The 421,847-nt window shown below is 42.1% G+C and overlaps 3 protein-coding genes and 2 pseudogenes across 5 annotated transcripts; 3 read left to right on the forward strand and 2 right to left on the reverse strand.

The window, feature by feature from the left end:
• On the forward strand, positions 36,535-239,109 carry POU2F1 (POU class 2 homeobox 1). 2 transcript variants are annotated; one of them, XM_018046442.1, is made up of 16 exons: positions 36,535-36,623; positions 151,397-151,462; positions 179,410-179,510; positions 183,134-183,187; positions 185,029-185,148; positions 187,951-188,139; positions 189,549-189,675; positions 190,810-190,904; positions 195,935-196,108; positions 202,765-202,906; positions 204,652-204,797; positions 205,262-205,441; positions 206,877-206,982; positions 225,097-225,442; positions 226,292-226,380; positions 228,168-239,109. In XM_018046442.1, the coding sequence occupies exons 1-16, from the start codon at positions 36,563-36,565 to the stop codon at positions 228,476-228,478; spliced, it is 2,307 nt and encodes a 768-aa protein (XP_017901931.1). In that variant the 5' UTR covers positions 36,535-36,562; the 3' UTR covers positions 228,479-239,109. The 2 variants fall into 2 exon arrangements, with proteins under 2 accessions (XP_017901931.1, XP_017901932.1); XM_018046443.1 differs by lacking the exon at positions 36,535-36,623 and adding an exon at positions 148,027-148,258.
• On the forward strand, positions 158,685-159,378 carry LOC102171673 (annotated as a pseudogene).
• Positions 241,906-327,227, reverse strand: CD247 (CD247 molecule). 2 transcript variants are annotated; one of them, XM_018046444.1, is made up of 8 exons: positions 327,001-327,227; positions 248,493-248,596; positions 247,365-247,421; positions 246,745-246,825; positions 246,163-246,195; positions 245,374-245,430; positions 243,768-243,809; positions 241,906-243,068 (listed from the first exon to the last, which is right to left on the reverse strand). In XM_018046444.1, exons 1-8 carry the CDS (start codon positions 327,056-327,058, stop codon positions 243,003-243,005), a joined length of 498 nt encoding a protein of 165 aa, XP_017901933.1. In that variant the 5' UTR covers positions 327,059-327,227; the 3' UTR covers positions 241,906-243,002. The 2 variants fall into 2 exon arrangements, with proteins under 2 accessions (XP_017901933.1, XP_013830654.2); XM_013975200.2 differs by having other exon boundaries at positions 246,163-246,198; positions 327,001-327,224.
• On the reverse strand, positions 347,508-362,209 carry CREG1 (cellular repressor of E1A stimulated genes 1). The gene is made up of 4 exons (XM_005677108.3): positions 361,797-362,209; positions 358,453-358,572; positions 351,899-352,083; positions 347,508-348,802 (listed from the first exon to the last, which is right to left on the reverse strand). The coding sequence occupies exons 1-4, from the start codon at positions 362,148-362,150 to the stop codon at positions 348,799-348,801; spliced, it is 663 nt and encodes a 220-aa protein (XP_005677165.3). The 5' UTR covers positions 362,151-362,209; the 3' UTR covers positions 347,508-348,798.
• On the forward strand, positions 357,620-358,275 carry LOC102171393 (annotated as a pseudogene).

A 421,847-nucleotide genomic window follows, 5' to 3' on the forward strand; every position in this document is an offset into this window, starting at 1 on the left:
GTGAAAAAAGGAAAGGTTTAAAGAATTATGAATTGTATTCCTCAGAAGCAATAACAGACGCTAGAAGACATTGGGACAATGCTTTCAAAAATCTGAGAAAACATTATTTCCACTAAATATTCCCAGCTAAATATTCAGTTAAGTTAGAGGGTGGAATAAGACTGACTGAGGGCTCAAAAATGTAAAAGTATTTTGAATGTACTCTTTCTCAGGAAGCTACTCCCCCTTCCCTTGCCCAAATTGAAGGGATAAGCCAAGGAAGAGGAAAATGTGGGCTCAAGGAAGGAGGGGATATTTCACAGGAGTGGAGTGAAAGGGATTTTTGGGCTGCTGGCAAAGACAAGCCCAAGAATAAGTGAGCTTCGGGAGCACCCAGTGCAGGTCAGGCAGGATGGTGACGGCCAGGAGGGATGGCTTCACAAAACCATTAAGTTTACTGATGCTGATCATACTTAGAAGAGTACCATATTCCTCTTAAAAAGTTTAGGGATTAATTAGTAATAATCACGTGGAAAACTAAGCAAACAACAAATAAGATAATTATTTACTTTAGGAGAAAAAGGAAAGTAGTACTTGATAATAAATATAATCAAAGCAGACTGAGCGGTTTAGCTGTGACCTGGGTCTGGGCTGTGCTCAGTCACTCGGTCATGCCTGACCCTTTGCGACCCCATGGACTGCAGCCCACCACGCTCCTCTGTCCATGGGTTTATCCAGGCAAGAACACTGGAGTGGGTTGCCATGCCCTTCTCCAGGGGATCTTCATGGTAGGCAGATGGGGTTTTTACTGACTGAGCCACCAGAGAAGCCCACCCAGCAATAAAAATGTCAATTCTGATTTTATATTTTTTACTATAATTTTGAATGTTGATTTAGTTAAAAATAACACTGTCATAGCTCTAAGTGAGGTGGTATAAGGATGTGAAAGTGAAAGTGAAGCTGCTCAGTTGTGTCCGAGTCTTTGTGACCCCATGGACAGTAGCCTACCAGGCTCTTCCGTCCATGGGATTTTCCAGGCAAGAATACTGGAGTGGGTTGCCATTTCCTTCTCCAGGAGATCTTCCCAACCCAGGGACTGAACCTGGGTCTCCCGCATTGTAGGCAGACACTTTACCATCTGAGCCACTAGGGAAGATCAGTATAAGGATAAAGGAAACTAACTCCTCATCAATCCAAACTAAATCCTATCTACATCTACAATTAGAAGTAAATAAATAATCTCCAAAATATAAAATTTTGAAAAAATTGGCAGTATAAGCATATTTAGAAAGTAAAAATCAGAAGAAACAGCTAAAAGATTCTAGGAACGGTCATTGGAATGGGAAGAATGAGGCTTATGGATATACTTTTAACTTCTCAAATTTGCAGTAGTATTGAGTATACATACACACATGTTTTACTTTAATACACATGAAAAGGTTTTCAGTGACTGGAGAACAGAAGGAAAGTGTTTTTATTTGTGATAGGAAGCAAGGCTCTCATTAATTTAATAGACGAGACAAAGATAAAAATCGTTATGTGGTCAATCTTTGGCCTAAGACAGATGTCAGACTTATTTAACATAGTCAATGTAAACAAATATACTGACTTATAAAGAAAGAGAAAAAAGCAGCAGAATAAAATGCTTAAAATAGATCATTAAGATTCTATCTAAAAGGGGGGAGGGTAAAATGATGGTCTTTAGGATGCATTTAATCCTCTGAAAATGTGTGTATAACTCTCATTTTACACATAAGTCCATTTATTCTGTAGTACATGTCTAATTTTCCAGGCAGATTTTTAGGAATATACTATATAGGAGTGGGGGAAAAGCATATATTAAAGTTTAAAAGCCTGTTTAAAATAACCAGATCATCCTAATTCTCCTCTTCAATGAGAGACAGTTCATTTCTTTTCCCGTTCTCAAAGACATTCCGTGAAGGCATTGTTTTGGCACATTTTCTCTGCATAGAGGTTCTTATGGTGACTCAGACGGTAAAGAATCTGCCTGCAATGCAGAAGATCTGGGTTTGATCCCTGGGTCGGGAAGATCCCCTGGAGAAGGGAATGCAACCCATTCCAATATTCTTGTCTAGAGAATTCCATGGACAGAGGAGCCTGGCCAGCTGTAGTCCATAGGGTCACAAAGAGTTGGGCACAGCTGAGAGACTAACACTTTCACTTTCACTTGGGTTTATACAGCAGAAGACTCTCTTTTTGGTCAGGAGGCCTTGTTGTATGCTTCCCACACAGAAGAAACTTTCTCCAAGCTTTCAGACTCTCTTTTACATTTCAGATCACGACCAGCTAGTGGACTATGGGATTCCTGCAAACTCCAAATTATGTTCTAATTATTCCCTCTCCCTCTGACCCTTTTAACATAGTGGGCAGACTTTTTTTTTTTTTTTTTCCTTTTCAGAAAAAGTTTAAGAGTAAATAGCAGGTGCATCAAGCATCCTGTAACAGAAAATGTGGGTGTGATTTTACAAAGCTGTGATTTCCATCCAGCCAAGCTGTCCCTTTTAGGTTTGTCTTGACCGAACCAGCAGGTAGTTTTCAGTTCAGTTCAGAAGCCACACATGGCATTCATTGCATGGCATGAAAACCGACTGGCTTGTGTTCAGGCTCTAAAAATATCCCAGCTAAGAGGTGAAATGAAGTGAAAGGTAGCAGGCAGTGAAATGGGCTGAGAGGAGACTCGGGCTTCCAGAAGATGGAAAGGGGGGAAAAGGAAACGCGGCCAATAATTGGACAATTTTTTCTTGAGTTCTTTTGTAGCCGTGTTGCGTTGGGGCAGCTTTCTAGGAGGCTCTCACAGAGAGACAGGAGTTTGTTGTCCTTCCTGCAGAGTGAGTGAGCACCTGCTGGTGCTGCGTCTGCCTTTTCCTCCCCGTCGTGTCAGAAGGAGCAGAGCTGAGAAGCTTTTCAAGACCTTCGGAGATCTCCAAACAGCTGCCTACAAATGTTTTTCGGTTCATCTCATGAAATGTGGAAGATCCAGATCATCTCTCCCAGGGCATCCCTCCTTTCTTCTGGATAAGAAATTCCTCAAGGACAAGAAAATGTAGCATAAATGTCACATAAAACCTAGCATTTGACCCCCCCAAAAAAAGCCCAACAAGCATTTTGCTCATGGTGGCTATCCAGTGTATGCATGCTATATGAGTAACTGAAGATGCCTGAGAGATGTCTTCTTTGAATGGTTAAATGTGATTATTTTCCAGGATGCATGGTTTCTTTTAATAACTAGAAAATGTGATCTTTCTTGTTCATCATCAGCAAATGAACATCGAAGACGTGGTTTTTACATAGTTTTAAAATAAATGTAATAATAAATAATAAATTTTCTTGCCAAATGACACTAACTAGAGAATATTTTAAGCCAAAATTAAAACCCAGAAATATTTCTGAAGTACAATAAATATCATTAGGCTAATAGCTCACTTTTAGACTTTTGGTTCTTTTGGCTACAGGTTGATCCTAATTTCCTAAACAAGGGTATACATAGGCTATTCTTCTGCTTGGAATGGCAGGGCTCATCCCCTGATACATAATGAATTCCTATTCATCCTTCAAAACCCAGCCAAGGAGTCACTTCTTTCAGGAGGCCTACCCTGCCACTGCCTACCTTCAGACTAAATAGAGCTGTATGTTTCCTTGTGATTGGAATACTTTTTGATTGCTATACACAAATAAACAAATTGTAATTTATTGTTTTCTTTGTAAGATCCTATAATGACAAGGTTTATGTCGTATTTACCTCTCGTTCCCTTTGACCTAACTCAAGGACTGGCATAGCATGGAGTAGTCAGTATACACTGGTTGAATTGAATTGAATGGTAATTGAGAGTCTTTTCTTACTTGTGAATTTAACTATTTTGAAGTCTTACAGCTATATAAAATATCTTTATATTTAGTTACATATTTAACAAATTGTCTTTATTAAAAAGATTTAAGTCACACGAAATTGGAGTGTCCTAGAATGTCCTAGACATATGACCATATGGCTTCAAGGTCACATGATCCTGGCAGCTTGGATTTATCTAATTTGACAAAATGAGGTGTTCAATGACATTTGAAAGAAATGTCAGAAAAAAGCATGGTGCAGGGCAGTGGGGCGGGGCAAGAAACTGGATGTGGGGGGAAGTTGCTTCAATCAATTTCAGTTACCAAAGGGAAGTGACTCATTTCCAAGTGATTTGTTCTGACTCTGGTATTAATTTCCTAGCACAGATCTGGTAGTTTATCTCTTAGTAATTGATGTAATACCTTTGGGTGTTTTTTGGCCCTTTTTCACACATGCACCAAACAACTCAATGTTAAAAAAAAAAAAAAAAAAACAAACACTTGTTACAAGTACTTGCTAATTAAAGAACTAGATTCTTCTAGTCTTTAGGTTCTCAGGGAAATTAGAAGGACGATTAGGTTCTCAGGGAAATTAGAAGGACGATTAGTACAGAATTACTTCAAAAGCAGTGACAATTACAGGGGTTAAACCAATTTGGATTATGAAAGAATCGGGTATAGTGGTGGGAACTTAATCTTCCTATGCTGGAGAAATAGCACCTGCAGTATTAAAGCATTTCATTAATTCACTTGTTGTTTCAACAAACTTATTTTGAGGCTCATGAAAAACACTGCTGTGGCTATGGCATACAGCTGCTGCTGCTGCTGCTGCGTCGCTTCAGGCGTGTCCGACTCTGCGACCCCAGAGACGGCAGCCCACCAGGCTCCCCCGTCCCTGGGATTCTCCAGGCAAGAGCACTGGAGTGGGTTGCCATTTCCTTCTCCAATGCATGAAAGTGAAAAGTGAAATGAAGTCGCTGAGTCGTGTCCGACTCTTCGTGACCCCATGGACTGCAGCCCACCAGGCTCCACAGCAGGACTCCTAAAAAAGCACTTGAAAGGATGTGCCAGCAGGTTGAAAAGTTATTATCCTTCTTTAAGTACTCAACGAACGTTGTAACTTACTTTGGTCGTTGAGGCATGAGATGCAAGAGGGGTCTTATAAGAATGGTCAGCATAAAGTGTAACTCAATCCCAGGTGAACTGGATTAATGCTGATATTCAGTCCCTAATGATATGTATATCAGAGCAGAGAGATCTTACTCTACAAAGAAATCTAGGTATTAACAAGATTGTGTGTACAGCATTGTGTGTGACTTGCTTGTTTGTTAATGAGCTAATGACATTGTTTAATGTGAAGAAAGTAGGAAAGTGTTCAGAATCTGACTCTTTCCAGGCTTCATCGTTTATATTCAAGAATCTTGAAGGAGATCATCGACAGTGGGTGTTCATCTCAACCAACAGACTATCAGCACAAAACCATTAATTTTGTATCTATTAAGTCTGTAAGGCACTAAGGATGCCAAAATATACAAGCTATGGTCTCTGTCTTCATTGGGCTTCAGTTCAGTTCAGTCACTCAGTCGTGTCCAGCTCTTTGCAACCCTGTGAACCTCAGCACGCCAGGCCTCCCTGTCCATCACCAACTCCCAGAGTTTACCCAAACTCATGTCCATCGGGTCATTGATACCATCCAGCCATCTCATCCTCTGTTGTCCCCTTCTCCTCCTGCCCCCAATCCCTCCCAGCATCAGGATCTTTTCCAATGAGTCAGCTCTTTGCATCAGATGGCCAAAGTATTGGAGTTTCAGCTTCAACATCAGTCCTTCCAATGAACACTGAGGACTGATCTCCTTTAGGATGGAGTGGTTGGATCTCCTTGTAGTCCAACGGACTTTCAAGAGTCTTCTCCAACACCACAGTTCAAAAGCATCAATTCTTTGGCGCTCAGCCTTCTTCACAGTCTCACATCCATACATGACCACAGGAAAAACCATAGCCTTGACTAGATGGACCTTTGTTGACAAAGTAACATCTATGCTTTTTAATATGCTGTCTAGGTTGATCATAACTTTTCTTCCAAGGAGTAAGCTTCTTTTAATTTCATGGCTGCAGTCACCATCTGCAGTGATTTTGGAGTCCCCCAAAAAACTGTTTCCATTGTTCCCATCTATTCGCCATGAAGTGATGGGACCAGATGCCATGATCTTTGTTTGCTGAATGTTGAGCTTTAAGCCAACTTTTTCACTCTCCTCTTTCACTTTCATTGAGAGGCTCTTTAGTTCTTCACTTTCTGCCATAACGGTGGTGTTATCTGCATATCTGAGGTTATTGATATTTCTCCCAGAAATCTTGATTCCAGCTTGTGTTTCTTCCAGCCCAGCGTTTCTCATGATGTACTCTGCATAGAAGTTAAATAAGCAGGGTGACAATTTACAGCCTTGACATACTCCTTTTCCTGTTTGGAACCAGTCTGTTGTTCCATGTCCAGTTCTAACTGTGGCTTCCTGACCTGCAGGTAGGTTTCTCAAGAGGCTGAGGGGCTCACAAATACAACATTTTCTTTCTCACTCTTATTACACGCAAGCTGTGATTAGTTGTGGCAGCGCTCTGTGTGTCTCCTTTGTTCTGGGATCTAGGCTGAAGGAGAGCCCCCAGCTGGATACCTCAGTACCTTTCCCAAGGCAGAGGGGAAAAAACAGCAATGGCAGAGTTACGAGATGGCTCTTAAAACTTTACTCAGTCACAGCACACATCACTTCCTCTGAGAGCACATTTAGCCAAAGAATGTCACAGGCCAAGCCTGGGTCAGTGGTTTGGGAAAGTGTCATCTCACAGGGAGGTTGGTTCAGTGACTAACTGGAAATATATCATAGCAATCCTCAACAGTGTTTGATTGTATTCCTCCCCTACGGAGATATTTTGGAATGAAGTAGGAGTGAGAATCTGAGGGCTTTGGATGACAGCTACAAGGCTTCATGTCTCGCAGCAAAGTTCCACATGGACATAAAACAAAGAGACAGCAGTAACAGCGAGAAAGCCCCAGGAACGCCTGAGACAGGGCTTTTACGTCCCCCTCGTAAGAAACGTTCAGCTGAACTCGACAGAAGCTAACAGAGGAGGAAGAATGGGTGGGATCCCTTCGCTCCTGTCTTTATTTATCGCAAAGGACAGAATGCTTTGTCACCTTGGAAACCACCAACAAAGGCAGTGTGTAAAGCTATAAGGAATCCCTGTCGGCTCTCTCAGAGGTGGCTTGGGCTAAGTGGTGGGGTGGGGTATTCTGCTACTCAACTGCCCTGAGTCTTGGATCTTAAGTAGTCAGGCTGGTAACCCCAGCTAGAAGGAAAAGCTGTTTGGTCTTTGATGGCCAGAGCTGACTACATATGTGCCTCCTTGTCTTCGTATTCCAAGATATCACTGCTGAGAGAGGAGAGTGCGGCCATAGTGTAACCTGTGACCTCACTAGGGACAGTTCAGTCTCTCTGCTGTAAAGTTATTCTTTACAAGTCTTGCAGTCAGTGATTTTACAGGCTGTGCCACTTTTACTCTGAAGAAGCCATAATAACCTGGGAAATTTTGCCGAGATTCCCAAAGGTTATATATGTGTTCCTGCTTGCATATGTATAATTACTAATTTTCTCTTCTCTTTTTATGCTAAACTGTGTTAATACTACATTAGTAAAATTCTTCGAGAAGCTGGAAGTGCTTTTGTCTAAGCCAGAGGGAGATGTTAATTTTTTTTATTGAAGAACACAGTTGGTTTCTGCTTTTACTTCCACAGTCACACACTAATTAAATTTTTAAAATTATTATCATTATCAACAGCATTTACTAGAGCATCTTCTATGTGAGTGTAGGCAGATTCTTTACCAGTATGTCTGTAGCCTCCCCTGTGTAGTATGTACCCTCCACAGCATTTGCATACTTGAGGCCATTCCTTGGTGAGTATTCACAAATGACATCATTTTTTTTTTTTTTGCATTTTGCTAGAGAAACCATCTAGATTAGACATTATTGAGCTCAAAACTATATATGGTCTTCACATACAGTATGTTTTAATTGCAATGACAACAGATTGAGGGGAACCTGAACTTTGGTTTCAGCTTTACCACTTATTCAGGCTTCCCTGGTGGCTCAGATGGTAAAGAATCTGCCTGCAGTGAAGGAGACCTGGGTACGATCCATGAGTTGGGAAGACCCCCTGGAGGAGGTCATGGCAGCCCACTCCAGTATTCTTGCCTGAAAAATCCCCCATGGACAGAGGTGCCTGGCAGGCTACAGTCCATGGGGTCGCAGAGAGTCGGACACAACTGAGAGACTAAGCACAGCACAGCAAAGCACTACCACTTATTATGTGACCATAAAGAAGTCATTTATTCCTGTGTAAAAACAGTGGACTAGAACAGATAAGAGACAGCAAACATATGCCTAATGTGCCTTTAACAATTAAACAAGGTTGCTCACTGGTGGCCCTGATTCCCACAGATCCTGGAATGATCCTCAGGATCCTTTCCAACACAGAATTCAAGGCAGATACTCCCAGTCATTAGGACTGACACAAGGTGAAATCGTTGTGAAAGTCTAGGTCCAGACAATCTACAATATATGGAGATAATGTGTGAAAGTGTTGCAAGAATGGGGACCCCTTCCAGGCCCTGAGAGTGGGTTCTTGTCTAACACTCAGAAATAAATTGCCTGAGGAGACACACATGCTGATAAAGCAAGAGACTTTATTCGGAGGGGGTAAGGGAACCCAGGAGAACTGCTCTGCTGCGTGGCTCACAGGCTCCAGTTTTATGGTGATAGGATTCATTTCCGGGTTGCCTTTGGCCAGTCATTCTGACTCAGCGTCCTTCCTGGTGGTGCATGCATCGCTCAACCAAGATGGATGCCGGCGAGAAGGATCCTGGGAGGTGGTAGGACACGTGGCTTCTCCTTTTGACCTTTCCTGAACTCTTTCGGTTAGTGGTGGTTTGTTAGTTCCGTGTTCCTTACTAGTACCTCCTGTAGTGAAATAACCCACTCAAAGGACTACTGTGGTGGCTGGCCAGGGTGGGAGGTTTCAGTATGTTTCCCCAGACAGAAATGCTTTGTAAACTCTTCTTTGTTGTACATATTTAAGGTGCTATTTATTGTTATCACTGTTCGTTACTTTTGTTACAGAAAATTTGTACAGATTTTGTTCAGGATATAGGAGGTGCTGACAATAGTTTGTATCTTGTCAACAAGGCCTACAGCTGTTGTTCTAATGATATACGCTAAATGCTCTTGGCATTTTTAAAGTGAGAGTAGACAATGAAAGCGGTTCCAAAATGCAGAGCAAGGATGACCTTGGACTGCGTGGGAAACTACTGGGGAGACATACTGACTTGGGTTTGCAGACTGGGTTCATCATTTAAGGTGTAAATGCTGGTTTTGCCATTCACTCTCAGCCTCAGTTCGGAGAAGGCTCTAGCACTCTTGCCTGGAAAATCCCATGGACGGAGGAGCCTGGTAGGCTGCAGTCCATGGGGTCGCGAAGAGTCAGACACGACTGAGCGACTTCTCTTTCACTTTTCACTTTCCTGCATTGGAGAAGGAAATGGCAGCCCACTCCAGTGTTCTTGCCTGGAGAATCCCAGGGATAGGGGAGCTGCCGTCTACGGGGTCGCACAGAGTTGGACACAACTGAAGCGACTTAGCAGGAGAGCCTCAGTTTCCTCATCTACGATGTGGGCTCCATCAATCTCCTCTCAAGGTTGTGGAAAATTTAAATGAGTTAACAAGTATAAAATAAAAAGTAAAAACCATGATTCATAGATTGTACTCTATAAATGTTAGTTCCTAAGGGTGGAAAACTGGTTTATAATGAGCACTTTGGGACTTTTGACTCACTTTCTATTTTAGCAAAAGTTTGGTAAGCTTTAAGAGTCAGAAAACATTTTCAGTCAGAAACATTATTATTTTAGGGCAAGAGATAAAACCTGTACTCCCTTGGATCACCATTTTCCTTTGAAACAAAGGTAAGAGCTGGAATATAAGCCCTCTTTCTTTAAGATTTGCCTCCTTTACCAATGAGCTCTTACAATTTCTTCTTTACATAAAACAATTAGAAATGTTCAAGGGAATGATAACTCAATAGCTGCTAATGCTTTGTGGATGACATTCAATAAGGAGAAAATGTTATGACTCAAAATAACATACTTCTAACTCGGTGCTAAGATTTGAAGCATCCACAGTGCTCGATGATGTACATGAGAATAATGCAAATCCCTCTGGGAATGTATATGTGACACTTCTCCGAATGATCTGTGTCAGAGTTCCAAGCACCCCAAATAGAAGGCTTCTAATGCTCAAAATCCAGATAAGTCTCCTATTTCCACCATAAAGATTAGATTTCTTTTGAAACTGTAACCTTAGCACCTTTCTTTTGCCTCCACCACTATGCCTCTTCCTTCCACCTGCTGCTTTGCCAAGTTCATTGTCAGTACATATTTTTCCACCTATTTGGAGTGCAAAGACATTTAATTATCCTAGAAGGAAAATCTGAGAGTACAAGCTGTACACAGCAGGTTAAGATTGCTAATATATAACTTAGCTAAAAATATGTTTATTTAGAGTAGCTTGTTTCACAAGTCTTGCTTTTGTGGTAGCCCATTTTGGGACCAAAACTTATCATCTCCAAAAGCAATGATCTGCTGTAAATCAACATTGATGAAGAGTCTTAAGGTCCAGAAGTATCTGTTCAATTTGTGGGGTTTCCTAAGGATTAAGGGGAAACATTCTTGAGCATTTTGTTGAGTACATTTTTTAAAAATGCCTCTAAATGGATACAATCAATCCCTGAATTCTAAGCCTGTGGTAAGCAATCTTTTTGTGGAAGAACCAATGTAAGTGAAAGTGAAAGTCACTCAGTAGTGTCTGATTTTGCAACACCATATAGTCCATGGAATTCTGCAGGTTAGAATACTGGAGTGGGTAGCCATTCCCTTCTCCAGGGGAAGAACCATTATAAAAACATAAAAAGTTTATAGCCCCCACTTCTTATTTTTTCTACATGAAAATGTCTTTTTTTCTCTTTCCTCAAAAAATGGTATAAACTCAGAAAAAATTAGGACTGCTTTGCAGTTAATAACTATGAATATCTAGACCCATTAAAGAAGCAGCCAAGTGGGGATCTTTTTCAGTCTTTTTATTAAATTAAATAAAAGTGTAAGGCATGCAGCTTTAAGTTAGAAAGAGCTCATCACTTTTCTAAGGGTATATAGTTTTTTCTATATACCCTTCTATAATATACCCAATTATTATGGTGGGCCAATAACATGATTGTATACCTGAGAGTCATAGGAGAATCACTTTTAAAATGACTGTAACTGAATTCAATATGAAGTTTAAAATACACACATATACATATATATGCATATATGCATTAATGTAAACACATTGATCTATATGTATGTGTTGTGTAAACATGAATATAAGAAGCCTTTACCTCTGAAAGTTGGGATAATTATAAAATAATTTTTACATATGGGGAAATAATTACCTCCAATTAGTCCCTTCTACTTAGAAAGACTTATGGAAGCAGGCGTGGTAAAAGAAAAATAGAAACTTTAAATCCTCACTACTCTTTGTTGCTAAAATGTGAGACACAGAATAGATGGCTTTTGTTCTATCAGAGCTTGTAAGTGTATCTTTGGATGTGCAAAGGTGGGTCAGAGATATGCAGAGGGTATAGAGTGAAGCTATTCAAAATACATGATAAAGAAAGCGAGTAGGCAAAGGGGTTCAGTTCCCCCATGGGGTCCATGAATTGTTTAAATTGTGAAGAAGAGAAGAAGAGACAGTAACAGTGGGATAAAAGTGAGATCCAGAGATCAAGTGTCAGAAGAGACCATGAGAACAGAGGCCCCAGGAATCTGTCATACTCTATTGAGGGAAGCAGGACAACAGGCATTGCAGTTAGCACCAACTGTGAGTCAGGAGCATTAAGGTAATTGCACCTCAATCTCAAGGGAATAGATACCCATTTATATGCGTTTCATGAATCAAGTCTGAAGAATATGTACCAAGCTCATAACAACAACTCATTCCTAGGGATTTTAATTTGTTAGGTTTGGAATGGGGGCCCCAAATGTGTTTATTTAAAAGGTTATTCATGAAAAGTATCAGGCTTTGATGAGAGAAATAAAAGACCTAAATATATATTGGTATATAAAATTTTCACTAACTGAAATGTTGAGTTTTATGAAGACGTCTCTCAAAGTTATTGAGAGATCTGATGTAACCTCAGTCAAAATCCTGACACATTTTTTTCAGGAGGTCAATGGTCTGGTGCCTAAATTTTTATGAAAATGCAAAGGACCAAGAACAGCCAAGCCAATCTTAATGAAAAAGAAGACAGTCAGAGGACTTTATGCTATCAAATACCATGATATTACTATTAATATTAAGAATATCACAGAGACATAAATAGAAAAATGGAACGCAATAAGATGTCCAGAAACAAAGCCACACAACTGATTTATGACATGTGACTTACAACAAAGGTATCACCACAAAAGAATGGAAAAAGTGGGTTTTTTTCCATAAATAATGCTGGGTTGATCGGTATGTATCCGTAGGGGATTAAAGGAAGGTTGATCTCTGCCTTATATCACACACAAAAAGTCAGTTCTAGATTGATGATTGACTTAAATGTGAAAGATAAAATAATAAACTTTCTGGAAGGTAACATTGGAAAATACAGTTGTGACCTGACAGGATCCTCCCTGCCTCAAAACAATATAAGCCACCCAGCCTAGGGTAACCAAGCGCTCTGGCCTGTCTTGGTTTTCTCCTGTTTTAGCATTGACATCCTATGTACTGGCAAACCCCTAAGTTCCAGCCAAACAGGGATGGTTGGTCACTCATAAGGGAAAAAATGATTGACAAAGTGGACTACGTCAAAACTTAGAACTTCTTCTGTTCATCAGAGATGTCACTGAGAGAGTGAAAATACAAGGGTGGAAGGAGATATTTACCCCACATCTAGCCAACAAAAAGTTCATATATAATGCCCCCCACTCAGACAGTAAAGCGTCTGCCTACAATGTGGGAGACCCGGGTTCTATCCCTGGGTCGGAAAGATCTGCTGGAGAAGGAAATGGCACCCCACTCCGGTACTCATGCCTGGAAAATCCCATGAGGAGCCTGGTAGGCTACAGTCCATGGGGTCGCAAAGAGTCAGACATGACTGAGTGACTTCGCTTTCACAGATCAATAAGAAGTTTTCCCAGGTGACTCGGGGGTCAAGAATCCACCTGCCATAGAAATGAGTAGACCGTGTGAGGATCTTCAACTTTTATCTAGCTTGTGTCACTTTTTCTATTTTACATTCGGTGCTCTCATTTAATTTAGTTATGTTTTCCAGTTTCTCTCTTTTTTGTTGTTCTTTCTCAAGCCTTTATCAAGCATAGCAGAAAAGCTTGTGTATACATATATATAAGTGGTATGTATGACATAATATACATATTTTAGAAAACTTACAAATTTTTGCCTAGCTAAAAAATTTATAACATTTTGAGTCTACCTGTCTGACTTAGAAGAATGCTAGATTTTTAATTTATATCACTCAAAAATTTGATGTATTTCCGTGTATTTTGGTATTCAGTATTACTGCTTAAAGCCTAGAAAGTTTATTATCTTAATGATGTTTAAAATTTTTGAATGAGGCTTGAAACTGCTAATCCAATTCTGAGAATATAAAGAAATGCTATGTTGTAGAAAAAAAAAACAGGAAATTAACATGTGATAGTTATTATTAACTAAAGTACCTATTCAAGATTTCACACTGCGTTTAGTTGCATTGAGTAGCTTCAGTTGCATGCAAAAAATTCTGATAAATTCTCTTTTCATTTTTATTCTATTAAAAATATTCTCTAATTTCCCTTGTTATGGTTTCTTAGATACACCCGTCATTTAAAAGTGGACATTCAATTTCCAAATACATGGGGCTTTTACAGTATCTTTGATATTAATTTATTATTTAAATGCTTTCTTCTCTGCAGTTACCTTCTGCGCTTTTTTAGTCTTTGTTGAGCCTTTCAATGGCCAAGTGAAAAAGCTCTCTTAGTAAATGTCACATTGCACTTGAAAATATGTGGGTTATTTTCAAATATCTTTTGATATGGATTTCTAACTTAATTCCACAGAGATAAGAGAACAGACTCTGTATGATTTCAATACCTTTAGACCATGAAATTTTTGCACCTTGTTTTATGTCCCTGGATATGATCCAGTTTCTCCTAGTTTACAGTCTATGCATACTTGAATAGAATTTGTATCCTACTGTTGTGTGAAAATTGTCACATATAGTCAGATTTTACCAAAGCATAAATCTTAATTACGTTGAATTGGTTCATGGTCTGCTTTTCAGGTCTACTATATCCTTCTACTTTTCTATATATATCCATTCTATTAATATTTGAGAGTTTGATATTAAAACTCCACCTAAAAAAATCGTAATTTATCTACTTAAAAAATAATTGTAATATATAGGGGAACTATGTGTAACTTCTTTCTGTATTTTCCAAGTCTCCTGTAAATTATTATCATACTTTCATAATTTAAATTTTTAAAAATATTTTTAAAATTAAAGAATCTGCCTGGCAATGCAGGAGATGCAGGAGAAGCAGGTTTGATCCCTGGGTCAAGAAGATCCGCTGGAGGCAGAAATGGCAACCCATAGCAGTATTCTTGCCTGGAGAATTCCATGGACAGAGGAGCCTAGCAGGCTGCAGCCCATGCGGTGGCAAAGAGTCAGACACAGCTGAGCAATTGAGCCCACATGCACAGGTCAGTAAGACAATCTAATAGTAAAACGAGCATATCTTGAAAAAGCATTTCTCAAAATAACCAACAAAGAGATTGAAAGTTACTCAAATATTTAAGTCCTGAGTTACATGGTTATGATTAATACATGCTCTCCAGGAGATCAAACATGGGTCTGTCAGACTATAAGGAAGATCCAGATAGAATCAGGATATTAATATTAATACATGCTGCTCCTTTTACATATTACACATCATGAGGAATTTCCAAAGAGTTAGCAATGGACTCATTTTATACTAGTTCAACTGTATCTCTAATCAGTATAAATAATTAAGCAAAAGTTACTTAGAAAACTATCTAGAGTTTATGTCATGATGCAAGTTTTGTTATTCTCAATTAATCTGTCTGGCTGTCTTCATCAAGTCCTGATGCAAAAGAACTCAACATGAGGGTTTTTAGAGGGAGATTCCTGCATAGGATGGATTCTCCAAACACAGAGTCAGTATTTCCACGCCCAGTGAGCACATGGGGAGTGAGTTCCCGTCACCAAATCATGTCCAAGTTCTGCATTCCTGAGTTGCATGCACTCCTGAACTAGTTTGGAGTCCTGCTGGGTGGAGATAAAATGTGGTCTGCCAGCAATGGTGGGAAAGGTTGGAGCCCAGGGGTGTGCTCTTTTTAAAAATGTAACTATTTTTTAATAGTGGTTTAAAATATTTCCATGAAGTGATGAATAGTGAAACAGTGAAGAATGAATTGAGAATCCAACTGGCGAATGAAATAACAATGGGGGAGGAGGTCAGATTTTACCAAAGCACAGCCCTCAGCCTAAGGAGGCTACTATGTGGCTTGAACAAATACAGCAGCTCCCAGGAAAGGGGAAAATGGGGATGGGAACAGAATTTCTGAGTAAGATTTGGCTTCAGGGAAAGTTTTTAAATTTTTAAAAAATATTGTTTCATTTAACACCCTTTAAAAAAACAGAATTAAAAAATTTCAAACAGGATCCCAAAGCCATCTTCCACAGTGTGTCTGTCAAACCCATCAGGTGGCAGTCCCAGGAACCTGTGATCATTACTATGAGTGTTGGGGAGAAGCATTCGAGGAGGTTTAGGGTAGATACTGTGCTAGAGAAGAGAGGGGAAAGTGAATTAAGAATGGTGCCTGTTCCCCAGCCAGGGCTCAAGAGAGAGAAGGAATAATTCAAGCTGAAAGAGCAGTTTTCTTAAGTCATTCGGTAGGACTTGGAGCACAAGCAGGGATGATTCTGGGCTGGGTGACAGATTTCAACACAATGGTACAATGCACACTAGCGTTCAAGATCACAGGGGGTCCAGAAGCTGTGTGGTGTGCCCAGAGGCTTGGGGCTGTGACAGCCCTGGGCAGCTGCCTGCTCCTCACCAGCAAGAATGGCAGGGGGACTCGGCACAGAGAGGAACATGAAAGGCCAACTTCGAATAGCATGTGCTGTCTTACAGTAATGGGAACTGGTGCTGTGAATAGAAACTTCGGGGTTATTGTGCATAATTTAACTTCCTTTATACCCATAGGACAGTAGGGTCTTGAGGCATCTAAGGTTATATGATATCAACACGGTTTATGTAGTTTTCTTTAAACAAATGAAAGAGGATTCAATTGTAATGTATAATAAGATGCTCGTTTATTTCATTTGTTAGGGAACATGATATTCCAAGTGAGCCAATTTTTTTCCAAATGATTGACACAGCTCTTTAAGATTTGTAACATTTTAATCTTTCTGATGGAAAGCCTGCCAAAATATACTGTACACTGCTACTCTCTGAAGCAGAAACAAATAATAATTTAACCATTTCTTGGTATGTCTGAGTCATGATGAACATTGATTACATTTTGCACATAGTATTTTAAGGTCTTAGGGCTTCCCAGGTAGCACAGTATAAAGAATCCACCTGACAAGGCAGGAGATGCAAGAGAAAGTGAAAGTGAAGGCGCTCAGTCGTGTCTGACTCTGCGACCCCGTGGACTGTAGCCCACCAGGTTCCTCTGTCCATGGGATTCTCCAGGCAAGAATACTGGAGTGGGTTGCCATTTCCTTCTCCAGGGGATCTTCCCGACCCAGGGATCGAACCCAGGTCTCCTGCACTGCAGGCAGACGCTTCAACCTCTGAGCCACCAGGGAAGCCCATGTCTGAGTCATGATGAACACTGATTACATTTTGCACATAGTAGTTTAAGGTCTTGGGGCTCCCCAGGTAGCACAGTGTAAAGAAGCCACCTAGCAATGCCGGAGGTGCAAGAGACTCAGGTTCAATCCCTGGGTTGAGAACCCCAGGAGTAGGAAATGGCAACCCACTCCAGGATTCTCGCCTGGAAAATCACATGGGCAGAGGAACCCGGTGGGCCCAGTCCATAGGGTCTCAAAGAGTTGAGAGCACACACACACACAGGATAAGGTCCTGAGGTATGTAGGGCCATACTTCCCTAAAATACATTGCACCCAGACTGCCATGTTTTCTGAATTTCTGTATCCACTTTTGGTAGTCCTTTTCTCTTCCACAGTTATTAGGTTGTTAACAGACACTTCCTGCTTTTCTCAGGGAGACAGTGTCTAAGAATCTTCTTTACCCCCATCATTTTAATTTGATATTTAGTCTGCTTTGGATCTAAAATTTAGATGACGCTTCTAAAAATTCTGCCTAAAAAAGCATAAACAATTGGGTTCTCATTTCTGACAGAGGGTCAGAAAGTTTTGCCTATGAATGAAGTGCAAGTCTTTAAGAAATTAATTTATTTGAGGCATTTTAGATGAACTTTGGGTCTTGGCTGTATTCCTCCAAATTGAAGTTACTGGATGAAGGACTTCAGAGAAATGGGTTTTAGTGAACTTGTAATTGACATCCTGAGGAGAGGGGAAGAGTTGGTTTTAGCCCTCCATCTCACCCTGATCAACATTACCCTATTTATTTTATGGAAACTGTAGTTAATATTCTGAATTAATTATATTGTACAATCAGTTTCTAAAGCATAATGCAGTAGTGTATAAAACATAATAATGCATAAAACTTATTATGGAAATTTAAAATTTTAAGACCTAGATGAAATTCGAACATGAATTTTGCATGAAGAAATGAAACAAAACAATTTTGTTTGAGTAATTTGCTTTATTACAAGGGAGAACATCCACAGCATCATTTAAATACTATACCATTCATCATATGCAAGGCTTCCTAGTAAACTAATTTTAGATAGACTCAGACTCAATAAATATCAAAAGGGTATATCATTGTCCCACCTCTGCTCATTTTCCTTTTGAGGATCAAAGGCTTAGTAAAAACAGATTTCCTAAAATAAGCATTATCATATACAGAGAAGACTGGAAATCATAAATGATGTGAGCAACTTCCCTTGATTATGACAGGAAGTCTACATATGTAATCTTTGTAGTGAATAAACATCTTCAATTCCTAGTACTATATCATCCAATTCCAAGAAAACATTATCATAATATGAAATAGATTAGAAAGTAAATAGCAGTCAGAACTATCTGGCAAGGAGAAACACTAGGCTTTGCCTCCTGAGCTGGGGCAGTCTGGCTTCGTGGGAAAAGCAGCTATAAGGTGGTCCTGGGCTCAGCTTGAGGTGCCTGTCACTCTGAGCAAGTTACTAAACCTCTCTGAACCTCACTCCTTTGGAGTTTCAGCTTTAGCATTATTCCTTCCAAAGAAATCCCAGGGCTGATCTCCTTCAGAATGGATTGGTTGGATCTCCTTACAGTCCAAGGGACTCTCAAGAGTCTTCTCCAACACCACAGTTCAAAACGATCAATTCTTCAGCGCTCAGCCTTCTTCACAGTCCAAATCTCACATCCATACATGACCACAGAAAAAACCATAGCCTTGACTAGACGGACCTTATTCGGCAAAGTAATGTCTATGCTTTTCAATATGCTATCTAGGTTGGTCATAACTTTTCTTCCAAGGAGGAAGCGTCTTTTAATTTCATGGCTGCAATCACCATCTGCAGTGATTTTGGAGCCCCCCCCCAAATAAAGTCTGACACTGTTTCCACTGTTTCCCCATCTATTTCCCATGAAGTGATGGGACCAGATGCCAGGATCTTCGTTTTCTGAATGTTGAGCTTTAAGCGAATTTTTTCACTTTCCTCTTTCACTTTCAAGAGGCTTTTTAATTCCTCTTCACTTTCTGCCTTAAGGGTGGTGTCATCTGTATATCTGAGGTTATTGATATTTCTCCGGCAATCTTGATTCCAGCTTGTGTTTCTTCCAGCCCAGCATTTCTCATGATGTACTCTGCATAGAAGTTAAATAAGCAGGGTGACAATATACAGCCTTGAGGTACTCCTTTTCCTATTTGAAACCAGTCTGTTCTTCCATGTCCGGTTCTAACCGTTGCTTCCTGACCTGCATACAGATTTCTCAAGAGACAGGTCAGGTGGTCTGGTATTCCCATCTCTTTCAGAATTTTCCACAGATGATTGTGATCCACACAGTCAAAGGCTTTGGCATAGTCAATAAAGCAGAAATAGATGTTTTTCTGGAACTCTCTTGCTTTTTCCATGATCCAGCAGACGTTGACAATTTGATCTCTGGTTCCTCTGCCTTTTCTAAAACCAGCTTGAACAACAGGGAGTTCACGGTTCATGTATTGCTGAAGCCTGTCTTGGAGAACTTTGAGCATTACTTTACTAGTGTGTGAGATAAGTGCAATTGTGCAGTAGTTTGAGCATTCTTTGGCATTGCCCTTCTTTGTGAGTGGAATGAAAACTGCCCATTTCCAGTCCTGTGGAGTTTTCCAAATGTGCTGGCATATTGAGTGCAGCACTTTCACAGCATCATCTTTCAGGATTTTAAAGAGCTCCAGTAGAATTCCATCACCGCCACTAGCTTTGTTCGTAGTGATGCTTTCTAAGGCCCACTTGACTTCACATTCCAGGATGTCTGGCTCTAGGTGAGTGATCACACCATCATGATTATCTGGGTCATGAAGATCTTTTTTGTACAGTTCTTCTGTGTATTCTTGCCTCCTCTTCTTAATATCTTCTGCTTCTGTTAGGTCCATACCATTTCTGTCCTTTATCGAGCCCATCTTTGCATGAAATGTTCCCTTGGTATCTCTAATTTTCTTGAAGAGATCTCTATCTTTCCCATTCTGTTCTCTTCCTCTATTTCTTTGCATTGATCACTGAGGAAGGCTTTCTTATCTCTTCTTGCTATTCTTTGGAACTCTACATTCAGATGCTCATATCTTTCCTTTTCTCCTTTGCTTTTCACCTCTCTTCTTTTCACAGCTATTTGTAAGGCCTCCCCAGACAGCCATTTTGCTTTTTTGCATTTCTTTTCCATGGGGATGGTCTTGATCCCTGTCTCCTGTACAATGTCACAAACCTCCGTCCATCGTTCATCAGGCACTCTATCTATCAGATCTAGGCCCTTAAATCTATTTCTCACTTCCACTGTATAATCATAGGGGATTTGATTTAGGTCATACATGAATGGTCTAGCGGTTTTCCCTACTGTCTTCAATTTAAGTCTGAATTTGGCAATAAGGAGCTCATGATCTGAGCCACAGTCAGCTCCTGGTCTTGTTTTTGTTGACTGTATAGAGCTTCTCCATCTTTGGCTGCAAAGAATATAATCAATCTGATTTCAGTGTTGACCATCTGGTGATGTCCATGTGTAGAGTCTTCTCTTGTGTTGTTGGAAGAGGGTGTTTGCTATGACCAGTGCGTTAGTCTTTGCCTTGCTTCATTCCGCATTCCAAGGCCAAATTTGCCTGTTACTCCAGGTGTTTCTTGACTTCCTACTTTTGCATTCCAGTCCCCTATAATGAAAAGGACACCTTTTTTGAGTGTTAGTTCTAACAGGTCTTGTAGGTCTTCATAGAACCGTTCAACTTCAGCTTCTTCAGCGTTACTGGTTGGGGCATAGACTAGGATAACTGTGATATTGAATGGTTTGCCTTGGAGACGAACAGAGATCATTCTGTCATTTTTGAGATTGCATCCTGATATCTCAGTGTCCTATAAAAAGTTTCATGCGATGGGCTTTACAGACAGGGTGGAAACTCATTAGGTGAGGCATAGCTGGCATCTACTCCGATGGGCTAGTTGTCTGTTCTGTTCCATCAATGCTTGTACCATACCAAGTGTTTAATATTTTGACTATCACTTTTACTTCCAGAGCTACTGAAAGTGAAAGTGTTAGTCACTCAGTCATGTCTGTCTCTGTGTGACCCCATGGACCGCAGCTGGCCAGGCTCCTCTGTCCTTGGAATCCTCCAGGTAAAAGTACCGGAGTGGGTTGCCATTTCCTTCTCCAGGGGATCTTCCTGACCCAGGCATCAAACCCGGGTCTCCTGCATTGCAGGCAGATTCTTTAGCATCTGAGTGACCAGGAAGCCCTTTGAGATATAGATCCAATTTTTAAAAGTGGATAAATTGCTTTAATATAAGCTAAATGCAATTTTAAATAAATTAACATATTTTTAATTTTATTTAATATTAACAATTTGAAATATATTATATATACTAATACACACAGTTTGGTTTTTGATATATACATTTATATGCATACATATGTGCATATTTGTTTTGAAGTCTCTTTCTTTGGCTGTTTAGTAGTTTTATAGTCAACACCATACCACCTCCTAAAATTTTCGTCCATAACTAAATGTACTGATGGTGCTTAGAGGCTCCTGCCACACTAGAACAATCCAGGGAGCAATTCAAATAACTTCTTGGTAGCAAGACTGTGCCTTGGTCTTCCTACTTGACTGACTTCTCAACTTCCTATAAAGCTATAGTTCCAGGCAGCAGTCAAGCAGCAATTTTGCTCAGCTTCCATCTATAAAGGTGTGTGAGTATAAAACAGAGTATAAAAAGGAACATAAAATGCCATAGGCAGAAGGTTGTGAGTAACATGAAGTGTTTGTAAATAGCCTGTGTTCAGCAAGAGAGGAACAGGTGAGTAAACCACAGTTTGTGCACACAGTGAAGTGCACACAGCCACAAAAATGGTAAGTAAAATCCCCAAATACTGATACGACACAATTTTCTGGATATACAGATATATGAAGAAAGCAAGGTATGGAACAGTACACATGGTATCTATGTTTTGTATAAGAAAGAGAGGGAAATAAGAATTTATGTGGTTGTTAAGAAGAGATTTCAGAGGGATAAGCAACAAATAAATAAAAATGATTTCCTAAAGAGAAGAGGATGTGGGAAATGGTGTAACCAGAAGAATTCCTTGTATTATATCATAAAATGCTGTAGTTTTTTATTTATGTAAAATCTATCTATATAAAATGATTTATATAAGATTTATGGAAGATAAAATTGCAACAAAACACCACCAATTACAAAAAGTGTGTGTGTGGTGGGGGGAGGGGGAGGGCAAAGATGCTTCAAGTCATGAACCTGATTCTAGTCCTTTCTCTTTGCGGCACTAAAGTCCCAGCACCACTGCCTTCCTCCTGGCTTGCAGCTCAACAGGCCCGCAGTGGCAGACCCACTTATGTGCTATTCCTGATTCAGGGAAAGGATAACTGCTTTGGGGCCCATTCCTTTTTGGTTCTCTGTCCTTTTGTTTTAATCCTTAGTATTGAAAATTCCTTTAAAATATTTCCTTTCCTGCCTTAGAAACTCTAGCATACTCAGGATAATTAAATATTTTTTGGATGATTAAACATTTAGAACAAAGTTTCTAAACCTTTGTATTCTATACACAGTCTCATATTTCGTCAATTTAATATGTCATTGCTTGTAAAATGTACTATAATATACCATTAAGAAGTGCTGCGAATTAAACTGACACAAAGGCAATGCAAAAGAATGCTCAAACTACCTCACAATTGCACTCATCTCACATGCTAGAAAAGTAATGCTCCAAATTCTCCAAGCCAGACTTCAGCAATATGTGAACCGTGAACTCTCTGATGCTCAAGCTGGTTTTAGAAAAGGCAGAGGAACCAGAGATCAAATTGCAAACATCCGCTGGATCATCGAAAAAGCAAGAGAGTTCCAGAGAAACATCTATTTCTGTTTTATTGACTATGCCAAAGTCTTTGACTGTGTGGATCACAATCATCTGTGGAAAATTCTGAAAGAGATGAGAATACCAGACCACCTAACCTGTCTCTTGAGAAATCTGTATGCAGGTCAGGAAGCAACAGTTAGAACTGGACATGGAACAACAGACTGGTTTCAAATAGGAAAAGGAGTACATCAAGGCTGTATATTGTCACCCTGCTTATTTAACTTCTATGCAGAGTACATCGTGAGAAACGCTGGACTGGAAGAAACACAAGCTGGAATCAAGATTGCTGGGAGAAATATCAATAACCTCAGATATGCAGATGACACCACCCTTATGGCAGAAAGTGAAGAGGAGCTAAAAAGCCTTTTGATGAAAGTGAAAGAGGAGAGTGAAAAAGTTGGCTTAAAGCTCAACATTCAGAAAACGAAGATCATGGCATCTGGTCCCATCACTTCATGGGAAATAGATGGGGAAACAGTGGAAACAGTGTCAGACTTTATTTTGGGGGGCTCCAAAATCACTGCAGATGGTGACTGCAGCCATGAAATTAAAAGACGCTTCCTCCTTGGAAGAAAAGTTATGACCAACCTAGATAGTATATTCAAAAGCGGAGACATTACTTTGGCGAATAAGGTCCGTCTAGTCAAGGCTATGGTTTTTCCAGTAGTCATGTATGGATGTGAGAGTTGGACTGTGAAGAAGGCTGAGCACCGAAGAATTGAGGCATTTGAACTGTGGTGTTGGAGAAGACTCTTGAGGGTCCCTTGGACTGCAAGGAGATCCAACCAGTCCATTCTGAAGGAGATCAGCCCTGGGATTTCTTTGGAAGGAATGATGCTAAAGCTGAAGCTCCAGTACTTTGGCCACCTCATGAGAAGAGTTGACTCATTGGAAAAGACTCTGATGCTGGGAGAGATTGGGGGCAGGAGGAGAAGGGGATGACCCAGGATGAGATGGCTGGATGGCATCACGGACTTGATAGACGTGAGTCTGAGTGAACTCCGGGAGATGGTGATGTACAGGGAGGCCTGGAGTGCTGCGATTCATGGGGTTGCAAAGAGTCGGACACGACTGAGCAACTGAACTGAACTGAACTGATTTTCTTATATACTTTGTAACATGCATCTTGATTTAAAAGATCTTAAAATGTGAAAAAAAATGTGCATTTTGGAGTAGATAAGATATACAGTTATACAGGCAGATTTGGGTGTTGCAAAAATGAATTAAATGTGTACTCCCCAAGGCGTTCCAAGAAACTAAAGGAAATGTTTGCCTAGAGTAATGCCGAGTGCCCAGTAGGTACTTGATGAATGCTTGTGAGAGAACAAAGTCTTCTCAGCTGCACTGGATGGCCACTAAAATATAAGAGGAAGTATGTAAAATTGTTTTTTAAAAATTGCTAAGCATAGACTATATCTAGGCTTGTGCTATAACATAAAGCATAAAAAGAGAACAAAAATGATGAGGACAATATAGTCCAGCACTTGAATATTTTATACTCTGATGAAAGAAAGAAATGTTAACATAGTTTGACATTGGAGTGAGGTCAGGACTGGAGTGACCCAGCCAGGAAAACCAAGATGTATTTAGAGAGATAAGAGGAAACAATGGAAAGCGAGTTTGTCACTGAAGCTAGATTTAGATGGATGGTTTTAAGAAGGAAGGAACCATCACTGTTGTCCAACTGCTGAGAGATGGAACAAGATGAAAACTGCAAGTGTTACCAAATTTGGCAGTTGGGAGGTCATGAGTAACTTCTAATAAAGTAATTTCAGGAAAACGATTGGAGCAGATATCAGACGATAATAAGTAGATGAGTAAATGCAAGAGCTTATTTAGAAATAGCTTATGAGAAAGGATAGGAAGAGACAGGGAAAAAATAGAAAGGGCAGAAATGGAATCAATTAATGCAGGAGGGGAAATAGAGAGAGAAACATGGAAACAAAGCAAAAGCCTGGATGTCTAGATGCAGTAGAAGGCAGCTTGGGGAGGCAGAGGGCAGCCACGGCGCAGAGCAGATCTGATGTCCTAGAGACAGTATGGAATCAGGCAGTCTTTCATTCAACTCCTAGTTCCTTACTGTATGAACTTGGGCAAGTTACTTCACCTTGGCCCTTCAGATACCAAGGAAAAATCCTAAGAAAGGAAACAGACACGCCAAAAACACTCAACAGTAAATATGATACATTCCTTGTTTTTTTCCCTCCTTATAATTTTAATGTAGGCTGATGACACAAGTCCAAGCATAATTCTAGGAAAGAATCTTACAAGGGAACAAAATGACTGTTTTTAAGTGCATTGCTCTCTGACAGTTTGGCTTTTAATACCTAGAGATGGAATTAGAAGCGGATTTCATCCTGAATGCCAAGACTGTTGAAATGCCAATGATTGCCTGAGGCACAGGTTGGAAAAAACACAGCAACAGTCAAGGCTTGGCTTAAGAAACGATTAAAGAAGGTGTCTAGGGGCTTGGAATAGACAGTACAAGAGTTCAGTTCAGTTCAATCGTTCAGTTGTGTCCTACTCTTTGCGACCCCATGGACTGCAGCACGCCAAGCCTCCCTGTCCATCACCAAGTCCTGGAGTTTACTCAAACTCATGTCCATTGAGTCAGTAATGTCATCCAAGCATCTCATCCTCTGTCGTCTCCTTCTCCTCCTGCCTTCAATCTTTCCCAGCATCAGGGTCTTTTCTAATGAGTCAGCTCTTCACATCAGTATTGGAGTTTCAGCTTCAACATGAGTCCTTCCAATGAATATTCAGGACTGATTTCCCTTAGAATGGACTGGTTGGATCTCCTTGCAGTCCAAGGGACTCTCAAGAGTCTTCTCCAACACCACAGTTCCAAGGCATCAATTCTTAGGTGCTCAGCTTTCTTTATAGTCCAACTCTCACATCCACACATGACTACTGGAAAAACCATGGCTGTGACTAGATGGACCTTTGTTGGCAAAGTTTCATGTCTCTGCTTTTCAAAAAGCTGTCTAGGTTGGTCATAACTTTTCTTCCAAGGAGCAAGCATCTTTTAATTTCATGGCTGCAGTCACCATCTGCAGTGATTTTGGAGCCCAGAAAAAATGCAGTCTGTCATTGTCTCCATTGTTTCCCCATCTATTTGCCATGAAGTGATGGGACCAGATGCCATGATTTTAGTTTTCTGAATGTTGAGTTTTAAGCCAACTTTTTCACTCTCCACTTTCACTTTCAACAAGAGGCTCTTTAGTTCTTCGCTTTCTGCCATAAGTGCGGTGTCACCTGCATATCTGAGATTATTGATATTTCTCCCAGCAATCTTGATTCCAGCTTGTGTTTCATCCAGTTCAGCATTGCACATGATGTACTCTGTATATAAGTTAAATAAGCAGGGTGACAATATACAGCCTTGACGTACTCCTTTCCTGATCTGCAACCAGTCTGTTGTTCCATGTCCAGTTCTAACTGCTGTTTCTTACCCTGCATACAGATTTCTCAGGAGTCAGGTCAGGTGGTCTGGTATTCCCATCTCTTAAAGAATCTTCCAGTTTGTTGTGATCCACACAGTCAAAGGCTTTGGCATAGTCAATACAGCAGATTTATTTTGGAACTCTCATGCTTTTTTGATGATCCAGAGGATGCTGGCAATTTGATCTCTGGTTCCTCTGCCTTTTTTAAATCCAGCTTGAACATCTGGAAGTTCACGGTTCATGTACTGTTGAAGTCTGGCTTGGAGAATTTTAAGCATTACTTAGCTAGCATGTGAGATGAGTGCAATTGTGTGGTAGTTTGAGCATTCTTTGGCATTGCCTTTCTTTGGGATTGGAATGAAATCTGACCTTTTCCAGTCCTGTGGCCACTGCTGAGTTTTCCAATTTTGCTGGCATATTGAGTGCAGCACTTTCACGGCATCATCTTTCAGGATTTGAAATAGCTCAATGTGAACTCCATCACCTCCTCTAGCTTTGTTCGTAGTGATGCTTTCTAAGGCCCACTTAACTTCACATTCAAGGATGTCTGGCTCTAGGTGAGTGATCACACCATCATGATTATCTGGGTCGTGAAAATCTTTTTTGTATAGTTCTTCTGTGTATTCTTGCCACCTCTTCTTAATATCAGTATAAAATATTATATCAATATAAGAGTAGTGACACGAATTTGCTGACCCTGACCCAGAGGGGACCGTGGGCTATATATCTATCAGTTCTCCATCAATGATATTGAGCTTTCTGATAAGCACTGACTTTTAAAGATTTCAGTGTACATTCTCTAAGAAGTACACATACTCTACATTGTACATTAAGGGTAGAAACAAATTGCAGCAGATAGCTACAGTAAGTAGGTTTGACATCCCTTTATGAAAGTTAAGATATGTGATCAGGATACAGTTACTGATTTAATAGAGGCCATCTCCACCTGCTTGTAGAGGAGGATCATGGAAATATCTGAGGCAAAATCAAAATCTTCCTTGGGAAATATTCTGGGCACACTGTAAGACATGGAGAAAAAGGAGATCAAGGTCCCAATGCTACTTATACAAAGGTCATGATCATTTTATCATGAAAACTTTTTAAACTCACTGTTGCTAATCTTGCTCTACTCCAAAGAAGTACTTATAGTATATGCACCTTTAAGCAATGAAACATCTTGGCTGAATCTTCCAGGATAGTAAATTTCATATATATGAATTTCATATATATATATATATATATATATATATATATGTGTGTGTGTGTGTGTGTGTGTATGTATATATATGAGGGCTTCCCAGGTGGTGCTAGTGATATAGAATCCGCCTACCAGTGCAGGAGACATGGGTTCAATCCCTGGTTTGGGAAGATCCCCTGGAGGAGGGCATGGCAACCCACTCCAGTATTCTTGCCTAGAGAATTCCATAGACAGAGGAGCTTGGTGGGCTACAAGTCCATAGGGTTGGAAAGATTTGGACACAACTGAAGCAACTTAGCACACACATACATACATATATATATATATATATATATGAATTATATATAATGTTTTAAAATAGTGATACCATGTTTTCAAACAAATCTTGATTTCCAATATAGGTAAAAGTAAAATCATTTCAGCTAAAGAGGAGGTGGATTGAACCATGTGGATGTATGGCAAAACCAATACAGTATTGTAAAGTAAAATAAAGTAAAAAATAAATAAAATCAAATAAAAAAAATTTTTAAAAGGAAAAAAAATTAAAAATAAAATAAAAAAAAAAAAAGAGGAGGTGGAGGGGTTGAGCTTTCTGGAGCTCACCTTCTCTTAAGGCCAGGCCTAAGATCTTCAAGAAACATGGCTTGAAAGCCCTGCTATAAGAGTAACTAGCTATGAAATACACCTTAGGTCACTAGAGAAATTAATTTGCTATATTATAATGATAATCTTTATGAATAGCTAAAATGTTGGAGATGTTTATAAAAATACGATTGTTTTTAATTCATTCAACTAAGGTAATAACAATAATTAAAATACATTTCCCAGAATCTGGATTCCTCAGTCTTTAACAAAACTATGTAGCAGCATGGAGAGTTAACTTCAGTACAAGGAATTCTGTGTCCGGACCAGTCCCAGTCCCAGGCTTCCCTTCAGCTAATTGGCTTGCTGTTTCTAACATGTTCTCTCTTGAGAATGGTACTCCATGGTCCAGGAAAGCTGCAGGAATTTCAGTCTTCACATCTGCATTCCAGGCAGCAGGAAGGGAAAAAGGAAGAACAAAGTAACTCTTCTTTTACAAGCTTCCTAGAAAGCCAACCCAGTTCAGTTCAGTTGCTCAGTCATGTCCGACTTTGCGACCCCATGAATTGCAGCACGCCAGGCCTCCCTGTCCGTCAGCAACTCCCGGAGTTCACTCAAACTCATGTCCATCGCGTCAGTGATGCCATCCAGCCATCTCATCCTCTGTCGTCCTCTTCTCCTCCTGCCTTCAATCCCTCCCAGCATCAGAGTCTTTTCCAATGAAAAGTAACTCTTCTTTTAGAAGTTTCCTAGAAAGCCAACCCAACAATTCCTTAAAACCCAAAAGCCAAAATTTAATTTAATCATGTGGCCACAGCTAGGTAGAAAGGCTTGTGTGTTACCCTTTAGTAGGATAGATTTATACATTCACATCCACACATTATCGCTGTCAACTGAAGAACATCCAGTAACAGTAACTTCTAGGCCGACTCACCATACCTTTGTACTACTTCTGTGCCTTATATGTATATGGTGTGTGAATATATATATATATACACATACGCACCTTCTTCCACCATTACCTCCAGGCAACTACTGATCAGTGTTACTTCAAGGATGTCATGCAAAGGGAATCATACAGCATGATTTGAGATTTTCTGCTTTCACTTAGTGTAATGCCTCTGAGAGATTCACTGAAGTTGTTACATTTGTCAGTAATTCATTTTTTTAAACTGCAAAATAGTATCCCACATTATGAATGTACTCCAGTTTCTTTTTTCCATTCACTTGTTTAAGAGCCTTTGAATTGTTTCTAGATTTGGCCGTTATAACAGAGCTGCTATTTGTATGTATGTTTTTGAGTGACATAAGTTTGCATCCATGCCTGTATTTTAATTATGAGATTACATACAAGGACATTATGTGTTAATATGTTCTCTTACCACATGAACTTTAGGCACCTCCAGGATTTTGCCTGATCCAAAGCAAGCATCACAGTGTTAACAGAGTACAATCCCTGACCTGTGTTTGAATCTCAGCTCTACTGTTTAATAACGGGGAGACATAGGGCAAGTTACTTACTACCTCTATGCCTCAATTTCCCCCACCCTGGAAAATGGAAGCAGCTGTCAAAACCTGCACATTGGTTCCGTGACCTGGGGAGTCAGGCTATTACGTGGGAAAGGCCAAGTGGAAACCACTAGACCTACTTCTATTCAGGAAAATAGTAAACCAAAAGGAATGCTGCATTACTGGAGGGATTGTAGAGATTAGTTCCACCATCAAGGATCTGAAAGATGTAGGGGTGGTTATTCCTACCACATCCCCATTTAACTCTCCTATCTGGCCTATACAGAAGACAGATGGATCTTGGAAAATGACAGAGGATTACCATAAGCTTAACTGGGTGGTGACCTCACTGACAGCTGCTGTACCAGATGTGGTTTCAATGCTTGAACAAATTAACACATCCTCTGGTATATAGCTATTAATCTAGCAAATGCCTTTTTCTCTATCCCTGTTAATAAGACCCACAAGAAGCAGTTTGTTTGCAGCAAATACACCTTCACTATCCCACCTCAGAAGTATGTCAATTCACCAGCTGGGAATCACAGCTGAGTTTGCATGATCTTGCTCTTTTCTCTTTCACAAGCTATTACACTAGTTCATTACATTGATGACATCATGCTGATTGGACCTAGTAAGCAAGAAGTAGTAACTACTTCATACTTAAAATGGTAAGGCATTTACGTGTCAAAGTGTGAGAAATAAGTCTGACACAAATTCAGGGGATTTCTACCTCAGTGAAATTTCTAGGGACCCAGTGGTGTGGTGCATATTAAGATATCCTTTCTAAAAGTGAAGAAGTGACGTCGCTCAGTCGTGTCCGACTCTTTGCGACCCCGTGGACTGTAGCCTGCCAGGCTCCTCTGTCCATGGGATTCTCCAGGCAAGAATACTGGAGTGGGTTCTCCAGGATGTCGTCCCAACCCAGGGATCGAAACCGGGTCTCCTACATTGGAGGCAGACGCTTTAACCTCTGAGCCACAAGGATAAATTGGTGCATCTGGCTCCTCCTACAACTAAAAAAAGAGGCACAGTGCCTAGTGGGCTTTGGATTTTAGAGGAAACAGCCCACATTTGGGTTATTTCAACCTAGTTACCAAGTGACTCAAAAAGTCATTAGTTTTGAATGAGACCCAGCATAAGGGAAAGCTGCACAGCAAATCCAGACAGCTGTGCGAGCTACTCCACCACACAGGCCTCAGGGTCCGGCAGACCCAGAGATGCTCGACATGTCAGTCACAGGTGGGGATGCACTAGGCTCTGACTGAACCACAGCTCAAACCCTCAGGATTTTAGAGCAAAGCCCTGACATCGTCTATAGATTACTACTCTCCTTTTGGGAAATAGCTCTTGGCCTGCCACTGGACTTTACAATAGAGACTGGATGCTTACCAATGGGCCACCAAATTACCATGAGACTTGAACTGCCCATCACGAACTGGAAATTACCTGATTTATGAGGAGGTACACAGCACTTCAAAAGAACTCCTTGAGTCTTCTAATTGTCACAGACAGAAATCTTGGGAACAAGTATGGAGATGGTATTAGGATAATGATGGAAAGAACACGAAGTTGAATCAGGCCTTTGCACTTGGGCTGCAACACGACATTGCTTCTTGGGCCTTCAAACTGCAGATCTGGAGATGCCTCAGCCTCCATAACTGTATAAACTCATTCTTTATAACACATATCTTTCATATACATAAATTTATATATATATATATATATCTCCAATTGGTTTTGTTCCTCTGCAGAACACTGACTAATACAAGCAAGTTACATAATACCTATATGACTCAACTTCCCCATCCTGGAAAACTGGGGTAATCAGAGCTCTATCTTCCAGAGTTGTAAGGATTTTAAAAAGTTGATACACAAAGTTTGCTGGGGTCAAAGCAGTATCTTACACATTTTCGTATCCTTTACACCTAGTAAAGTTAATGGCAGAATGAAGATTTCAAAACTGTTTGTCGAATTGATGATTTATCAATTTTTAAAATAATCCTAATGTATATAACTGTATCATTTATTATTTTTTACTCAACAAATATTTATGACTATCTACTGTGTTCAGGTATTGTGCTAGGCCCTGGGCTCAGATCATGAACTCCTTATTGCCAAATTCAGACTTAAATTAAAGAAAGTAGGCAAAACCACTAGACCATTCAGGTATGACCTACATAAAATCCCTTATGATTACACAGTGAAAGTAACAAATAGATTTAAGGGACTAGACCTGATAGACAGAGTCCCTGAAGAACTATGGACAGAGGTTCCTGATTTTGTACAGAAGGAAGTGATAAAGACCATCCCCAAGAAAAAGAAATGAAAAAAGGCAAAATGGTTGTCTGAGGGGCCTTACAAATAGCTGAGAAAAGAAGAGATGCTAAAGGCAAAGAAGAAAAGGAAAGATACACCCACTTGAATGCAGTTTCAAAGAATAGCAAGGATGTCAATGTATGGCAAAACCAATACAGTATTGTAAAGTAAAATAAAGTAAAAAAAAAAAAGAATGGCAAGGAGAGATAAGAAAGCCTTCCTCAGTGATCAATACAAAGAAATAGAGGAAAATAACAGAATGGGAAAGACTATAGAGATCTCCAAGAAAATTAGAGATACCAAGGGAACATTTCATGCAAAGATAGGCACAATTAAGGACAGAAATGGTTGGATCTAAGAGAAGCAGAAGATGCTAAGAAGAGTTGGCAAGAATACACAGAAGAACGGTACAAAAAAGATCTTCATGACCCAGATAACCATGATGGTGTGATGACTCACCTAGAGCCAGACATCCTGGAATGCAAAGTCAAGTGCGCCTTTGGAAGCATCACTATGAACAAAGCTAGTGGAGGTGATGGAATTCACGTTGAGCTATTTCAAATCCTGAAACATGATGCTGTGAAAGCGAGGCACTCAATATGCTAACAAATTTGGAAAACTGCAGTGGCCACAGGATTGGAAAAGGTCAGTATTCATGCCAATCCCAAAGAAAGGCAATGCCAAAGAATGCTCAAACTACCACACAAATGCACTCATCTCACACGCTAGCAAGGAGAAGGCAATGGCACCCCACTCCAGTACTCTTGCCTGGAAAATCCCATGGGCAGAGGAGCCTGGTAGGCTGCAATCTTTGAAGTCGCTAAGAGTTGGGCACGACTGAGCAACTTCACTTTCACTTTTCACTTTCATGCATTGGAGAAGGAAATGGCAACCCACTCCAGTATTCTTGCCTGGAGAATCCCAGGGACAGAGGAGCCTAGTGGGCTGCCGTCTGTGGGGTCGCAGAGAGTCGGACACGACTGAAGCGACTTAGCAGCAGCAGCATACACTAGCAAAGCAATGCTTAAAATTCTCCAAGCCAGACTTCATGAACTTCCAGATGTTCAAGCTGGATTTAGAAAAGGCAGAGACACCAGAGATCAAATTGCCAACATCCACTGGATCAAAAAAGCATGAGAGTTCCAAAAAACCATCTGCTTTATTGAGTATGCCAAAGCCTTTGACTGTGTGGATCACAACAAACTGGAAGATTCTTCAAGAGATGGGAATACCAGACCACCTGACCTGACTCCTGAGAAATCTGTATACAGGATAAGAAGCAACAGTTAGAACTGGACATGGAACAACAGACTAGTACCAAATCAGGAAAGGAGTACATCAAGACTGTATACTGTCACTCTGCTTATTTAACTTATATGCAGAGTACATCATGCACAATACCAGGCTGGATGAAGTACAAGCTGGAATCAAGATTGCTGGGAGAAATATCAATAACTTCAGATATGCAGATGACACCACCCTTATGGCAGAAAGTGAAGAAAAACTAAAGAGCCTCTTGATGAAAGTGAAAGAGGAGAATGAAAAAGTTGGTTTAAAACTCAACATTCAGGAATCTAAGATCGTGGCATCATGGCAAATATATGGGGAAATAATGCCAACAGTGACAGACTTTGGTTTTTTTGGCTCCAATATCACTGCAGATGGTGACTGTAGCCATGAAATTAAGACACTTGCTCCTTGGAAGAAAAGTTATGACCAACCTAGACAGCATCTTAAAAAGCAGAGACATTACTTTGCCAACAAAAAAGTCTGTCTCATGAAAGCTATGGTTTTTCCAGTAGTCATGTATGGATGTGAGAGCTGGATTACAAAGAAAGCTGAGTGCCTAAGAATTGATGCTTTTGAACTGCAGTGTTGGAGAAGATTCTTGAGAATCCCTTGGACTTCAAGGAGATGCAACCTGTCCATCCTAAAGGAAATCAGTCCTGAGTACTCATTGGAAGGACTGATGCTGAAGCTGAAACTCCAATACTTTGGCCACCTGATGTGAAGAGCTGACTCACTGGAAAAGACCCTGATTTGGGGAAAGACTGAAGGCCAGAAGAGAAGGGGACAACCGAGGATGAGGTGGCTGGATGGCATCACCAACTCAATGGACATGAGTTTGAGTAAGCTCTGAGAGTTGGTGATGGACAGGGAAGCCTGGAGTGCTGCAGTCTATGGGGTTGCAAAGAGATGGACATGACTGAGTGACTGAACTGAACTGGGTACACATTTGGAAACATAAATATCACGATCAAGAGGAAGATGAATCATTAACACACAGTATTTTAAACTTTCTGTTCCTCACAGAGCTATTTTTCTTTATGTAAAAATTCATTCCATAAAAATTTCCTTTTACATAAATAAAATAATAATGAATAGCAGATGCACTGGCTTCAGTTCCTTTCTGAAAGTCATACTAATTTACTTTTTGAAACAAAGAGGAAAACAAAGATTAAATAGAAGATAAGAATTTAAATAAGGGTATTTGATTTCTTTTTCTTAGTGGAGATGACTTCAAATTTGTTGCCCTTAAAGCAGGGTCATGTACTTAACTTTGTCCCTTGTGGCTCAGCTGATAAAGAATCCACCTGCAACACGGGAGACCTGGGTTCAATCTCTGGTTTGGGAAGATCCCCTGAAGAAGTGAAAGGCTACCCACTCCAGTATCCTGGCCCAGAGAATTCCATGAACTGTACAGTCTACCAGTCAGGAAGAGTCTGACTGATGAGCAACTTTCAGTTTCACATAGATTGAGGGTTCTGAGACTTTCTATTAATAGCAATGCTGGTGAATATGCTATATTTACAGATTAATTGTAATGATTAAATTTTGCATTTCCTTAACTGTGTGTTGGTCGGCCATTGTCTGATATAGATTATAGGGCAGGCCAATTATTTGGCTTAAACAGTCATGCATACACCCTAGGCCTTAATTGCCATGAATAAATCAATACCACCTGGAAAATTCATTGGCTGACATTGACAATAGCTTTAACTGTACTTGCACAGTGTAAGAAATTCAATGAGCAGGCTAAGAACAATGATTAAAACTTTAGCTATTAAACAATGGCTGGCTATCTCCTAGAGACCAGTTTTTTTCCTTAGTGCAGAAATTGTGCTTGCGTGCTCAGTCGTGTTCTAGCCTTTGCGACTCCCTGGACTGCAGCCCAACTGGCTCCTCGGTCCATCGGGTTATCCCGGCAGGAATGGCAGGAACACCAGAGCGGGTTGCCATTTCCTCCTCACAGGGATCTTCACCACCCAGAGATGGAGCCCCAGTCTCCTTCAGTTCCTGCACTGGCCAGCGGATTCTTCACCTGAGCCACCTGGGAAGACCAGAATTTGTAATCCTACTCAATTTAAATCTTACACTCGTTTTTTTCTCCTCTGCTGCTGCTGCTGCTAAGTCGCTTCAGTCGTGTTCGGCTCTGTGCGACCCCATAGACGGCAGCCTACCAGGCTCCTCCCGTCCCTGGGATTCTCCAGGCAAGAATTCAAGACTACCTAAAACTAATTTTTTTAAAAAAGTTTTCTTTGGTAACCATGAAATACAGTACACTCCTCTTAAAAAAAAACAAAAAACAAAAAAACAAAAAAACAAAAACAGGAAAAACCGTGTCTTAATAATTCGTAAAATAATTAGACCTGGGTCTTGTCCAGGAAAATCTATTACATTTAGATAAAGAAATCTTAGAATATTATGACTAGTTACAAGCAAAGATATCTACCTCGGAAAACGCCTATTTTTCATATTTACCTTGAGAAGCAATATAGTACAATTCTTGATGAAGCTACCGTTGATTTCGACATGTTTTTATTTACTAGGTCGTGGGTTTTCAGTTTATGCTAGGTTTCAAAAGATGTTCCTAACCAAAAGGAAGGGAAGAATGCCTATCTGTAGACCAGAGGTCGGCTATTTGCTTCCATCCGGTGAGCGGCGATTGAGGCACCTGAAAGGGTAGGGGCGGGAATTGGCGACTTAATAAAAACTCCCAGCTAACGTGGAAGCCAGCCGGGTGTTGGAAACAAGTAGAGCAGAAGATCTGGGGCTAACTAAAAGAATCACAGGACCCTCCCCTTCGCATTGGCCCGGGTCAGGTCTCCAGCATTCGCAAGCTTGAGGGCGGGGACTAATTCGGATTCAAACTTAAAGCGGGAGGCCCGCGCCAGGCCCGGCAGGTGCCTCCAGCCCGGTTCCCCGAGGCTGGTTTCCGCCCCTACCTGCCCGCAGGGCCGGAAATTACCTAGCAGGGGAGCGGCCCGTCCTTTGTTGTCGGTGTTTAAACAGCGCGGAAAGCCTTAAAAAGTGCGCAGCGAAGAGGGAGCGGGCCAGCCGCCACTTCACGCGTCTCCACCCTGTCGGCCACTGTGTCCCCTGTCCTTCTTGTAGTATGCCACTGGGGGAAGCCAGAGTAAAATCGGGAGAGTAAAGCGGGAAGAGAAGGGAGGATATTAAGATGCCACAATCGCGCTCCGTACTACACTTCACAGGTCACATATCAGGACGGAGCCAAGGGGAAATGGCGCAAGCGCAGGCAGCCTTTTAGGCGCGTGGGGAAATTCGCGCATGTGCAGAGCCCAGACGGGAAAAAATAAAGCGGAGGAGTGACTCGCAGGTTGAGGGCGCTTTAGCTACTGAGGAGCCACAGCTGCCAGGGGCGCGTGCGCAGAGAGCCCGGTGGAGGTGGGCCTCTTCCAGGGGGACAGCCTCGCGCGCCCCCTGGCGCGCGCCCGAGGAGAGGCGGGAGCTGGAGGGGGCGGAGAGCAGGGAGGAGGTCTGGAGGGCGGGCGGGGGGAGGGGAGCCGGAGCGAGGGAGGGTTTATCGACCGGGCGATTTTGGTTAAAATATTCAAAATGGCGGACGGAGGAGCAGCGAGTCAAGATGAGAGTTCAGCCGCGGCGGCAGCAGCAGCAGGTAATCATTACAGCATTTTACATATTCATATTCATACTCAACCCCGGCTCCCGCTGCCCCCCCCGCGACTTAGCATAATTTATTAGTACTCAGGATTATTATAATTAACGGCGGGGAGATGGGGGGCCAGGGAGCCCGGAGCCCCCGCCGGGCGCCGAGCGGAGGGGGAAAGAGGCTCGGAGCGCCCAGGCGGAGGGGGAAGACGAGGGGCAAAGGGGGCTGCGATCCGCCGCTCTCCTCCTGCCCCTAGCCCACCCCGCCGCGGGCTCGCCCGCCCGCCGGCACCGGCCCTCCTCCTCCGCCGGCCGCCGGCCGCCTCCGCCTCCTCGCCGCCGAGCCCCAACCCGAGCGGGTCCGCGGCGGGGCCGCGGGGCCGGGGCAGAGGGAGAGGACAATAAAGACGTTTTACATATTCATAGCTGCTGGGCCGGCGGGGCGCGGCGGGGCGCGGGCGGGCGACCCGGGCCGGGCGGGCGCGGGGTTGCGGGGGGGGGCGTGGAGGGCGAGACGGAGGTGGCGGCGAGCACAATGCCGGGGAGGCGGCGGGGCCGGAGCGGACCCCGGCGGCCGGACCGCCGCACGTGTCCTGCCCCCGGCGCGGCCGGGGCGCCCCCTCCCCCGCGCTGCTGGCCGCGGGGCGGCCGGAGGCGGCCCGGGTGCGCCCGCACACAGCGCCCGGCCCGCGCCCGCGCCCCGCCGCCGCACCGGGGTCCGAGCGGGGCCGAGCCCGCGGGTCACGGCCCCGGCCGCCCCGGCCGCGCCCCGCTCATCCCCCGAACGGTGGCCTGACCCGAGGCGGGCCTGCGCTGTAGATGGGCAGGGGTGAGCGGTCCTGGGCGCTGCGAGGGGGCCTCCGGGCGGAGGGGCTGGGGAGTCCGCGCCGGCATGCGCTTCGCCCCCTTGGGGGGCGGACTGGGTTGAAAGCGGCCCTCGGGGAAAGTTCCCCTTCAAGGAGCGGGTCCTCTGAGGCCATCCCATGTGCTCCAGGCCACCGGTCAGGGGTCCCAGCAGGTCCTGGGAAGCCCCTTGTTTCCCGGCGCCGTGGATTCTCGGGAGAGTTGAGCCGAATGAAGGTGCCCGGCGCGGTCCGAGCTCTGGGTCCGCTGCCCCACCCTGTCCGCCCCCCGCCTCTGCGCTTGACCCAGACCCGCGCGGCCGGGGACCCTCGGGGGCCTCGCTCCCCCTCAGGCCCCAGCGGCGCCCGGAGGCCTCTCGGGAACTCGGACGTGAAGCGCTGCCCTCCTGCCCGGCCCCAGAACCGGCTGGGCTGACAAGTTGATAATATTCTCGGTTTCCCCCCACCGGTTGGGAGTTGGGTAGGGGCGGGGATCCCCCTTCCTGGTTCTCTGCCCCTGTTTTCTTGCTGGGTGCTGGGTCCTCTTATGCTCTGGTTAGCTGAACCTCTCTCATTTGAATAATGTCTAATTCGGGGAGGTTTATATTATTGAAATGGCCGCCTGGCTTTCCCCGCCTCTCATGTTTAGTAATTCAGACCTTTAATAACAGCCACTCACAGCCCAACGCCGTGTTTATATTTTACATTCGCCCCATGTGCTTTTGTGGTTCGATATGATTCTTTTTTTTTTCCTTGGCAATCCACAGGGCTCTGAGATCAAACCCAGACTGTGCTGGGAAGAGAGGGAGAGAGCTAGGCCTTGGCTCCTGTAGCAGTGGCCTAGGCCTCATGTTCTCTGCCGCTTGATTTATTTACTAATAACCAAAATGACTCCCCCTACCCCCCCAACTAACTTCCGTACGCTTACCTCTACTCCACGGCAGAAGAAACCCTCTTGGGCGTTAGCAACTTTCAAACAGCTCCTAGCTAAGCATCAACTCTGTCGTGTTCTGTTTTGTCTTAAAAAAGACTTTCTTATAGTTTGTCATAATATTGGGCCTAAGGAAAAAAAAAAATCTATGCTTTCTCATTTTCAGAGGCGAATGAAACCTATTTTGGTTTAATAAAATAAATCACTTTGTTTTCGGGCTAGTTCACCCCTGCCCCTTGACTTCTACCCCCAAGTTAAACACTTTCAGGCTTTGCAAAGATCTTCAGTATTTGTTAAAAAAAAAAAAAAAAAAAGCAGTAGTTTTTTCCAGGAGTTGTAGAATAGCTAGTTATTAACAGCATGCTGTATTCTCCTTTCAGCCTCTTCATTCTAATTTAAAATGGAGCTGATATTAATTTTGTGCTACCACTGTTATAGACTTGCTTATTTTAATTGTAGCACTCCTGAAAACAGAAATGGGGTTATATTTTCTTTGAGTGTTTGTGTCAAGGTTAAATGAGTGAAAATAGAAGAATAAACTGAGGCATTGTGTCTACTCTGATCTTGAAACGTATTCCCTTCCCAAGCACACCCACCCCTCATCTTTAAGTTGTCAGAATTGATTTTATGTTTTGTGTCGGCTTAGAACATTTGGTCTGTGAAAGGCAGATTAACTTTTGCTATTTAAAAGAAATAATTTTGATTTGGGGGCTTTCCCTTAGTAGAGTTGTTTGTATAGTTATTACCTGTCTCTTAAAAGCATGGTGTGGCTTCTCCTTGGTGTTTTTTTAACCCCTGCTAGTAAAGTATCGGAGAAGAGTTTTTGAACAGTGACCTGTTTAACCTTTGAAATTATGTTAATGCACTTGATGGTCAGGATACATATTTTGTGAGACATTAGTCTTCAGTTTAATTGGAAACAAGATTCTACATTTGATGGGCTAAAAACAAGCCAATTTCAAATACCAGTTCTCACTTTTTCTTTTTTCTTTTACTGCCAATAGGCAGGGCCTGAATGTAGCAGGAAAAAAGAATCTGCAGCTTTCATGAGAATGTTCAGGTGAATAACTGCTCAGAGACCTGAAGCATGAGGTTGGATGGACAGAAAACAGTAACATGATTTCATGCCTTAAATAGCATATGTTTTTGCACCCGATTCTGAAGATGTGGTCAAACTGATGATGTCACTGGACTGAGGACAAGGTGCAGTTAATTTGATTTATTGTCCTGAGGTGAAGTGTAGCAATGAAACCTTCTCATAGGGAAACCATTTATCTCAGGACAATTTCCTTTATAGCTGCAATTTAACCACTACCGAGGCTGCAAATATTTTATCCACGATGATAAAATGCACGTTGCGTTTTACAAACAAAATTTCTTTCTTACAATTATTATGATACAGGAAAGGGTGAGTATTGTTAACTGGCCTTATATTTTGGTTGGCTTCCCATGCTGTTGTAAAAATTCATTTCCTAAAATTCATAATTGGGGACCATGGTTTTAAATAAGTATAATCATAGAAATAATCCATAAGCATGCCTGTTTTAAATAGGTTTTTATAATCCCCCAAACTCTGGTAAGAGCTATATTTCTTGATATAGTTTCTTCAAAGCATTGCTCAGGATAAAGGAGAGATCATATTTGGCTTAGAACCTGTTACAATGAGTAGAGTGAACTTGAAGAGGATGATGTTGAAATTATAGTGTTTAAAATAAGGTAAAATACTTAACAGTAAATCATGTGCTTTGCAAACTTTTTTTTTTGTAATTTCAGAATTCCTTTTGGGTTGTCTCAATTTAGTCTGGACAAGTTTGTGCATTTTATTTTGATTGATTAGTGATTTTTAAAATTGTTTCACTGTGAGGTATGAATGCACAAATGATTTTTGACCTATTAAATTTTCCTGTCAGACATTTTCCGTCTTATTTTTAACTAGCTCATCTTAAAGTGATGATTAAAATATCGTGGGAATGTAGTGGAGTTGTTGTGACGTGTTCCTGCCTCTGTCTGTGTGAGAGGAGAGTCATGGAGTCTTTTAGGGTTAGGGTTAGGCCTGCATAAGTCTATGGCCTGCTTCTCTCCTTCTGCACCCGTCAGGTGGCTTCCCACAAGTGTTCAGAAAAGCCATTGTGACTTCCTTCTTTCTTGCCTGTCTAGTAATTACAATGGTACTTTTGAATTTAGGTCCTGAAAATTTACCTGACAGCTGATCAAATATTTTAATTTGTAAGAGGACTGTTCTTCCAAGGCATTACAGTTCAAGTAATTTTTAACCTTGACCCCCAAACTAATTTCCGATTCCTTTCATTCTGTAATTGTCAAAAATCCCAGTCATCAAGGAAAAAAAGTGCCTGTTATTCAGGGTTGAGTGGTATAGTGTTCTGGCATGTTTTAGATTTATTATTCTCTGCTTTGATAAGCAGTATAAAGAAGAAGAAATAAAGTGTGTCTCACTACTACATAGGCTGAGGTAATTGTTAATCTGTTATTCACCTGGTCAGTGGATCTTGGAATAAGTTTAGGGTTCAGAATGTTAAACTGCTCTTATAAAGCCACCAGAGATGTTTAAAGGAGCCTTGTAAGCAGGTGGTTCTAAAATGACATAACTGGAAATTTAAATGTTGCCTCTCACAAGTATTTTCCATTAAGAATAAAACAAAGTTTCTTGAATTTGTATTGCTTGATGTTGAATTTAGGTGTGTGGGTTTGTATGTTTAAGTTGTGTTTTTAAAATTGGCCTCTCACTTTGATGAATGTCTGTCCCTTTGTACTATGAGGACTGTAATGTAGTAGTAATTACCTTAATGTTATCAGTTATTTTTTTAATCTTGAAAGCCGACAGCTTTAGTCTTCTTTCAAGCCCTATTAAAATTAATTTTCTTTTTAAAATACTGGTGTGTGACTGTCCGTGTTGGTTCAGTTACAGTTTTTGTAATTAGTGAAGACTTACTAGGAAGCCTAATTTTAAGCAGGAATGTGTTTTCCTAGTGGCAGTGATTGTGTTTGGGAATATTCAAACAATCATTGTCTACAGAACAGAGCCAGTCACAGGCAAAACCTGTCCCTTTCTGGTCACCCGTGTATCTGTTGTCCCCTTTAATGTCACATGCCTGAGCGAGCATGCTTATTACTTATTTCGTCAAGGAAATCCAATATTAGGCATTCGAGTGTAGATTTGATTGTTATGCATTTGCCTTATTTGAGTTTCTGTATCCCTCCTGAATGAGTTCTTTCCTCGTTTTCCTCTTTATAGAAAACTCTTTGGGCCAGAATTTTGCTTAATTCTAATCTTGATTGTGTTGCTTAAAAATGTCTTTTTGAGTGGAATCAATACTGAAAGAGGTAATACTTATGGTTCACAGATTACTTATCCATCTTCTTTTGCCAAATATTTTTGCACATTGTTGGCGTTTTGTAAAGATAGTTGGAGACCTTAGATTTATATTTCTTCTTAGGAATTAATTGATTTTATTTTGTACTGAAATACTTCTGACTATGCTCTAAACTGGCAATGCGCCCTTATAAACTCTTTTAGCAGTAATAGCAATGGAAACAAAAACAGCGCGAGTGGAGCCAATGCTTGACTTACTGATCCATGTGCAGTATGTTTAGAATTTGGGATATGAGAATTGTCTTGAGTTTCAGAACCTCTGATTTGAGGAAGCTCTTGATGTATAATACACGTAGTTTTTACTGTGGGATATTAATTTACTGAGCATTGAGATAAGCTATCTTATTTGTATTTAGTGACTGATAAAACGCTTTTGTTTTTAAATTTTTTTTTCCAAGTTAAGCAAATACTCAAGTTTTCAGTGCTGCCTAGATTTTATAGACAGACCTAGCAATCAGCAAAAGAAGAATCAGCAAGCCTCTAGATTTATCAGCTTCTTTTTTTTTTTTTTTAAGTACTATATAGGAAACTAGATACTCATCCAGAAGAGGATACGTAATCATTAATGTTTAGAGTGACAGTGTGAAGCTCAAAACTTAGCTCACTCTGAGTGTTGGTAGTAGCTTCACTCAGCCTGTGATATTGAAAATCATTGCAAGTACAATTTTTAATTTGTCACCTGTTCTATTTCATGATTCTCTGTGTAACTTTATTGGTTTTTATGTTGGAATCATAGCTCTAGCATGTAAAGTTAATCATTAGATCAGTAAAGTAATAAAATTTATGATAGCCTTTTTTTTTGGACTGGTGAGCCTTTGTTTACAAGATGCAAACGGGAATGGCTAGGGAGTGAACATTATGTTGTGTGTGTTAAGCAGCTCAATTACTTTTAACATGTGGTCACCTCAAGTTGTACTGACTAACTTTGTACTCTGCAGAATGAATATATATTTTAGAGAAAAGTAACTTAACTATTTTCTTGCTTTAGTATACTATTTCAAGTAGTCTGCTTAGTGCTAAAAATGCTTTTTTTTTTTTTTGCTGATCAATGCTGCAGTAGGCAAGTATATTTTAATCAATCTTTTAAAAATAATTATTTAAACATTTCTAAGCTTACAGAAATGTATGCTGCTTTGTACCTGCTCCCTATGCCACTTGTCTTTGAGGCTAACAAGGGAATGTAAGACTCTGCTGTGGAGTTTATACTTAGCAGGGAAAATTTTAAAGCAATGTATCTACCATCAACCCTCTATATTGGTGAGTTTGGCATCTGTTAATTCAGCCAACTGCAGATCGAAAATAATGGAAAGAAATATTCTAGCAAGCTCCAAAAAGCAGAACTTAAATTTGTTGCATGCTGGCAACTATTTACTTAGCATTTACGTTGTATTAGGCACTGTAAGTAATCTAAAGATGATTTAAAGTATATGAGGATGTGCATAAGTCACATACAGATGTCGCACACCCCTGGGTTTTGGTATCTGTGAAGATTCTGGACCCAATCACCTGTGGATATCAGGGGATGGTTGCAGCTACATATTAAAATATATAATAGATAATAATGGTCAGAGTAGAGATCAGGTCTGTCCAAGTTTGTAGGAACCAAAGCATCCTAGAATGGTTAAAGCTGGACGGTAATTTAGGTACAGTCTATCTTGAAACCTTTACAGATGAGACAGTATTCTCACAGAGGGTGGTGGTTTAGTGACTTGCCCACAGTCTCCTAACTTGAGTAAAGAAGACTTCAGACTTTTAGTCTCCTCCCCCTGCCCCATCTCTCCCTCTGCCACATTGCTGCTAGCCAGAGAAGACTTTCAGTAGGAGGTGAGATTTTTAAGCCACATTTAAAAGGATAAAAAGAATTTAGAGGAGTGCGAAGACAGGGGAGACACTGCAGGGGAGGTTGTGTTCCAGATGTAAAGAATGAGGTTGCTCTGTGTGCAGGGAGGCTGTTAGAGATTTTTGAAGTAAGGAATTCTGTGATAAAAGCAGCGTTCTGGGATTAACACGGTGGTGTACAGGACGGTTTGAAATAGGAAGGGAGGGATTTGGGTCCATGGAAACCAGTATATAAAAGTCAGGGTATGTGGTTTTTGACTAATTAAGCTATGGAGATTGTTGTTGTGTAGTTGCTAAGTCGTGTCTGACTCTTTTGCGACCCCATGGACTATAGCTCACCAGGCTTCTCTGTTCATGGGGTTTCCCTGGCAAGAATACTGGAGTGGGTTGCCATTTCCTTCTCCAAGAGATCCTCCCCACCCAGGGATCGAACCTGGGTCTCCTGCATTGGCAGGCAGATTCTTTACTGCTGAGCCACCAGGGAGATACAAACATTATATAATGCAATTACCGTACGTCAAAAGGCTTTCAGTCTAATAGTGATGTAATGAAAACAGATAATTCACGGGATGTTGAGAATGTTGTTCAGTTACTCTGCACAGAATAAGGACCTTTGGGAGAAATTCTTACTGGGGTCTTTACAGTAAGAACTTTCTTTATTTCTGACCAATGATTTTGTTTTTAGTCTTTGGGACACTGAACTAATTGAGTTTATTTCCTTTTCAAATCAAACTACATTGTTTAGACCACATTATCAACCTGAAAACTTAGATAAGCAATTACAGTATCCATTTTTCTTAGCCTCATTCCCAGTTCCATTTTAGGTCCTTACCTTTTGTTTTGCATTTCTTTTATTGCATCCACCTTTAAACTCTTGTTATTTTGTGTTTTATATGGTCTATCTTATATCCTTTCTGGAGCAGAGCAGGTATAGATAAAATAGAATTACCGGTAATCATAGCATAATGATACTGTCTGTATTTTTATAGTGCCTTACAATTTATGGTGGTACTCTTATTTTCGTTAACTTGTTTGCTCCTTTCAGGCAAGAATTATTATACCCATTTTACAGTTGAGTAAAATAAAGCTCAGTTTAAATGACTCTCCTGAGGTCATGTGCTTAATCCGCACTCCGCGTGTTTGGGGGCTGGCAGGACTTCCAGGCTGGCTGTTACTGAGGCTGCACACTGCAAAGTGGTAGAAGGCAGGCTGGGATTCTATTCTGGAGAGCTCTGCATGTCAGGCATTGATGGTGTAGGACTTTGGGTTTCACTTGCCTGGCAGTAGGAGTCACTGAATTTTTTTGTTCTGTACTGAGCCATAATCAAAGTTCTTAATTTAAAGTGTTTAAAAGCAGGTAATTAGAGTCAAAGGGGATACTAGGGTTTTGAGCTTAGAGTATCAAAAGCAGTGCTGTGAACAGAAGTAGGGAAGTTGGAAGAGAGAGCCATTTGGGGACTAGGCAATGAATTCAGTTTTAGGCATGTCATTTGAGACATGATTGGGTGGTTTTCATGGGGTTACACGTTTATTGTGAAAATCAACAAAGTGTTACTGAGTTAAATTGTGTGTGTGTGAGTTGCTCAGTCGTGTCCAACCCTTGCAACCCTATGAACTGGGGCTTCTCTGTCCATGGGATTTCCAGGGAAGAAGACTGGAGTGGATTGTCATTTCCTTCTCCAAGGATATCTTCCTGATCAAAGGATCGAACCCTCGTCTCCCGCATTTCAGGCAGACTCTTTACTATCTGAGCCACCAGGGAACTCATACAAATAATAGGATTTGAGATTTATGTTCATGCCACTGTGTGTGGACTGAGTATTAAGTCTCAACGTGGTAAATTCTAGGCGTCTCATTTTGCCTTTGCCACTGGCTTCTGTAGTGGTTTCAATAATAAGATGGTTATAATACCAATGTTACAGGGATGCTGTGGGGAGTTACAAATTGATGGCAGAAGCATTTTTGAAGTTCTGTAATAGTTTTTCTTACATGAGCACAAGAGTAAATTTAGCAATTTTTATTATTTGTGCTGCTGTAGAGAGGGAGCTTTTAAATTGATTCTGTGGGACACCATACTTCGGGTTGTACATTTCCATGTGTAACCTGCACCTTGGAAGAAGGAAGTACTCCCCTAATACTCTTTCAAAAGCTATATAGTGAGGTATTGCATTGTAGCAAACATAAACTTGTCCTTGATTTCAAGGCATTCTGTTATCTTGCCCCTACCCCTGCCTATACGTTCTCATCTTTTACTGCTTCCTTAAAGAGCATGACTCAATAATTCTAATAGAAAGTACCCTTTATAGTCAGTTCAGTTGCTCAGTCCTGTCCGACTCTTTGTGACCCCATGGACTGCAGCGCGCCAGGCTTCCCTGTCCATCAGCAACTCGGGAGCTTGCTCAGACTCATGCCCATCGCCCTTTATGTCCCTTTATAGGCCCACCACAGTGTTTCTTTTAACAGGTTTTAATTTTTAAAAAGTCACCTTAAAACTTTGTCTTGAAGAGCTATTCTGGGAAGGTGGCTTTATTTATTTTGAAGTGTCGACTCCTCTCCCCGGTCACAGTTCTGTCACATGACCTGAAAGTAAGCCCGCTGTCTTGGTCAGTCTTGTATTTGGGATACGCTGAGAACTTTTGCTCACAGGCTCACACTGCCCCCTCCCTTGGAATGTTGTGGTGTGTTGAGTGGTACAGAGAAAACAGCATGGAAGGTTGGGAGACCTGGGCTTTATATCACTAATGAGCTTTGTGACTGGGACAAATTACTTCACCACTGATTTTTTTTTTTCCCCTTTATTTGCATTTGTAAAAGAGTTTTCCAACAAAGGCCATTGGAATCATTTTCAAAATGAAGTTTAGACAGAAGCTTAATGTTAAAAAGTAAGAGTGGAGCTCTTCTGATTGAGGAAGGCTCAGGGGCAGGGAAAACATCTCCCTCTGCTCTCCACAGTGACCCTGTAGACCCCTTCATAGGATCTTAGAACTCCTGCTGGTTCACCGTTTGAAACTGGTTATCCTTATTTATCATACAGACCTGTCTATTTGTTATTCTGTTTCTACGCCTATGCTTCTGTCCTACTTTGTCTGAACCTGTCACTTAATTTGTGTTCATTTAGCTAATTTAGCACTTCATTATACACAGTCTTCTTTTCTTCACTAATTGAGTTATATAAGTAAATCCTGTCTCTTCCTAAGAGCCTTGAGAGAGGGAAGACACTGCTGGAGACAGAGTGGACAGTTAGCAAACAATGCTTGGTTGATTAAACTAAGAGGGTCTCAACCTTTTGCAATACTTTGATCACCTGGTGTGGAGAACTGACCCGTTTGAAAAGACCCCGATGCTGGGAAAAGATTGAAGGCAGGGGGAGAAGGGGATGAGAGAGGATAAGATGGTTGGATGACATCACTGACTGGATAGATAGCAGTTTGAGCAAGCTCCAGGAGTTGGTGATGAACAGGGAAGCCTGGTGTGCTGCAGTCCCTGTGGTCAAAAAGAGACAGACTGAGCGACTGAACTGAGTCTTTGCTGGGATGAGACTTGCCCATGGAACTTTTTCTGGAGAAGGCAATGGCACCCCACTCCAGTGCTCTTGCCTGGAAAATCCCATGGACGGAGGAGCCTGGTGGGCTGCAGTCCATGGGGTCGCGAAGTCAGACACGATTGAGCGACTTCACTTTCACTTTTCACTTTCATGCATTGGAGAAGGAAATGGCGACCCACTCCAGTGTTCTTGCCTGGAGAATCCCAGGGACTGGGGAGCCTGGTGGGCTGCCGTCTATGGGGTCGCACGGAGTCGGACACGACTGAAGCGACTTAGCAGCAGCAGCAGCATGGAACTTTTTCAGCATGCAGAGGCCCAGACGTTACCTTCTGAGTTTCTAATAAAGTAGAGGTCTGGCAAGCCATAGTTTTGAAAAGTTTGTAAAAAATAATTCAGTTACTTTGAATTTGTTGCATTTCAAGATTATTGCTAGAATATTTTGAATTGTGGTTCTCAGTGGACCGTAAAGTCTTCATAGTGAAGAGACAGAGAACTAGGAAACTTGGATCCTTACCCTGTAGCACTATCTGGCTTTATGATACTGAACAAATCTCTTAACTTTTCTGGCCCATAGGGTTCTAAATTGACAAATTGTGTTTTATTTTCATATATATTTTTTTTTTTAAGCTGTGGAATTCTTCAAAAGCATCTTTTTTGGTGAAGACCAGTAAACACAGCAGATACTTTGGCTTTCATCTGAATACCATTTTAATAAACATATAAAGAATATAGAACATGGTATGCTTAATCCTGTCTTGGCAGCAGAGCTAAAATATATGGGGAGTCTGAAAATGTAATATTTAGATTTGTTGAAACATCTTTCTAGAATGTGATGAATGAACAAGGACAGTAAGCTTATCAGGAACTGTAATAATTCATGTGAGCATAAAGTGGATTATAATTAACCAATCAGACTGGTCCTTCTGCATTCATTTAACTCAGTAAATATAGAGTTTTCTTCTGTTCCTTGCCATGCACACCACACTGGAGAAAGAGTAGTGAATAAGACACATACGCCCCTGTCCTCTGAAATCTTATAGTCTGTTGGGCAAGTCATACATTAAATAACACTGTTTATAGTTAATTGAGTAAAATACAAGAGATTCAGAATACTCTGAATAAGGTAAGGACAGCTAATCAGGACGAGAGGATTTAGGAAGGGCTTCCTGAGGAAGCAGTGTTTACACTTGAGACATGAAGGGTGACTGCAAGTTATCAGTTCAAGTCTGGGAGTAGGAAGTGGGGTTGAAAATGTTACAAGCAAAGGAAGCAATATATATGTAATGTTTGAAACCAGTACTAGTTACTCAGCTTTACATGCATTTTCCCATTAATCTTAACAATGACCCCGTGGAGTGTGTTCATTTGTCATTCATCCTCGTCATCTTTCAGGTAAGAAAGCTGTAAAGAGGCTAAGTGGTACACCTAGGTCTCTGACCTATTTTGGATGCAATTAAGAGCATTATTATGCTCTTAACCATTAATTTCTGCTTCCAGTCAAACTGAATGATGAACTGTTCAGCAGTTATTGTTTTTGAGTTTATCCTTAGTGCTCTTATGCAGTTCCTGGTTCCAGTTGTGTGGTCTAGAATCAATGGTGCATTTATCTCTATCTTGCAGTCTGGGGAGATGGACGGTTGATCACCACATTTAATGTTAACCTAGCTTTCAGGCATCTCCAGTTGTTGATTATAAAAATATTTTGAAGCTGTCCGTATGTAGATTGTTGATTCTGGTGATCCATAAAGGTTGAACATTTTGAAATTTACTTTAAAACTGAAGCTACTCGCAGATGTTAGCATCTGGATAATTTTCATTTATAGTCTTCTGTTGGCTAGATTAGAAAATCAGGACATGTATTTAAAATATTTGAATGTTTCTCCAGTGAGCTGTGATTTAAAATTGATATGCTGGCAAGTGCCGGGAATTTGTTTATCACTCCCCTTCCCCCACCAAGCTGTAACTAAGCCAGCTTTCAGTTGAAGAAACATGAGAGTTGATTATTTTTTCTGATGAGAAGTTAGTCATTTAATAGTACTGATATTCCCTATCATATAGACCATGTTTAATCCTTCCCCACATCACCCTGTTTATTGTTACAGTGTTTGTGTGTGAAACATTTTTTCTTGACAGTGCATAGTTGTTGCCCTCTGTATGCTTCTTCATGTAGTCAGCCAAGAAGGCCGTTTTAGCAGACTGTAGTATATATTAATTCATATGTCAATCACTGTTAGTTAGAAAGGAATTGGTGAAAATCCTCTGGTGTCATGAGAGACATTGCAAACATCACTAAAGCCTGAGAAGACAAATTAACAATTCAATGAGTGTTACTGGAAGAAATCATGGTGTAACTTCAGAGAATTAGAGGGTAGTGTCAGCACCATCGCGGGTTCTCGGTGCTGGAATCACGTCTGAAGAGTGCTGTCCTGCTGTAGGACCCGGTGGGGGCTGAGTGGCTGAGTGCCTTTCCTGGAATGTTCTCAGCGCGTGCGCACACCCACGCTCATGCCTCAGGTGTGCCTGCTCCCCTCCTGTACGTGTGGCTGCTGTCCAGTTGCTGCGTGGTGCCCAGCTCTTTTGCAGTCCTGGGGACTGTAGCCCGCCGGGGTCCTCTCCAAGGGATTTGCCATGTGAGAATACAGGAGTGGTTTGCCATTTCCTTCCCTACCTACATGTGTGTACATAGTTCAGAAAGGAGCCAGTGTGCATCCTGCTTCTTTTTCTTTTGAACATGTTGTCCTGTTTTAGGTTTACCCAGGTAAATAAAGCTTTTTTTCTGTTAAGTACAACCTCGGGGTAATTTCAGGGCTTCTCTGATATCTCAGATGGTAAAGAATCTGCCTGCCATGCAGGAGACCTGGGTTTGATCCCTGGGTTGGGAAGTTCCTGTGGAGAAGGAAATGGCAGCCTACTCCAGTATTCTTGCCTGGAGAATCCCATGGACAGAAAAGTCTGATAGGTTGTAGTTCATGGGGTCACAAAGAGTCGGACACAACTGAGCAACTGAACTGAACTGAGCAACTAAGCACTGGGTAATTTCAAGGCTCAGCCCCCCACCCTTTTCTTTAAAGATCTTTGAACTTCATTCAGTTGAGTAACTTCTAGTGGCATAAATAACAAACAATAAACTGTTGAATTGTCATTAGGGCAGCTGTAACTGAATCACAGGTGAGTGATCTTAGGTTAGTCAGAGGCCCAGTGAAGCCAGCAGCGGGGCGCTTTTCACCGAGCCTCGCGAGGCTGGGAGCACGGCCGTGTCTGCAGCTGTCGGCCCTCCAGACACTGCCTAACCTGCCCCGCTCCCTGGTGGTGTTCTCACAACGCCCTTCCACACCTTGCCTGATCCTTTTCAATGGGTGTGTTTCACTGTATTGATGCATCAGCTTATTTACTTGCTTCTTTTGGATGTATGTTAAATTTTTTCTGCAGTTATGTTATAAGCATCCATCTACAGTGTTTTATTTTTTTAAGATAAATTCTTAGGAATAGAGTTAGCATTAAAAAAATTATATGTTAAAAATTTTTGTGCGTGTTGTCAGATTGCTCTTGAGAGAGGTACCATTCTGTGTTTTTTATCTATAGTACATATTTTATCTATGGTATTTACTAGTATCAATTCCCCACAGTGTCTTTTTACACTTTTGGATGTATTGATAGATGAAACATTGTTTTAATTTTCATATTTTTGCTATAAGTCAAAATCTTATTACATTTAAATTTCTTTTTCTGTATATTTTTCAAATGTAATGTAAAACAGTGACTTCTTATTCTTGTATTGCTGTAGTTCTGACCCTTTCATGAAAATTTATAACTTCTTAAATATTCTCTTTTCATGAGTAGCCCCCTCACTACACACACAATTAACTCCTGCACCTCTTTTGAATAGCGTAAGTTTAGGGATGGGAGGAGAGCTGGGGTCCTGCCTTGGGAAGACTTAAGCATCCTTCCTCAGCCTGCCTAGTCACCCCCATAACATGAGTTAGCTGTATTTCCCTGTTTCTACAGATCCTGTTCTGGCATCTCAGTTGCCACTTTTAATTACCGGGTGACTTGTTTCTCCGTTTTGTAGTAACTGGAGCTCTGTGCTCTTGGGCACTCTACCCCAGGCATTTAGCGGGTTTGTTGCTGCTGTTCAGCTTGTGTCTGACCCCTCGTGACCCCGTGGAGTGCGGCATGCCCGCTCCTCTGTTGTGCACCGTCTCCTGCATTTGCTTCGGCTCGTGTGAATCAGTGTTTCGACTGAGCCATGCCTTGCCTTGTGCGGCACAAAAATGTTTCTTTTAGTAGAGGGGAATTAGAATGAGCCTAATTTTTTACTCTGCCTGTTCTGAAGAAATTTTGACATTTAATCAAATGTTTAGGATGAAGAAGAATTGGAAAGAAATTCAAGTTGAAAAGTCTAGGAATTTATTTACTCCCACCTCATCCTCTGCCGCCGCCTTCTCCTTTTGCCCTCAGTCTTTCCCAGCATCAGGGTCTTTTCCAATGAGTCAGGCGGCCAAAGTATTGAAGCTTTAGCATCAGTCCTTCCAATGAATATTCAGGGTCAATTTCCTTTAGGATTGACTGTTTTAACACATGCTTGCTATGTATTTGGTGCTCAACAAATACTTATTGAATGAATTTTTTTTTTTTAATTCTCAGATTTTCTTTTAGCAATGTATCTCTAATAGCAGAGGAGAATGAACTTGTATCCTGAGAGAGCCTGGGGCAATATCACACAAAGGAAAACACTGTGGTGGCCTCTAATACTTTAAAATTTTTATCTATGAATACTTTATTTTCTTTCATAATATGTTGATAATTTGTTTTATATATCAAATATTTTAAATTATTGAACTTTTGAGTAAAATTTCCTTTCTAGGAGGAGAAGCATATCTGTGGTTTTGAGTACTCTGCCAGAGATGCTTGCCAAATCAGTCTCCTTACCAAGGGAGCATGTGAAGTGAAAAGAGCTTCAATTCTGGAACCAAACAGATGTGGATTTGAATCCTGGCTTTGCCACCTACTGACTGTGGGTCAGTGGGCCGGTGGGCTAGCTTTTCAGCCTCCTTGTAGCACTTTACAGAATTATCTGTTTAACAAGTTTATTCCCAGCAGATATTTATTGAATGCCTGCAGTTGGTGGCATTGTGCCCTTTGCCAGGTTTGTAATTGTAATAATCATGTGTTTGCCTTCATGGAGCATCAGGTGTGTCCAGGTTCTCTTCCTTGTGACTATTGGCATTTACCCTCCTTCCCCTGGATCTGTTGCTGATTTCCCGTCCACTTAGGAGTGATTCAGCAACAACCAAGTCTTATTTATCTGGAATCAACTGGTGTGCAGATTAACCATAGTTTAAAAGAAATAGTGCGTTTTTGAAAGAATAAGAAATGACCAGCAAAAGCATCTGCATATATTCTGTGTGAGCTCTCATTGACCCTGCCTGGTAACCTTAAGTTCTGCATGTATGTACCCACTTGGTACTCATATCCTTTATTGGCAGCCGTCTGTGAGCTGTTCATTCATAAACGGGATAGTGGCAGGTCAGCTGTGGCACTGTGGTCCTGGAGAGCAGGGCCACGCCTTGTGCTGCACAAAAATGTTTCTTTTAGTAGAGGGGAATTAGGGTGAGCCTAATTTTTTACTCTGCTTGTTCTGAAGAAATTTTGATTTTTAATCAGATGTTCAGGATGAAGAAGAATTGGAAAGAAATTCAAGTTGGAAAGTCTATGAATTTATTTACTCCCTATGAACTTGGTCCCACATGGTGCTAGTGGTAAAGAACCTGCCTGCCAATGTAGGTTAGACGTAAGAGATGCTGGTTCGATCCCTGGGTGGGGAAGATCCTCTGGAGAAGCAAATGGCAATCCACTCCAGTACTCTTGCCTGGAGAGTCCCATGGAGGGAGGAGCCTGATGGGCTGCAGTCCACAGGGTTGCACCGTCAGACACAGCTGAAGCGACTTAGCACGCAGTGTGAACTTGGTGCTGACAGGACTTAAAATCATTCCAGTGCTAGACTGAACTGGGATCCAGCCTCCCAGCAAGCTTGGTGTTTCCTGGGTGTGAGGAACAGGGAATTTCAGGAAGCTGACGATGGGAGGAGGGTAATTTAACTTCTGAATGGTAATGACTTAACAATATTATGTGTGAACCCTGGTTGACATACAGAAGTGATATCATTGTAGAGTCACTAGGTGGCTAGGAAAGATGACAGTGACCTTGAAGAAGGAGGCTGCCTAGCAAAATCATGATCATGCCTCTTGTGGAGTTTAGACACCTGCCTTCATTATGGCAAGTAATTGGAAAGCTGAGGGGTCAGTAGACTGAGATTGTTGCAGTGCATAGCATTTTTCCTCGTATTTGGGGGTAGTGAGAAGAGCTCAGATAAGACACAGGTTATAATAACAGTCTGTTTGTTTTTCCCTTTTGGTCATTTTATCAAGTAATTTTTATGTTTTCTTTGTCAATTATGACTTTTGTTTTTACTGTTTTGAGTGATACCTGTGAAATATTTCTAAATATTATAAAGTAACTTTATATTTACAATAAGTTCAAGTTTACACAACCATTTTTAACTACCATTGTTCTAATTTCCCTTTTCTGATTTCCCCAGTTAACTGAGCGTTGTCTGGTTTTTATTTTTTTAATCTGTGTATCATACTCTTGAGATCCTTCCACTCCCTTTACTTCTCATGTGATTTTGTTTTCTCTGGCACTAAATTTAAAAAGAACATTTTCCATATGATGCATTCATTACTGCAAGCTTCATCCATTTGTTGCTTTTTTGTTCACCCCGAAATTTAGGGTGGTTTGTAGAGGTTTATGAACTGTAGCAAGAAATGCAAAATAAAAATATAAAATGTAGGTTATAAATATATAAATATATATATATAAATATATATTATATATTCTTATTTTATAAATATAAAAATCTAATATTTGCTTTCACCGATATTTCTCTAAGCTTCATTGTAGACGGTGCAAAAAAAAACAAACCCTCAATCTATGCTCATAATATTTGAAAGCAAACAAACTTTTGGTTTAAAAAAGTGGTTTCTGACACTTAAGATCAGAAGGAAGTTGCTCCTCACAGGCCTTGTAAACAGGACCCCATGTAATGAAATGAGCAGTGTCCTCACAGTGGTCCTACTGTGCACGCGCCAAGAAACTTCACAAGGCCCCTCTGTAGGCCAAGATGCATGATCGTTTGTGGTGGGCAGATGAAAATGATTCCAAACAGTGTGGCAGAGATTTTATAATAATTAGAAGGATGGAAATGTTGCATATCCTTTAGGCAATCTTCCACAAGTATGCTTTCTCTCAGTTTTGTATAGAGTATAAGCTCTGTGAGGACAGGAGATCTGTTTTGTTCACATTAGTACAGTTATGGGCACAGTGTTGGTTATTGAGTCTTTTCAGAATACATATGCACTGAGTTTGAAATTGAAGGTAGAGTTTTGTTCAGGGAGACCTTGGCTGCTCAGGCAGCACCTCAAAGGTTAATACCACATGGCAGGCTCATTGGAGGGCTGGTTCTCAGAAACGTGATTTCGTTACCATTCTTATGGGTAATTGAGTTCAAAACAACTGATTCTTGATGAGCAAATACAGGATAGACAGAAACGGAAGCGATGCCTGTTTGTGTTACCCTATGAACCTGTTAATGAGAAATACAATTGCAGAGTGTGCCAGAACTCTTGATCATTCAGCAGTGCATTGCCTCACTTTACCAGAAGCCAAGTTGCAGTCGGAAGAGTTGCCTAATGACTTTTTTTTTTTGTCAAGGCTAAGAAAATAATTACACTAATGGTTAGGACGTACTTTCTCTGCTGGTAAGGATGTATTTTGCCCTGAACAGTGCTGGGCACATCCTGAAAATTTTTGTTCTCTAGGCTTCCCATTCCTGTTTTTAATTGTTTGCCACTGATAGAAAGAGGCACTAGGTTAAATGGTCTATTTAAAAGCTGTTTTTAAATAAGGAAGAAAGTTGAAGTTTGATATTTGTATTGTTTGTGGATCTCAACTCCCTATGGTATTCTTGTTTACCATGCTGTTAAGGCATAGTTAACTCTCAGTTGCAATAAATGATGTTTATCTTATATAGTTTCCATTGCTTTGACAGAATAAAGGCATGCATGTTCAGTCACTCAGTTTTGTCCCACTGTGCAACCTCACGGACTGTAGCCTGCCAGGCTCCTCTGTCCATGGGGTTTTCCTGGCAGGAATACTGGAGTGGGTTGGCATTTCCTCCTCCAGGGGACCTTTCTCACCCAGGGGCTGAACCCACGTCTCCTGCATTGGTAGGCGGACTCTTTACCGCTGAGCCAACTGGGAAACCAGACTAAACGAGATGATCTAATAAAGTGCCCTCCATAGATGGCAGTTCAGGTGTAATGTATGAGTGCAGTTGTGCATAGACAGAGAAGGGTGAGGTGCCTTTATGGCGATACATTGGTGTTGTAGTCACAGTTGAGACTCTCATCTCTGCATACCCCCTTTTTTTTAATTCTAGCAGGTGCTGGGAATGCTCAAAGCAGAATACATAGCCCCTTGAACAACAGTAAGCTTTGAAAAATGATCACTTTAATGCAGATATGAAAGTTTCCTGTCAGTTTGTTTAATTTTAGGCATGGAAAAGGTTTTTGACATGACACACAACTCAGATGCCATACAAGGAAAAGATTGGTACGTTTAACTACGTAAAGTATTCTAAGTTTCTTCCTGCCAAAAGATTCTGTAGAAAGTTATATTTACATAACTTAATATACAAATATTTGTAGCATATAGGAATGACAGTTGATTTTTCTTAATAAGTATTGTTGAAAAGTGAAAGTGAAAGTCACTCAGTCGTGTCCGACTCTGTGTGACCCCATGCGCTGTACACTCCCTGGAATTCTCCAGGTCAGAATACTGGAGTGGGTAGCTGTTCCCTTCTCCAGGGGATCTTCCCAACCCAGGGATGGAATCCAGGTCTCCCGCACTGCAGGCGGATGCTTTACCAGCTGAGCCCCCAAGGAGACCCATTGAGTACTGTTAGATGTCAACAGTAAACGGCAGACATCCCGAAAAGCGGTCAAAGACTGCGAGCCGGCCGTTGGCTTGAGAATAAAAGTATAAACATATGAACCCTGATTAAGAGCCTCAGCTATAAAGACAGGACATTCCTCAAGGCAGAAATACAAAGCATGGAAGGATGAATTAGAAAAGTTGTGCTTTAGGTAGAATAGTGGAGAAATTAATGTGTTAGGGAAAGGGGTCGAGTTGAATACTGGCCATCGTTTAGAAGAAACATAGGAGTGTTTGTATACATATATACTAAAGAGCTTCTTGATGAAGGTGAAAGAGGAGAGTGAAAAAACCGGCTTAAAATTCAACATTCAAAAAACTACATGCAGTCCCATCACTTCATGGCAAATAGATGGGGAGACAATGAAAACCGTAAGCAGATTTTATTTGGGGGGGGCTCCAGAATCACTGCGGGCAACGACTGCAGCTGTGAAATTAAAAGACACTTGCTCCTTGGAAGGAAAAATATGACAAACCTAGACAGTGTATTAAAAAGCAGAGACATCACTTTACCAACCAGGGTCCACATAGTCAAAGCTATGGTTTTTCCAGTAAATGTACAGATGTGAGAGTTGGACCAGAATTGATGCCTTCAAATTGGGGTGTGGTGAAGACTTTTGAGAGTCCCTGGGCTGCAAGGAAATCAAACCAATCAACCCTAAAAGAAAATCAACCCTGAATATTCTTTGAAACGACTGATGCTGAAGCTCCAATACTTTGGCCACCTGATGTGACGAGCTGACTCACTGGAAAGACCCTGATGCTGACGAAGATTGAGGGCAGAGGAGAAGGGGCAACAGGGTGAGATGGTTGGATGGCATCACTGATTCAATGGATATGAGTCTGAGCAAACTTGGGGAGATGGCGAAGGACAGGGAACCGTGGTGTGCTGCAGTCCGTGGGGTTGTGAAGAGTCAGACACAACTTAGTGACTGAACAACAGAAACCGTACACGCACACATATGTATATTGGGCTGACCGAAAAATTCATTCAGGTTTTCCATTACGTGGTTTGAAAAACCCAAATGATTTTTTTGGCCAACCCAATATGTATATATGCCATTTCCTCCTTTAAAGCAATAAAATTACCAAATAGTCTATATTGGGTTGGCCAAAAAGTTTGATTGGATTTTTGAAAACTGTAATAAAAACGCTGAATGAACTTTTTTTGTCAACCCAATATATATGTGTTTGTGTGTACTGCTTCCAATATATATGCCATTTGGTAATTTTATTGCTTTAAAGGAGGAAAGGGCTTCTCCGGTAGCTCAGATGGTAAAGAATACACCTGCAGTGTGGGAGACCTGGGTCCGACCTCTGGGTTGGGAAGATCCGATGGAGGAGGGCACTGCCACCCACTCTCGTATTTTTCCCTGGAGAATCCCCATGGACAGAGAGAGGGTCCTGGCGGGCTACACTCCATGGGGCTGTACTCCATGAGGCGAGTACGACGGAGTGACTAAGCATACGTCAAGGAGGAACATCTATTTAAAATCTGAAGTAGTTAAGTAGAGGAGGGACTCCTGCCGTTCCTGACTTAATACGCAAGACAGCAGATCAATGATTTGTTTATGCCTTGCCTAAGCTTGTGTTCATGTGTGTGCATAGACGCTCAGTTGTGTCCAACTCTTTGCAACCCTATGAACTGTAGTGATTGTTAATTTGTTCCTAGATAAATGTCTCATAGATAATTGAAAGTCAACTATTAACTCACTTTTTCTTGTACTCCTGCACAGACATCTTTAATACATGCTCCCACTGTCCTGATGAAGGTCCTTTTTGCAATAGTTTGAAGCCCTTCCCCCAGGATTCTTCAGCTTTACGTTTATGGGAATATCCATTCTGATTCAGAACTCAACTTCTGGAACTTTTGCATTAGGGGTTCCTTGTTTTGTAATGAAATTGTCACCCAGGAGATAACAGTTAATCTCTCCTCCTCCTTTCCTGTTTTAATCATTTACCTTGTTGGCCACTGTAAAGCAATAACCTTAGCAGAACTGTCTCTTCCATTATAACTCACTTTTCTTATAGGTGTGTCTCCAAGTGCTCTACAGATGCCTCCTTCTAGTGCCAAGTGAAATAATTATTTTACTTAAAAAGAAGGAATCAGAAATCTAGCTACTGCTGGGCAGTAGACATATTACCGCTGCTGCTGCTGCTGTTGCTAAGTCACTTCAGTCATGTCTGACTCTGTGCGACCCCATAGACGGCAGCCCACCATGCTCCCCCATCCCTGGGATTCTCCAAGCAAGAACACAAGTGGGTTGCCAGTTCCTTCTCCAATGCATGAAAGTGAAAAGTGAAAGTGAAGTCGCTCAGTCGAGTCTGACTCTTAGCGACCCCGTGAACTGCAGCCCACCAGGCTCCCCCGTCCCTGGGATTCTCCAGGCAAGAGACTGGAGTGGGTTGCCATTTCCTTCTCCAGAGCATGCATGCACGCTAAGTTGCTTCAGTCATGTCCGACTCTGTGCCACCCCATGGACAGCAGCCCACCAGGCTCCTCCGTCCATGGAATTCTCTAGGAAAGATTACTGGAGTGGGTTGCCGTAGTGAGGTCAGCAAAAAGTTAACTTCGGCATATGAAGTGATGCTGTTACAAGAATTTGAAAGCATGGATAAATAAGTGGACAGCTAATTTTTTTGGTGTGAGCTGAAAAATTAATAGACAACCTCAGTTGTCAGTATTAGCTTAAGATGGAATGGTTCTGGGTAGTATAAAATAACAAGTTATCAAGTTTGTTTTTGGCCCATCTGCCAGGTACTGTGCTAAGTGTTCTACATGAATTAATCTCATTTAATCCTCATATCAGCTATGATACTATGATACAGATTCTGTTATAACTCTGTTTTGTAGATGTGGAAACTAAGGTATAAGAAAGTCATAATTTTCCAAAGTTAACACCTAGAAAGTGGTAGACTTAGTTTATAAAAATTTTAAGGTATTGATTCCAGTTTTTAGCTAACATTAATTGACTTCTCTATTTGACTGATTAAGGATGGTATTTTTTAGCAAAAATTCTTTATTATTGTCAGTCACCTTTTTTTTCCATGTTTTTACAAACAAGTTATCTGTTGGGTGGCAAAGTAACTTTAGAGATAATTACACGTTTAAGTGTTGCTTGCTTCTGTCATACAGTATTATAGATATTAATTTTGGATCAATTGAGAAGCTTAAATTTAATGCTTTTTGAAGTTGACTTATCAGTTTTGAGTTGCAACAGTCAACATAAAGTCCATGGGTGAAACTTCCAGCACTATGAACAGTGATATAAAAGAAAAAGAGAATGTGGAGACCTTTGGAAGGTGTGTGTTTGTGTGTATGTCTATCTGCCTGTCTGTGGCCAGTTTTCTGTTCTGGACCTCACGGAAGAGCTGCTTGCCCTTTTGATGGTGCTGAAAGACTGCTAAAGCTGGTATTTGCAAAAGAGATGAAAAGTTGTTGGCTTAAGAACTCAAATCACAGAAGACTCCCAAGACCAGCTTTCTTACAATGGTGACATGTTGAAGCAGAAAATGAGCATGTCTCATAAGATGGTCTAGCTATAGAATTTGCTAGGTTTTGTCTTGAGATAGAGAAGCAAATATGTACTTTTTTCCAAGCTTAACTTTTACTTAGTTATTTAGTTACCCTGTATGTAAAATCAACCCAAACCAGAAGCCACAACTTAATCAATTTATATGGACCCAAGTTTTCATATTTGCAATTGTTACTTGTTTTTACTAGCAAAGTATTGGGTTGGCTAAAAAGTGTGTTTGAGGAGCTTCCCTAGTGGCTCAGTGTTAAAGAATCCACCTGCCATCGCAGGAGACACAGGTTTGATTGCTGATCTGGGCAGATGTCACGTGCCTCGGGGCAGCTGAGCCCGTACGCTGTGACTGCTGAGCCTGTGCTCTGGCGGTGGAGAGTCACAAGCACTGAGCCCCGTGCTGCGGCCCCTGCGGCCCGAGCACTTGGAGCCCAGGCTCCGCAGCCAGAGAAGCCGCCTCACTAGGGAAGGCCCGTGCAACAGCAGAGACCCAGCACAGCCAACAGTAAACACAGCAACTAAAATTGCTTATTTTTATTTTTGAGTTTTTCTGTAAGATAAGTTTGAAAGACTCGAATGAACTTTTTGGCCAGTCCAGTAACAAAAAGTTCAAAACTTCTGGGAGTTTTTGTGCTAACTGTAATTGTTCTGCTGCGAAACAGTGCTTCACATGTAGTAATAGATTTATGGTGCCTGCTTTTGCATAGGATAAATATTATATTTGTACATGATAGACAAGATTCAGAAAACTGTATCAATTACACATATCCATATGCAAACATATGGGCACATTCTCTTTTTTTGTCTTACTTCTTCGTCTCTCAAAATGAATTCTGTGTTTATTTGACTCAGAATTTTGAGGACGTGTCACTTAGTTGAAGCCGGATCTCTGTTCTTTAGTGCCGCTGTGTAACTGATGTTCACCTGTATCTATTTCCAGCTCTGTTTTACATTTTAACTGGATCGCTATCACATGGTGATTAAGAATAGTAGCCCAGAAACATGGCAGATTGGTCTGAATACATGACCAATAACTTTCTTCCTTCGGCAGATTTCATTGCTCAACTATATTCGAGGCATTATTTTAGGCACTGAAGAAAACCTAGATTCTGAGAAATTATCTGTAAATATTCTTCCTTACATAGCTGTGTTCAGAATTAAATGAGATAATGTACATAGATTGCTGAGCGCTTTGCCTGGAAAATGAAACCCATAATTTTTTTTCTTATCTTGGAATCTGTAAAAATGTATATGTTATTTAAATCTTTTGATGACTTTGAACTCTCATAGTAGAAAAGCAAGTATGAATGAGTGCTAACATTTTTAATGCGTCATGCAAAATTACGAATACAGAAAGCGAATTATCCACATTTTAAGACTCCTTTAATTTTTAAAATATTGTCAGTAGATATGCCATAAATTGTGGAAGACTAAATAATTTATTCATATTAAAGAAAACAGTAAAGTGAACATGATGTTCACTGTTACATGTAATTTTTATTCTTTGCAAAGTAGATTTTTGCTTAATTTTTCTCTTGGTAATCCTTAGACTTTGGGCTCCTTGAGGGTTTTGAAAGATTCCAAGTTTTGTTAATTTTAGTACCTCATTTTAGCACAGTATTTAGCTCATAGCAGATACTGAGTATATATTTATTGAAGTATTTTTGTAAATTTAATTCAGAATTGGCAGTTTTCATTTTAATGTGTCCCATGTAATTAGCATCTTGCTCGCTACCACAGGCATACTAGTAGGCCTAATAAAAGATGAAGATCTGAGCCGCTGTCACGCAGAAACATTACTTCTTTTGCTCTCTGCTGTATCTGTCCTTAATAACTGACCCAGGGTAGAGTCTTTCTGTGTCTGCCCATGTTCTGCTCATCCTGGCTCTGAGAATCCTAAGCACTGGACACTGTGAGGCTTGCTGAATTGAAGGGCTGGGCCAGTGTGAGAATATGGGCTCTGGAGATTTGGGATTGGGAACACATCTTAGGTTAGACGATAGCATGTAAAGGAAAAGGAAGAATTTTTGTGAGTCAGAAATTTGAGTGTGGCTTAGCTGGATCCTCTGCTTCAGTCTCTCAAAAGGTCAAGGTTTTGGTCAGAGCTGTGATCTCATCTGAAGGCCCAGTGGGGGGATGAGCCGCTTCCAGGATCACACACAGGGCATTTGGCTAGACTCAGGTCCTTACTGTCAGACAGATGAGGCGAGGGCCTTGGTTCCTTCTAGGCTGGAGGCTCCCCTCAGTTCTTACCATGCGAGCTTCTCTGCTTGCTTTATCGGCTCAAAAACACAAGAAGGGCTAGAGTGCTAGCAGGACAGCAGCTGTTAGACAGAACTCACGGCCTTTGTGACCTAATCACAGAAGCAGTCTCATCCTTTTGTAATACTCTGTTTGTTACAAGCAAGTCACTTGGTTCAGCCCGCACGCACGAGGAGGAAGGAGTCTACACAGGCATGAATACCAAGAGTTGGGAATTCTTGGGGGCCATCTCAAAAGTGTGACCACAGGATCTTCAGTAATTTTTAAGTATATAAAGGGGCCCTGAGACTTAAAAAAAAAGAGAAAACTCCTAATCTACACACCTGTTAAATCGGTGGCATAGGCGTGTGGGAAGTAATAGCATCCTTTGAAAAGGCTTTCTTTAGAGTAATACCTTGGGCCTGGGAAGTGAAAATGAAATGAGAAGAGCTTCTCCTTTCTGTGGACCTCATTTTTTGAAGAAGAGGGTCTTAATATTATTTATTACATAGCTGTTTGGGTGTTTTTTAGCAACATCTTTTAGGAAGTAGCACAAACATGATAGAATGAAACAGCAGATGTTAGAAAAATTAAAAAGTCTGTGGAGCATGTCATAGCTGTCGTGAGAGCACAGCGCATTGTCGTGTCGTGGTGATTGCAGCTCTGTGAGTAGAAAGAGAGAACACACTCGGCGTCAGATACATGGGGCGCTTGCTCGACTGAGAGACGTTTAAGAGTTCAGTTCAGTTCAGTTCAGTCGCTCAGTCGTGTCCGACTCCTTGCGACCCCATGAATCGCAGCACGCCAGGCCTCCCTGTCCATCAGGAACTCCCAGAGTTCACTCAGACTCACGTCCATCGAGTCGGTGATGCCATCCAGCCATCTCATCCTCTGTCGTCCCCTTCTCCTCCTGCCCCCAGTCTCTCCCAGCATCAGAGTCTTTTCCAATGAGTCAACTCTTCGCATGAGGTGGCTGGAGTTTCAGCTTCAGCATCATTCCTTCCAAAGAAATCCTAGGGTTTATCTCCTTCAGAATGGACTGTTTGGATCTCCTTGAACTCCAAAGGACTCTCAAGAGTCTTCTCCAACACCACAGTTCAAAAGCATCAATTCTTCGACGCTCAGCCTTCTTCACAGACCAACTCTCCCATCTGTACATGACCACAGGAAAAACCATAGCCTTGACTAGACGGACCTTAGTCGGGAAAGTAATGTCTCTGCTTTTGAATATGCTATCTAGGTTGATCACAACTTTCCTTCCAAGGAGTAAGCATCTTTTAATTTCATGGCTGCAGTCACCATCTGCTGTGATTTTGGAGCCCAAAAAACCCTGATGTTCAAGCTGGTTTTAGAAAAGGCAGAAGAACCAGAGATCAAATTGCCAACATCTGCTGGATCATGGAAAAAGCAAGAGAGTTCCAGAAAAACATCTATTTCTGCTTTATTGACTATGCCAAAGCCTTTGACTGCGTGGATCACAGTAAACTGTGCAAAATTCTGAGAGAGATGGAAGAGTAGCATCTGACTAAATATGTGCACGATTCTTTGTGATATGAGAAGCCAGGATGCTCGATTTCTTGGTGAGAATTTTGAAGTTTCCACTACACTTTTGCCACTGTCCACTTCTGTGATGTTACTCTTTTGGAGCTAAAATTTCTTCATCTGTAGAGTGGAGCCATGGATTAGGTGAAGGTTCTATTTGTTTTCAGTTTTTTAAGATGGTCTGGGTTCGGGTGAGAAGAAAATGAATGACCAGATCTGTGATTAGTGATGACTTATAGGCAGAATTTCAGAAGTAAGTATATAAGGTTTCTTAATGTCTTTTCTGCCATCCCTTTATCTTTTACTGCTTACTTCTCTTTCCTCTTATTAAGAACTCACTCATATAAAGATACTGAGGTTATTAACTTTACTACAGTATTTATTTAAGCATTTTATATTGTAACATAGGATTATCAGATGTTGATCACAGGTCCTTGTGTCCAGATATCTTTAGCTTTAATGTTTATAGTTTAGAGAGGTCTGGGAAAGAAGAAAAATAGGAACATATTCTTAGAAAGCAGAACTTTTCTTTGGGGAATCTTTGTATATATGTTACCCTTTAGGAAGCTCTGAGAACTTGACTGTAAAAGTGAAAGAATTTGCAGTGATAATTTTTTTTTTAATGGTTGTTAAAATGTTTCAGATCAATTCCAATATTTCTTAAAGGCCATTAAATGACCCAAATATTTTCTGAAGAAATGATGATTTTATTGTAAAATTGTTTATATCACATCATTTGATCCGAACAAAAAGTTTTGTCTTTCAGACTCATTTAGGGAAAGACAAAATAATTTTTGTGAGTCTAATTTTATTTCTTCTTGCAAGTATAAAAGCATACAAGGTGACTGAGAAGAATGTTGATGTCAGATCAGCCATTTTTGATATCAGAGTAGCCTGAATATTGTTACTGTCCCAAGATTCACGTATAAATATAAAGGAAGCTGAAAAATTGTAAATAAGCTTATCTCAGTTTGATCAAGCCTTCAATGCTAGAAATTTGTCAAGATGAAAATGGATGGCTAGAAGAAGCAGGAATTGCAGATCCCAGTATAGTAGTAACTTGGGAAATGACTGTAATACTAATACTAAGTGTCATGTGCCAAAACTATGTTTAGTGAATTATTCTGTTTCCTTATATTTTTGAAATTTAAGGTAAGAAACACAATTGCAGCAAAGAAGTCCTTCTGTCAGATTTATTGTTGATGAGATTGTTGTCCTTCAGTCAATTTGTGTCCTTTTTATGAAGATCCATCTAAGAAATAACTTTTAGATATTAAATATTTGAAAAAGTTTTGCTTTTCTTGAGGAATTGAATGCTGCTGTCCCCTTACCTCTACCCTCCCAAAGCAAAGTTCAGAACATTCTCTTCTTTGCTTTTAGCAGCTAGGAATTTTAGTGCCAAATTATTCCTCAGTTTAAGAACTTTATATATTTACATTCTAAATTCATGCTTCTTTTATTCTTTTCTTCTTAATTTCCTTTTTTTCTATGTGTCTTGTACTTTTTTCTTCCTCAGAAAAAACTTAGAGATTGTTCTTATAAAATTTTTAATAATAAACTGAAAAAATTCTCAGCTTTACTAATTATCAAAGAAATGCAAATCATAGCAACATTGAGAAATCTTTTAAATCAAACTGTAAGAAGTGAAAATATGGTTTTCAGTGCTGATTGACATTGTTGTTGAGTCCTATCTGACCCTTTTGGGACCCACTAGGGTCCTCTGTGGATTTCCCAGGCAAGGATGCTGGAGTAGGTTGTCATTTCCTTCTCCAGGGGATCTTCCTGACCCAGGGATTGAACTCATGCCTCTTCAGTCTTCTGCATTGGAGAATTCTTTACACTGTGCCACTTGGAAGCCCACGGATCGACATGGGTGCGGTGAATAGGGCACTGTCATACCTATTCAGTTCAGTTCAGTGCAGCTCAGTCGTGTCTGACTCCTTGCAGCCCCGTTGTGTGCTACGGGGAGGCCTGCAGCACTCCACGCCTCCCTGTCCATCACCAACTCCCGGAGTTCACTCAAACTCATGTCCATTGAGTCGGTGATGCCATCCAGCCATCTCATCCTCTGTCGTCCCCTTCTCCTCCTGCCCTCAATCTTTCCCAGCATCAGGGTCTTTTCCAGTGAGTCAGCTCTTCGCATCAGGTGGCCAAAGTATTGGAGATTCAGCTTCAACATTAGTCCTTCCAATGAACACCCAGGACCTATTTCCTTTAGGATGGACTGGTTGGATCTCCTTGCAGTCCAAGGGACTCTCAAGAGTCTTCTCCAACACCACAGTTCAAAAGCATCAATTCTTCGGCACTCAGCTTTCTTTATAGTCCAGCTCTTACATCCATATGTGACTGCTGGAAAAACCAAGCTTTGAGTAGACGGACCTTTGTTGGCAAAGTAATGTCTCTGCTTTTTAATATGCTATCTAGGTTGGTCATAACTTTTCTTCCAAGGAGCAGCATCTTTTTATTTCATGGCTGCAATCACCATCTGCAGTGATTTTAGAGCCCAGAAAAATGCAGTCTGCCACTGTTTCCCCATGTTTGCTGTGAAGTGATGGGACCGGATACCATGACCTTAGTTTTCTGAATGTTGAGTTTTAAGCCAACTTTTTCACTCTCTTCTTTCGCTTTCATCAAGAGGCTTTTTAGTTCTTCTTCACTTTCTGCCATAAGTGTGGTGTCATCTGCATATCTGAGGTTATTGATATTTCTCCCAGCAATCTTGATTCCAGCTTGTGCTTCCTCCAGCCCAGCATTTCTCATGATGGACTCTGTAGGTGGAAGTATAAATCTATACTGCCTTTCTGGAGAGCCCTAAAACATCCATATCTTTTGATCTAATGATTTAAGTTCTTGAATATCTCCTAAGGAAATTCCCTAAATTTGGAAAAAGCTTAATGCCCAAGATGTTTATATCCCTTATTTTTAAAAAGGTAAAATTTAAAAACAACCTAAATAGGTTGTTTGAGTGAGCATGCAAACTGTTGTGTATCTGTCCATGTGATGGAAGGAGTGATAACATTTCTAAAAGTCTTCAAAATAAAATAAAAATGTAGCTAGCTTTAATTGAATGTCTTACCTATGTGCCAGGACTGTACTAAGCGCTTTCTCTTTTAATCTTCACAACAACTTTATGAGGGTAGATGTGTGTATTAACTACTGCTTTATAGACAAGGAAACAGGCTTGGGGAGCTGAAATATCTTGTTGGAAATCATCCAACTCCTAACTAAGTGGTAGAGCCTGGGTACAAACCCTAGTCTGACTTTCGTAACCTGGTACTTAGAACCACTTCCTGTGCTACCTCTTTAATGAGAAAAGCTGTGGGGGAAACGTTGGAGTGCATGTATCTTTTTGAATTATGGTTTACTGAAAACGTAGAATGTGTGTGATGAACAGTGAAAGAAGCATAGAAGATAATTTCTGTGATTGTTAAGATCTGGAAGGGATTTAAAATCCTGAGAGTCTCCTTCAATAACTTAAAGTGGAGTTAAGTTATTTGACCCAAGGTCTTACAATTGAAAAAAGACTCCATACTTTAGATTTCCAAGTAAATTGTGTTTGCTTTTGTATGGTGGTTTTTTAAAAATTAAAATGTAATGATTTCTGTATCTCCTAGCAGTATATGGAACACAGGAAGACCATATGTTTAATTTTTCCTTTGCTTTTTTTGTTGATAATTTCTTCTGTCAGTTTTTTTTCTGTTTCTCATAGGCTAATAAAAAGGAGGTGTTATAGATTTAATTTAATTAGTTTATAGCTATATAAGGAAATGATGACTGTGTGAGCAAATGATACTTCAGTTTAATGCTAAATGTAATTTTGTAAGTAAATCAGGTTATATACATTCAATTTTCATTTCTCCCAGTTCATTAAAAAAAATTTGTTCCAACTGAAAACAAATTACTGGGGTATAACTGACTTACAGAGTTGTGTCAGCTTCAGGTGTACAGCAGTGAATCTGTTGTGCACGTATCCTTGCTTTTTTAATGTCTTTGTCCATATAGGTCTTTACAGAGGACTGCGTCGAGCTCCCTGTGCGCCATAGTGGGTCCTTACTAGTTTCTTATATGTGTGTCAATCCCAGTCTTCCAGTTTATCTCCTCCCCTTACGTGCCGGTAACCGTAAGCTTACTTTTTTACCATCTGTGACTCTATTTCTGTTTTGTAGATGAGTTAATTTATAGCCTTTGTTTTTAAGGTTCCACGTGTAAGCAATATCATGTGCTTGTCTTCTGTCTGACTCACTTCACTCAGTATGACAGTCCCTTGGCTCACTCATGTTGCTGCAAATGGCAGCATAGTATTTTGGGGGCCAAGTAACATTCCATTGAGTATTTTTAGCGTATCCTTATATGTTCTTCTGTTGATGGACATTTAGGTTGCTTCCATGTCCTGGCTATTGTAAATAGTGCTACAGTGAACGTTCGGGTGTATCATGTTGAATTATGGTTTTCTCCAGATATATGCCCAGGAGTGGCATTTCTGGATCATATGGTGGCTCTATTTTCAGTTTTTTAAGGAACCTCCTTACTCTTCTCCATAGTGCTGAACCAATTTACATTCCCATCAACAGTTTAGAAGGGTTCTCTTTTCTCCACAGCCTCTCTAGCATTTGTTTGTAAATTTTTTTTGATGATGGCCATTCTGGCCATAGTAAGGTGATATCTTTTTGTAGTTTTTGATTTGTATTTCTCTAATAATCAGTGATGTAGAGAATCTTTTCATGTGCTTTTTGCCATCTGTATGTTGCTGGAGAAATGTCTGTTTAGATCTCCCACCCGTATTTTGATTGGGTTGTTTGTTTCTTTTTAATTGAGCTGTATGAGCTGTTGGTATTATTTTTGAGGTTAATCCCTTGTCAGTTTGCAGATGTTTTCTCCCATTCTGAGGGTTGTCTTCGTTTTGTGTATGGTTTCTTTTAATTTTTCCCCAATTTTAACACAAGTTTAAATTGGTAAAGGACTGTTAAAAACAGTGCATGTATTTTAATCTTTACCCAAATTTCCTCTCCGACCCTGGCCGCGCCACCAACTTTCCTCTCTACCAAATCTCTTCCTTTTTCCTTTTTGTTTAAAAATTTCTGAAAATCTTTCATCTCCAGTTGAATTTCAATTTTGAGCTATCTAAGACATATTAGCTTCTATCTTCTTAGCAGTTGGAACATTAAATTGTTTATAAGTTCTTTTTTTGGCTTTGATACATGTTTTATATACATATAGTTCAAAAGATGTGCTTCAGAAAGTTAGCTTAAACAAAAAATACAGGTAGAATAATCACCAGTAAGGGGGAAGTGTCAATTTCTGGTAGTAGAATGACCTGTGGTTTATGGAAAGACCTGTAGTTGCGTCACATGTTCTGCTTTACAGAGTACATAGCAAACAGGTTCACTTCTTTTAACGCATTATCAGGTTTCTTTTGGAAAGGCGTAGTTGTATAATGTGTGCATATACTGAATTCAGAAAACATTCCAAAAAATTGTGTGTGATAATTTCTTTGATGTGTGGTAATTCCTTTGTGTACAGTGCTTTTTAAGAACTCAGGGTAGGGTAGTTAGATTTTTTAACTTAAGTATTTAACTGCAGCAGATTTATAAATGATAGGCTTTTAGTAGATGAACTTGTATGAAACAGTCATTGAAGGCTAATGTTAAATGTTATTTAACATTTATTCTCTCATATACATCAGGCACCATGTCTTATTGATTTACATATATCGCTTTTTCTTTACTCTGAACTTCAGTCAGAAAAGATAGCCACCCTCCTGCAAGAATTCACACTTCAGTGGAGGTTGTGAGGGGAGGGCAGTATGGGGATAGATGATGAATCAGTTGAAAATGGTAATATCCTGTGATAAATCTGTGAAGGATGTAAACCACCTGGTATGCAGTAGAGAAGAGATTTACTTAAACTCATTGTTTAGGGAGAGTGCATGTGTGTTCGTCGCTCAGTCGTGTCCAACTTTGCAACCCCATGAACTGTAGCCCACCAGGCTCCTCTGTCCAAGAAATTCTCCAGGCACGAATACTGGAATGGGTTGCCATTCCCTTCTCCAGGGGATCTTCCCAACCCAGGGACTGAACCCTGGTCTCTTGCATTGCAACAGATTCTTTACTGTCTGAGCCACCAAGGAGAGGGAGAGAAAGTCAGGGAAGACTACCAAAAGAAGACCAGAGCTGAAAGATAAGGAGTTAAGCTGAGGATATGGGGGTGGGCAAGGGGAGTCTAGCATGAACACAAGAGCATCTAAGTAGCATTTTAAGTTTTTAGCCAAAATAATAGCTGATATTTAGTACATGCTTGTATATGTGCCAGTCACTCCAAGAGCTTTGTGTATTCTGTGTATTAAGTCCTTTAATTCTCACACCCTATTATGTAGGTATTGTGATTATTCCCATTTTACAGATGAGGCACAGGAAGATGAAATAACTTACCTGGAAAATATCATAACTAGGAAGTGTAAGAGCTTGAATATAAACCCAGGCTGACTAACTTCAGAGTTTGGGCTTTTATTAGTACAAGAAGTTAAACTCTGGGTTGTTTTGGAGGTAAACCCTTTTAACATATCAACCTTTTCTTTCACCTTGCCCCAAGCTTCTTTGAACGTGATGTAAACTGCTGAACTCCCTTCCTTTGCTATGCACCTTTAACTCCCTCCTCAACCCATTGAAATCTGGGTTCTAAAGAGATACTCATAAGGAAACTTACTGGGTTGTGGAGGACTAGCCTGTAGGGTTGTGCCTCCTATTGCTTTTATTTTTCCAGTAGTGCTTGGCAGCCCAAGGTGTATGAGTGGAGAAGGCAGTCAGATGTAATCCTCCAGTATTGGGGGCTTTGTGGGGATGTACAGTGGAAGAACAAGGAAGCAAGGCAGTGGAGAGTATTGACAAAAGAGTCAATAATGGAACCCATGGTCTCAGTGGAATTAAGAGAAGATAGAAGTGAATTGATGGCCTAGGGGAAAATGGACACATAAGGGTCTGAATAAGGGGTCTGACAGAGTGCCTGAAGAACTATGGATGGAAGTTTGTGACTTTGCACAGGAGGCAGTGGTCAAGAAAATCCCCAAGCAAAGAAATGCAAAAAGGCAAAATGGTTGTCTGAGGAGGCCTTAAAATAGCTGCAAAAAGAAGAGAAGATAAAGGCAAAAGAGAAAAGGAAAGATATACCCATTTGAATGCAGAGTTCCAAAGAATAGCAAGAAGAGATAAGAAAGCCTTCCTCAGCGATCAATGCAAAGAAATAGAGGGAAACAATAGAATGGGAAAGACTAGAGATCTCTTCAAGAAGAGTAGAGATACCAAGGGAACATTTCATGCAAAGATGGGCACAATAAAGGACAGAAATGGTATGGACCTAACAGAAGCAGAAGGTATTAAGAAGAGGTGGCAAGAATACACAGAAGAACTGTACAAAAAAAAAGACCTTCATGACCCAGATAACCATGATGGTGTGATCACTCACCTAGAGCCAGACATCCTGGAATGTGAAATCAAATGGGCCTTAGGAAGCATCACTACAAACAAAGCTAGTGGAGGTGATAGAAGCCCAGTTGAGCTATTTTAGATCCTAAAAGATGATGCTGTAAAAGTGCTACACTCAATATGCCAGCAAATTGGGAAAACTCAGCAGTGACCACAGGACTAGAAAAGGTCAGTTTTCATTCCAATCCCAAAGAAAGGCAATGCCAAAGAATGTTCAAACTTCCGCACAATTGCACTCATTTCACACGCTAGCAAGGTTATATTCAAATCCTTCAAGCTAGGCTTCAACAGTACATGAACTGAGAACTTCCAGATGTACAAGCTGGATTTAGAAAAGGCTGAGGAACCAGAGATCAAGTTGTCAACATCCGTTGGATCATCAAAAAAGCAAGAGAGTTCAGAAAAACAACCCTTTTTGCTTTATTGACTATGCCAAAGCCTTTGACTGTGTGGATCACAACAAACTGTGGAAAATTCTTCATGAGATGGAAATGCCAGACCACCTTACCTGTCTTCTGAGAAATCTGGATGCAGGTCAAGAAGCAATAGTTAGAACCGGACATGGAACAACAGACTGGTTTCAAATTGGGAAAGGAATGTGTCAAGGCTGTGTATTGTCACCTTGCTTACTTAACTTATATGCAGAGTACATCATGCAAAATGCCAGGCTGGATGAAGCACAAGCTGGGATCAAGATTGCCAGGAAAAATATCAGTAACCTCAGATATGCAGATGACACCACCCTTATGGCAGAAAGTGAAGAAGAACTAAAGAGCTTCTTGATGAAAGTGAAAGAGGAGAGTGAAAAAGTTGGCTTAAAACTCAACATTTAGAAAATGAAGATCATGGCATCCACTCCCATCAATTCATGGCAAATAGATGGGGAAATAATGAAAACAGTGAGAGACTTTATTTTGCAGGGCTCCAAAATCACTGCAGATGATGAATGCAGCCATGAAATTAAAAGATGTCTGCTCCTTGGAAGAAAAGCTGTGACCAACCTAGACAGCATATTAAAAAGCAAAGACATTATTTTGCTGACAGAGGTCCATCTAGTCAAAGCTATGGTTTTTGCAGTAGTCATGTATGGATGTGGGAGTTGGACTATAAAGAAAGCTGAATGCAGAAAAATTGATGCTTTTGAACTGTGGCGTTGGAGAAGACTCCTGAGAGTTCCTTGAGATCAAATCCATCAATCCTAAAGGAAATCAACCTCGAATATTCATTGGAAGGACTGATGCTGAAGCAGAAACTCCAATAAATACTTTGTCAACCTGATGCAAAGACCTGACTCTCTGGAAAAGACGCTGATGCTGGGAAAGACTGAAGGCAGGAGAATAAGGGGATGAGAGAGGATGAGATGGTGGAAGGCATCACCAACTTGATGGACATGAGTTTGAGCTAGCTCCGGGAGTTGGTGATGGACAGGGAGGCCTGGTGTGCTGCTGTCCATGAGGTTGCAAAGAGTCAGACAGGACTGAGCAACTGAATTGAACTAAAGGGGTCTGAATGAGTTGGAGAAAATAGGTCTTTAATGAGAGTAAGAGAGTGAGCGAACCCAAAAGAGTGGGGTTGTGTTGAGAGAGTTTGAAATGTTAGAGGAGTCATAGTTCTGGGTGATGATGGGATTCCAGATATGACCTTTGCTGTGAGCGACTGAAAAGCGAAAGTGTTAGTCTCTCAGTTGTGTCCAACTCTTTGCGACCCCATGGACTATAGACCACTAGGCTTACTGAAATAAGGATCATTTTATTAATGTTGGGAAAGCCGATTAATCCAGGGTGAGGTATAATTGACTCAGGGTGAGGATGGGCCTGTGTATTCAGTGGAGCAATGTGATGAGCTGTGAGAAAGAATGAAAGCCTAATTTGTAAGGTGCTCTTTGTTATCGTCTTTGCCCCTCGCTGCCAAATATTCATTAAGCACTGGGAGGGTATGTTTACCCTTGTAATTGACTTATGATTCTTGTTTGCGTAGAATAATGCAAAGGCTTCTGTGAAAAGAAGCATTGTTTGTATGATCAGATTCTTCTATGTGTCCTCTTTTTGTCCATTGGCAGATAAATGGATAAGGAAGCTATGGTACATACACGCAGTGGAATATTACTCAGTATTTTATTCTTGAAGCTGTTACCAAGGAACATAAGGGGAAGAAATGTCATGTAATCTTATTTGAGAGAATTAGTTTTTGTTGGCATTGCCCTGAGCAGATGCTACTTTGGGGCTGAACATTGATGCATACAAGTAACAAAGGTACAGCCTGCTGGTTTTCTATGAATTTGGACGTAGCTATTTACTTAGTGGCCTCTGGAAGCCTTCTTTGTATCAACAGAGTGGCTCACTGACTCTAAAAACTGGTCTCCAGTAACCTCATCTATGTGCTTCCCAGGTGACCCAGTGGCAAAGAATCCGCCTGACAGTGCAGGAGACACAGGAGACATGGGTTCGATACCTGGGTCAGGAAGATCCCCTGGAGAGGGAAGCGATTCCAGTATTTTTTGCCTGGGAAATCCCATGGATAGAGTGGTCTGGTGGGCTACAGCGCATGGGGTCGCAAGTAGTCTGACATGACTTTGCCAGTAAACAACAACAACAAATCTCATCAACAGGGGAAATTTAAGGGCCTAGATCTATGTACTGCATAACTCAGTATTGTGGAATATACAGTAGTGCAGTATTTTTAAAATATGTCATAATATCACTGGGTCTTCATTGCAAGTTATTTTATTTCTTCAAATTTTCATGATTATGTTCAGATTAGGCTAGACTGAAAATGAATACACATACACAAACTTTATTTTGCTAAGGTTCTAAAAGCAAATTATTGTGTTATTTTAGTAACTTCCAGATTGTGTTCCTCAAGAAATCAGTGAAAATTTAACAACATTTCAGGTAATAATAGGTTTGTGTGTGTGCACATTTTAGAGGTATTATAAGAAAATCTCATGAGCAGACTATGAGGTTTTTAGTTTTAAAACTAATCTTGGTAAAAACAAAAAACTAATCTTGAGTTCATTTGTACCTAAGTAAATTGGGGCCAGTATTTATCAATATTTTGCTAAGTATGGAGAGAAATAGAGTTTGGAGACATAGTTTACAATATATTAGTAGAGAATTCTTGTTTTGATTTGCTTTCATGTTTTCTCTATATTGGATATTAGGAAAATGGTATTTTTCCACTGAAAGTTTGTACTTCTTGGAAATTCTCCTGGTTTGACATCCAGAGCTTATTGATCAAACCTTAGGGTAAATTTCCTGCCTGACACAGTAGGTTTTGTAGGATGGATAAAAACACCACATCATTTTTATCCTTAGTCAGTATATTGGTGTTGTAGACTTAACAGTGGATAATGTAAACAATACCCAGCTGTGGATGTGACTGGTGATAGAAGCAAGATCCAATGCAGTAAAGAGCAATATTGCATAGGAACCTGGAATGTCAGGTCCATGAATCAAGGCAAATTGGAAGTGGTCAAACAAGAGATGGCAAGGGTGAACGTCAACATTCTAGGAATCAACGAACTAAAATGGACTGGAATGGGTGAATTTAACTCAGATGACCATTATATCTACTACTGCAGGCAGGAATCCGAAATGCAGAGTCCGAAATGCAGTACTTGGATGCAATCTCAAAAACGACAGAATGATCTCTTTTCGTCTCCAAGGCAAACCATTCAATATCACAGTAATCCAAGTCTATGCCCCAACCAGTAACGCTGAAGAAACTGAAGTTGAACGGTTTTATGAAGACCTACAAGACCTTTTAGAACTAACACCCCCAAAAGATGTTCTTTTCATTATAGGGGACTGGAATGCAAAAGTAGGAAGAAACACCTGGAGTAACAGGCAAAATTGGCCTTGGAATGCAGAATAAAGCAGGGCAAAGACTAATAGAGTTTTGCCAAAACAATGCACTGGTCATAACAAACACCCTCTTCCAACAACACAAGAGAAGACTCTATACATGGACATCACCAGATGGTCAACACCGAAATCAGATTGATTATATTCTTTCCAGCCAATGATGGAGAAGCTCTATACAGTCAGCAAAAACAAGACCAGGAGCTGACTGGCTCAGATCATGAACTCCTTATTACCAAATTCAGACTCAAATTGAAGACAGTAGGGAAAACCGCTAGACCATTCAACTATGACCTAAATCAAATCCCTTATGATTACACAGTGGAAGTTGAGAAATAGATTTAAGGGCCTAGATCTGATAGAGTGCCTGAAGAACTATGGAATGACGTTCGTGACATAGTACAGGAGACAGGGATCAAGACCATCCCCATGGAAAAGAAATGCAAAAAAGCAAAATGGCTGTCTGGGGAGGCCTTACAAATAGCTGTGAAAAGAAGGAGGTGAAAAACAGTGGAGAAAAGGAAAGATATAAGCATCTGAATGCAGAGTTCCAAAGAATAGCAAGAAGAGATAAGAAAGCCTTCTTCAGCGATCAATGCAAAGAAATAGAGGAAAAGAACAGAATGAGAAAGACTAGAGATCTTGTCAAGAAAATTAGAGATACCAGGGGAACATTTCATGCAAAGATGGGCTCGATAAAGGACAGAAATGGTCTGGACCTAACAGAAGCAGAAGATATTAAGAAGAGGTGGCAAAAATACACGGAAGAACTGTACAAAAAAGATCTTCATGACCCAGATAATCATGATGATGTGACCACTAATCTAGAGCCAGACATCCCGGAATGTGAAGTCAAGTGGGCCTTAGAAAGCATCACTACGAACAAAGCTAGTGGAGGTGATGGAGCTCTTTCAAATCCTGAAAGATGATGCTGTGAAAGTGTTGCACTCAATATGCCAGCAAATTTGGAAAACTCATCAGTGGCCACAGGACTGGAAAAGGTCAGTTTTCATTCCAATCCCAAAGAAAGGCAATGCCAAAGAATGCTCAAACTACCGCGCAATTGCACTCATCTCACACGCTAGTAAAGTAATGCTCAAAATTCTCCAAGCTAGGCTTCAGCAATACGTGAACCGTGAACTCCCTGATATTCAAGCTGGTTTTAGAAAATGCAGAGGAACAGGAGATCAAATTGCCAACATCCGCTGGATCATGGAAAAAGCAAGAGAGTTCCAGAAAAACATCTATTTCTGCTTTATTGACTATGCCAAAGCCTTTGACTGTGTGGATCACAATAAACTGTGGAAAATTCTGAAAGAGATGGGAATACCAGACCACCTAACCTGCCTCTTGAGAAATCTGTCAGGAAGCAACAGTTAGAACTGGACATGGAACAACAGACTGGTTCCAAATAGGAAAAGGAGTACGTCAAGGCTGTATATTGTCACCCTGCTTATTTAAATTCTATGCAGAGTACATCATGCGAAACGCTGGACTGGAAGAAACACAAGCTGAAATCAAGATTGCCGGGAGAAATATCAATAACCTCAGATATGCAGATGACACCACCTTTTATGGCAGAAAGTGAAGAGGAGCTAAACAGCCTCTTGATGAAAGTGAAAGAGGCGAGTGAAAAAGTTGGCTTAAAGCTCAACATTCAGAAAACGAAGATCATGGCATCTGGTTCCATCACTTCAAGGGAAATAGATGGGGAAACAGTGGAAACAGTGTCACACTTTATTTTTTGGGCTTCAAAATCACTGCAGATGGTGACTGCAGCCATGAAATTAAAAGACGCTTACTCCTTGGAAGAAAGGTTATAATCAACCTAGATAGTATATTCAAAAGCATAGACATTACTTTGCTGACTAAGGTCCATCTAGTCAAGGCTATGGTTTTTCCAGTGGTCATGTATGGATGTGAGAGTTGGACTGTGAAGAAGGCTGAGCGTCGAAGAATTGATGCTTTTGAACTGTGGTGTTGGAGAAGACTCTTGAGAGTCCCTTGGACAGCAAGGAGATCCACCCAGTCCATTCTGAAGGAGATCAGCCCTGGGATTTCTTTGGAAGGAATGATGCTGAAGCTGAAACTCCAGTACTTTCACCACCTCATGCGAAGAGTTGACTCATTGGAAAAGACTCTGATGCTGGGAGGGATTGGGGGCAGGAGGAGAAGGGGACGACCGAGGATGCGATGGCTGGATGGCATCACGGACTCGATGGGCATGAGTCTGAGTGAACTCCGGGAGATGGTGATGGACAGGGAGGCCTGGCGTGCTGCGATTCACGGGGTCGCAAAGAGTCGGACACGACTGAGCGACTGAACTGAACTGAACTGAACTGAATGTAAACTAAATTATCTGTTTTATTAGGAATTGAGAAAATAGACATGGTATTTGTTATTCAGTCGCTTAGTCATGTCCGACTCTTTGGGACCCCATGCACTGCAGCATGCCAGGCTTCCCTGTCCTTTACCATCTTCTTGAGCTTGCTCAAACTCTTGCCCATTGAGTCACAGATGCCATCCAGCCATCTCATCCTCTGTCGTCCCCTTCTCCTCTTGCCCTCATTTTTTCCCAGCATCAGGGTCTTTTCCAGTGAGTCAGCTCTTTGCATCAGGTTGACAAAGTATTGGAGCTTCAGTTTCAACATCAGTCCTTCCAGTGAATATTCAGGGTTGGTTTCCTTTAGAATCAACTGGTTTGTTCTCGTTGCTATCCAAGGGACTCGCGAGAGTCTTCTCCAGCACCGCGGTCCGAAAGGATAAGTTCTTGGCACTCAGCCTTCCTTATGGTCCGACTCTCACATCTGCACATGACTGCTGGGAAACCCAGGGCTTTGACCGTGCAGACTTTTGTTGGCTAGGTTTGTCAGAGCTTTTCTTTCAAGAAGCAAGTGTCTTTTATTCTCATAGCTACAGTCACCATCCTCAGTGATTTTGGAGCCTAATAAAATAAAGTGTGTCACTGTTTCCGTTGTTTTTCCCTCTATTTGCCAGGAAGTGTTGGGACAGGGTACCATGACCTTTGTTCTTTTAATGTTTGACCTTCATCAAGAGGCTTTTTATTTCTTTCCTTTCTGCCACAAGGGTGGTGTCATCTGCATATCTGAGGTTATTGATATTTTCCCAGGCAATCTTGATTCCAACTTGTGCTTCATCCACCCAGCGTTTCTCATGATGTACTCTGCATAGAAGTTAAATAAGCAGGGTGACAACATACAGCCATGGTGTGCTCCTTTCCCAGTTTGGAAGCAGTCTGTTGTTCCATGCCCAATTCTAACTGTTCCTTCTTGACCTGCATACAGATTTCTCAGGAGGCAGGTAAGGTGGTCTGGTGTAGTCAAACAGAAGTAGATGGATTTCTGAACTCTCTAGCTTTTTTGATGATCCAACAGATGTTGACAATCTGATCTCTAGTTCCTCTGCCTTTTCTAAATCCTTGTACATCTGGAAGTTCTTGTACATCTTGAAAATCTTTGTAAATTTTCTAAATCCAGCTTGTACATCTGGAAGTTCTCGGTTCACGTACTGTTGAAGCCTAGCTTGACAGATTTGAATATCACCTTGCTAGTGTGCGAAATGAGTGCAGTTGTGTGGTACTTTGAGCATTCTTTGGCATTGCCTTTCTTTGGGATTGGAATGAAAACTGACCTTTTCCAGTCCTGTGGCCACTGCTGAGTTTTCCAAATTTGCTGGCATATCGAGTGCAGCACTTTCACAGCATCATCTTTCAGGATTTGAAACAGCTCAACTGGAATTCTGTCACCTCTACTAGCTTTGTTCATAGTGATGCTTCCTAAGGCCCACTTGACTTCGCATTCCAGGATGTCTGGCTGTGGGTGAGAGATGATACCATCATGGTTGTCCAGGTCATTAAGACCTTTTTGTGTAGTTCTTCTGTGTATTCTTGCCATGTCTTCTTAATCTTTTCTTCTGTTAGGTCCATACCATTTCTGTCCTTTATTGAGCCCATCTTTGCATGAAATGTTCCCTTAATATCTCTAATTTTCTTGAGCAGATGTCTAGTCTTTCTCATTCTATCCTTTTTTCTATTTCTTCTTTATGTGTTAATTATTTGAATCAAATGTATTTCTTTTCTTAGGGTTGGCAGTTTTCTCTGTGTTCTTGAACACTTCCTTATCTTTCATCTCATAAGACATGATGCTTCTCCAAATGAATGCCATCCTATTTACTGTTAGGATGATCTGAAGAGATCTCTGTGGAGAGTATATTTAGAACCAACAATCTAGGGTTCATTTCCTATATCTTTGCAGATGAAACACAGATGTTTGCAGTTTCTTTGTCGACCACATCTGCTAAACAATATGCATACGTGTTCAGTTGCTAAGTCATGTCTGACTCTTTGCTGCCCCATGGACTGTAGCCTGCCAGGCTCTTATATCCATGGGGTTTCCTGGGTGAGAATATGGGAGTGACTTGCCAGTACCCTTTCCAGAGAATCTTCCCCACCCAGGGGTCGAACTGGAGTCTCCTACGTCGGAGGTGGACTCTTTACCCCTGAGCCACCAGGGAAGCCCTGCAAATCAGCAGTCCTGACTGATCCCCCTGGAGAGACTTGTTTGGGGGATTCAAGTGTGCTTTTCTAAAGTGGTGTTTAAAGTTATTCCTGCATAGTCTTCTGTGTAGAAGCTCATGCAAGAATCACTAATATGAAGTGTTCAGGGGGCCATAAGTTTCCAAAGTCTGTTTTCAGTGTTAATTAATTTTTGCTGTGAAGGGAAATCAGCACCATAATGAAATCCATAGTTGATCATTTGAGAGGACAAACCAGATGATTATCTATATTCTGTATAGTTGTGTAATTAAGTTACAGCTTTTATTAAATGTGGGTTTTTACTTTTTCACAAATTCCAAACCAAAAGATGTTCATAAGTGAGCCACAAGTGGCAAAATTAATTAAAATATTTCTGCCTATTAGAAAAGCTTTTAAAAATTCTTTTAAAATAGAACTATATTTGATAGTTTTGCTTATAGAAGAGTTAACTTGGATGATTAGTTTGTAGCTTTTCATGTGATACATTATGTATCTGTCAAGGATGTCATTTCTAATATTTCACAGCCCAAGACTGTGCTGCCTGGCATTTTGCTGGGATTTTTGGGTATTGGCTGATTTATGTATACATTTAATTCAAATTTACATAATCTTTTTGAGCCTTTGGGTTAGTAAAAATGGCCTTGTTTTATTACAGTACAGTGTCCTTTGCAATGCATATTTTAAAATAGGATGGCCCAAAGTGCATGTTATGATGAATTTATTAATAAAATACTTCTGAAACTTGAACAGACTCTGTTATCAAGGGACAAGTTCAGTTAATGAGGCCAAAAGAGCTTCATTTCAAAGAAATGCCCACAGTCCTTTAAGTCATTTGAGTTACTGTTTTTCTGTCTCTTTTCAGCCCAAGAGGTTGTACTTAAAGGTCAGAAACAAAACTTTTACCCTCTGTGAATTCTATGATAATTTACTAACTCTGTTGTACAACAGGATGTCATTTTTTTCCATCATTATGTTTCATCTTTTATTTTTCTAGAGTTTCTTCTTAAGAGTGAAACTGGGAACTAGATTTGGTTAAGGGTTTTTTAAATTTTAAATAAGTAGTGTTCTTTCTCTTAGATTTTTTTTTTCCCCCTTTTAAAGTTTGTGCTAGGTTTGTCTGTCTGAGTATGGAAAAGAATAGAAAATGTTCACTGAGGGAAAGTTTTTGTCTTTTCTGTATTATTTAATTTTTTCTGTTTGCTCCTTTTATAATACAAGTAAGAAAAAAAAAGGCAACTTCAGTGACACTTATACTGTAGTTGGCATATAGTAAGTTTTATTAGTTTGAGTTTTGATGAGAATGAATGGACTCTGTTCTTGCTTGGTTGAGTCCTGTGGCAAAATATTTCAGATTCCTGTATAATATGATGAGTTAAATTGCTTCAGTGGGATTTCCAATTTTTTTTAACAAGCCTGTTCACACATTGTTCAGGTTTTGAACAGGAAACCTTTTTTATAATGCTGCACAAATCTAGAAGACGTCTTGGTATTCTTTTTGTAAAATCTTATAAGAGTATTGGTCTGACTTAAAGGTTATGATGACATACAAATAAACATTTGGCAGCCTCAATTTTATTTAATGTGAATTTGAGCAATATTACTAATGTGCTTTCAGTGAGATCAACCACTGTGCCTCTTTTTCACCTCACTAGTACAAATGAACTAGCATGTGGCCCTGCAAGGAGGCAGAAAATATTTTTTAAGTGCGATTTGATGCGCAGGGGTAATTCTTTTTCTGTTGCCTAACTTTAATTCATACCAGAGCTATGTTCCACGTGTATATTGTTTCTTGTTGCATAGGAAGCTATGAAGAAGGCAGTATTAGTTTTATTCATTGTTAAAAAGCAGCAAGTACTAGCTAGAGGCTCACTTATAACCGTAGAGAACCTTGAACCTCATTTATCCTTTGATTCAGCAATTGAATGTATGGGATAATGTTTCATTCTTGATTATCAGAGAAGATGTTGGTTTGGGTAATATCTTCATCTGTTTCTTTCCCCATTCCCCGGCCCTCCCCACCCAGTGTGTAAAGCATTATTTAATTGGAATGCCCCGAAATGATACTATGATTCATTTTCTCCCATTGGGTGGTTTTTGGTGACTAATTCACAGCAAAGTATAAGACTAAACTTACATTCCATAGCATTTACTGCTTCCCTACTGCCAGCAATTTGAAGAACTGGATGTATTTAATAAGAATTGTTTTCCTTAAGCGGATTTTCAGCAGTCAGTGGTTTTTTTAACGCTAGAGGTAGGGGCAGGTAACATTACTCACCTTGAAGCTTTTTCACAGTGTGCATGGCTGGGCCCTAATTTATTAATAGGCTTAGTAGGTCCAGGCATCTTTGTTTTTACAAAGTCTTTCAAAGGCTCCTAAATCATGTTTGCTTTTAAAATGTATAGGAATGAGACAAGTCTGTGAATAGGTAAGTGCAATGAAATGCTGTAGGTATTGTGAGAGAGACCTGCATTTGGTATGTTGAGGGCTCAAAGAAGTCCTAATGGGGACCTAAAAGAAAGGTTTTGTGCTAGAACAAACACCTCAGCTGAATCTTGTCCACCCAGGTGTTTTAGAGTAGGGAGACCTCTTGAATCCATGGCGTAGCACAGGAAAATTCCAGCTGAGAGCGGTGTCAACAAGTGAAAGTCACTCAGTCGAGTCCGACTCCTTGCGACCCCATGGACTATAGTCCATGGAATTCTCTAGACCAGGGTACTGGAGTGGGTAGCCTTTCCCTTCTCCAGGGGATCTTCCCAGCCCAGGGATTGAACCCAGGTCTCCTGTATTGCAGGTGGATTCTTTACCAGCTGAGCCCCCAGGGAAGCCCAGTGTGAACAAAGGACAAATGAAAAACAGCTTACTAAATTTTGGAGATTGAAAGAGCATGATTATGTGGTGAAGATGGTCAGAATTAAGATGGCTTTTATGCTGTAGGAAACAAGGAGATATTAAAAAGTATGATGAAAGAAAAATAAGATTAGACTTGAACTTTAGAAAGATCATAGGTGACAGTATGGAATATGGATTGGAGTGGTATGAAACTGGACGCAGGGAGGCCAGTTGGATACAGTCTCAGTAATCCGGCAGGAGTGATGAAGAGGCCTAGACTAGGGGAATTATACACAGCTGGGGAGGGAAGAGGATCAGGAAACAGCTAGGGAGGTGAAATCTTTGAGAACTGGTGACTGATTGGGTTTCGAAAATGAAGAAGAGAAAATGATACCTCGTTTGTATTAAGAGTTTGGATAATGTGCCAAACATCGCAGTAAAGGTTTTCAGGACATAATTTGGTTTTTGAAGAAGATAATGGGGGTGGAGGCTATAGCTGGTGGGAGAGGGAAATGGGAATGAGCCTCAGTGGAAGAATTTACTTTGGGTGAGAAGGAGTAAAGAACATCTGTGTTTTTCCTTGGGGGGCTCACTCCTTTGCCACTCTGAGTCCATGCGTAATGAGTGATTGCGCTGACATTCGCCAGGCAAGTGGTTTGTTCAAGGTGGGCAGTTTCTTGGGTGAAGCCAGTCGCAGCTTCTGCCTTAGAGCTAGGAGGAATCCTCCTGCCACTTAAACCCAGGCTAATGAAATGCAGGAGTGGCTGCACTTCTTGGCCCATCAAGTGAAGCCTAAGAAGGATGTCTGAGAGACAGAGAAGAGAGAAAAGTCAGGTCTTGAAGATTTTGGTTAAGTGTCTGTAATGTGTTCTACCTCTGGCTATTCCAGTTATTTGAGCCCGTTAACTATACCCCCCACCACCACTTTTCTTTTAATTTATATCAATTTGTATTAGGTTTCCTGTCCCTCAAACTAGATGTAGTCTTGAAAGGGAAATTTGGAAAAAAAAAAAAAAAAACCACAAATTTTTTTTTTTTTTTTTTGCTGAGTCAGTAGAACAGATGGCAGAAAGAACTTGAATTTTTAGATGAAGAATCGGTCAGGATATTCACCCAGATAACTTTGAGTTCCTTTGTTGTTGTCCAGTCACTAAGTCATGTCCAACTCGTTGTGACCCCATAAACTGCAGTATGCCAGGCCCCCATGTCCTTCACAGTCTCCCAGAGTTTGCTCAGATTCATGTCCATTGAGTCAGTGATGCTATCTAACCATCTCATCCTCTGTTGCCCCATCTGCTTTTGCCTCAGTCTTTCCTAGCATCAGGGTCTTTTCCAGTGAGTCAGGTCTTTGCATCAGGTCGCCAAAGTATTGGAGCTTTAACTTCAGCATCAGTCCTTCCAATGAATATTCAGGACTGATCTCCTTTAGGATGGACTGGTTGGATCTCCTTGCAGTCCAAGGGACTCTCAAGAGTCTTCTCCAGCACTGCAGTTAGAAAGCACCAATTCTTTGGCACTCAGCCTTCTTTTTGGTCCAACTCTCACATCTGTACAATAACTACTGGAAAAACCATAGCTTTGACTATATGGACCTTTTGGCAAAGTGATGTCTCTGGTGGCTCAAATGGTAAATAAAGCGTCTGCCTACAGTGCTGGAGACCTGTGTCCCATCCCTGGGATGGGGAGATCCCCTGGAGAAGAAGATGGCAGCCCATTCCGGATTCTTGCCTGAAGAATTCCGTGGACAGAGGAGCCTGTGGGCTACAGCCCCTAGGAGTCGAGCACAACTGAGCAACTTCCGCACATAGCGAGGCCTGTCTTAGCTCTCCTTCCAAGGGGCAAGTGTCTTCTAACTTCATGGCTTCAGTCACTGTCCACAGTGGCTTTGGAGCCCAAGAACATGACATCTGTCGCTGCTTCCACTTTTTCCTCTCCTGTTTGCCATACCATGATTGGACTGGATTCCATGTTCTTAGATTTTTGAATGTTGAGTTTTCAGTCAGCTTTTTCACACTCCTCTTTCACCCTCATCAAGAGGCTCTTTAGTTCCTCTTGACTTTCCGTCATTAAGATGGTATCATCTGCATATCTGAAGTTGCTGGTATTTCTTCGGCAATCTTGATTCCACTTTGTAATTCATCCAGCCTGGCATTCCCCATGATGTACTCTGCATTGAGTTCCTAACTAAGTTGAAAACAGCAGAATTAAGTGACTTACTGAAGGTGAGCGTCTGATAAGTGAGAGCTGAGATTGAAATTTTGGTAGTGTACTTCCAGTTCAGTGCTTTTAATACCATAGTATCTAACTTACGCAGACAGAAGAGAAATGGTGGTCTCTGGGTGACCTGCTGTTGAGTCAGTCGTGTCTGACTCTTGCGACCCTACGGACTGCAGCTCGCCTGGCTCCTGTCTCCATGGGATGTCCCAGGCAAGAAGTAGATTGTTATTTACTTTTCCAGGGGATCTTCCTGACTCAGGGATCAAACCTATGTCTCTTGCATCTCCTGTATTGGCATGTGGATTCTTTACCATTGAGCCACGAGGGACACCCTCTTGGTTGAGCTGCCTGTGGATAAAAAGAAAGATGATTTTTATCTATCTTTTTGCTGTATTTGAAGAACTCTTTGGGATAGAACAGTACAGTGACTCTTTCCTGAAGACCCTCAGTGAATATCTATTGATAAATAGAGTTTGGGTATCACTGCAGATGGTGACTGCAGCCATGAAATTAAAAGACGCTTACTCCTTGGAAGAAAAGTTATGACCAACCTAGGTAGCATATTCAAAAGCAGAGACATTACTTTCCCGACTAAGGTCCGTCTAGTCAAGGCTATGGTGTTTCCTGTGGTCGTGTATGGATGTGAGAGTTGGACTGTGAAGAAGGCTGAGCACAGAAGAATTGATGCTTTTGACCTGTGGTGTTGGAGAAGACTCTTGAGAGTCCCTTGGACTGCGAGGAGATCCAACCAGTCCATTCTGAAGGAGATCAGCCCTGGGATTTCTTTGGAGGGAATAATGCTGAAGCTAAAACTCCAGTACCTTGGCCACCTCATGCAAAGAGTTGACTCATTGGGAAAGACTCTGATGGTGGGAGGGATTGGGGGCAGGAGGAGAAGGGGACGACCCAGGATGAGATGGCCGGATGGCATCATGGACTCAATGGCTGGATGGCATCACTGACTCGATGGCCGCGAGTCTGAATGAACTCCGGGAGTTGGTGATGGACAGGGAGGCCTGGCATGCTGCGATTCATGGGGTCGCAAAGAGTCGGACACGACTGAGCGACTGAACTGACTGATGCTGGTTACAGCTACAGGACCTTTACTTTAAGGCAGTCGTAATTTTGAGTTCTTAAGGCAGAGAGATGCCTAGACAGCAGACAAATCCTATTTGAATGTGGCAGTCCCTTTTCACTGTCTGGATGTGTGTGGCAGGAAGGGGGACCCCTTCCAGGGTCAGAAACTGGGCTCTTGTGTAAAACTCGGAAATGAATTGTCCAAGGAGATGCATATGCTGACAAAGCAAGAGGTTTTAGTGGGAAAGGGCACCCGGGTAGAGAACAGTAGGGTAAGGGAACCCAGGAGAACTTCTCTGCCATGTGGCTCACAGTCTTGGGTTTTAGGGTGATGGGGCTAGTCTCACCTAGTGGGTTGTCTTCAGCCAGTCCTTCTGACCCAGGGGTCGAACCCCAGTCTCCTGCACTGGCGGGCAGAGTCCTCCCTGCTGAGCCGCCTGGACGCCCGGCTGGCTGCAGTGCAGGCGCTCACGCATGCTGCTTTCTTTCAGTGCTGCCTCAATGAGTAAGACCTGAGTAATAAGGACAAATTTTATATTCAACCTAAAATTTATAACTATTTTATTCAGCAAAGTTTTTTTAAGTACAACCTTTGCTCAAAGAATTACAGGAAACAAAACATGAATCAGAAACAGTTCCTGCCCTCAAAAGGCTCTTAGAACAGTTGTTACGAATTATGAATACAGTTGTTCTTATGTGCAAATGTATCCATCTTAACTTCACAAAAGGAGGGGGTAGAAGTTGTTTATAATTTAATTGGGCAGATCAAACACACAAGGAGAAAGTCATCAAGATAGTATAGAGTAAGTTACAAAGCCCTGGAAGTATGGGTGGCTGTAGAAGTGGAAGAAAGAGTTTTGTACTCGAGGTATGCTGGGGACCAAGAGTGGCGCTAACGTGAGCTGGGTCCTGCACAAGGAAGGCAGGACTGAGACAGGTGGATTAGGAGCGGAGGGTGGCATTGCGTTTCAGAAAGACAGAACTATGTGAACCAAAATCTGGTGGAGACAGAAAGAAACTCGTGTTTGGAGCAAAAGTAGTTCAGTTTGGCTAGAATACAGAGAAGTAAAAGTAAATAAGCTTGCCAGTTAGTGTAGGGTCTTAAATATCAGGCTAAGGTGTTTGGACTTAATTCAGTAGACAGTGAGGAGCCACTAAAGTTTTTTGAGTAATATGATCTGGGCCATGGTTTTGAAAGATTAATTGTGACTAATGAATGAATGGGGAAATGAAGGTATTTTCCATTGTTCGCTCACTTCTTTTTCCTTTCTATCTAAACATAACTAAAACCAAGCATGAGCTTAATTTAGTTATTAAATAATACTGCTAAGAATCTTTTGTAATACATATATTTATGTTTTCATATTCAACTACCTTTTAAAACTAGTTGAGGCCTTATTCACCTGATGGATTCTAATTAGATTTTTGCGTTTAGACTCTTCTTTGGGCAGTTACATACCACAGATAGATTAACCTTCCAATATATTGTTCTGATTGTACCACTGTACTCAAGAAGCCTTCACCACTTGGCTGCTGAAGAGAGTCTGAAAGTCATAACCCAGTAATCCAGGCCCTCCCTCCTTTCTCCCACCCCCACCATTACCTGGCTGCTTCAGAAAAAGTGTTCTTACGACTACTTGTGATTTCCTGTTTCTTTGTCTCAGTTGCTCTAGTTTCTATGATCTTCTTAGAGTCGTAACATTAAGAAAGGGGAAAGGACATTGTGGTCCTGAGAACTTAAGTGACTAGATCATATCTGGCAGAGCTGGGATGAAAGCTCTATCATTTGTTCAAAAAGTATTCTTTGTCCTTGTCAGGTACCAGGTATTGTGCCATACCCTGAGGATATGATGGGAGGTGGAACAGAAATGGTTCCTATTCTTCATAGCCTGCAGTCTCAGGAGACAAACTAACTATTAGGTACAATTAAGCCGATATTATAATCACTGATTGAGGTGAGTCCTGTCGAGGACAAGTTCTTCTTTGGGGTACTTTGAGAGAATATAGTGAGGGAAGGCCATGAAGCTAATTCAGACTGGCATGTCAGGGAAGGTCTCTTTAAGGAAGTGAATTTTAAGCTAAGAACTGAAATGTGAGCGTGAGAGCCAAGAGGCAAAGCAAAAGGTGAGAAGGGCATTTCTTCCAAGCAGAGAGAACAGCCTGCCCCAATCTCCCACCCCCACCGAGTGGAGAGGAATTTGGGGTCACAGAGGAGCTGAAAGGTCAGTGTGGCCAGGACATTTTGGTTACTGAGGGGTAAGGTGAGGCCAGAGCTAGATCATGTAGAGCCTTGGGGCCATATTTAGGATTTTTCATTTTATATCCAATACAGTGAGAAGAAAGTGGTCATTGAAAGGCTTTTGAAGAATGGTACAATTCAGTTTTTGTTTTTACAAATCACTGTAACTTATAATATATCCTAAATCTAGCCTCTTCTTTTCTCTGCTTACCCTGCCCTGGTCTAAAACTCATATGAATTACCTGGTCTCTGCTTCCGCTCTTGCAGTCCTACAGCCTATTCTTGACATAGTTGCTAGTGTTTTCCTCTAAAATGTTACAGCATGGCTCTCCTCTGCTCCAGCTCCTCTAGTGTTTTCCTGTTTCATACGGAGTAGAAGGCAGAGGCAAGCTCCCACCTCAGAACCTTTATCTTTGTTCTCTTTGCCTGGGTACTCTTCCAGATATAGCCTTGTGGTTCACTGCCTAACCTTTAGGTCTTTGTACAGTTGGTGGATCCGTCCCTGGCCGCATATATTTAATACCAGACTGCACCCTGTCTGTCCTTTCCTACTTTCTTTTTCTCCAGAGCACTTAACTGCCTTCAGATGGGTTTTATTCGAGAATTTAAGTTTCTTAGATAAAGGATTTTGTAAGAGAGTTTTGTGCATGGTACTCAATACTCATTACTTATTCTGCCTGGCAGATAGCAGACATTTAGTAATTATTAGTTGAAGGATGAATGAATGGATAGAGATTGAATTGGAGGAGTCTAGAGTAGAAGCTGAGGGAACGGTTATCCTTGTCTAGATGAGAGATGATCTTGGCCTTGTTGAAGATTGTGGAAGATGCAAAAAATGATGGGTTTAAGATATGGTTTGGAAGAGACTTCCCTGGTGGTTCAGTGGCCATGACTCTCTGCTCCCAGGGCAGGGGGCCTGGGTTCAGTCCTCGGTCAGGGAACTAGACCCCCTCACGCCAACAGCTAAGACCCAGTGCAGCTGAATAAATAATTTTTTTTTTAAAGCTATATCTTGGAGATAAGAATCAGCAGGATAGTTCACATGATTAAAATAACTTAAGCCATTACCTTACAAATTTAATTTTTTTTCATTAAATCACCATGAAGCATAATTGTTAGCTAGTAATATGTTAGTAATTAGATTTTTTAAAAGTCTGTCTACTGGTGCTGCCATAGTCACTGCTAGGAGCAGAGTGTGGTGAAGAGTAATTGAATTTTATAAGTATTTTAAATATTTAAAATATTAATTCTTAGTTATTTTAAATATTTTTAGACTTTCAAAATCACACTGGTGGGACAATGCATGCAGAAGTGGTATATATGGGATAGTTCTTTTAGTTAGCCTAGGGTGGTGGTTCTTAACTTGGGATGATTTTGCTCTCCAGGGAACATTTGGCAGTGTCTGGAGACATTTTTGGTTGTAGGTGCCACTAGCAACTTGTAGGATATTGCTAGTAGCACTAGTTATTAGAGGCCAGGTTTTGCTGCTAAACTCTCTGCAGTACCCAAGTCAGCCCTCCTCCCCCAGTGAAATTTGGTCCAGGATGTCAGTAATGCTGGGGATGAGAAACCCTGCCTCAGGGATTGAAACTCAGATTTCACCTTATTTTAGTGGTCAGTCTACAGTTATGCTGTAACATCCACAGACCTGTATAATTTCTTGTCTATGCAAGGTGTGACTAGAGTGGTTCTTACTTTTAAACAGATATACAATAAGCAACATATATATATATATATATATGCTCAGGTACATGAATCCAGTTGAAAGCTCTATCTTCAAAGTAGTTCCGTTGAAAAGATTATTCGTTTATGTGATCCTGCCTTTTTTTACAGTTGCCTTTGAGCCTGCAGCACATTCTTGAAATCTCCTTATTGGTACCACATTTTCTTCTGAGGGTGAGTTAGGAAATATCCAGTGCTTTCTGAATGTACTGTGATGAGTAACGAGGTTGGGGAGTAATTCTGTTGAAAGATGAAATTGAGATATGACTTATAAAGCAATAATTGGCTCTGAAGATAGTTTAAAAGAGTTATGCTTCTTATGCAGATATTTTCATCAGTAAATATTGGGAATAAATTACTGAATTCTCAACTTGAAGGAGCATGTTTATGTGTGAAAGTTCTAAAATGATTTAAAACAAATGCAGTGTTTCTCAGAATGTCAAAATATTAAAAAGGTTGTTGTCTAGGATCAGGGGAAATAGGCACTCTCAAATAATTTGGGGAAACTTTGACACAACTTTTGGAGAGCAATTTCGTAATATTAAAATTTTAAATATTTGAAATTCTACTTCTAGTCACTAATTTACAGAAATATTTATACCGGTAAGCAAAGGCACATATAAATTCTCTATTTCATAGTCTGTATACATACAAGCTGTTTCTTAAAGCATGGTCTGTAAAGTGGAAAAAACGGAACAATCCAAGTACCTATCGACAGCATCTCGGTCACTAATCTTTAGTACTTCTCTGTAGTGGATTATTGTACACCACCAAAAAGAATTGCTATGTGTGGACTGAAAGGAGATATAAAATATATTAACTTGGAGAGGGAATTGTAAAAACAAAGCAAAACCCGAACAAGCACATACGGCGTACTATAGAAAGTTATACGTGTAGGAGCTGGAAGAAAGAATACTAAATCTAACGATTGGGACTAGGTAAGTGAAAGTCACTCAGTCATATCCAACTCTTTGTGACCCCATGGACTGTAACCTGCCAGGCTCCTCTGTCCATAGAATTCGCTGGGCAAGAATACTGAAGTGAGTAGCCGTTCTCTTCTCCAGGGGATCTCCCGAACCCAGGAATTGGACCCAGGTCTCCTGCATTGCAGGTGAATTCTTTACTGACTGAGCCAGCAGCGAAGCCCAAGAATACTGGAGTGGGTAGCCTGTCCGTTCTCCGGGGGATCTTCCCGGCCCAGGAATCGAATTGGGATCTCCCGCATTGCAGGTGGATTCTTTACCAGCTGAGCCAGCAGGGAAGCCCTGCTCAGATAGCTTTCTGTATTTCAGACATGTTTGACAATTTTATAATGAATATATGTTTTACAATCGGAAAGAAGAATAGTAAATATTTTAAAGTGAAGGAACAGTCATCGTACTTTATAGCCAGATATTTTACTGTTTTGAAGTAGCCGTTTGTTTTGATATGAAACTTTTTAGTAGTTTTGTATTTATATTCACGAATACCTAAAATTGGCTAAAGGTTCATAAGGGTCTTGCTCTTCATCTGAAGTTATTCACTGCTTTAAAAAATTTTTTAAATTATTTACTTGAAAGTGAAAATGTCAAAGGATTAGTTATGGAATGGTTTGTTTTAAAAAATCTTAGGCCTTAAAATATATTATAGAAGTCTCATCTGTATTTATCCTGCAGGTGGCGCTGGTGGTTTTGTGTTCTTTTGTTGTGTTGATTACTCAAGTATAATTCACCTAAACTTCAGAATCGTTTAATTACTAGTCCTGTTTGAGGAATGCTGTCTTTCATGTAACTGTTGAAAATCAGATGTTTTTCAAACTATTATTTCAAGGAATACAGTGTAGCAGAAGTTCTTTAGAAACTTCATTTTGTTCTGTATCTACTTTATTACTCATGACAATCTCTGGGAAAATTGTTTGTTTTAATGCTGGTGATACTCTCTAACACCTTTAAAGTTCCAAAACTTCATGAAAACTGGCAGTAGAACTAATTTTTTCTAATGAATTCTCTTTGAAGTCCTCCCTTTTCCCCCTCTCTTTGTGTGTCTGACTCCCCCTCTCTTTTCCCTTTCTTTCTCTCAGTCTGTCAAGTTCAAGAGCAGCTCAGATGCCATGAATTAAATGAAGCACAAAAGGGGGAAAGGAGACCCTTTTGAAGAACAAAGGCCTCCCATTAGGCTGCCATGTTCTTTTCTGACAAAACGTGCACCCTACACAGTCCCTATTGTTGTCCCCATGCCCCGCACATAAGGTAAATACAGGAGAGCCTCATTACCTCACGTTTCCTTCTCTTCCTCCAGTGCCACACGCAGCCAGTGAAGCTTTAGGTCTTTGAGGCCTTTAAGCATTCTTATACAGTTGCTTTATCTCCTTTTAAAAAACTACATGGGTAGAAAAGGAAGTGGAGAGAGATGCACATCAAAACCCCGCAAGGGGAGAAGCTTGGCTGGTAAAGCAGCTGCAGCTCCAGAATCCAGGGCGGGTGGCAGGAGCGGAAGTCTCTGCTGCTTCCACTCCATGCCTTTGCATACCCTGCATTGTAAAGTGACTGTGATTCACATTCAGTGTAGGCTGCTGAGCTAGTTTCTCCTCTCTTTGGCTAACATAACACAACAGGCAAATAGGAATAAATTTAATTGCTGAGAACAGATCTTGTAGTACTGAGAAACTTACTAATTTGCTGCTGGTTTTCCTTAGATGTTTGCTTTTTGGTGTTGTGTAGATAGCTTAACCATAGGCTTGTTGTCTTCTGTTACTTTTTGTAGAGATGGAACTGAGGAATGATGACAACAAACAGCTTACAGTGGCAAATAATAAAGGGAATTATTTATGTACAAACAGACTTAAAATTTCAGAGAAAAAATACTGAAATTTCAAATTTTACACACTTGAAACTTAGCTTGAAATTTAGCTTGCTTTACTGTTGCTGACAAAGGTCAGTTGCTTTTGCAGAGGAATGTGTGATTAATTCAAGATATTTGCCTACTTGTTCATCATTGAGAAAAATACCAGATTAGCAAGTCTAGTGAAATAGCCAGAGACCTCCTTAGTTCACTGCAAAGATGCAGTATCTGATAATTGGAGGTTTGAACTATGGTTTTATTTATTCTTTCAAAGAAATTGGCAAGTCATTCTGATTTGTGGTAGGGTATGGGGACGTGGTGAAAGAGATGGAAGAAGGAAGAATCTGGTGGACAGTTTGTGACTTGTCATATAGAGAGTGAATCTACCGTTTTAGGTTTACAGAAGTGATTCAGTGGAGTTAGAAAGAACCTTTGTAAGAATTAAAGAAATATATCCTTTGTAGGAACAGTAGTAACATGTTATTTTGAAAATTTCATGAGATTTTTAGTATTTCTATTTTTTCTCCCATACAACATTCAAATAAAAGTCCATAGTGTACCCCGCTTTTTGATCCTAAGCATTTCTTTTAATACTAAAACCTGGCTAGTGCTCTTGAAGTAAATAAATAAATAAATGTGTTAACTGTGTGAGGAAATGTTTTGACCTTTAGTGGACCCTTATTATTGCTTTTCAGGAACCATATGGCTTGATTTCTTGTTTTTTTGGGGTTACAGGAGTTTGCAGGAAATCCTTTGGTTTATATATTTGGCAGCAAAAGAAAAGGCAAAGAGCTTCTTGCTTTGGATTGTGTAGGAAATTACCATTTTGGTTGTCTGTGCAGGATGTTCTAAAGATGTAGCAAAGGAGTTGGTGGCGGGGAGGGGGAGGAAAGAGGCTTGCAGTTCTAATCTTTTCTTGCTTTTGCCTCTCGTCATACATTGGATTGTTTTTCTGCTTTGGTTCCTTGGGGTGGCATCTGTCTTCAGGAAAAATGACTTCACAGTCAAATACAAACTGCTGAACTGTGGCAATTTTTATTTCTACATTGATGGAAACAGGGATAGGCATAAGGTTGGGCTTCCCTGGAGGCTCAGACGGTAAAGAATTCACCTGCAATGCGGGAGACCTGAGTTTGATCCTTGGGTTGGGAAGATCCCCTAGATGAGGGCATGGCAACCCACTCCAGTATTCTTGTCTGGAGAATCCCCATGGAGCCTGGCAGGCTACAGTCCATGGGGTCACGAAGAGTCGGACACGACTGAGCGACTAAGCACAGCACAGCACAGCACAGGTTGTCCTCTGGCCAAATCCAGCGTGCTTTCAGTTTTTGTATGGCCCATGGGCTAAGATTGGAGAAGGAAATGGCAACCCACTCCAGTACTCTTGCCTAGAAAATCCCAGACGGAGGAGCCTGGTGTCCATGGGGTCGCAAAGAGTTGGACACGACTGAGCGACTTCACTTTGACTTTGACGAGCTAAGATGAAATTTTTTATTTTTAAGTAGAAGAACACTAAAAGCGTAGTATTCCATGACACATGAAAATTAAATGGGAATTTCTGTATCCGTAAAGAAAGTTCTGCTGGGACCCCACCACACCCGTTTGTTCTTATGTTCATGTAGAATCTGTGGCTGCACTTGTGCTGCGGCAGCCAGCTGAGTGGCTGGGGCAGGACAGAACGGTTCATAAAGACGAAAACGTTTACCTTCTGGCCCTTTGCAGAACAAGTTTGTAGTAAAGGGTTGCCTGCAGTTTGTTAGAATGAACAGTATAGAGGTTTTCTAAGACTAGACGTGTTTGCCATTAATATGTTTGTTTTCTGTGTTCTTGTATTTGTTCATCAGGAAGACTTTTCCCAGTCCTTTCTTGTCTTTTCTTTCCTCCTCCTCCTCTTCTCTGTCTTTCTTTTGTTCGTTTGAGATTGCTCTCTTTAGGGGGTGGGGGAGGGCTGGGGGGAGATGCTCTTACTCTGGCTCCTTAAGTATATTTTCTACTCACTAAGATTTCGAAAAAATCAAACTGTATTCAGAACTCAGTCTACTTTCCAAGTCTGCTGAGAGCTGTGTTGCTTTTTCTTCTTTAAAGCATGGGAGATTACATTGCTTGACCATCAGAGAGCTGTGTATACTGTTGTTTAGGAAAATTTGAGAACTTAGATTCACACAGGCAAATATTGCCCCATTTTAGCCAGACGTTGAAATGGGCAGTTAATCTTTCTTGAAAGCATTAGACCTTCCAGAATTTATAAATCAGTCATTTTAAGCTTCATTAAGGATTGCATTTAGACTTGTTCTTTAAAACATTGATTTTTCTTTCTCTTGGCTTCAGGGTTGGTAGCTTCTGTCCTTCCCTTCTATCCAATGAAGTGTGGCAGTTGTTGGGAAAGTAATTGGGAGCCCTCATAGGCTTTGTAGAAAAAGCTAGGGTGACCCATGTTATAGTTTACTGGATGGAGATTTGCCTGGGTGGAGAATTTGAATTTGTAGACTGTATTCTGTGATTCTTCCTGTTTTTCTCTCTCCTGTCAGTCACATGCTTAGGACAGTAAAATTAGGGATTTAGAAATATCATCATAGAATAAATTATTGGGTTTGACAAAGGTATAAAAGTCATAGTTAAAAATAGGTATTTAATTTTTAGTCTTACTAACATCTCTTAACAGAATCAGAAGCAGATTGTTCATGACTTATCTCTATATAAAATAAGGAAGGTAGTAATCATAAATCAAACTCCTGATTTATTCTGAATGACCGCCAGCTGCAAACTAAGAATGATTTTTCACTCTGGCTAAGATTTCTTGTTCCTAGTCATAGCCAAGCAGTAATAAACCTGATATTTTCCTTTATTTCATTATTCACATTATATTAGTCTATGCAGATTTTTTTTTCCCCAAGTCATTGCAGGCTTGTGGGATCTTAGTTCTCCAGCCAGACAAGGGATCTAACCTGGGCCCCCACAGTGAAAGGGCTGAGTTGTAACCACTGGACCACAAGGAAATTCCTCACTCAGGATTTTTTTAAATATGCTTGGGTAGAGAATGAAGCTATCAAAAATCCATGTGGCTGTAAAAATAATGGTAATACTCAGTTTGATTATTTTCGATGATTGCTTAGTTTCTTTCCTTTCCATTTAGATCTTTGCATATTGCCTAAATTTCCCCTTTTTGGTTAATTTCTGTAGGAGTCACAGGAATATTAAAGAAGCAGTGTTGATTTGAAATAAGAAGTTACCTGTTCCTATTGTTTTGTTCAGTTCAGTTCAGTCTCTGAGTCGCGGCCGACTCTATGCGTTTAGATACGTTGCTATTTGGTGCTATATGCTCGACCTTAGAAACCATGTCTACCCACCGCTGCTACCGCTTTGCCACTCAGTTGCATCCAGCTCTTTGCAACCGCACAGACTGTAGCCTGCCAGGCTTCTCTGTCCATGGGATTTTCCAGGCAAGAACACTGGAGTGGGCTGTCATTTCCTACTCCAGGGGATCTTCCCAACCAGGGATCGAACCCACGTCTTTTGTGTCTCCTGCATTGGCAGGAGGATTCTTTACCACTGTGCCACCTGGGAAGCCCCATAACATAATTTAATATATTTGCTAATTAGTAGGCTTACTTCCGGAGAAGGCAATGGCACCCCACTCCAGTACTCTTGCCTGGAAAATCCCATGGACGGAGGAGCCTGGTGGGCTGCAGTGCATGGGGTCGCTAGGAGTCGGACACGACTGAGCGACTTCACTTTGACTTTTCACTTTCATGCATTGGAGTAGGAAATGGCAGCCCACTCCAGTGTTCTTGCCTGGAGAATCCCAGGGACAAGGGAGCCTGGTGGGCTGCTGTCTCTGGGGTCGCACAGAGTCGGGCACGACTGAAGCGACTTAGCAGCAGCAGCAGCAGGCTTACTTCTCTGTGGACTCAAATGTGTTACCAAAACAGTTAGGAAGTGAATTAGGTTCTTAATTGTTCCTAAGTTCCGTTGTCTGTCTAAACTATGAATTTGGTAAAATTATGCTTTCTTATAAATTATTTTCTTGCAAGAAGTCATGTTCAGTCACTCAGTCGTGTCCGACTCTTTGCGATCCCATGGACTACAGCATGTCAGGCCTCCCTGTCCATCACCAACTCCCGGAGTTTACTCAGACTCATGCCCTTTGAGTCAGTGATGCCATCCAACCATCTCGTGCTCTGTTGTCCCCTTCTCCTCCCACCTTCAATCATTCCCAGCATCAGGGTCTTTTCAAATAAGTCAGTTCTTCACATCAGGTGGCCAAAGTATTGGAGTTTCAGCTTCAGCATCGGTCCTTCCAATGAACACCCAGGACTGATCTCCTTTAGGATGGACTGGTTGGATCTCCTTGCAGTCCAGGAAATTCTCAAGAGTCTTCTCCAACACCGGAGTTCAAAAGCATCAATTCTTCAGCACTCAGCTTTCTTTATAGTCCAACTCTCACATCCATACATGACCACTGGAAAAACTATAGCCTTGACTAGATGGACCTTTGTTGGCAGAGTAATGTCCCTAAAGTCATGTTACTTTTCACTAGTTGCTAACATCTTCATCTAAGAAGAATATTAATAATCTTGTCACTTTCCTTTACAGTTCTTTCTTGTTTTCCATCTTTTTCTTTGCCTTTTAGAAGATACTAGTTTTCTGGAATATGCTGTTTTTAGTCCCGAGATTCCAGGGCTAACCTTAGCCAAAAGAATATAATGATTATTGATGGTGGAAGAATTAATGATGAGATCAATAGTGTGTTTTCCTTCCCCTCCCCTCCCCTGTCCCTCCCTTTCTCTCCCTCCCCTCCCCACTTCCCCCCTCCCCTCTCCTTCCCTTTCCTCCCCTTCCCTCTCCTTTTCTTTTCTTGTACTTGTACATATTCTAAAAGGACAGTAAGTTAGGTGGAATCTACCTAACAGAGAGGTGAAATTATTTTTGTAGTGAGCACAGAGGTATGATTTAATGATATTTTATTTTGTCATTCTCTCAATGATTATCTTATTTTTTTCCCCACAAATTAGAGATTAAATTTTACTGTTTAGTAACTTTCCTTGATAATGTCTGTAATAGTTGGACAGATTAAATCACACAAAAAATCTGGTCTCATTGTTTTAAAGCTTCTGTTTCTTCTAGTCTGATTAATTTTTCTCTTTAGCATTTATTTTTATTTGTATTTAAAAAGCATTGTGGTTTTCCCCATTGGAGTGTATGCTGCACAAGGGCGCAGATGTTGACTTGTTCTCTTTCTATCCCACCACCCAAGTAGTGAGCAGAGCACATAGCAGGAGCTCAGAAACTTGGTGAGTAAATGTTTTCACATATGTAACTGTGTGTACACATCAGAAGCCATTGGGATTAGTTGTGCCTTTGTCTTGGACCTCATTTCAGATAATCACAAAAAGCTTCATCCAGAAATAAGTAGAATACACCCACATAAACTTGTAACTCTTCTAAAGAATGCGTGTGTTCCACTGACACGCTCTTAATAGCAGATGGACATTATGAAAGAAGCAAAGGGATAGGATATTGGACAAGTGAACTGTGTGAGGAAACATCATTAAATATTAGCCAGTAAAACTGAACCTGTAAATCGTGGTGCAGAGGAAACTGGCACATAGGGTGCATTAAGCTCAGGAAAACAGGGACTGGCCCCGTGAACAGTGTTCAGGTCGCGGGGAGAGGCTCTGAGGAAGCCAGCGCCACAGCCGGACAGACAGTGGCCTGAGGGCCAGGCCCGCGGGGAAGACTGCCTCGTGACCTTAGCATCCTAAACCCTGTTTGCCCCTGTGGGGACTGAATGAGATATTGTGGGTAGGGGTGTTATTATTGTTTTAACCAGCAGCCTCCAGCAACCTCAACTGCAGCTGTTCTTCCCTGGCAAGCAGGGAGCAGCTTGGTGAGGACAGATCATCTCTTACCAAGAGTGTTTTCTTATATCAGATACTTATTTTGCAGCTTACTTTGAAACTCTATCGTAGAAGTGAGGGTACATCATTCTGCCGTAATATTACAGTAGGCCACAGTGGCCATGAAATCTCTCTACTCATTCTTTCTAAAATTGGAAGATGGGACTAAATGTTCTCATTCAGCTGTTCAGGTTCTCCATTCTTATTTTTTAAAGTATTAGTATATGCTTGAGCTACCCTGGAGAAGGAAACGGCAACCCACTCCAGTATTCCTGCCTGGGAAATCCCTTGGACAGAGGATCCTAGGGGACTACAGTCCATGGGGTCACAAAGAGTCAAACATGACTGAACACAGCCTAACTCTGCAGGCAGAGTTCCAGAATCTTTACATTTGAAGACTGCCTGGAAGAGTTTAGGTTAAGAAGCAGAGACATTTTAAAATATGAGCTTAGTGGCACTCTGTCCTAGTAATGGTGAATTTTAGATTCTGTCATTCTTCATCCCCCCATCCCCAACGGTGATGATTGATTAAACGATAAATGAAAACTGTGAAACCCTGGTAATGACTGATTGATGGTTCTATGAAATAGCATTTATGCCTTAACTACTTTCCTTTCAGAGTTCCTGTATAAGAATACCTTTGTGTCCTGGAAGTGTTCAGGAAAAACTACTTTATATGAATCCTACTTAATATTAATCATTTGCTTATCTTAAAATTTTTAAGAGAGATGGCGGTTTGACTACATTATGCCCCAAAATAAGTAATACAGGAGCAAAATATTTAACTTTCATTAGAAGACTATTCTTATATAGGAAGAACTCATTTCTTTTTTTTCTTTTACGAAATCTTTTCCTATTGAAGCTATTGATGTACCTTGTGAGAGAAATTGTTCTGAAAATTGTAATTAAAAGCAGCTAAGTTTTACCATCAGCCTCCCTGCCCACATGAGTCTGAACGGTGAAATGTTTTTTAAAAGGACAGGAAGAATAGAAAGTGTTCAGTTAAAAAATGAAATATTTTCAGTTCCATATTGTAATCAAGTGAAGGAGGGAACACAGTATAGAAAAAAAAAAAAAGAAATGAAAAAGAAAGCTGTATTGATGGCAGGGAGACAGTACAAAGCAAGAAAGGATGGTTAGAAATAAGGAAGGGAAAACAAGAGAGGTTTTATTAAAGGGGTGAGCAGAAAATCGTCTTGTCATGTTCTGCTGCTAAGAGCCTTGAAATAATTCACCAATCTTTGAAATGTTCTTATTTGATCATCAGTAATCTCTAGATTATGAAATCCAGTGGGCATTTTTTCAGACCATTTCTTAATTGAGCTTTCAACAGCATTTGACATTCTTGTCCACTGTCTCTCTCTAACCCCTCTGGAAGCTGTGAAATCATGTTATTTTGATTTTCCTCTCATTTCTCTAGTAGCTTCTGTTTTGTTGCATTTTTGTCCTTAGACATTGAAGCTCATGAAGGCTCAGTCCTAGACACCTAGATGTGTTTTCTGCAGCCTAGCAAATGTGTCCATCCCTGTGGCTTCAGTCACCACTAACTAATGCTACCTGCCATTCTCTAGTGTCCGGCATATCAGTGGACAGCATTACCTTACTCATTTAGATGTCCAGGTCAGAGACTTAGGAGTCATTCCCACCAACCCCCCTCAGCCGCACATCCCAAACCCCGAAACTACCATGGCCTATTTCACACTATTCAGTGGCTTCCAAGTCTGCCCGTTTCTCAGTCCCTATTCTCAGCTGCCCTAGTCTTGTAGTCATCATAGTCTCCCATAATCTTCCTCCATTCATTCTCCACACTGAAACTAAGAAGATCTTTTGAAAATATAAGTCCAGTCATATCATTCTGCTTAAAGTTCTTTCCCACTGCTTTTAGAATAAAGACTAGCATCCCACATGCCTGCTTCTCCAGCCTTTCTCTTTCCTCCTCTTCGCAGGAGCCACCCAGCCCCTCAGTTCCGATTCTCTCAGGCATCAACCTCTGACCGTCCCCATTTCCCTTTGCCTGGTCGATTCCCAGTTCATTCTCCAGATATCAGCACGAAGACAGTTTCCATAGAAAATATGGTCTTACGGTAGTTCTCTTCTCTAGCATTTGTCGTTAATTTGTCATTGTGTGTCTCTGTGACGAGACAGAAAAATCCCAAGAGAGATGAAACCTTGTCTGTTTCTCTCACCGCTGAACACCCAGAATCCCCAGCACCTGGGGGTTGCACGCGTTGAGTCTCTCTTTTCTGTAGACTCAAGGTATGCATCACTGGTCCATACATTATACTTTCAAGAAATCTTAGGACACTGTGTAATCTGTTTAGGACTCAAAGATGAGGATAATTGTGTTTTCTATAATGTTTATCTATTTTGTTTTCTATAATGTTTATCATCCAACACAGTATGGAAATAAAAGATCCAGTAAAAATCAGTTGTTTTCTGAAATGGAAATGAGTCTTTTAAGATTGTCTGGAAACACCATTTTTACCTGTCCCTGAATATGTTTCTTCAAAGAAGACATGCTGACTTAGGGGTTTTGCTTTAATTCAGCAAACATTCGAGGGCATATAATATGCCAGACACTTTGTAGACTTTAATTGACTACTCCCCCCTGCATTTATCTTTCTGTGATAATGGAAGTTAAAGTAATTTTAAACCTAGATTTGCTTTCCATGACCTCTGTTGCACATGGGTACATATTTGTGTCTTTGAGCCTTTCTTTAAACAAATCACTTTATAAATGAAGTGTTCACGTGAAAGATATCTTTTCAGTTGACTGTGATTAGTTAGGCAAACTCTAATTTTTACATAATTATGCCTGTTATAGTTATTCAGATGCCATTGGAAATAGATTTGTTCCTCTAAGTTCTGTTTCTTCCTGACAATACCAGTAGAATACTTTCCCAGATATTTGGTAGAGGGTTGTGGCGTGTAGCAGATGTCATTCATGGATGAGACTTAGGATGTTTAGAAAGAAATTCAGTTGTTTTAAAAATACAATACAATTAATTTCTGCCCCAGGATGTAGACCAAGAACTGTTATAATTTTCAAATTTAGGTTTATGCTGAGCCATTTTTTCCCCGCTTAGAGATCTTTCCACCATGATAGACTATGTATCAGAGTTAAGGGACTAACTTATGGCCTACCTTGCAAACCAGATATTGGTTTATTGGATTATTTGAAATAGAAATATTGTATTAAAGAGCTTAACAGGTAGGGGAGAAATGTGGTTCTTGGTAGAGGGAACTACAGCATAAATGTTCCTAAGGAGACAGATGTTGATGAGAGTCAGGGGATGATGAATGGGATTATGTGGAAGATTAGCTTGCAGGCTTACTTGTCTAGAGTGACGAAAAGGTGGTGATTAGTGGAAACTACGTTTGGAAATATAAGCTAAGAATTTTGAGTTGATAAGATGATTTGTATTTTAAAATATAGTATAAAAGTTTACAATGTGATAAAAAATAAAAGTTTGCTCTGGTATTGTGAAAGTAAAAGTAGATGGTATAGGTAGCAAAGATGATGGTGTCAGAGCTTGATTTTTTTTTTTAATGGCTTAATTTTGTTGCTTACAGCTGTTTTTTAAGTTTTCTAACTAGTCTTCATCCAGAGAATTTAGAAAAATAACTGTGGACACTTTCTGTTTATTAGACATGTTGCTATGTTTCGAAACAGCCTCTCCTGTCAGCCGTCTTTGCGCCAGTGTCAGCCCAGATCGCCTAAAGGTATGGGCAGTGCCATGACGGTCACTTCTAAACAGGCTAGTTGGCATTAGGTTTTTGCATGACCCTGTTGTAAGCGTGAGGGTCAAGGTGGGCCACCAGCCAATTTTGCTTTTCTTTTAGGCTTTTGTGTTCCCTCTTCATTGAGATGGTTTCCTTTGCTTGTTCTTTCCAGTCCTAAATAAGCATGAAAGGGAAAATCTTCCTTCTTTCTACCCCTTTTCCAGAAATTAATTGTGCTAAAATATTTGCGTCTTAGATTTCAAGCCAGTCCTCATGCCAAAGGCATGTGCTTGCTACAGTGGTAAGTGTTACAGTAATAAAATAGGAGCACATGGGACTGCCAGCTATTAAGTGCTTTTAGAGCACCAGGTAACACTAATGCAAATCACACTATCGAAAGCATTCATATAAATAGTGTCCCTACTCCACCCTGCGAAGCTAAGTGCCCTAAATGCTTTAAGATAGCATCCCCAGAGGAGGAGGGTGAAGTGTCTAGTTTTCATTTGGGTCTGGTTTAGATGAAGAAATATAAATTATACAGTTCTCTGGAGGTCCATTGATAGACTGGTCTTATTCAAAATGTACGTCAAGTATTGTATTTGGGAGTGTTGTCCCGGTAGCAGAATGCCTAAGACTCTGATTGTCTACATAAAGAAAAGTGTACAAATTTAAAATAATGTATTTGGGAGAAAATATTCCAGTTTATACATGTAGGACGGCAAGCTATTACTTTCAAGCTATTACTAGGAGAGAGAATTTTAAAATTACTGTTTTTTATTATTTGAAGATAGCAGACTGATGTGCTGCACCCAAAAGACTAGTTCTGAGTTTTACAAGATGGATTGTTAAAAACATAGAAAATATTTTTCTTCTCTTGTGCCAAAATATCTGTATATATTGTATGTAGGTTTGGACATGTTGCTTTAGGAAAGAAGAAGGTTCCAGAAGCACTTAAAAACCAAAAAGACAAAATAATCAGAGCACTTCAGTCTGGGTTATTATAAAAATTTAGGATGTTTTAGGCATCCAGTCAACCAGGTAGTTACTGAGAAACCAGTATATTCTAGGCCATGTACTCGGCTCATAGAATGTTCTTTGATACTTCCGTGAGACTCGTCAGTGCAGACTGTATGTCTCTCTGGTTTGTTTTTCTTACTGCTCTAATAGGAAAAACAAAAGAACAAGAAATTTAAAAAAACCCTTGAGATTGTATATGATCTGAGATCATAAAACCTTGAATAGGCAGAGTAGGTGCAGAGTTACTGATGAACATTTGGGGGCCGGGCCTCAGGGGATGATGGTGGGGTTCTAAAGCCAGACTGCCTGTGTTTGAGTCCCGGGCTGTTTTGAGGATAATGTATCAAAGTGGTTAGAACAGTATTTAGCCGCAGTAAAGGTAACTATTAAGTTGAAGAATACTAGAACTTTGTAAAAACATAGAGAACTAGATATTGGACAAATGAAAAATATTAAAGCACCCTCACAATTGACCAGCCTGTCGTTAGGCAAATTCCTGGCAAACTAAAGATCAGATCCAGTGGAGAATGCCTTTTAGTAGCCTGTAAATATTCATGCTTTTTAGAATTCTGGGACATAATTGTGCTTGAAGCTTATAAAAGGCGGATTTTAAGAGTTGTTTGAATAACAAAAGATTGGTCTGCTGAATGTGGAAGAGCATTCCAGGAATCAGGATTAGTTCCAGAGGACAGTTCACAAAAAAATAGAGTGGTAAGTAAATGTGTGTGGGTCTAAAGCAGGTGTTCTCAAATGTGGGCGATTTTGCCTCTCAGGAGGCGTTTGACTGCGTCTGGGAGAAGGGTGCTACTGGGATCTTGTTAGAGACTTGGGACACTGCTAAACACCCCATAATGCACAGAATTACCCGATCCCAAACATCAGTAGAGTGGGAGTTGAGAAACAAGGGTCTAGTATGAGGTATAGTGAAGTGCCACTGGGTAATAGAAGCCTGCATTTTTAATATTATCTCCACCCCAACCCCCAAGAAACAAATATGAATACAGATTTAGCTCAGGTTAACCTAGCTCACCATAATGCATGCTGCTGCTGCTAAGTCGCTTCAGTCGTGTCCGGCTCTGTGCGACCCCATAGACGGAAGCCCACCAGGCTCCCCCGTCCCCGGGATTCTCCAGGCAAGAACACTGGGGTGGGTCGCCATTTCCTTCTCCAGTGCGTGAAAGTGAAAAGTGAAAGGGAAGTCACTCAGTCGTGTCCTACTCTTAGCGACCCCATGGACTGCAGCCCACCAGGCTCCTCCATCCATGGGATTTTGCAGGCAGGAGTGCTGGAGTGGGGTGCCGTCGCCTTCTCCGATGATAATGCATACAAATATCTTTAACAGACCACACTGCTTGTGCAGTGTTACCTTGTACCGTGTGATCAGGAGTGTAAAATGATGCCCTCTTTACTGTAACATCCACACTGTACATCTTACTCCCCTATCCTTTAGAGGACAAATGTGATGCATATTTGCTCAGATTAGAAATTGTGATGACAACTATTATCAAGAATCTTCTTTTCTAGGTGTCTTTCTTGTTGCCATCCTCCCGCCCCTGCAGGTGCACTTTTGTACACCAGGCAAGGTGATCGGTTAACAAAGCAGCAAATAAGGAAGATTTATTTTGCTGGTTGAATAAAGAAGAGTTGAAGCTTGAAGATGTGGAGATCCATGCCATTCGTCTGTAGTGCAGTCTCTGTCATCACTGTGGGGTTTTATAGAATGTGATGTGGTTAGAAAGAGGGACAGCAGTGACGGTGTGTAAGTGGCGTGGAGGGCTGCCTGGCGTGTGCCGTCATTCTGGAGTGAGGCAGTGTGTTGAAGAATACTGTGATCTGGAAGGAGATAGGGACCTTTCCTTTTTGTTTCAGACCTATAAATTCAGCTCCTTGCTGAGCCTCTTGGATCCCATAGGCATGTCAGATTAAACGTACCCAAACTCACTCCCTCTTCACGCCCACATTGCCCCTTCTTGTACTCATCTTTTCCTCCTCAGTGCCATCACCTACGTACTCAGTCACTCGGCCCAGAAGCTGGCAGTCATCCTGCTCATCTCCTTCACTGAGCTGAGCGTGTAAACTGGTGCCGAGGCTGCCCGTAGTGTTCACGCTGTGTCTTCTCCATTCTCAGCCGACCACTTTAGTTTTAACCCCATTCGTGCCTTGCGTTCATGCAGTGGTTCAATTTTCAGACTTGACACCCTGTTAACTTGTAGTCATATAGCTTCCAAAAAACTATCCAAAAAAATAGTTTAAAAAATCCTTAAAACTTTAAGGTCAAAATTTAAGCTTTTAAGTTATTTTAAGTTGAAGCTGTCAATTTAAATGTGAGGAGCTTGATGTCCTTGCTTGCCTCTCTTGACTTTACCTCCCAGCACTCCCTCACCTCCTCACACACACCATTTGCTGTTTCCTGAACTTGTGACTATCACACCACTTTCCCTTCTCATGTTCTCTTTTTTCTATACGTTTCCACCCCAGTACTCATCGTTTCACTTGGTCTACTCAGCAAATCCTGCTCTGACCTTCTTGTCTGATTTATAAGTTGTAGCTCTTCTTGGCCCCTTTAGCGTCTCAGGTAAGAGTTAAAATGCAGGACTTGGTCCAGAGATAAACTAGATAGTAAACTTAAGCTCCGCTCTGCTGGCTAGGTCTCCTTGGGCAACGGTTAATGTCTTTATATCACTCAATTTTCTCATTCGTTAAATGGGAGCAATAATAGAACTTACCTAATAGGCTTGCAAATACTTGGAATAGTCCTTGGCACATGTTAACACTTCCTGAGCATTAACCTGTTATTATGGTAATGTGCTCCTCATTCACAGCACATAGTATCAGGTACTGAATCACTACTTAACTCCCTCTTCCACTGTTTTTGCTTTCTGTTAGACCAAGTTGTATCTCTGGGTTTCCATTGTTACTTGACAGAATAATAATGATCAGGATTTAAAATATGTTTCTTGTTTACTTTTCAGGTATTTGAAAATACCATGGTATACTCACTTTGCGATTCCCACTGTCCAAAACCTTAAAAACTTCTTCACGAGACTGAGATCTTACACGTTGTCCTGGAGGCAGTCCTTACCTCTCCATATTCTGATTTGGAGGCAAAAGTGGGAAACTCTGCTCCTATAGAACATTGCTTGTGAAGGAGAGCATCTGTCAATATGAGCTTATTTTTCTCTCTTAAAATAAACATTTTAATGAAAAAAAAATGGAAAATAATGTGATGTTTCATCTTTAGCATTAAGCTATAGAATCTTCTTCCATGCTACCATGAACTTCAATACATACGATGATAGGCTCTAATGTTATTCTTAGCATATTACTTTCAGAATTTTGTTAATGCCTTTCACAATAAATAAATGGTTGTCAAATTGAATTGAGCCCACTGAGTAGATGAGTTGCTTTGTTTTGCTTTATTTAGAAGTGGAAATTAAATTCTAAATTGATTGGCATCTGTGATGTTGGCTTAAGGGCAGAAGGCTTAAACTCAAAGTTTGTGCCTTTATTCTGCCATTTTTATAGCATCTGAATTAGGACAGTTTGCTTAAATTTCCTTTTTCTCATCTATAAAATAAAGCAAAAAATAACTGCTTCAGAGAATTTTGTTAGGTTTAAATCAGATCACATTGAAGCCTACCTAACATGGTATCTGGTACAAGAAACCTGTTCAGTGAGTGTTCAACACACTGAAAGCGAATAGTGCCTCGGTGTGTCTTAAGGCTACTTTAATAGAGGCCTTGTAGAATCACAGAATCCTAAAAAGTAGAGGGGAGATGAGAGTGCAAGCTCAGCCTCCCTTTAGGAATTTAGTATTTTGTCGAGCATCCCCATCAAGTATTCATTTCTCAGTGCCCACAGATAAGGCACTTGGCGGATTTTAAGAAAGTTCCGGAGTTGACGGAGGCACAGATGCCCTTCTCAGGGGAGGAGCAGGGAGTCCTGGCATGCTGCAGTCCATGGGGTCGCAGAGTCGGACACAGCTGGACTGGGCAGCAGCAGCTCTCTCCTCAGGAAGGCTGCTTATGGCGGCTCCATTGAAGAGGAGGCAGTGGGGCTGGGTTGTGAAGCATGAGTAGAATGTGGACACTCACAGGAGCTTCTGACTGCAGGAGCACATGGAGCAAAGGAGAGAAAATACAGAGCCGTCTCAGAAAATGGGGAGTGTGAGTAACTCCATTTTACTGGAGTTCAGGGAAGGTAAAGGAACAGGTGAAGGCCAGGTTGGAAGAGAGAGTTAGAGCCAGACAGGAGGGGTCCTGGACGCGCTGCTGCAGTTGACTTCCTGGTACACGTCGGATGGAATGTAGTGCAAAAGTTTCACCTGTGAATGCTGTAATTGGAATCATTCCTTTTTTTTTTAAAGTATATAATAATTTTAAGATAGTTCTTAATATTAACTTGAAATATGTCTCCTTGTTGTAACTTTTATCTCTCTTCTAGTTCATTTTCTGTAGCCTAATAGAGGCAATCCCTTTCTTTTCCCTCACATCAAATCAGACACCTGTCAGTTTTACCTCTAAAAAACATGTTGAATTTATCCCTGTATTTTCTATCCGAGTTTAAGCTACCACCATCTAGATTACTGTGACACGTGGCTCAGAATCAGCCAATAAATTTCCATTCTTGCTGTCCTGTTAAGAGTATTTTTCAAAACCTTTCGCAGATCTCCATTCTTAAAAAATACAGATAGTATCTTGTAAACCATGTCGCTGTGCTTGACCCTTATCGTCTTAGTGAAGCTAAGGAAGCAGTCTGCTGATTCTTCCTTTCCTGTTCTAGCCAAGGCAAGAATCACTCAGGTAATGTCATTGTTGAGGCGTTGCCTTGAGGCAGTGAGCACTAGGAATGTCTGGTAAAGTCCAGGCAGAGGAGGACACCTTAAACCACCGCGACAGGAGTGTGGAGTAAAGGGAGGGCTGTGGTGGAGGACACACTGTGCTGTGGCAACGCAAGGGCAGCAGTTGCTCTAAGCAAATCAGCTTGGAGCATTGTGTTTTGTGGGTTTTTTTCTAATTTAGATGTATTAATTTTTTGGCTGTGCTGGGGCTTCGTTGCTGCACACAGGCTTTCTCTAGTTGCAGCAAGTTGGGCTACTCCTCTTTGTGGCGGACTGGCTTTGGGGGCTTCTCTTGTCGTGGAACACGGGCTGCGGTGGTTGCAGCTCGTGGACTCTGGAGCTCAGCCTCAGCAGTTGTGGCTCGTGGGCTTAGCTGCTCTGTGGCACGTGGCATTCTTGCCGGACCAGAAACCAAATCCATGTCGCCCCGCAGTGGCAGGTGGAGTTCTTACCCACTGTACCACCAAGGACATCCTAGACCTTGTTTTTGAGGATTGAAATTGTTTATTTTAAAACTTACTCTCAAAGACTTCTGACACTATAATGGATTATTCAGAGAAATTCTACAAAAATCCTACAAATGCCTATAACATTCCTTTACATGTTTTCTGTGCAAGCCAAAGGATATGTGAGGGATTTCCACAAAATCCATTAAGAAGAAAATGTATAGTCACCAAGCTCACCCTGGCGCTGCCTTAAGGGCCTTTGTCCAAACCATCCTCCAGACCCTTGTGATTTAATGTCTATTCTAGACAGAAGACTAGACTTTTCAGGGCGGAGAAACGGAGCTGAGATCCCTGCATAAAGCTTGGAACTCTTACGAAAGGCCTACACCCTAAGCAACATTCAAACAACTAAGACCATGGCATCTGGTCCCATCTCTTCAGGGCAAATAGAAGGGGAAAGGTGGAGGCAGGGACAGACTTTATTTTCTGGGCTCCCAAATCACTGCAGACAGTGACGGCAGCCTTGAAATTAAAAGACACTTGCTCCTGGGAAGGAAAGTTATGACAAACCTAGACAATGTATTAAAAAGCAGAGACCTTAATTTGCTGACAAAGGTCTGTATAGTCAAAGCTATGGTTTTCTCAGTAGTCATGTACAGATGTGAGAATTGGATCATAAAACAGGCTGAGCACTAGAAAATCAATGCTTTCAAATTGTGGTGCTGGAGAAGATTCTTGAGAGTCCCTTGGACTGCATGGAAATCAAGCCAATCAATCAGTCCTAAAGGAAATCAACCCTGAGTATTCATCGAAAGGTGAAGCTCCAATACTTTGGCCACCTGATGCGAAGAGCCAACTCATTGGAAAAGACCCTGATGCTGGGAAAGATTAAAGACAAAAGGAGAAGGGGACTGCAGAGAAGGAGATGGTTAGATCACATCACCGACTAAATGAATGTGAGTTTGAGCAAACTCCGGGAGATAGTGGAGGACAGAGGAGTCTGGCATGCTACAGTTCATGAGGTCACAAAAGGTCAGACACAACTTAGCGACTGAACAGCAACAGCAGTAACAACCCATACATGGCAAAGGGTAGGCCAGGAAAAGTTCACCCACCAGCAGAGCTCTGCAGTGAAGGCTTGTCTCTCTTTACATCTATGTACAAATCTTCCTGAGAATTTATAACCTTAGCTCTTTTTAAATACAAATTTGAAGTTCAAATTTATACTACCTGTGTGATCTGGGAAACCCAAAGCCGAGAAATAAAAGTGCTCCCAAGGTATAAATGCCTCAGGTTGGGCAGAAGCAAATGTATGACATTTCTGAGGGAACATACATTCAACCCATGCTTTCGAGACTTCTCCAGATTAGTTTTCTTAATAGGAGTGTATACCCCAAAATCACAGAACATAGGAAGAGACAAGGCAGCGTCAGAGCTGAGGCAAAACAACCAGCAATAGAAGTAGATTCCCTGCTGCCTGCAACAGACTTGAAGGAAGTTGGCTGATTAAACTCAGGTTTCCTATTTAAATTAGTTTTTAAATGTTTCAGTAATAAAAGGGGATTGAATGATGAGCAGGTAACCAGCTGTGAAAATCACTAAGCAGATTTGGCAAAGAGATAATCTCTAGAAAAAAAAAAAAAAGAAATGCAATGAACAAGTTAAATCGTAGATAAGGTACTTCTTGAAGAGTGAGTTAATGACAGATGTAGAGAAATTAAGCAGCTGAAGTAATGAAAGATATGAAAGAAGTTAAGAGATACGGAGAACAGAATGAGAACGTTTAAATTGAATCGAATTGTAGTGAGGAAGCAACTCTTAGAACTGGACATGGAACAACAGGCTAGTTCCGAATAGGAAAAGGAGTACATCAAGGCTGCATATTGTCACCCTGCTTATTTAACTTCTGTGCAGAGTACATCATGAGAAACGCTGGGCTGGAAGAAACACAAGCTGGAATCAAGATTGCCAGGAGAAATATCAATAACCTCAGATATGCAGATGACACCACCCTTATGGCAGAAAGTGAAGAAGAACTAAAGAGCCTCTTGATGAAAGTGGAAGAGCAGAGTGAAAAAGTTGGCTTAAAGCTCAACATTCAGAAAACGAAGATCATGGCATCTGGTCCCATCACTTCATGGGAAATAGATGGGGAAACAGTGGCTGACATTATTTTGGGGGGGCTCCAAACTCACTGCAGATGGTGATTGCAGCCATGAAATTAAAAGACGCTTACTCCTTGGAAGGAAAGTTATGACCAGCCTGCTGCTGCTGCTGCCGCCACTAAGTCGCTTCAGTCGTGTCTGACTCTCTGCGACCCCATAGCCGGCAGCCCACCAGGCTCCCCCATCCCTGAGATTCTCCAGGCAAGAACATGAGTGGATTGCCATTTCCTTCTCCAGTGCGTGAAACTGAAGTCTCTCAGTTGTGTCCGACTTAGCAACCCCATGGACTGTAGCTCACCAGGCTCCTCCATCCACGGGATTTTCCAGGCAAGAGTACTGGAGATGACCAACCTAGACAGCATATTAAAAAGCAGAGACATTACTTTGTCAACAAAGATCATCTAGTCAAGGCTATAGTTTATCCAGTAGTCGCATATGGATGTGGGAGTTGGACTATAAGAAAGCTGAGCACTGAAGAATTGATGCTTTTGAACTGTGGCGTTGGAGAAGACTCTTGAGAGTCCCTTGGACTGTAAGGAGATCCAACCAGTCCATCCTAAAGGACATCAGGCCTGGGTGTTCAATGGAAGGACTCATGTTGATGCTGAAACTCCAATACTTTGGCCACCTGATATAAAGAGCTGACTCATTGGAAAAGACTCTGATGCTGGGAAAGATTGAAGGTGTGAAGAGAAGGGGACGACAAAGGATGAGATGGTTGGATGGCATCAGCGACTCAATGCACATGAGTTTGGGTAAACTCCAGAAGTGGTGATGGGCAGGGAGGCCTGGCGTGCTGCAGTCCATGGGGTCGCAGAGTCAGACATGACTGAGTGACTGAACTGAATTGAACTGAGTCTCCTCTATGGCCCTGACTTTAAAAAGAAATATTTGGTGCTGTTGTATTTCAGATTTGCTATCAGGAGTATACTTTCAGTAGGGTTTTGTTAGGAGGGCTGCTTTTATTCAAAATCACTAAATGACTTCTCTGAACACATATTTCTGTCTTTTTCGGAAATAATTCTTTCAAGGAGTTTCTTTATCATGGACTTAAGCTGCTATCCCTGATCTGATACATACTGACTTCCTTGTTTCCTTTCATTCACTTAAGAAATACTTCTGAGTAGCGTTCACACTCTACTATGCGCTAAGGTTGCTGTTGTGAATAAGACAGACTGAAAAAATACCTGTGCCCAGAAAGCTTGCCTTTTTTGTTTTGTTCAGTTGCTCAGTTGTGTCCAACTCTTTGTCAACCCACGGACTGCAGCACGCCAAGCTTCCCTGTCCATCACTAACTCGCCGAACTTGCTCAAACTCATGTCCATTGAGTCGGTGATGCTATCTAACCGTCTCATCATCTGTTGCCCCCTACTCCTTTTGCTTTCAATCTTTCCCAGCATTGGGGTGTTTTGAGATGAATCAGCTCTTCACATCAGGTGGCCAAAGTATTGGAGCTTCAGCATCAGTCCTTTTGAAAGGATTATTCAGGGTTGATTTCTTTTAGGGTTGATTGGTTTGATCTCCTTGCAGCCCAGTGGACTCTCAAGAGTCTTCACCAGCACCCTGATTTGAAAGCATCAGTTCTTCACCACTCAGCCTTCTCTATGGTCCAACTCTCACATCTGTACATGACTACTGGAAAAACCATAGCTTTGATTATACTGACTTTTGTCAGCAAAGTGAGGTCTCTGCTTTTTATACATTGTCTAGGTTTGTCATAGCTTTTCTTCCAAGGAGCAGGCATCTTTTAATTTCATTCTGGCAGGCACTGTCCACAGTGATTTTGAAACCCAGAAAAATAAAATCTGCCACTGTTTCCACTTCTTCTCCATCCATTAGCCATGAAGTGATGGGGCTGGACGCCATGATCTTCATTTTTTGAATGTTGGTTTTTTAAGCCAGCTTTTAGTTCCTCTTCACTCTATGCCATTAGAGTGGTATCATCTGCATATCTGAGGAATCTTGATTTTAGCTTTTGATTTATCCAGTCCACATTTTGCATGATGTGCTCTGCTTGTAAGTTAAATAAGCAGGGTGACAATATGCAGCCTTGTTGTGCTCCTTTCCTGATTTGGAACCAGTCCGTTGTTCCATGCCCAGTTCTAACTGTTGCTTCCTGACCTACATGCAAGTTTCCCAGGAGACAGATAAGGTGGTCTGGTATTCCCATCTCTGTAAGTATTTTCCACAGTTTGTTCTTATCCCTACAGTCAAAGGCTTTAGCATAGTCAGTGAAACAGAAGTAGACATTTTTTTTGGAATTCCCTTGCTGTCTCTATGATCTAACGAATGTTGGCAGTTTGGTCTCTGGTTCCTCTCCCTTTTCTCAGCCCAGCCTGTACATCTGGAAGTTCTTGGTTCATGTATTCCTGAAGCCTAGGTGGAAGGATTTTGAGTATTACCTTTCTAGCATGTGAAATGAGTGCAGTTGTATGGTAGTTTGCACATTCTTTGACATTGCCCTTCTTTGGAATGAAAACTGACCTTTTCCAGTCCTTTGGCGACTATTGAATTTGCCAAATTTGCTGGCATTCGAGTGCAGCACTTTAACAGCATCATCCTATTTTAGAATTTTAAATAGCTCATCTGGAATTCCATCACCCCCACCAGCTTTGTTCCTGCTAATGCTTCCTAAGGCTTACTTGGCTTCACACTCCAGGATGTCTGGCCTCCGGTGAGTGATCACACCATGTGGTTATCCAGTTCATTAACACCTTTTTTTTTTTCGTTCTTCTGTGTATTCTTGCCATTTCTTCCTAATCACTTCTGTTTCTGTTAGGTCCTTACCATTTCTGCCCTTTATTGTGGCCATCTTTGCATGAAACATGCCCTTGTCTTTTAATGGAGTAAGTTAAAATTATGAGAACATAGAACAAAATGGCATGACATGATAGTCATGGATTGGTACAGGGAGGGAGAAATATTCTTTAGATTGCATGGTCAGGGAAGGCTTCTTTGAGGATATGACTTTCAGTCCAGGACTGGAATAGCAAAGAAAAAGAAGCTACCTGAGCAGAAGCATCCTATATTGAAGGAAAAGAAATCACAAAGGCTGTAAGGCTGATGACCTTGGTATATATCCCTGTGGTGGTATGTGCACTTTTTTATTTTAATTTCTTTCTAGCCATGACACATTGCAAGACCTTAATTCCTATCAGGGCTTGAACCTATGCTCTCGGTTGTGAAAGTGCCAAGTCCTAACCGTTAGACTGTCATGGGATTCCCAGTATATGCACTTCCTCAGTTATGAATGTGCCAAGTCCTAACCATGAGACTCACTGAATTCACAGTGTACACACTTCAGTTCAGTTCAGTCATTCAGCTGTGTCCAACTCTTTGTGACCTCATGGACTGCAGCACACCAGGCTTCCCTGTCCATCGCCAACTCCCAGAGCTTGCTCAAACTCACGTCCATCAAGTCAGTGATGCCATCCAACCATTTCATCCTCTGTCGTCCTCTTCTCCTCCTGCCCTCAATCTTTCCCAGCATCAGGGTCTTTTCCAATGGGTCAGTTCTTTGCATCAGATGGCCAGAGTATTGGAGTTTCAGCTTCAACGTCAGTCCTTCCAGTGAACATTCAGGACTGATTTCCTTTACAATTGACTGGTTTGATCTTGCAGTCCCAAGGACTCTCAAGAGTCTTCTCCAACACCACAGTTCAAATGCATCAATTCTTCGGCACTCAGCTTTCTTTATAGTCCAACTCTCACATCCATGCATGACTCCTGGAAGAACCATAGCTTTGACTAGACAGACCTTTGTAGGCAAAGTAATGTCTCTGCTTTTTAATAAGCTGTCTAGATTGGTCATAAGTTTTCTTTGAAGGAGCAAGCGTCTTTTAATTTCATGGCTGAGTCACTATCTTCAATGATTTTGGAGCTCAAGAAAATAAAGTCCCTCACCGTTTCCATTGTTTCCTCATCTATTTACCATGAAGTGATGAGACCAGATGCCATGATCTTTGTTTTTTGAATGTTGAGTTTTACGGCAACTTTTTCTCTCTGCTCTTTCACTTTCATCAAGAGGCTCTTTAGTTCCTTTTCACTTTCTGCTCTTTAGTTCCTCTTCACTAAGGGTGGTATCATCTGCCTATCTGAGGTTATTGATATTTGTCCCGGCAGTCTTCAGTCCATCTTGTGCTTCATACAGCCAGACAGGTCGCATGATGCACTCTTCATGTCAGTTAAATAAGTAGGGTGATGCTGTACATCCTTGACGTACTCCTTTCCCAGTTGGGAACCAGTCCGTTGTTCCATGTATGGTTCTAACTATTGCTTCTTGACCTGCATACAGATTTCTCAGGAGGCAAGTAAAGTGGTCTGCTAGTCCTATGTCTTGAAGAATTTTCCAGTTTGTCGTGATCTATATAGTCAAAGGCTTTGGCATAGTCAGTAAAGCAGAAGTAGATCCTTTTCTGGAATTCTCTTACTTTTTCTATGATCCACCGGATATTGGCAATTTGATCTCTGGTTCCTCTGCCTTTTCTAAATCCAGCTTGAGCATCTGGAAGTTCACGGTTCACATACTACTGAAGCTTGGAAGATTTTGAGCATTACTTTACTAGCATGTGAGATGAGTGCAATTGTGTGGTAGTTTGAGCATTCTTTGGCATTGCCTTTCTTTGGGACTGGAATGAAAACGGACCTTTTCCAGTCCTCTGGACGCTGCTGAGTTTTCCAAATTTGCTGACATATTGAGTGTAGCACTTCCACAGCATCATCTTTTAGGATTTGAAATAGTTCAACTGGAATTCCATCACCTCCAGTAGCTTTGTTCATAGTGATGCTTCCTAAGGCCTACTTGACTTTGCATTCCAGAATGTCTGGCTCTAGGTGAGTGATCACACCATCATGGTTATCTGGGTCGTGAAGATCTTTTTTGTGTCGTTCTTCTGTGTATTCTTGCCACCTCTTAATAACTTCTGCTTCTGTTAGGTCCATACCATTCTGTCATTTATCGTGCCCATCTTTGCATGAAATATTCCCTTAGTATCTGTATGATTTTCTTGAAGAGATCTCTAGTCTTTTCCATTCTGTTGTTTTCTTCTATTTCTTTGCAGTGGTCACTGAGGAAGGCTTTCTTATCTCTCCTTACTATTCTTTAGAACTCTACATTCAAAGGGGTATTTCTTTCCTTTTCTCCTTTGCCTTTTGCTTCTCTCCTTTTCTCAAATATCTGTAAGGCCTCCTCAGACAACCAGTTTGCCTATTTGCATTTCTTTTTCTTGGGGATGGTTTAGATCACTGCCTCCTGTATTATGTTACAAACCTCAGTCCATAGTTCTTCAGGCACTCTGTCTATCAGATCTAATCCCTTAAATCTGCTTGTCACTTCCTCTGTATAATCATAAGGGGTTTGATTTAGGTCGTACCTGAATGGTCTAGTGGTTTTCCCTACTTTCTTCAATTTTAGTCTGAATTTGGCAATATGGAGTTCATGATCTGAGCCACAGTCAGCTTCTGGTCTTATTTTTGCTGACTTTATAGAGGTTCTGCATCTTTAGCTGCAAAGAATATAAACAGTCTGATTTCGGTATTGACCAACTGGTGATGTCCATATGTAGAGTAGTCTCTTGTGTTGTTGGAAAAGGGTATTTGCTATAACCAGTGCATTCTCTTGGCAAAACTCTGTTAGCCTAGTTCATTTTGTACTCCAACGCCAAATTTGCCTGTTACTCCAGGTAGCTCTTGACTTCCTACTTTTGCATTCCAGTCCCCTATGATGAAAAGACATCTTTTTTGGGTGTTAGTTCCTGAAAGTCTTGTAGGTCTTCATAGAGCCGTTCAGTTTCAGCGTCTTCAGCTTTACTGGTTGGGGCATAGACATGGATTACTGTGATATTGAATGGTTTGCCTTGAAAACAAACAGAGATCATTCTTTCATTTTTGAGATTGCACCCAGGTACTGCATATCAGAGTGTTTTGTTGACTGTGAGGGCTACTCCATTTCTTCTAAGGGATTCTTGCTAACAGTAGATACAATGGTCATTTGAATTAAATTCACTGATTCCAGTCCATTTTAGTTCACTGATTCCTAAAATATCGGTTTACTCTTGCCATCTTTTGTTTGACCGCTTCTGATTTAGCTTGATTCATGGACCTAACATTCCAGGTTCCTATGCAGTATCGCCCTTTACAGAATCAGACTTTACTTCCATCACCAGTCACATCCACAGCTGGGTGTTGTGTTCACTTTGGCTCTGTCTCTTCATTCTTTCTGGAGTTATTTCTCCACTCTTCCCCAGTAGCATATTGGGCATCTCCAGACCTGGGGAGTTCATCTTTCAGTGTCCTATCTTTTTGCCTTTTCATACTGTTCATGGGGTTCTCCAGGCAGGAATACTGAGGTATTACTGAAGAATACTGAGCCAGACCTATGCTTGAGTCTCCTGCAGAGATAACGAGCGGCCTGCCACAGGGGCAGGGGCTCTGGGTGCAGTTCCCTAGTCACACAGCCTGTGGCATAAGCCCTGTTGGAGCAGGTCGCCGTTAACCCCCCCATAGAGCTGCTGAGCAGATGACCCACAAACTGCAGAGGCATGCATTTAGAGAGTGTATTTATGTGGTGGCTTAACATGGCCTTACATTTTGTGGAAATTTATTTTAATGTTATGATGGTGTGAAAAGCACACCAGATTGTCGTAACTTAAGCTTCTTTCACTGACTTGGGTAAGGTAAATTACCCTGATTTTTGCCCTATCCGGTATTCAGCCTGTGAAACTGAAACATTGTTGACCTATGAAGCTAGATGTTTCATATAGGAGACAAGCGATTGGTGGTGGTGGCTCTGTCGCTCAGTTGTGTTCGACTCTCTGTGACCCCATGGACTACAGCATGCCCGCTTTCCCTACCCTTCAGCATCTCCTGGAGCTTGCTCAGGCTCATGTCTGTTGAGTCAGGGATGCCATCCAACCAACCGTTTCATCCTCAGTCGTCCCCTTCTCCTCCTGCCTTCTATCTTTCCCAGCATCAGGGTCTTTTGTAATGAGTAAGCTCTTCGCATCGGGTGGCCAAAGTAATGGAGTTTTAGCTTCATTGTCAGTCCTTCCAATGAATATTCAGGGTTGATTTCCTTTAGGATTGACTGATCTCATCTCCTTGTAGTCCAAGGGACTCTCAAGAGTCTTCTTCAACACCACAGTTGAGAAGCATCAATTGTTTGGTGCTCAACTTTCTTTGTAGTCCAGCTCTCACATTCATACATGACTACTGGAACAACCATAGCTTTGACTATATGGATCTTGGTTGGCAAAGTGATGTCTCTGCTTTCTAATACACTCTCTAGATTTGTCATAACTTTCCTTCCAAGGAGAAAGCGTCTTTTCATTTCATGGCTGTAGTCACCATCAGCAGTGATTTTGAAGCCCCCCAAAATAAAGCCTGACACTTTTTATGCTGTTTCTTCATCTGTTTGCCAAGAAGTGATGGGACCAGATGCCATTATCTTAGTTTTTTGAATGTTGAGTTTTCAGCCAGCTTTTTCACTTTCCACTTTCACCTTCAAGAGGCTTTTTAGTTCCTCTTTGCTTTCTGCCATAAGGGTGGTATCATCTGCATATCTGAGATATTGATATTTCTCCTGGCAATCTTGATTCCAGCTTGTGCTTCATCCAGCATGGGATTTCGCATAATATACTCTGTGCATAAGTTAAATAGGCAGGAGGCAAGAGAAAATGGCAAAGGATCATAGTGTCTTAGATATGAAACCTGAAAGGTAATATTAAGAATCCCAAATGATGTTACAGAATTTAAACATTTTATCTATTTTTTAGAATAAATGTTTTACATAAATATCTAGTTATTTATAAGTTTTCAACATTAGTAAAGAATCTTAAAATTTTATGAAAATTACCTTTTCTCTTTGTATTAAAATATGTGTTTGATGCCTTTTAAAAGTAAAAACATTTCTTAGCCTTTACTTAAATTATAGATTTCTAATGTCCTAGAATCCCAGGGACTGTGGAGCCTGATGGGCTGCCGTCTATGGGGTCGCACAGAGTCGGACACAACTGAAGCGACTTAGCAGCAGGAGCAGCAGCTTTTCATTCTGATTGTTTTCAGTCTGGTAGCTTTTCATGTCTGATCTTTCTGGCTTCATGGAGCAGAGTACAGAACCCTGTACATAATGATCACTTTTTTTATCATTATTGTTTTTGACTGTGCTGGGTTTTGTTGCTTTGCTCAGGCTTTTCTCTTGCTAGGCAGATGGAGGCTATTCTCTAGCTGTTTAGTGCAGACTTTGTCATTGTGATGGCTTGTCTTGTTCTGGAGTACAGGCTGTAGGTTTGCAGGCTTCAGTACTTCCAGCACATAGGGTTGGTAGTTGAAGCGCCCTTGCTCAGTAAGGGAGGTGCACAGACTTAGTTACTCCGAGACTTGTGGAATCTTCCTGGACTAGGGGTCAAACAGTGTCCCCCGCATTGGCAGATGGATTCTCATCCACTGCACCACCAAGGAAGTCCATAATTTCTTAGTTTTTTTTTTTTTTTTGAGTGGACAAATTAGATGAATATGTATGAACATTATTTTAAAGTGATCTTTAGAGAATAATGATCAGTAGCCAGTATACTTAAAATGATTAACATGATATTGATTACTTTTTAAAAAGTGATTTTGTAAAATTCTTGTGAGAAAATATTTTTGCATTTCTAAAAGAGAAGGTGGTCAATGTGAAGAACACTTATATGTACCAAAAATCAGAAAATGGATCTGAATTTCAGCTGTGCCATCATTCACAAGAGTATTCCAAAATAAATCATGCAGCCTTGCACACCGTTTCCTAGTATGTACAGTGAAGGCATTAGACTGATTATTGTCAACATTTCTCTTGTTCTAAAACTCTGCAGGTTTCATCCTTTGTTGTTTGTAAGAACCATGAGAGAGAAAGGTTACCTTTATGTTAGACTCAATTCTATATCTAGTGATAGAGGATAGTAGTACTTAAACTATTCTTGTTAAATGATAAAGGAAAACCTTGAAAATGTTCAATGGTAGTATGTACAAGCTGATTACGTTAAGATCAGTTGTGCCACTTTTATTTTCTTTAATGGCCTGTACTTTTTATATTCCTAATTTTTCTCTAAGTATTAAGATTTTACTACAAAAGAATGGTTTGTTTATAAGGGGCTCAACCCAAATGGTGAAATGTTTGGAGGTTTATGGCCTCTTTAAGTGTAAGGAGATTTTATGAAGTGGTCTACAATATAATACTGTTTTTTTCCAAGTTTCATTTTTTTCAGGGTGGGAGGAGGTGCTCAGGGCTTCTCTCTTTTACATTGAGCATATTCCATTGCATATTAGCTTATTATTGGGGAGTTCTTCCAAAGTAAAAAATGAAATCTGTTCAATGGTAAATTCAAGCTTAGAATGGAGAGTTTTAATAGCCCCATTTGTCACCCAGATGGTCTCGGATAGTAGAAGATTATCTGAGCGATATTACTTTAGGGGCTTTTGTCCCTTCACGTTGGGCAGAATGAAGCCCAGCCACCCTGTAGAAGTGTTGCTGGCTTGGAGCTCCTGAGCCGCGGCATGCCTTTTCCACAGTCCTGCTTGTTTTCTCTCACGTTCGTGTTAGAGAATTGTGTGTGTGTATACACACACCTGCAGGCACACACTCCCAAATATCTCTTGTGACTTGGCTCACATAATTAAGAGATCAGATGCTTTAGAGACAGTAGAACTGGACTCTGGGTTGCTGTGCCCTCAAGGTCTTTTATTTACGGTTGCAAAACAACTTCCAGCAGCAACCAGTAAAATATGCTTTGTTGTTCGTGTCCAGAGAAAGGAGAGTCACCACTTACTGTCTATATTCGAAGTGAGAATAACTATCCCATAAAAGTTAAGGAGCGCTTTCCTGGATTTCGTCAGCCATATTTGAGTAAAGTTCTTGAATACGTACAGTTCATTCCTGAACAAGTCATTAGCTTGGGGGATTAGTTAATCTTTCAGATCTTGCCCTTATCCAAGTGGGAGAGTAGGAATGGCAGCCAGCGTGGACCATTAGTATGTAGCCTGCTGTCAGACGTCAAGGTCAGTGAAACTGATATTACTGGATCAGCTCTGGCCCACTAGCGGCACTTTGGCAGTCACTGGTACAGTCCAAAGTGGACCAAGGATGGGCCCTAAGGAACACCAATATTTAAGAGAGGAGAAGAGGAGCCTGTGAATCAGTTTCCTGTTTACATTTATTCTGTATTGCCGCTTTGATGGAGAATTGTTTTAAAAATTTAAGACAATAATGATGACCCTAGGGTATGTTTTCTTTATATTTCTTTTTCCAAGAGAATGGATTGCTGGAAATATGGTAAGCTTAGAAATTGAGATTTGAATTTATCCCTCAAGTTAAACTTTTCCCTTGAATATTTGAGTAAAAATGTTCTTATAATCCAAGTGCTTCCTAATTTGAGAAACAGAAATAACAAGCAGGAGAAAACAAGTCAAACGCATGTTCTTTTCTGCTTCTTGCCTTGTTTGCAAAGTCAAGAATCTGCCTTTGAGTAAGTTACATCATGCTTCTTATCATAAAACAGATTATAAAATAATTCTTGGTGTAGGTAAACATTCTGCTTTGAATTGCCTAGGTTTTTTCTTTGTAAATTGAGACTGACCATCGACTCACTTAAAACATGATTTTAAAAGTACATTTTGCAGATATAATGCTGATAGTATTACAGTAATACTGATAGTATTACAGCCCAGTACTGAAGGTATTTGGGGTTTCCCTGGTGGTCCAGTAGTTAAGAATCCTTACACAGTGTGGGAGACACTGGTTCAGTCCTTGGTCTGGGAAGCTCCCACATGCCTGGGAGCAGTTAAGCCAGTGTGCCACAGCCGCTGAGCCCACGGGCAGTGGCTCACGAAGCCGGCACGCCCATGCTCTGCAGCGAGAGAAGCCACCACCACCAGAAGCCCACGCATGAGTAGCCCCTGCTCTCCGCAACCAGAGAAAACGCACTCACAGCAGCAGAGGCCCGGCACAGCCAGAAATAAAGCTGTTCCAAAAATACTGAAGGCATTTAGCAATTCATTTTAAGTTACGACCTTCAGGAAACTTCAGCTGGCTTGAATTCGTTGATTTTAATGGTATATGGCATATTTGATTTACCCAGTAGTTTTTTTTCCATTATATCTCTCTGGTTGCTTTAAAAACTATCTGGGTTTTTTTTTTTGTTTGTTTGTTTTTTAGTGGTGTTTGTTGTCTTAAAGGAAATAGGGAAGGAATTACAAATATATGTACAGAAGTTAATGGAAAACGAAAAGAATATTTGTAGTGTATAAACTCTAATGTGTTAGATACTAAGGAAGCACTGCACCCGTGTATGTTTCTTTTTTCTTTTTTTTGGCTGTGCTGGGTCTTCTTTGCTGTGTGAGGACTTTCTCTAGTTGCAGCGAGTGGGGGCTACTCTCTTGCTGGACTTCTCATTGAGGTGGCTTGTCCCCTGTATTGGCAGGCAGATTCTGAACCACTGGATCACCAGTGGATACATAGCGCCAGTGGATATATACATGGATATCTCTCCATGTATGTTTCTTAAAAAAAAATTCTTTTTTTCTTAAACAAGTACAGCCATCCCTTAGCACTGGGGAAATTGATTTCATGACCCTCGTGGATACCAAAACCCCTATACCTTCCTTGTATAGGAAGTCCATCCTAAAGGAGATCAGTCCTGGGTGTTCATTGGAAGGACTGATGCTAAAGCTGAAACTCCAATACTTTCACCACCTCATGCGAAGAGTTGACTCATTGGAAAAGACTGTGATGCTGGGAGGGATTAGGGGCAGGAGGAGAAGGGGACGACAGAGGATGAGATGGCTGGATGGCATCACCGACTCAATGGACGTGAGTTTGAGTGAACTCCGGGAGTTGGTGATGGACAGGGAGGCCTGGTGTGCTGCAATTCATGGGGTCCCAAAGAGTCGGACACGACTGAGCAACTGAACTGGACTGAAAGGTCTGTTTATTTTGTGTGTTTGGTTTCTGTTTCGTATTAGTATGTTTCTGTTTCATTTTGTGTTTTCTTTTAGGTATATCCTCTTACAACTTAACAGTTTTAAAAATATAGATACATAGTTAAATATAGATCATACTTTTTAAGAGGGAAAAATTCAGGTGTTTTTTTTTTCAGTTTTAAAACAATAGTAAAATGTCGTAATAAATTTTTAATCATTATTGGAGAATTGTGACAGAATTTCAGTGATGATCTCTGTTTTCAATATTATGAGCTAAGATGAGCCTCTTCTCTCACAAAAGTAACTCCTTTTTAAGAAGATAGTTTGAACTGTTTACATATTTGATTTTGTTTGCACTTTGAACTTAGGCTCTTGGTTCAGTGTTTCCTGAGGTAGTTAAGAACATCATAGACTGTATAGAAAAAAATCTATTGTCTATCACATGAGCACTGAGCACAGTTATATAAAACTCAGACAATTCTCATTAATGTTGTCCTACTCAGTTGTACTAATTTATAACGATTGCACTAATTAGTCATGTCATACAAATTCAGACAAAGCTACGAAGTAGAGGTATGTGGCAAATAAGAGTCAGTGTGTGTACCAGCTCCTCATCCATTAAGGCTGCTTGAACCTACTGTTCAGGGTCCTGAGCCCTTGTGGCAAAGAATGTGATGGTCAGTCGGTGACAGTAAATGTGCGCACCTGGGCGCGCCAAATACTGACCCTTCTCATTTTCCGAAGACAAAATGTGACCTTGCGCCTTTTCCCAGAATTCACTGATGACAGTCTGTATTGATGTATGCCTGTCATCCGTGTGAGTGTTTTCAGCCAATTGAAGTAAATGCTTATAAATTTGGAAGGAGGTTAATGTCAGATTTGGGGGTCTTTTTTAAAGTTAATGAAATATACCCTTAAAAGAAAATATGAAGTAGGCTATCAAGCTTCATGAAGGACCACCCCCTTATAATACATAGTCCAAGAATTTTCTGATTTACCTCCATGTTTCTGAAGTAACTGCAGGTGCTAGTATCCGTATTCCGTAGATGAGGAAGTGGGCACAAGAGAGAGAGCTGTTTGCAATCACTTTATGTTTAGGCAGCTATCCATTCTAGTGTTGCCCACTGTTTGTAATCGTTCCCCCTTAAAGTCTTAGGTTATTTTATACAACTTACTCAGTCTTGCCTTTTTCTCTTTTTGTATTCATAGACTGGAAAAGTAAGAAGAGCTTTCCTGCCTTTATAATTACCAAACCACTCTCAGGTTTCAGTGAATCAGTTCAGAGAAAGAATGCAGTCTTTCTGTACCTGGTAAATATTTCATGCTAATAAGAGCTGTTACTTTAGTGGCCTCTGATAAATCCAGGTGTTATGATGATTACCTTTGAGTTTGTGGAATGATTATAAAAATGACTCAATATATTCATTATATATATGACTCAATAGTTCATTTTTAACTCTGAAATTTGTTTGATATTTATTGATACGATAGTTACGCTTAGAATGCCTGTGTCCTACCCAGCAATGGAAAACAGTTTAGGATTGGCCCTACTACTTAGATTTGGCTCTAATTTCTTTTGAAAAAGTTGTGAAATTAATGTAAATAAGGTACATGTTAAATCTCATTTTTATTGTGACAATATAACATTAGTAATAACCCCTATGTGGTAGTGTAATAGAAGTGCTTTGTAGTTTTATAAAATTAATCTAGTAATCAAAATATTATAACCTGGATTTTACCAGTTTACAAATGACCTAAGTGAATATTAGATTGGTGAAGTAACTTGTTTAAGGAAGTTCAGTTAGCCAGTGTAGAGCTACGATTAGAATCTAGACTCCTAGTCAAGTGCCTTTTAAAAATTCCTATTTTTTAAGTACCTTAAATATAAATTAACTTGCTTAAGGGAATAGAAAACCATAATGACATTTCATGTGGATTTCCCTTTTGTATAACTTAATATAGCAACAGAGAAGAAAAATAGTTTTATTTATTCTACATGAAGTATTTTGTCTATTAGCAATATTAGAACAATTAATTAACTACTAGGTGCCATTGAAGCTTTTAGATATGTTTTGTTCAAATCTGAGGAGAACCCTTGGGAGGAGTATTGTACCTGTTTTACAGATGAGGGAACTGAGGCTTAGAAAGAGTCATAGCAGTTCTAGAACTGGAGTTTAAACACACTTTCCTCTACTTTCAAAGCCATTACTAAAGCCTGTTTATTTTTTAAATTAAAATTTAATCATAAATCCAACCCATTCCTTGTTAACTGATACTGATTATGGAATTATTTCCTCTTAACTCATCCATCCCAAAATTTGACCAGTTTAAAGACATGTTGAAGTAGTGTGGAGAAGCCATAAAATTGTATCTGTAGGCCTTATACCCCCTCAAAAACTATATAATGTGCTCAGTCTCTCGGTCATGTCCGACTCTTTGCCAACCCTTGGACTGTAGCGGGCCAGGCTCCTCTGCCAGTGGTATTCTCCAGGCAGGAATACTGGAGTGGGTAGCCATTTCCTCCTCCAATTTATATAATATTTGTATGTTTAAACTAATTTGAGCAAGTCCATATGTATATTTAGTGTGATTGAAAGTTTGTCTCCATGTTGCTACTTATTATAGTTGATCATCAAGCAATGATTATTTTCCTAAAATATTTTTAAAGTGGATCTTTCAAAATTAGTTAAGAGGGGAACAAGATGGCGGAGGAGTAGGTGGACGTGGAGTACGTCTCTCTCCACGGATACATCAGAATACACCTTCAGACACAGAAGTGCATGCAGGACACCAGCTGAGAGCAGGCAGGAGTACCTGAGCAGAGAAAAAGAATACATAGACCCCTGCAAAACTCAGTAGGACGAAGGAACTAGGGAGAAAAACAGGAGTGTTGGAAGGAGTGGACCTGCCTTCAGTGGGTGGGGAAACACACTGGGCAGTTGTCTGAGTCAGAGGAGAAACAGTTAAGACTGAGAGGGAAACAGCTAATCTGTGGCAGTGTGAATGGAATGAGAATCAGACAGTCGTTGCCGCAGCCACACGTACCCCGGACAGGAGCCGGCCCTCTGGAAGGCACAGTGGCTGGGAGCTGGAGTTTGGGGAGTGTGGAGTAATCCCAGGGCGAGGGCTGCTGTTGACTGCAGAGAGACGGATGGAGGGGATGTGAGGGAGGAGACTGTGGTGGGAAATGCCTATGGAGGAAAGCCAGAAAGCCATGGAAGCAAGGCGATACAGCTGAATATTGTAGCGGGTGAGCTGTCACCCTAGCCTCTCTCCCCCCACATGCCAGCATCTGCAGCTGAAGAATAGAGAGGCTGGCCCATCAAATGCCTGACACACTGAACTACAGATAGGACCCCACCCAGGGGGCCCCTCTAAGTGCCTGATGCTCCGATCTACAGAGTAGGACCCCAGGCAAGGGAGCCCTCTAAGTGCCTGAATGGGCGGAGCTACAGAGAAAGACTGGCCAAAGAGGCCTTCTGATTGCCAGCTACAACAGGCTCAGAAAAAAGACTCTGATAGGGCCATAACTCCTGCAGCAGAGGCAGTCTGTGTCCCTGCACATTTCGAGCTGCCAGGCACTAAGAAATCCAATTAAGCTTTTGAGGGTTTTTTTTTTCTTCCCCCTCAGTCACATTTTTTATTGTTGTTATATACCTCTGCCTCTACATTGGGCTTTCGCAGTTCAGCGGAGTTTTCCTCCTTTCTTTTTCCTTCTTTTCTTTTTTTTTTATTTTTTAAACCTATTATTATTTTTTCTACACTTATTCCTTTGTTTGCTTTTCCTACTGTTCTTTCCCCCTTGCAGTTATCTGTAATACATATAAATCTTTATCTACCTCTATTTAACTTTGCATATCTATTCTTTCTTTCTTTCCTTTCCTCTCAACATATTTGTTAGCTTTGTTTTCATTGTTTTATTCCCCACTTGGCACCTTGCTTCAGTTAGTTTTGTTCTTAACTGATAAATATGATTTTTGATTTGCTTTGTTCACCAGGTCCATCTACTGTACTTGATTTTTGTTAGACTGTTTTCACTTTGCTCATGTGTGTATATGTATATGTGTATATTCCATTATTTTAATTATTATTTGCCTGATTTTGTAACTGCCATTTTCTGGGGTTCATCTTTGGTTTCCCATTTTTGGATATTTGTTTTGATCTCACTTCGTGCTGTAACAAACCCACTTGTGGGTCAAGCCCTGAGCCTTTGGAGTGGGAGCACTGACTCCAAGACCCTAGGCTACCAGAGAACTAACCCTAGGGAGTATCAGATAGTGAGAACTCACACAAAGCAAACCGAACCACCAGTAGCACCCTCTGCAGGATGCCTCATCTAAACAACAAACAAAATAAAAATATAAACCCAGTCATCAGTAGATAGGATTAACACCGCACTCAGCCTTGCCCATCAGAGGAAAAACAAGCAAAAACCAGCACAAATCTCATCCTATATGAAGCTCACACAAACCACTGGAGAATTCAACTTTCCTTGAAGCCTGGGAAAAGGAGACCTCAAACACAAAAACTGTTTAAAAAAATAATAATGAAAAGACAGAGAAACGCTAAACCAAATGAAGGAACAAACTAGAAACACAGAAGTCCAAATAAATGAAGAGGAAATAGGCAAACTACCTGAAAAAGAATTAAGAATAATGAAAGTAAAGATGATCAAAACCCTTGAAAACAGAGAAAATGCAAGAATCGATTAACAAAGACACAGAAGAATTAAAGAGTAAACATACAGAGACAGCACAGTTACTGAAATTAAAAATACTGTAGAAGGAATCCATAGCAGAATATCTGAAGCAGAAGAATGAATCAATGAGCTGGAAGATAAAGTGGTGGAAATAACTTCTGAAGAGGAGGATAAAGTAAAAAGAATGAAGAGAACTGAGGACAGTCTCAGAGACCTCTGGGACCATATCAGAGCTGCCAACTTTTGAATTATAGGGGTCCTAGAAGAACAAGAGGAAAAGAAAGGGTATGAGAAAATTTTTGAAGAGATTAGAGTTGAAAATTTCCCCAACATGGAAAAGAAAATAGTCAATCAAGTCCAGGAGGCGCAGAGAGACCCATACAGGATAAACCCATGGAGAAACATGCCACAATACATACTAATCAAACTATTAAAGGCTAAACACAAAGAAAGAACATTAAAAGCAGCAAGGGAGACACAACAAGTAACATACAAGGGAAACCGCATACACTTAACGGCTGATCTTTCAGCAGAAACTCTTCAGGCCAGAAGGGAATGGCAGGAAATCCTGAAAGTACTGAAAGGTAAAAATCTACAATCAAGATTACTGTACCCAGTAAGGATCTCATTCAGAACTGATGGAGAAATAAAAAGCTTTTCAGACAAGCAAAAGTTGAGAGAATTCAGTACCACAAAACCAGCTTTATGACAAATGTTAAAGGGACTTATATAGTCAAGAAATACAAGACAAGAAAAAAGTTCTACAAAATCAACCCCAAACAATTAAGAAAATGGCATTAGGAACATATATGCCAATAATTACTTAAATGTAAATGGATTAAATGATTACTTAAATGTAAATGCAACCAAAAGACACAGACTGGCTGAATGGATACAAAAACAAGACCCATATATATGCTTTCTACAAGAAACCCACTTCGGACCTCAAGACACATATAAACTGAAAGTGAGAGGATGGAAAAATATATTCCATGCAAATGGGAAGCAAAAGAAAGCTGGAGTAGCAATCCTTGTATCAGACAAAATAGACCTTAACATAAAGAAGATAATAAGAGATAAGGAAGGACACTACATAATGATCAAGGGATCAATCTAAGAGGAAGACATAACAATTGTAAATATCTATGCACCCAACATAGGAGCACCTCAATACATAAGACAAACACTAACAGACATAAAAGGAGAAATTGACCTTAACACAGTAGTAGTAGGAGACTTTAACACCCCACTCACACCAATGGACAGATCATCAAAACAGAAAATGAATAAAGAAACACAAGTCTTAAATGAAACATTAGATGAGATGGATCTCATTGATACCTTCAGGACATGCCGTCCAAATGCAGAAGAATACACCTTCTTCTCAAGTGCACGTGGAACATTCTTCAGGATAGGCTGCATCCTGAGTTACAAATCAAACCTCAGTAAATTTAAGAAAATTGAAGTTATATCTCGCATCTTCTCTGACCACAGTGCTATGAGACTAGATATCAATTACAAGGGAAAAAACTGTAAGAAACACAAACACATGGAGAGTGAGCAACAAGTTTCTAAATAACCACCAGGTTACTGAAGAAATCAAAAGGAAACTCAAAAATTTTCTAGGAACAAATGACAATGAAAACATGACAACTCAAAACCTACAGGATGCAGCAAAAGCAGTTCCAAGAGGGAAGTTTATAGCAATACAATCCTACCTCAAGAAAGAAGAAAAACATCAAATACACCACCTAACTTTACACCGGAAACAACTGGAAACAACAACAACAACAACAAAAAACCCACAATTAGTAGAAGGAAAGAAATCATAAAGATCCAAGCAGAAATAAATGAATAAATGAAAGAAACAATAGTTAAGATCAATAAAACTAAAAGCTGCTTCTTTGAAAAGGTAAGCCAAACTGACAGGCCTTTAGCCAGACTCATCAAGAACAAAAGAGAGAAGAATCAAACCAACAAATCAGAAATGAAAAAGGAGAGGTTACAACAGACAGTGCAGAAATACAAATGTTTATAAGAGACTATTATGAACAACTATATGACAATAAAATCTAAAATCTGGAAGAAATGGACAGAGTCTTAGAAAAGTTCAATCTTCCAAGACTGAACCAGGAAGAAATAGAAATTATGAACAACCCAGTTACAAGCACTGAAGTTGAAGCTGTGATCAAAAATCTCCCAAAAAACAAGAGCCCAGGACCAGATGGCTTCACAGGAGGATTCTGTCAAGCATTTAGAGAAGAGCTAATGCCTATCCTAAGAATCTTCAAAAAATTGCAGAGGAAGGAACACTTCCAAACTCATTCTACAAGGCCACCATCACCCTGATACCAAAACTAGACAAAGACAACACAAAAAAAGAAAACGACAGGCCAATATCACTGATGAACATAGATGCAAAAATCCTCAACAAAATTTTAGCAAACAGAGTTCAGCAACACATCAGAAAGCTCATAAACTATGATCAAGTTGGGTTTATTCCAGGGATGCAAGGATTCTTCAATATATGCAAATCAATCAATGTGATACACCATATTAACAAATCAAAAGATAAAAACCATATGATCTTATCAATAAATGCGGGAAAAGCCTTTAACAAAATTCAGCACGTATTTATGATTAAAACTTTTCAAAAAAATGGGCATAAAAGGAACCAACTTCAACATAGTAAAGGCCATATATGATAAGCCTATGGCAAACATTATCCTCAATGGTGAAAAACTGAAAGCATTCCCCCTAAGATCAGGAACAAGACAAGGGTGTCCACTTTCACCACTATTATTCAACATAGTTCTGAAAAGTCCTACCTATAGCAATGAGAGAAGGAAAAGAAATGAAAAGAATCCAGATTGGAAAAGAAGAAGTAAGCTCTCACTGTTTGCAGATGACATGATACTGTTCATAGAAAACCCTAAAGATAGTATCAGAAAATTACTAGAGCTAATCAGTGAATTTAGCAAAGTTGCAGGATACAAAATCAATACACAGAAATCTCTTGCATTTCTATATATTAACAATGAAAAATCAGAGAAATTAAGGAGTCAATCCCATTCACCATTGCAACAAAAAGAATTAAATATCTAGGAATAAACTTACCTAAGGAGACAGAAGAACTGTACAGAGAAAATTATAAGATACTAATAAAAAAAATCAAAGATGACATAAACAGAAGGAGAGCTATTCCATGTTCCTGGGTAGGAAGAATCGATCTTGTGAAAATGACTGTACTACCAAATGCAGTCTACAGATTCAGTGTGATCCCTATCAAATTACCAATGGCATTCGTCACAGAACTAGAACAAAAAATTTCACAGTTCTTCTGGAAAGTGAAAAGACCCCGAATAGCCAAAGCCGTCTTGAGAATGAAGAATGGAGCTGGAGGAATCAACCTTCCTGACTTCAGATTATAGTACAAAGCTACAGTCATCAAGACAGTATGGTACTGGCACAAAAACAGAAATATAGACCAATAGAACAAGATAGAAAGCCTAGAAATATACCCATGCACCTATGGGTACCTTATTTTTGATAAAGGAGGCAGGAACATACAATCGGGCAAAGACAGCCTCTTCAATAAATGATGCTGGGGAAAGTGGACAATTACATGTAAAAGAATGAAATTAGAACACTTCCTAACAACATACACAAAGATAAACTCAAAATGGATTAAAGACCTAAATGTAAGACCAGAAACTATAAAACACTTAGAGAAAACATAGGCAGAACACTTGATGACGTAAATCAAAGCAAGATCCTCTGTAACCCACCTACTAGAGTAATGGAAATAAAGCCAAAAGAAAACAAGTTGGACCTGATTAAACTCAAAGGCTTTTTCACAGCAAAGGAACCTATAAGCAAAGTGAAAAGACAACCCTCAGAATGAGAGAAAATAATAGCAAATGAAACAACTGACAAAGGATTAATTTCCAACATATACAAGCAACTCATACAACTCAATATCAGAAAAACAAACAACCCAATCAAAAAGTGGGAAAAAGAACTAAACAGACATTTCACCAAAGAAGATATACAGATGGCTAACAAACACATGAAAAGATGCTCAACATCGCTCATTATTAGAGAAATGCAAATCAAAACTACAATGAGGTATCACCTCACACCGGTCAGGATGGCCATCATCAAAAAGTGTACAAACAATAAATGCTGGAGAGGGTGGGGAGAAAAGGGAACGCTCTTGCACTGTTGGTGGGAATGTAAATTGATACAGCCACTATGGAAGACAGCATGGAGATTCCTTAAAAACCTAGGAATAAAACCACCATATAACACAGCAATCCCACTCCTAGGCATCTACCTTAAAGAAGCCAAAATTGTAAGACACATGTATCCCGCTATTCATTGCAGCACTATTCACAATAGCTAGAGCGCAGAAGCCACCTAGATGTCCATCAGCAGATGAATGGATAGAGAAGTTTGGGCGCATACACACAGTGGAATATTACTCAGCCATAAAGACAAACATCTTTGAGTCAGTTCTAATCAGGCAGATGAACCTAGAACCTATTATACAGAGTGAAGTGAGTCAGAAAGAGAAAGATAAATACCGTATTCTGATGCCTGTATCTGGAATCTAGAATAATGTTACTGAAGAATTTATTTACAGGGCAGCAGTCGAGAAACAGACATAGAGAATAGACTTATAGAGGGTGAGATGTATGGAAAGAGTAACATGGAGACTTATATTACCATATGGAAAATAGACAGCCAACGGGAACTTGCTGGATGGCTCAGGAAACTCAAAGAGGGGCTCTGTATCAACCTAGAGGGGTGGGGTGGGGTGGGAGATGGGAGGGAGGGTCAAGAGGGAGGGGATATATGTATATCTATGGCTGATTTCATGTTGAAGTTTGACAGAAAGCAGAAAATTCTGTAAAGCAATTATCCTTCAATTAAAAAATAAATAGAATATTAACCTAAAAATAAAGCTAAGATACCATTAATGAAAAAATATCAATATTATAGCAGAGTATTAGTCAGAAATTAAGACATTTCAGGTGTCTGACTGGCTTTCAGTTCTGTTCAGTCGCTCAGTCGTGTCCGACTCTTTGCGACCCCATGAATCACAGCACGCCAGGCCTCCCTGTCCATCACCAATTCCCGGAGTTCACTCAGACTCACGTCCATCGAGTCAGTGATGCCATCCAGCCATCTCATCCTCGGTCGTCCCCTTCTCCTCCTGCCCCCAACCCAGCATCAGAGTCTTTTCCAATGAGTCAACTCTTCACATGAGGTGACCAAAGTACTGGAGTTTCAGCTTTAGCATCATTCCTTCCAAAGAAATCACTGGCTTTGGAATAAGCAAAAGCTTATAATCTTAAATGAAGCTGTAATGATAAAAGTTTAAAGAAAATACTTCTTTAGTAAAATACCTAGAATGCCTGAGTTTCTCAAACTAGGAGAGTCTTTGTCCTATCTCACCTGACTTATCCTTTGAAATTCACTTTTCCTCAGGAATCTTTCACGAAATTACTGCCACAACCTGCCTGTCCAAAAGAGAGTGGGGCTGCACAATGTAGACAATGAGATATAAAGAAATACTTTTTTTTTTTTTTTTTAGCCCATGTCACATAATTGGAGCTTCCCAGGTGGCTCAGTGGTAAAGAATTCACCTGCCCGTGCAGGAGACATGGGTTCTACCACTGGATCGGGAATATCCCCAGGAACACGAAAGGGCAACCCATTCCAGTATTCTTGCCTGCAGAATTTCATGGACAGAGGAGGCTGGCAGGCTGCAGTCCATGGGGTCACAAAGAGTCAGACACAGTGGAGTGACTGAGCACACGGACACACATAACTGTTGCATTCCTGGTAGTGTGGAGATCTCATAGCATAGAATTGTAATTCATGTGCATTTTAACCTCTACTATTCAAAATGAGAAATGGCATTAATTAAATTAGTACCTTTCTGTTCTAACTGGAACTTGTGAAGGTGGAAGAAATTTATTGATGCAGTGACATTATGATGAGATTACAAAGTTATGTAACTACCCTAAATATTACTTGCAGCTACTCATCATCCTCTGAGGAAAGGGAAAGGAGGTGAGGTAGGGCTGGGGCAGCTGACATTTATTAAATTCCTACTCTGTTGGGCATGTGCTAGACACATCTACATGTATGCTTTCACTTATAAAGGAAGTAGAGCAAAGACAAGAAGCAGTATTTACAAATATATATATATATTTTTTGTATAGATGGTCAGCTTTTTAAACTTTTTATATTCTTTTGTCATCCACTTTTGGCCAGCCAAATCCTTTGATTGTTTCCAGCTCTCTGAGTCACAGCTACCTGGGATTGCTGTATAGTGCTTATGTGGCCAGACAGCCATTTAGTGGGTTTGGGTTTTTTTTGCGGGGAGGTGGGGGATGTGTTGGGAAATTAGATGTTAAGTTCTCAGACAATAGTTAACAGTAGTATATTATTATATACTTTAAATTTTGCCATGAGGGTAGATCTTAGTTACATGCTCTTGCCACAAAAACGTTTTTAATTAAAAACAAAATGGGGTGGGAAACACAAAAGGAAATGTGAATAAGTTATAGGTGATGAATAAGTTTATGGCTTTAATTGTCGTCTCACAGATGTATATTTATCTCCAAACTTACTGAGTTTGTATACCTTAAATATATACAGCCTTTTGTATGTCAATCATATCTCACTAAAGTGGTTTTTAAGAAACTTTTAAAAGAGAAAATTTATACTTTTAAGAAATGTTATTTAAAGATTAAAATAGAAAAATCTTGAGTAGTAAATATTGAATATTTGTTAGATATTAAAATAATCCTGTTATTTTTATAATTCCTGATTATTGTCAAAATAACTAACATTCTTGTTTTAATTTTAAGAACAGCCTTGGGAGACAGCATGATTATTCCCACTTTTCAGATGAGACGATTAAGGTTCACATGTTGTGTTAAGTTTCCTAGGGATGCTATAACAAAGTACCATACATCAGGTGCCTCAAACAAGAGCAATTTATCTTCTCATAGTCTTGGAGGCTAAAAATTCAGGATTTAGGTTTTGCCACTGTTGGTTCCTTCTGAAGGTTGTGAGGGAGAATCTGTCCCATGCCTTCTTCTTGTCTTCCCTTTGTGTGTGTCTGCCTCTGTATTTAAATTTTCCTCTTTTTTAAAGACAGCAATAGTATTGGACTGGAGCTCACCCTGATGACGTCATCTTAACTTGATCATCTCCAAAGACCCTATTTCCACATAAGGTCACATTCACATATCCTGGGATTAGGCCTTTAGCATCTTTGGGGAAGACACAATTCAACCCGTAAAGGATATGAAGTCATTTGATTAGAGTCTTTTAAGTAGGAAAAGTTGGACATAGTGCATTGTACAGCCACTGAAATAGTAATTTTAAAAGAATATGAAATATATCTATAATACCATGTTGAAAATTCAACTATACTTCAATTTTAATAAAGTAAAATTCACTTTATAATATTTTCTTATGCCTTTAGTTAAAATTAACTGAGTTTCTAAAATATCTAATAGCATTTTTGGTTGTGCTGGGTTTCAAATTATTTTTCTTTCCTTGGATAATAAGTAAGTGATACAACACAAGCTATGGAAAGTTGTCCAATACTTTGTGCTTAGATCTGAGTTTAAATCCAAACTACCATCAATTCAGTGTAAAGCTTTAAAATGTCAACTCCTCCACCATATTTTGAGATGCCCATCAGAATACTGTTCAATTTATTTCAAGTGCACTCTGATACTAGATTATCTGTACATTTCATGCTCTGGAAGAATTATAGTCTAACCTGTGTTAATATGCATCTTGTGATCAGAGATTGCTGAAGACTCGAGAGAGCAAGAGTCTACTGGGATAATGAAGCAGTGTACGGTAGTTTGTTGACCCCTTCCTCTCCTCCCCCTCAAATCTTAGCTATATCTTCCTTTTTCTTGTAAAATGACTTTAGACTTACAGAAATGTTGAAAAATAGTACAGATAACTTTTCCCTGAACCTTTGGAGAGTAAGCTGCTGACTTGATGCTCTGTCGCTCCCAGATACTTCAGTATATATAATTGCTGCAAATAGGGACGTTCTTCTGCATAGCTTTGATGCAAACATAAAACTCAGGAAATTCACAATAATTCATTGCTACCAACTAATCTGTAGACCATATTCAAATTTTTTTAGCTGTCTTAGATATGCTCTTCATAGCAAAAGAATGCAATCCAAGATCCTGCTTTGCATTTAGTTGTTATTTCTCTTCAGTATTCTTCCATCGGGACTGATTCCTTAGTCTTTCCTTGATTTCTCAGCACTGTGACACTTTAGAAGAATATGTTTTGTGGAATGTGTTTAAATTAGAGCTTGTGTGCTAGTTCCTCATGGTTAGATTCAGGCTTATGTGTCTATGGCAGGAATCTCGCAGGAGTGACGTGTTCTCATTTTTTAGAGGCTAGAGGCTTGATCTGTCTCTTGACTAGTGATACTCCCTTTGATCGCTCAGTTATGGTGGTGTTTACCAAGCTTCCTTCCTGCAAGGCACACTTCTTCCCTTTGTAATCAGCACATATTTTGTGGGCTCTTAGCAGCCTCATGGACTGTAGCCCACCAGGTCCTTGTCCATGGGATTCCCCAGGCAAGAATACTGGAGTGGGTTGCCATGCCCTCCTGCAGGGGGTCTTCCCAACCCAGCGATCCAACCTGTCTCTTAAGTCTCTTGCATTGACGGGAAGGTTCCTTACCACTAGCGCTACCTGGGAAGTCTTATATTTTGTGTGCAAACTGTAAATTTTTCTCATCAAATTTTCACCCACTAAATTTAGCATTGGTTGTTTCTTGACTGAATTTACTACTGTTAGGTTGGTGCAAAAGTAACTTTGGTTTTACATTGTTGAACTTTGCCATTTCATATTGGAATGCATTCTTAAATAAATGAGATTATATTATACATTATTTTAATGCACATTTCCTGCTTTGTTTTTTTACTCCTATAACTTATTACTTGCTGTTTATTTTATATTTATTTTAGACTATAGAAATGATGTTAGACAAAAGGCAAATTTGAGTGATTTTTTAATTTGAGTTCAAAATGGGTCATAAAGCGATAGAGAAAACTCACAACATCAACAATGCATTTGGCTCAAGAACTGCTAACAAACATACAGTGCAATGGTTCTTCAAGAAGTTTTGCAAAGGAGACAAGAGCCTTGAAGATAAGGAGCATAGTGGCCGGGCATCAAAAGTGGACAATGGACAGCTGAGAGCAGTCATCGAAGCTGATCCTCTTATGACTGTAGAAGCTGCCGAAGATTCCACGTCGACCATTTTATGGTCATTTGGTATTTCAAGCAAATTGGAAAGGTGAAAAAGTTTGATATCTCATGAGCTGACTGAAAATCCAAAAAAATTGTCATTTTGAAGTGTCTTCTCTTATTCTATGCAACAACAGCGAACCATTTCCCAATTGGATTGTGATGTGTGATGAAAAGTGGATTTTATACCAAATTGGTGACGGCCAGCTCAGTGGTTGGGCCAGGAAAAGCTCCAAAGCACTTCCCCAAACCGAACTTGCACCAAAAAAAGGTCAAGGTCACTGTTTGGTGGTCTTCCTGCCAGTGTGATCTTTCTGAATCCTGGTGAAACCATTACATCTGCGAAGTAGGCTCAGCAAATTGATGAGATGCACCAGAAACTGCAAGGCCTCCAGCCAGCATTGGTCAGCAGAATTGGTTACCAGTTCTTCTCCATGACAGCATCCTACCGCACATTGCACCAGCAACGCTTCAGAGAACAAATTGGACTGTGAAATTTTGCCCCACCTGCTGCATTCATCTGACCTCTCACCAACCAACCTCGGCTTCTTCAAGCATCTCGACAGCTTTTCGCAGGCAAAACACTTCCACAACCAGTAGGAGACAGAAAATGCTTGCCAAGAGTTGAGAATCCTGAAGAAAGGATTTTTTTTGCTACAGGAGTAAACAAACTTATTTCTCATTGGCAAAAATGTGTCGATTGAAATCGTTCCTATTTTGTTAATGAAGATGTGTTTGAGCCAAGTTTTAATGATATAAAATTCACAGCCCTAAACTGCAATTGCTTTTGTATCAACCTAATATAATGGTTTCCAAATGTTGCTTTTCCTGACATTCTACTGTAAGGAAGAACTTTTTCTTCTCCCTGTTCATTTATTTTTATATAAATGAACTCATGGCTTTCTGTGAGTAATGGTTATAATGCATCTTTTTTTTTTTCACTTTGTCCAAATTGTCCAAAAGTTGGTCAATGGGAGACGTTTCAAGCCAGCTTCTATTTTTTTTTTTACATGTTCCCATAATTTTTTATTCATGTCAATGTATGGCAAAACCAATACAGTATTGTAAAGTAAAATAAAGTAAAAATTATAAATAAATAAATAATAAAAAATAAAGCATTTCCACTAGTAATTTCTTCACCAAAACAGTAAAAGAAGTAAAAAATAAAGGCTTAGTGAAAAAACAGAAAACCTCAATAAAGAAATAGTGAATATAAAGAGCTAAATGGAAGTTTCAGCATTGAAACCCATAATAACTGAAAGAAAAATCTCACTGGCTAGGTTTATAGTAGAATATGGAGGGGACAAAGGGACCCTAAAGATAAGACAGTAGACATTAGCAGGACAGATAAATGAACAGAGCCTCAGGTACCTGTAGGATTATGACTGCAAAAGACTCCAACAAGAGAAAGAGAAGAGTGGAAAGGATGCAGCGTTGAGAAGCAATTAAACAGTGGATGCAAACTTGCCATCCTGGGCAGAAGACACAACCTACACCTCCAAGAAACTGAGCAAACTCCAAACAAGATAGACCCAAATAAATGTGCAAGACACATCATAATAAAACTTATGTAAAATTAGAGACAGAGGAAAAATCTTGAAAATACAAGGAGACAAGTGGCAGCTTATGTATGGGGAGAAACAGTTCCAACAACAGTGGATTAATCATCAGAAACCGTGGAGGCTACGAAGCATTTGCAAAATATTTTTCAAGTACAGAAAGAGCTCGAAAATTCTATATTCAGGAAAAATATCCTTCAGGAATGAAGGAAGAAGTCAAGATATTCTTAGATGGAAGAAAACAAATAGAATTTGTTTCTAGCAGCCCTACCCAAAAAGAATATTTAAAGTCCAGCAGGACATATTCAGGACTTCTTTGCTGAAAACTTAAAGATACTAATGGGAGAAATTAAGGGAAATGGAGAGATGTGCTGTGTTCATGGATTAGAAGATTCAACATAGGAAAGACGAATTCTTCCCCAATTGATAAACAGGTTTAATGTAATTCCTATTAAAATTCCTTTAAGATTTTTTTTGTCTTTGCTTTTTTGTTGAAGCATGGTGGATTTACAGCGTTGTCAGCTTCTGATATGCAGCAAAGTGATACATGAAATCAGAGTCTTTTCCATCGCTGCTGCGCTGCTCAGTCCCTTCGTTGTGTGCAGCTGTTTGCGACCTCTGCCCATGGGATTCTCCAGGCAAGAATAATGGAGCGGGTAGCCATTCCTTTATCCAGTGCATCTTCCTGACCCAGGGATCCAACCCCGACTTCTGCTTGACAGAAGGGTTCTTTACCACAGAGCCACTTGGGAAGCCCTCTTTTCCTTTATAGTTTATTATAAAATAGTACAATTTCTTGTGCTACTCAGTAGGTCCTTGTACTTAACCTATTTTATATAGTAGTGTGTATCCATTAACTCTGTTAAGATTGTTAATAGGTATTGTTATCCTAAAATTAATACAGAAATGCAAAAGAATTAGAAAAGTTAATAAAGTTTTGAAAAGAAGAAAATGTGAAGAATCCATCTTTAATTTCAAGAGTTTTTATAAGAATCAAGGCTCAATATTAGGGACATTGACACATTGATTAGTAGAATAGAATAGAAAACTCAGAAATATCTATACAAGTACAGCCAATGAATTTGTGACTAAAGTACAAAAACAGTGAAGAAAGTGTCTTTTCAACAAATGAGGGGGGGGGGGAACTTTTACCCTAAACCTCACACTAGGATTAAAAACAGAAGAAAAAATTTAAGACGTAGGCCTCAGTAAAAACTGCTTAATCATGACACCAAAAGCACATTCTGTAAAAGAAAAAAATTGATAAGCTGGACTTTATCAAAATTAAAAAGTTTTTCTGTGTGCAAAACTCTGTTAAATGGATAGAAAGTCAGACTACACAGTAAGGAAGAATAGTGGCAAAACACATACCTGATAAAGGATTGTTATCGACAATGTATAAAGAACTCTCAGAACTGGACCAGAAAAAAACAAATCCTTAGAAAAAAGGAGATTTAGAGGGAATTTCCTGGTCGATGGTTAGAACTCCATGCTTTCATGGCCAAGGGTCCCCGTCCAATCCCTGGTCGGGGAACTAAGATCCCACAAGTTGTGGGAAATGGCCAAAAGAAGCAAAGCGACAGATTTTTGCATTTTTTAAAAAATTTAGGAAAAAAATGGACATGTCACTGAAGGTGATATGAAGGCAAATAAGCACAGTCCCTTCATAGATAAGCCCTTCATGGGCTTCCCTAGCGGCTCAGACAGTAAAGCCTCGGCCTGCAGTGTGGGAGACCCGGGTTTGATCACTGGGTCGGGAAGATCCCCTGGAGAAGGAAATAGCAACCCACTCCAGCACTCTTGCCTGGAAAATCCCATGGACGGAGGAGCCTGGTAGGTTATGGTCCATGGGGCCGCAAAGAGTCGGACACGACTGAGCGACTTCACTTTTACTTTTTTTTCACTTCATAGATCACCCTTCACATTGTTGTGATGAAGGGCTTACATAATGAAGCTATGAGCCATGCTATGCAGAGCCACCCAAGACAGACAGGACTGTGGGTCACAATAAACTATATGGATCACAACAAAAATTGCTCAAAGAGATGGGAATACCAGACCTCCTTACCTGTCTCCTGAGAAGCTTTTATGCAGGTTAAGAGGCAGCAATTAGAGCTGGACATGGAACAATAGACTGGTTAAAAATTTGGAAAGGACCACAGCAAGGCTGTATATTGTCATCCTGCTTACTTAACTTTCATATTCAACTTAGCCATAGTGGGGTGGCAGTGGGGAAATTCTTGGTGATGAAATAGTTCTGTATTTCGATTGCAGTGGTGATTGCATGAATCTACACATGTGACAGTGAAGTTGGTGTAGAGCAACATGACGAAGGAGCACGTCAGAGCTGTATATTGTTACCCTGCTTATTTAACCTGCTTGCAAACTGCGTGAGTGAGTCAGCTCTTCGCATCAGGTGGCCGAAGTATTGGAGCTTCCGCTTCAGTATCAGTCCTTCCAGAGAAAACTCAGAGTTGATTTCCTTTAGGATTGCCTGGTTTAATCTCCTTGCTGTCCAGGGGACTTTCAAGAGTCTTCTCCAATACCACAGTTTGAAAGCATCAATTCTTCAGCGCTTAGCCTTCTTTATTATCCAACTCTCATGTCCATACATGACTACTGGAAAAACCATAGCTTTGACTAGATGGACCTTTGTTGACGAAGTGATGTCTCTGCTTTTTAATATGCTATCTAGGTCTGTCTTAGCTCTTCTAAGAAACAGGCATCTTTTAATTTCATGGCAGCAGTCACCATCTGCAGTGATTTTAGAGCCCAAAACATAAAGTCTCTCGCTGTTTCCATTGTTTCCCCATCTATTTGCCATGAAGTGATGGGACCAGTGGAGAAGGCAGTGGCACCCCACTCCAGTGCTCTTGCCTGGAAAATCCCATGGGCAGAGGAGCCTGGTGGGCTGCAGTCCATGGGGTCGCGAAGAGTCGGACACGACTGAAGTGACTTAGCAGCAGCAGTGGGACCAGATGCCATGATCTTTGTTTTTTGAATGTTGAATTTTAAGCCAGCCTTTTCACTCTCCTCTTTCACCTTCATCAGGAGCCACCTGGGAAGCCTAGTTCAAAGGATGGATGGGAATAACCAAAGCAGCACGTGGTTTTAAATAGAACAAAGTCTGTTTTTCATGGATTTAAGAAATGTAATCAGAGAAAAAGTCACATTCCTGTTCTTAAGGTTGGAGACCTCTAAGATTAGCCAAGGATGAATGAATTACAAATGTGCCATGTTCTGTATTTAGATGATTGGTTAATATTTTGTCTACTGTGGAATTGTAAGCATTCTGTGACTCAGCATTGTAGTCTCAATTCCTATTCTAGTGTCTGACAGCACTTAGTAAATACTTATTGAATGTGTTCATACATGAGATGAATGACTGCAAAACTGTTTAAAACAAAAGACAGTTATAGAAATAAAAACCAGGATGATAAAATAGAAAAGTTTAGTGTAATGGTAAAAGTTGAGTAGAACTACACAAGATTTAAGCTTTTACAGCTAAGCAATCCAGGGTTGGATTTTGTAATGATGCTATGTTTCCCAAAGAATGCCAGAGTGTTGGATTGAGCAGTAAATGAGCTGTGGCGTGGTTGTAGAAGGTAGCACAGGTTAAGGAAGAGACCAAAGCATGAGCCTCTTAAATACTGGCTGTGTTCTAGTGTGGCAGCTTTCTCAACAAACCACCACCTGAATGACAGATCTGTTTAACTGATGCCCTCAGAATTCCTGCTTGAAACATCCTGATGATACCCTCAGCATGCTAAGTGCTTACTCCTTAGGATGCCAGCGCATAGCTGCTGCTGGTGCAGGAGGTGTATGGGTATCAGGGTTCATTTACTGGCTTGTGCTGTCAGGCCTTTTCATACTGGTTTATACTTCTTATTTAATTAGACAATTTAAATAATTGTTGAATAAATCAAGGAAAAAGTTAAGTTTCTGGAAAAACTTAAGTTTCCTGTGAAAACCCAAGTTGAATGCTTTGTAAAGATTTGATAAAAGGTAATTACTAAAAATAAATACTGCTTGGTATTTGGTAATCTAAATTTTTAGTAAATGATAGACATTCCATTTGGGGTTTGGGGGTTTATTGTGTTTTTTTGTTTGTTTGTTTGTTTGTTTGTTCTTGTGTGTGTGTGTACTGAAATCCCTGTACTGCAACCTTAGGAGGCATCATTCACATATGCCAGTCAAAATGGCTATTGTTTATAGTCCACAAATAATAAATGCTGGAGAGGATGTGGAGAAAAAGGAACCCTCCTACACTGTTGGTGGCAATGTAAATTGGTGCAGCCACTATGAAGAAAAGTAGGAATATTCCTTTAAAAACTAAAAATAGGGTTACCATATGATCCTGCAATCCTATTCCTGGGCATATATCTGAAAACTTCAACTCAAAAAGATACATGCACCTCAGTATTCATATCAGCACTGTTTACAATAGCCAGGACATGGAAGCAACCTAAGAAGCCAGAGACAGATGAATAGATAAGATGTAACATACATACACACACAGTGGAATGTTACTCAGCCATAGAAGAGTGAAATAACGCCATTTGCAGCAATGTGGATGGGCCTAGATATTACCATGTTTAAGAAAAATAAGTCAGAGAAAGACAAATAAGTGAAATTCTATAGATGAACTTATTTACAAAACAGAAATAGACTCACAGACATACAGTACAAACTTATGATTACTAAGGGACATGATAAGAAAGAGATAAATTGGAAATTTGGGATTAACATATACACACTAAAACTACTACTGTATAAAGCAGATTACAACAGGGACCTACTATATAATACAGGGAACTATATTCAATATCTTTTAATAGCCTTTAATGGAAAACAGTTCATGTTCGTGATCTGAGCCACAATCTGCTCCCGGTCTTGTTTTTGCTGACTGTATAGAGTTTCTCCATCTTTGAGATATTTCAAACCCTAAAAGATGATGGTGTGAAAGTGCTGCACTCAATATGTCAGCAAATTTGGAAAGCTCAGCAGTGGCCACAGGACTAGAAAAGGTCAGTTTTCATTCCAATCCCAAAGAACTGTAATGCCAAAGAATGCTCAAACTATCGCACAACTGCATTCATCTCACACGCTAGTAAGGTAATGCTCAAAATTCTCCAAGTTAGGTTTCAGCAATATGTGAACCGTGAACTCCCTCATGTTCAAGCTGGTTTTAGAAAAGGCAGAGGAACCAGATATCAAATTGCCAACATCTGCTAGATCATTGAAAAAGCAAGGGAGTTCCAGAAAAACATCTATTTCTGCTTTACTGACTATGCCAAGGCCTTTGACTGTGTGGATCACAATAAACTGTGGAAAATTCTGAAAGAGATGGGAATACCAGACCACCTGACCTGCCTCTTGAGAAACCTGTATACAAGTCAGGAAGCAACAGTTAGAACTGGACATGGAACAACTGACTGGTTCCAAATAGGAAAAGGAGTACATCAAGGCTGTATATTGTCACCCTGCTTATTTAACATATGCAGAGTACATCATGAGAAACGCTGGGCTGGAGGAAGCACAAGCTGGAATCAAGACTGCTGTGAGAAATATCAATAACCTCAGATATGCAGATGATACCACCCTTATGGCAGAAAGTGAAGAAGAACTAAAGAGCCTCTTGATGAAAGTGAAAGAGGAGAGTGAAAAAAAGTTGGCTTAAAGCTCAACATTCAGAAAACAAAGATCATGGCATCCGGTCCCATCACTTCATGGCAAATAGATGGGGAAACAGGGGAAACTGGCTGACTTTATTTTGGGGGGCTCCAAAGTCACTGCAGATGGTGACTACGGCCATGAAATTAAAAGACGCTTACTCCCTAGACAGCATATTAAAAAGCAGAGACATTACTTTGTCAACAGAGGTCTGTCTAGTCAGGGCTATGGTTTTAACACTGATCATGTATGAATGTGAGAGTTGGACTGTGAAGAAGGCTGAGCGCTGAAGAATTGATGCTTTTGAACTGTGGTGTTGGAGGGGACTGTTGAGAGTCCCTTGGACTGCAAGGAGATCCAACCAGTCCATCCTAAAGGAGATCAGTCCTGGGTGTTCATTGGAGGGCCTGATGCTGAAGCTGAAACTCCAATACTTGGGCCACCTGATGCCGAGAGCTGACTCATTTGAAAAGACCCTGATGCTAGGAAAGATTGAGGGCAAGAGAAGCGGACGACAGAGGATGAGATGGTTGGATGGGATCACCGACACAGTGGACAGGGTTTGGGTGGACGCCAGGAGTTGTTGATGGAGGCCTGGCGTGCTGCGGTTCCTGGGGTTGCAAAGAGTCAGACGCGACTGAACTGAACTGAACTGAATGGAAAAGAATCTGAAGATATGTCTCTGAATTACTCTGCTGTACATCTGAATCACTATAAATCAACTATACTTAATAAAAGTATTTATTTTAAAAAAGAGTATTTATTGACCTCTTCCAATGGAAATAATTGTTACCTTACTAATCAACTCCTAAACCATGTCTTGGTGGTGGTTTGGTCGAGAAGTTTTGTCCAACTCTTTGGGATACCATGGACTGCAGCCTGCTAGGCTCCTCTGTCCATGGGATTTTCCAGGCATGAATACTGGAGTGGGTTGCCATTTCCTTCTCCAGGGGAATCTTCTCAACTCACGAATCGAACCGGGTCTCCTTCATTGCAGGCAGATTCTTTACTGATTGAGCCACCAGGAAAGCCAAACTAGGTCTTAAAAGGAAAGCAGTTTATAATTGATTTAATTCATGCTGAAGTGTGAATAGCAATCCCACAAACCTCCCAGAAATGGTTCTTCTCTTTAAAAAGGATATTCTTTTTAGGTTAAGCTTTAATGTGCTATTACAGACAGAGGACCAAATGAACATTTGAAGTGGAAGTAGCTCAGTCGTGTCCAACTCTTTGTGACCCCATGGACTGTATAGAATACTGGAGTGGGTAGCCTTTCCCTTCTCCAGGGGATCTTCCCAACCTAGGGATCGAACCTAGGTCTCCCGCATTGCAGATGGATTCTTTACCAACTGAGCCACCAGGACCATTTGAGACTTTGTGGAAAAAGCTCTCTGTCTGTTCCCCTCTTTGATATCTAAGTATTCCATGGTTAGGGGACTCTAATGGAGAAATGGTGGCCATCCCTCCCCCGATCCATCTATGAAAGGCTTGACCAGCCTTCCCAAATTTAAGCCTTCCGTCTAGAATGCAGAGTACCTAGATCAAGAGTGACAGAAAGGGAGTTTTCTTCACCCTTACCGCTGTGACAGAGTCAGTAGCCTGGATAAGGTGAGGCTTCGTGTCATCCTGGATAGTTGCATCTCACGCTGCCTTCTCTCTCCCTCATCCTGGGGTGAAGATGGTGAGTTGTGCAGTAGAGGGGAAGGAGGTCTCACATTTCATAGTAGTCTATGTGAGTTAGAGGCTTCCCTGGTGGCTCAGAGGGTAAAGTGTCTATCTGCAGTGTGGGAGACCTGGGTTCGATCCTTGGCTCAGGAAAATCCCCTGGAGAAGGAAATAGCAACCCACTCCAGTATTCTTGTCTGGAGAATCCCGTGGACGGAGGAGCCTGGTGCAGGTTACAGGCCATGGGGTCACAGAGTCGGACAGGACTGAGCGACTTCACTTATGTGAGTTGGTGAGGTATAGGCCTGCTGTGCAGAAAGACCCTGTGGAACTCTCTTGACCTGAGGGGGAGGAGGGTTGTTATACTGCCCTGCAGGTATCTTCCAGTAAACACTCCTTAGTTGCCTATGATCGTCTCTCTGTAGCTATAAGTCATCCTTGGCTGATGTATGAAAGACCTAGTTGGCATCAGAAATACAGTTGAGTGGTATTTACCGCATACGGTAGAAAAAGGTACATTGTGAGGTTCAAAGAGATTCCGTGATAAATGCAGGCAGTAAATGTAAAATTTTATGAAGGCAGAAGAAGGAAAAAAAGCATTTATTGACTGACATCCACTAAATTCTAATCACAGTCATCGCTACTTCTCATGTTTTCCTGCCAATAGAAGTTGTACATTCTACCTTAAAAATTCACTTGTTTCATTTTCTGTTCCATAATATATTGATTGTTTTAATACAAAGTATTGTGAATTATTATTGAATAAAATCGCTGTTCTTAGAAGATACACCATGTTTGTCCTGTGTCTTCATGTCTTCTCTGGCACAGCAACCTCCTGCTCCAGTGCAGGGTCTAGTCTGAGAAGCACAGGTACATTTGTCCTCACAGCAGCCTCATGAAAAAGATAGCATTTTACAGATGAGGAAAGGAAGGTTCAAAGAGGGAAAGTCTCACAGGCACTACATGTCAGTGTTAAATTCTCCCCCAAACTCCCTCTCTTACAGATTTTGTGGTTCTATAAAACAGAAAAACTAGCAATATAAATAGAGTGCTGCTCTAAAAGGTAAGAGAGCTTTTTGGTTCTGTTCCTAGCAAAGTTGTTGACTTGCAGGGAAATCTTTTGAACATCCCTTAGAGAAATCTTATGTTTCATTTCCTCATATGCATATTGTTTCATTCCATCCTTACTGTTAGGAAAAGGTATATACATGCTTTTAAGAATCAGACAATTGGCATGCTTGAGGATAAGTTCTGAATAAAAGCAAGTATTAATGAAATGATACCGTTAAGAGCTCTCAAGTCCAGTGCACTCTTCTGTGTGTCCACACTCACTTGACTGTTAAACGCAAAGTCACTGTCACCGATTGCTGGTTTCCTTACTGCGCTGAAAATAAACTGCTTCAGTCTGCTGCTTGGTTCAGCCCTCCATGTGTGCTGGTTCCCTAGATGTATCATTTGTACACAGGTATTGTAGTGGCCAGGGGCTCAAGTTTTAATGTCCACAAAATCTGGTTTTAAATTCTGACTCCAAGTCATTCGTGTAACAGTAGGTAAAATACTTCAGCTCTAAAGCTGTCCCTCAGTTTCCTCATTTTTAAAAAGGAGTAGTGATGCCTGTTTCATGGGATTTTAGAACTGTCTCAAACTGTCTGTCTAATGATTACATTAGAATGTTGTCATATGGTAATACCTAAAATTTTGGGATTGATGTTTTACTTTGTAAATTCATTTTAAATTGAATAAATATATTTTTTGTAAGTATTTTAAGTTTATAGATTCATATCCATTAGTGAAATTTACTGGAAAATACTAAGTAATCCCACAATTTAATGACCCATTTTTTGATGATTGATATTGTAAATAACAAATTGTCATACACTTTAGGTTGATTTTGATGGGGGAAGGATATTTTGTGATATGTGGCATTCAGGTAATCTATTTGGTTAACTTGATAGCATCAAAGAATTTGTAGCTAATGAGCTTCCATCCTCTTGAAGATAATTTCATAGATGCTGCATTGCTCCCAGACGTTTGTTGGCTCCTCGTCTTAAGGTGGGACTTCCCCCTGGCAGTGCATGTCAATATCTGGAAATTCTCTATCAGGAGGCTAGCACCGTCTTGACAGCCCTGTGTTCTGCTTCTGCCTTGCTAACTGTCTCCTTGGGATTATTTGGATTGTGTCGAAAGCTTTTTGCAAATCCTCTTATTACTGAAGTCATTGTTGCCAGCAGGAATGAGATTAAAGGTGCTTAAGTCTGTAGAGTCGTTTCTAATTTGTACGTGTCATTTCAGTGGCATTTAACACAGCACTGTCTCCTGTCCCTCCCCTCTCCCTCAGTACTGTCTTAAGTTAGGTCCAAGAAGCCAGACCATTGGAAGAAATCTCATTTTATCCTCCTAATTATTATGCTGGCACTCAGGAGATAATTTTTCCCTTCATGCACTGCCAATTAATATGCAAATAGACTGATAAATATTTATGCAATGATTTAAATTATGCAGGGGGTGCTTTCAGTGTATTCTGTAAATGAATTGTTCGTGGACTTCAAAGTGCTGGCTGCTGTGCTAACGAGGAGAGATTTGCATAAGGCCCTAATCACGCGCATACTGATTAAGCTTCATTATGGAAACTGCCAGCTGCAATCTTTGTTTCTATTTTATTACAAAAAGGGGAACTTTTCATGCTTCAGTTGCCTTGACAATGTCAGTCCTAGCTGGTAAGAGAGACTAAAACTACTCTGAGCAACTGAAGTTTCCTTATTCAGTTGAAGATTGCTATGGTGTAACTGAAGTTGTATTTTGCTTCTCCCCCTAATCCACTTTCCACCTCCCACCCTTGTTCTGTAAAGAATTTAGTGTAGATTTGTTAGAAATAGTAGTACCTTCTTTCTCCCACACCAAACCGCTACCTGTTTCTTCCTTGCTTTGGACTGTCTGAACCTCTAGAAGATTTCACAGCAATGCTGGACTGCAGTGACTATGTCCTAGGTGGGTACCAGCACAGTTCTTTCTTGTAAGCTTTAATATGGAAATAGTGTGTGTAGGGTTGACTATGCATAAATACTTAATCGCATATGCAACCAACTTGTGGGAGGGGGGAGAAGTGGACTGAGCTGGGAAGGAGGAGAGCATTTGCAAAGCATAAGCCTGCTTGAATTTACAGTAAGTTCCTCCCTACCACTAGCTCTTCTGGTTCAGAGGATATTTTCAATAAATAGTGTGGATTTAGAGTTCTACTTGAATGGAGGACATTTTTGCTTTTTGGGAATTTCTGTTGAGAGCATTTCATATTGTTCTAAAAAAACAGTCTAAATCTGAAACAAGATATAAAGTGTACCTTGATAATATGTACGTATTAGTAAAAATGTTTTGCATACTGAATATGAATATCTTATCTAAAAACCAAAAGCGCCTGGTGAAAAGTAAGATGGAGCCACAGTACATAGTTGTTGCCATAAATCCTAATGTAGAAGGTAGTTGGGATGGTTAACTGCAGTAGGACTGTTGATCAATTTCCAGATTTCAGAAACTGTTACCTGTTTTCAAATTTTGATTAATACTAGCCTTTTTTATTTTTAAAAATCAACTCTCTCTTCTTCAGGAAACAATTTTTAAATGCAGGAAAGCGTGTTTTTAGAGTTTTTTTCCTAAAGAACAATAAGATTTGGGGAGAGAAATGTGTGGCTTGAATATATAAACTGTCTTTGATTAAGGTTTAAAATAGACTGAGGCACTTTGGTTTTTAGATATGCTGTGACTATAGTGACCATATTTTGTGCTGAGTTTTTCCTGTTTATATGAAGGATTGTTGAAACCTCTTTGGGTTACTCTGGTCACATCTCCAAGTGATGTTATGAACCCCGGATTATTTTTTTTTCCTATATGTAATTTTTCCCACTTGAAAAATGAAGGCTGTCCCCAACACTGTTGCAGTTGTTCATAATAAAATAATAGATCTGAAAATGTTTGAATTTTTAGGCAGAAGGCATGGTCTAAACCCAAGATAGTAGTGATACTTATACAACATGATAGAAACCACTATGAAAAAGGGTGAGTGACTAAAATAACAAACTGATGTCAAGAACTGAGTCCAAGAGCAACCTGTAGACTGTGTTTTAGACTCAACAGTCAGTTTATTGTGCCTAGAGAGAAGAAAAAAAAGCTTCAAACATAAATAAAACTTCCTTGTATTTACTCTTTTACGTCTACTAAGTTGGGAACTCAAGAAAGGAAAGTACCTTTTTTAATATTTTTGGCATTATATTTTAGAATTTGAAATTCTGTTGTTTTCAGTTCACAGTTAATATCATTTAAACATTTTTCCATTCCATTCCAGTGTACAGCATTCATACTTGTATAGTTAGTCAGAATTTGATTTTATTTATTTTTGTGTATGTGTATTAAACTCTTGAGAGTTTAATAGAAAATGCATAGAGGATTCATATAGAATATCTGTGACATAATTATTAATTTATACATGTGGAAACCAAGATATGAATTATACAAGACCATGACTTGTTAAGAACTATGCCTACAGCTTTGTTTTTATGGTTTGTGGGAAAAAAATTGTTACCCTTCTGATGAATGTAAGCTAGTTCATCATTTTTTTCCCATTTTGTTTTAAAATACATTATAAAGGAAGCATTGAGCAGCACGTATGCTTTATTAGTATATTCTATTAGATTTATTGTGACTTTTGTTGACATTCATAAGATTTTGGTTAAGTCATTCAGAAAGCTGATATTTACTAAGCTGTACACCTGTTGCTTTCAAAACTTGGTATGCTTTCAGATGATATTTAAATTTTTCTGGATGGGTCTGGGAAGGAAGTTATAGAACTGCCTTCATTAATGACTGCAGATTTAACAAATTTGAACTCTGAACATGTGAAGAACAGAACAAAGATATGTTAGAACTGCTTAAGCCCATAAGGCAAGCATTTGTTTCAAAAACTGTATTAGAAAAGCCATTGCACGGCTTCCAGATTGGATGAAATCTGTGGGAGGTTTCTTGATTCTTAGAGTTATGCCTGTGGATGAAATAACTAGGGGCAACATGATTGGGACTACTAACGCTTATTTTGATTTTCTAGTTAAACATTTAAGCAGATGACAAAATGAGCTCTTGAGCCAAAAATCTGAATAAATTCAGTTTAAGTATTATTCTTTACTAATGATTATAGTTAAATGGTTCTTAACCTGATGGGCAGAAAAGTTAGAACTTCCTTGACAGTAAACTTATTTGATTATAAATATGCTAAGTTTCAGCTCGCAAGAGAAATAGAATAAGATATATAATATATAAAAGTATAGTTTAGAGGTAGAAATAAAGTACACATGTTCTTGTTTTCCCTCTTGCATATCTTCTAAGATAATTAATATCCTTGATGAAAATTATTACTATGAAAGTGTCCATTTAGGATATCGAGGCAGTATCATTTTTAAGTGAGTATGATTGTGACTTAGTTTTGTAATTATTAGATGTATCTGTTATGCCTTGTAGTCCAGCTTCTTGTACTAGTTTATAATTGTATGAATTTGGTATATTTTCACTTTGATGCATGTTTAGTTTGTTTTGGGGGGCATGGAGAGTAAATATGGAGTTATTTTTCTTAGACATGTTTTCTTTTTATTCTGTTGAGTTATTGTCCAGTCTGTTATCAAGATTACCAGTAGCTTATTTAGGTTATAATTAATGAATATCTTTACTTAGGAAAAAAGAAACTATTTGGGAATAACATATTTTACATTGTGAGGTATACTTCTCCCCCACCCACCCCAATTTTGTTTCTGTAATATGCTCTATGCTTCATATTATAAATCATTTTCCTCTTTTTTATATTATACTCATAGTTTTTCAGGTTAGATTTCTGTTATCTCTGTTGGAAGAATCTTATATTTCTTTAAAAGATGATTTATTTGTGGATCATTTCAGAGTTATGAAAATCTTAAATTTCTTTCAGATGAAATTTTATTATAGTTTGCAATGTTTTAGTTTTGACACCATCTCTCCTTGAACTTTAGGGCTGTAACATTAGTCAGTATTCTTAACCTTTTTGTTTGCCACAATTTTTGCCTACCCAACCACATCCCCAAGTTTTAAGAAATCTCCTCTAATTTATTGCAGACTCAAGAATGAACAATCCATCGGAAACCGGTAAACCATCTATGGAGAGTGGAGATAGCAGCACAGGTAAGAGATGGTTCTCAGATCCAGCCTTTTAAGTAAATGTAATAGGGCTAAAACAAAAAACTTCCCATTCAACTCATTTTCGGTGAACAAAAACCAATGTGAGTATTGAGTTTTCAAATATAAGTTAGTATTTGCAGGAACTGGGATTGTATTTACTTAAGATTATGTAACTTCTGCAGATTGTTTAATCTTTTTCAGAGAAACTGTAGAGTAGTTGAGAGAATAATCCTGTGTGTCAGTTAGTTCTGAGTATGAAGTATTAGTAGCTTACTGGCTTTGTGACTTTAGGAAGGTTCCCCAGTCTTTTTGAGACTTAATTTGTTCGCCTATAAAATGGGGATAATGAATTTCACAGGCCATTGTGAGTACTACGAGAAATGCATTAACCATTTTGGCACCTATACAGTAGCCGTTCAGTAAAAAGTGTTCCTGTCATGGGTATTAATCAAGATGGGAAATCTTATCCACATTTAGTATAAATTGTATTGAAGTAATATTATTAATATAAGTAGATAAAAATATATCCGTTCTTAATACATCCTTTTAATTGGTAATTTTTTAGAAAAAAATTATGCTTGATTAAACCCTTTATTAGGAGATAATTAGTATCATAAAAATGAGGAAACTGAGACCCCCCCCCGCCTTGGGAGGAGGTGAGACTGTAAAGGATAGATTGTCTCCACAGCCCATACACTTGACTCCTGATACCTGACTGTGTATCTTTATCTGCCAGAGATGGTACAGGGACTTCCCCTCTAGTAAAGGCATGAATTATAAATATACAACCATTTAAGAAGGGATGCCCAGAAAGTAATAGTTTCACTAGGTTTTTTACTAGCAAAGAGGACTGCCTCTTTGACTTGTCATTTTTAAAATGCCTAACTATTTTTTTAAAAGCCTAGCTATGAATAAAAAACTAAAGAAAAAAAAAAAAAAAAGCCTAGCTATGGGAGGTAGTAGGACTTCCCAGGCGGCACTAGTGGTTAAGAAGTGGCGTGAAGCCACTCAGTCATGTCCGACTCTGTGCGACCCCATGGACTGTAGCCTGCCAGGCTTCTTCATCCATGGGATTTTCCAGGCAAGAGTACTGCAGTGGGCTGCCATTTCTTTCTCCAGGGATCTTCCTGACCCAGGGATTGAACTGGGGTCTCCCGCGTTGCAGGCAGACTCCTTAATGTCTGAGCCACCAGGGAAGTCCACTGCCTGCCAATGTAGGGGACTCAGGTTCAATCCCTAGATCAGGAAGATCCCCTGGAGGAGGGCATGACAACCCTCTCCAGCATTTTTCCCTGGATAATCCCATGGACAGAGAAGCCTGGTGGGTCACAGAGTCGGACACGACTGAAGCAGCTTAGCACACACCCACACATAGGAGACAGCAAAAATGAGAGTCCCTCTTGGAAAGTGTCTTTGTTTTCCACCTCTCCTAGCTACAGCACCTTTTAATTTGAAGTAGATGAGTTGAACCAGTATAGGAGCTTCCTGCCTATATTTCTTTCATTTAAAATTTTTCTGTACCTGGAGATACTTGTTAATCTTTTAATCTTTAAAACATACCTGCTTCTTTGTATGAAACTGAGCAGTGAGGTTTCCTATTGTATTGAATGTGTTGCTCAAGTTACTCTGAGGCTAGCCAGATAGACTGCAGTAAATACATCCCGAGAAGGGAAGGGCAGCGTTCTGCTCTGTCTGAAGTGTCAGCCAGTTTCCTTTATATCTCCTGTTTGGGTTCCATCTTGCCTTTTTTTTTTTTTTTTTTTGTAGCTGCAGTCCCTCTGCCAGTATTTGGCCATCTCACTTAGGTGTGGGACTTGTTTGCAGAGAGAAATAAGGCAATTGATAGCATTAAGATGCTAGAAGAGAATGAGCAGGACACCTATGCCGAAAGAACAGATTCAAAGATGAGTCGTGTATTTCTTAAAGAAGGGAAACAGACCCAGAATGATTGGACAACCCCGTGAATGCGGACTGTATCGGATTCCTTGGGAATCCATCACTGTAATAGAAGTTACAGTAGCTACCATTTATTGAGTACCACACTCAATAAAACCCTGATGACACGTTTTTAGAAATCTTAAGTACTATATGCATTACCTGGTTTAACTTGAGTTCTTATGAGAGCCCTGCAAGTTAGGTATTATTTCAAGGGGTAGGAAATTGAGGCACAAAGCCAGCCAGGAAATAAAGGCAGGGTCAGGGTTTATACCTGACATATGTTTCATGCCCTACATATGGTTCCTCCCATAAAATAAAACTGAAAACTTAAGCAACACTTTGTGTGTATATTTCAGGTCTAAAACCATTTATAGAGCCGTGTAAGATAAATTCTAGCTGAAACATTTGCTGAAACAGTCTCATGAATTTCTTGCCCTGTTTTAAGATGGAGTGCTTGGTAGACTCATTCCTACCATAGAGCTGAGCGGTATGAATTTAGATATTTTACTTTTTAATGTCTCTAAAACTGATTCTGTGGGTGGTGCTTTCTTAGGCTTTTTTTTATTTCCATCACCAGCAATAATGGTTGATTTTACAAAATAGGGGAAATTTGTATTCTTTTTTCTCAAGAATTACTGCTAATGCAGTAATAATAGAAGCTGGATCAAACATGAGACGGTCTTAACTCTGAAGCTTGATGACTCACACTTTCTGTATGTTGACTGAAGCATTTGTCGCCTTTATAAAACTACAAATTACTTCCATGTTACAGGCTTTTGTATTCACTTGAGGGTGACCTAGAAAGTCAGTTTTTTAAATGGTAAAGGTCTGTCACTGTGTTGTTAGCGTCCCCCACTGATGTCAGGTGGTTAGCTCAGGAACATAAAAATACATTTGAGTTCCAGCTTGCATAGTAAATTACCATGTCTGATCCATTGAGTGTAAAATTACAGTTTATTGGTACTTCACTGGTGGTCCAGTGGTTAAGACTGCATGCTTCCACTGTAGGGCATGTGGGTTCAGTCCCTGGTTGCAGAACTAAGATCCTACATGCTGTGCGGCACAGCCAAAAAGTAAAAAATAATAAAATAAAATTATACTTTATTCCAATAATTACATGCTTATAAATTGATTTGTATCTAAAAATATAACAAACAAGCCTGGAGATTAATTGTAAAGAATATATGGATTCTTGGATTTTGTTAATTTGTGAATAACAAGTAAAATTTTCAGTGGAAGAGAACTCAGCATTATAATAAAACTGAAATTTCACATTTTCTGGATTCAGAATACTTTTGTGTAGATTACTACAATTTTAAACATTTCAGGAAAAAATAATTTTTGACATTTTAAAAGAATGTATTATAAGAGTATTTAAGATTATGTTGAGACGGTACTTCTTTGCCTTTCTCCAGCCAGAGTGACTTACTTAGGTTGAGCAGCTAAGTCTGACAATGCACTTTTGTCAGATAGCCCTTACATGTTCACAGAAAATCTGTTGTTTAGGTTTATTAATTTACTATAAAGTATGTGCCTATCCTATATGTATAATAATAATAATATTATACTTGGTGTTATTAAAAGGTGTCAGTACAAATAAATGAGAGCCCTTCAGTCTTTGAAGAGTTAGCAGTCCCTTAGAGATGAGGCAGATGTGCAGGTGACAGATTCAGGGTAGATTATGGTAATTCAAGAGGAGGTGTAGAAAGGTGCCGTGGTGATGTCTCATAGGCCAGGTGGAGTGAGCCGCCAGAGAGAAAGAAGTTAAAGAAAAACAGCTGAGAGAACTGAGGGAGGAGGAGGTGGGATCAGAAGTACAGAATAGAGGGCTAACTTTGAAAATAGAAAAAGATACACCCTCCTTTAATATTGAGGAGAAGAAGGTAAAATCAGACAGTGACAGAATATTGAGGTGGAAGGGAGATGGAAAACTAGGAATAATTTACATTAGATTTCTCCATTTTTCTCATTTTTCATCTGAGAGGATGAAAACATTTCATTTTCATGTGAGAGGAAGACAGAGATAAGAGTAATAATAATGGCAGCATTTACCATTGGTTGAATTCTTACTATATGTGCATGGCTAGCTGCTTTATTGTATATACTTTATATCATAATTGATAAAAGTAAGTAGCATTATGCCTATTTTACAGATAAGGGAAATAAATTCAGAACTATTTAGTAATTTTTGATTGCAAAGATCTTGAGCCTTTTATTATCTCATACTGCCTCAAAGATTTTGAATGAGATAGATTTGAGGATTTAAGTCGAGTTAGTGAATTTTGACATAGTTACCTTTAAGAGATTGATTAAAAGAAAAAAAAATATTAATAAGCCTCTTGAGGTAAAATTAAAGAGAGTAGATGTATGGCTTAATCTAGCCAACAGGAATATATGGCCTTTCCATAGCCTAGCTCAAGAAGTCCAAGATCACAAGTGAAGAAAATGTAAGATTGTATTATTTTTCCAAATAATATCGTTTCAATATAGTACCCATCTGGATAAGAGGGAGTAGTCATGATATTTCTTATAACACAGCTTTCTGCACAAGGATGCTGGAAAGGATGCTTCCCCTAGGGGAAACAGTAACTCTGCTTCTTTCTCCAAGCCTTTGGTAACCTCTGATCTGTTTTCTGTCTCTGAATTTGCCTATTCTAGATACTTTACTTAAGTGGAATTATGCAGTATGTTCTTTTGTGCCTGATTTATTACAGTTAGCATATTTTCAAGTTCATCTGTGTTGTATAGTATATAGCTGTATGTTTACATCACATGTTGTTTATCCATTCATCTGTTTATGGACACTTGGGTTGTTTCCATTGTGAATTGTGCACCAGTGTACATAGTTCTTTGGAATATATAACTAATTGTGAAATTGCTGGGTAAAACAGCACAGTTTTATTATGGCTTTGGAGGTCAGAAGCCCTAAGCTGCATTCCTTCCAGAAGCTCTGTGGAGAGAATTCGTTTCCTTCTCTCTTCTAGCAGCTTCTATAGGCCACCTGTGTTCCTTGGTTTATGGCCTCTTCCTCCATCTCCCAAGCCGGAAGTAAAGTGTCTTTAGGTCTGTCTGCCTGTCTTCCTCTCTCACGGCTGCTCCTCTTAGCACATCTTCTCTGACTCTCCCGCCTTCCTCTCACTCTTACAAAGACCATTTTGTGGTTACACTGGGTCCACCCAGATAATCGAGCATAACACCCCCATCTAAAGACCCTTGACCTAATCCAATCTGCAAAATCTTTTTTACCATGTAAGGTAACTATTCACAGCTTCTGGGATTAAAATGTAGACATCTTTGAGTGGCCATTCTGCCTGCCAGAGTACTTTATCCTAAATTAAATCTGATTAACTGTATTTTAGATGACAGTTGGAGACCAGAAGTTGTATAACGTTTTATAAACTTCGGTAAGAAAAACCAAGGCATTTTCTTTAAAGTAAAAATTATTAGACAAATGTTAAGCCTTGCTCACTGTTTAATCAGAGAGCAGATTTCTTTCATCAGTATTCCTGACAAATGTTCATCTACCCTGAGCTTGGACTCATGCTTTGACAGAGAACAATTTTTAATGCATCCTATTCTGCTGTTATGTAACTGTGTTATCTATACTCTTGAATTCTGCCCTTAGCAATAACATAGATTAAAATGATTTTTCTTATTTTTCAAAAATGAAAGCTTTCCTAGAAGTCATTGCCCTAGTCTAAGTTTTCATCGTTTTAACATTTATTATAAAGTGATTTATTATAAAGGGCTTCCCTCATAGCTCAGTTGGTAAAAAATCTGCCTGTAATGCAGGAGACCCCGCTTGGATTCCTGGGTTGGGAAGATCCACTGGAGAAAGGATAGGCTACCCACTCCAGTATTCTAGCCTGGAGAATTCTAGGACTGTATAGTTTTTTTTTTTTAATTTATCTATTGTAAAGTATTTATTATATTAGTACATATATTATAAAGTATATAGATTTATTATGAAGTATTATAAATATGATAATTTATTATAAAGTAATATAACAGTGGCTGTCATTCATTAAGTATTACGCTCATTAAGTATGTTAAACACTTGTATAGATTACCTCATTTAATCCTTATAACAACCATCTGAGGCATTATTTTTTCTTTCTGTAGATCAGGGATTGAGGCTTCGATGTTTAGTTACTTGACAAGAGTCAGGCATATCAATAAACACACGTCTGTAACAGTAAGCAGACAGCCTCCTGTCTTCTGTACTATGTTCCTTTTGTTTTGTCTCCTGTGTGTAAGACTATACTGTTCTCAGTAGAATCACTAAAATTGAATAAAATATTAATTTGTTCTCAAGAAATTTCTCTTATAGAGATCATATGTGAAAATGTGATAGAATAATCGTAAGTATTACAAGAGTCCATGGGAATTCAGTGTAGGGAGATATCATTTCTAGCTGGGAAGATCAGGGAAGGCTTTGAAGAAAGTGGAGCTTAAACTGGGCCTTGAAGCTGGGTAGGATCTAAATGTGATGGTAATAGGCAGTGTGTGTTCAGTGTGGAGAAAGCGTGAAAGCTAAGATGGCAGGAAGAAATCTGCACTGAAGGTTTCTAAATTCTTTCGCGTTTCCCCGTCACGTCATGTGCTTTCTAAATCCTTTATCGTTTAGTCATCCTCCGAATTAGCATTAGAGTTCTGCAGACTTTAGTGCAGCCACTTCCATTACCATTGGCTTATTTTTGTTATTTTTGAAAATTTATTGTTGGCTTTTTGTAACTTTTATAATTAATAAAGAAAAATGACATCAGATTAAATTTTTAAAATATAAGATATTATTTTTCTGATAATATTTAACTGTTTTGAAAGATTAAAAGTTATTTTATTTTAAAGCAACCAACTCATCTTTTAACCAGACAAGAGCTCAGTTTTAGGAGGATTCGGTTTTAACCTGTTGATTGACTGAGTTTGTGGTCAGTTTAACTATCTTCTTTTTACCTGAATTATGTTCACTTGATTTTTTCATTCAGATGATTTTTCTCCAGGATAATAAATATCAAGATCTTTTTGGCAACTGAAAAAGCCAAATAAATTTATTAATTCAGCCTAATCTACAGTTATGGAATGGCATTCCAAAAATACTATCAGAAATTCTTAGTGACAAATGTTTTTTATCTGTTCTGTGAGACTTATTCCTGCCATGGTTGATATTAGAAAGTTGTATTCTTAAGAGATTATGATCAGGCATCATTTTCTTTGAGATGAGGGCAAAAGATTTTGAAAGACCAGGGCACCAGTGAATATATCTGCTATTTTTGTAATAATTGAAGAATCTTGATGTCTTGAAACAGTGCTAGTTTGGGAAAGCATTTCCAGATGAACTACCAGTAGTTTTAGGAGAAGCCTCAGAAATTCACTGAGGGACAGGCTCACATAAAGTTATCACCAAAACATGGTAGAGCTTTCGGCTTGGAGGAAGCAAAGATGCGCCTTTTTTCAGTTGTCCCAAATGCAGGTTCATCTGACACCAGCCGACCTCACCATGCCACCTAACTTAGACCCCAGCGAGATCAGAGCTGTGTATCTGAGGTGCACCAGTGGGGAAGTAGGTGCCACGTATGCCCTGGCTCCCAAGATCAGTCCTCTGGCTCTTGTCTCCAAAAAAGATTGGTGATGACATCACCAAGGCAGCTGGTGATAGGAAGGGCCTGAGGATGACAGTGAAACTGGCCGTTCAGAACAGATAGGTCCAGATTGAGGCGGTGCCTTCTGCTTCTGCCCTGATCATCAGAGCCCTCAAGTACAAAGACAGAAGCAGAAAAACTTTGAGCGCAGTGGAAATAACACTTTTGATGAGCTTGTCAACATTGCCTGACAGATGTGGCATCAGTCTTTAATAGCTAGAGTATTCTCTGGAACCATTAAAGAAATCCTGGAGACCGCCCAGTCTGTGGGCCGCAGTGTTGATGGCCACGACTTTCATGACATCAAACAACAGTGGTGCAGTGTAGTGCCCAGCTAGGTAGGAACTGCAAAGAAAAAAGGAAAATAAAAGATTATTTGGCAACCAAAAAAAAAAAAAAAATCGTGGAACAGTTACGCATTTCAGACTCCACAAGGCCATTTTCCTTTTGAACTTATGTTTATCGTAGAATTATTACTAGCATTCTTATCGTTATTATTATTATTGTTTTAAATTTATTGTGTATTTTACTATGTGGACTGCATTATGCACTGGCCAGTGTTCTTTTATAAGCATCAGAGTGGAAATACCAACACTGAACTGATTTTCCTTGGTCTTCCTTCATAGGATGTTTTAAATAGTTCCACAGATCATTGAAACTGCCTGGAGCACTTCTAGAGCCTCAGGAGCATGGTAGAGGATATATTACTCTGTTCTTGGTGGTCTAGAAGCAAAAAGTCAAACACTTAGTAGGAAAGATGGCTTTCCTCTAGTGTTTGGTTTGACAGATGTCAAAGTACATAGCTTTTAAGAGATTCTGACTATTCCATATTGAGACACTTTTCCTGGCCCTGCCTTTTGGTGCCTGTGGGGAGTTTTTAATTGCTGTCGTTTTGGTGTATGGGGCAGAGAACCATGCATGATTAGTGAGCCTGTGAGAATACTAAGTGACATTTGAATTAAAATTTCACTTTTGTTAAAAGAGTGAATGAGCAATTGATCTTTTCACCAAGTGGTAACCCAGTAACAAAAATTAAGATTTTTAAAGGCAGTATCCACTTTATTTTCATTCATTACAAATATAATTTAGAATATTAATATATTGTGTTTGTTTCTAAAAGGCTGCTTTAAACACAAATTATGAAATTGTAATTTTCTCCCTTCTTCCTTACAAGGCAGGTTAGTTTCCTATCGTGTCACTTTTTTGTGTTCTTTTTTTCTAACAAATATAAAAGATTTTCCCAGTTATCTTATATTCTACATCTTGCTTGAAGCAAAAAACTAGACTCCATTACTCTTTCAATTAAATCCACTATGTAGCATTTTTGGCTTAGAGCAGTGGCAGTAGAAGCCAGGGGTCAGATTTAATGAGCACTTGTGAGAGGTGGAGAGGAGAATGAGAAGGTGTTTTTTAGAAAAAAGGGAGGAAGAAAAGGGAATAATCTAAAATAAATGGCTGTGTTTGTCTTGGGACCACGATAGACATAGCACCGTTACCTGAGTAGGGACGGCCTGAGCTGGGAATAGACTGCCTGAGGTGATACATTCAGTTCTGAAGATGTTGCATTTGGGTGCCTTATAGTACTTGTAGGTGAAAAAGTGAGTAATTGAAGATAGAGATATGTTCCGGTGGGGGGGGGGGGGCAGGAATTGGCTGCTTATATAGGTGTGGAAGCACTTAGCAGGGAGGTACTACTGAGAAGAGAATGGAATAAGCTGAGAAGAGGACCACAGGCAAAGTTCTTCTATAACATAAAAAGGGCGGATAGAGAAAGAGGAGCCCTGCGCTGTAGTAGGGTGGCCACAGGCTGCACATCGCTGTTTAAATTAAATTAAATTTAAAATGCAGTCATGTTAGCTACCCTTCTTCTGCTCAGTAGCCATATGTCATTAGTGGCTACTATCCACTATGTTAGTGAAACATTTCCATCATCACATAAATTTCCTTTCAGTTCAGTCCAGTTCAGTCGCTCAGTCGTGTCCAACTCTCTGCGACCCCATGAATCGCAGCACGCCAGGCCTCCCTGTCCATCACCAGCTCCCGGAGTTCACTCAGACTCATGTCCATCGAGTCTGTGATGCCACCCAGCCATCTCATCCTCTGTCATCCCCTTCTCCTGCCCCCAATCCTTCCCAGCATCGGGGTCTTTTCCAATGAGTCAGCTCTTCACATGAGGTGGCCAAAGTATTGGAGTTTGAGCTTCACCATCAGTTCTTCCAATGAACACCCAGGGCTGATCTCCTTTAGGATGGACTGGTTGGATCTCCTTGCAGTCCAAGGGACTCTCAAGAATCTTCTCCAACACCACAGTTCAAAAGCATCAATTCTTCGGTGCTCAGCTTTCTTCACAGTCCAACTCTCACATCCATACACGACCACAGGAAAAACCATAGCCTTGACTAAACGGACCTTTGTTGGCAAAGTAATGTCTCTGCTTTTGAATATGCTATCTAGGTTGATCATAACTTTCCTTCCAAGGAGTAAGCGTCTTTTAATTTCATGGCTACAGTCACCATCTGCAGTGATTTTGGAGCCCCCCAAAATACAGTCTGACACAGTTTCCCCTGTTTCCCCATCTATTTCCCATGAAGTGATGGGACTAGATGCCGCAATCTTCGTTTTCTGAATGTTGAGCTTTAAGCCAACTTTTTCACTCTCCTCTCACTTTGGACACTGCTTTAAGTAGACTAAGAAAGAGCAACTGCAGAGATCAGAAGTGAACTGGACAGCAGATTTCATGGAGTTAGTATTCACTGTAATAAAGTCTTGCAAAGAGGTAGAGACATATAGGGATTTTAAAATGTGATCTTTGGGTTTGACAGTAGTTACTAGGGAATTTTTAAGAAATTTATCTTATTGAAGTATAGTTGATTTACAATGTTGTGTTAATTTCTGCTATACAACAAAGTGATTTAGTTATATGTATATATTTTTGTTTCATTATGGTTTATTACAAGATACTGAATATAGTTCCCTGTGCTATACAGTAATACCGTGTTTATTTATTCATATACTAGGGACTTAAAGATTTTAAGTAAGTGATATAAGGAAAGAAATTGCTATGGATAGAGTTGGCAGGGGAAGGATAAATGTAGGCAACTTTTTAAATAGAAGCTCTATAAGAAGGTGTGTGATTAAAAGCTTAGGCCCTGGAACCAGACCATCTGGATTCAGATCCTGGTTTCTTTTTCAGTTATGTTGCTTTGGGCACATTATTTCCTTTTGTGCCACAGGGTTTTTTAGCTATAATATGGAGATAAATAATAATAAGCCATTGCATAAAATTTGATGTTGAAAGCAAATAGATGTATAATTCAGTAAAAGCTCTGTAACAGTAAACAGTGTTTGTTATGAGTATGAGCGTGATGATGGTGTGATATTAAATAAAAGGAAGGATGGATGGGAGAGGAGTTCAAGTCCATATATGTGCTAAGAGAGAACCAGTAGGAGGCGGGTGGTAAAGTTCCTAAGGGGAAGGTGGATGTCGGCTTTCAGAGCACTGATCAGTGCAGCAGCTTAGACAGAAGCCCTCTCCTCCTCCACCATCACTTTTCTTTTTTTTTTAAATGTTAAAGAAATGGGAGCCTGAAGAAGTTAAAGATAAGTTATAGATAATGAATATAGATAGTAAGTTTTTAGGTAGAAGGGAAGGTAAGAAAGCACTCTAGATAGGATTAGGAACAGAGATAATTAGGAATATCCTTGTGATATTGGGGCAAATGAAAGCAGGGCAGTAAGTCTGGGATAGGTAGTTCATCCAGATGAATAAACAGTATAAGAAGAATTGGTAGCAAAGAGTCATAATTCAAGCTAGGAACCCTGACATCAGATAAAATCAGGATAATAAGTTTTACTGCAGCTTTTCAGGGACCTTTTGTGTTTCCCAAGAAAGCAGAAAACTGCTGCCATTTACCTGACTCGCTAAAGGGTGAATAAGGAGCATTTGACTAGATTATGAGGCAGAAGAAAGATGGAACAGAGCAAGTGTGCAGATTTCTGTAAAAAAAAAAAAAAAAGAATAAGGGTTTTTTGGTTTTCTTGGTCTTCAGAGTATTCCTGTTATATGATATTTGCAGAAGACTTGATCTCAGTATTAGGTAGCTCACAAGTCATTTTTCTACAATTAAAAAGAAAGCTAAATTATTTTAATAGAACTTTCATCCTGATAGAGTTAATTCAACAAATGTCAACCATTTATAGAAATCTTATCATGTATCACTGATGTACAGTTATCTACATAAAAACAACCAAAAAAAATAAAACATGTACCATTTCTTGGTACATGAATATACAGTAGCAGTGGATATTTTTCAGTTCAGCTCAGTTCAGTCGTGTCCAACTCTTTGCGACCCCATGGACCACAGCACACCAGGCCTCCCTGTTCATCACCAACTCCCAGAGTTTACTCAAACTCATGTCCATTGAGTTGGTGATGCCATCCAACCATCTCATCCTCTGTTGTCCCCTTCTCCTCCTGTCATCAATCTTTCCCAGCATCAGGGTCTTTTCAAATGAGTCAGCTCTTCGCATGAGGTGGCCAAAGTATTGGAGTTTCAGCTTCAGCAACAGTCCTTCCAATGAACACCCAGGACTAATCTCCTTTAGGATTGACTGGTTGGATCTCCTTGCAGTCCAAGGGACTCTCAAGAGTCTTCTCCAGCACCACAGTTCAAAAGCATCAATTCTTCGGCACTCGGTTTTCTTCACAGTCCAACTGTCACATCCATACATGACCATTGGAAAAACCATAGCCTTGACTAGATGGACCTTTGTTGGCAAAGTAATGTCTCTGCTTTTCAATATGCTGTCTAGGCTGGTCATAACTTTAATTCCAAGGAGTAAGCGTCTTTTAATTTCATGGCTGCAATGACCATCTGCAGTGATTTTGGAGCCCCCCAGAATAAAGTCTGACACAGTTTCCCCTGTTTCCCCATCTATTTGCCATGAAGTGATGGGACCAGATGCCATGATCTTCGTTTTCTGAATGTTGAGCTTTAAGCCAACTTTTTCACTCTCCTTTTTCACTTACATCAAGATGCTCTTTAGTTCTTCTTTGCTTTCTGCCATAAGGGTAGTGTCATCTGCATATCTGAGGTTATTGATATTTCTCCCAGCAGTCTTGATTCCAGCTTGTGCTTCATCCAGCCCAGCGTTTCTCATGATGTACTCTGCATATAAGTTCAATAAGCAGGGTGACAATATACAGCCTCAATGTACTCCTTTTCCTATTTGGAACCAGTCTGTTGTTCCATGTCCAGTTCTAACTGTTGCTTCCTGACCTGCATACAGGTTTCTCAAGAGGCAGGTCAGGTGGTCTGGTATTCCCATCTCTTTCAGAATTTTCCACAGTTGTGATCCACACAGTCAAAGGCTTTGGCATAGTCAATAAAGCAGAAATAGAAGTGTTTCTGAAACTCTTGTTTTTTTGATGATCCAGTGGATGTTGGCAGTTTGATCTCTGGGTCCTCTGCCTTTTCTAAAACCAGGCTAAACATCTGGAAGTTTACTTCTCACTTATTGTTGAAGCCTGGCTTGGAGAATTTTGAACATTACTAGCGTGTGAGATGAGTGCAACTGTGCGGTAGTTTAAGCATTCTTTGGCATTGCTGTTCTTTGGGATTGGAATGAAAACCGACCTATTCCAGTCCTGTGGCCACTGCTGAGTTTTCCAAATTTGCTGGCATATTGAGTACAGCACTTTCACAACATCATCTTTGAGGATTTGAAGTAGCTCAACTGGAATTCAATCACCTCCAGTAGCTTTGTTCATAGTGATGCTTCCTAAGGCCCACTTGACTTCATGTTCTAGGATGTCTGGCTCTAGGTGGGTGATCATACCATCGTGATTATCTAGGTCATGAAGATCTTTTCTGTATAGTTTTTCTGTGTATTCTTGCCACTTCTTCTTAATATCTTCTGCTTCTGTTAGGTCCATACCATTTCTGTCCTTAATTGTGCCTATCTTTGCATGAAATGTTCTCTTGGTATCTCTAATATTCTTGAAGAGATCTCTATTTTTTCCCATTCTATTGTTTTCCTCTATTTATTGCACTGATCGCTGAGGAAGGCTTTCTTATCTCTTCTTGCTATTCTTTGGAACTCTGCATTCAAATGGGTATATCTTTCCTTTTCTCCTTTGCTTTTGGCTTCTCTTCTTTTCACAGCTATCTGTAAGGCCTCCTCAGACAGCCATTTTGCTTTTTGCATTTCTTTTTCCTGGGGATGTTCTTGATCCTGGGGAGGTTTCCTGTCTCCTGTACAATGTCACGAACCTCCCACCACAGTTCATCAGGCACTCTATCAGATCTAGTCCCTTAAGTCTATTTCTTACTTCCACTGTGTAATTGTAAGGGATTTGATTTAGGTCATACCTGAATGGTCTAGTGATTTTCCTCACTTTCTTCAATTTAAGTCTGACTTTGGCAATAAGGAGTCCATGATCTGAGCCGCAGTGAGCTCCCAGTCTTGTTTTTGTTGACTGTATAGAGCTTCTCCATCTTTGGCTTCAAAGAAAGTAATCAATCTGATTTCAAATTTTTAGCAGATGTGTTATAATCATCCATTCCGTGGATAAACTATAGCCTCAGTTCTGATTATGCATCTTGTTTTGTAATAACATAGAATGTTTTTATAGCCATAAGTGATGCTCTTTCTGGATTTCCATTATCCCAGGTTCCTCCCATTTTATGGTGACACACTTGGAAGAAACCACCTGTTCACATACACACACACACACACACACACACACACACACACACGTAGAAGAAAGTTTTCATGAAGATCTTTTGGCTGTTTTTTGTGTTATGTCCCACAGTTGCCTGACTTTTTGTGGAGTTCATTTGGAATGTGTGCTGCTTATCAAGGTAATGAAGTGACAGGCACAGATATTATCATTATTTCTTGTAGGACATCTTAAATTTAACCATAATTTTGATTGCCTTAAATTTACTGAAATTAAATTTACTGCCTTAAATTAAAAATCTGAAGGAAAAAAAAAAACTTTTCCCTATTGTATAGGTTTAACTGAAGTAGTAGTATATAATGTGGCTGCTCATTACAGATTAAAATATAGTAGATATTATCCAGAATATAGGTGCTTAGTGATGGAAAATTGCTTTCACGAACCCCATGTTCCAGAATTTCTCATCCAAAAAAATTTTGTTTATTTTTGTACATACACAGTTCGACTAGAGGTTAACTCTCTTGTTACTTGCCTTGTAGCAGAATGTCAAGTGGCCAGTTAGAGAGGTGAGATTGGCTGCTATAGCCAGGGACGCTCATAGGCAAGTAAGATCCCTGCTGTCTGTTTTGTTCTACAGCTGAGAATTCATCTGTGACTCTGTTTAATTGAGGTGAAGTGCATGCGACGTAAAGGTAACCGTTGAAGGCGAGCAGTTCTGTGGCGTCGAGCACCTTCACAGTGCCGCTGCAGCTGCTGCTTTTATCCGGCTCTAACGTTATTCCAGAGGGAGACCAGGAAAAGGTTGCTCTACTTTCCCCCCCACCAGCTCCTGGCAGTCATCAGTATGTGATCTGTCTGTATTGGTTGAACCCTTCTGGAGATGTCATTTAAATGGAATCATGCAGTATGTCTGTCTGACTTCCTCACTTAGCATGATGTTTTTGCGGTTCATCTAGGTTGTAGCAGTACTTCATTCTTTTTGTGCCCAAATAATGTTCCATTGTGTGACTGTACCACAGCTTGTTTTTCCAGTCACCTGTTAATGGACATTTGGGTTGTTTCTACTTTTTAGTTACTGTGAATAGTGCTACTGTGGACAATCATGTCCGAGGATTTGAGTATCTGTTTTCAATTCTTTAGGGTATATACCTACAGTGGAATTGATGGATCATGTAGTTAACATTTTTGAAGATCCGCTAAACTCTTCCACAGCAGCTCAATGATTTTGTATTTCCATAATCAGGGCCAAGGATCCCATTTTCTCCACATCCTTGTTACACTTGTTATTATCCTTTTTTTTTCCCTCCTAGAGCCTGCTAATGGGTTGAATAATATACATTTAAAGTAACCTCTCTGCATTCATTTTTGTCAGGAAATAGTGTTAGAAACCAAATCTCTACTTTTTTTCGACACTGTCTTTGGTCATCTCCCTCTGCATTACAGTTAGGACTTATGATACGAATAATGGGTTGTAATAAAGTATGTTTACATCTGAACCACTTGATTGTTGCTTTACTCACCTTGGTGGCTCAGCCCTCACTCTGTAACCCTAGACCCTGTTTAAAATCTCCTCTCTCCCTCTCTGCCACACTAGAACTCTCAAAGCACTTTGTACCTTTCTTACTGCAAATACCATAGTCTGCCATGCTTGGCTTGAGGGCAGTGGCAGTTTTTCTTATTTATTTACTACCTCTCAAACCCATGCATTTAGAAGAAAAATCTGAGATCACTGAGATTAGGAAAAAGAAAATTTGTTTTTAAGTATCATGGTTTCCTTTAGATATAACTAGATCCTGAAGAAATAACTAAATTGTAAGTTTCAATTTTGAGGCCTCAAAGGGTTGACCTGTTTGGAAAATATTAATATTATCTCTTAAATGAGGATTAAGTGTCTTTACTTAAAAGCTCGATTGTACTCTTTAATGACCCGTATGGGAATAGAATCTAAAAACAAGTGGACATATATGTGTATACATAACTGATTGACTTTTCTGTACAGCAGAAACTAACACAACATTGTTAATCAACTATACTCCAGTAAAATTAATTTAAAAGTAGAAATAAGAGAAAGGTACATCTATTTTTTAATTGCTTTAATCATTATGGATTCAATTTGTATGGGACTCATATATACAAACTACTACACATAAGATGGGGCTTCCCGGCTGGCGCTTGTGGTATAGAACCCGCCTGCCACTGCAGGAGACACAGGAGCTATGGGGTCCATCCCTGGGTCGGGAAGACCCCCTGGAGGAGGGCGTGGTGCCCACTCCAGTGTTCTTGCCTGGAGAATCCCACGGACAAAGGAGCCTTGCGGGCTGCAGTCCATGGAGTCACAGAGGAGTCGGACATGACTTAGCGACTAACACAACAAAGAAAGGACATGGATATCTATTCTCATTCATGGAGAAATGACAACAGGATTAGGATAATGAAAGACTGTCCTCCCTCTACCAAAAAATAATAATAATAAAATAAAGGCACTCCTGGACAGAATTTTAAAAAGCAGAAGTCAGTTTTTTTTAAGAGACAAATCGCAAGGAGTAAATAGAAGGTATAAACTATTGCTTTTGTGTTTGGAAGGTTGGAAACATAAAGGAAGGCAGCACATGGTCTGGGCACTGAGAGGCATTGAAAAGCGTGAAACCTGTGCAAATCTCAGAAGTGTGAACTATTTATCAGGAGAGGAGACCTTTGCCTGTTCGGTCCTTGACTACTACCTATGAAGAAACAACTTCCTGGGAGATGACAACTTGCCAGTTCTTAGTGAAAGTCACTCAGTCATGTCTGACTCTTTGCAACCCCATACAGTCTTGAAATTCTCCAGGCCAGAACACTGGAGTGGGGATCTTGGGGGAATCTTCCGAACCCAGGGATCAAACCCAGGTCTCCCGCGTTGCAGGCGGATTCTTTACGAGCTGAGCCACTGGGGAAGCCAAAAATTCTTGAACTCCATGTAAGTTTCACCTCACTTTCAGCTGGGCCTTCACTGTAACTAGGGTCCTTGGATTCACCTCTAATGCACCTGCTTTTTTCTTTGCCTCTTGCTGTCTAGATGTGTCCCCAAAAGTTTACTGCAACTCTGGTCATTGTTGATGTTTTTCTTTTACTGTTTTCATATAAAAGTGGTTATTGTAAAAACCTTTATGTAAACACATACGTGTGCTTTAAGCACTTCATGTGCCTACCACTCTGGTCACAAAACAGTTATCCTGTTCCAGAAGGCCATGGTAGGTCCATTCTGATCCTGTGCTTCTACCAAAGAGGCAGCCATCAACCTGAACTTGGCGTTAGCGGCCACACTGCTTTTCTCTCCACATTTTTCCAGCTATGTATTAGTTGAATCATACTATATATATATATTCTCTGTCTGGTTTCTTTTGCTGAACGTTATGTTTTAGGGATTCATCCAGGTTTGTACATATATCTCTAATTCACTTTCACTGGATGTGTAATCCCAGTATATGAATGCATCACAATTTTTCTATCCATTCTATTACTGATAGACGTTTCCATCATTTTTAGGCTTTTGCTGTTACAGACATTACTGCTGTAATTTGGTGATCTCTTGATACATATGTGTGAACATCTCTAGAGTATTTAATGATGTAACTGCTGAACCTGTTACAGTGTTACTCAGTAGTGTGGCCACAGCTAAAGTGGTAGTACTGAATAATACTGCTGCCAACAACAGACGAGAATTGTACTCTTGCCAAAACTTCCTATTAACCGCCTTTGTAATTTTAGCCAATCTTGCGGGTGTAAAATGCTATCTCATTGGGACTTTATTGTATTTCCCTAGTTTCCAAGGAAGTTGAATATCCTTTCTTGTGTTTCTGGGCCATTATGTTTCCTCTTTTGTGAAATTCTTAATTCATTTGTTTTGCCAATCTAATTTTTCTTTTGGGCTTTTAAAGTTGATTCATGGGAGTTTTTTGTGTGTTCTGAATACTAATCCTTTCTTATTTATATGTATTGTAGTTATTTTCTTCTTTTCATTAATTATACATAGTCTTTTGATGAATGATGCTTGTAATTTTAAAGTAGTAGGTATGTATGTGGTTAGTTGCTCAGTTGTGTCCGACTCTACGTGAACCCAGGGACTGTATCCCAACACGCTTCTCTGTCCATGGGGATTCTCCAGGCAAGAATACTGGAGTGGGTTGCCATGCCCTCCTCCAGGGGATCTTCCCAACCCAGGGATTGAACCCAGATCTTCCACATTGCAGGTGGATTCTTTACCATCTGAGCTACCAGGGAAGTCCAAGAATTCTGGAATGAGTAGCCTATCCATTCAGAAGATCTTCACAACCCAGGAATCAAATGGGAATCTCCTGCATTACAGATGGATTCATTATCAACTGACCTACCAAGGAAGCCCAGGTCATCTGTGTATAACAAAGGCAATTTTTAACAGATTTTGTGTGCTGCATCTTATTAAATTCTCTTATTCTGATCATTCTTATTCTGATTATTCACTTCATTTCAGTCGCTCAGTCCTGTCCAACTCTTTGTGACCCCATGGACTGCAGCACGCCATGCTTCCTTGTCCATCACCAACTCCTGGAGCTTGCTCAAACTCATGCCCATCGCGTCGGTGATGCCATCCAATTATCTCATTCTCTGTTGTCCCCTTCTCCTCCTGCCTTCAATCTTCCCCAGCATCAGGGTCTTTTCCAGTGAGTCAGTTCTACACATCAGGTGGCCCAAGTTTCAGCTGCAGCATCAGTCCTTCCAGTGAATATTCAGAGCTGATTTCCTTTAGAATGGACTGGTTGGATCTCCTTGCAGTCCAAGGGACTCTCAAGAATCTTCTCCAACACCACAGTTTAAAAGCATCAGTTCTTTGGCAGTCAGCTTTATTTATGGTGCAATTCTCACATTCATACATGACTACCAAACAAACCACAGCTTTGACTAGATGGACCTTGTTGGCAAAGTAATGTCTCCGCTTTTTAATATGCTGTCTAGGTTGGAGAAGGAAATGGAAACCCACTGCAGTACTCTTGCCTGGAACATCCCATGGACGGAGGAGCCCTGGTAGGCCACAGTCTGTGGGGTCGCGAAGAGTCTGATTTCTCTGGCATAACTGTTCTGCAGTTGGTCGGTCGTCTGCTTGTCGGCTCTGTGGCAGGGTTCATGCCAACCTCTTCTTAAAGGGCGTGTGTCACATGCCGTGTGACCCAGGTCTGCCACATGCAGAGCCGCTGCCCCTGCGGCAGCCCACTGCTGACCAGTGCCTCTGCAGGAGACACTCAAACACCCAGGGGCAGGTCTGGCTCAGTCTCTGTGGGACCTCCTGTTGCGCACAGGTTTTGTTTGAGCCCTCCAAGCATCTCTGGCGGTTATGGGGTTTGATTCTAATCGTGATTTCGCCCCTCCTACCTTCTGGTTGGAGCTTCTCCTTTGCCCTTTGACGTGGGATATCTTTTTTTGCTGGGATCCCGCATTCTCCTGCCAATGGTTGTTCGACAGTGAGTTGTAATTTTGGAGTTCTCTCACGAGAAGATGAGCGCACATCCTTCTCCTCTGCCATCTTGCATGTCTTTATAAACATCTTGTGTGTTAAACGCTCCTTAGGATATTCTATATCCATAATCAAATTATCTAGGAAGAAGGTTTGTTTTTTTCACCCCAGCTTACTGTTTTCTTTCCTTATTTTGCTGACTAAGCCTTCCAATAGCTAGCACCCCTATCTTGTTCTTAATCTTAAGTGAGTGCATCTAGTGTTACTCTTTCTCAAGTTAGAGAAGCTTCTTTCTTTTCCTACACCTAGAATTTTTATCATAAGTGGTTATTAAATTTTGTCTAAATGTTTTTCTCCATCTTTTGAGGTGATTGTATGATTTTACCCCCTTACATTATTTGAATTTCTTTTAGCCCGAAACCAACCTTGCATTCCTGGAATAAATCCATCTTAGTCACAATATTTTATCATACTGGATTATTTTTGTTATTATTTAGGATATTTTCATATATTTGTGATTTTTGTTTTTCATACTTTGTCAAGTTTTAGTATCAAGGTTATGCTGGCCTCATAAAATGAGTTATGAAGTATTTCCTTTTTTTTTAAACCACACTCTGATAACGTTGTATAGGATTGGAATTATTTTTTCCTTGAATTTTTGCAAGCAGAATAATATAATCTAGACTTTTCATTTTGGGGAATATTTTTAATCTACTAATTCAATTTCTTCAAATGCTATGGACTCTTGGGTTTTTTTTGTTTTGTTTTGTTTTTTTCCCTTTCTTGAGTCAGTCTTGATAAAGTTTCTGGAGAGTTATCTGTCTCTAAGTTTTATTTATCAGTTCATAATATCTTCTTTTTAGTTTCTGTGACTTTTTTTATTTTGCTCATTTGGTTATCCTTAAATTATTTGCTCCTTTTATTTTATTTTACCAGAAGTTTGTTAGGTTATATGATTCTTTTAAAAGAACCAAGTTGATATTTCTGTTACGTGTTTTCCCTCATTTCATTAATTCTTGATCCATTTCTTTCTTCTTTCTCAGTACTTAATCCTTATATTTTTCTGTACCATTTGATCATACTACCCTATCCTTGCAGCTTTCTCTTCTCTGGCTCCTGAGGATGTTAGTCTTGAGGGAGCTTTTTCCTACTTGTTTAACTGCTTCCTCTGACTCTTTGTCTTTACATCTCCTAATTAGGTACCCTCTTATCTTCAACTTTTTCTCTATATGCAGTCCCAGCCTATGATGGTGCAAAAACAATATGGACCCTGTAGAAACCATACTTTGAATCCATGGACTCTGTAGAAACCATACTTTAAATCTTAAATTTTGATCTTTTCCTAGGCTGGTGATGGATACTGTCTTGGGTGCTGGGCAGCAGCAGGAGGGGAAACAACTGATACACTTATAACCATTCAGCACCTATGCACCCATTCTGTTTTTCACTTACATTACATTATTTATTAAGTTACATGCTGCTGCTGCTGCTGAGTTGCATCAGTCATGTCCGACTCTGTGCAACCCCATAGACGGCAGCTTGTCAAGCTCCTCTGTCCCTGGGATTCTCCAGACAAGAACACTGGAGTGGGTTGCCATTTTCTTCTCCAATGCATGCATGCATGCTAAGTCGCTTCAGTTATGTCCGACTCTGTGCAACTCCATAGACGGCAGCTGGCCAAGCTTCTCTGTCCCTGGGATTCTCCAGGCAAGAACACTGGAGTGGGTTGCCATATTCCTTCTCCATTAAGTTACGTGAGATAGTCAGTATTTTATTATAAAACAAGCTTTGCGTTAGATGATTTTACCCAACTGCACCCTACTCCAATACTCTTGCCTGGAAAATCCCATGGACAGAGGAGCATGGTAGGCTGCAGTCCATGGGGTCGCAAAGAGTCGGACACGACTAAGCGACTTCACTTTCACTTTTCACTTTGATGCATTGGAGAAGGAAATGGCAACCCACTCCAATGTTCTTGCCTGGAGAATCCCAGGGACAGCGGAGCCTGGTGGGCTGCCATCTATGGGGACGCACAGAGTTGGACACGACTGAAGCGACTTACAGCAATAGCAGCAGCAGGCTAATAAAAATGTTCTGAGCATATTTAAGTTAAGTCAGGCCAAGGTATGACATTCTGTAGGTTAGGTGTATTAAATGCATTTTTGACTTAGGATATTTTCAATTTAGAAAGGGTTTTATCAGAACGTAACCCCATTGTTAATTAAAGAAGATCTATACGTATATCCATTCTTAATTAATAGACTTTTTACTTTACTAATTTCAACTATCCTTTCTCTGTGAGTGAGTTTATGCAGAGTCAGGAACCCATTCCTTGTCTTAGCCCTTCCACCAACTAGCTCAGACATCTTGAGCAATTCACTTAAGATTCCTTAATCTCTGTTTCTTCTCCAATGAGATAAGGAGGTGCTGTATACAAGACCTTTGAAGTTTACCTCAGTAATACTGTTCTAGTGATAACCTTACAAGTTCTTTAGCTCTGACCTGTCATTTCTAAACTCCTCAGGATCACTTGTCTTAGATGTTTTATTAGGGTTTCTGAAACTCTATGCTGTATCTTATGTTAATCTGCATATGTAATTCAGCCTGCTCCCCCAACCTTTTAGTTTCCCTGATTGCTCCTTTGAATGCTGCTATTTTCTCAGGCACACATTTGATTTTGACTCCCAGCATCCCTATTTTTCTATGCTGTCTTCATACTGAAGTCTGAATAGGATATCCCTGTGTATGGCTGTGTATCTGTTCCCTTCTCCTTTCTTTAGCTCAGAATGTGTTTTACAAGAATGATTTCTGTGCAGTATCTACGTTATTCTACCTCTCATATCCCAGTGAAGCCTCAGCACTTTAATTAAAAAAAAAAAATATGTGCCTTTGCATCTCAGATCTCTGGTTGTCTGAGTTGTTATTTCAATGTTTTGATCATACCATGCTTTGGATACCATGACTTGATGCCACCCCTCCTTATCCACAAGAGGAAGAGCAGAGTACTTAAATAGCGTTACATGTAGGCCACGGGAATAGGCTTTTTACACCAGAAATCAGTCAAACTTGTGTATTTCTTTGTGATTTACAAAAAGCTTGTTATTTTTATTTTTATGAGAACTCGACAATGGATCCAGTGTGTGGAATTTTTACGGTCTCCATCAGTTCAGTTCAGTTGCTCAGTGGCGTCCGACTCTTTGCGACCCCATGAATCGCAGCACGCCAGGCCTCCCTGTCCATAACCAACACCCGGAGTTCACTCAGACTCACGTCCATCGAGTCGGTGGTGCCATCCAGCCATCTCATCCTCGGTCGAACCCTTCTCCTACTGCCCCCAATCCCTGTCAGCATCAGAGTCTTTTCCAATGAGTCAACTCTTCACATGAGGTGGCCAAAGTACTGGAGTTTCAGCTTTAGCGTCATCCCTTCCAAAGAAATCCCAGGGCTGATCTCCTTTAGGATGGACTTGTTGGATCTCCTTGCAGTCCAAGGGACTCTCAAGAGTCTTCTCCAGCACCACAGCTCAAAAGCATCAATTCTTCGGCATTCAGCTTTCTTCACGGTCCAACTCTCACATCCATACCTGACCACTGGAAAAACCATAGCCTTGACTAGACGGACCTTAGTCGACAAAGTAATCTCTCTGCTTTTGAATATACTACTAGGGTGGTCATAACTTTTCTTCCAAGGAGTAAGTGTCTTTTAATTTCATGGCTGCAGTCACCATCTGCAGTGATTTGGGAGCCTAAAAAAATAAAGTCTGACACTGTTTCCACTGTTTCCCCATCTATTTCCCATGAAGTGATGGGACCAGATGCCATGATCTTCGTTTTCTGAATGTTGAGTTTTAAGCCAACTTTTTCGCTCTCCTCTTTCACTTTCATCAAGAGGCTTTTTAGTTCTTCTTCACTTTCTGCCATAAGGGTGGTGTCATCTGCATATCTGAGGTTACTGATATTTCTCCCGGCAATCTTGATTCCAGTTTGTGTTTCTTCCAGCCCAGCATTTCTCATGATGTACTCTGCATATAAGTTCAATAAGCAGGGTGACAATATACAGCCTTGACGTACTCCTTTTCCTAGTTGGAACCAGTCTGTTGTTCCATGTCCAGTTCTAACTGTTGCTTCCTGACCTGCATACACATTTCTCAAGAGGCAGATCAGGTGGTCTGGTATTCCCATCTCTTTCAGAATTTTCCACAGTTGATTGTGATCCACACAGTCAAAGGCTTTGGCATAGTCAGTAAAGCAGAAATAGATGTTTTTCTGGAATTCTCTTGCTTTTTCCATGATCCAGCGGATGTTGGCAATTTGAATGTTGGCAATTCTGGTTCCTCTGCCTTTTCTAAAACCAGCTTGAACATCAGGGAGTTCACAGTTCACGTATTGCTGAAGCCTGGCTTGGAGAATTTTGAGCATTACTTTACTAGCATGTGAGATGAGTGCAATTGTGTGGTAGTTTGAGCATTCTTTGGCATTGCCTTTCTTTGGGATTGGAATGAAAACTGACCTTTTCCAGTCCTGTGGCCACTGCTGAGTTTTCCAAATTTGCTGGCATATTGAGTGCAGCACTTTCACAGCATCATCGTTTAGGATTTGAAACAGCTCAGCTGGAATTCCGTCACCTCCACTAGCTTTGTTCGTAGCGATGCTTTCTAAGGCCCACTTGACTTCACTTTCCAAGATGTCTGGCTCTAGATTAGTGATCACATCATCATGATTATTTGGGTTGTGAAGATCTTTTTTGTACAGTTCTTCCGTGTATTCTTGCCACCTCTTCGTAATATCTTCTGCTTCTGTTAGGTCCATACCATTTCTGTCCTTTATCGAGCCCATCTTTGCATGAAATGTTCCCTTGGTATCTCTAATTTTCTATAAGAGATCTCTAGTCTTTGCCATTCTGTTCTTTTCCTCTATTTCTTTGCATTGATCACTGAAGAAGGCTTTCTTATCTCTTCTTGCTATTCTTTGGAACTCTGCATTCAGATGCTTGTATCTTTCCTTTTCTCCTCTGCTTTTCACCTCTCTTCTTTTCACAGCTATTTGTAAGGCCTCCCCAGACAGCCATTTTGCTTTTTTGCATTTCTTTTCCATGGGGATGGTCTTTTTTTTTTTTTTTAATTTTAAAATCTTTAATTCTTACATGCGTTCCCAAACATGAACCCCCCTCCCAACTCCCTCCCCATAACATCTCTCTGGGTCATCCCCATGCACCAGCCCCAAGCATGCTGTATCCTGCGTCAGACATAGACTGGCGATTCGATTCTTACATGATAGTATACATGTTAGAATGCCATTCTCCCAAATCATCCCACCCTCTCCCTCTCCCTCTGAGTCCAAAAGTCCGTTATACACATCTGTGTCTTTTTTGCTGTCTTGCATACAGGGTCGTCATTGCCATCTTTCTAAATTCCATATATATGTGTTAGTATACTGTATTGGTGTTTTTCTTTCTGGCTTACTTCACTCTGTATAATCGGCTCCAGTTTCATCCATCTCATCAGAACTGATTCAAATGAATTCTTTTTAATGGCTGAGTAATACTCCATTGTGTATATGTACCACAGCTTTCTTATCCATTCATCTGCTGATGGACATCTAGGTTGTTTCCATGTCCTGGCTATTATAAACAGTGCTGCGATGAACATTGGGGTACATGTGTCTCTTTCAATTCTGGTTTCCTTGGTGTGTATGCCCAGCAGTGGGATTGCTGGGTCCCAAGGTAGTTCTATTTGCAATTTTTTAAGGAATCTCCACACTGTTCTCCATAGTGGCTGTACTAGTTTGCATTCCATGGGGATGGTCTTGATCCCTGTCTCCTGTACAGTGTCACGAACCTCATTCCATAGTTCGTCAGGCACTCTATCGGATCTAGGCCCTTAAATCTATCTCTCACTTCCACTGTATAATCATGAGGGATTTGATTTAGGTCATACCTGAATGGTCTAGCGGTTTTCCCTGCTTTCTTCAATTTAAGTCTGAATTTGGTAATAAGGAGTTCATGATCTGAGCCACAGTCAGCTCCTGGTCTTGTTTTTGTTGACTGTATAGAGCTGCTCCATCATTGGCTGCATAGAATATAATCAATCTGATTTTGGTGTTGACCATCTGGTGATGTCCATGTGTAGAGTCTTCTCTTGTGTTGTTGGAAGAGGGTGTTTGCTATGACCAGTGCATTTTCTTGGCAAAACTCTATTAGTCTTTGCCCTGCTTCATTCCGCATTCCAAGGCCAAATTTGCCTATTACTCCAGGTGTTTCTTGACTTCCTACTTTTGCATTCTAGTCCCCTATAATGAAAAGGACATCTTTTTGGTGTTAGTTCTGAAAGGTCTTGTAGGTCTTCATAGAACCATTCAACTTCAGCTTCTTCAGCATTACTAGTTGGGGCATAGACTTGGATAACTGTGATATTGAATGGTTTGCCTTGGAGACGAACAGAGAGTGGTCTCATGGTCTCCATGAGAGTGAAATATTTGTTTCTGAAAGACTTCTTCAACTGGTGATGTGTTAATCTCTAAGTGCTACCTCTGTTTTTCAAAATCTTATCTTCTTTTAGCCTTGTTGATTTATTTATATATATATTTATATTTATGTATCTTGAGGCTTCCTTGGTGGCTCAGATAGTAAACCGTCTGTCTACAATGCGGGAGACCCAGGTTTGATCCCTGGGTCGGGAAGATCCCCTGGAGAAGGAAATGGCAACCCACTCTCGTACTATTGCCTGGAAAATCCCATGGACAGAGGAGCCTGGTAGGCTGCAGTCCGTGGGCTGGCAGAGTCGGACAGGACTGAGCGACTTCACTTCAGTGTATCTTGAGCTCGTTTCTCTAGTGGTACAGTCTTACAGTCTTGACATAAGTAGTGACTTCCTGCGTCAAGATGCAGATGCAGCCATTGACAAAAATGAGCAACTTTAAATAGTGAACCTTCTGTATGTGGCTTATGGAAGTGAAAATAAATTTTATTTCAACTAGTGTCTCACACTACTTGATGCAAGCATGTACTGTTAGTTTCATTAATTACATATATGTAAGAAGTTCTATATTTCCTATCTATGAGAAACTTTAGGAAAAACCATACGAGAACAATGACTATGAGATTTTTCAAGGAGGTGAAATACATGTGCACTTTTTAAATAATTATCTCAAACCTTAAATAGGTCTTATGAGTCATGTGATCTACCTAATTAATTCTATTAAAATGATGCATTTGCTCAGCTAGGATATATAATAGCAGAAGTTAGCCCCCTTTTAGAAATACCACCTGAAGTTCCTAGCTTGTTCTTTTCTAACTGGTCTGTTCTGTCAGCATACACGAGGCTGAGGAAGAGACATTGAGATGCTCCGGTGGTAGGGAACGGAAACTCACTGCCGTGTTCAAGTGACTCCATGGTTCTTGCAGGTCCCCATAGTCCATTATATTTTATGCCCTACAAAATATTCTGGTTATTCCTAAATAGTAGCTAGACACAGTGATTTGGAAACAATGTAGTATATCTCTTAGAATGTATTTCTGGGTAGTGGGGGGCTATGTCTTTCCATAAATTAGTCTGACTCCCACATTAGATGCAGTGTAAGTGGTTAAAGGCACTGAGTGACCTAACAGATGGAGAACGATAGTGACAGCGGAGCCCCTGCTAACTGGGTGTATGCAGCGACCTATACTTTAATGAAATCATTTTGTTTATCTAAGTGATTGCTTTTACTGTCACTCATTAAGGCATTTTAAGAGTAAATTCATCTCAATCTTGGCAAAGTCACCTGTTAATTTCTTCTGTCCAAGCCATGTATCGAGAAAGGAGAGACTAGAAGATAGCCTTGGAACTCACATAAGAGCTCTGTCTCTACCAGCCTTTACAACAGCATAATGATGATGATCTTTTCTTCAAGCCACCTTAGGTTTCATGCTTATTCTGACCCCAGTTGCTCGAATTGCTGCTTTCACTTTTGAACTAACATGATTTTATAATTTATTATTCATATTTTTGTTTCTTAAGCTTTATCTGCATTCATGTACGTGTCTTGCGGTCCTGTCTTTAGAAGAGAAATCATTTTACTGTATTTTCTTCATCCTTTTGAATCTCTTTTCCTCCTTGGAGGCACTTAGAAAAATGCTTGTACAAAATAGGTGCTTGTACAAAATAAATGCACCTGTTTAAGAACAGTCTGGTGCTTAGTTCAGTTTTTGTGTTTTCAATAGTTGTATTATTTTGCTTGCTTTCTAGGCACACAAACCAATGGTCTGGACTTTCAGAAGCAGCCTGTGCCCGTTGGAGGAGCCATCTCAACAGCCCAGGCCCAGGCTTTCCTTGGACATCTCCATCAGGTAGGTTGTTCTGCTCAGCTATGAGTGAGAGTGAAAAATGGAGACATGGAATGCCAGGGCTTAGTAAAGTTATTTCAGAATGTGGGGCTTTTAAAGTTGATTTAAACCTGGTGTTACCAGCATCTAACCGTGTCATTCTGAATGGTTACTAGGGAATCCTTTAACTTAGTTGACTATATAGCTGTTGACCCCACAGCTGTATGAAAAAGAGTTCCTTGTTTGAACAGATACATTTACAACTGGGTTACTGTTTTGTGAGTGTGGTCTGTGGTGAATCACTGAAAGTATTGAATAGTAGATTACAAAGTCATCCAAAATGATTTAACACCCATTGCCTGAGACCTGCTGTGTAAGGCTTTGAGTTCACAGCTCGTATTCCTTCTTTAAAGCAATTTCAGACCATTTACATTTGGGCAACCACTTAGAGGTTTTGCTTGACTGTGAACATCCTGGTTTGGAGTTCAACTTTATTACTCTTATATTACGTGAATTTCTCCTAAGTCTAAAGCAGGTTCTAAATCTATCATCCATATGTTATCATTAATGTAAACAGAAGAGGAATATAAAAACAAATATTGACTCTCCAGGAGTTGAGGGATATGGGAGCTGGTTGAAAATTGAAAGTAAATAAACAGTGAAAGCATTTGGGAGACAGATTAGGAATGTGTCTCAGCTGCTTGATATATGCTCACAGTTACGTGTTAAAGCTTCACTTTGCACAACTTGTTGGTCTTTACTTCACATAAACCCTAGGACCAGTTTGGTGTACAAATTATGCAGGTCAGCAGTAGTGATTTTGGTAGTGCCAGATGGTACTAGTGGTGGAGGTTCAATGAAAAGCACATATGGACATAAAATAATAGATGCTCAATAATTATTAGTTGAACAAATGAATGAATGGATGGCAGAACTTACGAGTACAGAGGAAGAAATGAGGAGCTCATCTCACATATTTTAAGATTTTTTTCATAGGGTGATTTTTAAGCCAAGTAGAATGTTGTTGTTTGGTCGCTATGTCATGTCTGACTCTTTGTAACTCCAGGAACTATAGCACACCAGGCTTCCCTGTCCTTCACTATCTCCTAGAATTTGCTCAGACTCATGTCCATTGAGTCAGTGATGTCATCTTCCCCAGCATCAGGGTCTTTTCCAGTGAGTCAGCTCTTCACCAAACTCTTTTTCCAGGTGGCCAAAATATTGGAGCTTCAGCATTCCAAGGAGCAAGCATCTTTTAATTTCATGGCTGCAGTCACCATTCACAGTGATTTTGGAGCCCCAGAAAATAAAGTCTGTCACTGTTAACACTTTTCCCCCATCTATTTGCCATGACGTGATGGGGCTAGATGCCATGGTCTTCATTTTCTGAATGTTGAGTTTTAAGCCAAGTTTTTCACTCTCCTCTTTCACCTTCATCAAGAGGTTCTTTTTTAGTTCCTCTTTGCCTTCTGCCGTTAGAGTGCTATCATCTGCGTATCTGAGGTTGTTGATATTTCTCCCAGCAATCTTGATTCCATCTGTGCTTCATCCAGCCCGGCATTTTGCGTGATGTACTCTGCATATAAGTTAAATAAGCAGGGTGACAGTATATAGCCTTAACGTGCTCCTTTTCCTCTTTTGAACTAGTCCATTGTTCCATGTCTGTTCCAGGGGATCTTCTCAACCCAGGGGATGAACTCAGGTCTCCAGCATTTCAGGCAGTTACTTTACCATCTGAGCCGCCAGGGAAGCCCAAAGGATATTGGGAGCTAGCTAAATGGAGTTGTAAAGGGATGCTCTCACTTTCTGTTTTCAACTTCTATTTTGAAAACTTTAAAGTCTATGAAAAATTGAATAACAATAGAACAGTTTTCAGCCAAAAGCTCTTCATCTGGTATCACTAATTGTTACCAGCTAGCATATATGCTTTATGTGTTTGTGTTTGTGCACATACATTTTGTGTATGTATATACATGTCAACTTGGAGAAGGAAATGGCAACCCACTCCAGTGTTCTTGCCTAGAGAATCCTGTGGACGGAGGAGCCTGGTGGGCTGCTGTCCATAAGGTCGCATAGAGTCAGACACGACTGAAGCAGCTTAGCAGGCATGCATGCACTGGAGAAGGAAATGGCAGCCCACTCCAGTGTTCTTGCCTGGAGAATCCCAGGGACAGAGGAGCCTGGTGGGCTGCCGTCTATGGGGTCGCACAGAGTCAGACACGACTAAAGCGACTTAGCAGCAGCAGCAGCATACATGTCAACTTGTCCCATTATTCTGTACTGAATTTGATGATTTGATTAAGGTAGTGTCTCAAATTTGTCTACTATAAAGGTAATTTTCTTCCTCGTAGTTAATAAGGAGATACTGTAAGACTTGTGTTCCTCAACAGATTTTTAACTGGAAACATCATGATTGAAATAAAATCACAAAGAAACTTTAAGTTCAGGAAGTCTTGATGCTGTGTGCTAAATCCAAAATGGAATTATCCTGTTAATGATAAATTTTTTCAGTTTTCCAAATTTGAACCCTGGAATAATCCATAACTTTTTTTTTTCTTCATATATATCCAGTCAGTTTCCAAAAGTGTAGTACTTTTGTGATACTTCTCATGTTTCCTACTTTTAATTCCCACTGCTGCCATTCTAGGGTAGGTTTCCATATATTCAAACCTAGTTTATATAACAATCCAGTTGTTTTATATAGTGTTGGTCAATTTAGATTTGACTGATGTTTCATCACAATTAGAACTAGAGGCAAATACACTGTAAATAATATTGTATTCTTCTAAGTGCATCATAGTAGAAGGAACATGTATCATTACTGGTGGCTTTAACTGTGATCACTTGTCTTCCTGATTTTCCCACTATTTTACCCTGTGTAATTAATAAATATCTATGGAGAGATAGGGAGAGAATGTATAAATATCATGTTGCTCCTTAAATTTCACCCATTAGTTAGAACATCCATTAGTGACGGTTGCCTGAATCGGTTATTATCATCATGGTTGCCACAGGATGACCCTTATTTTAATATAACCATGGTTTGAACTTTTTGAATGTGTGAAGTGTTAGTATTAACTATTCTGACAGACTTTTATATGTGCTTTATAGGACAGATTCTTTATTTCAGCCAGGATTTTTGAATTATGACAATAAATATTTTAAGGACTTGACTATGTAGGTGTGTATGTGTGTGTATAAGATTTTTACTTTTATATACATGAAACTTTGAAATTAGAATGGGTAGATAATTCTGATTGTTTCTAAGGGTAAAGATAATGTCTATAAGTAGCCTGCTTCTGTGTTCTTTAACACAATGTGGAAGACGAGTTAAGGGTTTAGAAACTCAGTATCCTGTGAGTACAAACAGTGTAATGTAAGGAATGTCGAATACAAGTGTGGCATGCCTGCTGATGCAGGTTTAGTGTGGGAAAACATCTTCAGAAAAGAAATTTCAACAGCACTTTCTGCTGGGAGGTGGAGGTACTGTGAGCTTTTCCATGAAGTTTCAGCTCCTTAAGGTAAACGTCTTCATGTGCCTGGCTCTAAACAGAGCACGCGTCTGTAGAGACTTGTTGGTGACAGGCTCTAGTGATGGATGCCAACAGCATGCGATCAGAATCTCCCCAGTTACTTTGCTTTTATAGGTCCAGCTCGCTGGGACAAGCTTACAGGCTGCCGCTCAGTCTCTAAGTGTACAGGTGAGGGGGGACGTGGGACTGTGGGTCAGTTTTTCTATTCATTTTTACCATATTTTTCTACTTTTCTGTAATGAATATGCAATAATTTTATAACAAAAATACTTAGAAGTATTACTTTTTTTCTTACTGAATCTCATGAAAATTCAAATAATGATAGTCATTGCCATTAATAAAAATCCATTTTATATTACATCACTGTGAATGTCCAAAGGTGAACAAGAAAAGTCTGCTTTCAAGGTTTTATTTGGAAGTTCAGTAAAAATGTTTCTAAGTTGTACAGCCATTTATGATTTTTCATATGTTAGGAAAACATTATATTAGAGGGAAGAACAATAAAATGAGAGACCTAAGTCTTAGATTTGAATTCCCATTCTGCCACTCACGAGCTGTGTGAATTTTGGCAAGTCACTTCCTCCTGGGGCTCATTTTTTCTTATACAGTCAGCCCTGCCCACCCCCGGTTCCACATCTGGGTACAGAGAGCTGGCTGTGAAGGACTTCAGCATCTGCAGAGTTTGGTGTCTGGGGCAGGGGGTTGGGGGCTGGGGGTGGTCCTGGGATGTATTCTCTGTAGATACCAGGGGGCAATTGCATATATTTAAGTGGACGAGTTTAGAAGATTGACAGTTCTGCCATGTCATGAGTCTTAGAATTGCAATTAAGCCTACTTATAAACATTAATGAGCTTCATACAGTCAAATTTAAAAACAAAACTTAAATCTAGGTGCTTTGTTTCTATGAACCATTCAGCATAACATGCAAAGTTTACTTTTTACGCATTACTCCATAATACTTCAGTCAACCTGCTGCTTCCTTTCATTATAGTGTTTAGGTAACTAACAGTCAAGAGAGAAAAAGAGTATTCTGGAAGGCTGATTTCAGGGTTGCTAATGACTAAAGACCTTGGACTGAGCATTCCCTGAAACCAAGTGAAATACGGACCTAGTAACACATGGAGACGAGAAGAGAAATGAAAAGGAGATAATGTGACCTTCCTTTTTGAGGGAGAGGAGGTGGAAAATTGCCTTGGTTGCCATGGTAAACTGTTATCCCTTAGAGAGATGTTGGCAAACAGGCTGTATCTCCACTGTGGAATGTTTACAGTCTTGCACTGTAATTATCTCTCAATGACTGGCAGAATTAATCAGAGCCTTTATGTTAATTAGCCTTGCTGCAGTCCCCAAAACAGGTGGTGGGAAATATGCAAATCTAGGCAGAAGTTTAATGCTCTGCATAACCGGTTTTAATTACCATAAAATTTTCTCTCAGTGCCCCTTTCAGGATCATATTCTCTTTCCCTCTTGGCTGCAGCATTTCCCTCTAAGCTTGTGTGTTACTTGATGGGGGAATGCTAAATTTATAGTTCTTTAAAACATTAGTGGAAAAGTTCTGTGGGTCAAATAATCAATTTCTGAGATGGTATATAGGGAGGTTTTACACTGACCACCAAAGACATGTCCAAATGTTGAGATAGAGGGTCTGTCTAGTGTAAACATAGGTTGAAAATATGGTCTTCCCTTACTCTTTATTTCCAGAGTTAAAGATTTGTGTTTATGAAAAATTCTGTCAACTAGTGGAAGACCAAATTACTTTTTCTTCTTAAAAATTAAGAATTATTGAAAAATTTTAAAATTAAGAAAAACTAAGCAGCTTTGCTAGTTTTAGAATAAGAAGTCTGAAAACTTAATACATAAAATTAGGAAAATACAAAGATATAAGAAAGGAAATGTGAAGTTGGAAAACTAATGATTAGATAAGTCTGTTTTGTAAGTCTTAAAATATGAAATTAGTACTTCTAAAAAATCAATTATTAAATCTTTTTTTCTCCCCCCACCCCCTCAGTCTAAACCTAATGAAGAATCGGGGGATTCACAGCAGCCAAGCCAGCCTTCCCAGCAGCCTTCAGTGCAGGCAGCCATCCCCCAGACCCAGCTTATGCTGGCTGGAGGACAGATAACTGGGGTAAGTTTTCACTGAGAGATTTGTAATAAGCTTTCTCTGTGTCAAAACTGCCATTGGCCAGTATCTGACTAGATCTGTTGACTGTAGCAGATACATGGCTATGCCTGGCATATGTCTTTAAAGGAATTCTCTACATTGTAAACAGCTCTGAAAAAAGAGCTATCCTTGTCATGAGTTTTCAGTGTATTTTTTCTTACTATGGCAGATAGGCTCTGGGTAAACTTAAGAACTTTTTTAAACCACTGTTTCAACTGTTGCTTCATCATGCAGTGAAATCATGTTCCCCTGGTTGAAATAGTTACAGTGATGAAATTGTATCAGTGGTTGTCAGTTGGAGTTATAACATCACTGTAGAGTAGAAGTTAAAAGTGGATTAGTACCTATAAAAGAAAAACATTTAAAATTACTGTGTAGTGTTCTAAGGGGCTTCCCAAGTGGCTCAGTGGTAAAGAATCCACCCACTAATGCAAGAGACACAGGTTTGATCTCTGGGTCAGAAAGATCCCCTGGAGTAGGAAATTGCAACTTGTTCCAGTATTCTTGCCTGGAAAATTCTGTGGACAGAGGAGCCTGGCAGGCTGCAGTCCGTGGGGTCACAAAGAGTCGGGCACGACTGAGTGACTGAGCACACACACGCAGTGTTCTAAAATGAGCCCTCTGCAGTCATGTCCTGGCTCTTCAGTGTACTGTGCCTCATCTCTCTGTGCCTCAGGCTTCCTTCAGTTAAAGAGAGATGTTAATAATACTTAGCTCACAGTATTGTTTTAGAGATTAAGAGTAGTGATGTAGATGAAATTCATAGAACAGTGTCTGGCGTGTCATAGCGTTCAATAAATGTCATCTGGGTTTTTTTGGTAGTAAAGTTTTTTTTTTTTAATTTTAATTGGAGGCTAATTACTTTACAATATTGTGGTGGTTTTTGCCATACAGTCATGTGAATCCGCCACAGGTATACACGTGTTCCCCATCCTGACCTTCCCTCCCACCTTCCTCTCCATCCCATCCCTCAGGGTCATCCCAGTGCACCAGCCCTGAGCACCCTGTCTCATGCATCAAACCTGAACTGGAGATCTGTTTCACATATGATAATATACATGTTTCAGTGCTATTCTCTCAAATCATCCCACCCTCGTCTTCTCCCACAGAATCCAAAAGTCTGTTCTTTACATCTGTGTCTCTTTTGCTGTCTCGCGTATAGGGTCATCGTTACCATCTTTCTAAATTCCATATATATGTGTTAGTATACTGTATTGGTGTTTTTCTTTCTGACTTACTTCACTCTGTATAATAGGCTCCAGTTTCATCCACCTCATTAGAACTGATTCGAATGCATTCTTCTTAATAGCTGAGTAATATTCCATTGTGTATAGGTACCACAGCTTTCTTATCCATTCGTCTGCCGACAGACATCTAGGTTGCTTTCATGTCCTGGTTATTGTAAACAGTGCTGCAATGAACATTGGGGTACACGTGTCTCTTTCAATATTGGTAGTAAATTGACCTGTGCAAGTATATTAAGCTTTTAACTTTTCAGATGTCTTTTCTCTGAGGCCCCATTAAAAATATTTTCCAATGTTGAAAATTTGTGTATTAAATTATCTTTTGTGGGGGAGTCAAGAGGAGTGGTAAGGAAGAATTGTTTGTTATTCAGTTCATATCACATCAACCTACAAAATATTTTATTTCCTTCATTTCAGTTAAGTGTGTTTTGGCAGCGGAAGGCTCTTTTAAGAATAGTTGCAGAATTGTTTTACAAAATCCCATCAATAGAAATTAATATATGTTTACATATTATATAAAATATTTATAAACATCTCTCTTGATGGGTATTGGGATTTTGAATGATGTAATTTTGATTCTGTCTCTAATACACAAATTGTACTGGACCTTTTTTGAAGAAGGATTATGCCACTAAATGACATCCTTGCTCTTCAGAATATTCCTTCTTGATTTGATCAGAACATGTCACCAAAAAGAAGGTAGAACATACTTAACACTTTAAGTGTGTTTGAAAAAAGCTGCATTTTGAAAGCAAGTGTAAATCTTCAAATACATTTCCTGTTTTCTTGTTTGGGTTTCGTTTGCGTGCCTAGTGTTTACAATAGTAAGAGACACTTGGGAATCCAGGTTCATGTGGCTGGAGCTTCTGTCAAACTTGGGCATGGGGCTCCGTTTGCCTCTAAAGAGAGTGGCTGTCACCACCTGTTTCACAGAGATAATATATTGGAAAGAGGATGTAAAGTTGCAGAGATGCCATGCTTTCAGTAACAGAAAAGATCCTTGGGGAGGAGGCTGTAGGGAGACTTGGAAAAGAAACAAATGGACCTCATATTCTTTAATCATATCTTAGAACATAATGAAAGTGATGGAATATGGCAGGGATTCATGCTAATGAGAAGAAGCTGGGCCTTATCAGTTCTTTCCTGGTCACATCCAGCATCCTTGTTCCTTATTCATCTCACTAATCACTTGCTGTTCTGTTGGGTGTAAATTTCTTTTCATTTCCTGTCAGTATTGATTCTTTTCTTTGTTGCTTACTAGTTAATTACTTTTTTGCCTGAACCCTTGGGCCTGGACAAGCTTGAATGATTAAGTCCAGAGTGAGGACCACTATTTTAATGTAAATGGTCTGCAAGTAATGGTAGCTTGATCACTGATGAACATTTTAGCCTCATACTTGCCATATGAAGTTGGGTGGCTATGGTTTAATACCACTTGAGTTACTTGCTTCAAAGCAGTTGCCTTGCATTAGGGGTGCATCTCCTTTAACCCTTTCCAACTGCTTGTCCTGATCTTGTTCAGCTGACTCTGACCCCAGCCCAGCAGCAGCTACTGCTACAGCAGGCACAGGCACAGGCGCAGCTGCTGGCGGCCGCCGTGCAGCAGCATTCCGCCAGCCAGCAGCACAGCGCTGCTGGGGCCACCATCTCCGCCTCCGCCGCCACACCCATGACGCAGATCCCCTTGTCTCAGCCCATACAGATCGCACAGGTGAGTGAGTGACTCCCATCGCTGGGGCGGGAAGGGAGGAACAGGATGGCAGAGTTTCTGTGGTCTTAAGTTCACTTCTGATTGTTAGTGTGGGCACTTAAAGGCCTGAGAAGCTCTAAATCAGTGACGTGAGTGATGAAGCCTTCTTTACTACTGAACTAGAAATAATACATTTGTTTGCTTATTTGAGTTGGTATTATAAACACATAACCGATTATTTGAATAACTGTTTATAGTAGGTGGCAGCTCTTGAATAATTAGCTGGCGTGTTTCTGGAGCAGAGGATCGCTATATTTAATTAGCTAATTACAGCAGGCACGCGTTCTTTCACATGCTCTGCAGTGGGTGTTGCCACCCGCCTGTAAGAGGAACTGGGAACCATCTCTCTGCTACAGAGTGATTGGCTTTGTGCGGAACTGCATTAGAGTGTTGTTTGGCTTTAATTTTTGCGTTTTAGGGCAGAGTATCCAGAGATAATAAAAATTTATTTAGAGAGGCATAGACAGTTCTACCAAGGAGTAAAGTAAATGGAAACCTTTATCTCAAGGAGAGGAAAAAAGTAGAAGTAGTCACATCAGTGAAATGATGAAGAGTTATTATGAGTCCAATGCAAATAATTGTTTTATACCCCCAGAGAAAACTCAGAAATGGGCTTAAATTATAGCTAGAATTTGACTAAACATTAAAAAAGCCAATAAACTATAAGTACAGAATAGATGTCAGACTAATGTTTATGACTGTTATGTAATAGTCATTGTTTTTATTTTGCCCATTTTTTTCATTACCAAATAAATGTTTTTCATGCCTAAGTTGTGAGACTCTATCTTGACATTATTCTAATAAGATAACATACATGCAAGGACATTAAAAATTCATGAAATAATAAGCCAATATAAGCAAGTTTAATATGTTATAGATCAGATTTTTATATGGATAGCTTTTTTTAAAATTTATGCACTGTTTTCTCAGTTGAGTTAGGCTGGTGCCAAATTTCATAGGTCTTTTAATTTATTGATACAGGTTCAGACATAACACTTAATTTTTGCTCTACAAGAGGAAATTCAGTCACTTAAAAAAGCAACATATTCTTTTCTCACTTGGTTTTTAAAGCTCATGTTGTTCTCTACATGTTAAAGATACCACCATAAGCATTTAACTATTGAAAATTAGATTTTGCGTAAGTCAGGACACAATATATGCTCATAGAAACAGCATGTCCGTGTCGCAGCTTCAGGTTCCTTTGCACGCTTTGGAACATATCCAGAGCACATCCTTGATAGGAGTTTATAATAATGTCAAATATTGACTCTCTTTTTATTTGGATGACAGAACTCATCATCTGGGAAACTTGAGATTAAGCACACTTTTATTTCGAATCTCCAATCCATGTTGTAATCCTACTTTTTTAGGATCTGCAACAACTGCAACAACTTCAACAGCAGAATCTCAACCTGCAACAGTTTGTACTGGTCCATCCAACAACCAACCTGCAACCAGCGCAGTTTATCATCTCACAGACGCCCCAGGGCCAGCAGGGTGAGCACCTCCTTAGAGCTTATTAGTGGCACACCAAAGCTGTCCACTTGTCCACACAGATGCTAACTATTGTATTTTGGCCCAGAAGCTGTCCATTAAAACAGTGGGTTGTTTTTGTTTTTGTTTTTTTTTAATTTAAGCTCAATATTCATGTTGGAGAAGCTTTGTCATGCATACCTCATTATTGAAGGTCATCATTCCCTGCCTTTCATATGCTTACTCAGTAAGGAGTACTGTGAGTTTGACCAAAAGTCTCAGTTAAATTCTTCAGCTGCTGAACATATATTGGATAAGTTGCTTCTAGTGTTTTGATAGTTTTTCATGGGAATGTGTTCAAAGAATGTGGGCTGAGGATTTGAGCATTGAAAATATATGCTTCTGACAATCACTGGTTTTCTTTTAAAGTTTAAGAAAAAGAGGGTATCATGGTAGAAACTGTAGAAATTTGGGGAGTTATAAAAAAAAATCTTCAAGGCCTTTTAGTGCTAAATGTTGTGTTATTTCTGTATAAAGTACAATCATGTTTGTTGGGCTGGTTAATGGAATCAATATACACAGTATTAGAGTATCAAGGCTTCAACCCAAGGAATATTACTGCATTACTGCTTCCTCATTATTTGTTTTTTAGCCTTTTTGCTTGATCATTCAAAAATCTTTTGTTGTACACATACCTATTCCAGTTTTAAACGATTAAGATAGCCTGCCCCTTTCATGAACTAGACAGTTCTCTGGTCTAGCATATACTAGCAGTTTCTAATTGCTTTTTGGTTAAGAAGTAGAGCTTTGTGAGGTTTTTGTTTGTTTGTTTGTGTTTTTTTGGAGTTTCAAGCTGCTCCATTTAAAATACTTCTTCGCTTTCATCCATTCCTTCCTAAAATAAAAAAATTGATCAACCAGAGAGGTTAGGTTACACCAAAGACATATACCAGTTCAACATTTTTCCATTTCTTCTTGCCCAAATTGTATTTAATAAGACTGAATTGTATTTAATAAGACTGTAGGCAAATAAGACCTTAAGAGTTTTAAGACCAGTAGGACTATCAGGATATCAGTTAAAAATTTTCACTTCATCTTCTTATGCCATATGTTCAAGGTAATCTTTAATGTTGGACATAACATGTTTGTGTTTTGTAGGTCTCCTGCAAGCGCAAAATCTTCTAACACAACTACCTCAGCAAAGCCAAGCCAACCTCCTACAGTCTCAGCCAAGCATCGCCCTCACCTCCCAGGTCAGTTTTCTTCCATGAGGGTTGCTTTCTTTTATCCTGTTGTCTTGAGATACTTTGGGGCTCTGTCTAATTCAACTCCCTAATAAAGATAATTGGAATAGTTTTTAAAAACTCACCAAAATTTCAAAGCTAGGTTTATCAGCTTCATAGAAAACGATGTTGCCAAATTGATGTAGTCTTTGAAGACCCTCAAGGAGTCCCTATTTTCTTACATGTTCATAAAGAGTAGCTATGTTACCACTGAATGAGTAATGCATTCTGGCTCTTTGCCCACCCTCCCCCCGACATATGACAGTAGAGATTACCACTTGAACTAGACACCTAGCGCCTCAGTTAAAACCGTCATTGTTCTTTGCTCTTTCTCAGAAACTGTGAAGAAACTCTTATCTCTGCGTTTTATTCCCTATCTCAACTTTGCTGTATTGCTTTAGCTAATTTCTTCCAGAGTTTAACTGTAGAAAAAGTACAAGTCTAGGCATCTAGAGGTTAAGAGGTTAAGGCTTTAGACCTAGTTCTGTTTCTTTCCTAGCTGTGACGTTGAGCGTATCGTTTCTCCTTTCTGTACTTCCATTTCCCTATCTGTAAAGTAGGTAATTGAACTAGCTGATCCTCAATTCCCCTGCCATCTCTGATTCTCTTTGTTCATAACTATGGAAGTTATCACTTGATACTAACAAATTACTAGATTTGACCAAATTCAACAACTGTTTTGATTAAAAAAAAAAACTCTTCTAAGAACAGAAAGTAACTTTCTCAACCTGCTATAAGGCATCTACCGAAAAAAACCATTATAAAGATTGAACAAGTTATGCGCTGTTAGCACTTCTATCCAGCATTGTACTGAAGAGCCTAGCAATGTAGTAAGAGAAGAAAAATAAAGAACATGTAAGTTAGAAAGGAAGGGTCTCCTTTGGCAGACAACATGATTGTCTATGCAGAAAATTCAGAGGAATCTACAAAAATATTGCTGGAATTAGTAAATGAACTTAGCAAGTATGATACAAAGTTACTTAGTAACTTAGCAAGCAAGATACAAAGTCAACAGACAAAAATCTTTATATTAATAAAAATCATTTGGAAATTGAAATTAAGAAAAATATTTGCAGTGAATAAATTTAACAAAATGTTTATAAGACCTGTACATTGAAGACTACAAAATCTTGCTGAGTGAAATTGAAGAAGACATAAGTAAATGGAGAGATGTAATGTGTTCATGAAGACCTCGATTGGTAAAATAAGATCTCTCCAAATTGATCTATAAATTCAATACAATGCCAATTAATATCTACAGCTTTCTTTGAAGAAATATGCATGGTGTTTCTAACATTTGTACAGAATTGAAGAGGTCATGGAATAGCCAAACAATTTTGAAAAGTGAGAAAGTTAAAGGATTACTCGTTGTCCAGAATCATTACACAACTATGGTAAGAAAGACAGTGTGATAATGGCATGTGAATAGAATAGAGCAGAAGTCCAATAGACCTGCATTATCAAGAACCAACTGGCTATCCATCGGCAGAAAAAAAAAGAACCTCACTCCTTATTTCACAACAATATTATTGTTGTTGCTCAGTCACGTTTGACTCTTTGGGAACCCACGATGGCAGCACTCCAGGCCTCCCTGTCCCTCACTATCTCCCGAAGTTTGCCCAGGTTCACATCCACTGAAGCAGTAATGTCATCCCACCATCTCATCCTCTGTCACCCTCTTCTTCACAGTGATATACAAAGATTAATTTGAAATGGGTTGCAGACCTAAATTTCTAGAAAAAAACTTAAGGGAAAATCTTTGTGTCCCTGGATAAGGTAATTTCTTGAGTGGGACACAAAAAGCACTAACCATAAAAGAAAAAAAGTAATAAATTTAATTTCATAAAAATTAAAAGCTTCTGTTGAGAGAATGAAAAGCCACAGACTGGAAGAAAATATTCTTGAAACATATATATATATACATACACACACACACACACACACATATATATATAAAAGGCTTATATCCAGATTAAATGAAGAACTCATACAGCACAATAAGACAACCTGTTTGTTTTTTCAAGGGGGTGTGTGCAAAATATTTGAAGATATTTTACCAAAGAAGGCATGTTAAATACCCAATAAGTGTATGAAAAGATGCTCAAAATTATTAGTCATGAGGAAAATGAAAATGAAATATCACTACATACCCAGTAGAACGGGCAAAATTAAAGACTATGATAATACCAAATATTGATGAGAATATAAAGCAAACCCAGCTCTTAAACGTTGCCACTGGGGTTGCAGATTGATGCAGGCCCTTTAGAGAAGAACTTGGTGGATTCTTATCAAGTTAAATACACCTTATGACTCAGCAGCTGTACTCTCAGAAATGAGTGCATTTGCTCACACAAAGGCCTGTATATGAATGCTCATAGAGCTTTTATGAACAGCCTAAACATCCATCAGCTGGTAAATAGATAACATAAAATTTGACATATCTATACAATGGATTGCTACTCAGCCACAGAAACAAATGTACTTACATTCAACATCATATATGAATTTCAAAAGCATTATGCCAGGTGAAAGAAGACAAACATAAAAAACTGTGTACTGCATGATTCAATTTATATGGCATTTGACAACAAAGCTATAGGGACAGAAATCATATCAGTGGTTGCCAGGGGATGGGGGCTAGGGGTGAGGATTGACCACAGAGGGCCCAGGAAACTTTTGAGGGTGATGGAAATTTTCTGCATCTCAATCGCTTATAAGAGTTTTATGACTAAATATAGTTGTCAAAACCCATCCAACTGTACACTTTTAAATGGTGTGTTTAATTATGAATAAGCGGAATTATGAAAGTGAGGTTGAAAAGAAAACCTATACAGCAGTTCCTTTCTGACCTGTGAGCTTTGTGAACAGTGGCAGGGCTGACAGCTTCATCCTGACTCCTGCTCACTGAATTTTACTCTACTATTTCTAGATCTGTCCCAGTCCAGCCTGAGGTTTCTGGAGTTGGGGTAACTTATCTGTAACCACTCCACCAAAAGGTACCCAAGCTATTTTTAGTCCTTTATTATTTGAGAATGGGGCTACTTCAAGCCTGGAAATAAAGCAACTGTCTGATAGTTGAGACACATCTCTAACCATCAACCAGTTTCACTGGGAAGTTATAACCACACAGGACTCTAACTTGGTTGGTAAAGTTTTGGGTTCCTCCAGGTGGTCAGGTTAAAATTTTCTCAGTGTCAGCATGCCAGAGAGATAAATTTTGTTGTCTTCATTGAAGAGGGATGATAGAGAGGCGCTTACTCCAAGTGTAGGCATGCGCAATTCCTATTATGTGGTTTTCAGGGGCAGTTAGTTCAGTTGGAGAGAGCATATTACTAATGAGGTAAAATTTAGGGGTATACGATGCATTAAAATTATAAGGAAAAAAGTACACAACCAGAGACTCCATCTGTAATCCTGTCCTGTAATCTCTCACCTGGGCTTCTGTTCACACAGAGGTTAACTGATGCAGTTATGATGCAGTCAGGGCAGCACCCATCACTAGTGAGGACTCAGAAGGAGGGTTCTACTTGGAGCCTGTGAGTCAAAAAAGATAGATTATACCCTTATGTCCCCAAATAAACTTTAGATGGATTTAAATAATTAAACATTTTTAAAGACATAAAAGAAGCAGGATATTTTTAGCCAGAAATAAGTCAAAGCTTTCTCAGATTTGAAGCAACAGCAGATACTGAGGAAGAAAAAATAGTTCACCCAAATGATAATTCAAAACTTACATACACTGAAAACTAAAAGGAGAAAAGCAGAGTGGGAAAAGCATTTGTATTAATACAACAGACAAAGGCTTAATCTATAACATTTGATGAGCTCTTTGAGAATAAGGATACCATTAATATATAAATGGATTGTGGATGTAAAGTTAATTCACATGAAAGAAAGTACAGGTAATAATTAACACATGGGAAAATTTTGGCTTTAAGTAATAAAAAATAAGAATTAAGGCATTAGCAAAGTGCAGTTTATTCCTGAATTAGTAAAACATTTTTTAAAACTGCTAACACAAATCATGTGGAAAACATTGTATACTGAGAACCAGCATTATGATGTGTGCCAGAAGCCACGAAATCGTGTATGGTATACTCTCTATCCAGTTACAGAAAAATCCTTTGTGAATTTATCTCAAAGAACTACTTAGGTGGGAAAAATGACTATATGCAGTGTTTCTCTGTGGTTTCATCTGTATTAGTGAAAACAAATGAAAGATATCTAGCGATAAAGAAATGGCTAAATAAATTATTATGATTTTATTACCTTTCAGCCCAGCTTTGACAATTATGATGACTGAAACAACACAGTAGAAAACATTGAAACCTAGTGTTAAGAGAGAAGAGCAGAGTATAAAATTTTGTTACTATAATTACAATTAAGGTTAACAATGGATCAGTAGATGTATGGGAGTAGGAAAACTTCTAGAGGTTATGGATAATTTAACAGCGTAAAAATGAAGCTCTATGGAAGAAAACTTGAACAAATAGTCAGAAATGAAGCTATTAAGTTATTTAAACTATAGGTGATTTGTTTTTCCCCCTAAAATAGTTTTTAATAATCTTATTTTTTATAATATTCTATCACAAGTAGGAGATATGATAGTGATAAGACAGGGATGGTTCCTGCTGTTGAAACTTATAGTTTAAGTGACATATTTGTGATACATGTTCTTAAAAATAAAGACTGATTTCTTAAATGACATGAGATGTGTGTATTCAGACCATTTGAAAACTCCAGGATAATGGACTTCATTTTTGCATATTCAGGCCTTGTCCGCAGATGTGCGTGTTTGACCCTGGCTGTAACTGTAGTGTATCTAGCGTCACACTCTGCTTTTCTCACTGGGGTTACGTTGCGCCTGCCACACTGTTACATGGTCTTCATAGTTCTTGAATATAGCTGCCCCTGTAAATTGTTTGCTTGCAGCATTCCAGACATGAACTTAAATCTCCTAGCGCACGTTCGTTCTTATTCTTTTGTTCCTTCCCTAACAGCCAGCAACCCCAACACGCACAATAGCAGCAACCCCAATTCAGACACTTCCACAGAGCCAGGCAACACCAAAGCGGATTGATACTCCCAGCTTGGAGGAGCCCAGTGACCTTGAGGAGCTTGAGCAGTTTGCCAAGACCTTCAAACAAAGACGAATCAAACTTGGATTCACTCAGGTAGGATGAACCTACCTTTAACTTAGGCTTCCTTCCTTGGCCAGGTCCAAATATTTGCATTCCATGTCCAAAGACCCTTCTAAGGAGCAGTATATTTCTCAGGTTTGTTTTTAATTTTGGACTGTAACTTTTTCTTAGCCATTTCCTACATTTATAAGTTTAGACTTTCATCATTTTTATTCATGTATGAATATATAATTTACTGTTATGCTAAAATTGTTAACATTTCTCTCAGAACACAGGCCTCTGAAATTAGAATTATACCGATAAATGGTGAGAATTTAAGAGATTATGTTGGGGAATGAAATAACTGTAATGTACTGAGGGCTGTGTGGTTTGAGAAACGTTTGGTTCTAGCCCTTCGTGTTGGATATAAGTAAGAATGAAAGGAATAAAGATTACTTTATTCCTTTTATAGTAGCTGAAAGGGGAAATATTTGAAAGACTTGTTTAAAATAGTTTGTGGGCAAAAGAAAGCAGTAATGGAAACACATACACACACAAATACACAGTAATACCAAGCTGAGGCTGATTAACTAAATAGGAATCTGTTGAAGATGAAAAATCCAAATTAATCAAAATCCAAAATAAGTTTTAAAATGTCACCTAACAGAGGGTTTTCAAAGTGGAATGAATTTAATGGTTTAAACCTTTAAAACTCTAGGTATATAGCTTGTTGTTCTAACCATTCCTGCTGACTTACTCTTAGATTAACGTGTCACAGATAAAGCAGGAAAATAATTAAACTGAATGACATTTATGTAAAGTGATGTAAGATTATTCAGTTCAGTCGCTCAGTCATGTCCAACTCTTTGGAACCCCATGAATCACAGCACACAGGCCTCCCTGTCCATCACCAACTTCCACAGTCTACTCAAAGCCGTGTCCATTGAGTCAATGATGCCATCCAACCATCTCATCCTCTTCATCCCCTTCTCCTGCCCTCAATCTTTCCCAGCATCAGGGTCTTTTCCAAATAAGTCAGCTCTTCGCATCAGGTGGCCAAAGTATTGGAGTTTGAGCTTCAACATCAGTCCTACCAATGAACACCCAGGACTGATCTCCTTTAGGATGGACTGGTTGGATCTCCTTGCAGTCCAAGGGACTCTCAAGAGTCTTCTCCAACACCACAGTTCAAGGGCGTCAATTCTTCGGTGCTCAGCTTTCTTCACAGTCCGACTCTCACATCCATACACGGCCACTGGAAAAACCATAGCCTTGACTAAACGGACCTTTGTTGGCAAAGTAATGTCTCTGCTTTTGAATATGCTGTCTAGGTTGGTCATAACTTTTCCTTCCAAGAAGTAAGCGTCTTTTAATTTCATGGCTGCAGTCACCATCTGCAGTGATTTTGGAGCCCAGAAAAATAAAGTCAGCCACTGTTTCTACTGTTTCCCCATCCATTTCCCATGAAGTGATGGGACCAGATGCCATGATCTTTGTTTTCTGAATGTTGAGCTTTAAGCCAACTTTTTCACTCTCCTCTTTCACTTTCATAAGAGGCTCTTTAGTTCTTCTTTATTTTCTGCCATAAGGGTGGTGTCATCTGCATATCTGAGGTTATTGATATTTCTCCCGGCAATCTTGATTCCAGCTTGTGCTTCCTTCAGCCCAGCGTTTCTCATGATTTACTCTGCATATAAGTTAAATAAGCAGGGTGACAATATACAGCCTCGACGTACTCCTTTTCCTATTTGAAACCAGTCTGTTGTTCCATGTCCAGTTCTAACTGTTGCTTCCCGACCTGCATACAGGTTTCTCAAGAGACAGTTCAGGTGGTCTGGTATTCCCATCTCTTTCAGAATTTTCCAGTTTATTGTGATCCATACAGTCAAAGGCCTTGGCATAGTCAATAAAGCAGAAATAGATGTTTTTCTGGAATGCTCTTGCTTTTTCGATGATCCAGCAGATGTTGGCAACTTGATCTCTGGTTCCTCTGCCTTTTCTAAAACCAGCTTGAACATCTGGAAGTTCACGTTTCACAAATTGCTGAAGCCCAGCTTGGAGAATTTTGAGCCATTCCTTTACTAGCATGTGAGATGAGTGCAGTTGTGCGATAGTTTGAGCATTCTTTTGCAATGCCTTTCTTTGGAATGGGAATGAAAACGGACCTTTTCCAGTCCTGTGGCCATTGCTGAGTTTTCCAAATTTGCTGGCATATTGAGTGCAGCACTTTCACAGCATCATCATTTAGAATTTGAAATAGCTCAACTGGAATTCCATCACCTCCACTAGCTTTGTTCGTAGTGATACTTCCTAAGGCCCACTTGACTTCACATTCCAGGATGGCTGGCTCTAGGTGAGTGATCACATCATCCTGATTATTTGGGTCGTGAATATCTTTTTTGTACAGTTCTTCCATGTATTCTTGCCACCTCTTCTTAATATCTTCTGCTTCTGTTAGGGCCGTACCATTTCTGTCCTTTATTGAGCCCATCTTTACATGAAATGTTCCCCTGGTATCTCTAATTTTCTTGAAGAGATCTCTATTCTTTCCCATTCTATTGTTTTCCTCTATTTCTTTGCACTGATCACTGAGAAAGGCTTTCTTGGCTCTCCTTGCTATTCTTTGGAACTCTGCATTCAAATGGGTATATCTTTCCTTTTCCCCTTTGCTTTTCACTTCCCTTCTTTTCACAGCTATTTGTAACGCCCCCTCAGACAGCCATTTTGCTTTTTTGCATTTCTTTTTCTTGTGGACAGTCTTGATCCCTGTCTCCTGTACAATGTCACAAGTCTCCGTCCATGGCATTAGGCACTCTGTCTATCAGATCGAATCCCTTAAATCTATTTCTCACTTCCAGTGTATAGTCATAAGGGATTTGAATTAGGTCATACCTGAATGGTCTAGTAGTTTTCTCTACTTTCTTCAATTTAAATCTTTATTTGGCAATAAGGAGTTCATGATCTCAACTACAGTCAGCTCCCAGTCTTGTTTTTGCTGACTGTATTGAGCTTCTTCATCTTTGGCTGCAAAGAATATAATCAATCTGATTTTGGTGTTGACCATCTGGTGATGTCCATGTGTAGAATCTTCTCTTGTGTTGTTGGAATACAAAAGTAGGAAGTCAAGAAACACCTGGAGTAACAGGCAAATTTGGCCTTGGAGTACAGAACAGCAAAGGCTAGTAGAGTTCAGCCAAGAGAACGCACTGGCCATAGCAAGATCATTAGGTGAAATAAAATTACTGAAGTATAGATTAGATTGGGTATTTCAATAGAATCAGGAAAAGCCTGATGGTTTTTTCCCCAGAGAATATAATTACTGTTTGAAATTTAAGCCAGCACTAAAGTATTATCCAAATTATTTTATGTTGAAAGTGTTGTAACATACCACCTACTCTGGTAGATAAAAAATCAAGAATGACATCCCTGTTTTGTTCCTTATATTTGTTTGGTAATTTATTTTAGCTCAAAGAAACATTATATATTGAGAACATAAAATGTTTTTTAATAGATATAATAATTTTAGAGAAAATGCATATTTGTGAAGAGTCTTAGTTATGAGGAAACAAATTGTAATTCACAAAGTTTTTAGTACTTTGGAACTATCTAAACCATCTGACTGGCTTTTTAAAAGAAAGCTAAGATAATATAGAACTAGATTGGTAGAAATAAATTAATAAGCTTAAATAAGTATCAAGTTGGCAGGTTTAGCAGTGCTTCAGCTCTTAAGCTATCAGCATAGCATACTCTTCGTTTCCTGGGAGATTGTTGTCCAAGTGATATGGCAAGACTGTTAAGGCTTTTAAAAACCTTTAACTTTTATACCAAATAGTGGTTCGCCCTTCTGTGGCATTTGACCCAACACACTGGCAGGGTTGCCTCTCTCTCTTTTTCTCTTTCTCTCTCTCTTGCCTTTTTTTTAGTATTTATGTATCTGGCTGTGTGGGGCCTTAACTGTGGCACACAGACCGTCGCCACCTCATGCAGGACCTTCCACAGGTGTGTGGGCTCTCACTGTGATGCACGGGCTCCGCTACTCCGCAGCGTATGGGCCCTCGTTGCCCAGTCAGGGATCACGCCCACATCCCCTGTATTCCAAGGCAGATTCTTAGCCACTGCACTAGCAGGAAAGCCCCTCTTTCTTGTTTTGATAAAGGAGCTTCCCTGTGATCTGTGTTCTGCTTGCGGTTTTATCCTGTTATTTGACACGTCGCTTCCTTATTTTTCAAATGACTTTGACTTAGCAGTGGCAACATTTCACAGACCTTGACTGTGTGGATTAAGGCGCACATTACTGATGCAGGATGGGAAGATCAACGTGTTTTATGTCAGATACCTCAATTGTAGTTTTTTTAAACATTGCTTTGTATGCAGTTTATATACATTCACTCAGAGGGTAAGTTAGACATTCAAGTTATTAGTTGAAACAGACAAATTCCTGTTCTCTGAGTAAATATACACGTTATTAGGTGTTTTAAACAGTATTTTCTAACTACATAATTTGTTATTAAAGGATTGCTGTAGATGTTATTACATAATTAGAAGGCATGCCATATTCTAACACCATCCCTCACATGTGATACATTCATTATTTCCTAATCTCAATCTTCATTCCTCTTTTTCTCTGCTTTTAAAATAAAAAAATCAAAGTGATATTATTTAGTTCAGATTATGTATGAGTTAACTGTTCAAACATTTACCCTGTGAGGGAGAACCCAAGGTGGTTGCGTATTACGGAAGCACTAAACCATCTGATATCAAATTAGTGAAAATTAGTATATTAACTCGGAGAAAGCAATGGCAACCCACTCCAGTGTTCTTGCCTGGAGAATCCCAGAGACAGTGGGCCCCCGTCTATGGGGTCGCACAGAGTCGGACACGACTGAAGCGACTTAGCAGTATATTAACTGAGGCATCTGCTGCTGTTTAGACAATGAAAGCCTTTACGTGTGATGGTCTACTTCTGCTCTGCTTCTGTGAGACGGTATATTCGGAGCTGTCAGTGAAGCCTTCTATGATTTTGTGTCTGTGCTGTCCAGTAGGATAGTCACTCTCCACACGTGCCTCCTGAGTACTTGAGAGGCAGCTAGTGGTGCTAAGGAATGACATTTCTAGTTTATCCGCTTTGAATTCATTTAAATTACACACGCAGCTGGTAGCTATTCTGTGGGAAAGATTAGAATATAGATCAGTTGGAGTTCAGTTCAGTCACTCAGTCGTGTCCGACTCTTTGCGACCCTATGAACCACAGCACGCCAGGCCTCCCTGTCCATCACCAGCTCCCAGAGTTCACTCAGACTCACGTCCATCGAGTCGGTGATGCCATCCAGCCATCTCATCCTCTGTCATCCCCTTCTCCTGCCCCCAGTTCAAGTATTCTCAAAGTCTCATTTTATCTTTATCCAACATTTCTCCTCTGTTAAACTTTCTGATACAGTTTGCTCACCAGTAAGAAAATGGAGTTTAAAAAGAAATATTCTTTCTTTTCACTGACTAACCCCTTATGTAAGTGCTAATAGACAATGTTCTGTCCAAAAGGTGATTTATAGAGGAGATAAATCAAAGGAGTGAGATATTCGTAATTCAAAATGAATGTTGCCAAGATAGTTGGGAGTTGACTGTCTTAGTAGAATTAGCTATGTAGTATTTTGGACCAGAAATGTTGCCTTTCTGTCTTGTCACTAAACTATTTTAAATGAGAGTGTGAATTATTTCTACTATATAACTGGTGGCTCAGACAGTAAAGAATCCGCCTGTGATGCCGGAGACCCAAGTTCGATCCCTAGGTCAGAAAGATCCCATGAGAAGGGAATGGCTACCCACTCCAGTGTTCTTGCCTGGAGAATCCAAAGGACAGAGGCTATAGTCCATGGGATCACAAAGAGTCAGACACAATTGAGCGACTGACACTTTGTATCACCTATATATATATACAATAAGAGAGGTTTCAGCTGGAGGAAAAGCCCTCCATACATTTCAAAGGCTTATAGAGAAAGATATTTTTTGCAGTATATTCAGGGGATCATTGTTCTATTGCTATAAGGTTACCAAGTTTCCAGTGCCCATAAAGGTTTTGACTAAATGGGTCAAAACTCTCTACTGTGAATTTCTGTAATGGTTACAGAAGTAGTCTTTTTAGAATACCTGGTTTTTATAACAAACTTTGAAATCCAAACTAAGAGTGCAAAGATTTTTTTTTCACAGCTTCCAGAAATACTTTACAGGAAAAAAATTAAAGGACGAAGCATAATTTCTAAGATTTAAAGTGATTTATGTGAAGTTGGATTAGTTCAGAAATATCTAAGGTTATACAGACAGCTACATCTATTAACCCTGTAGGTGATACAAATTAACTGATTTCTAAAGATTACTTAGGTCACTTTGGTTGCATCAGTTACTTGGTAGAATATCAGCACTACCTTTTGAGAGTTAGCAGAAATACTTGATATTTCAATTATTAAGAAGAGATTCAATATGGAGAGAATATGGGACAGTTTTGAATGTTGTCACCATTGAGGCCTAATTAACAGGAACCTTCACTGGAATACTGTGCTCAACTTAGGGATGGATGTTTTTGTGGAACCTGGTAAATGGAATGATTGTTGATTCTTTGTCTAGAACAGTTACTGGAGCAGCACCCTCGAGTGAAGACCATAAACATTACATGAATCTTCTCTGTCTCTCCTTTCCTATTCTGTATTATTGTACAGGGCGATGTTGGGCTTGCTATGGGTAAACTGTATGGAAATGACTTCAGCCAAACTACCATCTCTCGTTTTGAAGCCTTGAACCTCAGCTTTAAGAACATGTGCAAATTAAAGCCACTTTTGGAGAAGTGGCTAAATGATGCAGGTGGGTAAATATATAAAATATATATATATTTCCTTGTTGATCATTGAAATTTTACAGGAGGGATTGTTGTATAAATGGGGATTACGTTTCTTATTACATTATTGATACTACAGAATCTTAAAGCTCACTAATCTTGGGAGAATCAACATAAATTGTGACTACATAAATTAGAGAGCTAATTCATTTAAATAGTCTAGTAATTACAAGGTACATAATCAGCAATAGTTTTTAGCTTTGGAACATTTCTTGTATTTGAGCCCAGAATGAGAGACAGTTGAAGGAAGTTGAAGAGGCTAAGAAGGCCTATGTATTTAAATAAACTTGAAAAACAAGTTTATTGGCTCTTCCTCCATGGATTATTATAAATTTGTTCCTGATAGTATTCCTGCTTTGTCATTAAAAGTGACCACACATTGGTATGTCTATACAATGGACTATTACTCAACCATGAAAAAGAATGAAATGTTACCATTTACAACAGCATGGCTGGACCCAGAGAATATTATATTTAGTAAATAAGTCAAACAAAGACAACTACTATATGATACCACTTATATGTGGAATCCAAAAAATAATACAAATCTGTATTCATGTAGAAACAATCACAGACATAGAAAAAAAAAAAACTTATAGTTACCAAAAATGGGAGAGGGAGGGAGGGACATACTAGGAGTATGAGTTTAATAAATACAAAAAATACAAATTACTACTATACATAGGTAAGCAACAAAGACCTGCTGTATTGTACAGAGAATTATATTCAACATCTTGTAATACTCTGTAATAAAATACAATCTGAAAAAATGTATTTATAACTGAATCACTTTGCTATATACCTGAAACCAATAAAATATAGTAAATCAATTATACTTTGATTTTTAAAATATGACTACCTTTTTATACATTAAGAAAAAATTGAGCTATTAGTTTTAACTCACATGCTTTTTGCTGCAGTTTCCCTTTGGAGATTTTGAATTTTGAGTCACAGAATCATAGACTGTTAGAGCTGTAAGGAATCATAGGGATCCCCTAGACTGTGGTTCTCATTGTAGGTGTGAACAAAATTCAGGTCTTTTGCAAAGACAAACCTATAACTCCCAGCTTTGAGCAGTTCCACATATGGCCTCAGCATCTGTAATCTTACTGAGTTCCACAGGTGTGAACCTGTGGTCTGTTCCCTTCATAGAACATAGAGTGGAGAGAAACTCAGAGATGTCTCTGACATGCTCAGGGTCATTAAACTACTAAATGGCTGAATCTTGTTTAAACTTTAAATAGTTTAAAAATGTTTCATTGTTTGGTTTGAGGAGGAAGGAGAGAAATACCAGTGAAATAAAATGAGAGGTCATTTGCAAGATAAACGTTTAACAGTCAATAATTTCCAGGTTTTCTTCCTTTCATCCTTAGAGTTAATAAATGAAAGAGCAAGCAAAACCAAATCAGAAGAGCAGAACTCTCTCATGGAAGCTGAAGAGGTAGAGCTTAGAGTAAAGAGAGGAGCAGTCGACTGCTGTGTCAGAACAAGTCAGAGCGTAGCAGGCGATCTAATGAGCCGTCCTGAGACGGGGCCAGCAAGAGCAGTGGGAAGGCCCATGGCAGCGAGCACATTCTAATACAAGTTATAGTAACCTTCCATACTTGCTGTTAGCCTGAAATATTTCGGTTGATTGTTGTTATTAATATGTAATTGTGTGCATGAATCATGCTCAGCTAATTTGATTTATGTGTTTTCTTCTTTCTTACAGAGAACCTCTCATCTGATTCAGCTCTCTCCAGCCCAAGTGCCCTGAATTCTCCAGGGATGGGGATTGAGGGCTTGAACCGTAGGAGGAAGAAACGCACCAGCATAGAGACCAACATTCGTGTGGCCTTAGAGAAGAGTTTCTTGGAGGTTAGTGAGGTTTTTACTTTTCATGTACATGGGATTGTCTGTGTAATACTAATGTTATGTACAGCGGAAACACAAGTAGTTTGGTTTGGCTAAATTCTAGTGTTTGGAACCGGAACTCTTGCCTTCCTCACATTGTCCAAATGAGATTATGTGTATGAAGCACTGGAAAAATTCTTAAATTCCCACTAATAAATAAGGCATTAGTTTCATTCATGATTAATTGCCCTTAAAAATATATGTGTATATATATATTCAAGAATAGCATTCTAAGTTAGTATGACTACATTTAATCAATGCATGTTTGTTAGAACATGGAAGTTTTTTGTTAGAAGTGGAGTATACGGCCCTGTATAGCCCAGCTTCATTCTCTTGTTTCTCCTGTTCGCTTATTCATTTAGTGACGTGGTCATGCCTGTAGTTCAGAAAGTTTTTCCAACAGATGATTTTATTATTTTCCCCTTCAGAATCAAAAGCCTACCTCGGAAGAAATCACCATGATTGCTGATCAACTTAACATGGAAAAGGAGGTAATACGTGTTTGGTTTTGTAACCGCCGCCAGAAGGAAAAAAGAATCAACCCCCCCAGCAGTGGTGGGACCAGCAGCTCACCTATCAAAGCAGTTTTCCCCAGCCCAGCCTCACTGGTAAGGATGGGATGCAAGGGTACGCGCTCAATAGCTAATGTTTACATTATGAATGACCTATCAAATGAATTTATATCCTTATAGGAATCTATTATATATATTCATGTTGAATAAAGGTATATAAATTTATATTTTAAATGTTACCAAAGTAATGAAATCTCTTGTTGTTAAGCCAAGAACTTAACTGATCTTTCTTTTTTAAACAGTTTTAATCCTTTCCTATTTCATTGCAGTTCCATTATTGTCTTCTCTGCTATAGTTTATTAGGTTACTCTCTAACTGGGAGTCAGTTTGCAGCTAATTTCAGTTATCTAAAAAATCTTTAGTTGCTCTTTATTCATTTTGGGTTCTAAGGCTCAGTTTATTAAACTTTTACTTACATGATTAAGTGACAGTAAATTCCCAGATAACCTTTAGCTCTGAGTTTGTATTGATGTGGGCCTTTTATTTATAACCGTACTGAGTAACCTCTGCTGTTAACATTAAAATAGTATTGCTAGACTGAAGGGACATATAGTTGTCAGGTGACTCACTTGATCTTTAGAACAATTGTGAATGTGATGCCATGTTTCCAACCAGGATTCCAAAGATGGGAATATTGTTGAGTTTGCATTTCTGATACTTCCTTGTTAATTTATTTCTAATTTAATATTACTCTATGCCAAGGAGACTTTTCAAACTAAAGTCATCGTTAATAGCACTTCCTAGTTTGTTAAGTGAAAGCTTTGATTGTTAACTGGTAAGCCTTTAATCATACAGTTCATGAGATAGTAGTTATGAACATGATAGTATTAGGCAGTCTTATTTTATGTACATGACTTTCGTGCTTTGGATTGATTTGTACTAGAAGGAGGAAGGGAGGAAGGATAGGATAGAAGGAAGGCAATATTTGCTGCTTTAGTGTATCAATATGTAATTCCAAAAAAAGAAACTGTCCTTATTAAAAAATTTGTTTTATATTCTTTCCATAATGAGATTTCATTAGAAACAAAATCAAGACAGTCTTGCCCCCACATAGCTGAAAATAGAAGTAATAATACAAGAACTCCAAATTCTATGATCCCCTTGAATAGTTTTCTTGTTTAGATCACTTATAATGATGTAGTAATTTTTAATGATTTAGAGTATATCTTATTCAACATAATTGAAATATGGGAATTTTTAAATTAATTTTTCATTAAAACTTGGGCAAAGCCATTTGTAATATTACTGAAAAACCGTCTAGTAAAAGCAGCCTTTCAACATAAGCCAATTTTCTCAATTCCAAGGTCAGAGAGTAATTAATAAAATCATTTCCTTTTGGACAGTTTAATTTTATTCTGTTGTATCTGGAATTTTCAAAATGTTTGTAGGAAAAATAAACCTGCAGTGTGGAGTTAAATTTTTAAATTTTGGTTTTCAACTGCTTTTGCATGTTTTCACTTCTGACCTCTAGGTGGCAACCACACCAAGCCTTGTGACGAGCAGTGCAGCAACTACCCTCCCAGTCAATCCTGTCCTTCCTTTAACCAGCGCCGCAGTAACTAATCTCTCTGTTACAGGTAAGCAGCAACCAGGCTGTGCAGCTCTTAGGCAAATAGTAGGCCCATGATAAGTTTCTGTGAGAATCTGCCATTAAATTGTAAACTAAGGTTTTAACTAAAAATATATATTGCTTTTTTTAAAAAAAAGTTGTATGTGAAAACCTGAACTCTTAAAAAAGTATCAGGCATAATACATTTTTCCAGGAAGAATGTTTTCACATAAAGATTTTACCTTTTTTTCTTTCCCACATTACTTTGTCTTTTACATTGCTCCTCAGCGTTACCTTTTTTTTTTCGGCCATGCCACGCAGCAGATCCCATCTAGGGACTGAACCTGCAGTGGAAGCGCCGAGTCTTAACCACTGGGCCACCAGGGAAGGCCCAGAGTTACTTTTTTTCAAATTAACTTCTCCTCTCCTTAAAAATGTTTAATAGCTTCAGCTTTTTGCATTCAGGAAAACATCCAAATTCACCATGAATTCATAAACTATTTACAGTCTGGACCTTATCTTCCACTCGTCTTTTCTCCATCCTATCCTCAAAACACAGGAAGGATCCTCCGTACCTTTGTAAACATCCCCACAGTGTACAATGTCCATCCCAGCCTTCACTTCTTTCTGTCAGTGATGAAACTACTCCAGCTTAGATATCATTTCTTCTTGGATATATACTGTTTAGCTTCTCCAGGAAATTATTTCCACCTGCCTATATTATAAACAATTTTTATACTTCTTTCTTTTCCAGTAGACTTTGTACATCTCAAAAGATCTATCATTTTTGAAATGTCAGTGCCTAGCTTAGTGTTTGACACATTCATGGTAAAAATGAATAAATATTTTCTGTTTAAATGGCACATTTTCCAGATACATCTAAAATAAATCAGTATTGTCATCAGAAGTTTTTTAGTGATACACATTGCAGAAGACATTCTCTAATTATTCACCAAGTTGATATATATGCTACTAATTCATTGGATAGATTTATGATTTTTCATAATCAAGCTTTAATTTAACCTGGAGTTGGGAAATTTGATTTTTTTTTCCACTCATATTTTGTTACTTAACCATGATGTAAAAATTGGATTAAATGGTTTTATGTAGTTATTAAATTTCTAAGTTAGAAAATTTCATAATATTGTTTATTCAGAGCAGTACCTTTGATAACTTTTGGGCCTTTGACCTCTTTGAAAATTTGGTGAGAGCTCTAAACTTTTCCTCTCACAAAATAGACATACTCAGTTTTTAGTAAAATACAAGGAGGTTTATAAATGACAGACCTCATCAGCTCTCACCTTACTAAGGCTTGCCATTTCTGGATGTCTTAGAGGTAAATTAAAAACTTCTGTTCCAGAGTGTATAGTATTCAGCACCTTAGCTTAATATGCACACTGTTGTGATTGGTTGCTATTGTGTTGGTCACCAGGAACATGAAATTCCTGCCTCTGCAGCAGTTACTATCTACCCTAACTGCATTAACTGGTAAATTGTGTAGTTTACCTTCCAAACAAATTATAAGTCATATGACATTAGGTTTAAGGATACCTCTCTTGTTAAAAAAAAAAACATAGTAGCTCAGACATTAAGAACGAGTAGCTTTGCAGATTTCATAAAATGGTACATTAAATGGCATCTCTTAAATGGCACAAATCTGAAGCAAAAGGTAATTTAAGAAGATATACATACTCAAAACTAGCTGGAAATTTAAAAAATTTTGGTGATCTTAACTGACTAATCAAATTCTCTTAAACTCAATTACTTGGCCCACTTATGTACATTTAATTATGACAATTTTCTGAAATGTTAGTAACTTTTGGAATGAAGTTTTTCTTTAATCATTAAAATTTTTAACATGGGAAATTCAAATAGGAAAGACAAAGTCACCGTGAGTACTGTTTTTATATCTTTTTTTTATGTGTACATAGATGTACAATTCTAATAGTATTTACAGTGTCTCCTGGTTTTTTTTAACTTAATATCTTTTAACATCTTCCGCTGTTATTATAATCTTTACTTTTCTAATTTTGATTTGCCTTAATGTCAAATGATTGTACTGTAATTTCATAAACATTTCTATATCCTGACATCATGGTTAAGTTCTACAGAGGGTAGCCAACTTTTCCAGTTTGAGCCTCCAAATATTGAATCCCAGGAAACTCCTCAAGGGTCTAAGCCTCATAACCAGCCTTGCTTGTTCACTACTTTATTTCTCATGTCCAGCACACCACCTAGAGTGTAAGATGCCCAGTAATTATTAAATGAATGAAGTTTTCACTATTATGAATACTATAATGAACACCTTTGTGCCTACAGCTTTTTCTTTAATTTTTTTAACATCATTTCAGACGTATAGAAAACTTATAAGAATCGTTTGAAGAAATCCCAAATCTCTTCCTTCAGTTCAGTTCAGTTCAGTCGCTCAGTCGTGTCCAACTCTTTGTGACCCCATGAACCGCAGCACGCCAGGCCTCCCTGTCCATCACCAACTCCCGGAGTTCACTCAGACTCATGTCCATCAAGTCAGTGTTGCCATCCAGCCATCTCATCCTCTGTCGTCCCCTTCTCCTCCTGCCCCCAATCCCTCCCAGCATCAGAGTCTTTTCCAGTGAGTCAACTCTTCGCATGAGGTGGCCAAAGTACTGGAGTTTCAGCTTTAGCATCATTCCTTCCAAAGAAATCCCAGGGTTGATCTCCTTCAGAATGGACTGGTTGGATCTCCTTGCAGTCCAAGGGACTCTCAAGAGTCTTCTCCAACACCACAGTTCAAAAGCATCAATTCTTCGGTGCTCAGCTTTCTTCACAGTCCAACTCTCACATCCATACCTGACCACTGGAAAAACCATAGCCTTGGCTAGACGGACCTTAGTCGGCAAAGTAATGTCTCTGCTTTTGAATATGCTATCTAGGTTGGTCATAACTTTTCTTCCAAGGAGTAAGCGTCTTAATTTCGTGGCTGCAGTCACCACCTGCAGTGATCTTGGAGCCCAAAAAAATAAAGTCTGACACTGTTTCCACTGTTTCCCCATCTATTTCCCATGAAGTGATGGGACCAGATGCCATGATCTTTGTTTTTGGCATAGTCAATAAAACAGAAATAGATGTTTTTCTGGAACTCTCTTGCTTTTTCGATGATCCAGCGGATGTTGGCAATTTGATCTCTTCCTTACATTTTCAAAATATTAAAATTTTACTGTATTTGCTTCCTCTCTTCCTTTTCCCCAATCTGTGTGTTTCTCTTCCTGTGTTTGTGTATGTGTTTTTTTCTGAACTGTTTTTAAGAGCAAATTACAGATATACCCCCTCTACCCCTAATACTTTACTATGCATTTTTAATAAGCAAGAAATTCTATATCTAACCAGAGTAGTTACAAAACATCAGGCTGTTAACATTGACTCAGTCACTATCATCTAGTAAGTAACTCACATTAAGGTTTTGCCAGTCGAGTCAGTAATGTCCCCACAGCAGAGGAAGCTCCAAGATCATGTATGGCATTCAGTCGCTGTGTCTCTTTAGTCCATTTAATTCGGGACAGTTTGAATCTTTGTGCTTTGTGGCATTGATATTTTTGAGGAGTGTGGCCAGTTATTTTGTAGAATGGCCCTTAATTTGGGTTTACTTAGATGTTTTATCATGATTAGATTCAGATGATGTGCTTTGGGCAGGAACCCCACAGAAGTGGTGTTGAGTCCCTTTTGCGCCTTGTGTGGAGACGTGTGCTGTTGGTTAGCCCCAATGTTTTTAACTTTGATAATTTCATTAAGGTGGTATCTGCCAGAGTTTTCCATTGTATAAGTTACTGCATGTTGTTAATGTAGTAACATTCTACATTCTAAGGGTAGTTATTTTACTTCTTACAGTTAGTATCTTGTGAGGAGTTTGAGACTGCAGATATCGTGCTCCTCAGATACTAGTGCCCATTGATGATTTTTGCCTGAATCTGTGTTATTCTGGCTCTCATATAATTTCATCATTTCTTTTACATTTATTAGTTGGCTTTCAACTTTAAGGATGAACTTTTCCTTTTCCCCTATTCATCTGTCTGTATCAGTGTGGACTCAGAAATTCTTTCTGTATTCAGTAGGTTACAGTCACTTTTTATTTTAATATTCAGATTTTCCAGATTTAGCCAAAGGGAACTACTTCAAAGTGGCTTCTGTGCCCTTTTGATGTGTCCCTAGCATTCTTTGAGTACTTCCTGATTTTTCTGGCACACATAATGTTCAGCCTCATCTTAAAGTTTCTCTGCCTCTGGCCTAGAATCAGCCTCCTTAAAATTCCCAAGTTCATACTGAGATCTCCAGTTCCAATCCAGTATCCTCTTGTTCATTCTTTTCTATCCTAATCTCTTTCCATATTTTAACTCCCTTCTCAGTGACAAGTAACATGGCTTCCATTATCAACAATTATAAATTACTCAATTGCACAATCCTATAGTGAAAAGAAGGGGATTTCAAAATTGCTAACCCATGCCTCTGAAAAGACCGACTAATTCAGTTCAGTTTAGAGTTCTTGTCTTAAGCCTAAAGACATAATGTTCAAATACTGTGTTCAAAAGTTATATGGGTTGGTTCTTCTTATATACCCTTCAGTGTATTTACGTTATTCATTTGAAATTCCATTTAGTTTCTTTTTTGTTCATATTAAGTATTAGTGTTTTTCCTTCCATCCTTGTGATTTTTTTAAAGACTATGAGATATTAACTGTTTTATAAGTGAAGACTATACAAAAAGTTCTGCTTGGAAAAATGTCATTCCTTTCTCTCATAACTCTCTGTATCCTTTCTATCCCATTCCCACTGTGCCATTCCTGCATACTTAGGTGACCTTTTTTGGCTTAACAGATATTCTGAAAATCACTCCACATTAGTTCATGAAAATCTTCATTATTTTGTTTCATTATTGTAGAGTACTCCGTTATGTGGATATATTACATTTTATTTTAACTCCCTTCGTGTTGTATGGACATTGAATATGTTTCCAATATTTTTTAATTATTGACCATGCTGCAGGAGTAACCTTGTGGATAAGTATTTTTGTACTGTTGGAAGTGTGTCTTGAGGGTAATTTCAAAAAGTAGAATTGCTGAGTCAAAAGGTATCTCTGTAGTTTTGTTGGATATATCAATTGCCTTCCAAAAGGAGTGTACTTATTTTCATTCCCACTAATAGTACCTGCGAAGAGTTGACTCATTGGAAAAGACCCTGATGCTGGAAGGGATTGGGGGCAGGAGGAGAAGGGGACGACAGAGGATGAGATGGCTGGATGGCATCACCGACTTGATGCATATGAGTTTGGGTGAACTCCGGGAGTTGGTGATGGACAGGGACGCCTGGCATGCTGCGATTCATGGGGTTGCAGAGAGTCAGACACGACTGAGCGACTGAACTGAACTGAATAATACACGAGAGGGCCAGCTTCCCCACAGCCTATGCACTTTTTAATTTTTGCCAGTCTGACATGTGAGAAGTTGTATCCAGTGCACCTTTACGGGTTCATTTTGGCTGTGCTGGGTCTCCATTGCTGCGCGTGGGCTTTCTCTAGTTGCGGTATACGGACTTCTCGCTGCAGCAGGGCACAGGCTAGAGCACACAGGCTCCAGCAGTTGCAGCTGTAGGGCTCAGCAGTTGCAGTTCAAGGATGTTGTGTTGTGCAGGCTCAGCAGTTGCAGTTCAAGGATGTTGTGTTGTGCAGGCTCAGCAGTTGTGGTACAAGGATTTGGTTGCCCCTGTGGAATCTTCTCGGACCAGGGATAGAACCCACTTCCACCACATTGGCAGGTGGATTCTTAACCGCTGACCACCAGGGAAGTCCTCTCAGAGTACTTTAAATTTCAGGTTTTGAACCATGTAAAGTTGAACATCGTTTCATATGCTTGAGTCATTTTCATCTTTTATAACAGTGAAGTAGGTTTTGTGTCACACCAATTGATCAGTATTGCACAGACTAGAAATTCCAGCCGAGGGAAGTGGTAAGAGCAGACATGGCTGTCTTCTTTCCAGCCATGTTAGTTTTATGTTGGTGCATAACAATTACTAAAACTTAGTGGCCTAAATCAATGCTCATTTACTATCCCACGTATAGGTTGGAAGTGTAAGCATAGATTAGAGCTAAGTCCTCTGCTCAGGGATTTATCAGGCTGAAGTTAAGACGTTGGCTGGGGCTGTGACCTCCTATGACAGCCGAGATCTTTCAACTTCATTAGTTTTCAGAATTCTATCCTTATGGTTATAGGACTGAAGTCCCCCACCCCACCCTTTTTTTTTTTTTTTTTTTTTTTTGCTGGCTGTCAGCTAAATCAGTCAGATCCCACAGGCTAACCCCGAGTCCTAGCTCCATGACGATAAACATGGCAGCTTCTTCAGAAGCAACATGAAAGTCTCTATCCAGTCAGCTGCTACAGAGGATCTTATAAATATAAGGTAATCAGTCCTCTCATCTTTGTCATATGATATAATCCAGTTAAAGGAAGAGTTATTGCATCTCCGATCGTATTCACAGATCTACCTGTACTTAAGAGATGGGGATTATACATCAGGATTTTGATGTCTTCTTTTAAAGAGTTTTTGAGTTGGTTTTGGCAGGCAGATAGATTACTACAGATTAGCTTGTCTCTTTCAAGACTTATTTTTTAAGCTTTACTAGATTGGCCCTAAAGTAGCCTTCACTAGTTTCAGGGGTGACCCTTCTGGGGTCTCTAATGAATGCCCAACTCAATAGTGTCTCCTCTCTGTGTAGTTAGACAAGGAGTATCTCCTTGTCTTGCATGACTTCCAAGGATCGTTCGGTTTACAGCTGCCCTGCTTAGACTCACGGCGTTTCCCTGTGCATGTGTAATTTAGTATTAACTAAGGATTCTAGGAAACCCCGTTGTGCATTTCTAGAGAGATTTCTCTATTTAATGTCTTCCTTTCCACTACTGTCTCCTGCGAACTCCAGCCATTTGGGCATTCAGCCATAGTCTCCTTGAATCAGTGAAATTGCTGTGCTCTACTTAGTTTCCTCCCCCAGCCCTTCCAGGGACTTCCCTGGTGGCACAATGGTCACCAATCCACCTGCCAGTGCAGAGCAACTAAACCCGTGTGCAGCGACTACTGAGCCTGCATTCTGCAACTCCTAAAGCCCTGGTGCCTAGAGCCTGTGCTCACAGCAGAGAAACCACCACAATGAGAAGCCCCCGCTCCACAACCAAGAGGGGCCCCCACTCACCGCAACTGGAGAAAGCCTGTGCGAAGCACTGAAGACCCGGTGCTGCCAAAAAGAAACAAATGGAAGCGCTCGCAAATAAAGGGCCCACATCATTTGTTTCTCTTTCTTCAGGGATCACAGCCCTGTGCTGCTTATCTTCTCATATTTAAAATGGTTTCTCTTATGTTTCTCTATTCTTACTATGGTGTAAGGGTAAGTTTGCTATCATTACTCTTATTGTCAAAGGCAAACTATTGAATGAACAATCAGAATTTATAACTCTAAAGTCTAAGGTGAGCCCCCACCATGGTGTCTGTCTCGTAGTGTTCATGCTTTTGTGACTGTCTTGTTAGCAGACTTTAGAGACCCACCTCCCAAGTCAGGTAACTGGGGGTGACCTCTAACTTTGAGGTTGACCTTCAGTCAACAGCCAGAAAGAAGTTCAGCATTTAGTCTAGAGTAGCAAGCAAATTCTGCCAAATGATTTTTTCCAACAACCCAGGTGAGCTTTGCAATATACTCTTCCCCAGTTATGCCAACAGAATGGAACAGTTTGGCCGGTACTTTATTGTGGCCTTACAGAGGACCAGCTAGGCTGTGCTTGCACACCTGACCCACAGAAACTGTAAGATAGTAACTGTGTGTTGTTTTATGTTGCCAAGTTTGTAGCACTTTGTTAAATAGCAATAGAAAGTGAGTATGATAGTATTGGGATGGTTTAGTCGCTCAGTCTTGTCTGCCTCTTTGTGACCCTATGGACTGTGTAGCCCACCAGGCACCTGTGTCCATGGGATTTCCCAGTTAAAAATACTGGAATGGGTTGCCATTTCCTTTTCCAAGGGATCTTCTCGACCCAGGGATCGAACCTACCTCTACTGCATTGCAGGTGGATTCTTTACAACTGAGCCCGCAGGGAAGCCCACAATAGTATTAAATTTGCATAAATATTCTTCAAAGCCAGCCCATGATAGGGTAAAAAATGTAATCTTACAGCACTTAAACCCTGCTCCTTGAAAGAGAAGATTAAAAGAGTCGGATGTCAAATGAATTTTGTTTTCTTCCTCTTGTCAGCTCAAAATCATGTCCCGTTTTAGTTTTATTCCTGTTTGGACCATAACTTTATTATAGCCTCCTTTGCTCTGACATTTCTATACAGCCTTTCTTTTTTTCTGTTGACAAAAGTAGCATATTCTTTCACTCATATTATTTCTGAAAGTCATTCAATATCTTATAGTTTATCTAATGCACTCTACTTTCTTTCTAAAGATTTTCTCCTTGGAGTCCTCATGATTGGTTAATTTAACTTCTCTTCATTGTGTTCCAGAGTTAAATTCAATATTTCTGGTAAACTTTTCTAGAATGGAAAATGAATGATCATGACTGTACTGCTCCAGGAAAATACCTATTCTTATGTGTCTTAAGAACTTGGAAAAATTCCACAGCCCTTAAAAATCTCAACTAAACATGCTCTGCCTCAAATTCTTATTCCAAAATAATGCTTCATAATAAACCATGCACAGATCCGTAGCTCTTATCAGTCTCTCCCTGTTAACTCCTCCGGTACCCATGGCAGTTACTAGTCTGCTCCATCTCTGCGGATCTGCCTGTCTCAGACAAATGTAAATGGAGTCGTATAATACATGGCCTTCTGCGTCCTGCTTCTTCCATTTAGGCTATTTCCAAGGTTTATCCATGTTGCAGAGTAATATTGGAACTTCATTCCTTTTAATGATTGAGTGGTATTTCATTGTATGGATATACCATATTCTGTTTATTATGCGAGTTGATGTTCATTTGAGTTACTTAACAGTTTGGGGCCATTTTCAATGCTGTTGATATGAGTATGCATTTGCAAGTTGTAGTGGCTATATGTTTTCACTTCTCTAGGGTGTATATTTAAGAGTAGAAGCGTTGCGTTATGCAGCATACCACAATAGTATAAGCCACGTATGCCCCCAAAATTAGGTGACTCAGGTGCAATAGACAAATTTTGAGGAAGACACGAATTACCAAAACTCACTCAACAAGAAATAGAAAACCTTTAAAAGACCTAAAACAAGTAAATGAACCAAAAAGAAATGCCTAAACTCAGATGGCTGTAACAGTGAATTCTATCAGATATTTTAGCAAGAAGTAAGACTTACTATTTAGCAGTCTCCTCTGGAAGATAGAGGTGGAACAACTCATTGTATGAAGCCAGTATTACCTTGATATTAAAGCCAAACAAAGATATCATAAGAAAAAGATTATAAACCCATATCATTCATGAGAATGTACACAGAAGTCCTCAACAAAACCTTAACAAGTCAAATCTAGCAACATATAAAAAAGATTATACAGGACCAAGGAGTTATCCCAGGAATAAAAAGTTGGCTTAATAATTGAACATAAATTAATGTAACACACCGTAGTAATAGAAGACCAAATTCTCATGATCATCTTACCAGATACAGAAAAAGCATTTGACAAAATCCAGCACCCATTCATGATTTTAAAAATCTGGAATAGAAGAAGGCTTCCTAACCTGATAAAGAGCATCAACTACGGGGAAAAACCTACAGCAGACAGCATACTAAATGGGAAGGACTGAATGCTTTCCCCCTGACATTGGGAACAAAGGAAGAATGTTTGCTCTAACAGATTTCTAATTAGTCTAATTATAGCCAGCTTAACAATGGAAAAAAATTTTAAACATCCAGTTTGAAAGGGGAGAACTTAAAACTGTCTTTTTTTCTTCATCATCCTATATGTATAAAATTCCCAGGGAGTTCACTCAGCAAAAAAAAAAAAACTCCTAGAACACCATAGTAAGGGACTCTCGTTCCTGGTGCAGTGTATAAGAATGTGCCTGCCAGTGCGAGGGACATGGGATTGAGCCTGGCCTAGAGGATCCCACATGCCCCAGAGCAGCGAAGCCTGTGCGCCACAACTGCAGAGCCCTCACTCGTAACAGCCCAGGAGCCACCGCTCCTGAAGCCTGTGCACCTACAGCCTGGGCTCTGCAACAAGAGGCCACTGCAGTAAGCCTGCTGGACTCAGCCACAGCTCCTGAAGCCTGTGCACCTACAGCCTGGGCTCTGCAACAAGAGGCCACTGCAGTAAGCCTGCTGGACTCAGCCACAGCTCCTGAAGCCTGTGCACCTACAGCCTGGGCTCTGCAACAAGAGGCCACTGCAGTAAGCCTGCTGGACTCAGCCACAGCTCCTGAAGCCTGTGCACCTACAGCCTGGGCTCTGCAACAAGAGGCCACTGCAGTAAGCCTGCTGGACTCAGCCACAGCTCCTGAAGCCTGTGCACCGCAAGGAACAGTAGCATCCACGTGCTGCAACTAGAGAAAGCCCACGCAAAGGGACAAACGCTCAGTGCAGCCTCCATACATTTTTTAAACTCAATAATAAGAATATAAGCAACTTGGTTTTTTAAAGGGGCAAAAGATTTGAATATAATAATATTATATCTAATATAATATATCTATAATAATAATATATAGATATATTATATCTAATATACATTATAAAGGACAGACTTCCCTGGTGGCTCAGACGGTAAAGAGTCTGCCTACAATGCGGGAGACCCAGGTTCGATCCCTAGGTCAGGAAGATCCCCTGGAGAAGGAAATGGCAACCCACTCCAGTATTCTTGCCTGGAAAATCCCATGGACGGAGGAGCCTGGTTGTCTACTGTCCATGGGGTCGCAAAGAGTTGGACACGACTGAGTGACTTCACTATATAGGACAGAAATGGTATGGACCTAACAGAAGCAGAAGATATTAAGAAGAGGTGGCAAGAATACACAGAAGAACTATACAAAAAAGATCTTTACGACCCATATAGCCACAATGGTGTGATTACTCACCTAGAACCAGACATCCGGAATGTGAAGTCACGTGGGCCTTAGGAAGCATCACCCTGAACAAAGTTGGTGGAGGTGATGGAATTCCGGTTGAGCTATTTCACATCCTAAAAGATGATGCTGTAAAAGCACTGCACTCAGTGTGCCAGCAAATCTGGAAAACTCAGCAGTGGCCACAGGTCAGTTTTCATTCCAATCCCAAAGAAAGGTAATGCCAAAGAATGCTCAAACTACCACACAATTGCACTCATCTCACATGCTAGTAAAGTAATGCTCAAAATTCTCCAAGCCAGGCTTCAACAGTACATGAACCGTGAACTTCCAGATATTCAAGCTGGGCTTGAAAAAGGCAGAGGAACCAGAGATCAAATTGCCAACATCCGATGGATCATCAAAAAAGCAAGAGAGTTCCAGAAAAACATCTACTACTGCTTTACTGACTACACCAAAGCCTTTGACTGTGTGGATTACAACAAAGTGTGGGAAATTCTTCATGAGATGGGAATACCAGGCCACCTGACCTGCCTCCTGAGAAATTTGTGTGCAAGTCACAAAGCAAGAGTTAGAACTGGACATGGAACACCAGACTCGTTCCAAATCGGGAAAAGAGTACATCAAAGCTGTATCTTGTCACCCTGCTAATTTAACTTCTATGCAGAGTACATCATGAGAAGTGCTAGACTGGATGAAGCACAGGCTGGAATCAAGATTGCTGGGAGAAATATCAGTAACCTCAGATATGCAGATGACACCACTTACGGCAGAAAGCAAAGAAGAACTAAAAGCCTCCTGATGAAAGTGAAAGAGGAGAGTGAAAAAGTAAGCTTAAAACTCAATATTCAGAAAACGAAGATCATGGCGTCTGGTCCCATCTCTTCATGGCAAATAGATGGGGAAACAGTGGTAACAGTGACAGATTTTATTTTGGGGGGCTCCAAAATCACTGCAGATGGTGACTGCAACCATGAAATTAAAAGACGCTTGCTCCTTGGAATAAAAGTTGTGACCAACCTAGACAGCATACTAAAAAGCAGAGACATTACTTTGTCAACAAAAGTCCGTCTAGTCAAAGCTATGGTTTTTTCAGTAGTCATGTATGAGTGTGAGAACTGGACTATAAAGAAAGCTGAGGGGGCCGGCCTCTGCCCGGAGCCTCCTGTGGGCCCCCGTGGGGCCCGCGGGCCCGCCTGCGCCGCCCACGCCCTCGCGGCCCTTCCAGGCACCGCTGGCCTAGCCCCCCGCGGCCCCCGAGGTGGTGTGCAAGCGGAAGGGGGCCGGGGCCCCCGCCTGCACCCCCTGTAAGCAGCCCTGCGCTCCCCGCCGCCCGGGGAGGGGCCCCGGCGGAGGCCGGCAGGGATGCGGTCTGAGCAGGGGGCGCCTCCCCTTCTGCCTGCCCGGTGACTGTCCGGAGGACCCCGAGCCGCCGGGCGACTGCCACAGGGAGCGGCCTCTCGACGCCCCGGACATCAACCAGCTGCCGCCCTCCATCCTGCTGAAGAAAATTTCCAGTTTATCTTTGGATGCACGTTGCCTTTCTGCATCATTGGTTTCCAAGTACTGGCGTGACCTTTGTTTAGATTTCCAGTTTTGGAAGCAGCTGGATCTTAGTAGTCGTCAGCAGGTCACTGATGAATTATTGGAAAAAATTGCATCAAGAAATCAAAATATAATTGAAATCAACATTTCTAATTGTCGCAGCATGTCTGATATTGGTGTATGTGTTCTAGCATTTAAATGTCCTGGACTCCTTAGGTATACAGCTTACAGGTGCAGACAGCTTTCTGACACCTCTGTTTCTGCAGTTGCCTCTCACTGTCCTTTACTTCAGAAAGTTCATATAGGCAACCAGGACAAACTGACTGATGAAGGACTCAAAACAGCTGGGGTCGAAATGCAGCGAACTCAGAGATACTCATTTCGGCCAGTGTTACAAGAACTCAGATGAAGCCATGATCATCATAGCTAAGGGCTGTCTGAAATTACAGAGAATATACATGCAGGAAAACAAATTAATTCTCCACTGACATTTTATCATATTACCGTGTTCCACGCTATTTAGTTCTCCTGGATCCTTCTGAATTTCACATGCACTGCTTCAGTCAGCTCCTGGAGAGCGGATAACATACCTAGGGACCCAGGTCTTACTGGACAAGCAGCCACTCATGAACAGGGGCAGACTTGGCCTTAAATTTTAATTCTTATATTTTTTTGCATTTCAAAGTATAGATATTCATTTTATCTATTAAAAAGTAAAACCCACTAAGTGTACTGTAGGGAATGTTTATCTTACAAAGGAAGGATTATGTAGAAATGAGCCCACCTGCTGGTTTTACTTTCCTTTTCCAGTAATGTTTATATTGTAACTTAAACATTTTCTGGCTCTAAAAATTAGATATGTCTTTATTTTCTAGTGCATATTTCTATTATGTAAACCTGCTTGTATACATATGAAGAAAACCAATTTGAAACATTTCTGTTTATGCACAAAGTATACCATAATGGTATCTTGGGCAGAGGGTAAGAACCTCACCTTTACAAGGGAAGTAGAAATGGTGGATTTGCTTCTGGAGCTTTAAATTATGCAGCTGTAAATTGGGAATTTAGTCTGTATGTCAGAAAGATACAGCCAATTCTGCCATCAGTTTAAAAGAAAAATAAGATTTTGGTGAAATCTTGTCTAAGTAGCTTTAACACTATTAGAGAATTTTAAAAACTGTTACAATAAATCAGACTGTTTTAGAATACCAGCATAAAGTTGGGGGTACTGTTTCAGATGTATATTCATGTAAAAATTAGGTTTCAGTATTGGCACTTAGGTAACAAAGGAGACTATGGTATATTTGTATTTTAATGAAATACTGGCACTATATAAAATATTTTTAAATCAGTGAGCCAGAATTTCAGTGTAGATATGGAAAAAGAGATTGTCATTTTATAAACTGCAAGAATAAATATATATGTTTTAAATACTGAAGTATTCAGTTTTAAATTTTTCTTTCATTTTAAAAACATGTAAGAACTAAATTAGACTTTTAATTAGTGGTTAATAGCAGTAAATAAATAAACCTGTCTAAAAATTAAAAAAAAAAGAAAGCTAAGCACTGAAGAATTGATGCTTTTGAACTGTGGCGTTGGAGAAGACTCTTGAGAGTCCTTTGGATGGCAAGGAGATCCCATCAGTCAATCCTAAAGGAGATCACTCCTGAATATACATTAGAAGGACTGATGTTGAAGCTGAAACTCCAAGACTTTGGCCACCTGATGCGAAGAACTGACTCCTTGGAAAAGACCCTGATACTGGGAAAGATTGAAGGTGGGAAGAGAAGGGGATGACAGAGGATGAGATGGTTGGATGGCATCACCAACTTGTACATGAGTTTGAGTAAGCTCCAAGAATTGGTGATAGACAGGGAAGCCTTTGCAAGTCCATGGGCTCACAAAGAGTTGGATAGGACTGAGCAACTGAACTGAACTGACACACTATATCAAAGATATAGGAATGACTAATAAGCACATAAAAGATGTTCAACATTACTACTCAGAGAAATGCTAATTTAAAATCATAATGAGATACTTCTTAATACTAGAATGGCTATAATCAGAAAGACCAAAAATAATAGGTCTTGGAGATGTGGAGAAACTGGAATCTTCATGCATTGTTGGTGGAAATGTAAAATGATATGGCCACTTTGGAAGATACTTTGGCAGTGTCTTTAAAAGTTAATCATAAAATTTACCATCCTACCCAAGAGTTCCCCCAAGAAAACAGCAGACATTTCCACAACAACTTTTACACAATGATCATAGAAGCATTATTTGTAATAATCAAAAACTGGAAACAACCATTATCCACCAAGTGGTGAATGAATTAAACATCATGTGGTCTATCCATGCAGTGGAATACTTTTAAGACAAAAGGAAGTATTGATTCCTACTACAACATGGATAAACCTTGAAAACAGCTTGCTAACTGAAGGAAGCTAGATGCAAAAGACTACAAATCAAATGATTCATTTATATGATGTGTCTGGGAAAGGTAAATCTACAGAGCAAAAAGCAGATGACTGGAGGCTGTAGGCGGGAACTAGCGTGACTGCACATAGGCACTAGGGATCTTCTTCAGTCAAAAACTAGATGGGGGTGATGGCTATACCACTCTGTCAATATATTAAAAACCGTTGAATTTTATACTTAAATTGGGTGAATTTTATGGCATATAAATTGTATCTCTCTAAATCTATAGTTTTTTAAAGATGAGATGGGTGCTCACGTTGGCAGCACATGTACTAAAATTATAACAATACAGAGATAGGGATTAACAGATACTACTATATATAAAATCAATAAACAACAAGGATTTACTGTATAACTCAGGGAACTATATTCAGTATCCTATAGTAACCTGCAATGGAAAAGAATGGAGGAGAATATATGTATAGATACAGACATATGTATAACTGAATTACTTTGCTATACACCTGAGCAATATTTAAACCAACTACAATCATTTTTAAAAAATTTTTTAATTAAAAAAGATGAGATGGGAAGTAAGAGGTTATGCCAAATGCTATGTATTCTTGCAGATAACTTTCTACTAACCTTGTGAGGTAGATGATAACATCTTATTTTGTTGTTGAGGCCATTCAGTTCAGTTCAGTTCAGTTCAGTCGCTCAGTCATGTCTGACTCTTTGCGACCCCATGAATTGCAGCACACCAGGCCTCCCTGTCCATCACCAACTCCCAGAGTTCACTCAGACTCAGGTCCATCGAGTCCGTGATGCCATCCAGCCATCTCATCCTTGGTCGTCCCCTTCTCCTCCTGCCCCCAATCCCTCCCAGCATCAGAGTCTTTTCCAATGAGTCAGCTCTTCGCATGAGATGGCCAAAGTACTGGAGTTTCAGCTTCAGCATCATTCCTTCCAAAGAAATCCCAGGGCTGATCTCCTTCAGAATGGACTGGTTGGATCACCTTGCAGTCCAAGGGACTCTCAAGAGTCTTCTCCAACACCACAGTTCAAAAGCATCAATTCTTCGGTGCCTCAGCTTCTTCACAGTCCAACTCTCACATCCATACGTGACCACAGGAAAAACCATAGCCTTGAGTAGACGGACCTTAGTCAGCAGAGTGTTGAGGACATTGAAGCTCAGCAAACATAAATTCCCTGATCAAAATTGCCCAAGTAATTGAGTTGCTAAAAATATAGATAAAAGATATATGTTGATTAAAATGTGATTTACTGACTGGGAGAAATAATTTGAAGATCTTACTAAGTTATGGTACTCTAGTGCTCATGGGACATTCGTGTTGAAGACACTTAGAATGTGACTGGAGGACACGTGAGTGTGTGGTTAGCTGCTTGGTTGTCTGACTCTTTGATACCCTGTGGACTGTAGCCCATCTTTGTCCATGGAATTTCCCAAGCAAGAATACTGGAGTAGGTTGCAGTTTCCTCCTCCGGGGGAATCTTCTCAACCCAGGAATCAAACCTGAGTCCCATATGTCTCATTGGAGATCGGCATTCTTGGATTGTGTCTCTTTGGCAGGCACCTTTTTTTACCATTGTGCCTCCTGAGAAGTGGTTGGAAGATAAAACCAGAAAAAACTACTTTGAGTGGTTTCTGGAGTCATTGTCTCTTGTCTCTTAGCTTATCTTAGATTCACTGATGAAATTATTGGGATTTTCTTTGTATACATGTGGGATTTTAAGAAAGTGATGCTGAGTAGTCTAAAAATGGCCGTGAAGGGTGAAGTAAACATCACTTTAAGCTTTTGACCTCAAGATGTGGGCTATTTCATCTCAGAACTTTGAAAAGAAAGTAGTGCCCATAAGTGAAATCAAGTTAGATAAGGTGAGAAATTGTTCAAGAAAAGATTGAAATTTACTAGCAGCAGAAGAGAAATGAGAAAAGACGTTTACCTTCTTATAGAACAGTGTGCACGTCTTAGGAGAAAAGCGTCAAACAGTGAAAAAGTGTATGAATCTGCCAAACATACGAGCCAAATAGCGTCAATAGCCCAGCGACATAAACTGATTTGATAGGTTTAGAACTGAATGATGGTACTGTGATTAATAATATCCACAAAGATGTAATTTGTACTTATGGACAGCAAGAGTGAAGAGGGAATCATCTTATATTTTTGAGAAGGGCGGAAAGACGAGTAAGTAAATCCTCCCTTTTCAGTTAACAGTAAGAAAGGTATGTTTACCTGAATCATTCAGAGACTACATAGCACTTCTGTGTAGCATGATAGGAAATGGGGACAGTAGAGTCAGTACTGAAACAGATGGGGTCTAATTTCCTCCTAGCTCTGTGATATGTGAAAGAAACGTTTCTTCACAGTAAAATGATGAGAGGTGAATTCTAGGTGTTCTTAGTATAGGTCAGAAAAAGGCTTCAACATAGGTTTTAAAAGAACAAAACTGACTGAATTTTTAATACAGCTGTTAATAGAGAAGAGAGTCTTCTACAGCTTAGTGACAGATTCTATCACAGAGAAAGTTTTTATATAGATCTTTTTTCTAATATGTTTATGGGTTTGAAATATTTATTTTGATTGGTCTAGTTCTTATATCATTTCTGAAGTCTCTTATACTTCTAGACATATGCCTTTAGTTATTTTTGTACTACTTCTGTGAATGTTATTAATATTTATTTTAGAAAAATATGTAGCTTTTTCTTGATCTCATTACTTTGTTTTGATTTTTCTAAAGAGACTAAGATTTCTAAATGAAAATGCTTTTCAGAAGCTTGGATTTTTTTTTTTACTTATACATATCTTCTCCAGAGCAGTTGTGTTCTATAGTTAGAGCTTCTGTGATTTTTTTTTTTAATAGGAAATTGGAATTGGAAAGCCATGTTCTCTGTTTCATGGTTACTTTATTACTCTTGCCTCTTAAAGTAGGATTCATCGCTTTGGTTCTTAAAACGTTTGGTTTTGTGGTTAATTTCCATAGAAACACTGAACTCGTTTAATAGAAAAGGACATGTTACTGGATTGTAGAAAATGCAGTTGATTCTAGAGTATGGCTGAATAAAGCAACCATCCTTCCAAAAACTTTTCCGGAAGGTCACTGTCAGGTGTGATTCTCTTTCAGGCACTACAGATACCACCTCCAACAACACTGCAACCGTGATCTCCACGGCGCCTCCGGCCTCCTCGGCGGTCACCTCCCCCGCTCTGAGCCCCTCCCCTTCCGCCTCAGCCTCCACCTCCGAGGCGTCCAGCGCCAGTGAGACCAGCACCACGCAGACCACCTCCGCTCCTCTGTCCTCTCCTCTTGGGGCCAGCCAGGTGATGGTGACCGCGTCAGGGCTGCAAACAGCAGCAGCTGCCGCCCTCCAAGGAGCTGCCCAGTTGCCAGCAAATGCCAGTCTCGCTGCCATGGCTGCTGCTGCAGGCCTAAACCCAGGCTTGATGGCGCCCTCACAGTTTGCAGCTGGGTGAGGTGCTTTCTTACCTGTTTACATCTGAGAAACAACTCGGAGGGCATCCCTAGAATTACTCACAGGGACTACTTTTCAACACTATCTTAGATGCAAAAGCAGAGAACCTTTAAAGCCATCATCTCTCTGAAATAGGTTGCTCTGTAGTAGCACAGAGACTTTGATTGTGGTTGGACTAGTTTCTTAACACCCTGCTGCTGCTGCAGCTGTTGCGAAGTCGCGTCAGTCTCGTGCAACTCTGTGCGACCCCATAGACGGCAGCCCAGCAGGCTTGCAGGAACACTGGAGTGGGGTGCCATTTCCTTCTCCCTGGAAGGGCACGAATCACACTTTTATTTCTAAATGAAGATACAGAACACCAGGCCACTGATTATACCTGAGTGATGAGGCCAGGAAAAAAGCATAGAATTCCTGACTGGTATTCTTACACTTTTTCCATTATTCTCTCAACTGTCTGCTTTCTAATTCTTAAACGTAAATAAGAGATATATAGTAATAGGATTCCAAATTTTATAATATCATCCAAAAAAATAAGAGTTTGTAAATATATTCTGTTCTCTGTCATTTTTTTCTCTTGCTTTGGGAAAAAGAGGACAAAGTAACTCAAAGAGTCAGAATGACTGCAAGGTTTACACTTGTGTGGACCCTAGCGGTGCTTTGCTTTGTGTAAGGGAGCATCAAGGGAAGCAGTGACTTGGAAGCGCCATGTGAAGGGCATAGAGAGCATGGCACGCGTTCCCCTATGCTTCCCACCGGTGCTTTCTTTCTCTTGTCTCTTTGGGTGTGTTGTCAGATGGACACGTGTGTCTACGCTGTAATGGTGTGTCTGTTCTTCTGGTCTTTCAGAGGTGCCTTACTCAGCCTCAATCCGGGAACCCTAGGTGGTGCTCTCAGCCCAGCTCTGATGAGCAACAGTACACTGGCAACTATTCAAGGTCAGTAGGATTTTTTTTCCACTACTTCAGCTTTCTCTTTTTTCCTTAAGTGGAGGAAGTCTGCTTTGCTAGAGGTGAAAGTGATGTGAGGAGATAGTTGAATTGATAATGCTGACAACCCTGAGGACCAGGAATGTGTTCCTATAAAAAGCTTTGTAAGAAAAATATAGGTATCAGTTTGTAAGAACAGGAAATATGCTTAGTGTGGTGTATTAAGAAACCAGGATGGTACTTGCCTGGCAACCCAGGAAATAAAACTGCGCTTCCACCACAGGGGACGCGGGTTCCATCCCTGGTCAGGGAACTAACATCCTGCCGGCTGCACAGTGTAGCCAGAACACCAGAGAAAGAACTCTTATGCTAATATTTATCTTCTTACGATATAGGCTTGAAGGTATTTCTTCCTAAATTTATCTAAATAGTCATCTAAGAACCATCCCCAGGCAAGTTTGACCAAGTAAAACTCCCCAGTCCCCATCCCTGCCCTCAAGAGCGGTATACTGGAAGGCTCTGTGACAAATTAACATCGGAGGACCGCATGCAGCCTGCAGGGGTACTTTTAGTTCTTGTTAGGTTCTGCTGTCTATATATCCTCACCATTATAGAGCTTAGGTTCTCTTGGATTTTAGCATCTCTTTCCCAAGCCCAGATGGGTCCCTTTTGGCCTTAGCATGGTATCCAGTCTAAAATGAATCTAAGTCCACTCATTCTAGATATTGAAGAGGCTGCTTTGTTTAGTATTTGAGCTTCATGTTTGAAGATGCTTGCTGTCATGTGACTCGGGAAACACTTGGAGGCATCATTATACTAATCTCAGAATTTTTTCTTAAAATAATTCATGCTTAAATGAGAGTTCTTGGAGCCAAAAACAGTTTTTAAACTGCTAAACTTCATTTAGGATTAGTGTTTCATGGATGATATCTCTACAGTATACTGTAGGCAGTTCCAAACAAATCCAAAATGTCACCTAGATTACCTTACATTATATTGACTTTCTCATTGACTAAATCATATGTGAAATTGCTTCCTGGTTAGATCTATAAAGCTTTTATTATAAAATGATTTCTTTTTGGAGTAAGATTTGTGGTAAATCACTTTTTCTCTTGCATTACAATGTGTCTCTGGTCTGTGGTCATGCTAAAAAGACACAGCTGAGTACCAAAGAGGTACTGTATGGGAAGATCTAGAACTGGACTGTGCCTCTAAGCCTAGAGTCTCAGAGAATGTCAAGCTGCAGCAGGACTCACTGTTCTGTACTCATTGTGTGATCGTGTCCAAAGTCAGGGACATTCCCTCAGTTCCTCTTGCTTTTTTTAATTACGTAAGAAATCAAATTTTTAATGCCACTAGGAAAAACCCTCAAATATACATGTAAGGGTGTGATTATATGGGTGAGGGGATTGTTGGGGGTTTTCAGATACAGGAAAAGATAGTCTTTTGAATGGAGTTACTTTTTCATTAAATCAAAATTATTGTATTTAACAAATATTTCTGGGTAGATGAAATAAGTTGAGATTTCAAGATAGAGATATAACTCTTGATTCTCTTCTCCCCTATCCTGTTCATGCTCATTAGAGTTTTCAGTCCTCTAGGCTCTTTTAAAATTATAAATAAACTTTGGTTGGTAAATTATAGCACTGTGATTAAGGGGAAAAAATTCAGTTAAGGGATAAACTTTTTTCATCGGGGTTGTAGGAAAACTTAGGATATTTGATGTGTTCTTTGTCTTCTCCAAGCAGACACTAACATTCTCCTTCCTACCTGTTTTCTGCGGGGTTTGTCTGTAGCTCTTGCTTCTGGTGGCTCTCTTCCAATAACATCACTGGATGCAACTGGGAACCTGGTATTTGCCAATGCAGGAGGAGCCCCCAACATCGTGACTGCCCCTCTGTTCCTGACCCCTCAGAACCTCTCTCTGCTCACCAGCAATCCAGTTAGCTTGGTCTCTGCCGCTGCAACCTCTGCAGGGAATTCTGGACCTGTAGCCAGCCTTCATGCCACCTCCACCTCAGCTGAGCCTATCCAGAACTCTTTCCTCACTGTGGCCTCTGCCAGTGGGGCTGCCTCCACCACCACCACCGCCTCCAAGGCACAGTGAGCTGGGCCGAGCGGCGCTGCTGGCAGAGACTGAAACACGTGGTGGACTTCCTGTTGCCATGTTGCAAGGGCAAGGGAGAGGAGGGAGAGAAGAGAAAGAACACACGGCGGAAAAAAAAGATGGAGATGGGACAGCAAAATTGCCTAATTTTTTAATAAAACACTGTCTTTTCAGGATTGCTTCATGGATTGGAGAACTTTCTAACCAAAAATTAAAAAAAAAAAAAAGGCAGAAACAAAAAATCAAAAACAAAAAAATAAGTGAAAGGACTACTTATCATTTCCAGCAGTCATGATGACGAGTTAAGGTGGGTTACCAATTCCGACATAGGAAGGGGATTTCTTGTTTGTCTAAATTTCTTTTTCTTTTAAAAAAATCATTTTATCGGTCTGTTGTACAGGCCATTAAGTCATAACAAGGTGTTTATAATCATATCAATTGTGTTGGGGGTTCCTTTCTTAACTGGTACAATTTAGGCAGGCCTGTATTACTGTATCTCTATTGTTATTGTTGTTATTGTTTTATATATATATATATATATATATAGTTTGGACATGTTTATCTCTCGCTCCTGGATCCTGTTTCAGTGAGCTCCCACACTGTGGGATGGGAGGGCTTTAGGGTGAGGGGGAACTTACGCTCTTAACTGCGGGGAATGTTCTTGCCGGTTTCCTTATCCTTGATGACTCTTACAGAGGTGCTAGAAAATTATTTTCTTTTGCCACTTATGCAAGAGGCTTGGTGCAGAAGCTGAAGGCAGTGTGTGCAAACACTCCCACTCCACACACGCCCCCTCCCCCCCATCAGGTGGTGCCTTTGGAGCACTTTTGTGTAGGAAGGAATTCCTGCTGAACTGTAGCTCTCACTCACCCCAAATCATTGACCTGAGGCCCAGATCCTGTGGTGCAACAGTGCTGCTTTCTGCTACTTTCAATGGAAATGGCTGTACATGTTGCAGGGCAGGATTTGGTTCCAAAGAGCAAAGACTACTGCAGACACCTGACTTGGTGGTTCTCCTGATTTCTTGTCTCCTGAAATGCTCCTACTGTTGGTGTGTGTGTGTGTTTGTTCCACTTTGTGGAAGTTTTTCATCCAAACTTCCTTTACCTTACTTGGCAAAGAACAAAATGACTTACTGAGACTGGGAAGATTTTCCCTTCTTTTGTTTATTGAAGGAGCTCTACTAGACTGTTTTTCATTGGTTATGGATCACCCAGAGAGGTGTGATGAGAAGAGTGTGAGGTTACCACGTTTTCCTCTAGCCACAGACTTCCTTTTCAGTAGACGGCTTATCAGTTCCTCTAGCCCTGATACTCTCCTTGGTTCTCTGACTGGAGAAGGCACTAATTAGCGAGATATGGGATCTGTAGAACCTTTGAAAGACTTTGAGCAGGAACTTTGTACACACCTCACGTGTTTCCTTGGTTTGTTAGTGATGCTCCTGCTAGGTAGGTCTAAATGGCAATACACATCTCTTTATTCATTGTAGAAAGCAATTAGCTTCTGTAATTGTTTTCCCGGTATTTCTAGACGATGTCAATGAGCCCATGAAAAGGAAATGTTTATGGAAGATGAATAGGAATGAAGGTTTCCCTTCTCCAGGAAGGGTAACCTGGAGATTAGATTTCCCTTTTTGTCAGTGTTCTGTTATTATAGTATCTGTATCCAAAAAAATTCCCAAAGACTGGATTGCTGCAATGCAGCTCATTTGAGCTCCCTTCTTATTGGAATTAAAGGTTCCCACCTGGCATCTGTGGGTGCTTGCGTACATCTCCAGTGGTTCCATGACTGCACTTTTTCCCCCTTCCAAGCTTGGGGCTGAGAGAGAGCTTACAGGTGATTTTTCTTCTTCTTGCTCTGCTTGAGTCCACGAGGGAGCTTGAATTCTGTGTATTTGTCTCAGTGTTGGGAAAGGCAGTGATACAGACACAGTGTGTGTTTTTGTTTGTGATCATTCAAGTTGGAGACAGGCATATTAATATTAAAAGGCCAGAAACGTTTTAGTTCCCTTGTTAATTTTTCTCCTGTTTCTTTTGTCTTCCCATTTTATTTCACAAAGTACCCTTCACCTTCCTAAAATCCCTCTAAAATCAGTGAACTGCAAGCAGGGAAACGATAACAAATGTCCATCCACCGTTTTTATGTGTGGTATGTTTTTTTAATGTTTTTTTTTAACTAAGCTTGAACCAAAGTCAATTTTTAGCAAGCTGCTGTACTAATGGACTAGTTTATATCGTGCAGTTCAGACACATTGAGGAGATAGATGCTACTGACAATTTCTTTTTTTCATTTGTCTTTATTAATTTTATATAAAAGTTGCTGCTTGTTTTAATCTTTTATGTTGGTAAATTGTAATATCCTCTGGGCAGACGTTAACTTGAGTTTTTAAGTAGTTTGTTTAGTTTGGTGTGTAAATAGAATGGCAGTGTCAGTTACTAATTTTTCTCCTCTTCATCTCTCTGTTTCTCTGATGTAGTTGAATTTAACCTTTTATCCTTATTTGACATCTCTAATTTTAGTCTGTGCAGATGATTTTAGGGCTGTCAGTTATACTGTAGCCGCCCATAGGGATGGGTCCCTCCCTTGGGAATGGTAGGTTAGGAGGAAGGATTCAGGGAGGAAGATGCTGATACCCACCAGGCTGGGTTAGAGGTTATAGCATTCATTTCCCAAATCGCTACCAAAGGAAGTGTTGAGTCCCAAGGGACTCAAGCCCAGTGGATTAAGAGGAGAAGCAAGGAAAGGCCGTGTTTGTTTGTTTCCCTATGTGGCTCAAAAATACTCCCTCTCCTAAAGAAGATCGCCAATAGACTTTCATATTAAAAAAAAAGATACTAAGCTTTAAATGTCAGTACAGTGGTCTTCTATTCCCTGCCCTGCCTGTAGTCTCTAATCAGTTTGGGATAAAGGGATTCTGCCTTTGTGTGGGTATGAGTGTCGATCACTTTGTGAGGATAAACTTTAAACCAGCATAAAAACCTGTGTTCGAAAGAAAAAATATATCCTTTAGACAAAGGTAACTCTTAGAATTTTTCTTTTATTCTCTTATTTAAGAAACAAGTTGTGAAATGCATACACAAAACACTAAAACAGCTTGTTGATGGGTGTTTAACTTAAAATTGAATCCCCATCATCATCCCTAGATCGTGTACTGACCATATTGCTTCATGACTCAGCCTTTAGTCCTTTTTTACTTTGTATCATCTTTTTTATCATCTCAAGAAATGCTTTGAATCTCCTAAGCTAAGATACTCAGACTTAACTTTTAGCCACCTTATATGGGAGAGTCTGGAAATTAAGGGGTCCATTTGGCCAAAAAGAAATACTTGGTAGAGTTTCTGCGCTTCTAAGAGAAAAGACCAGGTAGGTCATCACAGTTCGTTGTGGTCCTTCTTTGTTTTCCCCTTAATCTTTATCCAGATTTTATTTTATCCCTGAATTTGGTTAACACATATTAAGCCAAAGACTAATTCCAAATGCATTTATAGTGATACTATATTTGCCCATGGTAATGGGCCCTGCCTGGGGAGTGATGAATGTAATTGTTTGAATCCTGCTTATCACAGGCAAGGCAGTTTGGTTATAAACTTTATTTGTACCCTGTATAAATCTAAAGGACAGAGGAGAAAGACCTAGAAAAGGGCTTCTCAGAAGAACAATATTATTGTTCTTGAGTTAAGAAATATGTTGAGTGCTATGTTAGTTTAAATGTTTCTGAAGTTATATAGGCAGTCGTTTAGAATTTAAAAAAAAAATGTTCCTATCCATTCATGACTTGATATAAAACACACTTTCTTTTATTTATTTGTTAAGAAAAATCAATACCATCCCAGTTGGCTCAACTTATTACTAGAGAAATGGAACCAAAGGCATCCAACTTTCATTTTGTTTAGGGCCGTGCTGATTTGTACTTCATGGTAGCATTATTAGAAATTAGCATTTTTTTAAGGGAAAATAAGATTAATTAAAAGATTTTTAGTGAGATTATCTTGCCAATTTATTCTACACAGTTCATCCATCGTTGGGAAGAAAAGCACAGTTATACCTCTTTCTTGTGTTATTTTGCTCTATTATCCCTCATTTATTTGGTGGGAGAGAAGGTGGGAGAAAACCGTGTCTATATATTATGCAGAAGCACAGATACTTGCTTGACACAATATTTAAATTCAGCCCAATCTTTAACGTTAAATTTTCTATTTAAATTGCTGGGAAAGCTGGATACGTTTGCAAATACAGGAAATTAATGTAGATTTTTAAAGTTGTAGATCCTAATAGTAAACATTGCAATTAGTATATAATAAACACTTGGCTTATAAAACAAACTCTTTGTAGTTCATAGTCTAAAGTTGTTCCCAAACCATATCACCCTCACAAAACTTTGTTTACCAAGAGAAAAGTGAAATCATTACAATAGGAAGAAACTAGAGAAAATGGACAGGGAGCTGACTCAGATGGGGAAGAATTTACGAATTCGTTTAATCATAACCATTGTGAGTTCCTCTTTGTATGTGTGTGTGAAAAGCATTTAGTTTAATCACAGCGCTGGCCATCTATGCACGCAGTACAAGTGTGAACTTGGACAAAAATAGAATAAATAAATTGCTTTCATCATTAAAGACTGATACTAATCCTGTTCTACCATATTCTTTTCTTAATCTAAAGAAATTAAATGGGACACCCCTGAAATTTTCAGTAAGATATATGAAAGGATCCAGCCAGAGGGCAGGGAATATGTCTTTTCTCAGTTTTCCAGTTTATACCCAGATTTCCATATGATTTATGAAGTTGCTTTCTTCTGAGTATCCTTATTCATGAAGCATTTCCATGTGTAGGCTCTTCTACCCTTAGCCTTTGCTTAAAGTAGTAAACATTAGTGGATTTTATGTTATTCTGTTATCTGGATCTCCTTTCCTCTCTTCCTTTTCACTTTGAATGGTGATACCTTAATCCGTGAGGATAATGCTTGTGGGTAACAGCTAGCTTCTGGCACCTTCATAAAATACCTCAGCATAGCTTAGCATTGTTACAGAGCTGGTTTAAACTAAAAACCAAATAAATAAAAAGGAAAAACTTTATAAATAGTGGAAATAATTCTAGCTGTAGCATTTAGTTGAACTAATGTTTATTATGATTGATAAACATGACTGATGCTATATGTATTTGGGATCCTGTTTATAGGTTACAGTTTATAGGGTTAGGGAGGGGTGGGGGGAAGAGAAGAAGATGATTATGTTAGAAGGAAAACATTGCATTGCGTGTGTGTGTGTGTGTGTGTTTCCTTATCTCTGTCTTGCCAAAGGAAACTTGATCATCCCTGTGTTTGGGTTTGGGGTTTTTTGGCCCCTCTAAGGTCTGGGCTGTAGCGCAGTGTGTGCTGGCATTTGTTATCCAGTTCAGGGTCCTCAAGGCATTTACATCCCTTCCTATGGCCGCCTGGGCCCCCCAGACCCTGCCAGGCTCTTCCGATGATTCATTACCTCTCACGTAGCAAGAGCTTAAGAGAAGGATTAATGTGTGAATGTTGGAGTATATAGTTGAGAAATAGAGACAGAATTAGACAAGCACCCTTTAATTTGGAGAGGAAAAGAGAAATGAGTGATTGATGCATCTCAATCTTAGGAAGCTGAAGCCTTCCTTGGTCGTCCTCTGTCACGGTATTGAATGTTGCACAGTAGCACAGCAGTTTGAACCTCACTTCCTTTTCTCACATCGAGGCTAATTCTGTCTTGACCAAAAATGCAAACAGAAGAAAACCAGATCAAGAAGTTGAAAGCCAACCAGCTCGCCCCACACGTGTGATGGTGTGACCTTTAGAGACTGGTTAGTGAGACTGACGAAAGTATTGTTTTTGGTGGGCTGTCTTGAATGAGAAATGATGCTGGTTTAGAAACAGTTAGGAGCCCTTTCTGGCCAGACTGTGGGACAGACTTTCTTGGCTTCCCAAGTTCAGATGTAGACTCTGTGTCCAGAAAGGCTATTTTTCAATAGGTGACCCTTCTCAGAGAACCTAAGTGGGGTTCCGTTTGGATACCAAAGACACTGCATCGTTTATTCTTATGTTTTCCACACAAGCAGCAGAAGTAAGAACAAACAGCTGAAATGTGGAAAAAGCTTTACATTTGTCTCTTTACTTTTCCTCTCCCCTCTCTTCTTCTGCCTGTATAATCTCCACTTTTTGAAGGAAGTCTTGTTGGTCATCCTAGCTTTGGAAAAGAGATTAACTTAGTTTCACTCTGCTGGTTCTGTAAAAATGCATAGAGTTGCTCAGTGTGGCAGTGATATTCTTGGCATTGCTGGGAAATTTAGAGGGAGTGTGGCAAAAGATGGGAGTAGGATTCTTTTATTTCCCTTTATCCAACACTTACAGTGAGAACAAGCACAACCAGTGTGAGTTCAGATGCTATTTAGTTGTTCTGTCACTTGTAAAGGATAAGCATTTTTAAGAGCAAGATTACATGAAGACCCAAAAAGAAGACCCTTCTTTTATTCTTCCGTAGAGCTGTATTGTTACAGAATGTTTCTACGTATGGGCTCTGGAGACTTGAGTAATTCATTGTTTTGGTTTACTGTTGATAAGACACAGAAAATGGGAGAGGGAAAAGAAATTTATTGTTCTAGATATTCTATCAAAAAATGATCAGGTTGCAGAACTTCATGACAGCTTTACCAGTAATCCTATTCTGGCATTATATAAAAGTGATATTAATATTATGTGACTTTTCAAAGTACTAGATAGGTCAGGAAGCAGGTAACAGGGCTATTAAAGACAACAGCGCTGAAAACAGCTGTGGGAAGACAGACCATGCATGAGGGACCGCCACCGTCGCAGAAGCAGAGCTCCAAGGCTGGGCAGGGCAGGGCCGGTCCCTTAATGATTCTTTCTGACCCTGAATCAGCCCATTCTGCACAGGACCGTGCCACCCAGGGTCACCTTCTAGTTCACACCCAGGACACTGTCAGAAAGTTCAGACCCCAAAACTAATTTACTATAAAAAAGCAAGCAAAGCATTGAAGTCTGATGCAAAGTTCCCCCGAGGTTGGTTGGTTGGTTTGCTCATCATTGTTTCGAGCCAGCCACAACCTCACAGAAGCAGCTTAAGGCTCTTTCATGACCTGGCAGGGATGCTGAGCTCTCTCACGTGATAAAAGAAGCCTGCAGGCAGACAGTTGGGCACAGTGTGGTTTCCAGAACGAGACATTCAAACACTTCTTTAAAATGGGGATCTCCTTCAAATGGACAAGGGCAGAGCCAAGGGGAGAGAAGACTCTGTGGTTCTACCTGGTCCCACGGGGTCTCTAAGTCTGAACAGTAGCACAGGAAGGGAAAGCACTTTCAGAAGCAGAATGACAGTCCTGTTAGGAAAGGCTGTGGTTGTAGGCAGCTGGAGGTGCCATATCTTTGGTTCTGAGCCTACACAGTTCTCCGTAAGGCATAGACTTTCTGAGAGTAGAGTGGACCAGCCTGGTTGTATTTAAAACTGCAAACTGTTCAGAGTGGGGGAAGGAGAGAGCCTAAGACGTGGTTATAACATTGGCTTTTGACAGCGTTAAATAGTATGTCTCCCCTGAGTGCAGGTAAAAGGGAGAGACCGACTTCTTCCAGCTTCTTACCTTTGCTTGAGGGGGCCTGTGTGCATTGCTCAGTCCACAGGAGGTTTCATTCCAAGGAAATGCCCTCCCCTACATTAGACCATAGTTCAGTCCCTGCAGCTGTGATGATAGCAGAAAGGAGGTGAGTAAGTGTGGGGGGTTTCCGCCCACCACAAATCCACGAGCTATTGTATACCTCATTTCTAACTCATGACTGAGTAACATGCTTTAACTTTCTCTAACCCCTACAGAGTTGCCAAGTCTGCCCTCCCTCTTCTGAGTAATGTTGAACTCTGGCCTATAGCATCATGGGACCTGTAGCCTAGGGTGGGACTTCCCAAAGCCTCTGAATGTTGCTGCTTTAAAAGCTACTGCAAGCTGAGGGCAAATTGCAATCTCCTCTTTCTTTTTGTTGCAAGGGGTCTTCACAGGACTCTTTAACATCTGTTCCCCGCCACCCTGCCCTTATGGGCTGGCCAGCCCTCCCCACACCCCCAGCCCGCACCACATCTCTGACTGCTGGCCACACATCACCTCCTGTACTTGCCTTCTCCCTGGTAGGGAGAGGTCATCCCCTTCCCCTATGAGGCCTCAGGGTTCTGCTTATTTTCAGGACTTTGGGTGGAAGGGAAAACACACCAAAGGCTCCTTTAACCTGACTGCTGCATATACATTTCACTTTTTTCCTTTGACATGACCAAAAAAAATCCAAATATTTAAGTTTTTATTATTATTAATATTATTATTATTATTTGACAATCTTATATCCATTGGGCTGTCTAGAAGCTGCATCTCCAGCCCTTCACCTTTTCTTTGAATGTAGTTCCCAACCTTCAATTCCCACCCCCGATGTTGGAAAAAAAGCTTTGCCAGGTCTTACTACTGCTGCTATAAGCCAGGGGAGGGTGGTTTCTTTGTGTTGTTTTGCTTCATTTTTAAAATTTCCAGCCAAAACCAAAGATTTTTTAATGATTGTATAAACTCAAAACAAACAAAAAAACCAAAGAAAAGGGAAGTCTTCAGCATCAATCCAGTCTGTGGCGTCCTGGCATTAAGAGGAGGGGGCCGGGGCGGGGAGGTGGGGCCTCTGACAGTGTTGGAAGGGCAGGGGGTCTGTTTTCCACGTTCCAGGTTTGCAGAGGCAGATGCTCAGTAGCCTTGACTCTTGCCAGCTTGTGAACATGCCATGGAATAAACTGGCATTTCAGATTGTCCAAAACAATCTGAAACATGGACTGAAGCCCATGGCCATGATAACACACCTACAGTTACCGCGGTGATCCACCCTCCAGCAGCCGTGGTCACCCCAGGGCTTTAGCAGAGGGACGGGATGGTCGGGGGTGCTGCTGGGCACCCGTGGACTCCACAGAGTGGGGGAGATTGAAGACACTGGCGCAGGATTGGCTGCTCTGCTGGGTGCTTTAACCTCTGGGGCGGTGCTGGCGGGTGAACACACGCCAAGTTGCCCTTCTGAGCCTTTTCTCTCTTTCCTTTACTGGAACTGCTTGGAAGTGGCTGTCCTGTTTGTGAGAAAACATGCAGACGATTATCGAGCTTTCCATTTCTCCTCATTGTAACTTGGTTCCTTTTGCAGCACCACTGTGCGACTATGCAGTGTATTTCACAACCTTTTGTGCTAGGTAGATGCCTGTGACTTTTTAACTTGGGGGGTGGGGGGTTGCAAATGAAGGAACTTTTTACATGGATCTTTTTAATCTCAGTTGATTGGGGAAGGGGGGGGGATTTGGTTTTAGGGTCATACAAGCTCTATCCCAAAGCAAAATCCAAATGTTAATAATATTAGCCTGATGCAGATACCAAAGATAATTTCTTTCCTGCAGAACCTTAGACTTGTGTATTAAGTACGATTACCCAGCACTTGCATTAGTCTAACCTCAGTAATTCCAAAGCTTAGATGTATATTTTGGTATATTTCTGGGATATTAAAAAAAAAAGTCATTTCTTGTTTCAGTGTAATGCTCTTAAAGTCATAGCATGAAAATAACTGTCCTATTCTTAGTAGTTTGAATAATAGTATTTTTGTATGTTTGGGGTGTGTCTCTGTATGTATTAACATAACAGTTTTCACTGCCTAGGTGTTCATAATAAAAAAGAAAACAAAAAAGTTCTGAGTGTACATAATATTCAGTAATAAACTTCCACTGGGTTCAATTTGGATTGAATATTTGCTGATTACCAATCCCAACTGGGATTCCATTTTGTTTTAAAGAGACAGTGATCGTGTTTTTCTAAAGCTGTTTTCTTTCTTTCTGTCTTTAAATATCTTAACTTTACCACCTTTCTCTTTTCTTGCCTTTTTTTTTTTTTAATATTGATTCAGGGGTGTTTTTCCACTGTTGTCAAGGGAGGAACACAAGGGGAAATTGACTCCTTGGTCTCCCCAAACTTTTTGTTTTATGTACTTCACTTTAAAATGTGAGTTTGAGTTCTCTTTTGTGGAAACTTAAGATGTGGTGTAAATGATTTTTTTCCAAAATTGTCCAGCAACTTTAATGAGGCAGTGACAATTCATAAGTAGCTTATTGGGAGTCCTTTTACATTTCTGCTTAGATAACTACAGTCTGGGTGGCTATTGTATAGCCTCACTGTCCCAGCATACCTAGTTAGCCATTTCCCTTCTGATAGGAATATTTCATAAGAATCAACTGATAACTTGGAGTTCAGGACCTCATTATCTGGGCCCTCGGGAAACACTTTTTCTTGGTTTTGAAAACCCGAAACACAAGCAACTTCACATTTGGGGGAATTAGCTGGTACCTCCTGAGGCCTGAGGAGGAGGTGGGGAATATGAGCGGTGCTGTCTCTTTAAAAGTGCCCTTTATAGGATCCCCTTCCTGAGGCTGCCTGCAGGGGCTCTATAGGCTTGGGAAAGGTTGTGTAGGTGACAGTGAATCAGAAGAAATGGTAGATTTTGTGTAGATGCATTTGTCTGCTGTAATTTTTTATATATATTAAACTTACTGTAACTGTACAGTTCATTTCTGTTGTAAAACATCATTAAACCATTTTCCAAGTGTTTCCATATTGTTTGAGTTTCTCTAAAGTTGTCATGTTGGTGTTCTGGATGCTTCACATATTCCCACACTACTCCCCTAAGCCTTCCAACTTAATTTTTTCCAGCAGGTGCTCTCAGGAGCCCCAGGGTCCCTGTGAGCACGCTGGCTCCTCCCCCACCCCCACCCGCCTCCTGCACACTTCCCCTTCTGCTCCATGGGGCCTGTGGCCACCACCGCGCTCCCTCCCCAGGCCCTGGTGGCTTTCTGGGACCCTGAGTCTGGAGGCAGTGGTCTCCTTCAGGCCTGAGGACTTTGTGTGATCAAACACACAAGCCCTTGGTTGACCTGTGAGAGAAATCTTCAAAACTCCCCTCTCACTGTGTTTGACTTCAGAACTGGCATTGAACTTGACTTCTTCCAAATTGATTGTTTAAACTGCCGCGTGCCTCTAGCATTTCTTGCCGGGTCCTGAACACTCATTCTCTGGTGTCCTCTGAAGGGCGGTAATCCTGAATTTGCCCTCTCCTTCTCCTGTCTGATGGTTCACAACTTAGCTCCCTCTGGCTTCTTATAGCCAACATTTAGTGTCTTAATGCAATTAATTGACTGCATAAAAAGGAAAATTGGAATCTCAAAGTGAATTTCCTGGAGAGAGGGAACTTCAGCCTGCTAACAAGCTTTGGGAGGTGTCTACTTTAACTAGTGTATATGAACTGAATCTGTGCATCCCCTTAAATGAGGAGTCAGAGATTGAAAGAGAGCTCACACTATGGCCTCAGGGTATGCTTGCTGTCCCGAAAGGGGCCCAAAATGGAAGACAAACACTGGCTTCTCTTCTCCCCACTTCTTATGTTAAAGAATGCCTCACTCTTTGCCAGTATACCCTGTCTCATATTTATACCTTGCTTTTCAGTTTGTAAAGTTATTTTCTTAAAACAATTTTAATATGAGTCAGCTATTTGGTAGAGACAGCAGCAGGCTCACAAGCATGAGAAGGACTTCAGAAAGTAAAACCCATTTGTCACATGCAGATCTGAGGGTAAGCACTAATTTCCACCTGTTGCCCTGTGGTTCTTTGTGAAAAGGTTATATTCTAACCCACTCCAGGGGTATCTGCCAAGCAAGCAAATTCCTCATGAAAGGATGCGAGTTCTCTTACTGCAGCCTTTTCTCTCTCCGACGACTAGGGCCACTCTCAGCTTGATCTGGAGCTTTGTTCTGCCAGTACGTCCACTCCATCCTCTCCAAATGGCCTTCATGCACAAAGTCCAGTGAGTCCTATCCCCCAGCCACCCTGGGCAAGCTCCTGCACCCACAGCTTACAGCCAGCTTTCCTCCTACTTCTTGAGTCAAAATCTTGACAGAATTAGGTCAAATTCTTATTTTCAGGCCAGCCATATGGGTCATACACAGCCTATACGAAACTTAGCTGACCTGAAAACTAGGTATGAGGTTGAGGCTTATTCATGTTTACTAACAGAAGGAAGCTAACTTCAGTTTTTAAGATGCCGGATAAGATGATAAAGCAGCAGCAGCCAAAAAAGAGCTGTCACTCGTCTTTATGAACTGCAGTCAGTGGAAGAGCAGCTGAAACAACATGGTGTAATTTGCCCCATGACCAGGTTACAGAATTAGGGTTGAGTTTTCAACCATTCTGTGCCGTCTCAGAGATCTTTTCCTTCCACAAACGCTCTGTACCTTGGTGAGCTCTGTCCACACGCTTTCATCAGCGGCCACTCATCCCTGCTTCTGCCTGAGGGTCCCGTGTGGATCACAGCACTGCAGTGTGATGCAGGGTTCTTTACATGGTGTGGACGAAATCCAGTGACAAAATTTTAAGTCCCTAAGTCTGTGATGACGCTTCTCTAGCCTTCTTGGTAGCTTGCAAAGTGCTAGGTACGGAAGAGGAAGGTGCTAGTTGATACTTGGTGGGTGGAACTCAATTCCCCTCTGAAACCAGGGTACAGACCGAACGCCTTTGTGAGGCATCCTGTCTCTGAGTTGCCTGGCAGAGAGGCACATCACTCCTGTTGGAATCCCAAATGCTCAGGGGCTTTTAATAGCCATGGCCTTGCATTTCAATGTCGTTTTTGAAAATCTACCCAATATTAATTGGTGGCTTCCTGAGTTCTTTCAGTTGCTATGTCATGTCCAGCTCTTGAGACCCCATGGACTACAGCGCACCAGGCTCCTCTGGCCATGGGATTTCCCAGGCAGGAACACTGGATGGAGTGGGGTGCCCTTTTATTCTCCACAGCATCTTCCAATGTCTCCTGCACTGTCAGGCAGATGCCCACTGAGCCACCTGGGAAGGCTTATTGAGTTAGGGCCTTATGAACAGCCACTACAGTTACGACAAAATACTGCTGGGGACAGGGTCACTTCTGGGGGCAGAATCTGACCCCCAAAATGTTTTTTTGTCCCTTCCCCATACCTTACAGACAGGTTTCGTGCTGTGGCATTGGCAGCTGTTCATAACCCCCAACACCCTCTCTCTTCCCGACACCTGGATCCTCGGCTGGCCTCTATCCTGTTCTCCCACCTGCACACCGCAAGCTGCTCCATGCTGTGAGCCCTGCACCCAGGGCTCTCTCCTGTCACCTCCCACAGAAGGCCATGCCCATCCTGTCACCATGTTGCCCCAGGCACAGCCCAGGCTGGGCCACCGGATGCATCCTGCTCTCCAGCATGTTCTGGGGAACCATACTGTTCTCTCCCAAGAATCTGCAGTTCTGCCCCCACTGCAGGGGCAGCAAGCTGATTCCTTGATGACTAAATGACCATTACAGGCTTGACTGTCTAAATGAAGCTCACAGTAAAGCATTTTCACCAAAGTTATTTATTATGCAAAAGAGTAAGGCTCTAGCAAACCAGTATAAATTAAGACCGAGCAGAGTGGGTTTCCATCCATCGCCATGTGCCCTTGTATTACACAGCCCTGTTCCAACAAGTCAGCTGAGGCTCTTTTTGTGATGCCACTGTCCTTTGGGATCTTTCTGGGTTCGAGCTATACCAAGTCGTCCTTTAAGGCCTTCCCCATGATGGGTTTGTCTCATTCCATGAGGTGAACGAGTGGCTGCAAAGAATGTGGTCTTGCTTCTCTCGCTGCCTGCTCACCTTGTTCACCATCTGCAATGACACCGCTATGTTCTTCCATCCCAGACTCTTCACAGCTCGCTTCCCTGTGAGAGCATGGCCTCCTTGAGGGCAAGGCTAGGCTTATTCATCTCTCGGTCCCAAAAAGGACAGCATGGCCTTGCATACAAGTTCTATCATGGGGAATGTACACTTGATTGCAGGAGGGCTCCGTCATGCCCCTCCCCAGGCCTCTGGCTCCCCTGCTCCCTTCCCTGATATACCAGTACCAACCGCTACCTACTCCCACCTTCCCCTCTGCCCGCTTCCTGGCCCAATCACCAGTTACCTTGAAATTAGGGGGTACGGTAACAACTGAAGCCAAATTTACAGCTGGAGCAAAGCTACTCAAAACCTGACAGAACAATACAGACTATTAGGACATGCACTAACAGTTGCGATTTCTCTGGGGACTTTACAAAACACACCCTGAATTCAGCTGTGTTTGAGAAGGAGGAGGCCCGACTCCCAGGCAAGAGCCTGGAGCTGCAGGGAGTAGGGCCTGCCTAGTCCCCAGGAAACCTCAGAACATGCTGCGTTCACAGTGGACTCCAGGAAGCGCGTGGGGATGCACTCTCTCCCGGCATCCAAGGACAAAATTCTGTGTGAGTTTGGAACTGGGTATGACCAAATGTTACAACTTGAAGCATCCCATTCATAAAGAGAAATACTTGGGTGGTGGAGAAATATGAGTGAACTAGGTTGTAAATGCTTTATCCTGTATCTTTAACAATCTGGGCGTCTACAGGTCTGGCCTGTGAGTGCTGAAACTCCAGGAGCTGTTAGCGAGGGGGCAGGGCTTGCATGTGGAGGGCATCATAGGTGTCCTTGGTGGCCGTGCTGAGTCCCTGGGAAAAACATGAGAAAAGAGGAGGTCAGAAGCCCTGTGTGGGCGTGGGCCAGCCGGAGGCCAGCAGATGTCTGCTGCAACCTGGCCTGCGCCGCCCCCTCCCCCACCGCCCCCGCCAGCTCGGCAGCCTGGGAGCTGTCCCGCTACAGCTTCAGGCTCTGTGTTTAGAGAAGCTGGCTGTGCTCAGCGTGCACAGTTCACACTGATTCGCAAAAACTAAGCGCCCGACGACAATAACACTTTTTAAAAGTTATTTTTCTTGATTTGTTTACTTTAGTCTTCTCACCCACCCTATTAGGTGTGAGAATGCGGCAGAGCAAGGCTTCTGCAAGGGCCCAGAGCAGTGGAGAAGGAGGCAGGAAATGGCTTGTTCGGTGTCCTTTACTCAAGACCCCACAGCCTCTGGGCAGCTGCCGCTTGTCTGCTTTGCCCTGTTCTCCTAGTGCTCCCACTGCCTCTTCCTTAGAGTCAAGTGATGTGCTTGAAAGGCTGAATCCCAACCCCGCCTCCGGGACCGACTGGCAGAGCAGTCACTACAGGCCTGAAGGGGTGCCCTTGGCTTGCCAAGTTCAGCTGCTGAAGAGCTGGCACTGCCAACAAGAAACACAAGGGAGCCTGACCGTGGCCTGGTTAGATGGTGCCATCCTGAGAAGCAGGGCCCGCAGCGCAGACCAGAGGCACCGCCAGCTGCACTTACCTGGTAAACACCATCTTGCCCCTTGCCTCTTCGCCGCTGGTTCTGTGGGAATGAGACAAGAAAAGGCTAGAAAGTCAGACAGTTGGCAGCAGCCTTCCTGCTCAAGGGTCAGACTCGGAGGGCCCCAGATAGTCAGAGCTGACCATCTCCTGGCCAGCAGCCCTGCCCAGGGAGAAAAAGGCCCTCAGGTCACTGGTTAGACCTTGGCCTCCGCAGAGTATGGTGAAGCCAGGCTCTGATGAGGCCCAGGTTTGCTCTGCCCGGCGCAGAACCTCATCAGATCTCGGATCTGGGCTGCACGGATGCTGGCCACACTGCCCACTGCTTGGAATAATCGGGCATCTCTGCAGCTCTCAAAATTCTTGGCTAACTAAGAAAATCACTATGGAGGTTCCTCAAAAAACTAAAAGGATTACCATACGATCTTAGAAAACTACAATTCAAAAGGGTACATGGACCCCAGTGTTCACTGTGGCACTGTTTACAGCAGGCCAAACGGGAGCAACCTAAACGTTCATCAAAAGATGAATGGATAAAGAAGATGTGGTACATATATATGGCAGAATATTACTTGGCCATAAAAAAAAGAAAGAATGCCATTTGCAGCAAATGGATGGACCCAGAGATTATCATACTCAGTAAGCCAAAGGCAAAAACCATAAGATATTACTTACATACGGAATCTAAAAAGATTATACAAATGAATTTATTTACAAAAACAGACTCACCGACACAGAGCAGACTTATGGTTGCCAAGAGGATAGGGAGAGAACAGACTGGGAGTTTAGGATTAGCAGATGCAAACTATGATTGATAAAGTGGATAAATTATAAGGTCCTACTATATAGTACAGGGAAATAGATTCAATATCCTGTGATAAACCGTAATGGAAAAGAATATGAAAAAGAATGTATATAATCACCGAATCACTTTAATTAACACAACACTGTAAGTCAACTATATGTCAATGAAATAAATTTTTAAAAAATTCGCATCTAGTCATTTATACTCTGGGAACGGCAACTTGTCATGGGTACAAGCTCCAGCTGTAGAGTCTGTTCAAATTCTGGCTCCCCATCAGCAGCTACGTGACCCTGGGTCAGTTACTGAACCTCTTGTGCCTGGAAGGGCACACATGTCTCATCAGGTTATTGTGGGAGTTAAATGAGACCATCTGCCTGGTAAAGCACGAGCCAGGCCAGCTTTGTGGGTAAGCTACATATGCAGTTACAGAGGGACCAAACTTAGAAGGTTCAGTGCTCCACGCTCACCATCTGGAAATTCTTAATCGCTTATGAACAGGGGCCCTACCATCCCAAGTGCTAAACATACTTTGACACACATTAATCACATGATTATTATTAATGGTGACAGATTTTACCTTTTTTTGCAAAGCATAGGCCATTTTAGAATTTAACTTGGTTTTTAATCCTAAAGAGCATCAGGCCTTTCTGAGTACCTTATCAAGAGATGACACAGCTGGATTAACCTTTGCCTCTGGTGGCCATCCCATGGGCTTTTGCAGGTGCCAGGAGGAAGGGATGGGACTCTGGGAACATCCCCCACACCACCCCAGCCTGGGGAACAAAGAAAGGGCAACACTCACGTCACTCTTCATCCCGATCTCACTGTAGGCCTCCGCCATCTTGTCTTTTCTTAGCTCCTGAAGAAGAGGGCATGAGACACTGGTTTACCAACCAATGCAGAAAACTGTGGACTCCCCTGCAAAAGGAAACCTCTAGATTCCCAAGTTGGGGGGGGCGGGGTTCTATATTCAAGGCTCCAACAATCAGCTCCAAGCCCACCCTCTTCCTCAGCCCTTTGGAAACCTCTGAGCTGCCAGCCCTTTGCATTGAGCTGAGAAGCTCAGCTTAGAACCTGAGATAAGACGTGGAGTCCTAGCCAAAGGTCGCACATGTTGGACAATGCAAGAGCTCACTCGAAGGCCCCAAGATTATTTATTTAAGCAAGTTGTCTCTCTACATAGCCAACGCCATAGGAAGAAGTAGCTCTCTTTACAGCAGGTTACCCCCTGCAGTAGTCCCCCACACACTGATCAACACCCAGGATGGTGAGGTTTTCAACAAGAGGCGAAACTCAGGGACTACTCTGGCTCCTAGGAACAGGAGTCCCTCCCAGGGGCTTGCCCAGCTCGACCTCCCTGTCCCTGCTAGGTCCCAACCAGGCTGATCTGAGAACTCCAGCGGCAGGCCGAGGGGCCTTCCTACAACCAGCCACTGCAGGCAGCGAGCAGGTGAGGCGGAATTCGGCCCGGGAAGTGACAGTCAAGTCAGGCAAAGACTGCAGAGCGAGGAGCCAAAACCTTTGTCCAGAGCCCTTCTCCAGCCCTACCCCCCAAATTTCCAAGGAAAAATATGCCACCTCCTCTACTCACATTATACACGACTTCCTGGGGGTTCTTCTTCCTCTGCTGGGAGAGAGAAGGGGAAGAAGTTAGCAAGGGAGAAACAGGAATCCAGGCCAGGAGAGCTGAGGCACCCTCCCGCTGCCCCTTCCGCCCAGCTGTGGGCTCCCCGTCAGCCCGCGTCCTCCCTGCGCTCCTGCAGCCAGCTTAGCCGCCCCGGGGCCTTCATGGCCTCATGCTGCCTGAGGCATACAGACGTGCTCTCACACCCAAGCTGAGCTCTGCTCTTAAGACCCCACCTCGGGCCTCCTCCAGCTGCGCCCTTTCCCACAGGGTGTGGCGTCAACAGCTGAAAAGGCAGAGCTGCTGAGAGTCTGGTATTAGCGTTGCCCCATTCATGCTGTGAAGGCCCGGGTGACCCAGAAAGGAGCCCCGGGCGGCGGCGGAGGACGGGGTGATGGCCAGCGGTCCGCCTAGCGAGGCCTCTCTCACACCTCAAGGTCCAGCATGGTGAAGAGCGCGCTGGCCCCAAGGAGCTCTCTTCCAACTGCCTGGCTGAGCCGGCACACACACTCACACTCACACACACACGCAAACACAAAAAGGCCCTACCGGTTTCCCCCCCATCTCAGGGTCGAAGCCCCCTCTCCGATCCAGGACTGCATACTCCTCTCTTCGGCCGACATTCAGCTCCTAGAAGAGGCAGAAATGAGTCAGATGAGAAAGGAAAGCTCAGCTGGGGCCGGTAGGCCAGGGCGTTCTTTACGAGCCAAAGGAGCAGGGATCATCTCAGAAAGCCTCTCAGAGAACATATTACTGGAGGGGGCGGGGGGGGGGGGCCGTGCATGATCTACTCGATCAAAGTCCCATTGCACGGAGGGAGTGAAATCGCTTCTCCACCGCAGGGAAGCTCTCTTTCCTTCACCCCCATCCCTCTGGTCCGGGAAACCGCTGCCGGGCGGGGGCTCGCTGGGAGCAGGCACTGCACCGAGAGGGCGCTTGCCGCGCAGCACGCCACCAGGGAACGGCATCCTCCCAGCACCGCCACGAAGCAGGCGTGGGGACTATCCCCGTTTTACGAGTTAGGAAACTGAGTCCCAGAGAGGTTTTTAACCCGCAGGGCTGACAGCCGCGGACCAGACCCACAGCCGAGCCCCTGGCGGCTGTTTCCCCCACGTCCCAGGAGAGGCGAGCACCTTCTAGGCTAGGCTCTCCGGGAGAGGCGGACTTACGTTGTAGACCGGGTTCTGGCCATGCTGGTAGGCGGGGGCGTCGGCACTCCTGCTGAACTGGATGGGGAAGAGGAGAGAAAGCGCTTTCCTTTCTGCGCGGGCAGCCTCGCTCCGCTTCTCCACTGCAAACGGCGTGCGCCCTGTCTGCTGGGGCTGGGCCCCTGCGGGCCCCCGTGGCGTGAAAGCCTCATTTCTGAGCCCAACTGTCCTTCCTCCTCGCAGGGGTCAAGCTCAGTCACCGCAGGTGCCCCAGCAACCGCCCTGGTTTCCGCTCCCGGGCCTCTGCCCTCGCGCATGCGCAGAAGCGCCGGCCTCGCGGGCCGCACCCACTGCGTTCCGGGCTTTTCTCCTGGCCGCTTCCTCCCAGGGATTCGGAGGACTAGTTTAGAGGTCCCACGTCCATCGTGACCCCTGCACCCGGGTGCACTGTGTCCGTGTGGCACTGTGTCCTGAGGACCTGGCCCAGGCACATGGCCTCGCTCTGTTTTCACGCCCCTCAGCTGAAACTGCAGGTCTTGCAGATTCAGAACATTGGGAAACACCTGGCAGATGATCTAGGGCAGCGTTCCTCAAACTTAAGAAAGTAAGACATGTTTCTTATAATAAAATGTTTTGCTAAAGTCCAAAATCCAAAAAAAAAAAAAAAAAAAAAGGTTAAGGCACGAAAGTCCTAGGTGAAAACCGATGCTCTGGGTTAACCTTCCGACGTAGGGATGAAAAACGGGTTTGAAGAGAAAAGGCTGGCCAAGCTTGGGTCTGCAGTTGGACAGCAGGGTCTGGAAAGAGACTGCAGGCCCCCACCTCTTTGCTCTTCACTGAAGCATAACCCCCTTTCCTAGCAGAACCGCTGCCTTGAGAGGCCTAAAGGTTCACACATCTGTATAACTCTTCACTAAGACTCCAGCACCAGTGTACAAACAATTGAACACTCATCCTCCCACTCTTGTGTGGCTAAGCAAAACATCAGCCCCCACCTCTCCAGCCCACCCAGTGTGCACACTTGGTTGGTCTCTGTTTTGCCCGTGGATACCAACCACTCATGCTTGAGACTTTCCAAGACCAAGGCCCTCTAAACATCCACTGAGTTGGGGAGCCCATGCCCTCCCCACAGAGGCCAGTGGCACCAACCTTTGCTCTCAGAAACAGGGCAGTGACAATAACGCCGTAGATGAAGAGGATCCCATCCAGCAGGTAGCAGAGTTTAGGATCGAGCAGGCCGAAGCTCTGTGCCGCTGTGTCGAGAGATGAGATTGATTAGCCAGGTCCAGGTGAAGGAACATGTCTGCCTGCGTGCGCGGGGCAGGTACCGTGACAGGTCAAGGAAATCATGATGAAGGCTGGCTGCATTCTCCATACCCCGTTTGACCACAACCTCTCTCCCACCTTGGACCGGCCTCTGGGGAAACCTAGCCTGCCCCAGCAGTGGACCTGGCACCTGGCAGGGCCACAAAGCCTGGAAGACAGGAAGGAGGCAAAACTAAGTGGGGGAGGTGAAATTGCCCATTGTGTGCATTGTGCAGGGGAACACCTTGGGCTGCTGCCTCCCAGCCCGGGAGCCCAGATAGGTGCGAGCCCGTGTGAAGCGCATCATCTGGAAGCCACCCCAAATTGCCAAGGGGCACAGTGGGGTTGGGGAAGGAGGTACAGTAAACATTCTGGTTAAACAAGAAAAGCATTTTTTGAAAGCTCACTGCCCTGTGAGAGAGGAGACACGGATTTAGCCTAGACTGTTCTTCCTGCCAGGTATATGTGCAGCAACTCAAGTGTAAAATGGGGTGTAGTAGGCGTCTAACTCCACCCCTGCCTGGCATCACGGAAGCCACAGTCCCGCGGCCGCAACCTCTCCCTGGCCGAGGGCGCCCTCTAATGGCCGCCTGAAGGACTACCTCGAGACTAAGGCAGCGGACAACATGTGCGCTTGAAGGCCTCCTCCTTACTAGTTCTGTGACTTGGGGCAAGTTATTCACCCTAGTTCAGCTGCCTCTTCTGTTGACCAGGGTGAAAACTATAACATTTCTTTAGTGTTTACTTCGTGCTAGACACCGATTTGATGTAATAACTTGTCAGTTTCTCCCAACAGCGCCACGTGGACACAGGCAGTAGAACTTCAGATTTAGCTAGGAGCCCTCAGCCAGTAAGAGGCAGGCCAGGAGAGCCCAGGTGGGGTATCTCCCCTCCTGCCCCCGCCCCCGACCTCCTGGGCCCAGCCCTGCCCTCCCTCTTGCAGGAGCAACGTTTTGGCCTCTGCCACAAGCCGTGGGAGCAGGTGAGTCAAGGCTGCACCCTAGTCCCCACCCCCAGCCCTCTTGAATCCTTCTGTTCTCAACCCTTTGACTCCTTCCCTAACTCAGGATGCTCCACCCCCACCCAGGCACTGATTTCTTTGTAAACGTTCCTAGTCCTTGCTCAGAAACCGTTTTGTCTGTCTGAGTAAAGTCTGAAGTAGGGGATCTGAAGGCCACTCCAGTATTCTTGCCTGGAAAATCCCATGGACAGAGGAACCTGGCCAGCTACAGTCCATGGGGTCGCACAGATTCAGACACGACTGATCACACACACACACACACCACACACACGGAAGGCCTATAAGGAGACAAGCTAGCCCCCAGCAAAGGCCATGTCTGGTGGCCACTCCACCCTAGCTGGGGTAATTTGTTTTTCCTTTTAGGACTGGAGGGGTGTCAGTGGAGATTTATTTGGGTGGTTGAGATTCAGAAAAAGGGTTGGGAGAAAATCGCTTAGTTGCCTGTCACATAAAATGAGAACAGAAAAATTACTGGACAGTAAATTTAGAACAAATAAGGAGAAATATTTCTTGGTGTTGTGCAGAGCCAGTGCAGTGGCGGAGAGGATTTGGCCCCTCCCCAGAAATAAGTAATAGGACCACATTTCTTTTTTTTCTTTCTTTTTGAACAGCAGCATGATTTTATGACCAAAGACAAATGTGCTATGTGTGGTTTGGCCAAAAAAAGGATATTAATCACCACACATACCCCAGGGTAGGAAACTTCCCTCTGCCGAGTCCAACTGTGACCAGGCTAGCAGAATGGGACTGAGGAAGGCAGTGATAATCCAGAAAGTTCCTTGAAGGGACCCAGGGCCTAATTCAGTTGTGTGGTTAATTAAATATGTATTGGGCATCTGGTTGATGTCAGAGGATATTGAAATAGAAAGAACCCTGGATTGGGTATCAGGTGGGTTCTATCAATAGTCCTTCGTCTGCCACTAAGTAGCTATGTGGTTTTGGGCAAGTCACCTCCCCTCTCGGGGCCTCAGTTTCTCCATCTGTAAAATAGTGGGTCATCCTGTCTACCTTAAGGGTGTGGTGAGACTCAAATGAGAGAATGTACTGGTAGGTGTTTTTGTAAATTTCCTCCATAAGGATAACATGTCTAGCATTTGAGTCCCTGCTCTTTCAGGGCTTATGTCTTAGCTCTTGAGGCCACACCCAGGTTGGAGGGGCTTCCCTTGAACAGCAGGCAGCTTTCCAAGATGACAACTCAAATTCAGGAGCCATGGACACACCTAGGTTCTGGCTCCTTCCCTGCCTCCCCATCCCCAAAGGAGAGACCCGTTTTCCTCCTTCCCTGAGCATCTCGTTTCTGTCCCCACCACATTCAGTCCCTAAGAGAAGTATTTAATGGGGTTATATGGTGGCTGTTTTCCTAAACAACAGGAGAACCTGTTTTATTTCACGCTTCCCATCCTCTGCCCCAGATCCACAGCACCCAAGAGAACCCCAGAATTTGCACAAGTACCCAGATACCGATTAAGTGTTCTCATTCTCAATCCTGGTCGCACATTAGAACCGGCCTGGGGTCCACTCTGACCCCAGGTTCTCATTTAATTGTCTGGGGTGGGGACCAGGCGTGAGCACGGGCCAGCGCACTGCAGAGCCAAGTTTCAGAGCTGCCGTGTCCCTCAGGCACAGCCTTTCTCAGCAATACATCTGTGCCCTACCACAGGTATAAATTTCACTGCCAAAAAGAGACAAAAAACAAAAGCAAAGCCTCAGTCTTCTATATGCACTGCAATTTCTGTGTACTTCTCAACTGTGTATCATTGAACTTCTCCAAGCCCCAGTTTCCTCATCCATAAAGCAGGATAATAATATTAACTGTCTCATTAGGTAATGGTGAGGCTTAACTATCTCAATAAAATAATTAATGCCTGGCATGTATTTATAATAAGTGCTCCATACATCAGCTATTGTTATCACCATGATTTTTTTTCCCCCAAATCACCACCAATATATTTGTTTGAGGGAGAAAGGGTCAAATCATGTCAAGAACTGTTAAACCAGATAGGATTAGGGACAGTGATCTGCCTGACTTCCGGGTGTTCACAGCTGCACAGGTGACTAGAGCGTGTGAGGCGACACCAGTTAAGCCAGAGAGCACTTGCTGGGAGGATGCATTCTGAGCAGTCACGTGATTTCCCATTCGGAAGGTGCTGCCTTCATATCAGAAAAGCAGTGCTGAGGAAAATGACAGGGCCTCCTGGAACCCAGCATCCTCCTCACACAGGCCAGGACATTACAGTGGCCTGGTGAAAAAGAATCTCACCCTATTTGCAGAGCAAAAGAGCAGTGCTCCCAGCTGAGCTGCAGAGTGAAAGCTGGGGGTAGAATCTGACCCCATGATCCTTTCCCCTCCAATCTGGGCCTCCACAAACCACTCTGATCCCTTGCACAAGGCAGACTCAGCAAATCTGGGAAGTTAGGAGGATTCTTCCCAGTTCCCCAACCCCATTCCACTGTATCCAGGTCCCAAGGCACAGAGCCAGCCTCTCTGGACCCCCACTTCTGGACAGATACATGGCAAACATGGGACAGAAGCCCAGCTGGGCTGGGACCCGTCTGAGTGCTGCTAGGCTGCTGTTGTCCTATAGGCGCTCCAGGATCAGGCCTCACCCGAGGTGGTCAAGCCGAGACAGAGCAGTAATTTAGGTCATTCCAGTTGCTCCAGGGCAAAACACAACCTGGCAAAAAAGAAGGCTGGAGCTTCAGAAGAGCTGACCCTGCACATTCAAGTACTTCCTGAAGTGGATCCGGGATTAGAAGACAGGGAGCAAAGGGGACCCAGTCTGTGACCTGCGGTTGTCCACCACCATGAGATTGCCTGCCCACAGGCTCACTCCAGTCTCCGTTACTAACTTGGTGTAAGTCCAGATGGTCAGGGTCCGCCTGAACTGGGAGCCTGGGTGCTAGGTGTTCCCCAGCCTCCCTTTGTCATCATACTGTCATCCATCCAGTAGGCACTGGAGAAGTGGGCCAACAGCATGATAAACTGGAGCCTTCCTGCCAGGTAGCACACGTGAAATGAAAATAAAAATTGCATGAGTGTTGCTAAAAGAGCTCTCTAAAACTGAGCCAGGAGACCATTAAGAAAGTATGACTTATGAACATCTCAGCCTGGATGGAATCTGATTTTTTGACCCAGTGATGTCACCCAGAACACCTGCCAGAAATTCAAGATCCTTACTAGACCCTTACCTTAAAATAACTCATGACGATCTATCTACTTATGGAACCCACACTCTGAAACAACTTGTGATTCCTTAAGGACAAATATTTTCCACCTCATGTTAGAGCCAACCAGTTCTCAGCAGGCAACTCTTAACAGCTTGGTGGCTTTTTGTCTTCATAAACCGCAGATGCTTTCTCTTCCTTGGAACACTCTTTCAGGGTTACCTGAATCTGCATCTCCTGACCTGCAGTACTCAAGACCCCAACCAACAACGACAACAAGATAAAGACTGCAGATAAACTCTTTGCCCATTTGTAGGCTCCTGCATGATCGGATGCCTGGAACAGGCCCTGTGGGACACCCAGAGGAGGCTCCAGGGGGAACCAGGCCTTGTTGGGGAGGGAGACACAATGTGAAATGTTCACAAGCTGCTGTGACAAAGTGTCAAGAGCCAGCAGACAGTAAGAGCTGTGAATTCAGAGCGAGGCGAAAGCTCCGTGTCCTGCAACCAAAGGTGAGGCGCACCTAAGGCAGAGAGGCATGTCTCTCCACATGTTGCGTCTAAAAATGGTATGAGTCTTATTAGCAAAAGTGAGCTCGGCATCTCTGTACACCCTTTTGCCATCTTCATAAAGGCCTGGAGTGCGGAAGTTTCATGGCACTGACCATTAACAGAAAGATTCTGGGTCCCCAAAGGCAGCCTGGAGGCACTAGAGTCTGGTTTTTCTGGGTGGGATGTATTTGAATTGTGCTGTTTGTCTGTCTCCCAGGCAGACTATGAGCTTTCATAAACAGACCGAACAGGACTTATCAACCTGGTCCTGCTGTAGCCCAAATCTGCAGACACACACTGATGCCCATCTCCCCCTCCAGCAAACCCTTTTCAGGAGCAGGGCACCTGTCAAACTCCATCACATCCAATTAGTAAGGATACTTCCCATTTGAATCCCAGCATGTTCTTTTGAAATGACTTCCTGTACCGGATCAAGTTTGATTCTCATGAGAGCCCAGAAGGTGAGCAAGGGGTGATTACTAGATCCAATTCACTGACTGGTAAACTGATTCCAGAGGAGTAGAGTACTTTTCCTGAGTACACCTGCAGGTTAGGAACGAGCTGGATGGGACACTGCGTCCCCGAGTCCAGGTACGTGTCTAACCTCTGTGCCTTAGGTGCACCCCACCTTTGGTTGCAGGACATAGAACTTTCACCTAGCTCTGAATTCACAGCTGTTTCTGTTTGCTGCCTTTTGACACTTAGTCACAGCAGCTTGTGAACTCTTCACATTGTGTCTCCCTCCCCAGCAAGGCCTGGAAAGCACAGATGATGCATTTTGATTTCCCTCGCTTGTTTCCCCTCCTCACCGAGCACAGACGAGGCCACTTAAGAAGAGGAAAGAACGTGAGCCTTAGAGCCAGGAAACCTAAGATTTAAATTCTGAATCTGCTTCTTACTAGCTTTGTGGTTTGGGACAGCTTTCTTAACCACGCTGAGCTTCAATTCCTCTATCTGCCAAAGGGGTTTATTAAGACTGACTTCACAGGGGGTTATGCAAATGAAATGAGATGCCAGTGTGTGGGGAAGTGCCCTGTCTGGTGGCACGGTCTCAGGTCAACTTCTCCACCATGATAAAGGCTCTGAAGGTACAAGCAGCCGCAGGAGAGACCAGGGCTTCCCACTCCTTCATGCCAAGGTTGGGGACTAAACCTGGGCAGTTTCCCCAGCTCAAGATGGAGCGACCCCTCCTTCAGTGTATGTGAGAATAAAGCCAGACACTGCATATACAGAAAATGCCTGGTGTACAGCAGGAGCTCAATAGTGGGTGGACAGCCTGAGAACTCCCGGCTTCACCAAATGGTAACAAGCTGACATCTGCACTGTGTTCAGCATAGAGAACTCTTTGCCCTTGAGTTATCCGGTTTAATCCTCAGAACAACTCTGTATGATACGGGAAGAATGATGCCACTTCTATTCAGATGAGGAAATTGAGTCTCAGAAAGATCACTCAGCTAAAGAGTTCCCAAGTTTTATCTGATGCAAAGTCTCTCCACTCTATTTGGATGCTTCTGGAGTTTCTCTCTTCTAGAGAGCTTCCCACCTTTTATAAGAATTTCTTCTAAAAAAAAGAATAATAATTTCTTCTCTGATACCCCCAGACTCTGCTTGAATATCTCAGGTGACAGAAAGCTCAGCTCAGTTCATTTCAGTTCAGTCGCTCATTCGTGTCCGACTCTTTGCGACCCCATGAATCGCAGCACGCCAGGCCTCCCTGTCCATCAACAACTCCCGGAGTTCACTCAGACTCACATCCATCGAGTCAGTGATGCCATCCAGCCATCTCATCCTCTGTCGTCCCCTTCTCCTCCTGCGCCCAATCCCTCCCAGCATCAGAGTCTTTTCCAGTGAGTCAACTCTTCGCATGAGGTGGCCAAAGTACTGGAGTTTCAGCTTTAGCATCATTCCTTTCAAAGAAATCCCAGGGCTGATCTTCAGAATGGACTGGTTGGATCTCCTTGCAGTCCAAGGGACTCTCAAGAGTCTCCTCGAACACCACAATTCAAAAGCATCAATTCTTCAGCACTCAGCTTTCTTCACAGTCCAACTCTCACATCCATACATGACCACTGGAAAAACCATAGCCTTGACTAGACTGACCTTTGTTGGCAAAGTCATGTCTCTGCTTTTCAATATGCTATCTAGGTTGGTCATAACTTTTCTTCCAAGGGGTAAGCATCCTTTAATTTCATGGCTGCAGTCACCATCTGCAGTGATTTTGGAGCCCCAAAAAATAAAGTCTGACACTGATTCCCCATCTATTTCCCATGAAGTGATGGGACCAGATGCCATGATCTTTGTTTTCTGAATGTTGAGTTTTAAGCCAACTTTTTCGCTCTCCACTTTCACTTTCATCAAGAACTTTTGAGTTGCTCTTCACTTTCTGCCATAAGGGTGGTGTCATCTGCATATCTGAGGTTATTGATATTTCTCCCTGCAATCTTGATTCCAGCTTGTGCTTCTTCCAGCACAGCATTTCTCATGATGTACTCTGCATATAAGTTAAATAAGCAGGGTGACAATATACAGCCTTGATGTGCTCCTTTTCCTATTTGGAACCACTCACCACCCATCAATTACTTGTGGAGAGCTCAAATTTTCAGAGCTTAAAAAAAAAATAGCTTTGGTCCTAGATCTACTTCCAAAAGCACAAAGAACACAAATTCTCCCACATCTATAGAGACTGTAAAATCCCACCCATGTCCAGCTTGTCTCCCCCATAATAAGGAGCACTTTAACATCACAGCAAGAACAAACCCTCTGAAGGCAGGCAACTTGAGTTCGAATCCTGGCTCTGCTGTTTAACTAGCTGTATGAATATGGGATAATCATAGCTACCTCCCAGGGTGTGTGAGGTAAGTGGGATGGGCTGGTGAGCTCTCAGTACGTAGGACCTCATGGTATTGATTCTAATAGCCTACAATTCAGGTAGGAGCAGACAGCTTCCAAGCCTTCTGAACTCCTTTTGCCACTCCAGCCTTGAGCTCAGGGTCTGGCTGCTGCCCAGCTGCACCTCCAGACTCAGATGCAACTGGTGATGACATTGCAGGCTAAGAATTTAGAAAACAGGAAGTTATGTGTGCTCAGGAAGGCAGTGGCCGCAGTGATGGGCTGCCTGTGCTGGGTGTGATGCCCAGCCCGTCCACCGCAGCACCTTCGGCATCCAGACCTCCCCCTCCGGGGAGTGGCTCTTTCATTGAGCGACTAACTTTCACTGCAGCAGGGGAAATCTAGGCTAGGCTCACAGGATGATAGTTATAACCACTTTTGTGCTAGGAAGCACGTGTGAGTTTTCCCATTTGATCCTTACAGCAACTATGACTTTACAGCTGGGGAAACTGAGACTCAGAGATGTTTAATAACTTGCCTGCGGTCTAGAGCCAGGGTTAAACCTGGATCTATCTGAATCCATAATCCAGACACCGTGTGGTCCAGAGTCCTAACCACCAGTTGGTATTGCCCTTGGACGACTTACTGGTCTTCAGGGATGGGGAGAAAGGATCCTCACCAGGCTTTGGAGACCTTCTCTTTCAGAGGATCCAGTAGGTGATATCCTAACTTCACAAATGGCCTTCTTTCTTTGAGAAGGCAGAGGGCTGAAAGGCCTACAGGGTTAACAGCTATAGCTGGCCTACTATCGAATGTGAGACCCACACTGGCCAGTGCCTCGAGAGGCTGATCCATTTGGGAACATCCTAATCAACTTGACTACATCACTTATTAGCACCAGATAATTGTAAAGCTTTCCTTTCTATTGGAGTATAGTTGATCAATAATGCCGGGCTAGTTTCAGGCAGTGCCATGTAGTTTTTTTAATGGTATTTGCTTTTTCGTTGCTGGCAGTGCTGGCTCTCCGGCGCCCTGTGGGCTTTCTCTGGTGGTGAGCGGCGGCTAGCTGCGGCATGCAGGCTTCTCGTTGCAGTGGCTTCTCTCGCTGCGGAGCACAGGCTCCAGCAGATGGGGCACCTGGGCTCAGTGGTGGCGGTGCTCAGGCTTGGTTGTCGTGCAGCGCATGGAATCTTCCGGAACCAGAGATTGAAATAATGTCCCCTGCATTGGCAGGTGGATTCTTAACCGTCAGACCAACTTTATTTCTGTTAAGGGCTGGATTCAGTTCAGTTCAGTTGCTCAGTCGTGTCCGACTCTTTGCGACCCCATGAATCGCAGCACGCCAGGCCTCCCTGTCCATCACCAACTCCTGGAGTTCACTCAGACTCATGTCCATCGAGTCAGTGTTGCCATCCAGCCATCTCATCCTCTGTCGTCCCCTTCTCCTCCTGCCCCCAATCTTTCCCAGAATTGGGGTCGTTTCAGATGAGTCAGCTCTTCACATCAGGTGGCCAAAGTTATTGGAGCTTCAGCTTCAACATCAGTCTTTCCAATGAACACCCTCAAAATTCATATGTCCTAACTCCCAGTACCTCAGAATGTGAGTGTATCAGATGTAGGCAGCTGGCATAATTTCTGACTCCTGAGAAATTGTAACGAGGGAGCATATTGCACGTAAGCAAGAACCTAGCACAGTGCCTGACACATAGTGGGTACTCAAAACACCATGATAGGCCATTGTTATTAGGAGATGCAGGCAGTGAGGAGCAAGCAAAAACACAAATAAATGGCTTCACCGTTGAGCAGGGAGGCGAGCAAGGAAACAGATCTTCCCACCAAGAGAGACGCACAGGACACTGAGGACAGCCAAGGAAACAGAGCTTCCCACCAAGAGAGACGCACAGGACACTGAAGACAGCCAAGGGAGATGGCGCCTGTGCTCATCAGCACTCTGGGAGGAGAGCAATGACAGATCGTGGCCTCCCCTGGTAAGCAGAATCCACATTTCAGCTCTTTCCCTTTATTACACCTTCCCAGTGGCCCCTCAAGGCCAGCAGACAAATGTCTCATTTTAGTGGACAGCAGTTACTCTGTGCCAGGCAGTTATAAACAAGTTATATACATGTATATATATATATACACACACACACAGAAAGTGCAGTATCTATGTATATGTGTATATATATCTACATATTTTATTGCTATTGTTTACTCGCTAAGTCATATCCGACCCTTTTGCAACCCCATGAATTGTAAGCTGGACTGATCTTACTTGCTCCACTTTGCAGATAAAGAGTCAAGTGACTCCTGAGGTCCCGTGGTGTGCATGTGGCAGAGCCAGGAGGAAGCCTGGAGGAGAGGCCAGGTCTTGCCAGGCCTTTGTTCTTTCACATACAGCCCACAGTATGCTCTTGAACATTAGCACCATTTAAAAGAAATCCGCTCTAGAACAAAACCCTCATGTAAAAATTCCAGGTAGGATTTTGCCATTTCTTTGAGACTTTCATTTATTGTTAGTCTGCAGATAAACCCTCACAGTATGCAGAGATATAAGCACATTTTTACATTTATTGATATTTATTACATCATTATCTGCAGGAGCAAAATAAAAAGAGGCAAAAGAAGACAAACAATGTAAATGTCCACCAGCTGGAAACCAGATAAATAAATCTCAGTGTATTTATGTAAAGCAGTTCAAATAAACACAACAGACAGTTCTGTATGTGCTGCTATGGAAAGAGCTTCGAGATACTTAGATTAAAAAGCAAGCTCTGGAGTGATGTATACAATATTTGTGAATGAACAAGAAAAGGCGTATTACATAGCCTGCGCATGTGTGTGCATGACCAGTCACTCAGGCATGTCCGACTCTGCAAACCCCTGCACTGTAGCCTGCCAGACTTCTCTGTCCACGAGATTCTCCAGGCAAGAATACTGGAGTGGGTTGTCATTTCCTTCTCTAGGGGATCTTCCCGACCCAGGGATTTATCCCTCAGCCCCTGCGTTTCCTGCATTGGTAAGCAGATTCTTTATCGGTGAGCCACTTTGGAAGCCCAGCTTGCACATGTATGCTGCTGCTGCTGCTAAGTCACTTCAGTCATGTCCGACTCTGTGCAACCCCATAGACGGCAGCCCACCAGGCTCCCCCGTCCCTGAGATTCTCCAGGCAAGAACACTGGAGTGGGTTGCCATTTCCTTCTCCAACGCATGAAAATGAAAAGTGAAAGTGAAGTCGCTCAGTCATGTCCAGCTCTGTGCGACCCCATGGATTGCAGCCTACCAGGCTCCTCCGTCCATGGGATTTTCCACAGGCAAGAGTACTGGAGTGGGGTGCCATTGCCTTCTTCACATGTATACTTATACATAAAAATGTATCTGGATGGTTTATGTCTGGGATGATGAACAAGTTCTGGAAACATTCGTGATTATGATAAATCTCTCCATTTAGGACTCTTTAGCTTCTGTAAATACGGCTTATCTTTTTTGGTGTACAAGTTTTGTACACAATTTGTTCAGTATACTCTCTTTGTTTGAGAAGAAACCACTGACCAGGAGAAAATATTTTTGAATCACACGTATAAAAGAGGATTGAGTCCTGAATATATAAAACTTTAATATACATATGGGAGTTGGGGAGGGAAATTGCTCCGTATCATGTTTATGATCATGGTTACGTGAATCTATCCAAATCTTACAGCTCACAGAGCTACCCACCAAAAACAGTGTATTGTTAATTATTTTACTGTTAAGATGCAATTTTAAAAATTAAAAATTTATGATAGTTAAAAAAAATTCTAAAAACAGATAGTGGTGATAGTTAGACAACATTATGAATGTACTTCATACCACTGAATCGTACTCTTAAAAAATGGTTAAATGGTAACTTTATATGAACATTCACCACAATAAAAAAGTATCTATATCTATCTATCTACCTACCTACCTACCTATATATTTGGATTGCTGCATACACAAAATACATTATTCACAGCAACTCTGTAGAGGAAGGAGTTGAGGGAGAGTTTGGGAAAATTTTACTTTGCACCCTTTTGGGTTCTTTGAAACTTTGTGATAATATATTACATTTATAATGTTAACCCAACAAAAACAAATGACATGAACCCTTAAATAAGTCCATGTTTGTGCAGCACAGTTCTAGGCAAGCAGAAAGTGGAGGGAGGGATACAGACTTGTCCATCTAGCAAAGCACCTTGAAGTTGACTGTGGCGCAATACATTTCTGGTGATGACTTACTGGGGTTTGGAAGTAATTCAAATATACAGAAATGTTCACTCGAATGATATTTTGGGAAGTTTTAATATTTTTATGCATAAATATAAAAACAATTACTCCTGATGCATAGCACAATCATAAGTGAAAGTGAAATCTCTCAGCCATGTCCAGACTCTCTTTGCGACCCCATAGACTGTAGCCTACCAGTCTCCTCCATCCATGGGATTTTCCAGGCAAGAGTACTGGAGTAGGGTGCTATTGCCTTCTCCAGGGGATCTTTCTGACCCAGGGATCAAACCTGGGTCTCTCACATTGCATGCAGACACCTAACCCTAACCCTCTAAACTACCAGGGAAGTCCACAGCACAATCATAGTTGCTGTTATTGTTATCAGTGCTGCAGAAAAGAGATCCCTTCATACTCAAGTTCCTCCTTGACCCACCCTTGACACGAGCACCAGCCCAGCAGGTGAAAGTAGCTCTGACCCACTGCCTCGCTCCACTCATGCCACTGCCCCCGGGAGTCAGGCGCCTAAGAAGCCAAGCAGACTTCGAGGCATCAGGAGCTGCGCTGCCAGAATAACCCAAGGGAGACCATCAGACCGAAGGGAGCCAGAGAGGCAATCTTTGAAGCCCTCATCTGCCCTCTGGGAAGGCTCCTACTGACTCCAGGCAACTGAGGCTAACTTTTCCCGGCTTGCACAGCACCCATAGCAAAAACCTATATACCTATCTGCTTGACTGATAGCCCCTCCAGCCAAGGAGCTCCCTGAGCCTGGGGCCACGCTCGGTCCCCTGCGGTAGGCCCTGTGCTTGTCTCCTTTGGCTACACGGTGGTAGGTTGCGGGGCAAGTCGCAGGGTGAGGCTGGCCTACCAAGCTTAGCTTCTCCCAGACTGGCGGGAGGAAATGCTATTTTGATTTGAAATTATATATACTTTACGGGGCAGGGTAAATTCTCTGCAATTTTAGAGGCAAGTCTGAGCCCTCATGAGGCCAAGCTCACTGTCCCATATCTGGGGTCCCTCCCGGAAAGGAGATGGAAAAAAGCAGTGGCAGGCTTCTGGGGCTTCTCCTGAGGTGGTCGTGCTCACTTACCCCTGGGCCCTGGCCACCCAGCAGTGCCAGGGGTGGGCCCTGCCCTCCGCTGTCACAGCCCACCAAGTGCGTTCAGAGGCTGGGCTCTTCCCTCCAACCACACACACCCAAAGCCCAGGTGTGCAGGACCCCAGCCTAAGGTTACCGACCGAATTCATGAGCGGAAGAGGAGTTCTGGACTGTGTGTGTGTGTGTGTGTGTGTGTGTGTGTGTGTGTGTGTGTGTGTGTAGGGGAACTTAAGGTCCTTCCCCCCGAGGCCAGGGTGGGCTCTGGCCTCTCACCGCCTCTCCCTGCGGTTACTGGGAGCAGCAGCTCCACCCCTGGGCCCACAGCTGTCTCCTAGCTCGAGGTTTCCTGTCGAGCTCAGCCATCCAGGGCCTGGGTTATCACCGGAGATCTCCCTTCTGAACTTGAACTGCTCACACACTCTCAGGCACCCGCCCCCACTTGCGGTCCCTTCCCCCCGAACCGCACCGCCCCCGGCCTCTGCGGGGAAGTCGGCCGGGCTGGGAACGCTCGGGGTGGGGGTGGGGGGCAACTGGATCCGCTCTGGACCTGGGGGCCGGGGCCGCAGGGAGAACTGGCCGAGGGTCACCCTGAGAAGCAGGGACTCTCCAGGCCCTGCGGGGTGAGGAGGTGGGGAGCGCACGCACAGATCAGGAGGCCTGGCTCCGGTCTCCGAGAGCGTTGACCGCGTGTGTCCACAGTCCTAGGGCACTGAGGACCGGCCGGGGCCTTCCAGGAGGCCCAGGAGACAGAAAGGCCCTTTGGAGACAGAAGCCTCCCCCACGAAGAGCCTCCAGCCTACAAGGTCTGCCCGCCCCCCGTTTTCGGAGATCCAGGAGGAGGCGCAGTGGTCTCTCGGTTCTCACAGTGAGGGGTACTCCAGATGTCGTCAAAAGACGCCGCTGGCAGAGCCCACAGCTGCTTTCCCTTTGGAGCCCTGACACAGGCTAAGCAGCCAGTGCTGGACCTTATCCGCCCCAGTGCTGGACTTATCCGCCCCTCTGCTGGGGCAGCCCTGTGTGGAGCTCCGGGAATCCGCAGGTGGACTGCCCCTGTTGGGGTATGTTCTCTCCCACCCAGCCAAGGAGTGAGGGGCCGTGCCGGGAGGGGAGGGCCCCGGGAGGCAGCCCTTAGCTGCTACTGGTTTCCTCCGACGTAAGCTGACCAGGTTGCAGGACAGGGTGTTATTCTGACTGAGGACAGAAGTCACTGAGCTAGCTCCTAGGTGAAGAGGGGTTGTTTTACTCCGCTTGACTGGCATCGGAGCCGAAGCTCTCAGCAGTGCTTGCCAGTTCCGTCTGGAGGCTGTGTCAGAATCACTCAGAGTGGCTGAATTAGTCTCTAAAGGAAGATCCAGGGATCTGCATTGTAACATGATGCCCCGTGTTCTCTTCTGGGCTTCACTTCAGGCTCTGCTGCCTCCTGGGTTGATTGGGTCTGGAAGATTCTTAGGAATGCATCCAGCCCCATCTGAGCATTTGTGGACAGGCTGCTCCTTGAAGGAAGGCAACCCCAAGGCTCTCTGTCGTAGACACACAGCAACCCTACCAGGACTAGGACCCCCACACTCTGTCGCTGTTATCAGAGAAACCCATCTTATTTCACTGTGCCGGCATGTGGTCTTACGTGCACATCATGCTGTCCCTGACATGGCTGCCTGGAGTTCTGCTCAGTTTAAAATAGACTAACGAGGACAGTCCTGACATTTCTTTTTATCCTTCTGCTGCTACTGCGGCTAAGTCGCGTCAGTCATGTCTAACTCTGTGCGACCCCAGAGATGGCAGCCCAGCAGGCTCCTCTGTCCCTGGGATTCTCCAGGCAAGAATAATGGAGTGGGTTGCCATTTGCTTCTCCAATGCCTGCATGCATGCTAAAGTCGCTTCAATCGTGTCCAACTCTGTGCGACCCTATGGACAGCAGCCCACCAGGCTCCTCTGTCCATGGGATTCTCTAGGAAAGAATACTGGAGTGGGCTGCCATTTCCTTCTCCCTTTATCCTTTTAGTTCCAGTTTTTCCACATCCAGTCATTTGCTGAGGACCAGCTTGCTGGCTGCTGGGACCTGCCTGGGTAGCTCTCATATCCACCTGTGTCTTGGGAGATTTTGAACAGCTGGCATGAGATGCCATCCTGGGTGGCGCCAGGAGCTGGGGTGGGCCCCTCACACTGCCCAGCACTGTCTTAGTGTGGGCCTCTGCTCTGGGCACCAGAGTCACAGCTCCTCTCGGCAGTTTAGGGGCCCTGCTGGTTTGCTCAGGGCTGTGTGGAAATAGGATGGGGAGCCTGGGCACCCTGAAGCCTGCTTTCATCAGGATTAGTTGGTGAGAGAGAACAAGTCCAATTTTCCAGGACAGACCAGGACAATCCGCACAGGAAGAATAACGTGGCCGCCAAAATGGAGCTGGCGTCTCACCCTTCAACATTGCCCCTGATTTCTCCTGTGTGGACAAAGGGCGAAAATCACCCACCAACCCTGGAAGATAGAAGTGCTGTGAGTTGAAGCAGGGAGCCTGGGAATGTAGGAATAAGTGCCATCTTGTATATAAACAGGCACTCAAGAGTTTTCCAAGATGCTGCCCACAGCTCTCCACCCAGATCCTGCCTTTCCCCTTCCCTCTAGTAATGCTTTTCATGCCTTTCTCAGCTCTCTTGTTCCTCTCAGGCTCCCTTTCCAAAAAGCTCCAGCCCACACCAGCTTCCACTGCAGTCATTATTTTTTGAGTACAAAGAGCACTTTGTCACTCTCACTGTGTCTAAGGGATTCTTTTCTGCTCAGCTAGTGCATGTTACTCAGGGGTAAAGAAAGAGCGGGGCTTCGAGTTCTTTTGATTCTACCGTGTAGAAAGCCCAGTGGTAGGCATCACCAAGACTCAGTCGTTACATAACTGCTTGGATGATTAAGAGGCTGATTGATTGACTGATTACTATTAATGCATAAGGATGAGATGGTTGGATAACATCACTGATTCAATGGACATGAGTTTGAGCAAATTCCAGGAGGCAGTGAAGGACAGGGTAGCCTTGCATGCTGCAGTCCATGCAGTCACAAAGAGTCGGACACAACTGAGCTACTGAACGACAACAAGGACGCATAAGACACGTGAATTTTGCCCCCAAGAACCTGTGCGTTGGAAGAAGCCTGAGAGATGTCTTTATGGGAGTCTGGGCTAATCCCATTACCTAAGGTGGGTGACCTTATGGAAACTATTTCACCCTTGGTTTCTTCACCTCCAAAATAAGGCTGTTCATAGAACAATCACTATGGTTCCCTCCAGCTGTGATCCGTGTTCAAGCTAGTCATTAGGAAAAAAACTACTCAAGATTTCTTAATGAGCAAATGTCACAAAGTGTCAGATTTCCTCGTTCTCTGGCGTCCCGGCATGAGCATGACTAAGCAGGATGAAATGCGCTAGCCCCTGAGCCTGCAAAGGAGAGAGACTGGCAGGCCTTTGTTCATGAATGGCTTCCAGGCTGTGAACGGCCCCAGGCCCTGCCATGCAGGACTGCCACCCAGGGCAGCGTCCTCAGCATCCTACTGGCAGCTGAGCAAAGAGCAGGCTGAGTCTCACCCAGAAAGGATGAGCCTTCTGGGAGGACCAGTCAGTGGCTTCCAAGAAGACTACTCAGCTCATCCTTCCATTAAACTGTCCAGCTAAAAACTTTTACTCACTTTTCCAGACTCAGATCAAATGTTACCTCCCCTGGGAAAACTGTGCTTCCTTCAGGCAGAACTAATTTCCCTTCAACGGTCACCTGTTTCTATTCTACGGGGTGCCGGAAAAATCAGGAATCGTGAGTTAAACTCATTGTTAAACAGAATTTTAGTTACATTTTTCAAAAAGATAGATTTAATATGTTTTCCTTCAACTTTCAGATACCTGTTCAGGTAAAGTACTTCTAAACTGAAGAAATGGATCCATTTGTTAATTTTGTTTTTAAAAGATACGAGCAATACAAGAGTGTTTTGGACACTCTGTAGTGTATTTCTTGTGCATTTTTTTTCAACATTGACAACTGCGCTCATTGCTTTAAACTTAGAAGGATTTCCTGATGAGTTGTTGGGAGGTTGAAGTAAATCATATTGAGCACATTGTTTGAAAATGTCATTACCATTCTGTTTAAAAATAAGTTTATGATAGTATTTCTGACTTATCAAACATTGTAGCTTTTGATACATGTTCACTAAAGATTTGTGGAGACGGCAATGGCGCCCCACTCCAGTACTCTTACCTGGAGAATCCCATGGACAGAGGAGCCTGGTAGGCTGCAGTCCACGGGGTCGACCTAGTGGCTTCACTTTCACTTTTCACTTTCATGCACTGGAGGAGGAAATGGCAGCCCACTCCAGTGTTCTTGCCTGGAGAATCCCAGGGACGGAGGAGCCTGGTGGGCTGCCGTCCATGGGGTCGCACAGAGTCGGACACGACTGAAGTGACTTAGCACCAGCAGCACTAAAGATTTGATGACAGGTCTGTCTTAAAAATTAAACTCCACAAGAATATATTTTATTCTTCTTTATATTTCTTTCTCTGCAATCCCTAGCTAATGCCTGCACAAAGTAAGTGATCCTAAGCGTGTAATGAAGAAATAAATGATAAATTCCACCTGGATTCACCCCTACCCTTGCTCTCAAGCTGAGCCCAGAATGGGCTGCCTCTCTCAATTCTGTGTTTTCAACTTTCTCTCCCTAATCTCCGAAAGCTTGACAAGAAGAAATAAGATTATTTTATGTCTTTATGTCTCAGATGTTCAAAAGAAATGTGAGTGGGTGTGTGTAGCAGTGTGCAGGAAAAGCCCAGCTTCTTAACTCGGGCAGAGTTATTTCTGAGTTCCTGAGGTTGGGAGCTGGGTGGGCGCTGGGGTCACCCGAGGAAAGGGCAGGTGCATTCCCAAGCCTTTTATGCAGGCTCTGTATGGGGAGTTGTGGACGGGGGAGCTGACTGACTGAAGCCCAGCCAGAGCTGGAAGGCTTTCCTGGAGGTGTGTTTGTCAGTTTGGCAACCCTTGTGTGCCGAGCCCACGCCCCGTGAGCACTCGCCTGTGACGTACTTCATTCTCATGGATCAAAGGCCCTGCAAAGCCTGATGCCCCTGCAGCTGCTGGGGACGTGGGCGATTGTGGGCTGAGAGTCAGCCTGCAGGCCTGCCATCTCTGATCACAGCTCTCTCCCATGAGAGGGAATTCACCCCACGGCTTCCAAACCAGCCTCCACCCTCCCTCTTCTCTGGTGGAGGCAACATGGGACGGGGGAGCCTGGCATGTCACCTCCTCTCTTGCTATCTCAATTACCCCATAATTTGGGTTCTCAGGATGTCTCACCAGGACAACCAGAAATCAATGAGGTCTTCTACCAGAGCCTGGGACACTTGCAGCACTCTGTGACCACTCATATTTAATTCTCAGTCTAGACTTATAAGCAGGCTTCCTGAATGACTCAGATGGTAAAGAATCCGCTTGCAGTGTGGGAGATCAGGGTTCATTCCCTGATTCAGGAAAATCCCTTGGAGAGAGAAATGGCTACCCACTCCTGTATCTTGCACGGAGAATCCTATGGAGAGAGGAGCCTGGGGTTGCGAGAGTCAGACAGGACTGAGACCACACTAGATTTATAAGCATATACACAGGGGTGCAGATATCACTATAGAGAAGTAAAGGAAGAAAATTCATAAAAGTGTTCACAGCGCTTTCATTTCTGGTTTTTGAAGTTATAGATGATTTTAATCTTTTTAATGCTTTTTCCAAGTTCTACAGTACATTATACAAGAATATAGAGTTTTTCAATAAGAAAGAAAGTGAAAGGGAAGTCGCTCAGTCGTGCCCGACTCTTTGCGACCCCACGGATAGTAGCCTGCCCTAAGCTCCTCCATCCATGGGATTTTCAAAGCAAGAGTACTGGAGTGGGTTGCCATTTCCTTCTCCAGGGAATCTTCCCAACCCAGGGATCAAACCCAGGTCTCTCACATTGTAGGCAGACGCTTTACCATCTGAGCCAATAAGAGAAGACAGTAAAACACGTTTTTAATGACTTTTGTTAGCCTTCTCCACTCCTTGGATGTGCTTTAGATCAATGAATGTCTAAATTACTCTGCATTCGTCACATACATGTGTAGACAGGAGGTAGGTAGCTGATGGGATGCTGGAGTGAAAGGCTGGTTCCAGTCAATTCACAGAGTAGTAGAAACCCGCAGTAGAAGTCATGGGACATTTAACACGGTGTAACTCACGCAGGACTTGCTGCCGTCACAGGCCCATCCCTACTGACCGCAGTCTTCTCCCCGCCCGGCTCTCTTCAAGCCCAGGAGGCAGATGGAAACTGTCTGCTAGTGCTATTCAGGGGCTGGCATTCCCCTCTCACATCCCAGGACAAGGACCAGGCTGGGGTTTTGGGTTGCTCTTGGGTCACAGGTCAACTTTCCTGGAATCCCTCCGAAAACACAGCTCACAAGAGGCCCTGAGTCTGGCCGTGCAGCTGGACTGGTGTGGTTTAGGGAACAAAACCTGAGCGATGGGGCGGGAAGCTGGAAAAAAAGATGTCCCTTGGGTATCTGAACAGGCAGATGGTTCGAGCTGGATCAGGACCTAGGCGTGTCTGCATGTATGAATGCCTGTGTCCACACGCATAAGAGCCCATGAGAGAGGGTATGCCCCGTGTCTCAGAAGTGTCTACACCAGGAGAGGTGGTTAGGTATTCCTTTGGGCCGGAGGCAATGCCTGGCAGGAGGGTTTGACAGGACACGCTAGGCTCATTCACAGAGAAGAGGCACCCAGGCTGTCCCCAAGCATGGCTTCTCTCTGCGGGAAGAATGGGACAGCAAGGAGAAGGCGGCCAGACCAAGCCTGTCACTCCTGGAAAGCGCCCTCCTTGTTTAGGGACTGCAGCGCCGCCGGCCTTGCTCCGGCTCCCCCTCCCGCGCCAGCTGTCTTCAGGCTGGTGGGCTCCTGCCCCTGGGTTTCCTCTCGAGGGTCTCCTCCCAGCGCTCCCCGCAGGTCCCCCCTTCAGTTTTCTGCGCCAACCTCTACTCCGCCTCTCGTCTGTCTCCAGATGGCCCCTTCCTGAGGCGGCCTCAGTCCCTGTCACCTCACACAGACTTGGGTGACACGCTGCCAGCAGCCCTAGCCCTAAGAACTTGGGGCCGCTCCTTTGGGTTGATGCAGCTTTCTGGAGGACTGGCGACCCTTCTTCACCTCTGTATGTGGCTTTCCTGAGTGACCGCTGAGCATGACCTGCTCTGGGCTGGGTAGCATAGAAGTCACAGTGTCCACTCTGGTACAGGAAGCATCCAGGGAATTGCAGTCAAGACTGCAGTGTATCCTATGACCAGGGGCAGCAAACCCTTCTTAATCTCCAGAAAGGCCAGGTACAGACGGCAAACTCAAAAACCCGCAGTCCTAACGGCTGTCCTTTGTATTAGCACACCAGGATGCGCCCATTAGTACTGCTCGTCCCTGCCTCCCATCTGACTTCACATGTCCAAAACCCTGGAAGCAGAGACCGGAAAAAGTCATCTTTTTTTTTTTTTTTTTTTTTAAGGAGAAGGGGGAAGGGAGGGTAGCACACATTCACTTATTCACACATACAAAAATAAAAGGTCTTTCATGGAGTTAGTCTGCTGGGATATTTAGAATCTAGGATTGTAACTTGGCATCACTTTTCTCTTGATCCTGCATTTTAGCCTCCAGTTTAGTGGGATCTTGAAATTGCACTAATCATTGGTGAACATTAAGTTCAAAAAGTCATTATTTTTGGGGAACATCAGACATTTAAACTTAAAATTATTGACCCCATTGAAGTGAGTGCTTGAAATTTGATCTGAATCTGCATCAATTTATTTCCTAAAATTATTAAATTAAGGAGAATGTCACCCTATTGCCTGAATTTAAACCAGTGATTCATTTCAGCTAAAGAAGTTTCTTTTTCCAGGAATGCCATGTCCTATAAATTAAAGGGGGATGGTCAGAGAAATGGTGAAGAAGAAAACGTTTGTTTGCTTATTTGTTTGTTTGTAACATTTTGGTTCCTGACTTAAGAAAACCACCCTGGAGATGACCTTCTCATCCCATCACCCCTAGAACAACAAAACACCCCCAGAAATCCCGATACTGCTAATAAGTCACATTTCTTTTATGACTGCCTTCAAAAGAATCCCCTGTAGCTGACTAGTTGTGTGTTTGGTTATGCACTTTCTCCAGAGAGTATCAATTGTAGCTGATAGCAATTGTCTTTTCACTGGGCAGTAATAAAACTGCTTTTACATTCTCTTCCTTTGAGAAGCTTAATTTATAAATGGAAATAATAATAAGTTTATAGTTATTCCCCCCAGCGGGAGCCAGTCTCCTTGAACAAAACCACCCCAAGATTGCACCCACACAGGATGAAGTCAGTTTTTCTGAATTCCCAATGTATGCATTCTCAGAAGGCAGCTAATTTATTTCCCCAGCGTGTATTTGGGCTTTTCACGAACACTTAGCACCAAATACAGAAGCTGCCTTCCTGCTGCATGGAGTGTAGGGGATTCCTAAGTACCCCTGTTTTTCTTCAGCTGAGGAGGAATTTAGCTCCAGATCTTAACAACTCTAGGGCTGGCTTTCCCTAAGAATAGCTCAGAAGTAGTCCTGTTAGTAAACTCCCTGGGAGAAGTGGCTGTTAGGACCAGCTGCCTCCTGCTACAGGCAAGGGTGCTGTCTCCTGAAGCAGGGCCCAAATACCTTGAACTCCCCAAAGCTGATTTTCTCAGCCCCTCGTCGCTTTTCTGAAAGCAGAAAGCTGGGCAAGCAAGAAGCTGGGTGAGTGAAGAAGATGGAGAAGAAAGGGAAGAATTTTGCCTGCAGTTTTCTACCTTCAAATCACTGGAAATGGAAGGTGACAACCGCTGACCCAAAACTTTCATTATCTTTGTTTTAAAAGCAAACACTTAAAAATTAATGTAAGAATAAAGCAAAAAGAAAGATTAAGAGAAATACAGTTACTGGAAAAGTTCAGAGATTGCAATATTTATCTGCAGTGTGTGTTCTGTTAACAAAAAAATGATGCCTATTATTTTAGAGCTACATTGCATTAATTTCTGGAGAAGGAAATGGCAGCCCACTCCTGTATTCTTGCCTGAAGAATCCCATGGACAGAGGAGCCTGGCTGGCTACAGTCCATAGGATCACAAAGAGTCAGACACGACTGAAGCGACTTAGCACAGCACAGCAGAGCCCAGTGTTAATCCATTTTTCTTTTCTCTCTCTCCCTCTGTCCTCCTCTCCCTCTTGCTCTCTCTCTTCCTTTTACTTCCTTTTTAAATTAATATCGCTGTCTCTTGCTTTGCTCTTTTCTCCTCTTCTACCTCCCACCGTCAGTCTCCCTTTCCATATATTTCCCCCCCTCCCTCCCTCCATCCATCCCTCCCTTCCTCCTGTCCTTCCTTCCTCCCTTCCCTTCCAAAGACCTGTCCCGAGGTGGAATGTGTTTGCAAGCCTCATATACAGAGTTCCTGTAAGACTCCCCACTCCATCTACCACACCAACCTCCTTGGGCTGACCAGCCCCTCCTAACCCAGCAGATGCTGAGGCTGAAATCAACCAGCAGGCAGACTCCTCTGCTCTTCCTTTCCCCTCCGGGTAGTGTTTCTCCAGCTCGTTATAGGTGAGCAACAGGGAAGTGATAGCATTGGTTTCCCTGAAAGATTTCAGGGAACATTTTATTTCACAGCAGGAATTATTTATCTAGCCCAGACTGCCAGAAAATTCTGAGCATCTAGTCATTTGGAGGTCATTGATGACTGGTCATGCCCTATCCATATTTCTCTGGCTACAGTTGAAGCAGTTCTTTGAGCAGTCAACTGGGTAATATTAACTCCCTTTCCTTCTTCTCTGCTAATTTGAGTTCAGATGATACATAGCCAGGCACAAACACACTCCTGACAGCAGTCGCCAGGGAATATTGCTTTTTTGGACTTTGACACCAGCTCCAACTCTGAGTGGAATTTAAGTGATATTTACTGCATAGAAATTCCTCTTTGGAGCCCAACTCTTCTGGCTTAGCCTGCTGACAACACATTAGATTTATTCTAGCTTCAACCAGCCCAAGGCTCAAACTTAATTAACTTCACTGGGGGCTCAGGTTGCAGCTTTGGGGTTTGTGGCTCAGCACAGATCTCATGATTGGTACCAATCATGGAATTTAGAGAACCTCAAATCAAACAAATTCACAAAGAAAACAACCCGCCTTCTTCACACTTTTCTGACCATTTGCCAGGTTACCTTCGACCTCCTTTAGGGGAAAAAAATCAGTTTGTCTTTGGACTGATACAAAGTGCTACGTGATTTTGTGCATTAAAATCCATCTTTATGTTGTACTACTTTAGACTTGTTTTAATGTTAGTATTTGGATCTAAAGGTTTGGGGAAATTTTTCATTTAGTGATGACCTGCAAAATAATTATTCCTCTGCTCTGCTTTTTCCCTGCATTTTCAGTCCCAACTTTCCCCCCGGAGTTTTAAGGGTCACCTGTGTGCTGTGCTTAGTCGCTCAGTCGTGTCTGACTCATTGTGACTCCATGGACTGAAGCCCGCTAGGCTCCTCTGTCCATGGGGATTCTCCAGGCGAGAATACTAGAGTGTGCCATGCCCTCCTCCAGGAGATCTTCCCAACCCAGGGATCAAACCCCCATCTCCTGCACTGCAGGCAGGTTCTTTACCGTCTGAGCCACCAGGGAAGCCCAAGGGTCACCTAAATACTGAAAGTGTAATTCAGTTTCATTTATGAGAGAAAACATATGTGTATGCATATTTGTACATACGTATATATGCACACATAGGTACATACACGTATGCTGGGCAGCAGTTTCCGGAGTGGGGACTGTTAAGTCAGGTGAGTGGTCACTGGGTAGCGTGAGCCCGATAGGCTGGAACACCTTGATTAGCTAGTTAGCATATCAATACAAAGGCATCATAAGACCTGGCTCTTGTCCCAAAATTCCAAAATTACTTTATCCAAAAGGATAGCATCCAGGCCAGAACCCAGAGGTGACTGAAAGGTTATGATGAACGCTCATCATTGTGGTGCATGCTCACTTTTTAAAATTTACTGTGGGCTCCAAGCTTGTTAACAAAGTTTTGCCATTTGCTCCTGGCTAATTCTGAGGTGAACATTATCTGATTTTCAGCATCCCTTCATGCAAACACAAAGTCATAAAGTCCCCAGCAGAGGGCCCCAGCCACGAATCACCTATTTTCCACCTTTGTTTACCACCTGAAAACTCCCACATCCCATTTGGAATGGTCAAAGGACATGAAATCTATAGGGGGATTTTCCTTTCAAATAATTCTGTTGCATTGGATTATTACCGCCTTCCTGCCTGCTCCTCTGCCTTAGTGACTCCGAAGATCGCACTTGGCAGATAAATAGGAAATGCAATAACTGTTTACATTCCTTCCCCAGGGACCCTGGAGCTGGTTGGCACTTGCTCTAAATGTCACAAGGGGTAAAGAACCCAGACCTGCGTGTTGGGGGCTGGCTGTTGTGACCAGCCTCTCTGTGGGCTTGCCCGGTTTTCAGTCACAGTTTGGGCCTGTCTTGAGGTTCTGCTTTATTCTTATATTTAAGGGGCTGCCTGTGGAAAAGGAAATGGCAACCCACTCCAGTATTCTTGCCAGGAGAACTTCATAGACAGCGGAGCCTAGCGGGCTACACCCCATGGGGTTGCAGAGAGTCAGACTTGACTTAGTGATTGAACAAGTGTCTGCCTGTACACCTCCTCAGCACCCTCTGTTCCCACCTCCTAACCCAACTAGATGAAACCCAGCAGAGGTGCTATATCCCAGTGACCTAAGGCCTCGGTCTGCTCGGTTTAATATCCATATGGTACCTCTGTGGGCTATTTCCCACCCTGTACACTTCCTCATTTCAGACATTTGGTAACAAATCGAAATTGCAGGGGCTGTATTACATGACACAGTTCTCCAATCCCCTTAATCAATTCATAATTGACTTTTAAATCACTTAGGTGCAAAAGCAAATAATAATATCCCTACTGTTCAGTAGCTAATAAATTCTAACTCATGAAAACTGAGGGAGAAGGCTTAGACCATAAACATTAAATATTTATATAGATATCATACCCGCATAGACATATGAAAGCGCATACACATTTTAGGCATCACTATTCATTTTTAACTTCTTAGGTGATAGCCAATAAGGAAAGACTTCCAGCAAGGAAAAAAAAATGAAAGGAAGATTTGTTGCTTTGAAATAATTACAAGAAAATATCCCTGTAATATCTATCCTCCTCTCCCAGTAAAATAAAAAAGAGAATTCAAAAATACTGAATTGACAAAATTATTTTTTCTCTATTGTGTGAAAGGTAAGTTAATATCCACAAAGAACTTAGAGTTCCCACACTTGAAAGATGCTCTATAAATACAAAACATCATTATTATTTTTTATTAATAAATGATATATGTTTATATCATTTATTATTGAACAGAGTCAATTTTTTCATCTGAACCATTTTTCAAACCTCTCACAGTACAGGCCCATCTTATGGGAGCTCTGACATGAAGCCAAAACACCTCTCACAGACACAGAGAGACTATCAATCAGTTTAATGTAAAGGTTCCTCCAAGTCAGCCTCTTAGAAACCCAGCAGGACTGTCTCAGATCTGCTTTCCTTCAATTAAGCGAAGCGAATTACACAGTGCTGGGCTCACACAAGGGAAATGGGTGATCTTTCCACCCTCACTACCCTGCTCCCAAGCAGGAAAAATCGAGGTTAGGGAGCCCTCCTCTCTTCCCAGGGCAACCCATTTGGCACAATAGTAAAGCATTTGCCTGCAATACAGGAAATCTGTGTTCACTCCCTAGGTCGGGAAGAAGGGAATGGCCACTCACTCCCGTATTCTTGCCTGGAGAATTCTATGGACAGAGGAGCCTGGTAGGCTACAGTCTGTGGGGTCACAAGGAGCAACCAGCACTTCACTTCCAACTCCTTCTCACCTCCCACCTCCCCTGCAGCCCTGACCTGACAGTTGTGTCCACCTTTTGCAATCCTGTGGACCGTGGCCTTCCAGGTTCCTCTGTTCATGGAATTTTCCAGGCAAGAATACTGGAGTGGGTTGCCATTTCCTACTTCAGGGGATCTTCCCAATCGGAGGATCAAACTCGCGTATCATGCGTCTCCTGCATTAGCAGGCAGATTCTTTACCATTGCACCACCTGGGAAGCCCTGCGTTCTGCTTATTGTAACCAACAAATCTGTAGCAGCTGATACCCCTACTCCTGGTCCACTGATCTCTCCTAGACAGAGCTCCTTCACTTCGCTGATCCATTGTGAATGAAGGGGATTAAAAATAATATATTCTCTTTTCTTCCAAGCAGTGGAAGGAAGCTGCTCTCTCAAGCACATAAAGGAAGTAAACTGCACTCAAAAACGGAAGTTTCTAAAACTAGAAATAAGTGATCTGCTTTTTCAATAAATCTCTTTTTAAAATTTTGGCAAGCAGGATTTATCCATTTGCAGAGTTGAACCCACTTGAATAATCCACATGTACTGGCTCTAAACAAAGGCCCACTGGACTAATCAGTTTAATTGGAAAATGGAGACATACGATTTTCAGCTGTACAATCCAGTTGCACATTTACTCAAGAGGATTCACTGAAGAAAGGGATCGACTCTCGGCCTGGCCTCCAGTACTGGCTGACTTCCCAGTGTGCTGAAGTGGCTACTGTTGATGCTGATAAAGTTAAGATGGTCATGATGGGCTGCCGTCTATGGGGTCACACAGAGTCGGACACAACTGAAGCGACTTAGCAGCAGCACCAAGCATTGTATCAGCGTTTTTTAATCTGGCATTTTTTTGTTAGCCAAACATAATTTTATTCTCAAGAATGATGCCACTACTGGAGAACTGGGCCTGAAAAACGAGGGAGATGAAGGAAAGGGTACAGGCAAATGATCTGAGGTTTTAGAATAAATCAGTCCCTGGAGTTCATTTGTTTGCTCCTAGTCATTGCAGAAATGTCTCTAAGAGCCTGCTGTGGGCACTGTGGTGGTTACAGGGGCACTCTTGCTTTCACTGATGCCTCCCAGATGTCTTGGAGAGAATAAGGGTCTTCTCTAATTTGCTTAAACTCACTCCTTTTGTGATCTCATCATTCATTCTCAGAGCATTAAAATCCCACCCATGTGCTGTTGACTCAAGCATTTGTATCTGTAACACTGACTCTCCCCTGAAATCCAGACTTGAACATCCATTTGGAAATCTAATAGTTAGTTCAGCTCTAATAGGACCTCCTGCCCCAAATCTGCTCTTTCTCTGGTAATTGAGTAAATGTTAAGATGAATTTGATTTTTCAATTCAAAAGCGAAATATTTATTTTTATATTCTTTATAACTTTTCTGGTAACAGGAGTAGAAATGTTAAGTATAGGAAAATTAGAAAATATAGAATAGGTTGAAAAACAAAATAAAAATTACCCATAATTCTATCACTCAAACATAATTACTCTTAACATACTGCAATATTTTTAAATGCTTATTCTAATGTATTTTTTCAAAACCTTAGGGGTTTTGTTTGATTCTACTTAAGATTATGTTTTTCTTTTCCTTTTTTTTTTTGCTATTTTTGCTATATACAATTATTTAGCCACTCTGCCTATTATTAGAAATTAAGTTATTGTTGATATGTATTATAAATAGTGTTGTAATACACATCCTTAAACATAGATGATAAATAAATAAATAAAAATTCCTCTGATTACGTCTTAAGAAATAAGACACAGGAAAATGCAGCCAACAAGAATAAATTTTTTGGAGCTCTTTAAAACTTAGGATTGAATTACTTTTCAGAAAGATGGTGTCAGTTTACCCTGAACAGTTTTTGGAAAGCTCCAATTTATTGTAGTCTCACCGACACTGGGTATTATCATGAAACAAACAAAAACCGAAACAGCCTACCGGTAAGGAAAAAACAGACTCTAATTTTACATTTTGCATTTCTTTGATTATTAGTAATGTTGAATATTTTTTCATGCATTTTCTTTGTGTGTCTCTCATTTTATGACTTGTGAGATGATGACTTTTGCTTGCTTGCTTTTGTGTTTTGTTTTTTTCCGATGTGCTTTCTTTAGTGTTAGCCGCTCAGTCATGTTCGACTCTCTGCAACCCCATGGACTGTAGCCCGCCAGGCTTCTCTGTCCATGCAATTCTCCAGGCAAGACTACTAGAGTGGGTTGCCATTCCCTTCTCCAGGGGGGTCTTCCCAACCAAGGGACTGAATTCAGGTCTCCCACATTGTAGGCAGATTCTTTATCATCTTAGCTGCTGGGGTTTCTTGATTTATTTCAAAAAATATGTTACATACTGGAGATATTCACAGTTTTCCCATGACACTTACTGCAAATGTTTTTCCACTTTGTCATCTACTTTTCATTTTGTGTCTTTCACACATATAAATTGCAATTTAAATCACCAATTTTTTTGCTTTTAGTCATATGCTTAGAAAATGTTTGCTCATTTTGAGATCAAATATATTTTCACTTATTTTTTTTCCTGAAGGTACTATTTTCAATGTTATTCTGAGAAACACTCACAATAAAAAACTTAGGAAGTGTTCTATGCAGCAGCTCAGGTTGGCAGAATTATACCCCCTACTAAGTGTGGCTGCATACACTATACACACAGTGTGTGCACAGGCGAAAAGCAAGTCTAACAAAACCGACTTTATCCGTTGAGATGCAGCAAAATTAAGGGAGAACTGAAGACTTACGTCAGGGAGGCAGTAACGATAGAGCCAAGATCGCCGTTTTACAGCCGGATTAGAAAAGATGTAGCTGTACTTCTACTGGGATTTTGCTGCCATTAAAATTGGGTCCTCACAATTTTACTTTTGTTAACTCCAAATTAACTTTCATATTTAATTCATCATTTTTTAATTAAAATGAAAATCAAAGGAGGCAGAGGTGTGTGTAGGAAATGTTTTAAATACATATTCGTAAATGAGACTGCTGCCCATCTTGCGTCTCATCATGCCCCTCCCATATACTACGGCTGCTAGACAGGCTTGGGTGGCCCCCTAGCCTAAAACTTCCCTGTCCTATTGGCCTGGTTCACGCCCTGTGCAGCCTGGCACTCAAGGTCGTGGACACATATTGATACTTACAAACCCTCCTCTCTGGACCCTGCTGTCTGGCCTCCCTGGCAAGTCTGCCTGTGGGGCCTTTACCCTACAGCCCAAATATTTTGTAGATCAAGGCTGGAAAGTTGGACTCCTCAGGTGTCTGCTACCATTTGTTTTCTTAAGTTGCACACACGTACACACACACCCACAGTCTTACAGAGAAATCAATTCTGAGACCTCTTCTTGAAACACAATATTTCCATATCAGACTCGCTAATAGAGTCTCCAGGTAGTCCTGTCCTCTGAAATGACCAGACTCACCTGGAGCCTCCACCCACTACCCCCAGGAGCAAGCCTGGCTCCTTCCTCCGTAGGCTAGCCACTCTGGGTCTTTCTGTCATGCAACTTCTATCTGAGAGCAGTTTCAACCTGGATATTGTTTTGAAAACAAATGCAGTTGCTTCCTGTCTAGTTTCGGTTTCCCAGCAGATGTGAGGATCATTCTGTCGTACCTCCAGGGATTCCCAGATTTTCTCAGCTTACTTCTCCTTTAACCCCCCTTGAGGATGAGGAATGACTGTTATCCCCACTGTGTAAAAAGTGGGGGGGAACTGTCCAAGTTCACACAGTTGGTGTGTCCACTGTGAGCCCTGGGTCTTTCTTTGCTCGGCCACAAGCAACTCCATGTTCTCCCTTTGGGTATGGACTCAGCCATCAGACAGAACCCCCCAAACATTCCTGGCTGGAGACCTTCTAGGCCTTTTGGGACTCTCGTTGGGAACTCTCCCTGCTCCATGTGGCATTCTGTCACTGGGTGGTTCTGCTCGCCACCAGCCTCCTCATCACACCGACCCACAAGGTCTGGTTCTGCCCTTGGAGGTTCACCCGTATGTGCTGTCTTCTACTTGGTGGCACCTTGCATATCTGAAGGCCTACCCTGGTCAATTCCCCTTTAGCGTTCTGTGCCCTTTTCACGTTACACTTGTCTCTGGAGGGCTCTGCCTGCTCTGCACAGCCCCTGCCACCCACCCTTGGCAGATTAGATAAAGCTATGTAAACCGGAGGTACCCCGCTACCTCCTCCCTAAATGTTCTTCTCTGATTTACTTTCAAGATAAATCTGCCTAAATATAGATAGATAAATAGAGATACTGAACACTCTCACTGCCCGCCTTTCCTTCTCCCTGGTTCTGAGTCTGGGGGTGGGGCAAATGCTGGGGAGGGGGAGCCAGCCTCAAGCAAGTTACTGCCTGGGCCTTTAAAGTCAGATTTTAATCTCTTTTCCCCTCCACCCACCCACCAGCACAATCAACGCATCACTGAGACACCTGCTTGGGTGGGGGTGGGGGTGCAGCAGCAAGAGGGGTAGAGGGTGGCAGAGTCACACTTGCTTGTTGTATACAGGAAAATTCTGTTCCTGGCTACAGAGTCCAAAAGAGACATCTCTTGGTTACAGTGGAGAGGCACAAAAAAAGACTCTTAGGGAAAGACAGAGCCCTACTGTGGAAATACGTCCCAGGTCTGGGTAGGAGATGCAGAACACAAATAGGACTCACGACGTCAGTATTGTGGGTGATGTCAGAGAGTACTGGGCTTGAGTCAAAAAGAACTTTGGAGCCAACCTGAAGAAGTTCCCCTGGCCAACAATAGAACCACTTAAACATTCATAAGAAAATGACCACAGTGGATTAGAACCCTTAAATATGTTTAAGTCCATGCAGTCATCACGACACTAGAAAAACCAACACATCCAGTGCTTTCCTTTGCAGGGTGCTTGGGCACCAAGGCTTTACTTAATATTTTTTACTTAAAAACTCCATACTTTTGGTTACAAAATGTCTCAAACATATATGAAAATAGAGTAGTGGGATGAGCCTCTGTACACCTATCATTTGACCAAAAATGCTCAGCCCATGGCTCTTCTTTTCTATATGCTTACCTACTCTCCCCTCCTGGGATTATTTTGAATTCGATCACAAAATTTTGTATCCATTTTATGCAAAGATAACAAATCAGTTAAAATAAGCATTTATTCTGGGCATTTATCAGGGTAACCAAATAGTGAAGACTTTATAGAAATGTTCCACTAAATGGATGAAAAAAGAGCTAACTCCTAGTGAAATAGCAGTCCTAAAACTAAGCAGTGATCGTCAACGCCTTCTCATGTCACCAAAAGGGACATCAAGAGTCTCCTGATGAATTACACCAAAGCACCTTAAAGTATACGTGCTACAACACCAAACCTGAATCCCATCAAGCCTCCAAATCCAGCTGCCAGTTTATATAGTACGTGAGGCAGGAACACGCCACCACAAGGATGAAGTCAGCGAAATCCATACTGTGGGAAACTATGGGATAAACAGCCAGCTTCCTCAACAAGAAAGTTCAAGGAAATAAAGAGGGTTGGGAGGACGGTGGGGTGTGGGGAAGGAAAGTACAGATAAACTAGAGATGAAGCAGCGTATAAGCAGTTAGGTTCTCATTCAAACATACCGTTATGTTGAAAAAGGAAAAAAAGCAGATTGGAAAAATGTAAACCCTGACCATATATTTGACGATTTTAAGGAATTGATAGTAAATTGTGTAGGTGGGATAATGGCATTGTAGTTACCTTTTTAGAAAGTCCCTAACTTTTAGAGATACATACTGAAATATGTACATACAGTTTATTACATTATTTTTTCTATGTTTATGTGTATTTGGAACAGAAAGAGCAACCCTGGTTTCCCCCTTCAGAAGTCAGGGATCTGGTTAGAAGTGAAGCCTCAGAGGTAAGTATAACATAATGGGTTGAAATGGCATGTCTCCCAGGTTGCTGGACTTTGAGATTCTGGTGAGCTTTCCAAGGTGGGCTCTGATTCTGGAGCTTCACCATGCCTCCAGCATGCCAGGCCCATGGCTAGGCCTTTGAACACCCTGAACCCCTGCTAAGCAGAGGGAAAAAGCAACTCTTTCAGAGAGTATTTGGCTCTGCTCCACTCTACTTAACTGCATACCTAACCCCTCGATTTCCTTCCTTTACCTATAAGATCAGAGCAAAATAACTAATTTCAGAGGGTTGTGATAAGGATAAAATGGCATAATAACTGTGAAGCTGCTGTATAATCAAATTAATAACTCACAGTAATATAAGAACTAAATATATTGAAGGCTAACTATGTTCTAGCTTTAATTCTAAGAGCTTTACATGCATCATCTCATCCAATCCTCAGCAAGTCCTGCCGGGGTGTGCTGTTACTGTCTTCATCTCACAGATGGGAAATCAAAGCACAAGGATATAAAGGATCAGTGCCAGATTTCCGTGTTTGTTCTTAATGTGCAAAGATGAAGAGGCTGCTGGCCACCCAGATATAATTTGAGGGACAGCAGTAAGTCCCCTCTTGGAAAGTATCTCAGATGAAGGCTTGTGGGTCTCTGAAAGGTCTCTGTTGGGTGGAAGTGACCTGAGAGGAGTAAGGCAGTAAGCTTCCATGCACTATGAATGCCTTACTATGAAACCGTTCATCATGTTACTCTCCCCCCTCTTTCAGGACCCTGAGCGAAATCAAATCAGGGGACATCCAGAGGGCGTTAAGGACAAGGACTAAGGTGTTAAGGACAAAGTCCATGATCTTGGGGAGTTTTACCTGGAACCTCAAGTGGGTCTTGCCAGGTGATAGGCAAACAAAGCTGCCCTGCTTGTTCTCAGACGGACCTGGGGAATGGGTGCAGGGGGCTTCTACACGTGCCACCTGTGCCGTGGCAGTGCTCAGCCAGAATGACCCTTCCGTGCCGCCCCGCGCCCATGCAGACTCTTACAGACTGGCTCTTGTGACCACTGGTGCCTTCTTGGGAAATCACAGTAAGACTGGGAAGCCACCTGGAGACCGCAGGTGCCACGGGGAGAGCCGCCAGCCCTGCTGCCACAGCCGGCCTCCCCTCCCACCTCACGGAGCCAGGCCAGCCCGACCCTGATCCAGGCTGTCCTGGAAGTTCTCAGTCCAGCCGCATGAAGGCCCCTGGAAATTCCTAAACACCTTTCTTCCGGGCTGTGCTCTGCAGGACCAGGCAAAGAATCAGAAGGCTTGACCAGCCAGGCCATGGCGGTGTGAGGGGCCTGTTGAAGTTCAGCTGTTATACGTAAAAGAGGCTGAGTTTCTGGCTACACTGGTGGGCGTGCCGGGTCCAGCACACACGGGCAGAGAGGCTGCTGCGACTGGCCCTGAGCAGGTCACCCCATGCCATGCTTTGGTTTCCATCTGTCCAAAGGGACTCAGAGAAGCTCGGCTCTGCCTGAGTGAAAGGCAGCCCGGTGAAGGGCCTTGGAGCCAAGAAGAATGGCTGAGATGAAGCTGTGAAGCCTGGCGAGGGCAAGACGTGGGGACCTCAGAGATGTTTTCAATATCTGAAGGTTTGTCTCATGGAAAAGAGCTTCAGCGTGCGAGCATGTGTGTGTACTTCAGGTCTGTAAAAAAAAGCTTCACTGAGAACTGGTGGGAGAGGCCACAGGGTGGGTAGGAATGCTGGCTCTGGAGTCAGAACGTCTGCCTTCAAATCCCACCTTCCGTGCCTCAGTTGTCTTGTCTGTGAAGTGGGAACGAAAAATAGTGCTTGTCTTGAAGAGCCGTTGGGAAGATTAGAATGAGTGAGTATATGTAAAATGCTCGGGATGGTCTGCTGCCTGCTCAGTAGTCAGAAGTGTTAGGTTAACATGATGTTAACAACTGTCAAAAGCGGAAACTTGTATGATATGGTAAATGAATACAGTGGGATTAAAAGTGTATGTGATGTGATTCCAAGTTTGTTTTTAAGATGCACGTTATTTTGAAAGAAAACTAGAAAAAAATAACCACAATATATCAACAACAGATTAGGTGATTTCTGGACAATAGGATTATGAATGGTTTAAGTTTTTACACTTCTAAGTTTTGCAGATCTTCCAGGTAAGCATGTTCAGTTCAGTTCAGTCGCTTAGTCATGTCCGACTCTTTGTGACCCCATGAATCGCAGCACGCCAGGCCTCCCTGTCCATCACCAACTCCCGGAGTTCACTCAAACTCACTTCCATTGAGTCGGTGATGCCATCCAGCCATCTCATCCTCTGTCGTCCCCTTCTCCTCCTGCCCCCAATCCCTCCCAGCATCAGAGTCTTTTCCAATGAGTCAACTCTTCGCATGAGGTAGCCAAAGTACTGGAGTTTCAGTTTTAGCATCATTCCTTCCAAGGAACACCCAAGGCTGATCTCCTTTAGAATGGACTGGTTGGATCTCCTTGCATGTAATACTTCATAAATAAAAAAGCATTTTTAAAGCCATCTATATTTTCAAAAGGTCCAGTGTACTTAAAGATGTAATGAGGTCCTGGTCATTAAAAGGGTTTAAAATACACTGTCACTAAAAATATTCAAACCCACATGACTAATGGACAATTGTGGTATTTATGCTATTCAGTGTCAAGCACGGAAGAAAGCCAGTGCGTAAAAACAAAGATTGGAGAGAAATCAGCGACACAAGTAACAGGGTTACTCTACAGAGACGGATGATAACTAGGGTTTGGTTGTTTCTTTACTCTTCTCTGTACTTTAAACACTTTCTAAATAAAATGTGTATGACTTTGAAAATGGTGGGGGAGGGACAGTAACTGGAATGAAAACTAAACCAGAAAGAAATCAAAAGAAAAGGCGGTCAGTCTCAGTAAGCTCAAAGGCTGCCCTAGACCTGCTGATCTAGTTTCCATGACCATGATTCTGTGACCACAAGATGGTAGCAATTACATGACACGACACGTCCGCCTTGATCTACCACACACTGCAGCCCAGGGATGGTCATGCCCCCCTCCCTCCCCCTTCCCCTTTAAAAACCACCTAGAAGTTCTGGTTTGCTTTTGCATCACATTGCAAACCTCCCCTCCCACCATGTGGCTTCAGGGTCTCATACTTCAGTCACTTAACTTTCCACCTGTGTCCCCTGCCCATGTCACTCCCACCAAAGGTCTGCCTTTCTGGGTCCTCACTAACCCTAGCCCTCTCTGTGCCTGGGCCACAGCTGATCCCTCACCTGGGACCCCTCCTCCTGTCAATACAAGCATCCAGGTTCTACCCATCAGTCAAGGTTGCCTGCATTCCTCCTGCAAATGCCCATTTTTTTCCTACACCAACCAATTTATCATGACTACATTCCTTATTGCTCTTGACCCTGTGTCTCGTTTGCGCATTTGGCTGTGAGCTTCTTGACTATGGAGCCACATTTTCTAATCCTCTGTTGTCTCCCAGGCCCCAAAACAAAACACCTAGCTCCATGCTGAGCTAGGGTTACTCAGAGTCCAAAAACCAAACTGGCTGAACCATTTTATCCATGGCCTCTGCCCCATGGTCTGCCACCCCAGTCCCACTCCAGGCCGAGATCTAAATAGGCAGACATCCAATGGATCTGAAAAGAGAACACACCTGGGCCAGGTACAGATGATTTGTCAGAGTAGCCCTGTGGTTAAGACACAATCCTGCCCTGGAGTAAAAGAAACATAATTCTCACTTTTCTCTGAACATTCGGTACTTGGTTTAGAACTTCTCAACATGTGCCAAATGGAGAAGAGCTGGAGAAGCTTTGGTAGGGTCAGGACAGTGAGAAACAGCTTGGAAAGTGGAATAAAAAGTAAAGAAAATAGTGTTAATTCAGCGGGAGAAAGAGTTGACATGGCCCCATGCTTATTGCCAATTTCAGACTTAAAATGAAGAAAGTAGATAAAACCACTAGACCATTCAGGTATGACCTAAATCAAATCCCTTACGATAATACAGTGGAAGTGATAAATAGATTCAACGGATTAGCTCTGATAGACAGTGCCTGAAGAACTATGGAGGGAGGTTCATGACATCGTACAAGAGGCAGTGATCAAGACCAACCCCAAGAAAAGAAATGCAAAAAAGCAAAATGGTTGTCTGATGAGGCCTTACAAATAGCTGAGAAAACAAGAGAATCTAAAGGCAAAGGAGGAAAGGAAAGATATACTCATTTGAATGCAGAGTCCCAAAGAATAGCAAAGAAAGATAAGAAAGCCTTCCTCAGCGATCAATGCAAAGAAATAGAGGAAAACAATAGAATGGGAAAGACTAGAGATCTCTGCAAGAAAATTAGAGATACCAAGGGAATATTTCATGCAAAGATGGGCACAATAAAGGACAGAAATGGTATGGACCTAACAGAAGCAGAAGATATTAAGAAGAGGTGGCAAGAATACAAACAGAAGAACTATACAAAAAAGATCTTCATGACCCAGATAACCACGATAGTATGATCACTCACTTAGAGCCAGACATCCTGGAATGCAAAGTCAAGTGGGCCTTAGGAAGCATCACTACAAACAAAGCTAGTGGAGGTGATGGAATTCCAGTTGAGCTATTTCAAATTCTAAACGATGATGCTGTAAAAGTGCTGCACTCAGTATGCCAGAAATCTGGAAAACTCAGCAGTGGCCATAGGATTGGAAAAGGTCAGTTTTCATTCCAATCCCAAAGAAAGGCAATGCCAAAGAATGTTCAAACTACCACACAATTGCACTCATCTCACACCCTAGCAAAGTAATGCTGAAAATTCTCCAAGCCAGGCTTCAACAGTACATGAACCATGAACTTCCAGATGTTCTAGTTGCATTTAGAAAAGGCAGAGGAACCAGAGATCAAATTGCCAGTATCTGCTGGATCACTGAAAAAGCAAGAGTTCCAGAAAAACATCTATTCTGCTTTACTGACTACACCAAAGCCTTTGACTGTGTGGAGCACAACAAACTGTGGAAAATTCTTCACGAGATGGGACTACCAGACCACCTGCCCTGTCTCCTGAGAAATCTGTATGCAGGTCAAGAAGCAACAGTTACAAATGGACATGGAACAACAGACTGGTTCCAAATTGGGAAAGGAGTACATCAAGGCTGTATATTGTCACCCTGCTTATTTAACTTCTATGCAGAGTACATCATGAGAAACACTGGGCTGGATGAAGCACAAGCTGGAATCAAGATTGCCAGGAGAAATAACAATAACCTCAGATATGCAGATGACACCACCCTTATGGCAGAAAGCCAGGAATAACTAAACAGCCTCTTGATGAAAGTGAAAGTTCAGTTCAGTTCAGTCGCTCAGTCGTGTCCGACTCTTTGCGACCCCATGAATTGCAGCATGCCAGGCCTCCCTGTCCATCACCAACTCCTGGAGTTCACTCAGACTCACGTCCAGCAAGTTCGTGATGCCATCCAGCCATCTCATCCTCTGTCGTCCCCTTCTCCTCCTGCCCCCAATCCCTCCCAGCATCAGTCTTTTCCAATGAGTCAACTCTTCGCATGAGGTGGCCAAACAGCTTTAGCATCATTCCTTCCAAAGAAATCCCAGGGCTAAGGAGAGTAAAAAAGGTGGCTTAAAGCTCAACATTCAGAAAACTAAGATCATGGCATCTGACCCCATCACTTCATGGCAAATAGATGGGGAAATGATGGAAACAGAGAGACTTTATTTTGGGGGGGCTCCAAAATCACCACAGATGGTAACCACAGCCATGGAATTAAAAGACACTTACTCCTTGGAAGAAAAGCTATGACCAACCTAGTCAGCATATTTAAAAGCAGAGACATTACTTTACCAACAAAAGTCCATCTAGTCAAGGCTATGGTTTTTCCAGTGGTCATGTATGGATGTGAGAGTTGGACTGTGAAGAAGGCTGAGCGCCAAAGAATTGGTGCTTTTGAACTGTGGTGTTGGAGAAGACTCTTGAGAGTCCCTTGAACTGCAAGGAGATCCAAACAGTCCATCCTAAAGGAGATCAGTCCTGGGTGTTCATTGGAAGGACTGATGCTGAAGCTGAAACTCCAATACTTTGGCCACCTGATGTGAAGAACTGACTCATTGGAAAAGACCCTGATGCTGGGAAAGATTGAAGGTGGAAGGAGAAGGGGACAACAGAGGATGAGACGGATGGATGGCATCACCGACTCAATGAACACGAGTTTGAGCAAGCTCCAGGAGTTGGTGATGGACAAGGAAGCCTGGCGTGCTGCAGTCCATGGTGGTCACAAAGAGCCGGACACCACTGAGCGACTGAACTGAACTGAACATGCTAGTCTTTACCAGGCAAAGAAAACCATAGCAACTGCCTACGCTATAGTGATATTTCACCTCTCAGAGACAGCCACCCTCCCCAGCCAAGCCCCCAGCACAGCTGGAGGGCTCTTCCCACTCAGCCAGCCCATGAGCCACCTCGAGATCTCTCCCAGCTCCTAAAGTTTAGCCTGGAATCTCTTAAACCTGAGACAGTAGGGTCTGAAGGATGTAAACAAGGGTGACTGTGGAATATTCTTCTCAGTTGACTTTAGAGAAAATAGAGATATTTTAAAGAATGGTTGAAGCAGGATTTTTAAAACTTTTTAACTCTTCCATCCACTGTCTTTCAATTCAAACATGAAGATGCATGTGTTCCCCATAAAAATAGTAATTATTTTGTTAGAAAAAGATTATAAAATATTTTTATAATCTTGTTTTTAAAATTACCTAGTTACAAATAATTTATTTGATTTGTGACTGGCTTAATTTCTTGACTTTCATCATGCAATCTTGGGAATTTTTATAATGTGAAAGAACTTCAATGTACAGCTTGTTTTCACATGTAAGATTTACGTGAATATTAAGTCAACAATAAGACTGATATAAAGCACAGTTATAGTATTGCCTGAGACTCAGTGCCTAGTGTATTGTTTTTTGATCATTATCCATTAAGAGGTATTATAAGAAAATTGTTATGTATGCTGCTGCTGCTGCTAAGTCGCTTCAGTTGTGTCCGACTCTGTGCAACCCCATAGACGGCAGCCCACCAAGCTCCCTTGCCCCTGGCAAGAACACTGGAGTGGGTTTCCATTTCCTTCTTCAGGGGATCTTCCCAACCCAGGGATTGAACCCGGGTCTCCTGCATTGCAGACAGACGCTTTACCCTCCGAGCCATCAGGGGCTTAAGAAATAGCTTATTGAATTGACTAATACTTAGTACTCCAGATGGAGACACATTGAAAATTGCACCATTGTCCCAAGTGTCTCCATAGGGGAATCATAAGATCATCATCATTTAGCCCCAAGAAACTCATAAAGATATCTTGCTCACCCATTTCACAGGGGGCCCTGAGACACAGGGCAGGTAGAGAAAAAGCCTATGCTGGGTGCTGAGAAGGGCCCGAGGCCTGCACTGAAATTGATTTCGGCCTTTGGCAAAAATCACTGGGTGTGAATCTCGACTAAGCAACCTGCCATACTCCGCCTCTGCTCTGGGGTTCTGCTCTATGCACCCTCTGGACCACTCTTGGAAGGCGGCTTAGGCCCTGAAGAGGCTGTCCCCTGAAAAGTCCTCTGACCTGAGGATGGTCTCAAACCCCAATCCCTGCCCTACTAGGGACAGCACTGTCCCCCACCATTCTGGGATGGAGGAGTCAAAATGACATCTCCTCTCTCTCTTGACCTTTCAGAATCCAAAGCCCCATATGGTCTCCCCACTGCTCATGAAATGTTGAGCTCCTGCAGGTACTGGTGATAAAGAAAGCAAGCAGGTGGGTCTACCCCACCAACACTTGACCCCATCCAGACACTGACTTTCCAGTTTTACCTAGATTTTGTTTTGAAGCTCTCCTCACAGCTGTGGGCCAGGTGGAGTGAGCCTCTTTTCTCTGTGAGTGTGCAATGGGCTAGCACCCAAACAGTGGGTTGGCGTTCCCTTCCTGCCCTCCTCTGCCCACATCCCTCTCCCATCTGTTGCCCTCCCCAGAAGCAAAGCCCCTGCAGACTGGGGCCAGGTGCTGACCTTTAAGAGCACGGAGGGCTGACAGACGACAGAGGAAACCCAGCTGCTACGGAAGCAGCCGGGCGGCCCGGGCCTCAGGCCTCCCAGCACCGCGGAGGACTGGAGCGACTTTAAGGGATCCTTCTGGACTCAAGTCCAAAATGCCTTGTGCCTCTTTTATGGGGAAGGACCCTGGGAGGGGAGGTAGGGTGGCGGGGGTGGGGGCGCTGCTCAGACACAGGCTGCCACAGTCCTTTAGGCCTGAGTCTAAGTTTGCCTCAAGGTAGGTGAGAAGCTAAAATGCCAGGAGGGAGAGGCCTGGGCTGGGCCCTGGTCTGGGCCCTTTCTGAGCTGCCCGCTCTGATCTAATATCCACCCTCCAGCCCACCTCCCATGCTGATGGCTGCGCTCACAGAGCAGCTACAACACTCCAATACCTTTAGCTTATCCATTACAGTGTCCATTGAAGAAGATCCAGCCCTGCCCTGGGATTTGCTGTCCAGACCCTATGAATCGTTACCCTCTGCCTCCTACCGTGCTTTCCCACGAACCTTTGATGTCTGCGTGCCCTTTCCAGCATTCATGCTAGTTTTCCCCCACCAGGGTGTCTATTACTATTTCCTGTGTTCCCCACACTGGTTATAAAGTGTATCTCATTTAATCCTCAGAGCCTGCCGAGGGAGACGGAGCATAATCTCCCCATCTTACAAAGAGGAGGCAGACGCTCAGGGTCATTATGTTATCTGCCCTAAGTCACACAGCGATCGGGGGAGGAACGCGTTATTCTGTGAGGGGTGAGGCCCACATTACCCACAGTGTGGCACCTGCTTCTGGAGGCCAGCCGGGGGCACGGTGCGCCAGGCCCCCAGTCTTGGCGATGATAACGACACTGAAGGCATTTGCACTTGCCCAGCAATTTTCAGCAGTGCACCTTGGCTCAGACTTCGGGGCATGAACTGTCTGAGAAGAGGTGCCGGTCCCCTTTCATCCTCCAGCCCAGAGGTGACCTCAGCCACTTCCTGAGGAATGTGAGAAATGGTTTGCCCACTGGGCTGGTTGAAGCAACGATCAGAGGTCTCTCAGAGGCAGCAAGTGTCCGTCTGCCCTAGATTGCCCACACCGAGTGTGAGGCAGGGCTGGGGGTGGCGAAGGACCACAGGCCCAGCTCTGCCTGAGGGCAGGGAGGTCAGGACTGCGAGGAGGAGTGGGACAGAGGCAGGGACGCACGGGTCAGCGTGCTGCAGGCACAGCCCTCCCTGCCACCATTCCTCAGGCTCTGGCGCAGAAGCCAGGGACCCACCTTAATTTTTTTCCTGTTTCTCTGAGATTAACTCAGTCTTTTTACCTCTGATCATCATTCAGACACCACCTGCCCACCCTTCCCCTTCTCCTCCCACTGACTTCTCCTTTCCCCAAGTGCTGCCTATGGGCATGGGGATTCCTTAAGGCTCCACTTCGGTCTCAAGGGTGGGCAGGCCTCCTGGCTCTCAGCAGCCCCATCCTTGTCCCTCCCCCTCAGGAATCCCAGCGGCTAGGGTGGAGGTTCTGGAGGAGGGGGTGCCAGCTGGAGCCCTCTGGCCAGAGCAACTGAAGGCCTGTCCTACATTTAACTCCTACCTTGCCACTTTGGGAAAACAGAGGAGAGGACATCCCTGCCTGAGCAGATCTGCAGACAGCCTGGGGCACAGGACAGTGGAGGTCAGGAGCCCCGGAGGGTATTCATGGCCCTGCCCCTTCCTGCCTGCCACTCCTCACCAGACGTTTCAGAGTAGAAACCCCACAGCTAGTAGACTGATTAACAGCTCAGCAGCTGTTCAATTGCACAAGCTCAGCTTTAGATTGTTGGAGACTCAAGAAAATGATCTCCTGTGAGCACCCCCAAATCAAGGCCCCTGCCTTACTCTTGAAGCGCTGGCAGGCAGAGGGGTCCGAGTGCCAGGCTCTTGTGGGGGAGGATTCTCGGCCTAGCGCATTGCCCTTGGAGGTTGAAACCGGGCAGGCGCGGGAAGTGTGACGGGCAGAGCTCAGGACAGACCTTTCTGTCTGTCCTCAAGAAAGGACAGATCTCCTTTCTGTCCCGCCTCCAGCCCCAAATCCCCACATACACTCTGGGTAGGGTTTAACTATTCCTCACCAAGAACAACGTGAGCTTTGCTCTCTTCATCCCTCTGGCCGGGCCCCAGGGGAGACCAGTGTGGCTGTAGGGTGGGCATGGGGGAAAGAAGCCGCACGCTGACAACGAGGTTGAACACCAGGACTTTAGCCAAAAAGAAAATGATGGGGGTGCTGGAGTTGCAGTTGGATTTGCAGTTGGCCACCTTCCAAGAGCCTCCTTCCCCTTGCCTCCCCGAACACGCTGACCCCCAGACCCCTTCAAGGACACACCACCATGCTCTGAGGAGCAAACAACCTCAGCTCAGCTGCTCCCAAGAGATAACAAGAGAAGAAGCATTTGTTGGCCAAAGAAATGAGCAACATGGAAAAGTCAGTGGAAAGAAAACATGTTTTGATCACAGCAAGATCAAGAAACTGGTTTGATTCTTGCCTCAACCCCCTCATTTTTCATATGAGAAAGCAAATTCAGAAGGGACACAGGACTTGCCTGAATCACTGCAGCTCTTGAGAGACAACTCAGGGAGGTGGCAAGTGCCCTAGCCTTGGGGACCCAAGTGCTGTGGACGACGAGCAAGTCACTGAACCTCTGTGAGCATCAGGGGCCAACTCCACAGGGTTGCAGTGGGGCTCAGCAGAGATCGCTTATGTGAAAATCCTGTGTCAACTGAAACATAAAATAAAACAGAAAGGGATCCGTGGCAGAGCTGGGACCAGCACTCTGGCCTCCTCAGGCCCCCGCCCAGCGCCTCACTTCAGCCCAGGGCAGAGCATGCAGTCTGGCGGGCACACCAGCTTGGGCAGGCGGCTCTGTTTCCCACGCTGCAGAGGCCAGTCTCTGCTACCACATCCTTCCCTCTGGCTTGTGGGATCTGCTGCCTGCGGATCAGAACAGAAACAGCCCCTCCCACCCTGTGAGGGGGCTCTGACCACTGACACTGGGCCACGGCCAGCTATTCATACACCTGTGCCTGAGTTAGGAAGAGGCGTCTTTGTGGAGGCTGGGCTCGACAATCCACACCCCTCCTCCAGGCAGGTGCTCCTGGGCCCCCGCTGTGAGGAGGCTCGGGCGTACTCCAGGACCACCGGCAGCCTCAGCCCAGTGCCCAAACTGATAACACTTGACAGTTCCAATCAGGGGGGTCACTAGCCTCACACTGAGAGCTGGACCCACTATCCTTCCAGCAGCGCTTTGTCCGGTGGTTTGTGTGTGTGTGTGTGTGACAGACACCAGAGCCAAAGGGAAAGAGCACCCGAGGGCATTAGAAGATGCGGTCCTTGTCCCACATCATTGCTTCCTAGCTGTCTTCCCTTGAGGAACTCAGTTAGCCACCCAGAACCTCAGTCCCCCGTCTGTCAAATGGGAACGCCAGTGCCTCTCTCAAAGTGTTTGTAATGAGGCACAACCCAGATGACACTGAGAGGGCCTTGTAAAGTGAAAATCAGGATACGGTTCTAAGATGTTGCTAGCATGTGTTCTAACAAAAATTTTTAAATAATTTTATTGTTAAGATGACATAATGCTTATCTTGAGACTTTTTTTAAAAGTAGAAAAAAGACTTTCTCCGATGGAACAAAACCAATATTCCCCTTTCTATATGTGCACCCACGCTTTTAATGCCAGTAATGGAAGCATATTCTTGTAGTTAAAACAGTTATAAGCTCAGGGCAGTGAGTACATGGCAGGCACAGGGAGGAGGCCTGTCCCGAGAGTCTCTGAAGAATGGGGATGGCTTTGGGCGCAGTCTCCTCTACGAGTGTGAAGGCAGCTGCTTCCCCTCCATCTTATTAGTCCACACCTCATGGAGAAGGCAACTCGAAAAGCAGGGTTGAGAGACACATAATGGATTTTGTGAGGCCTACTCGAGACTAATAAAATCCAGGGCAGGATTTTCCCAAAAGGGATGTGTCACTGCAGAATAAAAATGGACAAGAGAAAGAAGAGTTCCTGGAAGGATTCCCCCCACCCTCTGTTCTATAGGTCCTGGGTTTGTGTTCTTGTATGACAGTTTAGGACTTTCCAGGTAGCACAGGGGTAAGGAATCCACCTGCAATGCAAGAGACGCGGGTTTTATCCCTGGGTGGCGAAGATCCCCTGGAGAAGGGAACGGCAACCCACTCCAGTGTTCTTGCCTGGAGAATTCCATGGACAGAGGAGCCTAGTGGGCTATCGTCCATGGGGTTGCAAAGAGTCAGACACAACTGAGCGAGAGAGCACACACATACCCATGGCAGTTTAAAACATGCATGGTGTGAATTAGCACTCCAATAACAAAGAAAACAGGGCTCCCACATCACCTTCTTTGAAAATATGTATGTAAATATAAAATGTTATCACAGGATTTTGTGTCTTGAAAAAGGGTTAATTAAAGATTTCCCGCCTGCCTTAGGTGACACTCCCATTGAGACACCAGCCATGCTGTGTCTATTTAGTCGGCTCTGTTCATTTTCTTCCTATTAATCTGGCTTGGTCATGGAACTCCATGGAAGTGTGACCGAGTTCAGGGACCAAACACCTTGGAGACTGGGACTGAGGACAGGGACTTGGGTCCTCTCTCCTGAGATCCGTAAACTGTGATGTGACTGGCCTGTCGGAACCAGGCAGACAGGTTCCTGGCTGATCAGTTTGCAAAGGGCAAGAGCGGCAGCTTTGTTGGACCAGGGCAGTCCCTCCCAGAGTTCTCCCCTCCTCCCCCTTTCTCACAGGCACTTTCCCTGAAATGAAAGAACCGAGATGACTTCATCCCTTCAGAAGCGGCTTTAAAAGTACATGAAGCGCAAAGCTGAATGCCACCCAGCCCTGCTTCTGACCTGTGTCCACACTGAGGTGCTGGGAGCGGCAGGCCTTGGAGGAAGCTGGCCTTTCTGCCCAGGAATGCCCCTCATCTCCACCCCCTTTTTCTGAACTTCTGGCCAAGAGTAAGGAACAGTGGCTGGCTCATCTTTGTGTCCCTCCCAACACAGAGAACCACAGCAGAAAGCAATCCATGTCCCTGAAGCAAAGACATACAGGCGGGAGGGCTGATGTACATCCAGAGGGCCCGTGGACTTCTGATTCCAAAAACATCATTCCAGACTGCCCTCAAGCCCTTCCACCTTTTCACCTCATCTTGCCCCCATTTTACTTAATTTTTCTTCTCCCGTTCTATTTCCCTCTCCCCTTCTCTCTTTTCTCCTCTGACATCTCAGAAGGAACCTACATAAGCAGCAATTTTATTTGTATGTGTGTTAAACTCATTATTTGTTAAATTAAATAGTCACTTTTTGGTATATTTTATTCTGTATTTATAAATTTTGAAATCCTAGTTTTGACATCTCTTCCTTTTAAAAACCTCATCTCATATCTATTAAAGGGGCGATTACTGGGCTTCCCAGGTAGTCCAGCGGTTAAGGGTGCACATTTCCCCTGGGGGGCATGGGTTGAATTGCTGGTCAGGGAACTAAGATCCCACATGCCATGTGGCATGGCCAAAAATTTTTTTAAAAATAAGATGACTACTATCAAAAATAGAAAATAGTGACTACTAAGGAGAATGTGGGGAAATCAGAACACTGCACCACCGGCGGGAATGGAAAGAGGCGCAGCCACTGTGGAGAACAGTCTAGTGGTCCCTTCCTTAGAAAATTAAAAATAGAACCACCACAGAACCCAGCAGTGCCAGTCCTGGGGACGTACCCAAAAGAACTCAAAGCAGAGCCTTGAAGAAATTATTTCTACACCCATGTTCTAACATTATTCACACTAGCCAAAAGGTGGAAACAACACAAATGTTTATCAACAGATAAATGGATAAACAGCATGTGTATACACACAATGGAAAAGAGCTCAGTCTCTAAAAAGGCAGGAACTATACAGGCCACAACATGGGCAACTTTGGAGGATGTTATTCTAAGTAAAATAAGCCAGATACAGTAGGAAAACTACAGTATGATTCCATTTATACAAAGTACCTGGAGCAATCAAATTCACAGAGACAGTAGGATGGTGGCGGCTGGAGCTGGGGGGAGGCGTGCAGGAAGAGTTATTGTTTACTAGGTAGAGAGTTTCAGTTTTGCAAGATGAAAAGACTTCTGTAGATGGATGGTGGTGGTGGTTGAGTATATAAATATACTCAATCCCATTAAGTGCTCACTTAAGAATGGTTACGGTGGTAAATTTTATGTGTGTTTTACCACAATAAAAAACGTGGGGGGGGGGGTGGGATGTGCAGAATCTAGAAGCACGTTCTGTTAAAATTGTCTCAGGCATTACGACTGTCGCATTCCACACGTGGGGGAGGAGGAGGAGGAAGAGGTGAGCAGGCTGGGCGCCATGGTGGGTACACTGCTTGTCCACAGAGAGGCCTGACCTCAGAGCACCAAGGAAAGCAGGAGGCCTTGCCTCTGCCAGTCCATCCATTATTCCCTGGTTCATCATCACTTACTTTCCTGAGTCCAGCATGTTTCAGTGCTTCTAGAGATGAAGCTAGGCAACAGCTTATAAAATTTAAGAGCCAATGAGCACAAAGGGAAAAAAAAAAACAAAAACACCAAGAGAACAACGCGCTGGTGAGCTCTGTGAAGCCTCTCTCTAGCAGGGAGGGGAATTTTCCTCTCCCTTCTCATAGGCTGCTCTCTTAGCTTCAAATCATCAACAAACTCCCCGGCTAGGGTTAGCCCCAGGTAGGGGACACCCCATCCCCTAAAACCTCCTTCCTGAACTGACAGTTCAGTTAGCCCCAGATGGGGGTGGGGAACCACTCGACTCGATCTCAAAGGGACCCCTCCGTGGGTGGGTAGAGGGAAGGAGGCTGAAATGACAGTCTTGTCCACAGATGGGACCCCAGTGGGGGTCCACAGTCTTGTCCACAGTGTGGTGTCAGCCTGGAGGAACAGGCCCCGCAGCTACAGAAAGCTTCGTTCCCAGGACACCATGGGGTCTGCTGGGGGCAGAGAGGAAGGCGATGGGGAGTGGGAGGCGGGGGAAGGGTTTTGGATTTCAGACATAGCCCACTTTTAGGCAGCCAGGAATTATTTCACTGCCACCTCAAAACTTTCCTGCCCACCATCCGCCACTGCCATCTACTTAATTTTCCTTCTCTTTTCTTTCCGTCTTCCCCTTTCCTTCTCTAACTTTCCCCTTTCTGCTTCACAGAGACAGCTGTTGCAACATAAAGATCAGACGTGTGGTTGCCAAGGAGAGGAAGGGAGGAAGAAGGATGGACAGGGAATTTGCAACTTCTCTTCCCTCCTCTTTCTCCCATTCCGCTTCCATGTCTTTCTCTTACCCTTCCTTTTCCTAACACAGTAGATCTGTGGATAATGGTGTCAGCAGGGAATGGAGGAGAAATCTGACTGAAAAGAAGAAGGAGGGAGCCAGGCTCAAGCTCCACTCATGATATTAACGTAGATTTATTTTCTGCCTGTCTTTTCCCAAATGTCTGAGTTCCCGTGCTAGAAGGAAACTTGCTAATCACCAACGTCCAAATCTCCCATAATGTACAAAAAGAATAGGATCAGATACATCAAGTGATGTTCCTAAGGCCACGTTGCTAGCTAGCAGCAGAGCGCAGACCCAGAAGCTGGCCACCTAATTCCACGATTTTCCTGTTCTATAGGCCTTCTCTATAGGCGGATGCTACTAGGTTTACTTACCTAGAATCATTCATTTCCTCAGGAAGCATTTGCCAAAAACGTACCCTGGTCAGGCACGGCATTAAACCCCACCAGAGACCTAGGCCACCTGGTATGCTCTTACTTTTGCTGAATCTGTGTCTACAGGTGCAGTCTGGGGGCCCTGGACCTTCTTCCTGGGGCCCTGCTGCTGCTGCTGCTAAGTCACTTCAGTCATGTCCGACTGTGCGACCCCATAGACAGCAGCCCGATTGTGAAATGAGAACATGATCTAACAGGGTGCTCTCACGGGGTGATCTAGGCTGTCTTTCCAAAGTTATTAGTGGGGAATACAACTGGTCCAAGGTGACTTGTGGGGGTGGAAAAGGTTGGAGGTGGAGACGGCTGATAAATAAAGCCTGCTTTCCAGGAGCGCTTTGCTGGCTGTGTTAATCGTGAGCAGCCGAGGTCGAGGGCCAGTTCAGCAAAGCCTCTGCCCAAGAATTAGAGACAAGCTTCAGTCCTGTCTGAAAGTCTCAGATAATCTCCTTTCACATGGAACGTGGCCAGGTACTTGGGGTATTCCAGAGACTGTACTAGGTTGACTTGAGGATTCAGAGTTTAATTAACACGGTGGCCCCTCACACTAGAGAGAGCAGGACTTTGTTGCAGTTTGCCCTTCTGTGACATGGAAATAAGTGCCTCACCATCAGCCTCTTCGCTCTGCTGTGAGGGTCAGATGAGGAAAGAGGTGTGAACGTGGTCACTAAGGTGGTGACTAGCACTAAGGCAAGAGTGGTCTTGTGGTTGCATTGTCGGAGTTTTATTTTGCGCTGTGGCTTTCCACAATCTGCATCATTGGGTTGTTTTAAGGATCAGGTAAGAGCATGAATGATGTGTTCCTCAGAGAGAAGGAGCTCTGCCTTGTATTCTCTATCCCTTCTAGGGCCTGGATACAGAGAAATCTTTATTAATGCAACTGAGTTTAGTGGAATGTTGAGTGTGACATTTTGTCAAAAATCACCAGTGTGGGAGAAGGCGATGATTACATCAGACTTTAAAATCCAATGTACTAATTGGATTTCATAGTTGAAATGAGGGCTAGAGACCTATTGCGGGGCCTTATCCTAGAGAACTAAGTTTCTTCTCCATTTGGTTCTTGTCCCCAGAGCAGTTCTGCTGCTGCTAAGTCGCATCAGGCGTGTCCGACTCTGTGCGACCCCATAGACGGCAGCCCACCAGGCTTCCCCGTCCCTGGGATTCTCCAGGCAAGAACACTGGAGTGGGTTGCCATTTCCTTCTCCAATGCATCAAAGTGAAAAGTGAAAGTGAAGTCGCTCAGTCATGTCTGACTCTTCGTGACCCCGTGGACTGCAGCCCACCAGGCTCCTCCGTCCATGGGATTTTCCAGGCAGTTCAGGGACCTCCATTCAGACACAGCGAGGAGGACAGATCTGGAGGAGAGGAGGCCTGGTGGCCCAGACGGCCACCTGAAAGATTTCAGCGGACTTCTCATGCTATCTTAGGAGTACTTTCAAAATCCATTATGGGAAAAAGTTTCCAACAATGACATAGCAATTAGGATCATGGCTTGGTATGAGACAGTCCTGGGTTTTAAATCCAGGTCGCTGACAAAGGTCCATCTAGTCAAAGCTATGGTTTTTCCAGTAGTCATGTATGGATGTGAGAGTTGGACTATAAAAAAGCTGAGCACCAAAGAAATGATTCTTTTGAATTGTGGTGTTGGAGAAGACTCTTGAGAGCCGATTGGACTGCAAGGAGATCCAACCAGTCAATCCTAAAGGAAATCAATCCTGACTATTCATTGGAAGGATTGATACTGAAGCTGAAACTCCAATACTTTGGCCACCTGATGCGAAGAACTGACTCATTGGAAAAGACCCTGATGCTGGGAAAGATTGAAGGCAGGAGGAGAAGGGGACGGCAGAGGATGAAATGGTTAGATGGCAGCACCAGCTTGATGAACACGAGTTTGAGCAAGCTCCAGGAGTTGCTGATGGACAGGGAATCCTGTTGTGCTACAGTCCATGGGGTCGCAAAGAGTCAGACACAATTGAGCAACTGAACTGAACTGAACTAGCTACTTATTAGCTATGTGGTCTGGGATATCTTATATAACCCCTCTGAGCCTGTTTCTTCTGTAAAGATCTGTAAAATCTGGATATTATGGCATTGTTACAAATGCTTGAGAGGAATAATTGCAATAATGGATGGTGTGTGATCAGCCCCTAGCTTGGTACTGGTAAGTGTATATTAAATGCTGGAGGTGGGGGGCAGTCGTGCCCCAAAGAGTTAACAGAAGCCGATACTAGTAGAAATTCTTGGACTTGTCTTATAGAACAATAGATTATGGAACAGCTTATTAAAACCCCTTTGCTTTTTAAACTGCCTTCATTGATTAAATCTGCTTTAGGGGTTTGTTTGTTTGTTTGTTTTTCCTCTCTTTAATTGCGTACCTTCCCAGACTCATGCATTGCAGTTGTTTTACAGGAACTTGGAGTCAGCTCTTGCCCAGTGTGAACCAGCTGGGGCTGGTTGGGGCCCCTGATCCTAAAACTGGGCCTGCGTGGGTGTCTAATGAATGGCATTTTGGTGTCAGAGAGCTGACAGGGGCTTCTCTTACAACTGGCAAAGTCTGCAAAACTCGAGCCTCAGATTGTGCTAAGTGTCCCCATGTTAACATGCATCCAGAAACATGTGAATGAGACGCACCTTTGCAGAACCCTGATGGCCACACCTTTTCCCTACCTCCAATCACCTTTCCCCGTGCCTGCGACCACCCTGTTTATTCCATAAATATCCTAAACCCCACCCTGTGGAGGATCTGACTCTCTGCACAGAGTAGAGCAGGCAGTAGGAAGAAGAAACTCAAGGAAGAAGCAGTTGTATGTCAGAGGTGCTAGGCTGAGAGAGAAACTAGCAATACCAGCTGATGAGCAGGACTTCATGGGTAGGGCTGAGAGGTGGACGTAGGGTAGGAGGAAGAAAGACCACAACCAGGGAGACAGTAAGGCAAGACAATATCTAACTGGGACTGAGTTGGTTAGAAGTTTGAGATTTGGGGACTCTCCCTACCTGGCCTCCCTCCATTTCCTGAGAGATTTCTTTGGATGAATGTGTCCTCTGTGGTCCTCTCTCACCATCATAAATGTCTGAAGGGAATGATAGAAGAAACCCTTCTTGGTCTTGATCACCATGGTTACAAACGGCTGTCAGTTCTGCCCCTTGAAGAGCAGACCAGGAGAGGTGTGATGTGCGCCCTGTCTCACATGAGATTGCCAACAGATGGAGACAGGCCTGGAGTTTAGGAAGCTTCATGAGAAAGGTGGGTGATGCAAAGTTTGGGCCCAGGAAGGCACCAGAAACAAGCCCCAGGAAGTAGAGACCCTGAGGGGAGGGGAAACCTAGAAAGTCTACTGCTATGAACTTATTCCAAGGAAATAACCCCAAATGTGGATCTGATATACGCATAGAAATGTCTACAGCAGCACTGTTCATAATGCGCCAAATTGTGAAGCCATTTAAATTTCTGACAATAAGCAGTGGTGGAATAAATTATGGTACTCTAAAAGACGCTTACTCCTTGGAAGAAAAGTTATGACCAACCTAGACAGCATATTCAAAAGCAGAGACATTACTTTGCCGACTAAGGTCCATCTAGTCAAGGCTATGGTTTTTCCTGTGGTCATGTATGGATGTGAGAGTTGGACTGTTGAAGAAGGTTGAGCGCTGAAGAATTGATGCATTTGAACTGTGGTGTTGGAGAAGACTCTTGAGAGTCCCTTGGACTGCAAGGAGATCCAACCAGTCCATTCTGAAGGAGATCAACCCTGGGATTTCATTGGAAGGAATGATGCTAAAGCTGAAACTCCAGTACTTTGGCCACCTCATGCGAAGAGTTGACTGGTTGGAAAAGACTCTGCTGCTGGGAGGGATTGGGGGCAGGAGGAGAAGGGGACGACAGAGGATGAGATGGCTAGATGGCATCACTGACTCGTTGGACGTGAGTCTGAGTGAACTCTGGGAGTTGGTGATGGACAGGGAGGCCTGGCGTGCTGCGATTCATGGGGTCGCAAAGAGTCGGACACAACTGAGTGACTGAACTGAACTGATGGGCACTGATATAAAGAAATATTTAACAAGAAGGAAAAATGGCCATGATTTATTGTTAAATGAAAAAAAAAGAAACAGTTACAAAACTAAATGCCCATGTTCAAACCTTGAAAGATGATCACCAACATCCTAACGAGTTTTTGTAGCAAATTTTTTTGAATGATTTTTTGTTTTCTCTTTGTTCTTTTCCACAATCAGTATGCTTTGACCTCCTAATCATTAAAATATGAAAAATGTTGTGTTTAATGTGTGCGTGGTCGGTTCTAAAAACAGGTAATAAAATCCACCCAATTTTAAATAAGATGCCGTAGTTACTGAGTTCCAGGCCGTGTTTGTTTATCCCTCATTTTCTTTAGTATTCTAGGGCAGGAGAACCTTTGCACTTTTAGGGGCAGCATCAAGTAAATAAAGACATAAAGATTGTAAAGGCTGTTTGATCTGGAAACAGTACTGATTTCCTTGGATACCTATTATCCTAGAATTTAGAGTTAAAATAAGACACAGGATTAAGAGGAAGGAACCTGGTAGTGCGGAAAGAGTACTTGTCTGGGAGTCCATCCTGGGCTGTAGATCTAGAATCACAAACTGTTAACTGAAACAAACTTAGAACTCCTTATCATAGGAACACTGAATCCCATTTGTGACCTAAATTCCACCTCCAACATCTTTCTAGCTCACCCTCCAGCTTATCAATTCTGCCACCTCCTTTCTCGGGGCAGTGAATCTAAAGTGATGGGGACAAAGGGGATCCCCTAGCGTTTTTACCAAACAAAAATTCCATGATCAGAGGGAAGAGAGGTGGCCCCAAAGAAGTCACCTTCACCGTTTTCCCCGGGGCTGTCCTGGCGAAGCATGCTTTTGCGAGTCTTTTCCCTTTCTTCTTGGTGCCTAGTATAGACCCTGCTGCAAATGTGATGGGTGCTAGCGGCTGGGCCTTGGGATCCAGGTCTGTGGCAGCTCTCTGCCACCCTTCCCACCCTTCAGCCTATCCTCCAGCTCTGGCCAAGGCAGCAGCTCTGGTGCTGCTTTATCAAGAACTGCCTTCCCATCCACCCACCTGTTCACACTTCTATCCCTCTGTGGCTTAGTGACTTTGGTTGTTTTTCACACCCCAAATCAACAATGCTTTGGCATATTTCTACATGAACTGACACCTTTCCAACCTTTCCTTCTGGAACATGCAGGTCCCTCAAGAGTCAGAGAAGCAGGGACACTGAAGTGAGAACAGGTTGAGAGGGCCTCCAGGGAACTGAAGACAGGCAAACGCTTCAGGGATCGTCAGAAAATCCTAGGTACCAGCCCAGAAGGACCTGGTCACTGCCCGACACTCCTTTTGACATTTCTGCTTTATCCATTCAGCTGTTCATTCTTTTTTTTATTATTATTTATAGCTAGCACTCTTGCCTGGAAAATCCCACCGACAGAGGAGCCTGGTGGGCTGTGGTCCATGGGGTCGCTAAGAGTCGGACAGGACTGAGTGACTTCACTTTCACTTTTTACTTTCATGCATTGCAGAAGGAAATGGCAACTCACTCCAGGGTTCTTGCCTGGAGAATCCCAGGGACCGGGGAGCCTGGTGGGCTGCCATATCTGGGGTCGCACAGAGTCAGACACTACTGAAGCGACTTAGCAGCAGCAGCAGCAGCATAGATATAGAAAACATTTATTAAAGGCTTACCATGTGCCTCATTCCATCTAGGCCCTTGACACACATTATCTTTAATTCTCAAGTTCTTTAAGGTAGGCAATCTTCGTTTTATAAAGGAGCAGACAGTTTTAGGACTTTCCTTGTGGCACAGTGGATAAGAGTCCACCTGACAATGCAGGGGATGCAGATTCAGTCTCTGATCTGGAAAGATTCCACATGCCACAGAGCAACTGAAACCCAGTAGCTACAAGTACTGAGCCTGCGTGCTGCGACTACTGAAGCCTGTGCACCTAGAGCCTGGGCTCCGCAAGAAGCAGCCCGAAGAGTAGCCGCCACTCACCACCGCTGGAGAAAGCCCACGCGCAGCAGCAAAGAGTAGCCCCCACTCACCACCACTAGAGAAAGCCCGCGCGCAGCAATGAAGACCCAGTGCAACCAATAATTAATTAATTAAAATTTTAAAAAGGAGCAATTTCAGAGAGGTCTAGTCACTTGCCCACATAGCTAGGTAAAGCCAGAGTTTCAATTAAAGTCTGGCTGCCTCATAAATTTAGGCTCTTTCCACTTCCTGTTGAAATCGACCTCCCTCAATCCCACCATCTAGATGGAAATAAGAAAAGAAAACAGAAGGAATTTGCCGATTTGAAGACACAGTGCCAAGTGGCTGCCTTCCATGAGTTATAGCTGCCAATCTTGGGAAGAGCCATCTAAAAGCCAGTCTCACAGGGCAGCCCTGAGGCTGCCTCACTTCAACTGATGTTGGGAAAGTGCTTAGCCTCCTGTACTGGGCAACTTAATGACCAAAATGAAGTCAGACTAGATTGTTCATCAGGCCTAATGAATCACTGAGTGACTGACCAATGAAATGATGGCTTTAATCCACTAGTTCTCAACCAGGGGCAGACCTTGCCTCCTAGGATTTGGGCAACATCTAAAGACTTTTTGGATTATCACAACTTGGAGATGCTGTGGATAAGAATCCACCTGCCAATGCATCTAGTGGTTGGAGGGCAGGGATGATGCTAAACATCCTACAAAGCACAGGACAGTCTCCCACAGCAAAGAATTATCCAGCCCCAAATGTAGCAGTGTAGAGGTTGAAAAGCCCTGCTCTGAGCACTCAATCAAAAGCTATTTGATGCAGCTGGAGACCAAATATCTAAAAGAGTAGATATTTTGTTTCCTGTACAACTGTCGCTAGAGTTAAATTGTACAAGAGTTAGTAGTAAAAATAAAGTCAAAACAGATTAAAGACCTAAATTATGGATGGCCACTTAAACCTCTTAGAGGAAAACGTAGGTAGAACACTTCTTGACATAGATCGCAGCAAGACCCTTTTTGACCCACTGCCTACAGTAATGAAAATACAAACAAAAATAAACAAAAGTGGGACCTAATTAAACTTAAAAGCTTTTGCACAGCAAAGGAAATCATAAACAAAACAAAAAGACAACCCTTGAAATGGAAGAAAATATTTGCAAATGAAGCAAGTGACAAGCGATTAATCTCCAAAATATACAAACAGCTCATGTAGCTCATTATTTTTTTTAAAAAAGTGAATAAATGAGCAGAAGACCTAAGTAGACTTTTCTCCAAAGAAGACATACAGATGGCCGAGAAGCTCAAGATCACTAATTATTAGAGAAATGCAAATTAAAACTACAATGAGATATCACCCCACACTGGTCAGAATGGCCACTATCAAAAAATCTAAAACCAGGACTTCCCTGGTGGTACAGTGGATGAGAATCTGCCTACCAGCGCAGGAGACACAGGTTAGCTCTCTGGTCTGGGAAGATTCCGCATGCTGCAGGGCAACTAAGCCCTGCACCACAACTCCTGAGCCTGTGCCCCTGGAGCCCGTGCTCCACAAGAGAAGGCACCACCGTGAGAAGCCCGAACACTGTGACAGAGTAGCCTCCGTTCACGGCAACTAGAGATAACCCCGTGCACAGCGACGAAGACCCAGCACAGTCAAAAGTAAATAACTTTAAAACATCTGCAAACAATAAGTGCTGGAGAGAATGTGGAGAAAAGGGAACCCTCCTACGCTATGGGGGAATGTAAATTGGTACAGCCAACTTTCCTTTAAAAACTAAAAATACAATTACCTTATGGTCCCGCAGTCTCCCTCTTGGGCATCTACCTGCAGAAAACCATAATTCAAAAGCGCGTGCACACCAATGCACAGCACTATTTACAATAGCCAGGACACAGAAAGCACTACATGTTCATCAGTAGAGGAATGGGTAAAAAATGTGGTACATATATACAGCACAGCATTACTCAGCCTTAAAACAGAACAAACTGCTGCTCCTTGCAGAGACACGGTTGGACCTATAGACTGGCGCATAGAGTGGACTGAGACAGAAAGAGAAAAAAAATCATATATTAACACACACATGTGGAATCTGGAAAAATGGTACAGATGAACCTGTTTGCAAAGCAGAAATAGAGACACAGATGTAAAGAACAACTGTGTGGACATCAAGAAGGGGGAAGGTGGGTGGGATGAAATAGGAGGCTGAGATGGACATACATATGCTGCTGTGTATGAAATAAATAACCAGTGAGAATCTACTGTATAGCACAGGGAACTCAAGGTTCTGTGGTGACCTAAATGGGAAGGAAATCTTAAAAAGAGGGGATATATATACACATATAACTGATTCACTTGGCTGTACAGCAGGAATAACACAATATTGTAAAGCAACTACACCCTAATAAAAATTAATTAAAAAAATAAAATATGGCAAAATGTATCTTTCCAAGTAAGAGAGAATAAAAAGCTAAACATTTAAAAAAAAAAAAAAAGAGTCCACATCCTGTTAGGCTATTAGTTGGCATTGTATATTTTTTCCAGTTTGCCTTCTTCAAGAGTGGCCCATAAAATATAATTAGCTCTTCTTTGGGTTAAAATCAGAAATGGAAAATTTAACCTCTAAGAGGAAACATAAAATGAAAAATATGTGTAACAATGAAGTTCATGTGCAAATTTTAGTCGAGTGCCTTCTGTTTTGTAAGGTTGTCCACCTCTTTGGATGCCACCCTTCCAGGCCACAGATACGCACATAACCTGTGCACAGGTAACCGTGTAGGAGAAAAGCTTGGATTTGGATCCAAAAGAATAAAATTCAATTTCCAACTCTACCAATGAATAATCTGGAGCAAATCCCTATCTTCTTTAAACTTTAGCTTCTCCACCAATAAAAGGGAGCTAACCTATACATTTCAAAGTGATATAAATTTTTCATACAGTAATTTACAGTAAAGCACTCGGCAAAACTATGAAGTGTGATCGAACCACTCACAAGATGACGATCACACACACAGAGGGCTTCTCCTCCACGGGGCATGTGGGTTTTCTTTTATTATATTTTCCCATTTTATCACTGCCTACGTAAGTTTCTCCTAGGTGATATTCTATTTCTTATGCTGCACTGGAGAAATACTCACTATATTTTGAAAATAAACCGAATTTAATTTATTTTACTCATGTCCCAAAGGAGATTATTACTTCTCCTTAATAAGATGTATCATTATTAGGAAATAACAGATCCTGTTACAATGAGAAAGCTTAGGATGATCAGGCAGACATTTATGATGTAGCGTCCCATTTTCCCAATGATGAGATCTTGACATCACCCAATACTTTCTTGTCCTACTGTAACTCTTACCACTTTGAGCCAGACTCTAAATGCTCTGTAATTCTCACCTGTGTTTGAGTTTCCTTAACATGAGGTTGTATTTTTACTTTCAAAATCAACACAATTTCAAGGATTATAAGAAAGTTGAAAATAGAATGTCATCCTTTCATTATAACCTGAGCTTCTGGTAAGATTAGAGAGGGGGTCTGTACACATGCTTTGTTAATTAACTCTGATGCTCTTGAAGCACTGGTAACAATCCTAACACACATGATTTCTCATAATTGCCTTCCACCCCTTGCTATAAAGGCTTGTTATGTAGAACAGAATTATTTTGTGGGTGAATAAGATGTGTGTCATGGTGTGCTGTGAGTTCCTAAGAATAGAAACTCCTATGACTAAACTCCCCATGAACACAGCAAATTAGAGAAAATAACAAATGCTTTTATCCCTCAGGCCAGCCAAATCACTTTGTGTTTCCATGTCACTTTAGTGAGAAAGTTACTGACCTTGAAGACGACCCCCCAGCAAATGTATACCATTTTTGTTTTAAGTTCCACACCTGTGCTATCTGCTCACTGAAGTCAACCACCCACTTCAGCTGTGCAGCTGCCTAAGGAGGACACCTCAGGTGTCTCCCTGGTGCCATGGACTGGAATCAGGCAGAGAAAAGCACACACTTACTGATGGGGCCTTCTTTCAAACACAAAGCTGGAAAACTGGGCATATTAAGTGGTGGATGTAGATTTGGACCCAAGTATCCTGCTTCCATTGCTGTTAACCAGGGGTGGCAAAGTATGGCCTACAGCCCAAATCTGGGCAGTTACCAGCTTGTAAACAAAGTTTTTTGGAACATTGCCATGCTTACTGGTTTCCATACTGTCTGTGGTTGTTTTTGTGTTATTCTCTGAGAGCTCAGTTGGTAAAGAATCTGCCTGCAATGCAGGAGACCCCAGTTTGATTCCTGGGTCGGAAAGATCCACTGGAGAAAGGATAGGCCACCCACTCCAGTGTTCCTGGGCTTCCCCTGTGGCTCAGCTGGTAAAGAATCTGCCTGCAATGAGGGAGACCTGGATTTGATCCCTGGGTTGGGAAGATCCCCTGGAGAAGGGAAAGGCTATCCACTCCAGTATTCTGGCCTGGAGAATTCCGTGGACTGTACAGCCACAGAGTCATAAAGAGTCGGACACAACTGAGGGACTTTCAGCAGAGCTGAGTAGTTGTGAAAAAGACCTACGGCTCATAAGCCTAAAATGTTTACTACCTGGCCCTTTGGAGAAAAGGTTTGTTCTGTTTAACCACTGGGGTTCATTCAAGACAGTCCAAAGGTAAATGCTCTAGGCATGAAAAAAACAACAGTGTCAGGGACGTTGCCTCTAGAATCTTTCCGTTGGAAAAATGAAGTGTAACCACATAGAAAGTTCATTAATAATACAAGAGTTGGATGATGACGAGTCAGCAATCAACAACAGCCCAGGGCACTGATCTTATGAACTGGTGTATATCAAGGGCTCATGGGCTGGGCACCAAGCCCGGTGCTTTTCAGCATTAAAGAGTTTACTTCTCACAAAACCCGAGATAGGCATCATTATCCACGTTAAACAGATGAAGAGCCCCAGATCCAGAAAGCCTTTATTTGCTCCTAAGGACACACAGCTGGAAAGTCCTGAAGGTAGGCTTTGAACCCAGTCAGTGTGACTCCAGAACCCATGTTCTTCATCGTCCATTGAGAGGGACAGATGGTGAAAACCTGAGGAGTTCAGTGAAGGGAGGGGTGATTGCTGGCTGCGTGGGCGGCAACGACTTCAAACCAGAGATGGGGTCTGAGTAACGCCAAGAAGGATGGAGAAGAGTCTGAGAAACAATTCTCCCCAAGTAAGGGAAGACCACATTTTACATTACTCAAGGCCAGCTAACCCTAGGGAGGGGACTTGGCCGAGGACGGGTCTTTCCTAGGACTAACTGCTCCCGGACCCATTCTGAACCTCCAGTGTTTACTAGCAGCTCTCAGTCAATTGCAGCCAGCCCTGTCACCAAGCATCAGTGGGTGAGCAAGTGGTGCTGGCAAGAGGTATGTGCGCAGGTATCTGGCAGTTGTCCCTGTGCCCCTGGGAGAGCGCCTGAGACAGGTCTGTCTCAGAGCCATGGAGAGAAGTGTGGTCAGCGGCACCTGAGTCACCCAAAGAGAGATTCAGGTCTGGTCTCAGCATCCCACACCACAGCCCCTCCTCTGACAGCCCCTCCCTGCAGCTGTATTCATGGAGCTCAGCACAGTGAGGAGCCCAGCAATGGCAGGCATACGACCTAGGCTGCACCACTTACTAATGGCAAGTCCCGAGACAAACCTCTCAAGTCACTTAGAGCTTCGGTTTTCTCATCCATGAGATGGAGAGCCGATGCTAACTTTAAGGGGTTATCATAAGATTGAAAGGGCTAAGAGATGGGACCCTACGTGGAAACACCAGGTGTGCATAGGCACTTGACAAACATCAGTAGAGGTGGAAGTTGAAGGTAAATGGCAAGCTGGCAACAAGGGAAGGAATCTGAAATAAATGAAGACTGTCCTACTTCAGAAAGTGGTTCCTTTCTCTCAAATCAGCTGAGCAAGAGGGATTCCTTCCTGAGCATGTGAACCTCACAGAGGGGCCTTCTCTAGCAGAGGAGAGGCCGTCTTCCAGCACGAGAACGAAAGGAGTGCTGCTTCTATTCTAGTCAGCTGCTTCTGGTCAACACACTCTCCTCTCACAACCTCCCACACCCACATCCCAGAGCTCTCTTGAGATGCTGGTTGCTAACAAGAAGAGAAAGAAATCCTAGAAATTAACTATTGGCCATGAATATCCTTTTAATACATCTTCCTGTCCCTTTCCTGCCTCCTAATTCTCTGTCTCTCTCTTGTCTCTCTTGACCTCCGTCTGTGTCTGTCACACACACACACACACACACACACACACACACACACACACACAGTCTTCTTGTAATACTAGAGAAAGTCAAGTCACTCTTAGTCCTGGTCTACTCAGAGTAGTGGAGGAAACAAGCATGCCTCACTAGAATCAGAATCTATTCATAATTAAAACACACTCACACAGCCATTCCTTGTAATCAGGGCCCTAATCCTGTTTCTGAAAAGCTCATGGTCTGCAGAAAGCTCTAGAGAGAAACGGCCAATTCCTGGTGACTCTTCGCAATAACCTGTTTAAAGCATTTCTTAACTCAGAACTGAACTGGAACCACCCTGCCTCACAGCTGGGGCCCCAGCCCTGGAAACACTTTGTTCTTTCACCAGCCAAGGAGACCACACAAAAGGCAGGAGGGGGCAGCCGCCACTGCCACCCTGGCCCTTTCTCCCGTCAGAGGCCCTGTGCTGTCCAGACCACTGTTGTGTGGAATCTAGATGGAGATTGGAAAAAGAGGACCTGGAGCAGGGTCTGGAACTGTCTAAAATCCAGAATAAGCCCTGCTGCTTGAATTACCATTCAGATTCATTTCGAGATTGCAGAATGCGCTGGCGATGTTTTTCTAAAGGGCAACCCCGGTGCTCCCGAGATGGGAAGCACCCTCCCCTCTGACATGTTTATTCCATCCTTCGGAGGAAGGGAGGGGACAGAGCTGGCTCAGCAACCCCGCAGTCTACATCCATGCCGGTTACTTCAGTGGGAGCTTGACAGTCAACCAGGCTGGAAATGAACACTTATGCGTTGGGCTGAAAGTGTCCTTCCCTTAGCGATGCCTGATGGCAAAGACCCCTGTGCATTTGACATGCCTCTTTTCTTTCCTCACTGAACCACATCATGGTGAAAAACAACCAGTGTTCAAAACAAATAAACTGAGCCATCATAGAAACAGCCCTTCCAGATAGTCTTAGGAAAGGTTGAGAAACATATTCTAGTGTTTAGGTAAGAAATTAAAATGCTGACTCAAACCATAATTTCAGCAAAGAACATGGTGCTTGGAAAGTTTCACAATCTCTCTGTATCCCTGAGGTACCACTTTTAAGAAGGGTGTCTTAGTTCAAATTCTTCCAGAAGGAGACCCTGAGATGAAGTTTGGAGTACAGGTACTTTATCTGGGAGATATTCCCAGGAAGCAGTGGTGGGCATTATGGATTGACTCATACCCTGTAAAAGACTGTTGAAGTCCTAACCCCTCCCCACCCTGTAACTATGAATGTGACCTTATTTGGAAAGAATGTGTTGGCAGATGCTCAAGGTAAGATCAAGTCACTGGAATGGGTTCTGACCCAAGAGGTCTGTGTCCTTACAAAAAGGAAAAGTTTAAATGCAGAGACAGACTTCCACACCGGGCGGATGCCATGTGGAGTTGGGGGCAGAAATCAGGGTGTTGCACCTACAAGCCAAGGGATGCCAAAAACTACCAGAAAGCCACCAAAAGCTAGGAGAGAGCATAAACCAGAACCTCAGAGAAGGAACCAGCACCCCACTGATTCCTTGATTTTGGACTTCTAACCTTCAGAACTGTGAAAAACCACTAACTGGTTTTCAAGCTATGGTGCTTCAGCAGCCCTAGGAAACAGATATTGTACATATGTGGGGGAGTCTGGCAGGAGCAGAAAGTGAAGTGAAGTGAAGTCACTCAGTCGTGTCCGACTCTTTGTGACCCCATGGACTGTAGCCTACCAGGCTCCTCTGTCCACGGGATTTTCCAGGCAAGAGTACTGGAGTGGGTTGCCATTTCAGCTAGTCACCACTCTTAACAACAGGGCTTCATGATGCTGGCAAATTTGTGGAAATAGGTGGTGCAGGGTTAGCATATGCGACGGCAAGGCTATTTGGGTCTGAATTCAGTCCCTGGCCCAGAGCTGCCCCTACAGGGCGTTGGACCTCCTACACTGCCAGCGCCTTCTGTACCGCTTCCTGCATGGCCAGGTGCACAGAATGCCAGAACGAGGCTGCAGGCTGAGAGGTGCAGCTGGAGGCAGCTGGAAGGCAGGCCAGGCACTGAGGGGGAGGCCAGTGTGGTATGAACATGCATCATCCCCTACAGAGGACATGCTAAACCTTGCCCAGGCTGTTGGGAGTTTCCGTTGCAGAGTTTAGCACCTGGGTTATTTAAGAAGGGTAAAATATTACTGACCTCTCTTTTCACTGGAACAATTCTCCCAATCAGTGTCCCTAAATTATGTCCCCCTAATCATTCACCTGTCCTGATTGCCATGGGGATATGAGTAGGAAATGAGAGCTGCTCGAAAGGAATGGAGCGTCTAAATCATACTGCTGTCCTGCCTTGGATATATTCCTCCCATTCCTGGGGTGTCTTCCTCTCCCCTCTTTGAACTGAGTCCTACCCATTCAACTCCTGTGACCCCAATGTGTATCCCTTTGCTCCTCCAGCATAGCTTTCTGAAAGCCCTTACATTTGAACTACTTGATACTGTTCTCCATTGAACTTTTTTTGAACGATTCTGCAGACCATTTAATAGCAGTTCTCTGAAAATATAAATGCCAAATTGGGTCAAATCAATTCATACACTATTACATACTGTTTCTCCCTCTCTTCCTCTTGGGGATGTGTAAGGCACATTTGCAGAGAGAAGGTTCTGACAAGTCCTGCATTGAAATGACAACGAAAGAAACCTTCCTTAAGTTTGCTCAAACTAGTGTTTCCAGTACGTCTATCCCTTCTTGCTGTGGTACAGCAGTCCTATCTTGCAGAATACAGTTTGGGAAACAATGCCTTTGTTATAGACTTCAGTGAACAAGACCTTTAGGAGTCAGCTCCTTTGGATGAGAAGGGCTGGCTCATGTGAGAAGCTGGCCCCATGGAGGGAAGTCAGTACTGGGCCTCGAGTGGGAGTGGGCTATACACCACAGTCCCAAGGGCCATGAATGTGAGGTCCCCCAGGCTCTTCATCCCAGAACCATTCAGAGGGTGGGGAATGAGTTTCCAGGGACGGGCAGGGGGCTACTAAGAGCCCTTCCTAAGGTAAGACATTCTGTTCCTAACACCAGATCTGCCCTTTCCCAAGTTTTTGTGGCAAGCAAACCTCAGCTCCTACCACAAAGTTCATAACAAATGTAAGCTATTATCTCCCAGGGGCAATATAGTTCATAGTGGGGGCCAGGCTGCCTGGGGTCAAAGCCCAGCTCTAGCTCATGTAGCCATATGCCACTGGGCCTCAGCCCCTACCTGCATCACGGGGACACCAGCAAAAGTGCCAGAGGACTATCTGGCCTAATGCACGTAAACAACACAGAAAACAAGCTCCTCTCAACAACAGCTCATGCCACTTCACCAGACCAGTCAGATATCTCTGTCGTGTCTCGAAACTGTGAGTTCTCTGAGCATAGCAACTGGGACTCACCACGGTGCAGTCGCTGACGTGTAATAGTGCTTCCTCAGAAAATATATTCAGGATGAGTTAAAGGATGGCTATGCTCTTACTTTATTTCTACCTCTGATATTATTTCCAACAATGGTATGTTGTTATAACATACCCTCCTCACTAATAGGAAGGTAACTCGATTTTCTCTCATTGTAGTCTTTTCTCTCCAGCTAGAGAGGACCTGTCATGACTAGATGGCTGCCAGGGCCTTTGATCAGTGGGTCACTGTCCTTGTGGTCTTCACGGCCCTGGGCAGTCACAGCAGAGATGTTTAAGCTGCCATGCCATATCTGTCTGTCTTAGCCGTGAATGGGGTGCCAAGCAAGGAGGTGCTATACCCAGGTAGAATCACATCACAGAAAGCTCTTAAAGGAAATTCTTCCAAGTCCAAAGGGTCAGTCTTGCTCATCCTAGGAAGGTCATCCGCTGGTAAACAACTGATGAGAAAATCTGGACGCATCTCAACAGAAAGTTGAATGTGTCTGTCTATGCTATGAGAGGGCTTCCCCAGAGGCTCAGCAGTACAGAATCTGCCGGCAATGCAGGAGATGCAGGTTGGATCCCTGGGTCAGGAAGATCCCCTGGAGGAGGGCATGGCCATCCACTACAATACTCTTGCCTGGAGAATCCCACGGACAAAGGAGCCTGGCGGGCTACAGTCCACTGGGTTGCAGAGAGTCAGACATAACTGAAGCTACTTAGCATGCACACACGTATGCTACGAAAATCCACTAAGCGAAAATTCACACTCATGAAAACAGTTGAATTAGAAAATGAATTCTTCCATTACTAAATAATTTGATAACACTCTCCCAAGTAAGTGTTGTTATAATATTCTCTTCCACCAAACTTTCAAAGAGCCTCATCTAGCGGGGGGAAGGTCCTTTTGTATGTGGCTAATATTTTTTTGTTTGTTTTAAAAAGCAGTTTTGTTGAGTCATCATTTACATATATTAGGCATTTTCTGAACCTAGATGTAGTAATAATATAAGGAATCTGGATCATTTGTTTGTTCATTAAACTTTTATTTTATATAGACAAAAAGTACTCTCCCTCCACTCAAGCTTCTATACACCAAATTCTCACTGTTCTTCAAAATTTTTGTCCATTAATGCTGCAGGCCCTGACCTACAGGGCAACAGGCTGCAGGAGGGCCTTGCTTTACAGCACCTGCTCTCCTGTAGCCCCTGAGAGAAGATCAAATCAGCACTCCTCCCAGAATCCTGTCAGGAGAAAGACAGACAGGGGATAGGCAGAAAGAAAGCCAAACACACACACACACAAGTAAATCGAGCCAGAGTGCTTTCTGCCTCTTGGACCACCATTTCTGCTCTGGTAAGATCCAGAAGTAGAACTTAAGGGTATCTATCTTTTTCAGCTCAAATATTCTGTGATTCTGTCATATCAGGGAAGCCCCACTTAGGTCACAGAAAATCTTTCCAGAGAGGCTCCGTTCTTATCACTGAAACTAAAATTCACTGACGGCATTCCCCATACCCACAGCAGCTAATCATGATATTACCAAAGCCACTTTTGATTACAAAGTAGTTGCTGCTAAGTCGCTTCAGTTGTGTCCGACTCTGTGCAACCCCAGAGATGGCAGCCTACCAGGCTCCCCCGTCCCTGGGATTCTCCAGGCAAGAACACCGGAGTGGGTTGCCATTTCCTTCTCCAATGCATGAGAGTGAAAAGTGAAAGTGAAGTTGCTCAGTTGTGTCTGACTCTTCACGACCCCGTGGACTGCAGCCCACCAGGCTCCTCCATCCATGGGATTTTCCAAGCAAGAATACTGGAGTGGGGTGCTATTGCCTTCTCTGTACAAAGTAGTTACACTATATGAAAGGTGCATTCCTGATGATTTTCCAAAATTCTAGTTAATTTCTCACAGGAATAAATGCAAAATTAGAGCCACATTATTGTAAATAGTGCACATAAATTGAGACCTTATTAATTGTTTGTATTGCATTATTTTCATTTGCATAATTCAAAATCCCATTAAATGTGATTTTTATAGTCCCTTGGAAAAGATTTTTTAAAAACCTTCAGAGAAAACGAATGAAGGTGATGGAAGAGAAAGGTGAAGTCCCATGGTCATACCTGATGGAGAAAGACTGTGGTTTTGAAGGAATTCTATGGGGAAAGCATCCAGGAAAATGGAGAGGACTCCCTAGAGAGGACTCATTACAGGGACAGCACGTAGGCCCATAGAGAGGACTCCCTCGAGAGGACCAAGCAGCACAGTCCTTGGGTAATCATTCTGCACTGAATCTGAAATGATTAGCCAATTTGGAGGTTAGATGCCTTTTTTTTTTTTTTAATTAAAGTTACTCCAGGCTTCATGGGAAATAGATGGGGAAACAGTGGAAACAGTGTCAGACTTTATTTTTGGGGGCTCCAAAATCACTGCAGATGGTGACTGCAGCCATGAAATTAAAAAACACTTCCTCCTTGGAAGAAAAGTTATGACCAACCTAGATAGTATATTCAAAAGCAGAGACATGACTTTGCCGACAAAGGTCCATCTAGTCAAGGCTATGGTTTTCCAGTGGTTATGTATGGATGTGAGAGTTGGACTGTGAAGAAGGCTGAGTGCCGAAGAATTGATGCTTTTGAACTGTGGTGTTGGAGAAGACTCTTGAGAGTCCCTTGGACTGCAAGGAGATCCAATCAGTCCATTCTGAAGGAGACCAACCCTGGGATTTCTTTGGAAGTAATGATGCTGAAGCTGAAACTCCAGTACTTTGGCCACCTCATGCAAAGAGTTGACTCATTGGAAAAGACTCTGATGCTGGGAGGGATTGGGGGCAAGAGGAGAAGGGGATGACAGAGGATGAGATGGCTGGATGGCATCACTGACTTGATGGACATGAGTCTGAGTGAACTCCGGGAGTTGGTGATGAACAGGAAGGCCTGGCGTGCTGCGATTCATGGGGTCGCAAAGAGTCGGACACAACTGAGTGACTGATCTGAACTGAACTCCAGGCTTGCATGCTACTATGAAATATTCAACCCGCAATTTAAAAATCCCTAAACAGCCAAATCCTCTCTTTATCCCTTGGCACAGTGGAGCCATTTTGAGCTCTTAAAAATGGCTGACAGGAATTTTCTGAGTAAGCTATGGTCAGAAACCAAACCAGAAATTAGATTGACTTCAAATCTGAAGTTTGAGTTTAGAGCCATAGCTAGAAATTGATGTGTTTTTTTTTTCCTAATGAAAAAAATCAAGAAATTATCATGAAGATCAAAAACTGCTCTCCAAACCTTCCCTTTCACATCCTCCCCCCAGGCGACTTTGGATTGCAAGAGTTCGTGATTATAACTTTATTCACAATCCGTTTTTGGTTTCCAAGTAGCTCCCTCTCCAAGATGAAATTACAAAGCTTTGAAAATTAGAAGCACCCTTCTGCTCACACCAAAGAGCTATTCCTGATGAGATGCTCTGTTGAAATGGAAGGAATTTGCTTTACAGCAGCCTCCCTTGTGGAATTCTGGATAGAAACGTTTAACAATACAGCATTTGCAACGGGCAGGTGAGAGCTGACCAAGTTTTTAAAGGAGATTTCACAGGCCAGTTCAGCAGGGAGATGGATGGGTGAGCTGCGGTAGATACAATTATTTGACTTTCTGAGCTGTTCTTTTGAAGCCTCTACACTTAATAGAAAGAAATAGAAAAATCCTCTTTGCCAACCTTTTGTAACTCAATCTTTATTGTTCCCACTGAAATCCAAAGAAAACAGACAAGATTCATTTTGTCCATAAAGCATTTGTGTATTTTATATAGGTCTGGGTTTTGAAGTGTTGATAGTGAAGTAGAAGAAAAGACAAAGTTTCCTCTCTAATCTGAAGAAATCAAAGGGAGAATTTCTGAAGCTCTCAAGCCTAACTTAGAAGTCCTGGGTGGTATCTCCTGATACATGCCTCTCTTGCTATTAAACTCAGCATGGAAATTAGCACAGGCTCACAAAATGACGGAAATTAGGCTAGACCACAGAGAAGCAAGCCTGTAGGGAAATTAAGACTTCTTCATAAAACCTGAGAACATGACCTATAGAACTAGGGAAGCTTTCTCTTAAAGAAAGAAAGCTCTTCTTTCTTTTCAGCATCCATCTCTCAAAGACTGGTCTGGTTAATGGGCTGGTTGGGCCAACCATCTACAGGATTGTTTGTTTGCCTTGGGGTATATGAGAGGTGCTTGGTAAGTACTCACTCACTGATAAGTCAATTGGTTTACCAAATAATTTGTTTTAAGTGAAAAATTTTGTTTTCATTTTAAGTTAAAAATTTCTTAATTTTTTATTCCTGGTATCAATCCCACAATTTACAGGACAATATACCTGATTTACTGAAAAGAAAAAGACCAAGTATGAAGTGATAAAAGACCTCAGGAATGTACATCTAACTGATACTGCACTGCATTAATCAGCAGCTACACTTTTTGCAAACTGTGGCTCTGACAGTCCGAAGGTTTTCTGTTTAAGCTGCGATAGCTTTTCTGACTGTGGTCATCGTTCCTTCTGCAGCACATTTTTTCAACCCCTTCAGTGCGTTTTGGAGGACTGCCTCAAAGTAATCTGCGGCTTTCCGAATGACTCCTAACTCTCTCCTGCTAAGAACTCTAGCCCTTTCCTGCTGAGTTGTGGAACCTTCTGATACCATATCCACCCCTCCACTACCAGATCTATGACCACCAACATAGGGACCCGAGCTTCTTCCACCAAAACTGTCCCACTTCATAGGCCCATAATTTGATTGCTATTATTCACTATAATTTCCAAATCATTATAGTATCCCCCACTACCATAGTTACTACTGCGAAAATGTCCTCCTTCATTGTAACCATTATCCTCTGCTACCATCAGCATTTCTGTTACCGTGGTTTCCATACTCTGGCCCACCGCCACAATAGCCTTCTCTAATGCAAGACCCAGGACCATTGTGATAGTTGCCGCCCTCATCTCCAAAGTCACTATATCCCCTATTATCTCCTGCTGCCTCCACCTCTATGATTCCATGACTTCTATGGCACCTCTTCCATCAGAGTTTCCACCGTGGCCAAAGTTTCCTCCATAGCCTGTAACATTGCCGCAAAAGTAGTCTTCCAAATTATATTCTTCTGTGTCTCTAATGCCACCAACAGAAATTTTCTTCACTGTTAAATGAAAGCTTCCCTGGTAGCTCATATGGTAAAGAATCTGCCTGCAACATGGGAGACTCAGGTTCTATCACTAGGTCGGGAAGATCCCCTGGAGAAGAGAATGGCAACCCACTCCAGTACCCTTGCCTGGAGAATTTCATGGACAGAGGAGCCTGGTGGGCCATAGTCCACAGGGTCGCAAACAGTTGGACACGACTGAGTGACTAACACTTCCCTTCACTTTCTTTAGGAAGAGCTCTCTTTGGCTTCACTACATACACATCACCCTTGTGTGGTCCAACACATATTGCCCCATCCACCTCTTGTGACTACAAAAGTAAGTCACAAAACTAAAGACTCCGGGACATTTTGTTTGGAGGTTTCTCATGACCGCACGGTCTATGAGTGTGGCCCATTTCTTAAAGTGCTCCATTAAACTATTATCTGCACTTTCAGAGCACCAAAAAACAGTTTTCTCAAACTGCTCTGGTTCCTTTGGATCAAAGCGGTAGCACAAAGACACATAAAATTCTGGTATTTTAGCAAGAATGGCAGATTTTGCTTTAAAGCAGCAAACTTTTTTTAAAATATCATATTTTCAGCTGAGTGCTTCAAAGAAAACACAGGGAAAAGAGTTAAATTCTTGCCACCTTAGAAAGGTCTGGTAAGGCCTGAAATGCGCTGGCAGAAGTTTCAGCAAAAATGAGGCCATTTGTAGCATTTTCCGCTGGGCATCTCCTCCCGCTTCCTTCCAATCCCGTGCTCTCTTCCCCAGCTACGGAGTGAGGAGGCCACTGAAGGCCACTGTGCTACCCAGATGGTTGGAATAACCAGATATTGAAAATAACTATCACACATAACAACAACAACATAAGAAAACTATCGGTCTGGCAATACCAACTCTCGACAGCCAAAGTAGGTTACTTTATCGAATTGCTTATCAATCTGTTTTGAGGGCAGACAGAAAGAAAAGCATCAAATGTATTTTGACTATTTTAGTCAAAACTCATAGGACGACCACTGTGGGAAGAACTGGTGAGAACTGGGGAACTGGTGGCGTTTTCTGCTCTCTGGTATGTGTTCCTGAAACTCTGTGTGCTGGGCCTCCACCCTGAGGAGGGCTCACCGTAGGGAACGTTTGTGTTGGATTTTTAACTATGAGTTATGAGAACAACAATTTTCCACCTTCCTTTGTCACCTTAATGCTGCTAATAATGTCAACAGAGAGTCCAGGAGGTCCTCACATGTCTGGACTTGATTATAAGAGGCAGACAGGGTTTCCATCGGGGGGCCAGGGTAAGGTCAGCATTCTAGGCAGAGGGAACCGAGAGGAAGGCAGAAAGAAAAAGAGCAGGCTTGGGAAAAGGGAGAATTAGGAGGGGAGTTCTTAGGGCAACTGAGTCACCTGAGAAGTCTCTGTATCAACATGGGCAGACCTAGAGATTGTCCTACTGAGTGAAGTAAGTCAGACAGAGGAGATAACATCGTACAACATTTCTTATATACGGAATCTAAAAAGAAATGATATATATGAATTTATTTACAAGACAGAGACCGATTCATAGACTGAGAGAACAAACTTATGGTGGCAGGGGCGGGAGAAGGCGGATGTGGGGAGGGGATAGTTCGGGAGTTTGGGATGGACATGAGCACACTGCTCTGTTTAAGGTGGATAATCAACAAAGACCTACTGTATAATACAAGAAACTCTGCTCAATGTTTTGTGGCAGCCTGGATGGGAGGGCAGACTGGGGGAGAATGGATACATGTGTATGTATGGCTGAGTCCCTTCAACTGTTCACCTGAAACTGTCATCACATTGATAATCAACTATACTCCAAATAAAATAAAAAGTTTGAAAGAGAGAGAAAGAAAAGGGTCTCTGTGAAGGAGTTGCTCACACCTCTCCATAATCCTGGAGATTCTAGTTTGGACAGAAGTTGTCTTCACTCCCTTCTGCAGAGAATGCCTGGAATGGGTTCAGTGACATCTCAGCTCCGCCATTCTCCTGCCTAGATTGCCAGCTCTAAGCTCAAGCAATGTTTGCCCTTCTTTCTACAGAGCTGTCCTGCTGCCGCCAGCTTCCTCTTAAATGCACAGAAAACCACTCAGTGGTGCACGTGGAGAGATATACCAGCAGAGGCAAGACACGTTCATTTGCACGCCGACAAGCACACACATACGGCAAGCGTGCCAATGAACTCACAGGCTGGGACACGCCAGAACATACGCACAAACACACAGTCTCACACACACCTCCACACGTACCCTGGGGCCCAGACACTTTTACCCCCAGCAGAGCACACAGGCAAACACACCAGCGCACATGTGTGCTGCACCCACCCTGAGCCGGCCCCTTGCTGGAGTCCCCGGGTCTCTTGCCTTCCCCCGGCTTCTCTGGCCAGCCTGCCTCCCAGGGCCGCAGACTGCAATCTCCACCTCCACCCCACCAAGCTATCTTTTCTACTCTTCTCCCTGTAATGGCACCTCACTCCAAGTCTCCCAGCCCATAAGATGAAAAAGCAGTTCTAACTCAGGGCTGACGTTCACATTATGGTTTAGAATCAGAGCAACATCGCATGGTGGGGAACTGGTGAAATGTAGGAACACATAACTGACTTTCTAGTACCTACAGCAATACAGAAAAGTGGGGATTTGTTTAATCTTATATGGTGGTGTTGGTTCTAAGCCATTCTCCCCAGTTCCGAGGTTTGGTGAAAGCCACGCACCTATAGCCAGCAGCCCTGCGGACACCCAGAGAACCTCCCGGAGACTTCTCTTTACCCAGTCTTCCTGCCGGGCATCTTGGGCAGCAGCCCCACTAAGATTAACTGATGTTCAGAATCTGGCAATTTAATGCTTCTGCTCTGAACATCAGATTTCTTATCTGTTTGCTTTGCCCCAGCCAACAGCAAAAGGCTTTGCACTCTCAGAGCTCAACCCAGGCAGATGTAAGTGGACTCAAGGCTAAAATCTGACATAAATAAATAATAATTGATTGTAGACATTTGTTATTTAAAGATAATTCTCCCACTCCTTTGGGATTTATATAAAAAACCAAATCTCAACTCAAAGTCTGTGTGTAATATTAATAGTACACTATTCTTTTAGAAAAACTCACCCCACAAAATCTTACACACTTAATGAAGATACATTGTTACCAAACAGATCAATTAAAGGCTATTATTTAGGATCAAATCTTCTCAAATACAATTTAAATTATATTTTGATCTCCACCTATGCATAATGTGGTAGGGGCAAGGAGGGGTGCCCTTCTGCATACACAGAAGCTGGTTGAATTGCAAACTGAGGTTGGTCCCTCTCAAGAAATGCTCCCAAATATGTGTTTTTATTAAGAGGAAAACAGGAAAGATGGATTTTACCATTTGGGGTGAACATGAGTTCAGAATTATAGTAATAGGCCAGAGGAAAACACAATCCTATATTAACAACCAAATTTTTATACTCAGGAAAAAATATATTAATGAGGATACTCAGTATCAAAACAGTTATTTCTTACTTCAGAAATTGAAAGGAAAATCACAATACATGCTTACTAAGGGGAATACCTTCAAAAGTCTGCTTCAGAATTCAGTCATCGCATGTATAATATTGCAAGTTGACAAAAAGCCTGGGGAGAGGCTGCATTGAACATTCGAGAGCACACACCTTGAACAAGGGATCAGAAAAATTGTGTTTGAGGCCTGGACTCAGGCAAGTCACCAAACCTCTGATCCTCGTTTCTCTTTCTATAAAAAGAGAATCTTACTACTTTTTCGGCTGACTTGCCATAGGAGAGTTATGAGTGAAGGTATTGGAAAGCATTTTGTAAATATAAAGGGGTAACTGCACTAAGAGAACGTTGGTCTGGACCAGTGAGGATCCTGCCTGTCTTTATTCAAATGCTTTCTATTTATTTTTTTCCCCTTGAGCCTGAAAATTAGTTGCTGAGTATCACAAATCATAACCGGCAAGCAAAGCAGACGGTGAAAGCTCCTAACATTTCCACCACTGCAATTTGGCTGCTTCAGACAGCAGTTTGCTTTCTGTCAATTCTCAGCAACAAAGTCCTTGTGTGGCCATAAATCTACAGTCGATGCACAAGCGTAAGGGACAAGCCAGAAAATGCTGGACTCTGTCCTTGGATTTTTCACAGTGGGAGCTTCTGCTTAGAGAGTTAAAATTATGTGATAAGGTAGAAGTCTGGACTGTTTTTTTATAAGTGTGTGTTTTATTTGTTTATTGGAGCTTCAGAGAAGAGTAAGATTTAGGTTCCTAATTCTATGAGCCAATACCAGTGAGATGGTAGGCAACTTAAACGTTCTTAAAATTCTGGTAATTTTACAAGACTATGCAATTCATTTTGTAGCTGAAAGGGGTGTTCAGCTCTCCTCTCATCTTACAGATGCAAAAACTAAAGAGATTTCTGCCCAAGTTTACACTGCAATTTAGTGACAGAGGAAGAAAAAGAAAGCATGTTAATACTAAGGTTTCTACTTTCTTCTACCAGAAAAATGATATCCTTTCTATTTTGTAGGTTGGGAAACTGAGGCACATAGCATAGTGATTACTGCTTTTGCAGCACTTTTGTGTACAGGCACTTCTAAGTAGTATTTCCAGCCCACACTGCTCTCCATGAGGCAAGACATCGCAACCGCCATCTCGCAGAAGAAAGGGGCTCTGAAGGTAAGCAACAGGCCACAGCGAAAGGACGGTGAGGAATCACATCTAGATCTTTTTGGTTCCATGGCCACCTCTGTCCCTCCACCCTATTGCCTGCTCCAGAAAAGATAAGAAACACTTGCAGATGGTCAGTTAGGGAAAAAATTATCTTTCCTTGATGGAAAAACTGTTTAGACTTCAATAGAAGTCTAAAGTATCCTAGGAAATGTTTTGTTACTTTAACCTATTATTTTAATTATCAACCCTAGAGAAATTAGCCCAAGGAAGTAAGTCAGGAAAAAAAATTGTAAGCTATATATCTTAAGATTTTCTTGCAGGATTAGCTATAATAACAAAAATTAGAAATAGCGCAAATGTCCAACAATAAGTAAGAAAATCTGAGGCATAAACTATGGAAGTTAACATAACAATTAAAAATAATCATGAAAGCTAAGCATAAAAAAGATGCTCAGAATAAAATATTAAGGAAAAAACCACATGAAAATGTTTTTGTAATAACAACTGTAATAAGCGCCAATACTTTGGCCACCTGATGCGAAGAGCAGACTTCAGGGTCAGAAGAGAGCCTGATGCTGGAAAAGACTGAAGGCAGGAGGAGAGGGGGACGACAGAGGATGAGATGGCTGGACGGCATCACTGACTCAATGGACATGAGTTTGAGCAAGTTCCAGGAGATGGTGAAGGACAGGGAAGCCTGGCATGCTGCAGTCCACGGGGTTGCAGAGAGTCGGACACGACTGAGCAACTGAACAACAAATAGCAGCTATATAAAGAAAATATTGGAATGGAATATTTTTCAAATTAATAACTTCCTCTGATTTTATGATATTTTTTGTAAAATATCTCAAATGAAGACAGAGGGAAAAAAAATGATAGCTCGTTGAGATATTTACTTAGCAACTGAGACCATATTGGACTATAATGATTAGATATCCTGCTTTTTTTTTCTTTCTATATTTTGAAACAGTTAGACAATTTAATAATGTGATTTATGCTTTAATCCACAAATTTTTATTTTTCTCCTTGTTGCCTTTCATTAATTTACTAGTCCATTAGTTAATCTCTAGCAGTGGTAGCCTTCTTTATTTTCTGTTTTTCCTTAATGTTAAAGCCAAATGAGAAAAATGAATATTTTTCTTTGTCTACTTTTCAAGATATAGTATTAGTTGAATCATATGAAATTATCATTTTTGTAGGTCTCAAATAAATGAATATCGAAAATTTCTTATGGTCCAATCAGAAAATTTTAACAATGGTAGGATTTTATCTTAGACCATCCTTATTAATAATTTTAATCAGTCTGTTTACTCAAACTGCCTTGTTCCCTCCACCAGTTTAATTTTTAAAGTACTTTGTTTTACGCTAAGTTCTCTAGAAGAAAGGTCTAAATAATGCCCCTCCATAAACCGTTACAGTGAATTTAACCGCACAGAAAGGTCTAGACTTCATTCTTTCACTCACCCGTTTTAATTCACCCAACAAATATTTACTGTGTGTGAGCTCTGCTTCAAACACTGTGCTAAGTGCTGGGGTATCTCTGAGCAAGATTAAAGCATCTTTTTCCCTCAGAAAACACAGATTGTGTTTTAGATTGGAAGGAGTATCTGTGTATGTGCAGCGACCAAACAGATCATTCATTTTGTTTCAATTAACAGATCAAATGACTAGTTTGATTATTTTTAACCAAATGGACTTTATGTTTTCTCAAATTGGTTGAATCTACAGTCACTTTAGTGTTGATAAGAACTAACCTTGGCCCAAACAGAAGAAATTTATTTCGAACTATTGCTGCTATTTATTTAATCAAGTAGCTGTGAGTGAAAGTCACTCAGTCATGTCTGATTCTTAGCAATATATAGTTCGTGGAATTCTCCAGGCCAGAATACTGGAATGGGTAGCCTTTCCCTTCTCCAGGGGATCTTCCCAACCCAGGGATCAAACCCAGGTCTCCCATATTGCGGCGGATTCTTTACCAGCTGAGCCAGCAGGGAAGCCCCTATAGGTAAATAAGGCTCAGGAGAAAAAGGATTACAGAGTGTGTTTGGACAACTCTAGTTGTGCCTAACTCTTTGAAATAAAACAGAAAACACCATATTCAGGGATTCTTGAAAATAAAAGTGCATATCCAATTTAAAAAATAATTTTTTTAAAGACAAAGGAAAAAATAAAATGATTTTTTAAAATAATATTCAGCAGTGGTTATTCACCTAAGCAACAGTTTCGCAGCTCTTTTTCTGGGGAAAGTTTTGCAGCAGCAGACGTGTAAATAGGCTAGCAAATCTGAGAAAGGCCGTGGTAGAAAATGAAGCAGATCATGTGGAAAAGCAGAGCCAGAGGAGCAGAAATCAAAATAAACCACTGGCGAAAGTGCCATCCATGAAAAACTTCCTGGCGTCCTGGCGTCACTCAAAAGCTCCCCTCAAGCACAGCCCCAAGCAGTTTAAGCAAAGGTCTGATTGCAAAGAGTGTTCAGTTATATGCCCTGGCCACTGCGCATCCACACCGACCATTCGGCAGAAATTCGGGTTGGCCACCCTGACCAGCGATGACCAGGCCAACTGTGTTCTAATTTGCTCCCCGTAACTGCTTGTATCTATTAGCCATATTTCCACTTTGAGGGAATATCTCCTGGAGGATGAGTATCTCTGAAAAATAAAAATGGTTCCTGTAACGCTCATCCTGTGACCCAGCGAAGGTTTGACACTTGTTCACAACTGGGCCTACCACTGGCAGGGATCACCGCTGTGTTCCCGAGCTGTTACGGGTATGCTCAAAAACCAAAAGGAGGGTGAACTGGATCTCAACAGATGGAGAAAACGTCCAGTGCTGCTCTACAACACAATCAAAAGCAGGTTAAGAATCCCAGCCATGGGTTTCCATTTCCTGTCGCTGGGTAATGAAAACAAGAAAACAGTCCAGGGTGTAATAGTAATAAAAATTAATACAACTTTCACGTATTGACAGTTTAGTATGTATCGGGCATGCAACATTTACTTCTCATTTTCACAACTCTGCAATGAAGGTTATTCTTACTTTAAAGGTGAAAAAACTGAGGACCAGAGAGCTTAAGTGACTTGCCTAAGGTTGCACAGCTGAGAAATTGGCAGCACTGTAATTGGCCTGACTCTTCCCACGTCACCTTTTCCTGAGCCTGTGTGTCAAAGCTGCACCTCCTTACAAAGGAAGGACCAAGGCCGCATTGACCACTGCGAGGTAGTGACCACCTTGGTGTTAAAGGCACTGATGAGTTGAGGGCTCTACAGACAAAACTCTGCCCATACCATTAGGCACTCCATCTTAATCTCTTTCAGCTTCAAGTGACTGTCTTAGCAGACTCACCCAGGAAGACTTCCTCAGGTAGACAGACTGGGGTATTATTTGCTGTGATCTTAATGATCTGGGCAATTGCAAGAAAACAAATGGAAAAGTCTTAGTAAAAAGAAGTCTTAAAAGGGTTTGGGGAGTAAGTAACTTAATTGAGCGAGAAAAGAAGGAAGATCGCAACTCAAATTTCATCAGCAGCCTTTCCTCCAAAGGAAATCATAAAGCATAAGTCTCCTCAGCCAACATGAGTGCCTTTTGTGGCCCTTGGTGTTAAAGGCCTCTCTAAGCCTCCCTTGCCCTCCCTCAATGAGGCTAGGACGCTCATCTAAAAAGAGCTGAAATTTCAATCTCCAAACTGGCAAAGCAAGTGGCCTTGAAAGATGGATCTAAAGCTTTTCTTCCTGTACACTGCTTGTGGAAATGGGCATGGCCCCCATCTTGTCTTCTGGGTGGGGTTTTGTTTACCACTCCTGGCAGCTACTACAACTCAAGCAGCTTTATTTTCTTTTCTAATTCTATTGTCCCTGCCTTAGCCCCAGGGCTCAAAACAAATTGACCCCTGAGGAAACTTCAGATTGCTGTTATTTGTTCCCTCTGAAGTCATTGAATTCATAGGCCCTCATGGCGTCATGGGTCCTCCCAAGCCCTGCACACAAGGATGGGCTGCTCTGGGCTCGCGCTGGTGTCCTTACCCCACAGTACCACGTGACTCACACCCAGCAAGCCTTTTCTGAGAAGAGAGCTGTGATGTTACAGAAAACCCCATGATTACTTAGTCCTCGAAGCCCCCAAGGCCCTAGGCCGGGGCTGTGCCACGTTCTCTGGTAGGAGCAAAAGTACCAGTGGCCTCTCCAGCTCTCCCACCATTGTTGCCAAACACCCTCCCATGCTGAGGTGAGCTGTAGAGTGGAGAAAAGGCGTTGGTTTTTGACCACTCTCCCAGTTTTTTAGATTCAAATACAGCCTGTCCCATTTCTTGTAAAAATGCCAAGATGCCAAACCCCAGACAGAATCCATTTTGTCTTCTTTTCACTTCTTATTATTCTTATCTGAGCAGGAAAACACAGCGGGAATGAAGGATTGTAGAAAAGCTAGTCTCCGGGGCCTGAAATGAAGTGAAGAGTGAGTTCTCTTGTTGGTTGGTTGTTCCTCGTGGTGGTGACCTAACAAGTCACATCCTCTCATCTGCCCCCTACGTTCTGTCAGCATCTCTGGCTTTTTGGCCTCAGACAGAGAGCTGCCTAAAGCACGGGGCAGTGGGTGAGTCACGGAGCCCGGGGTGGGTGTGTCATCAAGCAGCCGTCGGCTGTGGGGTGCAGGGGCAGCCATGTCAGAGCTGAGCCTAGATGTGGGCCTTGAAGAAGGCCGCTTCCCTTCTTCGTTAACCCAGTCAGTGCCTGGCTTATGGAGACGCTTCAGGTAAGTCACAGCCATGACCCTCTCTGCCCAACGGCACATGAAACACTCTTTGTCGGCGAAGCAGGAAGGCGGCTGAGTGATGGAGCCAGCAAGGTAGTAAGGAAAGAATACACAAAGACTCGGAAAATGCTTCAGCACAAAATGTGGCCTGGGTGAGGCTTTCTGGTCCCTCCCAGCTTCTGTTAAGTTCTCCCTCTCCTCTTGTCCACACAAGTCCTGCCTCAGTTCCTCCTCATCCTTCCCCCGTCTCAGACTTCTCTCTCTTTTTATCACTGGAAAAATCCATACTTCACACAGGTCTGTTTTCAAGCAGCTGACTCTAAGCTAGTTTCCAACTTGGCCATATTGAAGCAGATGTCTCTGTAGAAACAGACCCTTCCCTGTTCAGCTGTCCATTGCTTTGGAGAGGGCAAGATTTGAAGGAGACATTGGCTCCTCTCCACGCCTCTGCTCTCTCCCTCCACCCCACACACATATGTACAAAGAGTTCCTCAGAGCTCATTTCCTTCGATACATCCAGCCTTACCTGTAACTGGGAACTGCGCCTGTAGGACGGCCACAATGACAAGTGCTGTCCACTTCATCTTGTCCTTCCCCAGGATGGTGCAGGAGGCAGAGGCTGAGGCAGCTGTGACGGGATGAAGAAGAGGAAAGGCGTCTCTGCTGGCTTTGTTCTGCTGCTGTCTCCTCAGGAAGTGGAGGACGATGGGCCTTTGAGAAGGCACCTGCCAACCAGGCCAAGAAACTCACACTCCCCCTTTCGGTTCACAGGCAGGAAGCTCTGGAGGTTTGAGGGTTTGGGGTGTGTGCTTGTGTCTGTCTGTCTGAATTTTTGCTATATATATATATATATATTTTTTTTTTTTTTGGTCTCCTTTAACCATTGTTTTATTTTCCTTCTTTCCAATTTTTGTCTGCGTGATAGTTGCCCAGTCAGGCCTCACTCTTTGCAACCCCATGGACTGTAGCCTGCCAGGCTCCTCTGTCCATGGAATTCTCCAGGCAAGATTAGTGGAGTGGGTTGCCATTTCCTTCTTTTTGTCTAATTTTTGTCTAATTCTTTTTGTCTAATTTTTATCTAATTCCTATCTTGATTGGTATAGTCAGCCCCTAAGCAAATACAAGTTCCCAGTGCATTTAAGAATGTTCGCGGCTCTCCAAGTTCCCAGTGCATTTAAGAATGTTCGCGGCTCTCCTAGATTCATGTATTTTACGGTGGTTGGTGAGACAACAGAGCTCTAGATTCAGAGTCAGGTAAATGTGGAGATAGAATACTTGGGTCTTAGTGCCATCTCTGCTATCTGCTTGCTGTGCGGCCTTGAGTAAGTCACTCAGCATCTCTAGACCTCAGCGTCCCTACCTATAAAGCAAATCATTGAGGATGCGGATATGAACTTGGCTTGAATTTGGACCATAGAAAATAGAAGAATTCACATAATACTTCAAACACTTTTGTTATTTGACAGATTTAAACATTGAACCAACTTACAATAATAAAAAGATTAATACTCATAAATAAACTGTATTATTTATACAGTGTAATAAAGTATAAGATCTATGTGAAACAAACTTTCAAACATTACTGAAGAATACAGAAAGGACTTGGGTAAATGGAAAGATGTATCTTGGTCTTTGATAGAAAACTTCCTTTTAAGAAGCCCACGATTCTCTCTAAATTAATCAACCCATACTTCTACAAATACCAACAAAAGTTTTAGCACAAGATAATCTTGGTTGAAAGTTTGCATGAAAAATTAATGTACAAAAAATAGTGACGACTCAAAAAAAACACAAGCAATCAAAGAAAAAAATAGGTGAATTGGAATTCACCAAAATTTAAAACTTTTGTGCATAAAGGACACTATCAAGAAAGTAGAGACAATCCATAGAAAAAATAGTTGTAAATTAAATATTGATAAGGGTATAGTATTCAGAATATAACTCAACTAGAAAAAAAAAGTAAAAATCGGCCAAAGATCTGAATAGATGTTTCTCCAACAAGCACATGAAAAGATGATCAATATATTTGGTCACTAGGGAAATGAAAATCAAAACTATAGTGAACTATAACTTCGCATATACTAGGATGGCTAAAATTTAAAAACACAAAGTGCTGGTAAGGATGTTAAGAAGTTGGAACTCTTATACATTACTGGTGGAAACGTGGGAAATTTCCCTATGGAAAATGTGTGACATATCCTCAAAAATTTAAATAGAATTATCACACAACCCAGCAATTCTACTCATAGGCATATACTCAGGTGAATTGAAACCATGTGCGCATTAAAACTTGTACATGAATGTTTATAGTAGCATTATTCAAAATAGCCCCAAACTGGAAACAACCCAAATGTCCACGAACTGAGGAATAGATAAACAAATCGTAAATCTAAACAATAAAATATTATACTTGCAACATGGTCGAAACTTGAAAACAGTATGCTAAATGAAACAAGCCAAACACAAAAAGACCAAATATTATATGATCGCATTAATACAAAATGGCTATAATAAGCCATAGAGACAGAAAGTAGATCAGTAGTTTTCAGAGGACAAGGAAAGGGGGAAATTGGGACTAATTCTTAACAGGTATGAAGTTTCTTTTGAGAATGATCAAAATGTTCTAGAACTAGATTTATTGTGATGATGTATGACACAGTGAATATACTAAAAGCCTCTGAGTTGTACACTTTAAAATGGTAGACTCATGTGAATTACATCTCAGTACAAAAATAATGCTAAATAAGCAAAAGAACAGCCAGGAAAACTCTGTAAAAGAGGAGCAATGAGTGTGAAATAACCCTGCAAAACATTAAGCAGAGAGACATGGTTACCATATAGCAGTTGTGATCATATAGACTCAAACACACGTGGTCAATTGGTTTTTTATAACGGGACTAGGAAAATTCAGTGGAGAAACAACCAACCAACAAACGGTATCTCTATGGTGGAAAAAAAGCCCTTATTTTATACTATATGCAAAAATTGACTGAAACAGTCCATAGGTGTAGATGTGGAACATAAAACCATAAAACTTCTGGAAAAAAAAGAAAAATCTTCATGTTAACACATTTGAAGCACAAACTATAAAAGAAAAATAATTGGTAAATTTGACTTCATCAAAATTAAAACCTTTGTTCAGTGGAAAACACCATTAAGAAATTGGAAAAGCAAGCCATTGACTCAGAGAAATTACTTGCAAATACATATATCAGACAGAGGACTTATATCCAGAATATATATAGAATGCCTTCATATTCATAATAAGATAATTAAATCAACAAGAAAATGGATAAAATATTTGAATAAAAAATTCCTCAAAGAAGATAAATGGTCAGTAAGCACATGAAAAAGATGCTGAACATCACTAATAATTAAGGAAACACAAATTAAAATGCAATTAGATACCACTACACACCGACTAATATAGCTAAAATTAAATAATTGACCATATCAAGTGTTGACAAGGATATGGAGGAACTGGAACTTTCATACATTAGATGATAAGAATGTAACATGATACAATTTTGGAAAAAGTTTGGCAGTTTATGAGAAAGTTTAATATACATCTAATATATGATTAGCCAATTCACTCTTAGGTAATCTACCCAACAGTAAAGGAAACACATTTCCGTACAAAGATCTATATGTGAATATTCATAGCAACTTTATGTCCGTAATAGCCAAAAACTGGAAACCACCCAGATATCCATCCCCAAATATATGGATGAATTATGATATATCCATAATGAAATAATGCTAAATAATAAAAAGGAATAAGCTGTTAGTAACAAAACAACATAGCTGAATCTCAAAATCATACTGAGTGAAAGAAGCCAGGCAAAAAGTAAATATTGAGTGATTCCATATACAATTCTAGCTCTGTCATAAGGGCTGAGTACCTTTACACATAATAAGTACCCAAACGTTGTTCAATTACAACAAGCACTATTTTTTTACTTTTTATTTATTTATTTTTGGCTGCACGCAGGGGCTCCTCCCTAGCTGTTGTACTCGGGCTTTTTAATGTGGTGGCTTCTCTCGTTGCAGAGCATAGGCGCTAGGGTGCACAGGAGGCTTCCTAGGGTGCGCTGCAACATGTGGAATCTTCCTGGACCAGGGATCAAACCTCTGCATTGGCAGGCAGACTCCTAACCACTGGACCGCCAAGAAGTCCACAACAAATACTTTTTGAGTCTACAATGTGCCAAGCCCTGTACTATAATGCTGAAGATATGACTGAGTAAAACAAAGAATCTTCACCCTCATGAAATTTTCAGGCTTGTAAGGGTCTAAAAACATATTAGAAAATTAGTAACAGAAAATTCATAGAAAAGGAAGTAGCAAATGGCTTTTCTAAATGTTTGTTTGTATGTTTATTTACTTATGGCTGTGCTGGGTCTTCACTGCTGTGCACGGGCTTCTCGTCGCAGTGTCTTCTCTTGTTGCAGAGCAAGTCTGCTCTAGGGGTGCAGACTTCAGTAACTGGCACACGGGCTTAGCTGCCAGCATGTCCCCTGCGCTGGCAGGCAGATGGAATGCCGCTGGAATGCCAGGGAAGTCCCGGCTTTTAAATGAATGAAAAATCCTCAATATCATTCAAAATGAGATAAATCAAAATTATAACTGCAGTGAACATACATTCTTACCTATTATATTGGTATCACCCTCTCTGCTGGGTTCCATTTTTTCTTGCCTCTCAAGGACCTTATTCCAGAAATTTTCTCTTCTTTCTCCTTATCTCTTCTTATCAATATACAAGCGTGTTATTTCTCCCATCTTTAAAAAAATCCCTCAAATCTTTGAGAAAACTTTGCACATTGGAGCTTGCACCAATGGCAACTCTTGGTGGTTATAGCACCAAGAGTTATCCAGGCTTCTCCATATGAAGTAGGCTGGATTAGCCTGCTGGGGACACAACTCAGCTGACTGCCAGGGAACTGAGTAGTCATCTTAGGTCACCCAGCCACAGCAGAGTCACCAGGGAACCGCAGTCACGTGAGTGATGCCCGCTGATGCCAGAGTACTGCCTATCTGACCCCAGCCTAAGCTGCTGACCCACAGAATCATAAATACAGAAAACAGGTTTGTTCTAAGTTACTAAATTTGGGATAGCTGTTACACTGCTAGATAACAGAAACACTCAAAATCCTCATATCAATCTCAGCAAATGATCTAATTGGCCCAGGCTGTCTTATGCTCACCTCTTGGATCAACCATTGTTTCCAGTGGGAACAAGACAAGCCTAGAGATGAGACATTATGATTAACAACCCTAGAGAATCATTTATCATGAAAGGCAGAAATGGAAAGGTATTGTATGAAACAGTAGCTGTCCAGTAGTGCCAGCCTTGTTCTGGTGAGTGCAGTGGGATGCGGCTGGGACCTACAGGAGGATACAGGCAGTGTCAGGAGCTGAGAGAACGTCTTAGGCTGAAAAGAAGTGGGAGGCCAGTGCTTGTTGTTTCTCGAGAGGTCTCCATTGGAACAGAAACCGCTGCCAATCCCTGCAGAACCTCACCCAAACACCTCCATGGGGCCTCATCTTTGCCACCTCACCTTGCTGTACCTGGAGAAGGAAATGGCAACCCACTCCAGTATTCTTGCCTGGAGAATCCCATGGACGGAGGAGCTTGGTGGGCTACAGTCCACGGGTCGCAAAGAGTCGGACACGACTGAGCAACTTCACTTTCACTTTGCTGTGCCCAAAATTTATTTCTCATAACTGTACGTTTGTACCCTTTGACCAAAATCTCCCTATTTCTCCCACCCCCTACCCCCTGATAACTGCCATTCTGCTCTGTTTCTATAAGTTCATCTTTTTTAGATTCTATATATAAGTGATATCAGATAACATTTGTCTTTCTCTATGTGACTTATTTCACTTAGCATAATACCCTCAAGTTCCATCCATGTCATAGCAAATGGCATATTTCCTTGTTTTGCATGGTTGAATAATATTCCATTGTATATATATACATACATTGTCTTTATCCGTTCACCTGTTGGCAGATGCTTGGGGGTTTTTTCTATGTCTTGGCTATTGTGAATAATGCTTCAGTGAACACGGGATATTTCTTCAAGATCCTGAGTTCATTTCTTTCAGATGTATAACCAGAACTGTGATTGCTAAATTAGATGGTAGCTCTATTTTTATGCTTTGAGGAACCTCCATACTGTTTTCCATAGTGGCTGCGTCAGTTTATATTTCCACCAACAGTGCAGGAAGGTTTCTTTTTCTCCACACCTTCTTCATTTGTTATTTGTAGGCTTATTGATGATAGCCATTCTGACTGGGGATGTGCAGGCAAGACTCCCCCAGCAGTTCATGGACTAGCTTCTTGATGGAGCCCACATTGCACTCAGTAGAATCTGCATCCCTTTAGTGGCCCTAGGACTCCTATCTCTTCCTGCCCCTACTCATATAGATCATGATTCCGTGCTCTGGATGTAATGAGAGAGACATTAGCCCTTTGAGGAGCACCTCACACAGCTAAGGAGCATCACTCACATGCTCTCACTTTGCCCTGTAGAAGAAATCACAGGCCTGAGAAGATGCTGTTTGTTCCTTAGCTATGCCACCTCAGGGGAGGGATGATGCAAGTCAAAGCTGTTCCTCTTACCCATGCCAATACATCCAAAAGCATATATTTTTTGTTCCAACAGAGTGCTAGAATTTCTTCTCTGGAACCTGGACTTCCACAAGGGTCTCCTGTCATCCTGTGGATGATTGTCTGAGATAGTGTTTTCCAGGGGCTCCCATACCATGGATGAGAACGGCTGGAGCCAGTTCATGGGCCACTGTAAGATCCACAGCCAGGACCAAGGTCTGTATGCACATTACCCAACAAGTCAGCAAGGCAAGATCCTTTCTGAATCCTTTGGTATATGGTGCTGGATCCCACAGCTCCCACAAAGGCACTTGTGTCCATTGATGGATGTCAAATTGTTGTTATGGAGAGTGGATTATACATTAGGTATGTCCTACCCAGCCATGTTGCTGATGTCACTCTGTGAAATTTCTGTTTAAAAAGCCAACTATTCCCCTCTGGTCACAATGTTGGTGTAACCTGTCGTGTAAAGCCAATCACCTTCTTTCTCCCTGAAATCTAAATCTCGAGAAAGTGAAAGAAGACCAAGAAATATTCTTCATTCATTTTTTCTGCTTGGACTCATCCATCCCAGGAGATGTTCACGTTCTGTGGCTCTATGAACAACCAGTAAATTTCATTTTTTGCTCAGGTTACCTACAGTTGGTTTTTATTGCTTACAACCAAAAGATCCTAACTCATACATTGGAATGTTCAGAAGTTGTGTTAGCTTTCTATTGCTGGATGACAGAGTATCACAAATGAAGTGACTTAAATCAACACAAATTTATTATCTCATAGTAATGTAGGTCAGTCCAAGCACAGTGGAAGAAGGTTCTCTGCTTAGGTGCTTACGAGGGTGAAATCAAGGTGTTGGCTGGGGCTGCAGTTCTCATCTGAAGTTCAGGGTGTTCTTCCAAGGTCACTGGCTATTGACAAAATTTATTTCCAAACAAATATAGAGCTAGGTCTCTATTTTCCTGCTAATGATTATCTAGGGACTGTCTCATACCCTAGAGAATATCGGCATTCCCTTACTACATGGCCCCTGTAGGGGCCCCTGCACAGATGTTTGCTTCCTCCTAGCCCAACCAGAGCACAGCTCTTTGACTTACTCTGCAATCACCTTGAGAAAATTCTGCTTTTTTGTATAATTTTATTCATTTATTTCCTGGCTGTGCTGGGTCTTTGTTGCTGTGCTCAGGCTTTCTCTAGTTGTGGTGAGTGGGGGTTATTTTCTAGTTGGGGTGCCTGGCTTCTCACTGTGGTGGCTCTCCTGTTGCGGAGCACAGGCTCTAGGGTGCACAGGCTTCAGTAGACGCAGCACGTGGTTGTGGTGTGTGGGCTTAGTTGTCCCATAGCATACGGAACCTCCTGGGACCAGGGAGTGAACCCATGTCCCCTGCATTGGCAGGTCAATTCTTAACCACTGGACCACCAGGGAAGTCCAAGAAAACTCTGCTTTCAAAGGGGTCACCTGGTTGAATCTGGGCCACCCAGGATAAAATAATATAATCACAGGAGTGATAGCTCATCATAGTCACATGTCCTTTCCATAATCAAGGAGATAATGAGAGGCATATACACCAAAGTATGGAAATCTTGGAGGCCAACTTATGATTTTTGATTCCCACAGAAGAGCTATGGGAAAAGATGCTTCTTTCTCTGTGAGGATCAGGTATGTCTGATATCCAATCCATCTTGCTCCCAAATTGGAGAAAACTTGCTGGGGAATGAATCTAATCCAGAGGCGGGGCAGAACAAGAAATGTGCAATGACAGGTTGAAAACTTACTGCATCCGTTGAGAACCTGGATGATGCCATACCTAAAAGCCTGCCCGTGGGCTTTTCTGTTTCATAAGCCAATATCCTTTCTTTTTTTCACTTGCTTATCTTTATCTTTTCTTCATGTATATTTTTACTGAAGTATAGCTGACTTACAGTGCTTCAGGAGCACCGCAAGGTGGTTCCGTTACACACGTGCACGTGTATTATTTTTGAAATTATTTTCCATTATAGGTTATTACAAAATATTGACTACAGTTCCTTGTGCTATATAGTAAGTTTTTGTTGCTTATTGCATATCTATTTTTTCAATTAGAAATCTAGCATTCTATTCATATAAGAGCTTTCCTGATGGCTGACGGTAAAGAATCTGCCTGCAATGCGGGAGACCTAGGTTAGATCCCTAGGTTGGGAAGATCCCCTGAAGGAGGGCATGGCAACCCACTCCAGTATTCTTGCCTGGAGAATCCCATGGGCAGAGGAGCTTGGCAGGCTACAGTCCATGGGGTCACAAAGAGTTGGACACGACTGAGTGACTAAGCACATTCATACTAAGTCAAACAAGTGGAATCAAAATGTCATAAATTTTTTAGCTAAACAAAAATTCAAAAGTTTTCTAAAATGTGTATATTATTTATGTTATTTATATGTTTGTTGTTGTTGCTGTTCTGTCGCCCAGTCATGTCTGACTCTTTGCAACCCATGGACTGCAGCATGCCCAGGCCTCCCTGTCCCTCACCATCTCCCAGAGTTTGCCCAGCTTCATGTTCATTGCATTAGTGATGCCGTCCTGTCATCTCATCTTCTGATGCCCTCTTCTCCTTCTGCCCTCAATGTTTCCCAGCATCAGGGACTTTTCCAATGGGTCGTCTGTTCGCATTAGATGACCAAAATACTGGGGCTTCAGCACAAAAGCTTTTCTACTACATTTGATTTAAAGGCTTGAGAAAGAACATTTAAAAAAAGAGATGGAGAAACTGGAAAACATAAACTAAATAAAATAGGAGCCCTGAATGTGAAACAGAAAAGGTGAAAAAAACCTAGATAAAAGTAAAAGATCATCATATAGTCCATTTGTTTTTAAACATGGCTGCTCATTAGAAACATATCTGGAGCTCTGGAGAGAAAAAGCAATACTTGGGCATTTGTATTTTTCAAAATATTCCAAGATAATTCTGAAATGCATCTGGATTTTAAAAATAATTACAAGTTTTTCTATTAAATGGTAGTTTTGGTGATACAGAGTTTTACTATTTTTCTGTTGACCAATCATGATAAAATGGTATTAAGTAACTGTTACATAATCACAGAAGGAAAAGACCTACAGAAAATAAACTCAAAACAATTAAGAAAATGGTAATAGGATCAAATGCACCAACCCAAAGACAAAGACTGGCTGGGTGGATGAGAACACGTGCATGTATGCACTTCCACTTACCACATCACTCTGCGTGACCCCACCAAATTTTTATATTGTTAGGTTAATCATGTTCCCATTATGATTGGACTTCCCTGGTGGCTCAGACGGTAAAGCGTCTGCCTACAGTGGGGGAGACCTGGGTTCGATCCCTGGGTCAGGAAGATCCCCTGGAGAAGGAAATGGCAACCCACTCCAGTATTCTTGCCTGGAAAATCCCATGGATGGAGGATCATAGTAGGCTACAATCCATGGGGTCGCAAAGAGTAGGACACGACTGAGCGACTTCGCTTCACTTCACACTTGCAAGCCATAATGGGAACATGATTAACCTAACAATATAAAATAATTACATACAATTTGGTGGGGTCAAGCAGAGTGATGTGGTAAGTGGAAGTGCATACATGCACGTGTTCTCATCCACCCAGCCAGTCTTTGTCTTTGGGTTGATGCATTTGATCCTATTACCATTTTCTTAATTGTTCTGAGTTTATTTTCTGTAGGTCTTTTCCTTCCATGGGCTTCCCTGGTGGTTTAGATGGTAAAGAATCTGCCTGCAATGCAGAAGACCTGGGTTAGATCCCTTCATCGGGAAGATCCCCTGGAGAAGGGAATGGCAACCCACTCCAGTATTCTTGCTTGGAGAATTCCATGGACAGAGGAGCCTGGTGGGCTACAGTCCACGGGGTTGCAAAGAGTCAGACATGCCTGAGCAACTAACCCACACTTTCCTTCTCTTGTGTTTCCTGCATAGAGTGGTTCCTTTAGCATTTATTGTAAAGCTGGTTTGGTGGTGCTAAATTTTCTTAACTTTTGCTTGTCTGGAAAGTTTTTGATTTCTCCATCAAATCTGAAGGAGAGTCTTGCTGGGTAGAGTATTCTTGATTGTAGGTTCTTCCCTTTCATCACTTCAAATATATTGTGCCATTCCCTTCTGGCTTGTAGAGTTTCTGTTGAGAAATCAGCTGATAGATAGCCTGATGGGAGTTCCCTTGTGTGCTATTTGTCATTTTTTCCTTTGCTGCTTTTAATATTTTATCTTTGTCATTAATTATCAGCTTGATTACCATGTATCTTGGTGTGTTCCTCCTTGGGTTTATCCTGCCTGGGACTCTCTGTTTCCTGGACTGGTTGACTATTTCCATTCCCGTGTTAGGGAAGTTTTCAGCTATTGTCTCTTCAAATATTTTCTCAGGTCCTTTCTCTCTCTCCTTTCCTTCTGGGACCCCTCTAATGTGAATGTTGGTGCGCTGAATGTTGTCCCAGAGGTCTCTTAGGCTGTCTTCATTTCTTTTCACACTGTTTTCTATATGCTGTTCTGTGGCAGTGATTTCCACCATTCTGTCCTCCAGGTCATCTATCCATTCTTTTGCCTCAATTGTTCTGCTATTGATTCCTTCTAGTGTATTATTCATCTCTGCTTGTTTGTTCTTTAGTTCCTCTAGGTCTTTGACAAACATTTCTTGCATCTTCTCCATAGTTTTCCCAAGATCCTGAATCATCTTCACTATCATTATTCTGAATTCTTTCTCTGGAAGGTTACCTATCTCCATTTCATTTAGTAGCTTTTCTGGGGTTTTATCTTGCCCCTTCATTGGGCACATAACTTTCTGCTTTTTCATCCTGATTAAGTTTCTGTAACACAGTTTTTGTTTTAGCTGCTGTGGGACTGTGGTTCTTCTTGCATCTTCTGTCTGCCCTCTGATGGAGGAAGCTAAGAAGCTTGTGTAAGCTTCTTGATGCGAGGAACTGGCTGTGGGAAAAACTGAGTCTTGCTCTGGTGGGCAAGGCCTTGCTCAGTAAAGCTTTAATCCAATTATCTGCTGATGGCTGGGGTTGCAGTCCCTCCCTGGCATTTGTTTGGCCTGAGGCAACCCAGCCCTGGGGTCTCCAGGCTCTCTGGTGGGTTAATGGTGACCTCCAAGAGGGCTTATGCCATGGAGGAATTTCCAGGCTGCCAGTGCCCTCATCCCTGTGGTGGGCCCCTCCACAGGAGACCCTCCAACACTAACAGGTAGTTTGGGTTCAGTTTCCCGTGAGGTCACTGCTCCTTTCCTCTGGGTCTTGGTACATGCAAGATTTTGTCTGTGCCCTCCGAGATGGGAGTCTCTGTTTCCCCCAGTCCTGTGGAAGTTCTATGATCAAACTCCTTTGACCTTCCAGGTCAGATTCCCCAGGGATTCCTAGTCCCTCTGTCGGATCCCCAGGCTGGGAAGCCTGACGTGGGGTTCAGAACCTTCACCGCAGTGGGAGAACTTCTCTGGTATTGTTCTCCAGTTTGTGGGTCACCCACCCGGCAGCTATGGAATTTGAATTTATCATGATTGCGCCCCTCCTACGTCATTGCTGCAGTTTCTTCTTTGTCTTTGGGTGTGGGGTATCTTTCTTCGGTGGGTTCCAGCATACTCCTGTCGATGGTTGTTCAACAGTTAGTTGCGATTTTGGTGCTCTCGCAGGAGAAGATGAGCCCACGTCCTTCTACTCCATCATCTTGAACCAAAAGCCACCAATAACTTCTCTTAAGCTATTTGCTTTATATTCTGTACCTTGCATTTGAAGCAGCCTTGAATATTACAGATGCTGAAAATGCAGAACCATTAAAGACATATTTGTAAATTTCATAATTTTACTTGAGTCTAATCTGTGGCAGTTTTACTTAAGGGGTCCTTCCCTTCAAAAGAGTATTTGTCCTTAAGAAAATTAAGTCACAATTTTCTTTAAGGAGGAAATGCATACCTAATATCCAAACACAAGAAAAACATAAATGAAAAGACTGCACAAGGATATGAAAGATTTTAAAAATGACAAGAGATGGTAAAAATAAGCTAGGGTGTGGGTAAATTGAGGAGATACTATCAAGGGATGATATAACCTACTGAATATCCCTGTTGATGGTCAAAGAGCTTCCACTAGAAAAAGAACCTTTTCTGCTTTGGGGATGCCTTTACATTTGCGAGTCACTCTCACATGTATCGTCATGCTTAATCTTTATGGTGACTCAGTAAGGTAGTCAATACTGGTATATGGTTTCCACCTGATAGTTAAGGAAACTAAGATTCAGAAAAACTAAGTAACTTGCCCAAGGTCATAAAGCTGGTAGTGGCCAAATAAGGATTAGAACTTAGCTCTTCTGGGTGCTGGTTATTGGCAGTGGGAGAACATGAGCTTTAAAACAGCTGGACCTCAGTTCACATTCCAGTCCTACCATTAACTACCTGCCTCACTATTGACTACATTAATAATGCCTGAAGCTCCTTCTTCTAAATGGGCTAACAATGCCCTCCTCATTGGCCTGTTGGAGGAACGAATACAATGATATTTGTTATGTCCATGATATAGAAGGTGTTGGAAAGAGTTATTCCTTTTGATGTCTTTCAAAGGAGGTGAGATCACCATAGTTGCCTGGGAAAAGGACCCCAGAGAGTTGTTAAATGTTTGGGGCAGATTATGGGGGAAAAATGGAGAAGGCAATGGCACCCCACTCCAGTGTTCTTGCCTGGAGAATCCCAGGGACAGGGGAGCCTGGTGGGCTGCCATCTCTGGGGTCACACAGAGTCGGACACGACAGAAGTGACTTAGCAGCATGGGGGAAATGTCTTTCTAGGAATGGTAAGGGGTGGTTCCAGCATCTGTGGAGAGAGTGGGAGACAGAGAGGAGCAGATGCGGGATGAGGTAGGCAAGTCCTCAGAAGGGGAGGCAAGGCCCCACGATGTGCGCCCTCTTTTGCATCCTGCAGCTCTTGGACACCAGGTCAGAACTTAGGGCACCTGCCTCCTCATGTTTGTTATGAACACGTGATTCCAGTTCCTGGACTGGTTTGGGTAATAAGTTTAGCTTCAGAAGTCTCGTAAAGTCCACTCCTGGAAGCAACCTAAATGTCCATCGACAGATGAGTGGATAAAGAAGATGGGGTACATATATACAGCGGAATATTACTCAGCCATAAAAAGGAATGAGATAATGCCATTTGCCACAATATGGATGGACCTGGAGATTATCATACTCAGTGAAGTCAGACTAAGACAAATATGTGATATCACCTATATGTGGAATCTAAAAAGATGATGCAAAGGAACTTATTTACAAAACAGAAACTCTCACAGACTTAAGAGAACGAAAGGTTACCAAAGGAGAAAAGGTGGGGGGAGGGATAAATTAGGAGTCAGAGAGTAACACATACCTGCTACTATATATGAAATAGATAATCTGCAAGGATCCACTACAGAGCCCAGGGAACTCTACTCAATGTTCAGCAGTAAATTACACGGGGAGATAGTCTGAAAGAGAAAGGCTGTATGTATATGTATGACTGAATCACTTTGCTGTACAACTGAAACTAACGCAGCATTGTAAATCAGCTGCACTCCAAAATAAAATTTTAAATTTTTTAAAAAGTCTGCTCCTAGATATCTGAGCAAACACAAAATCGTCCTCTGAAATGAGCAAGCTTCAAATGATGAGATGCCAGTACATCTGAGAACCCAGTTCATAACTGTATTAGAATCAGTGAATATTCTCATGTTCTCTGCCTCAGCCAGGACATAGACTCACTTCTGACCCTACCAAATGGCCTTCCCTCAGCATGGCGCCATGGAGAGCTGCTCCGTGGCAGGGATCTTCTCCCAGCTTTGTCTTTAATTTGCCATGTGACCTCAAATCACTTTCTCTCTCTGGGTCTTGGTGTCTTCAGTCATAAGATGAAGGGGCTGAATTTTCAGGTGGATTTTCCATTACTTGATACCGAAAAATATCCTGAGAAATAAACAAAGATATTTGGGTTCCTGTGTCAGAAAAGCAGCACTTGGAGGGCTATCTAATACCACAAGACCTGGTGCAGGGCCTTGCATATGCTTGAAGCTCAGTATGTGCTTGTTACATAAAAGTGGTCTTGATTTGTAATTTAAACATTTTTTTAAAATAAAGCACTTTCTTCTTAAAAAAGAGATGAAAGGACTGAACTAGATGCCCCTCTAGTGGTCCTCTACTCAGAACTTACATTTGGGTTTAATCATTCCTGCCTCTCCAGTGCCCCCCTCCCTGTTTCAGCCCTGCCCACTGTCGCCTGCCCCCTAGGGGGAAGCACAGGGTCATATATGTGCTGCCACAAGTACATCTTGGGTGCTGGGATCCTGCTGCTCCTTGCTGGTCGCCCACACTGACCCAAGGGCAGGCAGGGTGACCAGGATTCCATACAAGGTTCTGGATGTTGGTTTTCCGGGGTCTGCCAGGCCTGACTGTGCTGGAGATTCTCTGACTTCATGCAGATCACATTTTTGTCATCTGCAAAGGGGAAGGATTGACTGAACTTGCCAGGGGCAGAGACAGTTGGCTGGCTCAGAAGTCCTCTTTAAGCCCAGCCTGCCTTTTGTTGTTGTTTAGTCACTAAGCCATGCCTGACTATTTGCCATCCTATGGACTGCAGCACACCAGGCTTCCCTGTCCTTCACTATTTCCTGGAGCTTGTTCAGATTCATGTCCATTGCGTCCATGCTGCTATGTAACCATTTCATCCTCTGGTTTCAATCTTTCCCAGCATCAGGGTCTTTTCTGTTGAGTCAACTCTTCACATCAGGTGGCCAAAGTGTTGGAGCTTCAGCTCCAGCATCAGTCCTTCTAATGAATATTCAGGGTTGACTTCCTTTAGGATTGACTGGTTTGATCTCCCTGCAGTCCAAGGGAGTCTCAGGAGTCTTCTCCAGCAGCACAATACAAAAGCATCAATTCTTTGATGCTCAGCCTTCTTTATGGTCCAACTCTCACATCCATACTTGACTACTGGAAAAAACCATAGCTTTGACTATATAGATCTTTGTTGGCAAAGTGATGTCTTTGCTGTGAATATGCTGTTTAGATTTGCCATGACTTTTCTTACAAGGAGCAAGTGTTTTTTAACTTCATGGCTGTGGTCACCATCGGTAGTGATTTTGGAGCCCAAGAATATAAAATTTGTCACTGCTTCCACTTCTTCCCCTTCTATTTGCCATGAAGTGATGGGACCAGATGCCATGATCTTAATTTTTTGAATGTTGAGCTTTAAGCCAGCTTTTTCACTCTCCTTTCTCACCCTCATCAAGAGGCTCTTTAGTTCCTCCCCACTTTCTGCCATTAGAGTGGTATCATCTGCACATCTGAGGTGGTTGGATATATTTCCTGGACTTTGGGAATCCCCACCCCCCAAAAAAATAGGCATATGTTCTTTTGCCCCAGAAATTAGCCTGAAGGGCGCCTACCTCTAGGGACTGCTGGAGAGGGATTGTGGGTCCCCACATTAGACCTTACTATCCCTTAGAACGTTCACCAGCTTATGGGAAAGACAGAGTGGTTAAAAGACAAAGGGGGCTGGAATTCCAGCGGTGCAGCCAGCTACATGACCGGAGGATTAAAGAGGATTTTGCTGCTCTGGGCCAACCCTCCCTGGGCAATTCAATGCAGTTCCACAAGGACCTCTAGCGGCTGTCTAGTCAAATTACAGTTTCCCTGGCTCCTCCACAGCTGGCTGCCTGGGCTGACCTCTGAGCAGGTTTAACCCTGCTCCTCCATGGCACACACCTACACATGACGGGAGAGGGTTCCCCCAAGGCCCAGAGAAGGCCAGAGGCCGACACATGACAGGGAGACCTTCCTGCAGTGCTATTACTGAGAGAATGGCTGGCTCTTCTCTCCTCTGACCAGTGTATCCATGTCATGAGGGGCTGTGGGCCACCCCACATGGTGATGGAGACTAAACGATGCTCATAGCCACCCCTCCCATCCTAGGCATCATCCCCACCTACCACGGGGACCCTCTCACAGACCATTTGCACAGGGCACCGGCACAGTGTTTGAGCTGGGATTTGAAGGCTTCAGAGCTCACACTCTCTCCTGTGCGCTTCTGGCCCCGAAAAATATCAGCATACCACCTGTGAAAACCTGGGGTTTTCTTACAAAGAAAAAGAATTTCTTGCCAATGATTTTTTTACTACACGTCTTTAATATAAATGGCAAGACATTTCTTCAAAACACCCAGCCATCACCAGCAGATGAAGGGTCATTGGATTCTTGGGAAAAGAGCTAGATTTAAGGACAGGGCCTGACAGGCAACCGTGTGAACTCCCTCAACCTGACTATCTGGGAACTCCAACCTTCTCCCCAAAGTAAGAAAAATAATCTGTGTTCCACCCACTTCTTGGGCTGTTGCAAGGATTAGATTAAAATGCTGTGAATTAACCTATTTTATAAAATTAAGTCTTATGACAATCATAACAGTTATTTTTTAGAAAACTCAACCTATAGTTACCAACTGATATTCGAATAAAGGAAAGAAAAGCAACAAGTGTTTGAGTTTGACTCAGCAGGTAAAGAATCTGCCTGCAAAGCAGGAGACCGAGGAGACTTGAGCTCAATCTCTGGGTCAGAAAGATCCCCTGGTGGAGGAAACACCAACCCACTCCAGTATTCTTGCCTGAAAATCACGGGGGGACAGTGTAGCCTGGTGAGTTAAAACCCAAAGGTCACAAAGAGTCGGACATGACTGAGCTACTAAGCACACACCGGTAGTGTTACCATTACCTAGGGGCTTCCCAGATGGTTCAGTGGTAAAGAAGCCGCCTGCCAATGCAGGAAACACAGGTTCCATCACTGAGATGAGAAGATCCCCTGAAGGAGGAAATGGCAACCCACTCAAGCATTCTTGCCTGGAAAATCCCAGAGAAGCTTGGACAGAGGAGCTTGTCGGGGTACAGTCCATGCGGTCACAAAGAGTCGGACACAACCGAGCGACTAAACACACACATACACCACTACATAAGAGCTGCCGATTAAAATCACAAAGTACTATCTTTACCTGTAAGTTCAGTGTAGCGTGAACACTTTCACAGACTGTTTGCAGGGCTGTTCATTGACACAAAGTCTTAAGGGCAATGTGTAATAGATCCCACCAGGTTTTGGCTTGGGTATTCCACTGCTGGGAATCTCTCCAAGGAAACAAACAGAGATGTGGAAAATACTTCATGCATAAAGATTTCTCTCTTAAAACAAGGAAAAATTGGAAGTAATTTAAATGGTCAAATACTGGAGAAAGTGGTAACAGCCCTTAACTTTGGCCTATCCAGTCTCCTTTCAGTTAACATAGCTTCTTTTTTTCCTTTCAGGAGCTCCACTTCAAAATTTGTCTGATCCATGTGGTTCTGACCAGTGCTGAGCTGAACTGTCAACTGCAGGGAAAGAGACAGGATGGAGACCTGGCCAATGGACGCATTCCCAGACACAGAGATTATCCAGGAATGGCTCCCATGGCTGGGAAAGAGGCATCCTTTTTGCCCTAAGATTGCTGACTTCAGTTAAAACCAACACAGTGGAAAGAGGAGCCAGGAGATGAAGAGTTTGTTCTGAAGGAATATTTTAAGATCAATGAACTCTTCTTTTTGCCTAAACTACTTTGACTCAGGTTTCTGTCACTATCAACAGAGTGCTAACACAGATCATTACTTGGTAGCTGAAAGAGATTAATCTGATGAAATATTTGCAGCCATTCTAAACCATCTTTATGAATGGTTTCTAGTAACATAAGCTTATGATAAAGTGAAGGAAGCGTGATACACAATCAACATATAACATGATCTTAATAGTTAAACATTTCCTGGGAGCAAAGATGTTTCTTCTAAGAAAACACATCAGAATACTAGCAGTCATGCTGGCTGGTGAGATTATTAATTTTTAAACTTTTATTTTGTGTATTTTCCGTACAAAGATACATGCATGCAGGCTAAGTTGCTTCGGTCACGCCCAATTCTTTGTGACCCCATGGACTGTAACCCCTGGAATTCTCCAGGCAAGAATACCGGAGTGGTAGCCACTCCCTTATCCAGGGGATCTTCTCGACCCAAGGATCAAACTCGGGTCTCCTGCATTGCAGGCAGATTCTTTATCATCTGAGCCACCAGGGAAACCCCCACAAAGATATATATCTTACAGTAAGTAGTAAGAAAAAATTAAGAAATAGATACAATTTTACTGGTTAATTTATACTTTCCTTAATTTACAAAAGGACCTAAGTTACCATTGTCTTCTCAGATGAAAATATATAGAGTTTTTTGAAGTGACAGTTTGGAATTTCCCTTACAATACTGACCTACCAGTTTTGCACCAACTTTTTTTTTTTCCCCAGTTCTAAATCTGAAGACATGCCCCATTACAGGAAAGTAGAGTCTCCTCTTCAACGATTTTGTGATCTTCAGTCTGACTGTTACTAAGAAGGAAAACGTGACATGAACAACCTCCAGTCAGAGTATGTATGCACTGATCTCATGGAGCAGAACCTCAGATCATAAAGGTCCCCACTCCACCTCATACTCGAAAGGAATCCAGAGCTGGACTAAAAGAGAATGAACCATGACTATTGGCCACAGTCTAGTGAAGATAAATGGCCTTGACCAGCGAAGCACAAATCCAAGGTGAAGGCAACCTCCGCTAGGCACAGCCCCCTGGGCTTAGAAACTCAGGGTTCTTAAGCCACTCCCTCTCCCTGCTTCGGATCTTCTCTTTACTTGATCAGGGCCTGCCTTGCTTTCCGGGCCAAAGCTGTCCGAGTCCAAAACACTCATCCCCTCTCTCTTTCGGGTCAGGGTTCTGCCCCCGTTCTGTAGCAGGTAATGAAGCACATGACAGGGAGGGGTAAATCCACGACAGTCGCCAGCAGCAGCACCGACCAGACCTCAGCTTCTCTCCTTTGCTCTGCTGGGCTTCTTTTACTCCAGGGTCATCTTATCGAGGTCATCCATCCCATCCCAGCCCATGGTGGACTTGATCAGCTCTGCTGTACCATAGTCCCCTCTTGCCCACGGTTTTGCTTTCTGCAGTTTCAGCTACCAGTGGCCAACCTCGCTCCAAAAATATTAAATGAAAAATTCCAGCAATAAACAATTTGTGCATTTTGTGTGTGCTGTTTTGAGTAGCGTGATGAAATCTCACACTGTGAATCATCCCTTTGCCCAGCGAATTGATGCTGTGTGTACCCGTCACTTAGTAGTAGTAGTCTTGATATCATGGTGCTTGTGTTCAGGTTACCCTTATTTTATTTAATAATGGTCCCAAATACAAGGTAATGTTGGCAATTCATATAGTCTCTCATTACAGTTCAGTTGCTCAGTCGTGTCCGACTCTTTGCGACCCCATGATTTATAAATTCAACTTTATTGTGTGTATGTATAGGAAAAGAACATAGCACATACAGGTTTGGTACGACCCTGGGTTTCAGGCACCTGCAAGGGCTGGGGACAGTCTTGGAAAAGATCCCCATGTATAAGCAGGAGATTATTGTTTGGTCGCTAAGCCACGTCCGACTTTCGTGACCCCACGGACTGTATAGTCTGCCAGGCTCTTCTGTCCATGGGATTTCCCAGGGAAGAATACTAGAGTGGGAGAGTGGGTTGCCATTTCCTTCTCCAGGGTTCTTCCTGACCCAGGGGTCGAACCTGTGCCTCCTGCATTATAGGCAGATTTTTTTGCCACTGAGCCACTTGGGTAAGCGTGTGGAAGAAACCAGCATCTGCACAAAAAGTGGTCCACAGTGCCCCCTGGTGATCAATCAGAACATAGTACGTGTTAGTCGCTCAGCCGTGCCTCACTCTGCGATCCCATGGACTGCAGCCCTCCAGGCTCCTCTGTCCATGAGATTTTCCAGGCAAGGATACTGGAGTGGGTTGCCATTTCCTTCTCCAGGGGATCTTCCCAACCCAGGGATCAAACCAGGGTCTCCTGCACTGCAGACAGATTCTTTACCAACTGAGCTACAAGGGAAGCCCCATCAGAACATAATGGGGACTTAATTTGCACATTCAATTAAAAAGGAAACCACAGCACCTTCAGTGAAAAAGTGGTTGACTCTCCTCTGTGATAATTGGATCTTACTTGAATATAGGTATTTTTACATGGTACCAAATGATGAAGAGTAAATTCACAATAACTGAGTAAAGGAAGAAATACAGATAGACACTCTCAATTTAATTCTGTCACAAGTTACCCTGGCACCCAAGGCCCTGAGGAAAGACCCTTGACAAAGACTGCATTCTGGTAAACCTCCAAATTTTAAGACACAGTGAATCGTTTACCAGTAGGAAAGGGTCAAGTTATTCACTTTAAGCTTTAAATCAGCCAGAAGTTAATTTAACAACCTGCTAAAACACAAAGGGATTTCGGCAGTGGACAATGAAAAAAAGTGCAATAAATATTACCATCTCTGTGTAAGAAAATAAATACGACACATTTCATGAAAATAATGCTTTTTATTATTAATGCTTTGAGTAAGAAACCTACTCCACCAAGTTTAAGACACATCATTTTTCTTAAAGAGAAGCTGTTTGCTGGATTTCAGGTAAGTTCATTTTGTAGTTTCAAACTCATATTCAACTTCCTTTCTCTTAGCCATTTAAGGATTCCGTTGCTTGATTCCTGACACACCTCTTATAAAGGATCTCATAGTCTTCTAAAATCATGTCTACGGGTAATTAAAGCAACCAGTTTCTCCCCTTCTGAAGAAATGTGATTTTTAAACCGTGTTGTCCCATCTCTGATGACCTGATTTAGGCAGTAACAGCATTAGAAGCCCCTTAGAGACCTGAAGAAGTTGAAAAAGCCTTAGGCCATTATTGAGAGAGGTGGAAGATGGATTTGGCTCTGGTTGAACCTGGTCCATGTCTGGGTTGACATTAAGAAATATTATAAAAGAACACAAATAACTTACACATACCCCCCCCCTTTTTTCTTTCATAATCCCCTTTTGGGACGAAAAAAAAACCATGTGTGTCTGTGTGTATGTATTTTGAGTGGAAGAAACTAATTACACAGTGTCCACTTATCTGGGGAAATCAAATTCAGAAAATTTTATGAACTTCCTTTATTGAGTTAAATTAAGGAAGTTTTATCATCCTTTGTTCTAGATATTTATCACTTTAGACTTGAGGGTGTTTTTTTTTTATGTTCTGTATAAGAGATAGTTTTGCTTTGTGTTGGGTTAACAACACCCAGGACTGCCAAACCTAGGTGGACCATGAGTGGGATGCTCCACTTGTGTTTCATCATTCTTTGTCTTGGCAAGATTTATCCAGGTGCACTGTAACAGCAGCCCTTAATGCAGACGCAGGCAGCAGCTATGGGCGCGTGGCCCTCTCCCCAGCACAGCGGTTTTCAGGAATTGAGAACACACACTTGAGTACTTTCGAATGCCAATGGTCAATCTAAAACTGGTAACTCTTCCTCTTCAAGGAGCACTGTTGGCAAACTATTTGGAATTAATGGAATAAAACGCTGATCATAAAGAAAGACATGTCTCTATGCAAATGGCTTCAAAATATGAAAAAATATATAATATATCCAACAATCTCATCTTCCAAGAAATCCAGTAATAATCCAACTCAATTCTGTAAGCAAGCAAGCAAAAAGAGAAAACTGGCTATTCTTCTGGCAAACTTTCCACAGAAAAACAGTAAGTGCTTCAAATCTATGTGAAACTTCCTAAGAAATTTCACACATGAGGTTAAATTCGCCATATACTGCTTCACCTAGAGAGGGGAAGAGAGGAAGAAAAATTATTTCATTAAACTGAGTTGACAAATCAGAAGTTAACTCATTCTTAGGAAAGGCTAGAGACACTTCTGATCTGAAAGTTTTAAGATCTCAAGTTAATTTTGGCCACTTAGTGTAGTAAAGAAAAATCTGAGTTTGCTAAAATGCAAAAAATTCACCACTAAATTGAGTCCTGGTTTAGGGTCAAGCCTAGGGTCTTCATCTCAGCTCTCATCCCACCTCTCCAAGTATGATGCTGATACACTTTAGCAAGCGCTGCCAGGACAAAACACTGATCAGCAGCTGAAGCTATTGTGATCATCTCATTCAAGAATATCGGAAGAGTTAAAAAACAAATGAGAACAGAAGGGGTCCCAAACATTAACGCAAAAGAGCAGCAGTCATCCAGCACTCAGCCGGGGAGGCGACCTTGATCCATTTTCCCACTGTAGCCCTGACCACGGACATGAGGAAATCCATCTCCAGGTAAGGAAGAGCGGGCAAGTTTGCAATTCATTGACCTCTCATTACCTCCATCTTTCCCTAGAGGCCTGCTGCTCAGACTTAACAGTGAGAGGAGGCAATTGCTGATACTTATCAGAATTGCTTACCCAAGCACATCTACAAATACTTCTGGTAAGCATTACCACCTTCCACTCAATATGAGTCTAGCAAGACAAGGACTATTGTGCACTCTCTTGGGCTATTAAACAGTCCTGATGGCAAACTTGGTGGGTGGAACGGTGGGGGACCCACTCCTGGGCCCTGAAATGGGTAGGAGTCAGAAGCATCTGTTCCAGAAGGTCACATTCAAGGCACTGCCCATTCCTAGGATTCTCACATCCTGTCTCAGGAGGGGTCACACCCTGGGCTAGTCGTCTGCCCTCCTCTCACAATGACAGGAAAAAAATGTTCCCTCTTATCTCCAAGCTGCAGAAAAGGCCCACTCATCCATGTTAACAAAATAGAAACCTCAAATTTATCTTTTTCATTGGCTTACTCAATGTGCAGACTTATGGGTTTTCTTTTCCAGTTTTACTTTGTTATTAAAGCAAACATTGCCCTCAGGCATGTAATTTAGACAAAGATAACTGTACTTCAGAGACTGTTATGGCCTGTGAAAATGAACTTTACCTTTGAACAGTGGGCCTGTCATCTTACTGACCGTCCTCCTTGATAATTTGTTGCCCAGCCATAATGTTATAATTGCTACCTCTGTCTTCCTTCCTGAAAAGATGGCTTTTCAGGTCCAGAACACAATCACTGGCCTGGACCTCTTCTCCTGCAGGCACAATAGCAGAATAAATGCCATAACTGTTTGATTCGTTTTTGTTGTCAGATTCTTTATTCAAACAACAGCCAAGAATCTTTGTCTCAAAGGATCAGCCTGACAAGTAGCCAGTGTTTATTAAACACCTACTCTGTGCCAGGCACTCTCCTAGGTTCAGTTTGGAATGAAAAACCAAAACTAAAACCTGAGTTTTGCTGTGAAGAGATTTACAGTCATGATGGAAAGGCAATGGTTCACCAATAGATCTTTATACAATATAATAAGGCAGAATAAATGAATACTGAGAACTTAAGCCCAAACCTGAGCTGCAACCTACAAAGTCTAGCTTAGCATGGACACTCTCACCTCCACAAGTAGCAGCCAGTCTGTCACAAGCAGAAAGAGTTTAAATTACACTGGCATTGGAGCCTGGCCAGCTATCAGTGATGTGACCAGGGGGCCAGCAAAACCTCCTTTCGAGACACGGTGAAGGTTCTGGAGCTAGAATGCTGGGCTTTGAATCCTAAAACTTCCTAAAACTTTAAGCAAGTTTCTGACTTTTCTGTGCATCAGCTCTCCATCAGAAAAAAAGCAAAGGAAAAAAGATTACCTAACTCATAGGACTGCGGTGAGAGTTGAGTGAGTTTAGACATGGGAAGCCGCCAGTTAGCACCAGCCAACAATGCCCACCAGACGCTACTGCTGCTGCTGTTACTGTCATCACCATCCGCGAGGCCTTGAGGCTGCCAGACAGGCCAGCGCGACCCGCCGGGGAAAAGTACCAGTCCCTTGTATTCCTTCATTTGAACCCTAACCTAATTTCAAAAAGTTTGATCACACCCTTCTTTCCCACCCTCTCCCATCTTCAGGTTACGTTCTTCTCTTTCATCCTCTCTGATTACTCCTGCCCGCCCAGTGTCCATTTCCTGGCAGGATATACCACACACTCCCACAGGCACTACAGGACCAGGGCCTGAGGATCTGGGTCACATGCTCAGACAGCATGTGAATCCTTCACGTTGGGTAAAGTACCCAGGTCTGATTCTCATGAGAAAATGCCATCATGGGTCAGAACTAGGCTCCACAAGCACAGACCTAAGACAGGGTCTTGGGAATTCCCTGGTATCCCAGTGGTTAGGACTCAGCTCTTTCTCTGTTGTGGCCCAGGTTCAAACCCTGATCAGGGAACTAAGATACTACAAGTCATGGGGCGCAGGCAAAAAAAATAATATATAGTCTCCACCTGATGTCCTAGCTTATAAATAGAGTTCAAGTGTCTCTGATGGGGAAAAACTGGGATGGAAAGAGGTTTTCATTTTCATTAAGCTCTAACTGAAATGTATCATTCTGTTTAATGATGAATGTAGGCAATAAACGAAGTGATGACAGTGTATCTGTGATGGCCACTGACAGAAATATAGAAACTACAGACATTTTCATATCATGGCACTGTTGCTGCCAATGTCTTAAAATATTCACTTCTCACTACTCTGAACGTACAGAAAGGTTATGGACTCTCTACTGGAACTTACTATTTAATGTATTCATCAAAAAGCCAACATATTATTATATATCCCATATTTTATATACCCCACATTTTATAAAATATTTTTATAAATACATTTCCATATAGTTGGTTTCTTTTGTAATCTTATGTACTTTATGTATTAAAAATGCTATTCCCAGGGGAGTCATAGGCCTTACCAGCTTGCCAAAATGATCCATGGTACAGGAAATGGTTAAGACCCGTTTGCTTTAGAAGATTGAGGACCACTGATAAGGGCTGCAATATTATAAAGATGGAAGATGTGTAAATACTTACTGAGATGTGGCATTATAATAGTCTGCAGGTGTCACTATTTTTGGTCCACCAAAGTAGTCCAGGACCCAGATATTGGTTATATTCAACTTAGCGAAGAACCAGTTATGGCTGGATGGCCAGGTTTTCATCTCAGGGTGTCGAATGAATAATGAATTCTTTGCAACATCCATTTCTGTTTCACTCACCTAAAAGACATATAAAATAAACCTACTCATAGCAATGACATTTTGTTTTCTTGGCTGTTAAGAATGTGTGATTCTAGTATTCCACAAACCCTAAAGAGTTTATTTAGTTATAAATCCTGATTTTTTAAATTATTTCTAAAATTAATTATTGATCAATAATTGACATATAACTCTGTATTAGTTTTAGGTGTATACAATATAAAGATTTGATATATGCATACCCTGCAAAATAATCACAAGTTTAGTTAACGTTCATCACCACACATAGTAGTAATTTTTTCTCACCTTTTTTCCCCCTTTGTGCCGAGCACTTTTAACATCTACTACAAAGTTTGATCTTAAGCAATCAAGAGGCAGTAAAAGAAGCTTGAAGAAATGCAGAGAACAACGGAGATTTCAAATGTCGGTGATAACATATACTATAATGAAGTGGGAAACCACCATGAGTGCCAGTTTTCACTGTGAAATAGCAATTTTGAGCTATCAGAGTAATTGGCACAAAGCACTATAATAAAATATTCCTGGTGGTTATGCTGTGTAACATTAGCACTTTATCCCACTGCATGCATATGTTAAACACATAGATGGCTGCACATAAAGGATATAAGTCTGTAGAAGAAGCACAGTGGAACTCAAGTGCATCTGCTGCCCTCCCCCTTTCTCTGACCACTGAAGAATACTCAGCTCCAGAAATGCAGCCACATAGAATTTTGAGACCATGATTAAAACCTATCTAAGGTATTCATGGAGAAGGCGATGGCACCCCACTCCAGTACTCTTGCCTGGAAAATCCCATGGACGGAGGAGCCTGGTGGGCTGCAGTCCTTGGGGTCAAGAGTTGGACACGACTGAGCGACTTCACTTTCACTTTTCACTTTCATGCATTGGAGAAGGAAATGGCAACCCACTCCAGTGTTCTTGCCTGGAGAATCCCAGGGATGGGGGAGCCTGGTGGGCTGCCGTCTATGGGGTCGCACAGAGTCAGACACGGCTGACGTGACTTAGCAGCAGCAGCAGCAGAGGTATTCATGATTGACAAGGTCAACAAGTCTGCCTACTGGCTTAGCAATCAGATCAGTCCTCGTGACACCTTGCCCTTCCCACTGTTTTATTTAACCTCTTCTCTCTAGCACTCACCTCCAACTATCTAAATTTACTTCTAGTATTTAATATAGATACTCTCCCTTGTCTTCAATTTTTTAAATTTATTTTTAATTAGAGGATTAGTTGCTTTACAATGTTGTATTGTTTTCTGCCATACATGAACATGAATCAGCCATACGTACATGTATGTCCCCTCCCTCATGGACCTCCACCCCACCCCTCCACGTTGTCATAGAGCATCAGGCTGAGCTCCCTGCGCTATACAGCGACTTCCTATCGGCACTCTGTTTTACACGTGGTAATATACATGTTCCGATGCTATTCTCTCAATTCATCCTACCCTCTACTGCCCCCTCTACGTCCATAAGCCTGTTCTCTATGTCTGAGTCTCTATTCCTACCCTGCAAATAGGTTCACCAGTACCATTTTTCTAGATTCCATATACATGCATTAATATACATTTTCCTCTGACTTACTTCACTCTGTATAACAGGCTCTAGGTTCATACACCTCACTAGAACTGACTCAAATTCATTCTTTTTTATGACTGAGTAATATTCCATTGTATATATGTACACATCTTCTTTATCCTTTCATCTATCAGTGGACATCTAGGTTGCTTCCATGTCCTGGCTGTTGTAAATAGTGCTACAATGAACACTGGGGTACATGTGTCTTTTCCAATTACGGTTTTCTTAGGGTATATGCCCAGTAGTGCGATTGTTGGGTCATATGTGACACCACCTTTATGGCAGAAAGTGAAGAGGAACTAAAAAGCCTCTTGATGAAAGTGAAAGAGGAGAGCGAAAAAGTTGGCTTAAAGCTCAACATTCAGAAAATGAAGATCATGGCATCCGGTCCCATCACTTCATGGGAAATAGATGGGGAAACAGTGGAAACAGTGTTAGACTTTATCTTTTTTGGGCTCCAGAATCACTGCAGATTGTGACTGCAGCCATGAAATTAAAAGACGCATACTCCTTGAAAGAAAAGTTATGACCAACCTAGATAGTATATTCAGAAGCAGAGACATTACTTTGCTGACTAAGGTCCTCTAGTCAAGGCTATGGTTTTTCCAGTGGTCATGTATGGATGTGAGAGTTGGACTGTGAAGAAGGTTGAGGGCCGAATAACTGATGCTTTGGTCAAAGAACTGATGCTTTGGAACTGTGGTGTTGGAGAAGACTCTTGAGAGTCCCTTGGACTGCAAGGAGATCCAACCAGACCATTCTGAAGGAGATCAGCCCTGGGATTTCTTTGGAAAGAATGATGCTAAAGCTGAAGCTCCAGTACTTTGACCACCTCATGCGAAGAGTTGACTCATTGGAAAAGACTCTGATGCTGGGAGGGATTGGGGGCAGGAGAAGAAGGGGATGACTGAGGATAAGATGGCTGGATGGCATCACGGACTCGATGGACGTGAGTCTGAGTGAACTCTGGGAGATGGTGATGGACAGGGAGGCCTGGCGTGCTGCGATTGATGGGGTCACAAAGAGTCAGACACGACTGAGCGACTGAACTGAACTGAACTAAATGGTAGTTTTATTCCTAGTTTTTAAAGAAATCACCATACTGTTCTCCACAGTGGCCGTTGTCAATCTACATTCCCACCAACAGTGCAAGAGGGTTCCCTTTTTTCCACATCCACTCTAGTATTTATTGTTTGTAGATTTTTTGATGATGGTCATCCTGATTTGTGTGAGGTCATACCTCATTGTAGTTTTGATTTGCATTTCTCTAATAATAAGCAATGTTGAGCATGTTTTCATGTGTTTTTTAGCCATCTGGATGTCTTCTTTGGAGAAATGTCTGTTTAGGTCTTCTGTCCATTTTTTTTATTGGGTTTTTTGTTTTTCTGTTGTTGAGCTGCATGAACTTCTGTGTATTCTGGAGAGTAACTGCCAGGAGCCACCATGGGAGATCCCATCCATAACAAAGGTCACGCGGAGAAGACCTGACAGGCAAAGACAGATCAGGACTCGAGGGACTCCCTGGACCTGCTCGAGCATCCACCGCGAAACCAAAATCTGTCTGTCTACTGTTTACTATATTATGCCTTTCAACCACTCTTCTGATGTTAGCAGGGGGCTATTCCCGACCACCTTTCTCTGGATAAAGTCAACTCAGGGCTCTAAGTTGATACGTCTCCTGGGCATGAAAGGAATATTTCTATTCTAACCCCTCTGTTGGCATTTTAGCTTGCTTGACAGGTTTTTCCTTACTCTTACAACTAACACACATGATTGTTCACAAACTTCCCAACCATGAAAGGCATGGGAAGCCTAAATATTCTAAAAGTCTTAATAGGCATAGAGCCCTTTAAGGGGTGAAAAATTATTAGAATAGTACTGGTAAAGGGCTTCATTATTGGGCCAATGCTTGCTGCCAAGTTTCCATATCCCTTATCCATTGTGCACCTGGGAGTGCATTAGTTAATATAGTTGGAATGTAAGAAAAACAAGTAATAGCCTTGGAATTAACCACATCAGACCTTTGAGCTAATAAGTTCTTTCTTTGTTGTAATGCACTGCACCTTTGCTCCATGAGAATGTAACTCTGTTTAGTACTTTCTGAGGCTGACACAGATTAGAGACATAAAGAAAAAACACTTCAAGGGAAAACAACTTTTCTGGCTGACCAAGCTTTATCAAAAAAGGGTCATAAAATGTCAACAGGCCTGCAGGCCAGAAGATAACGTACATAAGACCCTTGTTTATGGAAAGGCATACAGAAAAAAATCCTGGTTTCGATAAGGGCAAAACTGCTGGAGTGTTTGGGCTGACTCTGCATGACCTTGCATCTTTCATTTCCCTCTATGTACAAGTCAGGGTATAAAAGCTCCTTTTGAAAATAAAGTTACGGGCCTCTCTCACCGAAGCTTGGTCTTCCTGTGTCATTCATTTGCCGATGCCGTTCATCTTGAGGGTATCCCTGGACTCTGCTGAGGCTGGACCCCCGCAAGTAATCCTTTGTCAGTTGCTTCATTTGCAATTGTTTTCTCCCATTCTGATGGTTGTCTTTTCATCTTGTTTATGGTTTTTATTGCTGTGCAAAAGCTTTTAAGATTAATTAGAGTCCGTTTGTCCATTTTTGTTTTTATTTCCATTACTGTAGGAGATGGTCATAGAGGATCTTGCTGTGATTTACATCAAAGAGTGTTCTGCCTATGTCTTCCTCTAAGAGTTTCATAGTTTCTGGTCATCTTTAATCCATTTTGAGTTTATCTTTGACTGTGGTGTTAAGAAGTGTTCTTATTTCATTCTTTTTCATGTAGCTGTCCAGTTTTTCCAGCACCACTTCTTGAAGAGACTATCTTTTTCCCATTGTATAATTCTGCCTCCTTTGTCAAAGATAAGGTGCCCATAGACATGTAGGCTTATCTATGGGCTATCTTGTTCCATTGGTCTATATTTCTGTTTTTGTGGCAGTACCATACTGTCTTGATGACTGTAGCTTTTTGTCTGAAGTCAGGAAGATTGATTCCTCCAGCTCTATTCTTCTTTCTCAAGGTTGCTTTGGCTATTCATGGTCTTTTGCATTTCCATACAAATTGTGAAATCTTTTTATTCTAATTTTATGAAAAATGCCACCGGTAATTTGATTGGGATTGCACTGAATCTATAGATTGCTTAGTCACTTTCATAATATTGATTCTTTTGATCCAAGAACTTGACATATCTTTCCATCTGTTTGTGTCATCTTTGATTTCTTTCATCAGTGTCTTATAGTTTTCTGTACATGGCTCTTTTCTCTCCTTAAGTAGGCTTATTTCTAGGTATTTTATTCTTTTTTGTTGCAATGGTGAATGGGATTGATTCCTTAATTTCTCTGATTTTTCATTTTTAGTGTATAGGAATGAAAGGGATTTGTGTGTATTGATTTTGTGCATACTCCCCTGTTAATATACTTAATCTGCTTTCTGCTCTAAGCCACTGTTAAATACGGAGACAAGGAATCCAAACATGGAAAATATTGTACAGTGTACAACATGGTCAGGAGTATGAACTTTGAGCAGATGTTCCTTATATAGGAGCTTAATAGCTGTTACATCTGTTCAGCTTCAAAAAATAGTTCCTTTTTCTTATTGAACATCTATCTGCTCAATTATAGCTCAATATCTTATTGAACACCTACATGAAAGGAACCAATTAAAACCTTTAGTTTTTATGAAATTACATATTAGAATATATTCTAACTCTGTACCTCAATCACAAATTTTATTTTATTCTCAAAATATGTCTTCCTTCACTGTTAATAACATGATGATCTTCTAAAACCAGTATCTGGCCCCCGCCGCTTCTGCCGGTGCTGCTCCCGCGCCCTCTGCCAATACCCGCGCCGCGGTTGCCGCCGCCGGGTCCGAAGCGCAGCCCGGCTGAAGAGCGCGCCGGCGGCTGCCCAGGAGCACCGCGCAGGGAAGAGGGAGCCGCGGAGTCGGCGGGCGGGCGCGCGGACAGACTAGCGTGCCATGGCAGACCAGAGACAGCGCTCACTCTCTACCTCTGGGCAGTCCCTGTACCATGTACTGGGGCTGGACAAGAACGCAACCTCGGATGACGTTAACAAGTCCTACCGGAAGCTGGCCTTGAAATACCACCCTGACAAGAACCCTGATAACCCGGAGGCTGCGGACAGGTTTAAGGAGATCAACAACGCCCACGCCATCTTGACGGATGCTGCGAAAAGAAACATCTACGACAGTTACGGCTCCCTGGGGCTCTACATGGCCGAGCAGATCGGGGAGGAGAACATACCCTCCAGCTGGTGGGCCAAGGCCCTGTTCATCTTCTGCGGGCTCCTCACCTGCTGCTTCTGCTGCTTCAACTGCTGCTGTGGCAAGTGCAAGCCCAAGGCGCCGGAGGGCGAGGAGACCGAGCTCTATGTGTCCCCCGAGGGCCTGGAGGCGCAGCTGCAGTCCGACTAGAGGGAGGCCGCAGACACGCCATCGTCATCCAGCCGGCATCTGCCACGGAGACCACCCAGCTCACGGCTGACTCCCACCCCAGCTACCACACCGACGGGTTCAACTAAGTCCAGGATCAGGCAGCACCCGGCCACTCAACCTTAGAATCATGAACTGTAGTCACAGAGATGGCTTGGGAGCCGCCCTGGCCCCAGGAGGGCCGCGCAGACCCGCCTCTGTGCCGGCCCATCCACCTCCGACACACGCAGTATTTAAAGCAGTTTAGCTTTAAATATATACGGTCAAAATATATATATAAAATTAAAAAATAAAACCAGTATCTGTTCTTACATGATATTTACCTTGATAACAGTTCCTGATAGTATTATGTGAGCACAGAGGGGACTCTGGGGATCAAATCCATATTTTCTGCAGAAATTAGTCTCTGCCAAAGACATGGTCAATGTAGCATATGGATTCTCCTGTAGAGAGAAAATGAAGACCTCTCATGTGAAATATTGTCTCTGAGAGGTAATAAATTTCACAAGTTACATTCACATTGTCCCCAGAACTTGACGATTCTTTCATGAAACAATGAATTGGAAAATACCACCTTTCACTTGGGAAAATTACTACTTGGATAGAGATTGATCTTTATCCTCTCTCCAAAAAAAAAAAAAAAAAAAAGTGTGTTGGAGGTTGTTTCACATTTTAAGTAACTAACTCGGTAAGAATTATGTTAAACACTTTTCTTTTTCTTAGACTCCTAATTTGTCCCATACTTACCAGAGGAATTATAACTACATTACCACCCAAATACAAGGCTGAACTCCAACCTTCACTGAAAGAGCTAAAGGATTAGACTAATGTGAAACTAATACATAAAAATACCACTGTGGTTCAACTAGCTAATTGTACAATTTAAGCAAGAAAGCAGCTGAATCACGCTTCTTGGTTATCTTATGCTAGCAGAAACTGCCATGTGATTTCAAAACTGGAGAAGTTGCTCACTCCTGTTCTAGCAGTAAGAGAATTCTTAAATTAAAAATGTGATATAAGCAAAATTCCTAATTCTTTCTTATTCAGAAATCAGCTTCATAAAAGGCATTGTTGACAGATTACAGCAAAATTCACATGCTACATTTAGTGTTTTAAACCTCAAATGTCTTGTGTGTGGGATTTTGCCATCTCACAGTGACCCATCAAAACAGTGAGTCATAAAGAGGTATCTTTGGAATTATTAGGCCAAAAATTCGCTGTCAACAAAATCTATTAGGCAAGGCACTAGGGAGACCAAAAATAGGCGACGTGGAGCCTCAGACAAGGTCTTTCCCTTCTCTCTGAGTTTATAATCTGGTTGAAAAGTCAAACATAAACAAGATTTAAAAATGCAAAACAAAGACACAGAAGAGGTCAAAAGGCAGCACATAACTAACTGCCAAGTGAATGATACAGGTAAGTGTATTTGAAGTTCAGTGTAAGGAGATATCAGCAACCTGGAGTGATACGGAAACTCCAGGGAGCCTTATAAGATAGTCAAAATCAGCACAAAAGTGAAAAGATGTATTAAAGGTTAAGGGCATTGTAACTGCAAAACACAGAATGGGGAAAGTATACAACAAGACTGTGAGTAGTGAAAACCCAATTACATGCTCAAGTATTCATAATGATGTTATGTGTTAACTGCTCTCATTTTTGATATTGATAATAAGCTCACCCCTTCTTTTTCTTGATTAATCTGAGTAGAGATGCATTAATTTTATTTGTTTTTTCAAAGCACCAGTTTCTGGCTTTATCAGTTTTCTGTGTTTTCCTGTTTTCTTTTTCATTGATTTCTGCTCTTATATTCATTATTTCCAACTGTCTTTTGACTTTTGATTTCATTGGTCTCCTTGTTATAGCTTTTACAGTGGAAGCGAAAGTCATTGTTATAGTAACTTTATCTTTCTAATATAGGTGTTTTGTGCTATAAATTTGCCTTTAAGCACTGTGTTACCTGCAATCCATAAATCGAAATGTTTTGCTTTAATAAAAGCAAAAAATAAGTTTGAAATATTTTGTAATTCTGTGATTTCTTTTTTGACCATCTGTTATTTTATAGTTTTCAAATATTTCTTTGTGTTAGTGATTTCTAATTTAATTCTGTTTTGGACACAGAGCATATTTATGTGGAATTTGAAGTCTTTTAAATATATTGAGACTTATTTTATGTCCCCTAAGTAAATGTTTTCTGTATTGGTAAATATATCATGTATACTTAAAAAGAATGTATATTCTGCTGTTTTTTGGTTGTTCAGATGGAATAGTTCTTCTTATTCCATCTTGACTAAAAAGGGGAAGTCAGTAATTTTTTTGAAACTACTTAGATACAGTTCACATTTCATAAAAATTCGTCTGTTTTAAGTGCTTGGTTCATTGCTTTTTACTATATTCATAAAGTTGTATACCAGTCACCACTACCTAATTCCAGTATATTTTCACCATCCAAAAGAGAAAGCCCATACCAGTTATCAGTCACACCCATTCCCCCTCTGCCAGCTCTTGGCAGTCACTACATCTGCTTTCTGGTCTCTCTAGATAAGCTTATTTTGTAATTTTAATGTAAATGAACCATATAATGTGTAGCCTTTCAGACTGGCTTCTTTTGCTTACTGTAGTATTTTTAAGGTTCATCCATGTTGCACCATGTATTATTTCTTTTTATGCCTGAATAATACTTCATTGTATGGATATTTTATTATGAGGAAATGAATTAGTCACTTTTTTGGCAGCGGGGGGAATATCTTTTTACCCTAAACTTCAAAACTTTTTATTTGTATTGGGTTATAGTTGATTAACAATGTTGTGGTAGTTTCAGTTCAATAACAGAGGGACTCAGCCATACATATACGTGTATCCATTCACCCCCATACTCCCGTCCTATCCAGGCTGGCACATAACATTGAATAGACTTCCATGTGCTATACAGTAGGTTCTTGTTGGTTATACATTTTGAGTATAGCAACCTGTACATGACCTTGTGAAACTCCCTTCCTGGCAACCATAAGTTTATTTTCTAAGTCGGTGAATCTCTGTTTTGTAAATTCATTTGTATCATTTCTTTTTAGATTCCACGTATAAGGGATATCATAAGATATTTCTCCTTCTCTGTCTGACTTACTTCACTCAGTATGAGTTGGTAGACATTTGAATTACTTCCCTTCCCTTTTTGCCTGTTGTCAATAATGCAGCTATGAACTTTTGTGTACAAGATTTTATGTGATATGTTTTCAGTTCTCTGAAAATTCTACATTTTGTTGTAGAATTGCTGGCTCATAGGGTTACTGTTTCAGGTAAGGCCTTCCCTGGTGGCTCAGACAGTAAAGCGTCTGCCTGCAGTGCGGGAGATCTGGGTTCGATCCCTGGGTTGGGAAGATCCTCTGGAGAAGGAAATGACAACCCACTCCAGTACTCTTGCCTGGAAAATTCCATGGACTGAGGAGCCTGGTAGGCTACAGTCCACGGGGTCGCAAAGAGTCGGACACGACTGAGCGACTTCACTTCACTTCAATGCACGCCTAGCCAGCGCAGGAGAGAAGATCCAGAGGTTTGGGCTGAGTTCAAACTCATCTCTACGAGGCCGGCTCTCCTTTTCAGGCAGAATTTAAGCGGTAGTCGAAAGGCTCGCGCTCCAGCCCCGCGGAGCCACACTGCCCCTCCGGCTCACCTGCAGGTTGCCCACCGATTGCTGCAGCGGGCTCAGGTAGAAGTAGGGCACGCCGCTGCCCTTGCCCGGAGGCCCATCGCTGAGAGATAAGACGTCGGCAAAGGGCCGGCCGCGCACCCCCTCCTGCGTTGAGATGGTGGCCAGTGCGCCCCAGTCACAGACGTTTGTCACGAAGCGGGCCACGAGCGCCGCATTCTCCCGGGGCGGCAGCGGCGGCAGCAGCTCGGCAGCGTCCCAGTCCCCGTGGCCCCGGCCGCCCCGGCCTCGCGCCGGTGCCACCAGCAGAGTCACCAGCGCGGGCGCCAGCAGGAAGGCGAGCACTGCGCGCACGAACCCGCAGGCACAACCCGCCATGACGGTGACCCCAGCGAGAATTCGGAGCGCGGCGGCCTACCCCGCCCAAGCATAGCCCAGAGTCGGGCCCCGCCCCCTCCGAAGGGGACCAATCGAAGCCCTCGGGTGGAGGACGGGGGGCGTGTCCCTCGGCCGGCTCCTCCACTTGCTGGGACTGACAGGTTATCCACCTCCCCGCCGCCGTCAGGATTGGGAAATGGTCCTTAATAGGGTGTTTGGAGAAGGAAATGGCAACCCACTCCAGTATTCTTGCCTTGAGAATCCCAGGGACGGGGGAGCCTGGTGGGCTGCCGTCTATGGAGTCGCGCAGAGTCGGACACGACTGAAGCGACTTAGCAGCAGCAGCAGGGTGTTTGTTTCTTCGATGCCTGATAAAACGGAGGCTGAGAGAAATTAAGCAGCTTGCCTAAGTCATACTACTAGGAAAGGACCAGGCTTTTCATATGTACGCCTTCCTTTAATACCTTTGGTTAGGACTACTTGATATCTGAGAAGGATTGCTGCGCTTCCTACTTATGCTTTCCGATTACTTCACTGTAGGCTCTGAAGAGCAGCAAAAGGTTCCAGAGAGAAGGACAGAAGCCCCCAATTTAGACTATTTTTGTAAACTACTCCTGGCGTTGGAGACTCCCAGATAGAGACATTTTGGTATTGCCAGGGTACCATGCACGAATTTGAATTCATCGAAGCTAGTTGTGGCTTCCCAGATGGCGCTAGTGGTGAACAATGCGCCTGCCAATGCATGAAACATAAGAGACGCTGGTTCCTCCCTGGTTGGAAGGATACCCTGGAGAAGGAAATGGCAACCTACTCCAGTATTCGCGCCCGGTGAATCCCACGGACAGAGGAGCCTGGTGGGCTACCGCCCACAGGGTCGCAAAGAGTCGGACACAACTGAAGCAACTTAGCATAGGGGCCAGTTGTGGACCTGACTCATCAGGCTCAGGGGCAGTGGTTTCGTAAATGTCTTCCTCTTGCTGACCCTACCCCCATGTAAGTGGCATTTCCCTGTTGCTCCTCCTACAGTCTATTCTGGGGTGATTCCTCTTTCTGATACTCTTGAGAATTAATAACCTCAGAACACCTGATCTGCCTTCTTTATAATTGTAAACTAAAGTCACATATCCCCAGAGTGAGTCCTCATCTCCTTGGCGTGGCCTCAAACCCAAATTTTCATCGTTGTTATATATGCCGCGTGGTAGTGCTGCTGCAGGCGTTTGTCACTAGGCCTGGCCCTGTCAACTCGTAAGCCTTGTAAATCTGGTCTCTGAGGCTGAGATGTTCAACAAAGGTGAGGTAACTTCCCTCAGCTGCCCTGGGCTGGTCAAGTGAGCAGGTGAGAGCCACAGGTTTGTGAGCCAAAGCCCTGCGTCCGCTTCCTGCTTCCAACTCCGCCTCCGCATATTCAGCCGCAGAGATTTTAGGCTGTTCAGTAAGAATTTGGGTGGAGAAACGAGATTTACTCTGAGTAGCAGCCTTCAGTTCCCTCTGGTGGCCGAAAGGTGTTACACAGACAGCTTGTACGTTCAAATAAGGGAGTGAACAGTTCAGTCAAGTCGTTTTCCTTTTTAATAGCCGAATTTGGGAGAACTTCAAGCTAAATAGAAAACAAAATGGGAGAAATTTAAGAGGAGGAAGATCAGGTTTATCGTTTTCAAGACAAATGCAAGTCGATTGAGAGCCTTCCAATTACAAATATTTCATCTGTTACTCTTAAGGAAAACATGTGGGTTTCAAATTTGGAGTTCTAATCTCAGCTCTGCTGCTGTCAAGTCATGTGACCCTGAAACTTTTATCTGTTTGGACCTGTTTTCATTTCTAAAAGGAAGAGTTGGATTAGATGATATCTGATACATCTTCTGGAGAAGGCAATGGCACCTCACTCCAGTACTCTTGCCTGGAAAATCCCACGGATGGAGGAGCCTGGTAGGCTGCAGTCCACAGGGTCGCTAAGAGTTGGACATGACTGAGCGACTTCACTTTCACTTTTCACTTTCATGCATTGGAGAAGGAAATGGCAACCCACTCCAGTGTTCTTGCCTGGAGAGTCCCAGGGACTCTGGTGGGAGCCTGGTGGGCTGCTGGCTCTAAATTCTGTTTTTCTGCTAACATGTGAAACAGAGGCCTTTTGTAACTTTCAGAATATGAATAATTTTTTTGCAAGAAGGTCACAAGTTTTTTTATTTATTGCTATACCGCTCTTGCTGGTATATGAAATAACAGTAAGCCCTATCACTGCCCCATTACAAAACAGATACCTAGAACTTGGTTTCATGCACCTGAGCATGAGAATACGGTCAGGAAACCCTCTAGTTTTAAGCACCTCCCGTTAGTGTCTGTCTTTGCACTGGCTGCTCTGCTCGAAATTCTCCTCCCTTGGTCACCAGAATTGCTACCTACTCACATCTAGATCTCCATTCAAATGTCACTTCTTAAATGCGCCTCCTCGACCACTCTTCCTAAGATGCTTTCCTGGGTTACTCTCTACTGGACAACCCTGTTTATTTCTTTCATAGTGTAGTAGTTCAGAACAAGTCACACCAAAATGTGCCACTTTGGCATGTGAATTTTTTTTTTTTTGAGAATTTCATTTTATTCATGAGGCATTTTTTCCCTAATAAACAATGTTGGTACTTCTTTGGTCCATTCAAGAAGCTCTGATATGATTACATCATTCAATCTAAGATTTTTTTAAATGCCTTTAAACTTCATATCTATAGAACAACATGAGATAATTCAAAGGAATTACAATGCCAAGACTGATTTGCAGTGATAAACATAATTACTAATTAGAGCCTTTGTTGAGAAGATGAAGCTGTTATCCTTTTTTGAGAGAAAATTGGTGAAGAGCTCTCTGAATATTCTGTAGGATGTCTTATTTCTGTCCTATTATTCTGTTCTCTGCAGTGGTGACAGCTGCAGAGAATAAGCATATCCATAAGAATCCATAAGCATATGGATTAATCTTAGGAATTATTTTGAGCTAGAAACAATCAAGGCCCAAAAGACTCAGGAAGAATCTTTGAGCTTCCCCCTAACTGCCTAAAAGAATTAGGAGACTTGTTCCAGGAAGGAGCTATCAACACAGATAATTGTGGTTTAAGGTGAACTAGTTGTTGTAGTCAGAGAAGTGCTGTCAGCCAGAAAGTAATACAGGAAGCTGCAGATAAGGAAAGACTTTATTTGGAGTTTTAAGAATTACAATTCAGGAGACACAGATTTAGGTTACCCTGAAAGAATGTTCCAAGGAAAGGAGTCAGGGATTGTTAAAGCCAAAAAAAACCTATGAGGTTGTTAAAAGTTGCCTAGTGAGAATTATGATGACTTTAGAGTCAGAAAATATTTGTCCATAAGGAATCACAGTCATTTTAGAGTAAATATGCAACAAACAGATACTGTCACAAGTTATTTTAGGGGAAGGGTCCAATTAGTATCTTGAGTTTCTGGCAGGTGTTTGGATGACTTCATCAGGTCAAAAGGTCAGACTGCTTCCTGGCTGAAACAGGCTGAGACATAAGTTACATAAGTGTGCATAAATCACACTTCCCTAATACCTTCCTGGTTCCATTTTAGAGCGCTGTCTTAGCAATACCTACTCCATTTTTGTTTTCCTTTCACAGAACCCAACAAAGTCTATTTGTTAAATTCCTCTCTGTGTCCTGTTGTTTCTCTGTGGCCCAGAAAACGTTTGTTTACCAAACATTTGATTTTTTTTTCCTTTTCCTGTGAATTGTCTTATTTTCCTTTGAAGTCCCAGACTTCTACCCCTTTCTCTTTAGTGTGGGATGACATCAGTGCAGTTCAGTCACTCAGTCATGTCCGACTCTTTGCAACCTCATGGACTGCAAAATGCCAGGCTTCCCTGTTCATCACCAACTCCTGGAGCTTACTCAAACTCATGTTCATCGAGTCAGTGATGCCATCCAACCATCTCATCCTCTGTTGTCCCCTTCTCCTCCCGCCTTCAATCTTCCCAGCATCAGGGTCTTTTCCAATGAGTCAGCTCTTTGTATCAGGTGCCCTTCCAATGAATATTCAGGACTGATCTCCTTTAGGATGGACTGATTTGATCTCCTTGCAGTCCAAGGGACTCTCAAGAGTCTTCTCCAATACCACAGTTCAAAAGCATTGATTCTACAGTGCTCAGCTTTCTTTATGGTCCAACTCTCACATCCATACATGACTACTGGAAAAACAATAGCTTTGACTAAATGGACCTTTGTCGGCAAAGTAATGTCTCTGCTTTTTAATATGCTGTCTATGTTGGTCATAGCTTTTCTTTCAAGGAGTAAGCGTCTTTTAATTTCACGGCTGCAATCACCATCTGCAGTGATTTTGGAGCCCAAGATGACATAGATCTCAGTTAGCCTGACTGCTTTTGAAATCTTTCATGCTATGTGGGTTCCCAGTAATACTTAATTAAAGTTTTCTCCTGTCGTGTGTGTGTGTGTGTGTGTTTGTATCTGTGTACTCAGTCTCTTAAGCCTTCTCCAACTCTTTGCGACCCCATGGACTATAGCCTGCCAGGCTCTTCAGTGCATGGGATCTCCCAGGCAAGAATACTGGAGTGGGTTGCCATTCCCTCCTCCAAGGAATCTTCCTGACCAGGTATTGTACCTGCATCTTCTGTGTCTCCTGCATTAATAAGTGGATTCTTTACCACTGAGCCATTTGGGAAGCCCCTTATGTCTCCTGGCTTATATCATTTTAATTATTCAACCAGTTAAAAGAACCAAGAGAGGAAGGGGGAAATTGTCCCCTCCCAACAATAGCAATCATAACACTCTGCAACAACATATTTATTTAGCTAGCATTTGTAACCCTCTGCAACTAGCATGTTTGTTTAATAACAGCTGGTTATTTGTTCATTGTCTCCCTCGTTAGAATGCAAGTTGCAGGAATGTTGTCTATCTTGTCCATTTCCATATCCTCAATGCAGTGTAGGCACTCAATAAATAGTTCTTGAATGACCGAGTTAATGAGTAATATTTGATGGAATGCTTTGCAGATAAAGCCTTATAAATCAACCATTAGCAAATGAGGACAACTGAATGGAGACACTCAAAAATAGCAACAGGTACTTCAGCTCTTAATTATCAAACTCTCCACATCGGAGTATTAGGAAGAGCCTTTAGTTAGGAGTGTCTGGATCAACCACCTGGATCCCACTGCTTCTCATCTGGACTTTCTGTCCACCTCTGAACAGCCTGAACTGATCCCCACCTCCCATAGGTCCAATGGGAAGTAGTAATCTCCTTACATCTGGGTTCCATCCTGGTGAAAGGTGTAACATCTTTTACATGGCGTCACCCTTATCTATTTGTCTGGGTCACTATCAGCCCTAGTTTCATCTAGTTCAAGAGCAGTATCCCAGCACTGAGAACAATGCCAGGCATCCAGCAGGCACCCATTACATGCTGTTGACAAAATGAATTGTGTCAGCACAGTTATACCAACTGTAGAAGGTTCTCAGGCTATCTGCAATTGCTTAGGAATTTTCTTCTTTGCAGTATGCATGTTTCAAATGTTAGGTTGCTTAGTGAAGTGGTGAAAAGAGCTAGCTTTGGAGTGAGCCACCTATGCATGACCTTGATAGGATGAGTTCCTCCTCATTAAAAGGGGGGAATAATAGCTCCTACCTCACTGGGTTTTTGTGGAGATTAAATGAGATAATACATTGAAAATATCCAGCATAGTACTTGAGACATCACAAATGCTCAGTAATTTCTAATTGTCATCTTAGTGATTGTTACTTTTGTTCCATTCTTTATGTTTCTACTTTCTCTTCTGCAAATCTGTAGTTTGCTTCATTTAATTTCTTTTTTGAGATTTAATGCTTTCCACTGTGGCTTCTGTTTTGGGTGTTTTTTTTAATGCCTTCTGAAAAAAAACAATAATTTTACTAAATGGGAATTCCTCAAGCGGCTACTGAGAAATTTCATTGCCCACCCCTACTTTCAGCAGGAAAATGACCATGCATGTGATTTTTCATTAGTAAGATGTCCTTTCTACCACACTTATCATCCACCCTCACTTTAATCAAATATTCCCAGACTTTAAAAAGCAGTAATACAAACCTTTTGTTGACTACCTTAAGTTTTACATTTTACTCTTTCATGCACACTTATATTTGACTAACAATGGTTTCCCAGATATTTTGGAAATAATTATTGATGCCTCTCAATCTATAGGACATGTTTTCCACCTGCCTAGATAGTGCTTGGTAAATAAAAAGACATATCAACAAACATCTTTTAAATTAAGTATTTTTAATCAAAAGCATATCAACTAAGCCTTAGAAGAGTAATCTTCCTAGTATTTCAATGACTTAGTAATATTAAATAGGAAAAGAAAGTTATCTGTGAGTCAGAAGAAAATTATTAAATTAAAATTTGTACTAAAAGCCTTTCACATCATTATCATAGTAATTTGAGTACAAATAAGAGTATCTATAACAAGATAAGATATACATCCACTTTGCCTGCAGATGCCAAAATTTCCTCTCTTTATGCATTTGTGTATTAGATTTATGCATTACATAAGTATGCATTGAGTGAGTCAGTCAATCCCTGGGGGCACTGTAATAAGTGCTAAGATACCAAATATTAATAGACATTGTCCTTACCTTTTAGGAAAATTTCTGCCTAGTTAATTAACAGATAAGCAAATACAAAAAAAAATATAATTCAGTGTCATTAGTGCTATGTAGAGAACAATGCAAGGGGCAAAGGAAACTGGAAGAAGGAACTCGGGCCTACATCAAGGGAAGGCTTTATATCAGAGGCAGTTCTTGAGTTGAAACTTGAAGGATAAATGGGAGCTTGCAGATAATGAGAAGGCGGGAGAGAGAGAAGGAAGCGGAGGGTTTTACAGAGGACCGAGAAGGTATGTGGGCACAGAGACATGATGTGTTGGGAAGACAGCTGTTGTTGAAGGGAGCATGAAGAACCCGTCAGGGGAGACAGGCATGTTCAGCTGTGTAGGGGAAATGGATTATTCCACAGGCTGTAGTCATCTCGGGGATCTACTGGGAACGGATCCCCTTCTAAGCTCACTCACACAGTTTTTGGTAGGATTCAGTCCTTTGTTGTTGGATAGCAGGCCTCAGTTTCTTGCTGGCTCCTGGCTGAAGTGGAAAGGCAATGGCACCCCACTCCAGTACTCTTGCCTGGAAAACCCCATGGACGGAGAAGCCTGGTGGGCTGCAGTGCATGGGGTCACTACGAGTCGGACACAACTGAGTGACTTCACTTTCACTTTTCACTTTCATGCATTGGTGAAGGAAATGGCAACCCACTCCAGTGTTCTTGCCTGGAGAATCCCAGGCAAGACGGGAGAGCCTGGTGGGCTGCTACCTATGGGGTCGCACAGAGTTGGACATGACTGACGTGACTTAGCAGCAGCAACAGCAGCTGGCTGAAGGCCTCCCTCTGTCCTTGCCACATGGGCCCCTCCACAGGCAGCTCACACCAGGGCAGCTGGTTTCGCTTGAAGCAGCTAAATGAGGGAGAAAAAGAGAAGACCAGCAAGATAGAAATGAGAATCTTCTTTTATACCTTTTTTTATAATCTTGGCATGTCATCACATCACACAAAGAAGGGGAATTAACACAAAGCATGAATACCAAGAAAGACGGGTGTTTGGGGTTGGTGAAGTTATATAACCTTAGTGTTCAGTTATGGATTTAGAAAAACATCTACAAGTTATATTTATCCTCCAGCCCAGCTCTGTACTCTCCTCTGGTCTCGTGCCTTAGTCTAGAAACGGAACACAATGGGAAACGTGACTAAAGGAGAAACTCAGCCACATAAACTGAAAGTACATATAGTGGCAACAACATTTGGCAGCAGCGGAGCAGCTGACACAATGGTGGGCGTTTTCACGTGGCTCAACTAATGGTGCTGACAGCAGAAGGGCCCTCATGAAGCAGGGCCGGCAAAGGCGGCCTCGGCAGGCAGTGGAGTTTGCTTTCATTTGTTTGTGAGCCTGCAAGAGGCATCTTGGTGATGGGAGAAGCTTGGACAGAAATAAAGGTCCCACTGTCATGAGTGGAGATGAGGGCCACAGAACTAGAGTTTACTGTTAACACGACCTGTTTTGTCTCCTAGGCAAACATAAGCTACCTATGTAGGTAAAAGTTTCATTAGGAACAAAGGAAAATCATTGGCCTGCTCGCTTGTGGTGAGTGAGTAGGCTTTGGTCAGAGGTCTTAAAGTGGGCAAGCACTACACTGAATTCAGAACAGCCATTCTTATGTTCCTCTTGTTGCTTCCATAATCAGTCACTGACAGGCTTAGGCTTAGAATCAAAATCTTCACTTTCAAAAAAGTGTAGCAGTTGGGACTTCCCTTGTGGTCCAGTGATTAAGACTCTGCACTTCCATTCCGGGGAATGCAGGTTCAATCCTGGGTAGAAGAACTGAGATTCTGCATGCCATTCAGCAACAACAACAAAAAGTGCAGGAGTTGATGCAGGGAGGTGTGGAGTGATAGAGTGACCTGGCTGTTTGTTAGTAGTTTTTCCTAAAAGCAATATGGGAAATGCAAGTTAAGTTGTGACATATATAATATTATGTGGCTTGCATATAGGGCTTATCGTATTTAAATTTTGCTCCATACACAGTTACTTAAACCAATATTTGATAAATACTTATTCGTATAATGTGAGGATATTTTTGCACAGTACAAAATCCACGTTTACTAGATCAAGTGCCTTATTTCCAACAATCACAGGTTTCATAATGTGGGGGATGATTTGATTTTAGAAGTTAAATTGTGACTGAAGGCCGTGTTAGTAACCTGGGTGACTACTAGCATAATAGATTCAGTAACTGGAATGAATTAAAAGTCCTGTAAAAGTTTTTCCTGGATTTCCCTGTTGGTACTGTGGATAAGAATCTGCCTGCCATTGCAGGAGACACAGGTTTGATCTCCTGTCCAGGAAGATTCCACATGCCTCAGGGCAACTAAGTCCACACTCCCCAACTACTGAAACCAGTGCACCCTAGAGAAGCTGCTGCAGCTAGAGAGAAAGCCCAAGTGGAGCAGCGAAGACCCAGTGCAGCCAAATATACAGAAAATAGATTTTTTTTGTTTTAGTTTATTTTTAAGTGGAGGAAAATTGCTTTACAATGTGTCGGTTTCTGCCATACAACAATGCACCTCAGACATAATTATACATATAGCACCTCCCTCTTGAGCCTCCCTCCGTTCCCCCCATCCTACCCTTCTAGGTCATCACAGGGGGCCAGCCTGGGCTCCCTTTGTTATACAGCAACTCCTCACCAGGTATACGTGGTAGTGTATATATGTCGATGCTGCTTCCTCCATTTATCCCATTTTCTCCTTAATAAATTTTTTTAAAGTTTTTCCTCATACATTCCATTAAGGATGTGAGAAAAATCACAGACCAGAGCACACTATAAAAAAAATTCTCACGCTCTTTAAGTAGTTATAAATTCAGTTCAGTTCAGTTCATTTCAGTCGCTCAGTTGTGTCCGACTCTGCAACCCCATGAACCACAGCATGCCAGGCCTCCCTGTCCATCACCAACTCTGGAGTTCACCCAAACTCATGTCCATTGAGTTGGTGATGCCATCCAGCCATCTCATCTTCTGTCATTCCCTTCTCCTCCTGCCCTCAATCTTTCCCAGCATCAGGGTCTTTTCCAATGAGTCAGCTCTTTGCATCAGGTGGCCAAAGTATTATAGTTTCAGCTTCAACATCAGTCCTTCCAGTGAACACCCAGGCCTGATGTCCTTCAGAATGGACTGGTTGGATCTCCTTGCAGTCCAAGGGACTCTCAAGAGTCTTCTCCAACACCACAGTTTAAAAGCATCAACTCTTCAGCGCTTAGCTTTCTTCACAGTCCAACTCTCACATCCATATATGACCACTGGAAAAACCATAGCCTTGACTAGATGGACCTTTGTTGGCAAAGTAATGTCTCTGCTTCTTAATATGCTGTTTAGGTTGATCATAACTTTCCTTCCAAGGAGGAAGCGTCTTTTAATTTCATGGCTACAATCACCATCTGCAGTGATTTTGGAGCCCCCAAAAATAAAGTCAGCCACTGTTTCCACTGTTTCCCCACCTATTTGCCGTGAAGTGATGGGACCAGATGCCATGATCTTCGTTTTCTGAATGTTGAGCTTGAAGCCAACTTTTTCACTCTCCTCTTTCACTTTCATCAAGAGGCTGTTTAGTTCTTCACTTTCTGCCATAAGGGTGGTGTCATCTGCATATCTGAGGTTATTGATATTTCTCCCGGCAATCTTGATTCCAGCTTGTGCTTCCTCCAGCCCAGTGTTTCTCATGATATACTCTGCATATAAGTTAAATAAGCAGGGTGACAACATACAGCCTTGACGTCTGCTTTCCCAATTTGGAACCAGTCTGTTGTAAATTAGAGCAGGTTATTTCTCTCCTCACACCCTCCCTGGCCACTCATTGCTCTTAATCTCCACATTGCTTTGCACAGCCTGCAGGTCCTACCCAAGCTATTCCTTGCCTTCCTCTCAAACCACAGCTCCTCCCCTCATTCACCCTGCTCCAGCTACATGTCTCCTTGTTGGTCCCCAAACATCTCAAGCCTTTTCCAGCTTGAAGGCTTTATACTTGCTCTTGCTTCCTCCAAGAACTTACTTCTAAGTGAGCAGTTTGTGAGCCAGCTTCTTCTTACTCTTCTCAAATGGTAAAGATACCTTCACAGAGACTCTCCCTCACCACCCCACCTAGGATAGTCATTTCCAGTCACTTCCAGCACCGTCGGTCTGCTTTATTGCCTTCCTACCACTTACTCACAACAATGAATAATTACATGAGTTCGTTCTCTCTGGCAGAGTGGAAACTCTAAGAGAGAAGAACTATCTTGGTCCACTTGGTTGTTAATATAAAATACCAGACTGGGTGGCTTAAAAACTATAGAAATTTATTGCTGACAGTTCTGGAGGCTGAAAGTCCAAGATCAGGGTACCAGCATGATCAGAAAAGAGACCTCTTCTAGATCAAAGACTTCTGTGTCCTCACATGGTGGAAGGGGCAAGGGAGCTCTGTGCAATCTCTTTTATAAGGGCACTAATCCTAGCCATGAAGGCTCCACTCTCATGAGCTAATCACCTCTCAAGCCCTCCTCACCTTCTAACATCATCACATTGGGTGTTAGGATTCCAACATGTGCATTTGGGGAGGACGTAACCATTCAGACCACAGCAAGGATCTTGTCTGTTTTGTTCCAGCTTGAATCCCCAGAGCACAGAACAGTGCCTGGTCCACAGTAGGCGCTCAAGTGCTGACTGTTAAATGAATTAGTAAATATAGGATTAAATCATGTGAAATTTTTAAATATTTTTAACTGAGTTTACTTCTATAGTGTATTTAACTTGGAGGACAGTTTAAGATCATACCACTGTACATTTCCATGCCTCTGTCAGAAAAACGTATTCCTCTCTTCTTTGTGCCCTCACACCCCCCAAAATTCTGGGCCACTCTTGAAACTATAGAACTGATTCTGTTCCTATTGCCCTATTCAAAAACAAATAACTTCAAAGTGAGAAACCAGAGCCCTCTACAAACAGAATGCTCTCAAGAGACTTTATTTTGAGTGTTAAAGACACGTGGTAACTTTGTTGCAAACAGAGAGCCTGGTGCTGGAGTGCAGGCGTGGCTGTAAGCTCACTCCGGGTGATTTCTCAGTGGCAGGAATGAGAGGATGCCCTCTCCCACCGTGTTGCCTAAGCTGTGAGCACTCTGTGCACCTGTGAAACTAGCTCCCCAAATAACAGTTCCTTAGTTATAGAACCATCTCAGTGTAATCAATATGGCCAATATTAGTTACACACCGTGTGCCCAGCCACAGACGACTAAGGTCATGTGCCGTGGAGGCCCAGGACTGTGCTGGCTCCGGTGGAAACCCCTCAGTCCTCCAGAGGCTTTCACAGTGTATTTGCTTCCAGGGTTCTTCCAGGGTCTTGCTCCAGACACTGCTGCACCACTGTCTTATAGAAGATACGCTTTATTTCCTTCCTCAGGTCTGAACAAACTGAATTCCGTGAGTTATCTAGCCCCAAGTTTCTTGGTTAAGGGATTATGAGCTCTTTTTCTCAGCCCCATCTTATGACTGAGGAAACAGAGGGCACAGGGTCAAGGAATTTGCCCAAGGTGTGGCGCTTAGTGAGAGGACTAACAGACCACCGATTTTATGAAAGTCATTCCCAAGTACCAGGTCAGCACCCGGTGAAGTGCTGTGCTCTCCCTCAGGCCCTTGGTGTCCTGCCCCGGGCTGGAGGCAGAGGCACTGCCTCTCTCCATCCAGAGGTCAAGGGTGAGCAGGGAGAATGCCCTCCTTGGCATTTCTATGTCTCTTGCCTTCTCGAGAGTTGAAGAGGAAGCCTGCAGTTACTTTCCTCTCTGCTCTGCTTCCTTTGTGATTTCTTGGCCATGGTGATGTGATAAGAAACATATATTTGGTCTCTGGCCCTGATTCCATTCCCAGGTGGTGCTAACGGTAAAGAACCCACCTGCCAATGGAGGAGGTGTAAGAGACACGGGTTCCAACCCTGGGTCAGGAAGATCCCCTGCAGGAGGAAATGGCAACCCACTCCAATACTCTTGCCTGGAGAATCCCATGAACAGAAGAGCCTGGTGGGCTAAAGTCCATAGTGTCCCACAGAGTTGGACAAATGCTAGTAAAGTAATGCTCAAAATTCTCCAAGCCAGGCTTCAGCAATACGTGAACTGTGAACTTCCTGATGTTCAAGCTGGTTTTAGAAAAGGCAGAGGAACCAGAGATCAAATTGCCACATCCGCTGGATCATGGAAACAGCAAGAGAGTTCCAGAAAAACATTTATTTCCGCTTTATTGACTATGCCAAAGCCTTTGACTGTGTGGATCACAATAAACTGAAAAATTCTGAGAGAGATGGGAATACCAGACCACCTGACCTGCCTCTTGAGAAATCTATATGCAGGTCAGGATGCAACAGTTAGAACTGGACATGGAACAACAGACTGGTTCCAAATAGGAAAGAGTACATCAAGGCTGTATATTGTCACCCTGCTTATTTAACTTCTATGCAGAATATATCATGAGAAACGCTGGGCTGGAAGAAACACAAGCTGGAATCAAGATTGCCAGGAGAAATATCAATCACCTCAGATATGCTGATGACACCACCCTAATGGCAGAAAGTGAAGAGGAACTAAAAAGCCTCTTGATGAGAGTGAAAGAGGAGAGTGAAAAAGTTGGCTTAAACCTCAATATTCAGAAAACGAAGATCATGGCATCTGGTCCCATCACTTCATGGGAAATAGATGGGGAAACAGTGGAAGCAATGTCAGACTTTATTTTTGGGGGCTCCAAAATCACTGCAGATGGTGATTGCAGCCATGAAATTAAAAAACGCTTCCTCCTTGGAAGAAAAGTTATGACCAACCTAGATAGCATATTCAAAAGCAGAGACATTACTTTGCCGGCTAAGGTCCATCTAGTCAAGGCTATGGTTTTTCCAGTAGTCATGTATGGATGTGAGAGTTAGACTGTGAAGAAGGCTGAGCGCCAAAGAATTGATGCTTTTGAACTGTGGTGTTGGAAAAGACTCTTGAGAGTCCCTTGGACTGCAAGGAGATCCAACCAGTCCATTCTAAAGGAGATCAGCCCTGGAATTTCTTTGGAAGGAATGATGCTAAAGTTAAAACTCCAGTACTTTGGCCACCTCATGTGAAGTGTTGACTCGTTGGAAAATACTCTGATGCTGGGAGGGATTGGGGGCAGGAGGAGAAGGGGACGACAGAGGATGAGATGGCTGGATGGCATCACTGACTCGATGGACATGAGTCTGAGTGAACTCTGGGAGTTGGTGATGGACAGGGAGGCCTGGCGTGCTGCAATTCATGGAGTTACAGAGTCAGACACGACTGAGCGACTGAACTGAACTTAAGTGACTTTTAGCATGTACACACCTGGTTCCTGGCATAGAGCTTCCAAAACCTTTGTAACTTACTAGGTGAAAGGAGCATCTTTTGTTATACTATTTGATTTAATCCCTTACTCTTCTTCCTTGACCTCTGGGATGGGAAAGAGGCTGGAGACTGAGCTAAGTATAACCAATCATGGCTATAGAATGAAGTCTCCATAAAACCCTAAACAGTGAAGTTGGTTTGAGGTTCCCACATTCCACAAGGACAGAAGCTCCTGTGCTCCAGACCTAGTCCTTGACTTACATACCTGCTCACCTGGGTGTTCATCTCTGTCCTCTGTTAAAGCACTAACAATGAATGAGCAAACAGAAGTAAGTGTTCTCCTGAGTTCTGTGAGCTGCTCTAGCAAGGTACCACACTTGAGGGAGTCACGGGAACCTCCCATTTGCAGCCAAGTTGGACAGAAGTGTGGGCTACCTGGGGATCCACTACTGCATTTGGCGCCTAAAGAGGTGGGTAGTCTTATGGGACTGAGCCCTAACCTTGGGGTCTGAGCAAGCTCTGAGTAATTGGTGTCAGAACCGAAAGACAGAATTGAATTGTAGCATACTCATTTGGTGCCAGAGAGTTGAAGCGGTTGATGTGGGAAACCCATACACACACTTTTGATGTCAGAAGTGTGGTGAGTAGAAAAAAGCTTTTCTTTAGCCACTGACAACACTTTAAGGAATTTTCCCTGAGGATTATTTACAATAAATAAAAAGTCAGAATGATTTTTTATGGAAGGTAAAAACAAAAGTGCTGAAGGAGGCTAAAGTCCTTGGCCACGTCCTCAAGGTCTGATGCGGAGGCCAAGGCAGCCTTTCCTCCGCCAGGGCTCCTCTGGCCACGCATCTGTGGGAGGCAGCTCCCACTAACAAGCCTGCTTTAACTCTCAGTAAATCCTCTTAGGGCTTCATTGGGTAAGCATGGGTAAATATTTTTAAAAGCTGAAATGTCACAAAAAAATTAAGAGTTCAGTTTCTTGAGTTTCTGGCAGGTGTTGCGGATGACATCATCAGGTCAAATGTCAGATTCCATCCAAGCTGAGACATGCATAAGTCATACTTCCTTAATGGCCTCGTTTTAGAGAGCTCTCGTAGCAACACCAACTCCGTTTCGATTTTCCTTTCATATTAAAAACAATCTGGTCTTCTCATGTTCATCACACCTAAGCTTATTTATGACTCAAAATTCCACTTGTATTTCAGGAAATGTAATTTTGTTTGACAGGAGGCAAATACACGACACGTGGAGGTAAATTAACCCCCTTCCATGGGGCTGGCTGCAATGCCCAGGAGGGGCTGTGAGCTGTGGAGTAACTGCTAGGAAGGCAGAGGGATGCCTGGGGACAAAGGACGCATGCAGAGCTGGCGCCCAGCCTCGCCCAAGAGAAACACTCCTGACTTCCTGCAACCTAATAGGACTGCAGGAACTCATTTCAATACTTCATGTGCTGGATCTGTCTTAATGAGATGCTGACATCTCTTAAAGAAATCAGCTTCAATCATGATTAAATAAATGTTAGCCAATGGCATCCTCAAAGAAAGTCACCCGTAATGGAGGTCTCCACAATTTTTTTAATGTCAGCATCTCTGTCAACTTAGTGGAACTACTTTTCCCTTTAATATTTAAATTGAAATAATTCATTTACTGGGCTGGGAAACTCAGCATTTCCTCACAGAATAACTGAGTATTCTCAGGGGATTCTGTTACTCACAACAGTTTTATGCTAAGTTTTTGATGTAGCTTGAAACTTTTTCTTCCTTTTGTCCTAAATTTACCCAAAAAAACACTTTCTCTTAATCCTCCACCCCATTACAAACTCTACTTAACCCAAAGTGCAGCAGGTTTTTGCTGAAGATTTGGGGGTGAAATTACATTGCTATGTACCACAGCAGATTATATTAAATTACATATTTGAATCTCTTTTCTAGAAAGTTTCCCAGGCTGCTTCAAGAAACTTTAATTTTTTCTTTCTCTTTAATATGAACAGTAATTTAGTTTGAGGTCCAGCCACCCTGCTGTGGGGCTATTTTCCCATAGCCAAATTGGCTTTCTAATCATTATGTTAAATAAAATACACTTTTTTTTCTAAAGAAATTCTAGGGCCCCTTCTTAAACTGGTAGGTTTTTTCCCCTTCTCTCCAAATTCATAAAACTGCAAAAGGAAACTCTCTCACACAATGTATGCTAGGCCAATAAATTTAAGCTTTTTGATGGAAATCATCTTATTCCTTCACATCTAAAAGACAGGGAGGAACATTTAAGTGGGCCAAGGGGCACCATGGATGCTTCTGCAGTAAACATTGAGCTGTCCACTCACGGTCTCCGTCTGTCTGCAGCATCTCAGGGAGAACTACACTTTCTGACCAATTTGGGGTTAGTGGGGTTATCTGACTAGCTCTGGCCAAGGGGCTGAAAGTGGAAGTGATGTGTATCATTTTCATACTTGTGTAAGACTCTCTTTCCTTCTACCTAGGCAGCTGATAACATTCCAGATTGTGGCTGCTCAATCCACCTGGGCATTGTAGGGCAGATCCCTGCTATCGCACGGTCGTCTGCAGTGAACACAGTGAGTACGTGTTATGATTGGGAAATAACAATGAACCTTTATTGTTTGAAGCCACAGCATAACTGAGCCTATTTTGACTGATATATTGTCTAATTTTAATTCTTGCGAAAACCTTTTGGAGTAGGTATTAATATCTCCATTTTATTGATGTGATTTCTCAGGTCACAGACCAAATTAGTAGAATCTGTTTTCAAACCCATATCTATGCTCTCTACCCTGTATTTATAGATCCATTTATTAAACTTTACTTTCTGATGCATATCCTTACAAACTGATTCATAGGTTTTATAAATTTCAAATTCTTCTGTACAGTGGTACCAATAAAATAGCACCATATAATTTTTACTGTGTACTATTGCATTTGATCCTTGCAACAACTCTGTAGCAGATTCTTCTTAGCCTCATTTGTAGATGATCCAAATGAGGCCCAGAGCCATTAAGGGGCTTGTCTTAAGGGAGGTAGATATTACAAGACAGAGCCAGGTCTTGAACCTAACCTTTCTAATTCAGGGTATCTTTCAAAGCAACTACTTTTCCTTCACTGTAGAATGAGGTCAGTGAAGCAAGCAATGATGATTCCATTTATTCTTTCATTCATTCCACACATACTTATTGAGGAGCTCCTACATAAGCGCTTCTTAAATCAAATCTGATGATAAATTCTGGAAGTAAATTTTAGGAGAAAATACGACCAGTTTCCAGGAAGACATTTAAAGTTAGAAAGAGGGATGTTGGTGTTTGAGCCAGTTTGTACCTGCCCCTTAGAGCTGATGCTGTGCGTCTCTTATCGCTGAATTCAGTGACCTTGCAGCAGCTTGAAATTGGATGTGGTGGAAGTATGTACACCATGGAAATTGGCACATGCTATAAATCATGGTTTGTTTGTTTCTTCCCCCTGGAGAAACCTCATTATAAATCATCTCTCCATTAATGGGGATTTTTAATGAATAGTGGCCTTTTCCCAGCACTTGGGAATGGAAAATAATGCAGGAGACCTGGGTTTGATCCCTGGATCAGGAAGATTCCCTGGAGAAGGAAATGGCAACCCACTCCAGTATTCTTGCCTGGAGAATCCCATGGACAGAGGAGCCTAGAAGGCTACAGTCCATGCGGGTGTTGCAAGAGTCGGACATGACTTAGCAACGAAACCACCACCACACCATATGCCACATGGAAAATAAGGCTAACGTATTTCCTGGTCAATTGCACGCTTGGACCACAGACAAAAATGCCCATAGCTTCCATGTCCAATCTAGGAAGTGTCTGCTATCTTTTAAGAAGAGGGAGGGTCATAAGGAAAATCATCCAGGAAGAAATAAGGAATGCTGAGTGGAAAATCTTCCTAGCAACTCAATCCTACGGTCACTAAATCTGCTTTCTCCAGACATGAAAACTTGAACCTAAGAGGAAAGTCAGTATCAAGAAGCAATATTGGTAGCTGAGGTAGCATAAAGGAAGTACACATTTTGTTATCACAGGCAAAATCTTCAGCAGCGGTGTTACATAGGGACTGTATCACATAGGTTCTTTAGGCAGCATTGGCGGGACTCCGTACCAAGACAATTCAGGAGAATAAAATCCAGAACAACCCTGCAGTGAACTGGAAGTCAAGAGAGTAAAGATATCAAATTCTCAGTCCCCAAATTAATGATTCTGATTTTATCCCCACCCTTCCATGGAAAGGTTGACAATTACTACCATGCTGCTAAATCCAATGGACACTTCACTTCTCAGAAGCATTCAAGACAACTGACCACGTCATTCTCCTCAAAGCAGTGTCTCCATTTGACCCCTTGTTTTTGCTCTCCTTGGCTTTTCACAGTTTTTTTGACACATCTTGGTCTCTTCTTGCCCACCCCTCCTTTTCTATTTAACCTTACATTTGAAGTTCCTTCAGGCTCTGTTGTAAGCTTTCTGTCCTTCTCATTCTAGACTTTTGCCCTATGCAATCTCATCCTCTCCTACAGCTTCGTTAGGAGGGCAAAAACTCTCAACCCTGTATTTCCAGCTTCCTAATTAGTAACTGCACTCGGGTGTCTCACAGACCTCTCAACTTCAAGTCTGAAAAACAAACTCACCACCCAATCTGTCTTTGCTCCTGTTTGGTGAGTCAGTAAGATGGTGCACTGTTAGCGTGTCACCCTGAAATCCGCAGTCATCTCTCACTGCTCCTTCGTCTATCACTTTGTCATGTTGGTGCTTCCTCTCAAGTCGTCTTTTTATCCCATTCTTTGCACAAGAGTCAAGGTGGTGCCAACCATCGTTTGGATGTCTTGCCAGCCTCCATCGCCAACCATCTATTTCCTACGAAAAAGCAGTAATCTATATAAGTACAAGGAATTGGGGTATTTGCCTGCTTTAAACCCCTTTTGTTATTTACCATTGCCTATGGAATAATTCTTTTCTTAATTGAGGTGAAATTAGTCACATAAAATTAACCATTTAAACCGAACAATTCAGTGACATTTAGTAAATTCACCATGTTGTCAAGCACTGGATCTATCCGATTCTTAGATGATTTAATTGCCCCAAAATAGAATCCTGTACTTGTTAAACTTTGGCTCCCCATTCCCTCTTCTCCCTGGCAACTGTCAATCTGTTTTCTGTTTCAGTGAATTTCCATATTCTGAATATTCTATATCAATGCAATGAGCTAGGACCTTTGGTGACTGCTTGTTTCACTTAGCAGAAGTGTTTGCAGGGTCCGTCCATATGGTAGCATGCATCAGTGCTTCATTCTTTTTTAGGGCTGAATAACATTCCTCTGTGTGTCTGTATGTGTGAAGTGAAGTCAAAGTCTCTCAGTCATGTCCAACTCTTTGCAACCCCATGGACTAATGGTCCGTGGAGTTCTTTGGGCCAGAATACTGGAGTGGGTATCCTTTCCCTTCTCCAGGGGATCTTCCCAACCCAGGGATCAAACCCAGGTTTCCCACATTGCAGGTGGATTCTTTACCAGCTGAGCCACAAGGGAAGCCTGTGTATGTGTGTATCTGACTACAATTCATTTATCCATTCATCTGTTAATGAACCTTTGAGTTGATTCCATCTTTAAACTATTGTGAATAATGCTGCTATGAAGGTTCTTGTACAAGGATTTGAGCATCTGTTTTCAGTTCTTTTGGGTGCATACCTAGGGGTGGAATTTCTGGGTCATATGAAGGTGGCCCAGTGATAAACAATCTGCCTGCCAATGCAGGAGATGCAAGAGACGTGGGTTCAATCCCTGGGTCAGGAGGATCCCCAGGAGTACAAAATGGCAAACCCACTCCAGTATTCTTGTCTGGAAAATTCCATGGACAGAGGAGCATGGTGGGCTAAAGTCCATGGGGTCACAAAGAGTTGGATACACTGAGCACGTGTACACATTCATGGAAAGTCCATGTTTAACTTTGTGAGGTATCCCAGACGGTGTCACCATCTGATAACAGCTTCACCATTTTACATTCCCCACAGTGTAGGTGAGTTTCAACTTCTCTGCATCCTTCCTAACACTTGTTATTTTCCATAGTTTGGATTATTGTCATCCTAATGGATGTGAAATACTATCTCACTGAAGTTTTAATCTGCATTTCTCTGATGGCTAATTACATTGAGCAACTCTTCATGTGATTTCTGGTCTTTTGCATATCTTTTTTGGAGAAATATCTGACCGAGTCCTTTGTACATTTTTAAGAGTTGGCATGTAAGAGTTCTTTATATATTCTGGATACTTGACCCTTATCCGCTTTAATGGATCACAGACATCATGGCAAGGGACTCGCATAACTCAATGAAGCTATGAGCCATGCCATGTAGGGCCACCCGAGATGGAGGGGTAATGGTGAAGAGTCTGAAAATGTGGTCCACTGGAAGAAGGAATGGTGAGCCACTCCACTGTTCTTGCCGCAAGTATCCCATGAATAGTATGAAAAGGCAGAAAGATATGACACTAGAAGACAAGCCCCTCAGGTCCATAGATGTCCAGTATGCTACTGGGGAAGAGCGGAGGGCCATTACTAATGGCTACAGAAAGAAGGAAGCGGCTGGGTCAAAGCAGAAACAATGGTCTGGTGATGAAAGTAAAGTCTAGTGCTGTTAAGAACAAGAATGCATACGAATCTGAAATGTTAGGTCCATGAATCAAGCTAAATTGGACATGGTTAAGCAGCAGATGGCAAGACTGAATATTGACATCTTAGGAATCAGTGAACTAAAATGGACAGGAGAGGGGAAATTTAATTCAGATGCCCATTATATCTATTGCTGTGAGCAAGATTCCCTTAGAAGATATGGAGTAGCCCTCAGGATCAACAAGAGTCAAAACTGCATTACTTGGGTGCAATCTCAAAAATGACAGAAAGGTCTCAGTTCATTTCTGAGGCAAACCACAAATCACAGGAATCCAAGTCTATGCCCTGACCACTGATGCCGAAGAAGCTGAAGTTGAACAGTTCTATGAAGACCTAGAATACCTTCTAGAACTAACACCAAAAAAAGATGTCCTTTTCATCATAGGGATTGGAATGCCAAAGTAGGAATTCAAGAGATACCTGGAGTAACTGGCAAGTTTGGCCTTGGAGTACAAAATGAAGCAGGTCAAAGGCTAACAGAGTTTTGTCAAGAGAACACATGCATCATAGAAAATACCATTTTCCGGCAACACAAGAGACAACTCTGCACATGGACATCACCAGATGGTCAATAATGAAGTCAGATTGATTATATTCTGTGAGGCCGAAGATGGAGACGCTCTGTATAGCCAGCAAACACAAGACCTGGAGCTGACTGTGGCTCAGATCATAAGCTCCTTATTGCAAAATTCAGGCTTAGATTGAAGAAAGTAGGGAAAACCACTAAACCGTTCAGTTCAGTTCAGTTGCTCAGTCGTGTCCATCTCTTCGTGACCCCATGAACTGCAGCACTCCAGCCTTCCCTGTCCATCACCAACTCTCGGAGCTTGCTCAAACTCAAGTCCATTGAGTTGGTGATGCCATCCTACCATCTCATCCTCTGTCATCCCCTTCTCCTCCTAAACCATTCAAAGCGAAATTGAAAGAGAAGTCGCTCAGTTGTATCCAACTGTTTGTGACCCCATGGACTGTAGCCTACAAAGTTCCTCCATCCATGGAATTTTCCCCGGCAAAAGTCCTGGAGTGGGTTGCTGTTTCCTTCTCCAGAGGATCTTCCCAACCCAGGGATTGAACCTCGGTCTCCAGCATTGCAAGCAGACTGTTTTTACCATCTGAGCCACCAGGGAAGCTCAAATAGAGGTTCTTTGTGACCCTGTGGACTATACAGTCCATGGAATTCTCCAGGCCAGAATACTGGGGTGGGTAGCTGTTCCCTTCTCCAGAGGATCTTCCCAACTCCGGGATCAAACTCAGGTCTCCTGCATTGCAGGCGGATTCTTTACCAGTTGAGCCACAAGGGAAGCCCAAACCATTCAAGTATGACCTAAATCAAATCCCTTTTGATTATACAGTGGAGGTGACCAATAAATTCCAGGGATTAGATCAGTAGACTGAGTGTCTGAAGAACTATGAATGGAGATTCATAGCACTGTACAGGAGACACTGACAAAAACTATACCAAAGAAAAATAAATGCAAGAAGGCAAAGTGATTGTCTGAGAAGCCTTTACTAATAGCTGAGGAAAGAAGAGAAGCAAAAGGCAAGGAAGAAAGGGAAAGATATACCAACTGAATGCAGAATTCCAGAGAATAGCAAGGAGAGATAAGAAGGCCTTCTTAAATGAACAATGCCTAGAAATAGAGGAAAACAACAGAGTGGGAAAGACTAGACACCCTTCAAGAAAATTGGAACTATCAAGACAACATTTCATGCAAGGATAGGCACGATAAAGGTTGGACAAAAATAATAACCTAACAAAAGCCAAAGAGTTTAAGAAGAGGTGGCAAGAAAAAAAAAAAAGAAGAGGTGGCAAGAATACACAGAATTATACCAAAAAGGTCTTAATGATCTGGATAACCACAATGGTGTGGTCAGTCACCTAGAGCCAGACATCCTGGAGTGTGAAGTCAAATGCGCCTTAGGAAAAATTACTGTGAACAAAGCTAGAGGAGATGATGCAATTCCAGCTGAACTATTTCAAATCCTAAAAGATGACACTGTAAAAGTGCTGCATTCAATTTCTCTGTAAATTTGGACAACATAGCAGTGGCTATAGGACTGAAAAAGTCGGTATTCATTCTAATCCCCAAAACAGGCAATGCCAAAGAATGTTCAAACTACCTCACAGTTGCACTCATTTCACATGCCTGCAAGGTAATGTTAAAAATCCTTCAAGCTAAGTTTCAGTGGTACATGAACCAAGAACTTCCAGATGTACACACTGGATTTAGAAAAGGCAGAGGAACCAAAGATCAACTTACCAATATCTGTTGGATCATAGAGAAAGCAAAGGAATTCCAGAAAATCATCTACTTTTGCTTCATTGCCTGTGCTAAAACCTTTGACTGTGTGGATACCCACAAACTGTGGAAGATTCTTAAAGAGATGAGATTACCAGACCACCTTACCTATCTCCTGAGAAATCTGTATTCAGGTCAAGAAACAACAGTTAAAATTAGACATGGACCAATTGACTAGTTCAAAACTGAAAAAGGAGTATGACAAGTCTATATATTGTCACCCTGCTTATTTAACTTATATGCAAACTACGTTATGCAAAATGCTGGGCTGGAGGAGTTACAAGCTGGAATCAAGATTGCCAGGAGAAATATCAAGAACCTCAGATATGCAGATGGTGCCACTCCAATAGCAGAAAGAACAGAAACTAAAGAGCCTCTTGATGAGGGTGAAAGAGGAGAGTGAAAAAGCTGGCTTACAACTCAACATTCAAAAACGAAGATCATGGCATCTGGTCCCATCATTTCACGACAAATAGAAGGGGGAAAAGTGGAAACAGTGACAAATTTTATTTTCTTGGGCTCCAAAATCACTGCAGATGGTGACTGCAGCCAGCTTGCTCCTTGTAAGGAAAGTTACAACAACCCTAGACAGTGTATTAAGAAGCCGAGACATCACTTTGCCAACAAAGGTCTGTATAGTCAAAGCTATGGATTTCCAGCAATCATGTAAGATCTGAGAGCTGGACCATAAAAACACTGAGCCCCAAAGAATTGATGCTTTTGAACTGTGGTGCTAGAGAAGACTCTTGAGAGTCCCTTCGACTGCAAGGAGATCCAGCCTGAATATTCATTGGAAGGACTGATGCTGGAGCTGAAGCTTCAAAATTTAGGGCACCTGAGGCAAAGAGCTGATTCATTGGCAAAGACACTGATGTTGGAAAAGATTGGGGGCAAGAGAAGGAGGTGACAGAGGATGAGACAGTTGGATGGCATCACTGACTCAATGGACATGAGTTTGAACAAACTTCAGAAGATAGAGAAGAACAGGGAAGCCTGCCATACTGCTGTCCATGGGGTTGCAAAGAGTTGGACATGAGATTGAGTCTGAACAACAAAGAACAAGATTCTTCATTGTGGCACAATTCTGATTCCCATTGCACCCCCTCTTCACATTGTACACTCTCGCTATATTGTTTCACTCTCTGTACAGCTTTACAGAGTTTTATCTACACTGTTCCCTTACCTCAAACCCAGCAAAGCCTCTTTCCCAGGAATTTATCAGAGTATTCTCACAGGGTTAACAAATAAAATACAAGATGCAGATTTAAAGGTGAATTTCAAAGAAACTGCAAATAATTCTTTAGCACAAGTATATCCCATTCAATATTTGGGAGACACTTATACTAAAAAAAAAAAAAAAAGGTCACTCCTTACCTGGAATTCAGTATTTCAGAATTCAACCCTATATCTCTGCCAAATCTCTAAACCGTCCCTCCAGGGAACTGCTCACATATGCTCATAACAAATATCATCAGTTACTCTCCTAGCCCATGTTCCCTTGAAGAAAATCCAGAGGCAAACCTAACAATGCTGCAGCTTTATTTCAAATCCCTGGGCAGGAGACAAGAGCAGGAAAGGAGTGAAAGCAAATGCAAGGTGGCGCATTGATTAGCTGCCCTTGGCTGCACAAGGGAAGACTGCTGCTTGCTTGATTACGCAGAGTGTCATTCTGACAAGCCAGGTGGAAACACAGTGCCTTGGAACCATGCCTCTGGGGAAGAAAGGAGAGGGACATATCAGCCAGGTCTTTCATTCCTTCTGTCATTGTTGAAGTTCACACCTGTGCTGTGTGCTGTGCTCAGTGGCTCAGTCGTGTCTGATTCTTTTCAACCACACGGGTTGTAGCCCTCCAGGCTCCTCTGTCCATGGGGATCCTCCAGGCAAGAAAACTGGAGTGGTTGCCATGCCCTCATCCAGGGGATCTTCCCAACCCAGGAATCAGACTGGGGTCTCCTGCATTGTAGGCGGATTCTCTACCAGCTGAGCTACCAGGGAAGCCCCTGAAGTTCACTGCATGGGGCATTAATTCCCCCTGCGCTTCTGAGTTGAGTTACACAGACCTTCTGGGAAGTTGCCGGGAAAGTCAGATCCTCTACCCTCCAGTGTGATCTTCTCCTAGATGCAGAAGTGTGCAAGGATCTATAGAACTAGAGTGCATTTGGGAAGAATCAAGACTCTGTTACTACTCTGATGGATATGATAGAAGCCATGCCGAAGCCAAGCCCTCTCCTGGGGGAGGCTGAGGAAGCTGACACTGTCCGGGCATGAGATGATGCCAGGAGCGGCATGGAGGGTCTCCACTGAGCAGGGAGCCAGGGTCCTGGGGTGAGAAGGGGGCTAGAATGTTGGATCGGGGGTGGGGGAGAAGCGGTGGAACAGAGCAGATAAGCCTCAGGGCACATGAACTAAACTTGACATGATTACTGCACTGCATCAGCCAAAGTCCACCCTGCTTCCTGCTAGAGCCCTTCATGGTGTGAACCTCCCCAGGAAACCACAGTCTTTTCAAAGAGTGACCTCTTCAGATGTGTGTGGCAGACCCCACAATTCCCAGCTGAAGACTTCTGCCATCTTCTCTGCCACTGGAGCCCCTCCAAACTGTGATAGAAAAGGAGGATGGGAAATTCCCTCACGGTCCAGTGGTTAAGATTCTAGGCTTTCAGAGATAAATCCACGCACCCATAGACACCTTATCTTTGACAAAGGAGCCAAGAATACACAGTAGAGAAAAGACAATCTCTTTAACAAGTGGTGCTGGGAAAACTGGTCAACCACGTGTAAAAGAATGAAACTGGAACACTTTCTAACACCACACACAAAAATAAACTCAAAGTGGATTAAAGATCTAAATATAAGACCAGAAACTATAAAACTCCTAGAGGAAAACATAGGCAAAACACTCTCTGACATAATAGCAGGATTCTCTGTGACCCACCTCCCAGAGTAACGGAAATAAAAGCAAAACTAAAGAAATGGGACCTAATTAAACTTAAAACCTTTTGCACAACGAAGGAAACTATAAGCAAAGCGAAAAGACAGCCTTCAGAATGGGAGAAAATAATAGCAAACAAAGCAATGGACAAAGAGTTAATCTCAAAAATACACAAACAACTCCTGCAGCTCAATTCCAGAAAAATAAAAGAGACCCAATCAAAAAGTGGGCCAAAGAATTAAACAGACATTTCTCCAAAGAAGACATGCAAATGGTAACAAACACATGAAAAGATGCTCAACATCACTCATTATCAGAGAAATGCAAATCTAAACCACAATGAGGTAGCATCTCACACCGATCAGAATGGCTGTGATCCAAAAGTCTACAAGCAATAAATGCTGCAGAGGGTGCGGAGAAAAGGGAACCCTCTTACACTGTTGGTGGGAATGCAGACTAGTACAGCCACTATGGAGAACAGTGTGGAGATTCCTTAAAAAACTGGAAATAGAACTGCCTTATGACCCAGCAATCCCACTTCTGGGCATACACACTGAGGAAACCAGAATTGAAAGAGACACATGTACCCCAATGTTCATCACAGCACTGTTTATAATAACCAGGACATAGAAGCAACTTAGATGTCCATTGGCAGATGAATGGATAAGAAAGCTGTGGTACATATACACAATGGAGTATTACTCAGCTATTAAAAAGAATGCATTTGAATCCAATCTAATGAGGTGGATGAAACTGGAGCCTATTATATAGAGTGAAGTAAGTCAGAAAGAAAAGGACCAAAACAGTATACTAACACATATATATGGAATTTAGAAAGATGGTAACAATGACCCTATATGTGAGACAGAAAAAGAGACACAGAGATAAAGAACAGACTGTTGGACTCTGTGGGAGAAGGCGAGGGTGGGAAGATTTGAGAGAATAGCATTGAAACATGTATATTATCATATGTGGAATAGATTGCCAGTCCAGGTTCGATGTATGAGGCAGGGTGCTCAGGGCTGGTGCACTGGGATGACCCTGAGAGATGGGATGGGGAGGGAAGTGGGAGGAGGGTTCATGGGTGAACACATGTACACCCATGGCTGATTCATGTGAATGTATGGCAAAAAACACCACAATATTGTAAAGTAATTAGCCTCCAATTAAAATTTTAAAAATTATAAATTTAAAAAAATTAAAAAAAAAAATTCTGGGCTCTCACTGTTGGGAGCCCATGTTCAATCCCTGGTTGGGGAACTAAGATCCTGCAAGTTCCAAGGCACAGCCAATAAATAAATAAATAGTAAGAAAGAAAAGGAAGATGATTCACTTTCCCTCTATTTGTTTCATATTCTCTTAGATGTTACCTATGAAGACACTGTCTGGATAACTGTCAGCAAAATCACAAACTGTCTAGAGCACAAGAAAAGAGAATGTCCTGGTTTATATTACTGAAGATCTCAAAAGAAGTTACATATTTACTTTTACATGAATTTAGTATTTTTAAAAATTAAAGACAATTCCTTAAGTCCAGTGGGGAAAACATTAGCAAGCCCAGTCCTATTTACATTTCCACAGAAAACAAGAAGTAACCTGTAAGGACTGCACTGTGATTTCTCCAGCTCCTGTAACTTCTAACATTTGTCATCTTTGACCCCCACTGCATTACCGCAATAAATAGCGATAAACTCTACAATGATATGAAACAAAGCAAGATAGAAGTCAGGATAAACATGGTGTCCTGATAAATCAGGTGACACTTTTGAGGAGGAGATATAAATCTTGTTCAGAAAGAAATACCCAAAATGACAACCAAGACTACCTCTTGGTAGGATTAGGGCTGGGGTTGCAACAGGAGGAAGCTTGAGCTTTTTACTCTTCCATGCTGCATGGGTTTAACACAAGCACATATTAATATTATATGTGTACCATTTTCAAAAGATGAAAGATGGGAGTGAGCAGAGATTTGGATCCGTCCTCTTACAGTGTATATCATGTGAACTGCTTTCTCTTTCAGATGAGGAGGAAGGGTGAGTCTCTGTGTTGAGATCGGAAAGGCTCTTTTCTGAGGCTGACGACACGGCTTTGATGTTGACACTTAGGAACTGCTTCAACTGACAATGGGCTTCCCTACTAACTCAGGTGGTAAAGAATCTGTCTGCGATGCAGGAGACAGATGTGTTCATTTCCTGGGTTGGGAAGATCCCCCTGGGGAAAGGAAAGGCTACCCTCTCCAGTATTCTGGCCTGGAGAATTCCATGGACAAAGAGTCAGACACAACTAAGCAATTTTCACTTTCTTTCAACTGACAACTGAACTTTTCACCTAATGATGTCCACAAATGGCTATAGCAGAGACAATACCCATTTATTTTTCTTCCTTTTGTAATCAACTCCTAAATTTAGATGGACGTGGCCATGCAAAATGAAGATTACTTTTCCCAAATCCCCATCTCCTTGCAGCTAGATATGGCCGTGAGGCCAAGTTCTGATCACTGAAATGTAAGCAAATGTATTGAGTATCAACCTAGAAAATTCTTAAAGGGAGGGACTCCATCATCTTTGCCCTTCTTTCCTGCCATCTGTCATGTGGAACCATGTGAAGTAGAGGCCACATGCCGGAGATCAGAGCAATGCAGGGAGCCTCAGCCCCCAGCATTCTGGAGTGCGATGCGCGTTCAGCACTGCCAACCTCTGAAGCTCATTTCTGAGAGCCAGAAGAAAGCTTTCAAGTTGTTTAAGACACTGTGATTTTTCCATTACATGCAGCCAAACCTTATCCTAACTTATCTAATCACTGACCTGAGGTAATAACTGACCAGGGTCGAGAAGATCCCCTGGAAGAGGGCATGGCAACCCACTCTAGTATTCTTGCCTGGAGAATCCCCATGGACAGAGGAGCTTGGTGGGCTACAGTCCATGGGGCTGAAAAGACTCAGACACTACTGAGAGACTAAGCTCAGCGCAGCAGAGCCATTCTAAACAGCAAGTTAGAACATTTAGTTACCGGGAAAGGAGGGCAGGAGACACAGTTATGAACTAATTTGTACTATCGATTTTACCAGGACGTCATGGTTTTGAAATAGTTGTAAGTCAAGGTGTTTTACTGAGAGATTTTTGTCCAGGCAAGCAGTCCCTAGCATCTGCTTTGGGTTGTTGTCCCCGCAACTAGAATTATCATAACCCCACTTTATGATGATGTCTCTGTCTCAATTGTTTCTTGAGTTTAAAACGTAGATTCATTAGCCCAGACTAGAACAATAGAATCAAAACCTTAGGATTCTAAAGATTCTAAACAAATATCTTAGTTTAGAATTCTAAACAAATCCTTAGTATGTGCTAGGCATATCATAATATGAGAATCGTTTTTATGCTTCTCTGTTTCTTTCATAAGCTGGAGTAGACCCCAAACTGTTTTAAATAGAGATTTTGGCTTCAGCTTCTAGATACTTCTTAAATTCATCCTCTGATGAGATGGAGTGGATATCTGTCAGTTACTTGTCTGGATCTACTCCCAAATGCTCTTTAAAGGACTTGATCTTTTTCCTTTTCAGTTATTAAAATCACAATATCTTCCTTTTATCAACAACACAGGTTCTTCCTGGAGATTACAACCTGACATTCTGTTCAGTTTTACCAAAAGCCCAGTCAGAAGAAATCATATCTGCAATGGATTTCCTAAGAACATGCAGTTCACTCTTTTTTTTTTTTTTTAGCTGTTCTAAATTTTACCCTTAAAATGTATCCGAGTAGCAGAGAATTGCCTACTTGGATTATATCATTTTCCTCCCTTGTTTGGCTTTCTTTGTACTGAACGGTACTCTAGAGTTACCCGCTACCAGCCTCCCGTTGAACATTGTTATGAGAAACAAAAATAGGAAACGTGTTCCTGTAGTTCTTGCAGGGCTGCTAGAGGGGTGTTCCCCGCTGTAACTTGGTCCTGTCCTCATGAGGATCCATGGGAGAATTTGTCAGGCCTCAGTACCAGACAACACAATACTTCCAAAGAGCAATTCATCTGTTTTATCTAATGAATATGATGAGTACAATCACTGACTATTTTTTCCTCTTTTCCTTGGTTTCTGAGAGATTCCACCATAAGATATCTTGTGACTCACTTTGAGCAAACATACAGGATTCTATGGTGAATGTTACTTTGTGCAGACTGCTAATCCTTTATGGAAAGAGCAGGAAGGGATGGCTGGATGGAGAAAAATCCAGATCTTCTAAATCCTAGGTTATATCAGTGTTTCCTTCTTTGTATACCCTCTGCCACCCCCAACACACACTCAAAAAAAGAACAGATAAAATTTTTAAATCCCATAAAAAGAGGAATAAATGTGGTATTGTTTATAAGCAAATATAACTATTTTTAAGGACAGGTAGAGAGAGTAGAAAGGAGCAGGGGGAAGCAAATGCAGGTTAAAAATAGAAAAAAGAGAAAAGAAATGGGAGGGGTGGGGAAAACACAAAGGAAGAAAGTAAACATGTCAAGAGGGATCATATTCATATTGAAACAGAAGTTCTGGATTTTCCAGGCTAGTGTAGGACAATCAGATCCCCCAGCGAAGGAGTATTCAAACATCATGTCCCTTCATTCTGTCCTGCTGATCCTTGTACTTAGTAATTTACAAAGAGTTCTGTAGCATGTTTCAAAGTCAAAGTAGGCAAAAATAAAAACGAAAAAACCCCAAGAGTTTCATAGTTTTAAGATTGTTCAAAATGTCTTTCTCCTGAGAGCGAATGTGTTATTCTTCTGACACAAGAGGGCGCTATTTCTTCAGTTTATAATATTTATGGTATGGCCATTCCTATGGAAGAAAACTTGGTCTGCGGAACTCATAGGGCTTCCCAGGTGGCGCTGGTGGTAAAGAACTCGCCTGCCAATGCAGGAGAGGTTAAGAGGCTCGTCGGATCCCTGGGTCGGGAAGTCCCCCGAGAAGGGCATGGCAACCCACTCCAGTATTCTTGCTTAGAGAATCCCAAGTACCAAGTGAACAATGTCAAGGGTTTCAGAGCCTGCTAGCTGGCCACAGGGCTGCTGGTTGGAACATCCTTGAAATCAGAACCCACTACATCTCATTTATCTATGCAATGGCAGGATTAGTATCTAGAATCAAGGACCTGTGAACCGGAAAAAGTTACCTAAACTCTTCTTAGCCTAATAAGTGTGTTAGTCGCTCAGTCGTGTCCAACTCTTTGCCACCCCATGGATCATAGCCCAGCAGGCTCCCCTGTCCATGGAATTTTCCAGGTAAAAATACTGAGGTGGGTTGCCATTCCCTTCTCCAGGGGATCTTCCTGACCCAGGGATCAAACCCATGTCTTCTGCATTGCAGGCAGATTCTTTACCATCTGAACTACTACGGGCTCCTTTTAGCCTAATGATGAAAGTATTAACTCATAGAGTTGTGGGGAAGATTAAACGGGACGATCAATCTAAAGTATCTGACAACTTGCGACACATAGTAGGGATTCAATGAGCAGAAGTTATCACTTTGTTGCTTAGCACGGCTGACATATAGTGGTGCTTAATACGTGTTTCAGTGAATTAACGAATGAAATGTGTAGAATCATGAAGATTTTCCTGCACTGAGGAATCCAAATATTTTCAAGGTTTTTAAATGTGGAATCCGATAGTTGAATCACCTCAGGGCAAAGCAATCAGTCTGTCTGGATAAGATAATTCTGTCAATCTTCTCTACTCTTTTGAGAAAGCAGAGATCGGAGGGGGTAAGTGATGTGCCCTTGGCTTCAGAGCTGATGAGGGAAGCAGGATGAGACTGACTCTTGAGTCCTAGCTCAAGATTTAATTAACCATTAGGGACCTGTCGGACCAGCTGGGAGGGTGGGAGGACCGGAGGATGGGAAGGCAGGTCTTAATAGGCTGATCCTAGAAAACAAATAGGCTTTGGGCTTGGTTTCAACATGCTTACGAAGGCCACCTTTACACAAGTGACCTCACCCAGGTGTGGAAAGAACCAGAACCACAAAAGAGCTTCTTGTTTGTCCCGGGGCAAACTGAGGCTGCGCTTAGAGGCTCAGTCCCGTCTGAGTCTTTGCGACCCTATGGACTGTAGCCCACCAGGCTCCTCTGTGCTTGCGATTCTCCAGGCAAGAATACTGGAGTGGATTGCCGTGCCCTCCTCGGGGCAATCCATAATTGGCTTCTAATCTGAAGGGATCTGTAGGAAGCGGCTCTCACTTCTCCAAATATGCTTCTTCCTGTGTCACAAGAAGCCTTGGGTCACCTCCTTCCTTTGTGCAACAAAACAGCGATTCTGTCTCTGCTCTTTTTCTTTCCTGTTACAATTTGCTTTGCCTTTTCCGGGGCCCGATCCTCAGGACACAGCCCTGCTGCAGCCTCGGCTGGGTCTGTCAGCAGCCTCCCTGGGTTTCCTGACCTGCACAGAACAGCAGAAGACTGCTGAGCCCCGAGGCCCCTCCCTTTCCCTGAATAAAACAGGCTTCCCTGGGGTGGTCCAACCCCTCTGCTTTTGATCTGCCAGCAGGAAGCAATAAAAGGCACTTTCCACGTGCCTGTAGTAACTGCATTTTCCATATACAAAAACAAGGTTCATTACCCAACCAGGACAAGTGCCATTCTAAGGACTTTGGAACAAAAGACGTGAAACTGAACCGTGCCAGAAATCCCAGGATGGCTAGTTGCCATGCACAGTCCTCGTGGAAAATTGCTCCTCTGGGGAATGCCTGCTGGAAGTGCCATCTGCTTTTGCCACAGATTCAAGGCTGTGACTGTAACTCACATACTGGCCGTAGTAGGACTTTGGTTAACTCCGGCTCAGATTCTACTAGGAAACCAGGGCTGAACGGCTGTGTGCAGGAAACCTCTTTCCTGGACTTCGCTTGCTTGTTTTATCTGTGTAAAGATCCTATTCCCATGGGGGCTTTGCAAGATGTTTTTCACCTTCAACTCAGTTATGATTCTTTTAAACATATCAATCCAAGGAGGGGAGGAGGGAATGGGGAGTAATTACTAACGGGCACTAGTTTCTTTCTGGGGTAATGAAAATGTTCTAAAATTAGATTGTGGTGGTGCTTGCACTCTGAACATATTAAAAGCCATTGAACTATACATTTTAAATGGGTAAAATGTATGTGAACTATATCTCAGTAAAACTATTAAAATTTTTCAAAAATTCAATCCAATGACTTAAGAATATGCAATACATGTCAGGTACTAGGTTGTGTAGTGCTGAAGATAAAGTGGTGAAAATGCCATTCATTCCAACTGGTTGGTTCTCTACTATGGCCATGAAATTGAAATAGGAGGAAAAGGGACAGGACAAAACCTTTGAAAGAACGACATAGCCCAAGGGCACAGCATAAACTGAACAGAACCAAATGGGTCCAAGATGACAGACAAGGCAACTTGACTAAACCTTGACACTCGGCATAAACTCATTGTAACATGTCGGCAAGCTAAATGACAGGGTTAGAGCTGCCACGGCAGTTCCATCAGAGAAAACTGGACAGTGGCCAAACACCTGGAAATCCCAACCTTTCCCCCACAATAGTTGGAATAGTTCCGCCACTCGTTAGCCTATGAAATTTCCCAGTCCATAAAAGCTAATGACACCACATTTGGGGGCTGCACTCGCCCTCTGTGGCAGCCCACCTTCTGTCTGTGGAGTGTTTTTCACTGAATAAATCCACTTCTTACCTATCACTCTTTCACTGAATTCTTTCTGCAATGAGATATCAGGAACCTGGGCTTCATTAGGTCCTGAAACCTGTGATCTCAGTTGGAAGACCGTGAGTTTTGGCTGGGTTTGAGTCCCAGGACATGGGCTCAAGTCCCAATCTGAGTGAAATGGTTTCAAAGCCATGCTTATCCTCTGGGGAGGACCCAATGACTGCTGGAGTGGCTTCTACCCTTCCACATTCAACTATTATAAAAATAATCACAGTGTGGTAAAATGAGAGCCAGACTTGGCATCAGAGGTCTTGGGTCTTCAAACTTTGCCTCTTCCACTTGATAGCTGTGTTATTACTAGGCAAGGCAGATTTTCAACCTCCAACTCCTCATCTGTCAGTAAGGAAGTCATAATATCTGCGGGCAGTGCGGTTGAGTGGGAAATAAATGCTGGCAAGTTGTCTAGGTACCTGGAACATAATAGACGTTGAAGATTTCCTTCCTTCTTTCCTTCCTTAAGGAGCATAAGGAAATTGTTGTTCAGTTGTTAAGCCGTATCCGACACTTTGTGACCTTGTGACCCCACGGACTGGCTCCCCTGTTCTTCATTGTCTCCTGGAATTTGCTCAGATTCATGTCTATTGAGTTGTTGATGCTTTCTAGCCATCTCCTCCTCTGCCACCCCCTTCTTTTGCCTTCAATCTTTCCCAGCATTAGGATCTTTTCCAATGAGTCGGCTCTTTGCATCAGGTGGCCTAAGTATTGAAGCTTCAGCTTCAGCATCAGTCCTTCCAGTGAATATTCAGGGTTGATTTCCTTTAGGATTGACTGGTTTGATCTCCTTGCAGTCCAAGGGTCTCTCAAGAGTCTTCTCCAGCAGCATAATTCAGAAACATCAGTTCTTCAGCTCTCAGCCTTCTTTATGGTCCAGTTCTCACATCCATACATGACTGCTGGGAAAATCACAACTTTGAATGTGGACTCTTGTTGACAAAGTGATGCCTCTGCTTTTTAATATACCGTCTAGGTTTGTCATAACTTTCCTTCCAAGGAGCAAGCGTCTTTTAATTTTATGACTGAAGTCACTGTCCATAGTGATTTTGGAGCCCAGGAAATAAAGTCTATCACTACTTCCACTATTTCTCCATCTATTAGACATGAAGTGATGGGACCAGATGCCATGATCTTCATTTTTTGAATGTTGAGTTTTAAGCCAGCTTTTTCACTCTCCTCTTTTACCCTCATCAAGAGGCTCTTTAGTTCCTGTTCTTTTTGCTATTACAGTGGCATCATCTGCATATCTGAGGTTCTTGATATTTCTCCTGGCAATCTTGATTCCAGTTTGTGACTCATCTAGCCCAGCATTTTGCTTGATATAGTCTGCATTTAAGTTAAATAAGCAGGGTAACAATATACAGCCTTGACATACTCCTTTCCCAATTTTGAGCCAGTCAGTTGTTCCATGTTCAATTCTAACTGTTGCTTCTTGACCTGCATACAGATTTCTCAAGAGACAAGTAAGGTGGTCTGGTATTCCCATTTCTTTAAGAATCTTCCACAGTGTGTTAAAATAGTCAATGGTTTTAGCACAGGCAGTGAAGCAGAAGTTGATGTTTTTCTGGAATTTCCTTGCTTTCTCTATGACTCAAAGGATGTCGGCAATTTGATCTTTGGTTCCTCTGCCTTTTCTAAATCTAGTTTATATACCTGGAAGTTCTTGGTTCGTGTACTGCTTGAAGGATTTTGAGCAAACCCTTACTAGCTTGTGAAATGAGCACAATTGTATGGTAGTTCAAACATTCCTTGACATTGCCTTTCTTTGGGATTGGAATGAAAACTGACCTTTTCCAGTCCTGTGGCCATTGCTGAGTTTTCCAAATTTGTAACACATTAAGTGCAGCACTTTCACAGCATCATCTTTTAGGATTTTTAAACAGTGCAGCTGGAATTCCATCACCTCCAGTAGCTTTGTTCATAGTTATGCTTCCTAGGGCCCTCTTGACTTCATACTCCAGGATGTCAGGCTCTAGAAGAATGACCAGGTCATCATGATTGTTTGGGTCATTAGACCTTTTCTGCATAGTTCTGTGTATTCTTGCCACTTCTTCTTAGTCCCTTCTGCTTCTGTTAAGTCATTACCATTTCAGTCCTTTATCGTGCCTATCCTTACATGAAATGGTCCCTTGATAGTTCCAGTTTCCTTGAAGAGATCTCTAGTCTTTCCCACTCTGTTGTTTTCCTTTATTTCTTTGCATTGTTCATTTAAGGTCTTCTTAACTCTCCTTGCTATTCTCTGGATCTCTGCATTCAGTTGGGTACATCTTTCCCTTTCTCCCTTGCCTTTGTTTCTCTTCTTTTCTCAGGTATTTGTAAGGCCTCCTCAGATAACCATTTTGCCTTTGTTTTTCTTGGGGCTGGTTTGATCACCACCTCCTGTGCAGTGTTATGAATCTCCGTCCGTAGTTCTTCAGGCACTCTGTCTACCAGGTTTAATCCCTTGAATCTATTTGTCACCTCCACTGTATAATCATAAGGAATTTGAGTTAGGTCTACTTGAATGACTAAGTGGTGTTCCCTACTTTCTTCAGTTGAAGCCTGAATTTTGCAATTAGGAGCTTATGATCTGAGCCATAGTCAACTTAGGTCTTGTTTTTGCTGTCTTACAGAGCTTCTCCATCTTTGGATGTGAAGAAGATAATCAATCTGATTTTGGTATTGACCGCTGGGTGATGTCCATGTGTAGAGCTGTGGCTTGTGTTTTTGGAAGACGGTGTTTGCTATGACCATTGTGTGCTCTTGACAGAGCTCTGGAATCTGGAGGCTAATAGGTAAAGAGAGGTTCTGCTGTAGCTGATACACGGTGGAAACTGACGTGCAGCCTCAGCTCGGGGCACAGATAAGGCCAAGGCTGCTTTCTGAGGCTTGTTGTGCGCAGGGCAAGGAGAGACCGTTCAGCCTGGTGTCACTGGGGGCTGTTGGCTAGTTTCCTTCCTCCCAGTTCTGTTGCAGGGTCTCTACCCAAATCCGCTTTGTGAGGAGTAAGTTTCAGGGGCCGTCATCAACCTCGTGTGATGAGAGCACAGAAAGAACCAGTGGGGCAGGCAGGTCTCCCCAGAGACGGGTGAAAGTCCAGGTGCCTGAGGAGAGGTGCTTGGTCAAGGCAGGCCAGACTAACCAGGGGAAGCAAATAGAACACACCAAGTAGGCCCCTGTGAGTGGAAGTACAAAGCAGACATTTCAGATATGTGGCCTCACCCTACACCAAGATTGGGAGCTAGACCAAGTGTTCACAATTTGAAACACACACACACACACACACAGAAAACCACATCGGGTGTCCTGTAGCACTTCACTTTTCACATGACCTTGAAGCCTAAGCTCTCAAAAATGTGTTTGTTCATCCCTCCCAGCACACCAGTGAGTTAAGCCAACTATCATTTCCCAGTTGTACAGAGGGAAAAACAGATCCAGAAAAGTTACGCAACTAACCAGGTCACACCTAAATGGCAGAGTTGTGGCTCTAAGCTAAGTAATCTGACTCTAAATCCAAACTCCTTAAAGAAAACATAATGACCTATCAATTCATGCTAAAGTTTCCTAAACTTATTGTGATGGTAGCTATCTCTTCTCTCGAATATCTATTCTCTATTCCTTAGCAATGGAAATTCTTATTGCATGGGTGACAACTCAACTGAAAACTACATTTCTCAACTTCCCGTGTAGACATGATCATCCATGTAATTATGCTTGGGCCAACATGAGACACAGCAGAAGTGATATGTGCACCCTTCCAGGCCAGTCCCTTAAAATGAAGGTGCGTGCTCTCCTGCTTCCTGACAGCAAGAATGCAGAGTAGATGATAAGATTTGAGAAAACCATTCTGGAGTTTATCACCTCTAAACTATTCATCTGGAATTTTATATAAGAGAGAAATAAACCTAAATGTATTATATTTTGGGTTTCTTTGTTATGCAGCCTAAATAATTCTTAACTAATGTGGGTATGTATATATAATAACAGTAGACTTGAGGGGACTTCCTGGTGGCCCAGTGGTTAAGAATCCGCCTTGCAATGCAGGGGATGTGGGTTCAGTCCCTAGTGGGGAAACTAAGATCCCACATGCTGTGGGACAATGCAGCTAGAGAGTCCGTGCACTATATCAAAAAATTCCACAAGCCGCAATTAAGACCAGACAGACACGGTAAAATAAATAAATATTTAAAATAATAATAATAGCAGTAGTCATGAAGAAAGAAGTCTGTGGATGATTTAAAAAACAAAAAACAGCGTTGGGAGTTAAAGCAGAGCATTCTGAAGGATTTGTTATGAGTAGGTTGTAGCTGATGTAAATCACTCACCCTTAGGTATACAGAAGGTGCCTCCAAATTCTTACTGTATTGAGACTGAAACAATGATTACCCTTCTTCACAAAATGATTTCAACTGGCATAATTCCAAGAGCACCTGACTTAAGGTCAGAATGCCTGAGATCTAATTCTCCCTCTACTTCTTCTGCCTTATACGAGTTAATCTCTCTGAGTTTCCTTGTCTGTAAAATGAAGATGATGGGACCTGCCTCCTGGAACACTGTAAAGGTTGGCTTAGCACAATACTTGGCACACAGCAGATATTCCATACAGTCTCCCGCCCAGCCCCTCTGCCTTGCCCCCACAGAACAGCCTTGTGACACGTGAGCATTCGACTGGGTGGTGCTACCCCCACCATCTCATGTCTCACTAACCCACTGTGGGAAAGCATGCAGAGAAGCATCAGCCCTATCCAAGGGGCCTGAACGTTGATGAGCACAGAGAAAGTCCCAGAGCAACACTGGCTTAGTCCAGGAGTCGTTTTACAAGTAGAGTGGATTAGTGAAAGCTGAAGGGAAGAGAGCCTTGTGGTGTTTGGGAAGCATAACAGTGGGGGCCATTATGCGGCTGAAGGCTAAAATCATGATGGGAGCCACTGGGCTCTCAGCATGACATTTGGGGCCAGAGGTGCCTGGGCAAGAGTGGCTGCTTGGTTTGAGTTCAGGATGCCCCAATTCTGGTGGTTCCAGTCTCCACCAAGAAACCTGGGAAAACCTCTCTGTTGGATGGCGCAGGAACTGACATCAACCTGAACCACTACCAAGTATCAGGAGAAGCCTTCTTAACAAATCTGGGACAATTAGACATTGTGCAAGCAGGTGGATCATCCAAATCCCAGAACAAGCATTCTTGGATATCAGCTTACAGCCTCTGGAGAGACATATTACTCCTCTGGGTATGTAACTCCTCAATACAACCTCCAGCTTAGTTCTCAGCCCTCACTTGTCCCCATGCAACTCTTAGGCAATGGGGCCTCAACCACAATTGTGCCTCTGGGAGCTGCTGGACTCCTGTAGACTGAGCTCCAGTCTCCACTTGCCCATTCCTTATCAGGAGTCTGTCCATCTCCTTCTCATCTAATACAGTCAAGTGCAGGTTTGTAAGCATGCCAGCCCATCCTCCTCCCATCTAGACAGAGATTGTGGCTCAAGGCTGGTCAGATATGAGTCAGACCAGCCAAGGTTTAGCTCTCTCTACTTTACTGGAATTTCCCAAAATATGTATGCACATTTTAGGTAGTATGGGAATAAAAAATTATTTTAGAGTCATACATTTATTTTAGTTAGTATCAAAAAAATAATAAACCCACTAAACTGGCAATTTCCTAGATAGGATAATGCTAAATTTAAAGAGTAAATTTAGTACAGATCTAAAAAACACATTGAATAAACTATGCTAGAGCTGATGCATGACACTGAAATAAACTTGGTCCTCTTCACTAGGCTGATTGTCCAGCTGAAAATGAGAAATATGATTGCTCACTTGTTAACAAGTGCAGAGTTGCCAGATGAAATTCAATTTAAATGTTAGATAAATTATTGCACAGGACATACTTATACTAAAAATTATTCACTGAAGGTCTGAAATTCAAATGTCACTGGACATCTTTCCTGTATTTTTGTTTGATAAATCTGGCAAACCTACTCTGAAAGTTTGTTATTCTCAGCTCCTCCTATTTATCCTGCCTGCTAGTCCTGGCAAATCAACCTTGTAATATTTTTCAACCCCTTTCCTCCTCCCCAGTTTAGGTCTATGCTGTGTGTCAGCTGACATGGTCAGGATCTCCTAACTTGCTTTCCTGTGTTGCTGATTCCTGCTGCTGCCAGAGTTACCTTCATAAAGTAGAATTCTGACCCCTACAAAATAGCCTGTGCTATGTCTCTCCTTTCCCCAGTTCAGTTCGGTTGAGTCGCTCAGCCGTATCCGACTCTTTGCGACCCCATACACTGCAGCACGTCAGTCTTCCCTATCACCAACTCCTGGAGCTTGCTCAAACTCATGTCCATCAAGTCAATGATGGCATCCAACCATCTCATCCTCTGTCGTCCCCTTCTCCTCCTGCCTTCAATCTCTCCCAGCATCAGGATCCTTTCCAGTGAGTCAGTTCTTCATATCAGGTGGCCAAAGTATTGGAGTTTCAGCTTCAGCAGAATATACAGGACTGATTTCCTTTAGGATTGACTGGCTTGATCTCCTTGCAGTCCAAGGGACTCTCAAGAGTCTTCACCAACACACAGTTCAAAAGCAACAATTCTTCAGTGCTCAGCTTTCTTTATAGTCCAACTCTCACATCTATACATGACTACTGGAAAAAAACATACCTTTGACTAGATGGACCTTTGAAGCAAAGTAATGTCTCTGCTTTTTGATATGCTGTCTAGGTTGATCATAGCTTTTCTTCCAACAAGCAAGTGTCTTTTAATTTCATGGCTATGGTCACCAGTCACCATCTACAGTGATTTTGGAGCCCCCAAAAATAAAGTCTCTCACTGTTTCCATTGTTTCCCCATCTATTTGCCATGAAGTGATGGGACTGGATGCCATGATCTTCGTTTTTTTAATGTTGAGTTTTAAGCCAGATTTTTCACTCTCCTCTTTCACCTTCATCAAGAGGCTGTTTAGTTCCTCTTCACTTTCTGCCATAAGGATGGTGTCATCTGCATATCTGAGGCTATTGATATTTCTCCCTGCAATCTTGATTCTAGCTTGTGCTTCATCCAGTCTGGCATTTCACATGATATATCTTTCACATGATATAAGTTAAATAAGCAGGGTGACAATATACAACTTTCACATACTCCTTTCACAATCTGGAATCAGTCTGTTGTTCCATGTCTATTTCTAACTTCTTCCTGACCTGCATATAGGTTTCTCAGGAGGCAGGTAAGGTAGTCTGGTATTACCACCTCTTTAAGAATTTTCCACAGTTTGTGGCTATCCACACAGTCATATTGAAGTCAATAAAGCAGAAGTAGATGTTTTTCTGGAATTCTCTTGCTTTTTCTATGATCCAATAGATGTTGACAATTTGATCTTGGTTCCTCTGCCTTTTCTAAGTCCATCTTGAACATCTGGAAGTTCACAGTTCAGTTCAGTCGCTCAGTCATGTCCAACTCTTTGCTACCCCATGGACTGCAGCATGCCAGGCCTCCCTGTCCATCACCAACTCCCGGAGTTTACTCAAACTCATGTACATAGAGTCAGTGATGCCATCCAACTATCTCATCCTCTGTCGTCCCCTTCTCCTCCTGCCTTCAATCTTTCCCAGCATCAGGGTCTTTTCCAATGAGTCAGCTCTTCGCATCAGGTGGCCAAAGTATTGGAGCTTCAGCCTCAACATCAGTCCTTCCAATGAACATTCAGGACTGATTTCCTTTAGGATGGACTGGTTGGATCTCCTTGCAGTCCAAGTGACTCTCAAGAGTCTTCTCCAACACCACAGTTCAAAAGTATAAATTCTTCAGTGCTCAGCTTTCTTTATAGTCCAACTCTCACATCCATACAAGACTACTGGAAAAACCATAGCCTTAACTACACAGACCTGTGTTGACTAAGTGAAAGTGAAAGTGAAGCCGCTCAGTCGTGCCCAACTCTTTGCGACCCCATGGATAGTAGCCTCCACCAAGCTCCTCTGTCCATGGGATTTTCAAGGCAAGAGTACTGGAGTGGGTTGCTATTTCCTTCTCCAGGGAATCTTCCCAACCCAGGGATCGAACCTAGGTCTCTCGTATTGTAGACAGACGCTTTACCATCTGAGCCACCAAGGAAGTCTCTTTTGACAAAGTAATGTCTCTGCTTTTTCATATCCTGTCTAGGTTGGTCATAACTTATTTCCCAAGGAGTAAGTGTCTTATTTCATGGTTGAAGTTTATAGTTCACGTATTTTTGAAGCCTAGCTTGGAGAATTTTGAGCATTATTTCGCTAGCATGCAAGATGAGTGCAATTGTGCAGTAGTTTGAACCTTCTTTGGCATTGCCTTTCTTTGGGATTGGAATGAAAACTGACCTTTTCCAGTCCTGTGGCCACTGCTGAGTTTTCCAAATTTGCTGGCATATTGAGTGCAGCACTTTCACAGCATCATCTCTTAGGATCTGCTCGGCTAGAATTCCATCACCTCCACTAGCTTTGTTCATAGTGATGCTTCCTAAGGCCCACTTGACTTCATACTCCAGGATGTCTGGCTCTAGGTGAGTGATCGCATCATCCTGGTTTTCTGGGTCATGAAGATCTTTTTTGCATAGTTCATCTGTGCCATGTCGCTCCCTTCCCTACTAAAGTCCAAACTATTTAGCATGTCTCAATCCAGCCCATGTTTTTCTCCACCATCCCACCACACTGGACTCTGCTTTTCCTTCCTTGCTATGTACTCTTTTGTGTATCCGCTGGCTTTTTTCTGCTGACCACACAGCCTGGAAAGGTCTGCTTTGGGTCTTCATCCTTAATGCCAGTGCTGACTCCTCAGTGAAGTCTCCCCAGCACCCCAGCTCTCCCGGCACCTATTGGAAGGCAATTCTCACATCCATGACTCCCCACCTCGGGACTGCAGTGAAGTATTCAAGACGGAGTGCCTGAGCAGGGTCCTGACCACAGCAGAAGGGTTCTGGAGACCCTTGAGGCACTAAAAGGTTAGGTGAAAAAGAAAAGGGATGGAAGTAGAATGAAGTAGAAAGATATAAAGAAGAAACTTGAACATGTGGGTGCTTCCTCCTCTTCTATTTTAGTCACCATTTATTGAGCAACAAGAGCTCACTAGCTGCTCTGTGCAAACGACCTCATTTCTCCTCATGTCAGCGCTGCAGAATCATGCCCAATTTCCAAATGGGGGATTGATGATAACAGAAGTTGCATGCCCTCCTCCCCTATCTCAGAATGAGTTCTTGGAAAACAAATCATTTCTTCTTTGCAAGCTATATGTTCATTTTCTGTACATGACAGCTTCATTCAGCTTAGTATATTGAATTGGCAAAATTAGGGAGAACAGATTCTTTAATTGCTATGGGGAAAACAGCTGGCTAAACAGGGACTGATGCAATTTGCAAAAGAGAAAAGCCCTGTGCCCTCTTTATTGCATCATATTAGGAGGCACATCATATCTCGTTCCTCACTTTGAAAAGTGCTAAGATTGATAGTGCTGCCGACTCTTAAGCATCCCTTCCCCTCTCACTCCTCCCAAGTCTTTGCTGGCTTCCAGATCTGTTCCTTGCCCTTCCCTCAGTGCATGAATCTGCCCTCTCCCCAGCCCACCAGACACAACTTACACCTTATAGCTAGATACCTTATAGCTATTCTATACCTTATCCACTCAAATAGGGCTTCAGTCTGTGGCTTCAGCCGTTAATCTCATGGTCTAATCAGAGAGATAATGCTCAAGCCATAGGGCCTTCTCTCTCTCCCATTGCCACTTCTCAGACCAATTTTGCGGTTTATAATCCAAAAATCTCCACACTGGAAACTAAGAAAGTCAAGCAGTTTGAACCTATCCGAACTTGAATGACTTATAACATCCCCATGAGTGATTGCCTGAGATTGGCTCGTGATCTTTGCTACTGGAGACCACAGCTGGAAGGTTAGTTGTTATAGACGTTGATGCCTCTTTGTTAATGCCAAATCTGACTTTTAAGAAATTTTTACTCAGCCATAGAACTGCCTTTTAAGTAACCCTAGAGGAGTGGCACTGATGGAGGTAATTTATGGTTAGGACTATTCAAGCATTCATTCTTTCACTTTTTGTTTTCTCTTTGTAAGTTTTAATTCTGGTAAAGCACACACACACACACACACACACACACACACACCAAATTTCCTCCTGTTTAACCATTTTTGCTTTCTTGTGTCTTTTTTTTCTATTTTTTGTTATTTTTCTCTGAACTATTTTTAAGTGTTCACTTCTGGGATTGCTGGATCATATGACAATTCTTTTTTTAGTTTTCGGAGGAAACTCCATACTGTTTTGCATAGTGACTTCACCATTTTACTTTCCTACCAGTAGTGCAGAAGGGTTCCAATTTTTCCATACCCTTGCCAAGACTTGTTATTTTCTGTTTGTTTGTTTTTTTTTCATAGTGGCCATCCTAATAGGTATGAGGTGATGTCTCACTATGGTTTCAACTTGCACTTCTCCAATGATTCATGATGTTAAGCATCTTTTCAAATGCTTGTTGGCCATTTGTATATCTTTTTTGAGAAATGTCTATTCTTGTCCTTTGCCTATTTTTAAATTGGATTACTTGACTTTTTGTTATTGAGTCATAGGAGTTCTTCATATATTCTGTACGTTACCTCTTTATCAGATATATGATGTTCTTTTCTTCCCTGCCATCCATGGACTGCCTTTTCACCCTGTTGATTCTTTCCTTTAATGTGCCAAAGTTTTTTAAAGTTTGATGTAGCCCCATTAGTCTGTTTTTGCTAAAGCAAGAGAGTTACAGAAAAACATGTATTTCTGCTTTATTGACTATGCCAAAGCCTTTGACTGTGTGGATCACAATAAACTGGAAAATTCTGAAAGAGATGGGAATACCAGACCACCTAACCTGCCTCTTGAGAAATCTGTATGCAGGTCAGGAAGCAACAGTTAGAACTGGACATGGAACAACAGACTGGTTCCAAATAGGAAAAGGAGTACGTCAAGGCTGTATATTGTCACCCTGCTTATTTAACTTCTATACAGAGTACATCATGAGAAATGCTGGACTGGAAGAAACACAAGCTGGAATCAAGATTGCCGGGGGGCGGGGGGGGGGAGAAAAATCAATAACCTCAGATATGCAGATGACACCACCCTTATGGCAGAAAGTGAAGAGGAACTAAAAAGCCTCTTGATGAAAGTGAAAGAGGAGAGCGAAAAAGTTGGCTTAAAGCTCAACATTCAGAAAACGAAGATCATGGCATCTGGTCCCATCACTTCATGGCAAATAGATGGGGAAACAGTGGAAACAGTGTCAGACTTTATGTTTTTTGGCTCCAAAATCACTGCAGATGGTGACTGCAGCCATAAAATTAAAAGACACTTACTCCTTGGAAGAAAAGTTATGACCAACCTAGATAGTATATTCAAAAGCAGAGACATGACTTTGCCAACTAAGGTCCTTCTAGTCAAGGCTATGGTTTTTCCTGTGGTCATGTATGGATGTGAGAGTTGGACTGTGAATAAGGCTGAGCACCAAAGAATTGATGCTTTTGAACTGTGGTGTTGGAGAAGACTCTTGAGGGTCTCTTGGACTGCAAGGAGATCCAACCAGTCCATTCTGAAGGAGATCAACCCTGGGATTTCATTGGAAGGACTGATGCTAAAGCTGAAGCTCCAGTACTTTGGCACCTCATGTGAAGTGTTGACTCATTGGAAAAGACTCTGATGCTGGGAGGGATTGGGGGCAGGAGGAGAAGGGGACGACCCAGGATGAGATGGCTGGATGGCATCACGGACTCGATGGACGTGGGTCTGAGTGAACTCCTTGAGATGGTGATGGACAGGGAGGCCTGGTGTGCTGCAATTCATGGGGTCTCAAAGAGTCGGACACGACTGAGCGACTGAACTGACATGTGCTTTTGGTGTCATATCCAAGAAATCATTGCCAAATTCAATTCCATGACGCTTTTCTCCTGTGTTTTCTTCTAGGAGTTTTATAGATTTAAATTTAGCTGTTTATTCCATTTTGAGTTAATTTTTGAATATGGTCTAACATCAGTCTTTTGCATGTGAGTATTCAAGCACCATTTGTTGAAGAGACTCTTCTTTCCTCATTGTGTAGTCTAGGCATCCTCTTTAAGATCATTTGACCATAAACACAAAGGTTTATTTCTGAGTTTTCTGTTCTGTTCCATTGGTCTATGTGTCTGTCTTTATGTCTGCGCCTCACTGTAGCTTTGTAATATGTTTTGAATCCGTGGAGTATGAGGCCTTCAACTTCATCCTTTTTCAAGATTTTTTGGCAATTCAGGGCCCCTTGAAATTCTGTATGGATTTTAGGATTCGTTTTCGGTTCCTGACAAAAATCATTGAGTCTTTGAAAGGGATTATGTTGAATCTGTAGATAGCTTTGTTAGTATAAACATTTGGGCAATATTATATTGTCTTTTAATGCATGAACACATAATGTCATTCCATTTATTTGTATCTTCTTTAGTTTATTTTAGCAATGTTTTATAGTTTTCAGGTATTTTTTAGGACTTTTATAGGTTTAGAGGTCTTTCACCTCCTTGGCCAAGCTTACTCCTAAAATTTCATTCTTTTTATACTTTTCTAAACTGAATTCTTATCTTAATATCCTTCTTGGATTGTTCATTGTTAGTTACAGAAATGCAACTGATTTTTCTGTGTTGATTTTGTATCTTGAAACTTTGCTGAATTTGTTTGTTATTTCTAATAGGTTCTGGGGGGATTTTTAGGGTTTTCTACATATAAGATCATATTATCTGCAAACAAAGATAGTTTTACTTCTTCCTTTTCAATTTGGATTCCTTTTATTTCTTTTTCTTGCCTAAGAGTTCTGGCAAGAACTTCTAGTACTCTATGTAGAATACAAGTGGCAAAAGTGGGCAAACTGCCTAGTCTCTGATGTTAGAAAGTTTCATGTTTTTTTTATTATTGAGTATCATGTTCATTGCAGGCTTCATATAGTTCATTTCTTAAAATACAGAATTCCTGGACTAATTCTGAAATACGAAATTTGGGCAGACACTAGCAGGCATTTGAAATCATAGCTCACTGTAAATAATTACCAATTAGCAAAAGAAAATCTATATATGGATTTTCCAGACACATGCTATTAAAGTAATGCCCCAAATTCTCCAAGCCAGGCTTCAGCAATACATGAACCATGAACTTCCAGATGTTCAAGCTGGTTTTAGAAAAGGCAGAGGAACCAGAGATCAAATTGCCAACATCCGCTGGATCATCGAAAAAGCAAGAGAATTCCAGAAAAACATCTATTTCTGCTTTATTGACTATGGCAAAGCCTTTGACTGTGTGGATCACAATAAACTGTGGAAAATTCTGAAAGAGATGGGAATACCAGACCACCTGACATGCCCCTTGAGAAACCTATATGCAGGTCAGGAAACAACAGTTAGAACTGGACATGGAACAACAGACTGGTTCCAAATAGGAAAAAGAGTACATCAAGGCTGTATATTGTCACCCTGCTTATTTAACTTCTATGCAGAGTACGTCATGAGAGACGCTGGACTGGAAGAAACACAAGCTGGAATCAAGATTGCCGGGAGAAATATCAATAACCTCAGATATGCAGATGACACCACCTTTAGGGCAGGAAGTGAAGAGGAACTAAAGAGCCTTTTGATGAAAGTGAAAGAGGAGAGTGAAAAGTTGGCTTAAAGCTCAACATTCAGAAAATGAAGATTATGGCATCTGGTCCCATCACTTCATGGCAAATAGATGGGGAAACAGTGGAAACAGTGAGAGACTTTATTTTTGGGGGCTCCAAAATCACTGCATATGGTGACTGCAGCCATGAAATTAAAAGACGCTTATTCCTTGGAAGGAAAGTTATGACTAGCCTAGATAGCATATTGAAAAGCAGAGACATGACTTTGCCAACTAAGGTCCATCTAGTCAAGGCTATGGTTTTTCCAGTGGTCATGTATGGATGTGAGAGTTGGACTGTTAAGAAAGCTGAGCACCAAAGAATTGATGCTTTTAAACTGTGGTATTGGAGAAGACTCTTGCGAGTCCCTTGGACTGCAAAGAGATCCACCCAGTCCATTCTGAAGGAGATCAGTCTTGGGTGTTCTTTGGAAGGAATGATGTTAAAGCTGAAACTCCAACACTTTGGCCACCTGATGCGAAGAGTTGAGTCATTGGAAAAGACTCTGATGCTGGGAGGGCTTGGAGGTAGGAGGAGAAGGGGACAACCGAGGATGAGATGGCTGGATGGCATCACCGACTCAATGGATGTGAGTTTGAGTGAACTCCGGGAGTTGGTGATGGACAGGGAGGCCTAGCATGCTGCAATTCATGGGGTCACAAAGAGTCGGACACGACTGAGTGACTGAACTGAACTGAACTGAGAGGTGGTTTTATGGAGACATGTGATACCATATCTGTTCTGTGAGCCATGTTTTCTTGGACTTAGGCTTCCAGGACCCGGATTGACAAATCATATACAACTTGTGTGACTAAAAGTCATTTGCCTCATATGATCCTTTAAAAACCCACCCTGGCAGTTTACACATGTGAGTTCAGTGGGCCTGTTAAACTATAATGAATACAGGACATTCTTCTTGGATTTGTTGAAAAAGAACTAGGAGAGAGAATAATCACCACTTTCCTTCTAGTTGCTTAATGGCTTTAGGGATTCATGGTCTCTAACTTTAGAGGTCCTTCCCCTCTAGACTTAAATGAAAGGCAGTAGGAGAAAAAGCAACCAGGACAGAACAAAATAATGCCCTGCTGAGTCTCAGAACAATGTGCTGCTGATAAAGAAATAGACATTCGGCAAATAAGGAACTGTAATTACAGCTATAAGAAGTTCTGAGATACTACCTTGAGTAGACCAAGTTGTATATGGAAACTTTTTTTGTTTTGGACTAATTTATTTTTATTTTTGGGTGTGCTAGGACTTCACTGCTGTGCAAGGGCTGCCTCTGGTTGTGGTGAGTAGGGGCTACTTTTTGTAGTAGAACACAGGTTCTAGAGGCAAAGGCTACAGTAGTTGTGGCAGACAGACTTAGTTGCCTGGTAGCATGTGGAATATTCCCAGACCAGGGATCGAACCCTTGTAACCTACATTTGCTGGAGGATTCCCAACCACTGGACCACTAGGGAACTCTGTGTCTTGGTTTTTTAAGTGTTAAGCTAACTTGGGATAAAAGGAAGGAGAAAAGTTTCATTTGTTTATTTACCAACCGCTTCCTAAGAGAAAATAAGCGTGGGTAAGCCATCTGCCAAGTAGGCACTGTAGAATATTGAGAAGACATGCCCACACTTCACTCTGATATGAAGTAGAGATAAGCACCCTGAAGCAATGAGAAGGAATGGCTCCGGCAGTGCATCAGTTCAGTTCAGTTCAGTCGCTCAGTCGTGTCCAACTCTTTGTGACTCCATGAATCGCAGCAAGCCAGGCCTCCCTGTCCATCAACAACTCCCGGAGTTCACTCAGACTCACATCCATCAAGTCAGTGATGCCATCCAGCCATCTCATCCTCTGTCGTCCCCTTCTCCTCCTGCCCCCAAGCCCTCCCAGCATCAGAGTCTTTTCCAATGAGTCAACTCTTCGCATGAGGTGGCCAAAGTACTGGAGTTTCAGCTTTAGCATCATTCCTTCCAAAGAATACCCAGGGCTGATCTCCTTTAGAATGGACTGGGTGGATCTCCTTGCAGTCCAAGGGACTCTCAAGAGTCTTCTCCAACACCATAGTTCAAACGCATCAATTCTTCGGCACTCAGCTTTCTTCACAGTCCAACTCTCACATCCATACATGACCACTGGAAAAACCATAGCCTTGACTAGATGGACATTAGTCGGCAAAGTCATGTCTCTGCTTTTGCTATCTAGGTTGGTCATAACTTTCTTCCAAGGAGTAAGTGATTTCATGGCTGCAGTCACCATCTGCAGTGATTTTGGAGCCCCAAAAAATAAAAGTCTGACACTGTTTCCAGTGTTTCCCCATCTATTTCCCATGAAGTGATGGGACCAGATGCCATGATCTTCATTTTCTGAATGTAGAGCTTTAAGCTAACCTTTTCACTCTCCTCTTTCACTTTCATCAAGAGGCTTTTAGCTCCTCTTCGCTTTCTGCCATAAGGGTGGTGTCATTTGCATATCTGAGGTTACCGATATTCCTCCCGGCAGTCTTGACTCCAGCTTGTGCTTCTTCCAGCCCGGCGTGTCCCATGATGGGCTCTGCACAGGAGCTAAATCAGCAGTGCATACTGTTCATGATTTAGGAATTCCTCCTCAGAATTTACAGCTTCCCCTCATAATGATTCCTGAGAAACTGGTCACCTTCCTTAGCTCATCAACAGCTAGTATTACAGTCCCTAAAGTGCTTTCTTCCACTCTCTCTCCATTTCCTTCTTACCAACCCTACTTCTCTTTCCGGTCTACCAGCCTAATGGTAACCATGATATGGTTACATGGATGTGAAAGAAAAGGCATCAGGCAAACAAGCAGAACCAAGACACAGAAACAGAGAGAATTCTAGAAGCCTTAAACACAGCTGCAGAATTAAAATGAAATTATCAAGGGAACAGAGTGTTCCAGCTGACTTAACTTCCTGTTGATAAGTCTCTGGGGAGGAGGGGTAAGGTCTGGAGTTCTAGAATTGGGGTAGAGGGAGTGCAGGGGCCTGGCCAGAACCGGGGCAGAATGCCTTTGCATGAACCGTTATTCAGAGCTGGGTTCCCATCTGCAAGGCTGTTGACACTCATTTCCTGAGCCTGGTCGTGGTCAGAGAGGCTTTCAGCTACTGATGTGCCCAACCTACAGAAAAACAGGATGTTAGCTTTCAGATCTGATTAAGCCATGAGATGCAAATTCCTTCCCCACTCCACCCCCACCCCACTCCTCAACCACTGCCACCCACACCATTCCGCCTTTCACAGCAGAGACACATTCATTTCCCTGTGTGACTTCCAGGGGCTGTCTGTGTCCTTTGCCTTATTGACAACTCATCTGTGCAAGGCCAGATTGAGTGCTAAGCTCACCTCATTATGGCTTTAGGTTTATGGTTGTTTTGATTAGGAGTTCCTTGCCACATCCTTGGGTAACTAATGAGAAATTTCACCAAATTAGAAAATGAGAATGGTTAAATAACTTTGCCCTTTAGAAAGCACACAGGTGGTAGGGTTCTGGAGTCCCCAGTCCTCAGCTTGGCCCCTTTGCCTACAGAGTCTTTATAGGTAAGTGGTTGTCAAGCCTCTTCCCCTACTCACTCTAACGCCATTTCTTTTTCTTGCCACCTAAAATCCCCACCATGTACAATAAAGGAAAAAGAAACAGAAAATATAAACCAGAAGCAACTGTGCTCAGGTCAGTCATCTTCAAGATGCAAATACACCTATTTTTGCGGAGGCAAATACCAAGCACAAAACGTTCCCAGAATAAGATTCCAGGGGCAGCAGTCTCCCTATGAGGAGGCCAGGATGGATTCTAAATTTCATACCCACTTAAAGGGATAATGTGTACCATGTTGGAGCAGACACTGCAAAGCTGAGAAGAGCAGTCAAAGCGGGCCTCTGACAAACCCTGTCGTCCTTCTCCAGCCACTCCTCACTCTTGGAGAGCCCTCTGCTCACGCGAGCCTTCCAGGCACCCAGAGCTCCGGCAGCTCTATCTCACCAAGCACTCTTAGGTCAGCTGCACCTCCCTATACCCCAAGGCACTCCGTGAACCTTCCATCCTTGACCTCTTGGCCTTCCTCGGGACCTCACAGAATCCAGTTTTACACTGCTTCAGGACATTTGGCATTTACTTTGCATCAGAGTGGTGCTAGTGGTAAAGAACCTGCCTATCAATGCGGGAGACACAAGAGACTCTGGTTTGATCCCTGGGTCGGGAAGATCCCCTGGAGAAGGGCATGACAACCCACTCCAGTATTCTTGTCTGGAGAATCTCATGGACAGAGGAGCCTGGCCAGCTATAGTCCATATGGTTGCAAAGGGCTGCAAAGAGTCGGATACAACTGAAGCGACTTAGCAAGCACCGCTGATTCAAAGGTCTATTTGATTATTGCCTTGAAGGGTCTATTAATTATTGCCTTCTCAGATAAATGATAAGGTCATAAGATAGGACACTGTGTGGGCTTCACAGACTGAATAATATACGGGACACCAAGATGAGAAAAATATGAAAAAGTCTCAAATACTATCAAAGGCAGATAAGTTGAATGTAGATCTATGAGCGTAGGAAATGTAATAACGACATACTCCAAAACTGTAAAATTGTGAAAAAGGTTTCAGCACCAGTAAGTTACGAGGTAGTACAATAGGATCAGAGGAAGTAGACTAGTCAGTAAGTGGCAAGAGTTAGGAAAAAAGATGAAATCCTTGACTACACCAGAAAAAAGACCATAGTTTCTGTGCATTAAATGTATGAATTGTTTACATCTGTGTAACTTAAAACTTAGGAGAAGGCAATGGCAACCCACTCCAGTACTCTTGCCTGGAAAATCCCATGGACGGAGGAGCCTGGTAGGCTGCAGCCCATGGGGTTGCTAAGAGTCGGACACGACTGAGTGACTTCACTTTCACTTTTCACTTTCATGCATTGGAGAAGGAAATGGCAACTCACTCCAGTGTTCTTGCCTGGAGAATCCCAGGGACGGGGGAGCCTGGTGGGCTGCCGTCTATGGGGTCGCACAGAGTCGGCACGACTGAAGCGACTTAGCAGCTACTTAAAACTTACACATAAGTGCACGGGCTGCGCTAGACCATGCAGAAGCGTGGCTGAGAGGAGCTACCCCTTGCCTGAGGTCAGGGGCGGCGGCCGGGAGGAGCAGCCCCTCGCCCGAGGTCAAAGGCGGCGCCCGGGAGAAGCTACCCCACGCCCGAGGTCAGGGGAGGCTGCCGAGATGGGCAACCCCACGTCTAAGGAGCAGCGGCTCACAGGCACAGTGGGGCCAAGAGGAGCTACTCCACGTTTAAAGTCAGGAGGGGCGGCCGTGAGGAGATACCTCTCGTCCAAGGTAAGGAGCAGCGGCTGCACTTTGCTGGAGCAGCTGTGAAGAGATACCCCACGTCCAAGGTAAGAGAAAACCAAGTAAGATGGTAGGTGTTTCGAGAGGGCATCAGAGGACAGAAACTCAATGAAACTAAGCCATGCTGTGTGGGGCCACCCAAGACGGGAGGGTCATGGTCGAGACGTCTGACAGAATGTGGTCCACTGGAGGAGGGAACGGCAAACCACTTCAGTACTCTTGCTTTGAGAACACCATGAGCAGTATGAAAAGGCAAAATGATAGGATACTGAAAGGGGAACTCCCTGGGTTGGTAGGTGCCAAATATGCTACTGGAGATCAGTGGAGAAACAACTCCAGAAAGAATGAAGGGATGGAGCCAAAGCAAAAACAATACCCAGCTGTGGATGTGACTGGTGATAGAAGCAAGGTCCGATGCTGTGAAGAGCAATATTGCACAGGAACCTGGAATGTCAGGCCATGAATCAAGGCAAATTGGAAGCAGTCAAACAGGAGATGGCAAGAGTGAACGTCAACATTCTAGGAATCAGGGAACTAAAATGGACTGGAATGGGGGAATTTAACTCAGATGACTATTATATCTACTACTGTGGGCAAGAATCCCTTAGAAGAAATGGAGTAGCCATCACGGTCAACAAAAGAGTCCAAAATGCAGTCCTTGGATGCAATCTCAAAAACGACAGAATGATCTCTGTTCATTTCCAAGGCAAACCATTCAATATCACGGTAATCCAAGTCTATGCCCCAACCAGTAATGCTGAAGAAGCTGAAGTTGAATGGTTCTATGAAGATCTACAAGACCTTTTAGAACTAACACCCAGAAAAGATGTCCTTTTCATTATAGGGGACTGAAATGCAAAAGCAGGAAGTCAAGAAACACCTGGAGTAATAGGCAAATTTCGCCTTGGAATACAGAATGAAGCAGGGCAAAGGTTAATAGAGTTTTGCCAAGAGAACACACTGGTCATATCAAACACTCTCTTCCAACAACACAAGAAAAGACTCTACACATGGACATCACCAGATGGTGAACACCGAAATCAGATTGATTATATTCTTTGCAGCCAAAGATGGAGAAGCTCTATGCAGTCAGCAAAAACAAGACCAGGAGCTGACTATGGCTCAGATCATGAACGCCTTATTACCAAATTAAGACTCAAATTGAAGAAAGTAAGGAAAACCACTAGACCATTCAGGTATGACCTAAATCAAATCCTTTATGATTATACAGTGGAAGTGAGAAATAGATTTAAGGGACTAGATCTGTTAGACAGAGTGCCTGATGAACGATGGACGGAGATTTGTGACATTGTACAGGAGACAGGGATCAAGACCATCCCCATGGAAAAGAGATGCAAAAAAGCAAAATGGCTGTCTAGGGAGGCCTTACAAATCGCTGTGAAAAGAAGAGAGATGAAAAGCAAAGGAGAAAAGGAAAGATATACCCATTTGAATGTGGAGTTCCAAAGAATAGCAATGAGAGATAAGAAAGACTTCCTCAGTGATCAATGCAAAGAAATAGAGGAAAACAACAGAATGGGAAAGACTAGAGATCTAGTCAAGAAAATTAGAAATACCAAGGGAACATTTCATGCAAAGATGGGCCCGATAAAGGACAGAAATTGTATGGACCTAACAGAAGCATAAGATATTAAGAACAGGTGGCAAGAATACACAGAAGAACTGTACAAAAAAGATCTTCAAGACCCGGATAATCACAATGGTGTGATCACTCATCTAGAGCCAGACATCCTGGAATGAGAAGTCAAGTGGGCCTTAGAAAGCATCACTATGAACAAAGCTAGTGGAGGTGATGGAATTCCAGTAGAGCTATTTCAAATCCTGAAAGATGATGCTGTGAAAGTGTTGCACTCAATATGCCAGCAAATTTGGAAGACTCAGCAGTGGCCACAGGACTGGAAAAGGTCAGTTTTCATTCCATCCCAAAGAAAGGCAATGCCAAAGAATGCTCAAACTACCGCACAATTGCACTCATCTCACACGCTAGTAAAGTAATGCTCAAAATTCTCCAAGGCAGGCCTCAGCAATACGTGAACAGTGAACTTCCTGATGTTCAATCTGGTTTTAGAAAAGGCAGAGGAACCAGAGATCAAATTGTCAACATCCTCTGAATCATGGAAAAAGCAAGAGAATTCCAGAAAAATATCTATTTCTGCTTTATTGACTATGGCAAAGCCTTTGACTGTGTGGATCACAATAAACTGTGGAAAATTTTGAGAGAGATGGGAATACCAGACCACCTGACCTGCCTCTTGAGAAACCTGTATGCAGGTCAGGAAGCAACAGTTAGACCTGGACATGGAACAACAGACTGGTTCCAAATAGGAAAAGGAGTACATCAAGGCTGTATATTGTCACCCTGCTTATTTAACTTCTATGCAGAGTACATCATGATAAATGCTGGGCTGGAAGAAACACAAACTGGAATCAAGATTGCCGGGGGGGGGGGGGAGGGGAGAAATATCAATAACCTCAGATATGCAGATGACACCACCCTTATGGCAGAAAGTGAAGAGGAACTAAAAAGCCTCTTGATGAAAGAGGACAGTGAAAAAGTTGGCTTAAAGCTCAACATTCAGAAAACGAAGATCATGGCATCTGGTCCCATCACTTCATGGCAAATAGATGGGGAAACAGTGGAAACAGTGTCAGACTTTATTTTGGGGGGCTCCAAAATCACTGCAGATGGTGACTGCAGCCATAAAATTAAAAGACACTTACTCCTTGGAAGAAAAGTTATGACCAACCTAGATAGCATATTCAAAAGCAGAGACATGACTTTGCCAACTAAGGTCCATCTAGTCAAGGCTATGGTTTTTCCTGTGGTCATGTATGGATGTGAGAATTGGACTGTGAAGAAGGCTGAGTGCCAAAGAATTGATGCTTTTGACCTGTGGTGTTGGAGAAGACTCTTGAGAGTGCCTTGGACTGCAAGGAGATCCACCCAGTCCATTCTGAAGGAGATCAGCCCTGGGATTTCTATGGAAGGAATGATGCTAAAGCTGAAACTCCAGTACTTTGGCCACCTCATGCAAAGAATTGACTCATTGGAAAAGACTTTGATGCTGGGAGGGATTGGGGCAGGAGGAGAAGGGGTTGACAGAGGATGAGATGGCTGGGTGGCATCACTGACTCGATGGACATGAGTTTGAGTGAACTCCAGGAGATGGTGATGGACAGGGAGGCCTATGCTGCGATTCATGGGGTCACAAAGAGTCGGACACAACTGAGTGACTGAACAGAACTGAACACAGGCTAGTAAAGTAATGCTCAAAATTCTCCAAGCCAGGCTTCAGCAATACGTGAACTGTGAACTTCCTGATGTTCAAGCTGGTTTTAGAAAAGGCAGAGGAACCAGAGATCAAATTGCTGACATCCGCTGGATCATCGAAAAAGCAAGAGAGTTCCAGAAAAACATCTATTTCTGCTTTATTGACTTTGCGAAAGCTTTTGACTGTGTTGGATCACAATAAACTGTGGAAAATCCTGAAAGAGATGGGAATACCAGACCACCTGACGTGCCTCTTGAGAAACCTGTATGCAGGTCAGGAAGCAGCAGTTAAAACTGGACATGGAACAACAGACTGGTTCCAAATAGGAAAAGGAGTATGTTAAGGCTGTTTATTGTCACCCTGCTTATTTAACTTCTATGCAGAGTACATCATGAGAAACGCTGGACTGGAAGAAGCACAAGCTGGAATCAAGATTGCCAGGAGAAATATCAGTAATCTCAGATATGCAGATGACACCACCCTTATGGCAGAAAGTGAAGAGGAACTAAAGAGCCTCTTGATAAAAGTGAAAGAGGAGAGTCAAAAGTTGGCTTCAAGCTCAACATTCAGAAAACAAAGATCATGGCATCTGGTCCCATCACTTCATGGCAAATAGATGGGGAAACAGTGGAAACAGTGTCAGACTTCATTTTGGGGGGCTCCAAAATCACTGTAGATGGTGCTTGCAGCCATGAAATTAAAAGACGCTTACTCCTTGGAGAGAAAGTTATGACCAACCTAGATAGTATATTGAAAAGCAGAGATATTACTTTGCCAACAAAGGTCTGTCTAGTCAAGGCTATGGTTTTTCCAGTGGTCATGTAGGGATGTGAGAGTTGGACTGTGAAGAAAGCTGAGTGCCGAAGAATTGATGCTTTTAAACTGTGGTGTTGGAGAGGACTCTTGTGAGTTCCTTGGACTACAAGGAGATCAAACCAGTCCATCCTAAAGGAGATCAATCCTGGGTGTTCATTGAAAGAACTGATGCTGAAGCTGAAACTCCAATACTTTGGCCACCTCATGCAAAGAGTTGAGTCATTGGAAAAGACCCTGATGCTGGGAGGGATTGAAGGCAGGAGAAGGGGACGACAGAGGATGAGATAGCTGGATGGCATCACCGACTCGATGGACATGAGTCTGAGTGAACTCCGGGAGTTGGTGATGGACAGGGAGGCCTGGGTGCTGAGATTCATGGGGTCGCAAAGAGTCGGACACGCCTGAGGGACTGAACTGAACTGAACTGAACTTAAAACTGATTTCCCAAATGAAAGATATTCAAGACAGTGAAATTTATTCAGAATTGAGATGTGAGGAATTCCCTTTCCACCATTTTTTTCCAATTTTTGGCCTGTACAAGCAGAAAATGCAGAACTGAATCGTAACTTAAAATATCCTAGAACAGTCAGGAAAAGTACAGCTGAGAAGAAATAAGACAGAAATGAATCTTATCCAAGTAAGCCTGCATCCAGCAGACAAATTTATTAAAAGTAGGTGACAACTGGGAATTCCCTGGTGGTCCAGTGCTTAGGACTTGGCACTTTTACTGCTGAGGGCCAAGGGGTTCAATCCTTGGTTGGGAAATTAAGATTGCACAAGTCGAGTAGTGTGGCCAAAAAAAAAATTAGGTGAAAATCACAAGTAGATAACTTGGAGTTGAGAGATGAACATAGAATTATTTTGTGAAGGCAGCTGTGTTTGGGACTTCCCTCTGACTACAATCATTTCTCCATGATAAAAAGCTGCTGCTACTATCACTTCATGACAATAATGACCCAGCCTTCATCACACTATTTCGCTAGCATTATGTTAAGCGTTTCACATGTGTTGATCCAATTAATTCTTATAACTCTATTTGGTAAATTCTATCATTAGCCCCATTTTATAGATGAAGAAGCAGGAACAAAATTAAGTTACTTGATCAAGGTCACAGTTAGGCCCAGGAAGTCTGGTTTCCACACTAATCTTTAAATCTCTGCGCTATCCTTTGTGTTACAACTTTTCATGTTTATACTGTATTTTTAGGTGGACATTCAAGAACTGGATTACAAAATGGATTATCTACATTTTTTACATAAAGCCAGTGTCCATTCACTCATCCAACATGTGAACCCAACATGTGAACTCACCAAATTTGAACCCAGCACCAACCTTAGAACTTTCACCAAGAGAGAATGAAATGTGCTTTCTTTAAGATAAAAGTTTTGTGGGAAGATAAAGAAAGTAAGCAGGCAAGTATAAAGTAATCCTTGCAAGGACGAGAATAGTGCAAGCATGAGGTATGCACAGGAGGCGCCTCTATTCCCGGTGGCGGGAAGCTGGGGACATGTGGTGGTCGTCAGGACCATCCGGAGGAAGCCTTGTCTGAGAAACAGCAGATGAATAAGAGTTAACTCTGGACTTTGTGCAAAGCAAGGAATGTGTTGCTTGTGCAGAGAAAAGAGCTTCTTTGGGGACCAGAAAGCACACCAGGATAGTTCCAGTGTGGAGTACTGGGTGTTCTCTGTTGAGAAGAACCTGGAGAGATAAACTTAGTCATGTTAGGAGTGTGAGTTGCACCCTCCAAAGTAATCTTCAGAAAGATTACTCCCTGTAGAGTGGAAAACAGATGCAGGGAGATGATGAGTCAAGTTTGGAGGCAAGGACAATAATTAGGAGCTATGGAGATGAACTATATCTAATAGTTTTCTAATCCAAATGAAAGCTGGCAATGACTGTGATTGGTGGGAGGTTGCAGGGAGTAATGTCAGGAAATTTCAGAGCTTAAAGTATATAGCACCTGGTTGGTAAAGATGACAGAAGAATCAAGAATGACTCCCAGGTTTCTGCCATGAACAAATGGATGGATAGTGATACCACCACAAAAAGGAAAGAAAAGCTAACAGGTAGGAACACAGATTTTTAGTAGAATTTTGTAAATGCGCACTTTGTGCAGAAAGCTTTCCACATAATTCTTTGTTGTGCATGTAAAAAACACCAAGAGAATGAGTGGCAAGTGGGAGTTGGGTACTATTCATTCTTATAATGTTTCGCTTTGTTAGTGTAGAATCATCAGAGACATTCATTTTAAGGCCATGTGCGTAACCTCCAGCTTTGGACAGGCTCCTGTCCAATTCATGCTACTGATTCATTTTAGTAAATGTCTTTGTGGCAAAACTGCATTACTTAACATTAGTAAAAATATCCCAAAGAAATTGTGATATGAATACTTCATGAAAACCACCTTTATTTCTATAAATATCACCCCACTTTCTTTCTAGAAAAAATCAGTTATTTTTCTTTTCTTTTTATTGGCTTGCCATAAGAAATGTGGGATCTTAGTTTCCTGACCAGGGATTGAACCCATCTTTCTGCAGTGAAAACTCCAAGGCCTAACCACTGGATCACCAAAGATCACCAAAGAAGTCCTTTTTGTGCGTGCGTGTGTGTGTGTGTGTGTGTGTGTGTGTGTGTGTGTGTGTGTGTTTAAGTTAAATCTCTCCTCCAGGGACTTCTCTAGCCGCCCAGTGGTTAGAGTTCCAGGCTTTCACTGACTTGACCCAGGTTCAATCTCTGGTCTTGTCAGAGAACTGAGCCAGTGGGCAAGCCCCAGGGCACAGGCAAAAACAAAAAACAAAAAACAAAAAACTCTCCTCCAAAACTTTAAAAGTCCATGTGTCTGCTGCAACCACTGAAACATCACAAAGATATCTGTAAGAAAAAAACTTGAATAATCTTCCACTTCATGTCTCCATCCTCTGTCTTTCCAAAAGGGTAGTCTTTCTCTCGGAGAAGGCAATGGCAACCCACTCCAGTACTCTTGCCTGGAGGATCCCATGGACGGAGGAGCCTGGTGGGCTACAGTCCATG

The sequence above is a fragment of the Capra hircus genome, chromosome 3, assembly GCF_001704415.2.
Source record: "Capra hircus breed San Clemente chromosome 3, ASM170441v1, whole genome shotgun sequence".
Lineage (NCBI taxonomy): Eukaryota > Metazoa > Chordata > Mammalia > Artiodactyla > Bovidae > Capra > Capra hircus.

Bases quoted from the DNA above. Each gene is read 5' to 3' on its own strand.
- POU2F1 (XM_018046442.1), top strand. From the start codon at position 36,563: ATGGCGGACGGAGGAGCAGCGAGTCAAGATGAGAGTTCAGCCGCGGCG. The intron at 188,140-189,548 runs GTGAGTGAGTGA...CTACTTTTTTAG, and splicing joins AGCCCATACAGATCGCACAG to GATCTGCAACAACTGCAACA. The intron at 189,676-190,809 runs GTGAGCACCTCC...TGTGTTTTGTAG, and splicing joins GACGCCCCAGGGCCAGCAGG to GTCTCCTGCAAGCGCAAAAT.
- CD247 (XM_013975200.2), bottom strand. From the start codon at position 327,058: ATGAAGTGGACAGCACTTGTCATTGTGGCCGTCCTACAGGCGCAGTTC. The intron at 246,199-246,744 runs GTAGGGCCTTTT...TCTCTCTCCCAG, and splicing joins CTGAGATGGGGGGGAAACCG to CAGAGGAAGAAGAACCCCCA. The intron at 243,810-245,373 runs GTGAGTGTTGCC...TCATTCCCACAG, and splicing joins AGATCGGGATGAAGAGTGAC to AACCAGCGGCGAAGAGGCAA.
- CREG1 (XM_005677108.3), bottom strand. From the start codon at position 362,150: ATGGCGGGTTGTGCCTGCGGGTTCGTGCGCGCAGTGCTCGCCTTCCTG. The intron at 358,573-361,796 runs GTGAGCCGGAGG...TTCTCTCTACAG, and splicing joins AATCGGTGGGCAACCTGCAG to GAGAATCCATATGCTACATT. The intron at 352,084-358,452 runs GTAAATATCATG...TATGTCTTTTAG, and splicing joins TATCAGGAACTGTTATCAAG to GTGAGTGAAACAGAAATGGA.